Genomic DNA, 539,392 nt, shown 5'->3' with positions numbered 1-539,392 from the left:
TTTTAAAGTCAAACACCTAAGCATATGTATATTCTAGTTTATGCTTATTACATGCCATTTTTTACTGCTTACTCTCAGAGACACTGGGGTAAGAATTCCTACTAAAATACTTTTTCCTTTGTACGTGCATCAGTAGTGAAATAGTGAGCAGTATTGGCATTAGCACCTCTTGTAATCAGTGGATTTAGTGCATGCCTAAGAGTATAAGTTGCAGGCAGACCCTTCTGAACCAAATGCTCCATTTTTTGCAGGCACCTTTCACAAGCACAAGAGTTAGAGCTTTATTTTTTAATAATATCAGCTCAGCTCTGTTAGGAGAGTTGCCCACCAAAGTTAGTCCATATCCTAAGGAATGTTCTACATATTGAGAAATGTTGTTCTGTAATTACCAGCTTAACAGCAGGCAAATGTCTTTTCACACATAAGGAACAGACCTTTTATAAAGATAAAACATCTTGCAAATTGCAGAAATTTTGCAGTCTCGGTGATGATCTTGGATAAAGTTAAAATGAGGGTATTTATTTGCTTCTGTTGACTGAATTCTGACATTAATTTAGAGCTAATCATACTTAGCTCTAATCATCTTGATCTCTATTTCCCAATGAGGGGTGGAAAATTTTCTTAAAAATCCCTTTTGTTACCCTGGGTTTTACTTGGTTTGCAAATGTGAGTCTATCCCTATGTTTTTTTCAGGTGTTCTCTGATGTGAAAACCTTTAGGGAGCGAATCACTTGACTGTGGGCATTTCATATTCTATGAAGTATGGTTGTATTACTAAAGCTTTAGATATCAAATGTTTTGAATTCACTGAGATACAATTTTTCCTAACAGCTACTGATGCTCACTCAGTAAGTAGGAAGTTTGGCTAGTGGATCCAATGACCATGGATAAGTGAGTAGGCGAGATACGGATCCTTGCCACCCTGCCCTGACCTCCAAATTTTCTTACGAAAGAATAAAAAACCACGGTGTGGATGCGTACCGAAGGGTCTGTTGATGTCTGCACACAGCAAGATCTGCCCCAGCATTAATAACCACAGTAAAGACCAACATTCGTTTCATCAATTGTTTTTAAGCAACTGGGTCAATGATATTTTTGACAATATGAATGGTGAGCATTTAAATTGCTTTCACAAAAGCGGTTAACACATTGTACCACTAATTATATGATTACAGGGGAGCTATTTATCAATTTACTTTTGCAGGAACTGTTTATTTTGGACTTAACCTTTGAGTTTTGCTGTAGTTTGAAACAGAGCCTCTCACAGAAGGAAGCTGTTAGTAGTGGCTAGTTTATAGAGTTCGGAGCCCAACAAAAATACCTCAGAATCATCCAAGGCCAGGCAGGAGGTTTTATGAAAGTCTCTTAATTCCACACATGAAACATGAGTTAAGTTTCAGTTAAAAAGTGACCAGATTTTTTTATTTCTAAATATTCCTCTTTCTTAAAATTGAGGTTTCAGCTCATGCAAGGATAGATAACTGGTAACACATAGAAGAGGGCAGGCAACCTTTGCTGTATCTACCTTAGTTCACTTCCCTCCTCATATAGCAACCCTACTCTTTGGTTTTTAGCATCTATGACAAATAAAGATAGTCAACTTTGCTCATGCTCTCTGGCATGTACTGGCTTTGAGTGGAAAGATTTTGCTAGGGACAGAGCAATAATTCAAGCTGCCTTTTTTAGAGCTATGTATAAGGGCTGTGCTATCTCTCGATCTCCTGGTAGGTCTGCTAGTGATGGCATGAGGAATTTTGCATGATAGGTGAAATATGAATGTTGCACCAAAAGTGAGCATGCACAGTGCTCAAGTGGAGTAAGAATGTGGAGCACTGAGAGTATTAGAGGGAACAGTGTGTACTGAACCCATAGCCAGAATGGCATTAACCAACACAGGCTGGCCTTTCTGCAGGTTAATTTAGGATTATATGGAATGGACTGTTCTCAAACCTGGGAACTTATGCCTCGTGCTCCCTTTGGAGGAGTCTGCATATGCAGAATAAATGCAGGGCAGCATGCCCTGAGCTTTGCCTTCAGAAGCAAGTTGCATTGCTTTAACTTAAATTTTCAAATAGATTTCAGTTAAACACCCTGTGAGGACATGGTTCCCTTAGTTTTAGATGGGTTCCTGACTAACTGACCTGAAATAGCAAGGTTTGCAGTGCTTTTTATACAAGAAGCCTCATAGAGTACTGTAGACACTACCAAGTTGAGCCTAAAAAAGAAGAGCATAGTGTCTTTGTGTCTTTGTGGCTTTGAACACACTTGCACTTTCATAAGATTTGAGCAGTTTGTCCAGTTCAGACCCTAAGGACTAGCACTACTAAAGGCTGTTTACAAAGTAGGCACCATGCCCCTAGACTGGATCCCACACCCTGTGTTAAGTGCTAGTGTTAGCTGTGCTGAGCATGGGGAGAGAGGATGAACCAAAAACTTCTGGAAGAGGCCTGTACCGGGGGCTTTCTACAGAGGGCCAGAAGGACATGCTAGGAGTCTCGATTCTCTGCTGAAGGAGCAAATCTGTCTTACAGCTTCAAAAGGTGTGTCCTTCTAACTTTGGATGCCTGGTCTAGAATCCTTTTCATGGGACACCCTCAAAGTTCAGTGTTTTACTTTGATTACACATTTGCTGATAGTGCGACAGCTATCTGCTTCTCTTAATAGACTGACAGGTTGAGGACTAACAATCTGAGGACTTGGAAGAGCTGGGATCACTGCCATTGGCTTGAGGGGAAAATCTGGATGCAGGCAAGTGGACTCTGAAGTGAACATTGCAGTCTTGGTCTCTTGAAGGTCACATCAGGGACTTGGCTGTAACACACTGAGGCTTGGAGTTCAGGCTGTGTACTTCAGTTTCATTCTCCCAGGGTGCCACGGTGGTGATGGTGCAGACCTGCATGTTGTTCCACGTTGAGATGTGATATGATGTGGCAGGGCCACTTACTGAGATTCGTGAGTCCCATATAACCAAGGGCAGGAAATGCTCATTTCGTACTTCCCAAAAGATGCCTTTAAATTACACCCTGCCCATACTATTGAAGTTGTGATACCATCCAGAAAAGCATTCAAAATTCATTGATCCAGAAAGACCAAGAAGAAACCTGTTTCTGTACCTCCTATTTAGGATGCATCCCCCACGGTTATGGTTCTTGATTTTTGTCCCTATTCCAGCCTCAGGTGCAAACACCAGAACCCAGAATGCCCTATCTGGTTGACAAGTGGTCTGTATTGCTACCATTCAGAAACATAATCTCTGCTCTAAATTGCTGTATCGCAACTGATCTTTTCTGCATGATAGCCTCCATATTAGCCAACAGCTCCAGAGGTAGAATTTGAGTTCTCTCAAAATATGTCCTTAAGCTGTTGAATTTGCATGTCTCACTTCTTGGGTAAATGCTGTAAGATCTTCTGTAAAAAGGGGTGCTCCCACCACTGGGTATTAAAAAAAATAAACTTGATGGCTCACAACTGCTGCCTCTAGAAAGTCCAGTTCCATGAATATGTGTTAAATGTCTCTCTGAAGGTCTGTTGCATTCAGTTACTCAGAGATTTTAAGCTAGTGGAACATGTTTTTTTCTGGATCTTGACCATATCTAGGCTGGCAATGGCAGAGAAAGCACTGAATCAAACAGATATATATACCAGGTGAATTTAAGCAACTTCAAGATTAGGCAACAGCTGATGAGTCTTATTTGGATCCCAGTCTCAGGGCCTCAGTTCCAACTTCAGTCCTACTTTAAATGCCTGCATCCTTCCTGGATACAGCACAAAGGCTTTAGAGAATGCTGCTGCCTGTGTTCAAGTGTGCTTTTGCATGGAGCCCCTGAGGAAAAGATGATATTCTTTAGTCTTCTTCAGACTCCATACTACAGCATGTGTTGTCTCTTTTTCACTTTTGAGTAAACAAAACTTATAGGTTCATGATGGTCTGTACAGATCTCAAATGTAACTTTTTTCTTCTTTCCCTACTCTTAGGGCTCAGGAACTCCAAATAAAGGGTTTGGGGGGGTTTTGGTTTCTTCGGTATGATTTTGTTAAGGTCTCATTATGGCTTTTGTGAAGTAACTCATAAGTTAGTAGATTGTAACGTATGTGTTTCTGTGCACGTTAATTAGATTTTGCAAAGTTAATTAATCTAATCTCAAACACAACCACAAAATCCCCACTTCTTAGCACATACTAATCTGAGATTGGTAGTGGGAATGAAATGGAAAGAAAGGGCAGTTGTTACAAAAATACACAGGGACTTCTGAAGAATGTTGACCTAGAAGCTGTGTACACATATTTCTTTTGTTGGAAGAAATGTTCTAAAAGGTGAATACAATAGTTCTATATTTTCTCAGGGGAAACTTCAAGTAACAATTATATTACTACTATTCAAAATTATATGGATATATATTAAAATGGGAAAAGTGCTACTTTCAGTAACTTGCAAATACTATTCTTGCTTTTAAAGCTTCTTATAAATCTCTCCCTCCTTTCAAAACAGAGAACCTACAGTTAGTCTGTCAAGAGCATTAAAGCATTAAACATATTGCTGACCTTTTTGGTTGCTCTCAGATGCTAAATGCTAGAAAACATGAAAGCAGCTAATTTGGGGTTTAAGAGCTTACAGCTCAGATTCATTTTATAAAACTATTGCCCACAGAAAATAAAGAACATTGCCTGTTGGTAAATATTCAATGAATAATTTCAGCCTGTAAAATACAAGTGGTAAGGGAACAGATATTTGAGGCATAGAAAAGACTGCAGATAGATAGGTGGCTTGGGTTTAGTCACTCATTCTGAGAGAGGAGCATTTCTGATATTTACACTGTTTATCATCCATTCATTTCTAACCCAAAATTAAAATTCACTTAAATGTGGAGGTCAGTCTGTCAAGAGGATTCCTCAGACGGTTATCCATAAAACCGTGTGCCAGAGGAGTCAGCTCTGACGCAGCTTTCCAGCAGCTGACGGGGGTGATCTAGGCAGACAGAAATCCTGTGACTGGCAATCCTTTTGCTGGAAGGACTACCCAACTTGCAACACTGATGGCAGAGAAGCTGCTGTTGGTAGTTGCACTGTTTCCTCACGGTCTGGCCAGTGCTGTTGACAGCAGCTGAGGGACTTGGATTCCCAGGCCCCCAGCAGCATCATGCGTAGTGCCTCTCTTCTTCATATTGAGCGAAGAAAAGGAAGAGTTAATTTTAGCCTAACATGCAAAACTTTTCTTTTTGTGTAATGCATGAAGCATGAACTCAGTGGGAGGTCTATGAAACAGAGCCTGACTCTGCCCCATTAGCATTCTGGTCATATTTTCAGACAACATAAGCAGACTTACAGCTTTTAGAAATGTTGTTTTACTCTCATCTAAATCTGCCCCACAGCTGAGTTCTGTGTAGAGAGGGAGTGTTGTCCCATGCCATGGCTGAGGTATTTCAATTTCCCAGTTGTGCATTTTCTATTTAATTATTCTTTCTCCCCCTCCCCACCCCAGTAGTTTTTAGAAATCAATGAGAAAAATTAAAGGCAATTAATTCAGTTCAAGATTTACTTCTACCAAGTCATTCCCTAGCCTATGTTCATCTTTACAATTTTCTTTTTTTTCAAATAAATAATATTACTAGTACCTTGAAAAAGTGTGGGTTTAGTGTCTTTTCATGAACAAAGTCATAGGAAGCTTCACTGTCCCTTCCTCTGCAGGGAGCGAAGAAGAGCCGTGCCTGTTATTTCCATCACCACAAGTTGAAACAGGCCGTGGCGTCTTAGCAACAGCCCGGCCATCTGCCCAGGTGAGTTCTGTATCTGGCAGAGCCAGGGTCCATAAGCAGGCAAGGGCGTGCTTTAAAGAAACTTTTATAGTGGAAGCCATTTGTCCTCAATACAAATGACCCCTACTGCAGGTTCTTTTTAAATAATTAATTATTTCTCATTTCTGTAGTGATGAAAGTTTTGTATTTTTCACTTTTCAGTTTCTGAATACTGCAGGAAATATATCGCATTGACTGAATTGATTGATTAAGAAACTGAAATGGCTTTCTGCTGTTGTGATTAGAATACATGAAATAATGCGTATCATAGTAACAGTTTATTTTGTTTAATTCTTTCTGCAGCCAACTTGAACTAAGTTTTCAAGTTCCTTAGTTTTTTTCTTTCAGGCAAAACTATTGATGCAATTGGGTTTGCACTAAGCAGAAAATGAAATATTCAGAACTGTTTTGGCTTTATGCCCGCTAGAACCACAATTATGTCTCTAAAGAAGAAATTGATTTTGAAACAAACCTCAGGTTTTAATAATTCTCAATGTTCCCTCCAGGTTCCTGTTCTGTGTAGGGAGTGTTGTAACTAATTTGCACCTCTCAGTTGAAGGCAGAAGTGCCTTAAATGTGGATCAGAAATGGATCTGACTGCAAAGGCTGGCTCTGTACTTTCCCAAAGTTTGGGAGTGTTTAAATCTTGGAACTTGATTTTAGTCAGGCTTGTTCTTTGATATCCTCAGATGAAAGGCAGTCTATAAATGTGAAGAGCAAATTCTTCTGCCTTGGTTACACCAGTGTTACCGAATTAATGACAATGTGGTCGCATGCTGTAACAGGGTGGAAAATTTGGCCCAGAGTGTTTATTGTAAGTAGCAATAAGGAAAAGAAACCTGTTGAAGAGAAGAAACACAAAACTGTAAATGGTCAGGCAGCAGGCCTCTTACTAACTTTACTTGCCAAACTGATGATTTACTCCAACATTAACATTTTATACAACCAAGCCAAATTCACTGTATAAAACATTTTATTGCAACAGCCCTGCCTCCCCTGCCCTTCGCCTTTTCCAAGAGATTGAAGGGCACATATAAACTGCTAAAAGAACTGAAATTTTTTAGCTATCTGTATTCAGTATCCCTCCAGGCTTATTTGCTATATAAAGAGCAAAGAAAAACAGCTAAAAATTTTAAGAGGATAGAGAAGTTTTAATTGTGAAGTATCCAGGGGCTTTGTTGTAGACTTATGGGTCTGCACTACACATTTCTAATAGCAAACAATAGAAGTGAAAAATAAAAGGGTTTAATGCATTAGTTATGGGTTGGCAATGAACAGATATGTGGTGCTTATTCTCTGGCTGGCATGGCATGGCATCAGCATTGAGTTCCTACTAAAACAAAAAAGCGGAAAGTCAAACAACAGCCATGTCAAATTAAACCTCTTCTTGTTTAATTTTTCAAAGTGATTCATTTAGCTGGTTGGCAGAGAGTCAAACTGATAGCTAACAATAGTTCATTTATTTAATGTCGCTTTCAGTACCCTGTAGCCACTCGACTGTATCAGAACTTATCTTCTGTAATTCTCTTTGAGCTGTGACGATAGGCCAGGAAACTGGAGTAGGTCAGGTGTACATGAAGGCGCAGCTCACATGGTAGGGCAGTTTGTGCTTCATGAACCATGGAATTGTGAAGGGATTTTCAAGAACAGTTAAAGCTTACTTTTAATCTGAAGAGTGAATAAAACTGGTATCACTATGTTCCATGTTTGCTGAGTCTCAACAATTCAAAAAATAAAAGAGCTCAGTTTATAGAGAAAAAAATGTGTTAACTGCCAATGCTGCAAATACCCTGCGAGAGCAAATAATGAAAATGAGATCTTTCCTGACTACATTTTCTCACCAGTTATAAAAGTTTGCTGAGGGTAAGTTAGTCTCTTGGTGATTTCCATGTATTCTATTTTTGTCACTAGGGTTGAAAAAAATAAGTCTGATTAGAATTAGCAAACAACTCTGCAGTTTTGCACAAACATGAATAAATCTAGTCATGAGTACTTTTTAGTATTGGTTCTATGGGTCTTATAGAAATAAAGTTAAGCAAAGGTTATTATGTCAATGAAGTCAGTAGATACAAACCTAATAATCAGAGAGGAAGCAGATCAGTTGAGTAAGAAGATCATATTTACAATAAGTGTGAGTGTTGATAGCAAAGTTTTTTCTGTTCTATGTAATAGAATTTTGTGTGACTGTTGCATGGTGTTTGATCAAGGAGCTCTGGCATAGGTTGTTCACCCAATGAAAACAAGTGTAGTGTATGACAGTTCTCTGGCATTTTAAAATTGTATATCATGCAGTATAACTGTATACAGAAACACTACAATGAGTGGGAAAATATGAGCAGCCTACACATGGAAGACATCTGTTTAAATCCCATGTATAATTTTTGTTTGTTTGTTTGTTATAAAGGGCTGGATAATTTTGGTCTTCAGTTTCAGTTTTTACATTTTTCATCTAAACTTTTCCATATATTCATGCTCAGACAAGGTGATCCATGATAAAAGAAAACATTTTTGTACATAAGAACCATGGATTGTATATTAAAGAAGTCTTTCTATTATTCAGCTCTGATGAGGATTATATGTGCTTGTAAGGGACAAGTTTTCTCAAAAGCCAAGTAGCCCTTTCACCTCTGTTCCTGTAAGTATGCTCTGTCTATGCCAAAAGCTCTTGTGCCTGTGATTCACTTCTAGTTTTGTGCAGGTCTTGTACCAAAGAAGTTGATTTTAGAATAATTTTCAAATGCTGATTTTCTTAAAGAAGCATAGTTATCTGTGATTCAACTTATATATTTATGAAAATATAATCATTCTGATAGAATGAAAACATTTTTTCATAAAATGTGCATAGCTGTTGCTAAGTAGAAGGATTCTATCAAAAAAAGACTGGAAAAAGAGCATTGGTCCCTCATCCCTGATTCTCTGGGGCTATCTTTATGTGATCCCTGTGTTCAAACCTGTAATTTTTCCTCTCTGAGTTGCATTTGACGTATCATTTTTATTGTTCCTTGTGTTACTGCATCTTTAATGTGTTGGGGAAGGTCTGTGTCCTCCGACACCCTGGTGAGCCAAGCCAATGAGAATTTTTGGTAAGTATGGGTCTCTAGTCAGTCAAATCAATAGTGGATTCTCATCAAAAGGAATCCTTCAGCCTAACAGGGTAAAGAAAGAATCTATTCTCAAGAAAAATTTACATTATAGAAACAATACAATGTCCATAAGAAATATTCTGCTTATGGTATGTATTTTCTGGTGTTTTTCAGAGTGATATGAAATATAACGGAGAGAAACAGATTCTAAATGTGTATTACTCACCACACTGTGGTAAATGTATCATGAGTACTCTGGTAAGAGTGCCAGAAAGACTGCTGGTATTGAGAATATATCTATTATGATGAGGATGATCAAGAGCTACTCTGCTATAATAGATGCCCACACTGCTGAGGACTTTAAAATAGAAAAACATTTAAGAAATATAAAATCAATACAGCATTGCTTAGTGTTAACATAAAGGCAATGTAAAACCAAAAACAAGCGTAATTTTATTGTTATTTATTAACAATGTTATTTATATTGCAGCAGCAGTGATGTAGATGTTATATAGACAGATATATAAATACCGTTTTCTTCTAAAACTTAAATCTAAATGCCTATGTACAGAAAAAGCAAAACCACAGGAAGGGAGGTGCCAGGATTGTTCATGCCAACACAAAAATGTCCTACTATGTGTGGTGCTGGTGGTGTTGGCATGGGGCTTACAGGACATTTTATACTGTTGAAATGTATACTTTAAAAATATAACCCAGAGGGTAAAATCCAGTAATGAAATTGAGTTTTGCCTTTGACGTCAAAAGGGCCATGGTTTCACTCAGGTAGGTAGTTCTGTCAAAGTACAAAAAACCATATGCCTGGAGAGAGTATTAGTCAATAACTGAGAGGCAAGTAATAAAATTTTATAGTTAATTTTCTTGAAAGCCCTTTTAGTTCTGGAAAAAAACAGGAGTCAGTATCAAGGTTATGCTTAAAAGTTATGGCCTAAAAAATGTCTTTCACCTTCCACAGTCAAAAAGTGGAGAAAGTTTGGCCAGCTTTTGGGCTGAAATCACTTTGTTTATATGAAAGGCAGAGAGAGATCACATCAAGGGATCACACTAAGAGATCACATTAAGAGACAGGAATTTTAGTCTGAAACTTAGGAGTTTTGGGTTCCACAGACTTCACACATAAGCATGCAAAGGTGACAAAAGAGAGCAATCGCTGAAAGGAGGCAGCTTCTAGGCTGGAGTATGGGTTGTGCACATATCTCTTTATTCAGTACAATGTGATACTTCCTGGACACTGCTGGGGTCAAAACATTTAGAAAACTGAATGTAAGTCAACCATCTCCCCAACAGCCTCAGTTATTTTCATATTTCCCACAGTTTTAAATAAAAGTGCAAGGAATCACGTTTTTTCCCACTCTTACTTGCAGAAAATAAAATATAATTGCTTACTCAAATTATCTAGTTCATTGCTTATAGTAGAGAAAGAAATATTGGTGGGAATATGTCATTATGACAGACTTTTATTTTGCAGCAGTATTTTAGGAAACGTTCTGAAGATAGAGTTAAATCTCTATGCTGTTATAGCACACACATTTCTTCACCAACAATTTCTTGCACAACTGGAGTGCACTAGAAAGGCCATTAGCTTATAAGTAGTTGGGGCGGGCTGTATTTAAGGAAGACATTATAGAAAATAAGCTTAGACTGGGCAATTGGAAGTTCAGTTAGAAGGATGCAGAAATTCAGACCTGTAAGTAGATTCAGGATTCAAGAGGCCAGAGTTTGCTAAGTTATGGGTACAGGTACATGCCTTTGATGAATAGTAACAGCTTTACAAGTGACCACCCATCAGCTGAGTCACAGATATCTGTAAACACACCTCAGTCACGAAAAAACACATTAGCTCAAACCTCACTGAAAGTAATCAGCTGCCTTGCATTTAGCCACTGGGTGGGCGTAGATGGCCACAGAGAAGCAGCTGACAAACTATAGATTAAGATGATGATTACTCTGCAGCAATTTATCACTGTGTTGATGCACTAAACAGAAGGGTAGAGATACCCGGGGACAAAGACAGAATCTGAAGACCTAAAATAAGTAGCTGAATGGTAAAGAGGTTAAAGAAACCATAGCTGTTGACACAAAAGGAAAGAATAATCTGCTCTGCTTTTCAGTAAGTTGGCTAATACTAGCTACAGGAGAAATCTTAAGTATAAATGGGAATGAAATAACAGAAAGAACTATAACAGAAGTAAAAACAAAATTACAGGTGATTTTACCAAAACCTAAACAGACTGAACAGTGGTAACAGACTCAACAGTGACTGTCCTCTTTCAGAATTTGCACCAAAATACAGGTCTAATAGCAACTATTTTAAATCAAGCCTACTGAGTTAGTGATAGTACTAGATCGGAAGACAAGCATTTTGCATGTGTTTGTGTAAGAAGAGGAAACTGCTGTGTGCAGCTGCAGACTTGGGAGTCTGGCTCAGTAGTACGTGTAGTTTTGAAACAGGTTTTGAAGGGAAAGACCATTAAAGCTACAGATAAAAGGGAAGTGGAATATTGGTTTACCAAAGCAGGATATGCCAAACTAACTTGACCCGTTCCTTTTTTTTTTTTTTTTTAAACTTTTTTTCTTTCCTTTTAAATAGGATGACTTCATTTTCTAGAGAAAGGAAATGAAGGGGGTATATTCTGCCTGTTCTTCTACAATGCACTCATTATGCTGCTGAAAAGAAAACTACTTACTTTCTTGGAGAAGGTGGAATTTAAGAGCACAACTGTGAGATGACCATGGTAGATGATTTAAGGCAATATTGAAAAAGGAACCATTAGGCTGGGGAGTAGGTAGTTAGGACTGATCCTTAAGAAGCTATATTAGGAGAAACCTTTTCATTGCTAGTCTCAAAAGAAGTGGGCTTGAAACTTCCTGATAGTACAGTATTGGGAAACTTAGATAACTGATGAAAGGCTCCGTATAGCCGGTGAAAAGAGCTGCATCACCTTGAGGACTGGGGAACTAGACGTGAGATTCAGCAGTAAGAACTGCAGAGCATTGCAGAAAGGTACAATAGAGAAAATAGAATCTTGTTATGAGCTGAGAACTCATCAGCTGGAAATACAGATTATGAGAGGCCTGATTTCTGTCTATCAATATACTAGGTGGCTAGAAAACTCCATTCACTGTTTTAAATATGACCTTTGGGTCTTATTATGCCTTTCTCTGCTGTGCTAAAAATCAATTTGTTATAAAAAATCTGTTCCCCACATGGCTACTTGTAGAACATGATCCAGTCACTTTCTTCATTAACTAAATGAATAGAGCTTCTGTCACCTCTCTCGCTACAAAAGAATTATTCCCATACCACTAGCTAGTCTTGTAGCTCCTTTCTGAGTCCCTGCCATCAAGATCCCTTTAGAAGTGCAGACAGCCATGCGTTTCAGCAATAATCTCATTAATACCATATTACTAAGAAATTACCACTCCTGGCACTGTTACACATCCGTCTATTCAAGGATTATATTCTCTGTCTATACCATATTGGAAACAGACGTTAGCTAATAATCAGTGATGCTTCAATTTGCCAGTGATGCTGTGGTTTAGGATAGTATCTCTGTTCTTCTGAATTTGACTTACTGTCTTCATTCCTAGGTATCTCTCTCCTTGTATTTAGTCATATTAAACAACTCTTTTATTTCCCAAGCAATAAAGATCAGCCTATATAGGTGGTTTAACCCTACTTTTACATGTGTCATGGTTTAACCCCAGCCGGCAACTAAGCACCACCAAGCTGCTCGCTCACTGTCCCTCGGTGGGATGGGGGAGAGAACTGGAAGTGTAAAAGTGAGGAAACTCGTGGGTTGAGATAAAGACAGTTTAATAGGTAAAGCAAAAGCTGCGCATGCAAGCAAAGCAAAGCAAGGAATTCATTCACCACTTCCCATCAGCAGGCAAGTGTTCAACCATCTCCAGGAAAGCAGGGCTCCATCACGTGTAATGGTTACTTGGGAAGACAAATGCCATCACTCCTAACATCCCCCCCTTCCTTCTTCTTCCCCAGCTTTATATGCTGAGCATGACGTCATATGGTATGGAATAGCCCTTTGGTCAGTTGGGGTCAGCTGTCCCGGCTGTGTCCCCTCCCAGCTTCTTGTGCACCCCCAGCCTCCTCGCTGGTGGGGTGGGGTGAGAAGCAGAAAAGGCCTTGACTCTGTGTGAGCACTGCTCAGCAGTAACAAAAACATCCCTGTATTATCAACACTGTTTCCAGCACAAATCTAAAACATAGCCCCATACTAGCTACTGTGAAGAAAATTAACTCTATCCCAGCCAAAACCAGCACATGTTATTCCTGTAATAAGTGGAAGGTTATCTGCAAGTAGATGTGATAAATAAAATACCACCTTAGATACAGGGGAATTTTTATTGGCTGTGTTAGAAAATTAACCTAACAGTGACAAAGTGAGGATCCCTGTTTCCAGAGTTTGTTTTTTTAGATCTATCAGTTAAATAAGAAATTGTTGATATCTTTATGTACCAATTAACAATATATATCTATCAATGTCTTTTGTTTGTGTGTGTCTATATATATATATGGAGGACATATATGGCTATGTCTTCATATATTTTATGCATACATAATTAAAAAATCAGTATTGATATGTGTAAGTCTTCATACAGTTACCCCCATTATAAAGCACCAAGTTTAAGAGAATTCGATCTTGTTCATTAGTAAACTCCTAGTACTATGAATGATAAACCTCAATAATAAAATTATTTAGTAGGTCCGTAACAGATAAGTACTGTATGTTAATTCTATGTGAACTGAGAAAAATATAGGAAGTTACTATGAAGTGGTGTTAAGACCACAATAGCAAGAAACATATGCCACATAGAAACAGAAATCTTGCCTTCAAAATTAAATCCTATATACTTAACACCATTGTAAAAGCTGTTTTACTGTATGACACTGCAACTTGAAGACATATCAAGCTCTTGCTATCTGAACTCCACTTCTTTATAAACTGTAGCTGTAGGCTAGCTCTATATAGGCAGGAACACTTAACCAATGGCCAAAAAATAATCACAAATGATAGGCTCTGGAGACAGATGAGGTGGAAAATGAGAGGAAGCCAAAATGCAATTAACAGCATAACAAGGCAAGCATTGGCTTGGATTACCTTTCGCCACACTGCCCAGAGTACCCCAGAAATGTAGACACCTTTGCTGTTTGCTGCTCCAAAAGGGGAATAGAAGTGAGCTGAGCTAGATAGCAGCGGTAGAGCTGCTGAGAGTTTACAGGTCTCATTGCTGGCAGAGGAAACAAGGTGATTTTCTCTGCCCAGATGTTTTCCACTGCCGCAACTCCTCCTGAGGATACAGAGAAGGTAAAGAGTAAGGCTGGGGCTGTCCTACCGCTCCCTGGAACTGATGCCATAAACAGCAACCTGCTTGATCTGTGCCTAAACCCAACGTTTTTCCTAGGCAAGCAGCATCAACTCAAATAAAAGACACCATAGGTTACACAAAATGGGGGAAATAACCATTAAAAGGGCATCTGGAGAAAAAAGACTGTCACATGGAAGTCAGAAATGAAAGGCTTATGTTTCACACTGGACAAAGAGGCACAGCTATCTAACCAGCTTACTGTCAGCCAAATGCCACTGTACTGTCTGTGTCAATGGTTCAGCATCTATACATTTCTTCCTAAATATGTCGCTTCCTATCACCATGAATGACAGTGACAAGGTTAGACAAATAAAATATGGTATTCTTTTGGACACCAAACTGGAGCTATAGGACAGGACATGGGTAGAAACGTAGTGCATGATTGAGGGACTCATTATCTCTTATTCCAAGCCACAGATTCTGGAAAAACAACACAACCCTCCTGTGCAGTTAAAATGGGAAACAGTCACAACAAAGACTTAACTTCAGAATAACAGTTTTACTGGCATTATGCACTGTGAGAGTTATACATTAGTCAAACAATTCAAAAACTGGCTATACTTTTGAGCTGGTGTCCAAAAAGTACTTTGGAAATAATTTTCCATGTTAAATATAAAATTGCTAAGCAGTTTATTACTGTCAAAGTCATTCAACACAGATGTCCTTGACTTTAATGCACGTCTCCCAAGGAACGTATTTATGGCAAAATACACGTGAAGCATTCATTTCTGAGCATCCCTGTAAGCCATCTGCAGCAGGAGCACTTCATGGAAGTTTCCACTGCGCATTGCTTTCCTACCCTCTCAATGCTTTCTTTCATGTCGTTACGGCTCAGTGGCTGTTAGGTGAGGGAACTGGACACAATGCTGTTGCTCTAATTAGACTATGGTGATCAGTCAGTGGAAATTGCCTTGCTTTTCTTGCACTGCTTTGTTCATCTTCCTGTTTGAGCTTGTAAATCTTTTCTGTCAGCCTCCATATTCCATCTTTCCATGCTCTTCAAAAGTTGAGGTTGGGATGGGGATTACTGTCTCCAAAACTACCTGGGTATACAAAGCTTTCTATTATTTTTCTTTCAAAAATACCACATTTTGCTAAGAAAACATTGTGATAGATTCTTTGTATTTAGCTAAATTCTGCTGTTCCTACTGAGGGTACTCTGCACCAATGATGATAAAATCTCACCCACTCTAAGATCCCTTGGCCCCAAATCATTTCCTCCACCACAATCCTTTGGAGTGAACGACTATTTTGAGTTAGTTGCCATTATGTGATCAAGACTCTACAAGATTAAACTTCTTTGCTGCTCAAAAGAGCTTGAATCTGGCTTTTCAATTATACTCGTAGTTTTGCAGTTTGTCTTGTGCCAATTCTCGATAGTCTTGATTTTTTTCTCCGTCTTTCTAATTGAAGCAAAATTCAATTGAACATTTGAGAATAAGCTCTGGTATTTTCAAACTTCATGAAGTAGGTAGGAAACAAAATTTTTCCACTTGATTATTTGAATAGTGAAGAGTACAAGTTCTATGGGCAACTTCTGTAAATTTTCATACAAGAAACCTGATGTTGACTTACGCTTAAAAATACTGAAAACAAAAGGAATGCTAGATTGCTTACCTGATTAAGAGTAAAGTAGAACTTCAGCTTTTTATTTGAAACTACAGAGCAAAGAAAGCTTAAATGAAAATGATCAAATGATGAAAATATTAGGGAAGTTACTGGAATATTCAGAAAAAAAGCAAAAAGTATCCAGTAAGTGGATATTATAAATTATTTCTTCCTCTCTGATGATTTCCCTAATGATTGTAAAGAATTTATTTGTCTTGTATAGTGGTGATTATCAACATTTTAAAAGTAAATCAGGAAAGGAAGCCAGAGTCTCTGGTAGTCATCCTACATAATTTCACTGCAAAGTGCTTTTTCAGTTGTTAATGTTTCTAATCAAAGTTTGTCAAGTGATGCTGCCCAATACAGTTGGGAAGAGCTCCCTATAAAACTTGCAAAACCACTCCATTTGTTATCTTTCACACCTCTCTTCAAAACTTGCCCTTGCTGATGTCTACAAAAAGCATATCAGTGGGTAGACTGCTGGGGTGCAACCATAACTGCCTATCAGACAGAGATTTGTTTCACTTCTTATCACCATCAGAAATATTTTCTAGCCTTTTGTCGTCTCTATCACTTTTCTCATTCTTTTGGAGGAAGGTTTTTAGAGGAGTGACTGTCTTTCTGCTCTGTTCTACAGTCATGGTCCATGGCTAGGGCTCCCACTTGATAAGCTAATGCAAGTGAATGAATAATAATCTTTCAGCCTTTCTGTACATTCTAGTCCCTGAGTAGATACTGCCCTTCTCACATACACCAAATACCTTATTTTTCTTTGTCAGTGATGCTTGAGGTGGTATACTGAAATAATGTTTTGTTTTCCCCAAAGATAAGTAAATGAGATTCAGCAAAGCATGTAAGCAGACTGCACTTCAAGCCTGTAAACCATATCACTGCTAGGAACCAGTCCAATATGAGGTTTCAGTGCATAGTTATGTACTGTGCTAAGCAGTGGTAACAGAGGTTTAGTTAAAATTCACCATGAACTTCAGGACTTTGCTGCCCTGGGGTCTTTCTATGCTTAAAAGCCATTAAAATCCTAGGATGTGAAAGTGTACTGTCAGTTCAGGCCCTTTACCCACAAGACCTTATGCAATAGGTGTATTTTTCATTGGGCAAGATGGAGGAAGAGGACACTGATGTTTGGAGTCATGATAACGAAGGAAAATAAATTTGTTAGGAAAGTAAATCCAGACCAACCACTGTGTAACTCCCATGTCTGTTTGCAGAGTCTACAGGACATGGGAAGAAAATGCTAATTGTTTGCTTCCTCTTTCCAAAACTGTATCTGAGTGCTGCATGGATGAAATCTCCGAACTTCAGGGATCTTGAAAAGAATTTGATTCTTCAAGTACTTCTCAATGTAGGTGACCTGAGAGAGTAGCCAAGCAAAAGACTGTCACACTTTGCGTACTGTTGAAGATTTTTCTAAGCTACTATTGTGAAGCTTTGTGGCCTTATGCTCATGCCTCATAGGTGTCACACACGGCTGGAGCACTTTATACGCTTCGTAAAATCTTAAAATTTTTCTTCTTTCTTTGCTTAGAACACAGTTCTGGTCCCTAAAGTAGAGTAAGAAAAAGCAAATATGAAATTATTCATTACATGGATATAAAACAGTGAGTTGTACTTCCAGTTTCTTTCAACACTCAGTGAAAAAAAAATTAATCTCATAATAATGAAATCCTGAAGTGTGCATCACAAGACTGATAAGTCTTCCTTATCATAAACCTCAACAGTAAAATTATGTCCTCAGGGAGGCAGTGAATGTCCTCATGCAGGGCATAATCCCAAATATCATTCATATGTAGTCAGATCTGATTAGCCTAGGTGAATGGTAAAATCATTTTATATTTAGATTACAGCACTAATAAAAAATGTATGAAGGCAAGAGCTTGAGAAGAGGAGGCTGCAGGCAAGTGAAAGGGGAAAAAATTCCATAATTCTGTTTTTCAGAATGTATTTGGAGTGTGAAAAACACACTTGAACCCTCACATTATCTGTCTTTGGAATCAAACATATGAAAACTTGCCATTAGCAAAAAGAAAGGCTTAAAAAGTAGATAAACAATTGAATACTGCCTTTGATTTAGAGAATGTATCGATACTTTTGCAAGCCTAATGAAAGTCTTACTGATCATTATCACTGATGTGAAAGGGATAAATAATGAAAGCAATGTGTACAGATTTGAATGTACAGATTTTAGTTGATCATGAAGTGGACTAACATAAAGACATTTCCCAGGGAGCTACAGTACAGCATAAAGAGGTATGAAAGGGGGAACAATCTGGGAGAACCAGGGATGAGGGCTCGTTTTTTTGTGTGGGGCTTCTTTTCCCTATTTGTTTCATCATTGGAGGAGATATGGTGTTTTAAAAGATAGTCAAATGATCAAGAAGGAAAGGCTTGGTACACTACCAAACAAATCGGACCAGAAGCTTAATTAGGAAGTCAGGATCTAGACACTGCTGACATCACTAATGAAAGTCTATATTACCTATAGTTTTTATATTTCATTGTGGATCCAGTACCAAGTCACACAATGCAATTTCCCAATAACTTCAAGAGATGACTGGTTTTTTTAGGATAAAAAATTGATTCATTTTTACAATGTCATTGATATTGCTCAGACTTTGAATGTTACCAGTCAAATTCTGCTGGTTTTACTGGGAAAAATAACTGCCTTTTTTGTCATGGTTGGCTTTGGTCTATTCTGTTTTCACAGTATTAGAAAAGGGTGCAAAATAACCAGTAGAAAATTGCTGCATAGTCATTTTGCTGCTTTTTCGTGTTTATATTTCTCTTTCATCCTATTATTCATCATCAGTGTGTATTATTGCATGAGAGTACTTGGAGTTCATCCAAATGTATGTTTACACAAGGTAGGCTTTTGTAAGACAAAAATCTGAGTAGTCTTCGCTCCGAAGAGAGAGTGTGAAGAACCATGTCTCTGAAGTATAAAGGCACGGAAACTCTCTTGGGGGAAGGTATAAAGTTAGAGGACATTCTGGTCATCCATAAAACTCTCATAGAGCAACATATGGGAAAAGGCCAAGTAAAAAATGTGGGATTTCTTCAGGATGGAGAAAAGGTGAGGCAGATGATATCCATTCCTAGGGCACAGGTGCGTGGACCTGACTATGTACAGTAGATGTTCAGTCACTAAAAAGATAACGCCAAGGCTCTGAATCCGGTTTGCTATAATTACCTCTATGCAGCCAGAGTTAAGCCTCTCGCTGCAAATCTCATTGCCTCTGCGTTTTCTTGGGAACGTAGACCTGAATTCTGAATCCCGTTCAGAAAGTACTCAAAATTCAGTTCCTGCAGTACTCTTAAGGCATGTCTTGGATATAGGAAAGCCCATTCTGTTAATGGTAGTTTCTTGCTGTGGTAACTCTTGTCCGGAATAAAATGATGTAATGGTGTCATGAATCAGGCCCACAGTTGCACATGTAGTTTGCCTATGAGATGGTGTCTTGAAACAAATTTCACGTTATTTGTATTAATACTTTTTTTTGATTCCTAGTTTTATGGATGGCAATCCATGGAAGGCAGCTAAAGGTCATTTTAATTGTATTTCACATTTAAGAGCCTGCTTTTGCAGGAATTGTGGCAAGAGAAATGTTGGCAAGTTCATAACAACTGCAAGATTGGGCAATAAGGGAATTAAACAGATTTGTAAAAACCCAGTGACTAAGTGCCTATTTCACTGCCTGTTGTATCCTGTTATATCTAGAGAATGGAAAAAGGAAATTCCATATTGACTGGATTGAGCTGTACTTGCCATCTCAGTAATGAATCCATCATGCAATTCCTTCAAATGAAACCTCAGTTAAACTGCACAACTGTTTCTTTTTACTCTCACACTGTAAGAATTCAGAACAGCAATTGTCCAGGAAAATACATTCATTGGAAAGAAGCTACCAAAGTCTGTGCATTTGACTGTCATCTGCAGCTTATTTCACACAGCCCCCAAAAGCAAGAAGTCAAAAATGGAAACTGCATGGGTGGTTTATTAGTCAGCACTGGGCTCCAAGCGTGTCTTCTTGATGCAGTTGTCTTCTTGATACAAAACAGACGGATAATTTGTTTCCCGATTCCATAATTATCTGAACTCATTAGATTTCAGAAAATGTGAAAACATTTCAGATTGTGCATACCCTCCCACTTATTCCTGTATTTAAATTTTGGGCCTGGGTCCCCTCTTCCTCATAACTGATGTAGTAATTTACAGCTTTGCAGGTGTAAGAGGGTGTAATAAGTAAACAAACAGATTCTGATTTGCACAGACCCTCCATTACATGAAATCTGAAGTATTTTTAACAGAGTATCAGACCTGCATACTTAAATTTCTGAAGAAGTTCTTTTCCATGATCAATACTGTCTAAAGTATTTTTTCAGTAAATGTTCAATGAGGTGATGTAAATAGCAACAATTTCTCTAGAAAAAAGGCAATTTCTTTGTGAAGAGTGTTGTAACTGAGAGAGTGCAGTTATTCTATTCACACAACAGAATGATGGAAAGGTTAATACTATTGTGCAATATTCATATATTGTGCTATAATCAGCACAAGTTCCTGAACATGGTTCTGCCAGAAGAAAAAAATCCTGATATGCCTTGTTAGGTAGCATTTGCTACTCTCAGATTTGGGGGGGGAGGGGGGGAAGGAAGAGAGAAAAAAAGGTTCTGGATATACTAAGAGAAAAAAAGGCACAAAGGCAGGCAAGCAAAATAAAAAAGGCACTTTAAACTTCTCTTTCACCACCTTTCACCAGAAATTTGATTTTAAGTGTGTTTTATTTTACTAGAATATTAGCTTTAGGCTGGAGTTTAGCAGCTCACATTAGACATCAGGAGTCAATGACTGACTCCTCTATGTTGGGGATGAGGAAAGATGGAGAGGATTGATTCTTACACTTATACAGTCTTTCCTGGAGTTCTCTTGCTTCTGCATAGCTGCTCATCCCTCAATATTAGCAGTAAAGACTGTTCCAGCCTTCACAAAATATTGTCCAAATGTCTGTTTCTGAGTAGGTCATTAATTTTCAGGGACTTGCCAGCTATCCTACACAGTGGGTGGGAAAAAATGTTGCGTTGCTTGGGTATGATGCCAACAATAACTAGCAATTCACAGCTATGATTTCTCACCAACTAATTATAACTTTTACTTTACTAGGGGAAAGAAAATAATACCAAGAATGAATATTTTAATAACATTTACCCATTACCAAATCATTCTTAAGTTTTCTTTGGGAAAAGGAGCTAGGAGCCTTTCTTATTGGCTGGAAATTTCCACTAACTTTCTTGGGAATTCCAACCATGCTAAAAATACAGTATCTCTACATCTATGTGGGAAAGCTCATCCTCTTTTTCTACTAGAATGCATTCTCTATCCAACCTAGACATCTCACAGTTGTATCATGGTGTTTATGAGATTTTTGGCACAGCTTCCTTCCCAGTTCCATTCTGTAGAGTGCTTTGGGCATTCCTGAAGGTAGGCGTTCCAATATTCAGTTAACCTCCTCCTGAAAATGTCACTGCTTCTTAGCATCATAACCATCTACTGTTAGTATAATGTTGTTTGTCTCAATTTTGCATTGTTACCTTTGTCTGGTCAAGGGAAATCTAGAGCAGGATCATGAGGAAAAGACTCCAACACCCATGGGGAGAAAGTGCTAGTCAGGTTTGTAGAGTATTTCCTTTCCCTGTGTAATTGCAGTTTGAGTTACTGCTTGACCATGTAATTCATTTGCAGTTCTTGTTATAAGAGGCCATTGTATTTTATTGCATTTTGGGGAGATACTTTCCACTTCCAGATTTAATACCATTTCAGACTCACGTTAACTTGCAGATGTACTTCTACGTGTACTCCAGGCTCAGAATTTGCCCATCAATAGTAACTCAGTTTTTTGGGGATCTCAGTGCACATTAGAAATGCAAAGCTTCCCAGTAATATCTCGGAGGTGGGTTTTGCATTTTTTAGGTATGTGTTTTCCTGTAGATGCTTTCTAAGACATTAACTGTCCATGCACATAAAGAGATCCAGTGTTGCAGGCACTTCCTCACTTCTGTATTTCATTCGGGCAATGTTTGTTCTTTTAAATTATAACATTCTTGGTTCATGGTCTTTGGTCAAGGTTTTTTTTTTAAGATGCTTAAAGTTAAGCCCTGAAGTCTGCATTTTGTGCCAGTTCAGTTTTCTAATGACGTAGATCACTGGGAGCTGTGGACAGCCATGCATTTGGGAAATTCAAGCCAATGCCCAAACACAGCCTCAGGAGTTTAAACTCCTGTCTTTTAAAACCTTGGCCCCATTACTTACAGATTTTGACTTATGCAGAGGGACCACTCTGTGTCCTCCCTCTGTTAGATAAAGGAAAATATATAAAAGAGTTAAGGAAGATACGGGAAGGGATTGTTTGGTGGGGTTTGCATTTTGCCCTGATTTTTTGTTAATGCTAGGGATTGGGAATGGAAGATGTTAGTGCCTCAAGGAAGAGAGGAGACAAAGATTACCAGCTGCAGAATTTATGGGATGAATATTATGCTCTAGATGATTTATGACAGAAGGTACTTTTGGCTAAAATGTTACTCACACTCCTAGAAGAGAAGCTGTGACGACTGGAGGTGCAACCATAGGTCAAGTCCAACATCAGGGATGGATGTTGGGATATGATGGAACAGGAGAAGATGACACAAGTAACTGAAGAGGTGCAGGTAACTTCTGATGATGCAGACGGGGAAAACGGAGCTCAGTGGAAAGGGAGATTCAAAGAAACATCCAGCAACAAGGACTACCTAGCAGAAGAGAAATAGGATAACAGAAGACAGCTGCTACACAAAAGAAACCATGGAAGGCAGAATGGGAAGAAAGAAGAGAGGAAGGCAGTGCTGGTATAAGAAAATAAGGTATGGGTAAGAAGGATAGCTGCGGATTAGAACCAAAGGGATAAATCAGACAATATACATCTGATTTGAAAGAGAACTACAGATGAGATGAAATGGGTTTCAAACAAACGGAAGAACCCTCTTCATGCCCTCATGGAAAACAGGCAGGTTTGTGTGAGTGGTATTCCTCACTAAGAAGAATCAACAGGCTTGTCACCAGAACAGTCCCAGGGGACAAAAAGGCGTACTGGTTTTTAGGCTCTGGGATGCATGGAAGTAGAGACAAATTGGCAAAAAGACTTTATGGTGGGAAAAATAAAACCAGCATTGCTATGTTAACATGAGAGAGCCAGGTGGTATTCTGAGAGAAGCAAAGCAGGGGACCTCAGTGGCACTGCTATCTTTTCTAGTGAAAGAGAGAGAAGCTATGATAACATAAAGAACCGGGCTACTGGGACGGTTTGTGGGTTCCAGCTTATGGAACTAAGTTGGTAATTCACAAGGAAACTTTTAAACAAATAGATGCAGAGAGGAGGTTGAGAGACACTCATGTAATCTCCAAGTATTGTTTTATCTGGAAGCTAGCAAACGTGACGCCCCTCTACAAGAAGGGTGGGAAGGAGGATCTGGGGAACTACAGGCCTGTCAGCCTAACCTCGGTGCCAGGGAAGGTCATGGAACAGATCATCTTGAGTGCCATTATGCAGCAAGTGCGGGACAACCGAGGGATTAGGCCCAGACAGCATGGGTTTATGAAAGGGAGATCCTGTTTCACTAACCTGATCTCCTTCTATGACAAGGTGACCCACTTAGTGGATGAGGGGAAGGCTGTGGATGTTGTCTACTTGGACTTTAGTAAGGCCTTTGACACAGTCTCCCACAGCATTCTCCTGGAGAAGCTGGCTGCACACAGCTTGGATGGGTGCACTCTATGCTGGGTTAAAAAACTGGCTGGATGGCTGAGCCCAGAGAGTGGTGGTAAATGGAGTCAAATCCAGTTGGCGGCTGGTCACAAGTGGTGTTCCCCAGGGCTCAGTACTGGGGCCGGTCCTGTTCAACATCTTCATTGATGATCTGGATGAGGGGATCGAGTGCACCCTCAGTAACTTTGCAGATGACACCAAGTTGGGTGGAAGTGTCGATCTGCTGGAGGGTAGGAAGGCCCTACAGAGGGATCTGGACAGGCTGGATCGTTGGGCTGGGGCCAACTGTATGAGGTTCAACAAGGCTAAGTGCCGAGTCCTGCACTTCGGTCACAACAACCCCATGCAACGCTACAGGCTTGGGGAGGAGTGGCTGGAGAGCTGCCTGGAGGAAAAGGACCTGGGGATGTTGGTTGACAGCCGCCTGAACATGAGCCAGCAGTGTGCTCAGGTGGCCAAGAAGGCCAATGGCATCCTGGCTTGTATCAGGAATAGTGTGGCCAGCAGGACCAGGGAGGTGATAGTGCCCCTGTACTCAGCACTGGTGAGGCTGCACCTTGAGTACTGTGTTCAGTTTTGGGCCCCTCACTACAAGAAGGACAGCGAGGTGCTGGAGTGTGTCCAAAGAAGGGCAACGAAGTTGGTGAAGGGTCTAGAGCACAAGTCTTACGAGGAGTGGCTGAGGGAGCTGGGGTTGTTTAGTTTGGAGAAGAGGAGGCTGAGGGGAGACCTTATTGCTCTGTGCAACTACCTGAAAGGAGGTTGTAGCAAGGTGGGGGGGTCAGTCTCTTCTCCCTAGTAATGAGTGATAGGACGAGAGGAAACGGCCTCAAGCTGCGCCAGGGCAGGTTTAGGTTAGATATTAGGAAAAACTTCACCGAAAGGGTGGTCAAGCATTGGAACAGGCTGCCCAGGGAAGTGGCTGAGTCTCCATCCCTGGAGGTATTTAAAGAACATGTTTAGATGCAGAACGCTGTAAAACAATGAGAAAAAGGAACATGCATAGAAGATAGTAGATATTCAATCTGGGGAAGAAATGAATAAAATTATTCTGTGAACAGATCTGGAAGATCAGTTTTGCATGTTGAAAGTATTCCCTTTAACATTAGTTTAGAAATAATTTTATTAGGCATTGTGTTGTGGACATTAATTTCCCTGACACAAACTGGAGAGCAAATGGTATTGGTAATTGTAAGACCACCAGTAATGCGTTGTGCTGAGAAGAGAACAACGTAGCACATTTGGGGATGGATTTTATTTAGAATTTTCACTATTAAAAGTGGTACAGAAGTCTGGAGGATGGTCATGAGGTTTTGTGATGCCATAAAGTGAAGAGGTATTGCCAATATCCAGCAGGATCAGACTATCGTATGAGAAGCATGGGCTTACTTTGAGAATTACAATGCTAAATAGAAATCGGTGAATATTACCAGTAAAATGTGCAAGTGTTTTTGAAATAAGCCAGGGATTCATTAGCCGAACACAACAGACACACCAGAAGATGTGTACGTGCTAACCTAAGGCTGAGAAGAATCAGGACCACTAGCTGATTGCGGGACCACCCCATAATGCAGAAGTTGAAGAAGGCACAAGTGATCTTAGGACGCGTGAGGTGAGCTATTTCTGAGAGAGGGGGAGGGAGGCAATCCTTGGCGCCCGCCGAGCAATTGCACTCACCTGTGCTCAGGGAAGCGAGCTGCCCTGAAACAGAGGAGGGCTGCTTGGTTGATGGGGAGTCAGAGACTCTGCTTTGTGAGAGAATTTAAAATAAATTCTCAAGAAGACTGAAAGGGAATGTCATGGTAAATACACCGTGTGTTCAAATCAAACTGGGAGTGAGAAGAAATATTTTAGCCACCAGAAGTGCACGACTGGAACAGCCCTCCTAGTGCAATAGTGCAAGCAAGATGCTAGCAGCTTTTGAGATGGAGCTTAAAGAATGGAAGCTGTCTGGCATGAAGGGGACTCAGTAACCCAGATGTTCCTGTCCCCCAGCAGTCAGCCAGGACCCCCAGCTCCACTGCGGGTCCAGGAGGGCAAGGCACAGGCTGGGACCCCAGCTCTGACCGCAGCCATGTTGCCAGCAGCCCTGTGCCCAGCCCAGGCCCCGCAGAGCCTGGTGGGGCTGTCTAGATGGACTCCAGACCTGCCACCTTCCCACACTGCCTCCAGTGATTGCCAGGGGGTTGGCAGTGCTGTCACTGTCACCACCATGGCCCTGATTGGGGGCTGCCGGCCTGTACCCTGTACACAGGCCTGGCCTGTGGGTGGGTGGCCTGCAGCTCCTGGCTTGTTCTGAAGCGGGCAGCCCCACTCCGGCTACTCCCTGGAAATTCCCCTCCATCCTTAGGGGTACCCTCCTAGAACAAGGCAAACATGTGGTGATCGTGTAATCCGAGGACTGTTAAAGAGCCTGTGATAGTATTGATCCAGGTCTTGATATCCTAATAAAATGATAATTACTAAGTAATTATGCACTGGTTGTGCATGGTTGTCTGTAATGCACTGGCTGTAATTTCTTCAGTGGCTTCATGGCCTTTCCAAAGAGATCAATATCAGTGTACATATTTTCTGGTTGGAGAAACAGCAGCCAGGTACTCAGAGGCCACCCAGAAAAGTGGGGGCAGAGACTGAAGCAGAACTGAGCTCTTCCCAAATCTGCTTGGGGTCTGTCCAACATCTGCTTAGAGAGACCTCAGAAAAACTGCATTTCTTATGGTGGTGTCTTTTACACTGAGTAAAAACCAGGCCTAGGGACTACACTAATGCTTTCCCCAGTACCTAAAATGCTAAATAACCTGTCGGTGACAACAGATTTAAGTCTAAAAGATGCCCATTTTTGATGGCAATGCCTAGAATGCAAGAACAATAATAGTTGTGTTCATTGTAGTACTGAAAATATCTTTTTAAAAGTTTAGAACAATTAGTCATTGCTCTAATGGCCAAATTGGCCTGGATGGTCCCAGCAAAAGAAGCTTGTCCCTGTATTTGGTAGAAACTTTTTTGAATGCTCATTTCTCTTGCATTTTCTTGAAGGCAACAGTTTTTTCTGTCTCTTCCACTCAGGCAATTAACTCTTTTCCAGTGCTGTGATTGAGGACTGTGAAATCCTGCGTCAGATCCTGTGACTGGAAACAGGCATCTCTCCTGTTGAGCGACACAACGTGTCATCTATATCTTGCATGCAGTTAAAAGTAAGAGCTACATCCATTAACATGCTTGTTGATGCCAGAGATGCTTCCCTTGCAATATGATTCAGTGTTGGGGAGTACATCCCCTGAATTGCACTTTTTTTTTAAAATCTGGTCACAACATATTGTACAAGGACTCAGTTGATTAAGTTTTCCATTTCTTTTAATGGACCAAATATCAGATAGTTTGGTAATTTGGAATGGCTTATGCCAGCTGAGAATCTGTCTCTGTCTCTCCTAATAACATCTAACCTCAGTTCACTCTGGTACTCAAAATGCTCCACATGGATTGTCTTGGAAGTTATTACAAGGTGAATAGGCTCCTAACATACAGTTATGCAAGACAAATGCCGTACTTACTGAATTTTTCTGGCTGAGCTTGATGCCTCTGAAAACCAACAAGATAGAAGTGTTGACAAAGTCTTTAAATACAGAATTGTAATAGAGGTCTTACACAAAATATGTTAGCATGTATATGAGAAGATTGAATAAAATTGTAGCTTTTCTCCAGATGAAAGTCAAATCCTGTAAAGGGAAAATCAAGGTCTTTGTACTGAAGTACGGCATCCAGGGCAACTTTTTCAGATGTATGGCATGCTTTACCTAGAACAGGCTTGGCTAAATCCTTCTGTCTGCTTACGTGGCATAAAGTGAATTAAAAATAACTGGAGCAACCAGCAGACGTTTGCCGGCTGCAAGGGGATCCTCTGCCTGCAGAAACATCGTGGCAATATGGAACTATCTTGTGCATTGGTCACATTTTCACCCTTGAAATAAATGAGACCCATTTGCCATATGTGGACAGTGACTGGGGTGGGGGGCAGCGGAGCAGGCTGACACTGAGGTATGTTTGCTGAAGCTCTTCATTTGGTGAAAAAATAAAAAGACCTACTTCTAAATACAGATCTCCTGGGATTAAAGAATTACAATCAGCTTTTTTTTTTTTTTTTTTTCCAGCCCTTCTCTCCACCATCTCCAAATATAGATCAGCTAGAGTGGAAAATCTAACTCTTAGTGCAAATGTATTCAGTACACAAAATTGGTATGTGCCTATATATTGGTAGGTTAACCACTTTATATGCTGTACTGGGTCTTTTAGACGTATGTACTCAGACAGCTATTTATATGCTGGGATTTTTCACATAATTTAGGGGTATGCAAGCTCATACTGCTAGTTTAAAAATGTAAATCCATTTATATAAACATGTGCAACAAATAGGGAATTCTGTACATGTGACAGCACTGAAACCATGAATGAACCGAGATGAACAAAGTTAAGTCTGATAGTGCATAAGCTCATTAGAATTCTAGACAATAAGCACCAGAGACTTTAAAATGAAAAAAGGAAATGTTTATGTTGGATGATCTTGAAAGTATATAACAATACCAGCAATGTCAGTTCCTTCATTCTGTAGTCACCATGGACATCCCAAATTCCCTATGAATATCCAGCCATGTCCCATTTTAAAACAAACTGACCTTCCCATAATTATTCCTTTTAACTATTAGTATGTGTTGTTGAACATACACACACTTGCATTTATATGTAGACAGATGTCTATGATCTATGCTTCCCTTGTGCTGATGATTTAAACCAGAAATATTTAAATTCAAATGTGTTTGTCTCCTTTGTTAAAATAGTTTGCTACTTGAATATCTGAATGTTGTGATTTTTAAGAAACTGTATGAAATTAAAACATCACGTAGCCACACCTGATGTCTGATGAACAAAGATTGTGTTTTTATGTACAAAGAATTTTTGTGATGTCACTGATATGACATGACTTGGTTACAACAATTTTGGGGAGTGGCCTTATAGTTCTCATTCAATACATTAAAACTTCAAAAGAAACTAGGAGGCATTTGGGATGAATGACACTACAGGAGCAAGTTTTCTCAGATGTCATTTACCCTCAGGTGCCATTTTGCTGGCATAGACGGTGATTTGGATTATCATTACCTTGCAGCATGTAAATACTGAAATTGTAATTTGCAAAAAAATTATTTTTTCTCGTAGGATTAACGTAAGAATAATATTAAAGATGGAGGAAGGAGTAGGTTATCTGGTGTGCTCCTACTCCCTTGCATTTGGAAATTTCTTAGTTTTCTTATATCGAAAGCATTTGTGGCATGTTTTTTACAAAGGGTAAGTGGTGGACAAAGAGTCTGAATGAGGAAGTAAGACAGGGCACAGAGGAGCCTAGGGAGAAAGCTAAGGTCCAGAAAGTCTAGCATGAAACCCATTTGCTTGTTGAAATAACTGCTATTTGCAGCTGAGAATGCTCATCAAGTTCCAAATATTTGGCTGCGGTTCTCTTTCCATAAACATTGGAGTCACATCATACATGTCTACAGGGTTCAGCCACACCTCTTCTGCCTTTGCCTCAGAATCCCTGCCTCTAGTGGTGCAGCCAACACAACAGTCCAGAACACTCTCCTTGTCGTTCCTAATTCGTCCTTTTAAAGTTTGTTTTGGGGCAGCAACAGGCAAAGTCTTTCCCCCACCTCCCTCCAATTCAGGGTCGCTGATCTCTTTGGACATTGGCAGACCAGGTTTTTCTTACGCTTCACGAGACCTTAACCTACGTGTTGACAGAAATAGCTGGTGATGTTTTAACTTTCAAGAAGAGTTTGAAGCGTTAGGGGCTATCTCCACCCTGTTGACCTATTTAGCCTAAACAGATTGCCAGAGCTTTGGGGATGCCAAAGGTTGCGCTAGCTAGTTCCATTTGGGTCTCCCACCCAAACAAAAGGGTGGAGAATTCCAGATGCAGTGTGATTCAGGAAGGCCAAAAACCCTGTAAGACTCCATGAAAAATATTTATTTTTCATTTTTTAAGCCAATCCAGAAGAATCAGCACATCCTTTTTGCCTTTAACTCAGGCGCGAGAGAAATTTGAATCACCACTGAAGGTGGAAATTCTGTGTACCTCATCTTATTGTTGTGTTTTTAAGCTGAACCACAGTGGAGTGTTTTGGTTAAAACACAGGTCAGTCTACCACTTGGGATGTTTTGGTTGTTTGCATTTATATGTGCATGGTAAAATGTAGTGACAACTCTTTGCCTGTGTGTTGACAATGTATGTGCAGGTAAGGTTATTTGTAGTTACTGTGTGAAAAGCAAATCCTGGGCGGTACCTGCCTGTACTGATAGCAAGAGAGTCTTCTGACTTCTCTGCATTTTAGGTGTAACATACATATAAAACTCAGCTTGTCATTGCTGCTAACTGACAGGCTTTGCCAAAATGGACTCCTCTCATGCTTTCCCCGATACCCGTTGGAGGAATCCTAGGAAACATTTCATTATGCCATAGATATCCTGAACAGCAGTACAGCAAAAAACTTTCTCCCGTGCGTAGCAGAGGTGGTAGCTACAAATTACCTATCGGGGTTTTTCCTTATTCAGACTTGTACTGGTTTTGGCTGGGATAGAGTTAAATTTCTTCATGGTAGCTTGTATGGGTCTATGTTTTTGATTCGTGATGAAAACAGTGTTGATAACACACTGATGTTTTATTAATTTCTGAAGGGTGCTTACACAGGGACAAGGCCTTTTCTGCTTCTCACACCACCCTGCCAGCGAGTAGGCTCGGGGTGCAGAAGAAGCTGGGATGGGGACATGGCTGGGACAGCTGACCCCAACTGACCGAAGGGATATCCCAGACCACATGACATCGTGCTCAGCAATAAACGCTGGGGGAGTGGAGGTTGATGGGGGCTGATGTTGCTTGGGGACTGGCTAAGCATCAGTCGTTTGGTGGTGAGCAATTGTTTTCTTTTGCATCACTTGTTTTTCTTGGTTGTCAATTTTTCCCCTCCATTTTTAAAAATAATTAAACTGTCTTTATCTCAACCCACGAGTTTTCTCACGTTTACCCTTCTCATTCTCTCCCCAGCCTCGCTGGAGAGGAGTGAGCAAGCGGCTGTATGGTGCTTAGCTGCCTACCAGGATTAAACCACGACAAGATTTGAGCTGCCACATAAGCCTATCTGCCTCTCTTCCGAATCCCTGGAAATCATAGTTCAGAACATGGTTTGGGTACTTGTCATGCATGTGCATCTATGGTTCTTAATGGGCCTTGTTTCTGCTCTGCTGCACTCCTAACCAGTTTTATTCCAATAGTAGTGGAGAAAAAGAATAGAGAAAGTGGATGAAAGTCATCTGACTAAATATAAACTTCTACAATAAAAATAATCACTTTTGGATCCCTTTGTAGTCAATGGAGAGAAACAAACATTTGTAGAGTATGATTCATCTCATTCCGAGGTAGAGTATGATTCATCTCATTCCGAGGTAGGTGTCTAAACTAGTTTGGATGACTCATGTACTAAAAATGCTTGATTCTCTACATAATGAGAGCTGCTGGTGACAACTCCAGGTGTACGTTTCTTCACTTTAGAAACCTTTATCCAAAGGGAGATGAAGTGAATCTCACCTAAGGAGATCTTAAGAACAGATAAACCACCACATAAGGCCAGACCATCTAGCTTAGTACCACCAATGACTGACGCCCAAGACAACATACTTGAAGAATAATGCAAGACCAAGGCAAGTAATATCTTTCCTCATTATACTCTCCCAGCTTCTGGTAGTCAGCAGATTACAGTCTCCATGTGCCAGAGGTTTCCCCCCCGCAATCATTGCTTATTGTAGCTATTAGTGTTGTCTTCTATGCATTTGCCTAGGCCAGTGAATTAATGTACCCCACTAACCCTCTCCATCACACTCTCCTCTGAGACTTCAGGATTCTTGTCCAGGACTGAGTGTCCTACTAGTCCTAATCTGTCCATGTATGGAAACTGCTTCAATCTAATCACTCTGATGCTTTTCTCTATACTGTCTCTATTTCTATTATATCCTCTGGGAACCAGAACTGCACGTTCTATTCAACACATAGGTACTGTTTGGATCATATTGATGTATTTTGTTCTCAATTACCTTCCTAATATTTCCTAACGTTCTAGCTGTCTTTTTGATCACTACTGAGCATTACGCTATTTTTGTAGGTAATTATGCACCATCGCTCCAGAACTGGTTTCCTTAACAGTGAGAATTAATAAATTAATGAACCATAAGGTACTTTTTCCTGTGTGCATTGCTTTACACTTGTCAATAGTAAGCTTCAAATTCCATTTTCTCTCTTAGCCCTAGAATATTCTGAAATTCTTCTGCAATTCTTTGTGTTTATCTTGATTATGGCTACTCTGTTTTATTTTATATGATCTGCAAGTATTGCTGCCTTCTTGTCATCCCATTCCTGTGTAAATGCATTAAACAGAATGGATTCCAGAATAGATTAACATAGGACAACAGAGAGATACTCCTATAAAAAGTGACCTCTTAGCCTCAGTCTTTGCTTTGTATATTTTAAGCAGTTGTTTGTCCTATAACAGCTTAGTTTTTTAAAAGTTTCTTTGATAGAGGATCTCACCAAAATCTGTTAAATTTTATGGTGAGTCTTTCCAAGTTAGTTAGAGACTAAAAAGGGTGTTCACCACAGAGAGAGAAAGTGAACTGTGAAATATACGTTGTATTAGCAGAGAACTGGGGTATTAGGTAGTGGAGGAAAAGCATGGAAGATCATTTTGTAATAAATAACAAAGGGATTCTGTGGAAAAGGGAAAGAATGGAAAAAAAGATAATTGCTTTCGTCATACAATAAATTAGTTTAAATATATTCCGATTCTAGTACTTGGAAAGAGGAGGAATCTTCCCTCTCCCTCTGTTTCAAGCCTGCTGCTTTAGGGTCTGCCTGCTTCTAATGTGAAGCTGTAGCACACCATGCAGAGTATAAATATGGATTCCTTCAGAGGTCTGATGACATTTTGTTGGAAGACACAAACACGTTTCTTGCAGATTTGTGATCTGCAAGAATTCCGTGTGTGCCAGTACATTGGGGACCATGCCATAGATCACAGTTCAAAATTGCCAGTTCACTCTATTTATTTACCTGGGTTAATAGAAACAAAAGAATATTGAACTGCAATTAAGCTGAACTTGGAAAAGGATTTATGAAACCTTGTCAACTGTGTTATCCAACACAATACCATTTGTGGGAGAACAAAGATTGTTCATTTAGAATATGTTGAAACCATAAGTGAAATCACCTTACAAATATTTTTCTCCTTGAACGGATAACATCTGACAGACGGGAAAGCAATGCCTAACCCACTATTAACCATTACCAGGTTACCATTATAGTTAATTAGCAAGGCATTACCCATAATCCTCTGAAGACAATCGCGTTCTGGCTGTCACCCAGGCCTGCTGCAGTATAGGCTCACTGACTCCAGAAGGCTGACAAGAGTTTTTTCCTGCAAGAAGTATGTTGTGAAAGAAGCCTGGTGAAGGTGAAACATGTGTTGTTACTTCAGCTTTAGGAGACCAATCTGATCACATTTGCTGGCAGTACTTCTGATGTTCATTTCAATGTCAGGGAAATTTCTGCATCAATTTTCAAAACATAACTCTATATACTAATTGCTTTTTCTCTTTGGCAGATACCTAACTTTAACTAGGAACTAATTTGAAACCTGTGCCCTTGTTGAGACCTCATCAATAGATCGTGAAAATCAGGTCACAGTTTGAAAAACTGCAAGGTTTTTTCACTCTATGAAAAGAAGAGTTTAACATCTTTAAAGATCTGGATGATGGGGCAGAGTTTACCCTCACTAAGTTTGCTGATGACATAAAACTGGGAGGAATGGCTGATACACCAGAGAGTCTTATTGGACTTCTCTACCAGGATGGCCTGACAGGGATGCTAAGCATGTTTATGCGAGAGATGTGTGTTTCCTTTTTGGACTGTGACAATATGGCCCACTTCCTGACCTGGAAGATGCCAGCCTTACTGTGGCAGCAGCCCATTCAACTGCTGAAATGAGTGAAGTGCCATGCTTTAATCCATAATGACATATCTTGGTCGCTAAAAAGGAGAGTCAGAGGCCTTCAAAGTGGTAGCTCTCAGGTAGCTGACTGGCATGTGGATGGACCATGTAGTAAGCGTGTCACTGGACTGTCAGACCTTTATCACACACAACCTGAGAGCAGTCCAGCAAATATCAACTCTGACCACTTCAGACAGTAAAGGAACATGAACAGGGATTGCTAAGGTTCTGTTCCTTACAGGATTTCTCACTCATGGTCAGAAGCTATTTCTGATGCACATTCTGGTATTTAAGCCCCCACATTTTCGACATAAATTTTCAATTAACTTTGAAAAGAATTCTTGCTTTTCCATTCCTTTCATACTTTTGACGCATACTTTTGTTTTAATAATATTCTAGCTGGTGGTGCCAGAAGAAGTGAAGATCAGAAAGAAAAACATATGTCATTACTCAGCAGTCTCAGTGCTCAACCAGGCTGTGTTCTCCATAACCTGCATTCAGTGCTTTGCTCACTGAAACACCAGTGTGCAGACTGCGTAGTCCAGAATCCATGTTGCATTATAGGATCTGTGTTAGCGGGGTATTGGAAAAGAAGACCTCATGTGACAGTCACTGCACAGGGCATGGTGGCTTAGCACTTCCCATTTGTGGAACAAAATTTATTAAAAAGAGAGTATATATGTGTATGGGCTCATTCACCTGGTTTTCTTCCCGTCCTGTCTGCCAGTGTCTAGAGGCAACAGAAAGACCAAGGTTTCATGGCTTTACTAGTGACAAAGGACCCCTCTGTGAATTTTGTTGTTGGGCTGCTGATGAGTTTGCACTCCGCATCAGTTCATGGTTCAGGAATGGTGTGGGACAAAAATGGAGCATGTGAGAGAAGACTGCCCCAGTAAACTAAGTAGCCTTGGAGAGATGTGCGTAAGCTCACCTGGGGTTCAGAACCTAGACACCTCCTCACCAAAGCACACTGAGAGTCTTCATCTGGAGAGCAGGACCTACTAAAAATGTACTGACAAAGGCATTCCTCACAAAATTTGTCTGTGGTTGCCACCTTCATTATAAAGCTAGAGCATAAAGACACTCTCCCCATCCTCCTCTATATAATAATCTAATGGTGTGAGCCTTCAGCCTGGAGGTGTAGGACATCTGGATTCAGGCCCTATTCATCTTAAGGACATGCAGATTCAGATGTCCCACTAGAGTGCCTTGGTTGTGGGGAGCACAGGGAGGTGATCTTAGTCCATTTTTGTCAAAGTAAATGCAAAAAAAGGAGCCAAGATTCATTTGGCCACAAAAAAAGAGGGAGATCTGGGCAATTACCTGAAGGAAGGGAGTCCTGGATCTTTACTTTCAGACAACTGTTCCTGTATATTATACCAAGATGTCACTGGATAAAATGAACTGAATTGAAAAAAAAAAAACCAAAACAAACCCTTTTCAGGGGCCTAAGTCTTTTTGTATGTAACCATAGGTCCTTTCATTGCTAACTTTTATGGCGCTATATCGCTTTGATGACCCTGCTGTGAATTCCCTGCAATTTACTGTAGCAAGCATGGTGGCCTGTTACTATAGCTTTCCTTCTGAGAACAATGACAGGACTGTAAGCTGCGCATGTACATGCAGAATATGTGGCGCACATTTTAACCTCACTTCCCGGAGCAGAGGTATTATTCTCACTTTGGCTTGCTTAGTAAGTTCACTAAGAGGTGGGAGACGAATAATGGAATCCTGGAGATCTGGCTCATGACATACAGCTGTGTGCCGTGAGTAAAGCCCCCTTTGGAGGTATCATTTGGGGCCAATTTCTTTATTTTGCAGTCAGGCAAAACTCCCATTGACGTCAGTGGGAATTTTTCTTCAATAAAAAATGGGGACTCAGGTTTGGCCCTGATTTTTTTGTCAGCTTGGGCCACTTCAGATAGTGCCAGTATTCTGAACACCCATTGGTGGGCAGAAAGGTTCTATGATGTACCTAAGATACCCTCAGGTTGGCATAAAAAAGGAAAAACAAGGAAAAAAACCTCATCAGCCAGCTTTTTTTCAGTATTCCCAAACGTATCTTGTATGAATAGTTGGACCCCCTCAGATGCATAAGGATAGTAGGTATTTTGAATTTAATCTTTCAAAAATACTTTTTAGATCAGACATCTGGTAATAGCTTGTAAACAGAAATGTTAATAAAAATGCATGATATTCAGGGATATTCACAATGTGAACTGCTTACTCCACCCCAAGCTTAGGAAAAGTAAATGTTATCCATTTTCACATAATTTTTTTAGCCAAAGTCTTTTAAGCATATAACTTTACAGCTTTCATAAAAAGGGCATAAAAATGAAAAATGTGTTTTGCAATGAATCTGCCACTGATACGAGTGTTCAATTAAATGGACCGTGCAAGAAAGGAGGAAAGATTTGCTACTGGGATATTGCCAATGATATCCTTTGACACTTCTATGGTCTCATGTGTTCCTGATCAAGCAGCACAGAGCACTGGAAAATCCCAAACCAATAAGCTTGAAACCAGAGCAGTCCGCATACATTTGATATGCAGTCAGAAGAGGCTGATTTGAAATGATTGGCACTGAACTATGGCCTTTCTATTAACTTAGCTTAAACCCTTTTTGCCCTTTTGTTGACACAGAACTTCACCAACTCTATTTATACCCTGGAAAACTGCATGTTTCTGCTTAGACAACAGATTCAAACTGTGTTTTCACTAGTGGCAGCCATTTGGAATTCTTTCCCACCACACTGTATCCCATTTCATTTAAAATCTTCTCTTCTGGACGCATACAAGATTCATATTTCTGTAAAATCTAGTTACCAAATTTGGTAATTTATCATTGACATTACCCAGTGAAATATGTAACTGGTTTTAGTCTAGTTCCTAAATTTGTGTATTTTGTTCCCATCACCGAAATTTCAGCATTCCTGATGCAGTTTGGTATGGTTTCCAGTGTAAGATCCAGGTCGCCATGCATGTTGTACTGCAGGTGCAGAGACAAGAGGGTCAACTCTGCTGTCTTGTCATTTCTCTCCAGCTCTGTCCCTCTCTCCTATGACCCCAGGATGCCTGTCCTGTGCACCTGCTTTGAGGACAGATGACCATGAAATAAGGACCAGTAGTTGATCCATCTTGGCCGTTGTTTAAACCCTTAGTAGCCGATGGATGCCGAGATTGTCACAGGTAGTAGAGTTGCCTCCCACGTTCGTGGTGCAGGTTCCTAGGAGGAGTAAGGAAGGGAAATTCCAGGGAAGAAAAGACAGGATGTCTTCTGGTGGCAGAAAGCCTGCCTGCAATCTGACCTGGGAACCAATGTTGGGTTCCCATGGTTTCTCTACCTGTGATCTTTTGATTTTGGTGCAACCTCCTGAACACCAGATACTGAGAGCGCCATTGGTTTTGGGAGGCATCTTCTCTGCTGTTTCCTCACTGGGACAGCAACCACTCATTCTGACTGAAGAAAGAAAAGGAAACCCTATGAAAAGGGTACATAAATGTTTCCATCTTCTACTCTGTCATGCACTCATACACATCGAAAAATGCATTTAGAGCATAGTGGGAGCTCTTAACAAAGAAAGTGTGCAAACCAGAATGTCACAGAGACTGTTTTTCCTTGTAAAGCTAAAAAGTGGATGTGCATCATGAATATATTTGCATTCTTGCCACTCACTGGCTTACCTTCCATAAAGCTGAGGTCTTCCTTTTCCAGTGCTACAAATCTGGCACCACTCATAATGATTAAATTCTCTTAAAGAAAAATAAGAAAGAGAGAAAAAGAATTATTTTGTTGTGGCCAAGGAATGCACAAACTACTGGAAGAAGAATTTTATAACTGCTTAACACAACATAACAGAGAGGTTATGCCAGTCTTCAGGATAAAAAAAAATCTCATGAGGAAGTCAGCTTCTTACTTGCTGTCTCATGTAATTGCATTCTCATCTGTGCAGATGCCGTTTAGTTCTAAGTATAAAACTACTATATCAGATTTATTTTTCATATGCAAGAAACCCTGTTGCCATCAGTTCAAGATTCATCTGTTGTGATTGAGTTTGTTTTCTTGTGCATGAGGAAAGATATGTAGCTCATTTCTCAAATGACATGTAAAGGACCTGCCACTAGTCTTCCAAACACATCCAATTCAGATATATCTTGGCCTTTGTTGGTGAAGAATGCAGTTGTTCAAGATCTGGCTCTCTTCATGGCAAGGTGCTAAAGTTCCACCTTCAGCTGCATTGACCACTGCATTCCCAGCAGGCACATCTGACCGCCTGCCCTGCATATGGACAGTTGATCCCTACAGTGGAGAAAATGGGACAGGTCTCAATCTCAGGGCCAAGCGCCATGGCACCCCTTTGATCACTAAACGCGTTTCCTCCTCAGAACAGGACAAACTTGTCCATGCTCCTCCTGGGAAAAGTCTTCGCCCTGTTATTGCCCTGTAGAGTATTAATTGTCTCATGTCAAAACTGGGGTGTATTCTAACAATTATATTTAACAGATGATCCTGGGAAATTGTTCACACTTCTGTCCTGACTGTAACCTTTTTACTAGCATAATCAGTCCAAAATATCTAAAATCCGCCCCATTAGGCCTGGAACACTAAGGAGTAGGCTTGAATTGGTTTGCACGGGAAGCACAAATTTTAGTGTGTTATGAGTTCTCGTTGGTCTCTCTGACTTAAATTGAAGTCTCACTGAATATTGCCATTCAGTGGTAATTTGGGAACAGAGGAAAAATGCTGAAGACAAGGAAGCACGCCATTAAGAAATAAACTCAAGCCTTTGAAAATGTCGAATAAACATATCTATGTAACTTTTAAAACAAATGATGGACATCTTTCTAGACTGCTGGAATAACATTATCCCTCCATTTTTTTTCCATAACTTTATTCCCTTGTCTAACCAGGAATAATTCAGTGCAGCTGAAATTCGGGAGCTGAAATGAAATGCAACTGGGACTAATCCCAGTAAAGTTTATTGCCTCATGCCAGCCAATGACTTCAGTACAATGAGTCATTTTAATTGCATCATGAGTGTCCAAAACACCTTCTGTTTCACTGACCTCTTGGAAAAGTGAAGGCTTCTTGTTGGGATAAGTCTTTTTTATTTCTTTCCTTGTTACAGTGTGTGTATGTTTGTGTATGAGATGCATAGAGGACTATAAAGAACTGGATCATCAAACTGCAGACAAAACAGTGGTGTTCAGAACAAAGCAAGATGACTGGCAAACGTACAACCCTTTATGATTCCTTTCCAGTCCAAGGGGGGAAATAAACAAAGAGGGCATTAAAATCTAAAAGAAAAACTAGTTATGTTTTGCATATTGCTGCATGGGCACCTTCAGAAATGAAAATTTGGCATTCTCACATTTGTTGAAGCAAAGAGAAAATACAAATCTGTATTTGCAACTGTATTATTTTTTCCTTAATTATTTCAGACCTTTCATCTATTGTATCATTAACTTCTTTACAGAGAAAAACAAACAATCCAATAATATAATTTGTGCAATTTCATGGTTCTAATTTCCTTTCTTGTGAAGTGGTGAAAAAGAGTGTGTTTATTCTATTTTGGTTACAGAGCATTTTGGCAAAAACTTAATTTTGGAATAATTTCCTTGACATTTGACTTACCAGTGTAAAGGAGAATGAAGAAGGAGAAAGAGAAATTTCCATCTGGAATCTTTCCATTTGGTGCTACCACTTATTCTGTGGCAATCAGCAGCTATTCAAAACCCTCATCAGATACAACCAGTGAATGGTATTTGCATGTTAATACATATTTTATTTTATTTTATTTTGTTTATTACAAACAGTGTGGTTTACACACAAGTTTAAGGTAACAGTTCACAGTGATTTTAAGAAATGTTGCTTGATAAATAATCTAAAAATGTTCCTAATCTGCATGAGACCTAGGCTTTAGGAAATGAAAAGAACTTCAAGAGGTCACCTATTCTGAAGAAGAGCTTTGCAGGATCAGGATCAGGGCAAAAGCGTTCCTGGATTTCCTTCTCAGCAGAAGATAATGTTTCAGGGAATCATCACTGGGGAAAAACCATGCATGGTACATGGATACGCAAAATTCCTGCACAATACTTCTGTATCACGTTAAATCCCACATTAGCCCAGTATAATGTGTGCAATGTATAGGCTCGAGTAGGCCTCTGCACAGTTAAAATAGATTTATAGAGCAGTGTTTTCTTTACTTGTCAGGAGAGTTGTTGAAAAAAGTATCGCATAATAGCAGGAAGTGGGAATAAAGTGGGAATGTGGTTGCATGTAAAGATAGAAACCCCTAGTAAACACCGTACTCTGAGACTGAAAGACTATGGACTTGTTATTAAGCCCATTAAAGTTAACAGGAGCAGTTCTGACCACGAGTGCAATTCACATACAGACTTGAGCTCATGAACAAGTTTGCATAAAACAAGAGCAAACCTGAAACCTTGCAAAAAAAAACTTGAACAGAACCAAGCCTTTTCCTGAGGGTTGGAAAAGATTTGATTAATTGCTTAATTTTCACATTCTTCATTTTTTCCATTTTCAGCTGGGAGAAAAAGTGGACAAGAGAGTATTTTGTGGTATTTTTACTGGCCTGACTGAAGCTGAAGAGGTATTAGAGGTAATCTCATGAGAAAGTTTGACCTTGCAAGATTTCCGAATGATTTGGAGAGCCAAAAGATTCAGATACATTTGGATAGGCTTTGAACAAACACCCAAACTTCTGCATGCTTGTCTGAACTGAGGATCCAAATGTTTTGATATGCCCTCCTTCCTCTCCTTGACAAACACACATGTATATTCTGCGCATATTTGCATGCATTATTTGTGAATCTTGGGAAAATATGGGTACATTTAGGCTCTTGTCAGAGGGGTTTCTGGGCTGAAGTGCTAATTCATTACTGGAAATAAAAGCTGATATAAAACATAAGTGCTAAGTACTCCAGAAAGTACATTATGAAAAATTGTTGAGCTATATGCAGTCTTCAGTCTCATTAGGAAGTGAGAAAGAGATGGCATGGAAAAAATTAACTTGTCAACATAGCCATATATAATTTTCAAAGAGCACAATGTGAACACAAGATGTTGCACTGACCATTCAAATGCATCAGAAAGCTGTGAATTATTTCAGAGATTTATTGATTTAATTACTGATCATAACACAATATGTTTGTTCTAAAGTAATTCTATAAAATGGAAAAACATGATGTATTTATGCAGCTCTTGGACAGAAAAGCAGATCCTTTGAAACTGGTGAGTGATGGACTGCATGTGAATCATGCATTTACTATGCAAAGCTTTAAAAAAGTTTCTATAGAGAAGAGCAGCATCAACAGGGCATGTTAAAAGTTAGAGATCCCAAGGAGATCTTTTTGACCTCAGAGTAGCTGAAGATTTCTCTATCATTTTAGTCATCACTGGAATCTGAAACAGCAAGGGAGCACACTGACCAGGAAGATGATTTAGCATGGGAAAAAAATTGGCGCTTTTCAGCCTTGCACACAGACAGCACCTAAAATTAACTACCCTGCAAAACTCGTACTGAGATGGAGGGAGCCTGAAGAAAATTACCTGATGCTTCTATCTGAATATTTGCCAGCATTTCAATATTTAAACACCCTGATCAGAAAAACTCATTAGAGTTAAGCACAAGCTAAAGTCTCCTGAAGCAGTTCACATGCTGAAGGTTATGCATGTGCTTAAGTGCTGCCCTGGGGCAGGTCTGCATAGATATGGAAGCCAGTGTATTGGAGCAGTACTAGGAAACAGGAGCAAACAGACGTATAATTATGGATAAGGAGCAAACAAAGCAAATAGCCCCAACATAGTGGAAGAGAAGTCACAATGATTAAATTCACTGTCTTACGATGGATCCCTTTGTCTAAGGCAGATTTTCCTCCTCAGGACATGCTGCTGAAAAGCCTTGGTTGGGTGGTCCAAAGAACCCACAAGGCACGTGAGAGGTCTTTTTGCCGTAACAGCCCAACATAGTTTACACGTATATTTAAACAATACCTGCAATCCAGAAATTTCAAAGGTTTTGATTTTCAGGGACTTGGTTCATCCAGAATGGGGCCAGAGTAAGCTTGTGTGTGCTCACTGTGGGCAGTCAGGGTACAAGGCCCGGTGAAATGGGAAGTCAAGTAAGGGAATTAAACTTAGTGTTTTAGACTAAAAAGTATCACCTCCTATAAGGGACGGGGAACGAACTTACCAAAGCCACAAGGATTCCTGTCTACCTGACTTTTGGTCCATGTTCTACATGCAGAGAGATGAAATTAAACATAAATAAATGTAATTTCTTTGGGACAAAATTTAATTTTCCAGGCTGTCCACTGGAAAAATTAACCTCTAAACTAAATCTCTGGGATTTAATTCAGGCCTGATTTTTATTGGTCCTTAAGGAATAGAAGTTAGTAACATCTAAAATAGTGTAACCTACATCTCCCTCAGAGCTGGAATAAACAGAAATTTTAATGATCTATAAAGTTTTATGAGTGACTGAACTTTAGTCAGCAGCGTTTCAGCGGGATTTCTAGAAACATCAAAAGAATAAAAAATCCAAATATAACACCATTCCACTTTGGTGGCTAAGAGTTAATAAAGTTAAAACCTCTTCCATACTCTGTCATTTAACTCCATATCATAACTCTTGTTACACTAAGGTTCATTGCCAAGAATTCATAGTAGTAGAAGCAGCAAATGAAAAATGGCCAGAAAGACCACAGTTTTGTTAGGCAAAATAGTTTGGGTACAAGATTTTGGCCGCTGTGAAAGAAGGGGAGGTGGCCAAAACTACTTGAGTATAACAACCTCCCCATATTCTGCAATTATATAACAATGAGTCTAGTCATTAATATCCATTAGCTGTTTCAAAGTCCTCAGCAATCCAGTCCTATGATGCCTCCCGGAGTGCATCAAGCCAACAGCCTAAAGAGGTTCCCAAGACCTAAGCAAGCAGAATAATAATGATAGCTGGGAATAAACACCTTTGTTCAGTAAAATTAATCATTGCAATGCTAGAGTCTGTGACCAGGTCATTACCTAAAAGGCAGGTCCTGATTGTGGCAGCTGAGCAACCATAATGGAAAAGCTCATACGCAGAGGGCATGAAGCAGTTCCTTCATTATGGGTAACTAGGCCAAGGGAGCGAGCCCTTACGAGTGACAAGCTGAGCTGGAACTGGCCACCATGTTGCTAGTTTAAGCAGGAATACTACTATGGCTATAGGATACTATCTAGGGGTGACATTCACTGACTGGCAGAAGAAGAAACGAGAAGAGAAAGAGGATAACTCTGTGTAAGGCAGAGAAAGCAGATGAAAAAGCAGGACAATCTGAGGCTAACACAGCACTGCCCCAGAAACTGAGCTTTTCTTGCTGGGAAGAGATGCAGTTATATGGAAACCCTTGCTCTGTAGTTGGGCGTAGCAGTGCTAACCACGCACAGCCTCTGCTGCAGCCATTATTAGGCTTGAGGCCTCAAAGACATACCTGCAGAGCTGGGGGAAGGAGGTTGTCTAGTTTCTATAAGGTACCTGACTTGCTACTGATTTCCATGGGAGGTTAGGCATCTAAACCTTGTTAGACACCTAATACCTTTCATGGACCTGGCCCCCTATCCTCACAAAAACAAGGTGATTTGGATTCCTTAGTAACAATTCCAAAGAGAGATTCCTCACGGTCACTACTACGACTTCTATAAGTAGCAAGGGTTCCCGTGTGGTGTGCAGGTCGGAGGCAGATAGCAAAGGATACAATTCCTCTCCATGTCAGTCATGGTGGATGAACTCAGTGGGAGTCAGATGAAAGCATAAGACAAGTATAAAGTGAACAGGGCTTAGCAGGCATGCTGAAATCACAGCTTTGCATTTGCTTGGCCAGTGCAGGAGGGGAGTTATGGAATTTATTTCTCTGTCCCCACATGGAGAAGCCTGCAGGGGAGGTTAAATTAAGAATTCTCCATAGTAGTTTTCCTTATGCATAGGGGACAGGCAGATGAACGCGTAGAGGTGGCTGAGAAAGAAGCAGACGTGGTGATCAAGGCTGTCATCTTTGTCAGATCACAGGCAGGAGCTGACAGTTTGATAGACCAATATATTTGACAGATAGGGTGAGGCTAAATGTGAAGGATCTTAAAGGGAAAGATAAGATGCTTGTGTTTGAAAATGCAAAGCCACTGGAAGGACACAAGGAGAGTGGTGATGTAGTCAAAGCAACGAGCCAGGAACATGGTTCTAATCTCAGTGTTTTGAATGGAAGTGAAGGCAGCAGTAGTGCTGGAACATGGCTGGAGACCAGATTATTACAGACGAAGTGCAAAATGATGGGATCCTGCTATGAGCCTTAGCTGGCTGCTGAGAGAAAGGATGAATCTGTGAGCTATTATGTAGGAGGAGGCAAATAGACTTGGATCATACAGTGACTGAAAGAGGGAGCAGAACTGAAATGTTCCCTGATCATGGGCTGCAGGAAATGTGAGGTTAAGACCAGTGGAAAAATCAGGGAAGATGGACAGAAAATTTAGTTTTAGCCATTACTGATTGTCAGACATGTAGAAGTGAAGTCTTAGAATGAGAATTACATAGAGAAACAGATAGTGAGAGATTTGGGAGTTATTTGCAGAGATAAATTTTTAGGGGAAGGGCACATACAAATGGGATAGAGCTAGAAGATCTTTAAAGAAATCTTTCTGCCTCTCTGGCTCTCTTCTCCTGATGTACAAGAAGCAGGAAAAGTCATGGGCATTACCAATAGCAATTCTTCCTTTCTTTGCTTACTAAAAGCATCATTTTCTTAATTTTGTTATGTTTTTTTCAGTTCCACAGTAAGTTGTTCACTGGGTGCACAGCCAGTTGACTCAGCTCCAGATATTCCAGATACTGATAGGGGTTACTGGCAATACTGGACACAACAGAGCTTGTGAGTTTCATGAAAAAGGACAATAATTTCAGTGCAGTGATAAGACCCGTCCCAAAATGTGACAATCTACTGGATACACAATGGGCCCAATCTTCTATGCATTTGATATACAGTAGTGTGGATATATGACGAGACCCTGGGTATTCTTAAAGCAGCTTTATGTGGCTTCTTTAATTTTCACAGTGAGATAATCCTGTGCTTTTCTCTCTGGTGAGAAATGAGAGTCCTGATGGGAGTTACCAGATTGACAGACCAGGAAATACTTGATGGACATGTCATTCTTATCAAAACCACCAGCTTTACAGCCAGGTTGGATTAAGTCCCATCAGCATCCCATGGTTCAGCTTTTCTGTACTTCCCAACCCCCCTCCCTGCCCCCATCATTCTTGTTGATGGACATGACACCCTCCCTGCCAGCCTCAAGAGGAGAGGGGCAGTAAGGGATTCTGTGCACATTTTTGCTCACTCCTTTAATCCCAGCATGGCAGACCAGGTCTCTGCTGTGAGACCCCAAGATGAGCTGGCCTTCAAACTTGCTCCAGGACCCATCTCAGGACAGATTTTAACTCCATCAAAGAGTATCAACAACATTCTCACAGGTTTCTGCTGAGAAGCCGAGGCCAAAAGCCAAGGAAACTATTTAAAGAGATGATAGTGATTCCTTTTTCCTACTAAATTTCTAGCCAATGTCTAAAAACCAGGGTGATGGCTGAAGTGCTGAGAGTAATAAACAGAACATCTTACCGATTGTTTTGGCTTAAGAGAAAAAGAAAAGCAACGAGTCTTTGTATACTTGAAATAATTATTAACAGTTTTTATTAGGAAGAGACCAAACTTGTTCAGCTTCTTTTATAGTAAACATGTCTGGTGGGCTGGAGGGAAAGGAGGGAAAATCACGCATATTTTTTATACAGTCTGGTTGGATAGCTGGCAAGTGCACCTGTAGGGCATATGTGAATGTGTAAACCCACACATGTTCACTTAAAAGGACACCGTCAGCTTGCTTCAGAGCTTTTGTTTGCTCTTTAATCGACATTATTTTAATACCCTCTTAGAAGCTTAAAAAACATTATTTATTTCCCTATTGATTTCCTTCTTCTCTTTCCCCTTGTCAAACCCTTTCTGTGTGTGTTTGTTTTGCTTTTTGTGAGTAGAGATAAAATTAACACAGCTGGTCTTATTTAACAGCCCAAACAACTTCAATTTGTACCACACTTTATCAGGCCAGTGCAAGCAATGGTGAGAGCGTCAGCGGACAGTGAGCTGAGTGGGCACACCATGGGAGTGCCGCTTTGTGGTGCCGTGCTTAGACTGGCCTTTGATGGGACACCAAGGCAACGCAGTTCCTGTTTTGGTGACCTGGGAATGGAAGGGAGGACAGACACATTAAAGAGGTTCAGTTCCTGTGAAAATGTGAGTAGCCACTTGCTGCCTTCCTTCTTGAGCAAAACAGATCAATTGAAAAACCACAGTGGCCTTCATCCTAGTCTGTGCAGTCGGGTTAACACCTTTCTGACGGTGCAAAAAGACCTGGTGTTGGTGTAACTAAGTGTGAGAACCTCTATTTTCAATTCTTACTGCTGTTGTGAGCATGGGTCTATTTGCAGTGACGCAGAGCTCCACAAAGAGCCCTGGGGGCAGAGGCTGCCCGTCCTTGCCATCACCTCATGGTGCTGCAGGCAGCAGACACACCAGGAGAAGCAGCCTGGTGGGAGACACTCAGTGAAAGCCCCCTGCTCCTTGCCTTCCCTGTATTGCTTGCCAGAAAAGCAGTGATGGTAGGGAGCCCTTCTGAGTACTGGGCTTTCCAGGTAGGTTGAAGTGGGGAGGTAGGAAAGAGCAGAGAAGCAGGAGAAGGGGAGTTTCCTAGACAATCTACTGTGCAATAGCTCTGCTGTGGGACCTCCAGCTACCTTGGGAGATTTATCTGTGGTCACTGCTCACTTGGCCATTGTCTTTAGGATCTGTTCCAGAACAGATTAGTTTAGCTGCTGGCTCTCATTTTTAGGTATTTGATCAAGTGAGGAGGCTAGGCGGAAAGCAACAGATGTTCAAGGATCAAATAATGTTTCTGTCTTCAGCCTTGCAGGCTTTGTCAAAATCTAACAAACCCTCTTTAAAGTTCTATGTGGATGAAAGGATTTTGTGATTTCACCAAAGTTTCACCCAAAGGGAAGGAGCATCGCCTTTGACAACTTGCTTAACATCAAATGAAAGCGAGCGGGACTGGCACTGGTACTGTGCTGTTGTTTCTTCTTCTTGATGGCATGGTGGGACCAGCTTTCAAATGAACCCTTGCAAGCAGAAAGTGCAGGAAGGTCTTATTAAATAAAGCACAAGGCTAAAACGTACAAAATAAGACGCACAAGAGCTTCAAATATGGTGTTTCACCTGTTTTTGCCAATTCACAGGATTGCTGTCCTTCGGAACGTGACTCTCCAAAGGTTGCGACAAAAGAACAGAATCTGATCTCAGCAATAGCCGGGGCTACAAAAGCAATATGAAATAACAGGGTGAAAAGAGAAATTCACACCCAGACCATTACTGGATTAAGTGTTTCATGTTCCCACACAGTGTTCAGCTCTTCTCCAGTACTTCTGATGTCAAAGAAACATAATACACCGAGGGAAAGAAAACACTCCAAAATGCTGAGATGAAAAGCCACCCTCGCACGGAGGTCAGATGTGGCTACTTCTTCTGCTCTGAGCAGCTCCGGGCAGGGCTTTCCCACCTGGGCTGGTGGGATGCCATTTCAGGGCTTCCTTCTGCCATCTTCTGCCTCTTTGCAGTATTGCGAGCCGGGGAACAAACGCGTCAGCCTCCTGCACTGGTCTTTGGTTGGTGGCAGCAGGACCTGGGCTTTTGCCCAAGGGCAGAAGATCTTCTTATAGTCATACATTGGGAAATAATTGAAAATAACTTGTTTACAATAGTAATTATGCTTTATCAAAATTATGCTCTAAAGTGCTTATAGGTATCCCTGCCTGAGCATCTGGTGTCTGAGTACGCACAAGAAGACAGAGAACCCTGACCAAGGTAAAAGCCCATTTTTTCCCTGAGGTTTTTTTCAGCTTGACCTTGTGCTGCTAGCTCCCCCCCGCTGTTGAGGCAGGAGCTTTGTCCACCCCAACGAGGTAAGATGCCCAGCAGTGATACTGAATACAGCCTTATGCCTAGGTTTTAGATAGGGATTGTCTCCTTGGGCTATTGTAGCAGAATTATACACAGTAATGGTTATCATCCCTGATCAGTTCTGATGGAGTAAAGACTGTGACAAATCCTCCTTTGCCCCTCTTTCTTTTAAGCTTCCAGACTCAAGGATAACACTCATTCAGTAAGGTGGAAGGCTACTAAATGGACACCTCCCAAAGAGGACAGAGTTGTGTGTGTGTGTGTGTGTGTGTGTGTAGCTCTATGTCCCTTCTAAAGGGCGTCCTACTCTGCTTTTGCTGCTGATGTGTTTAGTCTTAGCCAAGCAGCTTTCTGGATATGCCTGCCCCCACCTCAGTGCACATTAGTCCCTGCCATTGCTGGGTTGGGTAGGAATATTTGAAAATATTTTGCATACGTAAATGTGGCATTATTTCCTTCCAGCTGTATCCATCCACCATGCTGCCAGCTATCTCACAGCATCCAGGATTTGCATTGGCATTCTGCTGCATTTGTTTTCATATCAGTCAGTAAGTAACGTTTTCAGCTTTTGAGAAAACCTCAGATACAAGCTATATATACACATATATTCTGTGAGGCTTTTGCTGCTGGCATTTAAACAACAATAACAGTGACAGCTACCAATTTTTATTCCTGTTGTTTGGGTCTAAGCTACAGTACCACCTGGCAAGGTGGAAGGAGTTCAGCTATTTTCTGCTTTTTCCTAAGAAGGTGATTTATAGTTTCTCATGTGTTTTTCCTCATCGCATTTTGGCCCTGGATGTGTCTCTCTCTTGTCTGTATTTACAAATGTTGTCCCAGAAGTATAAGGTTAAAACAGCGGTCACCCCATTCACCTCTGACTTGGAGTTATGGACATAGAAGTCCCTTTCCTGCCAATTTCTATGAACAACTGCATCTAAAAGCTCATATGATGGCTTTCCTGGCAAAATGCTGCTTCTCATTTCCCTTCTTTTGTTACATTTTTGTCCGTGCACAAAATAATTAATACTTTCTGTTCTGCTTTTTCTTACCTTCCACTCATCTTTGTTTCATTTCTGACTTTGTAAATTTGTTTTGGAATAGAAAGGTCTTTCTCTTAGCTCTTTCCAACAACCTTGTGTACTACATTTTATGAATGACTGTGACTTTTACAGAGCACTGCCTATTTGTGTGTGCGATTTTGCAGTGCTAAGGTTTTCAATAAAATTCCTCTCACCACAGAAGTTTAGTTAAGTAAAAAAATTGACGTTTTTTCCAGTTCTGCTTGGGGTTACTTTTATGTGTTGTTAAGCACACCTAATTAACATTGGCACAATAAGTTTGTCATAAAAGTGGAGACAATACAAGCTGAGTAATCCTTGCCTAAGTTCTCAAAATACAGAGAATGTTGGGTTTTTGTGGTTGCACTGTAATTTATTTTAACAGAAAACAATTTACTCCACCAAATCTTGTTGGGCATTCTTAACCTGTAAGGTTTGTTTCCTTGCTCATGAAGACAAATATTTACTACATCAATTATTTGCTATTTTTATGTGGTCGGGGGGAGTCTCTGTGCAGTCCTGAGCAAGAAGCGGGGTTTAATGTGCCTGGCTGCAGAAGCAGCCCAGGGGGCAATGAACCTTTCCAGGCAAAGCTCTGGGCACAGAGCTGGTCACTGGGGGTTCAGCAGGGCTCTGAAATAGCCCAGGTGCAGGAGACTTTCGGGGCCAAAGTCTGAATTAATGTAAAGACTGCTGCCAGCAGTAGAAAGACGTCATTTACACACTGAGGAGTAAGAAATAATCAACAGACAAAAAGCCTCCAAGAAATTAATTAAAAAGTGGTGAAGGTGTGAAGCATTATGATAAACCTATGTTTAATTTATCATTTCTGGGACAATATTATCTTACTAAAACTTGCTAAAATGTGCTGTATCACTTGTACCCTAGTAAAGGGCTGGGCACGTGCTGAAAAAAGAGGGAGAGCTTAGCAGAAGCCCATTTTGTTTGCCGCAGTGTTCCTTTTCCGTCCTGTTTCTTCAGCAAACGTGTGCGTTACAGTACACACCTTATTTTAGCTTAATCAATAGTGTACCAGGCACCAACAGGTACACATCATCACACACACGTTCTTATCATCTCTCAAGGTGTGTTTGTAGATAATGTGTAATGTAAATGTGTCCATCATTACATGAGTTCCACATACCAGTTATTATTATCTACGAAAATTATTTATTAACAGAATAAGGGAGGAAAAAGGCTGGGTGCAGTTTCAAACTAGGGTTTCCTTTGCTTAACCTTAGGTTACATGACTCACAAACTGAGGGCTGCGAATGTGTATCTAAAGCTGTGCTTTATTGCCTCAACTATGAAGAAGTTCAGGAGCATTTTAATTTGCCTGTCTCTGATCTCTGTTGTTAAAAGTTTACTCTGTAGCGTTGTCCATGTGTAGCCCCCATCTTTCTTGATTTCAGTTGCCCTAAGTAGCCCACAGTATTCTTCCTTCCCCTGATTTCCCTGGTAGTTTCTTTGTCATCAGTTCTCTGTCTTGTTTCTGTTTTCCTGTTCTCTTCCCCACTCCTGACACTGGAGCAGAGCATTCGGTTTGGAGAAGTGTCAGGGTTGGAAAAGCCTGCTTTGATTGTTGTGGTATTCCGGCAGTCAGGGTCGCTATTGCTTGGCCATGCCCCAAAAGACTTTCTATAACCACAGCTGGTGCCAGAGTAGTTACACCAATTTGGTGAACGTAGAGGATTCCTCTGTGCGCAGAGGACACTCGGTTTGCTGTTTAACTACTTTAAAGTTTTCTCATGAAAGCTGCAATGGCGCCCAAACGAGCCTAATGTAGTTAAGTATTCAGCCCAATGATCTCACATCCTCCACAGCAGTTGAAGACTCATAAACACATTTTATGTCTGCATTGGTATGTTGTCATAATTTGGGACACACATTGCCTGGAAACACAATAGTTGGTTATGAAAGTCTAGTTTGATGCTGAGAGAGCTCAGCCAGATGTTACATTCCAGTAATCAGAATTAAGCTATTGCAGGAGAGAATAGAAAGTAGTGAAAGGCTAATTTTATGTAGCTCTGTTTTTTTTTTTTTCTTTCTTTTAAAAACGTAATTTATTTTTGTCTGTAAAAGCAGGGACTACTCAGAGAAGGCAATGATGATCTTGTTGGAAATAAAGGAAGATTCACCCACCTCTCTGAAAAGCAAGTTCCTTGACAAATTGATAGTCAGTGTGCTGGGTAGAGGTGAATACTTAAAGGTGGAAGCTCAAGCGTCTTCTGTTTCTGTCACATATTCAAGGACCAGTTTAAAGCAATATGCATAAACACTTATGGTAGTTGAATCCCACAATTGATCCAAGGTAGTTTATTGTCCTAGCGAGTAAACTAATACAGAACTAACCTTATTTTCATACTAGTCACCTGGATTCTGCTTTCTTATCTCCACAGGGGCCTAGCTTCAGGAGAAGTAGATTATGTTTGCACACCCAACCTTCATATACTCTCCAGAATGCACTGTCCCCTGATAGTGGGGATTCTTCCTCCCATTCAAGGCTGAGATTTGCTTAGACCCTAAGCCTTCTGCTTCTCAGGAAAGTACTCCAGCTAATATTCAGAAAATCACCATCACTGACCTTGTCCTGAAAGATGTGAAATATGCTTGATAAGACAACCACTTCTGCAGACAATGGAAATGCAGGACCATTTCTCTATCCCATCTCTGTAAAGCGTACGATGGGATGCCACATAGGGGGTTGTCTGTTAAACCAGCGAAGATGGAGATCAACGGAAGTGCTCTATGGTGGCTAAGGAGATGCTTAAAATAGAGATGTCATCAGGTAGTGTTGAAAGGGAAGGTGCTGGCATTAAAGGAAGTTATAGAGGAGCAGAGCAGAGCAGCAAAGGAGCAGGGTTGGGACCTTCTTCTTTTAACATTTTCACGGTAGTGTGGAGAACGGAGGAGCACTGATGGGAAGTGCTAGCGACACAAAGGTTTGAGAGATGATCAAGATATGAATGATCAAGATATACAGAAAAATTGAATGGCCTGAGGACTGGGGGATTAGGGTGGGATGGATTTACACAAAACATAATGTCAAGTATTTAGCTGGGACAGGGATAAGAAAAAAACTTCAGTTATAAACCAGAAACTAATCAGATAAAATCAACTGAGGATGGGAAATTGGGTGTATTATTTACCAGGATAAGTATGCACTACTGGTGTGATACAGCCAAGAAAGACAACTATGGTCAGGAGATAAATTACCTGTAGAAAGAAGGATGGCTATTTTTCAGACCTTATCTGGAACTCTGTGTCCTGCGTGGGGCTCCCTTATTCAGGAAAAATGAACTCAAATGAAACAGGTACAGAGAGACATGGTTAGGTTCAGCAGGGGAACGCCAGGCATCTTGAGAGGAGAAACTAGAAGAATGTGGCACCTTTTTAGCAAAGCAATCTTTCAGTTCATAAAGGTGTTACAGAAAAAAAGTAACTATTTAAGCTAAAAGATGGGGTTGTCAGAAAAGACAGAAATAAACTGTATAAATGTAAGCTGGCCATGTGCAAATTCAGAATGGAAATTAGAAGAACCTTCCTAACCAGTATAGCAATGGGAGTAGAGGAAGTGAAGAAGACAAACTGCTAAAATGGAAGTTGATAAAAAAGGATATAATATGATGTCTACAATAACAACAGACTGGTTTATGTGACTCAGGAGTACTCACTGAGCTCGAAGTCCAGTTTCTTAAATTAGATGTAATTTTATAGTTCATGAAATCAGCATACCTATGGCAGTGCAGTACTGTCTAGCTAAATGAGACTGGATTCATATGTTCAGGTGAGGAGAGAGCATTAAGATCATCTATTTTGAACTCTAATGTAATGCAGCCCATAGAAACCCACTCATTCATTTTTGCTCCAGGCTCAATGCATCTCTTTGATCTATAGCATCTCTTTTCAGAAAAGTATTCAGATTTAATTTAAATGCTTCAAGTGAAGTAGAATCCACCACATTTAACAGCAACGTCTATTGAAACTGCAATGCAGATGGGGTTTGAGAGAACAGCTTTTGACCTTCATGATTTTTTTTTCTTTTTTGCCATCGTTGACAGGCTTTATGAGGAAATACATCAGACAGATCACTGTGGAAAATATTAAACTTCCTACATCTATTCTGATCTGATGAATTCCTTTTCAATAGTCTCAGGAGGAGTTAATGATCTGTGGTATGTTCTTTCTGCTATTGAGCCCAGTTTCGAAATCAGTGAAGTTATTCCCATTTACACCAGGTAAGAATCTGATCCTTTATGCATATGATTAACAGTCTTCTTGGGATGAGTAAATATTTTCTAAGTAATCCAACAGGCTGGAAAATGTCTATATATCTTATCTCTGAGTAAAGCCAGCAGACTTTGTTTTATGGTATGCTGTGTGCAGTGCACAGCATTTAATTTCTTACACAGATAGAAAGCTCTTAGGGTAATATCTATTTCCTTTAATATTAGCTTCCTAAATCTGGCACATAATCCGAGCTAATCCTTTAAGTTCTCTCTGTCGTTGGAAAAAAAGAGATAAATACTTGCCAACAATAAGCCATCTCACCTGTTTTATATACTCGGGATGGATCTCCTCCAGGTTAGAAAACTAACTTAAATTACAGACTTACCTTTTAAGTGGCTGCAATTAAATGAAAGCAATCCTATTTATAAAGTCTGGAAAAGAAATATCCTCATGACAGGGAATTCTGGGTGGCTGTCATAGAATAAATTTGAAGTAGTGCAGTGGTAAGACTAAATAAAACAAAAGAGCAGTACTCCGATGCAAACAGAGGTCTGATTTCTGTGTGATGGGGAAGAAGGACAGGAGAGGAAGCCATTCAGGTCTGGGAATAAATTTGACTTCTCATAAAGAGCTACAAGCCTTAAAAACCAAGTATGGAGCCAAATCCAAGCATAGCTAAATAGCGATTAGATACATGGTTATTCTTCTCTTGTAACATTTCTGGTTGGTTGTAGTATTTCATTGGCACCCCTTCCAGAGATCGCGGGCACCCTGGAGAGCAGTCCTGTGCAACCAGCAGTGTAGTCCTGGTTTCGGCTGGGATAGATGTAATTTTCTTCCTAGTAGCTGGTATAGTGCTGTGTTTTGGATTTAGGATGAGAATAATGTTGATAACACACTGACGTTTTAGTTGTTGCTAAGTAGAGCTTACACTAAATCAAGGACTTTTCAGCTTCTCATGCTCTACCAACTGAGAAGGCTGGGGGTGCACAAGAAGCTGGGAGGGGGCACAGCCAGGACAGCTGACCCAGACTGACCAAAGGGCTATTCCATACCATGCTCAGCGTATAAACTAGGGGAAAGCTGGCCGGGGGGTCGCTGCTTGGGAACTGGCTGGGCATCAGTCGGTGGGTGCTGAGCCACTGCATTGTGCATCACTTATTTTGTATGTTCTTTTATCATTATTATATTATTTCCCCTTCCTTTTCTGTCCTATTAAACTGTCTTTATCCCAACCCACAAATCTTACTTTTTTTTTTTTTTTTTTTTCCTGAGTCTCTCCCCCATCCCAGTGCGGGAGGGGAGTGAGTGAACAGCTCTGTGGTGTTTAGCTGCCTGCCGGGTTAAACCACGACAAGCGTGCACCCCGGAGGGTGCTCCCACTATGTATGACATCTTGTGACAACAAGCTTATTGTTTGCAGCACTGTGGTTATGCCTTATTCTTAGTACCCACAGACTCTTTCAAGAGCAAAGTGCAATGGTGCCAGACTTTGAACTAAATCTCCAACTAATCAATATCCTTGCCCAAATGACCTTTTTTATGTATAGTCAGCACACTGTTAGGCATGTCTTTTATAAGGATAGTTTGAATGTTTAATCTGTACTACGGTGCTATGAAAAGAAAGGCGATGTGTCCAAACTCTGCTCTTAGCTACAGCAGTCAGCACAGCCATACGGAGGTCAAGTATTTTCAGAGGTCTGACTCGGATTACAGTATGACCCCCATGCACATGAATCATCACAAGGATTAATGAAGTGTATAAAGTGTGTGTGCTTGTTAGTCTCATCTATGGACATGACAAAGGAAGAAATTCTTCACTTTGAGATAGTAAATGGTTTAGCAAAGAGAAGACACAAAGCCTAACCATATGCTCATGGGGAGCCTATAGCTTAATGGAAAAGTGTCTTTTATTATCTTAACAGTTAAGAACTACAGCAATTGTGCTCAAAGAAGGCATGACATGAAAATGAACCTGTTTCACTTTTGGCCATGAAGTTTTCACTCTTCTTTCTTTTGGCAGTCCCACCTCTGTTTTAAATATTATCTATTATATAGATTCTATTTTAAATTAAAACTAGAGTTTCATCGTTTGCATTGATTTTAGTTCACAGTTCCTGTAAGTTCTTCTGGCTTGTGCCACGGATATAAACATGGTTGCTCAGAATGAGTCAAGGGGATCAGAGAGCAAGTAAGGAAGCACATCATGTCCTCCAAATGGCTGAGCTGGTCTCTAAGAACTTCTGTAGATACAAAAGCCCCAGGTTTGTTCCAGTATGCGTCTTCTTTCTTTCTTTCTATGTCAGTAAAGGAGGGTTTTGGACACTTCTTGTAGCATTGAAGAGAATCATCATTGTGCAACAGCCAAGAGTATCCCAGCTCCATATGCTTGTCTGTTCAGAGGGAGATAATCCCAGAAAACTTGTGAAAGCTGAAAAAAGGGGAATTATTTTTGCAGTAGTGGTTAACATTTGGAGCTTAGCGCTGGATGGTACTGAGATTCCTCTGAAAGCAGCTCAGCACTCTCAGCTCTGATTACAGTCTTGGGAGGCTGACAGTCCCTCAGTATGGGCTTCTTAGCTTTTCGGAGGACCGGGCTCTTTACAGCATCTTTCTTCAATGGCTTCAGTAGGAAATTAGTTTTTAGTACAAATGTGAATTGCACATGTGCAAGTTGTAAATCTGGATCATTGCCAGTAGGTAAAGCCGCTAACTCTGCTATTTGGTAGTTACTATAAAGTTTTCAGTAATACTCTTCAGTTCTCTTCCTGTCCTTTCAGCTACAGAAAAAATATTTGGAAAGAAAAGAGTCTTTTTATGTATGGAGGGGATAAATGGATAGCACTTGTGGGAGTGGGAATGAAAATACGAGTTTTTTCAGCAAATGTTTATAGTCTGCAAATGATAGAATTTTCATATTCAGGCTTTGTAAAAAACAGCACTCAGGGGCAGAAATGAAAGGTCTGTGTGTGAAGGGATTAAACGGAAAAAGCAATACAGCTATCTGAATCAGAAAAGACCCCAGTGTCCACAGAGCACAGCAGAGCAGCAAAGTTTAATGTCAGCAGGATTGTGAAGGTCAGTGAGCAGATGAGGGTTGATGAAAACTCCTCTCTGGACTGTGAAAAGACTATCCACATCTGGTAGAATAGTCCCAGAGGATCGCTGAGTTTCAGGGGGTTGTGAAGCCTGTGGCTCACTTGCTGTGTAGTGTTATTTTGATAGCATCACTTTGTCTACAGCAACCATAGAAAAATAAAGAAGCTCCCATTCAACTTTCAGAGCACGGATGTTTTACCCCAAATGAGACTTAAGGAATTAATAATGTTGAAAGCTAGAGCTTGCTTACTTACATTTGTTTTTTAATTTTTGTATATGTTTACTTACTTTGCCAAACAGAGGTATGCCTCAGTGAAAGTGGGGATTGAGTGTCATATTATCCTGACATAGAAGAAATACACTTGTCAAAATAAATATCAAATCTGAATTTTTGGAGCAAAATTTCATGACAGATGTTAGGTACTTCCCATGTACTAATTCTAAACATAACTGGTGACCACATTGCCTGCCTGCCTGTATTATGTAGAGTTTTCATATAAGGCATTAAGAAAGCATCTTTATAGGGAATAATGTAATTGCAGTTACATAACTGATGTCTATAAAACAACAACAGAATAACCTAGTTCTCATTTTCTAACCTATAAGTATCTGATTTTTGGGTCACAAACCAACTGTATACCTGTCTGGGCCTCATATCATCTGGGACACTTTCCACCCACGGCTGGAGGGCAGCAGGGAAAATTCAGAGAGAACGTGTCACATTTTTCTGGCAGGTTTATTCTTTTTCCCTTGGAAAAAATAGGGCAGGGAGGAAGGTTACATATATGATTTCTAATCTGTACTGGCCGTGACTTGCCTTATAAACTTCTTTTGATTTACATAGGCATAAACAAAATCAGAATCAGGTTCCTGGTGTTTAGACCTGAATATGAAATACGCATGTCCTTTTCCAGGAGAAACACTCCTAGATCAGCTCCCCCCTGCTTGAAAAAGAAGATGGTATTCTAAAGATGAATCCGAAGCCTTTTGATTCTTCATTGACAAAGGCTGTTCTCTATATTTTTAAGGCATCTTTCTTCACAGCAATCTGTACTTTACAGCACAGACAGTTTCAAGATATGCTGAAAATGCCAGGGGTCAAAAATACCACCTCTTTTGTTAGTAACAGCTCCCATACATTAAGCCCTGCCTACATAATACAAACCTACAAGAATCATATTCAGTATGGGTTCTTTAGCAAGCATTTTTTAAATGAAGTTAGGCTTAATAATATACTTACAGGCTAGATAGTGAAACCCTTACTGACACTTGTTAGCATGTTAATCCATGATAAATTCCTTTTGAAACCAACAAACTATTTTAAACCCGGAGACCTATCGTTTAAATGAATCCTGACCAGGCGCTGGGAAATAGGAAATCCCTGACATAAGGCCTGACATAAAGGAACAGCTTAGTTCATGAAGTACATAAATGAGCAAAAAGGATGTAAAACAGCCAAGAAGGCTAGCAGTAAATGAAAAGGTCTGGGGAGGCAGGGAAGGTGAAAAGAGAAATATGTGGATTAGGTATGTGAGTTTATTTGTACTTAAGGACTTCTTTTATTTTAATACGAGCCAAATATCAATGAAAGCTTAAAAATATGTATTTCAGACAGTTTTCAGATGAAAGGCTTAGAAGAAAACCGGTGGTGTATTGGGAGGGAGAGCGGATCACAGGCAGACCTGCTGCAGGAGGTTTGTTTACTGGTGGAAGAGTTGTTGCTTTAGGGGAAGTGAGAGTGTTCGAGACACTAGACCTTGCTAAAGCAGGAACATATGAGCGATGCTGGCGCCAGGCCACAGAGCGCCTGGATAGGAGTTCAGCCCAGAGCTGGCTAGGGATTTGCTGATGAAACTCTTCTGTCAGAACAGGAACCTTTTGTGGAGACGTATCCCCATTTAAACTCCCTCCCCGGGGGACAAGATTTCCAGTGCTAACGTGAAAAGTGTGGTCAGAGGGAGGGCATGACGCAGCTCTGACCAGTGCCCCAGTGCCTGTTCTGGGATGAAGGCTATCACACATCAGTGCTGCCTTTCTCGTGAAGAGGGGAGAGCACCAGGCTAACCCAGCTATACATTTCCCAGCCTGGAGCTGGGACTGGCATGGGACACAGCAGATTTGCCTGCTCCTGAGTGTATAGACATGGCTGGGACGTCTAGGTTTGTTCTGATGGTCAGCCCACTGCCTCTTCCAAGCTGGGTTGCTCACCAACTCATGTGTTGAGTTGTATATTTTATATAAAGAGTTTACATTTTTATTGGCTGGAGTGCAGAGGAACATAGTCATCATGAAAGAAGGGTTTACATTGTTAATGGCTACAAACACCAATTATTTCAAAGTGAAAGCAAAAGCCCCAACAGGCAAGAAATCTTTTCCCGGTATGACACTAACAGGAGCCCAGTTCATTCATGTAGCCCACAGGAAACTGAGAGGCTCCAGATCCGGCTCTGAGACACAACTTTTTTCATCCTTGTAACAGTTCGCAGTGTGGTAGGAGGGAGGAAAAGAAAGGAGAGAAGCCAGTAGCAGTATTTGGCACCCAGGGACCACACTGGACTGCTTTCTGGGGGGATTTTAGCTTGCTCTGAGGTGGAACTGGGGTGGTGCTGGGGTCAGTGCACTGCTGAGCTGCAATGAATCAGTGCTGCTGAGAGACTGGGCTTGCTGCTTTGTGGTGCACACCACGCTAAGGCAGCTACCCAGCTTTGGGTTGGGTGAGGACAAAGCCATCACAAGGCAAAAACTGTGCAGACATTCCCACAGTGTTAAATACTAAGGCCAGATCCTAATTTCCTTTTTTTTTTTTTTTTCCCCCACTTTTTGCATCACTCTAGCAGAAAAAAGAAGTCCTAAAAGGGAAAGAAACATATTCTTCCTTTAGAGCACTATAAGAGCAGAAAGGGTCTGCTATGAAACAGAGATGCTGTCCCACTGGGGAGGCTCTTGGGTGGGATCCATCTGATAGGACTTCAGTTTCCTGGGCTCACTTTTTGACCAGTGGAAAGAAACAGCCAGTGTAAGGGCACAGTTCACCTGGCCTATTTTCATGCCTGTTTTAGGATAAGCTAAATCACTCCCTAGCAGTCCCCATCCCTCTGCAGAAGCTGTGAAGACACCCTAGGCAGACGACTGCCAGCTATTTACATGCCTAACAGTGCATGAAAATACTCTCATTCCTTTTCATGTGGTCAATTACAGGATCAGCCTTGGACTCAATCATAGCCTTCTAAGCCATGTGAGGCATAGAAGTTTGCAAAAAGTTTATCTGCTTATAGTACTGTTGATCACAAGTCAGCTACCCAAAATCATGAAAATGGTGTAAAGCTTACGTGATTAAATACAATACTGCTGTCTTCTTTCTTCTACTTTTTACTCAGCCTTTGGAATTTTCAGGTATATTTTTGTCGTGCTTTCCACTCTTACCCTTCATCTCAAGACCTAGATGAAAGGATATTTTAAAATGAGGGCAAGGAATCTTGTAATTGTTTGACTCTGGGAGCTGGGTATAAACCCAGCAGCCATGTCAGTGCCACATATATTCCAACGCAAAATAATTCTCCACAAATAAGATCTGTTAGGACACTGTAGTATTTTGCTATGAGTCAGACATGGGAGTATACTTCAGTTTTACAATTGACGTATTACTAGCTATTATGGTATTGCAGTAAGATCTGTTTGCTAAGGTTGAACCCAAGACATGAGGTGTAGTAGGCTGACTGCAATCTCAGTCAGACCTAGTGTTGCAAATACCTCAAGGACAAAAACAGATGCTCCCATTTCCCACAGGTTTGAAGGTGTTTGTCCTACTGTTTGGATGGCAAACGTCTTCTTTAGGCGGTGTTCTCCATTTAGATGAGTGCCAAAATGCTGTAAAGGCTGATGGCACACAGAATTTGTTTCACCTGGCATCATGGGTGAGCAACTTACTGTGAAAGCATGAAAAAGCTCTTAGACCTTGCACTACTGTTTAGACAAGAGTTTAATCAGGAAATGCAGAAACTTGTATTGAGTAGAGACCTCAGGGCAACAGGTGAGGTCGCAAGAGGTGAAGTGTCCCTTTGGCTGAAGGATGAATGCTCTGACAGCCTGACGAATGCTGACAACCTCTGCACAGCTTATACAGCCTGTCCCTACTGATACAGCAGATCCAGAGATCTACCGGTCTGAGACTGTAAGCTCCATGCTGAATGTAGTTCTTACCCGTCTTCTCTGTTGTGCGTTTATCACTGCACTGAGCAGAAATTCCAATGGCAATCAAACTTTTATCATCCACTCTCCACATCCCACTGTTCAAAGAGCTCGCTGCTACCCTGATCAAACCAGTTTTTCAAGTCCGGACCTGAACGTATGACTGGTTATACAGTGAATCATCTGATATGGGGCTTTGGTCACAGCCTGACCATGGAGAGGCACCTCACAAGGGGAAATGGAGGTTGTAAAAAAAGAAGAAAAAGACTCAAAGTGAGGAAAGGCTCAGAGGAGAAGGAAGATAAAAGCATTATAAAACCAATGGTAGCTGCTTGGGAAGTGTCAAAGGGGAGATGCTTTACTCCAGGTTCATTACAAGCGTACCGGCATTTTTTTCTGGCAAAATATGCCTCTTCCTCACCAGTCTCTTGTGTGATGCAGCGGGCAAAGTCAGCATGTCATCACAGCTCCCCTGTTGTTGTGGGGAGCTGTGTGCTCTGCGTCAGAGGCTCCCACCCTGCGCTGCACCCAGGCTGTGCACTGATAATCCTCTTCTAATCTGTAAGGAGGAGCTGTAAGTGAATGGGGTTTTACAACTTCTTACTGGGAAAAGCTTTTGAGCAGTTTGTGGCACAAGCTTTGTTGCTGGTAGGGCGTAGCTGATCATCTAAACAGTTAGTGGAGGGGTTATGGGAGCAATTTCACATGCAGCCAAATAGCGGCAAAATTTCTCATGCCATCGCTGTCATTCATAAGCTTCTGCAATTATCTGCATGACCTTAATACTTGTAGGTACAACTGCAAACGTAATCTGTGCCATAATTGTGGCTTTCCTTTTCTCCAAGACATATAAAAAAGCACTCTATAGCCAGGAAATAAGAAATCACCAACTCATACAGAAGATTTAACCTGAAAATCTGTCACTTAATGGAAACTGCTTGTTTGCTTTCCATCTTAGATGACATATTATAAAATTGTAATGAAAACAGGTTTCAGATCTAAATCATATCTATCTTCAGCTGTTTAAATTTCCTAGACTGAACGAGAAACTCAGCTGTGCTGGTCTTACACCTCCCGAGGATGGAGGCTGGGGAAAGGTGCAGAGATGCTGCGGAGCTATCTGCCCCCGCACAGGCCTGGGGTCCTCTGACAGCCCGGGACTGTATACCACCCTGGGAGTCACGCCAGGGCATTGCTGGCACAAACCCCTACCTGCGCAAAATCCAAGAGTGCTGTGAAGGAAAGCGGGGAGGTGAAGAGGGAGTGGGCTTCTTGCATGTGAAAGAAGGCCCTTTTTTGAAGGGCCGGTGTGTGAATGCTCACGCTTGCTTCCTATGTTATTACTGCCCTAGCACAGTTTCCCTCCGACGTCTCTGACTGAATGCCTGGGCTAAGCATCTCACAGACACCAGTGCTACAGCTCAAGCCTTCTTTAATGAATATCTACTGTGCATGAAGATTTATAGCTGTGTAGTTTTTGGTACAAAACGCTGTTTCCGAACTCCGCTTATAATAAACTTAGTTTACTGCAATTGCATGGTCTGATTGCAGACTTATCTCTTCAAATTCTGTGTCATCTGTGGCTCTCTTATTACCCTTCATGGCCCTTTTCCTACAATTTTATATGGCACTTTAAACTTTTCTCATGATTCATCTGTGGCTATGGCATCCCTCCATAAAGACACCCACATTTCTCAACTTACTTATTTGTTGAGTGCTTTAGATCTAAACCATACCACACAGTTGTTTCTCCCAGTCCTTACAAAATCTGTATTTCATGAGTGCAATTATTTTTAGGAACATTCTCAGATTCAGGGTGGATATTGCGAAATAAGCTAGTCAGATGGCCTAGCTATCTCCTAGAGTTAGAAAAAAGAATATTGCTCCAGAAAGGAGCCCAGAAAGTCAAAGGCAGGTATAGAGACACTCATAAAAATGGGAATGGTTGTGTCTGTTTAAATATAATTAGTGAAAGTGAATGGAGAGATTGCAACATGATACCTTCATTAAAAGTTGGTTTAGAGAGCAGCTAGAAGAAGTTGTTTTTAGTGTAGAGTAGATTTTTTTTTTTGTGGATCCTAAAAAAAGCCAGGCTGTAAGTTACATCTTTTTGTCACCATCTACAGGTGTGTTATATACTAACACTTTCCATTTTTTTTTTTTTCAAAAACAGACAGCAGAATCGAAGAATGTGAACTGACAGTGAAGGCTGAAAAATGGGCTTGGGCCAAGGAGGCTTCATAAATCAGTTCAGTCCAGCATGTCCTTAATCTCTCACACTTAAATCCTTTGTGTTCACCTGCAAAATAAAGCTTCTTTTTTTATGACGATCTCAAGGGAACCTGTGTCTGACCCTCATCCCTCCAAGGACTGCTATACGGGGCTTCTCCAGAAAATGGGCTGATAGAAAAAAACAGAGCAATGATACCTTTATTTTCCCCTCAGGATTCCTAGTTTGAGGAGCACAAAAGAAAACAAACAAGACATAAAACAAAACTAATGAAACAGGTTTATTGCCTTGTCTTCTGGGACAAATCTAGCTCCTGTTGCTGAGAGGTATCCTCCACCTGAGGCCAGAACCGTGGTTGCTGTGCTGGGTTCACAATGCTTTTGGAGACCTGCACAGAGGGATGTTTTGTGCACCGCAGTGCTCAGGTTCCCGGGGTGCTGATTTGGTGAGGAAGAGGAAAAGGATCTGAAGTAGACACCGAGAGGGAGAAAATGGCAGCAGATTCCTTACCCCTCCTCTGCTGGGATAACACACATCCCTTTGTGCCGGTTGAACGTCTGGAGCGGGAGGGTGAACACGACCGAATGAATGTTGGCAATGATCAGTGGGCAATGAAAGAGTAAACCCTGTAACTGAAAAGCATAAAGGAATGCAATCATTTCCACCTCTTAAAAGCAGGTCTGTAAAATGCTTTTATGCTCACTTCCCTTTCTCCTGAAACTATGACTTTTGCAGCATTCTCTATTTACTTTTGAGGTGTAGGGCAAGACTAACAGGGTTGTAGAAAAGTACAAATCACAAAGACACAATAAGAGTCTGGAGACTCAGCGGTAACACCTGGTAGTGCTTCCCGAATGCTCTAGTTAATATTTACCTGTGGTATAGGAACTATTTAAATAATTGTCAATGCCTTGGTCACAATTTTTGCTTTCGGTAGCAGAGCCCGGTGTATATGACGTGGTTTGAGAGGTTTTCTGAAGACACAGGAATAACTTTTGTATCGAGGTCAAACTCTTAGGAAAGCTTCTTCTGCAGTGCTTGTTTTTGTCTCAGCTTGCTGAAAATGGCGGGTGTAAGCGGCTGCATGAAGTACTCCATGTTCATCTTCAACTTCTTCTTTTGGGTAAGTTGGTGTTTAAATTGTTATTAGTGATGCACGAAATGTGTTCAACGTTATCTGAACATTGTAGTTGAAGGAATTGTAAAGAAAATAGAGCGTAAGTGGAACCCAAGTACGATTCTAAATCAGGGAGGGGAGAATATGTTTAACTTTTGCCCTTCCCTTTGTCTTTTTCCTTCAAAATCGCTTTCCCTCTGCATTGAAAAGTAGACCAGCTATGAGTCTGTCTCCCTGCCCCTATCGTGCCCCTCATGTCAAGGGACATCACTCATTTCAGTCAGAAGATAACAGACCCTTCACTTACAATGCATCGTTCCCTTGCTTTTATTGTTTGCTGCTTGCATCCAAATGGCGTAATCCTGAAAATGTAGTTGCAACAGAAGATACGGAAAATTCACTTGTGTTTTTAGCCTCCTAATTGATAAATGGTTTCATATCCTTCTTTGTGGTTCTTTGCTTTATGTTCAGCGTCATAATTAGTTTCTGATGCTGGGCAGTAAATGTTTGTAAAATGGTATGGGCTGGCAGTACTGCAAATAGCTGTATCAAGGAAGATACAGCACAGGGCAGCAGGCAGGTTTCTGGGTGTCATTTGAACCGTATTTGTCTATTTGTCACATCTCAGCTGGTTTGCAAGAATTTCAGGTCCTGAAAAGTCTGGAAAGGTTTGAGTTAAAGAGCATTTCTCTCACGGTTCAACCTCACTGTCAACTTTCCTGACAAAGATTTGTCAGGTTCACCAGAGGTTCACTGAAACCAGAGCAGAACTACTAGCCACATTATGGGCTTTGCCTCAAGGGATTTTTTTCAAGTGAAAAGGTGATGCCATTCAAAAGGGACCACAAACAGTAGCCGTGGAAAATTTGTGGCTAGCCAAAATGAGACCAATTAGCGAAATTCTTTGATCGCTTGTGGACCTCACACAAGCTGGAAAAAACACAGGACGCGATCCTGGGGGGAGTTCTGAAAGGTCAGGAAACAAGCAGGCGTGGAACAAACGTCCCAAACCTATCTTTATGCCAAAGGTAGGAAAATCCGTACTCTAGTCTGGGGAAGAATATGCTGAGAGCATATTCTGAGAGGATTTGCTGTGCATGTGACTGCCTGGATGGGACAGAGGAGGACAGAAATGCAGCTATAGTTACTTATTTTGAAGGAAGGGGTTTAGCGCTACTAAGACAGCGAAGAACAGACATGGTGCAAACAGGCGTATGGGCTGACGGAGCACAATGAAGCTGAATTCTTTGATTCACATTCCTGCCTCTGATTCCTGGAAATTATTAAATTGCTGTAGTAAAGTGCAGGGAACAGTGATGTCGTTACAGCCGCTGGTCCCACAGTTGCTCTGTCAGGTGCACAAGGCAATTGGCAAGTGGAAAATCGAACTGATAGTGGGAAATGAAGGTGACTTTAACCTTAACTCGATAAGAGCAATGGCTGCATATCTACGTGGCGTCCTTTCTTTTTAAGCCCTTTGCAATCTCTCTGGGAGTGTCCCGTCTTAGGGGACTCAGGAATGGGCTTTCCAGCCTCCTGATGCCTTTTTCTAAGCAGCTCTTACAGCATAGCACTAAGTGGGTGGGCCCTGGAACAGCCTAAACTAGCTCTGCAAAGTGGCTCTGGCTTCACTACATGACGTGTGCCCCCTGGGAACCTACAGCCCCATGAGCCCCGTGCTGGGCTCCAGCGTGTCCATAGAGTTTTCCATCCTCCCAGTCTGGTGAAAGAAAGCTGAGCGCGGGCTTTTGAAGACCTGTGCTTTGGAGCTGGGTGCCTATATGGAGCTTTTAATAGTCTTTAAGTTAATCTTAAGTCAGTTTTGTGCATTAAACCTGACACGTAGGTCAGATTTTTCCTCTTTCCCTTCTTCAGGGTTGGCAGGATATCCAGTCTCACCTGCTGCCCTCATTCTGTCAGCTTCTGCTACTCCACATCACGCAAAATTGTAGAATTACCATTTCTTTTCACTAAGTATTGATGTCTGATCCTAGTTTGAGGCAATCCGGTCAGTGACAGAGCAATCTTTGATCAGTTGTTGATACCAGACTTGCAGTCCCATCTACAGCCAAAGTGGCCCCTATCCCATACCTTACATCTGAACAGCTCGATCCCTGAAAGTAGCAACACAAACTTAGCAGGTATGCTGAGCCCCAGACTGCATTCTCTGTAGGACTTTCCTAGGACTTAATTCCAGGTATCTCAAGGAAGTATTCCAGTCAAATGTTTTCCTGAACAGGAGTAACCTTGTAGAAAGCTCCTTCTGATACCCTTAAACTGGTTGCTTAAAAAGTGTGTGCCAGTGGAGGGAATTCCCCATAGGTTTGGTATTCCCGTGTCTGAGAAGTGCAGAGTCTTGATATGCTGCAGGTCCAGAGTCACAGCAGGCTCATCTGAGGTGATACTAATTTAACTAGGCTGTATTTCTTCACCACCCCAAGACTGAAGGGCTCGAGAAGAGAAGGATCAATTGAATTTGAGGGACAACAGTCCTGTTCCTGGTCAGCTTATGAGACCGTGATGAGGTCACTGATTCTTGGTCAAGGGTTGAGGCAAAACTACGCTAGCCATCTAGTTTGGGGAAAATGGGTGAGCACCTTTTCAAAGCCACTCTTTTTATTTCATTGGAAAATACTGGTTCATTAAAAATGAAATTTCCCGAAACAAAAGTTTCTTTAGTCAAAACTTTATTTTAAGAAAATTTAATCATTAGGATGGAGTATTCCAGCAAACTTGAAATGTTCGACTTGGACTCTGTGGGAACAGATGCTTATGATTTCTTATTTCAAAACTTTTCTTTGTGTGTTCTTGTACACTTTGTATAGTATGAAAATAAAAAGAAACAAAACATAAAGATTTTACTGAAATGGAGCATTTTTTATCAGCCTGAACCAACTGCATTTTTATAATTGAAATATATACACCTTACTAAAAATTTTGATTTGTAAATGATGTTTCTTTTTTGAATGAAGGAAATAAATATTGTAGCATTCCCATCTGATTGGTAAGTTCCTGTACATTCAGCTAAATTTATTTCTACTACTGTGCTGTATTTTTCCGGGAGGTCCTATGTAACAAATAAGGCAGTGGGCCAAATTCTGTTTGGATTTGTAGCAATAGCTGCTTCAGTGGAAATTTTCACATTAGTGAGCCCCTGTTGTCTGGTGCATAGCCACACAGCTCGCATAGTGCTGCTGAACAAGACACAAATATAGAGTCATATGATACTATCAGTTTCTAGGCGGATTCAGTGGGATTCAGAAGGTTTCAGTAGGGAGTTCTAGTTAAATTTGATAACATGATATAGCTGTCATCGATTGTACAACTTTCCTTTTCATGTTTAAAATGTACTTACAGGAGCTTGACTTAGAGCAGGAAAATGTGTGGTACGCATGTCTGAGTGCTGGCTCTGTTCCATATTAAATAATCTGCTAAAGTCGTTATGGTCTTTGATGCTGAATATTATATGAAACCTTTTGCGGGGAAAGTATTTTTTAAGAAAAATTATCTAAAACATATAAAAATAGCTCTTTTAATTTTAAAAGGTTAGGAACAGTCCCAGTCTTCATGGGAAGCTCATAACAACATTTCAGGGCCATTTGTGGCTTGAGCACTAATGGCATAGAGGAAGATAAGTCTAAATCTGACTAGTCTCTGGTTCTCAGTGATTTCTCTTTCCTACCAGTTGGCTCAGTAAGCACAATCCTTACACCTGATTAGCCTCTTAATTACCTGTCTCCAACACTTAATAAAGAGATATTCTGTGTAAGAATCGTCACGGACAAGTTTAGGAATAGGGTGACTGGCGCATAGTGGAATGGTACCAACGATCAACTAAACAGGAGCACGACTAGTGATTAGGGAACATGTCTGGACCTGGGATTCATCTGCCCTGACTTCAACATCTTAAAGCAAGTCATCCCGGTCTAACTTTCACATGTACATGACTGAGTATGGTTGTTTTCTGTAAAAATGTAACGGAAATAATAACTACAGGCATTTTATAGGAGGAATATTCTAAGGATTGGAGATGGCCAGGTATGGTTGCAATACAAACAGCACAAAGACTGCTGTTTATTTAGAACATTTCCTGATAGTTTTACTATAGAGAGTATGTCTCTAGATGTGTCCTGAATAATTCTAGAAACAACATTTATACAAACATCCTTTATCAAATCTCATGTGTTTCCATTATACAAGAAATAATGTTCTTTACAGCCATGTTATATACGTACAATAGCAATTTATATTCCTCTCTCATCTGACAGAATATTTCTGTGTGCTTCCCAACCACATGTATAAATCATCAAGGAAATGTGGAGTCCTAGGAGGTAGAAATATCAGGGATTGGATGCATAACTGAAGACTTAACTATGAAGTTTCCTGGATGTGAATCAATGTTCTACACTCCAGCAATTCATGTTTCTTTCACTTTGCCAGACAAGTGATTTCAGAATTTTGGCCAGCATCTGGTGTAATTTGGATGCTGAACTTTAATCTAAAATTGCTGATCTTTCTAAACATTCTTTATTTTCTCCTGCAGGTGTGTGGTTCCGTTATTTTGGGAGTCTCTGTATGGATACGTGTTAGCAAAAACGCTCAGCAGGTAAATGCATGCAGTCATACCAGAACCACTTAAATGTGGAAGCTACTGCACACACTTTCATTTCCCATCTTCATTTCCACAAATTTGTTATGTTTTTGTTGAGGTGGTTTGTGTGGCTAAAGATTAATGCATTTTATGATGTTTAAGATTAAACAAGATGGTGCAGGTAGTCAGATAAAGTGATTGACATAAGCATAGACATGTGACTACAAGAAGTGTCTTCTAGTGTTATTAATGTAGGTTCTTGCAGACGCACACTGATTTCTGCTGGAAAACATGTGTCTCTCTCTCCTCTAATGAAAACTAATGATGGTTTTGTTATTGATTTCAGTGTTAGAGAGAATAATGAGGAGCCATGCGGCTCCTAGAATTTTCAATGTCTTTTCCTATTAAAACACTATAGTCATGTATATTCCTAGGGTTACTTCGATATGTTTGTAGGGAATATTTTTACCTTTCTCACTGTCTTCAATAACACAATTCTTATTTCCCCAGTAAATGCAACTTTGAAAGGCAGCAAGGATTTTTCCCTTCTATTTTCAGTGGCTCCTTAAAAACACATTATCCTGTTCCCCTCATATTTATATAGAAAGAGTTTTAGAGACCCAAAAATCCTTACTTGGGATTAAAATGGGCTAACAGCCCTCCTGGAGGGGAGGAGAAAGCCCCTGAGTTCCCCTCCTGGATTTTGTCTGGGTTATTAAATTACTTCAGGTTTTATGACTTTCCTTTTCTGCAAAGCCAGGGAAAATACAATTTTGAGGAGCCCTTGATCTTGCAGACACGCAGCAGAGGCTGGTCCTGTTGGTGCAAAGGCTCTTTGGCCCTGTGGGTCCAGCCAACCTTTTGCCAAGCGTGTTCCCAGTGGCACTGCCCTCTGATTCACAGTAGGTTTTCTGCCAGCCTTGAGTGAAGCTGATTTCACAGCTCATAGCTGCTTCTCTGAAAGGCACTGTGCAATCTTCGTATGTTGGTGCTTTGTTATACTAACGGGAAGAACAATCTGACTCCAAGGTTTAAGCATTATATTTCTTCTTGTGAATTTGGGCCATAGAAATGTAAATGAATTTGAAAATTTAATTTGCATGCTTCTATTTCCAAAAAGGCTTTCTGGCCATAGAAGTGAAAAAATGGCCAGGTGTGACATTTTTTTCAGCTTTCAGATCAAGCCTTTAATATAGATTAAGTTGCAAATCTTCAGATCACTCACCTGCTGCTCTACCGCAGTCCGTCAGTTAAGAACGATAATTTTTAAGTCAGTATTTTCCCATCTGGAAATAAAAAGATGGTGGAGATAAGAAGATAGCTTTATATATTTCTTGCCATTTGGCTGATGACGCTGTTGCCCTTAGCCAATCCCAGATGTCTCATGTCTGGCAGAGGATGGATGCAACAGAACTCAGTCCACGATGATGTTGTGCCATGGGGTAAATTAGGTCATGGTGTAGAGCTCTGCCGTTCTCTGCTGTGGAAGAGGAAGAATGACAACTTTCACTCCTCAATCAACATTTTACAAGAAGCTAAAATTGCCATACTTGCTAGCTGACCATCTCTAGTATGATGGCTCAGATGGTACAGTGGAGCTTGGAAAACCGTAACCACTATTATCCTTTCTTATTTTTTTGAGAGATTTCCTATTCAGAAAAGCATACTTAAGTGTGTCCCAAACCGGTTTCCTGCAGCGACATTTAGTACTCCCCAAAAACTGTGAATTCAGAGTAGGGACCAAAATTGAAAGCATTTTCTCACATTTTTGCCTGTAGGCAGGCAAAGTTCCCATTCAAAACCAATGCATGTTTTGCCCGAGTAATAATTGAGCAGACCATAAGGATTTGGCTGTAGATGAATAGAGCTTTCTAAGAATAAATAACAGGAGGTTCAGTCCAACTTGGAAGGGGAAAGAACAACACATTCTTCAAATTATACTTGTCTATATACCTTTGCAATTTCCATCAGAAGATAAATGTGACAACTTCCAGACATTTTTGCTAGTCTTGGCACCAGCCACACTAGAAAATATTCTTTGAACATTTTTCTCTATTTTGGCCTTTGGCCTTTGCCAGTCCTGTGGGAACTGAATAATTTGATATTTAATAATATTGAGGTATATGAATTGTTTAGTTGAATGTCCCACACATCAAAATACAGTCCTCATCTCTGAGGGTAATATTAGAGATCATGCCTAAAAAAAGAAAAAGTAAGCTGCTTTGGACAATGCATCTAACTATTTCTCTAGTATATCCAGCATCGCTCTGAGAAGTGTTCTCTCAGGAACAGCCACAGAGTACGTTCCTGGCCTTCTAATGACAAACCGAGGTTTTGTTTCTTTAACATTTGGTTAATGTAGGAGAGATTTCATGATAATCGATTTTGCTACTTCCAGTAAAAAGAAAGATTCATCGACTGAAAACTAGCTGAAAGCCACTTTAAAGACAAGAGATCTTTATTTACTCTGTAAAGTTGACTTTCATCTTGTGCAGAGACAAAGACTGTGAAAAGCCAGGTTCTACTGAGCTGCCCAACAAAATGTTTAAGAACGGGGCACTAGAGGTTTGTTTATTTCTGGATCAGAATTTCTGCATGGTTGCTAATCTGTATATTTATTAGTTATGAAGTGCTTCTCTTGTTTTGGGGGATACAGATGTTTTTAGGAAGAGCTTCTTGTAGCTGAAAGATTTTTTCCCCTCTCTTTTCAGGAGTTGGAGATAGACAACAGCCTGTTTGCAGGGGTTGATCTGCTGATAGCCGTGGGCTCCATCATTATGGTCCTTGGGTTTCTGGGGTGCTGTGGTGCCATAAAGGAGAGCCGGTGCATGCTGCTGTTGGTAAGAAAGAAAAGCATTTGGCTACCTTTAACAGGCCACAGCTACATTTGATGGATAAGGTCCTTGCAAGTAGTATCAAATGAGGATGGGGGCCTTTTTGTTTAACCAAATGCTTGATTATGATCATGTATTTTCATTGCTTACCTTGTGCTTGAGCCCCTTCTGAATTCTACTGCAGAAAAAATGATCGGTGGTCTCATCAACAAGAAGACAGGGTGCAGAGAGCCCCAAGCATGTCACTAGCTTTTTTTCCATCCAACCATCACCAAAGTTCCTTCCACCAGTCCTCCCCCACTACCTATCCCATTTAACTTCATAAATTCCCAGTTGCTCCTTTGCTGGTCCTCCTAGAACATTCTCCCTGTCCTCCTGCCCAACACCTCTCACCTACACACGGCCCATCATGCTACTGCTCTGGTGTGCACCTTGTTTTGATCACCATCTGAGAACACTCCATCTCAAGCACCCCCTTTGCCAAAGAAGGAATAACTGGAGGAGCTCTGACTGGAACTTCAGTTCATTCTACCTTCATGGTTATTCAAGCACATGAAGGCTTAACATTCACTTAGAAGAAATCATATCATCTTGGTCAAAAGTACTATAGTTTTCTCCCCCTTTTGTTTTCTTCCTAGTTTTTTATTGGACTGCTTCTGATCCTGATCCTTCAGATCACAGGAGGTATTTTAGGAGCTGTGTACCGATCTCAGGTACAGTATTATTCTGCATTTTCATTGATGTCTTCCCAGCGTTTTGTTTCTACCCCGAAAACTAACAAAATATTTGGACTTGCAGATTGAAACATCGCTTAACAAGACTCTCCAGGCGAGTGTGAATTCATTGCAAAGCTCTACAGAAGAATCTAAAGCGTTTCAAGAGAAGTTCCAGAAGTTTGAGAGAATGGTAATTAAAATGTAACAAAGGGCAGGGGCTGTTGCTATCTGTTCCATCTCTAGCATTTGTCTGTGCTTCATTTTATGGCTATTCTGCCATAGATTTGAATTTCATTCCCTGGGGATGGGGAAGGGTCTGGCTTAAATGCAAGTTAAAACACTACGCAAGGGGCTTCTGCTCTCTTGACATGACATGGGCTTGCTGTGATGATTTCTTTGTGCAATAGTGTTTATAAGAGCAATGGAGCAAGGACACAAAACACCCAAGTGAGACTGCCAGTTAGCTAAGCTCTTTCATGATAAGGCCGCCTGCTCCTTTGTTACAGCTTTCCCTTCTGAAGGGACGTTTCTCCTCCACTGCATCTCAGCTAAGAACTATCCAGTACTCTTAAGGCAAGATAACCCCAGTGATAAGGAAAAATTCAGGAGTGCATTTCATTGGGAATATCCTATTGCTATGAAGTCATTAAATGCCATACTTTGCTGTGCAAGAAGGGGGAAGAAAATATGATAAAAGGAAGGTTTGTTTTCACTGTGCTTATATTTATCCTGGCTTCCCCCACCTGCAGGACCTCAGAAGGTGGACACTTAGTGCCAGCTTGCTCCTGGGTATCACACAGAGAATACCCTTGAATCTCACTGGTATCATTGATGGTGTACACCCCTACCCCTCCCACTAGTACCTGTGTCTATACATTGACAGAGTGCCTGCTGTTATTTTTTTTTTAGTCCCCAATGGGTGATGACTTTGATGGGTAGGCTTAAAGAATTCCTATACTTTTAAAGGCCACTGGTGTGAAAGAAAGGGAAGTGAGAAACAATATTTGGGTGGCTTATGTTACTTCTACTTCTTCCCCATTCCACCTCCAGCCTGTTGTCTGCCTCTGAGCCAGCTTATTTCTTCTGATATAATAAGCAGCTCCCTGGAGAGATGATTGAAGGGTGAGCAAAATGAAAAAAATCCCGTAATTACTGCATTAATTTTTAAATAGACCAGGATTGCTTTATTATGTCCCACGGCCTTTGCTTTTATGTGAAATTATGTGAACATTTCCAGCTGCTTTTTAAAAGAGGGAGGACCTCAAACCCAAGCCTGCACCCCTGAGCTTTAGTGGCTTGAATAAAGTGGAACATGAAGTGAAACTGCACCTGGTTTAGGTTTCACAAACCCCAAATGGAGCCCGGGCCTCCTCAGACCATTTCTAATTTAAAGTGCTAACCATCATTCAAGGTGGTTATTTTTCTAGATTTCAGAGTTTTATGTGCCTGAATTTTACATTTTCAGCCTGGCTTTTCAAGATATGAAATGTGGATGTTACAGGAGCTGTTACCTTCTGCGAGTATAACCTGCAGAAAGAAGACTTGATTCTCAAAAAATACTATACCCAGCGTTGTTCCATGTTCCAGTTCCATTCTGGCACTGACAATTACTAGCTTTATAGTATGTTAATGTTTTTTGAGCACTGTATACTGAAAATCTGCACTTTTTGCCTTTTTTTTTCTTTTTTTTTAAACTTGTGCACTTACATTCTTATAACTGGTATGGAAATGTAAAGGGCGTTTGAGACACCGGTTTGGGACAACCTCCACATGGGAAAAGCTGAAAGGAAATTTCTCCTTCACCGTTCCTCTCAGCTCCCTTGCCTACTCTCCTCAAACTGCAAATCACCACTTTTTTCCTCATCTCCCCATTTCCTCCTTTCTTGCAGAACGAGTGCTGTGGTTTGCTGAATGGACCTGCAGACTGGGGAAAAAATTTTAATAGTGGTACTGGTAGCAATAAAATCTGTCAGTGTCAACTAGAGGACCTATCACCAAACCGCTGCTTCATGTTTCAAGGCAGATACGTTTATAAAGAGGTAAGAAAAATATAATATTCCACTCTCTGTTCCAAAAGGACGTCTTAACCTGAGGTTGTCTTTGGTGACTGGCATAGTCAGTAGTTCTGTATCTTTCCAAAAAGGCAAAGCTGTGCCTTCTCTTCGTTAGCCAGAATTGCCCCGTGCCATCTGATAGGAAATTACTGTGCGTACCTGAAATATGCTGCTGCTTCCTCTTCTTGGGATGCCTCGATTTTAGCTGTGCACCTCAGCAGTCTGCATGGTTACTGTGGGTGAAAACTATTATGGCTTTGGGGTCAGGGTCAGAGCAGCACATCAGCTACCCTTTGGTTCTCATTCCTCCCTCAGAAGGTTGTGTTCCCACCCCGGCTCATTCTGGTGGTAGACATGTTGACTCAGAGGCTTTCAAAGGGCTAAGGGATATTGAAAAATGAACACATTAAATGCAAGACCTTTGGGGTTTTATAGTCCTTTAATAAAAAACCCCACAGTCATTTTGCAGGATCTGCTGGAAAGAAACCTTACATGTTGTAGGCTTCATGGCAGCATACTCAAGGTGTAATTTCCTACAAGTACAGCCTTTTGAAAAGCTTGTGGCAGTTAAGGCCATGTCTGGTGACAGGCAACAAGAAAGCATACTCAAAAATTGGTAGGTGGGCAGCATAGATCTCAATTAATTAATTACAAGATTTATCTGTCTCCTTATATGAAAATTTGGACTCCATGCATACAAAGAAAAATATGGAAAAAAGTGGAAAACTAGCACACGATACCTGCATTTTTAGTATGCTGGTAGTACAAAGCTTGCCAATCTGCACCTAGCACAAAGCAGATTTTAGCAAATGTCCAACTCTGGTTGTATACTTTTCTAAACGCATAGCTCCTCAGCCAGGTCCTGCCTGAACACTAATTTCCTCCCTGTGCAGTCCCACAGAAGCAAATACTGTTTTAAAGCAAGGGAACAGTCTGGTTAAGTAGAGGGTGCCAGAACCCAATCTGGAAATAAGATGTATACAAAGAGTCTGTTTTGGCCACATTTTAAGGTCTTCTTGGCCTCAGACAAACCCTCAAAGGACACATGAGAAGCCATCAGTGAAATTAGTGCAGGTGCAAGATATCGCTCACATGAACACACAGATTTCATGGTGGTGTTAGATGCTAGTAAAGGCATTCAACTCTTGTGATCCAGGAAAAAAGATTTGAAATTCAGTGCAGTTCTGAGTCAGCTTAAATCAGAGTGTTTTTAGAAGGACTAGAAGGAGAAGACCCATGTGTTTACAGTGAGGGAGGAAATATGGTGAAAGAATATAACTATATCTGGGGAGAAAGCAGTTGTAGTGTTGGAACGGTACCATAGTTTTGATGGATTTAAGCCGTACTTGGCTTTCCCTACAGTTTGCAAAAGGAGTATTGTCAATGCCTGGAGAAGATGTAGTCATTATAAGAACAGATGTATGCATTTATTAAAAAGGAGAGTAGCTCTGCATAGAACTTCAGATACGATCACTCTCTTCAGCCCAGCCGCAGCCCAAGACCACCAAACATTTGTCAAAATTAATATTTAAGTTAGGTTTTATATCCAAATATTGATAGTTGAGCCCGATTCTAATAATAGGCTTTGAAGTTTCAAATCCAAAGATCAGATTAGCAGGAAACTGAAGTTCTCTTTCAGATCTGGTCATTGCTGTGTTGACTCTTTCCTAGTAGTGACTGATTATCAAGTCAAAGTAAGAATAAATGCTTCTTTCCTTGTCAACTGAATATCATGCAAACATTAGGCATTACAACCGCATGTCTTCATTTGAAATCGTACCATTTTATGGTACTAAATTCATCTTCATATTTGGGAAGGCAAAGACTAGATATCCTTCTAACAAGACGCATATAGCTGTGTTCTTTGTTAGCAACAAGCCAGAGTAAATTCAAATAGCCTTTCTTTAACAGAGAAAGAAAGAAGGAGAGAGAGTGTGAGAGGAGTTATTTTAGAGGGTGCATTCCTAATAACCTTAGGATAATATTGCTTACCTGTAATTAATCATTTTGTCTTATTTTTCAGCCTTGTGGAAATGTGATTGCCGATTACCTTAAAGACCATCTGCTGATAATTATGGGGATCGCCTTTGGACTGGCCATTATCGAGGTACCAGTATACACCATTAAAATATTTAGTAGCTGACAAGCAGTATGTTCTACTTAGAAATTACATTGGGAATGGGATTAAAACACCTGGCTTGCTCAATTAGTAGGCAAGGGGAAACCACCTCTCACCTTAGCTATAATCTTACCGTTGTTTCATATAAACAGTATATGGCTGCTGAGCTGAGAACTTCAGGTGGGATCAGACCACCCTGCTGCCTGTATAAGTGTAGAAGTGTATCACGTGGCACTTTTTCCGCAAAGATTTGACGGTTCTGGAGCCGGGCTGTGCCTTGACAGCGAGCCCTGTGGACAGAGGGGTGTGTGGATACCCAGCCCCAGGAAGACACAAGGCAGAATAGCCAGTCTTTTCTTCACTCTCCTTTGCTTGAGGAAAAAGTCTTAAGAAAACTTAGCCCCTAAACTGCATATTCTTATCACGGAGAAATTATGATACAAAATTATTACTCCGAGGGCATAATTTAGGCATCAAGGTGGTGCGTGAATGTGCCTGAGTGCACACCTGCTGTGCTGCTCCATATATTCCTGTGTGTAAAAAAAAACAGAGTATGTAAGCTCTTTATTTTAATTGCTTCATCATACGCTGAAGAATAACATGCAAAATTTTCTCCAAAGAGAGGAGAAAAAACAGTGAGGTTATCCAGTCAGCTACTTGATGAATGATAGGCTTTGATTAGGAGAAAATGACAAAGAAACAGGGGATTTCATCATGTTGCTTTCTTCGGTCATTTTCTTTCTTTTCACTATTCCTCTGTGGCTTCCCTCCTCCCCTGCCCCCCGCCGATGGATGTTTGAGGGAAAAGCAGAAATGACGAAGATTGCTGTGCAGAGTTCAGTCTGTTATTCTGAGTGAAAACTTCTTAACGTCATTGGCAGAGGATTGCTCCTCGTGGTAGAAGAGTGGGCAAGAGCCCCAACTCAAAAATACATTTCCAGGAAAATAATAGTAAGCGGGGAAGAGTTACACAGCTGCAGCGCTGGGAGAGGACAGGCCACTAACTTCTTACTCGGCACAGGCTTCATGGTATTTAAGGTGCTAAATGTGGGGGGTCAGGTCTCCCACCTATATGTAGACTTTGGGGGGAAAATAGGTGAAATACACCAATATTAAAAGGCCTTTAAAATATAATAGAAGTGTAAAATTGCATCTGTATCCTGAAGGTAAGTTATAAGTCACTTTGCTCTAGTTACTGCAGTTATGTGAGTTGTAGCCTTTAGTTCATTGGCCATCGTTCTTCCCTGTTCTCCAGTTGGCATTTTTCTGTGGTGGCTGCCTCTCCCAACCATAAAAGGATTAGAAAACGTCATGAATAAACAATATGAGCCTCAGCTGGTACAAATTGTCAGCTGGCAATTTACACTTGATAAACATTTAACCTTTCCAAAGATATTAACATATCATGACTTCTCAAGTGATTGCAAATCAAAGGCCACATGCTTAACTGTCCCTCTGCTCTGGAAAAACCCAGATTAAAAGAAGCAGGCAAGGAAAAGTGCTCTTCCCTAGCGTTCCCCCCTCTGCCTGCTCCATTATGCCACTTGTGGGCTGTTAATAGTTTCAGCTCACCCTGTTAGTGGAAATGATACCTAGAAGAAGGGCCCAGTTTCACTTGGGCACAAGTGAAAATGCGGGCATGGTATGTCAGGGAAGCCCTGCCAGCTTATTCCAGCTGTGAGTTCATCCCCTCATCTTAGCTGTATCCCCATGTTCTGTACACTCTCCACTGTCTCTTCCTTAAAGAAATGAAGCATCCTGGTGTTCATGGCTTCATAAATGTCACTTGGATACTTTCCACTTTTGTGGAACACCTTCACAGACTGGTTAATTTTAAATTCAGAAGGAAACTTTCTGATCTTCTGATCTCTCCAGCTGTCTGTCACAGGCTGTGGAATTTCACCCAGTAATTCCCACTACAGAAGGTGACCCTACGGAATTTTACATTTCAAGCAACAGCTTCTTTAGTGGACTCAGTGTTTCTATCCCAAATCTATTACTGATGAATATAAAATAATTGTTGCATGATCATTTGCCACTCAAAACAGCTGGGTATGTGTATAGACACATATACATATACTCACGTATGCCTTTATATATATATTTACATAAAAGAGAGTGACAGTGGAAAAGAAGAGAGATTTTAAAGGGAAACAATCCTTAGAATACGCAATGGAATCAGAAAGTTCCCCCAACTTTCTTAGAAAATAAAAGATTGAATTTTTGTCTGAATTTCTTAAACTTCTCTATATATGCTGCTCCATTGCAGCTAACAACTCCATTTTAAACCCCCAGAGTTACAGGGTTCCCCATCCACAGAGGCAATCCATCTTTTAAACAAATGAAAGCTTTCCATCATGTCTGCAGTCTTACCTGTGGTACATACTGATTTCATTAAAATGGCTATATTCTAGAGTCATGTTCTTTAAGAATTACATTGGAAAAGATCTTCTGTATAGCAGATTTAGCCTGCATGTAAATCCAAGACATTTGCAAACAAAATGTTCCCACTGTGTATTGGCTGTATCCTGGGATTTCCAGGACTGCCAAGTAATACCAGAAATGTCTTTATTTTCCAGATTCTCGGTATGGGGTTTTCTATGAGCCTCTACTGCCAGATCCAGAAAAAATGAAACCATCGAAGTGTCAGAATGATGTCACCAGCCAAATCAAAACCTTTGTAGATAGAAGGATATTTGGCTTGGCACATTCAGATAAATATAGGCATGTCCCAGGCAGCTGTTCTGATGAAAATGGCAGCCCTTGTGCACATGGATGCTTCACAATTTGCAAAATTACCTCCTTATAATTCATAAGATTTAATGATGTGAATGTGAATTTTTATTTGCAATAAATGTCTTTGTTTCTGTTTCTGAGGAGTTTATTTTGTCTGAAGATAGCATCTACGTCGTGTTGAGATTCCAAGTTCACCATGCAGTGTGTCCACATGGGTGTTAGGCCACCCGTAGCAGAGTCACCGTAAACAGCTGCAAACGATCTTGCGGTGGTTGACTGCTCTGAGGAATCACGCGCCCCCAGGCAGCTTTGCTTGTGGGGCAGGGTGTTTTCATTACGAGTGTCGCAGGTCAGTTTGACGTTCGATATAGTATATACGGGCAGGGTTCTGTTACTTGTGAGAAGCACAGGGACTAACTTCTATCCAAATAGGAAAGCCACATTTCCCTTCAGGGACGTTTAAATCAATATCCTGGCAGCTGGGATGGTCACTCTCAGGCCCAAATGATGCTTAGATTGCATACGGGAGTTGGATTTAGTGGCACGTGTTTTGCAAATATGCATGAAGGGTCAAATCCAAGCCCATGTGGAGGCACGATGTACACAAAAGTCATGCGGGTGAGACTTCACTCAGAGTGTCAGCCCCATGGAGCCGTTGGCCCCTGCCCCAGCGATGCTGCAGCAAGGCCAGTCTCCAGTTCCCCACAGCCCTGCCCTGCTTGGCCATGGGGTCCCACCAAGCTGGGTCCACCCATGGGCCCATGTCCTGGCCTGGCCTCAGCCCATCCTGTCCCCCAGGGAGATGCCTGATGCCCAGGGCTGGGGCTGCCCCAGTGCCCCCCAGCTGCCCTGCTCCTGGCTAGGGCAGTGGGATGGACCCTGGCTGGCAGGCATCCAGAGAGCTGCTGGCCCAGGTGGCTCCCTGACAGAAAGTAAATGGCATCAGGGAGCGTATTTTTTAAAGGTATGAAGATGTCTAACGATGCCCACAGGGATCTGCTGAGGTTTTCCACAGCATGCCGATGGCCTCACTGCTGTGTGTTGGGGGCTAGCTGTTTTCAGCAGTCCTGCTGGGCCCCCATCTTCATCTTCAGGAGCAACTTCAGACAGCTGCTCTTAAGAGAGAACCACATACCATGCTGTTCTACTTTAAGACCCCTCAGGTGCCCACGGCTGTCTCAAAGCGCACCCAGACTGCTCCCATCTTGACAGAGCCGTGCAACTGTTGCTTATAAATACATTAACAGTTTTCCTTGAGCAGAGACCTTTGCCCATGCCTTACCCTGACAGGATTGCATTCAGGTAAAATTCACCTGCAGCAACCACTTTCTTTTAAAACACATCCAGAGGAAAAATTTCTGTCCTGTTGCCCACCCTTTCCCTAGCACTCAGACCACTAGGCAGTGAGAGCTGCTTTCAGAAATTTGTGTCTCCAAGGAAAGTCATCTAGCTACCAGACAGTTCTGGCCCTTGCCCTTCCCTCTGCTGAACCTCAGAAACTATGCCAGAATTCAAACTTCAAATTCAAAATTCAACTTTGGTGGACCAGAGAAAAAGCATAACCCCATAACCCAGCTGTACTCACTGGAAGGAGAAACGCTGGCTTCTGGTTCCTCCTCCCCCCCCGACTGTTTTTTTCTGTGCATATCTTACCTGTGATTTGAAATCCTGAGAGCTGACCCTGAATCACTGAGATCATGGGTTGGCTGTTGGACTCTTGGATAACCACTGCAGAAAAAATTGGGAGCAGAGGGGCAAAACGCAGAGAGAATTGCATCTTCCTTCTTATCCTTCCTATGAGAAGGAATGTTCTCCTCTTTGAACAAAGGACCAGAAGGTCTCCCATAAAGAGGGGGCTCAGAGCTACGGATGTCTAATTGATGGACATGAAGGGAAAATTACAGCTCACCCTTGCTACCAGAACTAGGTAGCGTCAGGCAGCTGTAAACTTGAGTATTACTGCTAGGGATTTGTGATGAACATTGACATGAGTTTGGCACAATATACACTAGCTTGGACACCAATCCAATCCCGTATCTACTCTAGGGGAGACAGATGTATAAAAGCAAGGTGTTCATATATGTAAATTTTGGTTGTCTACAGCCTGGTATGCTGGTTTGGGCTGGGATAGAGTTAATTTTCTTCACAGTAGCTAGTATGGGGCTATGTTTTGGATTTGTGCTGGAAACAGTGTTGATAATACAGGGATGTTTCAGTTATTGCTGAGCAGTGCTCACACAGGGTCAAGGCCTGTTCTGCTCCTCATACCGCCCCTGCCAGTGAGCAGGCTGGGGGCGTACAAGAAGTTGGGAGGGGACACAGCTGGGACAGCTGATCTCAACTGACCAAAGGGATATTCTGTACCATATGACGTCATGTTCAGCAATAAAACTAGGGGGAAGGTTGGCGGGGGGGCCACTGCTCGGGGACTGGCTGGGCATCAGTCGTTTGGCGGTGAGCAATTGTTTTCATTTGCATCACTTGTTTTTCTTGGGTTTTATTTCTCTCTCTTTGTTATTTTCCTTTTCATTACAAATTGTTGTTACTATTATTATTATCATCATCATTATTTTATTTTATTTCAGTTATTAAACTGTTTTTATCTCAACCTATGAGTTTTCTCACTTTTACTCTCCCGATTCTCTTCCCCCACCCCACTGCGGGAGGAGTGAGCAAGTGGCTGTGTGGTGCTTAGTTGCCGGCTGGGGTTAAACCACGGCAGTCCTTTTTTGGCACCCAATGTGGGGCTTGAAGGGCTTGAGATAATGACAGATTTGATTGGAATGTGCTAGATTGAATTTATAGCTCTTATTGCTGTTTGGTTATTAATCAGCAGGCTCCTGTGCTTGTCACGGGGCTTTCTTGCCTTACTGTATATTAGATTCAAGTACTCGTTAGTGGCTGCTTTTTGCTTTTGCTGCTTGCTGTACTGCTTGTCATCTTACAAGTGCCTGGGAACATTTTGGTACCAGCAGTGGCCATGTGCCTGTGCTGGCAGATGCTCAGAGCATCGCTGCTGTTTCTGTGCGGCTGTATTGGACAGGCTGGAACTCCAGCGTGAACTCAAGTTGAAGGGACTGTGACCTGTGGATCAGTCCATGCGGGAGCAGGACACCCTGAAGCATCTGTGGCCATGAATAAGTCCACATCAGAGCAGGTACATCTTGAAGCGTCTGTGACCATGGTTATGTCTGTGCTGCAACAGGTATACCTCTGAAGGGATTGTGTCCTGTCCTACAGTCATAGTAGCATATAATCATAGTATTTCAATGTTTTGGATACAGGTCGCAAAATATCCTCCTTTTGCGTCAACATAATGATGTAGAGACTTTTTGGTTAAAACTGTGGTGCCATTAAAATCAACAGCAAAATGTCTTCAGTGAGGAACTTTGACACAAGAGTTTCATCTGGAGCAAGGTGAATAGTTTCTCTATTTATTTAGGCAATTTGTCTTTATTTCCTAATGCTCTAAGGAATAAAACTGAAGTACTATGATTATATGCTAGCATGACTGTTTAAATGGGATTGTATCAATGAAGTCATTCAGAATTATTACCTATTTGCTGCTGAAGTGGGTTTGCCTCTAAAACATGCCCATTGCCTTTGATGTTGCAAAACTTATTTACTTGTAATGTTCTGTAGGCTCCTGAAGTTTTCTCCTCCATTTTTCAATGGAAGCAGCAAAATACCAAGCATAAACCAAAGAGAAATCTGTCTGGATGGGATTCATCTGGCCATATGCAGAACTCTACAGAGTAGAAATTCATCTCATAGAATCACAGAATAGTTTGGGTTGGAAGGGACCTTTAAAGATCATCTAGTCCAACCCCCCCCACACCCCCCCCCCCCCATCTGAGCTACCTGTTTGGACTCCCCTTATAAACAATGAAGAGAAATAAGCACATGTAGGATTTGAGCCATCTCATTCTAAAACAGACGTCCAAAGAGGTTAGATGGGTCATTTGCATTGCAGATAGGTGAAGCTGGAGTGAATGAATCCCACCCTGCAATACTGAACTCTTAAAATTAATAGAAGCAGTGGTTAGTCAGGAAAAAGCATTAGTATGATATTCCATGAGGGTGTATTGATTATTCATTGATTCATTGACCTTTTTGCTCAGTCATAATCCAGCCTGCTGGGAAATGAGCCCTGCTTACTCCCTGGGCTGGTAGGATGAGATTCATCTGCTGTGCAGGAATGTCCCTCTCAGAGCCACGATGCTGTAACAGAGATCCCAGCACTTCATGGAGTCCTCTTCACATTCTTATCACAGGACGTTTTGAGTTAGCAATTGACTCAAAGTAACAACAGGACATTTTCCTGAGCCCGCATCCACTTTTTAATCATGATGTCTGGAATTGCTGAAATGGAATTTGACAATAAATCCTTGATAGAACAGTAAAACCATAAGGGTTTTCTTTTGTGGGGTGTTTGGGAAGATTGTTTTTGTTTTTTCACAACAATTTCATCCAAGGCTATGTTCCTCTCAATGTTACCCAATAAAATCAAGCATACAGAGGAAAGACGCATGGCCAAGACCTTAGTGCTTTGGAATAGCAAAGGGAGAAAAAACATATAATATAATCTTAAATACTATAAGAAAAGACTGGTAGGAAGAAAGACAATGCATCCCTGCCTTTGCTAGGGGAGCTGAATGCCAACTTAAAACCAAGTCTATTTAACACAAACTAGTGACCGATCATGTCAAAGCCAAACAACTATTTAATGGCAAGAGAGAAGACGTCACACCTGGGTCAAACTATCTCCAAAGAATGATTTGTTACACCATTTAGGGAATTTTGGGGGAATGTGTTATTCTCAGAAGGGATTGCATTTGGGGGAAAAATACAGCATGAATAGCAAAAAGAAAAAAAGGTATAGTTTATGGTAAAATATGAGTCAGTAAAGCAACATCAGGAATGCCATAAACAATGAAGGGAGCGTTAATAAGTCCGTTACTGGAAACAAAAAAACAATGAAGAAAAAGACAGAGGCAGATAGACAAACAAAAAAAGAAATCTGATTTTGAAAGATGAAAGAAGAATGAAGGAAAACAGGACAGGTTATTCTGAAAGAAAAAAGAATAAAAATATTGAGCTTATCAAGATCCAAGGGTTTGCTGCACTCAGCTCAGCGTGAGGGAAATTTTGGCCCCGATCCACCTTTGTGTCCTGGCTGTCATGTTGAAAGCCAGTTCAACCTGTTCATGCAATGCCGAATCTGCCCCAAATTTGGCTGGCTGTCAGGGCCCCTGCGAAGCCAGTGTTGCAGCTGGGGCTCATCAGAGCAGAGCTGGTAGCCAAAGGGTGCCCCAAGAGACAGCTCTGTACGGCCCCCAGGGATGCCTGGAGAATGAGCCAGAGGAGCTGGAACCGCTGGCTTCCCCTCTGGGAAGGACACCAGGGCACTGCAGATCTGGCCCAAGTATGTTTAGAGACATGATTAAGTGAGGCAGCAGGGTTTATTTCTAAATTAAGATGGAGGATTATCAGTTTAAATTCTGAAATAGGATTGAAACCACAAAATTAAAAGCCAGTTCTTTGGCTCTGCTCTAGGACCTGTCCTAACTGCTTAGCCAAAGGTTTTCTGGCATGGGAGAAAACTCAGCTGATTTAGGCTGGATTCAACCCTCCTCAGTTGAGGGGATATTTGACTTTGGGTTGTTTGGGTCAGCCAGTTATAGAGAAAATACCTAATGCTGCTCCAGGCCAGAACCAAAACCCCACAAAGGTTCAGGCTGGGGAAGCTGCCTGGACACTGCTTGTCCAGGAGGGAACTGGGCTGTGTCGATCTGGGGAAATGTTACATTAGGTCCTCAATTAGGGACCAAAGGGAGGCTTGGATCTCTTCTGGCTTTATCCATGGCAATTTGATTATTCTTGATAATTACATATCAAGAAAGCTGGCAGGTTTTCTCCCCACCCCGTCAATAGCAATATTCTCATCCTTGCACTGAAGGGCTCTCTTTTTGTGCAGTGGTTTGGATTAAATTGCTTTCTGTTCTTTTCAAGTCTTTCTTTTTTGAACTGTAAGCTGACCCTCGGTGTATTTTGCAAAATGCTGAGCCTGCTTGTGTTTCCTGGGGAGGCAGAGGGGTGATGTCATTCACCACTTGATAGGGTTGAATCCTTTATCTATCTGAACTTGGACACTGGGGAGGAATGGGAAAATCGCACCTCTCCCTTTCTGTCTGAAATCCACTTACAAATTCTTTTTCCTTCTAGAGAATAACAAGTCTCCACAGCAATATCCCCTTACCCCTAGATTTTATAAAATTTGCTCGAGCAGTCCAGAATTCCTTAAAAGACAGGAACCAGAGAACTGGAAAAGGCATGAAGCAATAAGAGGCAAGAGAGGTCCTTGGGCAGTAAGAGGGATAAGAGACATATAATATTCTTCCTTCCCAACCTGTGAGGAGCTCAAATTCAGCTAGTATAATTCATCAGAGAGACTCCAGTTTCTTCATCTACATTAACCTGTGCAAGATTGGAAAAGACTGTTGGGCCCATTTTTTCATGAAAAAATGAACTAAACTGTGCTAATGGACTTGCACACACAAGGCAATGGAGGAAACTGGTAAGAAAACCAGGCACTGAATATGGACAAAGCCAAGTGCTCTCTCAGACAGCTCCATAAAACAGTCTCAAGGCATTTCAGCGTACCAGCTCTTTACACTGAAAGACTGTGATCTTGCTAACGTAAGGAGGTTAATTAGTGGAGTGGGTTCCAGAGATTGTATTAAAAGGCCCAAAGTGTCAGTAGTTTCACATCTGTTACTAAATGAACGTAATGTGTTCCTAAGCTGTTTCAAACTGTGCTTTTGTGGTGTTAGTTATCTAAAAGATTTGCCAGATCAGCTAAACCCAGGTTGATAAATGAATACTGACTATTTTGTTGCTGTAATGCATTTTCTTGCTAAAGTTTCGGCTGAACATATTACTTCATTGTAATACAAATGTTTCCTAAACTCCATTTTATTATATTCATTAATTAAATCAGCAGCTACACTCTGAACCATTAAATCTATCATTACTCAACTTGACATTAAGTTCTTTATTATTACAGTTAATTCAGACCAGGAAAGATCTTTTGTAAATTTGATTCTGTTGGGGATGAGAAAGGAATTGAATGTCCTTACTACTGTCTCTGTTAAAAAATCATCTTTTAGAATGTATTGGGTTTTGTTCAAAAAATGTTTGTCAAAACCATCTTTGACTAAGGCTTAGTGTCTGTATCATTGATTACCAGTATATTAAGAGTAACAAATATTAGAAGTGGAGCCATGGAAATGAATGTTGGCGGTTCATCAGGGCCTCCATTATTTATTTCTGTTCCCTGCCTGTCTACTGCTGTAAATACTGTTGAGATTCTCTGGCATAGGATTAAAATAGACTCTTTCAAGAAAAGCAGTGACTGAGGAAATTGTTTAATAAAAAGTATATAGTAATGGTGTGAGTAGGAATAGGAATGAATATACCAAAGAAATACACCAGCACCGCGTTACTGCGTAGGAAGCTAATTGCAATCACTTCTCCCATTGCTGTAGCAAAGGAGTTGGGAGCACGCTGCCTCAATACCCGGGCTATTGCAGTTCCGTGTATGTTTACAGACAGGCAAACAGATGGGGTGGGGAGTAAGAGTCATGTGGCAACAAGGCTCAGAACATCAGAAAAGGACGTGAATGAGAACGTCATACCTAATTGCAACTGGGAGAGGAATTCAGGAAGCCAGAATGTGAATTACAGGAACCGGAATGTGATCGGAGCGACAGGACAGAAGTTTACAACCCAACCTGATGGATCCCTGGAGCCTCTTGCAAACTGATCAAGGATGGGACTGTTTGTCAGCACAAATGAGAAATTACAGACTACTGAACACAACGGAGTGTGCTGAAATGGGAAGGAAATGAGGGCTTGTTTTATAGTGGTTCGATTTCAAAAATGTCCTCTGCTCTAAGACACATTCCAGATTCTGAAAGAGTTCATCACATTAAGTACAGGAAATTGTCTGTCAGATACGGTTTTGGGTACTGTGATCAGGGTACAAAGGATCCAGATGTGCTATCTCTGACATGCTTAATACCATAGCACAAACAATTACGATGAATTACCTTCTCCCTGTGATGCAAGATTCTGCTCTCATTCTGCACTGGACTCTTACAGTGACACGGACAACTTCCTGCTATTACCTTTTTCGTATTATTATTTCTCAGTCTTTCAGCCAGTGGAAAAAGGATTTGAATCAAGAGAATAAAGAGGCCATTCTGGAGTACGGTGTGGCTAACTTGTTTAAACATAATTTTTAAAATATATATACAAAGAAATATACAAACCATCTGAGAAAAAAAAAAAAAATTGCCCGTGGCTTTAGAATAGGAGATGTGCTACAGATGCAAAAAGTTGTGGACAAAAGACTTCAAGAGCAGTTTTTCAAAGCTGAAATTGGCTCTGCTTCAAATATTCTCAAAAGACTAATTTTTTTTGGATGGCAGCAACCATAAGTTGATGTTAATAATGCAAGTCAGTTTTAATAATACGTGGCTCTAACTGCAATAACCAAAACAACGTTATGTAAAAGGAACGACTGCCATGGAGTTCATGCTGGTGTGGAAAATTTTGTGAGCAGGTGGAGTGAGTTTTATATCTTCCAAGAGGGACACTTGATGTACTTCTGGTCATATGGCAGCCATTCCTGAAGCTTGAAATGATAGGTGATATAGCTGGTATAAACTTTCTATGCTTGGAGATCCGTGGTTTGAATTTATGCCTATTGGCTGATGGCTATCACTTTAAGTTGTATTGGAACAGAAATGTATTAGACAGCCTGGAGCTAGGTAGGCAGAAATGAAAAATATATACAAAAAGATGAAAACAGAAATGAATATTGACACTTAAGAAATGCAAGCCACCAGACTGAATATTTAGAGAATATTTCCCAGGAGAACACAGTTTATGTACTACTGCGTGTTATGGACCCTGACCATCACATCACAAACATGCTAATGTCTCCAAATAAAGTACAGAGGTTCCCTGATCTGTTCTGGACTTCAGTGGATCTATTTATCAAATTAAGATTGGATAAATTAAGTGGGATTCAGTCACCTAACGAAGCATTTAGTGCCTTTTAGACTGTTAAGGTCTTCTGCCTGGGCTCCAGCTGCTGCTTGACAAGACCATGTATATCCCTTGAGTCCTGTGTCACACCTGGCAGCCCTGCACAGATTTCTTCCTCACCTTAGCAGAGCTAAAAAGTGAGACAATTTACTTTAAGGCTCTTGATTCACTCTCTTGGTCCCTAGCAGAGGATTTGTTATCACTCAGCTATGAGTTACCTGGGTTATTGCAACAGGCTGCTTAGAGAGAAAAATTAAAATCTAGAAAAGTTTGGTTTCTGCTAACAACAGAATTTTTTGTGTCAAAACCCTGCTATAAGTTAGATATCCAGGTAATGTACTGTTAGGAATGCTAATAGGGCTATGCTGGCTTTGCACCATGCTGGAAATACGAGCACAGTATATATATAGTCTGTGGTCCAAAGCAGTTGACCCAACTGTGAGACTGAGAAGCAGACACAAATGTTCTTGAGGATCTTGTGGACTTAAGTGACTTGTTCACATGAAGATGTGACGGCGAAACAGCAAAGCCACAGGCATTATGACTAAATGAATTTCGTAGGCACCAGAAAGGGAGAGAAGGCTGCAAGGAAGGGAATAACTAAAATAAATATTTTCAGGTTGCAAAGTGCAGTTCAGATACACTTACTATTTTGAGACTTTGTCATGCACCTGGGAGCAAAATTATTTTGGCATGGAAAATGCTGGGTAGTTTGAAACTCAGGTGACAGAAGAAAGCAAGGCAGCACAGGCTACCTTAGTTAACGTTCATGGGTTCTCCTGAGGCATGTCCATATGCACAAGACAGTTTTGTGCAGCAACAGAGCTGTAGGACATGTGGAAAATTTGTGACGCCAGGCTTTTGCTTTCAATTGGTTCTCCAGGGTATATGTCTTGCAGGTATCTTGTATGTGGTATGTGTCTTAGTACTCTAACCGATGTAATGGTGTTGCTACACACTTTGTAGAGCCCAGGAGGTCGCTTGTAGCCTGGAGTGTGACAAATTCTAACAAGGATACACAATTATTAGGGTCCAGATGCACTGAAAAACATGCAAGTCATCACTAGAGATATGGGTTAGAGCGGCCTCCATGCCAGCAGCCTGCTGTCGAGCACAAGATACAGCTCAGCACTTGAGCCACACTTCAAAGCGTAGCATCTGCCTGCAGCCAAACAACATCCACCCCACTGGAGTATGGATTAGCACCGTGCATGGAAAACAAGTTTTCACTGTCACCTTATAATTTGTTATTTTGACTTTTCTGTGTCTATTTGCAAATGTTAGAGAGCAGAACTAAGAGTTATGGACTCTGGGGGGCAGGTGAGGTGGTAGCAGAGGAGACAGATTTGCAGAACAACAGTGAACGAATAAGACATCAGCATAATTTCACAGATTTTTAAACCATGTGTTATTCTTTTCTGAAGCTGCAGAATTCTGCGGAGGATGGTACTTGTTAATTGTAAATACTTAAACCGCTAAAACGGCAAGTGTTGGTTTCTTAGGAATGTATCTATTTTTTCTAACAAAAATTGAAGAGTATCAGTCTGGTGGCCAGACAACATTCACAGGCAGGAGTCCATGTTCAAGCAGATGCAGTGAAATTGTGCAAGCTCAGAGTAGCAACAAAGAGCGCCACATCACGATCTTAGGAAACGGAAACCTGTTTTGTCCTATTTACCCTGATTTAGATTAAGGAATCTTTGGGAATCAACAGTTTTAAAAAGCGAGTTAGTGTTTAGGGCGACGGTGCTGTGCCATTTGTGGAATAATAATGTTCTCTTTAACGCAGAAAATCTCATTCACCCAGGAGACAAAATGGGGCCAAATCCTCATCTGATGTCAATCAGCATGATTCCTTTGCCATTAGCACGGCTCCAATGTGTTCGGTGGAGCAATACCAATTTACTTCTGCTGAGGGCTTTGGCCTTCTGTCTCATAGCTCAAAGAAATTAAGCTGCCTTCCAAGTCTTCTCACTGAAGCTGTGTGCAGTTTAAATCTTGCTGCAAAAAAGCCTGTTCAGATATGTTTTTCCTTTCTTTTTCAACTGATTTTGCACATTCATCATAAGAGTTTAATGGAATATATCTAATTTTCATCAAACCATGGAAAACCAAAAAATGCTTACAGGTTTACGCCAATGACCCATTTTGCTGAAAAAATAATAATGCACTTAAGCTATATATACTTTGCAGAAATGGTTTCTCTTTATTTTTTCTTTTTTTTTAATTTTTAATGAAATGTGAAGAAAGTTAACATATGAGCCATTTTACACCTTATTAATAACATTTTGACAGCCCTGCTTTGAAGGTCTTTTCAAAATAATGTGAAAATCCAAGAAAGTTATGTCAATATTATTTGAAGTCAAAAAGGCACCCCTTTTTCATCTTTGTTTTTTCCTTGGTCATGGTCTGTCTTAAATTTGGAAAACACTGTAAATTCACAGTTAAAGATATAATTCTGTCCTTATTGAAACTAACAGTTTCCTATATTACTTTAAGACCTCAGCTCATTATCTCATCTCACAAGTCAGGTAAACTATGATGCTCCTAGAAAACAGGAAAATCATAGGAATTACCATTTTCCATGTTATGTAGCAAGAACATCCTACACAGATGTTAACAGTAGCTGAGATCAGGAGTGTTGTACACTTCCTCCTGCTGTGATTAGGTTTTGCAGTTATTTTGCATACCTCTGCCATCACTAGAATTAACTTTTTTATTAAGTGAGGTATTGGGCAGGTGCATTCATTTAATTTTATATTTGTTTGGTAGGCCTAAAAACCCCTGAGTCACCCCATGCGTGGGTCTCACTTGCAACTGGCTGGTCCCTAGGTGGTGAATCGTAAGACCAATAGGCAAGATCTGCAGGGAGCTTACTGGAGAAAGATAGAACCTGAGAGGAGCTGGTCAGCCCCCGTGGTGAGGAGGACCTGCCCAGGAAGAGGCTGAAAGCCCCAGCGGCAGGAGACTTTGAGGGGACTGAGTCAGGTCGCCGTTGGTGATTCAGAACTGGGACTGCCAACACCAAAGGTCTCCCTAGGAGGAAAGAAGCAAGAAATGGTGCCAGTAGTTTGGAGACACTGACATACTGGCTCATGAACTGGTGTGCTGGCTTATTTGAGAGAGTGGAACATGAAGGAGGATCAAACATCTTGGAGCAGGTCTACCTGAAGCTTCCTCTTAGTTTTAAATTTCCCTGCAGCTTCGTCACCTCTCCTCACCAATCCCGTGGTCACGGCAGGAAACCTCCTTGTAACTTGGGTTCAGTGGGTCCCTGTGATTAGAAGATGTGACCCCACGCATCCCACCGTGTCACTTGTGATTGCCACCATGGATGTGAAGAGGGGAAAAGTCACAGGGGTGAGGACATGGTGAACTGTGGTGCTGGCTGGGCTGGGAAGGATCTGATGGCACGTCTGAAGGAACTAGCCCTTGTAAGGAGAAAAGCAGACAGCGTTCCCCAAAGGAACTACTCAAGATGACCGAAAGAAGCTGTTTCCCAGCAGATCCCGTCTGCGCTAGGGCTCTGCTGGCATGACTGTGTCAGCAAGTCTGGAAACTCCTAATTGAAGCACAGCTCCAGCAGCCAAACTTTAGTGCAGATCAGGCCTCAGAAATGGCCAGGACGCTCTGATGCATTATTTCCAGTGCAGGTCCCGCTAGATTAGGGTGTGTTTTTCATTTGAAGTTGGGCTACTCTAACCCAATTCCCTCCAAACAAACAAACAACCGAATGAGCGAGCAAACAACCCCGTGGGAGGGATGGCTTATTTGTGCGCAGCGGGGAGCAGAGCGGGGTGGGGACCGACTGGCTCCGAGCGCCGGCGCTGGGGTTGTTTTCCCCTATGACTTTCATCCTGTTTGTCACTGTTACCAGGGGTTTACAAACTCAAAGCAAACATCTGGTCTGGTTTAATACCAACAAGAAAGAAAACTGCGTATTAATTTTGATATGACAGTAAAGCAGTTTGATAGCGCTCATGCTGACAGACCCGCCACACCATTTACGATCTCTAAAAGTAAATTGATTTTCATAAAACCCTCACAAGATCGTATTAGGGCCGACAATTAAGATTATAATGCAGCCTAGCCTGTTAAGGAGCAGTAAATTTTCCTGGAATTTGGTCAGTTGGTTACACAGATTTTACATTAAGTTAGAGAAAATTTTGGTCATGTAAAGGCAAAAGCAGTTTAAATCTGTTTCATACATTGCAGCATGGTCTCGCTGATTAAAAATACCTGGGCTTCTTCCAAACTTGTCGTCATATTGGCTACATGACTGTTATAAGCAAACCCCCGCAAACAGAAAGATCTGAAAGTTCAAAGCTTATTTAACTTGAGAGTGCTTGTAAAAGGGGAAAAATGCCATTTCTGCATGGAATAATGGCTTGTAACTTTTCCAGCATTATTTTTTCATTAATATCACCTGAATCTGATATGCATGTTTCACAGCAGACTCTAAATAAGAAATCTGGTACCTTTTGGCCTGTTATTCCTGTACCATCTGGCTAACAGGTACTGTACTGTTCTTGCAGTGTGACGCACCAAATAAAAAAGTCAGATCTTTTTAAAGCCACAATAAATTTCCCAAATGAGTTTGTGTGAAATGTTAAAAAGCAGAAGATAGAGGTTTTGGGTTACATTGCCTTTAATTTGAAAGGGGGATAAGTGGAGCCAGGTGGGCTACTTAGCCAATACCTGCCTGTTCCAGCTTTTTGAATCTGTGAACATTACACCCGGATACAGATGGAAATTGGAAACAATAAATGATTATTACAGAGGCTTTATCATCCTGTAACTTGTGCACAAAAGATGAGCCACTCTCAAGGACACTTTGAAAGTGCGCTGCTTAGGCATGTGTCTGGACAGATGTACGGGAGTAGGAATGTGCCGTATATCAAGTGAGAGGAATAAGATTTCTTAATTCCACTGTGACAAGCACAAGTATCTTTTAAAAAATGAACCTCCCCTTCTCAGCATTAATCCAGTTTCTTTCTGATGTCTCTTTTGCCGTTAAGATGAGCGTCCACCCATTTCCAGCAATCTGCTAGTCCACAGCTGGAAATGGGGGATGGTATAAGCAGACAGATATTAAGAAAAGGGGCTCATGATATCTTACTTGAATTACAAGTACAAGAAATAAAGGTAAGATCAGACAGTTAAGTTCTCCTCTCCCACTGGCCACTTCTGACTTAAGTCTGTATTCTCATTACTGTTCAAAAAGCTACGTTTCAGGACAACAACTGCAAATAAAGCCAGATCAGAAATTACTCAATGGCATATTTCTTCATTGACTATCACAATCAAAACTTTCCACATGGATGGCCTGACTTTGCTGGGGGATGGATGGGAAGCAGAAAAATTTCCATCACAAAATGTCTAGCTTGCTTTCAACTTTCTCAGCAGAGGCCAATTACCCTGTGGCCTGGGGTCCCTGCTCCCCATCCTCTCCCAGCTGTTGGGAGCAGAAGCTGAAGGAAAACTGGGGCTCTGGGAGCCTTGGCAGCAGCTCAGTCCAGATGCATCTCAACATCATGTGAGACAAATCCCTCCGCAGAAGGGTGCATCTTTTCTCATTAATGAGGACGGCAGCCTGGAGAGATGCAGGCACTGAGCAGAGCTGGGCAGGTGGGCTGCTGTGGAGTTCAGGGCTTTCCTTTGAGGTGGTGACAAAACTAATACTGAGACATGAAAATCCTCAGCAGGATGGGATGAGCTTCTCTGCACATCTCCCTTGGACTGGAGACCACTGCAGCCAGCCCAAGTCCTGATAAAGCTTGTAAGCACTGGGAAGGTCTTCCTGCATCTGATTTTTATTTCCATTTGATTTAAGACAAGTATGCCAAGGGGCTGAGCATTGCGATGCTCAGCACTGACATATTAGGGGCTGGGGTGAAGAGGAATTCATAAACCCAAGGCAGGGGTCCAAGTAAGCTGTCCTCCAAGTGGAGTGTGGGGGCACGGATGGCCACAGCCCATGCCCCGCTGTCAGGCAGGTGGGCATCCTGCTAGGACAGAGGTGGGTGCAGCATCCACCTCGCTCCTGCACGGGATTCACAGCCCAAGAGCTCTCCTCAGGAGCCTAAGTCACTCCTCTGTTATAAGGGACAGGTTTTAGTCTCTTACAGTATTGCAAGGCTTTCTTAAAGTTCACTGAGCAAAGTGCATACACTTTGGGTTAGACAGGAGAGGGCAGAGGACTCACCATGCTGGACTTTGGTGATTAAATTTACTCATGGCTTTTTTCTCCCTCTCACCCTCATGCCTTACCACTTTGCCACTGTTTTCTGTTGTCAGCCTTTTTTCCTTCACAATGGTCAGCTCACTTCAGCTCCTTGTAAAGCGTCACCAAACTCTGCAATGCTATAATCAATTAAAGGGCAGAAAGAAAGTGTAGGGATGGGAATAATGCAATTCTTACCCATTTTCTAGTCATTTTTCATTTCTCGTAGGGAAAACAAACATGAGCTGGAACAGCAGGACTGCATTTAAAAGAAAAACAAAACCCTCTTCCAAAATACCTCCATATATAAGAATGGGAAATTATTCCTTGCAATTAGATCAAATCAGGGTATTCCACAAGATGTGAGACTCAACTCAGGAGGAACCGCTGGAATGAAGTGCAGTGGAAAGCTTAACACCATCTCTATTTAAAAGGAAAAAAAAAAAAGAAACTTTATAGATCTGATCTTCATTGTACAAGAAATCAAATAATATTTTCAACATTTATATTCATTCTGAATTAGTGGAAATGCCACAATGATGATCATTTTTTGGCCTAGCACCGAAAATGCCAGTTTCGTAACAGCTGTACATGTTAACATGCTTGTTCCCTTTGGGGTATTTGTATGCCTTACCAGCTTAAATAGCTCCACTACTTATAAACTAGTACACAAACGTCTAACAGATGTACAAGTTCACATGAGAAGGAATAAAAAATGCACAAAACCCATCACTCTTTCACAACTAATCTGTTTTAATGTAGGAAACACAGCCCACTTGCGCTTCCTTCACTGCGAATGCTTTCTTACTCTGTGAGATCCCTGAATCCCAGCCTACTCTTTGTTCTTTCATATTTGAAATAGCTGTTGGACTTTTAGAAATGCTCCATCAGTCTTTTTTAATTGTCCCATGAGACCCAGTATTCTGAAGAAGCATAAATACATGCCTTTAAAAGCTCTGAGATGGATTTACTGGGAGGACTGAGGTGGGTACATTCCCCCTTATACAACAGCAGAGGAGCTGTGACCCTGAGTGGTCCTTTCGTCCCCTTATCTACAACCACGCAGCATCCATCTCTGAACAGTCTGATGTTTATTAACCTGCATCTAAACAGTTTTGAGCTCCTGTTTCTCCTTCTTCCTGGCTCCTCTTCTTTTGTGATTTTGGGCCAGAACTGTGTGGAGCTGATGTTTCTTCTTTCTCCCACCTCCTGTTTGCCATGTCCCTTCTTCAGGGAAGGACTTACATGCACATTTAGGATATGTCTATGTCCCACAGTGTGGTCCTGCACAGAGGTGGCCTGAGCAAGCTGCACGTTAACAAGCACAGGCAACGTAGCACAGAGATGCTTGCAAAATAAATCAGCCTGCAGTTTTACCTGAAGATAAATTTATCCTCAGAAGTACAATAAAATAGTCTCCCTAGACTGCCATATGAATTGAGCTTTATTGCTTCTACTGTCCAAGCTAGCTTGCTTATGGTCGAGGCAGATTGTTTGTACGGCAGTGGTTTGTCTACATAACTTGAATTCAGCTCAGCAGTGGAGAATGCTTGGACTGACCAGTCACTCAAGTGAGTTTCTCCCTCCAACTACTGCACAGAGCATACACTCTTGTGTGCTGTATGACACCGAACTCATACTTGATTAAGCAACCATGTATTTTCTAAAATAAAAGAGATGCAAATACTTGTAGACCAATTATTAGTCCATGCTTGCCGGAGGGTAAATGAGGAATACATTCTTGTTGCTTCAGGAGACACCTCAGTGCTCTGCTGAGCATCCATTACCTTTACCATCATCAAGTTTAAATAGATGTCAGTTAAAGAATTGAAAATGTTATATCCTTAACAGTGCTGTGGATCTTGCCGGTTTACTGGCACCGGTGAGACCTAGATCGACTGGGATTTCTCCCCGTGTTCTTCGCTGTAGATCCTGCCTATGGCTTTTGTGTTAGCTCTTCTCCTTCATCAAGAGAAGCAGTAAACAAGCTGGTAAATCTGTCCTCTGCATTGTCAAAGTGTAAAGTTACACCGCATCTGTACTTTCTTTTTCGTTTTGTTTTTTAATAATCTATTGGGTTTGTTTGTTCAAGTTAATGAATATAGTATGTTATTGTTATGTAGTTATGCCAAAACACTTCACCAGAAATTTCATAAATGTTTTCTGGTGCTTTGCCCAGTTTCATGTGGTTTCACTTTTTCCCTTCATATAGAAGAAAAGCACATGGAAGATAAAGATCTTAGGGTTAATACAACTAGAAAAAGCCCTGGGAAGATTCCCGTAAACAGCAAAAAAGGAGTTAATGAAAAATCGAGTACAAATGAATTATTGTCTGGCTGGCTAACAGTAAAGCGTTAAGGTCTTGATCGCAGTTTTATTTGCAATGGTAAGCATTTATTCTCAGCAGGAGTCCAGCCAACTTTTGGGGGGACCATTTGTGTGAGAAAGCACACATCACCACAGGGAAAGGTCTCGCCACCTAACATTTGCAGCTTCACAAAGTTTCAAAATTGTCCTTTGCTCATAGTAGCATTCCTCTTGGGCTAAGGAGTTTCCATACAATTAAAAGGAGAGGGTCTCTGCCTCCAGGGAGTTCACAGCTGAAGGTCAAAAAAACCCAAGGGGAATCAACAAAGGGGTTTTTGTGCAAATCAGCAGGATGCTACAAAACAGCATTGCACTAGCCTGGCTTTTAGGATGTCTCTGACTTGTTCTGTTAGTATAAAGAGGCTATTTTCCCGGAACACCTCCATTATCGGTGCAAAAATGCTACTTTTGGAGATGGCACCTGAGAAGTTCTGGAGCTATGAGAAAGCAAATTATAAGAAGGCAAACTGTAGTTTGTTCATATAGATAGTGCAGAATTTGAGTGCAATAGACTTGCAAGGAGGAATAGCTTTGTAAGTGTAGAATTCGTCCCTGTGATGGTAAATATATCTACTAATTTAATTTTAAAGCCTGAATTCTGATAAATCAGCCTTATATCCCATCTTTGCATCCTGGCAGTACACATCTACTGAAGTTCAGGGCTGTGGAACCTCCTGGATATTTTAAGGCAGTAAAATATTCCTCATTTCTGATTTCTCTGCTGTTCATGTTAAAGTTAACGGAAAGCTCTCTTTGATTTTATTCAAGTGGGATCAAGCTCTCAAACATAATTTAAGACCTCAGCCAGTTCCCATTGCAGCAACCAGGCCCAACAGCTAACAGCTAGAGTTGCACATGCAGATTGCCAAATGGAAGGAAAACAGGCTGAAAGAAGCATAAATATAAGGGGTACTGAAACTAAATTTATTGGAAATGAACACTGAATCTGAATGAAAATCTGAACAGCTTCCAAATCAGTTTCAAAGAACTGATACAGCAGAAAAAGGCCTTCTTGGCCAGTATTATGTCCCTTACCTTAGAGAAACTAGCTTATTAATGATGTATAGTGGGTCACATATTTTCCTCTGATGCCTCTGCCAAACATCTATATGTGCAAGTGAATTCACAGATCCTGGATTGCTTTCAGAGGCAGGGATGTAGACATCTAAGCTCTCAAGTCAAAGAAATGTGACCTGCTTTGTAGCTGGAGACTTTTTTTCCCTCTAGTTTCATATACACTAGTGCAAATTTCCCCAAGACCGGCCACAGCTGCGTGGAGTTATGTGATGAGGCACATCTGCCTTGACGAGCCACATGGTGGGGGGCACAATGCCAGCCTCGGAGCAGAGTTTCTGAGTATGAGGTCCAGGTTACAGTATTGGGCCACAGCCTCTCCCCTGCTCTAGGACACCTCAGGCCTGATCAGCCAGTTTGGCAGACTTAAGATGAAGCAGACCAGCTGGATTTGGCATTTAATTACAAGAAAATTCAGCATAGTAAAAGGAATGAAGAGTCTCACATGGTGAGACGGTGGGTGATGGTAAACTGCCCCATGTTATCTCTCAGTCCTACCCACCACAAGCCCCCCTTCTCTTCCCACCCAATGCTCTTCTGCTCACCTTTTCAACCCCACTCCTCCAGCATTTTTTAAATCTGCAGGTCTTCAGACTCCTTCTTGCTCCAACCCCCTCCATTTCTCCCCATCTGCAAATGCTCCTGATCCATATTTCCAGGCCTCCTTGTGCCTGGTCTTCCACTGCCCACGCATGTTCCCTGGCTAAAGCCCAGCTTGTTTTCAGGATGATGCTGATGATGTCCCATCCCTCCTCCTAGGCTTGTTCCATCCCACTGCCATCCATGTCCATCACTGCGGTCCCATCCTGGCCATGTCAGCTCCCTGCCCTGACTGTCCCTGAAATAACAGTGAGGTTTTAAGAACCTGAGCAGAGGCTGCAACTGTGAAAAGCCTTTCAGAGCTGCACCGTGAGGGTGAAAACTGTGTGAAAGAGAGATGGTTTTGCCTGGGATCACGAACTGGGAAGACATCATGGTGTTGCTCTCCCAATATGCAAGGTACCAGTTTCATGGGGGAAGAACATGAGGTAGGAGCCAGTTGCAAGAGTGTTCAGTACTTGAGACTTGACCAACCCACCAGCAAAGAGTTAGTAGTTGTTCACCAAACGTACAATAAATATAACAAAGCCTAGGACACTTGGAGTTGGGAAAACCAAATATGGAGTTATGAGTCCTTCGGGGGGCTGCAGAATAAATTAATTTCTGTGAATTTCCTCTCACATACACAGACACATTATTTAAATGAACACGTCTGTCTTGTCCTCTTCCTCCCACATTTCCCCCCTCTTCCTCCACCAGTAGAGGTGCAACAATAAAACAGATTTGCTTTTTCTGCTCTTGGAAAGCTGGGCTGCACATTAGTAGCTTCCCTTTTGAAATCTAAACTGAAAACTTATGTGCACTAGCAGACCATATTGTGTTCTTATTCTTGAAGCCAAGCTCCCCTCAGGTACCTATACAGCTTAAAAAAGCAGTGACAGGATACACAGCTGGACAGAGTATTTCCAGTGGAGCCACTTTCCACTGGATAGTGACATTTTGGTGGAATGTGTTGATTCTGTAAGAGTTTGCGCTGGGAGCCATTCTGGTAAGCAGGTGGGTGGCCAGAACCACAAAAAGCAAATTTTAACAAAATTCTATTATACATTTCTTTTGTCTTTCTGACTTTTCCTTCCAATTTGAAATAAAAGATAAATAAATCTGGAAATGGTAATTTTTCTGTGGAGCAGGAATTCCTAAGCCTTAACCAAAAAAGAAACTATTTGTTTATTTTTCCATTTGGCTCTTCCTCTCTGTTTCTCTGGCTTCTCTCACTCAGCTACCCTTCCCACTCCCCCTTTTTTGTTTCTTCTGCTCATTTTTCCCCTTTCACCTCTTCATTTCGCAGCTGAATTGTTCCTTCACTCCTGGCTTTGCAATCTATTTCACAGCTGATTCTTTGCCGAGCGTGAACTCAATAACACTGGAGGTGAACTTTCACACTCATGTCGATTCAGAGGATTAGGGTAGACAGGTTTGCCTCTCTCTACGTAGTAAGTAAGGTTAATGTATAAACTTCCTCTCTCTCTGCTTTATATTCTCCTCGTTTTTATTATCTTAACTTACTGTTTTGTTTTAAAACCCTGATCCGTATCTAAACATAACCTCATGTGAACTGCCTGGCCACCACCACCACCACTTCACCCTAGCCCAGCTCCCCTCTTTGAGTAGCAGAGTTGCTGCTTGAAACAAGACTTTGAATTGGAAATGACTTCAGCGTTCAGTGCAGTACCTTCACTAATGTAGTTCGGTAATGGAGTTCCTCCTGCTATAGGCACCTTTTTCCTCTCAGCCTGAGAAAAGTTTTACCTCCCTTATTAGTTTCACTAGCAGTAGCACAGGTTGTTTTAATATTGTATGCTGCCTGTAACATATTGCAGACGTACCTGCGTGAAATGGTCTCTCGTTACTGGAATGCAATAAAAAGAAAACAAGCTTCTCGAGAGGAAAGAGGCTAAAAGAAAAAAGTTAACCCGGTTTGGGCCTGAAATTCCCCAGATTTTTATACTAACATTAACATTTTATAATACAGCTATTAAATTACCCATAGAAGTGCATTTAAAAGGGCTCTGGGCCAAATTCCTTATTCTTTCCTTTACTCAGTCCCTATATCTGTTGCTGAAGCAGTAATAGAGCTTGCCTGATTAAGGCAGAAGAGTGACTTTTGCAAAAACATGGCAGTGATTCTAGGACCTCTTCCCTGAAATTTCGAAGCCTAAGGATACACTTGTGTCATGCCACAGAGAACGATGAGGAGACCTCTGACGCAGCAGATACCACACTAGTGCCAGCAGCAGCAGGAGTCTGGGCATCTGGTCTGTGCTGTACCCCAGCTCGGGGCAACGCATTTCAGCTCAGCTCCACCTTGTTGACCTGGCTGCAGTGTGCTGGAGACTGGGGCTGCTGTTTGTACACGTTTCTGTGCCATAGCTTGAGAGCACTAGTTTTGTTATCTGTGCACTGTGTTTCCTTGTGTGGTCTAGATCTACTGTGAGTCAGTTTTTAAATGGAACTCAGGCTCTCAAGTTAACTGGAGACTTGCAAAATGTCCAAAGAAAACACGAAGGCCAAATGCTTTTCCCTGAAGGAAAGCCCTCATCTGGTACAGATCTGACACACCGTGCCTCTTCTCATTAAGCACACAATGTATTAGGATACTTCAAATGAGGCAAGATATATCCATGTATTGGTTGTCCCTAGAGGGAAAGGGGCAAGTAGTCCAACAGAATAGCATCCATGCTGATCTGAAGTATGTTAGAAGCAGCACAGAAGTGGCAATAGGATCAAATGATGTGTCTGAGCACTTGTTCTGTGCACCCACTGCCACCTCTGAAGGGCTTTTGGTTCAACTGAGCTGGCAGATGAACTCTTTCTCAAATTCAAAAAGCACCTTCAAATTGCTTGCATGCATGTGTAGAGGTCTCCAGCTTGTAACGTGAAGCCAGTAGAAGCATTTTAATTTGTTTTAATTCATTGCCTCTGTGAAATGAGACCAAGGCAGAATGTCCCTCTCTCCCTCAGAAGAGCACAGGATTGTGCCAGTGCATTTCTCATGGCAAGCTGCACTATTTCACACCAATTTACTCCAAGTTCCGCAACAGTTTCTTGCAAACACTGATTTTTCCTCGGGGTTCATGTTTTCAAATGTAGTGTGTATAGCTGATCTCTTCCAGTTTGAATGCTTTATTACCCATTGATGGTGGAGCTAGAAATAGGAATGGTTTCTTAGCATGAGGACATCATCTATGATCTGAATGGACTTAGTGTACTAAAATGTAAGGGTTGAATACAAATACACAGCTGTTGGTCCCATGCCAAAACAGAGTTCACTAAAAAATGAGTCCAGGTCAGCACAGCCTGGGATTCTGACTTGTGTTTGTGTAAATCCATGAGTCTGGTGATCTAAACCTAGGGGAAAAACCTGTGTTTGGCCCTCTGCACCTTGAGACATGAACACTGAGAAAGAAACTGGATTATTATAGTGGAAAAGAAAAAAGCCATTGTCCAGCAGTTGTTTGCAATGGGCTGCATCATCAGCCTGGTGTAATTTGAAGTGAAGCTGCCCCAGTTTATACCAGCAGAAGACCTGGCTTGCCATAATTTATCGTTACTGTCAGCAGTCCCTGTAGTTTTAATCTTACGGTGTCTATGAAGACCAATGTCTTACAGACAGCTTCTTTTCTGGAATCATAAGGGAATCATAAGCCTTCTGGTAATCTTGGATAATCCCTGAAGCTATGAGTCACTAGAAGCAGAGGCCCTTCATGCATCGTTTGAACCCCTAATTATCCAACACATGCAGGTGAAAAGTGAGAGGCAAGAGTGAGGCCAGCAGCAGACAGAAAATACTGGACGAGCAATTTTGAAGGGAACTTCCCGTTAATATAAACAACATTCTTTCCTTCCTAATAATGCACCTGTTAGCAAATATATTCCTGGAGAGCTGCTCTCATGCATCTGCTCACGACTTTGCAGAGGAAGTAGCTAATTGACATTAGGGGACTTTGAGGTGTTTCCTGACTGTAACTGTGCAGTATTTAACACTGCTTTATAGAGCACAATGCTCAAAACACTGCCAAGAATTCCGGAGCCCTGCTGAAAATGTGGAAGAAGCAAAAGGTTTCCATGTCCAGAATGATGACCTAGAATTTAATCTGTTTCCAGGTAGAATTAATAGCATTCTGGCATGGAGCCCAGTCTCTTCCTCTGCACAGAATGAGACCTGATGAGAGCTTTTCTCCTCTCTGAGTGACTAATAGCATCTCTTTTCAAAGACACGCGATTCCCTTGATCATTCTCTGTTCCTCAGGGTGGAAGAATCTGAGCTATTGAAAAGAAATCTGAGAAACTGCAAGAACATTTTAGAAGCAGGGTGCAGGCAGCGGTGGCAGCAGATGTCACATTGTGCCAGGCTCAGTACATGCTGCGCAGAAGGAAGGAAGCATTCAGCCCCTTGGTTGCGTACCACTTTGAAAATACTTGTTGCAATAGCCTGTCATGTACACTCCTGCGGCAGTGTTCGTGCTCTAATCTGCAGCCTACTGATAATACAAACGAGCAGAGGGCGGCATTAAGAATGCAAGTTCGTCTTCGGGCATTGTATTTTGCAATTCATTCAAAGGGAAACATTTTAGCCAAGTTTCTGGAAGGAACAAGGTTAGGAAGCTTGCTGTGTGCCTTGTTCGTTCCCTATCTTTTGAACATTTTGGTTGATTTCAATGATATTGAAGGCTTACATATCTTGGAGAATTCACCAAAGAGAGAGAGAGAGATTTATGACTGCCCCAAGTGTGTGAAAAGCTGCAGTAGAACCCATATCTTCGCAGACACAGAAGTCAATCGATCCTGCGACACAAGCAAAAGGAGGGTCCATTAGTTCAGATGCTCTTTTAATTAAACACTGCTTCTGCTGTATTTCCAGTCAACCTTATGACAGAACTGAAGGAACTTCTCATGGGACGGGTGGGGTCTTTGATAGTAGTAATGGATAGAGCCCTTTTCAATCAGTCGTGTTAATTCTGGTCATTGCTCAAGACTAAACTGGGCGTTTATGCTTTGAGTGTGGAATTCCAGAGGGAAACAGGCTGGTTAAAGCTCAGCCAGCAAGAAGGGAGAGAGGATTGAGACTCTGTACTCATGTGCTACGAAACTGTTGTTGGTTTTAAGGCATCTGTAAATCAGGCCTGTCTCTTTAGCATCTCAGATTAGCTGGAATTATTTGGGCCATTGATGAAGCATTGCCTCTTTAAATCTTCAGCAGACCAGCACTGGTTAACAGGATAGACTGTCAAAGTATGCTTCTGGGGGAAAGGTGAGATACGGAAACTACTCCATTTCTCAAAGGTATGTTCAAATTTGCCCCAATGGCTGCAGAGCACAGCTGGATGGTGAAAATCCTGTGGATTTGGCTGTGGGCTTGTTACAGAAATTATTGCAGCAGAGCACTCTCAAGCAACAATCTATTATATTTCCGGAAATACTTTTTTTTCTCACTATAGCTGGAGGTTTTGCTCCTTTTTTTTTTGTTTTTTGCTTTTAGTTTAGCTTGCCTAATCTGTTCCTCTCTTTCTTTTTTCTCCTTTTAGGAAATTCATTTGTGAGCAACTTCAAAAATGGAAAATATTTTTTGAACTATAAACAATTTCTTTTGTTTTCTTGTGGGGGTCCGTTAGCTGGCATTGGTCTAAAGAAGAAATCCCATAGCTCTTGCAGCCAATTTGTTTTGGTTTCCTCCTTTGGTTTATTTTATAGTTACACAGGCCGGATGGGTGGAGATCAGATCGGTATCATTGTGATGCTTTTTATATCTGTCATCCCACAAGTCTCTTTGCTTTCCAGAAATGATTGGTGTTGATTTCAGCAGCTCTATCAGCTAGTATATTGTGCTATTCAGTGCTTCTCTTGCCAAAACACACCTACTGTATCCAAATGCAAGAAGAGGAAGGTTACTTATCCATAGCCTGTGTGTACATCCATCAAGAAAGCTCTAGCATATCTCTGAATGTTGTGAAACACCCTCGCCTTTGCTGTGCATGAATTTTCCATTTACTAAACAGCTCTGACTTCTTTGTCACCTGCTGGTATGTCTCTCTGCGTAGAAGAGGCAACCAAAATTCCACTTTTATTATTAAAAAAATCTCCCAAACCCTAAATCCTTTGTTCTACTGAAGACACTGGAAGCAGCTCTGGGCTGACGGAAATCAGCAGCAATGTTGACAAATACTTCACAGGGTCTAAGCTTTCATTCAGTAATATTATACCAGAGTGCAGATCTTCAAAGAATTTTCTCACAAGAGAATTTCTCAACCTCTACTTTCTTACACAGATTCAAGCTGGGAATAGATACTTCCCTGTTAATTTAAAATGGTGCTTGTCTAGATGCCATATCCTTAAATCAAGACAGTATTACTCTTGTCTCTCGATGATTTTGCACATGTGAAGCCCCAGAAGATGCAGACACTGGCACCACACAAAACAGGTAACAGGAGCCAAGAAACCAGACCAGCTGCCTTGATCTCTGTCAAATGGGAAAATGCATTAATCAGAATGAAGAAAAAAAGAAACCTCAGTCACCTTCATTTGCTCATTCTACTACTTGTCTCTTAAGCAGATGTAGGTAAAACACTTCTGGGCATATTTAAAGTATTCTGTTTTCCCAAGACTTAATTTATACCAAGTTTTCATGACAGAACTTGAGGACATCAGCAATATGCAATAGCTCAGGACAGGGAGCAAAAGATCCATGCAGTGGGAATCTGCATTAGGACAATGATGGTGTTCAAGACTAAGAGAGCCAGTGGCCATCCACAGAGGAGTCAGGGCCAAATTTAATGTTGACTTTAGCAGTATATCAGTTCCAGGCAGGTAAGAATCTGAAACTCTGCAGAACTGGGTATTATAGAAAACCCATATAATTTTGATCTTCGGAAACTATGAATAAGAATAAAAACCAACAGAATGGCAGAAAGGGGGCTATAACAACCAATAAAGATAATAAAAAGTAAAATGAGCAAGAAATATCACCTAACATATCACTAGCATTGCAGATTTATTCTACCATGTGCTGTAGCACATCTGAGAGTGGCATTTGAGAACAAGACACGAGTCTTACAGCGGAATAAGGCTGATGTTAAGGCCATTTGCATATGCTTATGTCTTTGGCAAAAGCTGAATTCATCATATACTGTATTCAAGATTGTTGGTTGAATCAAAGCTGTAGGTAGAAAATAAAAGTTGCTTTTCACCTAAGTTGGTTGGTTTAGTATTTGACCAGAGGAAATAAAGTTGTTGATCTTCTGTTGTTTTTCAGTTGCACTGTATTAAAGCGTGTTCAGAAGGCTTGATAAAGTATTTTTCATAGAACCATTATTGTGTGGCTGATTTATGTGGCTACTTTGATGGTAAGGAAGTTTAATTAGTAATAGCTGCCATTCTTGAAGAGAATTTTAACAAGGTGCCTCTCATATGAAAAGCACAGAAGTCTCTTTGTTCTGAACAACCTCTAACAGGGTGTAGAAGGAGACTTTTGCTCACTCCGCTCATTCTGAGAAATTAGCAGGTTGCTTTGAACAAGTAAGCGGAACAAGATCACAATACCATCGAACATCAGGTCTTGGCCCACTGAGGGAACAGTTGCACCATTGCTAAATTGCTGCAGAAGATTTATACCATCACAACATCAGTGCTGGGATTTCCTTCCTTGCTTCATCGAAACAGGGCTTCAAACTCTGGAGGCCCTTTTCTAGCTGTCTGTGGCTAGATATCCAAAAGCCAAGCTATTTCCCCCGTACATGGAGAGAAATTGGTACAGCTAGGGAGTGAGTTACCTCAACTAAACACAGGAGTTTAGGATAAGCCAATTCAATTGCTGTAATAAAATCTGCTGAAAACAACCTTCCACACTTTCTGTTACAAAAAAATAGGTGGGGCTGGTATTGAAAGGTCCCACTAATTCAGACTGTGTACCCATCTGGAGAATATAATGTATTCTCATCTTTATGGCTATTAGGTTTTGGAAAGAAAAGGGATAAACAAGTTGTTTGAATCCATAAATCTGATATAACTTTAAATAAATATTTTGGTGTTGTCTGAAAGGCAATGCCTACACCACCAACTAAAGACGGCCAGGGATCATTCTCTATACTAAAGGCCAGCTGGCATGGCATCAATCCTGTCCACAGACCCGAATTCACAGATATGTCAGGCTGCTTTGCAGGAAGGGTCCCTGGCAGGCGCTGGGCTTGAGCACGGTCTGTGGCAGCACTAACAGGCACCAGCCAGAAGCGGGCAAGAGTGCACTCATTGTTTCATCGCAGTTGTGAACCAGGGTGTGAGCTGTGCCCTGCCTGTTTATTTACGAGAACAGACGTAGTCAAGAGGCTTTATCCTGCAAAAATATAGTTACTAGTGAAAACACTTCTTTTAGCAGCAAAAGACCAGCGGCTCAAAAGGGACAGTGTTCTCTGGCAGGGCAATGTTCTGTTTTCAGGTTGGGAGGACTTATAGATAATTTCATATATTTATGGGTATAATTATGGATATAATTTCATATGTTCTTTAAGAAAGATCCCCAAAGGGAAAGTCACATTGTCTGTATGGTCTCTAAGTGAATCCTAGTCAAATGACTTTTGATTATTTTAGCTGTATCAGATAGACTACCCGATAGTGTCTTGAATTCTTCTCTAGGTGTAGAGATGGTGGCTCTCACACATTTTGTAAATGCTCTGAAAGCTTATAACAGTCTGGCAAGAAAGCAGTGGAATGGAACAATCATTTATTTCTGTCATCTTAGATGTATGGCACATAAAAGAAAAAAAGTAGGCTGACCATTCATCAGACATCAGGATTTATGATAAAACTAGGAGAGGTCAAGAATACTATCTTCAATTCTTTCTTTTTGATGAAATGCTTTAAAATTCTGAGGTCCAAGACAGGTCTGAGGTCCTCAGTTTTGAGGGGATAAGGAACTACAGTGAACAAAACCTTTTCTGCAGCATCATGAAGGAACTACCTCTCTAGCTCTGAGAAATCCAAGGGCAACTGTGCCAGGGAGTTAACTGTCTCACAAGAATTGAAAAGGAGATGGGTGGACACAAGAGAGGGACCAAAACTGGAAACTATAAATCACTTCCATGGTGTCTAGAGCTAAACTGAATTTCCAAATGCTAGTGAGGTTGTTTAGAAGTTAGCTTTTGTGAATACATCTCCTACTTGTCATAGGGATCCACTTTGAAGCTTATGTACCTAGAACTGGAAAGTTATTTTGTGACATTGTGTCTTCATCTCTAGTCTCCAGGATGTGAAGTCCTGTGACTCCATACAACTCGTGCATTTGACTCAAAGCACTAAGTTATTAATAATAAGGATGATTGATTGTCAATGATGGGGACAAAAGGGTGAGTTCCTAGGCTTACTTAGATTACAGATTTCCATATACAACCAAATCTGTGACAACAGAAACGGGTGAAGAAATACATAAAAAGAGTAAGACTACCCATTTCTAAGCATGCAGACCCAATGGTTATATAAGCACAGGCTTTAAGGCAAAGAGGCATTTCTCACTGTGGGCATCTGTGCACTCTGAAAAAAAGCCATTACATAGACTCAAGCAGAATTTTTTGGTCTTGGATATATATTTTACTGCAAAGACAATGGGACTCAGATGTGCCATAAAAAACCCAAAAACAAAACAAAACACATGTATTAGGTGGCATTAGATAAAGAGCTGTATATAGCCTCTTATATTCAAAGCGTCTCAAAACCAGACATGGGGATTTTTAGTCCCACAGCGCTGCTAATATCTAACAACTTTCTAAGAGTAAGGAAGCAGACAGTTGTTTCTCAGACTTGTTTCTCAGCCACACTGTTGCAATATCAGCGCAGATGCCTGTTGTGATAAAGGTTTTTCGTAATGTAAACAGTTATCGGCTCTTCCACTAAGAAACCCTGCACCAGACTCTCCGGCACACTGCAGGGGCTGTGCGCTGAGCCAGCTCCTGTGCTGCTACCTCTCTTCCCAGGATCACAGGTGCATGGCTAGAGCTCTGCCGCAATCCCCCTCGCCTCGGCCGGCTCCTGGCCCCGGGGACCCCCTGCCAGCTGGATGCACTGCTGTGTTTGGTGCTGAGTCTGCTCAAGCAGCTCCCTTCTACCTAAATTCAGCAGAAAGTTGGAGAATATCACCAATGAAGATAGAAGGATTAAAAAAATAAACAGGGCACATAGGACACTCCATTGCAGTGGACAGCACTGCAGCCTTAGTCCATAATGAGCGATACAGACCTCTTGTGGTGGTCAAACCTCAGTATTTTCCTGCTAGTCAACTGGTGTGTATTTCATAAAAATTAGCTGGCATTTTACCGTTAAAATTGTTTGTAGAAATTGAAAATTCTTTGTGGCTTGTTATTCTTTCTCAAATATCACTGTTTTTTTTTAAAACAGACTTTTATTTACATGTTTTATAAACCCTGTAATTTGTGGCTTCCTACAAATTTTTCCTTCAAACTGTAACAATTAATCAGAGACCTGAAATTCTATTAATACAGGTCTTTGTAGTGCATTTCCTGTCATTCATACTTCCAAGTGTCCCAGGGAAATCTGCTAATTGAGAGAAGTCAACAGCAATCAGAACAGTTACAAGACAAAATGGGAAAAGCAACAGTAATTATGCAACAAATTAATTAATATGTTAAAGTAAAAGGAATTCTTTTCTATCGCAGAAAAAGCAGACAAAATTAAGAGTAGGGGCCAATTAGTGTTCTTCTGTGTGACAAGGAGAAATGTTAAAGTAAAGGGCAGATGGAGCAATTAAATTGCACAGGCAAATCAATCTGGGAAGTAGCAAAAGCGAATGATTAGCTGAAAGCCCTGATCTAACCCACTAGATGACTACAGCGTGAGAATTAAAAAGCAGCACGCACACAGTTACCAGCAAAAATACCTGGTGTTACTTCAATTTCACAAAAAGAGTGACATTTTACACTCACATAGATATAGATAGATCTCTCTCTATATATATGTACTACACCTTCTGTTGTGCAAGGAATCTTGTAGACTTGGCCTTATTTCAAAGAACAGTGGCTTTGGGCTATATCAGCATGTTATTAACAAGTATTCTGTTAGTTCACTCATGAAGGCTTCCCCAGTGAGGATCTTCCATGGGCGTCTGCACTTCAGATCGTGGTGATACTTTCAGAACCTCTCAAGTGGATTCAGCCTGGACACAGTAATTTCTGTGACAGGCATCCCATGGCACTCACAGTACTCTGAAATGGCCTTTTTAGTACTTTCCTTGCCTATTTGAAACATGCTGCCTATACTGTCTGCCGGCATTGCCCAGGAGCTAGACATTTGTTGTGAGCAGACTTCCTCATGCATACCCATGGTCCACCTGGACCTGGACCTATCAGCCCATGTTGTATCCCTACAGGTAGCTCTCTACTCTTTGTTGCGCGTAGTTTTTCCTCAGTGAGGTCGTTGTATGAGACCCTCTTGTGAGGCAGGTGCTCCTGATAGAAGTGCTTTTGGCCTCGTAAGTAAGGTGGCTACATGCTTCACAGGTATTACCAAGTCTTTGAAAACAAAAATCTCACCAAATGTCTTGGGCTCTGGTGAGAATATAGCCATATTGAAGTCATCCTTGTGGAGAGCTGCTAATGGTGAGGTCACCTGGACAGTGTAAAGGAGCACACCAGAGGGTGAGGTATTGAGTATCCGAACCAGAGGTTTTCCCTCCCAGCAATGCCATTTTGTTACGAACTCCCCAGGGTACTGTTGAAGACTAAGACATTGCCCTCAAAGGCTTTGGAGTCGCAAGAACATGTGCGCACTACCAATGCCTTTAGAGCAGCATGACTTCTTTTTATATTTGTTTTCTTCTCATTTTTTCTCTGAAGGATGCACTGGGAGGGAATATACAACAGTCCTCCAAATCTGCATATGCACTGCTGGACACCTTGCCTTCTGCAGTTTTGAGCAGTTACACCAGGACCAGATGTTCAGAAAATTCACTGGAGCCTGAATTAGCACTTACAAGCTTTTTTTTCTACAATGTGAATGCCTTTTGACAAAACTAAAGGCAACCAACTCATATTGGCATAGGCCATCAAAGTACAGTTAAAAAGGCAAATTTTTAACTGGTGACTGGTACATGTATTCTCTATTTTCTACTGCTGATGTTTGGAGATCTCCAGTGTCCCAGGATAGATTTTACTGAGGTATAGAAAGAGAAGACAGTGACAAAGACAAAAGTTTTAGTTCTACAAAATGAATTGGTACAGTTTGCATTTCCTTTTTTTCTCTTCTTTCAGTCTTACTGTGATTTTTACCGATTTTCACCACTTTTGTCAAAAGTTGTTCAGTTTTTGATTGCTGAGAGCTGACGAGTGATCAGTTTTACGATCAGTAGTCAACAGCTTTTACAGGAGAAAGTGAACATTTTTAAATTAGCTTTCTTTGACAAGAATATAACTGTGTTAGAATCAGACAGGGTCACCAAATTGTCCTTAGACTAGTGCTGATGACGTTATTGCTACTGCTCCAAGTCTCGTACTGATTCTTCCGTTATTGCAAGGGCTAGATTGCACATTGCTTTCACTGCAATGAGAAGGTACTTAGACGACTCATGCACGTCCATCTTCTCTAACTTTCAGGAAACATAATCAAGTCTGAGACTCCAAATCTTGGTTTAAATTGCATTACAATACTGTTTTCAAAGACAGGTACATTTTTACGGGTCCTGGAAAACAGTCAGACACATGCTTTGATGTCTTATTTCCAATAAAAAACAGCACCTGCAGCCTAGGCGTTGCTTTTGAACAACTGTAACAAAAAAGGGAAAGCATGTGGAAGAAAAGGAAACTCTACACAAAAGAAAACTCTTTACAGAGAAATGGTAGACTTCATGTGATATTATTCCAGTTTTTCTTAACAAAGAGAATACACTAAGGTAAAGAGTTACATTTTATAGGAAGATGGTACTGGAAGGTTAAGGTAAGTAGACTACTCTTTTCAAGCTGAACTCAGAACGTAAACTGGATGATTGCACTTGGTTATCTGCATGCTTGTAATTATTCTAACTCTCCACTGGATGTCAATACTGCTTAATACAAACGTTGGCTCAGAATTCACTGCTTAGAGCAGAGGAAGCCCTGCTTTTAGAGGTGATTACTGTTTAAGAACATAATTAGGTAAGGAATGTAATTCTAGCAGGTGAACCTCACCCATTTGGAGGTAGGCAGAGGATAGCCTTTAATAGCAAATGCACTTCTTCCTCCCGTCTCTGAAAAGTTAAGGTTACAACTGTGTTTCCATTACATAGCTGATGTGCATCTCGCTGCAGAAATTTCTGCCCTGAACAGTTTGGCATGATTGGGAATCTGGCGTCTAAAATTTCTACTAAAGATAGATAAAGTATTCTAGGAAAAAAATCACCCTAAAACCATTGCAAGGCTACCTTCCACTTTTTACAGAGAGGGGAGGCTTACAGAATTCAGGCACTTGAAACCTGGTGCACAAAAGAAAGACGCACAGAGTAAGTTTTCATTAAAAAAAAGTTGTTAAAACCACATGGCTGGTATTAAAGCCAAAATTACTGATTGGCTTGAACAAGCCTTAGTTAAGCTCTGAACTTTCAGGAGCTTCCACCCCTTTTGCTCCTACCTAAAACTGATTCCTCGGTGCTGAGTTTTCCTCTGCAGAGCAGAGGCATGGTGGAGGTGCTGAAGGAAGAGCCAACAGCAGCAGGACTGCAGAAACAGAAGAGGCGATGGCATGAAGGTAAGGAGAGAGGAGGAATAAAAATTCCCTGTCCTGCAGATATAGGGATTTGGAGGATAGCCTGTATTTCCTCTGAAATCTCAGTGAACTCGTCCTGGTAAAAATTCCATTAAATGTGTGGTGCAAATGCAGTAGAGTTTAGTGATCTCTATTATCCTCCTGCTGCTGTCAGCACAGGTGAGAACATGATGCCCCTTGAAGAGGAGAGGGAAACCATGCTGATCACAAAATCTGAGTTAACAGAGTATGATTCTTAAATGAACAGCATTTTAAAAAATCTTTTTTTTTTTTTTTTTGGCAGGTGACTCTGAAAGGCAAGCAGATTAACATGGTACTTTTGGCAAAGTAGGGAGTTTTGGGCTTGGGTGGGTTTTTTTCACTACAATATGTGGGAAATCAGCTGAAACAAAATGTAGAAACCAAAATGAACAGAAATGGTGTTTCAATGATTGAGGTCCCAAAGCTGAGCTGATGCCAGTGGCATCCCATGCTTCTGTGATTCCGCCTAACGATGCCTGTGGTATTTAACTTTCATAAGGATTTAATATTTGACACTGTGACAAGATTTTTTCCAAGCATGCATGGAGTGTTTTTTATACTCTTTTTTGGCATATTTATTCAGAATGTACTATATTTAAGATTGCTGTAATCACATACATACATTGGCTACTGGCCACAACATTTGAGCTATTAATCATACTCCGGAATCCATGGCAGATGTAAAAATTAAGTTTTATTTATCAAACTTACTCATTGGAAATGGCAGCCCAAGAAATTTACTCCTTAGGATTTTGACTTTTCTTACATACTTCTGGCAATGGGTTCAAGGTTTTAGAAAGGTGTAAATCATGTTTTTGCTCAGTCCAGACAGTGTTGGCACAAAACTAAAATTATTTTTCCAGAAATGCAAACCCTTTTGTTTGGATGGCCTTTATTTTTCTGCCAAATTATACCACCAGTGCTATTTCTTTAGCCTAACACTATTTTCCATTATAATCCCATCTTTCAAGAAACAAACCAAAGCCTTCTACCCTTGCAGAAATTTCAGACCCACAGATATGACTATCTTTCAACTGAGTTGGGAAAGTGGTCTCCAGTGACAGGCTTGGAGGATTCTGGTCATTTTTTCCATAAATAGCTAGATGAAAAGCCAATAACCTGATAAGGAAAAACAGGTTTAGGAGGAAGATTGTTTCTGTAGTATGACCCAAAAAAGCTCCGGCTCCGAAAACCTTAGTTTATTTACAAATGACAGTGTCTTTGAAAATAACTAGCATGAGTACTGTTTAAGCTGAAGGGGCCCCAAATGATTGTGATGCTGTTTCTGTTGTTTGTTAGCATAGGAAAAGCTCCTACAACCCAAATTTTCTTGAGTTTTCTATTAAAAAGAACAAATTAGGTACGATAATACAGAAAAGAAGGAAAAAAAAACTTAATAAGGCTAGCATTATGGGACAAAAATACACTCACTCTATGAGTGTACACAGTGACACAGATTTGTTCCTGGGGTTTTTTTGCTTGCAAATTATTTTTGTTTTACAAGCATTCCTTTTATATACATATATGATATATTAAAGTGTAAGAATTAAATTAATTCCAATTGTCTTCTGCTTGGACTAAATATATGTTAATGGCTGGGCTTTATTTTCTTTCCCTTCACGTTCCAAACATTGTCATAATGCATCTTTTTGCATTTGTACCACAGATCTACATAGCATGTCATCATTCAAAAATCAGTTGCTTTCTTGAGCAGCTTATAAACTAGACCAAATGAAGAAGGTACCTGAATGAGAGTAGGTAAGAGAGTGTATGGACGCCAGTGGAGAGCATGTCAGCATAAAAGGGACTCCTCTACTAAGATGCAGCAAAGGAAGCGTTTAAGCTTTGTTTCCCCAGCCCTACCTGCTGCTTAGCTGGGGCTTCCATGTTAGCAGTGTGGTTATGATGGTCTCCCCTTATAAACATTGGAGAGAGGGTGATTCAGACATTAGGTGAGATAACTCATTAGGTGCCTAATGCTAAAAGGGGTGAATACTTTGTGTCCAGGGAACAGAAGACTGTGCCAAGTACAGCAGGTTGAAAAGGAAGTTGTCCAGTTTGCAGGAAAAGCTGTTCAAAAAATATACTGGCTGATTAATCCAGACTGTTCTGGCTGGTGACCCCAGTGCTCCCGAGCTGGGCAGATATCCCCGTCACCAAAAACAGCATTTCCCCCTCCCAGGTGAAGGCAGCCCCACCAGTCGGCAGAGCCCTCACCCTGGACTTGGCAGAGGTGTTCCGGCATGGCATGCCAGTGAGACGTGGGTTTATGGGGCAGAGACGGGACAAGGAGGGGAGAAGTCAAGCTGAAGGAGTAAAGCTCTGCAGTCTGCGCTGCATGTCCTGTGGGAGAGGGGACATCCTCCCTCTGTCCGCCCCAAGAGCTGCGGTCAGTCGGGGAGCGCTGGCCAGGCGGCTGCGTCACCTACCTGCAGCGAGGGGCAGGCTGGCCCCAGACTGAAAGAATGGAGGCTCCTCCAGCAGCATCAGGGGTCTTGCCCTTCATTTTATTTACCCATTTTATTTTTTGTAAAGCAGAACTTTTCTGGTTTCTCACTTTGGTGAGGAAAGAAAACACAAAGAAAATCCAAACTCAGTTCAGTCTGAACTCAATCGGTGTATAACTTGGCTTCCAAACTGAAATATCGACTATCTGCAAAGCCCTAAAGGAAACTGTCATGCTGATTTGAGGTAGACCGGTATAAATCCAACAGTTTCAATAGGCTACTTCAGGAATTAGTGTTAATACCTGTGCAGCTGTTATGAGGGGAAAGATAAGCAGTATTTACCAGGTTCTGTCCGTGACTTGAAATGTGGTGATACAAATTCATTAGCCATGGCGCTGCTCAGCACACTCATTATTTATTTGTTCCTAAATAGTCCTCTCAGGTTTTGTTTTGTAAGTTTTCCTACATTCCTCCTGCTTCAATGTCACATTGTTTGCCAGCATCCTACTTGTACTCAAAATGGGTAAGATTTGTTTTCCGAAATGTCAGCATTTCCAGGTGTCAATTTTCTTCCCTTTTCATGCGCAGAAGTGCCAGCGAAAGATTGCCTTTCTTTTTCTGGCTCCACTGTGAATTAAGTTCAACCTTTCCTTAAAAAGGTTTGCATTTCAGAACAGCTCATTTAAAAAAAAAAAAAACCAACCTGACCCAAGCCCCCAAACAAGACAGTTAATGGAAGAAAAAGCTCTCGGCTTTAGTTTGAAAGGTCTTCAACAGGAGGAATGCAAAGGGACTAAGGAACACAAACAGTTCTCATCCATGCCCCTTCTCCATGCCAACATATTTCTTCTTTCCAACTTCTGATCACAAATTAGTAGTTTAGTAACTGACCCTGTAGTGTTTTGGACTATTATTCTATTTGGGTCTGCTTTCACCTAAATAACAACCATCTGGTGGTGCCTCAAATCAGACTCGTGTGATGGGCTGTATATAATAACCAGTTCAAGGATTGTCAGGGGAAGGGTTAACATTCTTGCCCTGAGCAGAAGGACCGCAGCTGCATGCCGTAAACTTCGCACAAAGATTGTCAGGGTAGAAGGGCTGGGTCAGCTGTAAAGAATTAAGCAAATCCCCCTACTACAAGAAGAGGGAAGAAGAAGAGTGGAATTAAGAAGTCCTTTTCTGTTCTTGTGTTTGGTTCATAGTAAAATAGATAACAGAGAACGTTTGAAGCATACCTCGACCCTTACCCTCTATGCAATTTTTCCTCATGGAGGGCCTTGCTCCTTGATCTCACAGAACCTGAATAATTCATCTTCTGTTCCAGCGATGTCCGAAGTTTGCAGAAGGTGTGTGGAAAAGAGACCACGTGAACCTGCAAACTCATTTGCTATTTGTCTGGAAATCTGTATCCCCGCTGTCAATCTAAAGTTATGTTCCTAAAAGAAAGGTGGAGGATTTACTCTAGACTGAAATGTTCCCTGCACAAATCCTTCTTCAAGGGCAAGACTGAATTAAAGTACCATGAAGGTGTCTTGTTTTCCCCAAAACGTTAAAATCCTTCTTCAGCACAAACAGAACGTCCAAAATGCAGAGTTCCCTGAAAGGTTCGTCACAGGGATATGGGGAAATGGCAGATCTTCCCGCTACAATAAGTCATGGGGCAGCTGGAAACAAAAGTATGTGTCACAGGATGTTAGAGATGGAAAAGAAAATAATAAGGGCTGGTTGATTTTGCATATCCAAAGGCTCTTTTGTGGAGAGGAAGAATGTGAAATGCTGCAGCATGTTGCAGAAAAGAGGCTTTCAGAGAAAGACGTGGCTGAGGATGCTATTACAGCCTGGGACCATGGTAAGGGTATAGTCTCGACTCCTCGTGATGGGTGGGGAAGGCCACATTCTGCTCTCTTGTTTCTTTCTGCTTTCTTGGGTTCTTTGAATTTGTCGGAGTGCCAAGGGTTATCAGGCTTTGGGCTTTTTTTTTGCTCCTTTTTAGCTGTGGGTTGGAAAATATTTTTCCTCTATATGTATATGTGAATGTAAGGTATGTATTTACACACAGAACCTAAATGCATAGATCTAAATATATGTATGTGTATATATATGAAAACTTCTTTAAGAATATAACTTTTCACATACCGAGTTGTGCAAAAGCGAACCACACACTTATCTTTGTAACCCTAAAGAATCCTACTGAAATCAATAAGACTTCTTCCAGCAATAGCGGATGTGTGGGGTACATTTTGACTGTTCAGAGTACAGGTTGCCTTTTATGTTCTGAGCCCAAATCCAGGCACTTGCTGCTCATCAGAAAGCTGCTGCATCTCTGGTGTCGTTGGAAGAACTGCCTAAGGGAGAAGCAACCTACCTGAACCTTCGCTCCTGCTCTTCCTGACTTGTGTGAGCTGAAGCTTTATAAGCTTGCTTGTTTTCTCTGTAACCGTTGCTGCGCTGCATGTCACCGAAGCTGCTGTCCATCTGCAAGATTTAAAGCAAGACTCTTGACTGTAGCTGCTATTGACAATGGAAAAAGCAGATTTGTTATGGCTTTCTATTTTTTTTTGGGGTAAGACTATATTTGATATATGAAAACATTTTTCAAAATTATTAGAGCAATCTCTCTGTAATTTGATTTGTTGGGTGGGAGGAGGGAGAGAGGGAAAACCCTATTGTAGAACGTTTTTCAATAAAACTGCAACAACTAAGACTCCAGACCAACAAACACTTACACATGTGCTTAGCTTTAAATCTGAGTTAGACCCATGGGGCCTATATTTGTATTTGATTAATGACAATTATTTGAAGAAAGATGGACTGGGTGGAATCAACTGGAAAAAATATGTAGCTATAAAAATATATGCTTACTGTAACCTATTTTTATACTGTTTCAGTTCTGTTATATTCTTTTATCTTGTGTATTTGGCACACAGCTGTAGGTTTCTAGCATAAGGAAAAGGTTTCACTGTCAAATTCTGTTTAGTTTTAATCAGAAGTGTGTAACTAAGTCCCCATTTGCCAACATGAGCCCAAGCAGAAGCCCTGTTAGCACTAGAGAACCTGGTTGCAGAACGGGGACCTTAATTTGAATGAGCTGCAGGGGTTGATCTCCCTTTCTTCCTTCGTCTGGTGAGTTCAGTACCCCTGCTTGTATAGTTACAAGATTGAGCTTACAGTACGACAGCGGGATTGCTTCGTTAATAATCCCTTTAACCCTCCTATGTGTTTCATCTTGTCTGTACACAAACTTTGCTGTTTGCAAGCAGGCATTTGAGAGGAGAGTTAGACAGAGCCAGTCTTTCAGATAAGAGCTTGTCACAGGACCTCCACAATACTGCAAGAAGTACTTTTAATAATATGAGAAGTGGTAGAGTGCTGGGACGGGTCCTACTATGATAGCCTTATCAGATCACAGCCAAGCTCCGAGGCTCTGGGTGCACAGACTTTTGTGGGTGACTGCCAAGTTTGCAGGTGAGGCTGCCTGCACTGGTCTCTGACTTGATCTGCAGAGTGGCTCTGGGAGAGCCAGCAGCCCCGGTGCTCCTGCCCCAGCCTGGCTGCTCCTGCCCCAGCACAAGTGCTCCTGCCTCAGCCTGGACACCTCCCTTTGACCAGCTTTGGGAAGAGGAGCTCTCAGGATTGCAGGAGAGGCCATGCAGCCACCTAACTACTCTTTTCCTACTGGAGAGAGGTATTTGTTCCTGCTGCCCAATAGTTTCTTTCTGCTGTGCCAGACAGAAGGAGGGGCAATAGAGCATCCAGGCTTGGCATGGGACCTGCTTAGTCTCAGCTTAGATTAGCGGTTTAGAAAAGACATCGCTTTGAGGGCACAGCTCAGATGAGGAGAGCATGAGCATGTCCACCTCTAAGCCTTTGTAGTGAGTGGTGAGAAACAGCCCGTGATTCATCTCAGCCTTAGGGTAGGGGTAGGATTCAACTCTAGGCTGATGGTTGAATCCGGCATCTACATGTAGGTGTCTAAATGTGAGCCAGGTTTTCAAGTGTCTGGTGTGGTCAGTGGAGATATAGTTTACACAGCGAAGGAAAACCAGAGGGCAGTTCAGCCCACTAAAGGTAACTGTATTGTAAGGTGAACTGAATTGGTCTCTGGTCTCCGTTGATTGCATTGACTGGATCTCCACGACTGTACTGAAAACTCAGACATATTCCTCCCACTTAGGTACCTCCTTCTGATAAGTTTTTCTTAAAGTGTATCTTACCCCAAGTGCCTGTGTTTGGTCAGAATCAAGTCCTCTAAGTGCCTGTTTCCCTTCACTGTCTTCAAAGGACAAAAAGAGCAGTGACAGCTCCTGGCAAAGGTCCTGCTGGGGCTGAGGGTGCCAGCTGTGTTTGAGTGAGGGGAGCAGCAGTCTTCTCTGGACTGTTTCTGGCTCAGGCTTCTAGTTCCTAGCAAACAGCTTCTAGCTCCTTCTGGAAGTACTCATTTTCTAAGTATATGAGTTTTCCTTATGCAAACTGGAGAGCCAGATTCGTTTAGGTCATTATAAAGTCTCCTCTAGAGTTAGATCCCTAACTCACTCAAGAGTTCAAAGAGAAATGTAGACAGGCTTGAGATGTCTAAATCCAAATTGCACTTCTGCACACGTAAAGCAGTGCCTAAGCTCTTGAGAAGGCCAGACCAGACCCCAAGACAACTCCTAACCCTGTTGCATTACGAATAGTTGACTCTGATAAAAATTGCTTGGTACCTTAGCTGCAGGAGCTGGGTTAAGACCATGAATAGTGAGTGAAGGTAGGCGTTGCCTCAGAACAGGCATGCTTGCCCTCTAAATTTCAGTGTAGTGAGTTTCTGTTCAGAAAACATAGATTAGTAGGACTGAAGGCGGTCATCTCTCTGTATTTCCTAGATTAAACACTGAGTAGAAAGCTATTTTACCATGTGAAATCTGCTCTGAGGAACCTAACTGTCCCAAGTCATCTGTAAGGACTACCTTACTGCATTTCAGAGCCAGGACACAGAAAGGTCAAGTCAGATGGTGAAGGTGCCACCACCCAAGTTTGTTTGTGAAGCTGGCGCTCGGCTATACCTCTGCATCCAAACACTCATGAGGGTTAACATATCTTGAGTCTAAACTGCTGCTCCAACCTCAGCCTGAAAATGTCTTCCTTGCTGAACTGCTGGGTACTGCTGTGCATTGTTTAAACAGCTGCAGAGCTCCACTCCTGAGGGACCTGCAGGCTTGTGCCGGGTGAAGTCTTGTATATACAAACATAGTTTTGTGTCCTCCTTTGGAATATGCCTGGATAAAAGGTGGTATATAAACAGAAGATCATCATTGCTCTACAGTGAGGATTATATGTCTAAGCCTCATTAGCACTATGGCTGAGATAAGAGTTTACCTTTTTTTGTAGTACTGCATAAATGGAAACCGCCACGACTGAGGCAAAACATCTAAACAAGACTTAGCCATTTAGACTGCCTCGTTCTGATCAAAGGTTCGGATTCTGCAAATGTTTCTGTTTCCTCCTCCATCCTTGCAGTAAAAAGCTTTTGCAGGCTACCCTTTGGGACTTCAGGTCAAGGGTTCCCAGCCTCTTCTGCTCCCACTGCAGTACAATTCCTACTGCAGGAGTACAGGGTTGTACCGCTACTGCTGGGGTGACGCACCAAGAGAGAGTTTTGCCTTCCCAGAGCCTGTAACTCTGTGCTATAATCACACACAAATGTCCTGTAGAGACTGTTTGACAAACTGCTGGGAAGGCGCAGGAGCCATGGAGTCATTTAGCAGAAATTGCTATGTTTGACGTGTCAGGGGGATTACTGAAGTACAGTAGAGGTTTCAGATTTTATTTTCTATCAAAGTGTGTTTTGCATCGCTTTGAAGAGTTTAAAGTAAATAAACTGAACAATGCTTGAGTAGCCCAATGTAGTTGTTATTATGCCAGTTATTTAGAAATATTCTTGTATTTAACAATATATTCCAGAGCCAGAGAAGCCTGTTCTAGCACTGTGGCATGGATATATAATTTTAATATATAAACTACTAATTTAACAGAACCAAGTGTATGTGTAGTAATGGCAAATTAAATTCCACACGTGTTATTAAATGAAAATAATTATTGGGCCCTATTGAGTGCAAATTTCAGCATTTGCCTATGATGACAAGCTATAAAAAATGAAAGGTTTGGCTTCCAGACATCATGTCATCATTTTCCAGCTATTGGACCTGCGAATCTCTGTGCTTGGTGAGCAGAATCTGGGCTGGAGCAAGGCTTTGAGCCCCAGACCTCCCTCATCTTAGGAGACTACTCCAAGAGCTAGGTTTTTGGCTATTCGGTGGTGGTCCTCTGTCTGTAGTTTTGAGCAGAAATTCCATCCTCAAGCAGAGAATGCTTTCCCAATCACTGTTTCACTGAAGCTGGCACACACTGTGAAAAGCTTTATTTTCAGTGAGTCAGCACTTTCCGAGTAAAATCCATTTTGTCAGAAAATTGCCTACTAGTTTTCACCCTGTGCTAGCTGCACACATTCCCTGTAAGTAAAAAACCCCAGCTGAGAAGGATGTTCCAGCTGAGTTAGGTGAAGTCTGACAGGTGATATACCTGCTCTTTTGCATTCCCTCCCACGGATGTGGATACGGACTGAGTACTCTGGCTTTCCTCTGTTTTCCCAGCCAGCAGCCTGATCCCTCCTTCATATGGGTGTGATTGATTTGAGAAAAAATGCCTCCAACAGCACCGATGCTTGGTTAAAGGCACAACACAGGAGAGTGTGCTGAGAGGGGTGAGACAGGGAATAATGCTGCGCAACAAATTAGGCATGAACTTAATATGAGATATGTGCTGTTGTTAAAGCAATGATTTCTGTACAGTAATGAGTGTCACAGGTGAGATCAGGGTCTTATCAATCTTTAGCACATAGCCTCGGTTGTTTTCCAGTGTAGGTATTCCATTTTTAAGTTTTGTTTTGGTTTTTTTTTTAAATAAAACAAAATAAGCATATATATGTGTATCTCTCTCTATATATATGTATATCTCAATAAAAATGGGAACAAAAGTGAATGCAAAAAAATCATTGAAAGGACAATTCCATGTGACCAACTGAGATGGGTTAATAGATTTTAATATACATAGCTTAGGAAAGGCATTTATGGAAGGAAGAGGGAAGAAAAATATTTAAACGTGAATAGTGAAGTAATGCTATCAGAGAAGAGTAGCTACTTCATTAGGTTGTGAGCAGGAATAATAAGGTGAAAGAGCTGCAAATTAGATGAGATAAAATTCACACCAGGAAATATCAGAAACATGACAGAACTGAAGAACTTGCCTCATACATGTGAAAATCAGGCAAAATGTGACTAGACAAAATCTGAGAAGCCCAGGTCTTGGTGTTTATTGTGTTTTTTTTTCTCTGAAGATGATAACAAAATTCTTGGTAGTTTCACTAGGAGCTGGTTTGTGCTGTCCCAAACGGTTAACCATAGTTCAGCTCTGCGGGTGGAAAGTGTCTCCCAGTGGCTGGACTGAAGGAGACAGGGGAAAGGCCTGACTGGCAGAAAGGTGGTACTGTATCATCTTCCCTCCTCCTCCTCTCCCCTCTGTCCAAAAGGAGGATTTAACACCAAAAAACCTGCTGCAATCTTAACTATCTTTTTCTTAATTGAAAGGCTGTTCATATACAACCTAAAGTTGGGGTTGAATTAAGCTACAGTCCACAAGCTATTCTGCCTTATTCTGAGTGGTATGAAACACAAGGAGCAGGAGTTGATATTTATAACCTTATAATAAATTATTCTGATCAGGAACATCCTGATAGCAATGTATGTATATTCATTTCTTATAATCTGTCTTGAAGGCCATTTACATAATCAGTTAACTGAGAAATGCGATGTGGTTATATTATCCTACTGCCTTCACTCGTAAGTATTTTGCCTTAATCAGGGTGGAAAGTTCAACTGACACCACATTTCCAACAGTAATCATACCTTCTCCTCATCTCACAAGGCCCCTTTTTACTTTTACCAGAGAAGAGCACTAAATACATTGGCATTCTTTGTACGTGGCACTAGTTTCCCTTGTTTCTGGGATATAAAATCTCAAATCTTGAATGTTTCATAGTTCTGCTTAAATATGTTTCCTATGTTCAGTTTGGGAGGGAAATGAAATTATTGAGCCCTGTTAAAAGAAAAAAAAAAAAAGAAAAAAGCTGGTAAACTGAGTTTTGAGCTAGAAGTGAGAGAAATATTTATATTGTAGATAAGCGTGAGTTTTCATGGAATCTCATGGCAGGGATATTTCAGCAGAATGCCCCTGCTCTGCACATTCAGGGAACATGTAATGGGATACCACATAAATGAGTGGAAAAAAGTCATCGCAGTACTTTGAGAGAGAAATAATTGCATTTTATTACCCATTTGGACAGCATGAAGCAACACCACTTCTAGTTTGACCCTTTAGTGTTGCTAACAAGTGTCGTTTAGTTTAATAAAAATATTATTATCTTTTACTTAAACTACAACTCTAACTCATTATTAGAGCTAGGCAGAAGAAGGAAATTCCAGTTCATGTAGTACTTTGCCATTTCAAATTAGACTTTACTCTGATTTGGCAATGAAAATAAAATAAATGCGAAATTTCTCCAAGAGAAGGAATTGAAGGTTGGCCAGAAGGTCTTGGAGCTGTTGTTGGACCCACCTGGTTGGAAGTTGAGGAGCCAAAGCAGAAGGCAGTAGAAACCATACAGTTCTTTTCCTGTAGCCACTTTTGTTTTGCAAACCCATGCTTAGCTTTCTGTATGTGTTTAAGTACCACTGACTTTACCATGATTAAGCTCATGTTTAAGTTTGAATGGAGATGAATCCAAGAGAGTTCATAAATCCTCTCCTGTGAAGTAGGAGGCTGATGGCTGGAAGCCAGCACAGCTGTAGTGGTGGTGCTCCCCAAGTACACATAACGACATGCTAGGCCTGCCAACCGAGAAAAACACAGGTTCCTTTTGCTTGAAAAGGTGCAGCTGGAGTTTGGAAACTCCGCCTCACCGTTATACACTCCTACAAAACACTAATGCAGTGATACCATGTGCTGGGCAAGGGAGCTACTTCTAAATGTAGAAGTCTGCACATAACCCAGTTTGAGATAATGAAGTTTATTTAGGAGAGAGCTAAGAGTTTGTGATGTACTGTCTCTGTATTTCTCCGTATTTTAAGACCTATCAATTGCATATGAGGTGCTAACACAAAAAAGGGGAAAAAGAAAGAGATAGTATCTTAACTTGACCTTTTCCCATCTTTCATCAACACTGAGCAAGTTACCTCTTTAATCTGATTAGTCTGTGTTGGCTGGAGGCCTGGGAACCAAAGCCTTCCCTGGCAGTCCAGCAGCCACTACTTCACTACCATCTTGGCTGAGTCAAACTCATTTTTATTAGCAACTAATTTATTGTATAACATAGGCAGCAGGAGGACATTTCAAAAACAATAAAAGTTTTCAAAGATTTATGGTCTACTAAAGACAGCAAAATATGCTTTATACATAAACCATGGATACAAAGAGATTTGAATTGTCTTGAGGTTGAGGCATAATACACTTGGTCCTCCATAGCAGCTACTTCTTTATCTGAGTTTGCTAAGGTGACCAAGAAGCAACCGGATTTTTGTTTACATATTATTAAAATCAAAATCACAATACGCATCAGTTCATGAAAATTCAGTGATGATAGTGTTTACAACTATAATGGTCAGGAATTTCCTTTGATTCAATGTGGACATGTGATATGCTTAAAACCTGTTAAAAGAATGTTATTACATTAAAGGATGGAAAAGTAAAGGGTGAATACTAAATAAAACTTAAATGTGAAGAAATTCTTGTCAGTCTTTGTGAATACGCAATGTACAAAGCCTTATGATCCCCCTAAGAAGAGATGGAAAAATATTCCCTACCCTTCCTTACTTATAAAAGCAGAAGGTATTCAGCAGACCAATTAATAATACAGTTTGAAGTTAACTAAATCTATTCACAGATTTCTGCTGACAAATATTGTTGTTCAAAACTATGGATAAACAAAACAGTATTTTTAAAAGATGGATACTGCATTTTCTATTTCTTGTACTAAATTTCTGTAGTAGTAGTATTATTATTGCTGTCTGCATTTCAAAAATTGTTCCTCAAAATCCTGGAACATAATTTTTTCTTCATTTCAGTGAGCAAACTAAGGAACCTAATTTACATGACAGCTTTTAGTTTTGCTGCTGTAATTTTTTTAGATGAAAAGCTGGACTTTGTGTTGAATGATATTCTTGATGAAAAATGCAAGGGAAAAATGCGAACTTTTCCTTGATAAAACATGTCCAAATTGAACATTTTAGGGAGTGTTGATCAAAACCAGAACACTTCAGTTAAAATAAGCTAAGACAGTGGATTAGGAGAGAAGTACTGTGAATACCTCCTACTTCTTCCTGTGGCTGGCTTCCCCAGCTGAGCTATGTTCCTGCCTTGCACTGCAGCCAAAAGGACTTTCAAGATACAGCCCCGCTGGACAATGGTGGGACCATCCTGCATCCTGGGAGATGCAGGCTCATGGAGGACGTAAAATCACACAGCTTTGGGAATATTCTAGAGGAAAAAAAACCACAAGAAGTGGGCTATCTTAGCTTCCCATCAGCTAAAAAGGATGAATAAGCTGGCATAAAGAACTGCACTTCAGCTAAGTAGTCCTCAGGGTATGTGCAAGCACCTTTATTGTTTCTTGCCCCTCTATCAGTGAAATGTTGCAACTGATAGCTTTTATTGCTTTTAAAAATGTTGTCTTGTAAAATAGGCAATTAGATCAAATATAAAGCTCTTAGCAGTTCAGTGCTGTCACTGCTTTCTTGGACATATCCCTCATGCAAACTTTGATAGTATCAAGTGTTATAGCTGAAGAATATATACTTAACCAAAGATACCTGTGCAGACTGTCTATAAACTTTCAGTAGAGCAGAACCTTACACGTATGGCTTCTTTATCTAATCTGTTTCTCAAAAAAAATCTACACAGTTCTCTAAGAGCCAGAGCTATGAAAGCCCAGTTTCCAATCACTTTATTCTTACAGTTGACTAATTTTTTTATTGAGTTATATGAGGCACAAGCTTATACTTTATTATACACTGGGGAATCGATATTGGCTATCAGCTATCACAATACAAGGATCTTTTTTCCTATATCTGACAGCATATTCTCATATCTTTTTAAACCTTCATCTTAATATCAGATTAGGCTAAAAATGGTCTGAACATTACAGGAAAGGAAACAAAGAGGACTGACTGAGCACATAAGCCTTGCCTCCTTCAGAAATCAGTTAAAATGGCCCCACACCCTTATCAAAGGCATAAGTAAATTTGATATTTCGATTAGCATTATTGATAGAGCCTTTCTGGTGGAGTACTTTAATTCTCATATCCTCACAATTTTTTTCACCCTGCAAAACATTCAGTTGTCATCCCATTTTACTGGAACTTTTTAAAAGGAAAAAAAGGAGATATGGAATATTAAAATACATTGTCTGCCTTTGTCAAAAGTGCCAATGATTTGTAGTGCTGGGAAGTCCTGTGCGGCTGAGGTCTAGAGTGAATTAAACCCTGGAAGTATGGCTGCATTTTAGTGCTGAGCCATCAGGTGTGAATATTTGCCTGGCTGAAAGAGCCCTCATTTGTTACTACTGGCTAGACGTGCTGACCATAAATCTGAAGTAAGGAAAGGCATCGGGCTGAATTGGCATCCCAAAATACTTAGGCTTGTAAAACCCCCAAGTATTCTGTTATGTATGCCCTGAAATGTTGACGCCTGTCTGACTGGAACCAATAACCTTGTATGACTGATTTTTGACATGGGCAACTGTGTGTAGAATAGGAGGCCAAACATCTGAGGGGCAGTTTATTCTGCTCTCTGTGGCTATAGTTGCTTCAAAGCTTGAATTAGCGCTTTTCTTCCATGATAGCTGTTTTGTTAAAACCAAAGATTTTTGTAACACATACCAGTATTCTCTGAAAATGTGATTAATGAGGTTCTCAGGTTCAGGAGCGTACCAGGGAGAGAAAAGCATTTACAAGGAAGGAGGGAAGCTCAAAATCAGCTTCTTCACTGCCTGGTTCCTTGTGGGGAGCGAAGTTTGGCTCTTTTTTTGTCCAAGGTAAGTAACTAATCTGTAGGTTATAGACAATATTCCAGCTGGTCTCCTGGAATAGGTTTCTTTTCTTCATCCTAGTTTAAAAGGACGTATTGGTTTTATTCATGTTAGAACAGGCTTTGAAACCTCAGTATGTTTCATGAGCTGGAATTACTGCTTTTCAGCCAGCCCTAATGTGACCTTTGTTTTTTACCATGCCCAAGGGTAGTTATTGTGATACTGTTTGATAGGTTTCTGGTAAATCCCCAGGAAAGTCTAATGGGGAGGAGATAAAAGTAGCTGCACAGATAGTAATGCTCTCCTTATTCTAATATCTTGTTCAGAGCTAGATCGAGATCGCCGTTATGATTATTTCCTCACCATAGGAAATAGAGAAAAATATATACTTAACCAGACCAGGAAAACAGAAAATATCTATTTATCTAATAATGAAAATAAAGGGATATAACAATATAATATTTTGAGGGTTTTCTGTGTCAGTGGGTGGTCAGTAGGGCTTGCTGATAAATCTTTAGTACTACTATACAGGCCAAAGAAACTGAAGAGGCCTAAAAGAAAGATGAAGAGTTCACTGAAGACCTGAGTGAATCAAGAACTCAACATCAATCTGCCAAAGCCCAGTGACTTGGATACCACTACTGTGTACTCAGCTGCCTAAGGAGAGGCTCAAGGCAGTTGACATCTGTCTACAAAGTAGTTTTGCATGTACCACAGATCTTTCTGCATCTTGTGATCAGTGACGGAGCTTGTCACACAATATATAGGAAACCGCTCACCACAAATAAGCATCCAAAACGCTATATCCATTTAAAATGACTGCATGGAATAATGTTTTACTCTGTTACTTAGTCTACTGAGTATCAGATCTTTATGGTTTGTGATAGGGATGCTACTTCATGCCCTGTTTCCATCAACAGTCATTAATACATCCATTAGGACATCCAGGCTACAAACTGCCAGCCAAGACTTGGGTCACAGGCTATATTAGCTGGAAAAAAGTAGTGCTCTCTTGGCAGAAGAATTACTTAAGAAGAATTTCAAACCTTTTAATGATGCTTGACGTAGGTGTCTTCTGCGGCCAAAAAGGCCAATTCTGCAGCCAAGAAGGCCAATAGCATGCTGGGTTGCATCAAAAAGGGCATCACCAGCAGAGATAAAGAAGTCATTATCCCACTCTACTCGGTGCTTGTCAGGCCACGCCTGGAATACTGTGTACAGTTCTGGTCCCCATTACACAAAAAAGATGTGGACAGGCTGGAGGGGGTCCAGAGAAGGGCCACCAGGATGATCAAGGGTCTGGGAAGCCTGCCGTATGAGGGTAGGCTGAGAGAGCTGGGCTTGTTCAGCCTTGAGAAAAGGAGGCTTAGAGGTGATCTCATCACCATGTACCAGTACTTAAAGGGGAGCTACAAAGAAGACGGAGACTCCCTTTTTACAAGGAGTCATATGGTGAGGACAAGGGGTAACGGGTACAAGTTACTCCCAGGGAGATTCCAATTGGAGACGAGGTAAATTTTTCACAATGAGAACAGTCAATCATTGGAATAATCTCCCCAGGGAAGTGGTTGACTCCGGTACACTAAACACGTTTAAGCCTCAGCTGGACATGGTGCTGGGCCATCTCATCTAGATTGTGCTCTTGCCTAGAAAGGTTGGACCAGATGATCCTTGAGGTCCCTTCCAACCTGGTATTCTATGATTCTATGATTTTATGTGAACAAACATCAGGTATAAAGGGAAAGGAACAGTAAACAGGACTGCAGCCATAAAAGATATGATTTTGGGAGCTTCTTCCTCAAAACAGAATTGTCAGTTAGACACTGTACAGTGTTTCTAGTCTACAATAGAGGTGTCATAGCCATGCTGCTGTTGCTTGTTTCACCAACATCAGTTTTGAAGCTCTTGTAAGTCTCTCTCCCCTGCTCCCCCCTCCCTGAAGTCATGAACCAGTCATGTTTCACTTAAACTAAAAGAAAATATTTTGCATTATCTGTACTAAATGAGACAGAGGTCGCAAATAACAGTAGCGGCATTCAGTCACAGGGCAGGTTAGATAAATAGGAGGGTAACTTTTTCATACAAAAAAAGTCACAAACTGCCTTTTTGCTTAGTGACCCTTTCAAAAAATCTTCACTTACCTGTATTGAATATACTTTCTTTAACTATATTATTCCCAGTTGAGAGACTAAAGCTGCTAGAAAAGCATTGGCTTTGTCTTATTGGATTGTTAAATGTTAAAAAACTAAATTATATTTTCTTCTAGACAAAGCTATGGATCTCAGCATGCATTGCTTATGTTTCATTGCATACTGGATTCTTTTTGCTACACAGTCTACGCACACTGAAATTTAATTCCTTAAGAAATTTGTGCAACTCCCTAAATAGTTACAGAGAAATGCTGTTTATGCCTTTGGTATTTTTCCTGCAAATGGAAAAAGTAGAAAATATAAATTAAACCTTGAGGCATTTCATTTCTATTATTAAGTCTCCCGTGATCTCTTTAGAGAGAGAGATATTTTTGGAAAATTAAGGTCTGAGCAGTATTTTAGCACAAGATTTCTTTCTGAAGATGCAAAGCATTGTTAAAATGCTATAATTTTTAATGATATGATAACCAGGATTTGTAATGTTTGTTGGAGAGAGAGATATATATATGTACATGTGTGCATGGAACGGAAGTTATTGTTCCTAACTTTCTGACTATCTGATTTGAAAATACCTAAATATCTGCAATCTGGAATGTAGACCTATAGTCTAAACTGTTCACCTACTCTTCCACCATAGCTGATAAAAGGAGCATATGTCATGAGGGCAGCTCATTCCACCTCACAGACATCTATCTTAGGATGGGATGAATTATTGTTTGGAAATATTCCTCCACTGATCGAGGAAGGAGCCTGTGTGATGATCTTAGACTCAACACTCAAACATTTCAATATCTAAAATTAGGAGAGCTAAATCTCACTCACAGACAATATGCTACTTGGCCAACTGGGATAGGCTTTGTCCTGCCAAACCTTAGATGTCAGCCACCCACATCTGACAAAATCCCTGGAGGCTGCCCAGGCTGAGGTGCAGTTCCTTCATTCTACAGTGGCCACGTAAAACAGATTGGACTACTTCTACACTTCCACACAGGTGACTTTTTCCAGAAACCACTGTACAAGCTTCCCAGAAAGGCTGTGAAATCTCCATCCTTGGGATGTTTTCAACACAAAGCCAGCGGCGACCTGATCTAGTGATGCTGATAGTCCTGAACTAGAAGACCCCCTGTAAATTGCTTCTAGCTTACATTTCTGTATTTTTTTCCCCCCACTGGTGACAAAACAAGTACAGATAATGAGCTTTGACACAGGCATTAACGATTAGGTGAGCGAATGCAAACTCTGGTCTTAGGCTGCTTCTGCACACAGTTTGCTCTATTTGATTACAGAGAGGTATGCCTGGTGGTCTATGCGAACCAGAAAAAAAGTCTTCAGTAGCAATAAATATTAATTCATGGTTAAGTGTGTTAATACCTAAATGTAGAAATCTTAGAGGGTATCTCTAGTTGGACTAATTTAGGGCAATCTGAGAAAGACATTTAGGTTGCATAGTACGAATTCTTCAAAGTGAATATCCCCCTGTTTTGATTCCTATGACGGAAGCTTAGACAAGTAGCTTAAACTAGATATCTAACATGTAAATAGCTAAATATGAGTGATGGATGGAATATAGCTGGCAAGTCAGCTTTTTTCTAAAGAATTTTCTGCCTCCTTTTCTTGCCTTTTTTAGTTACCAGGGAAGCAGGGACTGTATTGTAGATACAGCTGCTTGAAAGAAAAAAAGAAAAAATTCTTCTTAAAAAAAAGTTTTATCTGCTCTTTTCACTAAAAAAAATGGGTTTAGAATTTCCTTTTTTAATTTTTTTCATTATAATTTAAGCCTTTCACCACATACTGGTTTGTTTAGTTTTATTTGTTTCACAATAAATTAAACTATTCTAAGTTCTCATTGGAAACAGGAACATTTCAGACAAACTAAATCTTTCTTTCCCTCCAACACTTTTCATAATAAGTAAAACACTGTATGTGATCTTACTGAATAGGAATAAGGGTTTGGGAAGTGTTCTTGGATAATGAAAGCATCCAGAAGAGGAGATGGAGAGCAAGAAATTGTTAAACAATAGGATGGCAGTAGAACCCTAGGCTACAGTAGAGGAGAGCATCAATAACAGGGAAGAGACTGCTGCAGATCACTGCAGTAATGTTGTTACTATTTTTGCAGCATTACACATTAGCTATCTAACAGAGATATCAGCATCTGTTCTTCAAAGATTTGATCAGTTTAACAGTTCAAGTACATAGAATTATTTGTGGAAGAGGGTTGTTGTTGTTGTGTTGTTTTTTTTAATTTGTGAGTTTAGCACTTCTGTTATCTCTCACTCTTTCTAACTTCTATCTTGCACTGAGGTATAGGATAAGCCTTATTTTAGGTGGCTGTCAGCCACCATGTTATCTGAACCCTTTTCATGTAACATAGGGGGCAACAGTGAACTCCCTGATAGACCTTATGGAGGTTCTGGCTCTTCTCCTTTTTCTGTTGTAGGAAACTGTTTGCCATGGGGTGTTCTCTGGGGGAAGAATGAAAGATGTTCTGGTTATGATAAAATGTACTCTATCGAATAAATGGGGCTGGCAAAATTTCTGAAGTGTGGTTAGACCCTGGATTCATTTAATGTCCTCTGAAACTTCATTCCATATTTTCTTTCTGCAATCACACATGAAGGACTAGATCCTCAGCTGTTTTAAGTCAATACAGCATCACTGACATCAGCTGTGTTACCCAGGATAATCTGGGTGTTACTACACTCTGGCACACAGAAACCTAGGCAGTTCGATGGTTTCCAGCCCTGAACTGGTTCACACAGAACCAGCTTAAGCGTCCCTGCACTGGACTCCCCTGTGTATCTGGTATTACTTCAGGTGCTGAGCCATGTCAACGACTTGTGAGAGTTGAAGCAGTCTGGTTGTCGCTGTGCCCAAGTTACCAAAACTTTCCAGACATGGATGTGCTAAAGACAGCAGAGGCATTGGGGAAGCAACACAGTGGAGTCCAGCAAGGCCAACATTGGACATAAATTGGAGGTGTGAGCAGAGCCAGCTTGCTTTCCAGAAGTGGGGAGTCTCTTGTTGGGTCAGTGATACAGGCTCAACATTCCGCTGTGTTCCTCAGCTGCCAAAACCCTGTCGGGCACTAGATTGCTTCTGTGGAACAAGTTCAAAAGTGTCTTTTCATAAGGACACAGTAAATCCCAAAGCCTATCTACCTGTCTAGACTATCTATACAATCTATTCATATATAATGGAGATTCATCTGTTGGTTTGTAAGAGCTAGAGATCCAGTCCAAAGGCTTTGGCTAAAGTTATGTTCACTTTCTTCTCTGGTATTTGAGTTAATGTCATCTTTCCTTTCATAAGCAGAAGCTAGATATTTAACACCCTTGAGAAAATACTTTTCAAATTTCTCACTGAAAGCTTTGCAGAAGAGGAGAGAACAGATATTTAAAGAATCAGTTGCTGAAACATAGGTGTCTTATGCCCGTTTAGATCCCTGAGGACATCCTGTTTAGCCTGCATGTGAGTATGGATCTTCTACAAGTACTGACTGCCCCAGGTCATTGTGCTACAGCAACCCACATGGCACTATGCCTTTTTTGAAGCAACTGAATTGAGTCCTAAGACTACTCACTGAGTTTGTATTTGACTTGCTAGGCTAGAGCTTCTGCAAACAGTGGTCAAAGAAGGCAACCCACCAGGGAGTCCAATGATTCCTGCATAGGACTGGCAGCCACGTCATGTTAGCTATGTTTGGGGAGGCCCAAGTGTTTAGGAAGAAGCTGATCTGTCAGACCATGAGTAGCGAACAACATGGACAAACTGGAGAATGTGAACACGGTTGATGCTGTCTTTTAAACCAAGTGTAGGGAAGAAACACATCATTTTTTATGAAAACAACAGGTAATGTCAAAACAAAAGGTCTCTGACCTTTTTTCTCCTTTTTTCTTCTTGACTTTTTCTGGAAAACATATTGATCAATCCTACTGTGCAGTCCTTCAGTTTTCTGGAGGTCTCTCTCTCATACTGCTTCATAAACACAACCACTGTTTATCAAAACCCTGTGGTTCACTGTTTCTGAGGTGGGACACAGAGTTTCTCAAAAGGGAGTAATAAAGAGGCTAAAAGGGATCATGTGGATCCAAAAGGTGCTATAACTAACACTCAGCAAATGCAAAAATTGATTGCCTTTAATTTGAGAGAAAATCATATTTGTTTCCAAGTTTATACTACTTTTGACATGCTAGCAAGTACTTGAATAAATGTAGCACTTTACGTATAAAAATTGCAACCCAAAGGGAGGCAGAAATAATTTAGCTCAGAAAACCCATAGAGCTCTCTATTTCTCACTGAGTTGGCAGAGAAGCCCTCCCATATCCTCAGAAGAAATGAAAACAGATGAAGAAGTCCTGCATAGTCCATTCTCTAGTAGGAATCAGATCATATTTCTCACATCTGTTACCAACATGGCTGATCTGCTCTGTTCCCATCAGAGGGATAGTCAGGATATCAATGATTTGAGGTTTTCCCTTTTTAGGAGATATATTTCTCATCTTGTTATGTCTTTTGTTAATTTTACAGCAGTTTGATGTTACGAAGGAGCTCCTCCTTTTCTGTCAATAGTACAAGGTCATTCTATCAGAGTAACATAATACATCACCAGCTTGCATGCTTCAGGCGTTTGAATAGATTAATTTTGTTCTGGTAAAATTTAGCAATGCATCTTTACTTCCTGCTTTTCTGTGGACAGTCAGTCCAATGTTAATGTCAAAAGTAACCGCATGTTATGGTGATATATTAGGCTTTAAAAAATTCAGATATTGTAAAGATCTGAAAGTACAATGTCATAATGCTTTAGTTCTGGAAAAGTTTTTTTAATTTTATGAGCTATAAATAAGTTGAATGATGGAAACCACCTAAACTTTTTATCCATTTGCCAACTTGCCAATATGCAGCAAGGAGAGAGACAAACAGGTTGACAGGCCTTCATGTCTGAATGCCATACAGAAAGAAATTCAGGGATGAAACTGGAGGACCACAGCACACCCGTAGCTTCCACAAATGATCTTAAACTGTAGAAACTGCAGCCTGAAACACTTAGGAAATGTAAAGGTTTTTGTCAAATTCAAAGAACTATCCCTTTGTAGTGAAATCTTTGGAAGAATTAAGTATATTGAGTCTCCCAAATTTTAGAGACGGAAATTGCCAGAATAAGTCTATATGACTTATGTTCTTGTGACTCTCATATTCTAATAAACTCCCATTATTTGCTCCTACTTCAATCAAAGGTTTAGAGCACAGAATAATATTTAACCATAATATGTAAGGTAGTGATTAGAAAAGACCTTGACAGGCTTGTAAAGTAGCCAGCAGTGAAATTTAATCACTTCTAGAAATGACTTCAGAAAAGAAAGTAGTTGCATAAAATAGATGCAAAAAACCTGGGAGATCGCTAAAAAGCAGCTACAATCGTAATTTTTGTTGTTTGCATATTACATGGGTGAAGACCGAGGAAGTACAGCGGAGAAACACAGAGAAGTAATGAGCAATCTCAGAATGCTTAACATCAGCCATCAGTTAAATACTGAAATATTTATAATGCACATCTCAACAAAAGAATATACAGTGGTGAAAAGTTAGGGATACACCTGATGATTTTACATTTACCTGAGAAATTGCAAACAATGAGATGGATCAAACATGCAAGAGTTTAAAGGGTAAAAATCTGCCATTTTCTGCTCTGTAGAAACACTTGCTAAGTATTTCAGGATGAATTGTCAGTTAAAGGCTAAATTTGCCATAGGACATCTTGGGGACCAAAGATTGGAAAGCATGTTTCTGGTGGATCACTTGAATAAAATCAGTCCCTTAGAACAGCAGAAGAGCCTATTTCTGCTCAAATAGGTGTCACAGAAATACATGCCATTAAATAATATACATAGAAGCAGCAATTTGGACAGTTGGTAAGAAAATTACACCTTGTCTGTGAAAGCTACACAGACAAAAAAAGAAAGTGGGAGCAACTGCTACTGCACAGTGATTTTCATGCAATTTATTATGTTAATACACAGTTTCTGTTTATATTGGGACAAAATCCATGTGTGTCCATTTCAAGGTAAAGAATCACTGGGGCTTTTGGTTCTGAATCAGGACATCATGTAATGGATAAAATGCTTTGTTCTTCCAAGTGATTCAGAAAAAGCTGAGATCCTTACTTTGTGTCTTAACTTTTGGATGTCAAATGCATTTTTAATTATGATGTTCCTTCTACTACGATTAGCATTGTTAGCAGATGTTTTTGCTCAAGAATCAAGACTATTGGAAACCAATATGTTTCTTAAACCAGCTATGTTTTTCCTCAAAGAGAATTCTGATCTAATTGGCATGTGTATTAAAGGGATTTCCTGTTCTAAATATACTGATTTCCTCAACTGTTGTGACTATGTGCAACATATGTCTCCAAAAGCGGAGTATCCTCAATTACCAATGTTCCAGAGTTTATGCTGTGAAAGCTCAAAGATCTCATATAATTTTTAAATTTCATTCTTAACTTCTGAGTTTAGTGGGATTTAAGAGCATTTATGACCTTTCATGACATGCTCAATATGTTGCAGGATCAGGCCCTTAAGTATTGCCACAAGAAAGTATTCAGAACATGACTTTCTGGATTCTGTCATTCAGAATGTCATAGAATTGGCTCAACAATCACAAGAAATTCCAGAACATCTGGAAGGCATCACATTTCATACTGATGGTACCTACTAGATTTAGGTAGAAAAGCTCCAGAGAGTGGTTTTTTTTTTTTTTTTTTTTAAATGCTAGCCCTCTTGGAAGGAAGTTGATACACACATAGTAAAGTTCTTAAAAATGTAGAAAATCTCACCAGATCTGAATAAGGGTTTAACAGAAGGATTTAGAAGAGACTATTATGACAGTCTTGGGCCTGTCGTAACTGGGTCAGATCGGATATAGCAGAACAGATAGAAGGTGAAAGAACCAAGATTTGCAGGAGAACTGGAGCTTTAACAAGAAGTATTAAGTGGAATATGAAATATTACATCCATATGCTAGAGAAACCACATGTCGAACAGAAGGGATGGTAGACTATCAAAGCAGTGACTTAAATTTGTTGGGTTTGGCAAAGCAAGTCATAATCAGTACAATAAACAGAACACTCAAATACTTAAATAACCTTGAAGAAATGTTGTAACTGCAAACAATATTTTCCTCTTGATTAAAAAAAAAAAAAGGCACTAATTCTGTTAGGCAGTATTATGTTTTAGGTTTTTTAAAATTTGAGGGTACCCAGCATTACTACATTTTGTTTTTATAGAAAATACTATTATCTCGTGAAAACACTACCACTTGTTAAATATTGCATGAAAAATATCTACGTTTTGTGGGCAGTAAGTAAAAACAAGTACAGCATATGCAGCAGCAAACTGCAGATGAATAGAAGTGCTATGTGTGTTACCTTACAGTATTATTTCATAAAAAATATCATGCATTATTTACAGAATTGCCTCACTGTGCAATGCTGGAGGCTTTATCCATTCTCTTAGAACTTCTGAGGACACCATATCATCTTCAAAACTCTGTTTTCTTTCATCTGTTACAGTATATCACACTAACCAAGATGCTACCTGGAGTCAGAAGTTTAAATTGATTCTCTCGTTTTTGCTGTAATGTAAACTGAAGCAAACACTGTTCATAGATTTCAGACAGATGTTACAAAACGGCAGAGCTTACTTAAGAAGTTTCCACAATGTCTCATCATTTACAGTAACAGCATATGACTCTGGGAATTATCACTAGTATTTACAAGCAGATATTACCTCTGAGCCACAGGACAGCAGTCCTGCAAGCTGCAGCATGTAGGATGTATCATACATCTCTGAAGCCAACAACTTCTTGAGAAATCATATATTGGAGATGTTCTTTTTTTTTTGGCTTGTGAGGAATCTAATGCTCAGGCTGCAGCAATTTATGTTTGCTGAACTTTACATGTGTTTTAGCTACTTTTCTGTGTGCTAAGATAACAAATCACACATGAATTGGTCACATCTATAAACAAATAATGTCCAGCAAACAGTTTTTCATTAATCATTCCCAGTAAATCACAGTGAGAGTCTGAAAAAAGGAGATGGTGATGGAACTGTAACATTCCCTCCAGTTTCACAGAGATGAGAGAGCGGGGTCTGAACTCCAAAGGTCCAGAACATCGCTGCTATACCACATCAGGCAATAAGGTGTCCCAAACAAGAAGGCGTTGATTGTGATCCAGCCTTTGTTTTCAGCTAGAACATGCACAGACACATACTGTGAATGATTTGATTCGGAATGGCCAGAATATGTGGACTTCCTCACTCACTTGGAAGGTTATGGCCCTCAAGGAAAGGGTATGTGATCTCTGCTGTAAGATTCTCCCAAGAAGCCTAATTCATCTCTGAACATTAAGGTTCATGATAGACTGAAGTGCCTGAAATGCACTTGATGTGATTTATAATAAACTTGGACATTAAAAAGATATTGTTTATATTTGTCAGGCACTGTTTCAAGGCATTTTATTACAAAGTAGTCCCATCACACACAGCAACCTTCTGCAGCATGGGAGAAAACCTATGTGTTCATGCACTTGTTCTTAAGTGTGTGTTATCAGTGAAGCAGCAGAGAGTTACCCACGCGGTTCTATTTGAAAGGAGAGGGGGCAGATACAGGGTTGGATTCTCAAGGCAGGATTTCATGCTGAAAACAGGGCTCTGTACAAGTGTTAGCCATTCAGATGTGATCTGCAGGACTAGCTGTACTCACAGGGAGGGTGGGTACGTACGAGCAACAGTGTGATAGGATGCTCGCACCTCCTCCAGCCTTAAACGAACTGTGACAGTCCATAACTCTAATGCCTTTTGTGATGGTTGCCCCAGTCACCTACACCGTGCAATTAAAGAATGACATTTTTGAGCAATTTTTTACTGAAGTAGATATGCAATCCTTTCAACAAACTTAGATGTTTTACTGTTCCCTTTTCCTCACTGACTTCCAGGCAAAAACTGCGGTGGCACCCTCTGCTAGGGCTTTATCTGTGTTTCCAACCCACACAGGTGCATCAGCAAATGTTCAGTGGGGAAGAGCTCTGCTCTGCGCCGTTCCTCCCTCCAGGGGTGGAGGGCATCCCTCATCCCTCCCAAGGAAAAGGCAGAGAAAGAGGGAGAAGGCTCCATTTAGATATATGGAAGTGGGAAGGAAGTCGAGAGGCAGAAGAAAGAGTTTCAAATCTAAGCCTAAAGCATTTCAAATGAGATTAAGGTTTCATTTCAATAACTGGAGCATAGCTTTTTCTTCCCAAATTAAAATTGGCAAGTGTGTAATGAAGACTAATTGCATGTTTTGCATATTAAAAATATTTAGTTTTACTTGCAGCCTAGAACCTAGATTTTTTTGATAATGATTTGGGGATATTTAAGAGTGATGCCTGTTTAATAGGGGTGATTTTTAATGGATGCAAAGTGCCAATCAGTGGCTGCAAAGAAATTCCCTCAGCCTCTTTAGTCCATTTTTTTCTTTGCAACAGCATAACAGACTTGGCTTGCTTCAGCTATCATTAATGGTAGTACCATTTCTCGAAGAGGATGATTGAGAAGAACTTAAAAGAAAGAAAACTCCTGCAATCCCATTGCTTATTATAATTTACATTACCAGACAGTTTAAGCCTGTAAAACTACTTTAAAGTATATGAAGTTGGTTTGGGGGGTTGCACATCCCAAAAGTTAGTTCCTTTTTTAGCCAGGCTGCCCTGAAAACCTCTTGTGTTTCTTGATCCCTAGGCCAAAGGCCAAATGACAGCATAACTTGTAGCAGGCTGTGAAGGCACAAGCTCATTCCTACCTCCTGCTTCACTGTGGAATAGCCCATTTCTGGGACCCAAAGGTACAGATGGTATAGATATAAACAAATACATTTTATGGTATCCAGTATCATGCCCACTCATATGCTGGGAAATTCCCACCTCTCCATCACCTTATCACTTTTTATCAGTGCAAGGAAGACTGAATCCAAAGCCAAAATCAAGCTTCCAATGTCTGATTTATTTTTGCTGGGCTGTAAAGACCCACAAAATTCATCTGGAAATTCATCTGAAAGTTTGAGCCAGACAATGAAGCCAAAGACTAAAGGAACATTCAACATGCTGAATTGCTAAGGGTGTTCAAGGGAAGCTCTTCCTAAGTTTATCCATTCTGGGGTCACTTATATTTTCTGTAGGGTTTTAAATGCTAGCCTGTTGCTGGCTTTTAGCCAGGCCTATTGCTGGCGCCAGAGAGACTCATCATTTTATCAGGCTTGCCTCTGTTACACGAACATTTAATTGTTTGTGGGATATTCTTAGAACACAGAAATGATAGATCTTTCTGGCATTCCAATGAATTCATTCATTTGATTTATTTGTTTTCCCTAACAGCACAAGAGGTTTCGGCTGAATATTTATTTGGAAGGGCTTGGTATATAGAGAAATGTGAAGAAAAACAAATGTTTTTGTTCCATTCAGATTAGCTGGCTGTAGCGCACATGGAGAATACACAGCCCATGTAGATGCAGAAGAAAAGCCAGTATAAATGTTTGCTTTACAGAATTCAATAAGAACTGCTAGAAGCATAACTTGTTCCTGGGGAAAACTGCTTGAGATCTGTCTTCAGTGTTAGCCACACAGCTTTCTGTTTTTCAGACTGGGTGTCTTATTTTGACATTAGTGTCTAAAGGCTCTGACTAAGAGTAGGGTACCACTCCAAGACATGCAGAATATAGATGGAGTAAAGGTACTGATGCATGTTCACTCTTAAGAAAGGAGAGGGGTGTCATTTCCATTTTTTTGAGAGAACGGAGGCTCAGCAGGCTGTATGGAGATGGCCCCCATACCTGACTTAGGGACTACAGTACCATGGTGTTTACATTAAAGAGGACAATGACTAACTCAAACATTCTACTGTCCAGGGCATCACATTTGGATCCCTATGCAGGTGAGGAGAGAGAGATGAGAGAGAAGTAACACAGCAAAGCAAAATAATCTAGGCGCCTATAATTCCTGTAGTTCAGTCCATCTAATTTAGATATTGGGATTTCTCTACATGGGCCACATAGGCAGCACTGATTGACAGCCTTGATGAGAAGAGAGTTTCATATGCTTGCTGCTGTCCTGAAAGAAGATGTCATCCTGGTAGTGGTGACAACTAAAGGGTGACCTGTGATCATTAAGGTGGCTGATTGTTGCAGAGGCAGTGCAGCAAATTGCCCAATATCATGCAGTCGAGCCAGTGACCTGATAGGAAATTGTCCTGTGATCTCCTAAATCTGGCTGCATAATTGTCACAACAAGAACCAGCAGAGATCTAAATGACAGGTGCTGTCCTGTGGACATATCCTGTGATGTGGGAGACTGTGCCACATTGCTAGTGGAAATGAGGGAGACAGGAAAGGAAAGAGGATGATGTATCCCTCTTCTCCATTGTATATCTGCACCTGACCCTATGATAATATTTATCTCAGCATAATGCTGAAGTGCAGTAATGCAGCATATAAAGACTCAACAATGCTACAGATTTCTTCAGTATACAAAGTTCTTCTGGTTTAGTTCTTGTTTTATTTTTAAAGAGTTGAGACAGACTGCCATCATGAAAGTGAAAATATCAGTTTTACTTTTAAAAATCAACTTCTAAATCTCACGTACGTAGATAGGAAAATATTTACCACTACAGTTTGCAACTGGAAAATACAGCATCATCAAGGTTTAATGGCTTTTTATCAGAGAAAATAATTTCAATCTTCCCATATTAATAAAGCTGAAAAAGTTCATCTGGACATCAAATTAATGGTATTTCAACAGTATCAGAATGAAATATGCCTATGTTTTCATATCTATTTTTTTTTAGAAATTATGTTCCACAACATTTTTTAACAATTTAATGGTTTTGTCTGTTGAGGACAGAAATTCCATTTATGACTAGCTCTAGTTGTTGAGGAAAGCTGGAAAAAATTATCATGACAGGCTCAAAAACCAGAAGACCAATAAAAAGAAACAAAAAATGTAGTATTTCTTAATATTTGGATTTTATACCAATGCCATGAATGTTGGTGGCCTGACACTGTGGTTTGGCAGTCCTGCATTCATTCAAATCCTAAATATTTTTCAGCTCGGTTGTTCTCTCAGACATTTGTGCATATGAACAATTTGCACATGAACAAGGCATCTGTGCAGAGATGAGTCCATTTGTTCACAGCCATAGTTATTCGTTATTGATCATTTATTATTCAGTCACACATTGTGGAAATTGTATTCTTTCAGACATGCTATATAAACAGGACTTGACTTAACCAGTCCCCAAACCAAATCTCAAATACTTGTTGTGATAAAAACTGTAACTCTTCTATTGCTTTTTAGCCACAGGTCTTGAAGAGCTTCACACAGCGAAAAGGCGCGATGGTTACAGAAATGGGGAACTGAGGCACAGAGCAATGAAGTGACTCTTCTGAGGTACTGCGGTAGGTCAGTGCCAGACTCCCGTACCCCTTCAGTCAGACACCTCAGCCTCTGTTGGCTTCTAAGGATGCTCTGTTCTTGTGCTAGTGTTAAAGCACTGAAATGCTTTCATGGCCGGTTCTTTGGACAAATTGTTCTGTGTGTGCTTGTCCAAAATGGGTAACTATTGACTTATACTGCTAGAATTATATAGCATAGATTAATTTCTAAACTGCGATTTTTCACAACCAAAATGTTCTTTGAGTAGTCGAGTAGTAGAAATAGCTGTTAATACAGTGCATATGCTAAGGGAAAAAAATTAATTTACCTAAGACTTTCTTATAATATATATGAATTCTTCTTATTCTGCCCTATATACTGAAATTTATTACTGTTTCCCTATTTTGACTCCTGTATTTTCTGACGCCCATTTCTTCTGTACTGTCCTGGTTGACACCAGAAGATTCAAGTTATACCAAACTTTCATTTAATCTAAAATTTGAGATTATCTCCCTATGGGCCAACCACAATTAAAACTGGTACTGTTTGTAGTCTACAATTATACATATGTGTGATCAGGCTAAGAAGTCCCATCTGTGACTTTTAACATTTTCTCCATATACACTGTTAACTTCTAAGACACCCCAGTCAAGACATGTCTTATCAAATAATTTGGAAGGAACTATTATTATAATAGGTTTTCATAAATATTTGTTTTGAAAGTTCTTATATAAATTTCTAGGCAAGTGTTGGAATAAAGCAATGCAAAATTAAGGCTAAATTTTGCTGACCTTAGACTGAACAAGAACTGAAATTACCCCTTCACATCAGACCTGCTACGTCAATGCACTTTTGATGAGATGACAGCTGAAAGAGATTTGAGAAGGGTTCTGCATGCTGTCACTTAGACATTAGGGCTAATTTTTTCAGACTATTGGCAAAATGAGTTGGCCGCAATCAGGTTGAGGTTTAAAATTTACATAATTCATTATACAGTTGTCTTATGGTTTGGATTTGGTTGAGAAGAGCAAGTAGGCACTATTGAAAAAAATGCATATCTTTCATTTCAGTGTGCCAGGAGACCCTTAAGATCAAAAATCTGGCTTTCCAAGTGATAGAATTCATATGGAATCTGGTTAGAGTTTACAATTTTCACATCAGCAATAGTCAGTTTGTTTCCATCAGAGAGGTTAAAAGCTGTCATTTTAATTTTTTTCTGCCTGCTGGTATGTTACAGCATTCACACCTGCCAGAAAATGTCAGGATGTTTATTCCAAGAATAAAAATGTGGGCACATGTCCGCCTCCCAAAATAAATAGAACAGCAGATATATTCTGTAGTGCCTCCAATACTCACAGGTTGGAGTTAGTCATTCTTCCTGTGAGAGGGTGGCCATCAATCACTGTCAAAGGGAGCCTTGAGTTTGGAGTCAAGAACAGGGGTACTTGGATCAATGGACAAGGAACACAAGGAGCCTGTAGGGGGAGGATATGCCTTTTCATATGTATAAGTGGCAGCACTGTGAAGTCCCAAAAGCATCTGGGCTTGAGGGAAAAAAAATTGCAGTATGGAGAGTTTGCTGGTTTGCCAAGCAAATAATCTTTCAGTCACAACCTTCTCTTCCCACAAGACCGAAGGGTGAATATTTTCATAATAAAAAGAAATCATTAAATTTTTGTCCCTGCCAATGGAACATATTCAGCAATCATCTGCATTGATTTACTGGAAAAAAGGAAATCTTTGTTCTATTGTGAAGTGGTACCACAATTTTAAGATGGCAAATGCATAGAACACCAAAAGTGATATTCAGAGACTAATTTAGTCTGTCAAACTTACTCTTTTCAAATAAGTTCTAATAAACCAGTCCACTTTCAAAATCTTCTACTTAAGTGATCTGAAACTAAACCAGAACAAGTCATGAAAGCTTTACACGGAATAGTAATATTGCCTTGTATTTAAAGTGCTGGAATAGGAATTGCCTAAATTGCTGGCTCAGTCACAGACTCCTTGGGTGACTCTGGATGAGTTATTTAATCTCTCTTTGACTCCATACTTACAGAGAAGAAAATACTCCCTTTGAACTTGTTGCTTTACAAGGCAAGTATTGAGGGGCAGGTAATGTGGCTTGTATTCATCTGACACAGAGAATCCAACAGAGCTTCATTAGTGAGGAACATGCCAGTTTCAGGCTCCCCCTATAGTCAGAGCAGGGGGATAAGAAGCTCCTTCGACACTTAATATAGTCCAGCTATGGCTGGAAGGGCCCTTTGACAGTACCTCTTTTCATGCATTCACAGCAGAAGAAACTTAGGGTGACCACACTCCTCATTCAGCATTTGGCTTAGCTGGTTGGCCAAAAAATGATTTTTTTTTTCCCCTCCATGCTGATATGACCTCCTCCAGAAGAGCTGGTAACTTCTTTCTTCTTTGTGTTTCATGGGTCAAGCTCCATAGCTATACTGTTTCCCAAGAACCACTACAGGAAAAAACACCTCTCATGTATGACCTTGTCTAAATACAAGAAGACAATGAGGCCTTAATAGCCCTGCATCTGCAGTTCTCACAAATTCAGTGCTTTCAGTTTTTTTCTGAAATTTATTTTATGAGATGACTGAAGCAATGTTTTGGTCAAAGTTCTGCCAGCAACAACCTCTCGACTTTCTGAACCGCACCTTAGATGATGAGTTGAAAACAAGCAGGAACCCTTTGGCTGCCAAACAGCTACTTATTCACACAGCATCTAAGTCCCCAGTTTTTCTACAAAAAAAAAAAAAAAAAATTGAAACAACAAGGCTTACAAGGGGCTGAAATATTGTGACCAAAGCATAATGGCAATCTAAGAACAGATGGGAAGTCGTGGCACAGAACATAATTGCAATGCTCACACTATTAATGTATTTTATTATGTTGGACTAAAGAGAATGGAAAAAAAACCTATCAAATATTCTGTTTGCAAATGAGGGCCTGGGGAGGTGCACCCATGAAACATGTAGTGTTTTTACAAAAAGAACCTATTTCAGCTAAAGAGATGGAAGATATCCAGTACACTTGGTCAGGGCACTGTCCGGGGAAGTAGGAGAATTTGGATCAAATGCCTGATGGGGCTGCAAACCAGAAGGATTTCAACCATGACCCTCACATCCTGGCCAACATTCCAAGACCATGGTGTTTTCTGTTTTGCTCTCCTTGTCTTCTGTTTTTCTGCTTCAGTCCCATGAACCTTGGTGAATCTTGACCCAAATTTGTATTTCTATAAATTTCCCTCCACACCCCTGGAAGGCCCCCAAATATAAGAAATCATCAAGCTCTCTAAGAAGAAATAAAAGTAGGATAACAAAGCAGAATTGTCCATTTCCTTGCAATGTGAACCACAGTCAGAAAATGTATTGTCTCCCTCTCCTCCTTATGCCTATTTATTGAGTGCCTTCCATTTTATTAGATATAGTTTTATATAGATACAATGCTATCTGAGAAGGGAAAACAGAAATGGCTTATCTGTAAAAAAACCCCAGCATTTATTTTATTTTTAGCCTTCTTAAATTCAGGTGAGGATAAATACCTGCATCACAAACTACAGAGTTTTTTAAGTCTCTGGCAAATGCTTGCTGGCCTTCAAAATCTCTGAATTTAGCATTTATTTCTCAGCAATGAAGTGTAACCAAGGAGACACACATTGCCAGACAGAATATTTTTAAGTAACATAGGCTCCATGGATAAGAAGAGTAGAGAATTGCTTGCTTGTAACCTATGAATTAATGTTACTGTGAATGAATATGTGTTCTTAGAAACAAGCCTCCTGCAGACAAAACCTAGAGGTGGTTGTTGAAGGCATCCATCAGCCCAAATCTGACAACTATCTGGTCATATATTTAAAGACAGTCTTGTTAGCTCCATCCTAAGGAAGTTCAATGAGATCTTTGAATTTCTTTGAGAAATTCCACATGACAGGAATTTCAATTCACATAAGACTCTTGATGCTACGGGCTAGTTAAAAGGCTTTGATTTTTGTCTTTCTCCTAGTTGCTCCTAGCAAAATAAAGAATCAGTCTCCCATAGTTCTTGGCACTTTGTAGTGCAGAAGACCATCCATGAAATATTCTGATATGGTGTCAAGAATGATGTGAAGTTTCTGGACAAAATGAGAGCAGATGACAAGCTGAGGTAAGTAGTAATGACTCTGGAGTTTAGCTGATATATACACTTGGCAGTCACATATGGGTTTGAAGTTTTTGTGCCTTTTTTTTTTTCTTACTTCAGTCATCTAACAGGGAAACAGCTTGATCTTTTGAAATTAAATTAGACAAGCTGTTAATGAAGACTAATTGCTTTGCATAATTTAAAATATGTAGAGAGAGCTCCCTTGATCTGTGCAATCTGTACTTGCGTTAGCACTGGGGGTGAAGACAAAAGATATCTCCAAGCCATTCGCCACCCTCCTAATCTGTAACCAGACTGAGAGCCAAGATGCCCCTGAGAAAGTTATAGCAACTCAGAAATATGCATCACTGCTCTTTTATTCTGCCCTGTCATATAGCTTAGCTGTGCTTTCATGTTTTACTCACAAGGGAATGTGACTGTCCTCTCCACCTAGTGCAAGGTTCTCACTTCATTGACAGAGACCCTTTCCGTGCTGTTGCTGGAGAAAATCTTGTTACCTCATGAGAACCAGGAGCCAGAATCTGCCCTGGAAGTTTTACACTTCAGGAGGTGTGCTTGGGGAATGGAGGCAGAGACTGCAGGGAGAGGAGTGAGGGTGGAGCTCGCATTGCCCAGCACAGGATCCGTTAGGTACCTACTTAAAGGAGTGGGTCCTCAGCAGCATGAGCAAAGCTAAGTCAGGGTGACTGGGGTCCTGCTTTCTATCATCCTGGTGGCACATTCCTATGTTCCCCCCCCTGCACTAACCCTGTGGCCAAACATTAAGTCTCTTCAGGGAGCTTATCCAAAATAGTAAACTAATATGTTTTTTTCCTCTGGATTAATTTTTGGCTGAACCAGCTCACCACCTACCAGACACAAGGGAGAAAGAACAGGAATGTACAGCTGGAGGTGGAGGTGGGACTTGCCACACCACTGACTTAGATCAGCTTCAAATGCTGCTGAACTGCACTCTTGAGGGCGATTCACAGCCTAGTTTCTCTATATAAAAGTAAAGGAGTCACTAGAGAGCAGTAGATGCTGCATAAGGCGAGTCAGAGCACCTAAGCTAACTGCATCAAGTCAGCAGTGTGACCCCCCATGTTGAAACATGCTGTTATGCACTAACGATGCTCTGGACACACTTGGGTGAATGGTGGGTTGACTTTTTTCCTCAATGTTTATTGATTTAGGAAACGCAAAGGAAGGAGCGCCAAATCTGGCAGTTATTAGTGACTCCATGCTGTAGCCCGCTTGTGAACATAAAATGTTCTGAAATAGTTTCTAAAGAGCCTAGTTTAACACAGCCTGATTTAACTCAGTTATCCTCTTCACAGATGACTACCCCACTAGCAACTCCTCCACCTTTTCTTCCAGTCTGTTTTCTTGCTAGTAGCATCATTTCTAAGTTAAAATACATGGATACAAGCCAGTCCAGTATCTCTGGGAGCACTCACACTGCCAACTTTTAGTCATGTAACTTTATGTTCTCAGGTAAGGAAAGCCATCTTTCCCTGAGCTGCTGATGTGCTTACCGGAAAAAGAGAAGCTCTTCCAGAAGCCCATGAACTGTGCTTCCTTTCTGAATCACTGTGGGAGACCCAGTTGCTCTCTAGTGATCATATAGGGAGCCTAAGGTAACTAACTTCTGTTTTAGACATATGAAGTAAGTGCCCAAAATTAAGCACTTGGACAAAAGTGTCATCACCATATTTTCAATTTTCTTTATCTGCAGAGCGAAAAACCATTAAGTACCCACGCAGCCACACAGTGTAAAGTGCTGCATTGTTCATTTTGCGATCACCCCATCTCTAAAGCACATATAAAGTATGGGTAGATAAAAGATTGAAAAATGGCAGGATTCCTCTACGGCCATGAACCAGGACCACTATTCAATTTTGAGAGAAGTTACTCTTGGTTTACGTTGAGGTAAGTGAGAGGAAAATCTGACAGTGCAAGTGAAGCACGGCATTTGGAAAAACCTTTTGCTGAACTATGGAAGTTTTGTAGATGAGCTGTTTCTGAAAATACGAGTTGCTGCACTACTTTGTTAAAGACCCACTATATTTACAGCCAGAAAAAAGTGCTCACGCATTTATTTCTGGAGAACAGTGACATCTAGTGAGCGTCCTGACCGACACTGAGCGTTCCCTGGGGTGGTCTTTAAGACTGAGCCTGCTACTTAGGCTTAGTTTGTTTTTCTGCTATTTGAACTTTACAGTTCCTTGAATCTCAACTGCATGTGCTGCTCATCTCTGACAGGGTCTATTGAATATAAACGGCAAGGGAGCTGTGAGCCAGAACGGTGAGGGAGTGGCGTGGCTTCGAAGAGGGGACTTCAGCATGATAAATAAAATGTAGGTATGTGCCCTGGGACAGATTTGCTGTAGCAGAGGAATTACGGTGGTAGCAGAGTTGCCTAGGAGACAAGCATCAAGCTGTCAAACGGTCAGGAGCTGCAACAGCCAGGAAACCACAGTTTAAGTGGCTCATTAGTTCAGCACTTTTCTGGTAGACTTTCTGTTCCTGGGCTCCTGGGGAGCTCCTGGCAGAATTCACAGCTTCCTTCTCCTGCTGGAGATCCCAGGACACTTCCCCAGATACTAGTCTGAATTCATTCATCAGGTAAATTCTGTACTTTCCTTCCCTACTGAGGTTCAACCCAGGACTGTGAGAGTGTGCAGACACATCCATGTAAGCGTAAAGATTTTAGAGCTTTAAGACAAAATGCTTTTGGAACTAAAAATACTATTCATTTTACACTGCAGCTCTGTGAATAAGTGATGACTGGGATGACTCTCCAAGGACCCCTGGGCAGGGGAAAGGGTGTCAAAAAGAACGGGAACTGTTGCTGTGAAGGAACAATTCTCAAAGATTGCAGTGAATCACACAATGAACTTTACAAATGGCGGGATTACAAATGGGGATTACAAATGGTGTTGAGGTACGCACACACCAAACTGGAAGTCTTCAGCACTCCATCAGCATCCACAGCTGGACACTTCATTAGCACTTCGTCTTTAAAAAACTGGAGAGGTAATCTTTCAGCTGTATCATAAGCAACCATTATATCCAATCCCATCTGTCCAGGCTGTAATCATGTATTTTATTATATAAATTACATATATTTTATTAGTATTCTGAGAGATACTGGGCCAGATTCAGCAGTGTTTTTTAAAGCAATTTAAGTCTAAGGAAACAGTTTTTCTACATCTATGCCAGTTTAAAAAGGTAGAATCCTTTTACACCTAGACTATCACATGATATCACTTCCATCTGCCAGCATTTGAAGACACTCAATAATAATGATGAGAAGGCTTGGACTGGTGGAAAACTAAGGGTAATTAAATCTTTACATTATGCGCTATGTAGTTCCTGAAACTGGAGGATGAGAAGTTTATTTTACATAAATGTCTTACCATAAGCTACCTGAATGGATGAAATCCCCACTGTAACGTGAGTTTTTTATCATTCCCTGTGTCATGGCATTTGCACTGTTGGGTTTTTTTTCTTTTCTCTCTTCTTTCTTTTCCTCACTGCAAATGCTGGAAGTGTGCACACATTTGAGAAAAACTTGTGCAAATATCTTAAATGTCAGGAATAGAATCTGAAGACTATCCCATTGTATTACACCTCTTCTTGTTTTATCTTAGGGAAAAGTGCAGTATGTGGCCATCTCATGGAAGATGCATTTTAATGGGTAGGCACATCAGAACCAAAGCAAAGTTTTCTCAGCAAACTTAATGTTGATGTTTCCCATCTTCTGTGCATTTGACTTTGCTACCATAACACTTCTGTAACACTGTGACAGAGTCAAACATGCTTCTAGAATCTTTTCTAATCTTTTCAAGGCAGATACATTTAATTTTGTGGAAGATAGTTCTTGTGTCCAGAAAAGGAGCTTGACTTCTTCTTAGAAGAGTACTGCCAACTGTTACAACCACGCTGCCACCAACACAGACACTGTCTCTCAAGTCTTGTCTGATCCCTCTCGGAACAAGGGCCTTTCTGCAGAGACCTACTGAATGTATGAAATGAATCCCTTGCTGTATTGAGGGAAAGAGCTGCAGCATATCAGTGGAAACATGACACAGGAGCCAGACAGTGTGGCAGCCAGGTTATGGGGGCCAGCCATAGCCATGTGATAGAAAGTGTTTGTAGGACAGAGGGAGCAAAATCGATTTTCCCCTTTACACCACTAACAATCTGCAAAAGCACTGCAGAAGGACTGAGATCAGGGGCTGAGAAAATTTATCCTATGGTGAGGTCTTTGAAAACCTGAGTGCTTTAAGAGTAAATCTTCAGCAGTTAAGAAATTTTGTCAATAGGCACGTGCTTTGCTATTTCCTTCCTTGCTCCTAGAACATCTAGTTTATGGTCTCCTCAGAGATCATATTTTAGATGAAGCAATGGGTGGAAATTGTTTAATGTTAATGCTAAATGTCCAAGAGAGGGCTCTTTGACTCTAATTTGGGAATCCAATGCAGCTTCCCATCAGATTAAAAAGTCAGATGAGAGGTCTGACCTAGGATTGTATCCAAACAAGACAGAGCTAGAACAGTGAGACTGTATTTAGCCATTCTCAGCTGGTTTAAAAGTATGTAAGATTTAGCAATAGAGTCTAAACAATGAGGTATTTGGCTTGGCTGTGTAAGTGTAAACATAATGTTTCAATTGAAACCTTCCGTATCAGATGATTTTTCTCTTCAATTTACAGTTTATAAATAACTTGGAATTGTACAGATTCCCAAGAGTCAACAAGTTGAAATCATTGCACAGACAATGTCCTCTACAGCCTGAGCTACTTCGAGCATTGTAGGCTATTTTCCCTCTCAGTGTACCAGCTGCTGGAGGATGAGTGATGTACTTTGCATGTGGCTTAGCAGCTATCTTCTGGTAGCAAAGCGTAGGGAAAAACAACAATATTGATTCAAAGATGGTTATTAGTGAAATTGTAATGTTAAATCATTCCAATCTTGTCAGAGTCTTTTTCTCAATTTGAAAAGGTATCTGTCATTATTTTTATACCAGTGATAACTGGAGAACATAAAAACAGGTATTTATGGGTTAGGTTTGGGGGGAATTACTTTTCACTAGGAAATGCTCTGGATAAATGAAGGAATTCCTCATCCTTTGTTAGTTAAGGATCAGTTTCAAGTGTTAAAAGATAAAATACATTATCCGTAAACCACTAAACATATTTTTTAAACACTCAAGACAAAAATTTACAATTCTTCAATTTTTAACACTGTTTCCTTTTATGCTGCAAGTTGGAAAGTGTATAAAAAACTTTGTGCTTTGTAGGAATCTAATTATATTTTGGAAGTGGTTTACATACTAATAAGGTGTAAAAGCAACTGTAAGTGAAAAAGCATCTGAGGAAGAGTTAGTCCACCATTGCATGTCACTGGAAAGAGCAAGGCCTGTCTCAGAAGGCTGAAAAAACTTTATTTTCAAGAAAATAAACCTTATGGCAGAGTTGAGGATCACAAAGACTCTAGACTTTAAAAGAAAAAAAGATTATTCTCTTCAGAAACAGAAGAAAAAGTAGTGACATATTAGTAGCAAAGGTGGACACCGCTTTGGTTTGATGCCACATGATGGAAACATGTCAAGAGCGTATTAGGGGTGGACAAAGATAATGAGTCTGTAGACATTAAGCAGCCCACACTTCTGACCCAATGGGCTCCTCCTTTTCTGAAGTTATAAAAAAGTTAGATTATAAACCAAGTAGCCAAAGAAAGCATTTATTCCTATTCTCAAGTTTACCACAAATTTCATAGTGTGTCCGTTGGCTTATACAAATGAAGAAATAGCCAGATAAATGAAAATGAATGGTGAAGCAAAAACACTGCAATACACCACTTGGGAATACTGATTTTCTTTTCATGAATGTTCTTGTAATATGATGACAAGACTGCATTGTCCTGTGAAAGACAAAGTGGTAAAGCATTGCCAAGAAATTAGATTGATACATCTATTTTGAAGTTCCTACCAGCATATTGATTTACTATTTAAATTAAAATATTAGGGGGAATAGAGAACATTAGAAAGACTTACTTTTTATATAAGACTATTGAGAGATATTTATATTATTATTATTTTTGACAACTCCCCAAGTGACTTATTTTTATAAAACCATTTCTCAGATTTTATAAGACTTACTTAAAATTTCTATCCATTGATCATCTGTAACTCTACAGATTAGGTTATCTGTGATACACTACATAGGCCTGATCAATCCTCAGCTGTAACTGCTGACCCACCTATAGGCTACCTCCATTACTTATGTTACATTAACATAAGACTTGTTGCTACTTGGAAGAAGTAGATATTCTGGACTCCATATGGTTAGACCGCACTCAGTGATGTAGTCTTTGTTAAGGTGTTTCCACAAAAAGGATAAATAAAAAGAATGAAAATGAAATAGACATTCCTTTTGCTTGTGCTCTGTTTTTAATTTTTCTTTTCCTTTTCTATCAATTAAAAAGTCATGGTTAATAAGCACAATTATTTTCCTTGTCTTTAATCATTGTGTCCCCTAGGTGTTGGCAAGGGAGCCCATGTGACTAGGAAAGCAGGACTGGAGTCCCTAAACTGGCATTAAGAGAAACAATTACTAAACAATGGCCTCGCATTTTTTATTTCTCCAGACTATAAATTGCAGAGGGGAGCTTTGTTTATGTCGTGGTTTAACCCCAGCTGGCAACTAAGCACCACACAGCCACTTGCTCACTCCCTGCCCGCCCTGGTGGGATGGGGGAGAGATTCGGAAGGGCAAAAGTAAATAAACTCTTGGGTTGAGATAAGAAAAGTCTAATAATTGAAATAAAATAAAATAAAATAAAATAAAATAAAATAAAATAAAATAAAATAAAATAAAATAAAATAAAATAAAATAAAAAATAAAATAAAATAAAATAAAATAAAATAAAAAATAAAATAAAATAAAATAAAATATTTTTTTAACTGTAATTAAAAAGAAAACAACAAAAGAGAGAGAGAGGAACAAAACCCAGGAAAAACAAGTGATGCCACTGCTTGCCACCAGTCAACCGATGCCCAGCCAGTCCCTGAGCAGCAATTGCTGCACCCCAGCCAACTGCCCCCAGTTTATATACTGAGTGTGATGTCGTATGGTATAGAATAGCCCTTTGGCCAGTCTGGGTCAGCTGTCCTGGCTGTGCCCCCTCCCAGCTTCTTGTGCACCTCCTTGCTGGCAGACCATGGGAAGCTGAAAAGTCTTTGATTTAGTATAAACACTGCTTAGCAACAACTAAAACATTAGTGTGTTGTCACATTATTTTCACCCTAAATCCAAAACACAGCACTATACCAGCTACTATGAGGAAAATTAACTCTATCCCAGCTGAAACCAGGAGAGTTCTTTGTTTGGATAAAATTACTTGCTGCTCAGCAAATTGGAACATGTTTTTTTCAACCCACAAAGAATCTGGCATTCTTTTCCAAGCTATAGTGCTGACTTTACTGTCCACAGACCCTCATGCTTCTATTGTCATCTCCTCCTGTTTCCCTGACCACTTTTTGTCATGTCTCTTGTGTCTTCCCCCATCCACTACTGTACTTCAGTTTTTCCTTTTCCAATCCAACTGCATCAGAGTATTACTGCCTGTGCTGTCTCATGTTGCTAATATTTCGCTTTCCACTCATACCTGTTTCAATATTCCCCTTTGAGCTTCTTTTCACTGCCAGGAGCAGGCTGAGAAAGAAATTCCCTGTATTCCATACCTTGTGACTCCCTGCTGCTAAGAATAGTATCTACAAGGAAGTCCTCCTACCTTTGCAATGAAGTACTCACTTTTGCTCTGCTGGAATGGCACACAAGCATTCCAGCCAGTAACTAGAACTGGAGTGTATTCAGGGCAGATGAAAATTTGAGAGACTTTTGCTTCCAGCTGAAAACAAACAGCAGTCACCACCTCCAGAAACCCTCAATTATACACACTGAAAAAGTTAGTTCTTATAACTTCTTTGATAAATTTGGGACAAAGTTTTATGATAACAACAATAGGTACATCCTGACATCAAAATGGCTCTTAGCTTTGGTCAAAAGCTTGGCTATACTAGAGATAATACCTTTTAAATGGGTACCTCTTGGTGTTAACAGGTAGAGTCAAATTTCTTGCAATAAAATTAAGCAAACTCTCCAAAAGAGACATGGAAAAATTCAGATCAAATATTTAAAAAATGATAGGATTTAGAAGCAACCAAAAAAGAAAAGCAACTTCTAGTAGAGGATGCCAGGAAGCCTTAATTAGAGACTTAAAAATTGCTGATGTTCTGAAATTTTTATTTAGGTGTTCTCTGACTCTTGCCTAAAGAATAAATTGTGTTTTATTTGTGAATCACAATAACACTTTCAACTCTCAACAAAACTAGGTGTACTCAGGTGTCTGGGCTTGCTATGAAATTATCATACAGTCCTCATAATTTATAACAATACTTCCAAGCCTGTAGACTAGAACTTAGATAATGTTTTGCTGTAAAGAATTTATTTTAAAAATGTGCACACTAGACTATCTTTTTGATTATCCCTTTATTACGCTCTTTAAAAGTACATTTAACTTTAAACATTATTTAAACATTATATGTATTCTATATATTTATAGCTATATTATTTAAGTGGGATATGAATTTGTTAAAGTCTGTTGCTTTCCAGTTTATGTTTATAAAACAAGCAAGCAAACAAAACACCCAAGAAGTAATATTTCTAATAATAAAATGTGCGAGTGCTTTAAAGATTTAGGAGTGTGCTGCAAGCTCCTCAGACTCAGAGTGCGTAGACCCATACTGTTCAACTTACACTGATTTGTTGCTGTGAGATTGGTCTTCCTTCCAGAATTGTGTTAAGCAACATGGCTAGCATCTGCCTGATGTTTATTCTTTTCCCCATCGTCTACCACAGAGGAATATTGTTTGAGAGAGATATTAGAACAAATATTATGTGCATTTTGCAGCAGGCTTATGCTGGTTAAGGGAAGGTTGAAAAAATAGACTTGGAATGAAAGTAAATGAGCTTTTGCCATGGCTCTTAACACCTGTGGAATTTCATTCCATGGTCTTGACTGGTCACTGAAAAAAGACTTGTTTAGGACACCCATGAACTTCAGTAGGATTGTCTGTGTGTGTAACTAGCAGTGTGAGTAGAAAGATGAAGATTTGATACTTTAAAACAGCAAGCAAAATTTAAAAAAATAACTAGAGATAGATAAACACAGAGTTTATCCAGAGATATAATTGGGCCCAACCTGCGATGTCTTGGGGTGATCAGGTACCTTCTCCCCTAGCAAACACATGTATAACTTCAGCCTGATATAAAGAGATAACGGAGTCCTACCAATTATCTAAACTTTCCGGCTAGGGCAATTACGTTAAGATCTTTACATTTATGGTATGTCATGTGTCTAATCAAAAATTAATCAAATGATACCCTAAAGCAAAATAATTAATGAAAAAGTTCTTCTACCCACTGAATCTCTGAACAGTGTCAGGCTGCATATTAATTATACAAGATGTTTACTTGTTATTTGCTGAGGACAACTGCTATGACTCCCATCCCCTAATGTTCCGTGAATGTCGATATTGACAGATGACAGTTTCCTGTCCATGTTCTTGTCATCCAGCCTAAGGTGCTGCAGTTTTTGATGCACTGAAACCTCAGCTCCGAGTTGCAAGTAGATTTTAGAAACATCGTTTGAAAAGCCAATGGGCAGCCAAATCAGGCAAATTTTCATTAAAATCAAGCTTTGTGCTTATACAAGAAAATAGTGAATGGTAAACCAGTCTGAGAGAGATGACTGGCAGTCTGTTCTTGTTTACTTGGGCTAGAAGAAAGTCAACTTTGCACAAAACTGCATATTCAATTAATAAGATTTTGACTGATTCTCTTTTAGTCCCTATTTCAAGGAATGGTACACTTCTTGAAATAGAACAACAAAGTAAACCATCTGAGGCTAATACTGCAAATGGACAAATGCCCCAATTCCCTCATCTTATCTGAACTCGAACTTACTCTAACACTAGCATCTATGGATTAGATCGGAGTTGCTTGAAGTTTTGACTCACTTGAGACAGAAGCTCATTATTATTATTATCTCCAAGCAAATTTAGTTACTTCTGTGTTGAGAAGTTTGAATCTAGAGTATAAATTGTACTGTGCAAGTTACTTTAAATGAAGCATAGCTGCTTCATTTCTAGATATACTGTGTAGTTACTAGTAACCATGGGTAACTTGCCTTCCATATTTAAATACATATTAGTATACACACACATATTTCTGGGCTTTTTTACCAGTATTTTATGACAAATCCATATCATATTAAATTACTTTGACATAAAATAACTGACTATAGAAATAAGTATAGGTCAAGAGATATATTCCTAGCCTTTCAGCCTAGCCTATTTATTTAATAACTGAAATAAAATAAAGTAACAACAACAATAATAATAAAAAGAATATACAAAGCAAGTGATGCACGATGCAACTGCTCACCACCTGCCCACCGATGCCCTGCCAGTTCCCAAGCAGTGGTTGCCGCTCCCCAGCCAACTCCCCCCAGCTTATATACTGAGTGTGATGCCATATGGTATGGAATAGCCCTTTGGCCAGTCTGGGTCAGCTGTCCTGGCTGTGTCCCCTCCCGGCTTCTTGTGCACCTGGCAGAGCAGGGGAAGCTGAAAAGTCCTTGACTAGTGTAAGCACTACTTATCAACAATTAAAATATCAGGGTGGTATCAACATTATTCTCATCCTAAATCCAAAACACAGCATTATACCAGCTACTAGGAAGAAAATTAACTCTATCCTAGCCGAAACCAGGCCAGTATCCACACCTTATTCTGTACCATCTACGTCATGCCCAGGTCCTACGCTTTCCAATACATTCCAATTAATCACCACTACTTTTCCTGTCTTTTGATACAAACACACAGATATCATTCCCTAAGTCTATGGGCCATCCCTCTAGAATGTCCCATTGAGTTAATTTTGTCCATGACTTTGGGATCCATCTGTCATAACAGTCCTTTAGGGCAGGAGAGGTGGTGTGTGGTGTTGGATTGTTGCATGCTGAAGCCAGTGTTTGTTCCATTATCGCTGCACTTCTCCAGTTCTATCATCGCTGCACTTTGCTTGGTTCTATCAAAGTTCATTCTTCATTAATCTGGGTGATTCTTACCGTAATACCATTGATATGGCATATAGCCACCATAAAAGTAATGATATACAGTATTATATAGCAATTAACATCATACAATTCAAATCATTCGCTATTCTCACCCAAAATCAAATCCCCTTGAGGTACACATTGGACTTCCCCATTCTTCCGCATTATCCACCAACTGCACCCAGGTCCTTGAGCAAAAGCAATCCCATGAATGGGTTTGCCTTTGCACAAGGCAGGAATAACCCAGACTGTCTTCCCCAGCGTATATTTTACACGCACTACAGAGACTTTATCCCCTTCTACAGTATGTAAGAGTTTTGACTGGGCAGGGCCCGCTCGATTGGCAGATCCCCTCGTGTTGACTGACCAGGTGGCTTTTGCTCAATGCGTATCCCAATGTTTGAACGACCCGGCACCCATAGCTCTCAGTGTAGTCTTTAACAATCCATTGTATCATTTGATTTTCCCAAAGGCTGGTGCATGCTAGGGGATGTGATATACCTGCTCAATGCCATGCTCCTTGGCCCAGGTGTCTATGAGGTTGTTTTAGAAATCAGTCCTGTTGTCTGACTCAATTCTTCCTGGGGTGCCATGTCACCATAGGACTTGCTTTTCAAGACCCAGGATACTGTTCCACATATTCCAGCTGTTATTTTGTTGATCACATCCATTGGGATCTGACGACGCCCATCTTGCCATTTTATTCCTAAAATCTGGATCTCCTGTGCAGGTCCCTTGACCTTACTTTGTTTTATGGCAAAACCGGCTTTCAAGAAGGCTTTGGACTATTTTCTTCCCTTTCTCAAAAACCTCTTCTGCTGTGTTGCCCCATACGATGATGTCATCAATTCAGTCCATGGCGAATGGTGGGGCTGTGTTTCCACCCCTGGGGCAGTCGATTCCAGGTGTACTGGACGCCCCTCCAAGTGAAAGCAAACTGTGGTCTGCACTCTGCTGCCAAAGGGATCGAGAAAAACGCATTAGCGATATCAATTGTGGCATACCACTTGGCTGCCTTTGACTCCAGTTCGTATTGAAGTTCTAGCATGTCCGGCACGGCAGCGCTCAGTGGTGGCATGACTTTTTGTTCAGGCCCTGATAGTCTACTATTAGTCTCCACTCTCCATTAGACTTTTGCAGTGGCCATATGGGACTGTTAAAGGGTGGGCGAGTCTTGCTGATCACTCCTTGGCTCTCCAGTCGATGAATCAGCTTATGGATGGGAATCAGGGAGCTATACCAAAAGCCACTGGTACCCTTTTGGGTCCTTGAAATACCCTCTCCTGAGGGAGTCTATGCCAAGGATGAACAGAGCCTCTGGGCCAGTCACAATGGGGTGCTTTTGCCACTCATTCCCCGTTAGGCTCACTCCGGCCTCCAATACATTCAGCTCTTGGGATCCCCCTGTCACTCCAGAAATACAAATGGGTTCTGCCCCTTCATAGCTTGATGGCATTAGGGTACACTGTGCACCGGTGTCCACTAAAGCCTTATACTCCTGTGGGTCTGATGTGCCCAGACATCGAATCCACAGAGACCAGTAAACCCGGTTGTCCTTTTCGTCCACCTGGCTGGAGGTAGGGCCCCTCTAGTCCTGGACATAGCATTCATTACTCACTTCTCGTAAATGCGAATCAAATTAAGATTGGAAGTGAAATCAGCCCTTCTACTCTGTGTGGGAAACTGCTCACTGGAAACTGGAGCAGCAATTTTCCTGGAAGAACCCGCTGTCGTAATTGCTTTTCTTTGTAACTCACATACCCACGCCTGTAGGGTCGAGGTAGGTTTTCCATCCCACTTCCTCATGTCCTCTCCGTGGTCAGACAGGTAAAACCACAGGGTGGCCCATGGTGCATACTCACTATATCCTCTCTCTTGAGCAGAGGAACGCGTACTCCTAATGGCTGAGATACTGGTCCATACAGGTGGGGAGTAGAGCATATCCTCTTTGAATTGCTGGACCTCCAGGGACAGTTTCTCCACAGCTGAGACACAGGCTCATAGGGAGGAAGAGAGACTTTTCTTTGTATTGACGGAGTTGGCCAGCCAATTCATCCACCATCTGTTCCTCTCCATCTTTCCAGGTCATTACTGCCAATGAATTTGCATGTGACGACGGTGCGCTCCGTACAAACTTCCGCCACATGGGTCGTGTGCCCCTGACTAGGCTGATCTGGATCTTTGGATAACTGCTTGTTTTTCAGGTCACCATAAATCACCTCCAGCATGGCTAATTCCCTCAGGTACTGGATACCTATCTCCACGATGATCCACTTGCCTGGGTGACATATAACAGCTTCCTTGAACGGATACCTTTCCTTCATGCCTGACAGGAGTCACCTTGAGAGTCTAAGGGCTTGTGCCCCGTTTCCAATCACTTTGTCAATGCCCCCTTCCCTAGAAAGGGATCCCAGCTGCTTGGCTTCCCTACCCTCTAATTCCAGGCTACTGGCCCTGTTATCCCAGCATCGGAGCAGGTGACAACATTCTCACCTGGACGACAACTGAAATCTTTTCGCATATCTCACAGCTCACTCAGGGATAGGGATTGGGTGGTTACCATCTCATTTATGAGTTCTGCCTCTTCCTCCTCCTATTCTCATGATGGCCCTGGTTCATCTTCATCTCTTACTAAATGAGCTGATTTTCTTGTGTATTTCTTCTTGTGTATAGGGGCAACTGAAATCGGCATGGGCTGGTTCTCCGGTTCAGCTGTAGTACCTGTTGTGGGGGCTGGAGTAGCCACAGTGCCTGCCGCCCAGCTGGAGTAGCCGCAGTGCCTGTTGCTGGGGTTGCAGTAGCTGCAGTGCCTGTTATTTTGCCGTCAGATCCGGAGACCTTCTCTTCCCTTTGAGGGTTCTGAATAGTGTTTAATACGGCTTGGTAGGCATGGGCCAGGCCCCAGCACATTGCAGTCATTTGTGTCTCTCTGGAGTTACCAGGGTGACAGCATACTTTTTCCAAATTTTCTACTAATTTTTCAGGATTCTGCACTTGTTCAGGGGTGAAGTTCCAAAATACTGGAGGACGCCACCATCCTAGGCATTTGCTCATGCTGTCCAACAGACCCTGCCACTCATAACTATTCAGCCTTGGGGCAGATCTCTAGATGATATTCTTAGATTGCTTATTAACCTTAGACAAAACCGAAACAATATTCCCAAGAAATACCAATAGAAGTATCTTAACTACCCAAGGCTGTTCAACATACTGAAAAGTTATTGTAATGAAGGAGGAAACATCGTAGAAGAAGGTAGCGAAGGTGCCATTCTGTACTTCCTCCATAAAAAACCTCTCAGAGGAAGAAGTATAATTGCTAATTGTCTCCATGAGGTGCTACCCAAAGTACAGTAATGGCTTCAGTACAAAACCCAAATACCAGACTAAGCTCAAGACCAGTGTTTTAATAACAAATCTCCCAAGCAAAACATCACTAATCACTGCAGAGCACATAAAACTGCAAAACCCAACACCAATCTTTAAGATGTACAGCAAAAAAAAAGAGCATGGTACAGATCAGATAAACTAATATTGAGAACAGATGAATCAATATTGTGACCAGCAGCTATTAACAGATATAAATTCCTTAATATGTTCTGGTTAATCTGTTATTATCACAAACCCTTTGTGCCTCATGTTGGGCACCAAAAAGGACTGTTGTGGTTTAACCTGAGTCGGCAACCAAGCACCACACAGCCGCTCGCTCAATCCCCGCTCTGGTGGGATGGGGGAGAGAACTGGAAGAGTAAAAGTGAGAAAACTCATGGGTTGAGACAAGAACAGTTTAATAACTGAAATAAAATAAAGTATAATAATAATAATAATAATAATAATAATAATAATAATAATAATAATAATAGAATATACAAAGCAAATGATGCACGATGCAATTGCTCACCACCTGCCGACCAATCCCAGCCAGTCCCCGAGCAGCGATCGCTGCCCCCAGGCCAACTTCCCCCAGCTTATATACTGAGCAAGACGTCATATGGTATGGAATAGCCCTTTGGCCAGTCTGGGTCAGCTGGCTGTGCTCCCTCCCAGCTTCTTGTGCACCTGGCAGAGCATGGGAAGCTGAAAAGTCGTTGACTTAGTGTAAGCACTGCTTAGCAACAAATAAAACATCAGGGTGTTATCAACAGTATTCTCATCCTAAATCCAAAACACAGCATTATACCAGCTACTAGGAAGAAAATTAGCTCTATCTCAGCCGAAACCAGGACATCCTGGTAGAACATTTGAGGAAGATACCTTTACTGCCCTCTGGTATGAATAGCATAAAAGAGAGAAGAAATCAGAGAAAATGGTGAAATGGTACCTGGGCTGTATGAAATCAGAGCCATCATTTGCTGTTCCAGATATTTGGTATGAACGGACCTGAACAGAAAGCCAAAAATGTTTGCTAACATAGAATTGTTGATTATGTCCTTGTGGAGGGTTGTTTATCACCAACTCAAAACCACAGATACCTCCAATTAGAAATCCGGAAAAATGCCCAGGTGAACAACTTTGTAAGAAAATGTAAGAGTCTCCTGAGCAAATATTCGTATCTGTATGTGAGATAATTATCTTAAATTCCCATTACTGTCAGTGGAGAAAAATCAGCACCTTGGGGCATGATTCATCCCAAGGTTGACACCTAAAAGAGATCCGATGACATATGCTCTAGGACTTCCTATTTCTCTCTCGATGACAATGGGAGCTCAGCATGACTAGCTCAGAGGAAGATATCTACCTTGCAGATGTCTCAGGTTAGATGAAGTGAATCCTACACCTATTTTTGGAATATTTTGACCTGTGTCTTCATGTCCCACTTTCAGGCAAAACAATGGAACAGCTAATGCAGCACAGCAGAAAGAAAAGCTGACATTTCTGGCACATTTGCACAATTAGACTTCAGATGGAAGCAGTGCTAAAAGACCTTGCCATGGGCAAGAAGATAAATAGCCATCCTTATTATTTCAAATATGTTTAAAAGTATTTTACCACTAAATACAAAATGCTGAGACAAGCTATCTTCAACCTGGTAGGAATAAGCGGCTCCACATCGCATTCATTCCCCTCCAGAGACGTAATCGACATGGCTAAATGCATCTGCAAGTACTGATGTCTTGCCCTCAGTACTGGTTAGGGCTACCCCAACCCCTTACAGGTCTCATTCATTACTTTAGCTGCTCATACTGGGGATTAACAGTGGTTTGTCTTGTGTCTTTAACAGGCAGCTTTTGGTCAGGCACCCCTTAATCCATTTGATTCTTTCCAAACAGCCTCATGAAACAGGAATGAAATGTTTCTACTTAAGCTATAGTTAACTTCATTAGAAAAAAGAAAAAACATCAAAATTATGTAAAAATTATAACATGGTCTTGCCAAAATCTGGATAATGGTCTTGAAGTTTCAGATCTACGACATAGCCACAAATATCCTTGCATCCTCTCGCTCTCTCTCTTGTGCTGTCAAAGTTTTTGTTGTCTCTCAGCTGAGCCAGTGTCAGTTTTTCAGGTCTATATTAGAGATTCTGCCAAAAAAAGACCGGAGAGTCCCAGACCACTTTAGAAGGTTGTAATCCTATAATGACAATACTCATTAAGGAATATAATGCGTTTGCATTGGCACAATAACGATTTTGCCCACAGGCAATCTCTCAGGACATAAGCTACTCCCTGACAGTTTTTCCTGTAGCAGTTACCTTTCTGCACTGTGTTAAAAGAACCCCTCTTCCCATCCTAGCAATATTATTTAATGTGAGACCTAATCGTACATGTCATGAGCTCTCCTCTGCTGAGATCACTGTATGCACACACATGCACACACCAAAAAGCAGTTATTTTTCTGATTTGCATTCATCTCTCCAAAGAATCCTTTGATCTATGCATATAACCTGCTCTTTACCCCTCCTCCTCATCCAACCTGCTTTCATTTATTACTACACAGTGCTTCATTTTTCTGCTGAAGCTAGTCACGGGACAACAGATATGAGGATCTATATTATTCACCTTATACAAAAGTGTGATTCTCTCTTCTTCAGATATATTCTCTGCTTGCTAATCTATGTATTGCTGCCCTCTTAAACTGAAGATTGGCTTTGAATTTGGCTTTCATTGTTTTAGCTTCCTCTTAAAGCAATTTGTCAATGGAAATCTAGTGCAAAATGATTCCCAGACAAGGAAGACGGTCTACCCAGTGTGACAGGGGAGGAAAACAGTAAGACCTCTAACACTTGGAACAGTCTCTCTTAATTGTAACCAATATCGAGTGTGACTTCTCAGCAGCATACTCAATCTGTCACATCAGAAGAAGGTACCACGGAAAAAACATTGAAAAGAATTAGCAGTATCCCGTACCACTTACCTCACTTATAAATATTGGTAATATTCAGCATTCAGCTGAACACTTAATTCAGCTCTAGACTTAATACACTTTCTCAGAGTAAGCCACACACTAGTGATCTCCACTCTGTTAATATCATGTTCTGCATTTGGAAATCAAAAATAAATAAAAAAATTCAGTGAAGCTAGAGAATTCAAGCTGATGCAACATGTATTAGTTCATTTTCTGTGTAACAGCTTCCCACTCCACAGTAATGCTTCCATTTTGCATTGAGGAGACTGCCTTTTAAAAAGGATGCATCGATATAAAATTCAGCAAATTATTTAGTCTTAGCTTCCCATTGAATCCAGCTTAACTATGAGTTGGAAGCCTAAATGTTTTCTTGGCTATGGGCTCAAAACCATATCTCAAGACATTTCCCCAGTGGAAAACAGTTTTCTTAACAGAGTAGTGGTGAGTCATCTGGTCTTTGTGCCTTAGGGCTCTACAAGTGAGGTGAGTAGATATTGCTACAGCACTCAATCATATGAAACCACAGCCGCCTCATCTGTAACCACATGGGGACAAATCAATACCATTAGCTTCAGTGGAGTTATCCTGTTGACATATTTGACCCTAAATCCTTACCTAGAACACACAAGGGTGACGACTTGTGGACAATAACAAAACATCAGAGGACTGCAAGTAAATTTTTCTTGTGTCTTTCCCTAGGAGTTGGCTAAATTTTAATTTGCACTGCGCAACTTACCGAGGGAAGTATAGCCTCCTGCTTGTTCTTCCCATATGTATACCTCTGAGGCCTGGGCACCCAGGAACTGCAGTTGTAGGCGCACAAGTAGGGTGCACTGCACAGACAGACTTCTTTCTTTCACTTCTTTTTGCTTTCATTTTTTCTAGTCAGAACTAGTAGGATTAAACTGGAACAGGATGTGCTGCAATTTGTATATACCCACAGCAAATTATCATCTCAGTAGAGGAAGCAGCAGAAATCTCACGACTTAGCAGGGCATCTGAGGCACAATACCTACAAAAGATATCACTGAGATGACAAGGCTCAAATACCACTCCTTGTTCAAAAATCCCCTCGTTCATTTTAATTCCCCGTTTCGGGCAGAGCTCAAGATTGAGGGCTGTCTTCCAACACAAGCCTTTTTTCACTTACGTTGCTGTCAAACGAACGACCTAACCGTCTATACGTATGTGAACAGCCGTGTGGGGGCTGGCAAAGGAAGCTCATTTGCATCTGTACAGTCACACATGCAATCGCATCTAGATATCAGGCCCTGCGCAGCCCTTCCCATCTTTATATGAAGACAATTTCTACGCAAAGGTTCATTTAAAGCCTGTTAGAAGCAAGCAAGCTCGGTTAATCTCCTTTGTTATTTTCTACTTAGGACGCATCATTTCAGCCGCAGACCTGACCGTGCGTGTACACTGCTTGCCACATCCAGCAGTAGGCTGCAGACAGATCACTTGCCGGCTGACACATCTGCCGCTTCCTCTCAAGGTTAGCCTCCAGTGCCTCTTTTGATCAATTAAACTCAACTTTAGAAAATGATCTTGTTACAGGGCTGTTTCACGTTTGGCCTCTTTATATGGGTCTCTGATAGCCATGTAATCAGATTTCCTAAGTGTCTCCTGAGTAGGGGTTGCATCAGTCTGGTCTGAACCACTGCCTGGAGTTCAGCAGATCCCAAGCAAACATTACTTAATTTCTGTATCAGCCGTGATTTCCATCATGCAGTTTTTGCTAACTGCTTATTTTACCACACGTGTTGCACAACATATTGAAGGGGGGGATTGCCTCTGCCGCAAGCACAAAACCACGCATCGTCAAAGTCCTCCCAGACATGCCAAATCTTCCGAGACGAGCCTCATCAGCGCCGCAGTATTGGGGAGATGCAAACCCCACCGCTTCGCTGCAGCAGCGAGCCCCGACTGCTGCTTCAGCTGGGAGCTGAGGGAGACACCAGCCCCCTCGCCATCGCCTCCTGCCCATGCATGCGGCTGGAACCAGAGATCTCTCCCTTCGCCTCTCGTCCCCGGACACTTCGGCTCTTCCACAACCCCCCGCTCCCGGTGTGTGTGTGTGGGGGGGGGGGGGCGACCTCAGCCCCAGCCGCCGCCGCCGCTCCCCGCCGCCCGGCCTCGGCCCTCGCCTCACCCCGCGCCGAGGAGGCAGCTGAGGGCAGCCGCCCGCCCAACAACCGCCCTCCCGCCCGCGCGGCGCTGCGCATGCGCAGCCGGCTCCCAGGCATGCTCATTGACGGGGGCGGGGGGGGGAGCGGGACGCGGCGGCGCGGCGCTGCCCGGCTCCCCTCGCCTCGCCTCGCCTCGCCTCAGCGCGGCTCGCACCATGCGGCGGGCGGCCGTGTGCCTGCGGGCGCTCTGCCTCCTGCTCCACCTCCGCGCCGCAGGTGAGCGGGCGCGGCCGGGGCCGGACGGTGGGGCGGGGAAGGCGGCGGGCACCCGCTTGCGCCCGGCGGCTCACCTGTTGTGGCGGCGGGTTTTTTTTTTTGGGGGGGGGGGGGGGGGGCCCCGCGGGCGGCGGCGGGCGGTGCGAGCGCCGTCCAGCACCGCGGACAGCGGGCGGCCCCGGGCGCCGGCGGCGGGGCGGGCGGCGGGCGAGACCGCGCTGAGGCGCCCCGCGCCCCGCGCAGCGGCCGCCCGCTGGCCCCGCATCGCGCCGACCTGGCCGGGGCTTGGGGCAGCGAAAGAAAACCCTGCCTCTTTATCCCTTTTTCTTCCTGGTTGTTCGGTTGCTTTTAAATCACTGGGGGGGGAGGCGTTGCCACTTGTGTCTGCTCGTGGCAGCAGGGTTTTTAGAAAGGGAAATTTCAGCTGCGACAGCAGGCGTTTCGGCTGCAGCGGCGGTAATAAATCCTCTCTCTGCTTTGCTAGCAAAACGTGTGCCTCATTCAGAAATGTGGCGAGTGATGAGCGCCCGAGTACGTACACGAAGTTCCACTGCCGGTTTCGTTCTGATAGTCGCAGCTCATATTTCTGGCATAAATCTCGGGCTTCTTTTAAGTCATGAAAAACTGCTTATTTTCCAGAGTCTCTCTCCTGTGCAGACTTAAGCATATATATTCTTAGGAAGGAAGTAAAATCTGAGGCAACTGTATAATTGAATTAAGTTCTCAATTAGTAAAGTTGAAGAGTTTCTTCGTTTTATCATTTATGGCAAGCATAGTTACTTCTGAAGTAGTAAACGGCTGTTGCACCCCGCTTTTAACTTCACTGAAGTTTAATTAACAACAACAATTATATGCCCAGGTACCAATTCTTTTGCTCCCGGGAATGTTGTTTTTAGGAGAGGTTTTTAAGATGCACCTAATTTGCATTGTCTTACGGTAGAATCATTAAAAGTAACAACTGAACTTCATGCCTCTATTAATCTGGAAGCAGTGCATGAACATGTATGCCTTCCACCCCCCCAATTAGCCGTGTTGTGAAAACAGTTGTTTGTATGGATACATCAAGAAGTGGGCACTGCGTTCTTTTGTTTGCTGTTGTCAGGAGAAGTGGCTTGCCTCGGTTATTGGTATTTTATTGCCCTGGACTATTAGGCTACACTTCATAAAATCTCAGGAGCCTCTTTCCTGTATATCTATAGTTAGGAAGCTCATGCTGTTATGCCTTATATGTGCAAGAGATTATTGACTGAAAGATAGGGAGCATTTTGTGATCCATTTTAATAAAAGCCTTAAGCTGCTTTTAGATTGTTCTTTTACAACATGTGTTACAATGATCATCTGTACAAAATTAGCGTACAGCCTCTATTTGACATAACGTGCCTTCTAATCTCAATGTATCCTCTATTAATAGTGGACTTCTCATTAGTTTTGATGTGCTTCATTTTTCTATCCTACTAATGGAAACTGGGTTTATATCCTGCCATTAAGCCATTTACTTCCCTTACTAAGTTTTACTTGTTTCATTAAGTTACTGGGAATGATTGCAGACAAAGCATGGCCTTTATTATTAAAATGTCTCTAATCATGAGAAAAAGAGAGGAAAATAGACGTTTGTATGGTGTTACTTTGTTCCCTGGGCAATCTTGGAAAATAATTGTTTCAGAGAAGGCAACAGAGAGGATCGACAGGAGCCGAATTCAACCTTTGCATATTGGGCACGGCTCCCATTGAGCGCAAGAGCTGTGCTTCCTCTCAGGCAGGGCTTGCATACAACTTGCTCTTGTTGGAAGTCATTGAAGATGTCACAACAATGAAATAATATAGCAAGCTTAAACTGCTGAGATTTCTCTGTTTCATCTGATGCGAGTACAAAATTTGGTCTTACACAGGCTACCACTATGGACATGTTTTATGTATAGCCTAAACTTATGAATTATTGACGGTGATTTTGCAGCTTTGGTTCATGTGGAATCACAAAATGCATTCCACTTGCCACTAGTGCTAGGTCACAAATTATATCCCAAACGTCAATTTTTTTGTAATGTGATGGAAACTGCTTGGCTTTTTTGTTCCAAGGCTGACTATACATGAGGCATGCTTCTAGGGAATGCTGAAGAAACTGTCAGGAGACATTAACAAAATCTCCCTTGGTATCAGTTGATGATAATAGATTTTAAAGAAAACATAAGTCTACGTTTACTTGAGCTAATGCTACAGCAAAAATAATTCATTCTGTAATGTGTTTAAATAGTGCTTTGTAATGGAAAGGTAATGCATGTCGTATTGCAAATCTGGTTTGCTATGGAAAGACAATTCTACTATGGTTGTGTCACAGTAGCTTACGTATGTATTCACACAAAAAATGGAAAATATTCTTATCAAAAATGTGATTGGGAATTTTCATGTGCTTAAACGTGTACCATTTTACTAAGTTGATTTAGGTACCGATTCCAATAAAGCGTGACAGCTGTGTAAACAGAAAATTAAATCCAATTGTGCTGTTGGTATACCCACATATTGCTTGCTGAAATCAAAGACACTTGTGTGTGCATCTCTGAAAACAGAATTAGGCCCTTCTGCTGAGTGCAGCAGGTGAAGTAATCAACCTATATAGAGCCTGCTGTTGGATGGAGACCTAAATCTGTAGCGACTGATTACAGGTCAGCATGAACCTTCAACTTACATTATGTGTTGCATGAGAGACTGCAAGGCAGCGCAGGTTATACTCTTTTTTAGTAGGTATGATCTAATACGTGTTCTTGCAATAAAAAACTGATATCTCCCAAGATGACTCGGAAGCATTGTTTCCTTGTAAAAGAATGGCAGGTGGTAGCAAAAACACAAAGTGGTGCATTAGACTAACTTGTAATTAGAGCCATTTGCGTCATCCAGATTACTCAACTAATTAACTATTTCACCTATTTTTTTTTTAACAAATTTCATGAACAGAATTAAAATATATGATGAATTAAATATCCAGTTGCAGGAAATAGGCTAGGAAAATCAACTAGACTAGAAAAAAACTTACTTAACAATCACCATATCAACCCACCACCTGCCTTACATTAAAAATCTCTCTTTAAGAGAGCATTTTTGCAGAGTTTGCTTTTAAGATGAACAAACCCTGGTCCTGGAAAAGCAAAGAGTTAACACGTGAAGGTTTGGTCAAGTCATCTAAGTCATGGTTTCCTGAACAAAGGCCTTACACTAGCTTGCTAAGGGCTTCTATTACCTCATTTTATTATTCTCTTCATCAGTGAAGAGATGCATTGACAACCTTAAGTCAGTATGGACCAATACTTCCCTACTAGCCTTTTCAGAGAGGAAGCATGTAGATCCTTGTCTCGACCTCTTGATGGATCCATTCCCCAAGCCCGTCAGCTGAATCAGGTAAAATTCAAGGTAGGAAATAGTGGCATTTTATCTTCTTGGGGTAATGCTGTAATAACATCAGGATTGCTTATATCAAAACTGGAATTTCTTTGACCACAAACTAACACTCCATTGGGTGGAATTCACTAGGTGTAGGAACATACATTATAAATACGCGAGACTAGTTCTCAATTAATTGTTACCAAAGTCCACAGGGTGATTTTACTAAGTTCTGCTGAGCAGAGACTAGTACTTCAGCTTTCCTGGTCAAACATGCACTGTGTATTATTCTGATGGTTGGAAATTACTTGAGTGGACTGTGGTTTCTGCTTAAGTGTTGTGGGGCCTATTTTCTAAAAAATGCACAAGCTCTGTCACAAAAATAAGAAAATCTGGGGACTGTCCTTCTAGGGTTGAGGTGAGATCTGCACAAAATGCATTTGCAATCAGATCCATTTCAGTAACCTCATACTAATCAGTGAATAATTCTAGCTTCTAAATACATTTAGAGTGAATGTGAAGGAGCTATTGATTTTAAAAATGTATTGGAATTCTGCTTAATTACACTAACATAATCTAAATGAAGCTGGTACTTATAATTGCCTTCTTTAGAAAACATATTGCTGCCTGTGAGTGGGTGTTTTTACTAGAATAGACATTTGTGCCTTTTATTAGTAGACTCATGGATAATCAGAGGGTAGTCATCTGTCTCTTTAATGGTTCCATTGGGGAGAATTAGTTTTATAGTTCAGTATCTGACTTCATATTTTTGAGAAAGTATTTAGTTGCAAAAGAGACTCGTCATGTTTTTACATGTGGAAATTCTTGCTATTCATAATTTTGAAAGACATCATCGTCTATGAGAGTTTTATGTTCAGTACATCCATTAGGAAATAATTGAGGTTTGTGATCTTGGAATCCCTGCCTAATTACATTTGTTGTATTATGAGAAGACTAAAACATGTTAGACAGCAAAGGCCGGTTCCAGCTTTTCTGGAGAGTGAAGCAGGAGACTTGCTGAAAAACCATGAATTGGGCTCTTGGTGGAGTCTGTCTCTCTAGAAGGAGGCTAATGAGATAACAGTGGGTGGCCATGTTTGGTGGAGGTCCCCCTCCACGGCGATGTTATGAGGCTTGATGTGGGGGACTAGAAGGAGCGGTAGGACTCTTACTCTGTAAAGGACAGTCATTGTCCTGTAGGATTTGCAGCATGGCTTTGGAATAAGTACTTGGAGAAGCTTAATAAGATCTGCTCAGAAATCCTCGGTGTGATTTCCTAGAGCAGTATTAATGAAAAAATAAACCAGCCAAAACTTTAAGACTGAACTGGACTTCCCTTCATATTGGCTACGGATTTCCGTGGAGATACTATATATTTCACGGAGATACTATTTATTTACATCCACGTTATGCAGAGCAGAATTTAGCCACAACCTTCATTTGGAAAATGACAGTAATCACAAAATTAGCAAATTGATGCAGCACTTTCTCACACCTTCTGGAAAAAAAAGTCTGATGTGAGACTATACAGCACATTAGTGCCAGGGCATAAGTATGGCGGAATACTTAAGTGCCTTTGGGACCAATGGCTCATCTCTTAATTCACATGAGTAGACCTAGTGAAGTCAGTGGTCTGTGGTATCCAGTTTCATTATTGACATGCCAGGCAACAGGCCCATAAAACGAGATGCAAAGTGTCGTTTTGAAAAAGATACCACTTGTGCTTAATTCAAATTCACTGTAGCTGTGGATATTTTTGGCCAGAGCTTTTTTTTTTTCACCCTACTGAAAAGGACAAATTCAGCAAAAATGAATTTGCAGTTGTTTCTATTTTCAGCAGATTGCTTATTAGAAAAGGAAGAAAATTCCTTGCAATCATCTCTGTCTCCCCCTCCCTCTTTTGTGCGTACTCCCTCCCTCTCTCGGGGTGCTCTTGCACTCTCACATGCGTATGCACGCGCTCCCTCGCTTTCACACACACGAACACCCAGAAAAACAAATTGTATATACATCTGCAGACATACCTACATACATTTTGTATGAATGGATTTTGTCTGAATTTTTTGTTTTAGTCAAAAGTTCTGAACACTTCGTTTAAGGGCAAATCAAAATATTTTCCCAGATTTTTACAATTGTCCTATTCTGTGCTTGCTTAGCTCTGGTGTAGGTTACTTGCTCTGAATTTTGACGTGTCGTAGGTACTGTTCCTCTGCTGCAAAAGGCCTGGCCTTTTGATTGCCAGACCTAGCTAGGAAAGCGCAGAACCCTTCCTATGAAGGACTGTGACCTTGTAGCCCTGTAATGTGGTGTTGCCTTTGCTAATAACAAAGCCATAAGCTTTGTACTGAGTTTGCAAGGCTTCATGACTGGGGCTTGTCAAGAGCAGTTTCTCTAATTGACCAAGCATCTATATCTGTTTTACTCTTGTTTATCTTTGTGTGGTGCAACTCTAGTTTTATACAGATAGCAGTAACACAGGCCTGCTAGAACAGCAGAGGCACTGAGAGTGCTGGAGCGTGTCCAAAGAAGGGCAATGAAGCTGGTGAAGGGTCTGGAGCACAAGTCTTATGAGGAGCGGCTGAGGGAGCTGGGGTTGTTTAGCCTGGAGAAGAGGAGGCTGAGGGGGGACCTTATCGCTTTCTACAACTACCTGAAAGGAGGTTGTAGCGAGGTGGGGGTCGGTCTCTTCTCCCAAGTAACAAGTGATAGGATGAGAGGAAAAGGCCTCAAATTGTGCCAGGGGAGATTTAGATCATATATTAGGAAAAATTTCTTCGCGGAGAGAGTGGTTAGGCATTGGAACAGACTGCCCAGGGAAGTGGTGCAATCACAGTCTCTAGAAGTATTCAAAAAACGTGTGGATGTGGTGCTTAGGGACATGGTTTAGAGGTAGACCAGGCAGTTAGGTTAACAGGTTGGACTCGATGATCTCAGAGGTCCTTTCCAACCTTAACGATTCTATGATTCTATGTGGCATAGAGGAGTGCAGGTCTGGGATGATAAGAGTTGGGGTACAGGCTTGGCACTGAAGACCCCATGCTATAAACAGCTCAGTAATAGGTAAAATGCAGACCTGGAGAACACCAGGTAAAGGGACTGACAATTTTAATTGTATTATTGCTATTATTGTTACTTTTTCTGTATTATTATTCTTTGCTTTTCTATAAAAATTAGATCTAGACTAACAATGCTTCTTGAATTAGATTGTTAAGATTTTCATTATGCTAACAATAAAGTCTTGGCTTTGCTTACGTGTATAAGGTGTGCTTCTTCTTTGCTCATGAGCAAGACTTTGAATGTAACAGGGCTGAAAAACTTCTAGCTGAAGGAGGCCGTGAGAAGCTATGCAGGAGCATGCCCAGTAAAAGATCGTTAGGTCTAGCAGCCTACTTTGGGTAGGGAATAGCTTCATTTGTACTGCTCTAACAAGTTTTGTCTTAAGAGGAAGCTGTGGTGTGAAGGAAGGATCTGATCAGGCTTTGTGTTTTGGTGTTATTCTCTGAACGATGGAAACAGTCACAGCCTGCAAGTCCCTCGGCTACAAGGACTGTTATAGGTGGGAAAGTATTTTCCCAGGTGAATTCTTTCGTCAGTTCCAAAACTTCCAATGTGTTGCTTCATGCATGTGCTACCAAACCAGCAAGTGGATTCATATTTTTTCCTTTTCAGGTTTGCCTGGTTTGCCTCACCTTTTAAAAGTATGTTCTGTTGTCCAGCTAATAGTGAAGTCACATTTTTGCCACTGTTCAACTGCATTTTATTGCTAATAATTCTTCATCCACCTCGCTAAAGTTGAACAGTAATTTGTGTTTGGCTAAAACTGTGTAGCCTATCCTAATGAGATTTAGATTTGATTGATGTACTGCTTTGCTGACAGTAAGACGTACTGTTAACTAGACAGTACAGTTGCAAGGCATATTGCCTCCAGACAGCTTTTGTTTTCATTTGTGCTTTCAGCATTATTTAAAACATTTTTATTTCCCACCAGATACATTGACTCTTCTTGATATGTTTTGGGGTTTTTTTTCAGTAAGATAGATGAAACAGGGATAAAGCAGTAGACTTTTATAAAAAAATTTTTTAAAGTCACAGCCAAAGGATGGTCCCATTGCCTGCACCAGAAGGGACAACCTTCACAGCTCAGAGAAGACACAAGTCTTTTAAACCTATAGTAGTGTTTATCCTATGTCTAGAAATTACCAGTAGTTAGCATTTCCCTTAGTATCTTTGTCATCTGGACTCCTGAGAGTTAGAGCCGTGATCATAACTGGCTAGCATGATATTAAGCATTTTAGCACAGATGCTAAGAGAGATATTTCTTTTTCCCTTCCTTTTGGCCAATATCTACTTGGCCCTTACGTAGACCAAAGAGGACTGCAAACTCTGCTCTGCAGGGTATGAGACCATATCCATCTCAATGGACTAAAAAGAGGCAGGCAATGAATCTGCTAGCTGTAGGAACATTGGCATTATTGGAGAGGATTGATTAATGCTCTGCATAAGTACATTGACCTGCCTCTCACAGTGACTCTGGGTGGCTGCTCGAGATGAACCATTGTGCAAGAGGTGATAAAGACTGAGCCTGTCCAAAGTCTGAGGCTGGTTTATAGGGTGAGAGGAAAGGTTGTATGGGCCTAAGAGCATCTTTCAGAACAATGAGCTAAACATAAAGAGAAAAGCATGTGGAGTTCAGGGTACAAAATTTAATTACCAAAGTTTAGTAAGTCTTTTTACTGAAAATGAGAAATTATTTAGCAACAGCATTAAATACGTTAATTCAAATTGCATTTGAGTTAAATTTATCTTTGAAACCAATCAGTAAAGTTTCAGCATGTTTTTCCCTTATGAAATGACTCTACATTTTCTGCCTTTTTTCCTCCAGTTTCCAGCTTGTTAGCATGAAAATCTCAAGCTGTGTAATATACCAAGATATCTGTAACTATAAAGACACTTCAGTGTTATTATAGTGCTAGTTATAGTATTAGTGTGAGTTTTAAAACATAGGTACTATATGTCTATATTCACTTGTGCGTTTTACTTACCTTTAATTGTGCGTTTTACTTACCTTTATCAGGTATAGCACAGCAGTTCTGTTGATGGATTTGGGGTGACTGTACTACTTACAAGTAGTAAATACACAGTATACCTCTCATTACAGAAAATGGGAATGTTCAGGAACATATCTTATTATGAATCTAATTTGTTCAGATTAAAACAAATAATAAGACTTGAGACAATGACCTCAAATTGTTTTTCCAGACTTTAGACACCATTATCTTGGCCCTATCAGGTTTACAAAAGAATGTTATGTCCCACTGGGACTCTCCTTTTCCAGTCAAATAAAGTTCTGGTTTCTGGCTCTAGAGGCTGTGAGATAAAAAATCTGTAAAGCTGTGATATTTTTGTGTTTTAAAAAGAGAAAACTGTGCTACAGTGTTACTGGCTTATTAATGGATCTTGACTATCTTGAAATTTTTTATCTGTCTATTTTAGAGAAAGTGAAGGTATTTGGGAATTGGGAGTCTAACAATTTTCTGGCACATTGCTTTAAAATAAAATGTCAACTGTCTGAGACTATTCAGGGAGTCGAGACAGTCTACAGTAATCTTGGGTTTTCTCTATTAAGCAGAGGCCAACTGGGACAGTCAAAAGTGCCCACAACATCTTTCACATCAGATTTACTATTTATTATAGGCTTTCATTTCTGCATACGTAATACACGTTTGGAGTGTAAGACAGGCTCAGCAGCATGTGCTATCTAGCATTCTTGTGATTTACCTCTCTATTATCATAAGAAACTTTTGTGCTTCCCATATGCTGGGACCATGTGGGTATTTCACATGGACTTCTACTGACCCATTATCCATAATTTTTCTGTAGATTGGATACTTTTTCCTTTTTAATTCAGGACAGAAGCTTCTATGTTTCTGCAGACAACTAAGAAAATGTGAACACATAGTTGGAACCAGCAAGCAGAACAGCTGGAGCCAGCAGAACAGGGAGTTTCGTAGGGATTTTTCCAATTTTCCTTTCCAGGAAGGATGGTGAAGACAAAGATGGCAACTGGAGGCAATGGTGGAAATACTGAAATTAGCACAAGCAGTGAAGATGTTCAAGATGCAGAAAGTGTGTATTCTACGTCACTCTGGAGCTTCTTGTTGCACTTTGTTAATAGATGAAGTGTTTCAGTTGGTAGAGTTTCCAGAAGCAAAGCTCCAGGGATTGGAAATGCAACTAAAGATAATCTGTGATTTTGAGGAAGGAGAATACTGTGGTACAGGAGAAGCTAAATTAAAGAAGGGATTTACAATGGAGGAACATGGAAGCAAGATCATGACAGACTTTCTTTTTAAAAAACAAATCTAAGGAACAGCAGCAGCAGCATGTGAGGAGCTGCAATGAAGAAGGAAATGTCAATCAGTAGGAAAGAACAGAGGAAGAAGTAGCAATATTCATCAGGAGCCAGAGCCTAAGAAAAAGAGTGGTGACCAATCATGATGTTGTTAAGACAGAAGAACTGGAAAAAAGAATTAAGAGATACCAGTATCAAGTCACAGTGCCGCATATGTTACTAAAGGGAATAGGAATGGTTATTACATGAGATGATCTAGCTGAAGGAAGGGTAGGCTGTCTTCCAGGGGCAAAGGTAGATACAAACCTGCTGCTGAGAAGTTTTGGTATGAGTTTGAAAGTAACCACTGATTATTATTCATTTTGGAACAAATAATAAAATAAAATTTTCCATTCACATAAAAATAGCTATACTTAGATGAGAAATAGGTGAAGATTCAGGATCTTTTTGATTAGAAGAAATAGCATGGAATCACATTCTGAACATCTAGTCTGTTCTTCTCAGTGCCAAGGCAGAATAAACTATAATTCTTTGTAAATACACTTGAGGGGAGGGAATTTTAGGAGAAGGAATAAAATTATTTTAGTTAAAGGGTGATATCAGCACTGAGGGAAAATTAGAAGTCAGTCATGAATAACTCTACATTCTGAAGTAGAGTTCAAACAGGACAGTGTGAGCAGAATATCAAAATTCACTTTAGGATCAAGTTTGCTAAGCTTATGGAAGAGATACCTCTAGGAATTCTATCTTTTGAGCCTTGTCCTAAGCCCCATTTTCTGAATTTACGTGTATGTTGGGATATCTGAATCTTAAAAGACACCAACATCACTTTTTTGCTATTGTACTGTGGTACTTCAGTTCTTCATAGCTTCTGGTTTCCCCGGGGGCCACAAAGGAGTATTTGCTTTTTCTGTATAGGTACAGAACTCCATAGGGGAATCCCAGTCTTCTCTCTTAAGGGTCAGAGACTCACAATATTTAAAGGTGATGTGTAGCAGAAGTGCTGGCGTTTCTAATGACTTACTTCTCCGGGTGTCTCATTGGTGCATACTGCTTGTGTTCAGAGCTGAAGCTTGGGGGGTGAAGAAGGAATATTTTCCCCTTTCATCAGATTAAGAGGAAGCTTTAGGTTCCCCTGTAGTATCAAGGGTGCCCCACTTGTTAGGGTCACCTGAGGCATCCATCACAGTCTGGGAGTCAAAGTCTGATCTTGGTTGGGGCCTTATCCAGAGTCTACTAAGATCAATGAAGTTTTTCACGTGGGCACTGTAAATGCATGTAACCTACTTAAGATACTGGGGCTGTGTGGACTTCTCAGAAAACCAAGTTCAGCGTAGTAATTTTCTTGGAACATATTTGAACTTCGGCGCTATCAGCTGGTAAAAATGGATTTGTGTGAGTGCGAAGAGTATGTTGTGTAATTACAGTTGTTAATTTCTCATTTCTACAAGATGGGCCATTACCAAACCATTACCGTTATCATCTTGTTGTCCATCTTGAAATTCTGCTGCGATGGATCTTGTATCGAATCTGCTGCAGGGACCTGTGTTATTGATGTGATTTTTGGCATTCTAATGGAAGCGAGCCTGCTGGGTTTTAGTGGGAAATGATGATTCTACTCTTATAAAGTACTGAGATTCATGAGCAGGCAAGCTTTTTGGAGAGTTCCTTTAACTATTGTTTTATCAAAAATAAGACAACTGTTCAGGTTTTTCTGTGTTACTCTGGGTTCAGTCAGGATTCACTCTGAAGTCATACTTGGGATTTACCTTATGTTATTCAGTGAACAATTTGGGCTAATACTTAATGATATTATTTTTGTTTCTTCTTTCGGTAAAAATAAATGAAATAAAAGGGTCATTTGGAATATTAAAGTGGGTAGGAAATGCAATATAAAGAATTCCAGGAGAAGAACAGTGGTTTTGATTCCCTCAGAAACAAAGGCGTAGGAATGAAGGAAGCAAAGAGGAACCACAGACACCAAATGTGTCTGTAGTTACATTCCTGTATATTACCTATGATCAGTTTTAGAATACCGGTTGTCTGTGAAGGAGACATGAAAATAAATCCAACAAAGAGGTGACTATGAGAAGTAGGTGACTATGAGAAGTACTGATGTTTCCTTGTTTTTATTTTGCCTTTCACACAACTCTTTCAGTTGCTAGGTAAGGCCAGCCCTCAGGATTTTATCAATGAAGCCAACCCCCACAAAGCTTAATGAGATCCCAGCAAGCTTAACAAGCTTTGAAATTCATCTGTCTTTAAGACTTGCCTGTTTTTCTGCAGTTTCTCTTTTTTTTTTTTTTTTCTCCTGCTCTCAGTCATCTTCCCAATCAAAACCTGAGAACAGCTGTACACATGTGGCCTCAGTGGTCATCTAGGAAATTGTCAGTGTTCGTTTTTACCATTTAAAAGAGTAGCCTTAGGTTTAGCATCATACTTTATACTAGGAGGATCTCTAAGTGTACTGCAAAATGCAGGATTCTGTGTTATGTCTTCTTCCTATTGATTTTCTGCTTATGTATGTTATGAATTGCTTCACCGCCTACTGACATGAACCCACTTTTGGCAGAGAATGCATTTCCCAATGATGCATAGCAATACTGTAGCACAGATAAAGTATTGTCCTTGATTTTCCTAACCAAAATTTCATGAGGAAATTAGGTCAACAGAATGTAATTACCTACACTGAAATCTCCTAAGGGCACTGGGTAGAGCTGTGCAAATGACTGATTATTTTCATTTGCTTACAGAAGCACAAAAATCAGAGGCAAAAATCAGTCTGAATAGAACAAAATGATTTCTTGTTCAGCCTGAATTGAAACATGTTGTTGGTTCTGAGCTGTTCTTCACAGCTCATTATGAGAATTAAAATAACATTGATTTATTTTTTTTTTAACTAAAAATCAGTGCACAAATGCAACATTGCCATTAACTCCAACAGCTTCTGAAGAGGAAATTCGAGGCTGATCTGAGCGAGCTCTTGAGGTTCGCTTCTCTTAGAACACAAAGTCCCTTTTGTACCACTGTGGGTTTCTTAGAGTGCTCTCCCAGGAGGTGACTAATGCAGCTTTCGTTACTTTTTATCTATAAAGGAGCTGATCCTTGCCTATTTTTCTGCTCAGAGGGACAGCCTGACTTCCAGACTGGGAGCTGAACTGGGCTGTTGCAGCTGTTCTGTTCTTCACAAAAGAACTGAAGATTCACTAGGTTTCATCCCTAAAAAAAAATCAAATAAAACTTTAGTTCTGGTTCCTTTTATAAAGGCATCTTTAGGAAGTATTTTGACTATCAAAAGAAAACTCATTTTTTACTAGTACACAGTTTATTAAAAGCATGTAATCTAAAAGAGTTCTTGTGACCAACACCAAGGTATACAAGGTATGGCTAAATCCACACACCTATATCTCCTCGGCAGGGAGCCAGGTGCTCTGTTGTCTGGCCAGGCAATGCTTGGCTATAGGCTGGGTCATAACAGGAGTTGGCACAAGGGACTATAAGGCCTCCTGATCTAAGCAGTTAATGGCAGCTGAACAGGGAATGCAGAATTATGATTATGGAATAAGGCACCTGAGCTTTGCCTTTCTTCTCTTTCTTACATGTTTAAGTCTGATTTTTGGATCTGGTTCTTGGCCTTTTCTCCTCAAGTCCCCATATATAAAAGATGATCACAGCAATTCTCATCTTTAGTATTACTAGTTGATTAAATAAATCAGAAAGCAGACTGCATATGTTTTCCTATTGGAGTTGATGCCGATACAAAAGTTGGACTTGGCTCAGCATGTGCTCTGCTCTTGCATGTCATTTTTGAAATGTAACCCTGGCTGGAAGTATAAATAACATTTTAAAAAAACCCTGTAAAAATGAGTTTAAGAATGTGATACACTTCACATACTTAGTAGACTCTCTCTAGTGTTGTTAAGCTATTGCTATAGAAATTGCATTGTGGGATTTTAAGGGAATTGTTGTATTCCACAACTATTCTTTCCAAATCTTGCAGAATCCAAAGATCTCATCAGATTTCCAGCGCCGCCTATGGAATATTCGAGACATTCTAAACTTATTTTTCTCTTTCTGCAGGCTGCTTTTCTGGAGACAATGACCACTTTTTGACAATTCATCAGCGAAGGAGTGGGAAACCTGTGTTTATTTATCACCATGTGCAGAGTGTGGAGAAAAGTCTGGATACAGACAGTTATAAGAATTCCAAACAAAATTTCCATTCTTCTTCCCACACCAAAATAAGCAAGCTGCACCCTGCAATAATTGTTAAATCGACCTTCCCCAGACCTGCCTACGACCCATCCCTCAATCTGTTAGCTATGACTGGTCAAGATTTGGAAGTGGAAAATCTTCCTATTCCTGCAACAAATGTGATTGTTGTGGTAAGTGCCTTTTTTCTGAGTTCTGGATTGTTTTGTGAATAAATATGCCTGTAGATAAATATAGACATAGATTGTAATGTGGGGTATCCAAAGTTCCTATTCCACTGCCTGGCTGATCATCTAAATCTACGTAATGACCATGCATCTTGAAGCTCTTCACTTTAGTAGAACTTACATTCATGTAGCCTCACCATGATCAACAAGCAATCTGATGAACCAGTGCAGAATATAGCCTCTCTGTAGGTAAAGAACTTACCTTTACTTCAGATGCCTTTAATCCTCTTGTCTTGACTGGTATTTGCACTGCTTTTGCTGGATGGATTTTAAACTTGTTCTGGATAGGGCACAAGAACATGTACTTTAGGGAACAATTCAACAGAGGCAGGGAGATTTTAAAAGGCTGACACGAAGGATTCATTCACTTCTGTTTCTCCAGTGAATCCGCCATGATGCTTACGTAGCTGTTTGAAAACAAGCCTGTTTCTTGCAAAGAATAAGAACTATGTTTTTGTTAGTGTAAGCCTTATGTGCTCTTTCTGGAAGATATCATCTGGGACCCTCCTCTTTCAGTTAACTACGTGTGTGATCTATCCCGTTCTCAGAAAAGTGGTGGCAGTGCTCCCTCCTGCAGCGGAGGGCATGTCAGTGGAATCGTATACTGATGCCACCCTGCTGCATCCTCACCCTTCATGCCAGGGAAGCAGCATGCTGTCCGTAGAGCTGTCCTCCGCGGAATGCACAGCACAGTCTGTATGTGCTCTGCACAGACTCTGCTCTGCCTCACCCTGGTGCATCGGTAGCCCTGCTTGATTATGGAGAAGAGCATTGGGCTCACCCTTCTCCTTCTTGGAGGGAAGAACAACCGTTCATAATGGCTCATGCACTCATTAGAGTGAACTAATAAAGATTAACCTGAAACAATGTGACTAATTACAATCAGCAGCTATTTGCCTAATTCTGTAAATTACTCTGCAGAGAAGATGCTAGATTAAAAGAGAATGGCCTTTACAAACAAGGAAAGAAGACAGAGCATACAACACTAGGCCATGTTAGCCCACGAAGCGTTTCAGCATCGTGTATGAGTTCCTCGTACTGTTGGTACCTCTAGAGATCTGCCCTCATGAATGCACCAAATGCAATAGAGGCTAGTGACACAGAAAAGAATAATCAGGAAAAAAAAGGGTAGTAATTTTATTAGTCTAACATTAAAGTTTTAACAATTAAAAATACTATCAGAGAAGTAAGCTCAAAAAGCTGTGCTCTGGACTTGTCACATCCCACATGAACAAGGCCTGCTAATTTGAGATTAGATGGCTAGCATAGTCAGTGGACTAGATTCAGTTGTATGTAAGTGTCCGTATCAGAGCAAAATAAGGTTCTGACAGCCTTGCTTCACTGGGGACATGCCAACTGTACAGAGTCCCAATACTGAATGGTACTGATCAGGAGGAGGAGATGCCAAGCAAACTGGATGCATCTATGCCCCAAGCTAGCCTAAGCCAGGAGGGCCAACTCCATAGTAAAGGTGCCTGCTCTCTTTTTTCCATAGCAAGCATTACTTTACCTCCTGTGAAGGTGAAACCTTTCTGTTAATGCAGGCAACTCAGAATATGCATGACCCCTCATTTTTTCATTAAATGACACTGTGGCCTGTTATTTTAGTAGAGCTTTGCACACTTTTGGAAACCCACAGTCCTCAACTTGCAATGGAAGAATCCTGCAAAATATTCTGGGGCTACCCTGATTTTAGCTGACTGGCTCTGTGCCTGCATTAAAAGCTAAATGAGGCAGATTTTCAATCGGCAGTCACATTAAAAAAAGATTTATTAAATCTACATTAAGTTCTCATTAAGTGACCTCGGTCTGAAGCTTTGCTACTGCATTTCTAGGATGGAACTGCTGCTCTGAAGCCTTCTGTTCTGGCTGAGAACCATATGTGCTTTAAGGGGGGGCATAACAGCATGAGCTAATCATGACATGAAAGCTGTTTGTTGCTTGGGATCTTCAGCTATCTCTGGATGTGTTGAAGGACAGTGTTTTTGGTTTGTTTTTAATGTCATCCTTTCAGAAAAAGCCTTTGGGGAAGCATATGTTCTAAAGCTGAAGTGCTGAGAGTCAGACATCTCGCTGGACTAATCCCACAATAAGAAATTTTGAAGCTGTCTTCCTCCAAAGGGCAGCTGTCCCACAGCAGGGTGGTTGCCGTAATCCAAGCACAGCCCTGCTCCTGCCAGGTCTCTGCACTTCAACGTTTCATTTCTCCCTCTTGAATTTCATGTTAAGTAGATGGTAATGTTAATGTCATTGCCAAGGGAGCCTGTTTTGTTTTGAATACATGTATATCGCTCCCTCTTTGTTTCGAACTAGCACTTACTGCTTGTTGGTGCGTTTTGGTTTTTATCGTATAGGGCAAGTGGCAACATTTGTTGTTTTGCCCTGGCCGACCCTTTTTGTTCCAGCCTTTAGCAACGTTGTTGGTTGCTCAACTTGAAAGGGCAATTGCTAGTGTTAATGCTTCCTGTAATCCAGTTACATGACTAGTGCACATTGTGATTTAGTATGAAAGCCAGCAACGGGGGTTATTTTTTAAAATAAATCAACGCTGTTGCGGCTCTGCAGAGGGGAAGAAACTGAATTCAATCTAATTTCAGTGACTTGAGGTCCATTTTCTTCATGATTGAGGTGGAAAGGTAGGGTGAATGGATGCCTAATGTAGAGCTATTACAAGGTTACATTTTGTGCTAAGGACTAGACCATCTGACAAGCAAAATGTTGCCAAGGCACCGCAGAGTGCTATGAAGCCAAGAATTCTGCAGGTCTTGTGTCAAAAAGTGATGTTTTGTGACTCTATCAATAAAGAATGCACATTAAGAAGAAATTTTACTGAACCTGGGGAAACCGTAGTGCTTGTTTGCCTGAGGGAGGAAGAGGAGGGATTTATTTTCTGGGAGTGAGTTTTATATAGCTGAAGGCTTTCCATCACATTACCCAGGATTAAGTTCCTGTCTTTTTTGTGTGTGTGTGTGTGCTCAGTGCACATTGTTTGTTGAGGGAAGTGAGGACAATCCAGAGCTCTTAGAAGCATTTTGACTGTTCTATAAATGCCTTAGTGCTTAACCATATGTTCTGTTTAGCTATCCCTCTAAATGACGTGAGATCAACTTGTATGAAAATTGCTTCGTTAACATACAGAATTACGTAATTTTTTTGTAATACTTGAGAGTTTTCTATTTGTATGGGTTTATTTTGGATCTCAGAATCTGTACGCTCATTGAACATATTAGAGAGATAGTAGTGAAATGAACGAGTTCTCCAAATGTTTATTTGTGTTTATTCCAAGTCTTTCCAATACTGAATGTGAGCACCACCAAGGTCAAGGCAGTACATGGAAAGTAGATATAGAGTATGGATAACCATTTATGATTAAAACTTTGCTGTCTAACACACTTGTTAAAAAGCCCAAACATATACACGTACATATATATATATATGTTAAGGCTGCACTTGAGAGTAAAGCAGGACTTGTTCTAAAGGTTACAGCTCAGACTAGGTCTAAAGTATCACCTCATGGAGGTGCTAAAGCATCATCCTTTGCAACCTGATATAGTTTGGTCTGTCCAAAGTCTGTCTCAGGCACACAAGTGCGTTGTACTAAGACTGGACCAAGCTCCTCAGATGCTTTTTTCGCTTGTATCCTGTGAAGCGTTTCAGAAATGTAAAGGTAATAAACTTGCTCAATATATTGAGATTTTGCCTTTCACACCTTGCTACTACTATACGCCTTCTTATATAAATGTGAAAATTTGTCGCTATTTCTGTTGCTTAGAAAGGTCACAGCACTGTACGGTAGCCTAAAATTCAGCGCATCTCTTCAGTTTTGTTTGGCTTACATGAGTGTTACTGAACTGAGTTGATTTAATTAGAGTTTCTCTCAGCTAATGTCAGTAGGACATAAGATTCACAGACAGCCACACAGAGCTTCTCTTTGCCTTTTCCATGGCATTTTGGGTAAGGCTGAATGCCTCAGAGCTATAGCTCTGCCATACCATTACAAATATTTTGTCTCCAGTGTTTGAACCATCTACCTTTAAGCACACTGAAGACCACAAGGAAGAGCTTCAGATGCTAGTGCTTTGAGAGAGGATTCAATGGAAGAGTAAAGGACACAAGTGTATGTATATATAAGCAGATAGCCACATGTGAACTAGGTATTCAAGCTTCAGTATAGGCAGTGGAAATCTAGCCTGTTGGTAGTCTATTAAGCTATCTAGCACTTTTCTAAACAAATTCTGGATGATTAGAGAGTTAATATAGGTCAGGGACCATATCCAATAGTCAGACTGGATGTGGTCATCCTGCTTTGGAGATTAGCACTGACACAGGCCATTTCCACATCAGTTTTCTCACTGTCAGAGAATAGTACCAGACACATTTAATCTACCAGTAGAACATAACCTTGATGTCTCCTTCAGGGTGAGCTGAGTATCTGCTTAAGCCCAAATGGCTGTAGTGACAAGATTTCTATTGATGATAGTGGGTGCTTAAGCACCAGCTGCACACTGACTACTTACATATTTATATATATTCATACACGCACACCACATGTACATTTAGTGCCATCTTAATCTGGAGCTGATCCCAGCTTAAACAACACATTTTATATTGAAATAATGTGGAAATCCTTTCCAAATCTAGGCACAGTTCAAGTAGGTGGGCTGCTTCTGGGTGGCTTTGGGTAGCTGAAAACCTCGAGGCTGTGAAATCACAGCAGAACTGCTTTTACACTTATGTCAAATTCATCCCACCAGTACTGCTATATCCTCTTGTCTGACTCTGCTCATACTACATACTCAGAGAAGATGCATCTCTTGCTTGCTTACTGACATGGCCTTACACGTATAAGTTTATTCCTCCATCAGTTCCCCATTTCCTGATGCATCAGGTTTCATTACCAGTGTCAAGGCCCAGAACTCATCTACCTTATTTTTTCCTGTGTTTTATTTCATTATTCCCACTACTTTTTTTCTGCTGGAAATGTCTGTTTTTCTAATTCTTTTGTACTTTGTGTGAAGCCATGACTTCCACATGGATGATCTTAAAGGTCTTTTCCAACCTAAACAATTCTATGATTCTATAGTGTCCTCCCGAAGCTCCTCTAGTAACACACAGAATGTCCTACTCTCTCCTCCTTCATGTATCCACTCAAGACTTACTTCTGATGCAAGACTTGCTTCTCCTTTTAAAGATCAGCCAAACAAAGGGAGCCACACCACACAATATGCTTTCTTCTGAGCATTTAAATTCCCTCTACTGACTGGCTTTGTTGGAGTGCCATAAGAACTGTATGAGGAGAGATTGATAAAAAGGTGGGGGCATTCAATCTTTCCAAGCATTTTCAGTCCAAAAAAATATTTTCCCTATAGGTACATTTTTGTGGAGACATTTAATTAGTTTTCTTTTCTCTTCATAAAATGGAACAATGTCTGTGAAATTTGCTTTTTACTTTTCTTTAAATGGAAAATACATGTTTCTTCTCACTGGTATTTTGGTAATATAAGATGCCCCCTTTTTCACAGTTAAGTCATAGAGTTTTACTGAATGAGAGGAGTAGGATAGAGAGCCCTGTGAGTCACAGCACCAAGCTGCATGTGATCTTTCTGCATACTGGAAGGTAAATGGCCTTCTGAGAATCCCAAGAACAGAAGATGCTCTGAGAATGTTTTTTCACTATTAACCTGTTCCAGCTTTCCCCAGCTGTCCACTCCACTGACGGACTGTTTTTCCATAATCTCTTACTGCTCTTTTCCCTGATGTTGAATACCTTGCCTTGATATAAGATAAAGTCTCTTCCTTATTTCAGTTCTCTTTGTTAGGGACTATTCTGTCTTTCAAATACTGTGTCATCCTCTGCTGGCACAGCATCCACCCAGTTAACTGGCACAGTAAGGCCATGGTGAACAGTCTGTAAAGTTATATTTAAATGTTTCTGTCTCAGTCTGATAAAAGTGCATAGATGTCTGTGAGAAACTATGATAGCTCAGGGTGATCCATTAGACCAGAAATTAAGGACCGTTTTCAGGAGACCACAGGCCAAAAGTGATTCTTCATTTGGGAGGGAGAGGAAGGGAGAGGAATGGATAAGGCTGGGGATGTTCTTACGACAGAACAGGCAGGGTTTCTGAAGCAAGCGGTTGGTTTGTTGTTGCTCGTGCATGATCTGCCTTCCATCCTGTGTTGCGTGATATGTTATAGTACAGCTAGTTTGGAAGTTATTCAAAATGGTAATTTTATCTTCCTATTACATCTGGTACAGTAATGTCCTAATTTTCGCTGGGATAGATGTAGATGTATGTGTATGTAGTTCTATCTATAGCTAGATGTAGTTATGCTATATTGTACTAATGGAAGTGACTAAGGAGGTGCTTTTTGAATACTGCATGAACTTGGGGTCTCAGCCTCGAGTCTGTCAGACTCCGACTCCAAAGGCCATTTGCCTTCTGCTGCACAGAAAGACCACACGCAGCGTGGTGCAGTGACTCAGAGGGCTCTCTGTATCCTAATCCTCTCGTTCAGTAAAAGTACCCTAAGCTCACTCCCTCTGTAGGCCTTGTGAAGAGGTGGTCAAAATACTTTTGAAAGTATATTAAGCTACAAAATGGGGTGAGAATAAGGCAAAAAATAGGTTATGAGTGAGGAGAACATGTAGTCCACAAAGTGGCAGGTCAACCAGTGCTAGGGCAAACAGCCAAGCTAACTGTCTATGAAATGTAACAAAAAGTCAGATGTCACTTCTTGTCACTTAACATCTGTTATTGCCAGCCTAAGAGAGGGATTGGCACTGTGCCAGGCAGAGGAGGCATAAATAGAAAATCGTGTCTCCGCAGTGACTTCTCAAAGGAGCCTTCTGAGCAGTAAGATCTGGAAATCCAGTAAGGTATCAACTGTGTCCCTCTCCATTTCCAGGTCATGTGTTTGTCTGATGCTTGGAACAACAGAGGACAAGTGCCGTGCTGATAGACAGTGAAGTTTTAAGACCTTATTATAATTACAGTGCTAAATTGCTAACAAGCTCTAAATGTTAGTCACACATTACAACAGTGCGCAACATCAGTCAGTATCCTTAGTGTGACTGTTATAATCACTGTTGTGTCGCTTTACACTTTACGTCATGACCCCGAACACCAGGTCTTCACAGTATTTGGCTTCTAGACTTAAGTCCACCTTCTAATAAGAGATTGATGCTCACCATTGTCTTAGTCCTTTCTTAAGTAATTATACTAGGCATAACAGATCTGCAGCAAGCCTTGTGAATAGACCTAGTAGCCTGCAGCTCTGTCATTCTGGATTCTGTTTGCACAAAGAAATCTAGAGAATCTGCATTAGTTGGCCTCATTTGCTTTCTGCTTCCTTCTGTGCACTTCAGCAGGGATAATTGCATGCTGAGCCATTATCGTGGTATTGTGTTTGCTGTCAGTCTTTGTGGAAAACAGGAAAGATTGCCTTAGGTTGTAACATGCACTAAAACCTCCTTAAGGCACTTTTTTGTCTTCTGACTGGCAAAATGATAAAAGAATGTTAGTGGGATATTCAGCAACCCAGTGCTTTAATTGATTAGCTTACTGCTGGCAACTTTGGGGTTATTTTCTGTCACATTCATTGGGATGCTAAACTTGCAGAAAAGCTAGTCATATCTTTCACAAATTGACCAGATCCTCTTTGGTCACAAAGTTTTCCCTTTTCCTGCATTTTTTAGTGAAGGGAAGATGTTTCTTGAAGTCATTTAGTTTTCTTCATAAGCTCCACAGTTTAAATGAAAACTGGATTTCAGGAGCAGGCATCTTATATGTTTTTAAACTAAAGGCTAAAGTTTCATTGACAGTTAGCATTGTGCAGTTCATCTGTAAGAAGGTAAGTGTTGGCTGTTCCATACTTCTTCTTTCAGCTCTATGTTCCTATAACTGACCAGTCCCAGCTATAAAGTAGATACTTGTGTGTAGCAGAAAGGAATCTGCCTATGTTTTTCCATTCTTCAAATTGCTGGGTTTTGTTCTCCAGGGAAACCTTTATTAATTGATATTTTTTTCTTTTTGGCAAAACAGAGATTTTCCATGAAATTGGATTGAATTCAGCCACAGTTGCAGCCAAATCAAAGATCTTCACTTTTGCTTAAGCATTTTCAATATATCTCGGAGGTGCAGGGGAACTCAAATGTGAGAGTAGGGCTGTACACCGAAATGTGGGAGACTTGGCTCAAAGACTTGCTCTGAAGGAGATAGAAGAGAAAACTGAACCTGAGTCTTTCTCATTCCACATGATCTAGTTGCTGAGCTAAAGGGTACAGAGTGCCACCTATACTCACAGATGAAATGATTTGTTTGTCCCGAAAGGCATCGTTTCAGCCGACTGAAAATTCAGAGAAGTGTTGATCTTGGGCTGATCCAGTACAAATTTCTTATATGTGTTTTGATTTGGTCTCTGAAATAGGGAAAAACTCCACAAACAAACAAACAAAAAAACAAGCCACCCTGCTGCTTCCTTATTACTTACATGGCCCCATTTATTCCTCTGATTGAAATAGGCTTCTGTGCCATTTCTGTGCCATGCTGTACTGAATTCCAGGAGAAAAGACCCAGAGATGTAGGCAACAGTGGATTTTCCATCCCTGCTCTTTGTTTGGCTTCTTTATGACAATGCCCAAACTGCACTGTGGGTGTTTCAGCCTTCAGCTTTGGAGGCAGCCTTGAGCTCCTTACCGGTTGGAGCTGCACTGTCTCCATTACCCGGAACAGTACGGACAGGCTTGTATTTCAGCAGGAGTTCAAGAGATTGCTATGACACTATCAATGTTCTGTTTTCCTTTTACAAGTGAGCTGAAACCTATTACTGCCTAAATTTGACTAAGGAAAGGGAAAAGTTTCCTGGCACGCAGAGTTTTGGGTGCCATCACTGGAATCGCACATGCTTGACGTCCAGAATCATAAATGAACAAAATGGCCCTGCTGGGGTCATGAGACCCACCAATAAACAAATCAGTGACTTCTTCCCACAATAAATCTAAGTGTTGTGTTGATAATGTTCAGGAATAAAGACTGAAGAAGCACTTTTTCTTTTTTTTTTTTTTTTTTAATTCTTTCTGTACCCTCAGAGAGCTATCTTTGTGAAAACCCAAGTCCCCTACAGTAACATTTAAAAGGCAGATAAAGGGCACTCAGATAAAAAGACAGCAAGACAGCATGTGTTTCCTTTTCAGTCAATGTTTTGTTGGATCTGGCAGTTCAGCCTCTGGAATAATCCTTTTGGTTCTTCACTTCTGACATCATTGTTACGAAAAGTGACAGCTTCTATGAAGCTCCTGAATAGATGGTTCATAACGTGTTCTTGTATGTAACCCCTTAAATATTAAGCCTTATAAAAATTGCTTTTGAAAAAGAAAAATAATATTTTTTCCCATATCATCGCTATATTAATATCTGATATTTTTAAAACACAGTGACGTTTTGAATCATACAAACATTATTAGGGAGCAGAAGATGATCTTTTGAACACACTTTTTAAAATGTTTCATAGGTCAAATATTACTGCACTTCGGCATCTATTTTGCAAAAACTAAATATTGAATTCTGAAATGAAATGCACAGGCTGGGAGGATATTGGAGTTTGAAAGTGATCACATAGCTGTCAACTGAATGATGTTTTTTCAGTCACCTCGGTATCGAAATAGTTCATGGAAAGGGGAATAACCCAGGGAGGGAAGCAGAGAGGTACAAAGTCTTTGTCTGTCTTTGTTGCTGTTGCTAAAAGCATTTAAGTAATGTTTTGCTGTCTTTCCTTTGAAGGTCAGTCATCATGACTGACAATTTGTAATGGAGCTAATTCTTATTTGGCTCTGCACCACAATAAACTGGTGGAAAATACTTTTTAGCAGATAAAGCGCTTTGAAATGAGTATATGGTAGAAGTATCATGAAAGGTGTTGGGAGCATATATCACGACTGCTAATATAACAGCGTTGAATAGTGTAGGAAAGTGGTTGACTGTATATGTTATATCTGTGTTTATTTAAACATGAATTGAAATAGATTTACATTTCAGCCTTTATTAGCTGTTGGAGAATAATAGTGGAATGTCTGCTTTGTACAGATTTGGCTGAGGATACACATTCTCCTTGGGAATGGTCATTGTATAATAAACTGTAGCATAGAAATCAATGACAATATAAATCAAGATTTTTACATTTACCATATGCTAAAGTAAATTTTGCTTGATTCACACAATGTCATTGGTTGAATTTAATTTCATTTTTTTGCCCATTTTCCTGTTGCTGTTTTTAGAATGAGAGGTTATCTTTTTGCTGGTACTAACTGTACTAGTAATCTTGCTTTCTTTTTGAAAACACTGAAAGAAATAAGGATTGCTTCTGTTACAGTCCTGTGGTGTTCTGGCAACAGTTATAGCTTTCTGCAATGTTTAGCCAAATTGTTGCTGATATGCTTTCTTCGTGCAACACGTAATGTATTGTCTAATTAAGAACACAGCTCTGGAGGCTAACCTTTACAAATAGAGATGATATTTCAATTGCATGTAATAAAAATTATTTTATGTTATAACAGTTTAATTTTGGGTACGGTACCATGTAGTTCTATAGTAGTGCAGTCTTCTGAGCTGACAGGTCATTAAAACACAAATGTTTTGGGTTAGTGGAAGAATGACCTTAAATATGGCGCTCTTAGAACCTTTGCATTCTTTAGGCAAAGTAAAGCTTAAACAGTATAGAAATTATATTCCTTGTCTTAAGGTGATGATGAAAAATAAGCATGAAGCACATGTTGTCTGCAAAACCTCTCTCACAGGCTTTCTCTGGAATGGTGCTACAGGATGCTGTGGCTCTGCCTAATTAGCCACAGTAAAAGTGTATACAGGCAATACAAATGAACTTGGAAATTAAAAATGCTCATTCCCTTTCTTCTGCTCTTTTCTGTTTAAACTATAGCTACACTAGACCTCTACCCTTTGTCCATTGCCTACTATGACATAAACTTAGTTTTAAGGGTTTCTAGATTGACCCTGGTAGAAACACCCTGTTAAAGGATGGCTGGGGTGGGAGGAGGGCAGGTGATTATTAGCTGTAGGAACACCTCTCCAGCATGCTGTATACATACTTTTGTGGTTGGAACAAGAGACTATTGACTGGAGTTGGGAGAACAAGGAAACATAAACTGCAAATTTAAAAGACCACCCAGATCGTGAAATAGCAAGAAAGCCACTGAATGTTGATCAAGAAAATTATAAAAAAAACCCAACAACAACAACTGACCCCTCCAGAAATAGGTAATAGGGCAATAATTAAATAGATAATTTGAAATCCATGCACTAAATCAAAAATTTGATTGTAGCTTTAATTTTTAAATATGCTTCTGAAGAATCTGCCTGAATATGGATATAACCTTTAATGAAATAACTGTAATGTGAGGCTTTCAGTAATGAATGAATTAGAAAACCATATGGATGCATTAAGTAGAATAATAAATGTACCATACACAAAAGTAGGACATCCATAAATCATTTATGATGTCCCTTCTCATCAGTTCTTGGCTCTTTGAGTCTTAATTGAAAGTCAGGGTAGCTGGATATTAGAAAAACTAGATTTGTTAGTCAGATAACAGACAACTTTCATTAAAGCATTAATTAATTTTAGAAGGCTGAGGGCCTGACACATTAAAAATACTTGCAGAGCAGTGCTACTTTAGTGATGTTTTTTTCTATTTTAATTACTGTCTTCCTCTGGTCAATGAAAGTTATTCGTGTTCTACTTTAACTTGCTCAGCAAGCGTGATAGGATACTATTGTGTTTATAGAATTAAGTATTGTCTTGCCCAAACAATTCCAAATGCTTCAAATGGCTGCATGGTACAGTAACAAAAATAAGATGGCTATTCTTACAGTAACTGTGAGTGAGGTTGTTTCCTCTTTCAAAGGCAGAGATTTAGAGGACCTGTGTTAGGCAGTTCATTCTATGCACAGTCCTTCATGCCAGTAGAGACAAGGGAACACTGCAGAAAATACCTTTTTTCCTTTTTTCCTTTTTTCCTTTTTTCTTTTCACTTTTCTTGTGTTTAAACATACTAATTTAAACTCTCTTTTTATCACCTTTAATAGTTTCCTTCCTGGAATCTAATCTCATTAAGAAGATGGCCAAAATAAACATTTTGCATCACTCTCATAAAATGAGAGCCCAACATACATGGTGAAAATGATGTGAGACTTAAGCTACAAGCTTACTCTGCCAAAGAGGGACATGTCTATGCAAAATGATCGGAGTTGTTTTAATAAAATACTTTAGGAAAATTTTCAACAAATAACTGGATTTACAATATTGGTTCTAAAAATATAAAAGATTCAGTCTGACAAGAATATTATTCAGTATGAATAGCGCATCTTTGTGGTGGTGATAAATATGCTAAGAAAAAGTACAGATAGGAAGCTTATTTTCAGGGATCATATTTATTTCTGTCCAGGTGTTAAGAGTAGGATGTTTTTATAATTAATTCTCCATTATTCAAAGTGAAGGACAAAGGGATGTTGTAGATACAGTGAAAAAAACCCTGATAATATAATGTAACAATATAACAATATAACACAGTAAGATCATGATGTAGATGTACTGGGCACAGAGTTAGCTCACACCTATCAAGGCTTGCTAGCCAAGGCCTAGCATCAATGCACAGAGCTGGCCATCTCAAACCAAAAAGTCCCTTGGAGTCCCAGTGCCCGGGAATGTGTTGCAGAACATGAGGGGCATCAATATCAGCGCTCAGTTGTGGTATCCTCCTGACTCTGAGCCACCACTGCTTAAGGGCAGCTTTGGTGTCTCCACGTCCATGTGCCATTAAACTGAAATCCAAGGGCAACTGAACACTGACTGTATTTCTAGGCCAGGGAATGTATTTCTAGGCCAGACTCAGATGTTCCCAACTGTCCTACCCACAATCAACCCCTTTCTCTCGTTCTCAGATAATTGACCTTTCTTCTCTTGTAATGCTACCAGTTTGGTTGGCTGGCCAGCCAGGTGTGTTGAATGGCTGGAATGCCTTCTCTTGGCCCACATCAAATTTACTTTTGCTTTTTACCATTAACTTTCAGTGGACTGTAAAACTGGCTTGGCTTACAGCTGTAGGCTTTTCTAGGGGCTAGCCAAAATGTCCTTGTGTGCCCTGTTTGACTCATGGGCTGCCAGTTGACCAGTCCTCATCTGTTACGAGCACAGCCCTATAAATTCTTTTCATTAAAGGTAAGAGACTTTAAATGAAGAATCCAGTGCTTTTGGCATGCTGCATATTCATCTCTTCTGATCAATCACTGAAGAAATTAAATGCTCCAGAAATACCTATCTGCTGCTTGAAAGGACTGTTTAATCACTGTGGCCTCATTAATGTCTTGTGTGTTGCCAGTCACAGTGATCTCAGCCTTTGCCAAACACAGTTGTATAAGTTTGGCAAAGGCTGCTAGCTTTTCTTTGTCTTAATGTTGTTATAACCCTCTCCGTCCATTGCTCTACTGCTATTGATCTTTGCTCTCTTGGCCATGTTACTACTATTGTAGTTTCTTCAGTTGTAACAGAAATGCATTGACTGTAATCTTTGGCTCCAATACCTAGTAATTTATTTTGTTGGCTTGTCTACTTTAACATATAAGCTACGTCTTTGCTTTCTTAAATCTTATTCTGCCTGGAGGCTGACTGACTCTGCCTCTATCTTTGGCTTTCTTTTTCTTTCCCTTGTCTCTAATTGTGGACTTCTTTCAAAATTACTTTGAGGCTGATGCAATACAAAAATACCTTCACTTTGATAACACATCAGCTGCCAACTAGCTCTCTAACAGCTTATTAGTTATGGAGTGGATCACTCATTCCTTGTAGCAATTGAGCTGTACAGCAGGCTGATCAAGAACCACTGAAATGAAGTCTTCCGAGTCAAAAAATCAAGGCAGAGGTATCCCGAAAAAAAAGTTCCTTTTTAAAGAATTTTGAGGTTTGAGGTAAATTTTTGAGGTAAAAAAATTTTAACTGGGATGAAATGCAACTTTTTAGACCCTTTAATTGGGAGGTAAGGAGGAAATGCGAGTCATGCATCACAAAATGGCCAGGATGCCAGAGCTCAGGGCACAGAGCTACAATGGACGCTTGGGTTCCAGTGCCTCTTTTGCCGCATCCTGGTAGGAGCCAAGAGTCACAAGGAGGAAATTAGTTAAATCATCCAAGTCAGGTTATTTGGTGTCTTTGTTTACATTTTAGGATAGACCTGAGACAGGCTTATGCAGGGGGTGTTTTCAGTGCACTTGAGATTGGTTTTGCCTTCAATATATGGGAGTTCCAGAAGGCCAAGTCTCTTTTAGACACTGAAATGCTTTGCTCTCCTTTCCAGATCAATTTTTATTTTAATTATTTGGACTGAGTGGAATCTGTGGTGTTGGCAGAAAAAGATTTGTCTGGAAGTCTAATAATTCAATTAATCATGTGGGATATGGAGGACAAAGCGATAATTCTTTATTCTGAAGCATATACAGTCCAGGGACTGGAGCTGAGGTCTCCCATAGCCAGTATAAAGCTCTAACCACAAATCCGTTGCTTATTCTGAAGTAAATCAGTCTTCTTCAGGTCCTCAGCAGGTTGGCCCTTAGTGAGATTATCAGCAATATATTATCTCTCAGTAGTAGAAGACTCACAATTTTGAGAAGAAATTCTGGGGATGGGAGCTGGAGAAAGAAGCTATTCTTAGCTGTTCTTCTCCTAACAGCCTGTATAAAATCAGGAGGCAGTGTATCAGCATAAGTCTCAACACACATTATCCTGATAAGGTTATACTGAGTTCCTCATACAACCTAGATAGCAGAGAGTTTCTTCATCCTTGATAGAGAAAAAAATTGAAGGAAACACTGTAAAGTAAAAATGCAGACAAGTATTTCTGTACAGGGAGAGAAGACCACATGCAGTCCATGTGCTTTATCTGGTAAAGTGGGAAGGCAGAAGTTGGTTTTCAGAGGCAATACCAGACAGGTTACATAAACAGAGAGGAATGAATAAAACTTTAGTGTGGTGAATCTAGCACACTCCATTATTCTCTGTTTGGAAAGATCACTCATTATCCATGGGAGCCTTTCAAAAATTCTCCATGTATAATGAGGAGTCATTTAGTTAAAATCGTAATGTCAACTAGACAATCATTTCAGCCAAACTTGCACTACATTACTTCTGCATTGTTCATTCTTTCCTGAATTATATTTTCTACTGGGACTTACAACCTAATACTACTGATGTGAATTGATGTGAAACTTATGAGAATAAGAGTCCTAACTGCTTGATAGATTTTATGTTGCCCAGTATAAAACTTGTATTTCTCTCCATTTAATCAGGCATGTAATGTGTTCAAAAGCACTGATTCAGAAGAACATTGCTACAGTTTTCATACATCCTTTCTTTTTTTTCATCCTTTTCTGTTTTGGCTAACCATTCGGTGCTTACCATGCAGTATTCTCTACCCTTTTTTATCCTTCTCTTTCATTCCTGTAATAAGTTTGCTGGAGTTCTTGCCCCCAAAATACCTACTCTGTAGTGCCCACTTAAGACATTTGTCTCACCATCAATTCAAACAGTTCCCAATGATTCTGTTCTTTCATCTGCTCCCTCTTTGACTCTGCTGTGTGCAAGTCGTATAAATCGTTTAATCCTCTCCTCATCCAACCCTTGTTTTGTCTTTTTTTTTAATGTGTTAGGGTTTCAGGCTATAATAGGGCTAATATCTAATCTTACCCAAAATCTTTCATAATAAATTCAAACTTGGAAAAAATACTTTAAATACAACAATCATCTTCCTTGATCATGCCCCCATATAGCTGCTGGAGGTGAAGCTCTGCTTTTCTCCTTGGAGTGCTGCATTGGTCTTCTGCACACTTCTGCCTGTGCACTCACCCCTTCTTCTCGCACCTTCTCATTCTTCTCATGCTCTACTGTTCTGCCCTCCTTTTTGCATCTCTTCAGTGCCACCCCTTATCCCAGGCTACTACCAGGGTCTTGGCTTGCCTTTGTTTTTAGTCGCCTTCACCTTTGTCTTTCCTTTCCCCTTTGTCTTCTGCTCCTCCCTTTAGTCTTATAACCTCAAACCATTTTACTGATTTCTTTTTTGTCTCCATTTTCACATATATCTTAGCCCACAATTTTCTTTGGTTCCCTTGATAGTCTTCCCCTCTGCTGTGCGTGCTCCTTTTTTGCCCAGGGCCCTTCTATTACCAGATCTCTAACAATGTTGTCGGTATCTGGACATTTTCTTGAACTGTAATGTGCATCTTCTCACCATATATTTTGACAGTACGGCAGGTGTTCTCAGCTCTGGTTTTAGTCAGATGTTTTGGTCTCATTTTTCTTTTTTTTTAATTATTATTTATTTTATTCATGGCAAATAACTGCTGTGAGTATTTCTAAACCTATTTGCTTATTTGCTTGTGTTAAGCTAGGAGAAGCCAACTAGAGAATATTCCTGCTGTTGGTATAGGGTTGCCTTGCTTTTGCAGTGCTCCACGGACTTCTGGATTCCAGGTGCTGTGGGGATCATTGTGAAGGATGTACACTCATGTACTTACAGGCCTGGAATTAAATGATGATATAAGTGATTTCTGAAAATCCCATTTAAACTTGGGACCAAAGTATATTTTGAAGTCCAAGGTTAAATTTTGCTATTTTTGATAAAGTGTTATAGGAAAATGTGTATTTTCACTTTGAAAAGGTTCACATTTACCATGTGAGTGGTGACTAAAAGAAACTAAATTAATGCCTGCTCAAAGACAATAAAAATCTCAGCTGAAGTAAATATTCATTTAAGATTAATTTATTGTAAGGTGTACATGTCAAAGGTCACTTAGCAATACAAAAATATGCAGTATTTCTTAAATGTAGGCCATTGAATAGATTGAATTTGTACTCTGTGGAGATTTGGAGGAAAATGTCTAGTGAAAATATGTAGAAAAATATCAAATAACAATTATCGTCCACCAGATGTCCCTGTACTCATAGGTGGTAATGAACAATATTCATTCAACTGTCTAATTACTTTTATTAAAGGCAATTTACACACAGCGTATGTATTTCCCAAGTCTCTGTTAACCACTGTGTAATAAGATCATGAATAAATGGCAATTACATTAACAGTATTTGAGAGCTGTAGTTATGAAAATAAATTACAGGAATTCACTGTTAAGTTTCTACTTGCCATCTCAGTTTTGTGTGCTTTTCCTTCTCTTGGGAAACAGTCTATCTTTATCATGCATTGCATGGTAGAAGTGATAAATATTGATCTCTTACATTTGTAATGTACGTACATTCAGATGTGTAAATATAATTAGTCATATAAATATTACCAATCAATATGTTCTCATCTACCTATCTATCTATAAAAGACTCTCAGTTACAGAACTAGTGAGGTGAAGGAATGTGGCTTTTGTGGAGATTTCTTTTAACTTTGGTAGCTATTGGAGCAGGCTGTAGTCATGGTACCTGCATTCATGCAGGGTGTTTCGTTTCTGTCAGCTGCTCCCTTAGCTTGCCATGCAGCATGCTCCAGCCAAATGCTCGGCTGTCAGCCGTTCATGCACGTTTAGGAGCTGCAGCAGGACTGTGAAGTATCTGTTCTCGAGTGGGGACTTAGGCTACTGCCCTCAAATCTGTAGATAACTATATACCTGACCATACCCATGGTGGGAACTGGGCAGGTCTGCCAAGTTGTGTGCCCTTAAGCATCGTGGCCGATTCGAAGACACAACCTGACTTTTTAGTGATGCCACGACACAGGCAGGACACCTTGTCCTCCTTTTCCCTGGGATGACTAAGCTGCCAGAAGAGCATCTGAATCGCTGCTGGGAGCAAGGCCCTGGCATGACTGAGAGATCCCACCCCAGCCGTTCACTCTGGCCGGTCTACATTGGTGGCTATCCTTGGAGAGAGAGCTGGCAAACAGTGGTGGCAGGTCACTTGGTCACAGCCTTCCTTTCAACCCATGTCCAAGCCTTCCTTTTGTTTTCTGTGTCAGTGCCACCATGACATAGCCCAGGTTGGCAATGTGCAGTCCTGGCAAGCTCTGCGGACTTTCCCTACCCGTGTGCTATTGCGTATCTTGCAGCTACGACACATGGCTAAGGCCCAGCTAGCCACAGGGACTGCCTGGCGTCCTACCCTGTCTCTGCAGAGGGGCTAGCACTGCTGACAGTTGGCATGCTTAGGTACGGACACTCATAAGCAGGGAGCAGCACTTTGGCTTGGAGTGGCCTCCTTTAGGCTACAAAGGAGGTACATCTCTTGGGAAAGGCCATATGCCTAGTGCTCCGATGGCTGCCCTGGGTCATTTTTTCCTCTTCTTTTTGCTACAAGGAGCTGGTGGATGATGACAGGAATCAAAGAGGGTTTCTTGGGTAGGACTGTGTGGGAGGGGCACAAGACATTTGTTTTACCAGGGCCTGGGACAGACACTCAGCAGACCCAAGCACTCCCCACAGTGTTGACATACCTAAGCTGATCTAAGGTGTCTTGGGAGCTGTCGTGTAGACCTTGCTTTGGGCCTCAGGTACTCTTGCAAGAATACAAACAAATGAGCGTGGACAAACTACAGGTTTACAGAGCCAAATCTTGTGTACCTGCTAAACAATACACGTGTGGAAATCCCACCTCGAACAGGAGCCATCTCTTTATTCTCAAGAGTAGTCCTGTTTTATGGAGTTACGCTGGTGCTGAATGCATATTCGCAAGAATGCATCCTGTATTTAGTCCTGATAAGTTAACTTAAAAGTGTGGACAGAATTATAATTTTATAATTGTAGTTGTGACTCTCCAGATGTTTCTATGTTTGGCGATGTATTACTTGATGAGAATGTTTAGTTTTAATAATGGTTTTGTAACCAATATGCTGCTTTTTAATCATAGTTACAAAGTTTTGCAAGATGCATAGCCTTAAAGATTTCTATTGAATGTGTATGAATTTATACACAAGCATTTCTGTTGTCTTCTGTCTTTTTTAAAAATTAAATGATACCTAAAAAAATCTTATTAAAACCAGATAAATGTTTATTGCCCATTAATAGTGCCTTCTGATAATGATGATAGAGCAAATGATATAGTTTCATTTGTTTTCCAATGTGTTTGTGATTCTGTCTTTTAGTATATGCATGTGACTTTCCTGATGGGTGAGCAGTTATGTAAGTTTTCATACTAGATACATAGATTGATTCATCAGTAGGAATTCTGTCTTAATAAGATGACTGCCTTCTGGTGTCTAAGCACTCTAAGCTTGATTAAGTAAGGGGAAATCAGTGGGAGCCAAAGGAGGCAGGAAGGGAGTCGGAAAGAACAAATTTCTTGATTAATTTGGAGAAAATGAACCACTTCTGAAAGCAGCAGACATCCTTATCTTGGTGGATGTGCTAAGAGTTTACCCTCCCTAAATTAAGATATCAACTAACACTTTATTACATAAAAATAGATCTTGTATTTTTGTATATTTGTGTGTATGTATTTCAAAATGGCGTATTGCATAGAAAGTTAAGTGTTTTCTTTTGACTTTTTGGTTGCAAAGTTTTCCGTTTCCACAAGGCATTATTGTTGCTCAAGAACAGCTATCAAACAAAATAATAACATAAAATGTTTACCGCCACAGCCCAGTAAACAAAGCATGAAAGGTCATTCCAAGTCTGAATATTAGAAAATGCTACTCAGATTTTCAAATCTGTAGACCAATAAAAAAGTAATTTATTTTTTAGACCTTTTTTCTCCAAAATATATTTATTTTTCTTAAAGTGTTTTCAGTTTGTGGTATACCATGATACTAATGTAAAGAAGCTTTCGGGAAGAAGGTTTAGTGGAAGTTTTATGTGCATTTTAGCCCAACAGAGTGAACTAAAATTTATTTCAGTCCACTGAGCTAACTATATAACTTAATCCTGTTAGTTTATTTGCAGTTTCCTGGATTATCTCTAACTCTTTAATCTCATAAAGTACCATGTTTATTATAGTGCTTGCATGTGTTGGGGAAAGACAGTGGCTGAAAAAGAAATAGACACAACAAAATTTCTTGCACAACTTTCTTAATTTGAATGTAGGAATGTACACCACCTACTGCAAAGGCAGTAATGAAGTCTGATTACGTAAGTACTTGTAATTTTTAGATAGATTTTGTGCTTAAACCTAGAAGGAATGGTATAAAATAGGCAAAGGTATAATAACCGAGTTATGACTTAGCTCTGTTTTAGCAGTATGTTGCTAATGCTGCAATAAAAGGGCTCTTGTCTGTAGTTACTTGAAAATGCTCATGACATCTTGTGCTTTTAATGAGCTAAATTTCAGTTTACAGACCAATCTAGCACTGATTAATTCTACAGTGATGGTAGTTATGAAATATTACAATACTTGTGCTAATCTTCTATAGAGTGTATATCATACAAACATAAATAAGTTTTGGCCAGCAATAGCCTTTTTTTTATAAAATCGCTTCCATAACACTCTTTTTAGAGGAGTTAAAATCTTCTTACTGTGACTTCTTAGAATTGTGTTTACTGACAGTGAGTGTAACACCTGTCTTTAATCTGGTAGAGCTTTATGAGGAGAGTTGACAGTGGATTTTTGAAGTGAGGGAAAAATATAGGCAGTAGAGGTATTGTTTTAAATAGCTATTAACCATTTACATTTGGTTAACAGTAGTTAATGTGCTATTGTAAAGTCAAAACATGTCTAGAAAAAATGTGGAACAATTCAGCAGCTCTGAGTATTATCTATATGATGCCTGTACGATGGAAAAAGGTCTTGGAGAATATATATACTATTATTTCTTTAATTCTTTTCTTTCATGCTTAGTGTACCTCCATGCCTGTACATTTTTCTGTTACCTTGGTGTGGATTACAATATGTAGGTGTATGAAAAATACCCGTGCATACTTTGGGCCTGTAGGTGTTTTTGTCCCAAGTTCTGGCCACATCTAGTTTGTGTCTCTGGGGATCCATTCAAATGCTGGGGCATCCGTTTGCCTGTGTGTTGCTGAGGGAAGGGAGCCAAAGGTCCCATCCTAGGGACGCTTGCTCAAACTGAACGTGTCTTAGATAAACAGCTGTGCAGGAAATGGTACTGTGTTCATTTCTAGTGTGGTGATAACAGAAAAAGCTCAAGTTCACTGGTGGTTTCTGCCTAGACAGGACTAAGATCTCAGTATATATGAAAATGAAAGCTACAGGCCAGCAGCAAGTGCAATATTGAAGCACAGCAGATGAACAAGGAACGGAGAAGGGACTGAATGAGTCCTCTCTGCTTATACATTGTCATTTTGAGTCTTATGAATATGACCTTAAGTATGTCATCTTGAAGCTCTCAGATTTCAGTGAGCATGGAGAGCTACATTTTTTTTGTTTTGAATAGCTGGTCGGCATTATATCTGTGGTGCCAGAATTCCTTTCTGGTAGCTACAGTACTTGCTGTTGGTCAGTGTGACACTGAGCTCTGCCTGAGAGCTCCTTGCCAGAGTCTTCAGACCACTAGAGCTGCCCAGAATGCAGCTATCCTTCATTTCTTGTCTTGTCCTTTCTTTCTTCCCATAAGGGCTAATAGCACTCACGATATGATTTTTCAAGGACAAACCTAACGCCTGATTTTCAGTGAACTAATCTGTTTACATTTGGCTTTGCTCCATCAATGACAAACAATATTAAGTCTATTAAATAGCATCCTGGTATTTTAGAGCATTTGTACATAAGTTTTGCAAAACAGTGCTTGGAGGTTGTTTACACAATGAAAAGGCAATTCTCCTAACTTAGCGTATTAGTTGTTTCTCATAACATCTGGATCGCTGTCCAGGATAGATGTAATATATTCACAAAGGCAAAGATCCAGGAAAAACCTTTCCTTCAGCAGAGCAGCTGAAATGAACAAAATGTTCCTGGTTCTTTAATTGCTTTTCTTTCTATGACTTGCCATATCACATAATAACATGAAATAAACCAAAAGTGCATCTGTCTAATCTTGTAGCATTCATTCAAGGTGAACTCCCACATACTTCAGTTTCAACCTCTGCCTTTGGGTTGTGCTTCCTCTTGCTACAAGAATAGAGGTGAAATACCTGTGACAGAAGTGATACCAGAGAGGGTGGCACATGGGAGAACAGTAGTTTACTTGGATACCCTTGGCCTCGTCAAACAACTTGTTTGATTCAGTTTTGGGGAGGAGGATGGGAGAAGAATGTTCTTTTGCCCTGGAGCCAGCTGCCTTTGGAGCAGGGCGGCTTCCCAAAGCACATTTCTTCTGGCTAAAACCATAAATCTGTACAGGTGCGCTCGTTTTTAAGAGGCTACCACACTCTTGGACATTTTAGCCAAGCACCTCCATATTTTCAGCCTCCATAAAGATCACTTTCCTGAGCATTTGCTTGCTGGCTTCATCACATAGCTTCCTTAGAAGCCAGAGTAGCACATTTATGGTGCATATTGCAAAGAGTTAGCTGTAAATGAGCCAGATCAAGGTATTGGAAGCAGTGTGGTCATCATAGCATAGTAGCCATAGCCATGGTTAACTTACATGTTTCAGGAAGCTATATGGGTTTCTCTACACTGCACCTCAAAATGCCGTGACTCAGCAGGTGGCATCTGTGGACATTTGATGCACAGGAAGGGACCGTGTGGCCAAAAAACCTCTTTTCTTCAGGTTCTTCAGCACGAGTGTGAATGGTGCCACCAAATGTCCTCTGAGACACAAGATCATAAAATAGTTAGCAAAATAAGGCCTCTGTCATAAACAGGTTATCGAAGTTGTTGCATTATATATATATATGCTAAATAGTATATGTTTATTAATAACCATGAATAAGAGGAAAATTCATTTTTAATTCTCTGAAATGTATTAAACATTAAAAGATGGAATGAAATTCTGTTCAGGAACTCAGCATAAAATGAGATGCAGTACCCAGTGGGAGATGTTGCTTTGTTGCTCATAAATTAAAAATGAGTACTTTTTGTATGTGTTTGGTTATTCTTTTCTAAGAAAGAATTGCTAATTGTTCATAACTAAGTAAAAAATACCAAATACTGGTATGACTAAATATTTACTGGATAAAAAACAGGGAACAGAATTCAGGACTTGCCTCCTTGTGTGCCTAAAGCAGTCACTGAATTGCAGAGTAACACACATTTGTTCTTTACCTCTTCCCTCAAAAACCTGGGCTTCTTACCTATACACTGAAGTGGCTTCAAAAGGATAGATGAAGAATGGTGGAAGTCCTAGAATAACCTCAGGCTTGTTAGACAACACTCATTCTTGGGAAATGAGACTTGAAATCTCCTTGCAAAAGGGAGAATATTGGATCCACATCTTTTTTCTTTGGATGACATCCCTAATCCCTAAATTACTAGAAAGAAGTAATAAGGATAAAATAACTACCATATTACATTGGATGTAGAAATGGGCTAAGCATAAGCAAGCAATCAGAGTCCTCCCCCAGAGGTCTGGGTACGACTCCTTCTTATGTGGGATACAGTTTAAACCATGCCACTGTCCACAGTGATCTTAGCTTGGTCACCAGCTCCAGCGCAGACTTTATGCATGATCTGACTGTTTATGCCTCAGTTTCCCCTCCATTCAGTCAGGATATTATTTGATTTTGCCGCATACAGAGGTAGCTGCAAATATACATTCGTTAACAGTTTGTGAGTTTCTCAAATACAACAGTAATGACTTTAGAAAGGAAAAAACCTTCAAAACATTAAAAATAGCATACAAATATGTCTGAAAAGGTGCTTCCAAAGTGGATTTCCTCACACTAGCAGCAAGGAAAATCTGTACTCCCTGAATTTCACGGAGAAAAGATATTGATTGAATTGCCTAGTTTTCTGGGTTCTTATAGTTTCAGTTTACAATGGGTTTATATGACATGGTTGAGTTCAATAGCAAGAAACTCGATCCAAAAATAGGGTAGGTGTTTCCTAGTTCTGTATTATCTGAAATCAGATAATTCTTAGTCCACAGCTAAAAGCATAGGCCAGTTTTCACTGCAAACTTTTGGAAATTAATTCAGTGTGTTTAGACTTGAGCAAAAACACACACAGTTTGCATTAAAATCAGAGTTCTAGGAAACTCATGTCTTGTAACACCAGGTACTGTAGAAGATCTGAAGAATAGACATTTTATATGCAGCATATCCCCTTAAAACTGTAACACTTAAAATGAAAATCACAATGCAGGTTTGTCGGCATTATGTTACAGGTAATGCATTCAGTAAGTTGGATCTGGCTTTACCTTATGAAGCTAGATCATTTGTTATGAATCCATCTCTTACAAAAAACATAGCATTAATATAACCATAAAAATGTGACACGATGAGATATGCCTCATGTAGAAACAAATCTACATTTGCTTCTATGACAATTTAAGAAAAGCATTTTAGTGAAACTATTGGTAAAACTGTGAATCAGACTATAAATATGTTTATTATTTTCTTGAGTGAAAGGCTTAATTTGCAGAGGAGGTGTTACATGCAGATGTTGCAGGTAAGGCAAAAGCAGGGCATGAAATTACAGGCTGCCATCTGCTTTTGACAAATTAATTTTTCAGTTCTGCCAGTCAAAATTTAAAATCATGATTAATGCACGGTGCTCAGTTTAAAGCTATTGGCATGACAGACTGTTCAGCACTGAATTCTACTACAGCTAACAAGGCAGATCAGGGAGGTCAAAGCTTATTTTCGTAGTCTTACACAGGGAAGGAAATCCTTCTCCTTGTCCTTAGTATCTTGATTTCAGAAAGCTCGCATCATCTCCAATGTGTTTTCTTGGAAAAGAAAAGGCTATGAGAAAGAGATGGTTGGTAAGACCCTATTCATGTTATTACATGTCTTTCAGTATTTTGCAGAGGTTAGTGGTTAACACTGCAGATAATCATCCTAAACCAGAGAAACTCTCTAAGCAGTAATGATTATAAATTGTAACAATTCTCTCACAAAGGATATTAATTATAAAGGTAATGGGGCATGCTTTTAAACTCCTGTATGTCTTTCCTTTTTTCTTTTTTTTTTTCATTTTAAGGGAAAACATTTGACATTTTTTTCTTGTGTTTTTGTTTAACATTGTGGATATTCTACAGAAAATTTTATATATTTGTTAGATCAAAATTCACTTTATCTTAGTTTTCACACACACCCCCAATTTTACCATTTCTTCTTATTTTTTGCTGTTATGTAATTTAGTAGAATTAATTTTACCTGTGCTTTTTTCAGGGTTGTCTTATATTAATCTTTTTTGCATTTTGCATTCTGGAATTCTTAAAAACTTGAAGTGATTTGGATAAGTTAAATAAGCAGTAACAAAAAAATACAAAGCACAAAGAGAAAAATAGGAAAACTGGAAAGGAAATGAAAATAAATAGCAAAGCTGGAAATAATTTCTTCTATTCCAGTTGATGGCAAAAAACTTGGACTGGGGATGAAAAATTAGAGGGGGAAAAAGATGTATCATAGTTTTTGTTTTCCAAAACTAAACCAATGTAGAATTCCAACTGGAATAAGGTCAAATTTGCCAATTTATTTGTTGGGTTTTTTTACTTATAAATTTCATATTAAAAACATTCAAATGTTGTTTTCTTTGGTAAAGAATAAGACCGGGTTATTTTTCAATGGGAAAACTTGCAGACAGAATATGTCATCCAGCTCTTCTGGGGCTGACGGCTTTTTTGCTCTTGTGGATTACAATCATGATTTGGAAAAGTTTAGGAGCTGTTCTGTTTGCAGTGATCTGAGCAGCATCCCCAAGCTGCCAGGTACCAAGTTGCAGTTCTGAGAGGTTACAAATGCCAATGCCAACAGTCTATTGATCACCAGCTCCATCAGCTAAGTCAGCTGGGCAAAAGGAATGTCTAGGTTTCATTCGCACTGTTGTGCATTGTCCCTTATTTGACATAACCATAGAATCGTTTAGGTTGGAGAGGACCTTTAAGATCGTTGAGTCCAACCGTTAAGCTAACATTGCCAAGTCCACCACTAAACCAGATGGGGTGGTGACTCAACCACTTCCCTGGGCAGCCTGTTCCAATGCTTGACAACCCTTTCGGGGAAGAAATTTTTCCTAATACCCAGCCTAAACCTGCCCTGAAACAACTTGAGGCCTTTTCCTCTCATTCTATTGCTTGTTACTTGGGAGAAGAGACCGACCCCCACCTTGCTACAACCTCCTTTCAGGTAGTTGTGGAGAGCGATAAGGTCTCCCCTCAGACTTCTTTTCTCCAGGCTAAACAACCCCAGCTCCCTCAGCCGCTACAGTGATATTGTATGTAGATGATGCATAGTTCAGGAAGAAAAATTAAATCTCCATTAGGAAGAAAATATTGTCATCTGTATCAAACTTTCAAGTATTAGAGTTTGTATGCTTTCTCAAATGAAAGAAAGCAAGCTACAAGAAAAAACACTTTAAATTATAGCTCATCTTGCAGTCTGTCGTGGAGAAACCAGTGAAGTTCTAGGTCTCCCAACTGCTCCTGGAGGTTTCTGCCTTTCCCAAGAACTGTTAATTGTATCTGCCATATTGTCAGCTCTATCTCCTTGCAGTGGCAATACTGAGGTGAAGAAGGTCAGTGTAAGCATGAGGCTTTAGACAACAGGGCAGCGTTCAGCAGTTTCAATCAAAGACGAGTGTGTGGCCTCTGAGGAACATGCGCTGGCAGATCGTGTACTTGGGGAATTGCTCTGCAGGGCGGCTTCACATGAATGATTCAGGTCAATATCTCTTGAGCAAAAAGTTCGTGGTGGAAAGGTATTTGTGATTTAACAACAAAAACATCCTTATGTTTTTCAGATTAGCAGACCTCCTCATTATTATTTTTGAAATTTTTTTTAATGCCGTTGTGATCCTGTTTCAAATTTTCTAACAGCCTGGTAAGAACTTAAAAATGGATTCAATTAAAAATACTTGTATCTTTCAGAGAAAAGAATTCCCTCAGAAACAGAGGAAGTCACATTATCTTGTTTAACTCCTGGCCTTGCCTTGGTAACTGGATAAAAGAATTTGAATCAAAGCTAGTCTTCACACAATGTGTTTTCTACTTTAGAGTTTGTCTAGCTTACAAATTATACAAAATGTATTTAAGGCTTTTAAAGCATGTAGATTCTTTCTAATTCTAACTGTGCATGTGTGTGTATGTGGATCTGATTTCCAGCGTAGTCACTTCAGGACGGAATAGAATAATTAGAAAAGGTCAGTACGTACGAAAAACACGTATCTACCTGCATGCTGGAATTATGAAAGTACAATTTCCGTCATTCCAGGGAAAAGAGGTGATCATTCAAAGCAATACAGCCAATATTTAATATATTCTGTCTCCTGTATGCATTCATATGTGCACGTGTGTGTGTGTGCATGGTATCATTCAGTGATACGATCCATTTTGAAACTGTTCTCCAAAGCAGTTTCCCATGTATGTGGTTTCCAGCACATTTTCCTCAAAGTAGCACAAAGTCTCCTTGCACAAAATAGCACCTAATTGCACTGTCCTATGTAACTCCCCAAATATACATGTATGTATGTATAGCTATACATATTATATATATATAAAATACGTATATATTTTTATACAGTCAATGATATATATCATAGTTAGGTATGGTTGTTATGGTACAAGTCTCTAAAATGCTTAATAAACTTAATTTTCATCAAACAAGTCTGTCAAATCAGATTTCAACCACCGTAGCTATTTTGGGGTAGAGAATTTTACAGCCACAATCCTCAATGAGTAGTGATTTTTTTAAAATCTCTTACTGTTTCTATGCTTCAAACGTACACTGCAGATTTGTACTGAAGTGAAAACCTATGTTGTTTCTAGGTTGCTTTTTGTTTATGATATTAAAAACCATGGTGTATTCTTCCCTGGATGCACACATGTAACTCCCATTAGCATTACAGTAAGTATCACACAAGCACTGGGGAGATGGAATAGTTCCCCAAGGCCTTTATGTTATCCTCCATGCGTTAAATCATGTGGAGCGGAACAGAATAATCTGAAAATATGAAGGCTTTTGAACTGTGGCTATTGAACTGTATTATCCTTGCTGCACTAATTCGACAGAATCAGCAGGAGCTACAGAGCTGATATAGACAGAGCCCCCCCAAAAAGCATACAGATATTTTTCTAGCCTTCTGGAAGGCAGTGAGGGACAAAAGGCTGCTCTGCTCTTGTAGATATGGTTGGTAAGTTGCAGAAAAACTGCAAATTATTTGGTGTGCGGAAGAAATTTTGTAGAACATTTTTTTTGAAAGTGCTTTCTCATTCAATACTGCCTTTTATCTCTGTATAGGTAGTACATGGGTATTGATGACTAAGGTCTCTCAATAGGTCATTAAAGACAAAAGTATTAGTGTTCTTCAGCCTTAAAGCTGGTGGAAACATGAACTTTTCATTCTGAATAAAACATTATGTCTTTATAATATGAAAGGGTTTAGATAATTTGTGGGGAAAAATCTACTAAAGCAATGTGTTCTACTGAAACACCCTTTTATAATAATAACTTATTCTGTCAGGGAGTTTGACCAAGTTTTTATGTTGCTTTTTGAGCAAAACTGGGACAAAAACATAGCAAAAGCTTTTGGCCAGTAGCTAAACTAGCTCTAATTCTAGTAATGTTGGTGTACAGTTTCCATCCTCCAAGATGTGTCAAATTATTCTTTTACATGTGACCTCACTCAGAAACGTCAGTTGGTCTTTGCAGAAAGTTTAGAGAAAACTAAAAATTCTAATGAAAATGTTTCTTGGAAACCAATTCATTTCTTTGGATTTTTAAAAAATATTTGGGATATATTGCTTATACCTTTATGGAAGATATGCTTAGAATTTTCCCAGCATATTCTGAATGAAATTAACAGTCTGGTGAGTAATTTAGTTCTGTTAATGTATAATCTCTGTTACCATGCCTTAATCTGTTTAAAGTTCATATGTCTTCCTGGCTGTAATCATGAACTCTTATGCAGTAACCATAGCTTGCAAATATTTGTTCACTTATTGCTGGTTGTTGTCCTTCTTACCTGAAATAAAGCTAAGTAAACAGCTACGGGCAACATATGCTTATCTCATTGGTAGGCTGCAAAATGATGAATCAGAGTGAATAATTATCTGGAAAATAGACTGTTTCAGAGCAAAGAAAGCCACCCACCTTGTGTCATCTTAGAAACGTTTAAATATATCAGGAGAATATTGGCTAGGAAGGCCAGACCAATCCAAATTAGTAGGATGTTAACATTTATTTGTAATGTAAAGAGACAGAGTAAAAGGTCACAGAAAAATTTCATTACTGTAAATCTGCCAAAGATGTAGCTTCCCCCTGACATGGGACAAACTGTTCTGTAAAATAAGTGCATTTGCAAATCTTACTTTTATAGGACTTGTTTCATTACTCTCTGAATTCAGTGGCAAATGTCCTGATGGTATTAACGGCGTCCAGCTGCTTTCCTGCAAGGTGCGCTCATCTCTTGCACCTTCAGGATTTTATTCAGCAATTAATCCCTCCGCTGATGTTTGAGGAGGTCATATGCTCATTGGGTTGTCTCAGCACTGGGATACAAGGCTGGCATGAGAGGTTACATGTAAGGTAAGAACTGATGTTGGGGCAGCTACTGCAGAAAGAAGCTATGTGTCAGTGCTGGGCTGGAAGTAACAGAAGGAAAAAAACTCCAAACCACCAAAATTATCAATTCAGGAACATGAGATTTCTTGTTTGGCTTCTTTACTGAAGATCAGGTGGTATGAGTTTAGGTTTTTTTGCATTATGCATTGTTGAATAAAGGTCACTTCTTTCTAGTCCTTTTCTATCATTTCCTTCCCATGTTACATTTAATCTTATGTTTTTTATACTGCCACATTTCCTTTCTCTTTTCTACTATTTCGTCCCTAGATAGGGAATGGGGGAGGGGGAAAGGAAACAGTGACTATCTCTAGTGGTATTTCTTCTTGACCTTAGATTTATTCATGTGACTCAACTATGCTGATTAATACTAAATGATTAATACTAAATTTCTTGACCTTCCACTTCACCATGCAGATTGACAGCTGACAGAGACCAGTAGATGAGTGGAGGTTGCCAGTCCATCCACATTCTCCTTTTCCAAAAGTCATTCATTGGGTCCCCCCTGTGTTCTCTCCAGAGGACCTTTTCTGAGGAAACTTGCTGCTTCCTTCTCTGACACCACAGGAGGCTGTGTTAGAGAAATCCAGTCTTCAGTCTTCCCCATTTACCCCTGTGAAAAAGCTGCTTAACTGTAAAAATTTTAATCGATATTTCTATTCAAAGACATTCTTCATTTTGGATCTTCTTCAGGCCTTACGCTGCTGTGTATACCACTGTGTACTGCCTTTCCATTTTTGCCATATATTCCATAGAAAATCACTAGGAAATCTTCCAGTATCCTCCCAAATCATCTCATGATTGGATTGTGTGTCCTTTCCATCAAATGTTCTGTATCATCCTCTTCAAAAGGGTTGTCCTGCACCCATCACCGTGTTTTCTGTGTATCTTTTTCGTAGCAATTTGGTAAGCATCTGTCAGATGAATTACTTCAGTGCTCCCATGTAAGTATGTATATATCCTAAAGCTGTGTGAAAGCAGACAGTCAAGGAGGTCCACATGAAGAATCACCTTGAAACAATGTCTCTGTTTTTTCTCTATTCTTCTTCCCACCCAGTTCTCCAGTGAGCTGGGGAAAATATTTCTGCAAAATGGTTTAGGATTTTATGAAGCTATTGAAAGGTGCAAGAGTAATATTACTTCCTGAGAAAAGAAAGTCCAAGTGGGCACACAACATGATTATTTGAATCTGTCTGCTTTAGCAGGAAAACATGTATTGCATACATTTAAAAAGTTGTCTTAGCCTCCCAGTGTGAGCTGAGCTGTTCTCACTTGTTACTAAATTTAGCATGACTGCACAGAAACAGAAAGGAAAAAAGCAAGTAAACCTTGAATCTTCACTTCTGTTAATAGTTAATTGTTAACTGCACAATGTCTTACTTATGAGATTATATTGGACAGACATTCTTCTTTACTACAAGTGCTGTGATATTATTAGAGACAGGAGAAAAATCTGCAAATAAATGTGGTCCTCAGAGAAATAAAACCTTCTGAGGTTTTTCTTCCTCTTATAAAACACTTAAGCTGGCCATCAGACTCTAACAAGGAGCACATCTGGGAAAGTAAATCAATGGTAATGTTTCATAAAAAAAAAAAAAAAAGAGCTCAGATGCTCTTTAAAGGTTTTGTGGTTCTGTATTGGTTGTGTTAATGAAGTTCATTCTCTGTAGATGATGTAACTGCTAATGCTTCCTACATTACTGAATGAATTCCCTTTTCTCTTATGGCAGAGAAAGTCTCTGGTGAGAAACTGAATCCATGACGAGATATAGGTCAATATCTCCCATCTGACTGGGGCGATCCTCCCACCAGCCTGGAGAGAATGTGGGTGGTAATGAGAAGGGCGCAGGTATTAGCAGAGATTAAAATAAATGAAATGAGCTCTGCTTGCCGGCAAAAGAATCAGTTATTCTAGTCTTGCAGACCTGATGTTTAAATGAGTAATAGGAACATCCCTGATGATACAGGATAAAATGGAAAGTGGGGAAGCAAAAAAGTCATCAGCTTTTCTGCTTTGGCATGTAATTCATGCTATGCCTGAGAGTGTTAGACAGAAAGAAACCTTCCTTTAAGTGAGGATGCCCATTTCGTGACTTGCTTGTGGCCTTCTGGCTCTCCCAGAACTGACAGCTTCAAAAAGCAGATGAGAATACAAATGAACTAGTGTCTGTAAGTTGCCGGGTAGGCTGCTGTCAGTAATGGGAAAGGTGATCCCATGCAGAAGGAAACATCAGGCACTCAACCATAATTATATCACATTTGAGATGATGGCGAGCAAAAAATGATATGTTGATGAGAAACAGAGGTTGTGATTACCCTTCACAACATCTTCACAACGTCTCTGAGAGAGTGGCCATAAACTGCCTCTCCTGCAACAAGTGATTTGATTTTTATTCTAACAGTAGTTTCTAAACCTGATTCCTACTGAGAGTATAAAGGAATGATTTAAGCCTTTCCAAGGACTCTCTAAATTTGCATGAGTCAAGAGTTGTGAGAAAAGATTTTTAAGGCAAGGAACTTTTAACAGCAATCCCTTCCTAGCAGTGACAGGATTATTTGTGTGTGAATAGTGTATTTCCTAGGGCACTTTAGTAAAATAAATAATATGGATAAATGCTCTAACACACATTTCATTGCCAGCAAAGAATAGTTACTTCACCAGGCTCTGAAGAGCTATGATGAGATGCTGCATAGAGGTACATTTACTGTTGGAGTGCCTCTCTGCATGTTCAATAACGGGCAATGCTCGCTGGATGACTGATCGGTTACCTCACATCCTCTTTAGTGTTGACATGACTTGCAGCAACCCAACTGTCACAGTGTGTTTCAATTAGGCTTGATTCCCTTATCTAAAAAGGTCTGAAAAGCTAATTGGCACAGAGGTACTTTTGTCTCCCAGTTGCAGGGAAAGAGACAATTATGCAGCAGATGGGAGAGAGAATACGCAGGGCAATGATGTTTCCTACTGTCATTAAAATAGAAGGTAAATCTGGGAGAGTAGGGATCATCGTAGCTAGAGATAGGCAGAGGGAGTAGTTAAATTTCTCCCTGACAGGGACAGGGTTTTATGTTTCATAGACAATCTTAAAAATTAAAAATACCCTGTCTTAAGCAGAAGAGCAGTGCTATGATACACTCAGGTATTTTGGAAACTGCTATTGCCAGTGAGCAGCTGGCAATAATATATTTATTTAAATGTCACATTTAGAAGAATTGATATATTACCCTTCTTCTTAAATACAAACAGTTTGAAAGATAAATGGAGGATTCATGGAAAGCTTTCACTTCTGATGCTTGTAAATAATTAATTACTAGGGATAATTTACTGTTTTAAGTTAGAAAGCATTTAAAAAAATCCACTCTACTTTTTGCCAGTGGAAAGTAAATACTAGATGAGTGCCTATGCTCATTTTCCAGTCTTATATCTTCCTATTCAGGACTATAGAGATAAATATTTTTCCATGCACTGCCGCTACCATCTAGTGTCATGAAAAATGCTAAACAGGATTTTATTGTGTGTACTGAATTAATATCCCTAGGTACTTCAGCATAGTTGCTATAACAGAAGACACAGCCATTCAGTTACAGTATTTGTTGTTACAGATTTCTGGTTTTGTGACAGGAGAGAGGGAAATAACCAAAAATAGTTTCAGGGCAGATCTTCTGGTTTGCAACTACACCATATGCCCACCACGCACAATATGTCTGATCATTCCAAAAATTGAAGTGTAGATGGTAAAACACGATGAATGAAATACATGGCTGGTATAGCACTACTGCCTTCAGAGAAATTACACTAGCAACAAATCTAGCCCAATGGCCTAACAGGTACATCTATTTTCAGGCAGCTACTTGTAGCTGTTTATCGTTTCAGTATAGTTCAGTGTCGTATCAGTGTAATTGAGAGGTTGTTTTCCACTCCTAGAGAGCTTCCAAACTGACTCTGAAACTAATTGAAAAATCACTCCTCTGTTTTTTCCTCTCAGTTTATTAAGAAATTGAGCCCATCTGGTATATGTCCCTTTCATAACAGCATCCTCTGTGGGGTTTTAATCGAATCTGCATTCTAGCAAGATGTTTTGAGTTTCTGCTTGCTGTCTTGTAAGTAAAAGCGTCTTTTTGTTCTCAGGGACACGGTTTTTATCAGGTCACTCTTAAGGGTATTAAAGACAAGACTCTAGAGATACTCTCTCACCATCCCTCTATAAAGTTATGTATTTGATTTATACGTTATGTATGAAACCACTGCACACATTCCACCCCATTAGGCTATGGGAGGACATGTAGCATAGTATCATCCACCAGCAGGCTGTTACTTATTCCATAGTTCATAAACTAATAGACTTTAGGAGGCTTATGCAAAAGTGTTTTAAATCCTAACATTACAGCTGTCAAGAAACAATCCTTCCCCTGCCCCAAGAAGTAGCCCACAGAAGTGGCAGGTTGCGACAGGGGCTTGCATCTAAAAACGGAGGGTTGTCTAAAGTTATCAGGAACAGACCAGATAGGAGATGCACAGTGAAGAGCTTTGACAGTAGCGAATGACACCTTGTGAATAGTTTTTTAGCTTTTTCTCTGTCAGTTTTCCTACTGTCACGTTTGCTTACTTAGTACAAGCCTACCCCAAATCCATCAGCGTAAAAGGAAAGATTCTGACTGAATTCAGGCAGCTTTGGTTCCAGATTTTTAACAGGTCTGTACTTTCTGCTTTATTTGCCAAATTCTCTTCTCTTTATTGCTGCTGGAGGAACACCACGGCTCCCTTGTCCTCCTCTCGTAAGCTGAATACTTGACCTTAGCAGAGTCTAGTTAGAAAAAAGAAATCTATAGCTTGTGTCTGGATGTCAGAAAGATTAGCATGAAAATCAGTAATTCAAGGACCCATGTTTGAACTTATCACTTATCATACTTGTCAAATCTTTCACCTGTTCCTTTAGAGCTCTGCCTGATCTTTTTTATGCCTTTTATTAAATCAGCACTAATAGATTTGATTATGAAGATGTCTAGAACAAAAAAAAAACAAAAACAAACCAACAAGTGCCTTCACTCACTGACCTAAATCTCTAAAACTAGTTTTTAGAGTCTAGATGAAGGAGAGCAGCAGCGTGGGGCACTGAGATGGTCTGTGCTTTAGCATGACTGAAGAACAGTAAGTGCCCTGGCAGTGTAAATCAGCAAACCCTGATCAATGACTTCGTGTCCACTTTCACCACCCAAAGATCTGGCCAGATTATATGAGCAGATTAAACAAATCTTGAGGGAATATGTCTTGCCTTTTTTTTTTTTTTTTTTTTTTTTTTTGTCTTTCAAACTCAATATAGCCAAAGTGGCAGATACTGTGTGGCAAGCCAGTCCCAAGGCCAGATTCTACATTGCTTCATTACAATAGCAAGAAGAAAACTCCATAGCTGTTCCCCTGGATTTTTTAAGTTTCATTTTCCTTGAATAAGGATGAAATGATCATCACAGTGCCATGTCTGTTTTCATTTGACATTTCTTTCTGTTTAAGTCATTCTCATTTTTATACAGAGAAATTCAAGACTGTTTTATAGGCTTTTCTGGAAGGTTATGGGTCAGCTAGGGAGCAGAATGGGGTTTGGCATCTAAAATGCATGCAAGGAACATGGGCTTGTGGGCTTAAGTAGACTAGCAAGAAAGTAAAAATTTTAGCAGTGCTTAATGATGTCAACAATGACATTTTCAGCCAGTGTCCCAGAAAGACACATGTAGCAGTTCATGCTTCCCAAGAAATAGTATAGACTGTTTGCAAAGCTCAGGAAGACAGCTCTGCATGATTTGAAGTTCATTCATGTTTGAGGAGGATTATTCTTGACCTTGTAGGTCCAGAAAGCATATTTTTAAAAACAAAGTGAAAAGTGATGGAATAATTGCAGGAAGTAGTTTTAATGCACAGACAGCTAAGGAAATCTTGTGTTTTTCAGCACAGTCACTGTTTTAAGAGACTTCTTGACATCTCCAGAATTTTCCAGGCTAATAATTAAAGTGAGCCAGGCAATTAAAGATAATAGATAAAAGTAGCACGCAAATATAAAGGAACAATTCTTGCTGAGATAATAACAGGAATAATTAACTATGAAAGTCAAGTAACAGCGCAGAACTAACTATATTCCAGCTCCAGGTTTTATTCAGAGACATTTTACTTTCATCCTCTGGTTTCACCTGCAGGGAGTATACAAGTTAGCAGCACTATCTGAACCGAAGTAGAAAATTCATAGCAAAAGCCAGTTTTCAAATTCATATCTTTCCTTTTTTCTGCAAGTTCAGTCCTATTAATATAAAATAGATTTGTGTTCTAGAACAGAGTATTTAAATTAGTGTTATTCTGGTTTATTTAAGCAAATACATTCTTCTACCAGCAGGTTTCAGAAAGACTCCTCTGGCTGAGGAAGTGGGCAGTAGAGAAACAAAAATCTGTGCATTCCCAGTTTCTTCTGACCAATTCACACTTCACAGGACAAAATGGTAATGAGAGAACAAATTCTTAGCTATATCAGCATTGCTAAGGCTAATATGGATATCTGGAAATTAATTTTCTTTTGAACAGATTTGTTCTTAACCCACTTCAAAATGAGCTAGAACCAGTAAAGCTGACTCAAATATTTTTGGTAAGCAATAAATTTGTCACAAAAAAAGTCATCCCAAAGAGAGTTCACATTCAGGTCTAATTCAGTAAATAGCTTTGACTGAAAAAACGAACTGGTGGGAATGGCAGAGAAGAGGGCAGAAAATCCCCTCTATGCAACAGCTGAGTCTCTAGAATACTTCCCAGGGTATGGAGACCCTTCCTCATCTTCAGGGGATTTTGAAATTAGTTTCTGGACTATCTGCTTTTCTGCATTAGATGCTTTCATGTTCTTCCCTTGACAATTTTTTATCTCATGTGATCTAATCAGAGATCTACTGGAACAGTAGCTGTAGCATTCAAGCACTGTCAGTGTCCTAACCACCAGGCTAGACTATCTTTCTCTACTCTTTACTGACTGAATGTGCTTTATATAAAATGGAGCAGTTTCTGAAAGAGAAATCAGGATTTCCTTCGCCAAGGGTGCTGACTGACCCTGTGGGTGTCACTTTCTCCTGGGAGCCCAGAGATGACAATTAAGCTCCCCCTGCCGCAAGCGCAGCAGAGTGGTGGACCTTACATCTTGCATTTCCCATGGGAGACTTCTGACTGCTTTGCTCTTTCAGCATAGGTGGAAACATTGAACCAAATCTAACTTTTCAGTTTCTTTATTTTTTCTGTAAGTGCCCAAAAATGAAATGCCAAATGGAAAATGTCAGTTAGTAGGAAATGCTTTTTTTGGTTCCTCATTTCAGTGGGAAGTCAAAATTTGTAGTTTTGCTTCATTTATGCAGTTTGTCAAATAGATGAAAGCATTGAGTATTTCTGCAACCCTACAGTCGGCGAGGGCTGGAACAGAAATATTGAGCTCCAAAATGCACGCCTCTTCCACCTGAGCAGGAAGGATAACAGCTCTCATGGTATCAATAACAGCAGGCATCTATTATTCGGTGTCAGACGAGCAAAGTGGGGAGATGTGGCAAACGTTTTGTCATTTATTACACGTAACGTGTCAGAAAAGAGGGCAGCTCTCAGGCCTGCTGAGCTCTGTCTTGCAGAACTTAAACTGACTGCCTTTATTGCAGGTCATTATTCATCATGACCATTAGAAAAAGAGGAAGATTCGCTGGAAAACATACAGCATGGGTCTGTGGGGACAGGGGTGATAGAATACATACTCTGTGTTTCCCGCCTTCATTACTTGTTCTGTTTCTCCCACTGATAGCTGAATTTCTGTAATAAATGGCAGCATTGTGTATAATTAATACTGTGTATAGTTTGTAAATTGGTTTGTAATGTACTTAGGCATCCTTTTAGATGAAAGGTACTCACTGTTATCTCTGTGAATCACAGGCTCCTGTCTTGTCAGGAGATACAGTAAGGCATGAACTTTTTGCCACAAATCACTTTCCTCCCACACCTTGCAGTTTTACAAAAACAAGGCATCTCAGGTGTTCCGTGTTTCATTTTTATATCATGAAACCAAATCTTTACCTCTCACTCTTTTAATAATTTCCCTTGTCTTTCTTTTCCTCACCGTGCATCAGTCATGTTAATTTAAATAGTGGAAGGTCTGTACAACTGCGAAAAAAAGGACATCTCAACTCCTCTCCCCGTCCAATTCATATTTTATGATTCAATCAATTGCTCAAGGTATTAATTGTTAAAATAAAATAATGGCACCTATGAGCATCATATCTGGATCTTTTAAAAAATTCACTAGTAGTTCAGATATTCATTACATATAGAAAGCTACTCAAAAAAGTGATGATACACCAGTAAATAACATGAATCTCTTACAGCCTACTTTGGGTGGGAGAAATATCGTAACACATTGATTATATTTGGATTAATGTCTGCATTTGTGTGTCAGTCTCAGGAATGGTCAGGAAGCATAACATGCTTCTGGACCTGCCAACTGCCTCCCTATTATATAGGGGCTTGCAACAAGCTGCAGACCACACTGTGGACCTGCTTAGGGGCATCCAAATCCATCAGGCATAGTCAAGTCTTGAATACCCTCTCCTGATGTGCTGTTTGAACATACTTTGGTCATATGCCTATGTTTGATTTATTTGCTAAGAGTAGAAATCTTTGAATGGCAAATGTTGTTCAGGAGATATTGATCACTTTTTTTCAGGCTTTGCCGGATTTAAATGCTGAAATCAATATGTTATCATGGCTGCCTATCTTTCACCTTCCTGCTGGAGAGCAGTGAATAGGACAAGGTCCTGTGTTTCAGCTACTGAATTCATTGTCCAGCATCCTACTGCAAACCTGCCTTCCTCCATGGTTTTTCTTCATGAACCAGGAGTCTGTCTTTGCACCATGTGTGACTTGGCCATAAGTCCTGTTCCACCAGCCCGGGCAGGAGATCCGTGGTCTCTCTTCAGAAGGGGGACAGAGTAGACTGTGTGGAGTGGTAACATCACAACTCTACCACCCCACCCCAGCCCTCAAGTTCTCCAGAGCCCATTTGCCAGAGCCCTTCAGTGTCATACGCTGTATTTTGAACCTTTTTTCCAGAGCCTCAATGTATCTGTTATTGGCAGTCTTTCAGTGGAAACAAGCATACTGTTCAGCTGGTGCTTGTCCAGGTTAGGAAGGTGGATACATATTTAGACCTTAAATTGCTATTTAGTGTTGATTGCCTGAATGGAGGCTTTTGAATAATGAATATTGCTTAATTATTGCCTCAGATTGAAGGCAAGTTATTGATTAAGTGTTCTCGGACATCAGTTTCTGAAGCTTGTCTCTCTGAAACCTTGATTTTCTTCCACCAAGATATTGACAGATGGAAAACCCACATTTGTTATGGAGATTTATTTGTTAGTATATGTTCTGTGTACCTTATACACAGAGACAGCTGAGCAGTAGGAGTTAAGTGATATTAAGTCCATAACAAAGATACATGCTAACACTGGAGAGCTGTTATCGTACACAATCAAAGCATAGAGATTTTTATCATTACTTTTATTTATGTGGAACAGGATAATATACCTTTTAGCCAGCTCTTTTTGTGCTATTTTTGCAAAGATGTTGATATAGTTATGAATAATTTTCTATGAGCTTAAAGCACAAGAGTGATTTCCCACAGTAATCAAAGCAATGTTACACTGATAAATTCCCCATGTTTCATGCTAGGCGAAATACTCCATAGGCCTCAGCCCTAGTGAATGGAAGTAATTTAATGGTCTTATATTTTATTTTATGTCATTTAAAGTTTACTTATTCTGTATTGAATGACTGACAAAACTTTTATCAGTCCCTGATACTGCAAAGACACCATGTCATTGTGGACATGGGGTTGTTGTCATCTTTCTCTCTCTGAAATAGATTGCAGTTATGTGAAAATGTGGATAACTAAATTGTACATGAAAACTTTGTATCCTTTTCTAAGGACTTGGTGAATTCGAAGTCTGTGCATGGGTAATTTTCAAATTATTCTAAATATGTAGAGTTGTACTTTTGAAAGATGTCTTTTTCTTATGCCATTAGAGGCTGTGAAGGACGTGGAGGGGAAGGATAGGCAACATCACAAGCTACAGCTCTGTCATCATCTTCTAGCTGAGATTTTCCACTCCATTGTGCCATTTCTTAATCTCTGCAATGGCTGCTAATCAAATTCTAACAATGTGGTGTTTGACTTGATCAGTTGAATAACTAAAGTGACTTTTTCTGGATATCAGGTTGTCATATGTTTGAATTGCTCTATTCTTAACTTGATTTGTTGGGTTTTTTTGGTTTTTTTTTTTGTGTAACTGAAGTGATTTGGATGCATTCCACATACAGAAGAATAACAGCTGTTGAGGGGGCGAGGAAGAGTAAGCTGTAGCTACCAAAAGAAGGGGATAGCTTTTATCATATGCCATTATGTAGAGAGTTCTTGTCTTCAAACCACATCCTATGCAACTCTTCATCCTTTGTCTAAAAGATCTACATGCCTAAATGTGTCCTTTCCAGAAGGCAAAAAAAGCCCCAAACTGTTAGTGTCCTGCCTTGCAATGACAGTAATTCTGCTGAAACGAAGTAGAGTTAATCCTAGGATAATGATTGAATTAGAACAAGCACCAGCTTAAACAATTGTCTTTCGCAACCTGGGTCTAGGTTCAGTCTCATATTCCATAAACTATAGAGGGAAAGGATTGTGGTCCGAAATGATTGAGCAGAAAATCTGTCTGAAACCTTGTACTTGCATGGCACCTTTATGGCCCTGCATCAGAAACATTGGGCAGGTGAGAAGGCAGGAAACTAAGTAAACTTCAGATCATATTCAGGCTCAGAAGCTTATCCCAATCTGACAGCTTCTGCAGAGTGCTTTGATCTCTGGCAAGTTCTAAGGGGAAATAACAGTGGGTTTTAATATCAATACTTAAGGAGATAGCTTTCCTGCAGCTTCTATATGCTCTCCTGCGATGCTCCTAATGAATGAAGCAAAATCTAGGGCTGAAACCTTTATTACAGAAGCTATTGGGGGCGCTGCTATTGAGTTCAGTAACTGCAAACCCCTGCTTACGTAATTTATTTAATTATCACCACTTTCTGAAGAGAAAGAGAGTTTTAAGTGGCTTTCTTTCAGCTGTTTAGAACCTCTTACACATGACAAAATTTCTCTTTTTAAATAAATGCTAGAATTTTGCAACTGTTTATGACAATAATTAATTCATTGACAACATGCTTTTATTGTTGAGAAATAATCCTAAAAGAAAGCACATAGAAAAGAAAATATGAAATATTGCAATACTAGTTAATTGTAAAAGTGTTTTTTTGAAACCAGGTGAAGAAAACTTACTTGAAGCACGTGGAGCATATAATGTCAGAGCATGTTCTGAGGGTTTGTTTGGGGGGGATCAGAATTTCGTAGTGCTAGCACAGCCCAGAGCAGCTCTGTAGCCTAACCTGTGCACCCAGTGCCCAACTCACATTGTGGGAATGGCTGCACTGTGATGTTGCCTCCTCTTCGCATGGCGGCTTCATCCATCTCAGAAGGAGCTAGGTTCAGATCAGATGAGGAAGGTGGTTCTCCAGACAGTCAGCAGTAGACCTTACCCAGTGTTGCTGTGGGTGCAAGAAGTTTACTCAGGTTCACAGAGGGAGCTTTGAAGAGAGATCTTATTATTATGGCAAACTACAGTAGGCTCAGAAAATCCCCCAAGCCAAAACTGGTTTGACACAGGGTTAGTAGCAGGGGAGAGATTTCATATGCTTGCCCTGTTCTTACTTTTCCCTTCATGTCTACTTAACGGCTGTGCACGAGACACAGTATTGGGAGAGCTGGACACTTGGTCAGAACCAGTAGGGCTGTGTGCTTGTGTTGTAAAATGTAAGCACTGGCACAGTATAAGTAATGTTTTAATTTTATTTCATGAGAGCTATTTTAAGATTTTATGCCAATTTATGCACAACTAAGCATGAAATAGAATACATATTTCAGAAAATGTCATGCTGTGAAGTAGCATGAAGGAGGTGCCTTCCTCCTTAAAGTGTTACATGCATAACAGATTTATGAATAGTGATGGGGGCCATCGTTGTACACCATGCACTGTCCATGATCCTATTGCAAGTGTTCTATAAAATACAGAGGCTAATAAGCAGCAAGGCAGCAAAATGCTGCAGCATAATGCTGAATATGTGAATAATTTTGTGGAAGTTAATAGGAGCACTCGTATTCCTTAAACGATCATAACAGCTGCTCTGGAAAATGATTGCAAAATGCCACTCTTGTTCTTGGCAGGTCTGTGCCCTGTGTTTATTCATAAACACAGCTGTTTAATATTAGATACAAAAGTAAGCTTCTTATTGTTTTATTGTCATCAACTCTGTAGCTTTGGGAAAGTGATCTGGATCAAACACTTAAACAGCAAGCCAGAGAGTTTCTTACTGAAAGAAAGAAATATTTTTTTAACTTTCTTACTTTACTGATTTTACTTTTTCTCTTTGGAAAAAGTCCATGTCATTTCTAGGAGAGAAGTTGCTGTAAGCCTGCAGTACAGGTACAATGCACAGAACAAAACCATGGATTCTGGCTAATTTTTAATGCCGTGGTTGATTTCTTATCATAGAATGGTTGAGACTGGAAGGGGCCTCTGGTGATTGTGTGGTCCAGCTGCTTGCCCAAAGCAAGGTCCCTCAGACCTGCAGGTTGCTCAGGACCTTCTCCATTTGGGTTTTGAATATCTCATAGGATGGAGACTCCACAGCCTCTCCGGGCAACCTGTGCCAGTGTTTGACCACTATCACAGTAAAAAAGTGTTGCCTTATGTGTAAATGAAACCTCCTGTGTTTCAGTTTGTGCCTATTGCCTCCTGTCCTGTCACTAGCACCACTGAGAAGAGCCTGGCACTGTCTTCTTTACTCCCTCCCATCAGATAGTTATACACATTGCCAAGCTCCTTGCTGTACCTTCTCTTCTCCAGGCTAAGAAATCCCTTTTCAGCAGCTCCCATCAAGTTCCAGCAACCGCTTTGGAGCCGTTGTATTCAGGGAGGTGAAGTACTGTTGACTTTGGTGCTTGTGTGAACAGCAATGGGTCCCAGATCACAGCTCTCTGTGTTTGGAGTTCAGCAGGAATAATGATCCCTTTCATTCACAGCCAGTCTTTCTAGTTCAGCAGAAACCTAGGGCTATTGCCTGAATCAAACCTCTGCCACTGCCAAAGGCATCTGTACTTCTCCCCCAGCTCCAGCTTACTTCAGGATCAACAGAAACCTGGAGCACTTGCTGATTTACAGTGTCTAGCCTCTGTAAGGTGTAAGGCCAGGAGCTAACCTGAGAAACTCACTTTTCCTCATTTTGATGACACAGAAGGCAATATAGTCATAGAATCATAGAATCATTAAGGTTGGAAAAGACCCTTAAGATCATCGAGTCCAACCGTTAACCTAGCACTGCCAAGTCCACCACTAAACTATGTCCTCGAGCACCATGTCTACCCTTCTTTTAAATACCTCCAGGGATGGAGACTCAACCACTTCCCTGAGCAGCCTGTTCCAGTGCCTGACTACCCTTTTGGTGAAGAAGTTTTTCCTAATATCCAACCTAAACTTCCCCTGGTGCAACTTGAGGCCGTTTCCTCTCGTCCTATCGCTTGTTACTTGGGAGAAGAGACCGAGCCCCACCTTGCTACAACCTCCTTTCAGGTAGTTGTAGAGAGCAATACGGTCTCCCTTCAGCCTCCTTTTCTCCAAACTGAACAACCCCAGCTCCCTCAGCCGCTCCTTGTAAGACTTGTGCTCCAGACCCTTCACAAACTTCATTGCCCTTCTCTGGACACGCTCCAGCACCTCGATGTCCTTCTTGTAGTGAGGGGCCCAAAACTGAACACAGTGCTCGAGTCCTGTAGGCATAGACCTGGCTCCTAGACTTTCTATGTTACATGACCATAGGATTGAAAGGAGAGCTTTTTCTGGCATAGACACTCACTTCAGTATTCAGTATTATGCATTTATGGACTACGCTTAAAAGCTCTGGACCAGGGACTGTGAAGCACCCGTTAGTTGCAGGCAGGTGAAAGAGGATCCAAAGTAAAACAGGGACATTAAAGCCCCGAGTGGCCATTGAACACCTTACCCTGTTCAGTGTACATCTACATAGAGTAGCAAAACCAGTAAATGGTGCTCCCAAGGCCTAACTCGCTTCTAGTTCATTTCTCTATGCATACTCTGCATCTTTACATTGTTCTGTAGGAAAGCACATGCTGAGATTTCCACGGAGGAGAGCAGTTTTTATTAGATTGCTGTATCTGTCCGCTGACCCTAGACAGAAGTAAGAATTATCATTTAATGTGAGAGACTGTTAAGCTTATCCAGCAGAGACACAGCATAAAAAAATGTTTTGCTTACATTATTTTTGTACTTTAAAATCATTTATCCTTGGCATGTAATTTAGAAAATAGGGTTTGATGACTGTTGGTAATTGCCTGTATTTTCTGTGATCAGCGTGTGTAGTGTTCAAAATTGATGCTGCTAATTAAATAATAGAAACAGGAACCACGAGTTAATTGAAGTCTGTGCAGGTTGCCCCTCAGGTGTTTTGTGTCACCTGGTAAGTCTCAGCTCATTAGCAGAAACAAAGTCAGTAAGTGTTTACAGAACTGGAAGCAGCTGGAGAGTTACAAAATCACCATGTCCCATAGAAGCTGTGTGTATGTGAATGTGTGTGGTTGTGGTCATGGTCATGGTCGTGCTCTTGATCACCAGCACGAGCAAGATGTTAATGAATTGAAAAGTAGTAGAAAATGACAGCCTGCATGTAGTTCTCTTTGTTGATCACCAAGATACAACATGCATTTTACCACCTCTCTGGCATGGCTAGACAGCTTCCAGTCGGTTCAGAGGTTCAGAGGTTGAGGAGGGATTGTATTCACATAACCTTAGCCCACGTGTTGTCCTGGGAGTATCTGTTCACTTGGTTATGAGATATGAACCTTGACTCACTTTCTGAGTCATTCCTTTTAAAAATATATTTCTTTGCAAGTGAACTACATAAGCTTTTCTGAGATTTGTATTGTCTTGAGTTTAGCCATATTAAGTACACGTGTTCAGGTGAACTTCACCTGAATCACCCGGTGCATCTGACCTACCTTATTGTTTATCCTGTGTTCCCTGATTCTGAGTTACCTTCAATCTTCTGTCTTCAAGCTTCTGTATGAGTTTGTGTGGCTCCTCAACAGACCTCTAATAAGGACGTTGATTACCACAGAGCTAGGAGCAGTTTTCTGAAAGAAGTCATCTGTTTCAGCACATTTACAGGTTTACCTTTCTATTTGCTCTTTCAGCATCCAATGTGATTACTTTTGGAATGGAATATATACATCACACTATTATCACCCCTTGATTTCTTATCCCTCAAAAAATCTCTAGAAGTGGTTCCTTCTTTCTTTTCTCTATCGTTATGAAAATTTTGCTATCTCAGTGTGTATTCCTGATGATATTTAAACAAAAAAGCTTAAGCAGACTTAAGTCTACTGGCGCTAGATATTCATGGATAGTTTTTCTTCCTTTAGCCGTTGCCAGCAGTTCATGTAGACTTTTTTTGCCCCGTTACAGTATTTATATGGTTATCTAAAGGGATAAAAATTAGCCTTCTTTATGGAAACATAATTTCTATTATTCTATTTCTAGTCTTTTCACAAGCTTTGCAGTTTTCTTCATGATGAAGCACTTTGGGTTTTCATAAATGGGGCATGTCTACATGTCAGCACTCTCTGGATTTGAAAGCAGTGCAGCAGGCATTCCTAGAGGGCCAGAGCATATTTGTAGCTTACAAAGTGTTTTTCTGTCTCTCCTAAAGGGGCTTTTTAATTTTGGCCATACTCGGCAGAACCATTTGCAAGTTGGAGCTGCCATGGGCAGACTATCTTTTCCAGATCTGTGGGATATGTGAGACAAGAGCCTTAGGCTGAGGTAGCACTGCCACGGTCACTCTTTTCAGAATTCAGAGCAGCCCATGACTGGTTTTGCACTGCAGATAGATGGGCAGCCCCAGCCTGAGCTCATATTCATTATGCGGCTCTTTGGGAAACCCTGATTTACAGCCTTTTTATGGAGAGGGAACTCATATCCAGAAAGACAAAATTAATGGCACTACAAAAGTGCAAATGTCACTAATGCTGTGAAATTATCCCCTTAATCAAGTTTATTTAATGAAATTTGAATGTTGGAAGAAAAAATGAGTGTAGAATTTGCACTGGGGAAGCAAACTGGGTTGATAATGTTAAATCTGAATTCCCAGTTCTCTTTCTGCTTTTCCAAGTTTCTAAGCCGCTTTGTAATTGCTTCTTAGTACCAGCTCTCATCATCTACCTTCCCATTATTTCAGCTCTGAACCCAGAATGACACTGCTGCTTCTCTTTACATCCAAATGTAGTACTTCTTCAGTCTAAAGTAAGCAACCACATGCTCTACTAATAATTAAAGCTCTACATGTGTTCTATTGTACTTGAAGTTTGAATACACAGGCATGCTTAAATATCTGAAGGATACGGCCTTAAGAAGTCTCATATATCCAAATAGTCATCTTCCATAAGGATGGAGAGAGAGAGAGACTGTCAACTAGCAGCTTCTTTCTTGCACAAAAGTTTTGTGAAAAACATCTTTAAATGACAAAAATTATTGGCTTTCTTATGTAGGTGTATATTCTACTTTCTTTTACTAAATCATCTCAAAAATATTAAAATTTGAAAGGTTTGAGTCACTGAATGAAGGCTTGGACTTTTTACTTATGTAAATTGCAGAATGGTTGTTCAAGTAGAAGATTAAGTCTATTTGGACTCCTACAAAATTGAAATTAATTATTATTTATTCATTGCATTTTGCAAACTGTTTTTGCAAATGCATTTTTCTCATTTGTGAGCTGCTCTGTGATCTGTCTAATCTATATATGAACTGTAAGTGCAGAAGACAGAGAAGAGAGAAAACAGAATTACAATGAAATTTAAGAACTTCACAGTTAGTTGCAAGATTATAGCTTAGAATCTCTAATCACAGTCTAACTTTAAAAGACTGATGAGTCATAAATATGTTTTCAAATTATATTAGGTAAAAAAAGACACCATTCAGCTGACATGACAAAGTTCCCTTCTTATTCAGGTTATGCAAATAATTTAAATGCTTGTCTTGTATTTTGCATATTAGTTATGTAATATATTATGATGTCAATTAACTGCAAAAATTGTTCTTAATGAAACAGAAGAATCTTTAATGATACATAATATAGGCTTCAAACAGAAAAGAACGTACATGATGAAGTACATAAAAGTAACTTAGGATGAAGTACATAAAAATAACTCAGATTCAGTGATCTTTGTAAATGATATATGGGAAGTCCTCTGTTTCTGTACTTTAAAATCTACGTAAATCTTAAAATTTTGGACCTTTGTTAGGGTTAGAACACTCACGTTTTTTGACATAAAGTATAAAGAATAACCCCAAAACCTGGAAAATGAGATAGCGAGGGATGTTGGCCAGAATTCCATGTTGGGTGTCCAAATCTTTGTTTTTACTTGTAGCGTTGACATTACATACCTTGTTCATGTTTATAAGATAAGCACTTTGCCACGATGCCCTTCTGTTTCTTCAGACCTAATGAATCCTCTTAATCCCCATTGCTAGATCCTTTGGTGTGCCCACATGAAAAGAACTACAAATGTAAGCTTAGAATTATTATTTATAACCGGAGTGTTCTTTCTCCTTACATCCTTGCTCTCCCTGTCACCCAGCGTGACATAAACCCTCACTGTGCGTTTGAAATTGTTTAGGAAGAACAAAAGCAATTCTGTATTTAGCAGAGGAGACACCATACTGGACCACGTTATACCTGCCTGACAAAAAAAGACCTGACCCAGGAAATAAAATGTATGCAACAGTAAGGGAAGAAATAAAATTACCATATGGATGACTGAAAGATGTTAATGCAAATAACGACAATACCGCCTATTACAAACTCATGCTGTTGGTTAGATCAATGTTGCAGCTGTCTAAAATACCTCTCAGGAAATGCATACCAAGTAATTTGGCGGGAGCTGCTTCAGTCTTCCAGAGGGCTAGTGAGCTCTTGCTGAACGTAGATCCTGCTCTTTGCCTTACTTGAATAACATAACTTTATGTACCTGTTTGCACAGACCTGTAATGATGATGGAAGTATCCCTTTTGTACGCTCCTTTTCTAGTAGGACATGGGAAGAGCCGCTGCCCACCTGCGGTGTTCTCCTAGGGGAACGCACCTCAGGAGGTCTGGGACTGCTTATGTACCTGCAGGAATAGCTGGCGGTGAATGAATGGGATTTGCTTTCCTTTCAGCTGGCTTATAAACATCCCTGATTAAGGCAGGTGAAAATGAGATGCCTAAAGTTGTGCACATGAATGTGACCCTGGCAGCAGAGGCTGATCAGCTCTCGGAAAAGTAAAAGATACCAGAAAGTTATTGAGAGACCATACGTTAAATATGACAGGCTGGGTTGATGAGAGGATGAAATGGCTTGTGTGTAGATGGACAGAGATTAATTTTACTGAGTAGGTTTTGTCTAACATGGCAAATATGAAGCATATATTTATGGAGTTGAACAAAGAATTCTCCCTCATATATTCCTGTATCCTGTGACAAGAGGTAGATGAAGAATTGAGGGCAAAGGGGTCTCAGCTATGACATTCAGCTTCACTGATTTTATTTCTCTTGCTTTTTGCAGTACCAATTTGTGGAAAAATCACAACTGAAAAAAAAATCATATTTTGAAAACCTTTTTGCTACAATGACAGAGAATATTTAAGAATGTTTACCTTCCTTTTGCTGTTTCCTTTGCTTAAAACACTCAGATTTCTTTAGAAAATGCTAATTTGGGGGGAGGGGGGGTGTTAAATGTTATTTTCTTCTTTTCCCTCCAGTCATTTAATTATGCAATTTCCGGAAGGTTTTCTGGGAATGTTATATTTAATGGGAAGAAGATCATAGAAACAAGAAGGTGTAAAAGCTTGGTTTAGTTAATCTTATGTTTCTTTGTTCATCCCAGGGTGGGGTTGTTCCATTTTATCATCTATTATTTTTGTTCGGCTTTGTTTCAGGTAGTGAAATGAGCATTCCTCCACTACTATAGACAAAATCTAATGATTTTAGTTTCTTGGTTTTAGTTCGAACTCAGAAAAAAGGCAGAGGAGGGATTAGTTGACAGACTGAGGTTGAGCCCTGCCAACCCTGATGACCTTGGCAATCAGCTGCCATGTTAGCAGTAACGTACCACATTTTTCATTGGGGTAAGATGCTACCCTGCTGCTTTGGTCAAGTAGTAATGATGGTTTCTGGATGTCCAGAAATCCTGTGAGCACATGTATAGAGCAATTGTATTGGTCTTGCACAACTGTTGCAGCTTCTGGTGAAGCGGAACTTGCTGCTGCTGTATGCAAAGCCACGCTAGCAATGGTATGGTAGAAATGGGGCTGAGCCTTTTGCTGTACACGTCTGGTGCTGTGTCATGCCGTCCTGTTGGGTCATGTAGTGGGACTACACCCTCACCTTGAGTTGCACGGTAGGGGCTCTGCTGTGCAGGGCTGACAAGAGAGGGGGAGAATGGATATAATATATACATTCAGACTGATGCACAACACTGTGGCTTCTCTGTCTTTGGAGGAGTGAGAGACGGGACATGAGAGCAGTCCAAAATATGTGATTTGGCAGCACTGTGTAAAGTGAAGGGAAAACGCAGCAAGGAAGTGGAAAGTGAGGATAGTGCGGGAAAGAAAGCTCTTTCAACCTCTCCACTAAATTCACATCTGCACCTTAGAGAGTATAGCGCATTTTTCGTCCAGCACTGATGGGATCCATTGAGTTTGCTCCTGCATGCTGACCAGTAGTTGTGCAGGCCTGGCACGTCTGCGTTGAGCTGGGTGCAGAGCTGCCCCGGGGGCAGCCTGCCTCTCCCAAGTAGTCATATGAATTTCGGTGGGATAATGTCAGTGGATGTTCTTCCCAGAAGCGTTTGCTGGTTAGGACCCTTTGCAAAATGGATTTCTGTCTTATCACGGTTAAATGGAACAAGACCTTGAAAATGATAGATCATTGAGATATTTTCTCAAAATAAGCTAAAAATCAGTTGATCCCGTTAAACACTGTTAAACTATAAAAAATAGACAATAGCCACAGTCTCCAATGAAATTCCTGTGTTTCTCTGCATGATACTGTCAAAAAAAGTGTAACATGCAAATATACAAATCTAAATCATGTTCCTTCACTTTTCCTGAGGCTTTGTAGCTTTTTGTTTTGTTTTGCTTTTACACTTAACTTCTGAACTCGTTTAAGTAGACACACCTCCACTGATAAATTTAGGCCCTAAGTTTTAGTTCTATACCAACTGAGATAGAATGCGTACAGCCTTTTATTAACAGGCATAGATGCTATCGCTGTGTCTCTTTTCTGGGGAATACGGTAGATGTCCTGGTTTTTTTTATGAAGTCTGCAAGCCCTCTTGACATCATTTGCAGGACTTGTGTTTTGATATGACAGGTATAACACGGATATTGCTCTGGATTGGAGACATACGTTCCGTTTCTGAGAAGTTGAGTATTTCTTCCCCAGCATCTCTTCCTGCTCGCACAGAGCAGCAGCCACAGAACAACCAGGAATCTCCTGGGTTTCCAGAGTGCAGGAAAGCAGCAGGAAGCATCCATAAAGGTGCACTTGCTGCATTCATACAGAGGAGCAGTACCTCCCAAACACAAATGGCACTGTTTGTGGTCACTTGGGGAAATCTGGAAGATTACTTCTTGTATGTTTAAAGAATATTGTTAAAAAATAAGAAAGGAAAAAAAAAAAAAAAAAAACAGGACAAGGAAACCTCACCCACCAAATTTGCAATTGCTATTTCTCACTGAAAGGATTATGAATTATTTTGCTTTTGTGTACATGTGAGAATGAGAGAACCACATGCAAACAGTTTTTAATATTCTCTTTTAAGGGTGGTCAATTCTGAGTATAAAAGGCAAAAAAATGCATTTTTCTCATTCTAAACATCTCAGGTTGGCTTTGACAGCTGTGTTGTCAGTTTAAAAAAAATGAACACAGAATTCTCTTCTGATCCTAAACATAAAAGAGAGAAATTGAAGATCCATGAATTGGGCTTTGCCTCCCAGTCATTTCAGAGCAGTAATTTCCCATATTACAAGGCAGCACAGCTTCTTCATCTTTGACCTCACAAGTGGAATAATCTCTAAAGAAAAGTCCCCCAAATTTGACTGAAAGCCATTTTCCAGAACTACTTCTCTAATGGTTGAATCAGAAAACTCGTCCTGTATTAGGACGTTTAGGATATAGTATATGTGTCACATTTCCATAGACAGAAACCGAAATCTTGAGCTGCTGGTCAAAAATACAATATTGTTATAAGCATTAACAGGAATCATTGAGGTAAACCACTCCTTAAATCTTTGGTGAGACTTGGTGTTAGTGTTTTCCCTTAAGCTGTGCCTTCTCTGTTCAGTACTAGACAGAAGAGGAAAATCCTTCGTCAGCCCAGCTGCTCAGGAGAAGGGGAATTTGTACCTCGCAGCCTCCAAAATACAGTCGGTATTAGCAGCTGCAGGAGGTCAAAGATCCTGACGCAGTTGCCAAAATCATGAGATTGTCTTTTCACCTGCTTTCTAGTTTCTGAGCCTATAGGATTCCCACACAGTCATTAATGGTTTTGATAAAACTTTGAGACAAAGGCACATATCTAGTTGCATGAATCCATGACAGAATAAAACCCAAAGTAATGCAAGTTTTGTCTAAGAAAAAATGCAGGTCCCCAAGGGTTTTCCTTGATTTTGCTTAACTTTTCAAGTTCACAATAGCTAAAGGAACATAAGGCAGAAATTACAAGGGTGCCTTCTGTTGTCTGCACTTGGTTTATATGGATTTGGAGTGTTAAATTAGGTAAGGGGAAGTCAGTGATACAAGTTTTATTCCAATAGTCTGTGATTATGGTGATGATAATAGCTATAAACAAACTTCAGTAGACCAAAAGGTTGAAAGCAGATAAAGACTCAAAACATACCGGTGAATTGTGTCACACTAAAGAGCCCTTGTTTCATACATTTTTTGCCTGAAAAGAGGATCCTGATCTCTCAAGAGCTGAGATGTAAGAATTGCTTCTTTCTTTGAAAGTCTTGGCTGTGGTGGGCAAATAATCCAAACTGTCCTGGGACACAGGCTGCGATCAGGAATCGCACAAGAACAGTCTTTTGTGTAAATATCTCGATTCCGGTTGAGCCAAATATATTTTAAGACTTCTTTTTGTGTTTCTTCAGATGTATTTCAAATTTTCTTCATCGTACACCCAGGAACCACAGAGAATTATGATTATGTGAAAAAAGGGAAAGCATTTGCCTCTTTCTACAGCATTCCCATTGTGCCTGTTCAGGCAGATTTTGCTCATGTGAAACTACCAATAAAAATTGTCGCTGAAAATAAATGCATGTGAAAGCTAGGACATCAGCAGTACTGAAGCCTTACTTTGATTTTCAAAGCAAAGAGAAAGGTTACTAAGGAGAGTAAGTCAGTGGGAGTCTTTTGGCCACATCAGTTCCTGAAAGATGTGGAAGTTGCTGTATTGTCTTAGGTGTCTAGTTTTGTTCTTCATTAGTTTGTAACGTTACATACACATATGTATATATGTCTGCTACAAATTAAACTTAAGATTCTGAAGATAAAAAGAAAAGGATGATTTTGGGGCGGTTTTTTATGTCTGTCGTTTTTCTGAAAGGCATTTTGATCTATTGAGGACCATTTTACAAAGTCATAACAGGAATTTAAACTTCAGTAACTAAGAATTGTTTGAAACATAAAACTAGCTGAAATGAGGGTTTTACAAAAGGCACAAGGAGAAACAATACAGGTACTCTGGCATTTTGAGCTTTATGCTGGCTCTACCTGGAGATTTAATGATTGGACAGAAAAAAACAAACGTATTCTAAAGCGCTGTGCTGAACAGGCTCAAAAGGGTTTGTTTGCTCTGAGGATTTCAGCTGGCTTCGGGATGATGAAATAGGATGTGACTGGTACAATCACGCTGTGCATAAAAGTTGTACCGGACATAATAGCACCATGCATTTCTTTTGTAATGGAAGGAATAATTTTTTTGCTAATATTGAATAAGGACAGATAGGACAATTTTATGGAGCTCATTATACATGCCTCTGAAAGAACAAAAAGGTTGAAATAGTGTTCAGCTGAGCTCTTCCATCTCTCCTTGTGTTTCCACCTCTCTGTGTATTATCCTGGGCTTTTCCATCATCTCATCCTTTTCAACTGTCTGCCATAAGGGAGGAGGGCAGGGAGAGGTGGATGAAGGAAAGAAAAATCCTAGAAAACTATTAGAGCTTTGAAATTAACTTCAGCTGTTATTTTAAGAAAAATAAAATAATTTGTGATGAAGTAAATCCCAGTCCTTGAAGAAATGCAGCGCCAAATTAAAAAAATACAGGAATTAACTTTTGGGGGCAACATTAAAGTCACCTGTGAAAGAAGCTGAGAAGTTCTATCCTACATAGCTGCCCCCCATCTTCTTACTATGGTGTATAAAGTCCTTAGTTTCACAGGAGCAGTGTGTGAAACAGTCAAATACTATTGTCCCTATTTTATAACAAAGAACTGAGGCAGATTAACTGAGGTAGACTTGCTAAGGCTAGAGGCACAGCAAAATTTTGGCCTCCCATCCCTACTAGTAATCAATTTGCCGTCATTGCAAATGCTCCCAGCTTAGGACTCTTTAAAATAGCTGTAGTATCGTCGTGACCGATTTTTTTAAAAGGAATAATATACTTCCACGTGCAGGAGAAACCTGTCTCCTTCCATCAGTAGGTACTTAACGTTCCACCAGGTGGTGAAGCAGAAAGTTCCCTCTGTCCCAAAGAAGCTCTAGAAAATCAACCACCAAGTCCAACAGAACTACTACGGCCTCCTGCCCCTCTCCTTCCCCCTTCCAAAGGGCTCCCACAGTACGGAGACCTTCTCGGACTGGTATTGTTTAATGACAAGGCTGTGTCAAACTTGCGTCCCATGGACAACAGATAAGTTTTCCTTCCCCTTTCTTACACCCCCTCAACAATGACAAGCATGAATCCCATGGACATTTAGGATATGGGATTCTGGAACCCCCTCTCATAAAAAGTCTTCTTAACTTTACTGGGCTCTGGATAAGGTTATTCCCTTACTGAGGTGGGGCTGTGGGATGGTAGTCTCCTACAATCTATAGTACACTAGTTGTTTGGAAGCTGTACATACTTACTGACTTCCAAATATTTAATGTATGATTAATGCATTAATGATACCATAGGAAAGAGGTAAAGGAAAAGGAGAAATAAGTACAGTGAGCATTGAGGGGACAGTCTAACCCACACTCTCAGTCTGTCACCCCTCTAAAAACATCACATTGTGGTACAGGAATGACCCACACGACTCAGAAGCCGGGAGAATGAGAGAACCTACCTTCTGAGATTTCTTTCAGAAGAAAGATAGAAGACTATTCTGTGTCTTCTCATTAGATCTGATCAGTAAATCCACATTACCTTGTGACACAGTGGTATCAAATGACACCGAAAGAGCTGACCCTTTATCTTTGCTAGGAGATTGCAAGCCCAGAGATTAATGCAAAACATAGGACTGATAGAAATCAAAGTGTGCCTCTCGAAGAGGGGCATTAACAAGCCATATCCTTAATAGGCTGAATGCATTCTCATACACTTTAATCATCCATGAAGGTCATGGTGTCTTTCTATAGCTGATTGACTCACTGCCCAAGTGCATGTGAAAGCTCGGCGAGGGAATCTTGGACAAAAGCCAGACATCACAGATGGAGCGTTTCTCATTCTTGTGTTGGTGCTTCCTACAGAAGTGGTCAAATCAGCCGCAAATCAGCTGATCTCATTTGAGAAATTAGTTCTTCTCCCTGCGAGAAGTGTAAATCTGTCACATAGCTGAGACAAACCAGTATAGTCATATCACCCACCCACCTCCAGAGTAGCTTTGCCACTCTGAACTGTGGATGCCAGCAGAGTGCCCTGGCCTCACCTCAACACCTGGTATGGCATCTTTGTCCTCTGTGATGCAGCAGGCTCTAGGAACATCCTTAGTTGGTACCTACAGGTGTAAACAGGACTTGTATGAAACCCAGTATCTAGTCCAGGATGATGGCCAGCACTCAAACCTTTCGATAGCAGACTGAGAAACTTATCTTTTTATTGCACTAGGGTTCGTCTTGGGTTCTGATAATTCAAGGTTTGGCTTCAACTGTTTGACAAGGTTTGTAGTGTCTCTTCTGTACAGTTTTCAGGGACATCGGTGACTTTCAGCATCCACCTAAGCATCCAGCCCTTTTTCTGCCTCTTGTTCAGTTTTTGGCTTCAGCAACTTCCTGTGGTAAAAAGGTCTGTGGATTAATTGCAGTGTGTGAAAGACTTGCTTCCTTTATAAATTTTGATTTTCTCATATTTTAATGAACATTCACTTGAAAATCAGTATGGGGGGAGACCATACAGCCATCTTAACTAATTAGATTAACGCTACATTTCCCATTAGTGTGACTTCTGTCTGTGATTTCTTTCAGAGAGCTCATAACATGCATAAATATTTAAATGTATACGCTTTCATGACAAATTGATCAAGAGCCAAAATTGTTCTTTAATGCTATATGAGAAATGCATAAATTCAGGAAATATTATGCTTACTTTAAACAAAGATTTTCCATAAAAGATGTGGGGTATTTTTCTCTAGCGAAAATGTGAATGAAGTTGTACGATGTCACATCTTGAAAAGCAGCATCCAAATATGCAAAACTTCCCTGGACTGATCAGGAATGAAGCAATCAAAGTATCCCATTCCTATCACTTTTTCTCAATGTTTATACAAAACCAATTTAGAATTCTTTTTCTTATCACCCAAATACTCTTTGGACAAGCACACTTAAATTTTTACAGGCTACATGTGAAATTTGGAACTGTTTGGCAGATTTGCATATTCTGCAGCCTTGGTGTCTCCCATTAGAAAATGAGTGACTTAAGCAGAAGCATGTTCCAGGTCCAGAGCATTTCTCAATGCTTTTCACTGGTTCTTGTAAATTCAAACATATGCCTGTAATTTTTCTAGTATTTCAGGTGATTTTCACTACACTTTTGTGGAATAGCCCAGACTCCCCCTCAAAATTTTTCAGTAATTGCTCTCTGACCTTAAAAGTATTTAAATGTCCCAAGATTTATATTTCTAGTCACATTGTGTTTTAGCAGAAATATATTATGTATGAAAGTTTGAGTAGGTCACTGCAGGCAATTGCTAATGTACAGAAACATGAAACTCCTTTAATTAATCACCAAGAATAATTTATTTTATACTCAGGAGAATTTTATCTTAGTTTACAGACATAATTCGATGTTTAATGTGAACTTCATAGAATGGCAGGTTTCTCCTCTTGAAGAAAATAGCATTGTAGATGGACAGGTAAATGGGAGAGGAGGGACTGCCACCTCAGACACTGGTTTGGTTTAGGGCAAAGTGCCTTCAGAGGCTCGTCTTGGCAAAATGGCTCTAGTTGCATAATGCTGACCTGCAGCAGAAGCTGAGGACGCGCTGGCTCCCATGCGATTCATGGGCTACATGAGATGCTAAACCTGCTGTGAGCCATGACACACAGAATATTATGAAAGCCAAAATCTTCTGTGGATGTATTAGGCCACTTGAGCTAGCCAAAGGGGCTAACCTGATGTCCAGTGCATTTACAATCTCAGGTCATTGAATGGCGACAGGAAGGCAAATCTAATGTGTTTTAGGGCAAGAAAAGAGAAAATGAAGGTATTTTCACAATTTGTTGCCAGGTTTTTTGAAGTCCTCTACCTAAGCTGTACAAATACAGCTCCAGCTTTCACCTTCGCTCCTGATAAATACATCCTTTTTTCATTGTACTGCTGAGGCTGTCTGATGAGGGTGGCAAGATGAAACACGGTGACACTAATTAACTGCAGACATTGTCGCTGTGCAGGCAGCAGAGCAGGGTGCTCAGATGGAGGGACCCACAGCCCGGCCACAGTCCAGTATTTGCTTTAGCACATAAAACATTTTATAGCATTTTTGGTGACTTTCTTAAAACATAAATAAATAAGTGGAGCACAGGCAGGTAAGACAACTCTTTTCTGAGCTTTCTTTTTTGTTTCACCTAAGTAAATAGGGGTAATTATTTTTATTTTCATTTTTAAATTGCCTTTTTTTTTTTGTTTAGCACAAACTAGAACTTACTACCCAACGGCCCTTAAGTATGTAAAAGTCCTAGTATGTATAATTTTCTGATTTACTTTTAATCTTTGTTCATAAAAGTATGGTGAAGGCTTATACTTTAACTTTTAACCTTCTTCATCCTTGAGTATTTTTCTTCCTGTATATTCAGGTTAGCTGGAGGTTTGAGAAAACATCTGTGGTGGTAGAGTCAGGAGGAGTTGAGAGGGGAGTAGCCAATGTATAGAAAAGGAATGGTATATTTGAGGTTCATTGCAGAAAGGATATCACTGATGATAAGGAAAAAATAAGAAAGGGAGGCATCTCTAAATTTTTCTTGAGAAGCAGAACGTGACTTGGCAAATCATAATTTATTGTAATATCCTAAACATATTATTTCAGAAACGGTGTTATACATTCATCCCTTTCATGTTTTTATTTTTTTCTTTAACATGAAAATCTTTATCAAAAAGCCCCTGTAGGATCTCAGTTGTGAATGGTCTTTGGTGGTTTTCTGTGCTGAGTTTCCTTTTCTGGAACTCTGTCTTCCCAAGTTTTCCACTACAAGCAGAAAAGTCCTTCCCTTCAAACTACCTGTTTTGCTTGGATCAGATAAACCTAGAAACTGTCGCTACAGTCGCAATATCCAGGTTGGTAATTGCTCAGGGAAATGGGTCCTCCAGGGTGTTCGCCTCTAGGCTCAACAAGTCACTATTGCCAACAGCGGTAGCTGATTCAAAATTGTAAACTGCTTGGGGAGTAGGTTGCAATCCATGATAAACACTGCAGATGAGCAAAGGATAAATGATTAGTGCTGTCTACCTGGGATGCTTCAGCCCTTTCTTTTCCAAAGCAAAAGGAGCAACTAGAGGAATACAGTAAGAGATAACTTGTGTATCTATGCTAACACTTTGTTTTATTTATTTCTATGGATTTACTTTACAGGGGTTAATTTCACGTTTTATTGCAGGTGATGTTAGAATACATAATGATTTCGTCTGTGTAATTATAACCTGTAGATGGCCAGACGGGTTTCCATTCTAGGGGTGATTCTCTTAATGACAATTTACATTGGTTGTCTAATGTACAGGTATTGTTGCATTTGTAGTTGATCCACTATCAGTTTTCTATCCTAATCTCTTACCTTTATGGACTATAGTCAACACAGTATCTAGGCATGCCATCAGAATGGCATAATAACATCAAAATATTAACATTTTAATAATGTTTTAGAATTTTTCTACTGATAGGAATAGTTGGGATTTTATTTTTTCTTTCTCTTCTCTGTCTTCCTTCTTTCTTTTGTTTTTTTCTTTCTCTGACTAACTTTTCTCAACAAAAATTATCACAGTTGGGAATTTGCAGAAAGGCAATTTTGTACCAGACCCTCAGGTCAGACTTCAATTTCAGTCACCTTCGTGAGGACACGTGCCAGAGTTGAGAATATAATGCCCCCAAGTGTTGCCTTCATCCCAGGTCTTGATAGTGTCAGTATGGGTTATTCTATGATAACATTCATGTAACTGAGGAGACCCATTGACTTTTAGTGCTGAGTTAGCATAAATTAGCCTGGATCTTGTCAGAAGGAACTTGGGAAAAGAGTATAATCTTGCCCTGTTCCTGTCATTTTCCAGAAGCACCCAGAGTTGGCCACAGGAGACTGAACTTGATGCGTCTCCAGTCTGGTCCACTCCTGCTTTATGCTTTTATGAATCCAGTATATATAAGGGGGTAATAGAGAGCACAGAGCGTGTTTGTGATGTGCTGCTCACTCTAAAGCAGGCGCTCTCGGGGTCTCACTGAGCATTTCTGTACATTGTCTTTCACTGACCAAGTTAGAAATCCTATTCCTAAAGTGCCAGATTCTGGACTGCTAACTTTCCTCTTGATAGGAGGAGGCAAATGCACTTTCTTGTGCTGCCTGATGTAAGAAAAAACGACCTGTGTTACTCTTACTTAATTTTTACTATAATGGCTAAGGAACTAAGGCACACTAACACCAGCAATTGAGAAGCAGATTCCTTCAATGGACAGCAAGGCAAGGTTCTTATAAAAAATGTGATCTTTTTCTTCCTCAGATACGTCTTGGGGTTTTTTTTAGATGAATAGTCACAAAAAAAATATTTATTGCTGCACAAGAAGCACCCTGAGATGAGGCTTAAGGACAAATTTCTTCCCACCCATTTAGGAGGTTTCCTAAAAGGGTCCTGAAATCTCCAGCTGCAAGGCCAGGTGAGCTTTCTAAGCAGGCTGTTGCCAGACCAACAGAGCGAATGTTGTCAGGCTTCCCCCAGAACCACCGAGGAAAATATAAGATATAGCTGTTAGAGAGACACATGCGCTGTGCAGCCTTTTATGACTATTTGTTGTAGGACACGGTGGACCAAATTCAGACCTGGTAGAAGGAAATGTGACTTTCCTGAAGATAATGGAGTTTCGCCACGTTTTATTGTCCCTGATATGATGAACCACAATCCCAGCATACTAAATCTATAAGAATTTATTACCTCCTTATAGGCTCTTTAAGATCTGTTTCATCTGAAGCTGGATATTTTTGTGGCTGTTTCATTTCTGTGTCTTTATCAGTGAGCTCTTAACACACTATTTAACATTTAATGTGATCTGATCCCCAGCTCAAGTATGTTTTAGTGAATGTATTTTGATTCTATGCCTGCTAATTTTGCTCAGTAACAACAGTTAGCATTATGCCCATAACTCAGGGTCACCGACTTAGACAAGCAATTCTGCACTCTTTATACCATCCTGATGGATCTCCAGGGACCCTCACGACAGCCTTCCTATTTCAGCAACAACTCCTTTTCGCATTTACCCTCAGACCAGGCTGTCAACTTTCAGCGTAGTGATGGCTTCACAGCTCCAAACCAATTCTTGTCTGCTGTATCGCTCAGGTGCGCCGTGGCTGGAGTGAGCCGGTCTGAGGAACAGAATAAGTGGTGCTCGGATCTGTTAGATCTCCCCGTCTCCCTTCCCAAGATGTTTCTCTGTTTCAGTGACAAAGCTGGACCAGTTTTGTAGCCACTCAAGATGTCTGTCTAATTCAAGAAGAAGCAAAGAGAAGATTTTGCATTTTGAAAATGCCAGGGTAGAAATGGTAATTTAAATTAAAAAATCCTATAATACTTCCAGCTGAATTAAAGCTCCACTGTGTGGTAATAGCAGATCTTAGTTGATGCATCAAGATCTGACAATCCCATTAGTGTAAAAAAATGAGAAAAAGTTGAAAAAAAGGAAAAACATTCAATATCAATGGAAAAATCAAACTGACAGTGGAAAAGGAAAGCAAATATTTTATGGTTTTACATCATAACTTACAAATATGTACTTATAAATAAGGACAACAGTCAAAATGTGTGATATTGTTTCTCTTCGAGAAAAAAGTTGCCTTTCTTTCTAGACAATAACCATATTCCCAGTGTCATGTCTGACCCATGGATATTTGATTCTCTTTATGCAGCTCTGGTTAGGAAGGAAGAATACTTGCTTTGATCCTCAGAGCAGCAAGCTGGTCTATGGCTTTAAGTAGAAAGTTTAAAATAAAAAAATCTTTTTCAGCTCAAGTTAACTGGCTCAGTCAGAACTTACTAACCTCCTAAGTCAGAAGTTTCCAGAAACATTGGAAGCCTTCTGGGTCCATCTGACATACTCCTTTTCCCTCCCTTCTCCACTACGTATTGTCTGCAAAGGGGATATGGAAGTGAAGAAAGGGACCCCAAAGTACCACATGGAAGTATTGGCCACCAGGCGTCATGTGAAGACCCCATATCTGGGTCTTCTTGGAAACAGTAGATTTGAACCTAAATTATTTCCTGCATAAAATTCCACTGACTTCACAGGAAAGATTTGAACTTGAGGAAACATTTAAATTTCACTATGATTCTGACACAGAGAAAGAAAATGCTTCAGTGATATGGTTGGTCTCTGCTGAGAATTAATAGCCTTCTCTGACTCACATGAGGAAGTTTTAGGAAATTCAAGCATGTGGAATGTATCCAGAATGTTTCTTTTTTGATCTCAGAAACCGCTAATCAAACTTAAAATTGTATAATTTAACTACATCTGACTCATTCTTCACCTGCAGGGAGAAATGCTAAGATAATATTCAAAGCAAATCTTCATTGTGTAAAACCAACATCTCATTCTTTAAAGGTGAATTGATGTTTAATGCTTGACTTTCATTTTTAATGTAGTAATTGTGTTATCTTGAACACTGTGACTTGTCCAAGGAATTTAGCCAAAAACCTCTGGAACCTATTTTGAGTGTAGTTGAGGAAAGGTGGTACTTTGCTAACGAGCAGCATTTAAGATGCTTAAATTTTCCTTTGGACTTGTTCTTTATTATGATGCAATTAGATTGCACAGATTATCATTCTGGGAAAAAAACAATTAACGAAGAGTCCCAGAGATCAGTCATCTTGAGAACTGAATGTGTTGAGCAAGGAGTTCATTTGAACCGGTTTTGTTTTTCAGACGCTGCAAATGGATGTAAACAAGCTGAATATCACATTGCTTCGGATATTTCGCCAAGGAGTGGCAGCAGCACTGGGACTGTTACCTCAGCAAGTTCATATCAACAGACTCATTGTAAGTACCAAAGGGCTGTGTATAATAAAATGTACCTGGTTAGTTTGAATTCTCTTAAATTTATTTTCCTGTCATTATGGAAAAGTGCAATAAAATAGGACAGAAAAATACTTTTTTTTTCAAATTTTTTTTAAGTGCACTACAGAAAAATAGATCTGCGTTACAAAATTATTTAAATTTTCTTTTGAAAGGAAACCATTCTCAGTTACAGTCTAGAAAAAAATTGTCAGATAAATCTCTTTTGTGTCCTATTCATAAGCAGATTGCTTAAACCTTAGTTTTCATTCCAATGCAGTTCTATATCACATTAATTAAGAGACACTTATTCAAGTTTTATTTCTCAAAGGTTGAATATTGCTCAAAAAATACATGTGATTCTGCCTTCCGAAGGCATCTTCACAATTTATCCTCAGCCTTTCCATTAGTAAATTAAATGTCTTCTCACAATATCAATATTCATGTTTTGCTATTCAGCTATAAGAATCTATGCTCAGAAATTATCTTGTAGACTATGGTATCATATTTGCAAAAGATGACGACAAATTTGCTTCTAGCAACAAAGACTTTTTATAAGCAATTGTCATTGTATGCTTTTCTGTGTATGGTTAAGAGCATACATTCTTAACACTGTGCTCTTTTTATGACAGTTTTGCCATGAAACAAAAAACCCCACAACATCCTACATGTATTGCTAGCATTCAATTCACATTGCAGAGGGAAGAATAGTTATTTTATTTTATTCTACATGCAGGTTGAATATTAGGGAAGAAAACTGACAGGTTCAGCATAAAAGTATTTGCTGCCTTGATAGCTTGATAGGATTGTGTACATCAAAAAGGATTATAAAACTCCTTCAAATAATGTCTCTGTGAGAAAGGATCACACAAGAACTACAGCGGAAAAGATCAATAGGAATGCAATGCAGCCCTTTTCATGTTCGCCAGGGACGTCACTCATTCCTGACAAGTGATGCTACATCTCCTTTGTCCCCTGTGTTAACCAGAATAAAAGGTTGAAAGACTTATTCAGAGAAAAGCACAATTAAATGAGAAATGTTCCAGAGTTTGGGATGTGTATTTCAACATACTAAGTCACTTAGTAGTTTTCTCACTATGCTCTGTAGAAATAATGTAACTAAGCAGAATAAATATGCTGTTTATTTTCCTACTGGCTCCATAGCTTTTCCCTTTCTCCTGTCATTTGTGATCTAAGGGAAGAGGTAATGTCATTTTGCACCTGCATGTAGCTCAGAATACAGTAAGTACTATTAATGAATTAGTCTTCTCAACATCTGTAAAAGTCTGCTATGAGTTAATCTTTTAATGATACAAGAAAGAACACAAAATTTTACCCTATTTGCTCTAAAAATCACACACAGAAAGTAAAAATTCACAAGGAAGAAAAGTACATCTTAGGAGACATTATTCCCACTGCCCATCCTTCTAATGTGAGACAGTTCCTCTCATGCAGAGTGTTGGCAAGTAGGCAGGGCACATCAAAATTCATCTCACCTCACTTCAGCCTTGTCTAAGCTACTCGTCTAGGTTCCCTGTAAAAGCAATATAGACAAGGGTAACTGGAGGAGGAGAGGCATTGAGATCCCGATTATTTTAGGATGGATTAAATCATTCATCAGATGCCAGTCTCTTTCCACTGATTTTGGAGGTAGTTTAGATGACAGAAGTGAGGTAAGCTGACTCCCTCCCCAGTGAGCAGCTCCCAGAAGTGATCAGGAGCCTAGCAGCCGGGATGCGGTTGGGCACAGGGAGAGCAGAGGGCCTGCTAGCCTCTTCCATGGAACCACACGTAGTGCGCCAGGAAATATTAACTGGGCATTTCCAGTGTCTCCTTAACCTTTCCAGTAAACCCCCCCTCCCATAAAGGCCTTTTAATGGGCAGAGGAACTCCTTAACAGAGGAGGCACAAAACACTGGGAATACTGCATCCCCACCAAGCCTTGCCTTGTTCCCACTACCTACGCCCAGAACCAGCCACCTACCCACGTCAGAGACCGAGTAGCCTCAAATCAGCTTCTTCAGCTTGACAAAAGTCTCTGCCTTGAACTGACACTCCAGACCTGTAGGTCTGTTTTGACTCCTTATCACCCTGCTGATCTGAATAATCCCACTGAAAAATGCCCAGTCCCACCAGTAGCCAATATCCTTACCAATCTTATCGAGCAGATGGAGATGGATCAGCGGCACATGTGAGAGCACAGAGGGCAGATTTAGGGTAAACATGTTTGAAAGAGTCCCTTTCTGTGCAGCTTACTTCTGAATGCAAAACTAGGTATTTTAAGAATAGCAAAAGATGTCTCTTTCTTCACTTCAGTAAAGATAATGATGCACGTTCAAGGTGAGGGGAAGGAGGCAGGGGGAAATCAGGATTACCCCGGTTGGAACTGATCTCCCATCCCATAATGAAGAATAGCAAATAACTAGACCAGTGAGGTTCCTGCCTGCGCCGGCAGTAACACAGGTAGTAGCTCCATGATTACCTTGTGTGTGTGGCAGCTCCCAGGTCTGGACTCTATATCACAGCCTCAGCTAAATTGGCCATAGCCCTGGGGAATCCGGGTTCCCACACCCTGCGTGGTCATCAGGACTGTCTGGAGCACTGGTCTCAGGCGCTGTTCTAGTCTATCACAACCAGAGGAGCTCTCTGGCAGTCTCTCCTTTTGTTCCCTTGCGACAGAGCATCATTGACATTTCTAATAGAGCACCCCTTGGGCTACCAGGACTGCATCAAAGACACCAGGGCAGGAACTAATAGAGAGGAGAGTAGGCATTGTCAGCTTACCCATTGAATGTAAACAAAACTTTTCTGGTCCTTTCATTCCATTGTGCCATTTTAAGAAGTTGCACTGCAGTCAACTGAAAGGACTTTATACTTCATCATGGTATGTGTCTGCAATGTGTTGACACGAGATTAGAAGGAAGTGCCAAAATACCACAGCATCATACTAAGCATTCCTGTTTAAGGACCACCTTCTAAAACAGAGCTGCATTTCAGCTCAGATCAGATGAACTATCTGCTAAAATCCCTGCTGGCACTTTGCCCTTGACCCCATCCCATGGCTCGTCCCCTCGCTATGTTACATTGACCTGTCTTGTTTAATGGTACTAGACTCAGGAAGAGGGTACCTCAACAATAGCGAACAAGACAAAGCACACGTGCCCACGTATGGAATTGGCATTTTCTTGCAGAGTCAGATGGGATTTAAGGAGTCAGGGAATAGGTATACTCTTCTCACAGAGCAGGTTGCAGCCTTTATATTCCATCCTTTTGTTTTTGGAATTACAGTTACAATCTATAGACAGCAGAGATTATCTAATCTCAGACCCTTCCTATGATTCTGCATTTTTTTAATTTTCATAGGGCAAGAAGAACTGTGTGGAACTGTTTGTGTCCCCACTGAACAGAAAGCCAGGAATTTCTGAGGCGCTCCCATCTGAAGAAGTGCTGCGTTCCCTTAATATCAACATTTTGCATCAGAGTTTATCCCAATTTGGAATAACAGAGGTCTCCCCTGAGGTTGGTTATCAATTTTTTAACCTGTAGTTTGTTACAGATTAGGCAGTTATTACATCCCTGGTAGTTTTCAGGCTGAGGTTCTCAAGCATGAGGCAGAAAATGTGTAAGCTAAGATGGCATTACTGCTGTAAGGCAATTATACAGCTAGCCCTGTTAAATTACTTTAATAGTGCTTCATTAGGCTATTTAAGCATTAATACCCAGGTCCTCCTCACATAGCTGGACTACCATTGAAATCAGAGTTTAGATCCTAAGCATGCATCAATTGCCTTAAAGGAAGAAGGCCCAAGGACTTTTGGTCTATTAATGTGGGTCAGCAGCTATAACAATTTCCATAGAGAGATAAATGAAATGCACGTCAGGTGTGAGCATTACTGCCTGAGTAACTTGTGCCTGACGTGATTTGGAAAAACTGAGTTTGTATGTTGTACCCATGCTTCTTTCTGTTCTCAGGAGAAGTCAGAGATTTATTTTGTTTACCTGCTCCAAAAGGAGGGCAAATATAAAAATTGTAGCTATTATTTGTATGACTATCCATTTGGGGGGGGGTGGGACGGAAATCTGTTTCAAAGAAGAGACTGCATTGCCATCTCCACAGTGTCCCAGACATTACCAGTGAGATGGACATCTAATTCTGGACTGACCACTTGAGCTATGCACAGCAAATGAAAAAAAGCGAAGGCTTTTTGTTTTTTTTTCCTTAGGAAAGGAAATCACTGAGCTCATGGACATGGTCACATGACATTGCATTTTATTTAGTGTCTTAGAAGCCCTTACCTACATATAAAGACCCTCAGAATTCAGTGTGAGGTCCAAATAACTTCAAACATGTTATCAAGAATCACCATTTTTGATGGAAGCTGCCATGTTGACAGAGGAGATGTCTGTGGCCAAAAAAGTGGAAAAAAAGGAAAGGTTCTGATGAGCTGTGTTTCCACCTATTAGTAAAGAGTTCCTGGGGTTTTTTTACATCCAAACCTATGTTTGAGCCATTGCTGAGTTAGTACTGGCTATTACGTTCACCTGTATTTCTACTGATTAGAAATGCTTTTGCTCATTTTAAGTATCCTAGCTCTGTTTAAGAATCTGGAAGGTGTCTTTGGTACAAAAAATGAAATATAAAAATGAAGCTGGTTTAATACAATTTTACATGCTCTACTACAGCAGCCTGCCACTATGAAAATGAGCAGATTCTCAGGTTTTAGCTGTTCTAATACAAAACGAAGCCAAGCAGTGCTGTCCAAACGTCAAATCAGGTCTTTATATCTCCCATCAGTGACCTGGGCTAAGCTTCCTTTAGGTCAGAATTTCCTTTGTTACTGAAGCATATGAGACTGACAGTTGTGATTGATAGATGCAATTATCTCTTCCAAGTACTTCATTTACAAATAACACTTCAGGTAGACATGGGACAAGAACATATATGAATAATAGATGAATGGAGAAATGGCATCAAGCTATGAAGAGATGCTGGAAAAAAACACAGTGCTGAACTCAAGATCTCATCTATCTTAGATACATTTCAATAATCTGGAGTGCTCAGATACTTGAATTTTGTCTCTGGAAAAAAAAATGTAGACAACCAGACGGAATGATTTAGAAAAGGATTATTAGAATGAAAGTTGTGCAGACTCTGACTCCTTCTAATACTGCTGGAGAAACAAGAGATTATTTTAATATTTCAGTTGCTAGCAAATTATACAGCTAAGGCCCTGATCCTGAAAAAATCATGCAGCTTTACACTAATAGGTATTCCTTTTGGATCTCAATAAATTGTTTACATGTGTAAGACTTCACAGAAAACAGCAGCTCAAAGACGACAACATATAATCTTTACTTGCTCAACTACTAGCCAGTTATTTACTCTTCTCTCAACTTGCTCTAAGAACAAATCATGCCAAACAAAATAACAACAAAGAAAATCAAAACGGGCAAACCTTTGAAGGAAGATATAGTTATACAAAGCTTTACATAGCTTTGACACATTATTTTGCCCATTTTGTGTGTTTATTCCTGAACTGTCAATCCTAATTAGTTCATGAGCTAATAAACTGTACACTCTTCCACCAAAAAATCTGAATTCTTCACAACCAGTATTGTATGCGCACTCACAGCGTATCCGTGCAGAAAGGAAGCATTATCCTCATCTTTCTAGGTGGGTGGCTGACACAGAGGTGTTAGGGCTGGAATTCATCTCCTTTTTTAGCTGCCTATTTCAGTATTAGCTTGAAAGTCTGTCGGCTCTCTCTACAGTAAACAGAAAGACAGAATTACCTCCAGCAGGCAGTTCATCCCATCTCTGAGATACCTCTCCTGAGATTGCTTGATTGACTCTTTCTAACAGGGTTTAGCTTAAACTAGATCCCCAGCTGTAGAAGGTTAATGGTGGGGGAGGTTACCCTGTCCTAAGAAACTTTACCAAGATTATGTAGGAAAACCCAAGTGGAAAACTGAAGCTCTCTGCTTAAAGTCTCAGCCCACGTGATACCATAAACAGCAAAACTCTCGGTGGATGTAGGTAATAATTTGCTAGTTCACATCTGCTGATGCATTAATCACTGATTGATATACTTTCAATTAAATTGCCTGTCTCAAAATTCATATCCTAGTTTCTTATTCTGCAGTAGCTGAAAGAGCAGATTCCCTATATGCCTTTGCTGTAGGAACCACTGGAGTCCTTTGCTGCCTGGTGTAGAATGGATTGTGTACCTGTGGGAACGTGAAAATGTAATTTGATGGAGTCATTGCCCTTTCAGGGATCCAGGGAAATGGCAATACCTTCCATACGTCCTTTCTCTTTCAATGGCCTATTGTAGTTGTAGCATTTGCTCTTTTATTATGTTCTAAAGTTTGTGTCTGAAGTGGGATTTCAGATTGTGTTCTGCTCCATGGTGTGTAGCAGGGCCAGGAGCAGACTTCCCCAGAACAAATTACCAAATTGTTGCTTGTTGGTGGGACTAAATGCAATGACTCAGGCTAATAACTCATGTTATTATGGTGTGGGAATCCTGACTTCCTCATGTCTTTAAATTGTGCTCAGGGAAAATAGAAAATACTATTGGATTTCAGAGCTTAGTAGAGTGGAAGAGAACTTGAGGTGGTTTTTAATGACAAGAATAACTGAAGTTACAGTAGGTAAAATAAGGGTTAGTGTCTTTTGAGAGATAAGGTAACTGCCAGCTGGGAGATATGGCACTAAAGGAGAATTTTCCAGAGTTCATGCCAAAATTATGCAATTCCAAAATGTACCATTACAGCCTCCTTGCACAAGGCTTCTGTTGGTTGCCTTTGAAGTGTGTGATATTAACTTCTTAGAGAAGAAATCAAAGGAACCAATCATGCACTTAAAGCGTACAGAAACGATAAGTCATTGTAAGGACAAGGGATCAAACCCAATAGCTTAGAAATTACAACAGCCTAGGCCGACAGAGGAGCCGGGGACCAAAGCAGAGCACAAGGACGTGCCCGTGTGATCACGCGAGGCAGACGTAGCGTTACACCTGCATGGGTGCAAGCAGAGCACCGCAGCAGGGACAGGAGCCCTGCAGGCCTGCCAGCTTTGTCATGAAATCACAACACTATCGCACACGCATGTAAGGTACAGTCTTTGGGGAGGCTTTGTCGTGGGAGATGTTAAGTGGCTATTCTCCAGTGTCCCGGGAGTCTGAGAGGTCACCCATGTTCCTGCCTGTTTTCATTGGGGCTGGAAGTGATTTCTTGGCAGACTTTCCTAACCTGCCTTAGCTAACATAGTTAAAATAGCAGAAAAAGCAAAGCAGCGCAGTGTGAACTTCAATGAACCCTTTTTGATCTTAAGTTCGATTCCCATCTCCCTATAAGCTTTCCTCTGAGCTCAGAACTACAGCTTGCCGTACTTTCATTAGTGTTTCAGCCCAAGGAACTAACTGGGGTTAACTGACCCAATGTGCAAATTCACCTATTTTCCAGTGAAGACTTACCTTTCCTGGCAGCTCACAATACTTTGGCAGGATCTTTCGGTCACAGATTTTACAGTGACTACTTCAGGACGATGTCTCTCTTGTTATTATCAAAAGCTGACTGCTCATTTTATTTGTTTGTAGAAATAATCCACTAGGTTTCCATAATAAGACAAGAAAGGCCAGAGATTTTTAATGTCTTTTTTCAAAAAAAAGTTTATTTAAAAATCATTTTTCTAAACACATTTTTTCCAGTTCAGAGCAAAGCAGATACTTGTGCAGGCGCTCTTCAGTAAGGTTAGTGATAGCATGGGATTGTTTAGAATACGTTGATTCTTCCCTGCCTTGAATTATGTTGAATTTAAACTGTTTAAATTAACCTGGCTAATTCTTCCTGAATGACTCACTTGATTGTGGAGACTCATAGAATCATAGAATTGTTAAGGTTGGAAAGGACCTCTGAGATCATCAAGCCCAACCTGTTAACCTAACTGCCTGGTCCACCTCTAAACCATGTCCCTCCTTAGGGAATGGAGTCAGACCCTGGGGGATGATGCTCTTGATGATGTACGTGATGACGAGCCTTCCTCCCCGTAGCCAGGTTTGCTCTGGGACCTGATGGTGGCTGAGCTACTGGAACTCCCCTGCCAGCCCACCTGCTCTGGTATTCCCCCTGCCTTTATCAGCTACGGCTTTTGGCAGCTCAGCTTGAGTTTATCTTCCTGCCCTCTGATGGCAGTGGTACATTCCCACTCCTCAAAAACTATCCGAAAGTCTTAGTGGATTCTCAGGCAGGAAAAGGCTCCCAACAAAGTGAGAGAAATGGGGAGTAACATCAGTCAGTGGAGACACAGCACATCTCCGTGTGGGAGGCTCATTGCCTGCGGTCACAGACAGAAGTCCTCTCTTTTTTGCTTTTTCCACAGCATTTGGCCATCCTGTCAGCTTATGTTTCCTGGGCGTCAACAATTTGTAGTGAGCGTGGCAATTGCCGTCCCTCTTATCAGTTCTCCCAGACCGGCGAACAAAGTTCTGAATGAGCAGCACTGACGTTTCAGAAAGCAATTCCTTATTGTGGGCGTGAAATGAGTCAGGTACTGTAGGTCACAGCCTCGTCTGTCATTAGGGAGCAGCTTAAGCAATAATTTTGCTGTCCCGCATACTGCTCAGTTAGATCTGGGAGGGAGGTTCCCTTGGTTAGGTGAAGGTACTACTTCTGTGTGTTTCAAAATGGTGTGTGAGACATGTTAAAGTTGGGGCATACTTTTTTTTGACCCTTTTTGCAGCATTTGTTAATATTCTTTGAACTTTATTTTTAGAAAGACAAATCAGGGAAAAATGTATCCAACACACATACCTTTAGACGGACATCATAGAGATTAATTCTCTTAGGCTCGGTTATGTATACGAAGTCTATTATAAAATATTTTAAAAGTTTTGTGACACTAATGAGTTACAGTTAATTAAAATCTCTCACCCATTGAGTCAAAAAGTCCTATTAGCTCTTCATTAACTTCTTAGTGTATTTGTCCTTCCAGTGAAGAGGTACAAAAACCCCCCATTTACTCCCTTACAAAAGGTCAGCATGGCCAATTCTCCATCAACTCCTGCATTTTATCTAGATTTCCTCCTGAGAGATCTGAAACACCGGAAAGCCGTCAGGTAACCTGCCCAGGGTCAAACACTTAGTTTATAGTTTATAGCTGCTGCTGTCGCTGTGGGATTCCCATGGAGCTCAACAGGAGCCGTCCCAAGTGTGGAGCAGCTGCAGTTTCAGGCTCTGAGCCAGTGCTGGGATCCGAGTCCTGCGCTGTGAGCAGAGCAGAATAACCTTGCTGTGCTGAGGTAGCAGATTGCATAGAGAGCTGCACCCCCTTAGAGTGGCAACGCTGTTTGAATATGTCTAGGAACAATTTTTGCAGAAACATTTGGCAAGATTTCCAGCTTATCTTTGAAAGCCCTGGTTTTTAAGTTGCTCACTAAACACAAGACTGACACTTATAAACCTTGTTAAACTGTCAATACCTGCAATACTTTTAAGCCCAGGTCATGAAACACTGCGTGATTACACACACACACACACACACAAATACACTAATTTTACAAGGTTTGTTTCTGTAGTTCAGCAGAAGGGGGTAAAGGATTTCCATTCTGGTCCCTAGGGCTATGGCTTCCAAAGAAAACTCTTCTTTATTATGCTTTCAGTTCTAAAGCAGTCAAGTCCTGGTTATACACATGCTTTTTTTTTTAGCAAGCAAGTCTCTGTCAATTAACCATGCTACCAAATACTTCTCTAAATGTTCGTGTTTTGTGGCATGATGGTATGATCTGTGAGTTGTCTTGCATCTGCGTTGACTTTAATCTGCATTGTCCCGGCCCTTTTCAAAGCAAGCAGGGCACAAACCTGTGCTGAAAGGAGGACCATGAAAACTCTAGTGGGATCCAGCACACAGCAGATTCTTGTCAGCTTGTCCTCTCTTCCCCAGGCCATGATGTCCTCCTCCTCAGCAAGCCTTTCCACATGAATTCAACTTCATCAGGACTTTCTGTGTTTGGGAGGCTGATGGACACGAGGAGTTTGCTTGATGTATTTATTGTTCAAAAGAGCAGGCTAATTGGTGGCTAAGCAGACTTTGGAGCATGAAGTACCCATGTCAAGTGCTAGTGGGTCCCCGCAGTTACACAGGTCCGGTGAGCAGCCACTCACCTTTAGACGGAGGAACTCTTTCCTCTGTGGAAAACTCCCAGTCCTCTTACACAATGTCCCCAGAGAGGAAAAAAGGCCACCTTGAGGTGGGAACACAACTCACTAGTTAAACGGGAAGTTTAATTAAAACCATTAGGGAATTTCAGTAAAAGGGAAACACCAAGACCTTGAACATTTACAGTGGAAACCAGAATTTAAGAAAGCCGTTTTTACTCAGTCTGAGAACCGTAGTGAAAATGCACAATTAAGAAGAGAAAAGCAAGTAGCTGAAAATTGGCAGAGCAACGTCTACTGAACTGCGGTCACGGAAACACAAGATGACATATTTTATTTTAAATAATATATTGCAGTTAGACTGAGGGTACATGTACCCTGTTTCTACTACCAAATCTCTATTTGGAAACATAGTGAAATTCTGGTAATTTAATAGCCCAACCAACTCCCCACACTGCAATAAAGCCAAAAATAACAGCTTTTACAATTATTTCATAATCCCCAGGAGTTCCCCAGCAGTTCTGGAAATTTTAGTGTGCACAGCTGTTTAAGAAATGTACTATCAGCAGGAACCCGAAGATAATGAGATTACTTTAAGCATAATCAGAATTATAGATAGACGGATAATGAGATTACTTTCAGCATAATCAGAACTTTTTACATATGCACATGTATGTGTGCGTGTACTCTAAAGGCAGGAGTGTCAGGGCTTGCCGGCTCACGAAGGCAAACCGGCAAGTCACCTGCTCTTCGTTCCTGTGTCAAGTGTAAACAGTCCCGCGGCTGGCGCGTGGGTGCCGGGGCCGGAGATAAGCGGCGGGGAGAAAGAGGCAGGGCGAGCGGTGCCCGCAGCCCACGCGGGAGTGCTGCCCTTTTACCTGATGAGCTAGGTAGTTTCCAAGAAAGAAAGACCGCGGGTCTTGTTTGCTTACCTTCAACCAATCCATGACTCCTGGTGGAGGATTATCTCAGCAGCCACAGAGAAGGTCTTAGATCGTCTCGCGTAGCGTTAGGACCCCTGGGTCGCACGCACGGACACGGACAGACACAGTGCAGGCGGGGCGCGTCGCCGAGGTGGGTATGCAAAGAGCAGTGTTCAAAGTGAGTGCCCTATACTGTGGAATGTGAACTGTGACAAAGCTAAGGAGGGTGATTAATGCCTGACAAGAGCTATTTAATCTGCGCACGCTACTGTGTAACTTCTTTTCTCTTCCTCTTTCTGTTCTATTGCTTAAAAAGAAAAATGTTTTGCAAGGCCAGCATGAAGCAGACAAAATCTGGAGCAAAGAAGGATTTTATGCGGTTGTCATATTTCTCAGCATCTTTGTCATTCTAGTAACTTGTTTAATGGTAAGTTTCCTTTTTACTTTTTTTTGCTGTTCTTCATGCTTTTCTCAGTCTGAAGGATAGAGTCACACATTCTTTACATGAGAGGTGTTTTCTCAAAGCTATTAAAAACTCAGCTATAAGGTAAGCATTGGTCACTCACATAATGCTGTGAAGCCAAAGTTTGAAGAACCACATTTCTTAATATATTTTGAGTCCAGTTGAAGAATGTAACTAGAAGGAAGCTGAAAAAATAAATAGTGGGCTCTTAAATCTGCAGAGTAACTGTATAATGATGTGAGTGATGACTTCTCAACCTTCTTACTAAGGTCCCAGGATCCCTGAAGTCGCATTAGCTGTCTGTATTTCAGTTTTATTGGATAGTAAAAGCAACACCACATTGATACAATATTGTCAATGCACAGTTCTTAGAGTGTGTGTCAATATTCATGTATCGAATATACAAATTTTGAACTGAAATGACTAGTAAGTACATGAAAGAGTGATCATATTTTTGAACAACTTCGCTGTTCACATTGTATGAGTTCAGTGGCCAGGTTTCTGGGCATTAGACATACTTGTAATACACTGAATATGGGATGTGCGAGGGTCACACAGAAAATGAACAACACTACACCACCACTGACTTTCACAGGGTGATTTTTGCATTTTTTCCAATGTTGTATCTCCCGTGTTTTCCTTCTCTGAATTGTATATTTCTTCTGTGGTGCATAAATATAAGGGTTTACTGAATTCTATGACAATTCTCAGCATTCATGAACACATAGTATCTTGGAGTCTTTTAAGATATTTTGCTTTAAAACACATTTAATTCTCTTTAACCTAGATGGATTTCCCACTTACAACTTTAAGATGGAAAGAATGTTTAAACTGAAGATATTAATAAGTGATCACATTGATAACAAAATCTTATTTAAGCTTTTAAAATCTCCCTAAGATTTGAAAAGCACTTGTTTTCTCATGAAAATTGTTGCTTTATATAATTTCTACTTCCTGGGCATCTCCATTTCTCTGTGCCATCTCACTCAAAAATAGGAGGCTAACTCTAGAAGTACTAACTTTTACTCAAACTTTTTACTTTGGAGAAGCAGATATTTTGGTCATTACTGACTGTTTAACTGGAAGGGTATAGAAAATGCTGTCTGTCCTTGTCCCGGTACTACACAATATTTTCATTAATTATTTGGAATGCGTAGACGGTACTGGGAATTGTAAGCACTGTGGAGGACAGTATCAGAACTTAAAATATTCTTAAGGTGCTGGAGAAAAGATGGGAAGTAACAAGAATGTTGCTTGGCAAGGACAAGAGCTCTAATCATGTGCATCAGTACAATGTAGGAAATACATGGCAAAACAATGGTTCTGTAGGAAAGGTTCCAGCAGTACCGCAGAGCACACGCTGAAGTAAATGAATAACATCACATTGTTGCAAAAAATATACTTCTTGCCCTGGGATGTATAAATGAGGATATGATCTCTAAGATCTGCATTCAACTTGGCTCTGATAATAATTTGATTATAGTATCGTGTCTTACTCATTCTCGTGTCTTACTCATTCTCTGTGGTCTCTTTCGGGTACCACACTTGGGAGAAATGTCAGGCAATTATAGTAGGGAGGAGATACAAGAGTGATCAGAGACACAGAAGACAGGAAATAATTTGGTTTATTTATGACAGAGAAAAGAAGAGCAAGGAGAAACATGGTAGTTCTCAAACATGGAAAGATTTCAAAGGCTGTGGTAAGGAAGAAGATAATACTTTCTCCACTGGTGACTGGAAAAGAAGCACATTTTTTGAAAGAGTGATTTGGCTGACTCATTAGAAAGAACTTTGTTATCGCATGGGTCCCTAGACCCTGGAGTACATTGCTTGGGGAAGCTCGGGAGTTTTCACCCGTTAAGGTTTTAGGCAAGTACCTGTCAAGAATAGTTTAGGTGTAGCTGATCTGGAGTTATGGCGGAGGTAAATACTAGTAGGCTCCTTTAACTCCCTTCCAGATGGATTCACTATGATGCTGTGGTCTTTTCTGCAGGCATTCCCCTTTCTGTCCCCTCCCAGGTCCAACCTGTATGTTTACGTGTGCTGCTGGTTAGACTGTGTACATGGACACTGTCTCACATTTTGCCAGGACCTGCTGATACACGGAGTATGTGCAATCTATAAGGCTAACAAACAGCTCACGTTAATTTTCATCCCACTTTATGTGTGTCAGTGGCAGACTTATGAAAAGCAGGAATTGAGTATTTCAAATTCAGCCATTGCAGTCTATCAGACCATTCAGCTTTAGCATAAAGCGTTAGGGCTCATCCTCAGTAGCTTTGGCCATAGCGACCATATGAGACCACCAAAATGTGTCCTCTTTTTTAAAGTTAGAGTAGGCATCTGTTTGTCCATAGGTGGTTATTTGTAGTTTAAAGGGTCCAAAAGTAGAAAGCTTAGCCTGCATCTGTAGATGACTTGGAAGTGTCCTTTAAAGTGTGGAGTAGGAAGTACTTTAAGTGATGATGATGTTATCAGCAGCGCTCAGTGTAAGGCAGCTGAATTGTCAGTGTTACTGCTTTGTTCTGTGTAATTTCTGCAGAAATTGTAAAACGTGCGGCCTTGTCTCTTAACTGGGTTTTACAAATCATGGTGCTTCCCTGCGCTGAGAGCACACTGCATTAACAGCTTTTAGGCTTCTTAATGCTTGGCTGGAATTTAACCAATATCTGGCCATAAAAATCTACTGTGCAGAGTATTGCTAAACAGTGTAATACAGCAGCACATGAGCTAAATTTGGACTTGTAAATTGTACCTCTGAGGTCGTTTTTACTCAGCTAGTCCTTGTTGTCATAGTATGGGAACCTTTTGCATCCCAAGAGCGATTCATCATATGTGGAAGCCAACACACACCTCATTGCTATCCTCATCATGGGCTGACCATGGGCTCACTTCCACTGGGAACATCGTACATCACTTACAAAGTTTGCCAAGCAAAGGGCTAAGTAAGAATAAATATTTTTAGCACTCCTATGTGTAAAACAGGTCTCTATTTTTTATTTTACATAGATAGAGAAATAACTGAGCCACGACCAAATTTACTAAATAACGCAATATTTGGCAGTGGGTTAAATTATTTGCTATCATATTTCATACTAATTTTGCCTGTTTTAATAAACCAGTATGTTTGCTTTTTTTTTAACTATGTACATATTAATATCTGTTGAGTAGTCTGCAAGTATCACCTTCAGATTATGAAATATTTGTAGCTAGTTGTGATAAGAGGGTTTTCTAAATGTCTTTCTTTTTACCACTAAAAAAAAAAAATCAAAAAGCAGAATTTTTTTTCATTTAAAATGATGGAAGACATGAACTTCGAGCAACCTGACCTGTGAAAGATGTCCCTGCTTATGTCAGGGGGGTTGGACTTGGAGATCATTAAAGGTCCCTTCTGACCCAAACTATTCCATGAATCCATGATTCCATGAACTTTGCCTTGTCAACAAATGGTGAGGATCTAAATTTGTACTACTGTCTTTGGTGTTTTATGAGTTATGAACAGTTATTTGGTGTTTTGGGGAGATAGTTACTTAAATGATAAATATTTTTTCATCTTCATGGTTGTATTTTGGAATTTCTTTAACAAGAAGAATATTGAATAACAAAAAAATGCATTCTAGCATCAAATTTCCACATGAGCTATCTCTTGTTCTTAAACTTACAAGTTTCAGGATTCATAAAGTGGTGCAGGACTCCTGAAAGCACTTTGATTATAGAATATATACAACTAACTAATATCAGCTTATCAACTTCAGCTTTTGCCAGTTTAAAGATTAAATCAAAAATAACGGTATGTATTTTTATCATACTGCAAGAGTGTTTAAGCCAACTTGAAATTAGGGGGTTTGTCTATAAACTAGTCCTAGATTGTCTGAATTCTTTAATTCTGCTTCTGTATAACTTTTTATAGTGCGTTCAAATCATGGTATCCAAATGCCTCCCAGTAATGCATCAAATAACACGACTAACATCTGTCGCATTTTTGTTCTTTCATCCCTTCCCCAGGGTTTGAGGGAAATTTTGTTAGCTGATTTTCTTCTCATGTATACACATGCACAATAGCTCTGCTTTTGCAGAGATACACACACAACCTCACACGTGTGTTGGTAAGTACTTGTTAGAGAGAATGCTTTTAATTAGAGTGAACTGTCTTAATTTCCATGGTTTCTGGGAGATTTTACGATACAGTCCTGGGTGCCCTAAATATCTCTAGGCAGATGAGTTTTCCTATCACTGCTCCAAATAACCATTGCCAAGATCTTTGTTCTAGAGACATAGTTGTCTCATTGGGATTTCATGTCAATCTCTGAAGATGAGTAAGAGCAGTTTCCACTGGTATTTTGAATGGGTAGGTAGGAGGTACTGGCCAAGCTAGGGCGTAACATGTCAGCTTTCCTTTGCAGAAATCTGAGCAGAGATATAAAGAGTGAATGTCATGCTGTCAGCACCCTGTCATTCTACCATATAAGCTGAGTCAAAGAGGAGGCAAAAAGAAGAGTTACTTTCCTTTTGGACTGTGGCTTTGAACCCTAGGCTTAATATATGAAAAAATTACAGGTGACCCACCTCGTGTGTCCTGGAAAATAGTGCTTCATGTTGTTCAGTTGCTCCATGCCTCTTCATTATCTTCACAATGAATCTTCTGGGGTATCAGTAAAATGTCAGTTTTCCTAATTTAGGGGCTTCATATCTGTTTCCATCCATACTGACAGATGTGTTTAAACCCATTTGAAATATGAGTACAAGTAACTTGTTCCCTTTGAAGAGCTTGGTGATTGGGTTGATCACTGTCTTTTTGGCCATTTCTGTTTGTTTGACTTTCACCTGGAATTCATTAAAAACATGATGGCCCTGACCACACTTTCTGAGGAAAGTGTGATAGCTCTTAGACCAAATGTGTTCTTTAGCTTTTTTTCAACTTCAAGTATTAAAAAGGATATGAAATAATACTCGTCCAGGTTTTTGGAAGTCAAAAACATAATTCCCTGGGTCTCCAAGGGATGAAATTATGTCAAAATATATCAGTGGCAAGAAGGTATGGTTAACATTGTCATGACCGTGAATGTCTGGGCTGTATATCTGTGGGTTACCACAAAAAAATTAGACCAAAGCAATCACTGGAGGAAAAGAGGGTTAAAATATTTCAAGGCCCTGTTTTATCTTTACTGATACCTGTGTCCTTGCTTCACAGTAGGGCTGTTTTTTTCTGCAATATAATGGCAAGAGCAGCTTATCTTATCCATGCAATTTAATTCTAAACTCTTCTGAATGAACAGATGGTTTATGTAGCTAAGTCTTGTTTAATGGGTGTATTGCTAATGACATTAGGTCAGTTCCCAGCTAAATCTCTAATGCTAATCCTTGAAAAAACAAACCCATCAGATATATCCAGTCCTCACTGGAAAGCTATGGAGTGATAGATCTTTATGCGGTGCTAGTGGGGCAACAGCTGTCAAAGAGCTTCTGACTTGCAGTGGAAAAATGCTTTGGTCTAGGCTTTGTCTTTACGGCTTTGCAAACCAGGATTCAATTTGAATGCTTTATGGCAACAGATGAAGCAGAGTAGAAGTTATAAGGGTTTCTGCAGACACCTTCAAAAAGCTGTGTGCGTTTCACCCACCTCCACACACAACACTTACAATAGTAATTCTCCTAAGTTTCATAGGTTGTAAAGCACATTTTGAAAATGGCACAAATATGGCTTAGAAATCGTTGTTTGCACTCCCCTCAAGAGAGAGAAGATGTGTTAAATAGCCGTAACACAGGTTCCTCTGGAGTGACATTACCAAGCACACGCTACCCACCAGTCCTCGCCAAGCCGGTGTACAGCAGCGTCAGTGTGGAGTTCAGTGGAAGAGGATCAGTGCAACTTCTGAAAAGCTTTTTTGCTGCAGATATATGATATTCAAGTTCATAAGCAATAGGTGGACAGAGAATCCTGGTATTACAGTATGTTCAGACGTCAATGTCTTGGTAACTGTAAAACACACTGTTCTGAACAGATGCTTAAATAGCTTCATAGGCCATGCATCGCTTCAGCTTTATTCCAGAACAGGTTATGTTTCTTTGAGGATATTGAGGGATATCCTTATCCTGAGGAGTATTTCAGAGTAGTAGCAGCCTACCGTTACAAAAGTGGCGTAGTAAAGTTACTCTGTTCAACCATCAGCTCCATGCAAAATGAGTAAGAGCTTTTAAGAGCATCTGCTCTAAAACAAATTGAGACTGCTATAATTAGACACGTGTACCTGGATATATCATAAGCATCTATTTTATTTTGTGCCATTGTCTCTCTTGTGTTAAAATTCTTACAAATTTTTCTACAATTACTCTATTTATCAGTATTTCCTTCTTCACAGTGTCTTTTGTAACTATTTTCCATTCTATGTTATTTGCCCCTTTAATAATACAGCTGCTGGTATTACAAATAATTACTGGCTCACCATCAGAACTGTTAAAATCCCTACCGCCCACGTGTACACACTGTGGTTTATGTAATGGAAATATTTATCCTGTTGTGGGAAACGCCGTGTAACACAACTTGTGGCTTACCTTCTAGGAATGAAAGCCACATATAGCAATCTTATCCAGCATTTGTGATACTTTCCTTGCTGTGTTTACCAGGGAATTGAGATTGAGCTTTCCTCTTTATTTCTGTAGGTTCTGTACAGATTAAAGGAGAAGATCCAGTTGTCACTGAGACAAGAGAAGGAAAAGAAGCAGGAGATCCACCTCTCACCTCTTCCCCTGCAGACATCTCAGTCCGAGTATAAGACCACAAACAGCATGGTCCAGCCTGAACAGGCTCCAAAGGTTGTCAATGTTGTAGTGGACCCTCAAGGCCAATGTGTTCCTGAGCTCAAACCTCCCCTGTGTGCCAGTCCGTCTCCTTTCAGAATGAAACCTGTGGGGCTCCAGGAAAGGTAGGATGGTGCCCATCGCCTTCAGGATTTATTCTGCTTTGTTACAGTCATGCTGCATGATTTCATATGTGTCTCTTCTGTCAATGAATGGGAGACCTTCCCATAGGGACATCTGAGAAGCGGGATTTTGGTGTGTTGCTATCTGTCTCATGGGTATTCTCTCCTTTCCTTTTCATATGAGCAAAGGTCCAGAAGTTTGGGCTGAGATTAACCGCAATACTGGAATTCGTTTTGCTAATTTGTTTCTTCCCCTTTCCAACAACTGCTCCAAGGAAATAATTTTTCATTTTCCATTGATTTTTGCCTGTTTTGATCCTGGAGATCCTGGCAGAAGGCACAAGGGCTGGTTATGTTTTGTCAGCAAAGGATGTTCTCGTTGTCAGGGAGTCACTAGCACATGGGAAACTTGGAAAGAAGAAATATTTACACCAACTAAGTGCATTTACCAGTCTCAGACAGTGTTTCCGTTATCACCTTTTGATAATTTTTCTTCTTAAATCCAGCTTTCCATGATGGTCGGGATAGAGTCCAAGGTCTACAGGCTTTACAAAAAAGAGAAAGAAGTCATTAGTAATGAAACCGACCCTCGTGTGCAGCTCCTCAGAAATACTTGGGCACCAAACTTTGCCACTCATTCTACCTTTCAAAAACTGGGCCAGTGCTCTTTTTATAAAACTAGTTATTCTTCCCACAGGAGAATGCACACTGACATCTGTCTCTCCTCTGTTCAAAACATATATATAATTTCTTGCCTGATGTCTGCAGGCCAGTTTCATAAAGCATCAGTGCTCTGAATAACTAACATAGCATGCAGCCGTGCAACTGAACTCTTCTACCCCAGCACAGATGATAGATGAAAGAACAGACACCACGCAGATATGAGGGGGAAATCAGAATGAAAAGGAGACCAAGCACAGCCTTGTCTGTGACGACTCTGAGAGCTGAGCAGTAACCCTGATTCAGCTTGAACCGTGGGATTTCAATGACAGAGATTTTATCAATGGCTTTATGAGCCACAGACAGAGCTAAGGGAGGGGGATTGATTCTTCCATGGGTAAAAGATGCTGAAAGGCAGAGCTGTCATAAAATATGTAGTGATATCACTGCAGCTAAAAAAATAAGGAATGGAGGAAGCAACTAAATACATTTTGATAGTTGCTCTCATTCCAGAAGACCCTAAAAATAAAGCACACAAGCATGGGGATCACATAGCTAGTTTATAATACCTAGTACCTAACACAGCATACATAATAGTTGAGGGGGACTGGGGTGAAGGAATTTGTAGAGGGTGTTTGTACTTAAAGACCGGGGAAAAAATTTTTCCATTGCTCAAACAAAGAAAACAAAAACTATTGATCTAGGATCCTAATTTCCACCACCGCAGGTAGGAACTCAGCGTTTAATACTCCTAAACCAAATTTCATCCTTTGAAAGGACAAAGTTCTGAGTCAGATGTGTCAAAATGGAGAGCTGAGATACAAACAGGAAACTAAACCTGATGTTTGATCAAATAAACCAGGCATTTCAGCTTATTGCTAAAGAAAAAGAAGTTGAAGGAACTGAGCACTTTAGTTTCTACTGTAAAAGAACACTAATAGGCCATTGTGAAAAAGTGAAAACAATTGTGATAACGTCCCATTCTGCAGTTCTTTTTGTCATGTTTAACACAGTTACACTTCATCAGCCCAAGTCCACTTCTAAGAAATGGTGGTTTAAGTTTATTTCAAGCTCAGTGATATGAAGGTCTAGGGATGTTAGGGACAGAACTTTAGGAAATAGGTTGTCTTCTCCTCCTCTGAAATAAGCAGCTATTATTATATATATTTCTTATTTATTTACTATATCCAGTACTATGAACAAATCTACATACATTTTGACACACAGAAGCGTTGGAGGCAAAAAATAATAATGCAGCAACACGTTTTGCCTCAGACATCATCTACTGACCAGGTATGTGGACAGTTTAAAACCCCTCTCCACCTTTCTGCCCCACAACAGCCTTGCACTAGGCAACCTTGGGCCATCCTCAGTACACATGGGAGCGGTGGACCTTACAGCACGGGTCTGCACACTGCAAGCACCGCACTGTGGACAAAACAGTCTGCTCGCAGCCCTTTTTGTGTCAGTATAGAGTGGGATCAAGCCTGGAGGTCCCCTCCTGCTCATAGCCACAGCTTGGGGGCACCCATTCAATAATGTTTGCTGCCCTGATGTCGTGGTTTATTCTCATACTAAACCCAAAACACAGCACTATACCAGCTACTAGGAAGAAAATTAACTCCATCCCCGCTGAAACCAGGACACCTGATTTTGGTTTCTGCCTGGGGAAGAAGCTCTTGGCAGGCTAGTGTGGGCATGGGAGCTCCTTGACAAACTTAGTGTTGAGATTCCTTTGGCCAGATGGCTTGACGGTGGTTCCTGAGCAGTATTTTCTAACTATCCAAACTCCCTGGTTTGATTCCGTAAGTGTGACCCATAGTCATGAAATGCCTAGTATGACCCAGACCAAAGCGTATCATCTCTTCAAAGAGGAATCAATGGACCACGGGCCCAGCCAGGGAGTGAGCCAACCGCTGTGCCTAGCCACCTGGGCGGGAAGTTTGTGGCAGTGTCTCCGAAGGATGGGGCAGAAAAGCCGGCCGATGCCTGCCTCTCAGGCTCTCCCTGCTCTGCACACTGGGTGCTGCTTTGAGGACCGTAGCTCAGTGCAAAAATATGGCGGGACTGCGTTTTCACAAAGCACCGCATCAGCTTCTGTCCCTCTGACCCTTTCCGTTTTTAATAGGAATAACATTGGCTGGTACAGAGGCAGACCAATTGTTAATGGACAGCTGTCCGTAGATCAAAACGTTTCTGGGAGTTTGTCCAGCTTCTTAAAATGCATTGTGCTTCTGAATACTAGAGCCAAGTCCGTGCACATTTTTTTCTGCCTCTGTGGAAAGCCTCTCTTACTCAGCTATTTCTGTAAGGCACAGCTTCCCCAGCAGGTTATGCAGCGTCTGCCCTACCCGACGCGCAGAGCCGCCGCAGGGGGGGTTGCCTGGCGCAGCCGCGCCCCGCTGCCGGCGGCGGGGCGGGCGGCCGGCGCGGGGAGGCTGCCACCTACAGGCGGCGGGCGGCACTGCCGCCGCCCCGGGCTGGCGGCGGGGTGGCCTGCCTTCTCATAGGCAGCGTCGGAGGATGCGCTGGGAGGGAAGGGGCCTTTAAAGGTCGTCTGGTCCGTCCCCCCTGCAATCGGCAGGGACATCTTCAACTCGATCAGGTTGCTCAGAGCCCCATCCAGCCTGTCCTTGAATGTTTCCAAGGATGGGGCATCTACCACCTCTCTGGGCAACCCGCTCCAGTGTTTCACCACCCTCATCGTGAAAGATTTCTTCCTTATAACTAGTCTGAATCTACCCTCTTTTAGTTTAAAACCATTACCCCTTGTCCTATCGCTACTGGCCCTGCTAAAAAGCCTGTCCCCATCTTTCTTATAATCCCCCTTTAAGTATTGAAAAACCACAATAAGGTCTCCCTGCAGCTTTCTCTTCTCCAGGCTGAACAACCCCAACTCTCTCAGCCCTTCCTCATAGGAGAGGTGTTCCATCCCTCTGATCATTTTTGTGGCCCTCCTCTGGACCCGCTCCAACAGGTCCATGTCCTTTCTGTGCTGAGGACCCCAGAGCTGGATGCAGTACTGCAGGTGGGGTCTCACCAGAGCAGAGCAGAGGGGGCAGAATCCCCTCCCTCGACCTGCTGGCCACGCTTCTTGTGATGCAGCCCAGGATATGGTTGGCTTTCTGGGCTGTGAGAGCACATTGCCGGCTCATGTCCAGCTTTTCATCTATCAGTACCTGTAGCTCTTGGAGGAGAGAAGGTGGTCACGTAATCAGGATAGTAACTGGCCCAGCAGCCTCGGGAGGCAAGTTGTTTTCCTGGATGCTGATCACGGATGTGTGCCCATGTGCAGCATGCAGTTGGGAAGGTATGGAGCGGTGGTGGCCAAGGGTGGAGGATGGACCGATGGGTGTGGAGGTGAGAGGCACTGACCCCTTTCTATTACAATTAATGATAGATGCCAGGGCAGGCAAGGGAAGGGCTGTCTTCAGAGCCTCCTGGCATCCTCCGGATCGCTCAGTACAGAATGCTCCAAAGTTGCTCTCTTCTGGTGTTTTCACAACTGCCGCTCCTTTGCAGCAAAGACCTTCTCCATCAGCAACCCACACAGTGCTGTTACTGACCAAAGGAGCGGGAGAGCTAATGTTCCTCCGTGGGTGTCTTCGGTGATGGACTGTCACAATATCATAGCACCGACGCCTGAATTTAGGATGTAAATGATCCTTTTCTCTTCCGTGAGCGTATCCATGAATATTGCATCACTGTTTATCTTTCTACTTAGGCTTTTATAGGTCTATATGAATAATATATACTTTTTCCTTCAGCAGAGTAAGGCTTCCTTTTATTCTGCTGGTTGGCCCAAAATTCATCTTGATATGAATGGTCCCAGCCAAAATCAGAACCTGGTAAAGTGGGATGTGATATTTTAAATTTCATTCTGATGTGTCAAGCATTGAAAATTCTTAGTACAAGCAGTGAGTTGTTAAAACGTGGTGGAGATATAAATAAGTTACCACACCAGCACAGTATTCACTTGTTTTACAACTGGATTTACGCTTCCTCCAGCCACTGCTGCTGTGGGTTTTAGTTCCAGTATTATTTGTGACTACGACAACTGTATTTCAACCAACTAGTATATTGTTATACTGTCTTGTTCAAATTAGTTACTATCTAGCATGCAAAAGTACATGGAAGAAAAGAATATGTTGAAAATAGCTCTTCTACTGCATATGTTAAAAAACACAAACAGTGCTTTGGAAAGTATTCTCAAGCATTTGTATTCCATCTTAGCCACAGAGACCTAAAACTGTGGTTATTACATCTAAATAATCAGTGGGAAAAATCACAGCACTATGTTTTCTCAGTCTGTTACATATTCATTGGAAAATTATTCTGTCTAAATGGGAGAGCTCTTCATGTTCCCATATCAGGATGCTAGGGGCATGCAGGACTCTCATTCAGATCAAGTAACATTTTACGTGTGCTTCGTGCTGTTTTTTTTTCTCTGCAAATAAATACAAGAGAGGGGAGAATATAATAGAGAAAAAGTTTGGCAAATAGAGCAAAAACCTGGCAGATAAGTGAAATAAAGTATTTTTTAAATGCTAAATAAAAGAATTCTGCAATGGTGTGGAGGCACTGCTGGGACACAGGAAAACAGAAGGTACTCTGTGAAAGGGAAGGCAGGCAACGCCAGCGTGAGCAAAACTGGAGGGGAAAGGGCTGCTCACTGACATAGTTCAACATACAGTGTGCAAGCAAGTCTGCAACCTCTAGAGAAAATCGGTAGGCATCAGAACAGAGAAGAGTAGGGGGAAAATCACCTAAATCAATGTCAAGTGTAAGTCCCTACAAACATAACAGATAGGACTGAATCGTCACTTGAACTCTGATGGTGAGAGCTGTGCGTGATGTTACTTTTCCCCACAAAGCAGAGCAATACTATAAAAACTGTATGCCACAGTTAATAGACTGTAACCAGTGAGATTTCTCTTACCCTCCTGAAGATGCCTGTAAATTGACAGCAGACTTCTTTTCTCCATCTCTAAGAAGTATTCAGTGGACATATAGTGAGTATAGCTCACTGTAAGTGTAATGAAATAAAACTTAAAATAATGTGCATTATAAAGCTGCTAAATGCTCACCTCTGTCCACTTCCTTATAAGATGAGAAAAAGAGATATTCTGATGGAAACGAAAGGCAATATATTTTTAAATAATTTAAAAAAAAGTATTCAGATAACCCATAGTAGTCTGTGGAACTCACTGCCAAAATATAAAGTTTGAATCAGGAATGTATTAGCAAAAGGTACTCACACATCTAGTCACACCAATAATGAGAGCAATTATTGTTTGCTGTCTTCCTGTGGCATCCTTCCTCGAAAAAGCATCTTGTATTTTACACCTTTCCAGAGAAAATCCTGGCCAGTTTGGGCTTCAAGTTTGGAGGTGGAAGAAAATTCTGATGTTAATATTGGTAACTATTCCCTTTTATTAGTTGTTCTCCACAGACACACAAATTAAACTATTGTTCCAGCCACCTATACAATTTCTGTGCCCTGTCAATCGCCATCTGGATGACAAATGCTGTGGATGACAAACACTAACTGTAATACCTATTTTCCTGGTGTTAGAAAAGCAGGATCTGTTAAAATGAATCATTATCTTAACAATACTGTATACCAAATAAAACCTCATAAGAAATGTTGGAACCAGGGTAAAAAACCTGATGTGCTCTTTGCTTCATAAATATAATGGCAGCTGCATCTCAGGATATCACTGTTCAACCAAATCTCCGCTCTAATAGATGAGAAGAATTTCCAACAATTCTCTCTGGTTCTGTTCTGACTTTTAGATCACAAAGCACAGTTGCTGCAAATATAATTATGGTGTTGCTGATCTGTTATCTTTATACAAAACTGTCCATTGTGAGTAATCATTTCAAGTAATGCTCAGAGGGTAGCACCTTGCAGTTGGACTACTGTAAACATGCCAGGTTTTGTAGTTTATGACACAAGCATGGGAACTTAATATATTTACAGGAAGGGGCCTTGAATTTCCTGGCTAAAATATACTAGCTTTGCATAGATTTGGAGGATAAATTTACCCTATTGTGTGGAGCTGAATATGCTTTCTGCATTCTTAATTTAAATCCTAGGGATTGTTTGCAGGAAAATGTCAGTGTAATTGTTCAAAGCGCAGCTATGTGCCAACACAAAAGTACTAGCTGGAGAACAATTTTACGGTGATATCCTATCAGAAGGAATTTGCAAAGCACCAGGGACCAGTAAACTGAGTTTGAGGTGGGAGGCAGGAATTTGTGTGCTCCGGTCCGTCTCTGCCACCGACTCATTAGAGCACTTTGGGCATGGCACATAAACCTCGTCCAGCCGTGCTCCTAACCGCTGGATTGAGACTGGCTGGCTGGCATGTCCGTCTGAAGAGATGTAGCAAAGATGAGAACCTTAACCTGAAGTACAGTAAAAGTCCTACGTGCTACTATTTGTACACATCATTTAAGAAGAGTGAGAGAATACAACTAAAAAAAAAATAAAGGCACTTTCTGAAGGACCTAAAAATACATTTCTCTCGTTTGGCAGACCTCTCAGCTATGTTCAGTCCTGGTCTGTAAGATGCGCTAATAAATTCAATACACCCAGAAACACTTATAGCACTGAGGCCAGCTAGCAGAGATTAGTTTGTGTCCACACTGCCAAGCTCCCTTCACCTCCAAAAGAGTGGGGGCTGGATGCAGAATGCCTACTGGGAATGGTTTGTGCATGTGCTGGTTCCCAAACTGTGCCAGTGAATTGCTTTGGAGCACTCTTGTTGGCACGGGCTAAAAACAAGTCCAGGCTGCAAGGCTTGAAACGTAGCAATATCGATTACCGAGTTTCCATGCCTGGGATTGTTTCCTGGCACTCTTTAATTTCTTTTTCTAGATGTAGCTTGCACATGAAGAAGTGCACAGCTGGTGTAGCATCTGACGTGAGGGGAGCAGATAGTGGGCAGCTGCTTACGGGCTGTGCCTTTTAGTAATGCTCCTTTCAGTGCAGGGTCTCCCCGCAGCCCAGCATTGTGGCTTCCCTCCTCCTCAGGCCATCTCAACTAGCTGGAAAGCCACACCATGACTGCTGGCACCTGCACTTTGGGTGACAGGGTGAGGGCTGAAAACCTGGGCTACTGAGGTGGGAGAAACTGGTCTAAGTAATGGGGAACATGAAGTGGGATCCAGCTGAGAGGGTCTCCTGCTCAGTGCCCGAAAGGTCTGTTTTAGCATGTGGATTCATGGCTAGAGAGAGGATAACGCTTTACCTCCAACTTGCATTTGTGTAACATTTCTGTTATTGCACAGTCACTCTGAAAGCTTTTTGCAAGCGCTGGACCTCTGAGTTGCACAAACGGCTGTTCTGTCCAGCCCATTACAGACGTCTTTGCTTATCTGCACTGTAGGAAGAGGGCAGGAATGTGAATTGTCCCCTTTCTCTGGAGGGGAAGTGAACTCAGGCACCAGCCTAACAAAGACCCTTTAAAAACCATATTTTAACTATTTGACTCCTGGCTGGTGGAGAAGGTCTTTTGGTTGTGGTTAGAGCTCTAAATAAATAGATGCAAATAACTATGTACCATCGCCTGAACTTACACCCACAGTCCCTTCCCCTGTGTCTCTAGCACCTCTTGCAAATTACTTCAGATTAACATGGGTAGATGGTACGTTTCCGCTCCTAGCTCCATCTCTGCTTTAAATTGTCCCACATCCCTTTTTTTTCCTCTGGCAAAGAACTAAAAGCTCTTCAGAGCATGTGACATTCATTTCTGGGAGTGGATAATTCAGGCAAATTAAGCCCACCCTTGTTTGGAGAAATTCTTCTGGTGCAACTTCGTAGTCCTCTTCTCTCAGATGCTCAGTTTAGCACGCAGCCCATGCCTACCCTTGGTTATGCCTTTACCGTCCTGTGAGGTTCAGTCAGGAGTTTTGTAATAATTTTATTATATTCCCAGGTCTCTTATCTGGCATTTATTCTTGTTACTCCAGTTGCTACTGGTTTTAGCTTGTACACAGGAAACCGTGGTGCCAATCGGTGTCGTTCCCAAGGTGACAGGAAACCCTGTTTGGTCGGATGTTGATTGTGCTTGTCTTTACTGCTCCACCCATCGCATTTTCTTCCTTTTTGGCTTAAGTTAAGACAAATTAATCAGTGGCCGCCATCTGGTAGACAGTTTTGGTGGTTTTGCAGTGATTTGTCCAGCTGATCTTTTGAAAAGTAACACACGGCACAAGAAACCGAGGGGGAATATCCATGTTAATATTGAAATGATTCTCAGGCCTACGATCAGAGAAGCCATTGTTTCCCCGGGCACATGAGTAATTTGAGTCGTGTGAGTAATCCCCTTGTCTTGTCCAGCAGCGGGTTTGGGTTTTTAAGCGCCGTTTGGTCAGAGGGTTAAACTCCGACGCAGCTTTCCAGTGACTGATTTCCTCAGCTCCTCTCTGCCTCCGCTTCACTTCTGTGGGCGACCATCCCAGGCAGGGTTCCTGTGACTGCTTCACCAGCTGTCCTAATGGGCAGGCAGAGGGGGACATCTGGGAAAGTGAGGAGATGCACATTAGCTGAACTGGAATTCTCCGAGTAGCTCGGCTCAGCCCGTAGCAGGATGTGTCCATCTGTGACATTTACAACCAAATATATTGCCTTTTCACATCGGCAGGCTGGAAATACCGTGCTATGGGACAAAGAGAGGGAGAAGAGAACCAGTTTCATTATGAGATTGGGTTATAAGCAGGATGAGGTACATTGCATCCCATGAGTCCTTGACGAGAACCCACAGGTACTGATTTCTGTAAAATAAACATCTGATGTAGAAGGGAGCATCCCTATCAGATAGACTGGGGGTTGAAATTTACAAGAAAAGTTGATTTTTCGGATTTGGGGACTTTATAGAAGTCGCTTTGAATGCTCCTATTAATGTCTAAAAAGTGCCATTGCCTCAAATTAAAACAGAAATATTCACCTTCCCTCTTATTTTAGAATGTATTTCTCACTGATCGTGCCATTCCTTCTGGCCAACTGTTCTGCAGGGCAGCCTAAAGCTGGATTTACCTCAGTTCCCCTTAACTTAAAATGTTAAGAACAGACACAGAACACAGTTAAAGAAAGAAAAGAAAAACATCAAAGCACCTCCAAAACTGCAATATAAAATATCCAAGTATATCTTTGAATTGCAGGAAGCCATGTACTGGACAGTACTTACTAAGCATCCAGCTTATATTGTAGCCATCAGTTAATATTCCAGGCCATGAATCTCTTCTTTGAATGCAACCATAATTCATTTTATTTCTGTGCATTGTCAGGAGAACACTTAGAAATTATGACAGTTGACTAATTATACTGCTTCTTTTCAGAAAAAAGCAGTTCTGGAAATTCAGCAGAGATCTCTTACGCAGTCAGAGCTAGTATGTACAGAAAGCTTAACAATGCTAACTAGCAGAAATGTCCCTTGTTTGCAAATACACCTTTCCTCAAAGTATACTGCATGTAAATCTGTGGGTCAGACTATTTCTCAGCCCTTAGGGGAAATTCTCTTTAGCATTTTTATTAATATAGTACCTGAGAGCCTCGGTCACAGATCAGGGTCCCTCTGTGCAAGGCTCTGTATACACACAAAAATGAAATGATCCTCTATCCAAAAAACTTACAATCTAAACATCAGACAAGGTAGTAGATGCATGCAGACAATCAGGCAAGCCTCAGGAAATAGAGAAGCAATAGCATCATGGCAGAGATGAAGATGCCCAGAGTATGCTATGAGAATGGCTCAGCCCAAGAAATACTGCCCAGAGGCAGTAGCTGATTTCATACAACACTGACATTTCAGCCAGGTTCTTGCTAGAGTTGTTTGTCTGCTTTGATACAATCACACCCAAGCTGATGCATCAGTTTGGTTTGACTTTGAACCTTCACTGAGTATGGACAACATGTTTCAGGAGCAGTTTTTATTATTTTCATAATAAGGCAAGTGAGACATTAATTGGTTAAGTGACTGATCCAAGATGATCTTGCAAATCAGTGCCCTCTCTTCATAAAACACCTGGACTCTTGAACTCTTCGTTCAGTTTTCTAACTGGTGGAGTCTGTAAGAAGCTACGACAGTGATATTTCTTTCTGGGACAGGGACTTCCCTTATGTTCCCTATCAAAGAATATACTTTTGATGCTTAACAAACTGTGTGTATCATTGTTATTAATTTATGGTAACTATAATTATCCCTGTTATGTTAGTACTGTGATTTGATAACAGGAGCAAAATAGAACAGAGCGACTTCAAATAACTGCTCAAATATGCGATAGGCATCAGAAGGGGAAGTACTGTATATAATTCCCACACAGAAAAATGTCGTTAAGTACAATGTTTCTCTAGGGAACTCAGTCCCGATGCTTCGGGATGACCAATAGCAGCTCCCTGGAAAGCTGTGCTGCCAGCGAGAGACGGGGCCGGTGCGGGGCAGGAGGCAGCGGAGCCTGCCCCTCCGCCAGGGCTGGCGCTTCCGCTTCCCACTGTCCCCCTGGCAGCTGCATCTCCTGCCTTGGAGATGTCTCAAATCCTTCCTGAGTTGTAGCAAATTCCACCGGAGGACTGCTGCATAGTCCAGAGGCTTTCAGTTCCTTTCCCTGGATTTGATAGTGGACGTAACAGTGTAGCCTGACAACAAATGAAGGAAAGCAATCAGAACAGTAGGAAAGTACAAAACAGCTAATAAATCCAATTTGCATGGTCTTGTTTCAGTTTAGACTCTATTTAGCTTGTTTTGCCTCAGTGGATTTATAGAGGTATCTGGAAAGAGAATTTGGCCCACAGAGCACAATACTGAATAGGTTTGCAAAAGAAGAAGGCATTGTGAAAAGCAGAAAGCTGGTATTATAATTAATCCCAAAGGTAATCCTCTGGCTACAGAGAATGCATTTGCAATTTAGTGATAAGATTAGAATAAAATAAATGTTTTCTGCTGCATCCCAAGGTTTTTCCCAAATGTAGATGGCCCAAATACCCCTCTAGTCCCCATGTCTAGTGTTCACTATTGCCTGTCTCCCAGCTATGGAGCTCATTGTCCTGGGACAGTGCAAAGGTCGTAAGGTGGGCTAAGAAAGCTGTCTGAAGGAAAAATCACAGAAGAGAAGACACCGACACAAAGATGTGGAAGCAACCTTTGGTTCAGGATGTTTCTAAACTACAGATTGTCAGAAGCTGGACGCTTACTAAAAATAAGTAACAGCGTTAATTAAGTAATCAGTAATTCCTGCTTGCTTTGTTCTTGCGTTCTTTCCCTAAACCTCTTCTTGCTGGCCATTGTTGGAAACAGGATACCGGTCAACCTTTGGTCTTACATAGTACACCGAATTTACATTCATATTTCTACATCACTCCCTTCAATGTATCTTAATCTAACCCATATTACATCATTAGCTGTATGGAGCCCTGTGTGTTGAGAGCGTTTGTACTGACGTAGATGAGGCAGAGGTCAGGTTGGGAGGGAGTTTGGTTGGTCTTTCAGATATGACTTCTCCTCCTTTCTCGTTATTTCATAATGCAGTGTGCATTTAGAGGAACGTTGCTTTTCTTGCATTTCCCTCCTCTATTCAAATTCCTACAAGTGAATTTAAATCAAGTGATTTAAGTTTCTTAATGCCATGAATCCTTTGCTAATGGAGAACTATGAATCTGAAGCAATTACAATTATTTCACTCTGACATTTCCAATCTGTGCTGACTCATTGATGGTGTGTATGAGGAATAGTAGATCCAGAAAGCCTTTGCTCTGGCCCGTGCCTTCATCTCTGGGCACAGGTACAGGTGTGTTTCCCTTCTCTAGAGCCCAGCCTATGGAACAGGTGTGTTTCCCTTCTCTAGAGCCCTCCCCTATAGGAACATCTCTGATGAAGGCAGGCAGTGGCCAGGGCCGTGGCCTTCAAGGGATCTGCAGAGCTCTGTAGAAGGGGGCTCCAGGTCACTTACCTGTCTGTGCCTCATCAGCTGCTCAGCCCTAAATGGGACTGTACAGCTTGGCAATACCTCTTTCAAAGGTCTATCTAATCTCTGAAGTGCAAGACAAAGTACACCTTGGTATGCAGACATTTACAGCTGTCTTTTGAAAGCATTCAAGCATTGCTCCATTTCAAGTTGCAAGCCGAAGGTGATTTCCTAAACTTCATTTTCAAACGGAATCCAGGCACTTTGCACATTAATATACTTGTTTGAGCAAGCCTTCCCATAGAAAGCAAGGCTGGAAAGCCAGACTACTAAAGCGAATCAAGAAGAAAAAGCTGGGAAGAGAGGAAGGTTTATATACCTAGCTTAGGTGTCAGCTCTGGAAACTTCAGAAGCAGCTAAATGGCAGACCTAAGTGCATGTGTATGGCCTCTAAGGGCCTAAATTCCATCAGCTCATAGTATAACTTAAGCACGTGAGTCACTCTGGAAATGGGACTGTGCCTTCCAAAGTGTATGAGCTAGAAGGATTTTTGGTCTGTACAGGCAGCCTTAGATGCTTTGTCCGCTGTCTGACTGAGCGGAGCAGTTTTGCCCGCTCCCTTTAGAAATGTCCATAGATGGCGCAGCTCTGTTGAGCAATGGTGTGGGCCTGGAGGTTTTACATTCTTCAGGAACTGCTGCTGTTCAGTAATTTCTTCAAAGTGCACTAACAATTAATTTGTCTGCTTAGAAATCTTCTGTGTGACACTTCCAGTAGTTTAAAGATAATGAAGACCAAGTCAAATAAACAAGGAATGTGCTTTTTTATTATCTTAAGGTTGACAGGGTGTAGTAAACGCCTCTTTTCCCAGATGTTCCTTCCTGTCTTTCCCAAACGGCAAACTCACCAGGAAAGAACTCATTGTACTGATTAGTCTTCAAGTCACAATAAAAAATAATTTTCTCTTACTGATACTGTCTGAAGATACTGCCCATTTACATTAAGAATACCCCTACCCATGTCTTTTTCCAAGCCAGCTGGTTTTGGTTAAAGCCTCAAAGGAGTATTGAAGGACATTAATGTGTGAATAGATTATATATTTGCTTGTTTGGATTTCAGGGTTATAGTTTATATTCTTTAGATGAGCAGCAGGTACAGGATGGAGGTAGAGTTTATGCTTAAGGGATTAATTAGTATGGAATACATGAAGCTAAATGGACTTATTGATAAGGCTTCTGTTATGGAAAAAAAAAAAAACCACAAACTTTTTTTTCATCTAAAAGCTGAAAAATCTAAGATCAGCCCATTTTTTATTTGTTTACCATAGGGATGACCAACTAAATAGCAACAAATCTCAGTTAAGCAGTCTTAAAAAAACCACTTCCTAGAAGCTATTGCTGTAGCGTTGCACCTCTCCATTCTCATTTATTAGATCAGTTCTCTTAGATAGGCTACAGTTCTCTGAATACTGCAGGCAAGCACCCTCTGGGCATGCTGTAGTGCTCAGCAAAGTGAGCCTTGCGTGCACTGGGAAAAGTAATCAGGCTTTGCAACTGGACAAGAGATCTAAATGGGAAATGACGGTGCCTGGCTACAGCTCCTCCACGGCATCATGGCAGTGCTTATGAACTGAAATCATAGAGGGGCAGCTCATACGAGCAAAAATATTTTGCAAATTGGTTTTTATTTTCCAATTTTCAGCAAAAGATACAGCAGAGAATATATGGGGATTTTTAACAGTTCTTGTTGGCTTACCTTAAATAAATGCATTATCTGAGCTCATTAAGTTGTGCATTTGTTTAATCTGTGCAGCCCTAGCAGCTAATTATTATTCCTCTCCATTCTCTTTTCCCTTTCCCTATTCTTTTAATCCCTTTTGTTTATATTCATTGTAGCTTCGTTTAAATTAGCATGTGCATCAATCAGAGAGAGAACAGGTCATCCAGTATGTTTGTGCAGTGAGGCCTCCAGTATGAAATAGAGCAATGCTGCAATGCAAGCAGATAATAATAGCGATAAACAAGACTGCATTCAATTAAAGCTCTACCATCTAAAGCAAATTAACCATAAATTAGTAAACATGTATTCAGCTCTTTGAAAAAAACAGCTCAAATAAGCACAACAAACTAGCATCTTCATTTATTTTTACTTCTGCACATTTAACTCAGTTTTCACTCATGCTGAAAACATGTATATGTGAATATGAACCAGAAACAGAGCTTTATGTTACCATTCAAATTTTATTGGAGAGAGAAGTTTGCGTGACAAAATGCAATTTGATTGTAGAAATAATCTACAGGAAAAGATGGGAGGTTGTATAAGCTTCTCATTTTTGAACAGTCAGTTCCCGTAGCCGAGCGGCATTGCCTTATCGAGGGCAGAACAGGAGTGAATTGGCAGTACATTAGAAAGCATGATTAAAAGAGGGAAAGTTGAAACTACTCTCATGTCAGCTGTTTTCCTCTACAGGATATTGAGCCATTCCTGTCCTAACCAGATACTGATTGCTTAAAACTTAGTCCAGAAGTACTTGTCAAAACCGTTTCCTCAGTTCATTTTGACATGCTGAGCTGTGAGTAGATCCTGAGAATTGTTTGCAATTTAGTGCTGGAGGTATTGGCCTGCTCTCACTCATGGCTGTGGAAACGAGATCAGACCCTCTGGAGAGAAATGAAGTGCCTCCACTTTCCAGAAAAGCTATTTAAACTTTATAGCTGAGGCTGCTGATCAGCTTCTATGGACTCAGAGAGGGTTGGAGGGTTCTGCTGCCAGGTGCTGCCAGGAGGTTTCTTGTAGCTAGGAAGCTGCAGAGGATTGGAAGTCTCATCTCACAGCAGCCATATATCCCTCTTCTCCTTTCGGTAGGCAGACGGCTTGCTGTCGTCACTTCCAGACCCCTTCCTCAGAGTGAGAGGCAGGAAGCGTCAGTTTTTCAAGTGACAAATAAGTGGGGAAAAATCATAGTGCAACACTGGAATACTATGAGGAGAGCTGTGTGATAGAGCAAACATGAGCAGAAATAGCAGATGTTCTTTCCAAGAAGATGCATAGGGTTAGCATACTTCATCCTATTGCCTCCCTTATAGTCCTGAGCTTAATTTTTTTTCCATCTATGGCTTTCTGGTGATAGGTATTAGCGTCAATGTTATATCCAGGTTACTCCCTCTGCACTATAAATGATGTCCTATGGTTGGTGAGATTGGGCTGCCCACACAAATGGCTACAGAATTCATCTTGGGTGCAGATGACTGTGAGGCAGAGTAGAAATATTACAAATATCAGTAATATTAACAATTGAATTGCTAAGCATGCTTGTGGAAACATCAGGCTAATATCTACCTATCTGTCCAGGACCTCCTCTCTGGAAAGGAAAAATCAGAGCCAGAGGAAGGTTAATCTGTGAAAGGAACAAGGCTTTGGAAATGAAGGCCAGGAGCCTACACAAAAAGAGAGGTCCACTGTTACTAGGCATGATAGGAGGTCAGTAGGTAACTCCTGGTGTTTTAAGTAGCACTGATATGTCAGGGGATAGCAGGAGAGGGGGGAAGATCAAGTTTTGACCACCTGCACACCAAAGTGCTGAAGGTAGAACTCTGGTCCTGCATTTTTTATTTTCATGCATAGTAAAGTTGCTGCAAAATGACCAAACATGAGCTGAGTGGAACAGGTCCTTCAAGGTATCGGGCTGTATCAACTTAGACTGGCCATAATGCATATTACCCTTTAATGCAAAGTAAATCAGTCATTTTATATTCATAGTTAAGGATTTTCTATCAAAATCAGTTTGTATTCCTCTGCTGTTGTTTTTTAAGTAAATGATTGACATAAATAATACTGAGTCTTGAAATCAGTTGAAGAGTAATTTCCTTTAGAGAAGAGTACCTATGACGATTGCAAAATGACTTAAGGTAACTTGAGAAATGACACAGATTTAGGGAACCTTGGGGTTTAGTCCTGCTTCCAACACTAATTCTTCTTTGGCCTTGTTAGTTGGTTGATCGCAGCTTCTCATTTTTGAGTACTTCAGTTTGGGTGTGATGTAGGTTTGGTTTGCTTAAAAGTGTTGATAACCCCAGGTCTGAGTGGGTTCATAAAAGCTGCAGCACTCGTTCAAGTGAAAACCAATGGCAAGCCAGAATTGTCAGCAAGCAAAGCAGAGATCATTTGGGAAACTGAGTTACCATCACGGATCTGCCAAGCGTAGCACCTGTGTAGCAATGCTTTTACACTCCTAGGGCACCTAGGAGTGTAAAAATAAAAAGTACATTATATGCAATAAGTACTATGTGCAAATATTTATTTATTAGGACGACATTCACATAGTTCCATAATGAATTATTTATTCATTATTTTCTCAAAGTAATACTGATGATATTGATTGACCTTTGTTGAAAGTAGGAGTAAATAAGAGGATAATTACACTAATGGGTATTGTATATTATCAGAACTTCTGGGGTTTTCTGTCAGAATATTCTCTAATATGTGCTGCAGCACAACACAAAACTGAACCTGATGAGCTCTACATTTCCAAGAAAAGAATGTAAACCTAGGAAAAAATGAATCTTCTTTTTTCAAGTTTGGGCGGTCAATAATGGAGTTTTACCACATGCTTAGAAGACTTGTTTGAGATAGTATGCTGACGGTCAGAAAAAAACTGAGATTACCACATCCCTTAATGTAACCATACTCTCATTCAGCCCTACTTTCCCAAGGCATCCAGTAATATAATTAGTACAAGGTGATGATATATATTTCAGGCTAGAATCATATATAAGCATTTGTGAAAAATACATAAACTGTTCTTATGCTGGTTAGAAGCAACTATTTAACAATACTGTGAATGTTACTTTAAAATTAATCAAATTATATTTTATTTCAAATGAGAGTCATCTCTTGGCCTTCTGAGGACTGACTGTAATGGATATTATAAATCTGGATTTGTGAAGAAATGTCTCAGTCATATATTAGAAGATCTGTGTTATTGTTTGCCCAAGGCTGAAAGAAAATGGCAGTAGGTTCAGTCCTTTGCAAAGATTATTTTGACCCCTCTGTATCTCTGCTTTTTAACTTTTTCTTTTTTCAACAGTGATTTTTCTTGATGAAGTTAATGGGAGCTATGCAGTATCCTATTTTTATTTATTTTATATCAAAATACAGGATTAATAACAACAACAACATTATGTCCTTTTTTGATTTACGGTGCTTTTCACGCCCCACCGCAGCTTTAGGTATCACATTTGTTCATCTGCATGACCATGTTTTCTCTTAGCTACTTTGCTAAAAGCAGCAGGAAAGCTGAGACCTTTTTTTTTGCCCCATTGTCCTTTTTTACAATTTTTTTTTTTCTTTTAATTACTCTGCTGAAATATAAAACTAGATAAGCAGGTGAAGTCTGGCACCGGTAAGGTAGTAAGTGGTGGTAACCACGTGTCTAATTGTGCTCTCCCAGTCCAATTGCAGCAGTGCAAAACCCAGCTGAATTCAGTGCATTTGTTGATGAGATGGACCAGCACGGGAAGAGAATCAGGACCCATGTCCAGACCTAGTCTGTGAGCATTAGAGAAATAAAACACACAGGGAAATCGTGGTGTTTTTCCCATCATCCCTGCAGTAAAACCCAGGGAGAGTAGCCCTGTGGAGCGTCCCCTGGTACAAGCAGGATCTGAGGACCCAAAGCAAACTCCCTCCCCAGCAGCCACAGCCAGCACTGCTCTTCCCGCTAATTAATGGCTTCCTTCCACCTGCACAGCTGACACAGCTCCCGCCTTGGCTGTGCAGAAGCTCGGCAGAGGGACGGAGGACCCAGGGCACAGAAGGAAGCGCCTCCCGCCTCTGCAATGCCGGGGTCGGAGGGCAATGGCTCTTGGAGGGCAGCAGCCGTCACCACTGCTTCCAAAACCACTAGAGAGAATGAAAAGCCGAGGACCGGGAATCTGGGCGTTGCATTTTTCAGGAGTGCTGAATAAACATGGGAACATGTATTTAAAGAAATTACCCAGCTTAAATAAACAACTGGGAAAACGTGTCGGGTAATTGGATTTTCATAATCACCAGCTATGGCTTAATTTTAGGGTCAGGGAAGACCTGGAAATGACCTTGCTAATGATTAATAGGCTTTAGTAACCTGGTGGCCCTCCGAGGTGGACAGGTGGAGCTTCCTTTTGAGAGTTTTCAAACAAACATTGCATTAATCTCTTCTTTTTTTTTTTTTTTTATCATAGTCTGTAATGAAACCTGCTTCTATAAATGTAGTATTAAAAATGCTCCAGTGGATTCTCATCAGTGGACTTGTTCCTATTACCCAATTGAAAAGAGGGCTGTGAGTATGTAAGACCCCCTCTGGGATACTAGACAATACACAGACACAAGTGGTTTCCTGATTGAACTTATTCACGTACCCAGTGATGAGGTGGCTGTCCCAGCTGGTTAAACTTCGGAAGAGTTAGTCTCATGCTGATTTTAATGTAACGTTGTCACGAATCTTTACAATTCCTCAGATTCCTCACATGATGCTCATCCATCCCCATCAAGACACAACCTCGTGGGGATGCTGGGGGAAGCATACCATAACACAATCATCTTCTCTAATTTGGCCCAGATTATTAACAGGGGGAACATAAAGAATATAAAGTTATTTAGAAGGTAAAAAAAGGGTTGCAAATATTCACAAAAAAGGGAAAACCCACGTGTATGGCTTCTTCACTCTAATTTGAAGTGGAAAGATACCTGTATGTAGTCAGGAGACGAGTATATATATATATATACACACAACATATCCCACATGTTTGGAGGGATCCGAGAAAATTAGTTGTCTGACTAGCAGTGTCACTGGTCCCACTGGTCTGATTGTGATTTCTTTGTTCAAAACCTATTAGAGACAAGGGATAGCTACCAAAAATGTCAGTTGGCTTTGGATTAGGTGCTACTTCCTCGTTGCTCTGTTGCCAGCCTTGTGCAGTCCCTCCAGTAGGGTGGGAAAAGGTGGGCTCACTACCTAACCTCTTTCCACCAGTAAAAGAGAAGAGAATTCTTCCTTTCTACTCTTGCCTACAGAAAGTGAAGAATTTAACTGTTGGAGGAACACAGAGAAACTGTTGGAGTCCAGAGCAGGACCTGAGACTATAAGCATCTTCTATTAGGACATACAAGAGCATGATGGGTTCAGGCCCTCCCTGGTCTTTCAAGACAAGGCAAAATGTCCTGTTCTCAGCCTGTTCCTCAGCATGGTCTTGCATGCAGTAAAGAAGTCTACGTGATTCATGTTAACCTTGGCAATAGTTAGTATTGCTAATGTAAACGTTATTAAAAACTTTTTATTAAGTGAAGCATCCTACTTCAAAAGTGTTCTTCAAGATGCCCATTTTTATGGAAGAATTATCTTTAGAGCTATTATTTATTGTATATCCTCTTATGGACTTTCTAAAAAGGCCATTGTCCTTTAAGTAATTATTTTCTGCCCTATATTCAGGTTTTATTCAATGTGTAGCTTTTAATGTGTTAAATTGCAGCTAAAAACTATTTCTTCTTTCCAGGGTAAGTTATTTGATTCTCAACACCAGTATTCGTCAACAATCCCCATAAATGGTAAAAGCTGTAAACTCAAAGTTATAATTAGATCAGGTATATTTTTTGTTGTTGTTAAAAAGGAAATAGCCTTTTTGCCAAGACTGTCAGTTATAACAATGTAAAAGCCAAAGAAAATATTAACATTTTCACTCTACTTTGTTACTGAACAATGCGAATACTTTTCCTCTATATTAGGAAATCTCAGTAGCCTCTCCCAGAAGTATGTCTGGGTCTAAATTGCTACCTATTTCTCAACCAAAGGTAGCCTAAACAGTTTTGGAAAGGTTCATTGCACACCTCTTCTGTGGATTTCTGGATTGCTCTCAAAAGATTGGGTTTGCAATATACGCCCTCAGAGCCACCTGTTTGAGGGACTGCCTTTTTCCGTGGAATAAATTGCTAGTCGTGGTCAGAAGAGATGCTTTCGTAGGAGGGTTTTTGTGAGAAAGAGGTCTAACAGGATGTTTTCCTTGAGAAGCGGCGTGGAGCTGCGGGACTGGCTTCCCCCGCAGGCAGGGGCAGTCCCTGGGGAGGTGGGATGGGTACGTGAGCCAGGACCCTCCCGCAAGGTCTGGCAGAGAGCGGCCACCGCAGCTGGCTCGCGGCGTGCCCACCTGGCACCAGGCTGTCACCGCTCCAAATTCGGGTGCGAGCACTGGTACCGCCGACTGGGGCTTTGGTACGATGCAGGGTGTGTAGTGAGCCACAGAGCACTACTAGTAGTCTCTGCGTATATCAGTTACTACTCATTTCTACTCGGGATGTTACTGTCTGCCTACCTCCTAGCCAAATTAGCAGAATCATCCCCCACCTACTTCCCTCTGCCAACAGAACTTGTCCCCGTATACCCCCGGAGGCAGCCAGCTGCCTGCGGCCGCCTTGGCACATCTTGCCTCTCCCACCTCTACTTCTGTCGCTGACTCACTGTTACCATCTGTGGGCCTGGGCAGCAAAGCTCTTGCTATCACCCACCCATCATCTCAGCTGAAATAGGCTTATGGACGCTATGGCACCATGTGAGATTCACCGATTCCACCAGGTGCTCTTGTCTCTTGGCCATTGTGGCTTTGTGTTTTCCTAAGTGACAGGTGAGTGACTGATGTCATTTCTATTCGTGCAGACTGACATGATAGAAATGGTTTAATTTAAAATAAAATTACTGAAGGGTCTGCTGACATGTATAAGAGGAAGGGAAGTGCATCAAAGTTGTGTCAGAACAAAAACCGAAGTGTTATGTTCATATGGTTACAAACAAAGAAGAAAGCAATAAACGCTAAGAGTATTTATTCTGGTGGCAGAAGAGTATCAGAAAACAGAACACCAGCACTAAGTAAGGAGTCACAGTGTCTGAAAAGACAAGTAATTTGCCGAAATATGTGTGCAGACAAATACCTATGGGCCACCCCTAAATAACGAAAGGGCAGTGAAAAGCAAGTATTAACACAAGCAACTTTTGCTGCAGACTAGAGGAAAGCATTCCTCCAATATTAATAGCACCTGCCTCACAGATACTATCTGATGATGTCTGTGTGATATCTGTAATAATATGTGGTATTACTGCAAAAGGGACAGTTGTGCCTTAACAACATCCCAGTGTCCAGAGCAGCGTGCAGTCACTCACCCAGTGGGAGTTCTCCTGCCGCTAAGAAATGCACCCAACCGTGCAGAGCCCTAGCGGGAACACTGGAGTCGCTGGATAATGGATTAACCAGTAAATGGTTTATTACTGACATATATGATTTTAAAAATGGGCGAGGTGTAGAGCTGTATTCTGATCTGGTAGGATGACTATTAGGAGTGACTTGAGACAGAGATCTTACATTGTGGTTGTATATATCCAAGCATGGTAGAGCAATTAAGAGCTTAAAGAACTCCCCTGTAAGCATATATTAACAGAGAGACGATAACGGGCAGAGGTAGGAATGAAACTTGCGTTGTCCTGTCTCTGTATGTGCATAGCTGCTTGGTAAATGTCACAGACACTTACACTGAGCTGGGCATCTGTAGCCCAGTTCAGACAGCTGAATCTTACAGTCTTACAGTACTGATTTCTGATTAGTAAACACAAAAAATTTGATTAATGCCTACAAATGTGTGTTTAGTCATCGCAATTCACAGAGCATGGATTTATTGCAATCAATATGTCTAAAGTTAAGGTTTGAGTAGATAACATTGGATCGATAGGTTGAAACTACGAAAAAAGACAGTTTTCTTAAGTGTTGTTTGGAGAAAGCAACAAAAAGGGTAGCGCTCCTACCAAGCACGCAGAAGTGTGCTTTATTTGTATTTTCAGAGCTCAAAGGTGGTGTTGAATCCAGCTTTATTTTCCTGTAGAAATGTGAAATGTTGATGAATTTGATTGTCCTGCAAGAGATGTTTGGCATTTCTGAATAACCCCTCTAAGTCTGTGACTATTCCTCCTCCTGGGATGCACCTCATTTATTGCGGTTTATTGCCTCTCCCTTCCCTCCTACCTAACATGAGGCATTGTCCACTGTCTTGGTACGATGTTTGCACTGTCTTTCCACTTATTTCTGCTGATTTTATCACTTTTTCTCCTCCATGCTGTATATTTAATTTTAGTAGGTTCTTAAACATACAGCTGACATATGGTATATTTATTTCCAGGTTGTGTTATATATAATATAGAAATATATCCCCTTTGTTTCTGTGAAACGTTTCTTCCTTACCAAGATAGCACTTTCACATTTGACATCCATAAAGATTAAGTAGCATATAGGGAGCAGTTTCTACTTTTAAGAATAATCCAAATAGTTGCTCCCTAGCACACTGTTCTTGCAGCATCAGTTGTTAGGTTCAAGAGGTAGGATGCTGTGTAAAATCTTGGTTTTTTGGACACCCAGCGCTTCCAGTGAAACCAGTCTTGCAGTCTTTGCACACCCAAATCTCCCAGTGACTACACAGAAAGTCAGGGTGCATAGGTAACTCAGGATCAGCTGCATGAGTATGGGACTTGCACTAACACAGATCTGATATAGCTGTTTTAATTATTTTCTGACACAGACGAGGCTCCAATGTCTCACTGACTTTGGATATGAGCAGTTTGGGAAGTGTTGAACCTTTCGTCACTGTGCCGACCCCACGAGAAAAAGTAGCGATGGAATACCTACAGTCAGCCGGCCGCGTCCTGACACGGCAGCAGCTTCGAGACGCAGTTGCGTGTTCTCATGTACTTCAAACAGAATTCATGGTGAGTTTAAAAATGAACTTTAAATGAGGATTTTTGACATAATTGGCACAACAGAAACCGTGGGGAAAAAATAATTGGGCAACACTTTAATGTCAAGGTACAAATCACTTCCGAAGGGCAGATTAGATAGTTTCAAGGTAGTGGTTTATGTTTATGCGGTAAAGACAGATAAGTCAGTCAGTTATAGCCACAGATAATAGATTCCTCTCGGTTTGCAGTCCCATTCATAGATGGGATAAATGTTGTATTAGAGCTACAGTACAAACAGCCAGGACTGTAACACTGTGACAGTTTCAAAGAGATCATAAAGGCTGTGATGACAGAAAACACAGTAATAATCGGAGGTTTTGTTTATTCCCATGTAAACATTGTGTATGTTTGTAATTTGAAGACTAAATTTTTAGTCACTATAAATTACTTTTTTGGAGCAGACAGGGATACCCACAGTCAGTCAGTCCAAAATATCTTTAATAAGCACTCCACACAGCAAGCCTAATATACTCAAGACCAAAAAACCTGAAGTCTCCTACAAGTTTATTTAATATTAAAAAGGGTAAGAATCTAAAATGAAGACAGTGGCCAGGTAGAAACAAGTCAGAGCAGAAAAATTCAGTCAGGGAAAACACATTATTAAATATTACTTCAAGAAGACCCAGAAAAGAGTGGTATTGCAAAACAGCCAGATGAAAGAGGTTATCAGAAGTAAGGAGACGCTCTTTACAAGAGAAATAGAACAAAGCATAAACTGAATCCAGTTGAATGTGAAAACTGAATAAGACAGGTCAAAAAAGGTTTTGAATTAAAAAAAATCATAACTTCATTTTTAAATAGATCAAAAGCACGAAGCTTATGGAGCAATACAAGGATCAATAGAGGATCAAAAGGGTAGAAAAGGGTTTTGGAGAAGGTGAAGCAATAGGAGAGAAGTGACTGCATGATTTGCATCTGTGTTGACCACAGAAGAACTTAGGGAATTTCCTACCTCTGTGGCAGGAGTAGATTCAAAAAGGTCACTGGAGGATCTGTCTGATATTGAAACGTTAGTGGAAGAGATTCTAGAACAAAGCAATAAAATGAATAAAAGCTACTCACTGGTATAAGCTGGTATTCACCCAGGAATCCTAAAGGAGTTCATATATGCAAATACCGATGTATTAACTGGGCAGGTGTAACCTAGCACTTGGGCCCCAGCACCTGAGGAATCGGAGGGCCGGAGATAACAGGAGTCTTTCAGAAGGGCTCCAGAAGAGATCCAGAGAACTGCAGGCCTAGAACTCTGATGCCTAAATCAGAGAAATTGGAAGGAATTATAATAAAGAAAGAAGCCAATAGATATATGAACAACTGCAGTACAGTGGGGAATAATCAACACAGTGTAGCACTGGAAGGATTAGTTGCTTCTCAAAGGAGGTCACCAGTGGAGTCCCAGACGCATCTATTCTGGAGCTGATACTGACCAAGGTGCTCTTAAGTCATCTGGAAAGGGGAATAAATAGTAAGGTGGTGAAGGTGAAGTTTGGTGGTGACACTGAATTACCGAGGGTAGTAAAATTAAAAATGGACTTCAAAGAAATTACAGAAGGATTTTATGATGGTGATGAGGCACAGGAAATTCAGGGTTGATAAATAAATGTTATGCATTTGAGGGAAAATAGTTTTGTATACTTTGATGCGTTCTGAAATACAAAGCTAAGAATCTTGGGAAAAGAACTAGAGAGTAATACAGAAAACATCTTTATCACAATGGAAAAATCTATATTGCATTCACAACTGCATGCTGCTCTGATCTCTCCATCTCGAAGCACATACAGAAGTATGGCAAACTAATCACAGACTAGAGCAGCTTCTGTATCAGGAGATACTAAATAGACAAGGACTCTTCTGCCTGGAAAAGAGACTGTGAGAGGCTCTAACAGAAGCCTATAAAATCATGACAGCAAGGAGAATTATTCGGGGTTTTTTATGCTAAAAGAACAGTATCAGGTGACCAGTGCAATGCAAAGAAAAGCTTGTCCCGTTCTAGTTCCCTCAGGTGCCTTGCTACCAACTGCTATCAGAGGGCACCAGAGAGGAGGAACCTGACATAACCAACTACCCAACCCAACCTTAGCCTAACATTTTTAGCTTTTACATCTCATTAGCAAACTAAACTAAACAAGCAAAGCTTTTTAAGACTGGTTTAATAGCTCAAATTTAATAAAAAGAGCCACTCAGAACTGTGTATCCTAACAAGGCAGGAAGACCTATACAACCACTTGAGCATGCTACAGGTCTAACAAAGACATACAAACAATTCAGTTCTTATTAAACATGCCAGAGCACATGATCCCTCAGGTTTCATTTGTTTCCAATTCGTGCATGTAAGTCAATTGAATAGATAAGTGCCATCTTACTCTAAAACCAGTTTTTCATTATGAATAATTGCATCCTATGAAGCAGTCCTTTTATTCACCTTTTAAAAGCCAGGGTTTATAGTAAAAGTCATTTGCTTAAGAAAAATAAATCCCTTGGTTGTTCACACTTCTTCATCATGCTTAAACCCCCTATGTTGGGAGACAGTTTGTACAGACAACTTGGCATCTCCGTAGAATCCTGTTTACCCGAATCCTCTCACACAGCATCCGTCCACAGCCTTGGGGCAATAGAGACTCACGTTTTATTTGCCCCTCAGGGGAGCACAACGTGACTTTAGCCATTCAGTGTTTCCACAAAATTTTATTGAAAAGATCATGACTCGTCTATTCCATTTTTGAACCATTTTTAAAAATGTGTTTTAGGATGAAGCTGTTGAACAGTGTCTGTTTAATATCTTCCTTGCTACAGATAATAGCTTTAGTAGGAACTTGAGGCATGCAAAGAACGCAATATATAACCCTCACTCGTTCTGCTCACTCAGCTTGTTTTAACTAGCTAAAGAAATACAATAAGACAGTCTTCTTGAGTCTAAAATTATTAGTTCCCATGAAAACCTTCCAAGTGTGCAAAAAGTGGAGAAATGTTCAAAGTTTTCAATGGAAAACTGAAACATGAGCAGTTTGGGGTTATTTTTAGTTCTTTAATTAAAATTTAATTTTTTGATTAACAATTTAGGGGGCATTAACTTTATTTTTTAATTGTAAAAACTGGCAAAATATTTTTCCATAATACTCATTAAGAAAAAAGAGCTATTTTCCTTCTTTTACTTAATGCTGACAAAAAGTTTGTCTGCTTTTACTTGGGAGAAGATACCTGATTTGCAAAGATGCAGAAACATAAATTGTCCATCATACACTTCTTTAGTAGCCTGAGCTGCTACTATTGAAAAGACAGAATGTCTGAAGTTGATGACAGAACAGAAAAATGCATTATTCCTGAAATACTGGCACGTCAGAAAAGACAGTCCTGCATGGGAAAGTGCCAGATTGTTAAATCTATAAAATTTGGTTCTCATAAAAATGGAGGGATGGGCACAACGAACATTTGCCTGAATCTTTGTAATTTTTGCCACATTTTCTTGAATGCTTTCAGAGACCCAAACCATATCTCTTTGCGTGTATGAACAGTTGTAGCATTTAAAGGCTAATGTGAGCCAGAATAGCTGTTACTAGAAGAGTATTGCCCAGAGAGGTGAAGTAGCCCATGAACAAAGGCACATGCATATGCATGTATAATTGCATGCATGCAACTGAGCACATGAATATGTGCAGCTTATACGTTATTTATAATTATTTATATATAATATGTATATAGGTTTAATAAAACAAATTTATATATATTGTCTCTATAGCTACAGACTTTGGATGCTAACTTGCAGACGTTCATGCCATTTGCAGTCTGCTGGCCTTTTTTCCCCATGTTAGCAGGAACGTTATCCCCATAATATCCTGAATTTTTTTCTGGAATCATCTCTTGCATTTCACAGCCAGCTTCAGAGTAAGTGACTTGCCTGTGGCTGTGATCCACAGTGTATTGTCAGATATCTGTCTGTGCCCTTGGCCCTACAAGTACTTACTACTGGGAGGAACCTACTGACTAGAAAGTGTTTACAGGATGTAAGTGATTAATTGACCTTGCTGGCCCAGAGAAAGGCATTTCTGTTTTCAACTCAGTGGCATTTCTCCATCTGTCAGTAACTCGCCAACTGATGAACTATTTTAAAATTTCAGCAGGCATTGAGAGGGAGACAGCCAGGTGGCTGGAAGAGCCCCACTGATCACTGTCTCTTGTTTTGCAGGCAGAAGACTCTTACTCTCACATCTTTTTCCAGTCTCTGCAGATGACAGGTGTAAATCACATTAAACAAAGGCTTAACATTGCTCTCTCTCAGTTGGTATATAGTTGAGCAGGGAAGCCTTTCAGAAGCCATGCACCGCTGGTGTTTATACTAAGCCAGTACTGAACCAGGGAAGCTCTAGGTCAGCCACTAGCCCAGTGTAAGGTGTTTACAGCCCATACCAGAGCCAGTTAGGACAATTTGGAGCCCAAGAGCCAAGGGGGAGAGTCTCATAGAGGTCACCACTGGGAAGGGGTGAAAGTCAGAGGTGGGTATGAGAGGGGTGTGGGAGCTCATTTTGTAGTTCCAGGGAGGTGGAAGGGGCATCAGAAGCAGGACACAGGTGAGATGGTTTGACCTGAAGGAATGGGATGAGGTTTATGCAGAAGTGGAGCCTTACAAGTGAGAACATCCTTCCCTTAGCACAGGCATCATACCGATGACAGTACAGGGAGATGAAAAAGGATTGGGTGACATGCCTGCAAGGAAGGTGTATCTTAGCAGCAACGCTTTGGCTGGCCTGAAATGAGAGGCAGCAAGTCATCCTTTTGAGGAGTCAGCTGAAGAGCAAGGAAAAGATTGAGGAAGAAACTGAGTGAGGTAAGGGAGGAAGAATAAAGAAGGCCCACTAAACACATGGGCATCAGGCAGAGAAGGCAGAGAAATAAAAACCAGCACAGAAGCTGCAGCCTCATGTAGTAAGATGTTTAGAAGCCAAGCTGGGAAGCAGAAAAGAGTCAAAGCAATTCATATTGACCCACCTAAATTTTACTTAGCTTTGCCTTCTCTTCAACCAGAAAAGTAAGAGGATAGCTTCCCCTGCTTGGTGAACACATGTAAAGATCTGCTCTTGGATGCATCCTTGGCAAGCTGTTAGGGGTCTTGTCCCTCGTCCTCCCACAAAAGCCTGCAGCAGCCAGTCATGCTGAGCAGGACCAGAGCTCGGGTCCGAAGGGCAGTGGCCATGCATCTCATCTGTGCCAAAGCCCTGGGCAGGCCTGTGCCTCTAGAGTTAGAAAATGGCTGATTTTGGAGGAAAATCCTTAAGTAAATTTTCCAGTGGTGCAAGTCAAAGGAGGTTTGCACTGAATAGGGAAGGAACATAACTTTTGCGCCTCCTCATGTTCCTATGTGTCTGTAAAAGGCAATTATTTAATATGCTGCTGTCCCTTTGGATAAATGTCCCAGGCTAGCAATGAAGTTTTCAAGTCTCTGGTAATGACTGTGCTTTTAAGTAGAAGTATTCGTTTACTGAAGATCAAATTCCAGCTTACCCTAAGATAATTCAAATAGTCATGGCCAAAAAAATTCAGTGAAAAATGAAGAACTGAGTCAACTGAAGCATTTTTTAAATGTGATTTTTCCAGATTGTTTTGGTTGGTAAAACATCCCCCACGATCAGGGAAAAAAAGCCTTACATGTTTCAAATGGTTGTTTTTATTCAACTGTAAGAACACTAACAATGTCTCAGGACCTCAAAATCAAAATTATTCTTCTTCCCCCTTAGACCAAGTGAAACATTTTGCTCAATGAAAAATTGGAAGATTTTTACTTTTCATGCTGACAAACAATTCGAAAAACAGTAATTTTCAGTTGATCAGGAGTTTATCATTTGTATATTTTTGGAACTTCAAGCAAACTGTCACGTTAGTTACTTGCACATCTGAGTAATTAAAGAAGACAACATGGGTCAGTCACTAAAAGATCAAAATAAGAATCAAGACAAATAGCTTCAGATGTTTATTACACTTTTGAGTCACTGAATGCAAAAGACTAAGGCACTTCATTCTAGTAGTTTCTATAAAAAGCAAGTAAGGTCTTTGACTGACATTGTTAAGGGCTTTGCACAAAATAAAAAAAAAAAAAGTTTTCCATGTAGTAATATTTAATTATTTTGAAAGTTCTTCCTCCAATTACATAAAATGTTGCATTTTTCTGCTGCAGTACTGCACTTTTCAACTCCGCTTTTCTAGAACTATTGTGTATTTTAACCTCTCTTCTAATCCTGTAAAAACTTTGCTTTTAATAATTCGTCAGAAGTGCTCCCTGGAAGTCACCCCTTCAATATGCAACTCTTTGTGTTTATTAAAGGAAGGGTGTTGACAGACTTGAGGTGGGAACCACTTTTTTTCTTAATAACTTTGATGTCAAAAGACAGTTGTGTAACAGCAGATGGCCTTCTGGTGATAATTTCCTGCATGGCTTCTTTGGAAACACCAATCTGATTTAATTTATTTTTTATAGGAAATACCAATGAATTTTGTGGATCCCAAAGAAATTGACATCCCGAGTCATGGAACTAAAAACCGCTATAAAACAATTTTGCCAAGTAAGTGAGTTAGCCCATGGTTTCCTACTATGACATTTAGTTCTGCTTTGAGAACGTATTGCTGTGAAAATCTAGCTGTCTTTATCTTTGGTCGTTGTGTACCTATTCATAAACGTTATTTATAATCTATGTAGAAAGACAACAAAAGCCCAGTGCTGTAGGACTGGCAAATGCAGAACTCTCACTGAATGCCTTAGTAGGTACACGCTTTGGTGGCATCCTAACCGCATACTGGTGCATGCTGGTTTTCTCTGGAGCACAGGTCAGGCAGATGGGTAGAGAGAGGTCTGCTGTGCCTTACAGTAGCTCCCCTGATCTGGAGGATGAGAGGACCAAGACTGTTGCCTCCATCACAGCCCACACTGTCTTGCAGTCACTGAATTCCCCCTGGTTGGGTCAAACTATTTGGGATCCTGTCCAATGTTAAGTGGCCCAGACTAAAAAAGCAAGGACATCCTATCCTTTCTTGTAGTGGACTTCCATCTTTAGAAGTCCTCTGGTGTTGTTTTTCTTCTCCATGTGCCACATGGCTTTGTGGAAATCTGCTTACGTTAGTAAAAAAACCACTCTCACACAGTGCTGCCTCATCGTTGTTGTAAACTTGTTACTGCTTTGCTGTAATGCTTCTGTATTTTCATGGGCCCAGATTATTTATTTCTGATGAAGTAACAATTGCTTTGTTATAATTAGAGGTGATTGAAAACTTTTCAGTGGAATAGTTTTCCTTCAAAACACACATTTCTCTGAAATGCAACTATTTTCATAACATCTGTTGAGAGATAATGAAATATTCAATTTCTCCTTTATTAATCGTTTTGTTTTGTGTTTAGTTTCAAAATACGTTGCCGAAGTTTTAACACTGCACTAAATATAGACATGAATACTTGTGTTTTCATATTTTGACATCACCAAAGTGAAAAAGTTCAGTGATTGAGAACGTTGGGGGACACTCCCACAGAAAAATGTAAAAACATCCCTTTGCTTAGGTTTGGAATGAAGAATACTTTCAAAATGACAGCATATCCTATCAACTAGAAAATTGTTTTCTAATCATCTCTATAATGTCCTTGTAGACTTATGTTATATATTAGTCATGCACATTCAGACACTTTAGATGACAAGACTTCTCTCAGCACGCCTGAAAGCATTGTAATTTGTTCACATCATACAAAGGCCTTGCATTCAAATTAATGAAAACGGATGGCCTTCAGCTGCTAGATTAGTTTCAGAAACATGATACCTAGCTGGGAAAGAAACTCATGTGGAGTCCTCACTTCCCTTCAGCCCCCAGTAAAATTCCCATTGACTTCAAGGTTAGTTCATTTAATGCAACCAATAGCTGTGTGCAGCTGAGTGCAATGGAGGAATGTTGAAGGGAATTAAATGAAGAAAGTAACTGAATGCAAGTTATATACCAAGCAATCAGAAAATTCAGCATCCCTTAGAGTCTGGCCCAGTGTCAACAGGATGTACACAGAGGGTGAAATCCTGACCCCTTTGACGACAGCAGGGGTTTTGCCATCAGCTGCAGCGGAGCCAGGATACGGCCAAGCCTCCCTGCGCCCGACGGGCAGGATTTTCAGACGGAGTTCTCCCTTCCCATAGCATCTCGCATCCAAGCTGCCCCAGCCACTGTCAGGTTCTCCTTCAGCAACGCCTTGCAAATGCGATGAGTCCTGTTTCGCTGCAGCATGTGTTTTGAATCGGGACACGACAGCTGGGCCGTGGTTGATGCTGATGAGCTTTGAGAACCAGCATGCCTTTGTGTTTTCACCTCCAGTTAGCCGGGACGTGCCGCTAACTCCACGGCACATTTTCAGTCCAAGCACACTGCCGGTGTGTACCGCAGCTACTCACTGACAAGCACTTTGCAGCCATCCTTGACAGAAATCAAAAGGTCTGTTGTGTGTTAGCACCAGGCTGTTTCAAAGAAGATATTTTAAGGATTGAGGCACATGCTCATAATAAATACTCACACACCCCACACCCAGTCCGAGAGGGTTTGGAAACGATTTGAGTGATTAAATAGAACAGCTTTCCTGGTTTCCTGCTCTGATGATATCAACCCGCTGCTTCGTAGGCCCGTGTCAGCTTTTCCATTCCCAGCGCTGGGTGCGTCGCCTGAATTGGAGCACCTGTGGTGACAAGTGACGTTTGAGCTGACGGATTATCTCCTAAAAATGCCCAGTCCTGCCAGCTCCACCCTCTGTGCTGTGGAGGGTGTTCTCGTTTTCTAAGAGATAATCCTGTGGCAGGGTGCATGAGGGCAGGTTCATGTTAACAGAGACTACCCAGCCAGACACACTCATGTGAAATGCCTAATGAAAATAATTCTACATGGAAAGCTATAAAGTGCAGGAAGTGTTACATTTCTATGAAAGATGTTTCAGTTGCAGTATAACATAGCCAATGCTCTAGGATGCCTCTGTAAGTTTTCTAAGTGTTATTTGCTTTATAATAAAATGCTAATACAACTAATGAGGGGATAGTGTGGGATCAGAGGCAAGTGGCTAAACGGTTCCTTAAAATCACTGTTTCTCCATCCTTCCTCCTGACAGCGACCCCACACACTGGTCCTATTAAACCCCATATCTTCAGCTGTGTTCCCTCTGCCACCCACCTACAGCATTTCTCACTCCCTCTGAGCAGGTTCCCAGTCCTGCACACAGATTTCCCAGTCTCTCACCACAGTCACATCCTTGTGGCAGAACACCAGCCCCGCTGCTCCCTCCTCATCCTCTTACTCCACATCTCCACCTTTGCCTGCTTGTCTCCTGCAGCCCCTGCTACATGTCCCCACAGCAGGACCTCAACTTCAAAGCCCTGTATCTTTTTCCCTTCCTATCTTACTTTTCCACCTCAAACCAGAAGCTGAATTCCCGTGGTGCTTCAGAGCATGCCTGGGCTCTTGCTTACAAGGGAGCAAGTGGCTTAACACTGTTCTGTGGGTATGTTTGTGTGTGAAACACATCCAAGGTACCTGGATGTCATTCCTTACCCCTTTCTGAAGAGTACCCTCAGGGCAAAAGCCTACATGAAAACACTTGCAGCAGAACAGCAGATTCACAGAAAGGTGAAGGTAGAAAGCACTTGGCAGGTCACACCCACAAATTCACAAGCTGTTGCTTGAAGTGCTCATGCTAAAACTGGCTCTGGCACTCCAGCTAAAGGCGAGGGGAAAGTTAAAGCTAAATTGTATGAACAAAGCACTTTATTAGGTAAGCTTATAGACAGATGCTGGAAAACCGTTCTCTTGATGCTGAGAATTTTCAAGCTCCCTTGCACTACAGACCTGACTACGAACGGTCATGTTTACTCCAGTCCTGCTCCCTAATGAAGCCAACAGGATCACCAGAAAGCTTTCAAAGACTAAAGAAAAAAAAATCATATTTACAAAGTAGAAGGAGAAAAACTGTTTAATCTTAGTGGAATTCAACATGGGTTCATCAAAGCATTTTTGCATATCCATGTGAGTTGACAAAACGTGTCCTAGTTACTGTCACCAGTATCATAACATCTATAATACTTGTAAGTAGCCAGTATTATAATAATTGATCTATGTTAGACTGCATAGTTAAAAATGTAAATGGATATTAGGCAGGCCTTATTTTTAGTAGATGGGAAAGATTCCCTTTGCATGAATGAAACTTTATTTTATAATGCTGAAGCATGTTTTAAAACGCACAAGCACTCACCACGGTAAATCTCTTAAGTTTTCCATTGAGATATCCTGGATTATATTGGAAGTGCCAGGAAATGATTCAGATGAGCTTAAAAAATGATGCTTAGTTTACAGGTGTTTTATATATGAGGTCTTTTGAGGCAGTTGTATTATTTGCAAGTCTAATAGCCTATTCCCCACCTGGCAGAGATTGGGAATACAGTCTGGTATGATTCTTCCACGTTCTGTGTTACAATGTTTACCAAATAATACCAGTATCCATAATTCATTTATAGACTGCAAGCAAAACCAGGCAAAATAGTGGTGGATGAATTTCAAAATGTTTCAATATCTGAAAGATTTATGATCTTTTGGGCTGCAAATATGAGAGCAGTCTGCCTCACAAAATTTTCATCTTCTTTTCCTGCCCACAAAACAGAAATACCTTAAGGACAGCCCTTCTCGCAGTATTTCAGTCCTACTGTTGGTAAGGCAACTAGGACTGGACTAGGAGTTACAAATTACTTACCTTGGAAATGCTGCAAATGTGAACATACCCATGCCCTAAAGAATTCAGAACATAATAGCAGTCAAAATGGAAGAAGAAAAAATGACCACAGCACATCATACCCACCATACAGTGAATACAACCTTTGCAATGGGACAAAGCCCTGGGTCTTCACGACAAAGTGGTGTTCATGGACCGGATGAACCTCCAGTATCAATGGCAGTGGGGAAGGCTATCCAGCAGTGCCACCATACAGCCCAGATTGTTCCCTGCACTGGGCAGTCTCATGGGGGCAAGCTACAGCCCCTTAAACACCCTCCTATTCTGCCAGCCTGGTAAATTCAGGCCAATCTGTTAAATATGGAGTTAGAGGAAGCTGCTTCTGCTCTAATGGGAGAGCTATTCCAGACTTCTTAGATACATGGAGGAAAACAGCAGCAATTTTGCCTCTAGTCAAAATTGTAGGAGACATTTTATATTAGTAATTAGAAGTGCTTAACAGCTCTGCTGCGTTTCAAGATGCTTTGCAAACATTGATGAATTCAGCCTTACAGCCACCATCTGTGTCTTTCTGCTGTAGCTTCAGACTCTCAGACTTTGCCATCATTGAGGAAAAGATTATTACCTCCAAGGTATTTGTCATTCAGGAGGAAGCTAATTACTTCCATTTGTGTCTGATGATTGCTTAGTGGCTCGGGATCTTTAGCAGCTCTCAGGTTTTCCTCATTTCAGAGCTGAGTTTACAGCACTTACCTATTTCATAAGTGATCAGGACTGTTAATTTATAAAAGAGTTCCATTCGGAAGCAGCGTTTGTTTCATTGATTGGAGTTGGAAGGAGGTCTCAGAAATTGTGAAACTGATTTAGCTGCTCCTAAGTAACAGAGGGATTTATCTCAAGACGTGGTAATTAAACTGGATGTTGAGTCTGCTTGGAAGAGGTTTTTTAAGGTAGGGGTCAAGCTGCACCAGAATCAGAGGCATTGTGTGAGCTAGAGGAAGCGGGTGTTTTTTCAAGGCCACGTAGCCTGAGGCATTTGTGGAAATGGCTAATAATCACTCTCTGCTGAAAAGGAATGAGAGGTTTCCTGTCCTCATATTGTTAAGGGGAAAAAAAAAGCTCTAAGTGAAAAAGTTGGGAAAGCTAGTATAAAGAGTGTTTAACACAAGCTGACTAGGGTTCATGTTGTGCTATTAATGCAGAGGACAAGACTTCCATGCACAGACTTTGAACTAGAAGTCATGCATTCATTTGCACATTTTAAGAAACATATTTTCAAAACACCAGCCTGGGTCCTGCAAAGGCTCTGCTCCTGTCCAAGATGCTCCTGTGACCTCCAGTGGGAAAAGGACATAAAGTATGTTTGGGATCATCCCTCCTCTTCCTTTGGTTTGCAAAGATTTTTATCTTGTTCTTAGGAACAGGATGAAAAGTCACAAAAGAAATCCAAAAGCAACTCTGAAAATACCAGGTTTTGCTACAGCATATGTACATCAATTATATATTTCTTGTGTAAACAGCAGGGCCACATAACGGTGTTTTCTTACTGCTCTCCAGTTCAGCATCCGCATATGTATCTTTGAACACATTGCCTAGATTGCACTCAGCAAAGCAGCTATCCAGAGATGATTTCCAAACCAATAGGTGTCCGTATACTGTCAAAAAGCTGCTGATTCTAATTAATTATTTAAGCAAATTGCCAGAAGAAAAGATTATTTTTTTCAGTATAGAAATATTTCCATATCATTTTGTTAACAGTAGAATATTTTTTCAGAAAAGGTGTGAAGAAAGTCAAAGTGTGCCCCTACACAGCCACAACATAGGCACCTCACTCCCCTTCTCCTTATGTCATTCTGTTATGCTGTGTAAATGCGAATTTACTGGCTTTAATTCCAAAAGGGCAATAAATGGGGGATCACATCATCCCAAATGAGCAAGCAAAAACTTCCTTGGCAGGAGGGATTTAGTAACCCCCAGCTCTGTGCTCAACAGAACTGGCCCCCACTCTGTTCTAGATCATCCAAGACAGTGAAGGAAAGAAGAGCATGAAGGAAAAAGTTCCTGTATTTTGGCATTGTACCTCCCGTCTAGTACACATGAATGGTCACAAATTGTGTCAGATGAGAAGACAGGACTGACGGGAAGGATATGGATTACCTAGTCCAGCCCCTTACAGTGAACTTAAATTGGTATAAAAACACATAGCTGATTTCATCCCAGGCAGAGGGAGCTTTTCTTAATTTAAATCCAGCTGTAGTCATTGGCACAGTACAGCTTCAGGCAAAGATATCAAAGTTGAATCCAAAGGACTTGGTGTAATTATCTAGCATCATACAATGATATGACACAGGTTTCAGAGACAGTCTAGGCAGGTCAGCTTGATCCTCAGCCCAGGCAGACTAGACCTTGCTGGACATTGCCTGGACCTGATAGTGTTGCTTCAACGCCCTCAGCTTGCCGAGATACTTCTACGCAGCCCATCATTGTGCAGTATAGGTGCACCTTAGTTACATGTGATGATCCTTCGCAGAGAGAAGAATTTGATGCATAATGCTTTACTGCTTGACAACCCCAAATAACAGTAGACTGTTTTCTTCAACAAGTTTTTGATTCTCTATAGAAATCTTCTAATTATGGGTTTTCTTTTCAATTTCCATCTTCCTTGTGCTCTTAGATCCTCTAAGCAGAGTGTATTTGAAACCAAAAAATCCATCTGACTCCTTGAGTACCTACATAAATGCTAACTACATTAGGGTAAGTAAATGTACACTCTTCATGTGTTTTTGAGACAATATTTGATTTCCCACGTGAATAGCTGATTTTGCCAAGGTGCCACTCATTTTATTCCTACCCATCTTCATTGATAATTCCTAATCTTTTCGCCTAGGTTGGTGTGATAGAAATAGTTTCATGCGCTGTTTGTAACAAAGACCACATAGCCATGAATGTACTAAAGTGGCTGCAGTAAGAAAACAATTTATCAAACAGTTTATAAAAAACATTAAGAAACACATGCATTACTATTTGTTTACTTCAGTATTTACTGTTTAATGTTGTCCTACTGCCCTATAGTAAGAAAAAGAGAGTTACCTTTTAACAGTAACAGAGATACCGGTATTTTGGTAAAGAGAAGATCAGTGTCAACAGCAATATAACCTGTATGGTTGCTCATTGCAGTCGTGTTATCCACAAACAAGTTCAGTGATGATGGTTTTTTTTTTTTCATGCATAACTATATCAATTGATAGTCCTGAAATGATCAGTTATGTTATTAAATACTGTAACAAGTCTGTGAAAAAGAGCATAAACAGATATGTTAAGTATACACATGTGCACCAGCACACACACTTGTTCACATTTTACTCCCTGTATTGAATGGTTACATGATACAAAGACTTTATCAGCATGAACCCTGTTGGAAAGCATTATTTCTAAGTGTCAGCTATGTTACAATCCTCGATGACACGGACACGCAGAGCCTTCTTGAACTCGTCGTACAGTGTATGCTGAATAGACTGCTAAGAAGCTATTTCAGTCATGTTTTAGGAGTGTAGTCCTCTACCTGCAAAATTAAATGTTTTGATTAGACTTATGTACCAGATCCTCAGCTGGAATAAATATAATAGTGCAACTGAAATTTGGTCCCAGAGCTCTACAATGATGTTGCTTATTTAAATAACAGTACATGAAGATATACGTACACATCCCCCATGCCCCTTACCCTGCCTCACTTTACGTCCTGTACTCTCAGCGTTTTGCATGAAAGCCATCATCATGTAACTAAGCCGAGTGGTTCTCTTTGGAGAGCAACTCTTCCATCAGCCAGGCCATGTTTTGAGGTCCTCGGAGGTCTCCCTTTTCCCCATGCCACCACCTTTCAGGCCAACATATGGTGATTTCTCCTGCTGCTAACACCAGTTGAACTATCAGCAACTGCAGAAAAAATACATCCCAGCAATGATATGAAATTTCACATCCATGTATGCAATATCATTAGGCTTGCTGGGATCCTGACAGACCTGTCTTGGACAAAGTATGTTCAGGCAGATTGGTGAGTAGAAGGAGAACTGTTCATACCAGCTGAGGATCTGTCCCGTTGGTTCATGCAATGAGTAACAGCTGTCAGGGAGAAAGGCGCCCAGAAGGAAGATGCATGGCTAAAGGCTCCCGCACCACCTCCAGCCATTCTCCATTCACTCATCCCCTTCAGACATTGCCAGGCTCTCCTGATCTGCATTACAGTTGGGCACCCTGTCACTGCACAAACTCACAAGTTCTCCTTCTCACCCAAAAAGTAAGAAGGCAATCTCTTGTTTTCCTCATTTCTTCTTGCCTTTCCCTTTCCTCTGCTTCCCCACTGTTTGCCTGACCTTTCTTTTACCTCCTATACACTTGTGTGTCTCAGGACTCCCTGATGTGCTGTCCCTCCTATAAGGTCTCATAAAGGCACTTCTCCCTTAGCAAAGATGCATAGCAAAGTCTTTGACTCCACAAGCATTCATGTATTTTAAATCTTTTTTTCCTGTCATGAATCTTCATAGAAACCAGTTTTATAGTTCTTATTTTTCTTTCCTGTGGCTTGTTGACTGTAAATTATCTTGTAAACACTGCAGCAATATAAATCATGGATTAAAGTACCGCTGGATGATGGAAAGTCCCAACAACCTGGAGAACAGAGTAAGCTAAAAGAAGCCGAGTAAGCTAAAAGAAGCCGAGTAAGCAGGGAAATTTGAGAGAGATTGATGTATTTTCAGGACCATTTCAGTCCATCGAATCAGTAGTTTCCAGAGGAAAAACTGTTCTGCTGAAAAATTTCTGATCTGCTCTACTGTTAGTCATAACTGCTTTCAGTTCAAATAAGTTTTGGGGTTTTTTTTTTTAATTCCAGATTCATTTTTGTGCTCTTTTAGAACATTCACCTGCAATTTTGGTCAACCATGTGAATTTAAAGTAAATGCTTTTGTGTCTGTTTCTAAACCAGGGATATGGAGGTAAAGAGAAGGCTTTCATTGCAACTCAGGGACCCATGATTAATACCGTGAATGATTTCTGGCAGATGGTTTGGCAAGAAGACAGCCCTGTCATTGTTATGATCACAAAGCTGAAAGAAAAAAATGAGGTATGACAACTAACCAAACTGGGAAATTACTCCTACAGCTACATACTGTAGAAAGAACCTTAGCAGATATGGAAGGCAGCTAGCAGATAACCGGCTCTTAAATATTCTGGTAATGGGCGATGTGAAAAGTAATGTTGGGGTAGCCAAATACACCAACTGTAATTGCATAGCAATCACAAGAGATGTATTAAAAAAGACAAAAAAGGAATTTCATTTTCTAGATCTGTGCTGTTGGCTTCATACCTCATTTATCTGTTGGCCACCTCTGTACTTCTTGTTACTTTCTGGTATATAAAGAATAGATGGTTAGTGTTATGATTAGAGGTTTCCTGACATGGTTGAAGTTTGCACTTTGCTATGATGGCAGGTTTTGAATCTGTTCCAGATATTAAAAATCTTCTGGACCGTCCCAGAAATACAGTTTGGGCTCCCAAATGCCAATACCATGGAGGGACTTAGCCAGAATGGAAATACGTGGCTCTTTGCGTTAGTACCAAGTAGAGATGACAATTGCATTTTAATTGCTAATGGCCATCTAACTGCCTGTTATACATTCTGTGACTTTTGGATCGATTCCCAACTACATCTTTAATAGCTTTATTTAGTATTGATGTAAATTGTTGCCAGGCTTTCCTTGATAGTGCCAGAGTCCATATTTGTGACTGCCCGACATTAGGAACGAAAATCACTCTGCCATGCATAGGGCCAACACAAAGCTCTGTTCTGGAAGACTGAATGTTAAAGAAGTGGTTTACGGGGCTTGTGGACAAGAGAGAGACAGACATAAAGGAGTTTGACTTTTTTCTTGAGTCCAAACTGCTAGACTTGGTAGCAATTCCCAGCTCCAGGTAGGTGCCTCAACCAAGTCTCAGTACCTTGCCAGGTAAGCACCAGGGCCATAATGCCCCTGCTCCACTCACATCCCTGCTCTTCAAACTCGGATGCATGTGATGATAGAGAAACAGAGTTTATTCAGGCAAAGCTCCCAGTCTGAGTGATCAAGGGACCGAGATCCTGAGTGCATTCCCAGGGATCAAACTCACTGCTCCATTTAAATGTGGACCCAGTAGACATACTCTTTTCTGCCCTTGGCCTCCGCTTGGCTGTCACTGTGAGTTTGGGCTTCTAACATGAACTTAAAATCCAGTGGATTTTAAGAAAGCTGCACATAAAAAGTAGGTTGATCCTGTAAAATATCCCAAGACGTATTTCTGAACCAGGTGTCATTTTGCACTAGACTGTTCAAACAAGTGTCCAGAAGCCTACATTAAAAAGATTACTCCCGAAAACATAGAAAACTTACCCCAGCCTAACTGGCCAAAAGAATAAGTATTTCACTGAGGAAATGCTGACTCTTTAAACACTCACATCTGACACTGTGTAAGAAGAATGACTTGAAAGAAGTGCCCAGTGGTTTCCATCGTGTCAGGAAGCTCTGTGTTTACCTGAGTTACGCAGGCTCTAGACACTGGTGTTTATCCGCATTGTTGTGGCCTGGCAGTGGTAATTTCCTCCTAATAGAAAGGGAGGGGAATCTCAACTCGTTCCCAGGCTATATAGAGAGGCTGTGTTTGCACAAGCTGTCCTGCCCTGTCTAGAAACCTTAGGAACTCTCCCACCGTTAGCGGGTTCCTCCTGAAACCTTGCTCGCTGTTTAAAAAGAAAACAGCTTAGCTAGTAGCTGTGCTCAGCATATTAACTTCACTGTTAAAGTATTTGCTCTCTATAGAGAAGGCAAGAGCAGATGTTATTTAGCATAATAGCACTTGATATTTCTTCTTCTCTGTAGTCTGCTTTATTTCCGTCATTTTCAGGGAGGTACATGTGCAGTATACACACATACAAATACCTTCAATATTTGAAAGCATATTCATCCACTCATCCACATCCACCCCTGCACAAATAAACCCCCCATACCTGACTCGCAGGTATAGGCCCCATTCCTCAGTTGGTATAATATCAGTCAGCCTCCATTTGAGCTATAATGTACTATAATGTATAAAATAATACATAATGGGGAGCTCTCAAATGGAAGACACATGAAAAACCGTAATCTCAACAATAAATTCATTTATTTAGCATCAGTAAAATTATTTGGGACATTAGTGTCCTAGTTCAATATACTGATGTGATGAATTTGCAATAACAATGGGAATTGTGTGAAATGATGATAAACAAAGGTTTTTATAGAGTTACTTCTTTCCATGAGATGAAAAAATGGTTAAGACTCACTGTGGTAACAGTTTTTGTAAGATGGATGAAGACATAATATGAAAGTAGAGTGCTGAGCAAAATACTCATTTCAGCTGCATGAAAAAGATGTGGAGCATTAAATTATTGGATTTTCTTTCTTTTTCATTTTGAATTCTGATTAAAAAAAGGAGCTAGATTGATTTGTAAGGAAGAATAATGCTGAAGGAACTATGGGTGCTGTGAGTATTTTAAGCAGAATCTGTAAAACCTGTCCTCAGAACTACACAATGTCTGAACAGATTGGAAATCTACCTGTGCAAGGAGAGTCCACAGCAAAGGAGCTTCTGCCTGAATAAATAAGGAGAAACCTGGAATTCTAGGCTATAATTTTAGGGTTAATATGAGGAAAAACACATCTCATCTAGTAATCTAGGTACCCTCCCTGGTCACTGAAGAGCAGTAGTAACCTCCAGAGGGTGATCCATCCCACTCTAAGAGAATGAGATAAATCACCCACTGAAAGTGACCTTCTCTAATTCTGTAGTAATATTTTAGGACACGATCTTACAAAGCTTTATCCACGAGGCACATAGAAACTTCATATATTACTGAGTTTAGTCAAGACAACTGAGCAATGGAAATTAGACAAATATGTGGAGCATAAGAATTTTATATTATTTATATTATTTATTTTCTATATCATTTTATAAAGAAGTTTTTAGACTTCTGTTGTGTCAGCTGTTTTTTGTAGCTATGCTATGTACTCCATAGATAATACACATTTAGTTTCCCTTCAAAACTTACTAGCAACATGACCTGTTAACCAGGAAACATATTTTGGGAAGCATAAATAAAGAATACTGTGCAGCATTCTGCAAGAAGAAAGGACTAGTACTGACAGATGCATTAAACGATGAGTGTTTACTCAACTCAGATAATGTAAATCTTGTTGTTGGTAATTATCTAGGACAATCTTGTTAACTCACTGTTTAAAGCTCATATTATGAGCTTTAAAAATTAACATTTTTTGTGTAACATTTTTCCCTCAGTTGGTCTATAGGCACGCTTATCTACGCATAGCAAAGTAGATTTTGGAATTCAGAAATCCTACCTTTTACAGAGTTCACATAAGCCTCTGAAGTTTACTTATTAGTTAAGTTGAGTATTGGCATCATAGATATGGCTTAGGTTTTGGAAAAACTTAAGAAGATTTGGTCCTTACTTTGAGGATTTTAGTAGATGAAGGCAAATCCTGCAAGCCCTCTTAAAGTATACCTCTCATGCTTGAGTTAGTAGTGACAGTAAATAGAGGGCAGGAGTAAAAAGGGATTCTGGAATTGAAGATTTGTTGTAATTATTCATTACTGTTGTGTGTTGGCCTGGATATTGGGACATTTAATGTGTAAATTTGTTGGCATAGCTATACGGAAAAATAAACAAGAAGCGGAGCTGAGGTAAAGCAACTTCACAAATATTTGGGAATTGTTAAACTAATTTTGTTCAGGGTCCAAATCCAGGTAAAGTAAAGCAGGTAAATAACAACATCAGCTGAGCGAGCCTTCCTCCAGTCAGCAGAAGTGGGGGACCAGGCTGCAATAGGAGCTCTTCTGGCAAGTTAAAAAAGCCGGTGCTCCTGAGCACAGACCGACTGCGGCCAATAGCAGGTGCCAGCTCCAGTCCAAGGCAGGGCCAGATCCTGCTCGGTTATGGAGATCCACCTCAGGAGCGGTCCTGTGAAGCCTGGCACCCGGCGGGCGTGAGATGGAGCGCGCAAGGAGACAGGACAGGGGATGGAGGGAACCTAAGCCTGCAGCCCTGTCACAGGGGGGAAGGACAAAGGCTGAAATCAATTAAAGGCCATGCGAGATACTGTTTCTTGTGTAAACTTCCTGCTTGGGTCAAGGAATGTTGGTTTTTTTTAAAAAAAGAAAAAAAAAAGAGGCACCAGATCAGAAACAGATAATCATTTATTAACAAAAAGCTAACCAATGGAAATGAATCCAAGGGGAGAATCTGAAAGATGGCAGGAAGATGAGATTTTCCACATGAAAGTAAGATTCCCAGGCTTTAGGCTGCCATGCAAGTTGGTTAAGAAGCCTTTTTTTTTTTTTTTTTTGAGCTTAAGCATCTTTTAAAAAAATCCAGCTCCTAGCTGTTATATGTTTGCTGACCCCATAAAGGATCGTATGTTCAATCCCAAACTCACAAAATATGTGACCTATTTAGAAAGTGCTGTAATAGATGAATATGCTGAAAGGGAAACTATGAGGCCTGAATGAACAGCAAGGAATGGAATCAGGACCAGCACAAAGAGTGGAGGTAGAGGACTACGTGATGATAAGAACAAGTAAATTCTTCCTTTTTTCTGATACATACTGTAGGCAATAAGCTTTTACTGATTACAGACATGAGACTAGAAAGAACGCTTCTTAACCATTGTGTTTGGCTTTTGAACAGGTTTAAAATATACTTACCTGAGACCAGTGGAATTTTCTCTAAGGTTCAAGCACTAGCTTGAGGCAATTTACTCTTTTTTGCCGATGCTTCTGCGATTTTCTATGTTATTTTTTTCTATGTCTGATATGTTTATCCCTCCCATCTTCATCTTTATCCCTTTATTACAATTAACTTTCAAAAACGTGCTAATTCCCCCAAATACCTGTCATCTTCGACGTGCCTGAACCAGCTATTTTCAAGGCTATTTTTTAAAGCAGTAACAAACGGTATTTTAAAAAGACACACAGAGACTGTGTTAAAAATAATCCATTGTATCGCACTAAATGTAGACGGACTGTTAAATGAAAGTTATTTTAATGAAACAGCCCCATTTCTTTGTCCACCCAGCGCAAGTTGCCAATTCCAGTTCTGGGAAAGAGTCAAGACAAACACTCTTCTGGAGTGCCTGAAGGCTTTGTAGTGAGCATTGCATGCTTGCATTTATCAAGAAGTCTCAGGGGTTGACTCAACTATTGTTGATTGTCAGGGTACAATTGTGTATTTAGACTTTTCTTTTTCCCATATTAGCACTGAAAACTACACTCCCAGGGAGGGGCATGAATTGCAGATCTCGCAGATGATAGTAGCTATATGTGTCACATGGGGGGACTGTGGAACTTGTGAACACTTTTTTTCATACAAATTTCTGAGTATTTTATTGCCATTCTTGATGTCTTCGGGGAGACAGCAAATTTAGGATGTTCGAGTAATTCTGCAAAAGACAGGATTTGAACGAAACGAGTCAGATTGGCCAGCATTATTTCAGAATATGTGGCTTTCACACACCTTACACTATTAAGGTAATGAGCATCTATTTTTAGAAAAGTATTTATACAACAGAGATGATTTGGTTCAATCAGCTATTGGATTATCAAGCAGAGTAGCAGCTTAAAGATCACACCTGGTGGTAAAGCTTTGCATTTCACTGATATTTTTTTCTGGTTCATTTTTAGCAGGATTTACTGGGAATTATGCTTTATGGCAATTAATTACATTAAAGGGATTGTTTCATTTTGCTGCAGAATGTAGGCTACTGTCTAAATATATACTAGTTTCTTCAGCAAGTTTGTGAGGAAATACAAACAAGTTCTTTCTGGGATTCCTATTATTGTAGAACTGTCTGTTCTCTCAGTGTTTCTTTTTATTTGTGCATTGGATATTAAAAATAAGTTTTTCTTTAATTGTTGGAGGTTTTTTTAGTTAATGAACAAGTCATATTGGCCAGCATTATTTCAGAAAATGTGGCTGTCAAACACCTTACACTCTTAAGGTAATAAGCATCTATTTTTAGAGAAGTATTTATACAACAGGGATGTTTGCTTTCAGGTAGACTATAGAGATACTTTAATGGAAATGAATATGAAGTTGCAGTTGACTTGAAGATAAGCAAACTATTGCAGGGGAAAAATAAATAGGGTCATATTGTAAATACTATTTCTTCATCTCCTGTTTAGTAGATGCTTGTCAGATACATTGCTGAAATAGTATAACACTACTGATTCATTAAGAATTCTGTATATAATTTTGCGTAACTCCAGCAAGACTGATGGATTTTTTTAACATTCATTTCCAGTAAGTTATATAGTAGACAACTCAGATTCTGCAAAATGCTTTAACATGCACATTAAGTCCCATTGAATTCAGTAAGATCTAAGGGCACATTTACATGTTTTGTTGTGTCAGGGCTCAGGAGAGTAAAGAGGATAAAAAGTCTTGTGAGGAGAGGACAAATTCTGAATCTCTTGCTCAGAAGGAAAACCCATTTGGGAAGTGTACACTTTATAAATTTAGTTCTATGAATTAAAGAATATTCAGGGAAAAAATCTTTAAATTTGAATGTGGAAAATAATTCATTTAACTGAACTTCATTGAGCTTTTATGAATAGAAACACCTGTTCAAAGTGTTCAGTGATAGAGATCCATATTTGAAAAACTCAGATCCTGAAAATCAGGCCTAAGTCATTCATTAAGAACCCTTCAGTATCTTATTTAGGAATGCTTCTGACATGAATAACACCTCGGTTGAATTCATCTGAACTTTCCAGGCAACTACATTCTGTGCAAAGATTAGATATGAATATGGCTCCAGGATCCAGTTTGTTGACGACACTGATGCTTGCTTTCCAGAAATGTGTGCTCTATTGGCCAGAAAAAAGAGGAATCTATGGGAAGGTTGAAGTCCTTGTGAACAGTGTGCAAGAATGCGAGAACTATACTGTCCGTCAGCTTACAATAAAGGTAACAATCTGCGTCTGAGAAGCATTGCTCCTAATGCTTTATTTTTTTAATGTTAAATGAAGTTAAAGTGTTTACTTTTTAAAGGGCATAAATTTTTACAGGAGAAGTTACTGAGCTATGATGCTCGCAGCTGCAAGGTATGATTGAGACCAAAGTGCTGGAACACTTATTGTATTGCTGCTTTGTATCACTCTGGCAATAAAAAAGGCTTCAAAAAGAGTGCAAGTTTCACTCTCTTGAATTACGTTTGCTTTGAGGCCTTTTTAGCATTGCCAAAGCGATGTAAAGGGATTTTAGTTAATGAAAGAACTAGCATAGCATCGTTCTGAAAAAGATACGCGACTCGGGGGCTGAGTGCATGTGTAGCCCATTTGAAGCTAAAAATACAAGGAGTGTATAAGGAAAGCTTCATGCTTTCATAGTTCTGACTAAATCTTAAGTGTGCAAAATAAGGCAGATGCTCCTCTTCTAAGTGACTCCCCATATTGCACTTAGGTGCTATCGGATTGCATCATCTGCGGCTCCTGACAGAGCACTACAATAAATAATGAATTGCGAAAATCTGTTTGGTGTTTCAGACCAGGCAGTGAGAAGTGGGCAGAAGTCATATCGTCCAACACAAATTACTCTAGCCCATATTTAGCCCCTTTGCTTGTTGAAGTAAATGGTAGTAGCCTGTCTTGGAGAGAATAACTGGACAAACTGGGATGTTTGATTAATCTAGAAGAGCAGTTCTTCTGCACCTTTAACTTAAATACTCTTGTAATTTTAGTATGAGACCCTTATGATAATGTCCTTAAAGGTAGCAGAAATATATAATAATTTAGAGATTCAGAAGCCCAGATCAAGCTAATCTCTCTAGATCTAGAGATATCTCTAGATCTAGACCTCTGACAATTCCCAACTGACAACAGTCAGCAAGTCAGTAGCCAGGTGGACAGCGCAGTACTTGCAAATATGGAAAAACAGCTAAGTTTTCAGGTGCACAAACCCTTCTTACAACTGTGTCCCTGGAAGCGCGCCTGTTCCCTGCAATTGCATCCTCCGAGTCTAATGAAAAATTGTTAAATCTCTCTTAACATTTTTACTATCTTTTTACCATAACATTGAGAGAAATAAAAAGAATTGTTCACCACAAGTGTGCACGTAAAATCTCCGTGTTATTTTCAGCAAGGGAGTCAGTCCCGGAGTGTGAAACACTACTGGTACACATCCTGGCCGGACCACAAAACCCCCGACAGCGCTCAGCCTCTGCTGCAGCTCATGCTGGATGTGGAAGAGGACAGGGTGGAATCACCTGGCAGAGGGCCTGTCGTTGTGCATTGCAGGTAATTTGCAGTCCTGCTCTTAAACAACTGCCCAAAGCAAGGCCACAGCTAATCACATCAAACAGTCCTCCTCCTAAACAACAAATGCATTTGGGGAGGAGTAAAGTTCCCCGGACCCTCTTCATGCTAGTTGACTTTTTCTGTTCATATTTGAGGATTTGAGTTTTGGAGAGAATTCCCTTGTTGCTAGCAAAGCGTTTCGGAACCAGTCTCCATTTCTACTAACGAACTCTGTTTTTCAAAGACCAGCTGGAAAAAAATATTTTGCTTCTGTTTCTTATTCATAATTTGCTTTCTTTTTAAGTCTTGTTGCATAATTACATACCTAAGTCAGATGCAATGCCCTGTGACTGGTTGGCTAAAATGTTGTAAAGCAAGTCAATTTTGAACAGCAGGCATCAGACCAAAACGCATCAATATAAAATTTGTGAATGTTTTCACAAAGGCAGCTCGTTTGATATTCAAGAGCAAAGTGTTATTCAGTACTCAAGAGCAGAGCTTTATTCACGCAAATCGTAATGAACCGGAGAATGTCCTTCTAATCATTCTGATTAAATTCCATTTTATTACTTTATATTGATTCATTGCCCCATGTTGCAATTTAAGTAAAATTTAAGAAATTAAAACCAGTGTTTCCTTACTTGCTTTGTCTCATAACTGTGATGATACATCTCTTACAGTTGGGATAGTACTTTTTTTTCCTAGAAGTACATCAAAACCAGAACTTTTCATCTTGAGCCACTTCTTTTCAACTCCATATTTAGGAGATTTAGAGAACTGGAAGCCAGATTTGAACCACCCATCATTTTTTCAAAACCAGAATGTGATGAATAAGGAATTTTCCCAAATTTTATGCAGCTGTTTTTATCAGGAGTTGTAGTTTCCCTAAACAATCCACAAATCTGTGGATGGCTATTGAGAGTCCCATTTTTCCAGTAAGGGTCTTCAGTAATGAAGGTCTTCAGAAGAACAGGGTGTCTTTCTGAGGTGAGTGATATGACAGCAAGGTCTGCAATCATGAGCTGGAATTTATTCATGATTAAAGACCCAGATATCATCTCAGTTGTCATTACAATTAATAGTTCTTCAGTGACAAATCAGCTATCTCTACGCTCACTACAGTATGGTCTACAAAATGGGTAAACTCACTCACACTCCATTTTCTAGTCAGATAGTTTCTTCCCTTTTAATCTGAGTTGCAGTTGAGGTCATCCAGGTCTTATGGAGCCTGTGCACACTTCTAAACTTGGACCTCAGATACAACTGCACAATTCGCAGTTATTTCCAGAGGAGCATTGAAGTGCACACTCAAACAATGATCCTTAATCTGAAGCAGAAATGCTTTAATAATTTCTTAATATGACACAAGTGGAAGAAAAAGTTATTCAGGTTTTTGACACAAGTGGAAGAAAAAGTTATTCAGGTTTTTGTACGTGTCTTCTGGTAGCCTATCAGCATAGGGTGCTGTCTTACACACATCAGTGATGAGCCCATTCAGGACTCGGGATATAGGAAGGACTTTACTTCTTTTAGCAAAGTAGGTCCTATTCTGCAAAAGAATAGGAAAAGGAGTAAACTTTTGCTTTGGTCCTTAAAATCAGCAGATCTGATTACACACATGCGAAGGACACAGATTTCCAAAGGAAGAAAGTTTTAAGTTCTTACCAATCTTTACAGTGGCATTCACTGGAAAGGTCTATGTTTCCTCTCTCATGTCGCTCATCAAAAGCATGTGGTAAATCTGGAAAATATCTCCTTAATCTGTCCTTTGGATGTGTAGTCAGTACATCAAAATAAGTTTGGGTTTATGGCAACTAGGTGGTTTGGGAACAAATACAAGTTTTAACTGAGAGATTTCAAATATAGAGGGAAAAGATGTTTTTATTTAAATTGAATCAATAAGGAAGAATTAGAACACAGAATTATATTCTGCAAATGTAAAACTAATTTAGCACCATTTAGTCAGTGCAACCAAGCTGACCGAGAATCTGGACCACAATGCCATTTTCAACTTCCCAGAAGAACCAGCAATTTGGCATATTAGAGGACTTGTAAGAGTTTCTTAAATGAGAATAAGGGATAAAATTTTCAAGCTCAGAAACTTGACACTGTTACAGTTATTGCTGGAAATTTTTGCTTTTCTTTCCTCAACAGCTAGTGCATGAACATTTTCTATAAAAAGCATACTGCCTGCATCTCTTAATCCCGAAATCATAACTGTCCGATATTCCACACTCCCAATTAACAGACCACAGTCGTTACGAATGAGCTACTACACGTTAAACTCCTAAAAAAAAAGGAAAAATAGAAATATATATAATAGAAATACATATATACACCATGTTTGGATGCTTGAAAAGACTTCAAAGTAAGTGGCTCTCCATATTTTCTGGATATACCAGGAAAAAAATGACAGGCAAGTGAAGAACAATGTCATTTTTATCTTGCGCTGTCTGAAATGAAGCTATGTAATAAGACAGGACCGGGACGCCCGAGCTGAGGAAGAAAATACATTAGAAAATCCTAATCTTTTTTAAATACATATTAAGAACTTGTCCAAGAACACTTAATCCACCCCCAAAAAAGGGTAAAAAAAGAACCCTTCATTATAGCCAACTTCACTTACATCTGAATTGTTTAAACTTGTTAGCCCTGTTTTCAAAGGCTTCAGAATATTTGAGGAAGAGAATGGGCGTATGCATTAGATTGCTTTCTCCAAATCATTCTTTATAAACTGTGTCCTTCTCCTTTTGGGTACATTTATCCCATAGATATTGATGTCCAAGGAGACAGGCTGTCAGGATCTTCATCTCACTCGATCCTTTCTTACACTGCCAGTTTTACATCTCATTATCCCCTCACAGTTGGCTTAGACATCCTCATATATTTAATATTGCTGAGCCCTCTTGGAAATCTTCACTTCCAGATGGGAGGGTTCTTCAGTCTCTAAAGCATTCATTCTGTGGTGAGTAGATTGTGATTTGTTTCAGCTGTAGCAAATGGACATACTCCTGGTAACACTTTGCACTCAGATATTTCAAGCTTCCATCTGAGACGCTCAACGTATTCTTCCTGGCATTAATTTAAATAACTCTTGCAGTGCTCTTATGAGGCAGGTAGCATTCATACCCATTGCAGAGATGAAGAAAGCAAGGGACCAAATGGTTAACTATTTACTATAAAGGCAGGCGTGGAGGTCTAGTCCCCTGACTCCATGTTTTAACTATTTTCCTCACATTTTCCTGCCATGCAGCATGACAGGGATGAGCTGCACTGAATTGCACATTACTTAAGCAAGAAACAGAGTGGGGCAGAGATTCTCAAACGCGTTGGAGGCCCAGGGAGTAAAAATAATGCCAAAATGTCTGTTTCCAAGCAGGCATCAAGAAAACTTGGAGAGCTACAGCACCAAATCCTTCTCCCTCCTGCAGAATTACAGGAGAGGAGGGTAATTTCATCAGCATGGTTCTAGGTCCTTTTTACCTTCGTGGTTACAGGTATGGTTAGCAGAACCCCTGTATACTTCGAGGGCTTCAAACATAAAGCCCCACTGACTTTTGCCTTTAGGTGGGCTTTTCACCCAGCTCAGTGTGTACCTCCATCGTTTGCTTGGCCTGTGCCAGAGAGTATATGGACTTTGTGGTGCTAATGGAGATTGTTTTTCTTACTATACACTTGTGTGCAAACTGGAAACGTGTAAGTCTCACAAATTACCTGCAACAACTGAACTGCTGGAACAGCGCACCCTTTCTTTTCTGTCTAAGAAAGTGAGCTGAGAAGTTACCCTTGCTAGTCATGCACCCAGGAACTATGGGTTCTAGCAATTCCATGTTTCGTATTTTAGTGTTTTTGTATCTATTTAGTGTGTTCCACTTAACTCCTTTGATTTGTGAACTCCATTCCCCTATTCAATTTTGCCCTCTTTTCAGCGCTGGTATAGGAAGAACTGGATGTTTTATTGCCACGGCCATTGGTTGTCAGCAGTTGAAGGAAGAAGGAGTTGTAGATGCATTGAGCATCGTCTGTCAGCTGCGAGTGGATCGGTGAGTTCCAGAAGAACCATAAATCCGTCAATGATTCTGAAAATCAGTCAATGATTCCGTAATGATTCTGAAATCATTACTGAAGTGATTCAGTAATGATCAGTAATGATTCAGTAATGATTCTGAAAACCTTTTCACAGTTGAATGTTGCTTTATATGAAGTGGCTGCCATCACTTTTGCTGACTCTTATGACGGCATTAGCTGAATATTCACAGTAATATTTGTATTTAGATCCTGAGTAAGGAATACTGTTTTCTGGGTGAAACTGGGTGAGACTCCACTGAATGAAATTTTCCTGAGATGGCAACCCTGTGGTTGCTGGGCACTTGGCACTCCTCTTCTCCCCTCCTGGAGCTTTCTGCTCTCTGTGGCATCCCACTAGGACACAAGAGACACGGGGCAATCTGGAGGCAAGGGATTGTCTTTGAGCCTGGATTGACAGGAACATCCAGGCTCACTCAGTGTGTAGTTTATGCAGTGCAGAGAGCCAAATCTGGTGCTGTTGCTATTCCCTCAGCTGTGCTGGGGGTCCTCTTGAATTGGGTTGGCAAACTTACCCAACTTAAGAAAATAGCAAGGCATTTGTTGCAGAATTTTCTTAAGTCAGATCAATTCCCTGATTGAATTCACAGCTTGGGAGCAGGAACACTGTAAGCCAGCATTGTTGCAGAGTGCTTTGTTTTGTGAAACCATGGCTGAAGAGAGATTTGTGTTGGAAAGGAGGATGTGGGTATTGTGCACAATGGAAGCTGCTGGTTTGGTTGTACTTTTCTTTCTTATTCTGCTTGGGGAAACAGGATTTTGTATAAAGTAAATAAACAGGGTTGCACCAAGAATAGAGAAGTCTCGTTCCGCTCTGGCCGTAGGTACCAGATCATATAATCTCCTTGCAAGTATATTAACTGCTTCTGACATACATTTCTTCTTGAAATGGAAACAACCCATAGGGGTGCAAATGCTGAAAAAGAGCTCAGGTCAAAGGGACAATACAGGATTTTTGTGTTCTGAAGAGCTCTGAAAGGTCCTGCAACCACGAATTGCAGAAGGACCAGAATCCATATAGCTGACCATGTTCATGGATCAACTCCTCTGCCTTCCCCTCCCACGTGCCTTCCTCAGAGTAGAGGTTGTAATGCGATCCTTACAGGGCAACATGAGCCACTTGGAGTGTAAAATTCTCCAAGGGGAGTTCCTGACCTAAAAATCTCAGCAACAAAAAAGATGGAAGAGCTAAGAGAAAAATGCTTACTCTGTTTTAAATTATCAACACCAAATTTCCAACACTCTGTTCTGATTATCTGTTCGTCTTACTGAACAAGGTTTGTAGTGGTCTCCCCTATTTTAGTATTTCTGTTATAAGATAACCGTTTTCTTATTGCTTTTACACTCCACTTTAGAGAACTGAAAGCAAACTCTGGTCTCAGCTACATCATTTTTTATGTCATTATTTCAGCCATAGAAAAAATAATCCAAATTTTCAGCATTACAACTGACAACACAATTTCATCGAGTGTATCTGACTAATGAACTTTCTTGTATGTATTAGCATCCTAGATAAGCTTGGAAAGAGAATGAAAATCTGACCCAAATATAAACATTCATAACAGCAATCTCAGCCACACAAAGCTCGTTATAAAAATTGTTAAGTCTTGTGATTTGCACATTTCTGTATTTTTTCGAGTTTCAGAGTATATAAATAGACTCCAGAGATCTTGCTTAAGGTGCCTCCGCTCTTCATATTCTCAGGCATTGCCTGAGACGAAAAGTATATCTGCGTTTTAATTTTTAAAGACATTTTTCTGGGCAAAACTCAGTAACCAAAAAATCTTTTTCTTTCCTTTTTCCGATTGGCCATACTGCAGAATGGATCTCACTCACCTGGCAGTTAGTGTATAGAAAGGATTGCTAAGGCAGAGCTTAGCAGCCCCTAAGACTACAGTAGCCACTGCCAGCCCAACCAGATCATGGGTTCATAAAGTGGACGCGTACCACTGTAACATGGACAAAGCTCCATGAGACCCGCTTCCCCTGATGACCCCGTCCTGACGTGGTGGTTATTGGCAGGTGGCGTGTGAGACAGGGTCATTACATGGGGCATGAAGCTGGCAAAATGAACCTAACGTCCCACTAGACGTGGCTGCAAGAGCTGGCTCTGGCCATAGCTGTGTGGCACTTCAGTTACCAGCAGGAGCAGGAACAGAGGTGAGGCTGTCTTCCTCGTGATGCTGGCCAGTAGCTGAGTGCCAATTTATTCTTTGTACATCAGATTGCCCTCACAGAACAGAAAAAAGAGAGTTTATCAGAAAGGGATGGTTTTATCTGACCACCTAGGAGCCAGAAAGCTGCCCAAGAGGTACACTGAATCATTTCATCTCTGATACCTCATCTCCGCTAGAATCCCAGGCAGGCTTCCTCGTGATCAGAGCTGCACCATCCAAACGCAGACCTACTGATGGAATGAACACACTCGATGGTATCCACTTGTGTGTGAACTTTTTGTCACATGGGTCCGTGGCCACATTTCTGCCAAAGTGAATTGAGCAATAGGAGAAAAGAGCTGCGCTCGAGGGACTCACAGGGATGCTGTAGTGATTCACCAAAACATTCCCACTGCCCAGCACACTCAGTGAGAACCAAACAAGCATCCAGACAAATTGCAGATGGTGGCAAAACATTATGCTGAAAAACAGCTTAATTAACTGCCTATGTAGCCCCTCGAAACAGAGTTTAAAATAGAGCTTCAACAGGGAATGAGACAGGAGAGAGCTGTTCCCAGGCAAGGTATGTCCAGGTGCCACGTTCTTCTTAGCTGTTCAGTGTAAGTTAAGGGGTGAACAGATCTGGCAGTAATCATCTGTGCTGAGCTAACATGAGGAAATGGACCACCCACTCAAAATCCTGACCCAGGATGGAGATACAGCCATGTTTGGTGTGGATTCATAGAAAGACAGACCCACAGGTCTGCTCAGCTTACTTTTTTTCCCAGTTCATTTTTTATGTTATACAACAGAAACAGGAAATGTTTGATGTGAGGCATCTTCAGGACCTACTGTGATATCCAGAAACTTTGCACATTCTTAACCTTAAAGGCACATTCTTGGAATGACGTCTGATAACTTTGCTCTTGGCTCCTCAGACAGGATGAAAAGAGTTTCCAGTGTGCGTCAATTCATTGTTTAAGTGTTTTGACTAATCGCTTCAGGTTAAAAAAAAAAAATCCCAAACCCTGGATTACATTCGCTCTGGAGCAGACTGCATCCAGCTGCACTAGCAGCAAGCCAGAGGGCAGGGTAAAGGACCCTGCCCTCCCCCGTGGCTGCCCAGGCAGAATGGGTCACAGTCCCCAAGCCCTCAAGATACCAGGGCTTTCTTCCGAGCACCACCTCAGAGAGTCCCAAAGAAGCAGAGAGCCCAGCAGCTCACAGAAGAGCCAGCAGCGTGGGCTTGGCAGAGGACGAAGGCTGCACACCCGGAGGTGCCGTAGCTGTGGGTACATCCCTTCTGGGCACTAGGGACACGGGAGAGGAAACCTCCCTCCTTGAGCAGATTTCCTCCTGAAACACTCTTCCACGCAGCCTTTGCACAAACTTGTGTCCTAGCATCACAGATAATTCCTTGCTATTAAACATGACCCTTGCACAAGAACAAAGGGGAGGACTTGGGCATTATTGGTAGATGAAAAGCTGGACGTGAGCCAGCAATGTGTGCTTGCAGCCCAGAAAACCAGCTGTATCCTGGGCTGCATAAGAAGCAGCGTGTCCAGCAAGCCGAGGGAGGGGATTCTGCCCCTCTGCTCCTCTCTGGTGAGACCCCACCTGCAGTACTGCATCCAGCTCTCGAGTCCTCAACACAGGAAAGACAGGGACCTGTTGGAGCAGGTCCAGAGGAGGGCCACAAAAATGATCGGAGGGATGGAGCATCTCTCCTTCATGAGAGAGGTGCTTCTCTCCTTCTCTCCTTCTGAGAGAGTTGGGGTTGTTCAGCCTGGAGAAGAGAAGGCTCCAGGGAGACCTTATTGCAGCCTTTCAATACTTAAAGGGAGCTTATAGAAAGATGGAGAAAGCCTTTTTACCAGGGCCTTTAGTGGTAGGACAAGTGGTAATTGTTTTAAACTAAAAGAGGGTAGATTTAGATTAGATGTAAGGAAGAAATTCTTTACCATGAGGATGGTGAGACACTGGAACAGGTTGCCCAGAGAAGTTGTGGATGCCCCATCCCTGGAAGTGTTCAAGGCTAGGTTGGATGGGGCTTTGAGCAACCTGGTCTATTGAAAGATGTCCCTACCAGGGGTGTTGGACTAGATGATCTTTAAAGGTCCCTTCCAACCCAAACCATTCTGTGATGCTGTGGTTCTTTGAATGCCAGGTATAATAGCACTGACAAGGCCAAGTTGTCTGAACCTCTGTATAACTCTCAGGTGTCCCTAAGCTGACAGGGAGGTGCACTCATTTGCCCATACAGGATTCAGAAGTACCATAACATCCCAGTTATGCTTGCTAGCACGACAGATGTGGTAGTGCTGGGCTGAGCCCCAGCCAGGCTTATACATGCCTTCTTGCGGATTTTCTATGTTACTTCAGCACCGAAGAGGAAGGAGCAAGGATCACCCCCACAAACAGCCTAGTGCAGTCAAACTTGTTTTAACCTGCCCTTCCTGCCAAGTCCTTCTCCCTGGATATGTTCCCTTCCTCCACCCCTTCCACACAGCAGATCTAACCTGGGAAACACACTCCCTTAGAGCACATCTTGGGGGAACACGGATGGGGGAGACAGGGAGGGAAGCTGGCTGGGAAGGGGTTGCGTGGGCAGGGCAGGACACAGCAGTGAGGAGGAAGGAAGGAGACTAAGCAGCACAGAGGACCAGAGCAAAGCCCTACCGTCACCTTTAGACTCTTGCTGGATCTCCGGGCAGGGGACGTGCACAGAGGAGAGCAGCTGAAGGCAGCAGGCAGCCAAGAGTTAGGAATTTGTGGATGTCTCTGTTGGCAAAATTAAGAGGCTGCTGCATTTTGCACCGGATGGGACCATTTAAGGGCCTGTGATTTAATTCCTAGGAATAACATATCATAATAGACATGCAGCTCACTAAAAGGTTTTTTACAGTTGCCTGAGCTCACTGGAGAAGCAGAGACAGCTTAAAGAAGTAGGTATTGTTTTAATTATGTTTTTCCTGCCACAGCCATTTAACCATCCAGTAGCACTGCGGAAAATAAAAGGGCCTTATGGTTGTAGATAGCATTCTCCAATACTAAAGGACAATACTTGTTGAGGCGGTTTTACCATTTTTCATATAGCTTTGTATATCAGTAGGCCCTTTTGTTGCTAGGGTGTCTGAAGGGACACATGGGGTTTTGTCAGACCTTCTCCTGTAAGATGCCTGGCTTCAGCATTGCTCTGGATCCTAATCCCTCACAAATCTGATTGTTTCAGTGAAGATCTAGCTGAAGCCAAATACAATACGCATCTTAATGTCTTCCTTCCCACTATGGCCATTTACTCTTTTATCCCCCTGAAGGTAACTAGCTGCTCCAAGGTACGCTGAGGATGAACTGGGGGCTTGGTTCTAGAAGCAGAGTAGGTAGCTTTGAATACCCTGGCAGATGCAGTAATAAAAGTAAACTTGAGGCTTCACTCCATGAGAAGCGAGACCTAGAAGATCTTAGTGCTGTCAGAAAGAGGCTGAGTTTAGTTTCAGAGCTGAATGGTACCGCTCTCGCTAAATATCACACCTGCCTCCTGTAGGACGTCATCCCCTTCCTAGCACACTGCAGTTGGCACTGGAGATGTGGGACTTGACCCTCATACTTAGACCTGAAAAAGGGATTGTTATCAGGTGAATGTATTAAATGCAGGCATCTAATCCAAGCTGGCTGTAACTAGTCCTTTTTATGGTCAAGTTAGTTAAACTCTTTTGTATTGTTGGTGCTGAAATGAGTCACTGCTGTAACATTTCTTCGGTGGCTGCTGTTCAGACCGGATGCATCGTAGGCGTTAGAAAGAGGACAGGAAGCGCTGTTCTCTGCACAGGCGATCTGAGGGTCACCAAAGGTTACATTTTTAGTAAAGGACAAAAATGAAAGGCCAGATTCTGAATACTCCCTTGCTCCATCAATAGTAATGCTGCGTCCGTGTATCTGGCCTTCCGTGCCCAAGTGACTGTGCAAAATTCTCTATGAATCTGTTGAATCTGAAATGTAGGTTTTAACAATGTAGATGCCAGATGTTTTCCTTTCTACTTCTTACCCTGACGGAATCGGGAATGGTGGTTCATGCTGGGCATGTGCTGGACAGCCTAAGTTATGAAGAAAGTACTTCTGCTCAGGCAGATCTCCCACTTACTCAAGCAAGCTCTACGTCAAAAACTGAGAAAAGGGCTTGTTAATACAAGCCACCATGTTAATACCACCATGTCTGGTGGTCATGGGGTTGGCAGGGGCTGGAGGTTGTTGCATTCTTAAGAAATAAGATTTCATTCCGATGTGTTTCCTTTTCAGGGGTGGAATGGTTCAGACCAGCGAACAGTATGAATTTGTGCACCATGCACTGAGCCTGTATGAAAGCAGACTTTCTGCAGAAGCTGTCCAGTGAAGCCAAGGAGGGTAAAACCGAATGTCAGTCTCTCGAGGTAATTTGTTTCATTACCTACCAGCAGCTTCTTCAAGGAGTTTACTGCAGTGGGAAGAGTGGCTTTGAGGCCAACTTCTGAAAGGATTGCGGACGGTTTGGCAAAAGTATAGAGATTGCTGGACCCTTACTGTATATGAATGTATTGTGAGCTTCCCAAAAATGATTTATAAAGAAGGTACCGTACTGAAACAACACATGGATTTCACGTATATATCTAAAGGTGGGTTTAATTCTGTAATACTGATATCTGCCATATGGAATGTATGTATGTGCTACTGCTGCAGTCGGATGGACATTGGAACTTCCACAGAAGAAATGTTTATCAAGTGTATAAATGCTTTAACGTTTGCAAACTGTCTTGTGAATGGACTGTCAACTGTACTGTAAAGTGCTATTACTGATTATGTGGTGAGCTTGTTTCTTGGCCACATAATATTCTTGCTGCTAAAATTGCAAGTGTTCAATTATGGATTAAAAAAAAGAAGATGAGATAATAAAAAAATTAAAAGTCTTGTTTTTGAAAATATTCAAAAGCAGTTAATATTTTATATGGAAATATATGTTCTTCATACTATTAACTATTAAATGTGTATTTACTGTAGGTCTTACAGAGCAGTTGCAGAGCACAATGTCTGTTATTCAGTGTGTATGTATTTACCCTATACTGTTGATTGTCTTAGAACGTGCTTCTGCTACAGACCCGAATCCAGTGTATTTGTAAATTGTGTAAGTCATTTTACTTTTAAAAGAAACTTTGTAGCATATATTAAATGGTAAGGATTTTAAATATTTGTCTGTCTTTTATTAACACGGGATTTTTTGCTTATGTTGTTTATCTGCTCTCTCTCTTTCAGTAAGAGATAGATGCCTTTAGTGATATGAACTGTTCCACGACAGGTTATACAAGAAAGAAAATGCTGCTATGACTGTTTCCTTTACTGTTCAGTAAGAGTTTGGTTTTAAGAGAAATGCAAAAGTTGGCATTATGACTTACAGCACTGGGAGGTCTGTTTACAGGGTATAATGAGTTTTTAATGCAGTGATGTTGACTTTGCTTCATACTGCTAATAAATTACACTTGATATAAAATATTTACTGAAGTCTCTATTCTTGCCTAGAGTAGCCAATGCACCACACACTCTCGTAATCCCATGAACAGGGACAGCCCAGTACAATTTGGTTAGCTTCCACCGTGGCTTCAGACCACTGGAGAGCCGATCCAGAGGACACAGCCCATCTCCCACTGACATGGAGCAAGGTGGATCGCCTGATGGGAAGGCAAAACCAGCATCACTTCATCCCTCAGGGGGAGTTTGTGTAAGACCCAGTGTGGACTTCAGAGCTTTGCCTCCTCCTCTTCCCCTTCTCCTCCCCCTCTCCACTTAGCTTTTAGAATTTGTGGAGTCAGAACTATCAATATCGAGATTTTGCTTGATTATGTATAGTTACAAAAAAATGTGTGTTTGTTCCCTAGATAATACAGTTTATACTTATTCAGCACCATCCAGATCACCTGCAGACTTGTAGTATTTCACAGGCAATGAACTACACAAAAGTATAATCCCTTTTCTTTATTCAACATCATCGCTTTTAGTTTCCTGGATGTTTGAAAACCTCTCTCTCTTTTGCTTTTATTTTTCCAAAATAAAGCAACTAGTAAACTCTGAAGAATCATATGAAAGGACAAAAAGTGGTGTAAAACTCCCCAAAACAATTGAATAGAAGGAAGTGCTCGTCACTGACTTTTTCCCCCCGTGAAGGCACATTTCCTTCCTAGCCTTCGCTTCACTTTATCTGAGGTGGTTTTTTTTAAGAGAAGCATGGGGAGTTGCTAGAGGGAAAATGGATTCTTTATTTCACGTCCTGGTTTCTACCTGTCTTGCCTTGACGTTCTCAGGTAAGTGTCTCTCCCTGCTTCCCCTCCGCCGTGTGGCTCTTTCTGCCACCGAGCAGAGCCCTCCGGGGCAGCTGGCGACTTACAAAAACCGAGTCACTTCTTCGCTTGGGTTCATAGGAGAGGAATGGGGGGCAGGGCCAACGTAGCCGGTTCTGTTTAGATTTCTTTCCAAAGGAAAATAAACTGTCTCCTTCTATGCTGGAGATACCTCTTCTTTTTTTTTAAGAAGATCTCCTGCTAGACAATCTGGGAGCTGAGCTTTGGGAAAAGCTCTTCGAAGGGGAGATTCCTATTTTTTAGTCCTACTTTGTGAAACTTCCAGAGCCAGGAGCTTTCTGTGATGCTTAGTTAGAAAATACCCAGGTCTGTAAAAACAGGGGGATGACAAACTTCAACCAAGGGAAATAAATACACGTTGGGTTTAGCACTGTGTGACTAATGAGGCTGGAAATGTTTGAGTAGCTGAGATGATAAAAAGAGAAAAACCTAAACAAGATGTGGCAGGGAGGCTGCATTTGAAATATCCAGTTCCGTGTTCTGTAACAAGTATGGATTTTGCATTGGTAACTTTGGGGTTTTTTGATGAACGCATTGTAGTTCTCTTCATTGGAGTGTTTGGTGTTGATCTTTTGGTGTGGTGGCACAAAGAGCTAATCTAACGTGAATTAGGACAGTCACAAAACTAAAAGCGAGAGACATTGGAGTAAATCCAGTAAAATAGATGTGCTTCCTATCAGTAAAGAGCCTCCATTCCTGTAACGGCACAGGCACTGAGAGGCACACAGATTTGGGAACGTCCTTTTATATGTTTTCTTCAGAAACACTATGAGTATTACTAAAACAATTTCCAGGCAGTAAATTATATTGTAAAAAGACTGTGTCGTAAAATGGAAAAAAGACTGAGAGCTTGTGTAGATCTCTATGCTTTCAAGCAGGGGAAGTGGGGTATTTAGAATTGGTATTTAAAGTTAATAGTTCTTGGATTTCTTTTATATCCAGTTTATTTTTTTCTTCACTTTTATATATAATGAAGGTCAAGGTGACCTTTGCACAGTAGTTTGCTTTTTGCATTCTCACTCTTTACAATACCAGCACTTGCATCATGTGGGTTGTACATCTTGGGTTTTTTTATATAGGTTCAACACATGGGAAGTTCATGAAAAGTTCAACATATAGAAAGAGGGAAGAGAGATTTATTTGTTGATGTATTTTAAATCATCAAGAATTTGCTTTTTGTTAAATAACCATGTGTAATCTTTTGTATTTTTCTGGAATTTTCCTCTTCCAGAAGGGTTTCTGATTATCCATGTCCAGAAACAGCAGTGTCTTTCAGAAAAGAGAGGAGTCCTTATGGAAAAGTGCAGTATGACCAACCTCAACCAGCAGTGGCAGTGGACGGCAGATGACAAGCTCCTCCATGTGAAATCTGCCCGGTGCCTGAGCATCTCTACACGCTCTGCCCTGTCGTCTCGCAGCATCGTCATCGATTGTCCCCAGGCAGTCAGGTGGACTTGCCATGAGGAGGACGGGCTCCTGAAGGTGGCCAACAGCTCTCTCTTTCTCACAAAGCAAGGTCAGAAGGTAATGGCCAAGAAGAGTAAGAAATACCTTCATACATGGATGCAGCTAGAAGCCAGCGAGACAGGAAAACCTGTTTATGTAAATCTGTGCTCAAAGCAAGGTGAGCTACTCCTTCAAGGAAGTATCCTGGAAGTTTTGGTAACAAAAATGTCTCTTTTATGCTAACTCCAGTGTTAAAAATGATTATATGTTATTCATACAGAAAAACATTTCTCATAGTGGAAAAGAGTTTAGAGAACCATAGAAAGAACTGCTGAGATGAGTGCTGTCTTTCTCACAACTGGTGGGGTTTTTAAGCCATTTTATATTTTCAGGATGTCCCTCCTTTTCTCTACTCCCAATCTTTGGATCAAAGTGCTTACGTGTAAGCTCAGCTTACTATTCTTGTGTCATTTCCTTTTTCACTTTTAAATGGAATTGTGGGTACTAATTCCTAGTACTTTTAAAAAATATGGATGGATAAAAGTCCCCCTCCTCCCCATTCATTTTACCATACAAATCCAGATTCAATCTGTCAAGAGCAAGAAGACATCTGAAAATCAAACACATGCACAATTACTTCTCTGATTAACCCGAATGCATGATTAGAACAGACATATGGCTTACACATTCACATGTTTACACAGTGTCACTTTGCCCTTAGATGTAATATATATGAGAACACTGAAAAGCCTGAAAATAATGAACTGAATCAAAAATCTCAGAAATGCTTGCAATAGCACTTTGAGATATATGGGTCTGCGCACATACTTACAGAGGTGTTGATATACCTGTGTGGTTATATGCATCCATAGCCATAGCAAAAGGGAAGGCAGAACGGTTTGAATACTGCTTAATAACGCTTCCCTTGATGTCCTGTTGTCAGTCCTTCCTGACAATCCTGTTGACATTCTTCTTGCACAATATTAAGCAGTTCTTCATGGTAAATAAGAACAACCTGCAGAGTTAAGCTCTTTATTGGGGAACACACAATTTATTCTTGTCTTTACAGGATTAAAAAAAATGTTTTATGACCCAATACTTTTGCATATGGCCAAGTTTTCAGAATGTTTAAAACAAATCCTTGTTCTTTCTAACCTTTCTAACGTGCCAGTTGTTGTAAGGCAGGGTACCATTTTTTTTCAGCAAATTTGCACTTGCAGAACTCTACTCACAGCAGCAGGACTACTCACCTGAGTGGAGGTCTGAGAGGACAGCTAGCAGAATCAGGGAATGGAAAACTGGCCAAGATGCCATTCCAGCCCTCCCATATATTTTGGAGATTAAAAAGGCAAAATCATTTGAAGTCCTGTGTATAGGGTGAGCATGGCTCGCTTATTCAAAGACACCATGACAAGTTAAGATGAGGTACGTAGGCAGTGTTATTTTCTTTAGATAGCTGGATGAAGTGTGGCCTAACAGAGTTACATCCTTTTCTTAATCATCTTCAGAGGAGAAGCAATTTAAGACCAATGAGTACTGAGTAAGACAATTGTCATGGGCTATTAAAGCACCTTCTCATCTATTTACTGTGCTCGGTCCTTTAATGAATTTACCTTAATTTTCCTGAAATTCTCTCCATAGGCAGGGCTGTAGATCCACTTTAAGAGTCTCACTGTGTCAGTTATCTCTTTTTTTTTTTTATCTCCAGAGCTCTGGGAAGCTCTCCTGAGAAATCAACAGTACATTATGATCCTCAATACCTAACTAAGAATTGCAGGTATATAAGAAACTCATAAAGAGTTGAAGTAGTGCAAAGAGATTAATTTTTCAAATAATAATAAGAATAATAAGAAGCACTACAAGAACAAAATGTAATGCCCACAGTCCTGGTCTTGACATCCATATGCATGTCAAAATTTTCAATGTTGAATGTGTAAAATTAGTCTTCTAAGAACTTCTGTCTGCTTTCAGTGAAAGCAGCAGTAGATCAGCCTAAAATAATATCTTCAGTCTATATTTAGCTAAGATAGTAAAAACTGAGCAAAGTCTTTTGAGCTGAAGTGGCTGTAAGTTTTTCTACTCCTGACTAACACCATATTTTGATATAATTCACCCTTTGTTTTCATAGTACTCATAAAAATAGTTATATTTTGGCAAAGGAGCAACTCACTGAATTGCATCCCAACCATCTTATCAGCCCAGATACAGTACAAGCTCCAAACCCAACAGCTGCAGCTACCTTTTATTCTGGAGCTAACTCAAATGCCAAGCATGATTTTTCTGAGCCTGGGGAGAGTCTGAGCTTGGATTTGGATTTCAAATCAGCCACCTGAGATGAGATTGGATGCACATTTTTTGCTACAACCTTGACCTAAATGACTCTTTGTGGAAATCAGGATCGGTTTAAATATGTATCCCACCTCTGTTCAGTCAGAGATCACTTTAAATCTAACAGCGGACAGTCCTTCTCCCACAAACCCACGGCTGAATCTGGCCTCTGGCTGAAACAGCTAGCATGAAGAAGGGCCACGAGGTATCAGTCTCCCTTGAGATGGTGAGACTTCAGCTCTCATCAAATTCATGAGGAGATTCTGGGCAGAGAGAGGAATAGTCTCTATAGGGCTAAGGCCGTCTTTTCACTAGCCGGCTGTTGGGATCAGAGATTCTTTAAGCCCAGGATCCAGGAGGAGGGACAGGAATGGAAACAAGGAGGAGGAAAACATGGGGAAGGTGAAGGGGTAGAAGGCAGGATGACTGAAAAGAGCAAAAATTGTTGCACGCAACTAACAATTGCGGAACAAACCCCGTTTCCTTTTGTATGTCTGGAAAGCACCCGGAGCACCGCTAATGCTGACACACGAATGCTGATGTCACTTCTGAGTTGTGTAAGCAATTCTTACAAGCTTCTTTTGTTCTGGATAGGTTAGTTTCAATAAAATATCCAATTAGAGAACAGAGGCAATGCTATGTGGCACCTCGAATATTACCAGCAAACCTCAAAACCACTGCAGACCAAAAATTATTCACTAAGAAGTAGAGAATGACTTCAAACAGGGAGACGCAAGTCCCAGCTGTATGCTGCAGTTATCCCCTGAGACCTAGAGGCTGTCACACAGCCTGTAGAGCAGGCTGGATGCAGAAGGTGACATGAACTGTTTTGTAATACGATGCTCTGCATCGCATTTCTCTTCTACCATATCATACGTAGTAGGGACATCTCCTGAAGGAATTGTAGCTGCGAAGCCCTAGAACTGTGGATATCAAGACAAAGCCCCATTCAAAGGAGCGACTGATTTTGTGGAGGAGAATGGTTTTATTACTTGCTGTTATGTGCCAAGTACTTAAGAACCATAGTGGGATCTACAAAATTATAAAACAAGTTGGACAAGGAATTCAAATAACAAATACAGCATCTTTGTATCTCTTGTTTTGCTTGCCGTCTAAAATAGACAAAATATCGGATACTATGTATAGGCCAAAGCCTGATGTGCCATCTGATGTTCAAACTGTTACCTCCACAGTCCTTCCTCCTTTTCTACCCCATTTTCTGGCCCTGTATCTTCTCTTTCACGTGGGCTTCTCTCTTCCCCTTATCCCATTCTCAGTTTGCCTGCTTCATATCAGAACCTGAGCTTATTGAGTTCACATCCCACCACTGGCACTTCAGCGGGTGAGATGGAAGGTAGAAGACACCAGAGCAGTGCACACTCAGAGCACGCTCCACACCGCTGGAGCAGCAGTAGCAACTTCAGAACATGGTAAGAGAAGACATGCACCTCCTTGGCACTCTTGGGAAAGCAGAAGAGCCCCAGAGAAAAGCGGCAGAAGCACAGAAAAGGCAGCAACTCTTACTCATTTTTGCAACCATGTTAATATCTCTGGGCTTTAATTTTTCCACACCTTTAGTGTTTGTAATGACTGCAACAATCCATCCATAGGTTCACAACAGGTTGGGTTTTTGTGTGTGTAATCTTTACAACTTTCTCCAGGATAAATTAGAACAGTGAGAATCAATATTTTTCTTCCACCTTCGAGTTGACCCAAAACTTTTTTTCCTAAAAAACATTCACTCAAACTCATTTTTATCTTCCCGAATTATTATTTTATAGGATTTTATAAGTAAAAGAGTTTGCTAGCCTCTATGATGAAATACCAAAAATTACCTGAGTCTTCTTTCTTTGGTCAAAGCAATACATGGCTGACCGCTTCTGCTCAGCTCCACCTGGAAAAAGAAAGGCATCAATGTCAGATCCTTGGACATAATTACAAGACCTTGTACACAATCCAATACTGACAGAAGCAAAAAGATAAATGTGATTTTATATTTTGTAAAAAGACATGGACAAATCTGCAGTATAGCCTAGGTCTTTGGTTTTCATAAATTTTCAAAGTCTCAGTGAGCCACAGCACAGAGAGTATAGAACAAAATCAGCTCAGCTACTTTCACAGGGAAAAAATGGAGCAATATGAACAGCTTCCCAGAGCAACCAGGAGGATGGCAAATCCTGCTTTACTATTTCATCTTCTGCTGCGAGTGCTAACAAAGATGCCAATTCCAGACAACTATACTGGTAATTTTCATTATTACGTTCTCTCCCTTTATTTTGTATGGATCTCTGTGTAGAAGCTGGAGTGGGTTTCACCTCCTAGGTGTCTAAATGTAGGTGTCTGAAGGAAGGTCTTCTTTCAGTTGTCTCAACATAAGTGCTTTTTGTCATTTGAGATGCTCCAGGATATCCTACCTGGCCTCTGACCACCTACCCAGAAAGACGTAAGTCTCCCATAGGTGCTCTGAGAGCCCTGAGCAGATGTCTCAGGTGCCCCGGAGCAGTTCAGATTGCATGAGGCAACTACGTTTGGGCAACGGAACCAAGTCCTAGGTGTCTACCTAGTAGCTACCTTTCTGAGCTCTCTTCAGTAGAGGTGTAATCCATGGAGTTAACAGAGTCTAGATACCTTTCAGGGACCAAAAATCTTCTTCAGGGTGAGCTGGGGCTATCCAGAGTGTCAGAAATAGGGCTGATAGAGCTACGGCGTTATCACCATAGTTATCTGGGATGGGCTGCTACCACTGGTGCTGAAAGAGCCTTTAAGTGGCTACTTCAGCATTTCAAAAACAAGCAAATAAAAGAGCAGCTCAGGATTAGACTGGAGTTTGGAGACATTTGACCTCTCTGACATGAGATACAAACATCACTAACTTCTACAATATTTCAGATAAAGAAGGTAAAAATTTTTCGAGTAGGATAAATTTTGCAGTTTTTAAAAGGTCTACATTGAATGGGAAAGAAAGGACATTTAGCGGATTTTGTTCTTCTGTCACACTCCTACATACGACAGAAATCTGAATTATGTTTTTTAAATAGAGTCTTTGTTTTTATTTATAAGTGGTTGGACAGCTAAAAAGATAACTCACTTTGTCCTGCACATACAGAGATCTTTCTTAAAACAACCCCTTCTAGTTTCAAGTCTTGCTGTCAGCGAGTTAGACGCAGTCTTACAGAGTATTTTTTCTTATACAATAGATATCTGATTCATTTATGTTTCACTAGCAGTTCAGCCTTAGTTTTCTGAAACTGTGCTTTAATAGGGTAGGCAGATTGGTACGATGCAAGCTATTGCAGAAAGCTGCGCCGTGCCGGCTCGTCTGAGTCCGAAGGCAGCACTGTAGGGTTCTCAGTACTTGACAGCTAATCAGTGCTCTTGCTCATCATACATGCGAAACGTATGGATTTCCTTTTCTTGTAAGCAGCCTGCTGCTGTGCAGGTGGATGCAGTCTGCAGTGCACCCCACGGATGAAATACGCGCTTAGTCAGAATGTCATAATTTCTCCTGGGTGTGCTACTGATGATTACAATGGCACGTTCACACGCTGTATATCATTCAGTCACTAGTGATCAACGTCAGCGTCAGTGCTGCAGTTCTGTTCCCATGAACAGTTTTATGACTGATTTCCAAAGAGACTGCGAGAACAATGCTAAACACTTCTGAAAAATCCCACTGTTGAGATTTCTGTGTACTTTACTGATGTCCAGACGGGAGGTGAGTTTTTTCTGGTTTAAAACTTTGGAACTCAAGTTGTGTAGAAATCTGTTTGCTTTGGTCTTATAATACGCAGTTTTCTTTTATAAGTGCCTGCTATTGAAGAAGGGCTATGAGGGTCCTTATGCTAGGACCATAGTGGCTTTCCGTAGGAAGAGAATATAAACCTGGATCCTGATTTTCTTGAAGTGAGGGCAGATATGAACCCTATTAGTCAGTCCACTGTTGGATACATGGAAAGTGCTGGTACGTATATCTGAACTTCCAGTATGGCCTAGTGCTATGAGCAAGCCATTTCCATCCAGAGGTTGCAGATAACAGACTGTTGTCAGTCTTTGCTGGGAAAGATCCTTTAGCTGGAAACCCAGGATAGCCCTGAGCTTAATAAGAGGATTCGGGGTGTGCAGTGACCAAGTGCTGCTGCATGGAACCTCCTTGGGCTGGTGGAACATTTCTGAGGACGAAGTGTTTCGCTTCCAGGAGGGTCGAGCTCTCCCCTCGGCTCCTGCACCAGGAATGCTGCTTATCCCCTGGCTGCTGAGTCCCATAAATGTCGCTGGCAGCACCAACTTCCCTTTTATGGAGCAGCAGCTTTCCTAAAGCACAATTGCACTGGAACGCAAACATCTTCCTGTTGGAATTGCTGCTATTTGTCTGTAAATAAAGCCAAGATTTTTTTTTAATGTGTTTTTAAGTTGAGTGTGTAAATCTATATTTAGGAACTCAATCGAGCGGCCTTTTTTTCTAAGTGGCTGCTGACCACTCAGCTGTACTTTTTTTTTAGCTGTCTTTCTGTCACTTTCTCCTGCTGAACTTGGAGGTATCTGAGAGGCACAGAGCCAGCAGGCCTAATTCTTCCCAAGTCCTTGGGACAAGCATTTCTAGTTGCCTACTGCAGACTTTCAGAGACCCCTGACTAACAGGAGATCCCCAGGAGCAATGACTGACATGGAATTTAGACTAAAAGTCTGGGCTTGTGTCAACTAATGGGTTTATTTCAGCAGCTGACAACAGCTTGAGCACAGGGCTGCCCCTGCCAGACTCTTCCCTGGCCTTTTGGTGGGGTCCGTGAAGGTATGCGACATAGGACCACGGCAGACTCTGCACCACAGGCACTCTCCAGGGGATTCTGCAAATGCAGCAGCATGAGGATGATCGTGCAGTGTTGGACCAGAACTGAGGGTTCGATGAAACCCTTTGCACAGATATAAGAGAGAGCAGAATTAGATCTACAGTATTGGTTTTAGTGCCTTGATTTGGAAAAATATTTGATCAACATTTTTTGTAATCAAATGGAGATTTGGAGATTTTTATTCCCAGAGAAGCACGGTCAGATAAAAGGAGGAGAAAGGTTTAATCTGGGTATCAACCCATTCCAGCAAACCAATCCTTTTCAAGAGGATCCAAAACCACGTACCAGGTGAATGCACTCTGCTGTCAAGCACAGGACACACTTGCATGAAAGTGTTTCTTACAAGGGCTTACAATCTCATTTTTATTTCTGGCTGCAAATGAGAGTACTGCAAGTTTCTTTATATAAACATGTTAACATATATATTTACACATATACAAAAAAAACCCTCATGTTGACTTCATGGAAGCTCACCCAGTGACCCTTTGGGGAAGAGGTAATCACACATTGGCCTGCTAAGACATCATAATTGCACACCAAGTAATTACATTTGGAAGCTTCTGCTGCAATTTAACCCAGTCATTACATTTTTTTAGAGGGTTTGTGAGCTAGAATTGTTGTAAATGGCAACCAGCCCAGTGGCTCAGCAGCAAAACAAGGTTCTGTCATGCTGGAGACCCCAGTTCAAGGACAGACAAAGTGTCTTGGGCATTGAGCCAATGCACACTAGCTGTGCTCCAGCAATGGCAGGGCAGCTTTTTGTGAGGAGAAGGGGCCAGTGAGTAATTCCAATCGCTTAGCTGAAATGTGATGCTACCAGATGTAGAGGCCACCACAGCTTGAACCCTGGCCTCACAGCCACAAAGAAAGGATATTAAATACATACCAATGGGGAGGAAGAGCCATGAAAATGTGGAGGAAAAATGTGTAGTAAAATCTTTCCTGCGCTCTAATTGCAACTTTGGCGTTCTCTGAAGGATACGTGACTAAAAAAGCAAATCCACCATTATATTTGCAGACACTTCAGTTAACTGATACAATTGTTAGCTGAACCTCGGGAAGAGAGCAGTCAGGGGTTAGCATGGTCTCTGCATGGGACTGATTTAAAAATACAAGAGGAATGTCCCATGTGGGCACAAGGAACTTACCTTGAACAAATATCTTGAACAACGAAATTATCTTGAACAAATTATCTTGAAAAAGTATCTTGAACAGAGCCATATCTTGAACTTACACCAACAAAAGGCAGATGAGAATCTGGCCCATGTACTTACAAAGGCAAGGGGGGCTTGACCATATAAAGCTGAGACTGCTGTTTGAGAGACTCAAGCAAGTGAAAAAGCTACGAGTGAAAACACTGTGCTGTTAATGGCAAAGTACATCACTTCAGAATCATTGACGGACTGTATTTAAAATGAATGGTATGAACATTCAGGGAAATTAATTTTTTTCTGCTTGTGTTTTGCACAGACTTTGGTATTGATGCAAAATACGTGTTTGCACTGAAAACAAAAAACCATAGAACTGACAGGTGCACTTAAACTACTTAGAAGTCGTATCAGCCACATTTATTGGCATCGAAAGAATTGTTTATAAAAATGTAGAGCTGATTTTAATTACTTTCCCTTATTTGTCTTAGATCTCCAAGATGCAGGCACTTCTGTATGGAGCACTAGAACTACATCCCCCCCTTTAAACGCCGTTACCTCTAGGCCTGAAAATCTGCTGAAGAGTAGCACAGAGATGTTCATCAGAAACGTGACTGAACACTTCAGTAAAAACCTCATTGAAAACCTCTACTTTGGCTTGAAATCTGCAGTAACAGAGAAAGCCTGGATTACAACAACTACTCTTCAATACTCTAGCACGACGGAAGAGGTAAGGCAGAAGAATTATTGATTGATTTTTATTAAGCCTGCTCCACTCTGTGGAGCCTGATAGCTATTACAGGTGGTTGTTCCGTGGACTAAAAAAAACAGCTACAGGACTGTGCTTTGTTCTTTGTTTTGATGGGATGCTTTGTTCATGCTGATAGTGCCCTTTGCTAGAAGCACAGCTGCAGAAAAAGTCTGCCTCTTCTGTGCAGCACAATCCTGGTGTGCACAATGCATTGGGAAAATCTCTAAGCTCGAGGGAAATGCTCAGGATACGTGAGGAGGAATGGAAAGCTCACGGATGTGGCCTGGGTATCTGCTCTCACTGACGTAGGCTCTGCAATTGGTTTGTTGCACGACGTGAGGGTCTAGCTCTAATTACGCTCTAAGAATCACAGTATGTTTTATGACCTTATGTAGGACAGTTGAGTCCTAAAATTACATCCACAGTTTACAGATCAAAGCAAGTGAAATCTGAATGCTTTAACTTGACCTGGAACAAGGTTACACAAGGAACCTTGCCCTGGAACAAGGAACAAGGTTAAACAAGGAACCCTGGCCTTGACCCTGGTCAGCTTATCTACTGACTGATAGGCAGAGTGGAGACACACAGCCGCTTCTTGATCTCTGCTCTGTCCAACCTGTCAGAGGAGGGGAACGGGGATGCCAGCCCCACCCACGGAAGGAGCTAACAGCAGGCATTCAGTACTTCCGCATCAGTTTCCAGTCTTCCTTTCCTGCAAGGCACAGTTAAGTAATCTGAGAGCAAATCTGGAATCACCGTTGGCAAAATGTGCACGGGCAGTTAGAGCTAAAGCATGCAGGACATTATTGGTCGCTGTATCGCCATCAACACATAGTGGTTTAGAACTGAAAATCCCTAAATTCCCTACGGCTTCTTCTCCAGGAGACCCCACTGCGCTCAATGTACTGGGGCAGGCAAACATGTTGTTTCAGTTACTACTTTGGGTGTCGGTGCTAGCGTGGGTAAGACTAAGAAATGTGTTTTGTACTTGGGAGGGCTGTGGACAGAGCAATCTGTACAATCTGGTACGAACAGCATCACTAGAGACAGGGAGAAAGGAGAAGTGGTGTCACCCAGGACTGTGCTGACCCAAGTAACCAACTCAAAGGTTTATGGACCCTGACACTGCTGTTCTAGTGCTGATGAGGTGAAGGGACTGAGCACTGCGCCCTGTTCCATAGCTGATGGAGGCGGTTCTTTTAAAATATGATTATTCTGGCTTGCTGCAGGCAGGCTGAGATAATTTCCCCATGCCCTCTGGCCATATGCATACCTCCTGCATAGAATACTGGTCTCCTGCAAATGGATATGTCCTATATAATCTGGTATTACCCCAAACTGCCTCCAGCACTCCTCCTAAATAACCCCACCAGTGCTAAAGGAATGGCACCGTTTGCACTGAAGCTACCACCCCCTGTGTTCATACCCCGGTTCACCTCCTGATTCCCATGATTTGCGCTAAGTTGGCTTAGGTCCAAGCTTTCAAACCAGAATCCTGATGATAAGCTCTCTGAGCATATCCATGAAAAAATAAAATTCATGAATATCTGTCCCTTAGAGCCTCCAGCTGGGTCTGGATATTTGAATCTAGATATGACAATTTAGACACACATACTTAAAATCTTTGTCCTCCCTCTCTCAGTTTCCCTGTCTTTAGAGTGGAATTAAAAATATTTTTGTCAAACTGCAGGGACGTTAAAGGATTAACTGGATTTAACATGATACTTTGAAAATACATAGACTGAGTAAGCACTGAGTATTGTTGTTAGGAAGACAATACCTTCTATGAACTGCATTTGCCCAGGCTAGGTCGTCTTGTTTGTAGAAGTAAAGCCTTGATGCTATTTGGCTGTGAGCGTACCCATTGGGGGGAGGACACAACGGTGACACTTCAATGGAACAAAATGTTTGGTTTAGAGCAGCCTTGGATTTCAAGTCAAACTGCAGCTTGCACTTTCAAGCCCTGACAAAAGCTGTGCAAAGCCCATTTCCTCTCGATTAGGGAGACAGAGAGAGAGGTTGGTGTTAAAAAAAAAAAGAAGTCAGGAAACCTTGGGAAAGTGTCTGAAAGGGACTTTGGAGCCTGCCATTAGAGACACGTCCGGCCACTCCCAAAACTCACTTCCAGTTCTTTTTTTTTTTTTTTTTCCTTTTTTCTTTTTTAATTAGTTTCTTGGCTTGCCACACAGATCGGTAAGTGTTAAAGGCTGTGTGACTGCTGATTTGCTAAAAGCCCATCTATTCAATTTATTCAGTCTGGAAATAATTACTCGTATTATCTTGGCTATTCTATATAAATATATTGCCACCAGTGAATCGTGGACCCCTCCTGTTTTATTCCAGTGCTGGCATAGACGTCTGTGGTAGGCCTTAGCCTTACAGCAGCTTTGTGCTGGATAACACACAGAAGGAAGTCTCAAAACCCATAATAAACCAGCACTTTCCTACTAATATAGCAGAGTAGTTTTAAAGATTTTACAATAGCAAGAATAAGAGCTATAAAGCAGGAACTTCTAAATTATGGGCAATGCTGAGAAGCAGCAACATCCCTTTTCTCCACACATTATCTGACATTAGCTTGGAGAGACAGACAGACATTTCCAAGGTCTTTAAATTTCACTTGTGGTAGTTTCAATTTCTTTCCCAACTTTTCTAAGTTTGCACTGATTCTTTTTACTTTCATAAATTACATCTACTTAGCTAATTTACACCTACATATCTGAATTACATCTTCCCTACAAATTCAGATTATGGATGTTTTCAAAAATCCCTACAATGTGAGTGCCACTTTCCAAAAAAAGGCAGGTTATTCCAAATATTCTCATTTTCAGAGAGGGGTTTGAAGTAATCCAAACATCCTGATAAGCCTTCAGATTTGCTCTTCTCCAGTGCTGGAAAAATATTGGTGTGGTTTATGCCATTAGGTCCCAAAAGCACAATCATCTAAAGATGAATTTATGCTGTAAGAAATCTCACACCATGAACTGATTACAAGACACAGATCATTTTACTCCCAGTTTAGGTCTAATATACACACCTTGTGTTTTCCATCAATGGTTTGTTTATGGAGGTAATAGCTCTTTGGGGTACGGTCCCTCCTTTTGTCTGAAGTATGTAAAACATCTCTTCCAAGGGAGATCTTGTTCTACAATGGGCTTGAGAATGGCACAATAATCAACACATATTTCTATCAGCACTTAAGGTGACATTCATGACATTATTAATCATCCCAAGCCTTTAGAGAGTAAAGCCCAACACTTTCAGTACCATGCCCCGAGGACCAAGCATGGAGCTCCACTGGGACAGATGAGGCTTTCCACAGGTGCAGGTACCACCCAAGAGCGCTCAGACCTTCAGTTTCTGAATGAGAATTTCTGAATGAAAGCTAAGGTTTTTCAGATATTTGTATCTTGTTTCACAGGTTCATGCCCAGAAAAATCCTGCAGCAGCAGCTCCCCTAAAAGGCAGGCTAACGTTTGTAAACCCTAGCACCTTTTTCTCCCTAAAATGGGGCAAAAGCGAAACGGAGATGGTGTTGAATTTGCTTGAGGTGCCGCTTTTAAAAGTTAAAATCCCATGTGCATCATACAGTACAGAAAGATACAGAAAAGTGCCATTCCCATGTGAAGAAAGTAAATGTCAAATTCTTCCCACTTTATGCAATCTCAGATTTACCCCATGGCTGCTAGGTTGCTGTCTATTTGAAGGTCCAAAACACTTCTGGCTATGTTTCTTCTCCCTCATCCCACCCCACATTCACATATATGTGAGTTTTAAGAGGCTGAAACCTAAACAAGAAGGGAATGGGCACGCATGACAGAAACGGAGAGCTGTGCCGCGGCTGCAGCCGATTCAGAGTTGCGCACAGCTCGTTTGGTGTGGTCTGAAAACAGGGAGACGTTCTTGCTTTCTGCGGTGTGTGTAATTTTAGCTTGGGAGTTATTCAGGGGATGTGGGAAGGAATTGTTTCAAGGACACAAGTTGATGCGGAACAAAACAAAAAGCTGAGATAACTTGGCCGCTGGCAGACGGGCTACTCCTCTGCTGATGGAGCAGCAGCTCGGCGTTGGGCTCTGGTGGGAGTCTCCTCGCCGTGATGCCTCCAGTTGAGGTGCCGCAGGGCCGGGGAGAGGACGGAGGCCTTGGTCGTCCATGGCTAACCCCTAAAAACGTCAATGTTTGCGACATGGGAGCTGGAATGGCAGTTTAATGACGGCTGAGGCCAAGAGGAGGGTGGGCCAGGAGATGGGGCGGGTGTGAGGGGTGGCAGGCGTGAGGAGAAGCGGGCATGAAGCGAGGCAGGCGTGAGGTGAGGTGGCCACGAGGGGTGGCAGGCGTGAGGAGAAGGGGGCATGCAAGGCAAGGCAGCCGTGAGGCAAGGCAGGCGTGAGGAGAGGCAAGGCAGCCGCAATTGAGGTGCAGCCGGCGTGAGGCGGGAGCGATGCCGCCCCCCCCCCCCCCAACGGCACCGCCTGAGGGGCCCCCACGAAGCCAGGAGGAGCGCGGGGAGAGAAGCCCCGGGGGAGAGCCGACATAGGGAGGAAGCGGCGAGGAAGGAAGGGAGGTCGGGTGGGAGAGGAGCCGGGAGGAAAGTGGGACGCACAAGGAGCGAGGGGAGGCACCCCGGGACCTGCCGCCCGCCGCCTCCCCCCGCGCCCCCCGACCGGCGGGCGGCAGGTCCCGGGTGGCCGGGCTTCGCCCCCCGCAGCGAGACGCGAGGAAATCGCCTCTTGATTGCGGAAGTCGGCGGGAAGGGCTCCGGCAGAGTCAGCCCGGGTCAGAATGGCAGCGTGGGAAGCGGCGGCCGCCTCCCCCGCCTCCTCCGCTCCTCCTCGGGCGGGCGGGCGGCGGGCAGCCCCCCCCCTCCCCCCCCCCGCACCCCACCCCGGTGGCCAGGGAGGCGGCGAGGCGGCCGGGGCAGCCCCGAGCGTATGCAGCAAGCGGGCGGCCCGGCGGAGGGCTCGGCGGCCGCCGCGCGGAGCCCGGCGGGGAGCGGGGGGCCCCCGGGGCCCGCCGCGGCCACTTCGCGTCTTCATAGCCCCCCCGCCCCACCCCGCATCCTCCCCCGCCGCCTCCCTTCCCCTCTTCCCCTCCCCGCGAGGGTTTTCGGGGTTAAAAACTGTCGGCGATGCTGAGCTATGGAGCGGGATTCGCCCTGTGGACGGCGCTGGCCCTGACCAAGGTGAGCGGCTGGGGGCGGTGGTGCGAGGTCGCCCCTCGCAGGTCCCAGCCGAGCCCGGGGCGGGGGGGGGGGGGGGCACAGGCGGGTTTGCCCCGCCGCGGGGATGGGGTTGGGGGTGAGCCCGGACTTGGGGGGAGGCACCGGCGGCTGTCGGAGCCCGGCGGGTCGCTCAGAGCTTTCTCCGCTCTCCGCAGGCCGCGCCGGGGGAGGCGGCGGGATGCAGCGCCAACCTGACGGAGCCGCGCGTCGCCGGGCAGAGCGTTCGGCTGCGGTGGAGCGCCGCGGGCCGCGCCTGCAACTTCAGCCTGAGCGGGCGCTCCGAGGACGGGGAGGCGGCCGGCTGCCAGCCCGCCCCCACGGGCAACGGCTCCTACGGCTGCAGCCTGCGGGGCCTGGAGGCCGGGACCTGGTACCACCTCCGCATCGAGCCGCTCGCCGGCGGGGAGGCTGTCAACATCTCCGTGCAGACAGGTATGGGCACGGCAGGTGCTCGGGGAGGGACGCCGGGCTTTTCCTTCCCGTCCCCTTGCTTCGGCCGGCTGTAAGAGGAGGAGAGCGATGCGTTTACAGCTACTGTAAACCTACAGCGTTTGCTGAACGTAGCTATCCTGCGCTTGCGTTCTCTTTACCCCGCTGCCAGAAATAACCGCTGCCAAAAGTTAACCCAGCAGGCTTGAAAGGAGAAGGTGCCGTGAGGAGACTAGGTCAGTGCTGGGAATACCTTTCTGCTACTCCCTTAAGCTGCCATCCAGCAGAATGCTTTAAGAAGTAGTAGCCCGTAACATCCTTTGTGCTCGTGCAAACCCATTGGCTTCATAGTTCTTCAGGTGGCAGCTTATTTGCTGTGTTTAAAATACAATCTGTTTCATGGCAGGTAGGTCCTGTTCAAGGATAACTTACTGTTTCAGCCCATTTCTATACTTTTCTTCTGTCTAACCAGAGTCTAAAAGTCAGAAAGTAAGGCTGAAACTTCTTGCTTGTATGTTTTCCTTGAATACAACCAGTGAGGTGTTGTGATGTACAGTTGTGTGCAGAGCACTTGCACAGTCACATCCACGACTGGCTATAAAAATGTTCCAGCAGCCTGCCAGAGTACTGCCAAGAAAAGCCCCCTTTCTGAATGCATGGTTGTGTGTGCATGTGAACAGCGCAGCTGTGAAGCAATGAACGACGTAGAGCCATGGGCTGCAGTGACAGAACTGGACTTTTTCTACCTGTATTAGTGTTTTTTTTAAAGATGATGAAATAGAGTATTGTCCAGGCTCTTAATGGTGGTAACAGAAGACTCAAAACAGAGATGTCTTAAATGAGGTCCATGATTAAATGCCTCCCTGATTTGCTCCGAAAGTGTTAGTTTCAAAGAGGTACTTTGCAGTATTAGTAGTGAAGGTCGCAGCAGCTAAATACTTCACAATTACCGGTTCAGAGATGTCGTTTACTGTCAGACCCTTTTCCCTGCATTAATCGTACAAATGCACTAGATACCCTCCATTAATTTGCTTTGGTAACTCAAGTTTAAAAAAGTCTAGTGACAAGTCTGCTGGTGTGATAGCTATACATTAAGCACAAAGTCATGTCACTTGCTAAAAATGAGTAATAGTTTCTATGCAGACAGTGATTTAAATCCATGTCATGCATCCTGCCAACTGTTTTTAATATTGATGACTTGTAATTTGAAAATTGAAAGAATGAATCAACCGTTATCAGAGTGACAGGTATAAATCATCATCGTTACTGAATAGTAGAGATCTATTATTGAACACTTGCGTAGAAGTAGAGAAAAAGATACCACTTTAGACCGCATTTTGATTAATGCATAATCATTTAGACAGTAGCTTGTACATGCCATTTATGACTTTTTTAATCAGTAAATAGATTTTGCAAGACTGTAAGATAAAAGTGATTGGAAGCAACTGCTGATTCTAGTCATATTACGTAGCTGACATCAGACTGAAAAGACTGATTAAAGTTTAAGTTGAAATACTGCAAATTAGTGGACCATAGTTGAAGTGAGGTTTATGTTTGGATTTTGGATAGCAGAGTCAAAAGCATGAAATAAGAATAGAGGAACCATGGAGGTTTTCTGCAAAGACAGCTACTCAGATTGCTCCGTGGTTCCTTGCTTCCCTTGATTCAGTCACATCAGTTACATTGCTTGATGGTGTTAAAAATACGCAATTAGCTCCATAATGTGTCAATTTATTTTATTTCTAAAGAATATACAGGGTTTGTTATGCCTGTCAACAACCCATGTTGTACTGTCAATACTATGCATTTCAACGGAGAATGAGGGAGGATTATTCTGCTGTATGTTTCCACTGGGGGCAGCATTTTAAACCAGTTTCCTGGAAGCTCTTTTTCACCTGTTCCTTTGTAACCTGATGTCAGTAGTTTTGTTTTACCATCTACTGAGCCTGAATGTCCATAGGCGTGTGTTCCTGGAAACCATCCTGTGAATATGGAAGTATGAGCAATATTTTCAGCCATATTGTAAACAAAATCCCCTCTGATTTGAATGGTAGCAGAACTGAGCTATCATGGGCTGTCTAAAAATATGATGTCTGACCTTGGTACTCAGTGAGATTCCCTTCCTGGGCTTTTTGTCTAAGAAAGATGGGCAAAGCTGTCCTTTGGAGGTGCGCGGCTTTCTCCACTGACTATAAAAGGAGCCTAGGTTAAACCAGGCACCTGAAGTTTGGATGGTTGAAGTTAAGTGAGAGGAATCCCATCTCATGTGTTTACTTTTGCAAAATGAGGTTTTGAACATCTGTATCGTCTTGATACAATAAATGTACACAGAGAAAGTTGCAGATTCATTTATATACCTAGTTCAGAAACTTTAACTTTTTGCTCATATTCAATGCTGTTAACATTTTCATGTGCTCATTCCTGTTATGTGTTCTGTTTTCATCATGTTTCTTATACAACGTGCTGGAGTAGCTAAGCCTATAAAATCCAAAATATTTTCTTAAATTTTGAGTGTGATCTGTTCTGACTAAGGACTTAAGGTGAAAGCGATGAATAATGCGTGCCATAGGTGCAGTTGTAATGTGAAGGCTTGGAAAGGACCAAATCCCTAACTTAATTTGGCCTTTTGAGTATTTAATTTCACATTAAAATTAGAGTTATGACAATGAGTTAAGTCTATGTTATTTGCAGGTTTGATATTCCAATGGAGTAAGTGTGCAGCTCACCAAGATTGTATAAACTCTCAAGTAACACCAGACCCTTCGTGAATCTCTGAGTAGAGAAGCAGCTTCTATTTCACTTGTGGATGCATAGGTCTGAAATCTAATAATCTATGGAATACTAGTACAATAATCCTCACTAGTCCGCTAAGGTGGAGTCTCTTTACTCACAAGAAATTTTTATCTATGGGTTATCGATTTAAAATTACAAGTATTTAATCCTCTGGAGCAGACCTAAAATAGGTCCTCCAAAACGATGGAAAATACAACCACATATGCACTATATGAGCCAGGTATACACAGGCGTGCAAACACACATGCAATGTTGACAGTTGTGCTATTTTGGTAGAATAGGAAATGAAGAAAAAGCTGATAACACCATTTATCAGCTCTGAGCTACAGTTAAATTTCCACTGCAAACCTGAGATTACAGAAGTTAGTAGGCACAAGTCTGTATATTTATTTCACATTAATATTTACCATTTATTGTGGTTTTTTAATATATATACATAAAACAGCACATAAAACCATACTAGTCAGCATGCTTGACATTGTAAAGTTGGGACAACACATGCACCTGTCGATCCTTTCATGTTATGTTCTTTATTGTTCTCAGGAATACTATTTCTGTGACTGAGAGCTACTCTATGACAAAAGATGGTAGGGTTGTGTCTTTTCTCGTTTCAGATAAAATACTTTTTAAGTTTTCAATTCTCCAAATGCCTGTGCACCAGCATAACTGTGTATTTTCCGTGAATGACAAGGTCTTTAATTAAAATTCTAGTTAAAAACAATAGTATATGAACAGATCCTCAATTACAGTTAAATTTATGAATTTCAATTCTGAATTGAAATTTGGATTTGAAATACTGGTCTTGAGAACCATGAAAAACAGCGTGGCAATTCCTCGGCTTTCAAATGTGTCTTCTAAAATAGGCTTATAAAAGCCATTTTTAACATTGTTTTCTACAAAAATATTTCAATGATATATTATGTTGCTGCCTAATCCAAGCCACCTGTACTGAGAGAACTAACAAGTAAATGAATTTTTGTCAGAACAATTGCTAAATTTTTGAATGAAAAGAGGTTAAAAATTCTACCTTCTAAGACACAGACTGGTAGAGTATTTTTCCATTGTAATATGTAACTTTGTAAATGCCAGAAGCATGGCTTGGCCATGTGTTCACTCCTGTAAATTACAAATTATTTGGGACAAATCTGATTTATTAGCCATCTGTAGGAACAACTACTGTGACATGGCTCTGACTATAGGCTGTATAATCCTATCATCCATAATCACATAATAGTTATGATCATCATCTCAAAAGGCAGACTACAAGAAGAAAATAAATAACCATGTTTTAAAGATTTTCTAGGTTGCATATCATCCCGAAGAAATGGATATTTGTACTTAATAAGGACAATTAAATCATCCCTCTTTACTTAATCTTCAGAGAAGTCCTTGTGAAGTAGATTACTGTTTTTATGAATAGGGAAAACTAGGAAAAAAATGGATAATTTAGTAGGAAGATGACTGAAACTGGCAGGAATTCCCGGTTACTCAGTGCTGGGCTCGTATCTCTCAGTTATTTTTTTTCTCCAGCATAAGGCTGGGATGTTTCTGTGCTTACAGGCTGTATTTGGGAGTCATGTCATTGGGGTTGGACATAACTATATCTGTTGTTCCTATAAAATGTGTCTGTAGCAGGTGTGCACACAAAGCATATCCTCTTCCCAAAAAGTGAAAAAGGAGGTGGCGCAATATATTTCAAGCAACATTCAGTCTTCTGCAAGATTCCTTTGTAGACCAGGAGACATTAATTCATATAGTATCAAATGGTATAAAAATATCTTTGTGAAAATATTTTATTTCTGTGATATATCGGTGTTGTATCGTTGCCAGCAGAGACTTGTATAACAATGTAAATGGCTTTTTAAGTGTTTGTTTCCATCCAGGGCTCTTTCAGCCCAGGCACTTCCCAATCACATTGTTCCTTTGTTCTAGCGGATGTACAAAGCACTGAGTGTTTTGTTTTCTGGACCAGATAGATTAGATAAAGTCTGAATTTCTGAACTTCACCTTCTAGGCACGCAACTCTCTTCTTTGCTAATGCACCTCAGAAGACAGATTACCCAGGACGGTATAAGCGCTTCTAAAATTGTAGAAGATGTCTTCTTTTGTAGAATTTGGCAAATAATGCAAATTACAATGTTGGTTACTTTTGCAGGACTAACGAGCAGTCAACCTTATCCTAACTTTGTGAGAGAGAGAGTTAAACTTCTTGACAGTTATCATGACTGTTCTTTTGATATCAGTCGAATTAAAACTTTTTCAGCTGGCTGTGCATCTGACCATATATAGTGCTGGAATTTATTTCTGACTCCCAAAGTTTGACCTTTCTGATTAGAACAATTGCCTTCAAGGAACGAGATTATATCCCCGCTATTCACTTGTGCCAACATAATAGTCTTTAGCGGCTTAGTATATATTATAGGTGGAGCTGGTTGTCAAGGCTATTGTTAAGATTTCCTGACACTTTTCATTAAAACCTCCTGTTTCAATTGCTGTAACTGGGTGAAGTTTTAACTATTTGGCCTGAAGTTTCATGTGCTTGGTCTTTGACTTAAGTTTTAATTTTTTTTTTTTTTTCAGATTTATGCAGAGTTAGTTTGGCCTTTAAGAAAGAGGTCAAGAAAAGAAGATAGTTATTTTTATTTATTGATTTTGTTAATTTAATTTTCATCTCTTTTTCTGAAGAGCACTAGCATCTCTGTGGTCCAAAACAAAAATCTGAATTTAAGCAGAGACCTAGGTTCAAAGGGACACAGTATTTTTCGCAGAGTCACAGAATCACAGAATGGTTGAGGTTGGAAGGGACCTCTCGAGGTCATCTGGTCCAAGCCCCCTGCTCAGACAGGGCCACCTGGAGCCAGTTGCCCAGGGCCATGTCCAGACAGCTTTTGAATGTCTCCAAGGAGGAAGATATTCCCTTGAAATTCCTAATATACTTGATTGACAGCACATACCACCAAAACCTGGCACCAGTATGTTCTTAGCAGAGCTTTGTAAGAAGCGACTAAACCCTCTGCACCATCCAGGCTTTGAAGAAAAAACAGCTTAAAGGCTGCTAGCCCCATGATACTCCTGCTGCTGTATTCGTAGGGTGGGGGTAGGTTTGACTTTGTCCTTTCAGCCTTTACAGTGCAGTTTTTAATTATGTGATCTCACGCTCTGTCGTCTGCCGTGTTCAGGGAACCAGGCAGCAATGACTGCATTGGAAAAGCGGTCTTATTCTTCTGTGTTTAAGGCACTGTTCATATGGAGACCTCAATTCTCAACCTGGATGCACCATACAGTCCCTGTCTGATGCTAGGCAAGAGTAGCACAGTACTCATGTAGAAGCCAAATTTAGTTGTTAAATTGTTGGGAAACCTTTATTCTTTAACTCCCTAACTTGTGAATGCTTGATTTTGCTGCTTTGGGTTGTTTTACGATACCTTTTTAATAAGCAATTGCTTAACCTTATTGGGAGACATAAATGTCATTACCTTAGTACCTCAACATGTAATACATTTCTTTTGATTTGCATGAAGTCTTGTGAGTGATGAAATACACCTGGAGAACACCAGCAACCAGAGTCTTTTGTTTTGGTCAATGTTTGCCATCCCTTTAGAGTGTATCATATTTTATAGGTGATTTTACTTGAGTGCTCCTTAATAAACAACATAATGAATGCTGAGAGTTTCTCAGAGAAATAGTCCCAATTAAATATAGTTCTGAAAAGTTTATCCAATGTACTGTTTGGAGTTTTTTAAATTTATATGAACAATGCTACAGCAGAGGAGAAGCATATTGTATCAGAATCTGACGTGGTTGAAGTTAATGCTAAAACCAAAGGATTGTTGCCCTTAAAATTGTGTAAACGCTCATGCCCATTAGTCATAAAGTGTTTAGCGTGAGTGCTAGGAAATGAAAGCCACCGGTACCATTGTATCTATAAAGCTACATTACACTGAGGCATTGAGTGTAATTTGCTGGGTTTTCATGTTTGCGGTTTCTTATTAAAGTTGTTACAGTTTTACTATCAGCAGATTTCCAAGCTTGCTATATACATCCACAACTGGAATTGTTTCTCCACATTGTGTGTGTGTGTGTATGAGTGAGTGTGTACACATATAGACAAGTAAGATTTCTGAATTCTGCAGAACTCTTATAGACAGGTTTCAGTGATACAATGTTTATAAATGGGAAGAAAAAGACTTTTTGAAAAGCATTGGCAGCATGATGATTATAAAGGGAGAGTTTTGGAAGGTTTTTTTGTGCTGCTGTGTAAAACTTCAGACAATCCCAGTGCAAGAAATGCTAGTTTATGTTTTCTGTTTTTTTTTTTTAACTACAGATCCATTACCACCACCTCGTTTTGAAATTAATAAGGAAAAAACTACACTCACAAGCTTGCAGGTTCAGTGGGATCCTTCCTCAGGAAAGGTGGACTTGTATAACCTAGTATTATTTGATCACGATAATAAAAAGATACAAGAAGTCTCCGTACCAGGAAGAATTTCAAAAACAGAAAATACTTTTTCTAGTCTCATCCCTGGGAATAAATACAACATTGTCCTCAGTGCAGTTGCTGGAAATAAGAGTACCCCGAAACTTTACATAAGCGGATCTACTGGTAGGACTTCTTTTACTGTAGTTCATCTAAATAAAACCATTTACGGTATTTTGCAGTTCTGCATTTTGAAATTAACAAATATATATAATTCTTCTACCTGGCAAGATAGATATATGTAAGTATCTACTGATTATAAGTAGAAATAAACAAAACATGAATCTCTGACTAACATAGAGGGTTGTTTGCTAAGAATGGAGGCATGTTGTTATGGTGTATTTGGACATAAATTTGGGGTTGCGTTTTCACTAACCCTAAAGAAACTCAACATATTTCAAAAGTAAATCTGTTCAAAATTGCTGAAATTGTGGAGATAACCATTAGTCCTTAAGCATGTGTTTTTTATTCCAACAGTGCCATCCCCTGTGAAAAATATTCAGGTCAGTGTCAAGACAGACACTATCCATGCTTCATGGTCTCCTGGCTCTGGACACGTGGATCGTTACAGACTGGTGTTACTGGATAATCATGTCCCAGTTCATGAGATTCACGAAGAAGATCCTCTGACCTCCTACACTTTTTCAGGACTTACAGCGGGCCACCTGTATAACCTCTCTATCATAACCCAGGCTGCAGGATTGGAGAGCAGCAGTTTTCAAATCGTCAGGACAGGTATGATTTCAGAATTCGTCACAACAGAACAAGAAGCTAAGGCCATAATCTAATAATATTACAGGACATATTTCAGAATAATAAATGATTCATGTTCCAAGTGTATATTCCCAGGCTTCAGCGGCTGAATTAACTTTGGCAAGTGTTTCTCTCCAAAGGCTGTAGCGGGAGTTAGAGACACCGTAAGCTTATTTAGCTCCCTAAGTTAGCACTGCAGCAAAGTTAGTGGCTAAATTAGCTTGTAGGGTGTCTGCAGCTAATTTAGCTGCACTACTTAATGTAGGCAGCTCCATTAAACATGTAAAGTTAGGTGTTAACAACCTGAGCCCAAATGCCCTAGTATCACCTCATACCTGTGAAAGAGGTTCATCTGACTCCTGTATGAACTTCTTCAGTGAATTGTGGCAGAGTGTAGTCTGGTTACTTCACAATTCTGAAGGCAGTTTAACTCCATGATTCTTACTTAGCTGAATGGGAGATGTAGAGCTTGTGAGTTTTGCAAACAAATATTTTCAGCAAAATAGCTACACCTCTGAGAAGAAAGTGAAAAAAATGTAGAGCAGGTGAAGAACTTTAAAATTTAATGTTGGGGTTTTGTTGTTTTGGTTTTTTTTCCCAGAGAAGTATTGATTCACAGAACAGAGTTTTAGAAATGAAGTTTTTTTCAGGAAGCTTTTTCAGGATAGAGTTCTGTGGTCACAGAGAGAAAGATAAGATGACATGCTACTGGAGTCCAATGGTTAAAACACTCATGTAAGCAAAAACAGGGTCATGCCTTTGCATGACCCTTAATTTCTGGGAAATGTAAGGTGCAGTTTCTCTTACAGAAAGCTCACCATGTAGACATAATTTAATATTAAGTGAACAATATTGTGTCTCAGGCACATAGATGAATGCAGTTGTCACCAAGCACTGGCTGTTCTGGGGATTATACTCTTGTTTCATTTTATTTCTTCAGAATTTTTTATTTCTTCCTGTTGTGGGATGCAAAAATTTTAAATCTCACAGGTTTTCTCGGAACATAAAAGCACTCCATCTAGCTTGCAGCATGATTCTCTATTTCAGTACTTAGTGTGCCACAAGCCTGAGAAACTAAGATATTGGAGATGGCTATGCTTTTCTTTTGATGGAGCATTTGAATAAGGGAGTGTGATTCCAATCCCCTCTACACTGGTGTAAATCAGGCATAGGTCCAATGATGCTGTAGTGTTTACCAAAATGTACGCAGGCATCTCTGTTTGTAGGAGCATGTATCTGGTCTGTTTTATAGTCAACATGACTAGTGTGAGTGCAGACATGGCTAACAGATTTTCTATTCTGTGAAACAAGAGTGGGTGTCATAAGAGGTGTCACTCAGCAGTAGAATATCTTAAAACAGGACTTGGTTCAGTTTCACTTGGACCAGGCTTTGCCCTTTCACTGTTGAGGCACAGTCATTCATACTCCGTCTCATATTCAAAAGCAAAACTTAACTATCACAGTTTGGAGGCAGCACGTCTTATATGTTCTGTGGTGGAAGTATTTTATTCTCTTTCTTGTTTTCTTTCCTTAGCCCCAGCTGAAGTCTTAGATTTGACGGTGACTAATGATGACAGCGTAGATGCTTTAAAAGTTAAGTGGAGAAGACCTGCAGGAAACCTCAATTTCTATAATATCACTCTGTCTCATCTTGGATCAGTTAAAGAAGTCAAAACCGTACAGCCACCGGTCACAGAGACTCACTTTGACAAGCTAACTCCAGGACGTCTTTATCAGGTTACTGCCCGCACAATCAGTGGTGAACTGTTTACTGATCGGGTGGCAACTGGCAGGACATGTAAGTCTTTTGCTTCAGTGAGAACGTTGTAACCAATGCTATTTTTGCCTACATTGGCCTTGTAGAAAATCATTGTAGGAAACAAAATGACTTGGATTCCAGGCAAAATAAGATAAAGAGCACAATATTGTTCCGGGAGTACCCCTTCCTGACTCTGGCAACAGTTAATCTGGCAGCCAAAAGCAACTCCAGCATAGTCTGGGAGCAGGAAACAATAATGCATTTTGGACCTTGTAGTTGGGTGAGTCTGTAACAAAACTGTTCCACACTACTGCACTTCTGACCAACTTTGTTGTCTTGAATTCAACTCAGCATAGTATATAAAACGAGTTACATTATGGGGAAATCTGAATGTAGCCAAATTGTTAACAGATTTTTAAGTAATTTTGCAAGGTCTAATATTATCCCCTGCTTCAGACACAAATCTACAAATAGGAAAAGATTAGGTCTCGGCTTTCTTTACTGCCAACAGCGTAGCTTAAGGAAGGCATATGGCAGTCTGGGTAGAGCTGGGTTGTGGTTTTTTTATTTATTTTCTTTCAGAAGTACAGTTTTCTTGCCAGTATCTCTCATATGAGTTCTGAACCTGAAAAATCCTGGCATAATTCTCCCACAGCATTACTGGCCACAAAGGTGTGTCATCTTCTCCACACCAGCCTAGCCCAGACACAATTTAGATGGGAAAAAATATGTAAGTGGGTGAAAAATACATACATAAATTGTTAGACTCAGAGCCAAAAAATATAAAATGTGTGTGTGAGAAAGAGAGCAGAGTATTTATTGTAGATAATATTTATGATCTACAACTAGATGTCTCATATGAAAGGCACATCCTTGCCATATCTAGCTGCTACTCCATTCTCAGTGCAGGCTGGAAGAGACCTGAAAAGCCTTTCATGTCCACTAAGTACAAAGCTGGACTGGTTAGATGCATGTCTTTTTTGTTTGTCTAGCCTACCATTAAAGAGCTTTAAGATTACCATTTCCATCTGAAGGGAGAGCTTCAGGCCCTCACTCAAACCACTGATCCCCAAATTTGTGACCTAGACCCAGTACTTTCAAAGTTGGGGATCTAGAAGTCCCATTTCCAAGGATGCTGATCATGTGCAATTCCTTCCCTTGACTTTTCCATAGATAGCAAGAGCTCTGAAAACAGAGTCACTTCAGCAGCAGCTGTGTGGCCTAAAGATAAATTTGTAAATCCAGGCTGTCCGGTCTACAGATATTGAAGGGGTTAGACTCTTGGGATCCCTCTGTAACTCACAGAGAGAGCTGGGTGCCCAAGAGCATAATACACATTGCTGTGTATTGAGAGGGTGCCTACGGCAGCAGAACCTGCTGAGGAATGTTGTGGTAAGGAATATGGACATCTCAGGGACTGAAACTTTGTACCATAAGGATGTAATGATGTCCAGCCAGTCTGACAAGGCTGAACTCTATGATGTAAGTACATCTGTGCTTCCTAACAAAACACTGTGTGCTTTTATCCACTCACTCAGCAATTGAAACACATCTCCCATATTCAGTGGCATGTGGGAGATCTAGATTTGATATCCAGCTATGCCTGTGGGAAGTGAAACTGCTAAGTATTTTGTGGTGCTGGTAGAAATCTCTCAATCCTTTGCTAGGTACTGAGCAATTAAATATTAACTAAGCCAGAGAAAGCATGAGAGCATGATTCTAGCCTTGTAGTTTATAGTTAATACTTGCTGATGCTTCCAATGCTGATCTCTGAGTATCTTAACACTAAGCTATAGGTACCCTAACCTAAGGGTCTGCATCTGTCTTCCAGTCTCTGCCTGGTGTGGTTAATATTTAATTATTTCGTGAAAATCAGAAAAGCCTCAGTGGTCCAGGGTGACCTGCAGCAGTAGGGCAGGAAGATTAAGCATGTAAATTCAGGACCCTTGAAGTGGAGGACAGGACGGAGCGGATGCTTTAATGGACCTCAGTTTGAACCTCAGTGCCTTACAGCTGGGAGGGAGTAGGACGTACAAGGCCTTTGTGGAAGAAGCCATCAGACTTTGCATTTCTGCTGCTGAGACCAGAATTTGGCCCATAGAGATTGAAGTTTTGGCCTTAGCTTTGAAAAATTGATTGACAGTTTCTAAGTGAACTTAAGTCCAGGAAGCAACTGGGAAGCTAACTGGAAACTGCAAGATGCATCCAAGAAGTGCATGGGGGAGATTTTGCCTGCCCTAAGAAGGGTTCCCCATATCTGATGGCAGAAACCAACAGTGAAAAAGTGAGTCGTTTGTGTGGGGAAGAGTAAAAGCTATCTTTGAAATGAATGCCAGCCTTGGTAACAAGATACCTCACGTTGCTCTAACTGATTCAAATACTTCTGCAATAGCTATGCTGCGAGACGGGTTTTGCCAGTCTGCAGTTAGGTCTTACCAGAGATACCCCACTTCAAAATTACTCTCTCAATCTCTGTATTTCAGTTCCCCAGAAAGTTTCTGCGCTGAGAGCCAGTGGTGGTGGCTGGCTGAGGTCTCTGCGAGTGAAGTGGCTGCCCCCTGCGGGAGACTGGGAGAGGTACCGCCTGCTCCTGTGGAACCGCTCGGCCCTGGTGCTCAACACCACCCTGGAGAAGGACACCACGGAGTACGTCATCCACGACGTGGGCCTCATCCCGGGGAGGCAGTACGACGTGGACGTCATTGTGGAGAGTGGCGATTTGCAGAGCAAGACTAGCTGCACGGGGAGAACAGGTCAGCGTGCTCGTCCGGGAAGTGGGAAAGTGCAAAATGTTCAGCTTGGCTCTGTGGACAATCATAAAGAAATAGTACTTGGGAATCCACAGATGAATGTCACTATTAATACAGTAAAGAGGACCTCCCATGTGAAAACCAGAAATAATTATTTTTAGCAGTTTTATGAAAACTTCCAGGATTATTTTTGTGGTAAATGTATTGTTAATGAAAGCTTTTGGAATTATATCACCATTCTGTCATGACTGAGGCATAACACTACATGTATAACATTACTCTGTTAGATTTTGTAGCTGATTGCAGGCACCCTATATAGTTCCTTAAAGAGAGCAATATAGATTTTCCTGTGTTGTTCATCAGTGTATTCAGTGGCAAACTGGTTTACTTGCCAGCTTGTATAACTAATTAGTATCAACAGCATTAACCAAAACTGGCTGAGGTGTATGTTAGTGTGGCTGTTCCAAAACGTCCCAATTCTGTTCCTGTGCTCCAGAAATAAAATGGGGCTAGCCAGTTCAAGTGAGCCTTTCCAAAGGAAATCCATATACTCTGCAGTGACATTACTGGAATTCTTTTGGAGCATGCTAGTCAAAGCCACATCTGCTTGCTTCAAACTTAAAAAATGGTTGCAATATATTTGTTAATGGTTCTGCTCTGTGAATGCAAAAGAAGTGCAATTCAGAGGATAAGAAGACTTGGAGGAGGAGTATCAGGCAAGACTCAAGCCTGAGCCTTATCTCACAGGAGAATGTGAGATAAGATAGGGCCGCCCTACTTTATCCTCACACTTCCTGGTGCTCGCCTTTCCTGCTACACCCTTACCTGTCATTCCCTGAGGGCTTCGTTTTTCTGATTTTGCACAATGGCAAGACCAGTGGACGCTACAAAACTGAAGCTTTCTCTAACTTCTAGCCAACTTGATCAGAGGAAGGCAGATTCTTATTTTGCTTACTTTGATATACGTTACAAATAATTTAAGTTTATGGTGTTACTTTTAATTGATACAGCTAAGTGATTAGAACATAGTCCAATAAATAATACCCAGCAGTGGGTGTATCACAATTTGACCCACAGTCAGGTTCATAATGTACCTGTTATGAAGCATAGGTATTAGACCCTATTCTGACTTAATTCTGTCTTACGTAAACCCACAGTCTTGGAAAGTGAGTTGGATTTCAGTGTAACAGGGAAGAAATCAGATCAGGGGACTACGTTAGGTAACACATGAACACACACAGAATTTCACCGATCAAATTCTTTCTTTTATACCTGTTGCGGTGTAACCGGCAGGCAGCTAAACAGCACACAGCTGTTCGCTCACTCCCCCCACAGTGGGACGGGGGAGAGAATCAGGAAAAAAAAAGTAAAAGAATATACAAAATAAGTGGTGCACAATGTAATTGCTCACCACCCGCCGACCGATGCCCAGCCAGTCCCCAAGCAGCAGTCACCGCCCCCCGGCCAACTCCCCCCTGTTTATATACTGAGCATGACGTCACATGGTATGGAATATCCCTTTGGCCAGTCTGGGTCAGCTGTCCTGGCTGCGCCCCCTCCCAGCTTCTCACTGACAGAGCATGAGAAGCTGAAAAGTCCTTGATTTAGTGTAAGCACTACTTAGCAACAACTAAAACATCAATGTGTTATCAACATTATTCTCATCCTAAATCCAAAACACAGCACTATACCAGCTACTAGGAGGAAAATTAACACTAGCCCAGCCGAAACCAGGACAATACCACTCCAAAGTTTGGAGTGTCTCCCAGCTTCACTGAGATGAGAACCAGTGCAAAATCAATGTCACTCTCACCCTGTAATTTGCATCCTTGTTTGTTACAGCTAAATTGGTGTAGATCTGTTTTATGGTACAAATGTTTTATATCCCTGTCTAGCACCCGCAATTCAAGAGGAGGCTCACTGATTTCACTGCATTTCCATTCGTACTAAAATATATATCCTGGCATAAGTATAAACCTAAGCATTACAGCCATAATGCATTGCTGAAGTCTGCTGCTACAGCCCTTTACTGGAAGAGCAGCACAAATAATAGATTTGTAAGATTGGCTTCCTAGAGAAAGGTAAAGAATCTCCTCTTGATTACAAATACTCTGTTGCTGTAACATTTCTATCTTACAGAACAGATTCCTTACAGCAGCTTGAGATACGACATGTGTGTTCACTACGAAGTCCTGTTCTCATTGTGATATTTGTGCGCATTTACAGCTCCAGAGTCTGTTCTCCAGCTTCGTGTGAAGCATGCTAATGAATCTTCACTTAGTGTTATGTGGATGACCCCTGTTGCGGAATGGGACAGCTATGTGGTTTCACTGGGAGACGGGTATCTTACTGTCATAAAAAAGGGGCTTGCAAAAGAAGCTAAGGAATACACTTTCACTGACTTGGTACCTGGAAGAAAGTATACAGTTACCATCATTACCATTAGTGGGATTTTAAGCAACTGGACTTCAGTGGACGGAAGAACAGGTAACATCCTCTCAAACTATTTTAATCTGTACTTCTGTTAACCATTAACAATTTTCTTTGCTTTGTAGTGAACTGAATGAACACAGCGTCTAAATATCAAAAGTCTTGAATTTACATTTGTTTCTTCAATAGAAAAGTTATGTTTCTGAGTCTCTCTTTTCTAACTGTCCATTATCTCGCAGTATTTATTTAAGGTTTTGGGGAAATGGCTATGTAATTCTCAGCAAAACAGTTTTCTGAAATGTTATGTCACATCTGATCAATCTACATTAGCACAAGATTCCATATAAAAAGAACAATTTTCACTGGGTATCTTCAGGAAGGTCACTTCCTTGATTCAAAGCATTCATCATCTGGAAAAAAAAAAACACCACCACACAGGAAAATGTTGCTTTAGGGGGAACATTCCGAGGTTGACAGACACAAAACATATGTGACCTTGAAAATGTATTTTGAATCTCTCCGCTCTTCTGATTCCAAAATCTGTATCTGTTACTTAGGATGATGACTGCAACAAAAGGAAGGTCCCATTCCCACCCCCTGCAGGGTGCTAATTTTGTGCACGTGTACAAGTTTTAAACCATATAAGTTGCTTTACTCTGCTTGACTTATGCATTCTTCAGTGCAAGCAAAGTCTTAAAACATAGCTCTGGTCTGGCACAGCACAGAGAAAAACAAGCTGCTAGTGTATGAATCTAATCATGCCTATGGCTTGATAGTGGTCCTTACTAAAGTGTTGTAACTCCTTCCAGGGCCTGAAAAGTTTGACTTACACTTTCATTTCTCTGCTATGTGATTAGATAGCTGGGATTTCACTTCCTTCTGCCTTACACCCCTTTAGGAGGCCTATTCAGGCATAAAGGTTACAGTGTCCCACTTCACTAGTATGAATCAATGCTTGAAAACACATCAGACAGGGATAGTGTGTCAGCGTTACATTCAAAGGGATGAAGAACGAACATCAACGAATTTGAGTGTAGGTCTTAATAAGCATTCCAGACCTCTGAATCTTCTTTTCAGTAGGACAACCTACTGGGCTTGCAAAATATTGCTGTAAATATGACAGAAATAGGTCTTACATGCTTCTCAGATTGGTCAGATTCCAGTGAAGCCTGAGGTGTCACTGAAAGTGCCTTTAGCATAGGAATCTGGCACTTCTGTTTCTTGTTGGACCTTGCTATGTCATGACAGTATTATAAAATGGGTGGGATTTTTCATTCACTTTTATATGAATGTTACGTTTTTTCAGCTATGTGCCTGTTTTTCTAGCTTTTGTTAATGATTGCTAATCCAGTACTATGTGTGCAAAAAGGTTGACATAAAACAAGAGATGAAGCTCGCAATCACATTTTGTTAAGTTAAAGGGTTCTTTATTTCAGTTGTGCTTGGTCATGTAAGCAGAAATACTTAGAAAGAAGTAACTATTTCCTTGCTTTGACCAAATATTGCCAAATAAATAATTTAAAAAAAAAATATTTGGGTAAAATTTGTGCTAGATATTCCATTCCTTTCCGTTCTTTCTTTTTCTTTTTTGGTCTGGGTAAGTTTACCAGCTTGTACTTAGATAAATGTCGTGTCAGTTTGACAATTAATTAATCTTTTGATGCTAGAAAAGTTAGTGTCCTGCAGATCTTCTGACGTAAAAAGTAAAACCAAAACCATCCACCTCAGTTACCCACAAAATTAAAGGGTCTGACACTTCTCTGAGGTATAGATGACTGTGCCTGAGGTATTCATCAGACTAGTTTGCCATTTAATAGGAATGAGAGATGGGGAGTAGGAGAGGAAAGGGAGAATGAAAGACACAGACTGTATTAGAAACAGTCATCACAAAACCAAGTGATTTCCTAAATTGATGGCTTTTGTTTAATAGTATTTATAAAATGCTGTCTCTTCCTGTTCACTGATCTTGAATCATTTTGGTCTGACTGAGAAAAGCTGTGCTAAAGCCTGCAAGACCTTTCTGTGCCTTAGATAGTTTCCCATAGACCACATCCCATCAGACAGGAAGCAGTCCACAGTTAGATTATTTTTAGTCCTGTTGAGTCTGGCTGCAAATTGGAATGTTCTTTTGATGCACTTCCTCAGTGTGACTAAACTTGGGTTATTTGGGAGATTTTGTTTTGGTTTATTTTATTTCTCCTCAGTAACATGATGACAATTTTTTTTTGCAGTGCCAGCCCAAGTGACTGGTCTGACCGTGGCAAGTCAGGGATCAACCAACAGCTTGTTCACCAACTGGACAAGGGCGCTGGGAGATGTGGACTCATACCAAGTGCTACTGATTCACGAGAATGTTGTCATTAAAAATGAGACTGTTCCCAGTGAAACCAACAGATACCACTTCTATCCCCTGAAACCTGGAGGACTCTATTCAGTTGTTGTCACCACTGTCAGTGGGGGGATATCTTCAAGGCAAACAATCGCAGAGGGGAGGACAGGTAAAAAGGAAAATGCTCCAGCATCTCTTTTGTCAGTTCCTAAAAGCTGAATTGATTACATAGAATGGTCTTGTGATTAAACCACTGGGCTGAGAATTTAGATACACAGGAGTTTCAGCCATGTAATTCCTGGGTGTGACCTCAGGCACACTGTGGGTCCAGATTCATGTTAACTTACCTTTAGGGAGCTAACTGCTCTGCCTACAACAGGAACTCTGTACAGCAGGGTCGCTCTGTAGTGAAGACAGAAATATGCCCTGAGAGTGATGTACGGCTGTGGTGGGTGAATCACTCCTTGGAAGGGACTTTCTTGTTCAATTGGCTAGATGGCAGCACAGGGTGATTGCTCCTTACTTAGGTGTGCAAATTAGCTGCCTAAAGGTGGTGGGATGAATTTGTGTCTCAGTTTCTCATGACCCATTCTTTTTCTCCAGTCCAACATTGGAGAATGTCCACCAGGATTAATTACTCATTATGAGGCCCTTCTATACTGCATAGGACAGGATTTACTATTGCATCAAATTCTGTAAGTTTAATGACTCATGAAACGTAATACCAGTCCTTTGAATATTTAAATAGAGGGAAAAATTGACAACACAGTGCAATTTCACCCTTTATGTGAATTTGGTGAGGGCCAGGCATTCTGCAGTTTGCTCCAATGTTCTCCTTGAAAACAACTATTTTCAGGTTAAAAAAAACCCAACAAAACACAACAACAAAACAACTGGAGAAAAATAACACGAAAAGGCTTAAAGTACATAGACATACTTTGTAAAATCTTCTAGTATTTTTGAATCTGACAGCTGATGGGCAGCCCCTCTGCTTACCTACTGAGGTTAAGTCAGTTCAGTGCATGAGTCCAGTGAAATCGTGTCAGTTCGTAATGATTAAGATCTGCCCCTGTAATAACTCTGACAATTTTGTACCTGAGTGATCGTGGTTCTGGTAATGTGGAGCCTTTGAGCTCACCTTGCAGGCTTGAAAAACAAATTGTATTCATGTTTTGGCCACTAGGCGTCAGAGAACTCATTCTAAATGAAACACATTCTGCTATGGGCCTCAGCTTCATACAAGCCTCAGTAGTTATTGCTATTACTGATGAAGGGCAATTTGAGAGGATAACTCATCTTCTGGGATTTTAGAAATGCTGGGATCATGCCACCAAAGACAATTTCCTTCACTATATTCCAAAAAGCTGATGAGGGCTGCTGAGTGGGAGTCGGTGCAGAGCTTCTCAGGATTTCCAGACTGCTTATTTTGCACGGTGGCGTTCTGGGCGTTCTCACAAGAATAGGAATTGGCTAGTTAAAGCTCTTCTGTTTTTTCCTCTTTGTTGCACAGTTCCTTCCAGCGTGACTGGAGTAACAGTAAATAACTCAGGTCGCAGTGACTACCTCAGTGTTTCTTGGCTGCCAGCTTCTGGAGATGTAGACAATTATTTGGTAACACTCTCTCACGATGACCAGATTGTTCAGACTCTCACCATTTCCAAATCCCTCAGTGAATGCTCCTTCAGCAGCCTTACTCCTGGGACGCTTTACAATGTGATGATAACCACAAAGAGTGGGAAGTATGAAAATTATTCTTTCAGCCAGGAACGAACAGGTAAGAGAGCCTCTGAGAGAACACAGTCACCATAAACACTTTATATAGTCATTATCAATGATCTATCAATATCTGACTAAACTGGGATGGGTGAGTAGGGGTTGTAGGATCAAACCATAAAATTGCAGCTTTACAGACTTAGTCTTATTCTTATGCCCCTCCTGCTGCTTTATGTCATACAAAATTACTTCAGCATGAATAAAAATCATGTGTCAGTGAGCAGAAATCATGTATCAGTTTTGGCTCAAATGCATTTTCCTGCCCTTAACCCCTCTACTTGGCTCTTCAAGTATATCAAGGGGTAATGGTTTTAAACTAAAGGAGGGTAGATTTAGACTGAACACAAGGAAAACATTTTTCACAATGAGGGTGGTGAAACACTGGAACAGGTTGCCCAGAGAGGTGGTAGATGCCCCATCCTTGGAAACATTCAAGGACAGGCTGGATGGGGCTCTGAGCAACCTGATCTAGTTGAAGATGTCCCTGCCCATTGCAGGGGGGTTGGACTACATGACCTTTAAAGGTCCCTTCCAGCCCAAACCATTCTATGATTCTGTGATCCTGCAGAGCATCCCCCCAAAAAGTTACTCAAACACTGAAAGTACGGGGTAGGAGCTAACTACTAAAATATTAATACGGTGTCGCCTAAATGAGTATCATCCATGTCTGTTGGTTTTGGTCATGTAACACCCACGTCTATGGTTTTGGTCATGCAGTGTTCCAGGAGATTGTAACAGGAATAGAGATATTTCAGAGAAGGGTGCCAATAATGATGGAAAACTTCTTAAAACTTCCTCAAAGATTGAAAAGACTGACACTTTACACTCGGTAAACCAGTAGGATAAAAGAAAGATGGTAAGGGGTGTTAAAATGACAAAGAGTATTAAGTTAGTGCAATTTGAGTCTTCTCATGATGTGAGTGAAAATCCAAGGGACAGACATTTGAATGAGGAGAAGCAAATTCAGGACTAGTGTGAACCTGTGGAACTCACTGCGATAAGCAAAACCATTCCAAAGTTCCAAAAGACCAAAAATTGGAAAGGCAAACTATTGTCATGTGACGTAAAGCAGGCTGGAAACTGCAGAATTACTATTTTAGAGGGTAGGGTATTGCTTAAATTCACGTTGTGGTCTTTTTGCAACTTCCTCAGGAACGTCTGGTAATTACCACAAGTATAGTCCACTACAGCAACTCCTGTTACTTCAGGAAGTTATGGCCTTCTGAATCTTTAATTGTGTTTTTTTCTTTCAGTCCCTTCAAGTGTTCAGGGACTTACTGTCAGCAATTCAGCCAGAAGTGACTACTTGAAGGTGTCCTGGTTACATGCCTCTGGATATTTTGATAATTATGAAGTGATCATCAAGAACAACAATGATTTCATCCAAACAAAAAGTGTCCCAAAGGATGAAAATGAATGTGTGTTCACTAATCTGGTCCCAGGGAGGCAGTACAGTGTCACAGTCAGCACAAGGAGTGGGAAATACGAAACAAGTGAAAGGGTCTATGGCAGAACAAGTAAGTAAATACCCCAGAAACATCCTAAGACACTGCAGGATTTTTTTCTGTTTACCATATCCGGGCTCAAATATCTCATATGATTTTAACATAGAATGATCATTTCCTATTTACCATATCTAGGCTCAAAAATCTCATATGATTTTAACATAGGATGTTAAGTGTGACTCTGACTGTGTGTCATTCCAAATATAGAAAGCAGTATTTAGTTTATGACCGGTGTTCAAGTTGCAGACATACAGAAAGTGAAAGAAGAGACCTGTGCTGTGAACTTGGAAAGCAAATCTTGAAACATGGAAAACTGAAAAACAGTTGTACAGATTTCCACATAAGCTTAGTATTTGTGCTTAAATTATGCCAGAATGTACAAGACAGTTTTTTCTGGTCATGGAAATGTATAAGGAAGAAGATAGGCTAGACCTCACACTACTCAAATTACCCAAAGAACCGGAGTTGGAGAGCATGGGGCAAGAGTGGTAAGGTGGCTAGTTGTGAGCCTGCAGGGATCTGGATGCAATCTGCCTGTCCTCACCTAGCACTACATGTAAGCTAATGAGCCATGCTAAGAAACCAAGTTTATTAACACAGATGTAGCACTGGGCAAAAATAATTGACCTGCATTTGGCAGGAGTTGGGAACTGCACAGTGTGGTGCTGCATCACATAGACGGCTTGCCTTGCGTCTCCACTAGCTCATGCCTCTTTGCACCACATTTGTTGTACATGCAGATCCTACTCAATTTTTGTTGGCTATGCAAACTCCCTGCAGGCTCCATTATTATTCGTTTTATTATTTTTATGCTGATAGATTGTAGAGTCCCTGTTCTGACATGGGACCTTCCAGTGTTGGATATGGTGCAAACCACAAAGAGCAACCCTTGCAAATAAGTGCAGTCTACTGCTTTTCCTAGGGAACTGAATGAAAAGTTTTAGCTCAGGAGCTGTTACCTTTTTGCTGTGATCTCATAATAAGTACTGAGAAGTTTTCTATCTTTCTTCTCACCTCTTCAGTGCCAGAGTCAGTGAAGGAACTGACTCTTAGTAACAGAAGCACAGAAGATCTGCAGGTAACTTGGTCAAAGGCTGAAGGGGATGTTGATAAATATGAGATTCAGCTCCTCTTCAATGATATGAAGATCTTCCCACCCATTTTCCTTGGGAACACTGTTGAGGAGTATTGGTTCACAGCTCTGACTCCAGGACGTCTGTACAAAATTCTTGTCTTGACAATCAGTGGAGATGCACAACGTGCTACTTTCATAGAAGGCCTGACAAGTAAGAAATAACGTGGTATTTAAAATGTGTTGAGGCTTCTCTAGAGGAAAGAATGAGGCACAGAAAATCAAGGGAGAACCATGATCTTATTTGAGGTCCTGTAACACTGTCACAAAGATAGCAGATCTCTTTGAAAATCACAGTAGTACTTCAGCCAACTTGATCTGTGCTTAATAAATAAATGTTACAGCCACCAATATTTGATTATTGGCAGATAATTTGACTTGTTGCATTGGAATGGTATGGTGATGTCAGTGTTTGGGTTTCTTGTTATTCCCATGCATGCCAGTTGTTTGGTTAGTATCTGTAGCTAAATCACTTAAGCTGTTTTACACCTCTGTTTACCCACCTGAAATGAATGGGTGAGATTATAACTGCAAAATGCCTAATTAAGAGGTAAAGAGCTTTGATTTTCTGAGGTGTTTCTAAAGCATCATTCAGAGAAGAGGGAGGTTATCCAGATAAAAGAATATACAAACTTTTTTTCTGTTTAACTTACATTTTCTTTATTTTTCTTCCTGTAAACACATAGAATTGCTCTTCTAAACTGGCATGATCCTACACAAATGCCTTCAGCTTTACTTGTGTTTACCCGTGAGTGAAATTACTTGTACCTGTAAATGCTCTTTGTCCTTTGAATAATTTTCTGTGGCCATAAAAAAGTAGGAATTAAAAAGTCTGAATCAAACAGGAAATTTGTGAGCAGGTGCCTTTGTGTTCCTTTTTTTTTCCAGTTCCAAGTGCAGTCAGAAACATTCATGTGTCACCTAACGGCATGACGAACAGCCTGAAAGTGAGCTGGACTCCTGGAGGTGGAGATGTTGATTCCTACACAGTGACTATATTTCAGCAAAACCATCAGCTTGATTCCCAGAGTGTCTCCAAACACGTCTCTGAGCACATGTTTCACAAGTTGGAAGCTGGGGAGCAGTACCGGGTGGTGGTGCAATCTAACAGTGGCACCTTGCACAACAGCTTAGCAGCTTTTGGGAGAACAAGTACGTTTCTTTTGAGATGAGGAGCAAGTTGCATTATGTCTTCCCAGAAGCAGACCCTCATTTAATAATGTTAATGAACGTACCATTGCGTATGGGGAGACCAGACTCACGAGAAGTTTTTACCTCAAAGAGCGTGAATCCTCACTCTTGCAAACACTGAGGCATGGCTCTGTTAACATCAGTGAGATCTGTCATATGAGTAGCTTTACCTGGGTAAATGTGTGTGGAATTCAGGCCGCCAGCCCAAAGTGTGCCTTCATAGGATGAAGGCAGTTCCAGCCCTCCCCAGTCCTGTGCCTGTACCCATCCGACACATACATCGGCAGGGCTCCATGTAGTCAAATACTGTGTTCTAGCAGAGCCTGTTGCATGGTCAGGCTTGTTAGACAATGTATTGCACCAATATGCTGCGTTTCAGGACGCACAAACAGTTGAACACCTTGTTTTTAATCCATCCTCTCTCTTTAGCACCTGCATGTGTTTGCTGTGGCCTTGACTTTTGTGGAACAGCTGCTGGCTAACGTTTTTTATTCTGTGCCGCTATTTTGCACCAATTTACCACTTCTTTATTTTTCAGTTCTTTTTCACATGCCTTTCTTAACTGTTTCGGTCAGTATATCTCACTCTCCTTCTCCCTTTTTTCATGATAATTTATGTATATCACTTGCTTCGCCATGCCCAGTTCAGATGTCCATGATGCTCTGTAACTTCATCTGATTGTATTTATGTCTAGGAATTATTTGCTTCTGCAAACACATGCACAGATATCCCTTTTCCCACAGGTGAACATGCAAATGTATAAAGATATTCTCTATTAATTACTCTATTCACAGCTGTGTATTGAATGGTCTGTATTTCCCCTGGTAATGTCCTGCCTTTCATTTTTGCCTCCAGTTCCAGCCTCTGTCCAGGAATTATTAGCCCATCATGCTTACAGCAGTCATTCCTTGTTAGTAACCTGGCAGAAAGCTCCTGGTGTAGCTGAAAGATATGACATTCTGCTCTTGAATGAGCAAGGAATCCTCCTGAGCAACAAATCAGAGCCAGCTACTGCCAAACAGCACAAATTTGAAGATTTATTAGCCGGCAAGAAGTATAAAATACAAGTTTTGACAGTCAGTGGCGGGCTCTTCAGTAAGCGAGCAGAAACTGTTGGTCGAACAGGTAATTAGAACATCTCTATTTATAGCTCCCTCAGTCAGATATCATTAAATACATGAATCATCTGTATACCCTGATTCTGGAAAGATTCCAGTAGGAGCAGACCTCAGATATTGATGCATCATTTTTCCTGATATGTGCTTGGTATGCGAATCTGAAATCTGTTAGCATAATAATGTGGCCATAGTTCATAATAAGGATATTGAACCAAAGTGCTGGATGCTTCCACCAGTCTATCTGTTATGGAATCACCTGAATGCTTTACTGTCATCAAGTTTTTAATTCACAATCTCAAGGCTCTCAGTGCAGGATTTGACATTAATACACACCTCTAAACTGAGAGCCGAGTCTTGTAGTCTTTACTCAATTAAAGCTTCTTGTAGAAACTAATGGACAGTTCTGTGTGAGCACAGGCTGGAGAACCAAGCCTGCTGGGAAATACAAACATTGTATTGGAGAGACTTAGTGGCACCTCATAAATGCCTTCCTATTGCTTCTGAAAGTTGATGTTGACATTACTTAGCTACTTGTGGCTTAATTGAAATGTATTCCAGTCATGAGTTGTTACTTTATTAAAGGTTCAGCTTAGTGGCTAGACACTTTGATATTTACTCTTGCATTTATCCTTCTTTTCAGTTCCAGCAGCTGTCACAAATCTGAAGGTCACAGAGAACACCACTGACCGACTGTCCTTCAGCTGGACCACCTCACAAGGGGAGCTTGATTCATATGACATCTTCCTATACAACCCAGACAAGTCCCTTCATGACAGGATTTCAGGAGAGCAGCACCTCCAGAAATGTTCATTCCAGAACCTGCGGCAAGGCAGGATGTATCGAATGGTGATTGTTACCCACAGCGGAGACCTCACTAATGAGTCGTCTGTCTTTGGAAGAACAGGCAAGAACATCTAAGAAAATCACCCGTCTCAAGTGTGATGCTAATGAGAGACACCAGTGAGCTGGTCTGAGTCTGATGTTCATGCTAGATTAGGGCAACTATTAGAAATACCAAAATTGGCTCTTATAGTTGAAAAGCGTTAGATAAAGAAGGTGGTAAATTCTGAATGTTGTGGTTACAAGAGGAAAAATGAAGGAATAGTTCCCCGGTACTCAGGTCAGGAGAAGGACATCCCCATGTATGCTGCATAAGACTGAAAGGAAAACAGCTGTCTCCCATCCTAGAAGCAATATTGGTCTATGAGTGGAAAAGACAAAAGACAAAGCAAGTAGGGTTAATGGGGCAGACAATCTACCAGTGAAGTAAAACTAGTTTCCCATGGGGAGCTCTGGCTGCAGCTCCATGTTTGTTTAGCCACACCTGGGAAGCAGAGTTTCCTAAGCAGTTCTAGCAGCCCTGACACTCTGTGAAACCTTTCTTTATCCTCTGAGGCACCATATTGTAACCGCTTTGTACCACTGCCTCTGTGCTTTCTTCAGCTACCTCAGAACTGGATGTTTCCAGACACTGACTGGGAAAAAGCTGCTTAGCATTTCCAAAACTATGTATTATAAATATTTCAGCCTCTTTTGGGGACAGTGGCAGTTCAAAATAAGAAAGGAAACTATTGCGATATGCCTCCTGATGGTTCCTGGCTTTTTGGCTAGCTGTGGTGGCTGTCTAGTTTATTACATGGCTGTCATTACAGGATAAATGTAAGGTCTGCTTGACCTTGTTGCTTCTCCTGACCCTAAGGATGTTCTACAGAAAATAATGTTCATCCCCTGTTTTTCAGTACCAGCCCCAGTTGTTGGTCTCGAGGCATCCAACCGAAACATGACAGACAGTCTGTGGTTCACCTGGGGTCCAGCAGCAGGAGATGTTGACTTCTATGAGCTGACTCTTTACAACCCAAATGGGACACAGAAAGAAACATGGCACAGGAAAGACCTGAAAGAATGGCATTTCCAGGGGCTCATTCCTGGCAGAAAGTACACTCTGCTTGTGGTGACTCACAGTGGTGACCTGACCAACACAGCAAACGCTGAAGGAAGAACAGGTAAAAGACACAAAAGCTTTGGGATTTTTGTTTAGTCCCATCTGTCAGAGTTCATATTAGTTCACAACTATGCAACAGACTTATTCTGAGGGAGGATTTATTATAAGAGTCACTGAAGGTGTAAAGTTAAAGGATATCCTTAAGGGTATTAAACCAATGGAGTGTGATTTTGTTCAGCACTGTTTTTCTTTCAAAGGCTCAGGAATATGTAATGTCTGTGAAAGTCAACACCATCAGCACTGATGCAGTAACTGGCTGTGTACACGGGATAATATAAACCACTTTGTGATGCATGAAGAAAATAATGCATGTTTGATCTTATTTGTCTTGTGTAAAATTTGTTAAGAATCTCTTTTTTTTTTCCCTTCCCCCCCACCCCCCCTTCCTGTGTAGCACCCAGCCCTCCTAACACTGTATCCTTTACTGATGTTGCAAACACTTCTTTATCAATCACTTGGCTGGGTCCTCCAGACTGGACAGACTATGACGATTTTGAGTTGCAGTGGCTTCCAAAAGATCCCCTCACAGTATTCAATCCCTACAGCAGCAGTAAATCAAAAGTACGCATCATTTATGGCCTGCGACCAGGAAGACTCTATGAGTTCAGTGTCAGAACGGTCAGTGGTGACAGCTGGAAGACATACAGTCAGTCACAGTCTGCAAGTGTGAGAACAAGTAAGTAACAATTTCCACTGCACCCTAACAGTCAGCTGGAGAAGATGCAAAATGGTTAAATCTTACCTTTCGCAGTCAGTAATTTCCATTAATAAATTCATGAATGACTGGCAATGAATTCAGCTAGACTCTAAGCCCTTACTGTGTGCAAGGTCAACTGTTTAAAGATTGAACATGGACATACATTTGCAATCTTCACATCCAGAGTAGGGCTGTTCAGTTGCAGAGCCTGAATCAATCAGTTTCAGGGGTAAAATAAGGCTGAATATCCAAACTTCTCTGACATTAGGGACAATAGGATATTGAAATAATCAAAATGCTTCTGAACGATCAGACAGGAAGGATGAATGAAACCCTGCTGTACTAGATTTGAAACTGGAATCAGTGTTTCACTGCTCTGCATTTCTGTCAGTGTCTGTGGATCTCTAGCTGTCTCTAGCAATCTCAGTAGCAGGCTGGTTTGAAAAAGTGACCTGGAATTGTAAAAATAACTGAGCCTTGGCAAACCCTCATGTCACTTGGGGTGGGATTGAGCTCCAAATTGGCATCTATGTTTAGTAAGCTGAGTAGCTCTTTAGACCTCATTGAGCATATTAATTAAAATGAGAGCATAGCTACCTCTTTCACCTGTATTTAATCACTTAAATGTGGGTGTCTGCCATCTGAAAGTGAAATCTCATCCTTCTTACATGTTGCATGTTATAAATGATGCTCCAATATTACGTGGATAAAGCATAGTTCTGTGGTATGTTTTACTAATATGGACAGACCACATGCTACCCAGGAAACCAGGTCAGTCATGAGATGACAGTCTTAGCATTGACTGATACTGGTGACTACATGTAACCTCAAATAGGTTGTAAAAGAGTTCTAGAAATCCATTGCTTTCCAGTGTTACTGTTCTTGTTAAGACTTCAGCAAGTAGTTTTGTTTGCTTGTTTTCACAATTACTGAAGCTTCACAAACCTGATGAGGCTGATGTCACTAGATCCAATTTCAGATGGCTAAAATGAGTAAGACTGCCTTGCCGAATAATCAGGCAGCACGCATTTGCAGGAGAGGTGAGAATTTTGGCTCCCAGCCTCCTGCTTCGATCAAATGGTTGATGCAGAATCTAGGGGCTGTGGGGTGAGCAGAGTGCATGATGCCTGACGCTTTTCCCACTGAGCTGCAACTTCTCAACATTCCTCTAGAACCAGACAAGATACAAAGTCTTCATTGTCGGCCCCAGACCTCTACTGCCATCGCGTGTTCCTGGACTCCTCCTGATTCTGACTTTGATGGGTATAGTGTCGAATGCAAAAAACTGGACACTCGTGAAGTGGAATTTTCTAAAAGGATAGAAAAAGACAAATCCCTGCTTAATATCATGACCCTCGTTCCCCACAAGCGATACCTGGTGTCCATCAAGGTGCATTCTGCAGACATGACGAGTGAAGTAGTTGAAGACAGCACCATCACAATGATCGACCGTAAGTGGAATTCAGAGTTGCTGTGAAGGGAGGCAGTGAGCAGCAATAAGCACTTGCTTGTGTTGGTTAGACAGCAAAAGGAGTTCTGAACTCCACATTTGCCAGTGTGTGGCACTCATAATCTGGTGCCCAAAATAGGGTGAACCTGTCCTTTGGTCCCTGTTGTGAGAGACAATGCAGGATTTTAACTATATTGCCTCTCATTACATTGCCAGACCTGCTTATTTGGCTCATTCATGAAATATAGCCTGAGAAACATGAAAAATTATTCTGTTGCTCTGATGTTCAGCACCAAAGACGTCGTCGTCATCTCACAGCTTTAATTGTCCTCATGGTTGCTGCTTGGCTTCCTGTGCCTGGCTGTTTCCCCTCACAGACGGTAGCCATCCTCAGCAAAAAGGTCCCTCAGTAAGGACATTGGATTGTGACACTGGGTCCTCTTTGGGCTCTCTGTACACTCTTCTGAGATGCTACCTGACCAAATCACCTGTAGGAGTTAGACCTGAGGAAAGATCACAGATTTCCAAAGCATGTGCTTTGAAACAGCTTCGTCAGTTTCTTCACCCTTAGGCTGCTGAGTGGAGGGTAGTGACAGCATCTGCTGGTGCCTCTGCACTCCCAGGCATCACAGTGGTCAACAGCCTGCCATTGCTGGCCCTAGAGCTGCTCCAGTTTTTGCAGTACCTCTGGATTCAGTGGCACAGCACAACACAGGGGCCTGAACCGCTCCAGGGCTAAACTTCTCAAAAATGACAGGATGGCCAGGAGGACTATTCAGGGATGCTTCTATAGCTGCTTATTAAAAGCCACATTTCTGTGAAATGCTAAATCATAAAAATTATGTTTCGTTTGGGAGCTAGTGACCTAAGCTACAGAGTTCAGCCACCAAACCACCTTCTCCCTTCCCCCATCAATTGCCTTTTAATTGCAACCATGTCATCTCCTTCCTCTACCACAAAGGATGCTGCAAATTCAGCTGTAGTAAGAGCTAGCTACTCATGTCACAAGAAGTGAGACTGAGTCCGGTTTGAAAGTTAGCTGTTTCATGTTTGATCTTATTTGTTTTGAACACTGCTGCCCTCCCAGGCTCTGGTTAACACTGGAGGCCCCACCTCAAGGGAACACAAAAAATTGCAGCTAGGCTTTGTAGATCTAAGAGGTTTAGCTAAACAATGTATAAATGTGTGAATTATTGGTTGCTTTTGCAATCTAAAACCTTTTGAAGTTTAGCCACCTGCTTACATATTTGATATGTTTCCCATGCATGAAATATAGTACCAGTAACACAGATTTTTAAAAGATTCAGCAATGAGGATTCTAAAATCCCCACTTCTGCTGCACTGCTTCTCGGAAGGTTTTTTCCCTATGTACTTCGCTTTCCAGTTTCGTTCTTCTGTGTCACGGTTTGAGGTATAGCTTTCTATCATACGAAGAACATTTCCTATGGAAATTCTGCAGTCAGTCTGGAAGATGGTACTCTATAGTTGAATGCTGTGTCTGGCTGACTCAGGGCTGTTCCTCTGCAAAAGGAAGCAGAAATTTAGATGCTTAAAATAGGTACCTTCCCGCAGTGAGTGTGCTACATGGCCTCCAAATACCTGGCTTAAACCTCTGTCATTTTTAGCAGCTACAATTTCTGATTTCAGAGATTTAGCAAGACTTTAATGCATTTCCATGTGGGCTTCTGCAGGAATTCCTACTGAGGAGCTGCCACTGTTGTTACAGTTAGCTCACTGCTGGCTTGTTTCATCCTTCGGCAGTTTCTCTGTAGGAGGTGAAGATACCTTCTTGATTGCAAAGAGAATAGAATCAGAGACTTGGGTCCAGTCAGCTGAGCTTTATTAAGAATTGCATTTCCTTTACTAGGTCTAGGTCGCAGCAAATACATAGATAATGCTTTTTTTTCTTTTCTTTTTTTTTTTTTTTTTAATTACTCAGGTCCCCCTCAGCCACCTCCAGACATACGAGTGAACAAAAAAGAGGTGCTGATTACCAAATCCTCCATCAACTTTACTTTTAACTGCAGCTGGTTTAGTGATACTAATGGAGCTGTGAAGTACTTTACTGTGGTTGTGAGAGAGGCTGATGGTAAGTGTCATGATTTAATACCATTCTCTCTATAGCCTGTAGGAGTTACGTGGGGAGGTACACCCCCATCACTACCCAGCAAAGGAGCTTCTCCTCATCTGGCGGCTGAGTTTCATAGAGGTTTTCAATCTATGCTTGCTCCCTAGCCTGCAGACTTAGGAACTCAGTCTTCTCCTCAGAGGGTCAGTAGCAACTGCAGAGCCAGAAGCAGTAGTTAGCTTTTGTATTTTAGGTTATTGTCTCATGTATGTTCAGGAAATTTCCATGGTAGGAGACATGTTGGATGCCATTGGCAGTGGACACAGAAGAAACTGCCTTGCTGTGCACAGATCTCAAAAGGTAGTTTAAATGTTAGGTGGGAACTCTAAGGCAACTCTTTCGGAGAACCTCAGTAAACCATGCTGAGAAGGCAAAGGTAGCATCTCCCAGGTGGTGTTTGCTTACTGAAGAAAATGACTTTGCGTGCAGCACTGTGAAACAGAACAGAAATTGCCCTTGTAGCATGCATGTAAACTTCCCTTTCTGCAGTTGACCTACATGTGACAAAACAGATGGATGTCTCAACAATTAATACCTTGTTTTTAGAAGTGGCTTCATTTACTGGCATGGCAGGACATATTTTGTCACCCCTGAGAAAGTTTCTTAATCTCTCTGTCCATCAGCCCTTAAGGAAAAAAAGCATAGACAATATTTCCACTGTCTACTGTGTCATGTTTGTGCAGACTATAAAGCTCTTTGAGAAAGGGACTACTCATTGCTATGGTTTTGCTTACCTGAGTCTTACACATTATTGTGAGTCTCCATTCAGGGAACTCCTGTCATTTCCTATTGCAGCTTTTCTCTCTATACAGAAGACTTGTTAGTGTGTGGATTTTTTTTTTTTTTTACGTGCTTTTTGAAATAGCTGGTGGTAGGATACAGGATTCTGGATCACAGAGATTCCCACCAACAGCACTGTAAAAAATATCATAGCATTGAATTCTACCCGTGCATGCCTATTGCAGCATTGTGTCTGGAAAAGTTGTGCTAAGGTCCTGTGAGGAAATCTGTCTGAAGTTCCCCAGAAAAGTAGTAGCAAGATTGGTACTAGAAACAAGGTACCCTAACCACTGTAGCTTTGTATTCACAAGTTAGCCTGTGCAGCCTGCAAGGAATGCTAGAAAGTTGGATAAGAATATGTCTGTCAACAGCCTGAGCCTATAAACTGCATCACATTAATGGCTGTGGTACATAAACCTTCTGCCTTTCTCTGCACATGATGTAGGTAGTGAAGGACCAAAGCCAGATGAGCAGCACCCATTACCTTCCTACCTGGAGTACAAACACAACGACTCTATACGCATCTACCAGACCAATTATTTTGCCAGTAGATGTGCTGAAAACCCTGACAGCGACTATAAAAGCTTTGACATTAAACTTGGAGGAGAAATGGAAAATCTGGGAGGAAGGTGTGATCCAGATCAGCACAAATTCTGCGATGGACCTCTAAAGCCTCGGACTGCTTATAGGTTAGATTTATGTTGGTAGTTGTGCTCTGTCACATTATTAGGCATGATGCTGTCTGGATGCCTGATACACTTGAGCTTCTGTAGACTAATAACTGGGTTGTGCGATGTTCTTTGTGTTTCACTGAATTTATAAAAGCTTTAGCCATGTCCCCGTTCCATAGGTATGAACCAGTCCTTCACTAGCACGGGAATGATACAATTAATTATGCACAGAACTCAGTGCAGTGAGTAGGCTTATTTATTTCCCTCAGCTTGATGGGGAACTCTCCTATAGCTGCTAAATCTCTCTTTGGAAAGACTTAAGACCATCAGCTAAGTCAGAAGAGTACTTAACAGGAGAAGGCAAGGATGCCTCACTTGATCTGTTTGGCACCACTACCCCACACCACTTCTTTGGAACAAGCTAGAAAAGCCTGGTGGTTATTCTAAGCTGTGGCACCATCCCCAGGCTCCAGAGCTAGGCCCGGGTTAGCTGTAGGTTGTGGAAGAGGGTGACTGCGAAGACCAGGCTCAGCAGTTACGCAGGCTGTGAGACCAAACTTGAGCTCTGGTGCAGCTCAGTCACACCACTTCCACAGGCCAACACACTCCCAAGAGGTCTGCAAGCTGCTCGCAGGACAGCCACATGGACAGAAGGCACGTGCCAGGCAGCACACATCATGCCTCTCAGCTTCTTCATCATCATCAAGACAGTGCTACCCTACCACAGTCTGCTCTCATTAGGGCACATTTCCCAAAAATTCAGTCTGGGAAATACAAACATTTCTCCATTGGCACAGCCCTGTTCAGCTATGTGGAGGGAAAATATCTCCCCACTGAGAAGCATTTCTGACTCCTCTCCCCACTGCAGCTTCTGCTAGTCCTGCCTTCAGGCATGGTCAGGCTGTGTGTGCCGGCAGCCAGAACCCCATCTGTTACCTCTCTCAGGGTACCTCAGAGCCCTCCGTCTGTACTAGCTGGGCTCTCCCAGCTGTACTATTTAACTCAGGAACCTGCATTAAGAACTGTCTGCGGTCAGTGGAAAGGTTTTAGTTATCTCTAAGGGGCAAATGAGTTCTTACTTTTCTGCTGTTGGTTCTGAATATCTGATGAGCTCTAACTATAACAGTATTGTTTTTTTTAGGATCAGCATACGGGCTTTTACCCAGCTCTTCAGTGAAGACCCAAAGGAACTCCCTAAACCGCTCTTTGCAGACACCTTCTTCTCTTTACCGATCACTACAGAGGCAGGTTAGTTTCAGGCTTGTTTTTCAATGACCGTAGCATGTGATCATATATTGTGCCTCAGAACACTCTGGTATCTAGAACTATTTGCAAGGAGTGGAACAAAACCAGATTGTTGTGAAGGCTGCTCTGAAATGAGACTCCAGCCTTAGTTTGAAAATTCAGAGGACTGCTTGATGGAGCTGCTGACAGTAGAGGAAAGGGTGAACGGTCAGTGAAGCTATTGCCAAGAAAACTTCAAAGTGCAAGAGAACCATGAGCATGAAGCTCTCACCAAGAAAACTCCAAAGTGCAAGAGAACTAAACTCCCATATAACGGGGCTGTGCTTTCTTTTACTGTGGTTGGGAGTGAAAGATTTTGCATAATGTTTGGAAAAAATAAGGACAGAAAATCAAGGCCAGGTTTTAGTGAAGTGTTTAAATGCCTTACGTTTCCTTGTCTTTAGCCTTTTTCTTTAGCTGATAATAACATATCCCCTGAAAGTCACTGATTCTTTGATTCTTCCTATCTTTTCCTCAAGATATATAAATACACTGTTTTGTTTCTAGAGCCTCTATTTGGAGTTATTGAAGGTGTGAGTGCTGGCTTGTTTCTGATTGTGATGTTAGTGGCTGTTACTGCTTTATTTGTCTGCAGACAAAAAGTTAGGTAAGTTGAGTCCCTTTACCAGTCTCTTATTGAAGCCAGGTCAAATTATTCATTTAAGCAATACAATATTTAAAGCCGAACTGTACAATTGGAGGAATGCACTGAACTATTTAACAGATAAAATCTATGTCCCCCAGCATCTGTACACACTAAGTATAAAACTAATAACTTGCATATTAAGAGATTTATGTATTCATGATTCAAATACCTACTGATGTTAGTCAGAATTATCTCATAGAGGATGCTTGTAACTTTTAGTTTTCAGTATGAATCTGAATATTTCTGAATAACTGGTTTATCATTCAAACTGTCTTTTGTCAAAAATTAAATGTTTCAAATTAATTTCATCTGCATTGTAGATGGGAAGCTCTTGAAACTGTTCATTTAGACTTTATCATTTCAGTTAAAAAATCTTAAGGTGTGACATTACCTCAGTGTCCAAAAGATTAGTTCAAACTTCACTTCTCATTTTTTTGTTGATTGTTGTGTATTTCACATTATAGATGAATCTTAAATAGTGAATTTTAAATGTTTTTAAAAAGTGAAATACTCTGTCTCAACTTTGAAAAAAACTTCATCCACTTAATCCATTTTGCATGACTGAAAGAGATATGACATTATTGATATGAAACTCCTCGTGGTTTCTGAAATTAAAAAAAGTCAACATTTCCGTTACATGGGAAACTCTGAAATTCTGAAATTCAGTTCTTTTACTGATACAAGATTAGGTCTATTTTGTTTCGAATTTGCTTTTCAGATGCCAGAATTTCACATTGAAAAAAAAACTGGTTTCTGACTAGTTGCAGCTTTTAGCCAGAATGGATTTACCCTTTAGCAATGCGATTCTTAGGCTCTATAAACAAATTCAGTGTATTCCTCTATCTGCCATCCAAAAAAAGTAGGCATAAATCATTAGCAATAGTAAATAAAGTCTGCTTTTGCGTGTATAGACTTGTGCACTCCTAACTGTCTCAGTACATAGTGACATATAGAGCATGAATAGAATGCAGATTGATGTGGTTTTCACCTTGCACGTCTCATTGCATTTTTTTAGTGTAGATAAACTTCAGATAGAGTGTGGTTTCTTGTTGTGATTTATATAGGCAGCGGGACTGCAAATACCGGTATGGTTTTCCCTTATCATATGTAAAGAGAAAGTGTTCTCTGAGGGAGGTGTGTTGAAAGAGGAGATGGCAGTGAAAGGATGAAAGGCAACACTAACTAACTTTATGGAGTCAGTACCGCTTCTGCGGCTTTCCCAAAGCCCACTGTGGTGCTGCCACTAACTCCTGCTATGAACCTGGGCATCTCCTAGAGGCTTGGTCTGCAGAGTCTGAAAATCTACCTACCTGTTCCTCTCTGCATGTAGAGAATCAACCAGCTTAGGGCTCGTCTTAACATAGGACTCCCTCCTTAGTGATAGGCTGGGCTTGTGAGTGTTTCAGAGCAAGAAAAAAGTCTTACTGCCTGTGCACATGCGTACGCTCCACATCACTATTACCAAACTAAAATACAAGAAAACTCTGTGCCACAGCTAGGAGCACTGTCACATGATCAGAGCCACAAATCAAAACGGACTTTCTCAAATTCATTTTTTTCCAACTTAATGATGTAAATTATGTTATTGGTAGCTCTTATCAGTATGAGAATACAATGATAAAACAGAATATCTTCCTTTTTATTCCAGCAATGGCCACGAAAGACCTATAGCAAGGCTGAGCATTCGCAGGGACAGGCCACTGTCAGTCCATCTGAACTTGGGGCAAAAAGGGTAAAATCAAAAGTTTTGTTTCTAAGAGCACTATTTTAACATGGCATCATGGATGAACAGGCGCATCTGGTCACTCTCTGATGAAGTGTTTCTTTTTCTTTTTGAAATCATTTCTAGGAACCGGAAAACTTCCAGGTAAAAAAGAAAAAAATTAATACCTAAAAAACCCTCTTGATAACCAACTGGATAAATTATGACTGTGATTCATCCTGTGATTTTCTTCCTCCTGTTGAATATTTTAGTCCGATCAAAGTCAGTCATTTTGAAGCACACTTCACCAAACTTCAAGCAGACTCCAACTACCTCCTGTCCAAGGAGTATGAGGTGGGATCCTACTCTAGGCAAAGGACTTGCTTTATGAAGGGGTGGGCTGGCTGAATTGATGGATTAAAAAGGCCTGCATTTGTTTGTCTTATTCACACAAATCCAAATAAGTTTGAGAGTCTCACCTGAACTCCACTTGTCCTAATGCAGAAACCAGCTCTTCATTTGGCATAGCATCTTCTGGTTGGCAGCCTCTGCCTGATCCCTCTCTGGCTGAGGTCAGGAGCATTCATTTGTGTGGCACATCTGTGTGATAAAGCACGGAAAGCACCTGCCAGCCATGTGCTTGCTTTAAACCAGTATGATTAGCTATTTAATTTCAGTTTGTTCTTTTGAAAAACTACCCATTCTCTGTCCATGGCCTTTGAGAGCTGATAAGCACTGTGTCCCCCTGTGTTGTCACATCCTTTAATTATTTTCACCTCACATTTTATTCCTACTTTCTTTTGCAGGACTTAAAAGATGTGGGTCGAAACCAGACATGTGACATAGCACTTCTGCCAGAGAACAGAGGGAAAAATCGATACAATAATATATTGCCCTGTGAGTTTTAGGTTTGGTTGTATAATATTACATCACGACAGCTATTTTTCACTTTTTTCACCAAGACTAGTAGAAAAGAGAGTGCAGCCAATCCCTTCCCTCCTTCCTGTCAGAGATGAAATACCTCTGCCAGCTCAGGTTCTGGTGCTTGGAGGCAGATGATGTATGGCCCTAAACGGTTTCACACAGACCAGTAATTTCGTTTCACACTAGAGATGTAATGACTAGCATTCAGTCTGGAGAGAAAAAGCTCCAGCTATTATGGGCATTCAGTCACTGCTGATAACAAGGATAGTAGAAATAACAGTAGGGTTGTTTACAGATAGGGTGTCATCCATTCAGTGCGTTTTGACAACCTTGCCACATCTTTCTTCTTCAGAGGACACAGCAAACCACTATACAGTGTAGAGCTAGCGTGGTTCTGCATGGTAAGGCACACGTGTGAGGCTAGCCCTGTTCTGAGGCGAGACCTGTCATTGAGAGTTTCCCCCTTCAGTCTCCTATCTGCCTGTTTTGGAGGTAACACGTGCTGTGCATCAAGGAGGAACACCACATGACTCACTGCTCCACGTGCTGCCCTGCTGCTGGATGTGGTATGTGCTTGGAGCACAGCCTCACAGCATCTCCTGTGTTCTGCCTGCTGTGCTGGGCTGGGGAGCATGCCCGCGATGTACAAGAAACAATGCCTGACTGAGATCCAACATGGTGTTATCTCACAAACCAGTGACCTGGTGGCTTAGGCACTCTGTACCTCTCTGTAGTACTGGAGATGCCACCGGTCCCAGGGAAGAGAGTTGGCCTGCTCGCACACGTTAGCTTGGGAGCTGTGCAGACCACTGAAGCGCTACCACTCTTTCAATGGCAGCACTGGGCACTGCTCTCCAGTACAGCACGCTGCTGTCAGGATCAAAGGAGGATGCTGTTGTGGCTCTTCTGTTGCCATAACAAATCCTATGCAACTCACCAGAGAAATTTTTGGATATTCACTGCTTCCTTCTCACCCATCCATCTCCTAGTCTTTGGAACACTCCACAGCACTCATGGATGAAAGAGACAGTACAAATATAAACAGTTATTCCTCTAAATTAGCCTTCCATATAAAATCCTTGTAATAATGCTGCCAGTCCTTTCACAAATGCATTTCTGTAAATGGGAGAGGGACTGAAAATCAAGACCTAGCCGTAAGTCTCTTGTAATCAATTTCTTCCTAGATGATACATCAAGAGTGAAGCTTTCCAATGTGGATGATGACCCTTGCTCAGACTACATTAATGCAAGCTACATACCAGTAAGTGACTCAAGGATGGTATTTTACAGTCCTCCCTCCAGTAGTAATTTGTCCTTCATCTAAAACTGAATATAAAGCTGGATGCTTAAGGCTTCCCTCCCCCTTCATTTATTCACTTCAGCTAAAAGTCTGAGAACTCATTTTGTGGGTGTGCTGAAAGGCTGTGTCTGACTGCCATTAAGTTAACTGTGAGTGATTTAGCCAGCACTTAAGGACACTTCCTTGGATTGCTATAGTTATGTAAGATAGCAAGTCTGATTGGCCAAGGACACATTTTTAAAGGTCACTGATTTTATACAGTGTCCACAACAACTGTAGCTATCACTGCAGGTGGCATCCTCATTGTGGAGCTGCAGCTCATCCTGACAGTGTTGACACCTTGCAGGATGGTGAAACTGGCTGAGATTACAACAATGCCCTTTGCCAGAGAGTTGTGATTGATAATAGCAGTGGCTTTAGCAATCCAGATTTCAAGCCAGAACTCAGCTAATTTATTAAAAACAGTAAATAAAACAAAAATCCCTAGTAGTTCCAAAATTGCTTGAGACTGTGCTGAACACAATAGAACAATGAAAAGCTTTGACTGCCACAAAAGGAACAGCAGATACACTGCCGCAGTCTCTTCCTTCTCTCTGCTCCAGCCAGCCTTCTGCTTCCAGGTCCAAAGTAACAATTTAGCTCTCAAAACTATTGTCCCAGCAAGGGCATTGTTACTGCAGAGCCCTGGCTGCAACCTTATGGCTTGTACAGTTGCTAGAAGATCTTTTTTTTCTGCCTTTATGGAAACTAATGGAGTTCTCTTTACTTGCAGGGCAATAATTTCCGCAGGGAATACATAGCGACTCAGGGCCCTTTGCCTGGTACCAAAGATGAGTTCTGGAAGATGGCGTGGGAACAAAATGTTCACAATATTGTCATGGTAACCCAGTGTGTTGAGAAGGGCCGGGTGAGCAGTGACTCTTCTTTATTATTAATGACTGTTTTAACATCTATTAAAAGTTTATGCATATTGTTTGCACCACACTAATACCAAAGGCCCCAGTCAAGGAGATATACAATAAGAGATAAGAGGTATGATTTAAAGACTGGAAACAGATTAAGGCTGTGAAGTGAGGATGCAGCGACCATCCCAAGATCATGCAGCATGTCAAGGCTAGAGTTAGGAACAGAGCTCAGTGCTTCTGGTCTCTAATCCAGCACTTTGCTCACTAGTACTAATATAATCCCCTTAAGCATGCAGAAGGACAACCACCAGCAAAAAATGCCTGTTTATCACATCAACTCCAATCAACTGCTACTTTAAATGTAAGCTCTAGAGAGCAAATGTTGATCATTAAATACATGGAATTCTCTCTGATGCATAAGCCCTGATGTATTAAGCAAAGAGACCACTCGCGCACTTGACGGTCTTACTGAGTGCAAGTGTAGGGAGGTTATTTAGCTGTCTCAGCAATCCTCCTCCCCAAGTATGACCACATCCTGCACCCTTTGTAAGACAGGGACTAGATCTGTAAAAAGTTTAAACCAACTTGAAGTAGTGATCATCTGGTGGCACATATGGGGATATTTCCTTTCAGTTTGCCATGTTTTCTTGAGGAGATGGTGTGAAAGGAGATGCAGTACAGGCAGCCACCTGTCTTCTCCTGCACCTCACTGGCTCTGAGTGGGACCCCACTGTCATGTCTCAGCAAGAGGTGGGGAAGCGGGCACTGGAGGCCTAGCTGCCATCCAAGCAGAGCTCTGAGGAGAGTTGGCACAGAAAATGTTGTGGCATCCAGAAGAGGACATCAGTGAAGTGCTTCCCATTCCTCCCTTCACAAACATCTATGATGAGAACTTCCACTTCCCAGCCCCATCCTAGCCCATTCCCATTCCAGGCCCTGTTTGTTGAGCTGACATGTCAGGGGGTGGCATCCCTCTCTGAATGCAGCTGCTGCCGTTCTTCCTTCATCCTCAGGCACAGGAGGTCTGAAGTCTACTCTGCCAGTGCTGGATGGAGGTGTTGTTTACAGCTGTTACTGACACTAAATCTATCTTTTTCTATGTCCCTGCAGGTGAAGTGTGATCACTACTGGCCTCTTGACCGGGATTCCTTGTACTATGGAGACCTGATTGTTGAGATGCTGTCTGAATCAGTGCTCCCAGAATGGACAATACGAGAGTTTAAAATCTGCAGTGTATGTTTGTGTTCATCTTTTTTTTTTTTTAATTAATTGCCTTAAAAACACCTGCAAGGCTTAATTAGGAAGGTTTCTTCTGCTGTAGTACAGTTGCATCATGCCCAGCTCATCTCTGGTGGCAGCTGTAGCATTTGCTCTGAAGGTGCATGTTATGTGTGTCCCCTCCTCTCTTGTCTGTTTGGATGACCCGTACTTTTGTATCCCAACAGGAAGAGCAGCTTGACTCAACGAGGCTCATTCGTCACTTCCACTACACTGTCTGGCCGGATCATGGTGTGCCAGAGACCACCCAGTCCCTGATACAGTTTGTCAGAACTGTAAGGGATTATATCAACAGGACCCCAGACACAGGACCAGCTATCGTGCACTGCAGGTATGTGCAGCAGCAAAAGGTCAGCAGCACAGAGCCTTTGTGTGTACCCTTGGGAAGATCCCAAATATTGATCCCTGTTAGGCCATGGGCTGTCACAGAACCTGAGAGAGAGCTGATGGGCTTAAGTCTCCAGATACATCAGAGCAGCATTCCCAAGGCATGTGCACTCACTCACAACCTCACTCTGGAGATGCCCCAAAAATGACTCTCAGGGAACCAGTGTGTCTCTGTGGGACCACTGGAGAGCACTAAAGGTGTCAGCAGCTGCCAATGCTCATAAGCTTTTGCATTCTTAAATTGCCTGTGTGCTGCTGTTGCGACCCAACATCTGCATCAAAAGGAGTGTTCTGAAAAGGTAAGATATACCCAGGGGTGAATCTGGCTACATATGGATGTTGAGAGTAGCTGGCAGATCCATCCTTTCCCCCATTCTGACTGAGACTCCCATGTCCTTACTGCCTTCTCATGCTCTTCTGCTGTTGTGCCATCTCTGGCAGCCATAGGGCTGCAGTTTTAACTCTGCATCCCTACACACGTATACAAAAAAGGCAAAACTGGACTGCCTGATCCATGATCCACTGGTCAGCTGCGGCAGAATATAGGGTTACAGAGTGAGAGAAAAAGTACAGTGTGGTGCTGTGTATATCTTCTGAAAAAGCCATAGGCTCAGTGGTACTACTTGAACGTAGTACCTGTTCCCTCCACCCATTTTATGGGCTGAGGCATGTATCTTACATGACCCCACCTGTGTCTGCCTGTTCATCATGTGCTGCAACATGTCACATGTCTACTGTATCACCGTCAGGTCAACTTTCCTCTTCCCTGCCTCCTGTCTCTAACCCCCACCTCCCAGCATTTCAGCTACTGGGGACTCTGGGACACTTTGCCTTACTCTGCCCTTCCATAAGGCACAAGCCAGCTTATCTTTTAGAATCAAGCCTACTTCGTCATCCCTGGAGAGAAGAGGTTTAAAAGTTACAGTCAGGTGCAGTCTCTCAGTGTATCTCGATGACTGAGTTAATCCAAGGCAGAAAGCAGTACAGGCAGTAGCAGAGATACCTCTACCATTGCTATCCTTTCCTCCTTTGTAAATAAATTCCACTATAAAGTATTTGAAGTCCCAGAGATGCCATTTGAACAATGAGCTTCTCATCCTGGAGATCTGAACTTTACAAAAGCGTCACATGAAGACATTGAATGCTCTGATCCATGTCCTTTTAAATCTTTTGGGTTGCTCTCTTTTCCAGTGCTGGTGTTGGCAGGACTGGCACATTCATTGCACTGGACCGAATTCTGCAGCAGCTGGATTCAAAGGACACTGTCGACATCTATGCAGCAGTACATGACCTAAGGCTTCACCGGGTTCACATGGTTCAGACAGAGGTAAGTTCTGGATAGCCTACAGTACAGCAACACCAGCTGCAGTATATAATAATCAGTCTCTCATCTTAAAGGCTCTCAAGGCACTTCACAGTTACTCCACTGTGAAATACCAGTTAGATATATTTTAGCTCTGTGAGAATTTCTAGTTCAGGATTGTTTCCATTGGCTCTCATACAACGGGTCCAAACCATAACAAGTGGTAGCTATGCTTTCTATAGATTTCTCCTATTGGCACTGGCCCACAATCACGCCAGCAGTGTTATGCAGCAGACACTTAACAGCACATTGTTGTGTTAGTGCAGTGTCCAGTAAATGAGCTTTGAGCAGAGATAGGTCCTTCAGGGATGGGTTTGGAAGACAAGCCTAAACCAGACAGATAGGTCGACATAATAGGGAAAAGGAATGGACGACAGAGAAAATTAGATGTACATAATTTTAAAACTCTAAGCACTGTGACCTTGTGGCTTTGCAGTTCATTTTTTATTGAGCTGCTCTGTCATTTTCATTAATGGTATTGGAAAGTTGATCAGCATTCTCCTAACATACTATGCAAAAGCAAGTACATTTACTCTCGAAGTGCAGAAAAAGTACGTGTTTGGGATTTCTTTCTGTGCTTTTAAAACTGCAAGAAAATCACTTTACACTAATAGCAGCTAAACACTTAGGAGCTGATTTAATAAAGGCGAGTTGTGGAGGCAGTCTTTACATTTTCTCTGTGAACTGTTAATAGAGGAATCAGAACAAGTTTGATGGGTCTGCCTGTAGCTTGATACTAATGGAGCTCTGTGGCAATTTGGAAACGAAAATATCAGTGACGGCGCTTCCTGATAGATGTAGAAGTCACACATGGGTATAAAGACAGACTCAACTGGGAATGCAAAAGAGAGATTTCCTGGAACTATCTTAATCACAGAAGACCTCCTCTTGGAGGGGAGACAGATTCTCAGCTCAGTCTGGGCATCCTCAGAGACAGATCCATCTCACCTTCTACATCCCCATCAGCCGTAGTCAGCGAAGGCAGACAGGCGGCTCAGAAGGGCGGCTCTTTTTCCCTAGCTGGAAAAAAGAGGCAATGACTTCAAGAGCCTAAATTTGACACCAGGCTTATACATGACTAAAGTTGTGTGATACAAAGCCCACCTTTGGCACGAGCTTGACATGACATCTAAGTCAAAAGGCAGCCAGACCCAAGCAAAATATCTACAGCAATAGTAAGAAGCACCCCACTATGCCACTACTAGCGCTACATGTAGTTCTGCCCTAAACCAGCAGTGGCTCAAGTCTTACCCAGATCCCTGTTGTAACCAGTCCTGCCCCTGGAAGAATTCACAGGCAGCATCCAAGAGACAGGGTGACAGAAAGCTTCTGCAGCTGACGTATACTCACCCCACTTGAGCTGTAACGTGCTTGTAGACTGACCATGTAGCTGTGTCAGTGCACAGCCACTGAGCTGCTGTATTCTCAGCAAGTCTTATTAATCTCAACTGTCAATTGCATCTGTATATGGTTTCTGATTTGGAACTGCCTTTCATCAAGATAGCTTGGAGCACAAGCAATACAATCTCTCATCCTCCTGCAAGAAAATGAAGTAAATTTATCCTGGAGTTTTATGATGATGCAAAGTTTGCAATGAGCAGTGAGTTATGAAGTAATTCTTACACATCTTTTAAGAAAAAGTAAAGGAATTGGGGAGAGGGGGAAGAAAAGATCTGCTCCACAAACTCCGTTTGATGCGTGTGAAGACACTAGTTCCTGGTGTTATCATTCATGTCTTGGCTTCCACAACCTGTTTGGTGGTTGAGATAATAGCTAGATCCCCATCTGTTGATGTGGTGGAAGCCAAATCCCACTGGGGAGCACAGGCCAGCAGACAGGACTGTTTGCAATGAGATGCTCAAGCCAAAGTTCACTGCACCATCCTGCTTGACATTATGTAGTCACAGTAAAACAGTAGCAACAAAACACTGCCCTGGCTTCAGACTTGGCTGAAAGCTGTTTAAGACAAGAGACCGCAGCTGGAGACATGCAGGGGAGTAACAGAAAACTGTGTCCCTCAGCTCAAAAGGCAGTGGGCTCAGCACAGCAGCTGTAACATGGGCAGAGAAGCTGTCCGCCATTGCAGTCCCAAATGGTCTCTGCCAAAGGAAGTCTCCATGCCCTGGCCAGCTTTCCACCAAATCGGTGGGTGGGGTGCAGGATTCTGCTCCACAGAGACAGCAGCCATATGTGCATAACAGCAGGTATCCTCACTTTCCCAGAGCCAGAGCACTGAGAAAAATGCACAGGGCAATAGCTCGTGTGAAAAACCTGGAATACTGTCTACGCCTGGAATACTGTGTACAGTTCTGGTCCCCGTTATACAAAAAAGATGTGGACAGGCTGGAGGGGGTCCAGAGAAGGGCCACCAGGATGATCAAGGGTCTGGGAAGCCTGCCGTATGAGGATAGGCTGAGAGCTGGGCTTGTTCAGCCTTGAGAAAAGGAGGCTTAGAGGTGATCTCATCACCATGTACCAGTACTTAAAGGGGAGCTACAAAGAAGATGGAGACTCCCTTTTTACAAGGAGTCACATGGTGAGAACAGGGGGTAATGGGTACAAGTTACTCCCAGGGAGATTCCGATTGGACACGAGAGGTAAATTTTTCACAATGAGAACAGTCAATCATTGGAATAATCTCTCCAGGGAAGTGGTTGACTCCGCTACACTGAACACATTTAAGCCTCAGCTGGACAGGGTGCTGGGCCATCTCATCTAGATTGTGCTAGAAAGGTTGGACCAGATGATCCTCGAGGTCCCTTCCAACTGGTATTCTATGATTCTATGAAAAACAAGTAGAAGATTTGGGGGGAGAAAATGCATGTGCTTATTGGAGAAATTATGTCTTTGAGATAAAGTAATATTAAAAAGGTACACCTTGATATATAAAGATGCTCAGCCTGATTTTGGGGTACCATGCTACACTAATCAAAAAATGATAATGACCCATGTCATAAACCACAAAGAGTAGTAAAGCATGGGGATTTAACAATCTATTCTATCAAGGTAGTTTGATAAATAGTCAATAACAGGCTGATCCTCCCTACTTTGGTTCTGAATGTCATCTTACCTCCCTTCTATGAAAGGCACTCTTCAGAAAAGACAGTCTGTCATTCGCCGCATAGTCAGAAGCAATCTTATAACTTATATTGGATGAAAAAAATACTGCTTTTGGCAGAAAATTTGGGTTCATCAAAGAAATATATTGTGATAAAATTCTGTGGAATATATTTCTTTTCAGAACAAAAAATAAAGAAATTGTTTGTCTCTTCTGTGTCCTTCCCTGTACATATTAATTGTTACACGTGCTTTATACCGAAGCGTTCAGAAGTAGTAGCTATCCAACACAGCATCATGTCCAATTATGCCTTACAGTTGATAGAGCTTTCACTCATGACATGATCCGTCAAAACATATAATGTTCATTTATGTTTTACTGGTAGCATTTCTAAAAACAGGTGATCACAAGAGTTTATTATATTACTAGTGTGAAAAGGAGATTAATTTTAGAAGTATATTTTAATTTTTAACACCACCCTTGATTTTGTATGAGGGAGTTAGCCTGTAATGTTTTTTTCACAATACAGAAAATTAAATTACAAAATTTTCCGGAGTGACTTAACAACAAATTCTTTTGCAGTGTCAATATGTGTATCTACATCAGTGTGTGAGAGATGTGTTAAGAGCCAGAAAACTTCGCAGTGAACAAGAAAATCCCTTGTTTCCGATATATGAAAATGTGAATCCAGAGTATCACAGAGGTGTGTGCAAGTTTATCAAATTGTAAAGTGTTTCAAATGTAATAGCTCATTGACAACGTAATTGAGGGGGCACATTGTGCTATCCCTTGCCATCGATATTCATTCTCTTCCTGGACCTTCATTTCTTCACTGCTCTGCTCTTGTCACTCTTGCAATTGCATCGTTATTTTCTCCATTAGTAGTCATTGTAATGTCTCTCCTTGCTCCTACCTTACCTTCATTCTCTCCCTGTCTCACACTTCATGATTCCTGTGCTGCTGGGGGAACTGAAACTCTTCCCTATCATCATATCGGCTTCCTCCTTTACCTCACCAGTGTTTACATCATCCACTTTTAAGCACACTGAGGCTAGTGGCTGGGCTCGCTGGGCTCTTCTGTCTTTGATGGTGTTCAGTTTCTGTCCTGAATCACCCTCATTTTCTGTTGACTGTATAGGCGGCCTTAAGAGAGTTCCCATCTGCCTTGACTGGATAATGTAGGTGTCCAAGGCTGTGCTCTTCCCTCCTCCCCTAACTCTCCATCCTTATAGGCTCTTTTCCCTAGCCTTATCCAGTGGGGATAAGAATTACAGGAGTAGCAAACCTGGCACTAGCACTGCCCTTCACCTCCTGTTCTCATGGCCAGAGGACCAGTCTGGAGAAGCTGTAACCAGAGGTGGCCTGTGTGTCCTGGTAGAGCTGATTCCTAAGGGCTGTAGAAGTTTTTAGAGTGAGACAGCAGGATCTCGGTAGCTCCTCAAATTTGGACATTGGGAATTGAGATTATATGATGAGGAATCAGAATAATTTTCTTGATCTAGCCCATAGAAATCAGAGTTGTCATCGGCAGGTAGAGCAGGATTGGAGAGGGCTAAGGACTGAAATAACCGGGGTTCCACAAGTGGGGAGTGCTAGCAAAAGCAGAGGTGGGATCTGCTCTGTATCTGTCACGTCAGTCGCCAGCCAGTGCTGCTGCCACACGACCGCCTTTCGGAGCACTGTAGTCAGCTGGCAGAGCTGAACGTGAAGCCACCTGGGTTATCTTTTCTAATCTCAGTTTTCCTTGCTTTCAGATGCTGTTTATTCAAGGCACTAAGAATGTAACAGACAACTGCTTTTGTGACCACATTTGTTAACTAGGAGTTTTGTTTGGTTTTTTTTATGTATGTATTTCATGCACTAGAAAGGTGCCAGACTTTTCTATTGAGACTGTGTATAATTTATTGGTCTGGTGAGTTTTTTTTAAAGATATATAATTTAAGTGTAATAGATATTAATGTATATAATTGTATTTTGGCATTATGTAAATATGTATTTTTTCTATATTGTTTATATTAATATTAAGCTTCAGATAATACTATTTTTTCTTATCACAGTTTTTATGAACTGTTCTACATAAACTATTTTAAATTGTATGGCTAACAGGACTGCTGCGTTTAGGGCAGGTTATGTATTGGCACGTAACACACAGGAAAAATCCTATAAGGAGAACCTCATTTTTTTTAACTAGTTCAGTGTTTGTGAGATGAAATAAGCTACTATTAAGCAAGGGAACAGTAGTCCTGTATAGGAATTACAATGCTACTCTACACTTCAAACTTACTGCTTGTGATCTGACAAAAATGGGTATAACCCATAACACAATGACATACCTTTTACAGAACTCATTAACAGCCAAGCAAAACAGGGTCCACCTCACTAGAAGCAAATGTTTCAGTCTAATGTGACGTAGTAGAAAAATATCAAACAACACATGCTGCCGTGAAGTCTAGCAGACCTTTTCCCCCCACCACATGCTTAGAGGGGAGACAGGTCACATTCTGATTTCTTTACACTGGTTTAAGAGAGCAGAATCAGACCACAGCCTGTGTCTGTGCATTTTCACTTGCGTACAATAATAATAAGAAAGGTGTTCAAGGAAACGCCTCAGACGTTCATGTCAACAGACCTGTGAGGGTGTGAAGTCTGGCAACTTGCATAGCTCATTAAAAACAACGCTGTACGGTGACAGCTAAAAAAATAGAGAGATGATAAACATGTTGAAATTATAAAGGTATGTATCTCACAGTTTACACAACTGGCTTCGGCCTTAAGCTGCTTGCAGCATAGCTGCCTTGGCCTAAGCGTTGGTCTCCTTCGAATGCCACTTGCTTTCACAAAGGGAAAGCATGGCCCCAGCATGTCTGCACAGAAAAACTCCTCCACTTACACATTGCCTGATGTCACCACCACAGGGACAGCTGGAACAGAAAAAGGCTCATCAGTAAACCAGGGGATGTAGGCTGGCAGGGCTGTGCTAATCATCGGATGACTGAAAGCATTTAGTGATTAGGAAGAAGTACAATCGAAAAGCACTCACCAGGTATCCTGCCCAGCCAAGCAGATTAGGCACATCCTCTCTCCTCTGCAAAGAGGTTTCTCGTTCAAGGGACTGGTTTGACCACTCTGTTCAGCTATTCTTTGTCTTTATAAAACACTCTTCGGACAAATAGAGAAGAGGCAGTACACAGTTCTTCCCAATCACAAAAATAAGGAAGGACTTGGTAGTTCTCCTTCTAGATATCTACCCATACTTCACCTAGAGAAAACTTAGCCTGCTGCTGAAGACAAGTGCCTAAATTCCACTTTTATTTTGGAGAGAAATAAATATTTCTGAAGGCCTCCAGAGAACCAGCCAATACACCTAAGTGCCTAAGTGAGGAACTGCTGTGGCCCTGGATCAAGACTACTGTGATTTCACCATGACTTATTGGAGCCACACTCTCCTTGCGGTAGGAACACCTGCCTGACGATGGCTGAAGAACCCTGCAAGGCAGCTCAGACATAGTTTTCTTAAATTATTCCAAAGCAGAATCAGCAGGACTATGCACATCCCTGTCACACTGGTTTTCCTACAGAGAAGGAAACAGACTGATAGTCCCTCTTCCTTCCTGCTCCATCTGGAGTCTCATCTTTTCTTGACCCAATATCCTCGCATGCCTCAGAAGCCACCCTTCATATCAGTTCTCACAGCTGCTCAGAACATGTAAGCTTGGTTAACCTTCTAGGTGTCTCTGCGTGAAAATACTGCTCATTCCTCTTGTACATCCTCTTTGGCCTCAGACAAACCTCAAGATTCACCACCCTTAGTGGGATCTGAAGAAGAAGGGAACTAGCATTATCGTGGAAGCCATTTTCACAGAGGGAAATCTGAGCCAAACCACAAAGAAATGTGCAGATTTTCCCCAGGCCCCTTTTTTCTCTGCGTCCTTTGCTAGATAGATAGTAGGTTAGCAAGCAAGGACAAACAAGCATGGCAGCTTTAGATCGATCATTGACCTTGCTAATAACCACTGAACTTAGGGCATCATGAAAATTGGCATTGTGTTACGTGCGCTGCATTTAGTCCTTTCTTTTTGCAGCGGTAGCTGAGGAACGAAGATCACCATGATAGTTACCAGCAGTACAATTACACTGTGAAGACGTACCAAATGTACCCTATAAATTATCTCACGCTATATATTACTGTGTCATTTTTTATGCCGAGGGAAATGGAACTCACTCAATAATATATGATCTGAGGGCAGAAGTCTGATTGTATACTATGTATGCACGTTGTTCATCATTTTCAGAAAGACACATATTGTTCTGCTCTTTCTTTTAACGTTGTTTCTCAGCTCCCTCCTCCACACCTACAGAGTTCACAAATCTGCACCCAAAATGATGATGTTGCAGCAGACAGCTATTTTCATCTTTTTTCTCAGCTAATAATGGACAGAGTTCATAAGCCTCTTCCTCCTCATCACTTAATAACATGACAGATGACCTTAAACACTCTGGCACAATGCTCTTGAGCAGCTTTACATCTCTGCCTGGCCAGGTCACGTGTGAGACTGTACACACACATTATTGCTCTGGTTCTGCTTTCTAGCCAATTCTGGTCATATGAAACCAGTGTAAATCCACTGAGAATAAGTAAAAAGTATCTATGTAGCATTTTGTTAATATAAGACACCTACTTATCAGTGTAATTAATTATATTTACTGTGCCTCTAAGCTGAATAACAGGACCGATGGGAAATTGTTAACGTAACAAGAATGAACTCGAAGGAGCTCTTAAGGAAGAAGACATCCTCTGCTGAAGAGGATGTTTCTCTTTTGAATGTCCATGAACGATGTTCAGAATTCCCTTCCTGATGTTTCCCAATAATAATGGTGTTACAAAGCAAGGCTAGCGTTGTCGCTGATCCATAAGCTGATTTGCACACTTGGAGCCCAGTCCTGTGAATCTCTGCATTGTCCACAAAGCTACCTGAGTACTTTCATTGAAAGTCAACTGGAATGCTTGCCTGAAGAATATCGTCCACTTCTGAAGCACTTGCAGGGCTGGGCTTTTAGGGTAATTCAAATTTTTGTATTGAAGTTTATTTAATAATGAAAAAATGGTAATAAATGTTTTTTTAATCTGTGCAATACAATTATGAGATCCACTACCGATTGTAGGAAAAAAAAAAAAAAAGATCTTGCATAGCTGGAGTTGATAAATGATATTTTTTGTTACTAATGGAACATAAAAGTGGGTGAGAGAAATAGGCATACTGTGAAGATGTCATAAAAGTGCAACTTTATACATTTTTCTCTGCTGCTATAGTTATTTATACAGCTTATATACGTGCCTAAAATTGCCAGAAATATTATTTTATGCCATGTCATACTATGAATTTCCTTTCAGTTGTAGAACAGAGAAAAGAAAATGTGTGAGCTTTAAGTTTATATTATGTATTATATACAGTTATTTACGCTTTGACTTTGAAAGCAAAAAGTTAAATACTAGACAGATAGGAGTACAGGAGCACTTAGCCGCGCTTTGCAGCCTGGGAGTTAATATATGGGCTAGAGGGATGAGAACAATAACCATCTAATCGCTGTATGAGCATCTCCTCCCAGGGCCACGGATCGGAGAAACTCATCCGACATTTGGAGATACAGCCTACCGCAGCCACAGCTTCCCTACCAAAGGGTGGCATGGCCGGTCCTTGCATTGATTCCAATTTCCTTCAGTACTTCCGACACGCCGTTTGGGTGAATATAATGCAACATCAAATGACAACCGCTCCCCTGATGGCCCTGTCACAAATGTTCGGGCTCTGGAGCTGTGAGCTCTGGGACCTGTAGTCCCAGGAGGCTGCAACTTTGAATAGAAGATGCCTGGGCACCCCCATACTTAGGCAGCTCGCTGTGGACCCCGTGCCCTTGACTGCCCCTCTCAGGCTGATGAAGTCAAACTCCAGACCTGTTGGTAGCACCACTATGGCCAAAGCAAACTGGTCTGTTATCAGTGACCTCGCAGATCAACGGCTAGTTCAGACTGGGATTTGGTTTTTAAGACCGGCAAGAAATACTGGAGACTAGGGACTAGCTAAATTTAGCGAGTGCTATGGAATTTGGGCACATACAGTGCCAATGATGCTGGTAGATTGACGTGCATGGTGATTCGGTTCTTTCTTCGTTTATTTGAAAGCTAAAGAAATACTGTAAGTAATGTCAAGTAGCTAAATATATATATTGTTCTACAGCAGGGCGGTATGTTATAGTGAAAAAAACCCACGATTTTGAAATGTGGCTAGCCATAAATTCTTTACCAGTGCCTGGAGTAAAGTGCCTGAAAAACATCTTCAGCACATATTCCATTTTCATACGCTATATAATTACTTAGATTTGTGTTCCTAACAAACACTGGGTGAACACAGAATCGTGCCACTATTGTCAATTTAATTTATGCATTTGTTAAGTATATTTTTATATTTTTAGCCACAGTCAACAAATCAAATATATTTGAGTGTATTTTACACATTTTTATAAATAGTTCATGAATAAAACATTCATTTAAAAAAAAATCACGTCATTGTCTTCTGTTTGACTGCCTTTGCATTATGGATTTTGTTGTCCTGCTGCTCAGAGAAAAGGTCATAAGTGAGTTTGATTTCAAGTGAGACGGTCTTCAGAGAGCATTAAATTCATCAGCAGCCTCCGCCTGTTGGGGGAAAGGGGGCTCTGCTGTTGCCTGCTGGCCGGATTAGTGCCCGTGCGGAAAGACACCGTTCTTCCTTTCGCCTCCCCGGCGCTCTGCCCTCCTCCTTTTTTAAACCAAATACTGCCTGGGTTATACAATGTGTATTTGAAACAACGGCGCGTCTTAAACTTGAGTGCCTGTTATTTTAGAGACATTTCGCCAGACAGTTGTACCAGTTAACACCGCACTGGAGCTCCGTCACTGCCTACCACCCGAAGATCTGAACCCCGCTTTTTAACAAATATGTTTCTTCCCCTCCTGCTCTCCACAATGCTTAAAACCCATCAGCATTCCTGTGGGTCCAGGGTGCTCGGCAGTAGCGTGCTTATTGCCAACACCGTGTGTCTCAGTTATCCCTTATTTGTCATCAGAAGTGTTTAGGACAAGGTAATTCTGTTTATTTAAAAGGAGGAATGATTTATTAGCTTATGTTTTGTACGGGGAGCTATTTGCTGAGGGGATGTGTGCTGAAAGGTGAGGGAGTTGTTAGATTTTCTCTTTGTGATATAAAAGCTTACCTCTGAGCCGTACTCTGTCCTGAAGCCAACGTAGACACAAACGAGCAGAAATAAAGATAATGTACAGTTAATATCTCCACACGCGAGAAACATGGCCAGCATTGCAGACAAGAAGAAATACGAATGTTTTTACAAGGTACAGCAAGGAAACTGAAACACAGAGAGTCTCTTCTAGTTTGGCAAGAACACAGTAGTCGGTCCCTGTTGAAGTACTGCCAGAATCAAGTTTTTAGCTTTGTTATTTTTACAAAATGGACCTGATTTTTACTTGGGCTTCATACCTATGAGCTGGCTGTTTTGTCTGGTAAGTCATTTCCTATAACAGTGCTAGATAATAATTCCCTTTTTCTGCCAGTTCCAGTCTTCACTATCAGCTGGTTTCCTAAGCCCTAGAAATAGCTGCTGGTGTCAGACGTCTTACGGCAGGCGCGACGTGGCGATACTGATATGTCAGCAAATACCGCAAGTGAAAATTTCAAGTGTTACTAACCAAGCCTTTGCGCATCACTCAGGTACAATACCAGTCCCAACCTGTGCAAAAACCCCCAGCAGCAAAAGAAGAAAAAAAGAAAAAAAACCAGCATTCCAATTAATTTCTGGAAAATGTCGCATTTCGGACAAGTTGCAAAAGCCAGACCCATTTTTCCTGTTCTCAGGGTCAGCGATACGTGGGGCTGGGAGGATGCGCTCTGCGGCGGCTGCCGAGGGGCCATGCATGGCCGCCCGAGCGCTGCGAGGGATGGCGGTGATGCCAAGGTCGTGGTGGCTGGGCTGTTTTGATTGCTGAGCCACCGATGGCCGCCCCTTTGAATCGATCTGCTTGTTTTCACCGCGCAACAGCTGTGGGCGCTGTCTCCGATCGCTGGGCACGCGTGTCCAGGAGCACACGGGGCAGAGCAAGGCCCATCAGCGCTGGCAGGTGAGGCCCTTCAGGCGTAAAACCAGCCCCGGCGCCTTCGTCACGGCTTGTATCTGCAGGAACGGGCGTGTGTGCCTCACGCTTTTTGGGGTCTGGCTCCTGCAGGTGCCTAACGTCCTCTTTATACCCAAGTTAGGTGCTACCTGTCATTTGCGTCATGCGACACCTCGCCACAACAAGCGGCTTTGCTTGGGACGAGGGATGGTCCCTGCTCCCAGAGGCTTGGAGTAGTCAGCAGCACCGAGCAGGCGGGGAGGTGCCAAGGTCCAAGAAGGCAAAGCTTTTTTCAGACCACAAAGTATCCAAGTCTCCAGGCAAAACATTACCTGAGCACCTACACTTTGCTGTTGCAGAGGTCCTGGGGACCCCAAAGGAGGCTTAAGTCCCCCTGAGGGCTGTCACTCACCAGGCAGGGTCCCTGCCACCAGCTCGGGGAGGGTCCATGCTGAGCCCAGCTGCAGGCTGCCCTTCCCACCCCTCCTGACCCAAATCCCAACCGGAAAGGGTGGCGGGAGCACGTCCTAGCCCCCAGAGGTGCTCCAGATGGGCACACACAGCTTCAGGGGGCAAAGAGAGAGGAAACTATGAGGAAGCCCAGCTGGGGCTCAGCACCGCCACGGTTCCTCCCTCCATGCCGAGGCCTTCCATCACTGAGCTACGGGGCCACGGCACATGGGGGAGACTGCAGAGGTGCAGGATGGGGACTTGCCATCTCTGCCAGCCAAGGGGAGGCACACCGCCCCGCTGGGTGCCCCCATCCCCAGGCTCGTGGAGATCTGCATGCTCCAGAGAGCCGAGAGCATGAGGCTGCTGCCAAGAGCCGGGCCGAGAAGGCGACAGCCATGGCCTCGTGCAGCAGCTGAATGCTGGGCGCTGAGCGTTGCTGGCAAGTGCTGCTGCGACGGCTGGGCCAGACATTTTTGTACAGGGCCTTCCCTGCACTCTTGCCAAAATCTCTGCCAAGTTACATGCTGTGTCCTTGCTTGTCTTTGCTGTTCAAGCACCCAGGCCTGTTTATGTGCCAAATCAATAGCAGAGAGCAGCTGGAGCAGCTACCTCTTACCGAGGGTAAAGGTAGAGCTTTCCTGCTCCCCACTCAGCAGTGAGGCCACATAACCTGGTCATCAGGTGCCACCTGAGATCTGCAATTAGAGTCCTCTCAGGACAAGAAGGGGCTTGAAACCAGGTATTTCTGCCCCTACCCTTTGCTCATTGCTTGTTCTGTCTAGAAGACAGGACACAGGCATAAAGAGGTGAGCTGAGGGAGCACCTCCTGGAGGGACATGTCTCCTGGCAGCCCTGATTCACAGGATGACTCTCATGGATGCTTTTTCTATGTATCTGTCTCAGCTGGGCTGGTTTGAACTGGGCTTTAAAACTTAACATGTTTTGCTGAGCAATGCTCAAGTACACCTGCCTGCATAGGTTCAAAACCTGGGCAGAAGAAAGCTCATGATCAGGTTAACATAACATCTCTATAAAAACCCTTTGGTGAGTTTTCAGGAGCATAAATTTGGCTTTGGTCTGGCCCTTCCTTCTTGTGGAGAACAATGTACGTTCATTAAGTCCTTGCCTCCACTTCTAGTGGTGCTGTAGCATTTCTATCAGCTCAGAAACAATTGCTTTGCCTCTTGGATGTGGCAGCCAGGCACCTAGATAGTACTGAGTTATACATGTTCCCCAGGGCTCAGTATTGGGGCCAGTTCTGTTTAATATCTTTATCAACGATCTGGACGAGGGGATCAAGTGCACCCTCAATAAGTTTGCAGATGACACCAAGTTGGGTGGGAGTGTTGATCTGCTGGAGGGTAGGAAGGCCCTACAGAGGGACCTGGACAGGCTGGATCGATGGACCGGGGCCAACTGTATGAGGTTCAACAAGGCTAAGTGCCGGGTCCTGCACTTGGGTCACAACAACCCCATGCAACACTACAGGCTTGGGGAGGAGTGGCTGGAGAGCTGCCTGGTGGAAAAGGACCTGGGGATGTTGGCTGACAGCCGCCTGAACATAAGCCAGCAGTATGCCCAGGTGGCCAAGAAGGCCAATGGCGTCCTGGCTTGTATCAGGAATAGTGTGGCCAGCAGGACCAGGGAGGTGATAGTGCCCCTGTACTCGGCACTGGTGAGGCTGCACCTCGAGTACTGTGTTCAGTTTTGGGCCCCTCACTACAAGAAGGACATTGAGGTTCTGGAGCGTGTCCAGAGAAGGGCAAGGAAGCTGGTGAAGGGTCTAGAGCACAAGTCTTATGAGGAGTGGCTGAGGGAGCTGAGGTTGTTTAGTCTGGAGAAAAGGAGGCTGAGGGGAGACCTTATTGCTCTCTACAACTACCTGAAAGGAGGTTGTAGCGAGGTGGGGCTCGGTCTCTTCTCCCAAGTAACAAGCGATAGGACGAGAGGAAACAGCCTCAAGTTGCACCAGGGCACGTTTAAATTGGGTATTGGGAAAAATTTCTTCACCAGAAGGGTAGTCAGGCATTGGAACAGGCTGCCCAGGGAAGTGGTTGAGTCTCCATCCCTGGAGGTATTTAAAAGACGGGTAGATGTGGCACTTAGGGGCATGGTTTAGTGGTGGACTTGGCAGTGATAGGTTAATGGTTGGACTTGATGATCTTAAAGGTCTGTTCCAACTGTGGTGGGTTGACCCTGGCTGGACACCAGATGCCCACCAAAGCCAGTTTATCACTCCCCCTCCTCAGCTGGGCAGGGGGAGAAAAATATGACAAAAGGCTCATGGGTCAAGATAAGGACAGGCAGATCACTCACCAATTACCATCACGGGCAAAACAGACACAACTCAGGGAAATTAATTTAATTTATTACCAATCAAATCAGAGTACAGTAATGAGAAATAAAACCAAATCTTAAAACTCCTTCCCCACACCTCTCACTTCTTCCCTAGCTCAACTTTACTCCCAAATTCTCTACTTCCTCCCCCTGAGTGGCTCAGGGGGACAGGGAATGTAGACATCCATGGGCTTAAATGAACTGGTTACTATCCCTGTATCCCAGTCACATTTGGGGATGGATGAGAAGTTGAGCATCTTCACCGTGCCCAATGGAGGTGGTCCTGGCGCCTCCTCAGGGGCTTCAGACCCTCACAGCTCTGCAGGAGTTGCTCCACGTTTTCAGAATAAAGCTCTGAATTTAAGCGATGCCCTTTGGAGTCACACTCAGAGGTCTGCTGTTAAACTAAGACCCAAGCCCAGCTCTCATGCTAGTTCAGCTTCTTTCCCAGGCCTGCGACTGGTGAGCATGAGAGAGATTAGCAGCTGAAGTGCCGTCACTGGTCATCAGAGTAGCAAAGTACTGGGGGAAAATAGTGCCAGAGACCTCTTCAGAGAGGAAAGCAACCACACTGGGTGGCTGCACAGGACACTAGCACTAGATCCCTGCATCAGTCTGCAAGCATGAAGGAATCGGCAGGGTACACATATTCCTTTAGAACTTATCCCTGTCCTTGGCATAGACACACACACACATGTATATGTCACTAGGGATGGGGATATATTTCAAATCCATTTGTCTGCATTGCCACATGATGCAAAGTTATGAAAATTGTTTTCGCTTTGCAAACTTATTATTAGAAGTCTTAAAAATTATCTGTACCCCCTGTAATCCCACGGTCTCTCCCACTCCCATTGGATACATGAAACAAATGTGTCTGGTTTTAGCCCAGACCAAGTTTGAGGCTCTAGCACAGCCAGCACAGAAAGAAGGCCCTTCAATTTTGTTTTCCATCCCACAGAGAGTAAAGAATCCTGAAATTAAAAAAGAGACTAGTGGCATTATGGATAAGAAAGCCCAAACTTCCTGGAAAATCAAACACAGACCAGATGGCATGTAGTAAAGCTACCCAAATAGATTTGGTATGAGCTGAGCTACACTGTAAAAACACAGAGTAAGAATAATTGGATGCAGAAAGCAAAGCGAAGGTGGTCAGAATGCTCCACGCAGCTTGGCTAGGGAAGAAAATGTTATGCAAATAAAGGACAGCTACAGAAAGGTCCATGTGTTAATTGGGGGCATTTCTCCTGCCTGTCAATGACCTAAGTAACAGTAACGAAACAACTAGGAGAAAAAGATGGATGCTTGCAAAGGCAATAAAGAGATATATAATGTCCAAAGTATCAAACAGATGAGAAAGGATATGCTTAAGACACCACACATGATAAATGCCAGCATCCTATTATCTTATCACTGGATCTAAAAGACACCTGGAGCCAAATTATTTGTGAGAATCCGACTTTGAGAGAACGGGCTGGCAGAAAACTGGAATTAATTAATGCCCTACAGATCTGTGCTAGAAAGGTTGGAGAGCACTAAAAATATCTGAGGAGACTGTTTCTTACACATCATGCCAATTAGATCTGGTCAGGCTGTGACAAATTTTCTGTAAACATTCTGGTGAACAAGCAACTCCCTCAACCCCTCCAGCAGCTCCCAGGGTGGTTGAAATCTTGCCTTTAAAATGCCTGAAATTTCAATGGCAAACATGGAGGAGGGAAAAAGCAAAAGCAAGAGCTGTTGTCAAGTATGTTGTGGTGGATGAAGCAGGGCAGGTAGGAAAATTTCAGATCCTTGACTTGGCAATGTTCTTAAGCATGGACTTCTGTTTGCCTTGGTGGGATTAAACCTGAACATCTTCTTGTACTGAGTCCATTAGCGGAAAAGCAGAAAAGAGAGAAAATATGGTGAGTGAACTTCTGCTCTTGTCTGAGGAAGACACATTCATTTCAGCGGGGAAAAATGCACATGCATCCATGCTGGGATGGGAAGGCAACTAGGAGGAAGGGTAAAGCCACCAAAGACCTCCACCAACTTTGTGGTGACATCTTTTATTTAATTTCCCTTCTCTATCTGACGCTCCGTCAGAGACCAGATGAAAGAAAAGCCTGTGAAGGACCACACAGTGCGATTGCAGGGGCCGGACCCCGTTGTGCTCTGAGCCGGGGGCTGAGCTGCCGAGATTATGCGGTGCAAGCAGGAGCACGAGCACCTCGCCCAGGAGGTCCTCGCACCGAGGTGGGACCCACTCCTCCTTCCTCACTCAGCCTCACCAGGAAAAACCACACTTGAATCATCTGTGCGAGCTGCTGCTGTCCCCGAGGAAGCGGCTCTCGCCTGCCTCCTCCTTTCCGTCCCCTGTGCCGCCCACTCATCCCCACATCCCTCTGCTTGTTGCCACTCGGCGCAACAGACTGGGGAAGTGATCCGTGTTAAAATTACCTTGTAATCAACACAAACAAATGGCTATTTTTAATCTCCCCAGTCTGTTGCAGGAGAGCGTGTCTGAGGTTTTCGTGCAGCTGCAGGCTGGCAGGGCATGGGTTGTCAGCCATTGCTCCTTTTGCTTCTCAACCCTGTCCCCGCTCCCTTAGCCCACCTGCTCTGGCAGAGCCTGACCTGCCCCTCACAAGTCCCATCAGGCTGCCCCCAGAAAATGAGACTCCAGCCCAGCTTGGTCCCCAACCTGCCACCGACATCTGTGAGGAACAGGAACAACGGATTTGGAAAAAAAAGTGGATCTAACCCTGGCTTTCCCATAGGTGCAAGTATGCACCATGACTGGGGAATCAGCCTCAAAGAAGAGGAGACCAGAGAAAGGGAAAGAAAAGCTCTGGACAGCAGGAGGAGGGTGGATATTGGTTCATGTCCTGTGTTATGCCAAACGCACGAAACCCCAATGCGGTGGGACTCTGTTGCCTGCATGAACATCCTCCAGGGAGACGGGGAAGCTGAGGGTCTTGTTAGGGTGACCAGGTCCCCTTTGCTCCTGAAATGCCACTTTGCATTTTCTAGTACCCACACTCTGAAAGGGAGAATTAGGTGCAGAGACTTCACAAACAAATTTCCCTTACCTACACCTCCATATCCTCCCCCCTCTAGTTCTTATCTCGGTAATTAAATTATGCAGCTGAGGAAAGTGATTTGGAAAACAGATGGCATGCAAGATGCTGTAGAAAACAGTGGTGCATTTTAAACCCTACAGCAGAGACACAGACAGATTTGAGTGGTATATGGGCCTTGAAGTAATTGAACTTCAAAGGCTGCTTGTGCAATGGCCTTTAACCAGAAGAAATGAATGGCCCTCTAGCCACCAACTCGACACTCACAATTAAGTATTAAAATCAAGCTTTTCCCCGAACATTGTGGCTGGTCTAATTTGCCACACTAGCTGGTGTGACTTAACCGTGGTTCCCGGTAAATGTAAATGGTAGGAAATATGGGATTTGGGCAAGACGGGATCTTGAAGCAAGCGGTTTAGCGTAGCACTAGTCTGAAAAGTAAAGGAGAATGACACAAAAAAGAGCAGATCATTAAATAACCTATGTGAGGCTCTAAGCCCATTTTCCCGCTGTCCTTACGTTTAAGACCACGGCATGAACTCGACAGGGCAGGGCTGGGTGAGGACCGGGTGCCACAGCTGCTGGCAGAGTGAATGCCGTGTCCCCAGACCTGCTGGCGAAGCACCACATCGTGGGAGCCCACCGCTGCCTCCTGGCCGCTGCACGCCCGGCGGGAAAGGAGAAGGGGAGCTCTTCTGCCAATGGAGCCGAGGAAAGGGGTTTCCCAACGGCGTCTGCCTCTGGATCAGCATTAAAAATGTCTTCACTCAAAAGTTAGATGGTAAAAGAGGTTGTGCTAGCTTGTGTGGGATGGGGCTGCTGCCTCTTTCCAGGAAAATGGCATGGTCACCAAATCCCACCCTCTGAAACAGTGCTGGAGATCGCCTTGTTGTAATGAAAACCATCACGAGCAGAGCTAGGGGAGCCCTACGGCTGGCAGCTGTTTCCACCACTGAGTATGTTTCCACACAAAGCTGGAGGTAATTGTCAGAAAGACTAATAAATTGAACATAAAGAGTTTAAACCATCCGGATAAATAATGGCAGATGTTTAGGGAAGGAATAACAGGCAAACGTATGAGTTATGCAGTGCCTGAAGTTCAAAGAAAATTAGATCAAACTGCGAGGGCATTGTTGAGAGGAACAGTAAGGGATAAAGCAACCGGGGAGGGAGGAAGGGAAGGAAAAGCCGTCTCCTTTCCCTCAGACACATGACTACCACCCCCTGCCAGCAAGGCAAACCACCACTTCATCACCAAACTGGCATCCAGCGCCTGCGGTGGACGCAGAAGCAAGCGCCAGCACTTGCAATCGCACACACCGGCCTGCAGAGCCGGCTCCCCCAGAGCACTACTAGCATTTAATGGGGCCGCTGATGTGCAGAAATGCTGAATCCCACCACAAAACCTGCATCTTCCCATGGATGTTTTCAGCAAAGGACAAGAAACTGGGCTAGTAGCTGGAGTAGGGACTGCGGAACCAGGATCCCTGTGTTTCACTGTCCAGCCTCGTGCGTAACACCTAACCTCTGCCCGCGGCAGTTCAGCTGCCCGTAAAAGAAATTCTTTTGATGTGAGGGGACCTACGGTCCAGTTAAAATCCCTGTTTGAAAGACACTATGAATAATAACTGTGCTGCCAGCCCTCTTCTTCCTCACCCAAGGATGGAGCAGGTTTTAATATGGTACGTGTGCCAGAAATGTACTCTCTTGAAAGGGGAAGCAAACCCTTCATTGTCAGAAAGGCTGCAGCACTTACGTGGTTTTTTTCTCAGATTTCACAAGGGATAATAGGTAGTGTTTAAATGGAGAGGGCCAAATTATCAGAACACATTTGACCTACATAATGAGTATTGCTAACAGCCATGCTTGACTTGGCAATGCAGTCTTCAGGGTTATTTAGCAAAGCACAGAATGTACAGCAAAGGAAAAAAAAAAAAAGATAATATTAATATGTCTTTGCAAAATAAATATAAAACTAATCAATTTGGCTTTTCACTTTTATTTTGCCTTTTTGTTTTGGCTATCAATAAAAGCAACCTTGAAAATGCAACATAAGAAGCGTTAGACAAGAGCGATAGAGGAACAATAAAATGAGGAGGAATGCAAATTGGTACAGAATGTCTTCGATCGTTATAAAGCTAATTATTGAGAGAGACAGCTCAGTGTTCATGAATACAGAATAATTATGAGTTTGGTAAACCTTTACCGCACAATAGGTATGTATGCGTGTGCCTGGAGAAAGGGTGTTTAAGATGGAAGCAACAAAGTGAAATCAAAGAGTATGCACGTCACTCCAATAGCAGGGTGGAAGGAAGGAACAATTCCCAATCCATCTTATTTGGAGGCACAGCCAACGCTACAACGAGCTTCCACTATGTAGCCATACGTTAGCTGCCCTATTGCTACAAAATGGCTGTAAATAGGTACAGGTATTCTGGACAAAAAGAAATAATTCCCACAAAGTTTTGAGACAGGTCAAAACATAATTTGAACAGTAGGTCATTAGAAACTGATTTGAAATATGGATTTTTGCCTAAACCTTCTTTAATTTTGCTCACTTTGAACAGCAAGAACTCCTTGGGCACGTGTGCAAGTCTTGTAAGCAAGGAAAACAGGTTACTGTCAAGTGACTTGCATGCGTGCCTATGTGTTTTATGCCCAAAATATCTCTGGAGAAAAACCCAACCTAACCTCAAACCCGTTGACATTGACACCAGTGAATTTCAAGATGTTCAGCCCCCGCGATATCCTGCCTGCGGCATCCCGTCGTACAAACTCCTTCTCCTGGGAAAGTGTTTAGGCAGGGGTTCTGCGGCCCTGCATGGATTTGCAGCAGAAACACATTGCTTTTTGGAAAGAAAAATCAGTGTGATGGTCCTGATGCTGCAATGACAGATGATTGCATCCCCCCATGCTGCCCCCAACACGCAGCCTCAGGCACCAGAAACTGCCTGAATTGCTGAAAAAATCCCGTGCAACACTGCTCTAAACTTCCCAGTAATTTCAATGTAAAAAGAATGGGAAATACACTTTGCTCTGAGCGAAACAGGTTTAAAAATAGGTTAAAATAGGTTAAAAAACCCAACGTGGTACCCCATATTCCCCCAAGAAGTCACTAAGTGACAGCTACTAGAGAAAAGGCTGTGGTTTCAGCCTGAGACACCAGTTAAATGCCATCAAAGCTAGGGTTAGCTAGCGGCGAACACACCACTGTGCTGTCTAGTGTCTACCTGAAGACTTTACAGTTACATTTTTGCTTGCCAAGACGTTTCCTCCCTCCAAACGTTGTGTTTGTTCTGTCCCTCCAGTCCTCATTTATTACCTTGTATTTTTCAGGAATAGAGAAGACACTTTATTCTTCTGCTAATATTCTTAGCTCCTCATATTTGCTGTTGAATCACCTGCCCGTCACACTGGAGCTCACAAACCTCCTGATCTGGCATATTTTAAAAAATTCAATTAATTTGCCCTTTACTTTGCCATTTCATATCATGAATAAAGCTACCGAGACACCTCACCCCACACCTGCGCTCGGTATCTCGCTGTTCATTATTGCTTTGTGTTGACAGTTCCGCAGCCCATTTTTAATCTCCCCTTGCTTGTTGCCAGCTTGATCTAAATTAATTTTTTAAATAAGATCTCAAGGCATTATTTAAAATGCTCCCTACACTGTATTGCTTCCCGCATATGTCTCCATTAGTCTCCAGTTTGGCTGTAAAAAAGTAGCAAAGTTCACAGGACGCTATTTGCTTTTAATACACCAGAACCATTTACTGCTTGAGATTCGCTTGTCTGGATACTTGTAGATTCTTAGCATATGCTCTGTATTTTCGATAAAGATTGAAAATTAATCCATCAAAAACAAGAGATGCTAGCTAACTCCAGAATTTCCATATGACTTTTTTTTCCTTTCCATTTTTCATGATTTTTCAGAAAAAAATGTTTAGGATCTAGGCTACCTGCCATTTAGATGTACTGACTGCTGTGTATTTGGTCCTTCCAAACTAGTCTCCCCCTGCCTAAAAACAGACTTCCTGACAATTTCACGGTTAATTTTTAATTGTCTCGAACATTATTCTTCAGAGGAATAGTGCAGGAAAAGATAGTTCCGCCCTTTTAATTCCACAAAAGATTTCACTTGTTGCCAAACCCATGGCCCTCCCAGCATTTTGGGAGCCCTCTCTGCGATGGCCCTGGGTCGTGCTCTCACCCCGCAGCCCCACACCCTGGCAGGGTTCCCCATATCCAGACCTCCATCAAATGCCAAATACTACATCTTGGAAATGCTGCTGCCTCCGACCTCGGGTGGGTACGCGAGCCAAACCGGATCGCTGCAAGGGGGGAAAGGAGCCGGGGAAGAGCTGCTCTCCTGCCGAGTGGAGAAGGGCTGCGGCTCTGCTCAAAGCAGCTGATCTGCAAAATTCAGGTTGCAGCCCCACAAACCTTCGGCGTAGGGGGCTGTGTTTCTTGCATTGAAATGCATTGAAGTTGCATTCTTGCATTGAATTGCATTGAACTGAAGAGCAGCCACGTGCGTATATTGAACAGACAGGGACTTCAATATTTGCTCGTGCTCTTATAGGTACGATCAGAAATTGTTCCTTATCTGAAGTCTGGATTTGTCCTAATCCCACAGCGAGGGAATGGAAATTGCCTAAAAGTTGGCTCTTCAGGGGCTTTTGAAACAAAACATTAGCTACTTGCATCTCTTATTGAATTGATCCCACTGGATGTGGTCCAAATATTTGAGGGATTTTGTCCAGAAACCATCAGTGGCTGTCAGTTGCTGAACAAGCCGTAATATGAAAGATCTTAATAGTCAATTTTTTCCAACTGCTTTTAGTGAATGGCAATTGGCATGCAAATAACTAAAGGGATAAACCTTATGTTAGCTGAAAAGTTATGAAAAAGTTAGATTATGTAAGGTAATGTTTGCCACTGCATTAGCTCATTAAATTAAATTACAGGCAGATTGCTTTTTTTTTTTTTTTTTTCCAAATGCAATATCAAAGGTGATTTAAGTAACTTCTCCTGCATTTCTGGGAGAGTTATCTCAGGCTGATTGCTGTATGTGCTGTTTGGAAATTGTTTGTGTATTGTAGGTGTGTACGTAATTGGACAGCTACACCAACATATTTTATATTAAAATTTTATATCCAAATTACAGCTATATAATTTAATGGACTATTCTTTTTCTTCTTATTGCATCTCCAGCCATGTACCCAATGCATGCAAAGTGATTTCTTGGCTTAGGAGACTTACTTAAAACCATTAGACCACCAAAGAGCTGCAAATTAAACGCAGTGCAAGTAATGACAGCATTCGTGCTAGCATATCAAACCAGAAAGAAAATTGCACAGCCTCTCAAATATCAAACTTTGGGGTTGATTCATTCGGTGGGTCTGTGACCTGACAAGGCAGTATGATTAATTGCACACATATTCCCTCAGAGGTTTTCCCGTTCATGCTTTCTGCGGCAAAGATTGTTAGCTTGACAGATCAGCGTAGCAACCTCTTAAGATGCCAGAAAGGGAAGGGGTTGGTTTCTGATTGAAAGTTAATGGAGGAATAGCAGCTGCTCCATGCTGAGAGGAAAAAAAGCAGCTTTTGATTCTCGGAGAAATCACACACAGAAATAAGCTGATTTTTCGATAACGCCAGCTATAGGATTTCTGTCACAGACAGCAAGAAAATATTCGCATGATACAATAGGTTTCATAATTAGGAATTTTGCTGTGTTTCCTTTCATCTGATTACCTAAATATAAGCCACGGCCTGAGTTTTTTTCTTTCCTTATTAAACACTGTTCTAGGTGTCTCCTCTTCCATGTGTTTACTCTTGGCTTTAAGATACTTTCGGCCATTCAGGCTAAAGTTTGCAGAAACACAGATTCAGCAGGCAGCTCCTGTATTTGCAATGCTGAGCAAAGATGCTTGCACAGCCTGTCCCTTCTGTTAAACAGGCACCCCACACTGTCTCGCTGTCATACCAGACCCATGCGGGTGTCTACTGCCTGCTTTAAAATAGTTTTAATTTTTCAAGTAAGGCCTAAACCCCTAGCAATCTGCATTAGACACCTCCTCAAGGTTAGTTAATCTCTGCACCTTATCTATGAAAGGGTTTTAAACATTAACCAGTCTTTCCCCTTTCAGATTTCCCAGCTGGACTCTGACGGCATGACACGTGCTCGACAGCTCCTTTGGTGTAGCGTGTGAAACGAGCCGCGATGGCCTGCTGCAGACATCCCTGCTGCTGTGGGGATGACCCTGCAGCCCTGGCTCGGGAGCGGAGGGCTCCTGGAGGCGAACCGCAGCCGGGGAAACCCCGCGGGCAGCAGCACCAGGGCTGGGGCGGGCAGCAGCGGGCTGAGCCGAGGCGGCAGATGCATGGAGAGCTCTGCACTCTCACACCTCACAGGCACCTTTGCTCTGATCTGGGAGAAATCCCTCAAAACACACCTGGAAGCGTGAGTCTGGAAACTGAGACCTGCGCTATCTCTCCACCGCGCCTCCCAGCTTGCATTCTGGGGCGCTTAGCAAAAAGCCCAGCTGGTGAAAGCCCTTCAAATCCAGCAGATTGTGCTGGACGCCTGTCAAAGGGCTATGTTTACAAAAGAAATGACAGGTAATGATCTTTAAAAATGCCACGGGATACCGCCATGACATCCCTCATCTGCTCCAAGCATTGAATTAAGCTTCTCATTCAGTAGCTAAATTTTCTAATGTGTTGTGAAATCTCATCTTTTACTGGCAATGCATGAAGCAGGAAAAAAAATGCAACAAAAAATGCTCCTATTACTTCAACTTTTAAAATGAGCCTAAGCAGCTAACAGAGAAAGATACTGTATAAACAAAATTATTTAATTGCACTACGTGAAAGCGAAGGTAGATCTTACTGAAGCAGAGCAGGAGACAGCATGATGGAACAAAATTCCTCAAAGCAATAGCACATAAATACTGAATAAAATGCAAAAGTCAACTCTGCAGATGGCTCTGGAAAAAAGCAGCCGCTCTGCCTGCAAATATGCTTCAGAGAATACACTGCAAAAACTGGCAATCCACAAAGCCAAGGGGGAAATCAGTGAATAATCCGCTAGAAGGAAATCCCCAGCTTCCACAATCAACTGTGGGGATTAGAAAGACATTTCTAAATCAGCAAGGTGCAGGCTAGGACAGAAGAGTGAATTTTAGGACTTTTTTTTTTTCCCCCCTCAGCATCACATACTGCCAAACCAGGGAGATACTTACCGCCTGTCTTTGCATGCCAATTTAGATGTTTAATTTGGGATGTTAATCTCTCTGCAAAATAATTTATCACCATCTTTGTAACCATTACTTACTTCCAGAGGTCTTTGCAAATGGCATTTCTAACAGATGTAAAGATATGATTGCCGATCAAGCAAGCTGCAGCAACTCAATTCTCTTCTTGCCTTTTGCTCGGAGAACCAGCTGCACGATTCAGGCAGGAAAGCTCCTGGAGCAAAGCTAGAGAGGATTTTGTTAATCTGGATTTGTGAGCCCCAAGCTACTGGCTTAAAAATCCATGATGAATCTGTGTCACCATGTATTTCCTTCTCCCTTTGGAAAACAAAGGATGCATATATATGCAGAAAATCAGGGTTATTCCCCTTACGTGTAAGAAGTTACCAAGAGGGAGTAGAGGAGGGGAACTTGCCACCACTTTACCCAGATAACCAAACCACCCCACAGCAGCAGCTTTCTATGATTTGCAGAGTGTGAAAAAGTAATATATAAAAGAAAATCTATAGCAACCAACCCCGCAAACCAGACGCACGTGTGCAATGTTTTTGTGGGTTGCCAAGGCAAGGGAATCGCAAAGGATGCAAGCGAGGCCACGGCAGCGAGACAGGAGCGAAAGGAAACGCCGTGTCCATTGCAGGACAGCACTTCCAGAAGTTGGCAGACTTCCATCTGTCAGGCTGCGAGCTCACAACCTCTCTTCATCCAGTATATCCAGTGCTGTCCTTTTCAGCAGGCTGAGACAGAGGGTACCTGTGTGAGCCTGACAACAGGCACCTCCAAAGGGGTGATGTTTAAAACAGAGAATGGGTAACTTTTCATGCAAGCAGCACTTTTCATCCACAGAACTGGAAGTGCTTCAACATCTGCAACCAACACTGATCAGATCTTTCATACAGAGTAACTAGCCAAGAAGCATCAAGTTCCCACCTCCCCAAACAGATTTCCTTAACTTCCTTCGAAGGATCAGCTATCCTGGAGTGCACTGGGACCAAAGGACTCTCCAAAAGTTGTACAGCAAGTAAGCAGGGGTGTGGGGAATGACCTCCAGCTGTCCTGCTGCCCTCATCACTGGGCACCACGATGCCCACAACGTGTACAAGTTTACAAAATAAAAAGCCGTAAGGAAATCAGTTCTTAAATGCACAATACGAGTAATCTGAGTTGGGGACTGGGCAATACAAGCAGGTTTGTCACCGTGCCTTGTGCCAACAAAGCTTTCAGGCTTTCAAATCTAGCACTTTCCTCGTCCTCGGGAAATACCTCTCCTATGTGTTAAAAGCACAGCAAAACACAAGGTATTTAAATGTTATACTAAGAATAGGAGAGATTAGTACAATGAACAGTATGGATAGAATTGCAGAATTGTTAACGTAGATTAAAATGCTTTGCCAGTAATCACATGCTGAGACTCACTTTCCTGACTGAGCCACGTGGCTTTTCTTGTCTGCTGTGTGCCAGCCCTGCAAAGCCACACAGCTGGTCCCAGGGGTGCACAGCCCTGCGGGGGCGAGGGCGGGTGCCATGAAGTTACTCTGGTCCCAAATGCGCTCGGGAAAACTGCCAGACATCCGGAAATCTCTGCACTGGGCAAGCGGACGAGGGCCAGTACTCCCGTCATAGACAGCAATTCGCAGGGACAAGCAGAGAGAGGCAACCCGGCGAGATGCCGTGTCCAGTCTGCATTTTCCGGAGCATCCCCTTGGAGGGAGTCTGCACAGGGCCAGTGTGAATGGGACGGGCAGTTCAGCAGCAAACACCCACGGCCCTAGAAAGAGTTGATGTCCTTGTCTGGCCACCCCTGGAGCCCGGTGACGTGCGTGATGCCACGACTCGCAGGCCCCCCTCAGCAGGCGCTGAGGCACTCCACTATTTGGGGAAACAGCTGGTAAAATGTATTCATGTAAAACCACTCCAAATCCCTGCTCCTTACAGACTGAGAGCATTTTGGTGAAGAGGGTAACTGAGAGGGGACAAGAAAAACGGTAGGGACTGAATACCACCGAGGCAATAAAATTAGATCCAGTATTTAATCACCTTTTCCAACAATTGTTTCATTTTTTGGAGAAGTCTTTCTGAGAAATTTCTACATTTCTTCACAATGAACAGGTGATGATGAAAGATTTCGTCTAGACAGAAGTTAATGTTTGAATTTAAATTAAGTTCTACACAGTGAAAAAAACCAAAATCAGCAGTGTTATTTTTGTCTTTAAAAAAAAAAAACCAAAAAACCAACAAAACAAAGGTTAAAAAAAAACCCCAAACAACCAAACTTTATTATTTTGGAAATACAGCCTATCATAAAGTAAATATTTTAAATAGTTAATATTAAACAATAGTAAAGATCACTTTGTGGAGATGAAATGAGAGACATCAGGGATTTTTATAAACTGTCTCTTAATACTGGTAGGACCTGGGTAGCTGCTGTTTGGGACTAACAGCGCACAGCATATTTGGTGCAGTGTAGATTTTTTTTTTGGTAGAATATACGTATTTACTGTCATAGCAGAAGAAGCAATTAGCTGACATTTCACAGGGCAGTCTCCCAAGAATAATCCTGAGGCAAGAGCAACTCCACCGTCAGATGAGACACTGGAAGGAGGCGCAGCTGGGCGCCCCACAGACCTGCAGGTGTGTCGAGTTGCCCCACTTGAGACCTTCTTGCAGGTTTTTCTTTTCCATCAGGAGCCTTGCCGTTTACAAATGCTTCTTCTTTTTTATTGCCTCTGCCCTGACAGCCAAGCTCTTGGCACAGATGGTCAGGACCACAATGAGGACTCCAACCAGGAACGTAACCAAAGGCCAGAGGAAGCAGTGCAAGAGGACAGTCTCATCATGGGTACGCTTCAGCATCACATCATCCGGCCTACGAAGAGGAGGAACAGAAGGGGGAGAAACTATAAACCAACTCGACATCATCAATTCATCATAAGTGGAAAGCATCTGGCATGGAAACAATAAAGGTGTTTTATTTGCAACAGTGTTAGAAAATGATTAAGTAGACCATTTCATTCACTGCTTTCGTTTGCCCATCTATCACCAGCACTCATGGCAGGCCACGAGGGCTTTCCACTTGCAGTGCTTACAGGCTAACAAGTTCATTCAGATTTAAAAAAAAAAAAAATAGCATTGGTACTTTAGGTCTTCCAGGGGTCGTGGTCATCACAAACAGCCGTGAGAGATACAATATCACACTGTGGATTGAAAAACCACTCCAGTGAAAACATAATCCAAGACAGCAGTTATACATATCTACCTCAAATGGCATCGGACACTGCGCAATGAGTTTAAAGTACAATTAAAGCTTCCCTTTTAGCTTTGAGCCCTGATGTGTCCATGGGGCTACATGGAGGCTCTTGATGAAGCCCTGGCTGTGGTTTGGGTCCGGATGGAGAGCCAGTCCCTGTCCTCAGCCTGATGGCCCAGGCTAGCCCAGCTGCACTGGCAGGCAGGGGTCTGCAAAAACCTACCCCCACGGGGACTGCTGCTGGGCCCTGGGGTGCTGGAGGCTCCCGAGTCAGCTCCTTCTCAGCGAGGCTACTTCAGCCATAAGCTGCAATTCGGTACTGCAAACACCAGCTGCTCAGTGGACTTGAGTATGCTCCTACAGGGACACTTTGGGGAGCCTCCCCTGAAGATCTGAACCCCCATGCCTCCACTAACAGCATCTAACACACAGTCACGGTTGGGTCTGTGATGGATTTACGCATTTCCAAAGGGAAACAGAGGGAGGAGGAGAATAGCAAGGAGGAGGCATCTCAAGAGGCTTGGAAATTCATCTGTGCCACATGTCTGAAAGATCAGGTGTCCATCTGCCTCTTCCAAGTCTGGGAAGTTGGCTGGGAAATCTGATGGCAGGCTTTCCTCAGCTCTGGCTCTTTCTGCTCTCCCTGAAATTTAACAGAGTTATTAAATCAGTCTCGTGGCATTTGCACTTTGCTGCTGCTTTCCCATCTACAGCCAGAGACACACAGTCTGCTGGAAAACTATCTGCAAAGGAAGAAAACAGAACTTTCTCTAATTAGGAAAATATATAGAGTCTTGACTCATATTGGTCCTCACTTACATTGAACATTCCCATCCCATGTTGCTTTGTCAACGCTACCCAACGCTCCTTGGAGCAACAAACCTCACAGCCTAAAATCCTGGCAATGCAGGATCATCCAGCCTGGTGCTGGGAATTAATCTCTCCTAATGTGGTGGCACAGGGGAACGGATACCTGTGCAATGACTGTGCTGTCTCTCCCCCAACAGCTTCGTCCTGATCAGAAAGCAGCATTAAGAAAACATTCCCTGTAGGGGAAACAAGAAGAAACTCTTTTTCCTTCACTGAGAAGTTAATTAACGGAGATGCCTGCAAATCTACAGGGTTTTATCCATTCTTAAGGAGTCAGTGGAGCCAGACCACCAAGCTACACCTGATCAGCACTTTAATCGCACCACACCCGCGTTTGCATTTGGGGGTCTCTCCCCCAAAATTACCATGTGGAGGTTCCTCTACACCATGCCAACCTGCAAGTCCCCGAGGCCAGCACCAAACCTCTCTCTTTATTTGTGTAGTAAGGAGCAGAATAAGACTCTGGTTATGAGCAGCTCAGCTATATAAAAGTTGAAACTCGGCAACATAAAAAATGATCAAAAGAAACCCAGGTGTATTCAATAGTGGAACACGTGAAGTCTGCTCAACTGAAATCCTCCAGACACATAATCAGGCACATGTGGAGACCATAAATTGAATAAAATAATATTAACTTTATGGGCACAAACTCACCAGTCTATGCCATATAAATGACAGCACCCGAACAGAAAAATCCTTTCACAGGAGGTATAATACTGCTTCCCTCATATTTACTGTATGATCATCTGTGAATAACAGAGTGCTAATTGGCAAGGAGGCCATAAGTAGGCAGTATTCAATCCTTGCAGCTCTCAGCTTACAAGTGACATTGAATTTTAAGTATTTTTTTTAAGCAGATACTACTCAAAGAGTTCAAAAATAAGGGGCAAGCAAATGAACTAGAAAATTAGATTCAGTTAAAGAAAAGAAAGTGTGGTTGGGGAGAGCAAGATATCCTTTTGACTGAATCTTAGATATTTTGGAAAACATCTGTACCAAAGATAGCAGCAATGGATGCCAAACACTCATTATAGGTGCGACTGTAACTCTTGCAACTTAGTAATTTAAAAGAGTTTCCCTTTTGGAAAAGAGTCAAAGACTTACAGAGGCCTTTAATGAAGCCTCAGGATGAGGTTTGGGTTCAGATGGATACTACTGCTATTCTTAGCTACAGCAAGAGTCCCCGTACAATTCCTGCATGGGAAAAGGTGTGCAGCAATCCACGGTCAACTGCTCACAGTGTCTCTTCAGACAATGCATCAAGTCATGACTGGGTCCCCCGAAAATATGTCATTAAATGACTATTGGCATCACATTTAAGATATTAAACACCCTTCTTTAGTCAAGGGGAGGGAGATGCACTCCTAGAGGGTAACCTCTGCATGGGAGAGCGCAGGGACCCTCCGGGATGTAGCCTCTCAGTACTGACTCTTGGTGCTAAAAAATGGTGGGACAAATCTCAGCCTTGTTCCTACTTGGTTTAACCTGTGTGCTTATTCTGGAAGAGCTATTGTGCTTTCAGCTGCTCTTTATCTTATCCCAAATTAACCTTCCAGTGCAGATAAGCACTGCTGGACCCCAGGAGTGAACGAGAAAAGCCAATAAAGGGAGGCAGCGCTGCCAGCAGATAAACCACACGCTCCTGGATGGCAATGTCCTGGTTATCTGCCTGTAACAGCCCATGGAAACTTAGGGGAGTATGAGTGAGGGCCTAACAGGCCGTCTGGCTAAAAAGCTGAAGAATAAACATGTTTGTGTTTGTTTTCAGGTGATCCGTGCCAGGCTAAAAACCATAGGTATTTCATGTGAGATCTGTAAGGTCCAAAACAAAAGACTGGAGAAAAATTAGGAGGAGATAGAGGGAGTTAGAATTGGAATTATTCAGATGAATTAAATATAGCAAAGTCATTAGTGATTAATTAAGAGGTTAGCCTACAGAGGCTGGATTTCACTTCTTCCAGGCTGTTTGTTATCCTCATGTGACGGCATCAGTTCAGGGGAAGAGCTATCCTCCACCTCCCGAAGAAATGCATTCCCAGGCAGAGCAGAATGGCCACCTCTGCCCGGCGAGCCCCCGAAGGAACCGGCTAGGTGCGCAAGTCAGCTGTCCTCTGATATCTGAGTCTGCAGAGTGTTTGGGGACATCCCCAGGACAACTCCTAAGCGATCCTGCAATGAACCCTGAGGGATAAGGAACAAAATCTGCTTAAAGAATGTACCCAGAGCAGCAGCCCGGGCTGCAGAAGCCCTGCTTGGCCCGCGGGCCGCAGCCACGCTGCTGGACGGCTCGCTGCAGCATCCTGCTCGGGGCTGAGCTTGTTACCGGGGCGCTGCACCAGCCCCTCTCGGGGATCAGCAAGAGCTGGATCTGTCCTGCTGTCCTGGTACAAAAACCTTTGGCTTTCACTCCAAGGCTTACACAGTGGTTAATACAAGAGAGCTGCCTCACATGTTTTTGAATCAGAAATATGCACAAAGAGATACTTGTCTTGCCAAGCACGGACAGAAAGTGTCACCAAGAGAGCAAAGTTGCTGGCAGTGAGCCGTGAGGTTTATGTGGCCCGTCATGGTTACTTCTGAGCCCTGAGATAATTGCGATGGCTGCGCTGTGAGACAAGAGGAGCCAGAGCCAGGCTATGCTGGCAGGGGCAGACCCCCAGGACTGTGCTGCACCACGATGGAGAAGACCAGAAGTTCAGAAACCAGACACCCTATAAGGCCTTCAGGAGAAGGAGCCTTTGGGTGGTTATCACCTGCTCATGAAACAGAAGCCCACAGCAGCAGGAAAATACTGCAGCCACCCGAGAACGCTAGATACAGGCCAAAGGAGCAGAAGATTTTAGCTGAAATCTCTGGATTCCACCTCTAAAACAATAAGTCTTATCACTAGCAGAAGCAAGGAGAGCAGGAGCCTGGAAAGGATCCACAGAGCTGCCATGGGATCGGGGGAAGCAGCAGAGGAGGCTAGCAGGGCTGGGCAGAGAAAACAAGGGGGTGGTGGTAGGGGGAAGGGAGAAAGATGTATTTAACAGGCAAGCAGGGAAAGAAGAGAAGGGAGAGGGCTGTACTTCCACAGCAAACAACCCCTTTCCTTGGGAAGAAAAATAAATAGCTATCAGGACACCTGAAACACAGTAACATAACTGTTTTGGTTTTGCATGGCAAAGTCAGCATGTATTGAAACTGCAGTTTTGACTTTTTCTTGCTGCTTTTGTAGAGGTGACCTGCCTGCTCCCAGAGTTTGAAGGCTTGTTGTTTGGCTTGGAAACAGAAAAGGGAAGGTGCTACCATCCCTGGGGGAAACCCTCTCATGACAAGGACGCATCTTTGCTGGATGGCCCCACAGCATCACTCCCCTGGTGCTGAGGCAGCAATGCCTAACCCAAAGGAGGTATGTCATGCCTGGAAACATGTTTCTATTCCCTCTGAAAATCAGCTGATATAATTAAAGATATTGCCTTGTCCCTGCAAGTATAGTATAAAGCCATCTTTGCTCTGTGACTTCCATATAATACTCCAGTTCAAAGATGTTGACCAAAAGGGTTGCACATATTCCCCCTAAGCTTGGTTATGGACCATCTCTTGTTTCTAGCAATGCTGCCATTCAGTTCTCCAGTAAATGCAAAGCCTCTCAAGGGGATGCATCCTAACACCAGTTATCAGTGCACAAAACAGTGGCAGGGGCAAGAGAGAGACCTAGTAGGACAAAAGGGGGAAAAAAAAATTAATACTTTCAAGACTTGCTCGGTCATGGGGACCTGGTTCTGCTGTGAACAGTGACGGCCACCGTGCAGCACCACCACCACTGCCCAGCAGCAGCCCCAGGGTGAAAGAAGAATGAACAAACTAAAAAAAAGCCCTAAAGAAGTCTCTACCTTAACTCTGGAAACACACCTATCCCTTTCACTGAGCAGACAAGGAGGGAGGAATTCTCTTTTCATTGCTAGAAGGTGAGAGCAGTACTTATTTTTAGCAGGACTTTGAGCTCAGGGCCAGAGCCTCGTGGGGCTCTGACCAGGGGTAACTGGATTAGTTGTTGCATTATGCAACACATCCCTGTTAGGCGCTGCCAAGTAGTTCATAACAGACATGGGATAAAGCAGGCCTCCATCAGAGCCTTCGGAGCAATTACTGAACATCATGGGAAGAATTGCAGTGCAGGGGTTACCAAGGAGTCATGTACAACCAAAAAAGTTACAGGCACGTAAACATTTCAGTCGTCACTTATGCACCACACCTTGCAATTTCTGTGACACAGCAAAAGCTGACAGAGGCAGGGGCATGGGATAGGGAAATCTTACAAATATTTTTTGTATTCAAACAATCTGGATTTAAAGATGTTTGCAATCCGCATACACTTACTTTGCCCACACTGATTCATATCCCTTCACTATGGTTAGCACTCATCAGTGTTTTTCCCCCATTGTTGCAAGGCGCAGAGCTCCTCAGCTGGATGGCTGCATGCAGCGGCAGTGCTATGTTTTACCAACAGTAAAGTCCTTTCCCTCCAGGCCTGAGCACTGCTCCACAGGTGATACAGTAAACGAAAGGATAGGAAATAGCAACATCATCTTCTGACTGGAGGGAATTAATTCAGAAAACTTTGTGACGTACCAAAGCAAACCGAGATTTCTGTTCCACCATTTATGAATGAGCAGCCCTACTACCTGAGCACCCTTGGCTTCTGCAGGTAATTATTCCCAGACAAATGGCCTGCAGGGTACCCCAGCACCATACATGTGGTACCTAATGACTAGACAGTGTTCGCTCTTCAAATCTCAGGTGAATTTGTGTACAGCATCCTGCAGCAAATACAGAGAAGTATAAAGCGTGGCTGGCTCATCTGCTGTGCTGCAGCAAAGGAACCACAGAGTGTTCTTGCCGTACTGGATGAATCCAGAGCTAAAAAGCAATAATGCCGTAAATGAGCCACTAATAAGAAATGACTTGACACATGTCGCTCTGTCTGTCTCTGCATGGCATGAGACTGAGGGGTCTGAGCTGATGGAGACCTTGGTTTCTCTCTTTTTGTTCTTGCTGTTGATGTCAATGAGACCTGGATCATGAAGAAATAAAGCGACAGGATCTCCCCCATCCTGCCCATTCCCACAGGCCTCCCACTGCAGGGCATGCAGCTGTGACCCTTGTTTGCACGTGGTCATGACTACAGAACCCCTGGGACGCTCAGTGTGAGATCCATGAATACTAAAGCACTGGAGCTCAGTGCCTTCTCAAACCTTTGGCAACAGCCTGAGAACTTTATCTGAATTTGTCATTTATTTTGTGCTCTGAAACACTGGGGGTTGGTTTCTGCTGGGCAGGGCTCCCTTTAGACCGGAGTATCACCACGCCAACAGACAGGCACCTCCACCAGAGGGCCGGAAAAACAACTTTCCTATGCAGCTTGCAGCACTTGGCCCAAAGCTAGCCGGAGAAGAGTGGGACACTAAAGGTAAGTGCCTACAGAGGCAAAGCAAAACCTCACTTTTCAGTAAAGAGCTGAGCTCTAAGCTAAGCTACGCTTTGGTTCCCTAAGATAAAAGTCAGACAGCTAGTTGTGCTGGGACTCTCTACGTATATTAACCGAGAATGATTGAAATTGCCTAATATGCTTCTCACCCCTTTTGTATAACTTTGAACTGTACAAATGGCATCACTTTCTTCTTCTTTTCAAAGCAGCCTGTTGAAATGTGCCCCACCAAACTGAAGGGAGGGGTTACCTATTCTGAGGATGATGCTAAATTAAGTTTGATGAAGAGGAGACAATGCTTTTTAGATTATCATTTTAGATGATATTTGCCTAGAATTTTATTCTGCTGTTTCAAAAGAGAGAGTATTAATATTGCAAATTCTCTAAGGAACCTACCCCTATATTCTATATGGTTTATATAGACTGACACAGAAGACTTAGCTCATCCACACAGTTAAAAAAATACTGACAGAAAATATGCACACTTCTGTTTTGAAGTGAACAGATTTTTCCCTCAATTTGTATGTTTTTTTACTTCTTCACAAGCTGTTTAGTCATCATAGCTCTAAAAGTACACCTAAGCAAGCACATTCCTAGTCAGCAAAACTTATCTCTCAAAGCTCATTCCTATCTCCAGAAGAAAATAGATGGTCTACACATTTCAGCTTAGACTATCTTCAAGTATCTCTGGCAGCAAGCCTCTCCTGCTGTATATAAATTGTTGTATGATCAGCAAAAGTCAGCGTTTCAAGGCAGCCGTGGCATTTGGCAAGAACATTTAACTGTATAGGATGCAGCAACTATATGGAAAAATCCTTGCCTGAGTGCTGCATAATTCCTCAGTGTCAACCTACATAAATGGCAGACCCGAAGCAGTATGCAGCCTCAGAAAAATTTTGCCTTTGCTTCACCTACAGATGTGATGTGAGAACCAGCCCATCTAGGCTCTGGACACCTACCACCTAGGTGCCTGCACCCAAGCAGATCACCCTAAGCTCCTTTACAGGAGACAAATAAACATCTCTGGTCATCCAGCCTATATTAGGCATTTATTTTTGGGTAAGATGAAAGGCTTCTATTTCTCCCCACTGACTATAAAAGCTAACTTTCACAGCATCTTGTCCACACCAGCTCAGATGAATCCTAGCCATGACATCTCCTGCAGAAGATCCCATGTTTCTGACTGTCCTGCTCACTCAGGCAGCGGCTGCTGCAGGTCCCAGGTCTCAGCAGCACGGGGAACTGGCAGCACCTGCCAGCCCAGAGAAGCCAAAATCATCACTCAGCTCCTGGTTAGCAGACCCAAGCATTGGCACCTTGTGGACTAAAGCAGCTCCCAAGAAGGTCCCTGCCAGGTCTGATGCCACTGCACAGGCTGCCCTAAGTTTTAACCTCTGCATGCTGTAGACAGTGCTTCTTTCCCCACTACGAGAAACAACTAGGTTTTGCTACAAAGCATTGGTGGTTTCCACCTGCAAAGAGTTAACTGGGGACAACAGACTGTTATCCTAGGCACATCGACTAGGTCTAAGGTCTCTCCAGGGAGGGAACAACAATCAGAGCCAGCATGGGACAAACCTGAAGCCCCCAAGGCACTCAGCGGGCCACCCACAGGAGAGTCGGGTATCTCTGTGCCTGCCACCCTGCTCCAGCTTCCCGGTTTCTCCAAGGTCCTAGCACACACTGGCATCCATATTCCTCCTGTGTGTCTTAATAAACTTAAATATCTGATGCCAACACTCCCACACTGAGCCCTGAATTGCACCAGCAAGCACTGAGCTATTCCCACCTAGGTCTCCCTCATCTGTTTAACTTCCAAGTGCTGGTGGGGTAGGACCAACCTGCTCCTTTAGTCCCTGATGTGGCAGATATTTGAGTGTTTAACTTAGCAACCAAGAACAGTCTCCCAGCTCTACCAAAATTACTCATGCTGATCAAACTAAGCGTATATGCCTCCAGAATTGGAGTCTAACCACCATAAAACCTTGGCTGATTTGGAGATCTTAAATAATCTCTTTCCCCCTCCCTGTCTACATGGGCCTATCATCCCAGCCATTGCTGTTCTCCCAACTCCTCCCAGCAAGCCTGCACACTGCGGTAACAGTAAGTTGCTACCACCACATCACCTTTTATTTCCCAGCACATCATCATCATCAGAAAGAGACAGACAAAAGGACTCCCTCCTCTTCCCATTTACTGAAGGAAAGAAACCACACATCACCCTTATACACATGTAAGTCACATCAACATCAGTAGTAAAAGTAAGAATTGAAACAGAAGAGGAGATGCTTTAAGTTACAACTTTCTACTCTGCAAGCATATATGAAAACTGGCAGTTCTGTGAACGTTTACTACACATATCTGATTCATTAATCCTTTATGAACTATATGAACTCTATATGAACTATATGAACTCTATTCCTGAGTTCGTTTGTACTATTTACTGATCTCCAGCCCCTCATGAACACAGGAGGATTTCTCTTCCACAGAGGAGAAGGAACATTAACATCCAAGCCAGAAATTTGCCATCTGAGTGTTAAAAGCCGAAATGCTTTTTGCCATAAAATGACATGTTTTAAGGGAAACTTTCCTCGGAGTTTTATATTTTTACTTCAAATGGTAAAAAAGTTTTTCCACTTTCTATGTAGCTTTTCATCAATAGAGTTGTCTTGCAAAGTTCTGCACTAAACTCTGTGTTCTAAACCACATCACTATGGGGGGGGGGTGTATACATATGCATGCATTTATATTTTCAAAGAGAACCAATGGACAGCTGTTAAACAGATGCATAAGCACTTCTGCCTATGCAAATGTAGATTACTCACCTCAAGTGCTGGTTAAAATAGCATGTAAATGGTTGCGAACCCACTTTCTCTTTCCAGTATTTCTGCTTGTACGTGACGTTCTCAGAGTTCTCCTGATCGTCTCTTGCGCAGGGAGGGATGTACGAACACTGCCAACACACAGTGCGAAACAGAGTTACTTCTGTGCTCAAGAACGCAGGGCATCGCTTTCTCTGCATTTTCATCGTAATACCAGTGTGACTGAAATGGCAAAGAATAATAAGTACAAGCTCCAAAGAAAGAACAAAGGAAAGTTAGCTGAACTTTACTTCAATTGCTAGTTATTCCCTGCAGGTACTGGAAAATAATATGTCAGCATTCAGAAACAAAATAAAGGCTTTATCATGTTTTGTTCCATTATCAAACCAACCTGCCATGTAACACCTTGGGTTTTTGCATGATGAATATAAAAATTATTGTTTCATTTTGACGTATTCCTAGCCAGTTGCATGGATTGGATTTGAGTTACTTCCTATTTTCAGTGAGGCATGTAATCACAAATTTTATTTAGCACCATGCTAATAACCAAATAACCAAAATATTCTGGCAAGCTTTCCCAGATGATGGGATATCTGATACCTGGCTGATATCTGTTGGCAAAAAACAGGTATTTTTCCACTGTTACAATACAGGGAAACAAGCACACAAAGTTCAAAGCCCCACTTCAGCAGAAAGGTTCAACATCTGCTTCTGCTGTACAGACGTCAACAAGAGTTGAGCGTGCAGCTGAGCTATCTGCAGATCTCACCCTCAGACATCTGCTTCAAAGCCCAAAGAGATCAAGGGGAGTTCCTGCCCCAGCTCAGTGCTCTTGGGTCTGGGCTTTCAGAGACTCGGCTCTGGGTCCCACACAACCCACATACCTTGTTTCCAAGTCTCATCTTTGACGTACCATCCTTCCCTCTTAGCCACAGGGACTTAAGCAAGAAAAAAACAAATACTCCACTGAATCTAATATTGGCAGTGCCAGGATCTCAGTGTCCACGCAAAATCCCTCCTACTGTTACCAGGCATCCATAGGGGAGATCATTACAGGAAATGTTGAATCAAACTGAGTAACACAGCTTAACTGATCCATGGATAACATAAAGGCTTCTCGGCCTGGAGGATGCACGGACAGCTCCAGGTGTACACATAGATTTTTAATTCCTTTAAAGTTGGGAGCTGCAAGCAGAAAAAAGTGACTGGGAAGGTAGCTAAAAAGCCTCCTACTTAGGTAGGATGAGGAAGCAGGAGATGCAGGGTGTTGGAAGCCCCTAAAGGGATCCTCACATATGATCACAACATGAGTTTCTTCACAGTACCCTGTAGGCAATAATGACAAGGAGAAAGATACCCTCTTTAACCTGATCACCGTGACTCACTGTGCCTAGTGAGTGCTTTCCTCTCCCTCTCCATCTGGTGAGGTTTCACGGGGGCCTACCGTGCCCCCAGCTGCATGCTATACCCAAGCTGTACAGACCTAGGAGTCCATCTCCACTGTACCACAGCTTGAATCTTTGCCATTCCAGGGGGATGGGAGAAATCTCAGCATTTTATTGGCCTCATCATGTAAAACCTGACCACTTTTGTCAGCACTTACAGTTGCTGCCAGTAGCTTCCATGCTTCAGACTGGAAGGATCTGCAAGGTCTTGCTTGTTGCTTCCAAGCTGAAACTCACCTTTTTCACATGAAAGTGCCCCCGTTTTCACATGGGCCCACATTTGGTGTTGCCACGGCACAGAGCTCCCTTTAGATCCCTGTACAGATGACCCTAAACAAGGACTCTCCCAGTGCTGATGACAAAGGACAGAAATGAGCAGCAACACCACTCTGCTTCAGAAACCAGAACGCAGTGTTTATCACACACAGTTATTTCCATCTCAGATAATTTTCCTTGCCTAGCAATGTTATGGTTTGACTGTGTACTCTGGAAGCATCAACCACACTCCTCTTTCCTCCGCCCTCCCAGTGCACAAGCACATCTGTGCAGCAGCTGGATGGAGTCAGCAGAGTTGGCACAAAGACATCCGAGGGCAGTGCTGACTCTGCTCTGTCCACCTGACAGCCACCGATGTGCCACACCATCCCACCTGGTCCCTTGCCTGTCCTCCCTGCTTGGCCCAGTGTCCAGCACTCCCAACCTTCTCCAATCCAGTGGTTTTCTTTGTGATGCCTTTCATAGGCTGCCGTGGAAATGGTACCATATCCCACCGGTTGTACTCTCACTGACTATGTCTGACTGTAATCTACACCCTGCTCTTCCCCAAGCCCCCAGCTTTTAGGGATACAAGAGAGTAGAAGTAAACAGGCTTTACTCAGAGCCCCCCCAACCAGCCACTATTTAGCCAGCACACAAAATGCAGAACTAGACAGAACAACTAGCTACCAATATACTTTCTTCTGCCTAAATTTCCTCAGCAATCTCACCACCTCTTTTTCCTGTGGTACCAGCTTCAGTATGCAGCTTCTCTCTCTCCTCTGAAATGTTTCTTCCTCATGGCTGAGCGTACTCCTGTCCTTTGCTACGAAAGTGTGACCACCCCACCACTCCTCTGCTGGACAAACTTTTGCTGGATCTTTCAGAGACCTTCCACCTCCCCCAAATATCACATGAATCCTTCACAAAGTTCACAACCTGGTCAACCTTTGGTTATTCCCATCCTGAGTTTCAGGCTTAGAAACAACTGCAGAGATCTCTTTTTCCAAGAGATGCCCACCTGAAGAGACAAGTGGCAAACTGTAACAGTCTCCAAGGACAGCTCCGACACAGAGGACTTCATGTTTTTTGACATCAGTCCCCACGCTTTGAGCTCAGTACGAAGCTATTAAAAATAAGAGTTTTTCAGGGCAGGGATTTTGCTTGATTTGGAAGATGTAAAGGGACACACAGAGAGCTTCCCCATTCAACGTGTCCATCTCTCCTCACGCCAAGGCAAGACAGCATATGAGAGTACTGCCACTACCTACAGGAGGAACACCTGGAAATTGGGGACAACAGTGAATATGCTCTCCATAACTCAAACTTAGAATCATAGAATAGTTTGGGTTGGAAGGGACGTTTAACAATGCCAGCCCTCTCAGCCTTTCTTCATGGGTGAGGTGCTCCGGCCCTCTGATCATCTTCATGGACCTCCTCTGGACCCGCTCCAACAGATCCATGTCTTTCCTGTGTTGAGGACCCCAGAGCTGGATGCAGTACTGCAGGTGGGGTCTCACCAGAGCAGAGCAGAGGGGCAGAATCCCCTCCCTCGACCTGCTGCCCAGGCTTCTTTTGATGCAGCCCAGGATACGGTTGGCTTTCTGGGCTGCGAGAGCACATTGCCGGCTCATGTCCAGCTTTTCATCTGTCAGTATCCCCAAGTCCTTCTCAGCAGGGCTGCTCTCAATCCCTTCTTCCCCCAGCCTGTACTGATACCGGGGATTGCCCAGACCCAGGTGCAGGACCTTGCACCTGTCCTTGTTGAACCTCATGAGGTTCACACAGGCCCACTTCTCAAGCTTGTCCAGGTCCCTCTGGATGGCATCCCATCCCTCAGGCATGTCAACTGCACCACTCAGCTTGGTGTCATCTGCCAGCTTGCTGAGGGTGCACTTGATCCCACTATGTCATTGATGAAGGTATTAAACAGTACTGGTCGCAGTATGGACCCCTAAGGGACACCACTTGTCACCAGTCTCCATCTGGACATTGAGCTGTTGACCACTACCCTCTGGATGCAAGCATCCAAGCAATTCCTCATTCCCTGAACAGTCTACCCATCAAATCCACATCTCTCCAATTTAGAGAGAAGGATGTTGTGAGGGACTGTGTCAAAGGCCTTACAGAAGTCCAGACAGACATCTGTAGCTCTTCCCTTGTCCACTGATGTAGTCACTCCATCATAGAAGGCCACTAGGTTGGTAAGGCAGGATTTCCCCTTGGTGAAGCTGTGCTGGCTGTCCCAAATCACCTCCCTGTCCTCCATGTGCCTCAGCATAGCTTCTAGGAGGATCTGTTCCATGATCTCCCCCAGGCACAAGACATGAGGCTGACAGGTCGGTAGTTCCCAGGGTCTTCCTTTCTACCCTTTTTAAAACTGGGTGCAATGTTTCCCTTTTTCCAGTCACCAAGAACTTCACCTGACTGCCATGACTTTTCAAATATCAGGGAGAGTGGCTCCTCATTCCCTCAGGATTCTGAGATGCATCTCATCAGGTCCCAAAGACTTATGTATATTCAAGTTCTTCAGGTGGTCATGAACCTGACTTCCTCTTACAGTGGGAAGGACTATTGCTCTCCCAGTCCCTGCCTTGTGGTCCATCCACTTGAGAGGTGTGGGAAGAGAGGTTGCCAGTGAAGACTGAGGCAACAGTTGTTGAATATAGAATCATAGAATCGTTAAAGTTGGAAAAGACCCTTAAGACCATCAAGTCCAACCATTAACCTATCACTGCCAAGTCCGCTGCTAGACCATGTCCTCAAGCACCACGTCTACACAACTTTTAAATACCTCCAGGGATGGAGACTCAACCACTTCTCTGGGCAGCCTGTTCCAGTGCCTGACTAACCTTTTGGTGAAGAAGTTTTTCCTAATATCCACCCTAAACTTCCCCTGGTGCAGCTTGAGGCCGTTTCCTCTCACCCTATCTCTTGTTACTTGGGTCTTCTCCCAAGTAGACCAACTCCCACCTCGCTACAACCTCCTTTCAAGTAGTTGTAGAGAGCAATAAGGTCTTCCCTCAGCCTTCTTTTCTCCAGACTAAACAACCTCAGCTCCCTCAGCCGCTCCTCATAAGACTTGTTCTCTAGACCCTTCATCAGCTTCCTTGCCCTTCTCTGGACACGCTCCAGAACCTCAATGTCCTTCTTGTAGTGAGGGGCCCAAAACTGAACACAGTACTCAAGATGCGGCCTCACCCAAGTACAGGGGCACCATCACCTCCCTGGTCCTGCTGGCCATACTGTTCCTGATACAAGCCAGGATGCCACTGGCCTTCTTGGCCACCTGGGCATACTGCTGGCTTATGTTCAGGCGGCTGTCAGCCAACACCCCCAGGTCCTTTTCCACCAGGCAGCTCTCCAGCCACTCCTCCCCAAGCCTGTAGCGTTGCATGGGGTTGTTGTGACCCAAGTGCAGGACCCGGCACTTAGCCTTGTTGAATCTCATACAGTTGGCCCCGGCCCATCGATCCAGCCTGTCCAGATCCCTCTGTAGGGCCTGCGTACCCTCCAGCAGATCGACACTTCCACCCAACTTGGTGTCATCTGCAAACTTACTGAGGGTGCACTCAATCCCCTCATCCAGATCATCAATGAAGATATTCAACAGGACTGGCCCCAATACTGAGCCCTGGGGGACACCACTTGTGACTGGCCACCAACTGGATTTGACTCCATTCACCACCACAAATTCAGGCTGAGTACCTCAGCCTTCTCCTCGTCTGTTGTGACCTGTTTGCCATTCTTGCTCATCGGGGGTGGGGGGGGGGGGGCGGTACACTTTCTCTGACCTTCCTTTTCTGGCTGACATACCTGTAGAAGCCCTTCTTATTATTCTTTGCATCCCTTGCCAAGTTCAGCTCCCTTCATGCCTTGGCCTTCCTGACCCCATCCTTATACAACCGGGCAGCATCCCTATACTCTTCCCAGGATACCTGTCCCTGCTTCCACTGCCTGTGCATTTCCTTCTTGCTCTTTGATTTGACCAGCAGGTCTCAACTCAGCCATGCCAGTGTCTTGCTTTCCTTGCCTGATTTCTTGCACCTGGGGATCGAGAGCTCTCATGCTCTATGGAAAGCGTCCTTAAAGAACTGCCAGCTCTGTTCTGCTCGTGTGTCCCTGAGGGCAGTTTCCCAGGGGGTCCTACTGACTAATTCCTTGAACAGCTGGAATTTTGCTTTCCTAAAATTCAGGGTCCTGACTTTACTCTTTGCCTGACCCACACCACTCAGGACTGTGAACTCCACCAGTGTGTGATCACTGCAGCCCAGGGTTCCTCCAATCTTGACATCAGCAATTAGCTCACTTGCATTGGTGACCATCAGGTCCAGTATCGCATCCCCTCTGGTAGGGCTGTCTGTTACCTGGCTTAAGAAGTTGTCCTCAATGCACTGCAGGAGTCTCCTGGATTGCCTGCAGCTCGCAGTGCTATTTTTCCAGCACATGTCAGGGTGGTTGAAGTCCCCCAGCAGGACGACAGCCTGCAGGCACAATGCCTCCTGTAACTGGAGTAAGAAGTCTTCGTCAGTAGGCTCCCCTTGATTGGGCGGCTGTAGTAGACACCAACCACAAGGTTCCCTTTGTTGCCTCAATCTCTAATTCTTACCTGTAAGCTTTCAACCTGCTCATGGCTATTCTTAAGAGACAGGTCTTCACACTCTATCCATTTCTTGATGTAGAGGGCAATGCCTCTGCCCCTCCTTCCTTGCCTGTCCCTTCTGAACTGCCTGTAGCCATTGATAGCCGCACTCCAGTCATGGTATTCATCCCACCAAGTTTCAGTAATGGTAATTAGGTTATAGCTTTCTAGCAGCACAGTGGCTTCCAGCTCCTGTTTGTTGCCTACGCTGTGTGGATTGGTGTAGAGGCACTTCACACCGCTCTTTGCACAAGTAATCCCAATGGCAGCTGACAGAAAACACACTGGATTCATTTCCATCTCTTCCTTTTTATCTTCACGTGAAAAGCACAAAGGAGACACCAAGGGTCTTGCGATAAATCATTGGGACCCCATTGCTTGAGCCTGTTGAGGATTAACAGTCTCAAAGAGAGGAGTGGTCATTGCCCAAGGCAAAATCGTCATCACTTGAATCCCAGGGGTCACCCTGAAACACCTCCTCAACCTGATGAAGGCCTTGAGCCACGGTGAACACCCAAGGTCCAACTCCAACCTGGACTTATCACCTGCTGCACAGAGCTGGTTTGCCTCCCTAGGATGTCAGCACAGTTCCCACCAACCTGACATTCATTTTGGCCCCTTCTGATCCACATAGGTGGTGGATCTCTCTTTTCTCAGCCTCCCAAGCACACTTCTTGGGCGCTTTGCTTGATCAGCTGTATTGCCCTCCAAAGCACAGTCAGCACGAGGATACAAGGGAATCATAACCTGGCAGCTTTCGCTGCCATGAGTTGGTGGATGAACCTGAAATGACCTCCTGCTTTGGCAACAGGCAATTTTTGAAAGGTTAATTCCACAGTCCTCCACCACAAGACACGGCATGAAATCCTACCATCAAAACATAAATAAATGCCAAGTGTTTGAAAGCAAGTTAGGACACCTTGCGCTCAATTGCAACTCGCGCAGCAACATCCACTTTCAGTGGAAGTGTCCCACTCTATATTACTTTGATGGTTTTTTTCTTAAACAAGTTACAATGAAGTTGGAGATCAGCACTTAAGATTAGACATTCAGAATAAACCTAATGGAGCGGAGGCCTTTTCAGCGGATCTATTGGTACACGGTGCCATAATCGCACCTCCTACGCTATGTCATAGCAATGATAAAATTATTATGCAATTCAAATACAGTCTCAATTACACAGCTCAAAATCAGTAGCAGGCTAATAATATTCCCCCTTCAATCACAGCCAGTGTTTGGATAGATGACTCAGGATTCAATTCAGTAAAAATGTCAGTGAGCAGCTATATATCTTTACACCAAGGTTTTGTAAGATTTGTATCTGTGTTTGCTGCTGGATGCTCCCACTCCAGTGTCTCTGCAGATGCCTGGGAAGATTACCAGTCCTTCTGAATGCTTCATCAGAGCAGATATTCTTCCATATCAGGGAGAAGGGACAGAGGCGTGAACTCTTGACCATGGTTTAGCTTCCAGGTTGCATTTCGTGCTTTTCAAAGACTAATTATTGCCTAATTCAGTCATATTTTTATGAAAAAGAAGCCAGACTTGGTAGACTCTGAGGGAAGCTCACTCAAGCCTGGAAGACACTGTCTACAAGACGAGACCAAGAAAGTCTCAAATGCAAACAGAAGAGGCCAAAGTAGAAACAAGTCAGCCCATCAGAAGACAAACTGATGGCACTAAGAAACAAGTCTCCAGCCTCAGTCTCCAAGCAACTTGTCGATTACCATGCTCCTGGCTGCTGGTGAACTGTGGGACACAGCAGGTACCATTTGCTTGGTGCGGCAGTGAGCCCCCACATCGTGTGCTGTGCAGGCTGGGAAGCTTGTGATGAAATGAGGGAGTGGAAAGGACGCTCTAGATGGTAAGTATCATCACAAGAGTACAATACACCACTAAAGCCAACAATTTCTAACTCCTGATCACCAAGCATATTGGGTTTGCATGGCAAAGTTTTGGTAGCAGAGGGGCCACAGGGATGGCTTCTGTGAGAAGCTGCTAGAAGCTTCCCCTATGTCTGACAGAGCCAATGCCAGCTGGCTCCAAGACAGACTCGCTGCTGGCCAAAGCTGAGCCAGTCAGCGACGGTGGCAGTGCCTCTGTGATAACATATTTAAGATGGGGATAAAGCTGCTGCGACACAGCAGCCGGAAGAGAGGAGTGAGAATATGTGAGAGGAACAACTCTGCAGACACCAAGGTCAGTGAAGAAGGAGGGGGAGGAGGTGCTCCAGGCGCCGGAGCAGAGATTCCCCTGCAGCCTGTGGTGAAGGCCATGGTGAGGCAGGCTGTGTCCCTGCAGCCCATGGAGGTCCACGGTGGAGCAGATATCCACCTGCAGCCCATGGAGGACCCCAGGCTGGAGCAAGTGGATGTGCCTGAAAGAGGCTGTGACCCTGTGGGAAGCCCACACTGGAGCAGGCTCCTGCCAGGACCTGCGACCCCGTGGGGGACTCACACTGGAGCAGTCTGTTCCTGAAGGACTGCACCCCGTGGGAAGGGACCCACGCTGGAGCAGTTTGTGAAGAACTGCAGCCCATGGGAAGGACTCACGATGGAAAAGTTCATGGAGGACTGTCTCCCGTGGGAGGGACCCCACGCTGGAGCAGGGAAGAGTGTGAGGAGTCCTCCCCCTGAGGAGGAAGGAGCAGCAGAGACAACATGTGATGAACTAACTGCAACCCCCATTCCCCGTCCCCCTGCACCACTCGGGGGGAGGAGGTAGAGAATTTGGAAGTGAAGTTGAGCTGGGGAAGAAGGGAGGGGTGGGGGGAAGGTGTTCTAAGATTTAGTTTTTATTTCTCATTATCCTACTCTGATTTGATTGGTAATAAATTAAATTAATTTCCCTGAGTTGAGTCTGCTTTGCCCATGACGGTAATTGCTGAGTGATCTCTCCCTGCCCTTATCTCAACCCACGAGCCTTTTGTTATATTTTCTCTCCCCTGTCCAGCTGAGGAGGGGAGTGATAGAGCGGCTTTGGTGGGCGCCTGGCATCCAGCCAAGGTCAAGCCACCACACCAAGCAATGTATGAGCTTCTCCTGGCTTTGTGTGTGAGCACCTCTGCACGTTACTGGGTTACCTTTACGGCCTGGACGGGAGGAAGCACTGCCACAACCATCCCGCTGTGGCAGGAGATGAGCAGGGGGACTCGCTCCACCAGTATAACAAAATGCCCCCCTCCCAGCTGAGCGTACGAGGGAGTTGGAGCTGAGCATCACGTCTGGTTTTCACCTGCATCCGTCAGCACAGACAACCCCCCCAGGAGTGACCAAACCCACAGCCCCTCACAGAGGCTCGAGGCAGCGAGGGGTGCCCCAGGCGAGACAGGAGGGCAGTGGGGTTTGTCTGCAGCAGCTGGGGCTGCTTCCAGAGGAATAGCTAGACAGCATCTGCAGACTTTGCCTGTCACAGGCACCAGCCTGAACACAGATCTGATGCTTCACCAGATGCACCAGACCCTCCCAAAATTATTGTAGGGTTGGGCATATTTTGGTACTAAACCTCCACTGTCATGGGTCATATTTAAGAGAGTCCAAAAACTAAAACCAACTCTATTTACAAGCGCACAGAAGAGCGGTTACAGAAAGAAGCCCGACAGGAGCACAGGCGGATGCCGAGCACAGACAAGGAGCAGTGGCTGGCTGCTCTGCTCCCCTGCCCAGGGACGGGGACAGGGACGGAGAGAACCAGGTCCTGCTGCACAGCTGCCCCCATCAGGCTCACCATTCACCCCCCTAAAAGTTTCTTCAGCAAAAGAGTTGGCAAGTTCTTCCAGCGCTATGCTTAACTTTAAGCATAGAAAGGGAAAAGTCTAAAAAGCCAAAAAGCAGACCTTTTTAGCAGCTGACATATCGCACTGTCATTTCACCGAACCAAACCTACAGCCTGGCCACCGCGCTGCCTGTATGCACCGCCGACGCACGCGATGGCCAGAACGATAGCGACAAATTGACTTTGGAATTAATGCCCCTTAAGCCTCATCTCAGAGATTATTATTGCTATCAAGGCAGCTGAAGAAAGGCTACCATCCCTCCACTGAAATTTCTTTCTCTGAGACAATTAAATAAAAAAAAAGAAAAAAAAAAAAAAAAAGAAATCCACAAATCACTCAGACTGACCACAAAGGTCATCATGCCCAGTGCTTTATGTATACATTTCTGGATTAAGTCTGACCCAGCTATATAATCTTTTAAGAGCTAAAATGAATGCTGGGCTGTACAATGATGTGATTATCTTAGGAAACAAGAGAGAAAAAAAAAAATTTCTTTTTCCTGCAGCTAGACCTCGCTAGAACAGACAGATTCGTAGCTGCTGATATGTTTATACGCCAGCCCACTCAACTACAGAAAGCAGAATATTTTTAGTTCAATACACTGGGGATTTTGGAGCTGGAGTGAAGCTGCCAACTGATTCAGTATTGTTGCATGTTGTAAGGAGCCTGAACTATGCCTTTTCTATGCTATTGATTTACCAGGAAGAATTGCTACCCCACACAGAGAAACAGCTAGACAGAAAGTAAAATTTTAAGACCATTCAAAACAAAATTGTTCATTTTTTTTTCCTTCCAGTTAGTTGGCACTGATTAGCATGTTGTATGTCTAATTGCATGAACACGAGCAAGCGTGCTACAAGGAGGAGCTGGAAACAGGAAGGGTTAAATGGCTCCCTAAGTGTTCCCTTAAGGGTTAAAGGGTTAAATGGCTCCCTAATAAATACATACTGGATCCCGAGCATTAAATCCAGCAGATTCCTACTCTGTTGCTATGACTAACCTATTTCAGCATAAAATCCTGAAAGCTTTTAAAGATGGTGAGACGTTATGACAAAAATTAAAAGGAAAGTATAACTGCTCAGCTTCACAGACATTAAATGAGGGGAAAAAAGGGAAAACCAAAGCGACAGCTATACATACTTCATTCCCTTAAAAGGGTACGTTTTCCTAATGAGACTTAAACAACTTTTCTTCTTATTTTGTATTGGTTTTACATAAGCTTCTTAAGGTAAGGAAAATAATTGGAGCGCATTTTCTATGTTTTTTCCACTTAGTTAAAATCAATTACTACCAGAGAATGCGGTTACATCAAAAAATACATCCTTTCTGCTTGGTCTCATCTGGTAGATCAGATTTAATCCTCAGCAATCAACATCCCAGGGTGTCGCAGGTGGAGGGAGAGTGCACTTCACTCACAAGAAGGAAGCAAAAATACACTTTATTGATATAAAACAGTGAGTTAACAAAGTTCAGTGGTAAATGCGGCAGTGGTTTAACGAGATTTGATGGCAAGGTACGCTTGATTATTTACTGCATAGGGGACAGGGTCAGCCAGAACTGTCAGGGAGACCCTCCCGTTGAGCGCTGAGGTTCAGAAAGGACCCCCTTGCTTTCTGAACTCCTTCTCAGGGGGATGTCGAGGTGCGGTTGGATCCAATCCTAGTCCCAGGCTTGGTCAATGGTTTATATCTAAAGGATCCTATATGCGCAATCAATCCTTTATATCATTTAGCTAAGATTTCAGAGTCTAGCATGCTAGTAGTCACTTGTCGAGGATCTGTTGTGGCAAGGAATCTCTCAACCCGGAGGAGTAACCTTGAGAGGCGTCCCTGCTCAAGGGGAGAGCCTGGCGTACAGCCCGCTGCCGTGCAGGAGCGCTCAACGGGCCCTGAGCTGCCCACTATTTATGGAGTGAGATGATTGACTTATCGCCGTATTTGCATACTGGCAAGACATTTGGGTGACTGCTCCCGGCAGCCCTTGGCTGTTGCGTTGCCATCCATCCCCAAAGTCCAGCATCAGCTGGGCGCAGCCATCACGACCCCCGCTGGTGGCTATCGCTCATGCGGGGTGAGGGGAGCTCACCGCCACACAGGGCCAACAGCCCACGCACAGAGATGCAAGGCGCAAGCTAGAGAAAACAGATTATATTTGTAAGAGCATGCAAGTACAACGCGCTGCCAACACACAGCCCTGTGTTTCCTTAGTAATGGTTAAATAAAAATAGGCTTCTGAGTGACGTTTACAGGCACCGCTTCTGAAGCTTTAGGTGCCTCCCTGAAGAAATTGCAATCCAGCCCCCAGGCAGGGCAATCCTCTTCCCACCGGACTTCCAGAAAGGCAGGAGAAGACCAGATCAAGAAGTAAAAACAAAACAAAACACTCAGGCTACTGAGAGAGACGTTGCGGTTGAAAGCTTCTGCTGAAACTGAGGATGCTGCAAGAGTTGCTGAGCCCAGGCGCGCTGGTGGCACGGCTCACCGCACACCTCCCACCTCCCTCCTCCCACCCTTGCTGGAGGTGGCCACAACGGGGCCGTCGGGCTGTGCCCAGGGACAGCCACGCTGCACCCTCTGCAGCAAGACAACATCTTCGCCCCATGTCAAAAGGGTGGCTTTTCTCTTGCATTTCACCAACTACACCCTGCCTGCCTGAAGACAGAAGTTTAGGGCTGGTGCTCGGATAGCTGGGGCGCTCATGGTGCATGTCTCCATAACTACGTCCCCCTCCGCGGGGAGCCTGAAACCAGCATCCCCAGGGAAAGGTGAAGTTTGCAAAGCTCCCTCACTGACGGACATTTCATCTGCTTTGCTATCAGGCATCATCTAGCACTGCAGCTTCATTTTAATCCAAATCCTGTCAGACTTACTGTCCTGCTTCTCGCTTCGCTGATTTTTGCCCTGACCACCCTTCTGAGCCCGCAAGCTGCCAAGGGGAAAAAAAACCAACCCCCAAACCCTGAGCTTGCAACCGAATCCACCTTCCAAGGAACGGAGCCACACCGGTGTAACTATGACTGCGGAGATGTGAGGCTGCACATCCCAAACTGGAGAAGTCTGGACAAGCCTGCCCCCCAGCCCCTGCACGCAGACCCCTGCACCACGCTTAGCACGACCCTTGGCACTGCGCTACATCCACACCTCGGCCGAAGGGCTGAAATTTCCTTCTACAATACGCTCCCCATTTCAGGTTCTTTCAGGGGGAAGGGGGGGAATTCTGCCTCATTTTTCATTATTTTCTGGAAACTACTTAACAAAACCTCCTCTACTCAGGCAGCGTGCTGGCAAGATAATCTTTACTCAGCACGAAAAGAAAAAGGAGAATGCAGAATAACACCCTTTAAAGAAAGAAAAAGCACAAGTCACACACTGCCTTCAGACTATCCTAGTTTGCTGGAAGATGTAACTTTAAAGATGCTTCCGTTAGGTCCATATTCATGTGGGTGACGCAGAAGTTTAAGAATCAGAACAGCACCGAGGAAACTTCTGTGTCAGTGCAGCTCTCTCCCCAGCACCCCGACCGCAGCGGCTCCCTTAAAATTTCTCCTTGCGCTTCGGGGAGCGGGCCTGGGAAGCCCCCCGCCCTCCGGCACACGCAGCGCAACAGCATCGGTCGCCGCTCGGGCAGCCAGGACCTCCTCGCCAGCAGCAGGAGTTTCTCCCCGGCTTCCCACCGGCCTCCTAGGGCTGCCGGCGGGGTGGACCGGGGACCGGCAGCGGACCCCGTCGCTGCCGCCCGCGGTGTCCGCTCGGGAAGGATAACCTGGGGCTGGGGCTGGGGCTGTTCGGGAGAAAAAATATATATACATAATGTGTGTGTGCGTGTATATATATGGTGTTATACTATATATGTAGTGTAGTCTTATACTATACTATATATAGTGTGTGTATACATATACACGTACACGCATACATATACACACACTATATGTACACACACCCCATATATATATACACATAACATGTATAGTGATTTTCTATACGTACTCTGTATAACTTTTTTCTGAGCAGGAGCACAGGGGCATTTCGGAGGGATGCTCCGTGACTTCATCCATCGCCCCCACCAGAGAAGAGCCCACACACGAACGGAAGGCGGTGACGGGGGACCCGGACCCCAACGGCGGGCAGAAGGGGCAGCGAAAGGGCACCCAGCACCCCCGTCGAGGGGGGCAGGATTTGCCCTGCGGCCCCCCTCCCTCACGGAGGGGTACATTTTTGGGAGCGCGGCGCTGCGCGGGTCTCACCTTGGGGTTGTTGCGGAGCTGCCGCTCGTCCTCATGGAGCAGGGCGGGTGCGGAGGAGCGGGAGGTGCGGACCAGGACCTGGAGGCAGGGGTAGCGGGCGGTCCCGCGGCAGGCGGCCCCGCAGGAGAAGGTGCAGGGGAAGCGCTCCCCCAGCTGCCGCACCGCCAGCACCGTGCAGTTGGCGGAGCCGCCGCCGCCCCGCTCCTGCAACGCCGGGCGCAGCCAGCAGCAACCCAGCCCCAGCAAGGAAAGCAAACCGGCGGCGATAAGGAGGAAACCCAGCCGTATGCTTTTGTCCTCCGCTTCGGTGTATTCGTAAGCCGCCCGGCTCCGCGCCATCGCCCGGTTGCCGCTGGCATCAGCCGCCGGGCAGCCGCTGCCATCGGGTAAAGCTCCCGCCGCTCCCCGCCTCCCTCCCCGCCTCCTTCGGGGCTGAGGGAATCCACGTGGGTTTTTTTTTTTTTTTTTTTTTTGCGTGTAACCCGCAAAAAAAAAAAAAAAAAACAAAAAAAAGCAAATATAAACCCGGTTGACCTAATTCAAACCCTTCTGGGGGTGGATGGGACAGCTTGCAATGGGATTATCTGGTCCGGGAGATTTGCTAGTCCGGATTAATAGCGGGTACTGTGCAAGGTGTAATGTCTGGGGGGGGTGGGTGGGCGGGGGGGGGCCGCAACGCGCCCCAAGGGCGCGTTGCGGCCCCCCCCCGCCCCCCCCCCCCGCGCCACCCACCCCACCCCCCCCAGGATGGGGTAGCAACCCTGCAGGTAAATCCAGAAGACTAAAATCACGGCTTAAAGCCAGGCCATGAAAATAGTTCGTGCTTCCCAGTTCTCGTCGCCAGTTTGGTTAAGTCCCGGAAAGCCCGTGTGAAGTCACGCTCGGTCAAAAAGCTGCAAGGTCTTTATGTATACACACAGTCAGGCCCGAAATTAAAGAAATTAAATAGCTAGAAGTAAGGAAGCAGCTCCTATTTTCACCTTATTAACTGAGGAGGGAAATATAATGAGTTGGCCGAACGTTATCCTGCCTCAACAGGACTTCTCGGAGATGCAGTGCAGGTGCTCTGCTCTGGCCAGCCCCAAATCCAGCATCCACACAGCAGGGACAGACCCAGCCTCTGAGCTGTTCATCATTATTTGAAGATAATAGGTAAGCAAGATGATAACCGTCAAAATATTTTAGGCAGGAATTGCTTTCAAAAGGAAGGTATTGACCTTTGAAAGGTCACCCTAAGCAGTGCTCTCGTTGAAGCGGGTCTGCAGAAAGGCAGTCAATCCAAAAAAATACACTTATTTTGCAAATAAAGTTTGGTTATTACCCAGCATTTCCCACTATGGCAACACAAAAGAACAAGCTCTTTAGTGCCAAAGTAGCATAAGCAATAGTTATACTTTTATTCCGTAGTCTTTATCATAGGCAATTAGGTAGAACAAAATGTGACAGTTTCAGAGCCAAAAGCTGAACTTGATACAGCAGACAGGAAGGTACAGAAATAATAGAAGAATAAATATGGGAAACAGCACTTTCCTCTGGCCACCTTTTTCAATCACTTTCCCACTGCAAAATGCGACATCAAATTTTTAAAAATAAAGTTCATCCATAGGTTCTCCAAATGGACTATTGAGCAAGGTTTGGCAGGAAGGCTATTAAATATCCACACGGTGACATGAATATAAAAGGATGCAAATATTGCCTTGGTTGCACCGGCGCCCTACCATGCTGCCCTCAGGCCAGCTGCTCTCTAGTAGCCTTTCCTAATACCAAGAGGTTTCAGAAAAAGTACTCTGGCTCTTACCGGAGGATTATTTTTATTTTTATTTTTATTTTTTCTTAAACCTGCAGTAGGGTTTTTATACCAGAAACTGAACACATCTTGGTTAGTCCTTGGCTCTGTTCATCCATGCCCACCAGTCAGGCTTTGCTGCCAGTGCTCGTGGTGACAGCGGTCTTTAATGGTGAGGCTTGCTGCATGGTGCTTTCATATTATAAAAAATAAATTTTTGATCAGGTAGATTAGTTGCCTGCCACCTCAAGCCACCTTCCCGAGGAAAGCTCCAGCCCTTTTTTCCCAGTTGAGATGACTGTGGCTTCTCGTCTTTCTTACCTTCTGAACAGCTGGCGTTGCGTCTCCCTGCGTTCAGTACTCGGTTCAATTCCTCGCTGTCCCCTGTATATAAAGTGCCATCAGCTGAAAATTAAGGCAACAGCTCGCTGGGTAACACAGTAACCTTGAGATTTAGTCCTCCTGTGTGCATCCAACCCCTACGTCCCTTGTGGGCTGAGGAGATGCTGAGGCTGTATTTTAACTGGGAACAGCGCTTAACATTTACCAGATAATCTCATCAGTTTTGAAGCTTTGCACAGATAAACCCAGTCAGGGTTTCAAGTCTATTTGGATCAGTTAGAAGTGAAAAATGATCATTAATGCCCAGTTTGTAAGAGGGTAAAGCTGGGTACTAGGGGACCAGTTGTGAAGATTTTAGCTCTCCTGTCACCTGCTGAGGGCACGAGTTGGGACGCTGGCTCCATGCCAGGGCTGAGAAAGCCAGTGTAGAAAGTTAAATGTCTGTATGAAATTTTCAACAGTAGGAAAACAGGTTGCTACCTGCTTTTTTGGCCCTTCCTTGCCTCGTGACCGAGGGGCAGGCTTACCTGTGGTCAACCACCAATCACCCACCTGAAGGCAGCTCGTACGGCCCGTGGCGAGGATGCCTCCACCTCGGTCGTGTGCCTCGAGGCTGGAGGGGCCGCGGTGGGGCTCTGTCCCCACACACCCAGAGGGGCTGGCCGATGGGAATGGGCTCACGCATCCCTGTTTCCTTGCAGAAGTCTAGCGGTGGTCCTCCTGACGTCGACCATGGAGCTGCCTTGCACCATCTTCCATGAAAGCGCCAGTAATGAGCTGCCTTTTCGCATAGCAAATGTATATATATGCAATAAGAAAATGCCTTTTTGAAACCAATGCTGTGATGCCCACCAGAAAGCAAATTGGCCTTCAAAGGGAGGGAGATCCCAGCTTGCTGGCAGAAGCACACCTGGGGCTGGGGAACAACCAAAACAGCCCTTTTGTCCAAAAGAAGAGCTGTAGAAAAAGCTGAAGAGTTTCCACAGAATTTCGTTCGTGTCTGCATCAGACAGAGCAGCTCTGGGATGCCTGCCTTCCCTTCGCTCCTCATCAGGACTGGTTTGCGGGTGATGCAGGATGGTGCAATCGTGAAAATTGGCTACTTCGCCGGCTTGCTTGTCTGTTAAACCAGAGGGAGTTCAAAGAAGTGATTTTGCAGAAAATTATTTTGGCAGCTTCGGCAGGAAAATTCTGATGTATGCTCACGTCCAGTATTGGCATGTTAATATAGACAAGGGAATATGAAATGGAAACGATAAACCGAAGTCGAGGAAAATAATATGCAAGCGCGGTTAACACTGCTAATTCTGAAGTGGGTTGAATCAGTAATATTCAAAACTATTGTTCATGTGCTTTACTGTTACTTTCAAAAACATAAAGTTGAACTCCAACAGTAAAGTGGTTTTGAGAGGTAAACCTACTGAAGTAATTCAAACCACAATTTCAAAATAACTCCTCCAGCTGCATTTCCTCTGGTCTTTTAAATGTACTAGAAGCTTTCCGATTTGTGGAAATGAGAGCACGCAGGCTTATCACAGAAGACAAATTGAAAACAGCTACACCATTTTAATTCTCATGCTGTATGAAAATAAAAGCATCAGTTGTCAATCCAGACTCACTGCTTTGCCCAATCTGCATTCTTTACCAGAATTCACCTTCTACTAGCATAACTTTGAGGCAGTGGCAAATTTTGAGGAACAGGATGAAAGGGTACGGTATTTGAAAACTAAGCACACTCAGAAATTCTGCTTTAATAGCAGCAATTGTTATATTTAGGATCTTAAATCAAAAGCACTGTTTAGCTGCCTCGTGCCTAGGATGACAACTGCGCTTTTAGAAGCTCTTCTTGAGCGTAACAGACAGCAATCAAATTTTCTTTTTTGTTTCAGTCAACATCCAGCCACGGAAGTACTTTCAATCAGAAGTTATGGGAATTAATAAAAAACAAAAATTGTCTTCCTTTTAGGTGACAAATATCTTTAGAACAACATTATTTAAAAACTGAACACCCTTCTTCAATAGGCATGGCCACCAAGGAGTCATGCGGGACCGAGCTGACTGCCCCATAGATCTCTGTGCCTTCCAGCACTGCTTAGGTCGTGCCAAAGAGAGTTTCTGGTCCCTTTACAGTCAATGGAAAGAGTCCCTTAGCACTCTGCAGGCAATTCCACATCTGACTACAATACGCAAGTTCTTACTTTGGGTACATTCTCAGTATTTTTCATGGAAACTGTAAAATGGAAACAGAAAAGTACAAAAAATAACCGGCTTAGGGATAGAGAGGGCTTCAGACACGACAAGCAGCAAAGCGATACGGTTATGCGTCGTTGTACCGTACGGATGTCGCGTCCGTGGAACAGCAGCGTGGTCAGCCACGAACGCTGACCCACACGCAGCGACACGTTAACGCAGGTCAGCCACGTGCAAAACGGTTTTACCCGTGCGAGTACCCGCAGGCTTCCCGGGGTTACTCGGGACTTCAGTTGAGCCCACAAAGGTTCTCATGTGCTTAAGTACTTGTGGCACCAGGTACTAAGGCAGAGGAGATTGAATCCTGGGTGGTTTTTTTGTTTGTTCGTTTTCCAGCACCGAGGTGGAGTGTCCTTACCTCCTTCCTCCATGACTCCCTGGCACCCCCGATTTTCCCACAAGCATGGTGGTTGGAGTAATAACTGTTAAAATAACAGCTGCAAGTGTTTTCTGCAGTACTAGGGACGATCAAGCGGGTGAAACCCATTTTAACCCTGGAAATTCATGGTAGTGGATTTCCAGAGAAACTGGAGCTAACTACTCCATAAAGATTTATAAACATTATGCAATAAGGAGCGATGAATATGACTGTGTGTTAAACAGGCCAGAAATAGGAATACTTCTACTTGTTTCCGGGAACACCAGGTTTACTACTCAGAACTTACCTTGCACATTGTTGTACAATGCTCTAATTACAGAGAAAAAAACCACCTCAAATACATGTATTTTTAAAATACCATTCTAGTCTCTCCCCTTATTCATAGTGTTAGTGGAATGCAAAAACATATTAAGTAAGCCTCAGACCTTAATTGTCAGTGTTAAAAAATGTCCAGGTCAGTTCAGTTGCCAATTTGCCACATGTGTCGGTATGTAAATGAGGGCTAAGGTTTTCTTCCTTTCAGAAAAAAGGCAGTATGGGGTTTTTTTTCCAACTTTTTAAATTAATGTGATATCAGCTAAGAAGCATTTCCAATTTTACACCTTGTTTTCCGTTTAAACCTGTTTCTCCTGCTTCAACCCAGTGTGTAACATGAGATCAAGTCACAGCTTTGGAAGTCTTCATATATGCTTATTTAATCGACAAATGAGAGCCAGACTCTTCTTCGCCTTGGAAGAAGCAAAGCACCAGTTCCTTGCTCACAGGTGCGAAGTTTGCTAAAATCAAGCATCTCGCATTTTTGAAGTATCAGGCAATTGGATACAACTGTATCATCAAAGCAACTTTTTGGAGAACTTAGGTTGCCAATTTCAGCTTAATTGTCTTTAAAGTACCATAGGTATTTAGTAATATAAGACCATTTTTAATGTAACTTATCTTGCTCCCTTTACCATATGTTGTTCATTTCCACGAGATTGGCTAGGCAGATGAAAAATGACATTAAAAAAACCCAAGCCCATATAATAAGAAATAATCACATTTGATTTGAAGATGTAAACATGTTAAAAAAAAAAAAGGCAGCAGAGATCAAAGCAGACCTCTGACACTAAAAAATGTACACGCTAGTGTGGAGTGAGCAAGATGCTTTTGGAAAATTATCCTAAAATTTATAAAATTTATGTTTGAATAGTCAAATATATGTTTGCATCTGCTCTGATCTGAGAAAAAGAAAAAGCCACCATCTTTTTCAGCTGTGTTAGTCATTACCTGGACTCCAACCATCCTCTTCTTTCAAGTTGACAAAGCAGTTTGCTTTAATAATAAAAAAAACTATAATCAATAGGCTTATATTTTTATGTCTATCATCTTAAAATAGATATAAAAAAGCGTAGAATTTAAAATTGCTATACACCTGATACAGAACCACAGCAATGCCATTAATGGTCCAATTTCCAAGCATAATTCAATACATGCCAACAAGTTGGTTTTGTGCTACACAGAAAAACAGGTTAAAACCCCATGGTTCACTGACATGTGTTTTGCTGTCTTTTCTTGCTTTGGTAATTTCAGGTGTTTTGAAATGGTTTGCATCACCAGAGGCAACTCAGTGAGAAGTGGCAGTCACATCAAGAAAAAGGAAACTATCCAAACGGCTCAGGTTTTTCTTCCTCTGCGCTAGAGAACAGTTACAGTTTTCAGAACCAGTGTTATTCATGTTTGTTTGCGTCTGGAAGTTCAAGTAGTAGTGATCATCAAATGAAACGTATTTCTGTTTTAAGTAGGAAAACACCAACCTGGAACTAAGCTATGATCAGTTCTAAACCAAGCTTCTTCCAAGCGTTCCTTCTGTGATGAATTCTTGAAGCGTCTTTCTATCATTTGAAGTGTTACCCACCCACCTTTCTAAAAATGATTTGCTACTTGCTACTATAGAGAGGGGATCTGAAACCAAGGTTAACCAAACTTTTCGGCTGTGGAAACTTTACTGTGGAAAAGAATATAAAACTCTCTCATAAATTTACTTGTCAGCAGCAAAAAGACTCTTCAAGTGTCTTAACCACTGTACAGCTCGATAGTTTTAATACTTCAACTTTTTTTTTTTTCCATTTTTCATTGTTGAAGAAATAATTTCACAATCTCAAATCAAAGTCAACACTGCAGTGAGGAGAGCTTTTCTACTTTATTACAAAGAGAAGAAGCCTTTATGTGGTCAGAAAATACAAGATTGATCTTTTTTTTTTTTTCTCTTCCTATGAAACGCTGCTGTTCAAACAGCCAGAGTGAATTGTCTCAGTTCACTTCTTTAAGTCCCATCACATTCACTTGGGTATGGATGTCCTTGGCTGCTGAAAATCTGGCCCTTTAGTGCACAGGGCGACAAAGTAGTCCCCTGACCAGCAGTTCCAGAATGTCCCGTTTTCATATATTGCATCCATGCACACCTCCTAAAAATGAGGTACAGCAGGGCAAACATTTTCCAAAATAGATGTCATATATATAATATATACACATTCGTACATACATACCTTTATTCATGTGATGTCCAAAAATTTAAAAAAAATGTACACATTTATTACAAAATCGTAACAAAGACTGGACAGTGTTTTGCTCATTCTGGAAAGATGAAGCTCAGTAATACACAACTCTGGAAACTAACCAGAGACTGTGGCAATATCTTTCTTCTAAACAGTCAGATATTCTTGCATTAAGCTTGGCGAAAACTGCCTTTCAAAAACAGAAGGGGAAGTAAAATGAAGGAAGCAAACCTTGCTCATCTTTCCAAATGAAATACGAGAAGGATCTTCACATAAAAATGCACAAACATTTTTTATTACCAATAGTGCTACAATGAACAATGCAAATTTTGTTGTCTAATTTTTTGTCTTTTTTCTTTTTTTTTGTTTTTACATTTTGGAAAACTAAGTGGTAAACTTTTGTCAGTGTACTCGCTTGTCTTTACAGACCCAAGCTTGTCTGCTGGCAAAAAATAAAACAAAACAAAAATTCAGACCCTGCTCAAACTAAAGAAAAACAATTACAAATTTAGTTGTTGGGCAGCACATAATTAGTAAGGCAGGACCTCAAATGGTGACCCTTCGCATGAGCCAATTGCCAGATCCTCAAGGAATTAAAACCAGGATGCCTGAGCCACATCAGTTCTGCAGTTATGTTGAGTATTGTGCTGAGACAGCCATACCCCAAGAAAAGGGAAGTCTTTAGAAGGCTTGCTGAGCAGGGTTGTAGTTGAAGGTTGATGGCAGATGAGGCCTTTCTTCTAATTTGTCATATTCCAGATGGAACTCCTACAATTAAAATAATAAAAAAAAAAAAAAAAAGACAAAACCAAATAAAACAACATATCATTTACCCGTTGAAAACCATTCGTTCTACCAGCCATACCTGAAAAGCACAAATATGGAAGGAATCAAGTCCTAACTTATCTCAAGGCAGAAACACATGATTTCGCTCTCTGGGATTCTATATTTTAATTAGGAAAAAGTCAATATCCCAAGCCATTACACCCGCAACATGTAGGCTCTCCTATTCTTCTTAATGTTACATTACTCTCAGAACCCTGGTGACGATCTCAATTTTATGTATATATATACACACACACACATAAAACACAAATATACAATCATGGCATGAACTGCATTATGAATAAAAGCTTCTGTCTTTCCACAGTTCAGATGTACAAAGGCTTATTTTGGATGACCTGAAGTTCTGGGATATTTTGCGCCATACTACCAGACGCAACTGTAAGTTAAACTAGCCAGGTTTCTCCTTCTTAGTACAAAACCGGGAAACATTATCTAAAATGCTAGAGACAAACCACTGAAACATACTTAAGCCAGAATTTAACAAAATATTCCACCATATTTCATACTCAGATTTAAGCTTCACTCACCCAACCCTCCTGTACATCCTGAGCTCCTTGTTCCTATATCACGCTTTGCCAACATCTTTCATGACAAATTCTCCCGGTGTTTTATGAACAACCACACGAAATAAAAATCTTTGCCCGTGTACTCGGATGCCACTCAAGCTACTGGTTCATAAATAAGCAGCTCAATCACCAGCACAAATCACCTGACTTTTGTTTGAGGGTGTCTGGTTTGCACAATTGTAAAGCATTTCCAGTAGGAATTCTTATTCTGACTACAGCAGCTACTACAAATCAGACTGTAACCACTCCTGATGTCTTAATGCATCCTGATTATTACAGTGAAAAAAGCAGCTTCCTTCCCCGTCACCTTAATTCGTGCACATAACCCTAATTAGTGCACTTCGACATTTAGTGCTTGCTACTTCGTTCATGCAAAAATGTATAAGGACTCACTTAAATCTTATATTTTCCAGATCTTCTCAGCAGTTTAACTGCGTCTCATTCCCATTTTATCTTCATTCAAGAAATAGAGTAAGCAGAAGTTCCAGAATTGTTCTTTAAGGGTACTTCTTGGTAGTTCAACAACAGCTACCTTGGACACGCACAGTAATTTATTTTGCCTAACTCGGTGGAGAGCCTCAGCAGAACATCATCTGTATCTGCAGAGCAAACTTACTCTGCTATTTTTACATACAGATGAAAACACTAATAGTAGTGAATAGCTTATTTTAGAACACTCCCTGAAGTGATTAAATAGTGTAATATTTCAGTTTTTACAGGTAGACAAACTAAATTAAAGACCAGAAATAAAATCTAGGAAATCCAACTCTCAGTATTCTCTAAGGCAAAACGAGGTCCATCTAGCATAGAAAGAACATTCAGCATGGTAAGGAAACAAAGTGGGGGAAAATGTTCAGCATTCAAGAAGCCTGTCTTCCCCAGAGAATACTGTCCCTAAAGCTGGAAAATCCTAGCAAAACCTATGTGAGGTTACAGTCATCCACACTGAAGTGCTGTACATCTGCTTCATTTCTGGTTCCCCGCTCTCTACTCCAACCAAGGGTTTTTTTAGTTGGTTGGTTTGTTGTTTGGTGTGTTTTTTGTTTTGTTTGTTTGTTTGTTTTTAATTTTTATTTTGGGGGTGGGTTTGTTTGGGCTTTTTTAGGCTATACATATAAGTCAATTGCTTTTGGCATTCCTAATTAACACTGCATGCCAGTTGGTGTATGTTCTCTTTTTGCGCAGATACATACACATGTGCTGATACTGAAGAGACGCCTGCTCCCTCTCTTTGTCAGAAGCAAGATCAAGGTGTACAAGTCTATGTGGGTATTTTGGTGTCAAAAGCTGGTTTAGGTTGGGTGGACCTTCAGCAATTCTGAAGTCATTTTATAATAGAAAAAAAAAACCAAAACCAGTCAAACTTCTCTCCCACATTCATGGCTTTCAAAGTTTCCAATTTGCATATAATCATGGAAGCGTCTGCAGATTACTATCAATCTATGGTCACCTGTTGCGGAATTGCTTCTTTAACAAAATTTTAAACAAAGAGAAGGGTTAATAACAAAAGCTTCAATCAGCTGCCTGAACCTCCACACGCTCTGAAATGCCTTCAAAATTATCCATGGAAAATGGCTACGTAAACTGCTAAGACAGTAGCAGTAGTCTAAAAAGGGTTTTCCAGACTTAAGGTGGTTGCGTCCCTCTATTGGCAGTAGTAGCTGCGAGCAAGGTGTGTGTCTGAAAGAAACACTCAGGAGCCTGAGCAGTCCTTTGTGTGCCACAAATTGGAAGCTCCTCATTTAGAAGAAGGAACATGATTCCCTACCAAAGTTTCTTTAGAAGTACATGAATTGATGCTTCAAATTGTCATGGATTTTTAAAATAAACAGGCTTAAAACAGCCTTTTCGATTTGCATCCCCGTGTTGGCAATGCTCAAGTCCAATGTCCATTAGTGTACAAGAACACCTAAAGTTATATCTGACAATACCAAAAAAAGAACTCATTGACCAAATATTTTTGAAAACTAAAAGGCAATTATTTATTACATATAGAAAAATACTTGTATTACAGGTATACTTTATGCTTTTGCTTTTGATTCCAGGGGCCACTGTGGTTTAGGATGTGAACAGTAGCACTGATATTTTTTAATATAAACAGATACAAATAAAATGTAAAAATGCCATTTATCCATTGACAAACATCTGTTAAATTGTTTTATTTTCCACATGGAAGTAATTATTAAAAATTAAATACCTTTTATTAACCAAGAATAATGAATACTAAATGTGTGTGGAAACACATAGCACATGTACGACACTAAATAAATTGTTCTACGCAAAGGAATCAATCACTTCTTGTGTCATCCTGAAAACTTGTTTTGATGGTAAAGTTACATCAGCCTGCACATGTACAAACAATAGTAGGTAAGAATACTAAAGCTAGAAGAGAATTGCTTAAGGTGATCCATAGCATTAATAGACAAAACAAAACATTAGCTGAATAGGAAGTGTCCTGAGGACAAAATATTCTGGATTGTAGAAGTCCACCAAAGGAGATGGTAGAAAACCCATGGCTAGCTCAAAAATTCCAAACGGGACCGAGAAAGCAACATTTATACTGGCTTAAAGATGGATACAAAGATGCAAATTTAATTCAGGGGCTAAAGTAAAATGCTATGGCACATCTCTATTCAAAGTACATATTTAACTTTCTAGCAATCATAAAAGTATTTCAATTAATATTGACCTTAAAAGGATAGGGAGTAATTTAATAGAGGCAGCAATCCTCACAAGCAAATAAACATTTGGAAATTTAACCTTCTCTCCCATACAGAATTCCACTAAAGAATCAAAGTAAAAGGGTTTTATAATCTTGTTCCTTAAACGGGATTAATTCTCCTTACTTTTCAAAGGAGAAATTCCAGACAGTTTGCTTTAAATCAGGATTTCAGTAAAAGTGCAATTGTAGAAGGCACTTTTGGTCCCATAGCCACTTCCCTTCCTCTCTCATTTGTCTCTCTCTCATGTCTCCTCAACAGTAGCAAACTATATAGCCAAATCCTCAGTGAAAAATCAAAGTGTCTTTAACCATACTGTACTTTCCACATGCCCCAGGATGAAAATCCGTATATACAGACATATCTGTAATCAGCATTTTCCTGCATTTTGTTTTGCATTTAAGGTGAATTTGAAGTTTACTGTCATTCATGGTTTTTTTTACTATCTACTACCATGTATCAACATAGAATTTATTTGATTTTTATTTCCTAACAGTTTAGAAATTGTCTCATTACTCAGCTGTTTTGCTGCATTTCCTTCTTTGGTCTTTTATCTATTAGGAATATAAAAATACAGCCTACCGCTTAAGAACATATTATTTGATGTTTTCTTGAAAGAAGTTATTCTGTCTACTTTACTGAGCTTTGTTAAAACCAATCTAGGACGCTATCAAAAAAATCTGTTAAACCACGTCTGGTTTATGTTTTTTACAACCTTAGTCTTAAGATTTAGTAATATTATCCAAAGTAAACAGTTATATTTCACTGTATCTATGGTAATGCAGTATAATTTAAAATAGGTACAATAAATACATAAGCTCATAATGCATAATGCACCATGTCTGCAAAGCACAACACATTAAAATATGTGCTACCCTATATTTGAGTATATGCACTAGAACAACAGAAATTTATAAAGCACCTTGAAAAACAATTGAATTTGCACATATAAGAGACAGTAATTTACCAGAAGTAATTCTTATCTGACTGCTTCAAAAAAGGACTAATGAAACTGTTAAGCAGCAAGTACTATTGTGGCCTTCTAAGGAACTGATATTCCCAGCATTCACGAATAATGTAGCAGTTAGTAAGAGACTGCAATTTCTCAGAATTCTTTCTTTTTTCCCCCCAGCTTCTTATATTTTTAATTTCCTGAAACATTAATTATACTTCTGTATCTGTTAGAAAAAATTACTTGGGCATGCTTCTCTGTGCGTTCAAAGCAACATGGAGTTATCAAATACTGCCATTCTTGTTATGGTAAGTCTACGTTAGTCTTCCTCCAAGGAAATGTCAATTCCAGAAATTAATATCAGTAGCAACAACATTACCATACAATGCCAAGATCACACCTGACATACATCTAAGTTTTTACTTATTTATCATACTAGCAAGTGATTCCTTTTCCATGTAACACAATAGCAATTTTTCCCCAAATCCTTCTCTAGCTTCCTGTGCTCAATACTCAACTTGCCTGCTGTATTTTGCACCAAACTAAAATGAAATAAAAATTTCAAAATAATGTTCCAATTCCAATTTTTACATTAAGAAATACACAAGCCTAAAAGAAAAGATAGTATCTCTTTCTATGGACACTGCGGGGGGGGGGGGGGGGGAACCATGCTCCTTGTTAGCTTACTGCTGCAGGTGCAAAAACTTTAGAAAATACTATCCCTCTCTTTACTACCTACCAATTGCTTCTTAATGCTGGGGGAATTATTTTCAGTGTGTGAAGTAAAGAGAAGAGAATCTGTGTAGATCTCAGGCAAAATAATTTGGAGAACAGTAGCAATTCATCTCTCTCTCTCACCACAGCATTTCCAGGAACGCCTACCAGGTGAAGCCAGCTCTACTCTTTAAAAGAGAACGGATGTAGTGGGCTAATTAACAACTCAAGCACTGGATGCTGAATTTCAGCACAGCACTCAGGACTCCAAAGAGAGAAAATACTGTCTTCAAAAGTAATGCTTAAGCATGAAGTAGCAGCTTCGCACATCTACTACAGGTTGAAAAAGAAGAGACACTAAAGAGGTTAGTAATTTTATACAATGGGCATGACTACCTCCTAGTAAAAGAAACGTTGTTGTGTTTCCACATAGGGTAAAAACTCAAGCTGATCCATCAATATATGAACCTATATGAGGCTCTTATTGCTCGTAAGTAAATGGAACATATTCAGCTGACTCCAAAGAAGAAATCTATCCTTTCAAAAGGTAGTTACTTCCCCTCTGATGACCTTACATCATAAATAGCTTCAAACAGCGTCTTGGGAAACCTAAGAAAGCACACCAAGCAGCAAATAAATAATTCAAGTAGAAATTAAAACTTTCCTTTTTTTGGGTTTTCTTTTGAGTAGAGTGATGCTTTTGCTTAAAAGTTATGCTACATATGAAAAACCATACAAGTAGGACTTGCCATTAAAACCTTCAGCTGCAAAATCTTGGTTTTCTTATGGTCACAGGAAAGGCAGCAGAGACAACACATCACACATGCAAATGGACTGAAGAGCCTCCCATATCATTTGGGGCAACTAAAACGTTAATTTCTGAGGGGAGCTTGCCCAGACTAAGCAAATTTACTGGGGGTTGGAGGGAAGAAAGGAAAAAGAGCATCATATCTAGTTAATCTCCAGATGATGGCAAACTTCAATATACTGGCTAGGAAGAAATGTAATGTACTTAACAGAGGGGAGAACACTGAACTCTATTCTCTTTCCTTTAAAGCTGATGTTTAAAAACACATCAACAGACATGTAACTATTTAATGCAATATTTCATAATCTCCAAGTGTATAGATGCAACTGCTCACAGAAATGAAATGCCTTTTCAGCAAACAATTCGTAAGTTAGGCTCCAGGTGAAAAGATTTCTGATTAAATGAAATGCCTAAGCATGTGGAACCACAAAACATAGTTCCAACATGCTGGAATCACATCTGTTGAATTCAAGGCTTCAAGATTAATCTGGTCTGTTAAGAGTTTTTTAGAGAAAAGCAAGAGTGTGATACCGTATCTACAGAAGTTCTGACATGGAAGTTTTATGTTTGCTCTTTCATCAATGAATCCAACATGTCGCTTAAAACTTGAAGAAAAATCATGCCACATCCATAAAATCTCATATAACCAAACTTAAGTGGGGAATGAGATTCTTGACAATCTATTTAACTCCGACTGTATGTAGGTGTAATGGTTGTATGTATATTGTGAATTTATTTTTTTCAGCTCCAGCTGAAGCTGAATGCATCACCTTGTAGGGCAGGCTATTTTCAAAAGAGCACACCTCTTGCCAGGTTAGTGAATGTTAGCACTCCTGATTTCTCAAATAGCATTTTGGCACATTATCTGCATTAGAAAAATCTTTGCTTTAGTTGAGAAGAGAAATCACAGAAATCGGGATCCAGCAAGGAAGAGGCATGGTACAAGATGATCTTAAAAGCTGGAGTTGGAAGCTACTGAAAATTAATTATCTTTGGGGGAAGGTGGAGAAAATGAAGCACAATTCTATGAATTTCTTCAGCTAACAAGTAAATGGTGAACATTACTGACAGTATTCACGGACAGAAAGGAACAAAAAGATCATCAGAAGTGGGAAGGGAGAAGACCGTAGCTTTCAGATTCTTTTTTAATGCCTCTGGCCTAGAATACAGAAAACAAGCACCATGAAAATATGCCTCCACCCTAAAAGAAGTGATTTATTTCTAAGTACTCTGATGTTCAAACAACAGAGCACAAAAGTCCTGCAGTATGCTCAAGAAGGGACAGTATCCGGGAAAAAACAAACAAACAAAAACCACAAAAAAAAACCCCAAACCAAAACAAAAAAGCCAACCCCCCCCAAAACACGCCCCCCCATACCTATTTTTAATTCCAAAGTGAGACATGGTAGCTCCCTATTGAATTTTCAAAGGCAAAATAATAAAATATTTGCAAGCACAGTTTCTGAAGTGCCAAATAATGCTTTTCATTCTATAATTCTGTACTTGAAAAAAGCTTTCTATCTAAACAAAACTCTTGAGTTCTACATCCTTATACCTCCCAAAGAACACAGCAAATAGACATCTCCTCCTTTTCCACAAACAAGCCAGTGTTTTAGGCAATCTCTATTCCCTCACACATCAGAAACTAAGATAATGAACTTAAACAACCGAAGGTTAAAAAGTTTGAGATTTTTGGGGAGGAGGTTGGGTTTTACTTTTGTGCTTTTAAAAATACACGGTTGACAGACTTAAAAAATCTGCACAAGGGAAAAGAGATACCTTAGCTACTTTCCTCCAGTTAAGACAGTCAAAGAAGTAATATGTTCCCCTCTCGTACGTATTGGTTTTCATTGTTGGCTCCATGCCGGGTGCCCTGGTGATCCATACTCGTTCTTCTTTGTGGTATCTCCAATCCCGGTTAAATCTTTCATTTTTAATAGGAAGGAAAGATAATTTTTATTGTTAGTTATCTGAATTTGACTCATAAAATAGAAATTTAAGGGTTTTGATCAAAACTATACAATGCATTCAAAACCAAAACAAAATTTCTAAAGACATCATTACACCTGCGATCTCATACCTCTTCCATACAATTATTACACCTCAAACTAATCACATGAAACTTTAAGAAGTCTGGTAGGTTCAAACAACAAATTATTTTTATGATTATTTACTGTTTTTCATTTTGCTGAAGGTAAGTTAGATGTTTAATGATGACTGGCACGTGCCACTTTTTCACAGTGCTTCATAATAACGCAAAATTTATGAGACAGACTCTTGATTTCCGCTATATGAATGAAAAAAAAGCACAAAATGGAACCAAGGTTGGAGGAGGTATTTAAAAAAAAGGTTTCCAGCTTTAGATTGACTAAGCTTCTGTTTTCAGTGTCTAACTTGTTGGGGTTTTTTTTTACATCTACTACTTCATTACTGCAATAGATTAAATCATATAAGACTGACAAAATAGTTTGAACGTACAGCTCTACTGCTGCTAATAGCTGTAATACATCTCCTCCATTCATGTAATAGAGATAAAACAGGAGATCTTCTCCATATCGGCCAAGTTTTATTGCAGCCAGCTGCAAAAGATTGAAGAAAATGAGGATGAAAAATCACAATAGATAAATGTTTTAAGACATACTATCCCACTTAAATAACACAAGGACACATCCAGAACGTGCTTCCATCCTAAATGTGTTGCAAATGATACTCTAATATAACAAGAGTAATAATTATTAGAACAATCATTTTTCTTCACTTCTAGTTAACCTTTCCAACTTAAAAGATACAACAGAAAAATAAACAGAAGTAATGAATCAGCAAGACAGAATTTTCTCCCTGCACCTGTGTGTATCCTCATCTACTTACTTTTTTTTAAATTTAAAAAAAAACCCAAAACATCTACATGTATTTCCTCACTTCACACTCTATTAAGTAACATTACTACAACTTCTTACAACATTTCTCAGTGATCCCTCTTACGGAACTACAATAGTTGAAAGAAAATACATCTAAGAAAAAAATCCCTATTCATGTACATATGGAAAGCAACAGACAAATGTGAGAATATCTTAAACTGCAATTCTGAGCTTATCTCAAGAAGAAATATCTCAATTTAATATGGCATTTGAATATTACAGTATGTGGATTATAACAAAATTCTGCTTTGCATGAAGGGCATAGTCTTAAAAACATAACATGTTCTTCAGCTAACCATGCCTATTCTCAGTTTTGTCTCCTCTTTCTTTTTTAAGGTGAATGGGTGCATGATGTGTCCAATTAGCCAGTTAATGCATCACTGTTCCTAAAAAGATTGAGGACATCCATAAAATGCATTGATTTTGAACATTACCTATCTGAAAGAAAATTTAGAAAATTACTGATAATAAACTACCAAAAAATAAGCACACACACACGTACTCACCTTATCCCTAATGTGAATGTTAGTTAAGTATTCAGATGGAACATGGAAGTCTAAAAAAGAATCGGAATTGATGCAACTATTAAGACATGTAAATGAATATAATTTGCAAATATTAATATTGAATTAAATAGTTACTTCTCTCTTACCTATGTCTTGAGGTCGACAAGGTGATGATGCCCAGGGTGATGCAAATTTGGGATAAAGATTTCTGAAGAAAAAGAAAAGCACAAATTCATCAAAATTAAAAACAAAATTAAAAACAAATGAACAAATAATCCCCACAACCAAGCTCGCAAACCTAAAAACATACCATGCAACCAAAATCACTACCTGGGGTGAGAAGGAAGGAGAAAAGGAAATTTCCAGACCACTTTCCTAAAATAGTTACATTTATTCATTTTCTTTTTAATATGTGGAGTAAGATTGCATTTAAACTGCCATAGGAATCTACAGGGCCAAGAAGGTGAGGAAAAGCTTATACTGGCAGATGTTATTTTTTTTAAACTAACCAGTAAAGATTTTACTCTTCTTCTAAATTTCAGTGATGACAAATAAATTGAATCCCAGCACAACATAAGTTTATTATGATTTAATATTTTTCCTTTATACAGATTTTGCTAACATATATTTAAAAAAAAAAGGAGCCATTAGTTTAGTAAAGAGAAAATGATGAACCTTCCAACTCTACTATGACGACTGAGGTACTGAAGAATGAGTTTTCTAATTAACAGTTAAAGAAGAGAAAAAAAAGGACCGAGCAAAATGTACTTTTGGCAGGTAGCTACTGCCTGCTTTTAAATATCCATGATAGCATACTCTTATGGCAAGTTTTGTAAATGAAACTTGAGTATGGTACATCCTATCAAATCCTTGCTTCCTTCCTGTCAAGAGCCTAATAATTACTATTTAAAAAAAAAAAAAAAAAAAAATCGGAAACCTACTAAATTACCTGAACACAACCAACTCCCAGCTGAGCTATACGGGCCAAAAACTACACTGATCAAGTGGTGTCAATCTTACTGTAGGCTAGTTAATCTTACTGTTAGCAAACAATTATGCTTCAGAGCTTGCAGGAAGATTTCAGTGGCAAAATCTGCAGATGTTGAAAATAACTAAACCATTCCTTCTACTGAAAGCATGGATAGGCATTTCCCCAGAAGAGGAGCGTCCTGCAACTCCATCACCTCATGCATGCCCTAGAGGTTTGGTTTCCTAGGGCAAGGAATCCGGGATTTTACAGACTCAGGACTGCACTTCTGAATGTAATAAAAACTGAAGCGTTTGTGCGTAGTGCTCCCTCTATGACAAAAATAAAACTCTACTAATTTAACATTTTTCAGGAAGGTATTGCACAGCCTACACTCTATTCGATGAATATTTTGGAAAGCTTCAGAACATGAACAAACAACTACGCAATTGCTAAAGAATTAAATGTAGTAATGCTGTATTTTAAAATTTTTGTTTATAGAGAATTTTAAGTTATCCTAAGGAATTAGAAGCACATTTCTTAACAAAGAAATACAGGACTGTACAGGCAATACATAATCACTCTTTCAACAACCAAAATAAATCTTAACCTACCTGCACGGAAAATCTATATAAAACTAGGAGTTAGAAGGGTTAATTCAAACCGTTAAGAGATACATAGAGAATTGTAAAATTTTGTTTCTAACAGTACTTATTGTATTAAGTGTTTAAGTCAGACAGGTATCTTTACCATGAGAAGTACCTCACAAGACAGAAAGTTTTGGCTTTCCACATGTGAAATGCTTTTATGTTTTTCAAACGACAATTCATAAAGGAAGCAAGGGATGTTTAACATAAGGCAAGATGGCAGGCCAGACACTGAGGACTGCACAGGATGTTTGCAAATCTTTTCTGCAATATAAAATAAAACTAGTTTTCTGATACAGAACTGTCTGGATAAAATATTAACCCTATCCCATCCAAGACCCTTAATACCCTATACACAGAAATTAAATGTTAAAAGTTTTTAGAAACACAGCTATTTATAGCATACCTGCTAAGGAAAAGCAGCAGCATGCCAGATATATATACTGCATATGTACAAAAACACACTAATAATTTGGATGCTGTATTCAGGAGCCGCATAACACAGCTACAAGTCATCACATCATCAAAGCATGTTTAGTATTCCTTTGCAATGAGGTACTAGTTTTATGTAGACTTTCCAATAGGTATGTTAAGCTTAAGCTGTATGTTAGTCATTAAAACTAATGAATAACATTGAATAAAATAGCATCACCAAAAGTAGTATCACTACTACTATTCTGCATGCCAACATCTAGAGAAAGTAGCTATATAACCAAATGACATAACTAGATTCCACCTGTGTCTAGGAACAGCTCAAGAATTCAGATACCGATGTACTTGAAATTATTTTAATGAGCAAAGGCATACTTTCAGCTGATCATCCTCAAATTATGTTTGAGCAATCTGTACTGAGAACAGCAAATTACTTCAGAATCATGCAGATCCAGGAGACCCATCTCCCAGTCAGTGCTGTAAGCTCTCGGACTACCAAGGAAAAACAGCAACCCGTGGTCAGTATAACTGTTCTTTGTGCATTCTCCTTATGTTGTGAGAGAAGGGGATGGGAGTGGGAAACTACTGGATTCAATGGAAGAGTGACCCACGAGACTAACACTACAAGTGAAGAAGATACTATATTAACGCAACACATTCTGCAAATAACTACAGAAAATTGTATTAGAAGTCTGACTTTGGATGATCATTTTGAAATATTTTTTTAAAGTGCCAATGGCATAAGAATTTGACTAAGTTTTGATGCAAGCTCCACAGAAAGAATTTCTAGAAGTGGTAATTTCTAAAAAGTTACATCTCTAGAAAGAAATACATAAATTCACGCTAATTATTTCAAGACAGAAAAAATCAGGAGCTATTTTTCCTATGCTTTCCCTCTCACCTTGATATCCACGTTCATCAATCTTCCCTGAACTTGTGCATGTAGAGTGCAGCTCCATATAAATTTGTGAAACATTGAAATTGTGTGTGTGTGTATGCTCTTTGGTTTTTGTTTCGTTAATATATTATGTGCAAACCTTAAAATGCATATACTACTCTCTCAATAAGGCTACCACTATGTAAATCTCTGCTGAAACAAAATGATGGGGAGATTCTCAGCTGAAAGTCAGAGTACCAGAAATTAAATTGCTCTCACAATTACAGTCACCTAGAAGATAAGCATTTTTGTCCAAACTAACCTAGGTTCCTTCTATAAGTAGTGGAGAAAGAGAGGCACCCTGGGCTGGTGATTCATCTCATCCATCTAAGCACTTATCTTACCATTACTGCAATTGCTAACTGCTTTTCTCCCCACTGCCTCTACAGGAACCCTAGATGACTAAACTTAGGTGAACTGAATGACTAGAAGTTAACTATAAAACTACATTTTCATTTAAATTAATCTTTGGTGCAAGGTAACACTGAAGATGCTCTGTTCATTATTGCACTAATATAAAACAAATTTACCCTCCAAATTGCTGAGAGTTAAGTGTAGATATCCTCAAGGAATATTATTATTTGAAAAATAACATATATGTGAAATCTATTAACAATACACTGTCAATTCCTTGAAGAAAATCCTAAACAAGTTAGGAGAATAAGCGAAGCCACTAGGTTTATTGAAAGCTTGCATAACAAGACCTCAGTATGCCTTGAAGGACGATTTTCTTGTTTATGAAAATTTTGTTTTACTGTCATTATATTTTCAAATTTTATTTGGCAAAATATCTTGTGGGTTTGATAGTCACGTGAGCTAAGTGAGCCTATTATTATGAATGACAGCACAATAAAACCAAAACTGAAGATAGTACTAAAAACCAGAAACTTACTCAGGAGAGTTGAGATTGAGACCTAGTGTTGTTAAATCACTTCCTAATGCAAGATGTACCATTCCTGGATCTGTCTCTGCTGCCCTGATGAATGTTAACAAGCCAATCATTCCAAACTGGTCCGTCACCATCCCTTGAGGAATGTTGGTAACCCGACCTGGGCAAGAAGAACAAATTAATTTTCTCCTTTCAAGAAGTGGAGGAATCAACCAGGTGATCTAAATGACTGTCAAAACTTTTAAAGAAGAAAAAGTGGAATGACACATACCATCAGGTAACACCTGGATCCCTTTTTTCTGCTGGTTGTTGTTTTGCGTAGTTGAACTTTTATCTCCAGGAAACTTGGGCCCATCTGTGCTGGATGATGTTTTGCCTGATGTACTCAAATTCTGTTAAAAATAATTTGCAGAGTTGGTATGATGGAAACAAACCAAAATGGAAAAACTTATGGACCGTATCTTTCAGTCAAGTGCTCTAAACCAGTATGTCAAGTCACTCTAATAAATTAGGTGCTAAAATGGAACCAAGCTAAAACTCTTGAGTTCTGTTGACAAACCTCGTGTAATATTTACCACTTCCTTAAGTATACCTGTCATACAATAAGAGCTATTAATAAGCCTGAAGCTTGCAATCTGAAAGGATAAGAAAATACTTTACACCTGAGTTTGAATACACAATGGATATCCCAAGTGCCAGTGACTAGAGGCTATTTTTGACTCATTGCATCATATATATTTCCCATACAGTCTTGCTCCCGCATGACACTCCATGATGTAGCAACAGATAATAACTCAAGCCAATTTCAGGTGCAAGCAACATACAGTTGGCACATTTGCAATTATCAGGAAAGATGTAAACACTATGTGTCTGGCAACAAAACTGTGACTGCGCTCCAGGAGCCCCTGTACTGACAAAAGACATCTTCCATAACTATTATTTCTTACTCTTTATTATTCTTTAAAACAAGTCTGCAGTAACACAATGTAATCACATTTACTCCCTCCGTTCTTACTGTATTCAACACTAGCTGCATCAGACCATTTTCCACATGATAAACCTGGCCACAACATTTGGGGGCTAGGCTTCCCCCCATCCCTTTTTTGAACAGTTGCATTTTTCAGTTTTGACGTGAGTTTGTAGTCACATCCACTACCTACTCATCAGTACTTATGCCACCCTGATGAACATATTTTTTGCAACTATAAGTAATAAACCAATCAGAAACTAGAACATTTTGTTAAATAATGTAGGAAACTGTTCTCTGCCATCCAAATTTTATTCACCTTTCATTTGTAAGAAAAAAGCAATTTTAATTACAAATCTTTCAGAGAAAACAATGAAAAAAAACCCATAATCTTATGATCTAAGAGATATATATATATATATATATAACGGATGATAATTCCAACAATACTTAAGATACAGTGTATCCCACCAGTCTACAGCATACCCATGAATGCAATGGTCTCTATTAAAAGAACTTGTTCCCTGTGATTTCATTTCCCCATAAAGAATTTTACCTTGAAGTGTGGTATTGTACCACCTAACTTTTAAAGGGTTTGACAGCTCTGAAGAAAGATGTTATAATGTGTAAATTACTACTACTGATGAGAGGCACCAACAGCAAAAAATGAGCTGGAATTGGTAGAAAAAGAAATTATGAATTGCAAAACCTGAAAAATATATATCAATTCTCAAAAATAAATTTTGAGGTGTTCTTGCAAGTTCCTCCCTGGCCCCTCCCCAAAATACAAAAGGATACAAAGAAGTCATTTGAAATTAAGAACGCAAGGTCCCCACAGTAACTGCTGGGACCAAAAAACTTCCTGAGAAATTCCATTTACATAGTTATATTTGAAATGCTGCTTATGCAAAATTTCTTGTTAATTCAGAGGGGCAAATTTGAAAATCTTATATTACAAATATAGTCACTGCCCATTTTAAAATATAATCACCAAAAGAAGTACGAACACTCAAAATAAAAGAAGCTTTAAGGTTTACTTACAGATTTATTGTCATCATTACTCGATGTTGGGTCTTTGTAGCTGGAGCCTGGTAATGCTGGAAAATCTTCATTGTGTATTGAAAAGTCCTGGGACTGCTCACTTGCTGGTTTTGTTACCATTCCAACTATCATCAAAATGAAAGCAGGAATAACATTAAACGACTGCTAAGTAAAGAATTTTCTGCTGTTGATCTTGCTTACTGTCCATTTTCATTATGTGCAAGCTGTACAGCAGAAATGACTTTCAAAAAAACAGGTAAACCAAAACAAAGCATATTCATTTAAAACATCCACACATATTAGATTAAAGCCTCTTATTTAAGTGTGAGCTGAGAAACACTCCGGGTTAAATTCATAGACACATCCACTGCTTTAAGAATGAAGCCCAGTACTTTTACCAGGAACAGCACCTGTTTTGCACATCTGAATAATCAAATAATCTTTACAGGCATTACTAAAGCAGTATTTAAGGAAATCCACTGATGAAGAAAGGATGTACTGCTTCTAAGATTATAATGCATTTTTCCTCCATCCCCTAATTGCATGAAGAATTTCTTAGCATAATCTCTTTAGAAGCACATATTCTTAAAGGATGCCCAGCTAACTTGCAACAGAACATATCACCAATGAAATACTTGCCTGTGACATAAGAATGACTCCTACTTTCAGTATGAAAACTGAAAGCATTTAGCCTGCAACTCTCAGTGCTCTGACCCTAATTTAAAAAAAGTAGGCCAGTCACATTGGAACATGGATTCCGACTACTGAAAAGCAACATTCTTTTTTTTTTTAATGCCAGTTAAAAAAAAAAGACAAAAAAACCCCCAAAACCAAACAAAAAAACCCAAAAAAACACCAAAGAAAAGCCCCCAAACCACACACCCAAGGGCAGATATTCTTTGCTGAGAGACAGAGAAGCAATATAGTGATTTGGTTGCAAACAACACTGCACTAGAGGAAGAGAAGACAGAAGTAGTCTAGGGCCCATTTTTCAAAGACTCTTAACAGATGTATAGGATCTAAAATAGTTCAGTAGCTGACAATATATATGACTTTCTCTAGTATTCTGTGGTTAGAGATCAAAGTTCCTTTATTTTAAGAAAAAAACAACTGAGTTAATCTTGTTTCTGCTGTCCACCCTTTTCATCCAGAGTTAGGATTTCTTCCATTGGATGAATAAAATTGATAATGAATTAACTGTGTATTGCATATTCTCATTCTATCCAAAAAGTTGTTTGAAGTCTATTTTCCTAAATAAGCTAAGCATGAAGAAAGTATGTCTCTGCTAAGTTTCAAACCTTTTTTTTCTTGATCACAACCTAAAGTGCTCTCCACTTTTTGTTGCTGGAGACAGTGTCCAGTGCATCTCATATCCCTGTTTCTTCATTGTTTCTACCACCATACCCATCCCCATCCCCTGCATTAAGCATATGCTCAAGATAACTCTTCAGACAGAAATTTCTTTCCTGGTACATCACACAGTTGTGCGAACAGCTATGCTAGCATCAAAATGGGGAAATGGTGTAACCACAGGAGCAATTACACATTTTTTTATGCGGCAGCACTGCTGAATGTTGAACTCCAGCTCCATGCTGGAAGTACATCTTTGTGGATCTCTTTCCTACCTTCTATCCATTTTCCATGTAATGGCTTCTTTCAGAAACAAGACAAAATCTCACGTAAACCACAAAGCTAATTAGCTCTCCACTCTCAGTGCAACTTTTCAGTGGCTTCACCGGGGGAAGTGACTTTTCTCTGTGTTTAGAAGCACTTCAGTTTAACTTGTTTAGCTCTTTCTCACAGCTATCTTAAGCAGAGGGCCTTGGTTACGCCCAATCCATGAGGCTACTTTCTCCTGATAATGCGGTATCTATTATTTCTCTCCAATTAAAGTTGGAGATATCTCTGAAAAACACTAGCTTTTTATAGTTAGAAAACACTGGGTTATTTTTGGCTGGAAATTTGACAAGTGTCATAAAAATAACTTTAGGTTATAAAAGCAACTTTTCAGAGTAGCTGATGCAACATCCATGACAAAATCTACTAAAGCAGTAAGAAAAAAAAAAAAAGTATTGTGCCTCACGCTAAGCTTACCTGAATTTTTTCCAGACCCAAATAATAAGATTTCTATCCACCTTCAAGTTTTTCCTTTTATTATTTATTAAGCTGTTCAGCAAGAATTATATGAGAGAGAGACTTGGAATCTGACTGATAATACTTGATGCTTACAGGTTATTTTTTGAAATATGATGTTCATCATAAGAGTGACAGTGAACAGTACTACAGCAAGTACTACCAATAAACAGAAAATATACAGTACGTTTACAACTGCTGACCTTTTACACAGTACCATCTCTAGTAATCAAATATTATTTCTAAAATTTACTGCTCAGACCTCGACAGTTCTCGTATACATGCAATTAGAAAACAACCTATTGCCTGAGAAATATCTAGAGTGAGCAGCTTCAGAGTAATCATACTATACAGACTGAAAACCCCAACAACCTCTGTTGATGGTGAAACTAAAGCAGATGAGTTCTAATACTTACAAAAGCATGAGACAGATCTCCCATCACGGAGATATTGATTATTATTTATTTTAAAAAATGAGACTTAGGAGCTCAAGCGTCTGGCATTTTTGAAGACTACCTATTGTCTTATGAACAGCAGAAGGTGAATCAAGCAAATACCAATTTCATTCAAAGAGCTTTCAAAAGTATAGTCTTACCATAGGGTGCCCTTCCAGCTAAAGGGTTTATTAATGGAGTTGGATTGCCACTTCCTTCCCTTCTGTTTCTGTCTGCTAGTGCTGGAAAATCTGAGAGGTCCAGTCCTGTCACATTTTCACTTCCATCTACAATTAAAACAGATATTTGAAATTCCCTTACGTTTTTTACTCAAAGACTTCATTATGTGCAAGATAAATGTAGGATATATTTTCTTTCTTCAAGTTGATCTTTTTACTCTTACTATAATTATTACAAATAACTACAGCCTCTGTGTTATAAGACTAGCCTAAAGAGCATCAGGATGTTTGGGGTTTGTTTTTAAACAAGAGCTAGTCAACAGTATTTAGTAACAAGATCTATTCATTTTGAATTAAAGACTGCACACATAAAATACAGGCAGACTATCAAAATTACAAAAGTACTAGGATAGGTAGCCTGTTTAAAATTTAAGGAGCTATCGAGAAGAAATTTGAGAGAATAACCCATATTAGCAGCAGCATCAAGGAGCTCTTTGGTCCCTAGAAAAGGTAAGATAAAGCTGAAGAATGGCATTGGCTCTACAGCTGCAAGTTAGACGGGAACATTTTTTGATTTGCAGCAGAAAAGACTACATAGGCGAGGCCAGAGCTGCGGCTCTATAAAGATGTCACAAGGTCCTAGGGGATGCCCGAACCCTTCCACTCTGTGATGTCACCAGCACCTCAGGTTGCTTCATGTACACAGCCACCTACAGAAACGCCAGCACGGACAAACCTAAGGCATTTATGCACAAGCGTATTTTCCCCTCTCTAGTTCATTAAATTCAGGTGAAGAAGTAATTCCCGGAGAAAAATCACAACTGAAACAACCGAATGAAAGGATCACATTATAAAACAGCTGTTCAAAAGGAGTTTGAGATTTCAAAAAAATGCTTTCCCACTGTTTTTGCCCTATATAATGTTTTCGTAGAACATGGATAAATCTTTTCTTCTGAGATCCTCTTTTCAATTCCATAGCTATTTTGCATTTCTAACCGACTAGGTATAATCTGTAGTCATGTGATGTACAGTCAGTATTCTACAGAATATTTTCACTTTGTCTTCAAAAGTATTAAAATCCACTGTTATGAAGTAGTAAGAGTTTCACAGCACCGCTCTTGGAGCAGCATTTATATGGAACAACTGAAAATTATAACGAAGTTGCACTCCAACAGAACAAAGTATTTTCAATTAAGACTTATTTAGTCAAAAAAATCTCTCTACTGTACTTTAAGATCAGCGTCAATCAGAGTAAACTCACCTGTTCCATTAAAAATGTTACTTGATAAGGAGTTATTCATTCCAAATGCCTGATTTCTGTTCATCCCAAATCCAGACATACTGTGAAAAAAATCCAGGAAGTCAGACAAAAGGGTATACATACTACGTAATTTCCAGTGGAAGGCATTAAGGGGGGAAAAAAAACCCTAAGACACTTAAATTATTTCAAGCTTAAGCAACCCACATTAGCCTAAACTAAGTTTTTAATTATTTTCCTTTATACTTCTGAAAACTCTGAGCAGCAGCAGGCACTGTTCAATCAAGACAACTGGAATGACTTCAGAATAACTTAGGTTTTTAATAGCCACTGTGTCTTAAGACATCTGTCAACCAACAAGTTATGACAAACATGATCGTTACTCAGTAATTTCACATAAAAAAATGAAGCAGCAGTAAATGCAACAGTGAAAAGTCAGACTGCAATCCATTCATTTACAGGTGGGAAGATAGGTCATGGAAGTGATCAAGTTTCTCATGACTCAGTTATAAGCTGAACAGTTATGGCGTGCAATCACCACCATGTGCACATGGCATTATTATGAGCATAGGGATGGTCTCTGCCACACAAGGGCACCAGCAAAATTAAAATTTCATACAGTCAGGCAAAAATGTTTGAAGACATCTAAATATCATATAGGACTACTGTGGTCGGGAAGGCACCCTCACAAATGATCCACTTCATTCTCTGTGAGCTGGAGATGTTGAGAAGCCCAAAGATAGGCCCCAGCTGAGTGAAATTCTGAATTTCTGCCCTGTGGGAAATCACAACATTCATTTTTCCCCTGTAACAGGATGGAAGTTGATGTTTCAGAAGTTTCCATAAATAAAAATGTCAAATGTTTTCTTAGTGGAAATTTCACCTACACGGACTTTTTCCACAGTTACAAGTCTGAAGCATTTCGCTCCAATTTGAAACAGCCCTAAATGCTTCATTTTGGATTGAGACATCAAGAAAGGGAACAGTTAGCCAAGACTGGTCCTGTCCTGCTTTGCCTCCCCAAGGTGGTGTATTTGAAAGACATCGAGATCTTTGACACCTCACGTGTCTGAAGAAATACATTCCTAGTATCATCTGTGAACTTTAGACCTGGTGAGAGCACCAACAGGAGACAACTTGATCTTGAGGGCATATAATCTAGCCTGATGACAGACAGTATTTCTCACACAAGGGTTTTTTGTTTGCTTTTAAGGTAATTCTAAATAACCACGTTAAGAATTTCAGGGATAAGAAAGGGATTAGGCCACAAAATGCATACTCCTCTACAATTATTTGTAACCTGTTTTATCAGGGTAACTAAGAAAGGGGAAGTGAAGTATTTTTTATGTTCAAAACCTAAAAACTTTCACTCCTCCAACTAAGGCAACCATTCAGAAAACACTTCTAAGAAGTCACATAATTCATGCACCTGTCAAGGAAACACCATGTATTTTTTTTTCCAAGTATAATTTCAAAATTTCGTTAAATATATCAATTAACAATTGGATATATACTACTACTACACTTCTCTAGGCTAATAAACTGTGTAATAAGAACTTGTCATTGTTCCAGTGATATTTCCTTCCCAACTTGTAAAAATTGTAGCTTCTTGAAACTGAGATATACAATGCAAACAGTGAAAGATGAGGATTTTAATTCAAATGCTCCTACAGACAGGGATTTCATCATCTACCCTACAGCTGAATGATATTTAAACAAGTACTTTCTAGACATATATCAATCTTCAAAATCATTGTCCTCTGCATGTAGAGTTTTTAAGTATATTACTATTTCAACCTTTTGTGATGCTCAAGTTTCAAAAATACTTCCAAATATAAAATTATCTTTTAAAATTATAATCTCCTTTACTTGCTGCTATACATCACAGGAAAGAAAAGGCAAATTCTATGTAACCAGAGGCAAGATACAAAGTCTTCTCACACTCCAAGAACAGAAACCGCTACTACCAAATCTCTATTTGCTGTGATCGAGAAAAGCATTTTTATGCCTGTATCAGTGTGAATCTACAGAACTAAATAGTCCGACCAAGTTTCAGATAACGGTGACATTAATTTTCACCTTCCTTTATCCGTTTTGTAAAATACTAGATTGGGTTAGAGGTGGCACCTGGCTGCCATGACCTTGTTTGTGCTCCGCGTAAGAGTCATTCCCCTAAGGAAGGGCCTGAAGGGAGAAAAAGGACGAAACTAGGAGCACAGAGATTGGGAGGTTGTGGAATGAAGCCTGGAAAGCAGTCAACTGTGCCAAGCTGTGACCACACACATTAAATAATTAGAATCAACACGCTTTTCACTACAAGTTTATCAGTATGAACTAAGCATAAACATAGCACCAAAACACAGTTAAAGCCTGATGATTTATGACATTACAATCTTGACCAGTTAGAAAAAGAGCAGAAGTGACTGAGAAGCTTTTGGCACCCAAATGAGCACCACATCCTTAAATGAATGGCAAACCACTGTTCTCTATATTATTCCAGACTTTACAGAAGTAGAACACTAGGTCCCTACTGCATCTGAATCAGTTAACTATTCTTCCAGAATAACTACTGTGTTTTTAAATCTTGCCTTACTTCTTCCCAAACTCATAGATGAATAGTCTTAAAATGGAAGCATATACCCAAAAATCAATGCACGTTGTAAAAACAAACTCAGGAACACACAAGAAACATCACATATCTTAAAGAAGCAGCAGCAGAAATTCAGTAGTCAGAAACAGAATTTAGTTTACAGGCTTCAAAAAGCTTGTGTGAATATTACAAGCAGCTTCAAAGTTTACTGCCAGGAGACGAGAACACACGAAGCAGCGCTTTCAAGATTTATTCCAATGGATAAAAATTAGATTTCCAGAGCAGCATTTAAGCATGTCCATGGCTGTACAGGGATGGTCTGACTAAGCAGCCTTACCTGTTCACAGTAAAAGGTTGTCGAGAGGGTTGCTGCTTTGGCATACATATTATGCTTGGAGAGCTTCTGTTGGGGCTGCCTAACCCTGAACTGCTCATGCTGTTTGTCCTGCTGGGAATTCCAATGCCCTGACCAACCTGGGAGTGGTTCATCATATTCCTAGGATTCATAGGCAATATCCCCCTGAAAGAGAAAAACCATCCACAGAGATGAATCTGTACAATAATATTTGGTTACTCATTTAGATTACTAACGTAGGGTGGACTCTGAGCTGTTGCAACTTAATTTGTGCTTAGCATCAACACACCATGTTTGGATTACTCTATAATTAATGTAGTTTTGGATTTCTTCAGAAATACCAGATGACCCATTAGATACTGAACAAGTCCTTGGTCAGGTTTAAATAAATACTTTAATATTATGCATTTGAAAAGGTGTTACAGCTCTTTTTTTAATGAGCAGTTCAGACCTACTACCTTAATATTCTTATACAGTGTATGACATCCATATAAAGATTTTAACTGTACATTTACCGAAACAACCAAAAAACAGCCTCTTACATTCTGAAGCAGAATTTGCCAGCAATTTGTCCTTTACATACAAAAATCACATAGTGTCTTACAGTAAGTCCTATCTTACTGTTTCACAGTATTATTTCCCTAACATAGGCAGTGGTCAACAGAAACTACTTTTCCTGTTTTTTATTAATCAGACTGTAAAGTAGTTGAGGCAAAATATGCAGAACATTTAACAAGAGCTCTGCAGAAAGACACAATCGCAGAAATATCGGCTATCAATAAATACCTGCTCGGAGATGGAGGCGTGTGAAGTGACATTGTTGGTACCCCTGTTGTTGGCGTTACGTGGCTCGGTAACTGAGTGCCTTGTGATAAGCTGCGATTTAACTGAGGGGTATTGTTGCTCATTCCCCTCATTGGAAGGCCTAGTGCACCTATTGAAAAAAAATTCAGAGGGGTGGAGATACAGAGCAATCAGGAACAAAGTCTTCTCCATCAGGTGTAGATGGAAACAATTTATGCTGACAACCTACAAAAAAGTGTAAAGACTGAAGGAAAGTGCAGTGTAAAAACTAAGTCCTTGTTTGCATAGTAGAAGCCCAATTATCTCAAATTTAGCCCTGTTTCTGTTAAACTTTAAAAAGGCTCTTTAAGGAATTTCTGTATTTGAGTCACTAACAAAATTTTATTTCCTTCGAGATGCATACTGTGGAGAAAGGTTTACTTTTGAGTTTTTGATGAGGACATGGAAACCTACAAATTACCTCAAAAAAGGCAGCATTTTGAGAAAATAACTGCACTCAAGAAATATGTTAATTACTTTTGAATAAACTGGTATGTATTTGGCCAGTATTTATAACACTGATCTGTCTTGTTAAAAATTAAGCAAATCTTTAATAACAAAGAAAATTATTAATATTTTGTTAACAATAACATTGCTTTTAGGACAACAAAAGCAACTTTTTAGGCCAGTTCTCTGTAAACTTTAAGTTGCTTCTTTTTGACAACAGAACTTCACTGTCTATGATCAAGTCAAGTTCAAACTTTCAAGAAAAGAAAGGAAGCAGAATTTTGACTGCCCTGTATTAGCATTTAAAAATATACAGAAGATTTTTAACATTGTGACCAAAAGTATTTTCTACACAAACAATTGGGCGTGACAGAACACAGTAAGCACTTCAGTGAGGTAAAAAAAGAAATCACTTTAACTCAGAACAGCAAAAGATAACCAGCTGCTGCCCATCTCAAAATGTCCAAAAAATTTATGAAGTTTCTCATCATTCTCACATTGCTTTTCTGTGTTTATGAAGTTTTGGAATGGTGGTCAAAGACAAGAAAAAGTAATTTAGTGCAACATATCAATAGAAACAAACCTAGCATATAGAATGTGATAGCTCTAAGTAACACTCCCTATTGCTTTGGCATAAGGCTGCTGAGGTAGACTCGTAGAACTCAAAACTCTATCTTGCAGACCAAACAAAAGAAAAACAGTGATGAATCAGCACTCTCCCATGGTAGATCACCCCTGCAGAAAAGCTGAATATGCCAGTGTACAACATGATTAAATACTAAGAAGGCAAAGAATGGGCATAGCATACGCTCAGGTTATCATCGTGGACAAGGTCTGAAGAAACCTCCCAGTTGTTTAGTTCTCACACTTGAAGAACTGCTGTCTGTCTGTGCCCTACCCTACAATTTGCAATCCAAGAAATTTGCAATAACACTCAAAGTTTTGATAACACTCAAATTTATCTCTATACATTCAGATTAAGAGGTAGTGTGACTTGCTATAACAGGCCTCCTAAGACTTCATTAAATGCTGATTATATCAAGGTGTTCACTGTAAATATTTTGGCAATTTGCTGCATCAGAATAATTTCAATAAGCAGAAATATAAGTAATATTTAATGCTGATTAACAATTAGGTGGAATTTAAAAAATAAAACGGTAAAGAAAAAATACATACACTTCCAAACTAGCTACAGTACACTGAAAAACATGATTACAATATTCAGGTTAATTTTATGCAAGCATTTGTTTCAGCGAAGCCAGTTTTACACTGATGGTTATTTCTTGTTGGCTTTCTTTAAACTAGAATTTTTAATGAGTAGGGCTGTAACAACAAAGTAGAACTATATTCCTGTGGCTGGCAAGTAGGGGCAGTTGAAATAATCACCATATGAAAAAAAAAAAAAAGAAAAAAAAAAATCTTTTTTCTTATGCTTCCTTTTTCCACTTTTTTTAACTGAGACAAGAGATCTGCATGGGCTATATTGGAGGAGGCTGATCAATGAAGTGGCCAATTTCCTGCCTAACAGTTAAGTTTAAGTTACATTAACTCTATAACATGACATCTTGCTAAATGACTGACAGCTACCAATCTAAAAGTGCATAGGCATTATCAGCTTTGTTTTTCCCAAAAGTATTTTAATCATAAGCATTGACTTCAACACAGAAGTTTCTTGCTCCTTTTTCTCAAGAAAACTGAACCCTGATAATATTTACTTTCTAGTTTTTAGCCATGCATGTCTCCATGTTAGAAAGATTATGTCCTAGGCACCACAACCAACTGAATGAAGAAAGTTGATGAAAAATGTTAACCTTAAAAATAAACAACAAATAACTGTGAGGAACAGAATGAATAAACCACTTCAGAAGCTTTATACAGTTAAGTCTGAAAGGTTCAATAGTGCCAGATTCAGGACCCAAAAAGCCAAGAGCCAAACATGACTCTCAGACTGGCCAGAAACTGCTCATATAAACCTCAGTAGCATAATCAAATGCCAGTTTATATTATGTGGTCACTCATCAACAGCCACTGAGATAGTAAAAAAAAATCCCTATATTTTTTTAAACTATTTGAAGAAAGCCGAAAGAAGTTCTGAAGGCCATGCATCTAGCAGACAAAGCTTTTAGTTTGTCCAGATAAAAAAGTCCAGACTCTCTAAAATACTCTGAAGACACTTTTTCTTAGATTCCAAGTCAGATGCACTTGACAACAAAGCTGCAAACATTCAAAAGCATACAGTGATAAAAGAGAGATGTTCACAAACCCGTTTTACTTGTGTAACTGTATCTAACTCAGATATTCTGAGTCACTTTCTGGATGCACCTCTCAGCTACAAGGAGGCTCAGTTCTCAACGCTGGCCCTTAAGTTAGGTGGCTAGCGTTACACACTGCGACTGTTGTTCTACAGGTCTTCTATTGCAACAATACACACAAGACTGGCAGATACAGAAAAAAATCTTCAAGGTATGGGAAAGAAAAAAACAGTAGTGCAGAAGGCAATAATCTTACTGGCATAGTTATTTGCCAAATGTGAGTGGCCAAGCATGTACACAAGATTTAATTTGCTCCCGTAGAGCATGAAATATCAGTTATAATTTAAGGTATAATTTCCTTCTATTCCTTACGTATTTTTCTGAACCAGGCTCATTTTGGCCCAGCTCACTTTCCTTAGTTGTTCCTTCAGAGAGTCACAGTTAAATCACAGACATTCTTTATACGATGATTATATTTGGATATTTAAGTTATACGGTGTCAATATATGATACTGCATAATGCAGTTTAGTGCATACTAGTTTAGTGCATACTAAACACTGCAAAAAATGCATACTAAGCAAAGCAAAAATGTATCTTCAAAAGAAAAAAAAAATGGCACAAATAAGGAGACACTGTCTTTTTTACAATCACCAGAAAACAAAGCCATATGCACGTTCTCTATCCAAAGAGCGTGAAACTAGAGCATATTTAGCATAAAATAAACATATTATCAATAAAAAGAATTCTTACTTTGTTGCCCGTATAAACTTGCCCCAAACTGAGACAGCTGACCTGATGTTGATGGTGATGCCAGCATCTAAATGAGAGAAGAATAAAAGATTATTAAAGACACAAAGATACTGCACTATCTTGGTCTGAAAGTTTACAACTGTATATTGCTTTGCCAAGAAAGCCAAAACAGCAACTGAAAACTCCTTTTAAGTCATCAGAAGTTTTAGAAACTCCCCAAATTATCTGCACAGTAACAACTGTAACAGTATAGTACATGCCAATAAAAATTTGACTTTACATGTATAAAAATAGACTTTCTTTTACTTTCAACAAATAGCATATAGGAAGAAGATCCAAAAGCTTTCAGTTTTTCTACCCTTGTAGCTAAGACACCCATCTTTACAGAAGGAGGAATACTCAGGTATTTAAATCAGATATAGGATTTTTTCTCTCCTGCAAAACACGCATCATACAAGCAGATCAAACCCTGTTCAATGTAATAACAGCAAGCGCAAAATTTCATATTATCAGTAGCAAAAGGTGGGAAATGAGTGGCTAGGAAGCAGCAGGTATATAGAAACAGATATGAACTTCAGATAAGATTCCAATGTTAAAATTATAATGTACCCCCCTAAGGGTACACGCTTGTATACACCATATGAACAGGCAAGATGTACAAACGTCAGAAGGAATATTTCCTGCTCTATTATGCCCACTTTAGAGACACCACATATTACCACATATTTCCATTAAAACCTTTTTTGTCAACTTTCAGACATCACACAAGAAGTGTGACAAACTAGAGAGACTCTTGAGAAGATCTAAAAAAGAAAAATAAAATCAGGATCTATGAAGAAAGATTGAGATTTGGGTTTGCATGCTCCAAAGAGAAGGCAACTAAGGTAGGGACATGACACCAGGCTTCCAGTCATTGCTGTAAGAGGAGAAGAATAAACTACTCTCCATACTGCTGCAGAAATTGAAAGTATTAATAAATATGAGAAACAGGAGATTTAGGCTAAACATTTGGGGAAAAAAAAAGCCCTTTGCAATCTTAAGGACAGTTAAGCACCAGGACGTTTCTAAAGAACAGATTAGGTATAGCTGATTGTCCCTTGGAGCAAGAAGAGGTATTAGTTGACCTAATCCATCCAGCTCACAACAGAATATGCTACTCGTACTTACTAACCCATAGGCACATGTCTGCTTGTTTAGCGCAGTAGTCTGGACTTGGACTGAATTTTAGGATGGTTTCAAGGAAAGGAATGTCTGGATTAAACAAAAGGGGATTTCAAGCTTTTTCTATTTGAGAGCAGAGAATTCAAATAAAAATAACTTTTACTGTGATAAATTACAAATTGCTTTGTTGACTTGATCTAGACAGATGTAAAAAACAAACCTTATAAACTGAATCTGCTAGTTGTCTATACTGAGGCCAAATGTAGATGGTAGAAATGAGAAAGAAGACATGCAGGATAGACACTAAATATCAAAAGTAGCATTCATGTCTGTAAATCACAAAGCATTTACGATTTTTTGAATACATACAGAAAGCATGAGAAGAGAAATTACAGCAGGCAATTACTGTAGACCACCAGAAAACGTATCAGAAATATCACCCCAAAATACTATATACTCACACATATTCTGAACAAAGTACACATATTTGATAGTAAGCAACTACAGCAACAAACATCCACACTTGCATACATAAGAGGTTTGAAATACTAAGACAAAAACTTCCCGCAGAAAAAAATATAACTAAAATACATGAAAAACTGGACCAATGTTCTCCTTTCTTAGTGAAGAACTGGCTGTGAGCAAAAGAACATTTTAAATAACTACCAGTGGCTTCAGCTCAGCACTCAGGTTCACAGGCCACATCTGCATCAGCAAGTAATGCTGCCAGAGAGAAGTGCATTTGTAAAACAAAAAAGTTGGTCCTGAGGGCCCAACATACTACTGTATGCATTTCTAACTAGAGTTAGCTGTGACTAAAACACCTGATGCCACTGACTGGTTGCCACTGACTGGTTGCCAGTTCATGAGTGAAACAGGTTTGGTGCATCTCTTCCAGCTTATTTTGATCCAGAAGGAATCAAATTCACTCACACCAAGACTGCTCTGCAACGTGAACCAAAGCATGCAGAAGTGGGGACACCTGGAAGACAGACTTCAAAAGCACACTCCCCACCCATACTAACAAACTGATGTTTGTTAAACATTGATAAAACAAGCTGATAGAGTAGTTTTAAGAAAGGAAAGACAAAGTAAAATGGGGAGGTAAAAAAAAAAACAAAAACAAAAAACATTCGAGTTTGACAAGTTGGAAAATCCTAGAACATGTTGCAAGGTGTGGCAAACTGTAATTCTTTGGAAAAAATGAGAGAAAAAGTTACAAGAAACCTTCAGAGAAAATGACAAGGGCACACAAGCAAAAAAAACAAAACCAAACCAACCAGACATTCAGATAGAAACAGCAGTCAAAAAGTACTACTAGCTCTGGGACAGGTAAGGAAAACAGTTAAGCCAAAAAGAAGATCCAGTAAGAACAGCTGCTCAGGGCATTCGAAAATTGCTGTGATTGTATGTGATATAATAAGCAGAAGATGGTAAAAATCTCAGCATAAAACCCTTTTATTAATAATGTTAGCTTGGATACAAAAAAAACCCCAAAAACCCAAAAAACAAAAAAAGCCCCAACAAACAAAACCAAAAACCAACAAAAAACAAACAAAAAACCCCACCAAACAACAAATCGCAGACCTAAGATGTACTAGATTACTTGAAAGAGAGGAAAAAGAATCCCACCTCTTCTATACTGAGTACTACTTGACTTTTTAAATTCAGTTTAAAGAAAAGGAATGGCAAATAATATTTCAGGAACACTGCTTATTAGAAATTGGATTTTCTTTTGAAACATTGCAAAGTAGGTCACATGTATTGTGCCATTTGCTTTTACATGAAAAGTTAATTGCAAAATAACTTGTAGAGAAACCTTTATCGAAAACTGTAATAAAGGCCAAGTATTAAATTCAATAAGTCTAACAACTAGTCTTAAAGTCATAACATACTTAGAACATCAGAGACAACAAGCTTGAAGAAGAAATAAATAAAAGTGTCTGTGGATCTGTTCCAGGCTGATTAAATGCAGCATTTCTCAAGTCTCATGGAGAAGGAATATGCTGTATGGGTATCTCACTTATTCTTCCGCTAGTTTATTTTGTAATATGCCAAAAAACCCTCCCCAGTATTAAGCACTTCTTTCTGTCATAGGTAAGTAAGGAGTAGTTTAAAATTTTGTCTTCTTTTTCTGTTATTATTTCGATATAATTTCGATATAACAGCAAAACAACTAAATTAGCCAAAACCTTAACCTATGCTACCAGGACCTTTATTTGCATTCACCACCTCTGAGTCACTATTATATAGTGTACTCAAACTTGGTCTACCAAACATAGCAAAGTTTCAAGATGAACGATATTAGTAGTATTAAAAACATTCCTTCTGGCATTCTGCAATCATTATTTTATATGACTGGGCTACTAATCACACGACACACAAAATATAACAACCCTCCAAGAGTGTACTTGCAACAGTGGCTGGAAGTCACTCTTGAATTTCTTTTAGTCTACAACAGCCAAAGGTCACGATAATCTTAATAAAAACCAAGGCAGTCTAACCCTTAAGGTCACTAAAGCCTCTTCCAGTTGGTAAGATCTTTTAAACTTTACCCAATTCTGTCAATATTTTAGGAAAAAAATGCTCAGAATCATACCTGTAACAACCTTTGAAAAACAAAATGTACCCAGTTACTGAGATCACGTCAATGAACAGCATATTCTAGCAGTATATATACAATACCAATGTTTTAAAACAAGTGACTAATAATCATACAATCATAGAATCATTGAGGTTGGAAAAGACCCTTAAGATCATCGACTCCAACCGTTAACCTATCACTGCCAAGTCCACCACTAAAAATCTTGGCAGGGGGGCTGGAGTTAGATGATCTTTAAGGTCCCTTCCAGACCAAGCCATTCTATGATTCTCTGATCTTTGATCAAGCCAAGGAAATTGTTAAACAAGCTTCTGACACAGCTTTTGCTGCACATGTACAAAAAATCCTCCACTCTTCAAACTTTGGAATTTAGGTTTAAATCAATTTGCCAGTGGTTAGCAGCTACAAAACCCAGTTGTGACACAGCATGGGATTTCTGCTTCTCTTCCAACCTTGTATGACTGAACAAGACAGATTGTTTCAACTGGCTTTCGCTGTACATGTTAGGAGCCGGAGGAGGCCTAAGACATGCATCTGACAGGGCAAGGAGACAACTGAGCAAACAAGACCTTGGGTAACATGAAGGGTGCACTTCATTCTGCTAGTGTATGGAAGGACCGACACTCAGTACCAGCAGGCTGAAGGACTGAGTTGATGATAGCCAACTAAGATGTGAACATCATTTTACTTACAAGTCTCATATGGTCACAGTGGAGGTCTGATCATGGGAGATTCTGCTTCTAAACTCAAACCAACCGATGATCCAAGCAGATGGCCCAGTTTTTCTGGACTGGTCCACGCCAAAAATGAGTAAGCTATAACGTGCTATCAGGCAATTTCCTACCCCTGGTGATGAACGAGATTTTACTGTAACTGCTTTTGTTAACTCTTGACGGGTTTACTGCAGTAAGTTCATTTAAGAGTGTCAACAACCTCAAAAAAACAGCACCAGCAACTGCTTAAATTTGCCAGAACTGTGAAAAAAACTGCTGCGTTTTACAACCTTCTCGGGAGACTGGCGAACACAGGCTGCAGCCTCCCTGAAAGCAGCGGGAGGCAGCGGGAGGAGGCCCAGCAGCAGAGCTGGCTGACAGGGTTCCCGCCTCCCCGCTGCACTGCAGCACCCTGCCTCTTCCAAGCAAACCCCCAACTTACAGCCGCCTGTCACCGTAACTGCAACGGTAGCGCACCTCGGCACGGTGGCACCAAGAAAACTCAGTAAAGCAACGCTTCCGCGAAGGCTGCTGTGTTATGCAGTCATAGCCTAAAGCTACTTCACTAAACACAAAGCAAGCTGAAGTTAAAATACATCAATCCAACGCTAGAAAGTCAACTAAAAGCAAAACATGTTAGAATAAGCAAGTAAGTCTATGAATAATATCTGGCCTGATAAACGATGGTTTTCTCACAGGTGCAAACATCAGCATCATTTTGTATTTGCACTACTTTATTTCTGGTACCTGCCATCTGTGCTGCACTATTTAATAATAAAACAGCTGACCCACAGCCTCAAAAGGAGAAAGTGTTATACTGATGTAAAAAATAGTAAGTCAAGCCAACAAATAAGAGATTAAAAGAATATAGACTTTTCTATACTCTGCCAGTTTAATATTTAGTATTATTATTAGTCTTCCTCTAGATTACAAAGCATTTTTTATACAGTGTTCACAAAATTCACGTTACAAGAAAGTATTTCCGAATCCTAAAGTCAGAGACCAATGAAGAAATTTTGAAAGCCTTATATTTGCTGGGTATTATTTGCAAGTGAAAATTGCTACTGATATATGTTATTTGTGAAATATAAAACCAAATACAGTACTGAAAAATGTATGAAATTTTATTCAATCTTTCAGATTTCACCATTTACGGTTGTGGTCTCCTGCCTCCAGTGGCACTTGGGAAGCACACAGAGGTAGGTCTGCACTGCAAGCATAACCTTTTGCATTACATTTATCTCGAATTTTTTTTGTTGTTGGCAGCAGTATCTCAAGATCTCAAAGGCAAGATGTTGCCTTTGAATGACAATGACATTATTAACATGAGGTTAACATGGCTATTAAAGTAAAACTATAAAAACAAATTCTCCCTGCGTAAACTCCAAACTCCATTCAGTTTGATGGTACAGTGTGTTAATGAGTCAAAAGATGACTGAAAACTCGTTGAAAGCTGCTACCAAAAATGCCATAAGCAATTAAGAACTAGGACAACAAAGCAAAAATTTAATTTTAATTAAATAACCAGTTGCATACAAAAACCTAAAAAAAGCCACCCACACACTGGGCATGTAAACCACCAATATTACAATACAATGTGTTCAGTGAACTGAATTATTGTGTAAGAAACCATAACCTCCCCCTTCTAGAAGAGGCAGAGGATTTTATGCATGGAATTAATTTGGTCCAAGGAACCACTTCAAATGCTAAAGCTGACATACAAAAACTATTACATATTGTCGATTTAAGTGGAGATGCAGTAAAACATAGCTTTTAAATAAAGTACAGAAACAACATCTAGCACAGTCATTTAGTTCTTCGGTTAAAAAAAAAAAATAAAAAAAATCTTACTACAAACTCAACCGTAGCGAGAACTATATACTCCAGTCATCAATAGTGAAATTAATTTCCTTGTGACATAATTTCAAATTGCAAAGTGATACGAAATAACTGTGACTAATTCAGACATATACTTCTTGCACAATGTGTGACAGAGTATGAAAACCCATTTTCCTCTCTAAGTAAAATTAGTTTATCATGTATTGTTTTATTTGACAAACCCATCCAAGTAGTAACTTGTAGGTGACACAGTAAAAGGGTGCATTTTGCATTCTAAACTTTTGGCTTTTTCTTCACACGGTATAACTTATAAAAACGCAAGCTATAAGTAGAATGACAATAGGCTCTGAAAGGGTATACTGCATTAAAGCATAAAAACTCCCTCAATTTGTTTCTAATCTCATCCCCTGCAAATCCTTCCAACTGTTTTCAATTAACAGCATTACAATTTTCATTCATTTAAAGTCTGTTTTTGTTTATTTTTTTAAAAAACATAATATGTGCTCACTGAAAGATGCAAAGTATGTTTAATCACTCTCTGGGAAGGTAAAAATCAACTTTGTTGCTTTGCAACTCTCACTTCAAAGAAAAAAGCTTAAGCTGTGTGTTACACAAAACAAGCAGAGCAAACCAACTCACTACTCAGTCAAATCTACAAGAACGTTTCTATGCAAAGTAATGCATATGAAAATATTCATTCTCCGCTTATAATTAAAGACATTAATCTATTTTCTCCCAAAAAATAAGCTTTACTTTTTTTTCCCCTCCACAAATGGATCAAAACTTTCAGACTATGAAAAGTTATTCTAATGTTAAATAGCTCTATTCAACCAGCATTAGCAAGAATGCTGTCACTGCTGCTGATACAAGAGGATTCCATGGGAATTCTTAAATACTTACAACTCCTCTATGTGCAGCATCTGAAGTTAAATTATGACTAAGCTGACAAACTCTCATGCAATAACTAAGGCAAATGGCAAGCCAGACGCCTTGGGAAACAAGATACCATAGGCTGCCTTAGAATCCTGAAAAATAGCATTAGAAAGCCAACAATCCAGCTGGAACAATGTGGTGTTCAGCAACCCTAACGCCAAAGCTGTCTCCAGAAGACTGATTAAACGCTTCCCATATTTAGTTTCCCAAACTTAGCAAGATTCTGGATTCCTATCTCCGTGGTAAGCTAAGTCTTGTTTCAGGGTTTTATCTCTTGTACAAAAGTACCACCTCTTTGTAAGGCCATATATTTTAAAACAGAGTAAGAGTTAGGTAAAGGTTCTACAAATTACTTTAATGGAAGTTTGCAGGAAAAGGCTTTGGTAATAGCTTCTGACCATCCCTTTGTTGTATCACCACCATCGTGCACTTTACAAGACAAACCCACTGACCTCTGCCTTCATGCAACTGTCTCCTGACAGAGAAACACCTGAGTTTGATCCATCACAGGCATGCTTCTACTACATCAGGATGGAAGAAACCTCTGGAAAGCAGGCTCCCAGAATCAATAACGCGTTTCACTGTGCTCAATATCCAAATCTGAGGACCTCCTACTTCAGGAAAGGTAGTGCCAAGGAGCTAGATTAATAGTTGCAATGAGCCAAATCTAATCTGCAGGCTGGATCTTACTTGCCTCAATTGCTCAAATGTTTTTGACTTCACAAGAAGCCATGTTTTGAAAGAACTGAGCTGCGAAAGAACTGAGCTGCAAAAGAACTGAGAAAGTCCAGAATTAGTTAAAACATTAAGATTTTTTCAGAGAGGACAAGAAACTCGGCAAACTAACCCATTAGAAGTGCAAATCAGAGAATTATTACTATTGTTACTGTGAGCATTTTATCATCTGTTCAGCAACTGGGAGAGAAAATGAAAAGCAAAGCACTGGGCCAAGAAATGGAAAAAACTTTCATTGAAAAAATTATATTAACTTTCCTCATAATTTGGACAGATCTTCATTAAAAGGCATGTCTGTCTACTGTCAGATTTATCACTGCAGTTCAGAACAACAGAAGATGCCCTGATCTTATATTCTCACGTAGGCATCTTCAGTGGATTGGGCTAGACTGGTCAAACCTTGTAGAGAACTTCTTACATTCTTACACATGAGAAATCAAAGTAGTTCAGACTGAACAGGTCCCATCTTTTCTCAATGCTCATTTTAGTTTGTTTTTGTTTTGTTTTTCTCATTTGAAGACAGTAGATTCAAAAGTATACGAAGGCTTTGAGTTACCAACTTCTACCATTGTCACTCTATCAAAATAAAAATACATGTACCCTTGTCCTCAAAATGATTTTGCTAAGTACATAGACAGCTCTATTAAGTTGGTGAAATTGGCCACAAATAAGCTCTGTAATTATTTTGTGGGCACATTGTGCATCTTGTTGTCAATTTAAATTACAGGACCACACTTGTTTCAAGCCAAATCTTAACTGTTCTAATTTCTGCAAGTTCTATAAAATACCTAATTTCTTTGTGAAAGGATTATTGACCAGGTTATGACACACTGACCTTAAGTGCAGCAGAATTCATAGACAGAGCATTCATGGATATACTCTGTTCAACTTCCCTACTTAGCACAGCAAGGTTTGTGATGACTCAAGGCAAAGCCACTCATTCAGTAAAAAGGAAACATTAGGTGGCTTGAGTGAGATCTAATCTCATCTAAGGAACCATAATTTTGTGCCTAAAACAATAGACCCAAACAGCATCTGTAGGATTGTGGAAGCACTTGTGCACATGAGTAACATGCAACTTTGCCATTTCAATTACCGTATCAATCCTGACTGTCTAGAAATGTATTCCCTAGTGAAAAAGCAGGTAAGTTAAAAGAAAGCTTTTAGTTTTTAGCTACACTGAGGCTCTGAAATAAAAATAACATGTCCTAAACTATTTGCTGCTGCTACTTCCTACTTGTAAAAAGTATTCAAAATTTAAGACAGGACTTGAGCAGCCTTAGTTCACTTTACCTTTGTGTAAAGGAAATTCTTTTAAAATTCATATTAGCCAAAGCAACAAGTCACAAGAATACCACATCAGTAAGTCCTATGAAAATTGTTTATTAAAAGGCATAAAATTTTTTTTTCAATTCTCTTTCAGATAGGTTCTAATTTTTTTTTTTTCACTTAATGAGCGAAACCTCCACCTTAGGCATTAAAACAAGGTAGAAAGTTGAAAAGCTCCCAACCCAGTCAAACTGTGCGCAAGTCATCAGTGTACCCCACTTGAAGACAATGCCTCTTCACGAGGACAGAAACCCTACTGTAAAAGTAAAGTGAAAAATAGGTTCTTAAGTTTATACAAAATAATATGCTTGCAGTATTAGTTAGTCCTTACTCTACTCTAAATTTTAGGAAGCTTTCACCATTCTGTATGTTCCTCTGCTTGGAGTACACACACACACAGAGTAGCAATTCCTTGAAAAGTAGCAACTTTTAAGGTTAGAATCAGTGAAAACCAGAAAAACACCTAGTCATGTTCAGTACGAGGGAGAGTAAATACTAAACAAGCTTTAGCCCTTCCCATAGAGCAGTATTTAAGGAAGCCACTCACAGAGGGCTTCCCTCAGAACCACTCTATTTTGGGTTGAAGAACTCTAGAGGATAAATTAAACATAAATGAAGGACTCAGGATTCATGTGTATACATGATACATTGCAGAAAAAAGAAAAATAATGTTTAACTGATTTTCTACAGGTTTGTAGCTAAAACCTGCCATATATGTCTTCACATAGAGAGCAGGTAAAATTAATATAAGAAACTGAAAATGAAAAAAAGAGCAATAATTCAAATTGCCGTAAAACTGCACCTTGTTTAGACAATTCTACTACAAGAAAAAGCATAAAGACTGCTGTTTTTCAGTAAACTTACAAAGAGATCGTGTATGCTATGTTTTAGTCTTTTTATTACCAGTTGGATTTTCTGAGTATAAAGGTGGTTTACTCCTTTCCCCAAAGTTTCCTCTACCTTTATTTTTTCCCCATATTTACCTACTCCATTTCAATATAAATGTGAAGACAGGAAGATTCAAAGTGTTTCAAGATCTAGAATGCTGGAAGATTTTCCCCGCACGTGTCCATAAAACTTGATCTAGGTTTTGAACGTTAGTCTTTATTAGCTTACTCAGAGAAAATTCTGAGCAAGTTTATTTTTGTCTGTCAATACTAAGTGTTATCCGAATACCAACACAGTCAATATATTTATTGTCTTCTTACATACAGAGCAACATCTTTAGTAGAATTCCAGTTGAAAGACTATTTGAAAACACAGTTATTTTCAATTGGAAAAGGTTTTCAAAGCTGCAACATTGGGTGGAAACTAAAAGAATAAAACCACCTTTGCAATCTTTCTCATCTAATGTGAGCCAAATGAGACATCAAAAAGAACATGTAATACAGAATATACATTTAGCTATACATGACTGATCAAAGGTATACAGACAACATCAATATCACCACCATATATTTATTTTCATCAACTTTCAAAAAAAATATTACAACAGCATATAATGGTTTAAGATTTCATAAACATAAACTCAGAAAGTTATAATCGTCAATCATGAAGCTACAGGGGGGGAAAAAAGATCCCTTAACAAGAATTTGGAAATAAAACTTTACAAGGCTTTTGCAAAAATCACTCTTCATTTCCTGTCGGAACGAGATCACTTCTGCCAACTACAGCAGCTTCTATGCCCCATTTTGGCCACTTCTCCCACAAGCTTTCACGATTTCTCATTTGTCATTCCTGGTGTCTGGAACACCCACCTTCCTTCTCTTGAAGTCCCATTCTAAGATCCACTTCTGCAACATTGCCTACAGAAAGAGTAGGCAACTAAAACACTCGTTCACTGTGTCAACAACATGCCAAGCATCAGCTTTCACTGTGTACACTGTACAGCATAGCTTTCATCTCACTTTACCTTTCTTACTACACTGTAATGATTTCTCTCCCTCAGTGCATCAAAACTAAAAGTGGGGATTTAGTACCTAGGAATCACTTTGGAGAAATAGCGTCTACTGTTTTTGAGTGCTAGCTGCACTCCCCAGTGCTCACAGGAAGGAAAGTATGTTCAACATTATAAATATTCCATTGTCCCTGTGTGCATCTGTGGTACGTGCACAGACGTAATGGACATAAACAGAAAAGAGCAGCCTATTTAATTTTCTTTACACTGTAGTACATTTTAATCCTTTGCTGGCTCACCTGAAATTTCTCATCAAAATAACTTATGAAACTGAATTGGAAAGCTGCATTTAAGCCTTTTTTTGTTTTGTTTTTTTTCTGTTTTAAAAAGCCTTCTACTCTGAAGCTATGTCCTTCTATCTTTGAAAATCTGGATTAAAATTCAACTAACTAAGAGTCTATAGGAAATGTTTATGTTTACACAGGTCGCAGTCTATCAAGACTGTTCACACCTGCTATTAAACAACTATATTTCTGGACAGTCATGGAGGCAGACTCAAAGCAATGATACCTTTCTGAAAGTCAAAGGATTTTTTTTTTTTTTAATTAAAAAGAAAACCTAGCATATATGTTGCTTACACGTGCTAAATGCAAGCCTGTCATGAGACGGTATTACTGACCTCCAGGTGACATGAACCTCAAGTCATGCTTTCAGTCTTCCACATCTTTCTACATGCTACTCCATGTAAGAGTGAAACACTTTACTGCCTAATTTATTTATTTCAATAATAAGCAGAGCTTCAGTAATGTCAATGCAGGTCTAACATATAATAATGCATTATCAAGGGAAAAAAAATGTTTAAGAATGGTTGGTTTTGTAACTTCGTGTCATTACAAATGGGAAGTAGAATACTCGAGCAGACAAACAAGCTGCACGAAGCATTTTCAGAAATGAAAAACAGCTGAAGATGTAAAATGCAAAACCACAACAAAAAAAAAAACTGTAGACACAACATGTAAACACAAGATATAACCAATAATCCAATTTAAGCTACAAATACAATTCTTAAAGATGAAAAAAATAAAACCCTGGCAAGCATATGGCTGAAGTTTACATGTATAAACTCACTAAAATTAAAGCACTTGCCACTGAAAACACTGTCATTCACAGCTTAAAGCTAAATGAAACCCTTCCTCACATATATTTCACATACTGGAAACTATCTCACTATTGAAAGGGGAAAAAAATAAGCTTATCCAACTTACATCTTTTTCTGACCGATGTGGGAACATCGATGATTGGCTGTAGTACATGTTTTCATCATGGTAGTCACCATCAACCCCCTCTACAAACTTCTTCCTTGAAGCACCAAACATGCTGTTTGTCACCTAAATAAGAAGAAAAACAATTACATACCATATATGATTTGGTTTGCTACATACTTGTAATAGTATATGTTTTAAATATTTGTAAGGATTGTTAAAAAAAATAATACCCTGTTTCTAAACATTTGAAAATTCCTCTTTAAAAATATTTTCTGTATATTGCCAACATAATGGTTCTTCCAAGTGGGATTTTCATCTGACAGAAACTTATATTTCAGAAAGGACTGGGGTGGGGAGAGTGGACATGCTTAATTTTTTGGAGGGGTCTTCATTTGTTGGTTGGTTTTTTTTGGAGTCTCATGACCCTTCACTGAGGTTTATTTAAAATTACAGAATGTCAGACAACAAAACACCAAATTTCTCAAATTCTCCTCCCCTCAGGTAAACGCTTTCCATCTAAAAGAAGAAAATTAAGGAACGTTCTTTAGAGCTCACCCACCTTATAAGAAACAACAATAATAAAAAAGGAAGAAAAAAAAAATATCACTTCCGTGTCTCATCACTGCAACTTTGGAAAACCAGCTTTCTACTCGACCCTGCACACTCAGAGCCATGATTAAGTAAGAGAAGGTTGAGCTTAACCACACTCAACAACCTCATGACAGACCAGCAAAGTTACTGCAGACAGCCCATAAAAACCCCCTAGATTTTATTTTGCCCTTACTCCCAGAGGCGCACATACACACAGACAGAGCTGCTAAGTCAGGAACTGGAAACTGAAGAAACAGCAACCACACAGCTGGTCACAGAACCTTAACTCATTAGAAAATTTAATCCCACAGCAAGGTCATACAACATCGCTAAAGCATCTACCGCATGCAGTGCACATTTATACACCTCTCTTATTTATGTAAAAATACATACACCTCTGTTAAGTTCCTTATCTATCTGGCTACAAAACACTATCACAGCGCAGTGTGGGCTAACCAAGCCCTGTTTTAACCTAACAGGTTAATGTTCAAACCCGCTAAATGGCACATACTGGTCAGCACTGAACAACTTGCCCAGTTTCTTGTACCATACGGGGAGACTGGAGACAGCCAAAAGGATAGCGATCAACCCTGAGCTACTGCCCTACAAAACATACCTTCAAACGGATCTTTGACATCTTGAAAGGTAAGGAAGCTAAGTTACAGTTAGCTTATGAAATGATCTGAGCCCTAAGATTTACTATCTTCACTACTGACAGCATTAGCTAAACTTAAAAAAAAAAAAAACAAACCACACAGGAAAATTTTTAAAATATTTTTCTTCAAAGTGTCATTTTGCACTACTTTACGCTCATGCTTGAAACTGAAATTTCAAAATTTTCAATTCTGGTTGGCTGCAGAGAGAGTTACTTTCAGCTTGAAATCCTCTTATCCCTACTGACACAAAATTACTCTGATATTCCTCACAGTGTGGCTTATTCAAATTTCACCTTTACTGATGAAGATTTCTAGGCAGTGTTTAATAACATGGGTGCTCCTATACCAGTAACAACTTAAGCCCATGATTTCAAAGCCATAGAAGTTTTGAGTAAAAGTAAAGACAACACTTGGGATGCATTTAATACAGCTATAATCACAGAGTTGTCCTAAAATGTTCAGCTAAACAAAAGCTTATTCCACTAGTCCTATGGGAGGGATTCAGATATTTAGACTACTGATGTCTCAAAACATATTTATCATCTGTTACACACGTTAAGGCATGTAAAGATACTGCACAACTTCTCCAGATGAAACGTGTATTTTATGATATTTACAAAAATGTGCACATGTAAAGTCCCAAACTGCTCAAATGCATTCGGCTGACTTTCACACTTGTAGTGAAGCTTTCTTTACACTACAAGCGTATCCCACTGTGCTAATCCCCTCACAATGCAATTATCACCTACCAGATGGGATGGAGCATTTAACAGGCTAAGGGGATTATCTTGTCCTTTGCTCTGCCTGAGTAAAGTGCGGAGAGATGAACAGTTGCCTTTAACTGCTGTAAAAAGGATTTGGTGAAGCTATCCTGAGCAATGAGGAGAAGCTGAGTGTCTCAACCAGCTTCTGCTCTTGAGAAGGTACAAGGCAGTTTCTCGCAAGGCCTGAAGAATTTTTTGGTGGTCCTTAAACAATATCCAGGATAAGAGAAGATTTTTTTTTGCCACATAACCTTCTCTTGTGAGACATCATCAGAAAAACAAAATTTAATTGTGACAGAAAGCAAGTCCCGGAAGCGTACACCATACTGTACTAATGTAACACCTAACCCTGAGCTACAGTACAGGAACTATGTAAGGGGAAAAAATGATTCTGTCTTTAACCCTGTAGCTTTTGATCTTATTTCCGCAAATGTTTACACACGACTGGCTACGTACACACTGTAAAGATTTCTGAGTCAGTGGGGTAAGATCAGAGGTTTCAGTCTCAAAATATATATTTAAAGCTGCTGCAGGAAAGCTAGTATGTCCAAATATGAAGTCTATATACTGAAAAGCTGAAAGATATTTTAAACACTCCCCACGAAATTTAAATTGTCTAAACCATTATTTTCTATATTGATAATTGTATAAGACAGTGGACCAAAAACTAATCAAGATTATGCCCTGAAGACTGATGAAGTGCACTGATATTAATATGGAGTCTTACAAGAGCATGGTTATTAAAAAAGAAATGAAGAAAACTTTTAATAATTAGATAGATTAAATATTGATATTTGTATTGGCAACCCATATTTCTACACGATACCCAAGAGGATTGTGCTGATGAACTCCAGAGAGCAGAGCAGTGCATTGCAGGCTGCAGCGGAAGAGGGTAAGGCCAGAGGAGCCCTACCTGCAACCCAGCTGCATCGCCGTGCCCGACTGCTCTGAAGACCTTCAAAAACTTTTTGCAGAGACTGACACTTCTTCACAGCAGCATTTTTGTAAGCAATTCTGTGTCGTTCAATGCTGCCAAGCGAAGCAGTCGCGTGCAGTACTCAAGCTGTCCACGCTCCCACCGAGGGAAGGAAGCGGTACAGGCACTGGAGGGCATTCTGGCAGCTGCCTGCACCCCTAACAGGATTTCACTTCACTAGAAAGAACTGCCACTTGTTCTCAGGGTGAACCACAGCACAGATCACAACAGAGAAACACGGTGTTGCAATTCACGCTACTATCCAGCCCTGTTACAAAACTAACAGCACGATAAAATGAGGCAGCCACTAAGAACCAGTAACTGAAAGGGCAGAAACTGGTATTAGAGACTGAAGCTGCAGCTGCCGTAGCCAGGCTGCTTACTTCTTGCTTGTTCTTAGGCTAACTCCATCAGCCAATTTATCTGCTTCCCAGTAGTCACGAATGACAGCAAACAGCCTGCAAATTTCTGAATCAGAGCACCTATCCCCATGCAGACTTTTGTAATATTACAGCAGGTTTACACAATGACAGTATCCGATCGTTGCCAAGATATCAGTAGGCATCTTCCTATCCACATTAACTTACTCCACTATTCACTAACATATTCATTAGTCAGTCATGCTACAAGCATATGCACAGATACTGAAAAAAAACACTGTCGCAGTACTATTTGTAAGAAGGCGTGAGAATAACTGGGGCTGTGCCAAACGCGAGCAGATCTGCAGATGGAAATTTGTTGCTTATTTCTTAGGACAAGAAGCCACCAGGAAGCCTCATACACAAAGTCTGCAGCTCCTTTTTCATAGGCCGATAGATCAGTTTGCAATCAGCTACAGAAGTAAATACAGCAAAGTTCATGCAGCACTTATAAATACATTTTAAAACCTTTCGAAAGTAACAGTGACCTGAGGTTTTGTACCTTCACAGGGCCTAGACTGATGAGGTGAAAGGTAGAAATCAGCTTTTGTATTTAGGTCCCTCATCGATACATGTATATCTATATACACACACACATTTCTGCCAACACAATCTCACAGAAGCGGTACTCCAGTTGCATGGCAATTTTATTAAGTAAAGAATTCATGTCTACTCAGCCTAATTTCATACAGATCCCTCTCCTAATCCTGTAACTACTTTTCCTGTTCTACTGTGGGAACTCAGTCCTCTATTGCACAAAACACATTGGCAGTGTAACCATTCATTAAAAATGTAGAAATGGTGTAGTTCTGTCAATTCATCCTTTAGCATAAAATGGCAAAAGTACTTACAACTCCCATTGGTAGACCCATGTACAAATATTATTAGAAAATATTCATGGTCACAGAGAAAGAAAGGGTAGGAGCTACATGTTAGGATGGAGTTCAGAGAACTAACCAGCCATGCTGCCACAAACCATGCCCGATTCCGATCGGATGAACACAAGTGCTTCTTTCAAAGCACAAGCACATCATGTTTAAAGACCAGATCTGCCCACAACTTCAAGTTAACATTAACGAAGCAAAATGCAGTCCCAAACCCGACAAGACCTTTAAATACTTCTGTGGAGCATTTCCTAACAACAACCACTACAGGGGAACTAAAAGCACCGCACAAATGTTAAGAACTTGAAGCCTCTAATAAGCAGTTTGCTGCAGTCACTGACCTTTATCCTTCAGCTGAGTACATAACCCATGACAACCAACAATACTTATTAAAAAAAAATTTAAAAAAAAAAAACAAACAGATTTCAATAAAAATCCTTTCCATTACAAGATACACTGCAATATAGCATACTTCAGCACACAAAAACTTGTGTGTTAGCAATGACTGAAAATACATTATTGACATAGAATTTGAGGAAAAATAAAAAATTTTGTCATCTTAAGCTGCAAAAAGATCTTCTCTATAATCACATATAAAGTGGTGCTATGGTTGTATATTAAATTAGTTTAACAGCCTGAAGCAAATTATAGTATTAAAATATGAAAACTAATTATGTTTCTGTTTTGCAATATTACTATAGGTAGTGCCCGAGAAGCGCTCACTGACGACATTAACATAGCCAGCTCTAAACCAAGAGGATACTATCAAAACCTCTCTGGAGAACGAATATTTTTAATTTTGCATAGAGCAGAAAAATCGATCATTGCGTTACAACTGATTAAACTCATCATCTTTATGAGAGCTAAAAACTATATATATAGTAATACAAGTTAAAAAAAAGAAACCACTTTAGGATTTTTAGCAATATCTTCCCTTTCCTGCTCCTCCAATGACTATGGCATTTGTCAGCATGCACACTATCATTACGTGAGAGCAATTAGAAGTTGTAATCTCAGACTGATGTTACAGAGCTTCCATCTATATACTAAGGGTTTTGATGTTGCTGTTTAGGTCTTCCTAAGCAAAGTTAATAATTTACTCTATTTTTCTCTTCTGTTACAAATCAATGTTTTCACATAAGGTAACATACTTGCACATCCAAAGTATCTACAAAAGTGACCCTTGATGAGCCTTTCAGTGAGAAGTAAGTGTCTCAAAAAATAAATGTCTATCAAAAGTCACGTGCTGGTAACCACCAAATCAGCCTGCAACTTAAATCAAAACATCAAATTTGGAATTCCATCAGTTGGTAAAAGATAGCATAAATTCAATTTATAGTAGAAACCGCTACTGTTTATGATCCTATTTCTGAGTGTCAAAGATAATTCCTATTTGGCCCAAACTGGAACTGATATACAATAGAACATATACTACCAACTTGGTAGATGCAAAAGATCTCTCAAATCCCAACCCTTTAGTGATAAGTTATATCTATTAAAAAACACCATGAAATGTACACCGGAACAAATAAGATACATTTTATTTTCAGGATGAAAGACAAAACAAAACTGGAAGTTGAGATCCTTTGTTCCCTCATTTCATTTCACAATCACAGTCACTCTATTTCCCCAAGGTGACTGATAACCTCTAACAGCATACTACATGTTTATGTTATGGTAGCCCTTCAAACAACTTTGTAGTGTCAACAGTACATAATCATGGAAAATAGAACATTTTACTACGTTTCTTTTATGTTAAAAGGTCTTTTTCCTTGATGAGCTTAATACTGGCACAGATTTGTACTCACTCTAAGAATACAACAGTAAAATAGGTGTTTTGTCCATCTTTAACAACTGTCTTTTAACTTATGCAAGTATTTTTAAGTTTAAATCTCAGCAATACGAAAGATTGAAATGAGAACCACCACAATGTATGAGACACGAATCTGCCAAAAACCTTGAAGGTTGGATAGCCTTTAGAATAATCTCATAGTACTTGATTATTTTCCAAATTCACAGAGCACTGTAAGGAAATAACAGCCATAAAGCAACTATTTGATTTACGAACTTACTTAGGTCAAGTCTCAAAGTAGTGCAAGATATAACCGGTCTCCTTAAAACACTGCATGGTCTTTTCCTTTCAAAAAGGAAATAATATGACAGACGAGATGCATAGCAACTTCCATGCAGGAACTCCCGACAAAAATTTTGAGCATGAAGGAAACAAAGAACATACAGTTATGATTTCAGACTACCCTCCACTCATATTCTCAAGAACAGCCATCTACAAGGTAAAATTTTTTCAAGTATTCTATAAAGTAATAACAATGCTTTCAAAAGCTACACTAAAACTGTGAATCTCTGCTGCATGCAAACTATGTCAGGTAAGTGCAATCTCTAACATGAAACGAGCCACAGAAAAGCCACAGAAATTCTCCCAATGAAGATCTACATGCTGACTGTTTTAAACCTTTAACCATCCCTAACTATTAAAAAAAGGAACACTTTAAAACACTCCTGAAATAAAACAGCACAGGAGGAACAAGAAAAACTATCCTACATTAAAATAAAAATAAGCCAACATTGACATTACTAAAGCTAAACTTGAAAATTGAGATTACAAGAAGCTCCATTTGGTTTCATAACATGGTTGACACCATGCCCATCCTAGGGCAGATTCCCGCAGGTTCTACCCTTACTAGTCACAGGCACAAGATTCGGAAGATGTGTGAAACCAACAGTGGGTGGGGATATTTGCTTTCTACAACTACCTGAAAGGAGGTTGTAAGGACATGGGGGTCGGTCTCTTCTCCCTAGTAACGAGTGATAGGATGAAAGGAAACAGCCTCAAGCTGCACCGGGGGAAGTTTAGGTTAGATATTAGGAAAAACTTCTTCACCGAAAGGGTGGTCAGGCACTGGAACAGGCTGCCCAGGGAAGTGGTTGAGTCTCCATCCCTAGAGGTATTTAAAGAACAGATAGATGTGGTGCTTGAGTACATGGTATAGATGGACCTGGCAGTGACAGGTTAACGGTTGGACTCGATGATCTTAAGGGTCTTTTCCAACCTTGACGATTCTATGATTCTATATGACTTTGCACTAAGCTGTGTGTACTTCCACTCAGGAAATAATCTTCAGACACACCATTCAACAGAATCCAAACACACACCAGACAGACATTTCAAAGACGAGAAAGGCAGCAAGGGATCTGCAAAAGTGACCAGAAGAGCAAACAAACTAGCACTCCATCTCCAGCTGCTGTGGAGAGAAACCAAGAGGCAGCCAGATGCGTTGCAACCTAAGGAGAAGCAGGAGCGTGTCCTTTGTAGGCAAGGCAATGAAGTCACAAGTCCTGACTAACCACGCACACATGCATACCCACACACATACTGTAAAACACGCAGCTGGATTATCTGTCAAAGACATGGTTTAAGGATTTTGTTGATCAGGAACCACTATTACTTGTCTGATAATATTATAAATAATATTATTTACTCACTAAGAAAAAAAAAAAAAACCACCAATTTATCACCTCCAAGAGCCTATCCAAAATGTGAATGTATTTACCAACTTTCTCTCTTCGTGATGCTTCCAGTCATTTTTAGTATTCACAGTCCATTCAAGACTAAGAGTGGTTCTGGATTTAATATCGCATTTCTGACTTACTATTGTAAAATGCAATACATTTGGCTGTGCAATGCCCTTCAACTCTAAGGTTTCACCATGAAAGATGACTGCATTTTAGAAAGAAGTGGCAATCGTGCCAGTAACTTCAGTGGGCAATGTGTTGGCTCATACTTTTAAATTCAATACTATTTTAAGTATGCATGCAGTGAACAGCAAGAATCTTGAAAATAAATTATGTACTGGCACACTCCTGTTACCGACTTAAGATACTCCTCAGCCATAATATCTTTTTACAAAAGAAACTAGTTCAATTTGTAAACAAAAAGTAACTTTTAAAGTATGTTCTCAGTTGATGATCCATCAAGACAATTATCAGCTAAATATACACTATCTGCATATCACATCTATTTACTGTCTTTTGGGAATACCATCAAAGAAGAAATAAGTTACATTAAGAAGCCAGACAACCAAAATTAAGTTCAGAAACCAAACAAGCTTCTGAAGTATGCATGTTGTCACGGGAAGCCAAAATAAAATCCAACAAGCAAGCAAAGCAGCACATAAAATAACAATCAGGCAAACTTGCATTTCTAGGAACTATTACAGTAAACCTGTCTATGAAAACTAGTATTTGGTTAATACAGAAATGGGTCAGTCTTAGGAGAAATTCACCTGTCAAGTTTGTAAATAAATAAGCAAAACCCAAAATTTCATTCTGGAAAGATAATGAAATTTCCTTCAAATATTCTTATAATAAACTTATTACTACAGTGGCACTTCTGGCTCCTCAGAAGTTTATTCTGTGAGTTTCTCTCGACCAGTATTTTGCACCTCAACCGTAAGAAAAATTGCCATTAGAAGATACCAGAATGACAACTTCGTGCCTTCTTTTGTTTGATAACCTTTGACTCATCCCATTAGGTAATTCAGAAATGCATTGGTTGAAAACTACTTGCAGTTTTAACTAAAAATTGATTTTGCAATTGAACAACATTGCCATTTGCCATATGGACTGCATTAGTGCTTTTGAGTATTTTGCTGTAGAGAAAACAAGTTTTGCTGTATTTCAGAAATGACCCTTTAATAACAAATTAGAGTAAGATATCCTCTGATTCAGCAAGTTAATCTATTTGAATTTTATCTTCAGTTTTGTGCCTGGGCTTGTCTTTTTTGCCGCCTTGTGGTGTTTTGTTTTTTTTTTTTTTTATAAAATAAATAAAAAGGCACTTACCCAGTTAGAAATCCTAGATCTAGTCAGACGCACTCTAGAGAGTTCCTTAATAGGGTATGTACAATGGTAAAGCCCAGCTTTAAAAGATTAGGAAATCAGCTACTGCACTAAGTTCTTCAGAAATGACAAAATCCTATCATTCCCTCCAGTCCCCAAAGAAGCTGGAATTTGGCATTTTCTTAAACATTGCAATACTTAGAGCAAATTAACAAAAATGCCATTTCTGTGTTCCACAGAATTCTGCTGCAGCAAATTGTGCATATGGCCAAACTCGCATGATGCACGTGCAGACTGAGAGCTGGATCAGATAACTGGAGAAACAAACCCATAAAATAAAATCATACTAAGCACATGAAAATTGTTCTTAAAACTTAGACTTAGAACTGTGACAGATTCTATGCATTTCTTATGGAGGCAAAAAAGACAATAGTGACAAAAAAAGCCAACAGTTAAAGAAATTTGCACTTCTTACTCTAAAAACTCATTTCTGTATGAAATAAGTTGTAGAATTAGGTATAGTTTAAGTAACTTCAGCTGAAAACTCAAGGAGGGGTGCAAGACAACAAGGCAAAGCAGATAGAGGGAACAAGAAGTTTCAGCCTGAAAAAAATGTTGCAATTTGCATAAGCAACAGAAAACAGGGGATTTCAACAGGGAAATGCCAGTCTGCCGTCAGAGTACTGGTACTATCAACTCGCTCTTTACTGTACTCCCACTCTGCTAGAATGCACCAAAACAGGACAGCTGTTTTACTGGTATATGTTACATGATATGTGTATGGGCATATAGCAGAGAAAAGATCTTCAAGGGACATAAATGTACTCCTATAAAGAGAATTAAGCAGGTTAAGCGATAATCAGACAGGCAGTAAACCAGGCTTGGAATTGTAGCATCTTAATTCATAGAATCCCCAGATAGGACAAATACGTTAAAAAATGCAAAGAAATTAAGTATGATTTTTGATGAGAAGCTCAGAACAGCTTAAGGAAAAACAAAAACACTTTTAACAGGTTTTCATTCTTCATTGGTATTCAATAGTCATCACACATTCACAAAACATGATTTTTAATAGCAGTTAGAACTAAGTAAGACTAAGTTAACTATGTAAAATTAAGTAGGTCGGACTTCAGCTTCACAATCAAGAGACCTGCTATGCTAAAATATTTCTTCTCTACCAAGTGTTACAGCTTCAGTATCAGCATGACATACTTTGCCACCTCTGAGGCTTAGTATCACTCCTAGCCGCTCAACACCTTTTTCCACAAACAACAGATAACTCAGATGATGCACACGTGAAGCAACAAAGCTTAACCTGGAAAATAAACCAGGTCCTAATCTAGTCCAAGCCAGGCAACTGGTCTCACTATGGTCCCACTTGTGAAGCAGAGAACGGTTGGACTCGATGATCTTAAGGGTCTTTTCCAACCTTAATGATTCTATGATTCTAGAGATAATTGCTCCCAGTATTACAGAAATGATATAAAGGTTTCATTAAAAAGGTTTCTGAGATGCTCCTTATATATTGATGAGTCCCCTAAGAAGTTATAAAAAAAGAAAACCATTGACAGAGTAACATGCAAACCTTATTTTACACTGAAATAAGGTCGTAACCATTTTTCTGAATTATGCCCATCGAAACTAGTATGTTAATAGCTGATACTCCTCCCAAGAGGAGTCCTTAACTGTTTGGCAAGCCAACTCCCTGCTACCACTTAGTCAAAGCAAGAAAAGCCATTTGCCCATGTGGAGGACAGATACGTATTTGATTGCCAACATCGTTGCAAAGGGTCTACCTTTCCGTTACTTCACAACGGACAACCACGTGGTACTCTACAAATTCATCCGCAAGCTTCATTACGCTCCCTCTTTTTAAAACATCTACACATTTAGTTACATGCCAGCCTAGTGTGACATTATACTTAAAAGAAGAAAACCTGTATATACTTAAGCCTCCTAAATGGTAAGACATAGTTAAAATAAAATAGCCTTAAATAAAAGCGGCACACTAAAAGAACAGCTTGTGTACTGATAGCCAAACATCTTACTCATTTTGTACGATTTCAAGCCTTTTAATTCACAGGTAAAACTGCATTCCACTGCTTCAAAACCTTTGCTGAATTTCTTGCATTTGCCAAATCAGAAACTTTTACAAGGAAAGCTGGTGGTGAGGAAAGAGAAAACAACACTCCCACAGGTCTTAGGGAGGCTCTATCCCTCCAGGGGACACAAAATTGAAGACCGCCAGCAGCAAGGATACTGGCAGGGCAGCGGGTGGTAGCGTGGGGGCGGAAGCGGGCGAGTCGGAAACATGACGGTCAGCCGGGCCTCACAGGCAAGGGAAGATGGCTGCTGATGGCGCAGCTGAGAAGTGACTCTCCAGCGGCGTTAGGAGGATGGCGTTAATATGCTTGTCAGCGAGCAAGTAAGAAGACCACGTGCACGCTCTATCACTGGGAGAGTTTTTTTTCCCTTTCTCTCAATCTTGATGTGGTCCCTTATATCACATCTAAGCCAAGCTGGTATCGTTTCATCTGCTAAAGTATCCTCCAGCTTTCTCTGTAGATTCATTACCTTACATACTCTTCAAGCAATATTTCTTAACGGTTCCTACACACCTGATTCAGCCAAAAATGCCCATAGATAAGCTTTCTAGATCTGTACTTCCGTAATATATTAAGCCTTATTAAATGATGCATGTTGCAGTAACTAGTAGGTAGTCTGTATCTGTTCACTGGACACTATCTTTCATTGTTCGTTTACCATTTAAAAACTTCTGCACTATATATTACACAGGGAGATAAAGTTTATCAACCAAGAGGAAAAAAACAAACTTCGAAGTAACTCAAACTTGGTTCACGATCTCATGATTTAGATGTTTTCACCACGTCAAATCTCTTCTATTGTGGGAGAAGAATAAAAGACTAAAAATTAAAGAATAGGACTCCTTTGACTTTTTATTTGCTTTCAGCTGAGACTCTAGGCCAGGAGGCCAGACTTCTGCATCTGTGCTTCAGCTAGAAGAAGGGTAACCATCGCTTCAGCCAGGACGTTTCCACGTTGATTTTGAACAGGCTCCTCTTTCCAGGAATACTGCAGTTATCTTTTTTTTTTTTTGGCGCATAACAACTGATTCCACTAACTTTTTAAGACAGCAGCACTGCCTACCTATTCCTTCCTGGATACAGCCAAAACTTTCATGTTTGGTTAATCTAAAACATTGTATTTTAAATAATCCCTGGTTTCCCCAGCATTTCCTGCAGTTAAGTGCTATATAGTCAGGTGGAGATCATGATTAATAGAGTAGCAACAGGAATTATTCTTTTTTCTTTCATTAGTCGGATGGAGTTGGTTGACATTAAGTAAATCAGTACTAGACACATTTGTACTCTAGCTTTTGCCAGGGAGAGAAAAAAAGGGGAAAAAAAAAAGTTACGTTGCTGGGGTTTTTTTGTTTGTTTAGGGATCACAAGATAGCAGACAACTCAAAAAGGGCACAACTAAGTTTTAAAGATTTATCTAAAAGTATGTTCACACATAAAGTATTTAATGTAAGCTGCTGACATTTGTTTGACACATCCTCAAGAAAGAGGTAATAACACTATTTTTACTTTATGTTGAATTTTAAGAAATACAGGGTTCCTTTTGGTTTGGGTTTCTTTTTTTTTTTTTCCCAGAGGTATTCTAAAAATAGAAATAGCTGAGAATATTCTGGCCAAAAAATTCATTCTGCACACACAGCACATCAAATGTCTTACCTTAAAATACAACTGGAAAATTCAAAACATTAAGTATGTTTAATATACTGAATCCTTGAAGAGAAAGAAATATTTACAAGCTGCCACAACTTCCTGGCAGCATACTTGCTTCTCGGTGACTCTCCTTCTCCAGACTAACGGTACGTTCTGCAAAAGCAGAAACATTTCCCAAGAGCACAGACAGTTAAATTAAAGTTAAATTCATGTATGGCTTTTTAGCATGTCCTCCTAAAAACATACTTAAGAGTCTGTGACTCTTCAGGGCAAATGCAAAAATGCAAAGTTAAAATTAAAGACTTTTATCCTTTGGTTATTTATTTATTATTTTTTTAAATGAAAGCCTTAAGACACTTTAGGAAGCATGTTTCTCAAAATATTCAAGGGCCTGTTTCTTGTAACCTTCTGACTACACCACCAGGCTATGTTGTGATTACAGCTGTACTGGGTTCAGCCATAAAATAAAGTGTAACAAAACAACTTTGATGTTTTTACATCATATCTAAAGTACAAGGACACAGCAAGTCTTAAAAAAAAAAAAAAAAATTACCGATTTTATTTTAAAGGTAATGAAAAAAATACCAGAATTATTTAAGACTTTAAAATGCTGGACTGCAATCCTTCATTGATTTTTTATTATTTAAGTGTTAATTGATGTTAGTAAAGAATTTTCAGAGTTAGATACTATTCCAGACTGGAAAAGATAAATTACAGACTCTGAGATCCTACCATGCTATCACAAATACAATCACAAAGTAAAATTAAGAAAGCAGTAAATGTACCTATCATGCCTTTCCACTGTAGTAATCTTCTATACGTTTAATTTAAACCTCTTCAATCATTCTGTTCTCCATTAAGGTTGTCAAAAAATGAATTAATCTAGCTATGCACTCTCTCATTTAAGCAGGCGGACTTCAGTCAGACTCCCATATTGTAAAACTTTGGCTCAATATGTACTGTAAACTTTGTTCAAATATCGGAAACTGAAATACCATGTCATTTTTCATTTTAAAGCAATTCCCCTTTGAAGTGGCAGACTTTACGCCACAACATTTTAAAATAGAGGTACCTCAAATTGGCAGTCTAAGCTCAGACTGCAAATGTTGCTTAGACCTGGCCCAAGTCCCAGACATGGGATGGTCCCCTCCATCTCATACCTTCCTCACAGTTTCTCAGAAAACAGTTACATGTATTTAGAGCCTCAAGACAGGACGGCAACGTTTAGCACCTCAACAGCCTGGTAAAACAAGCAACAGGGCATTACTTCTTGTTATTCTGTTCTCATTAAAAAGTAAGAGAGTATTTTTACTGAAAACAGGACTACTCAATCTTCAGCTAATGTATATAGTCTTGCTCACAATGAAAATTTTGTGGTTGGTCAAGTGCTTGCAAATGCAAGACCTCAACTTTCAGTTTTTCTTTTCCTACAGCTGGTTTCACAAGATTCAAAAGTTATCCTGACCAGCAGCACTACTACGGTTTCATCTAGAGTTGCAACAGGAAAACACTCAAATCAATTTTAGTCTCAACCCTTTTTACCAGTATTGCAGATGGGGGAAATACAGGGATTTGAATCATTACACCACAATCTGATGCCAAATTCTTTCAAGTCGTCTCAGGGTCAGCCAAGTCCTGGAAGAAGTTCTTGCTTCTTCAGTGACACAATCCGTTCCCTGCCCTCCCCCACCCTGCACAATCCTGAAGCAGGACTCTTAAAAGTTTTGCTTTAAAAAAAGACACATCGTTCCAGCATTAAATCTTGTTCAGGAAAGATAGAGAAAGACTAATTTCTTTACCACGTTTTCAAAATGTAAAATAAATTTCAGAGAAATACATTTATCTATATATTAAATATTAAAAAATTTGCACTCAAAATCCAAATGAATACTTTAAAGGCATGGATATGTCTTTCTCTGAGCATCAGGCTGGTGAGACTATGAAGGGTGATACAGTTCATTGTGAACCTATATACTGGATAACTAGAGGCAGTTACGTGTTACATAAATTTGTAACTATTCTTAAATTAAACAAAACATCGCCCACGTAGTACAGCTCTCTTTCAATGACAGGAAGTGTATAATAATTAGCTCTCAAAAACTACAAATGGCAAAAACATTTACAGATACTGAAGTATTCTTTGTGTTTGATCTCCTTTGTTACTGTCATCATTTGGTTTCTGAATCTCTGTGGTGCCATAAGCTTTTTTCCTGCGCTGTTAAATAAATGTGGTTTTTTACCACTCTTGTTAACCCTGCCCCCCTTTTTAAAAGAGAAGTTATCAAAATGCTTATTGCTACAAAGAAAAAAGTTCCTGGAGGCAGCGTACGTAAACAGCCCACAGAGCAGCACTGTGCACAATTCACAACCTCCAAAACCTAGCCACGCACAAAAAAAGCACAAAAAAAGCATGTTTTTCTAGTTCAAAAAACTCGTTTAAAAACAGCAGTTTTTTTAATGTATACAGGTAAGAATAAAATAGGCAAAATCATATATTCCTTATAGTGACTGGATATATATGATACATTAAAAGCTTTCTGCTTATTAACTGAAAAAAATTGAGATTGCTGGATCACCCACATCTAAGTGAAACACAGAAAAAAAAATCAGGCACAAACAAATGATTTTTCAGGAATCTGAACTTAAACAGTTATCAAGTAAATTCTGTTGCAGACGAACCATTTGCTTCCAAAACCGAAGATTCCTGGAAGGAAGGATCCATTAGCCCTCACTGTTTCTGAAGTACTGACCAGAATTTTCTTAAGCAGCTGCAAAGAAAGGTCTACATGACTCAATAAACTAAATATCTGCTCAAAGCTTTGAAAGCAGAATAAGGGAAAACAGATACACTACTGATGGTTGGTAAAAAGCAACCTCAAAGTGTTCTTTGAGAACAGGAGCGTTGTTTAGGATACTCTAAAATCGGTTTATAAGTGACAGCAAGTCAATTATGGGGAGGGAAGAATACAAAAACATAACCATGATCCGCTACAGGCTGCAGTTACAGAAATTTGATGGTAAGCAAGGTTTTTGGATTTTGAAGTGACAGAGAAGCCTTCTACACATTCACTGGACTGTTCTTACAGTAAGGGGCTGCATAAGAGGATTTCATTTTTTTAAATTAAAGATTCACTACAGTATGTATCATCACAGAGCAGGATTTTCACAAGGCATAAGATTTCACAGCAGCAAAGTCTACCATCACAGTCCTGCTTTTGGCTGGCCATTTTTCAGCCAGTCGGCTCCTTGGTGCAGCTTTGCTACCTGGTTACAGCCATAGTTACACCACACACTAGAGGTAAGACACTGTAATAGCCACAGCCCCAGTTTACAGTATCTTAACAGTCAAGAAACTGTATTTGAAGATCAAGGTACTAGGAAATGAAGAAAGGCGAGCACCCTGTTGTCGAAATTCACTCTGCCAAAAGGAAGAATCCTTGTATGGTGGACAACACTATCAAGCAAGTATAACATGCAACCGATCACATGCAGTGGTGAATTGAAGTAGGGTGGCCCATACAGCTGCCGTCCTAAGTTTTTCCATCATGCCCCTTCCCCAGGGGCTGCTGACAAGTTGCAGAATACAAGCATCAGCTGAGCTACCACCAGTTTACTCCTGGTAGGTTATACTGAAAATCGCACAGGATTTGCTACATACCCTGTCCAACCATCCCTACAGCGAGTACAACCACCGCTGGGACAGCAGGGTGGTAACCCCATCAACCACCCCACCTTTCACTCCACAGGGTGCGAACTGCCAGGCAGCACCTGCCTGTGCTGTTTTCCTTTATCTGCTCCATTGCCTTCTCATGGGGAAAGAATGACAACAGGAACCCAATAAAGCCATGGATCCTAAAAGATCTTAACTACTGTTACCTTCATGCTTCTCAATAAAGCGTTAACACACGGTCTAAAATCTCAATTGGAAAAAGAAAATGTTGACCAATGACAGTTAATTTGTGTTTCCGATAATAAGTGTGCTATGAGAAAATAATGCTAAAAGAAAAGAATCTGTCAGTAAGCCATGAAGAACATAGAAGAAAAATATGCATGATTTGAAGATTTTTTTCTTTTTTTTTTTTTTTTTTTTTTTTTGGTTAATAAAGATGAATTTGCTAAACTTGAGATTAAATGCTTATATAGCTGGTTTGGGGACGCGTAGCCCTGGTTACGCAGATAACACTGAGGAACTGTAAATTTCCTTTTAAAAGAAGATAAACTTTAAAGAGAACTTAAAAGTTTCTACTTTTCAGGTTATTTTGGAATGAAGTAATTCTACAAAGATTTTTCGTATATTATGGCTCCGTGAACTTTGAAAGTATTCTGCATCCTCTCCATATTCATTTTTCTGGGATTCTCGTGAAGTCTATAGTCCGATTAATTCACAAAAGATTGAAATGAAACCGTTTAGGCTTTTTACTTTCTGGGCAGAAAGTGCACCCTTGGCCAGTTCTATTTTCCTCCTGTTATTATTTCCAAGTTTAACAGCTTTCTTTCTTATCACAATTCTGATAAATTTTAGAGGAAAAATTATTTCAAATCTCAACTATTTATAGTGATCCAACAAATTTCTAAGGAAGAAAAGATGGGTCTTAGCCTAATAAGGAGAAAGACAGGAGTCCCTCTGAGAACTTACTGACTTCCAACATTTCTTATCTGATCTTTTGCTCTGTATTGATGCTTCCTAATTTCTTATCATCAAGAGCAAAGCATGTATGCTGTTCTCTACAAGGATCCTCCAGTTTCCTTCTGTAAAGACTGCTGACTTTTATAATTGGTCTTATACTTTATGTTAAAGTAGAATTTTACTGTTTGTTCCCTCCCCCCCATATATGTTCATAAGGACCAACATATCCTCTAAATCAGAGTCTCTGAAATATAACTATTTCATTCTTGTTCAAAGCAACAAATCTGTTCTCAAGGATTTAATACAAACAAAAATCCATATCTGAAAACATTCTCACGAAAGCATCCCTCTGTTCTAAGTTCTGTTCTAAAATATCTGCTTTTAAGGGAAGTAAAATATACGTTAGGTATAGTCTTCTGAGAAGTTTCTGTAAAATTTCTTGGTATCAAAGGTGCTAGAGACTAGAACCCAGAGAAAACAGAGAGAGAAGAGTGCACAACCAAAGCAGGTTTCTTTCACAAGACAAATCCATTTTAATACTTCAAAAAGAACAGAGCTGAAGACTACTCTCAATAAATGAATGACTTTTCCTCTGTGAATCCAGTATTTCAAAACAGGTCTGTCTGGTACTGCTTCATGAAGTATCAGATCTAGTCCAAATTTAAATAAGCAGGGCTGCACTGCCACTCCTGAATCACATGCCTAGGAGCACCCAAGCTATACCAGTCCTTACTCCCCATACCCTGGTGTCTGCATCTGTCTCCAGGATTTCTGGCTTTAAGAAGTGATCCTATTGCCTGGTTGAGAACAAATAAATGCATAAACAAGAACAGTCACCTGCCTTCCTTACCACAGCAATTAAGTCAGGACAGCTTTTGTCTTCCTGATACCAAGGATATCTGGAAATGCAGCTTCTCACGCTCCAGGTTACCAGTCTGCGTATTCCACTGCTGGATGTTACACGTTAGCTCTCAAAGCTGATCCTTCACCTGTGTAGGGAACTGTAATTCCACACTACAGGCTGCTCGGATCTCAGCTGCTTTCAAGCACTACATGGGAGACTGAAGAGAAACCCATTTTGCCACAAAAATCATTCTCAGAAACTATTAGTGAAAAGGCACGCTCTCTAATGGTAAACCACTTACTCAGCTTTGCTCTAGGAAAGCCAAAACAGTCTGGAGACTGCCTTGGAAGCAAAAGCAACACACTGATGAATTATTCCGAGGAACAAGAAACCAACCTGTGCCAATCATAACTTTTTCCCAATCAATTTGGGATTCTGGGACAAGAGCTAGGAGCACATAGGAGAAAAGTCCACGTTCACATTTAAATCCTCAAACTGAAGCCTAACTGAGCATAACAAACAATGCATGACAAACGAAAGGAAAAAAAAATCTTCAGAATTACTTCTGGGACTTTCCACAGTGTATCATTAAATTCAAACACATATTGCCAAAATGTAAAACAGAGTAATCACAAAAGCAAGTTATTCTTGAGGTTTACTGACTCTTCTGCTCCTCTTAATGAATCTTAAGCATGTCATGACATGTTCCTGGGAACGAGTCCATGCTACTTTAACATGTCATTTGGCAAAACCCCAAAGTTAACTTGTATGTTTTTAACTTCATGTCTTCTTAACATGTTCACATTTTTTTTTTCCAATAATTTGTAGGCTTTAATTAACCCACAGTCTGCAGTCCACTGAAATTCCTTCCTAACTCACAGGAATTTAACAAATTTTTCTTTTTAAATGGCATAATACCCCGTTTAGAAACGTCACCTCCATCCTACTCTACTTTTAGGTCATAAATATAAAAACTGGCTACATAACATAGCACCACAGTTTGAGACTTGCAATAAAAACAAAGCCACTGAATTTTTACTTTAGTGATGTAAAGAGAACACTAAACAGTCCTGAAATTCAATCTTCTATCTTCAAAGAGAATTTTATTGAATTAAATGCAATACTACCCTGAAATATCCTATATAATTATTAGCAACATATATTTCTGTATGAACAAAACCAGGTTGTTTTCAGGGATTTTTTTTAGCCTTTTCCATTTGAGCTGAAGGAACACTAGGGATTCCAAAGAACATTTATTTGCAAAGCAGACTATATTAATATGAAAATGTTAATCAAGAATTTGTTGTATTTCCTTTTTTAAGGGGATAAATAAAATGTGATTGTTATTCCCATGCCAAAATGCAGAATGCACCCACCCATTGTACGGTACTACTGCTGCAAGTTACAATCATGGAACCTTGACTGTTTTGTTATAATTACAGAATACTGTAAAAGAAAAGAATAAACTGATGTGTACAATTATTGCACTACATTTCAGTGCACCGAAAGTAGTAAAACACTGACAGTCAACAACATAAAGATGCCCACGCCCAATCCCTTTATAAATTACATTAGATAAGTTACATTCAAATTTGGGAAAACTATCAGAAAGAACACTTCGTTTACAAATCTTAAAGAAAAATATTTGCAAAATTTTTAAAAGCACATATAAAATGAATATACTTGTTTCAATTTCTCTCTACCACACAAATGCACATTGCATCATTCCAAAGCACTTTTAAATAAAATCTTATAAAAGCAGGGAACACATTAATATACTTCAAAGCCACCTCCTTCAACACCTTATCATTGAATCTATTGCCTGAATATTTTAAAGAGCAAAATCTTACTTTTTGATAGCTATCCCACTCCCTCAGAATAAGGTTCTCCGCAAAGAACCTTAAGTGCACTGAAAATAGCTACCTACCTACACACTGTACTTTTGCCCATTAATTTTTTGTCTCTGCTGAGGTAAGCAAATTTTGACCGATGACCACTTCCTGTAAATGAAGTAGATTAATAAAAACATTATTAGTATAAATATATTACCTTCCAAACTTCTTACAATTCTTACTGTTGCATAAATGGGGAAAAAAAATCCATTTCAAAACATTTCGTGCACTGAAAATAATATAAAAATAAACTTAAAATAAAAAGCTTCCGAGTAGTATTAAAGGAAAAAGCAAATGCAATAAAAAGCAATAATCATACACAAACTAAAGCAGGAGTCATTGACTGTCGAAATTTCATTTTAAAAACCAAAATTAGTACTATCTTGGAGACTTAGGAAAAAGATGAATCAGTAGTAAGCTTTTTTCCCCCAGAAAAAGAAAGGAGTTCACAACCTGAACTAAAAGGCTACAGAGATCTAACGTATCTACAGATCCTTTGTCCAAACAGAAAGGCACAGGTGCCTTGATCCTGTAAAGACAAGTTATTCTAAAAATAATACAGAATTAGTCTCATAAGAAAACCACATAAGAAATCACAAATGCTCCCAAAATTATTTTTAGCTGGGTGTATTTTATTCTCTGTTAAACCCAATAAAACTTGAATACAGGCCGATTCTTTCTATTGTACACCTTAAAGGGAACTTTGTCTCCTTACAAGAAATACAGAAATGCTTTCGAACCACGCTTTGGACAACAGGGGAACAAGCACAAATTCATGCCCCAACAGTTTTCAGAGGTGACTGGAAAAACACAACCAGAAGCTGGAAGTAGAGAATCCGTGTTTCCAAATCCAAAGGAGAAGGAAGGAAACAAAAACCATTCCTGACAGAAATTTTGGTTCGCTGAAGAACTAATGGGAAGAAAACAAAACCAAAAAAACCACAACACCAAAAAACAACTGGGAAAGCAGAAGCTCTGACCTTCAGGGTCTCCACAATCAGTATATTCTGGCTGTAACTGGCACAGGAAACAAAGAGCTACATCGGTGAAAAACCACATCACCCGAGCCTTGAACACAGAGCGGTACTCTAGGACCCTAAGCTAGTGAAGGAACCAGCTGTTGCATGCAATGATAAAGTTGTAATTTTTTTTTCCAAAAAAAACCCAAAAGGCACATTCACACTGTTAAGAGTGATACCCAGAAGAGGCTCAGCACAACCAGTTGTAGGTACTGCAGCTACAGGATAAAACTCCACTAAGTGTTTTGCACTGTCTCTTCTCACAAATCTTTCCTGAGGTTCCTCATCTCAGAAGAGCAGCAAAATTTCAAAGTAGATTTGCCAAATAATTTGTGTACACTCACTCTGCAAAACTTTTTCTTCTGCTTTAAGCAATTCAAGAAAAACACTTCACTGAAAATATCACCGAAGCACTGATACACTAGGGGACCTATTCAAAGTGGTTCCCACTGAACACAGACTTAAGTGTCTGAAGAAAGCAGCCAAGTTCCCCATGCCCACAGCAGTTACCCCTGTGGTCCCCGAGTGATTCAAGTGTGGCCCCAGTGCTGCACCACACAACCAAAACCATATAGTTTTTCAATGGTGGGGTGATGGGAGGAAGCAAAGCAGGAGAGGCTGCCATCTCCGACATGGCTGTACCGCCCTGGTGCACACCCATCCTCACCACGTCCCGCCAAGAAACCACAGGACACCAGGCAAGCTGCTGTCCTCCTCCTCCTTCCACTTCTGAAGGTTGCAAAGTCAATATACACCACCAATAAAGTCAGCAGTAAATTTCAGATTTGCCTGGTTGTGTGAAGAGACCAGGCCTCACAAGTCAAGTGCCTATGCCAGATGATCCAGAGACACCCTCCCTTCCCCAGCCCTAGGAAAGAGCAGTGGCAGTGCCCGATATGAGTAGGACTTCGCACCGTTGGTATGAGGTTGTGCCTGACAGCTGGTTCTTCACCTGACAAAATGGAAATGGTACCAAATACTGTGGTAAACACACAGGTTTATTTTTTGAGGAAGTGATTTTTACAAGAACTGCATTTGCTATAAAAATACAAATGATATCACTTAAGTCTTACAGTCAGACTAATCCTTTCTGCCTGACAAGGGACTGGATCCTTAGAGAGCTCCAACACTGTAAGACACAAAACTTTAGAGTTTCCAAGACTCCCTTCCAGGTAGGTTCTAAACTCAGAAAGCATCACCCCACACTCAGTAATGCTGCTTTCTTTACTTGCCTTAAAATGTTATGATTTCAGTTCTACCATCCGTACTCTTGACAATATTAAGTATTTCTTCTAACACTGTAATCATTCAGACTGTATTAAGTTTCTTTTATTTCATTAAATTCAGATTTGCTACACGTGCAATGGCTCTTTCATCCAGTCCTATAAACCTACTGGTGGAAGCATGCACCGTACTTGACATGCAAATATAATAAAATCACAAGAGAAATTAGAGAGAAAGAGTTATATTATTTTCCTGAATAGATATTACAAAGTTAGTCACAGCATAAGCAACTGGTTTTAGGGTATAATCACTAAGTAAGTATCATAATTGCAGCACAAAACTAGACTTTCCCTTTTCCTTGCAAGAAGGGAAAGGACTTGGGTTACAAAGCCTCTCTAGGCAGTGCCACAAAAGCGGCCGGGTTTCAGCTCCTCCCTCTCATCTCTTCACAGCGTCAGCTACACCAAAGCAGCTTTGTGTTCAGTTCCAGCAGGAGACAGACGTCATGACATTACAACGCAATCTTTACCAGGCCAATTCAAACAGCACTGATGAAATTCCACAACACTCCAGCCTTGTCATCCCTGGGACAGGGATTAAGAAAGCAAGAGTAGGACCTTAGTCCAGTACCAAAATATGACTTGAGAGAGCTGTAAGTCAAAACAAATTGAAAACAAATAGATTTTGAACAAGAAAATGCCAATCTTCATCATTTTGTTATGTATGTATATAATGTTATATTGAGAAGACAACACGCTAATACAAATATTAGCCTATTTCATATACACACACAAATTCTATACTGATTAAAAATCACTGTAATTCCACCTCATTACAGGGCTTTTGTTCTCTGTGTTTAATGAGAAATGAGAATTCTTCGGCCCAAAGACTGTGCATCAAGCTGTATTCTTCTTTTCCAAATTAGATGCTAATTTGTTGATTAAGAATTCTGCAGGATATGGGGAATTCTCCCTAGCAAAGAGATACCTCATATTCAAGAAAGGCTAGCAGCTGCTACCATCTCCTGGATGGTAGTCCCTGGCTCCTGCTGAGCTTTCACTTCTGCAGAAGGCAGGAGCCGTTGTCTACTTGTATGGTGGGGAACAGACTGCTCCAGCCTGGGTCCCCCATGGGCTCACAAGTCCTGACAGCAAACCTCCTCCAGTGTGGGCTCCCCTCTTGATGGGTCCACAGGTCCTGCCAGGAGCCTGCTCCAGCACAAGCTATGCACGGTGTCACAGCCTCCTTCAGGCACATCCGCCTGCTCCAGCATGGCGTCCTCCACAGGCTGCAGCCAGGTATCTACTCCACTGTGGACCTCCATGGGCTGCAGGGACACAGCCTGCCTCACCATGGTCTTCGCCACAGGCTACAGGGGAATCTCTGCTCTGGTACCTGGAGCACCTCCTCCCGATCCTTCTTTACTGACCTTGGTGTCTGCAGACTTGTTTCTCTCACATTTTCTCACTCCTCTCTCCGGCTGTAGTTGCGCAGTTTCCCCGCCCCCCCCCCGCTCTTAAATATGTTACCCCAGAGGCGCTACCACCGCTGCTGATGGGCTCGGTCTTGGCCAGCGGTGAGTCTGTCTTGGAGCCAGCTGGCATTCACTCTATCGGACGTGGGGGAAGCTTCTAGCAGCTTCTCACAGAAGCCACCCCTGTGCCCCTCCCCCCCACTTCCAAAACCTTGCCACACAAACCAAATACAACTTGGTAACACCATTACTGGCTCTCAGACCCATTACAGACCTACCTTACACAACCTCCCAGAGGAACCTATGACAGTGTCTGACCATACTTACCAAAATTCCCTCCAACCTTCAAAAAACCCCTTTGTACAAACATCATTAAGATCTTATCCCTTCCCAGAGGGCAAAGAACAGCTTTTCCTCTCCCTCTCCTTTTGCACTCATGAGGCACAGCATTGTACTCGTTCCCAGAGAAGAGCAGCTCCAGTTCTTCCACCCTGCTCTTCTGGGCCACCTTTGCAAGACGCATGTTCCTTTTTAGTCCTTTTAATGGTGAATGTACTTCTGTAAGTACAGTACTCCATGTGAGGTCCTAACATCTTCAACCACAGCAACAGTATTTCACTACGATTTGTATACAGGCACTCCTACGCATACATCCTGGAATGGCATCTGCTTCCCTCTCTCCCTCAACAACGTACTGACTGTCTGAATGGCTTATTACACACTACAAGCACTACGTAATTCCCTGCTCATTAATCAGTACTCCTCATTATATATTTGTACTGTTTGTCACCTCTGTATTTGCCTTCTTATGCAAAATAGGTATATTTACTTCCTCTTCGTTCATCCAATAATTCAGGAAAATATCAACAAGTACTAGACTCAAGAAAATGCATACGAAACCTGAAGTTTCCCTACAGTTTCACAATGAAGTACTTATGCTACAATTTTCCAGACAACTTGTAGTAGCTTCAATCTAGGACATACCTCCTTAGCTTAGTTATGTTGACCATACCAGCACGTGCCAAAAGCTCTTCTTAAAATAACACAGTGTCTACTGCTTCTCCTCTACTCAGTTCTGCTCCACCACAGGAGGATACTGGTTTGCTTTAGCACCATTTGGTTTTGTACTAAATCTCTTTCGGATTAAGCTTCAAGAGCAATACCCGAGTCAAATTCAATGTATAGCATAGGTTTAGATTTTCCAAAACCTCAACTAAGTGACTGACCCTCCATTCTAACAAACTGAGAAAAAACGTTAACAAAAAAAAAAACCCAACCAAAAAAACCACAAAGACAACACTCTTGAAGAACTATCTTATTTTAAAAGAGAGTTAGGCACAGAGGAGTAAAGTTCACAGAAAAATAAGTAACAATATTTTTTTTTTAAATGAGAAAATAAGTATTAACAATAAATTTGACAGAACCACAGAAAATTCAAACATTTTCTCAAACATCAGCTTCCCCTTTGATTTTCAGAAATACTATGCAGTATTCATATTGACCCAGTCCCATTTTGAATTCCAGACTACACAGCTTGGACAACTGTCTCCATACAAACCCATCCTAGCAAAAAAAAAAAACAACAAAAAAAAAAAAAACATGTTAAGGGCCAGGAAAATTGGAAAATACTTCTTCAAGCATTCTGAACTTTAACATGGATTAATGGAAAGCTAAAACAAAGATGCCTCTGATGTTAAGACCTTAGGTTACATAGAATGAGGACAACAGGAAGTATTTCACTATTGAAAAGATTTCATTATTTAATTTACAAATCCCAGTAAATATATCAAAACAGTGTTTATACTAAAACACATTAAAATACACATGTCATTTTGCATAACATTTCCTCTCCACCAAGTTCAGATAAGATAGTCTGCTTCTACTTGTGATACATTAGTTTAATATTTGCATTTTGAATACTGGAGAAGGTTGCCTGCATTTTTTCCCCATAGAAAAATTACTTTGAAAGATATTTTTCTCTGTAGTCTCATACTTATTAGTCTTGCCTGATGAACAGTTCCATTATTTTCAAATTTGATTTGCTGTGGTTATAGTTGAAAATTAAATTTATTTCAGCATCTTTCTTCAAATTCAGAAATTCCTATACTGCTTTGACTTTACATACTTGCAAAACCTTCAGCTGATCAGTGATCCTAATCCCAATCACTTCAGGTCATTTTCAGGAACAAACTGTTGAGAGAATTTTTTTTTTTTTTTTTTTAAACAGAGAAATAGCTCCCTCCTCCTGTCTGTCCTAATGCATAAATAAAATAGGTTTCTCTAGGTAATAAGGCCCTTTTGCATGCCCCACCAAACCAAGCAAGTCTGCAGCACAAGGTCTGTGTCAATATTGGAAGAGATCAGAAACAGACAGCTGCATGAAGAATCCTGCTTTCAAAAGCGACACTTAGGCTTGCTTTATAGTCAGTCAGAGAAGCATCAGGGGAAGAATCGTTCCCTAGAGTGACCTCTATCCACTCACTATAAAGGGAGACTGAAGAGGTAGGTGAACTAGATTTCAAACTTGTTAGTAATTAAATATAAGCAAGGCAGACCTACTCACTGCATTTAGCTGTGCATACTTTACATTTCCTCTGATCTTACTGATTGGAACAAACCCAATAATCCTAAATTTGTCAAGCCAGAACTCTAATGCCTCATGCTAAAGAGAACATCATTGTTTTATTTGTCACAGAGAAATGCAACCACCATCTAAAATTAATTATTAATTAACCATGCACCATAAACTAAAACAAAGTTTACCACTTATTGTATTTATCTGCAGCTCATTTACTTATGCTCTCACATACTCTATTCCAACACTAATTTCACTCATCTAAGATGGCTCTAAATTGCCATTAGTATCTCAGGATGCAGCACTTGAAGCCTGAAGTAGAACAGACACCAACGATCTGCACTTAAAACAGTCAAAAATGATTTACAAACTGCTCAAACATGCAGAACTCTGGCAGGAGCACAAAACGACTAAACAAAAGGTAGTTAACAGAAAACAAACATTAAACACAAAGGACCCATAATCTTGAATTATGTTTTACCATAGACACTACCGCTATTAATCTGAGTGGGAGACAGCTATCAAAGAAGAACCACCACTACTTTGCAGACAAGTTCACCTACATGACCTAAGTGTCACACTTGATAAGTACAGATGCACAGAAATATCTGAATAAGGCTTCTAAAACTTCCTACTATGCAAGTTAAATGAAGTAGGGTAAGCGAAATACTTGAAGCTTGTTCTAGCATCAGTTTCCCCTTTAAACACTTCAGGAATTAAAACCAAAAAGATTACCTTTCTTTCCATATAGAAGTCCAAACTACAATAACAGTTTCCATTCAGAAAAAGTCACCATCTGACTATTACGAAGAAAAATGATGCAGGAAAGTTTTAATTAATAGCTTTAACATATTAATGGGGAGATCATCCTAAAGTGTTCACATTTCTGCATACTTTTGTGTCCAGTTTACTTGACAACAAAATAAACTTCTCTACTTGGCACCTTACAACCACATTCTTGTTCACTTGCATCACGCAGATGACCAAATAATCTTAGCAGAACAAAGATTTTTATTTCACCAAAGTTACGGGGCAGGGGTATAACCACCCATATATCAAGATATATACACATACACAAATATGTGTGTACATGATTATCTCAATAAAAAAGTCTCCCTGCAGACTACATATTTCAAAAGCTTTATGAACTGGTAGCACTTACGAGTTGGTTTTTTGGTTTTTGTTTTTTTAATTTGATAATATAAGACTCCTATAATGTAAGCTGCCTTTTATCCCCCTCACCCCGAAAAGCTCACAAAAGAGTAATGGAAGGGTATTCAAAGTCATAAAACCTAAGCAGATATCCAGTTTCTGGCTAACAATATTCACATTCAATAACATTTTTCAACTTACTCCTTTCAAATTTCTTCATTAGCCTGTATGATTTGACAACTCCTTTTCATCTTTCATTTTTAATTCCTTCTCATGTTGCATCTCTGACAACATAACTTTAAAATCCACATCTCTTATCTGTGCACAAACTGATGTCTTCCTCGGTATCTGGGATGGGTATATACACTGAAGACTTCATCTGTCTTCAGTGAATTTCCTATGGGAAGACTACTTACTTTTAATAAAGATGACTAAAAATGATGAAGCATTCATTTAGTTAGATTTCAGATTGTCAAAGACCTTCTAAACAGATAAAAAAGGGCAAGTAAATGTCACCACAAAAATGCATAAAATTGCAGCATTCCAAAGACACTGACTCGGTCCACGTTGCACAGACGTAACACAGGCTCCCTACGAATAAACATGCAGATAAAAGGAACTTCAAACGGGTATATGGTCAAAAAAGAATTTAAAAAAAAAAGTAACTATCTGGTTTGGGCAAGTATAGGTAAGTGTTTACAATGTCAATGAAATTACACAATTTCCTGTTGATACCACATGCTTTTATGGTCTCATATACTTGTTTCACTACGTGGAAATTACAGCTACCCAAACCATTTGAGCTGTTTTTCAGTGGTTCTCCTATCAATAAAGGACATTTCAAAATACTCGTTGTAAGAGATCATTATTTTAATCCCAAATTTTAATTAAAGAAACATTACATGAATATTATCCTAAAAATTGGACGACATTACTGCTGGAAAAAGGAAACTGAAAAGTACCTTCAGGTTCCCAACAAGATGCAGAAGCAGGTCCAAACAGAAGCACAGATCGTACTTAAAAAGAGCGACCAACTTTCCCACTGGTCCAAGGCAAATTTTGACCCCGCTGTGATCTCTGAGGTGTGCAAATACCAACACACATCACTGCAGCACTAAAATTAACAGAATTGATATTTCAAGAACTTTTCTCTGAATGCATAACAGAGCTGACAGAGATCCATCTGTAGATGTCCACCTCCAACACACTGGTCTAAGTCTCCCATTCAGACTCAACCATGAAGTGACTCAGACTTTTGCTAAGGTACTCTAAATATCCAGAAAACAAACTAAAGTCAAACTCAACCCCTGACATGTTTATTTATTTGACCCTGGTAAACTCCATGTGATTTCACAATATTTTCTACAATATTGCTATACTGTAGCGATACACACCATCACTGTCACCCAAAGACAGTGACCTGTCAGCTGCTCCACTTCACTGAAGAGCTCCAGAAAGCTGATGTGACATTTCTGCTTTGCTAGGATGAGCAACTCTAAACTGCAAAACCTGTGCATCCCATTCTAGATTAAGTAAAACTAACTCAAATGAAACTTGAAATTGGAAGGAGTAACCTAAGAGTTACCTAAGGGACAACCCTAAAGGGGTGGTAGGACAGCCATCTAAACCAAGACTTAATGGTTCTGAATCCACCAAGGCAGAAAAGCCTTCACAGATGCTGTGTCCAGAATCACCCCAGTCAGCTGCATCCAACTGACAGGAGGTAAGCAAAATTTCTGGGCACTTGGGCTTGAAGTTTAGTGTTCCATTGAGAAGAGAAGAAGAAGAAGAAAGGAAAAAAAAAAAAAAAAAAAAAAAAAAAAGATGTTTCAAGTCAACAATATAGTTTCTTGAGTCTCTTAATTAAGAGACCCCTATTTCATTATCATAAAGAGAAAGGAGACAATGTCACTATACCTTAGTGCCATAAAGAAGCCAATCAACCAGATATTTTACTGTTAGCAGATTTGCATCACTAAAAAATACAGACACTTCCTCTGTGACGCTCACTTCTGTATTTCCGTTCCAGTATCCTGACACCAAGAGACACACCAATTTCTTTCCTGACTGGCCAAGAGAACGGCCAGTCCTGAAGCCCTAAGGAAAAGGGAGGGGAGAAGATGAATGCTTAAGTCTAAAATTAGTCCGTCTTTCTCCTCCTTTTTGATATTAGAAAAACAGGCTGTAAAACCCTTTCCCTCCGCAGTGCAATGAAACTTTCTCTACTATACAGTGAAAAGTCCACACCCTGACTCCACAAAGGGAAAGGTAGTGATGAACTGTAAGACAGCAGTAGCATGACTGGTAACACTTGCGGCTAGTGTATCAAGAACAGGAGAGACAGTTTGTTGTGGGTTTGTTTTTTGTTTTGTTTTTATATTTAATCTTTTTTATTTAGAGAAAGAAAACTGTAGGCGGGGGACAAAGCAGGTGTATGAACCTGCTGGGACACCTAGAGTGATACCAACAGAGGGAATATAGACGGGTCATAGGTACCGGAGGTAACGTTTGTGAAGCCTTCAACTCTGACAGTATTTTTCTGCAAGTCTGAACAGAGAGTAAGGAAAAGCTGAAGCTGAGGTCTTCAAGCAGTGTAAAAGCCACCTTACTTGGAAAAAAAAAAAAATAAAGAGGCAAAAGAAAAGATGCTCAATGGATGTCACTGTCAGCGAGAAACCCTGACAAAATGAAAGATCATCTGTTTTCAGGCCAAACAGAATAGGTTTATTAAAAGGCAGATCCTCTACAACAGACACAAGCATTTTGGCAAAACACATGTATATTCTTGCATATCCTGGGCTTTCCTAGAACACCTATCCCTAGACTCTGACTATTAAAACTTCTCTGATTGTGTCAAGACAGCCAGACATGAAAGCAGTACCAAAAATATCCTCCTAGGAGCCTGGAGCTTCTGAACTTTCTTTCCAACAGCCAAGGAAGGAGAAGTCTGCAGCAAAGCACAGTTGGTAGGAAAAACCACACCAGCAGGTAAGAACAGCCTAGCTACTGCCAGCTACTGCAGAACATCCGTGAGGTTGTGGGATGCTTCCCCTCCCTCCACTGTTTCTAATACACAGGACATTGCAGTGCCTGCAGTTAAATCCTAGAAGTACAGCCGTTGCTCCCACCTGGGGGTGGTGCTCTCTCTGAAGGACAAAGATGGCAGAAGACCTGTATTGTAAGGAGAAGTTATGTTACTCCCAGATGATGTGGGGAAGACAGAGATCCACTAATGTACTGCACAAATCCACAGCCTGGAGCACATGCCCGGACAGGTTAAGTTAATAGACGTCCATCTCATCTGCTGTTTAAGAAAGAGGTAAACAGAAGCTTTCGCACCTAGCCACCATCTTTTGGCCCTACACCATGCAGCGCGAAGATACCATCAAGCTACTACCACAGATACCAATGACAAGTAGGGCGAGCAGATTTCAAGGCCAGAAACTCTGAGTGAAAAACTGCGCAGCTCAGTGAAAAACAAAAATAGCAAAGTGTTGTCAGCAAACAGGGGAGGGCACCAAGAATACTCCAGCTAAACACCAACTGCAAAGGAGAAGGGGTCTCTGGTTCAAGTAGCTGTAGGCATACAAGGATCTCTGTGCAAACACACGTGTGGCTCATGCCTCAAAGGTAAAATAATCCTCACATCTGTCAGAAACCTGCAAAAGTAACATTTTTTTTTTTATAGTTAAAGGAGTATTACATTCAATAAGAAGTTTGGGCAAAGATGTTAAGAAGTTAACTAAATATTTCTCAAACTGTTGGACGCGGTATCTGAGCCCTGGCTTTACAGCACAAGCAGCGTTTGCACAGTGTCTGCGGAAACAGAACTGGGACAGTCCTGACAGCGACAACTCAGCTTCTGCACACTGCGCGTTCAGCGTGAATCGACAGCACTCATCTGAGCACACCTGCACTGTTCCCGCTTTCTGGTTTGAAGTTGGTCAGTATACATCATTGCAGCTATATCAAATTTTACACTGAAAATGGATTCCATTCTGTTTCATCTAATGGATTATATTTCTCCAAGTTTCATTCTCCTTAATTCTTCAAGCATCATATGTTTATGTGGAGCTACAAACACGCACCTGTGCTAGTCTAGCACAGCCGGGCACTGATGCAGAGCTATTTTGTTTAATTTACTCAAACAACATAGCCCAGACACGGGTGTATCTTTCTTCTCCAATCTTTCCATTTAACCCAACACCACAGTACAAAATCCCATAAATGTTTCAAGCATTTTATCTACTGGTATTTAAGTAGATATTAGATAAGCCAAAAATGCCCTTATTTTTAGGTTGCCAGTACAGCAATTTTACAGTAATGCAGCAACAATAACAGCAAAATAAAAGCGCAATTCATGATCAACAGCTACATACCTCCTAAGTAGAACTTACTATTACAAGGACAAGGAGACATGCGTTCAACCTTAATATACACATACTCCTCAGAGAGACAGGCGCACATGACTTCAATAAATACCTCTTGCGGACTTTGTTAAAACCATGAAACAGTGGTTTATGCACTTGTCAGCTCTGCTTGCAAACAAATGCCTAATCATCAGCGAAAGTTGCTCAAAATATTGTCAGTGTTTTTTGCTTATTTGGTTTGAGAGCACTTTGCAGATCACCGGTTTCGCTCTTACTGGCACTTCCTGGTTGGTCCATCCAGGCCGTGCGCTGCTCATGCGCTCCCGCGCGCCCAGACCGACCGCCGCATCCAACAGCGACAAACGGCAGGAACAACCCTGCCCTGAAGAGCCAGCGGGCAGCAGAGGGTGCACGAGGAGGAGGAGGCGAACAGACTAGCAAGATACCTTTGCTGACATATAAAAGAGTTTCTGCAGCGAACTGTAGATCAGCAACTGAGATGCAGGGGAAAAGAAGTATTTGAATAAATAAAAACGCCTCACGGTAAAATATTCAAAATGCGTTATTAGAAAATGTCAACTTAAAACAATCAGCAGTGCCCCTTCAATCACTCTTCTATTTCCTTTTTATATAACCTACTCCTCAAGTGGAAACACTATACACACGATTAGCCTCACTGAAGGCAAATCAGAAACTCGTGTGTCTTACATCAAGCCATGTTTAGTGTGGGAGTGGGGCCAATGTCTCCCCAAATGCAGGTGCTTTTACACACAGGGAATCCTACCAATACCAACACGGCCCAGTCTATTCTAAAGATGTGAAAACTAAGTTGCCCTCCTGCCTTTTTTTTTTTTTTTTTTAAGGAGGGAAAAAGAGGGTTGTAGAAGAGCTTTTTCCCCTTTCCCTTCATTTTTCCCTCCTCTTGTTTTAAACAGACAGCAAGGAGAAAAATTCAAGGAGAAAACACAAGAAAAGCACAACTTCCAACTAGTAACATATCCTTCATACAGAGAAGGAGCTGGTTTTCACATTAAATAATATGGCGTATTCTTTCATAACTGAATGTTCACCTGCATAACTGTCTTTGGCCAGGTACACTAAAAATTTGGACGTTACTGCTTAAGTTTTAACACTGGGAAACAGATAACAACCTAAAATTCTTCAAACATTTCAGTCTTTGCAGAGTACCTATAATTATTAAGCAAAATTACAAAAATCTAACTGCATTTAACATGTAAAGGTATGGCTACAACTACTGCTTCTAAGGTGCATCCAGAGTTTATATTCCCTTTACATGAAAGAGGAAGGTAGCACTGTCAATTAATCAATCTGCACATCTCTTCCAGCTGCTCAGTGTCCAGGTTATTTTGCCTTTGATCAGAAATATCTTCTTTATTCCTGAAAGGTAAATCCAAAGTAGCTAGGAACAACATGAAGCTTATTTGTCTCCTCTCTCATAAACATGCTCGGTTCTCAAGTCAGAAAACTCTTGAGCCTTTTGCTCTTTAAATTGGAAGAGCTAAATGGCAAACTTTTCTTTTGATGTATTGCAGATGACAGTGCAAGAACACGTTAGGTCAAATTATTGTTTCAGTATTGTCTATGCCACTCCACACTCTTAATGTGTTGATGGACCAGAACAGTAATTCCACTCATCAGTTCTTAAGAGGTAATATTCAGTAATATTTAGATGACAGCTAAAGAAAAGAAAAAGCTTGCTTTCTAAAGTAAGTACAGATATATCTGAAAGCACAAGGATCTTGTAATTAAAAATGTGTCATTACACAGGCGCTCTTATAAATAGAGCTACACAGAGCACTGCTTTGATTATTTTACAATATATTAAGACCCATTCTTTTAAGGGAAGGTACATTATAACACTTAAGGCTTTACATCAAATTTCAGTATTACAAATGCTACTATGTATGCTAAAACCTTCTCCTGCAGTATTTAAAATTAATTAAGCTTCTAGGAATGAGCACCCAGAGATCTTCTTGACTGACTATATGTAATTAAGATTAAAAGATATGTATGCATAATAAAACATTAAAAAAATGCTCCAAAGTAAACGCTAGAGATAATGATATTTACATAGGTTTCAATATAAAAATATATAATATTTTTAATAAGTTTTCCCAATAGTATCATCCCCAGGCTGCCTCATATTCAAATTTTTCTTGCTACCTATTTGCGGGCCTTTTGTCCCTTAAAAATAGCTTCTGTAACAAATACAGTAACAAAAAAGTATTTGAAAACCTTCCATGAGAAATCAATTAAAAAATAATGCTGGTACAATCTCTGCTCTTGTATATATCTGGACTTTCAAATACGTCTTAAGTTACAATATCAATATGCAAAACATTTTTTTGGGAAGTTCAATATATTCTTGTAATAAATTACTTGAAAAAAGCATACTACAACAGTTTATGTTTAGATTAAGAGTTGAGTAAATATTAGGTCCCTTTTAGAGTTTACTTTGAGTTGAATTGGACATGCTCTATGTCCATTTTCACTCACTTCTGACAAGAGCATAGAGAGTAACTGAGACGAAGGAAAAAAACCCCAAAGGTCTCAGTACCATTTAAACACCAAAAACAATGGATAGGGAAAATGGGGCTGACAGTATTATCAAAGATTGACAATGAGAATTAATATGATATGAGTTATTCTACTTTTCCTTCCTTTGCATATTATCAATGAGTCTCTAAAGCTAAAATTTTGCACTGAATATTTGTTAGTAATGAATAGATCTTAACCAGCTGAGAGTAGTAACACAAACAAAAGTTATGGGGAATTGTTAGCATATTTTGCTACTACACAGAAGAGCAAATCCCAGGTTTATACTCTTTACTGAAAGGCACGGGTTCCCTCCTTCATTCCCTCCCTATGGACAGAATGCAAGGAATGCAGCTTCTGTTTCTCTATCTAAAGTCTGAGAAGTGAGACAAACAGAACTTACTATAAAAACCGTTATTCCTAGAAAAATAAATTCTATAAGCCTATTAGAATGGTTACTCAGCCTGCAGCAGCCAGAAGCCAGACATAGGACTTGCTACTAGAAAGGCAGAAGGTCTGGCTCCTGTAAACAGACACACTTAAAGAAGCTGAGAAGTAATTTGACTGTTAGGAAAATATCAGAAAGCTACCTTTGGATAAGACAGGCGTATAGATAAAAACAGAACAAAAACAAAATGAAAAAAACTGAGAGGAGTCTAGAGCAATGCAAGATGACAGATTTGAAGTTTCTCCCCCATAAAGTTTATTTTACCATAACTCATTTTGCAGATTTGTCCCAACAGGCCTTTTCTATTTTGAGTTAGTAGCTGATCAAGTGCCTTTTGTAAAAAGGTAACGGTGACATGGAAAACAAGACGACCTTTCTACCCGTTTGCTTACTGGCATGATACTCTAAGTAGGCACCAAAGCAGAACAAAAATGCAGAAATTATTCTGGAAATGTTGTGCAAAAGAAGCATACTCGCTACAGACAGTTACAGAAAAAGGCATCCTATACAGAAAAGGATCTTGGACTTCAGCTCGACACGGGCAATTTCAAATGGATACTCTGTGAAGTATCATATTAGTCACATCATGAACAGACGCACAACATCCTACTTCAACGACACGTTTAAATCAGTTGGCAAGCCAGGGTCATGCTCCATCTATGAAATATTCCATCTATGACCTCCAAAATCTAATTTTGTGAGAAGGACCAAGAACAGCAATAGCTTCCTAGATGACGTTTAAGCTGGAGAAGAGCCCAGCAAACTACCTGAAATATCTCTTTAGAAACTTGTTCCTGTCTTTCCCTGATGTAGCAGTTCTCTAATTCAGCTGCCTTGCTGGAAATCAGAGATAATTGTTAGAGCCTAAGGCAGTGCTTACAAGCCTGTCTAGCAATGAACAGTGAAAAAACAACTTTCCAGATTTATCAGAGCAGGCTTAGCCAACCAACTTCTCCACCAGTTCTCACAGCAACTTTGTAGCCAGTTTACCAACTGGTAGAATCTCCTGGGTTTATGTTGATTTGCTTATTTCCCTGTCACACAGGTACCTGTGCTGGCAGGCCGTTGTTTGCCAGGAAGCTTTTATGAATGAAGGAAAAAAAAAAGGAAGCGCAAAGTGCTTTGTGGCAGTGATGATCATAAATAGTCTGCTCAGACATGGTTGTATCAAAGCTATTGCTTTGCAGTTGACACTTCACTCGGAAGGCTGACACTGCAGAAGTAAAGCAGAATAGGTTTAGATGGTTCTTCCTTAATCTCTTTCTAGGGAAAACCAGCACCTTGCATACACAGTTTCCGTCTCTTGCTTCCAAGAGAGAAAAACATGACACTGTCCTGAACAGCCCACATTGTCCGAGACCTTCACTGCTTTTTACATTCCCATACTTTTTCTAAAATCTCTCCATCTAATGCTTTTCACTTCCTATACAAAACATCTTTTGCAGGCTATGAATGGGAACACTGGCATTTTCAAGAAAGGCAGAAAAGTAAAAATAATTCTAAGAGATACAGCTTATTCCTCTATGCCCTTGGAAAGGTGAGCTGCAGGACCAGCTGGAAGGAATCAGAGAAATCATACAAATGAAGAACAGCTTAATGACTTTCTCTTTATAAACCCTTAAACAGCACTTCAGGGGACACCTTCCTACAGTCTTGTATCCGTTTATCAAATACTAATATCTTCCAGGACACTGCTCTCCAAGACAGGAGATCCAGAATCAGCTGTCCCTCTCCTAACTCAGCTGCAGCAGAGGAATGCCTGGATCTGGATATTTACTTTGCATAACAACCCTATGGGAAGGTCCTTTCAGCTAACTAAGGAAAGCTAGACTTAATGCCTAAGTAATGTCTTTATTAACCCTTTAACAGAGACATTATTAAAGGGTTAACAGAGACATTACTTACGAAGTCCAAAGTGTTTGCTTAATAAACGTGTGCTTTGAAACAAACAGAAGACAGTACTGTCAGTCTCCTATCTGGACACAAGCTATTTTTAAGTGGATATCATGCTTTTAATTTTGGTATCTCCTTTACTCACCATTCTGATCTTGACGTCTGGATCAGAGTCCTCAGCGATAGCTAGTGATATCACAGGCATTTCTCTGCACCGTATTAGACTGCAGTGGTGTGATTTGCTATTTCTCAGAAGGATAAAAACTTGAACTATTTACTTGGTTTAGCGAAAGTGACACTGTGGGTTTGATGTGTTTTGAGGCGCCTTTCAATATGCAATCCTAAATTTTACTTTTCCTATAACAAGGTTCTATAAGGAAGCAGTTCACTTGAGAACTGGTTACTACGTTTTGCATTCTTGCAGAATTTAACAAAGCCATAATCTTAGGTTATATTACCCCTCAAAACAAATCTGTATGTAAAAAAACAATTTTCCAATTTTGTAACATATACCTGATGGCATATCAGTTTGGAAATTGCAACTCATGTTTGCAAATCAAGAGTAAACATATACTTTTCACTACAGAATTAAAAGTAGGAAAATTCCAGAAATCTTTAGACTTCTTTGTAACAGGATGAAGGGGGGAAAAAAAAAAAATCATCTTCACTATTAAATCTATTATCCACAATATTGAGAAACTACAGGTTTTAACACCGAAATTAAATCCAGCGAGGCTGATGCTTAACAAAAAAGAAATTTCACTTTTTAAAAGAATTGGCCCTTCAAGAATCTTCAAAACCACATGAAACATAAGTTAAAAGTTTTAACTGAAGTATGAAAGATCATCATCTTTTCTAATTGGCATAGTTACTATTTAATGCCATTTAGCATGGCTCCAGTGTAAGAAATCCTTGAAGGAAAAGTTTTCAATTAAATACTATTAACCCACTCATACTTTTCTTTCAGCGTAAAGCGTTCCTAAATTATGACCAAACATCCCAAGATAAAAGCCTAAATGAAAGAAACTGTTTCAGCAGTTTACTCCTTTGAAGTGCATCATGATTAACATGTGTCAGTTACATGATGTATATATGGGAATAATATACTTCTGCTGTCCTAACGGAGGCTCCCTTAACCACTTCCATATCTACCTCTTTTCCAAAAATTAGATATTTACTATTACATTTCTTACTGATCCAGAACTCTTCTTTTTTTTAAAGTTTTCACAGTAAATGTTTATAATAAGTCCATCAGTATCAAGCACATTTCTACAGTTGTAAAGTTTAATAGCCAATTTAAACAACAAACGTATCATAAAGACGAGTTTCAATAGTGTTAAAATTTAGTGATTCTTGAGTATGTTACATACTTGACTTGACATAGACAAACAAAACCTCAATTAAAAAAAGCTAAAAAAAGACCCTGAAAGGAAATGTAGCCTGATTTAGAACTTTGTTAGGACACAGAAATTGGTGACAAGAACCCTACCTCATATTTTAAGGCGGTTTTTATAAGCAAGGTTAGTAACTTGGGCTAACTTCATACCGTTAGCATGGTGGCCCAGTAAGGGCTTTCTCACAACAGATCTAAACAGAAGTGCAAAATTAGAGGACACTGAGCATCCTCTCTGAGCAAAAATTACACAGCTCGCTAACTTTTTATTCTGCATTTTCTACACCTAATCCAATTTATACTGTTCCGATTCTCTTAAAATAAGCACAAAACTGTAACTTAAACATATTTTTAGTAAAAACTGACAATGATTTATATATGCATCTGAAGGGGGAAGCACATATGAAGAACCTGCAAAATTAACAAAACTATGCACTGACACTACACATCATTATAAAACTACAAGTTAAAAAATTATCACACTTCTCAGCCAAAAGAATCTAAATAATTTTTATTTTTTTATTTTTTTTATAAACTACAGACTCTGGTTTCCCCAGACAAAGAAGGTTTAAGAGGAAAGATCCCAGAGGCGCTGTGACTGAGGTTGGAAGAGCCAGTAAACAAACCATAATTCAATACAGACCCTTCACCGAGAAGGACGAGCACCACAACACAAGCGTGACAGAGGGGGGAGAAGAAAGTATGAGTCCAGAACTGATCCCTCACAGGAAAATATGTTAGCCACATTCTCATTTGTGATCTCAATAAACACTACTCACACAGGCACACGGAGGCAGTCTACAAAAACTGCATAATCCCATAGGGGTTCTACTGACTATATATTGATGCATGCTTTTTTTTTTTTTTTTTAAATATTATCCAAAGGTTTCACAACCATTAATATATTATACTGTAATTGCTACAGTGATACAAGACTTATTTAGGTTCTTATGCTCTAGCACAGGTCTAGCATTGCTACTGCCTATTTATATAGGAAGATTTTTACCAAACCGCTGGGTTACAGACAGAAAACGAGACCCACATAATAAAAAAAAAAATCCCTCTACCTGGAAGTTGAAGCATAAAGGGGGAAAGCTTTACTCCAGTAACTCACAGTGTCATGGTTACACATTATAAGTCCATCCTAGTGAAAATTACTGTTTGTTCGTTATCTGCAGCATATTTGCATAACATATAGATTTGCTATATGTGTATTGCCACAAGTATAGTCTGAAAAGGAGGAAAAGGGTACAGCAGTGCTTATACTGACTGTATGATCTGTTATACATATTACAGTAATACACGTACTCTGTTCAGTTACGCTTATGCATTCAGAGAGCAAATGCTCATTTCTGGCTTATGCATGTGCTTTCAAGGACACATAAGAAGTTCTTCCATTTCTTTCCCTGGACTTCCAGAGGCCTAGATGCCTACCTTTTAGCCAGCTGAAGTCAGAAGAGAGGAATTTCACCTCAAGCATTAAAATTAAGTGGAGGAAGATATGTGGGATAAATCTGGATCTTAAATTGACACCCAACGATTTATAGCTGAGTCTGGGTATTAACTGCCTAACTTGTAAAACACAAAGAAGAGGAGAAAATGAGACATATATTACTTGAATAGACATCTTTACTATTTTCACCATAGGTTTAATGTAGGTGAACACACCAAATAAAACTAAAACCATCAACTCACCTGAGAACACTCACTCCTCTTGTAACAAACACTTTCTCTTTTAATTGCTTCGCCCTTTTCCTCATTACATAATCCTCCTATACCCTTACAACTAAAGTGTCTTCATTTACAACGCAAACCTTTTTTTTAATGTAGCAATGGTATTCATTCTTTAACTATGAAGTTACAGCTAACCCCTGCCTTCCAATCCATTTTCATAAGTGCCAGTAATCTTCTTATGGATACAACTTCTCTCCTCAAGTGAAGCTTCTTTTCGGGGGGGGGGGGGGGGGGGGAATTGAAGAGAGCAAAAATATTTTTTATAAGCATTTAACTCCAGTGCCATTTTCAAAAAGAAATCTAGGGCAGATAACCCATTTCAAAAACCGTATCATATTTTAAAGTTAGGAATTCCAAAAACAATCCTATAATCTGAGGTTTATCCAACACTTCTAGACTAACAATTTTCCAGAAATTTTCTATAGCTCTTCTTATACTCCATATTCAGAGAACCGCACAATCAATTGCATGCACATGAAATGCACTTTAATTTGGGCCTTGTTTAAAATTGCCTTCAAATGCACTACTTTGGAAGTAAAAAAGCTATGAAAACATACAGATTCGGTTTTACTTTTAAGAGCAACTTCCATTGTTACAGACAGCACAGGCAGTAATACTGTGTTAGATAATCTTAGTCATTGCTTTTAAGACTCCATATTCATTCACTTGGCCAAATTACAAAATGCACAAGCCTTTTATGCCCAAATACCTCCTTTAACCATCTTTCAGGCTGAACTGATCAGATTTTTTTTTTTTTTTAAAAAGTAGCTACAATAGTTCAATCATTTCTGAATCAGGAAAATATCCCTCCCCCAGCTGAAAACATTTTAAAATCTGGTCTGTTGGGATGCTCTAGCACTTGAATGCTGTGTAACATTGACAAGCAGGCCATGTTCTTATCTTAGGAAGGCACTGTGTACCATCACATGGAAGACCTGCTAGAGTTTGCTTCAGCTGTAAGGCTCTGCACCACCCCCCCGCTCACGTGCTACACGGAGATGGTACAGAATTTCACAACTTCTCTCTGCTGATCTTAGACCGCACATTTCACCTTCTTGCATGAGACCTCTGTGCAACGGTGTGGATGTAAGCCTAGCCACAGGATAGCTAAGGACACTTCATCCTAAGGCTGAGAAATACTTTAATTCCCTTAAAAATCAGTTGGGTGCCATCAGGAGGCCAGCTAGGACACAGGGGAGGAGGAAACCAGAAGAGGAATTAGAGTTCAGAACAGGAACAGAAAAAGAAACTGCAGAGAGAAAGAGGCAGGCATGTAAGATGCTGATGCAAAAGCAGAGAGTCCCAAAGACCCAGCCACTACTGCATGCAGAGCTTCAGACCCTGGACTCATACCCACCATTTCTGGATTTCCTCATTCTTTTGGTGTACAGTCAACGGACCAAGGACCGCTGTCAAGATGTACCTCTATCTTCTCCTAATTAATGAGGCAGAGACTATAGAAAGAAAACGTGTCTAGCTAAAATGTTTAAATGTCACAAACGTAAACTGATTTTACGCCTGTCTCTTAAGGTTTGTCTTTTTTTTTATTTTATTTAAATAATGCTGGGGGAGCCACACAAAGATTTTCACAAGTGCCTTCTGCTTGAAATATTTCAAGAGTCTATGCAGAAGCATTACCCATTCACAGCTGCAAATTACATGAAAGGTATTTCCGTTGTGAAATATTAAGCCAATGCCTCAGTTTCTCTTTCTAATGCATCGCTGTCACCTCAGTGAGGCAATATAAACGTGTAACTTTTTCAAAAACATATTATAAAGCACTTCCATGAAACTGTAATGAAGAAATTGATGAGAAAACATTAATCCAGAATTTATTTATAATTTTGGGTATCATGAGCTGAACAATGGGATTAAAAAAAGAAAAACCTCAGTGAGCGAACACCATGCGTCCTGTCTGGCAAACGAGGCCAGAATCCTCTGGGAAAAACAGCATTTGATCAAAAACTGATGTAATAGTGATATGCAGATGGAACCTGACTTATGGTAGGAAAGAAAACCTTCATTCCAGCATTTCTTAAATTCAGATTGCCTTGAGTTTGCAGTTTTAACATTCATTGAATCAGGGGTTTATGTACTGACTGAGGGAGGGGTTTGTCTGTAACAGAACTTCAAATGCTCGTATAAATAGTGACCTACATCCCTGTCAGTTTATAAATTGAAAATGAGACAAGTTTATGACTTGGCAATACAAAGACTAAGCATCAGGAAGAACAATGAGATTATCCAAAACTTCACTCTTCTATCTTAAATTGCTGTGAAAGCAAAGAAACCGAGTGAAAAGAATAGTTGAAAAAGAGAAAGAAAAGTACAGGGACAAAAAAAAAACAAACAGTAAGAATACATAAGGTAGAAAAAGGAGGCATTCTGGGAGCACAGGAGACAAAAAAGGCTAGCTAAAGTGTTCTGCATCTATCTAAAACCCTGTCTTCAGATTAAAATTAACTTCACAGCATCATGTGCCTATACTAACACTGGGAATGCCTTCACCACTTAATGGAACATAGCTGCTCCTCTCTAGATTTATATAGTAACCCAATTCAAAGCATCTCGCACTAAGTGAAAAAAATTTAAAACTTTCAATAGCTAAAATTTCAAAGCGTATTTGGTATTACAAAAAACGTAAAGGAAATAGTACAAAAGGAATGTGAGGGATATGACCACCTCAGCAGCGTTGCATAGATTTTTATCACTATCACTTCATACTTCAACCCCAAATTTAAATTAGCTCCTCATAACAGATGTACAATTACAAGGTATCACTAGGAGTCTCATTCTTACTCAAGGGACATATTTCCATTAGCAATCTAGCCATCTGTAATTCTGATTTTTTGCCGATTTTATTTTGCCAGTTTGACCGTGTCCACAGAGGTCAGACTGCTGGCAGGAGCAGGAACTGGTGACGTTTCCAGTGAATGACAAGACCTTGCTGTGGAACCCAAACCGAATCCACACCGAACCCACTCTATCAGCAGCTGTCAATCTTGTTCCCTTACCCTGACACGACTGGACTGTCACCTCTGAGAGAAAAATACTGAGTAATTCTTCAGAGGAGAGAGGAAAAAAAAAAGAAAAGAAAAGAAAAGAAAAGAAAAAAGGATAATGTGGGCATAACCATGATAGCTGCATTCAGAGAGAAGAAACACACCACCAAAGGGAATTTTCTTTTGTTAACCAAGGCAAAACTTGGTATATCTTCTGAGTTTGATGCTACAAAGCATGAGGGCAACTGATTAGGCAAGACAATTTTCACTTGTTTTTTTTCCTGTTTCAGTATTAAACATTATTTTAAATGCTCTTCATGCATAACAATTTCAGAAGCTTACCTTCTAAGCAAAATCTATCATTCTCTTACCGTTTTATATGCTTTTTTCCCTTTCCAGTAAAAACAGTAACAAATACTTTAAAGTGTCACTACAATTATTAGTGACTAAGAGTTTTCACAGAAAACATGTTCACAACCAAAATATCCATACCTCAGAAGGATCAAAACACACCCACGCAGTTTTATAGAGTGCTATGGAAAGGGCAACATTAGAGGGATGTGAGCTCATTCTGACCCTGCGTTAGTCAATGAAAAGACTATCCATTCATTCTGTATGTTTCAAGTCCAAAAGGCAGACACTGAAGAAATCTGACATAAAATTTCAGTTTTACTTAATTAGAGAGGGAAGGGGGGTGTTACACTATCTTCCACGAAAATCTAAAACTTTTTATAAATAGCAATTTATACAACGAATGTAGGATAAACACACTAGCTTCACAAAATTAAATTATATTAACAGGACAATTAAGCATTTAAAGTAAAAAGCATGTACTGACTCTTTAAAAAAAATATATATATAGGAAATTCTTTTCACAAAACTCCCCTCTCCTAACAACCCCGCATGAACCTAGTGATACCAATGGTTTCCTGACACAGCCCTGCTCAAACCAGGCCAAGACGACTCAGTGATAAAATGCCAACAACCACCAGGGCCTCCTTGACATCTTGACATTAGCAGCCCTCTCTTACCAGTGGACAGATGGACGACAGACAGCTGTGGTGAGGAAACTCTAGGATACACTCTTAAAAAAAGACTGGGCACATAAATGCCGAAATACACAACCGATGTGTTATTCTTGTGTTTGGCTCCCTGGATTACTATTCTAGAAAAAGAGGAAACAATACCAAACAGAACAGAGGAACATATTTACTACAACAACATTGCATTTCTCCTCTACAAACACAGTATTCACTGACAGGCTAGGCCTGGGCTGACACACCGGGCGCAGAACACGGCCTGGCCTGCACAGGCTCTTCCTCTCTGGGATGCTGCCCCTGCCCTTGCCCTCCTGCTCCTTGCCTGGCCTACCAGAGATGCCTGCTCCACCGTGGCTAGGGCACAGTCCTGGCCTTTCTATGCAAAGACCATGGCGCTCGGGAGTCCCTCAGTGCCAGCAGACCAATGTCCTTCCTTCCTCCAGAGCCACAGTGCTCCAGCTGTGTCCCAGGGCTCTTTGGAGAGCCCAGAACTGAGAAAAAATGCAAAACATTGCTATTCGCAAGGCAAAGCTGAGTAACAACGATTTTGTGTCGGACATCCTGCTCCTTCCCATCACAGGCATACTCATCAGTTCCTCAAGAACAGGAGGGATTGTCTCCCCATCACCAGGATAAGGGGATGGTGCCCACAGGCCTCCAGGAAGGGTGGGTTTTGCCCCCCAATACACAAGCTGGGTCAAGAGGGTTTCTTAAGATCCACAACCAAAGGGTGAAGGCACAGGAGGACAGGCCTTACAGCAGGCTGTCACCTACTGTTGTTGCCCGCTCTCCCACTGAACAACCCAAGTCCAACCTAGAAACAAAACCTATCCATGTAGAAATGGCACATATCTACCTATCTGAATATGTATATACACTGTTTGGCCTCAGGAAGGACAAAGGTAACCCATACTTTGCAAAGGGTAACCCTCACACTGAAGCATGGGCTACTGGTATCATAAATACCAAGCTTCACAAATTTTTCAGTCTTTCAGGATGACCTCCATGGTTGACAAGGAAGTCTGAGGGCTGACAGTGCTTCCCCGGCCCTAAAGTTCTGGATACCTAACCTAGACACTGCTAAGAAATTAAATCATTTGAATTGTTCAGATAAAACAATCATTAAAATCATCTACAAAAATCTCATTTATTCTTAAAGCTGCGACCTAATCAAGAGACTACCTGCTTGTTCAGTTTTACAAGTATCTATTCCTTCAGGCCTTAGATCCCTTTGAATTTACTCTTCACTGAACTACAGGATCCCTCAGGGAAAGAGAAGGACCTTGTAAAATGAAGCACTTGGGATGTCAGTAAACAACACTATGGAAAATTAACTTTTATAAGGACAGTAATAGAACAAATAATGGATGTCCCTGTTTTAGCCTCGGATTTTGAGGCTCTCAATTTCTGATCATCTACTCTGAAATTTCAGCTGTGCTCTTAAAAATATAGCACCTACTTCAAAAAGTGGTGAAAAATGAGAACCAAGTTACTCTCTAATAAAGCTATAATTCTTGATAAATCTAATTTCTGTCCCTTAAATTATTTACATATGACAAGTTTGTTCTGCACAGGTGTCATCCTATCAGCAAGATGATGCATTCTGTCATTTAATCTAACATGTTATTTGCAGCCTGAATTCAAAAAGCATGAGAAAAGTCACATTAAAGAGATCAAAACATTGCTAAGACTACAGCAAGAGGTGTACAACAGCTAAGAGAATAGTATAATTTGATCACAAATGTCACCTAAAATACTGAAAAAAAAAGTGAGGTTTATTTTGAGGCATATTTCAAGTTTGCCTTCAAAGTTACATCAATGCAATTAACTATCTTCTTTTCACGACTGCAACATCCACAGACTTTCAGAACTCTTACAGTTACAGTGCAGAGCCAGATTATGTGAGAGGTCTCTGAGAAAGTCTAACATATGAAGTGCATGCACCTGTGAGCAGGAATCCACTGGGCTCCTTTAAATTAGAGAAAAAAGTGTCTACTGTACTATACAGCACTTTCTAACTGCTGTTTTGCTCAGATATGCCAAAATAAAACCGTAAAACTCTGCAAACGCAGAGGAGTAACATACCTAACAGGGCAAACAAGATATCTGATATTCCTAAAACACGAGCAAAGTTACTGTTTGGCCACAGACACTGACAGGGAAAATATTTCAGATGTAAATACCCACAATCAAAAATTATGTAGGATGCGTTTCACTTCAAACCAGTGAGGATGAAGCCTCTAGGTGCTAACAATACAAGAAGCGTTACATAAGACTATGCACTTATTTTTAGAAGCACGTTACAAAATTAAGTACTGCACTGGAATCTGTTGCAGAGCCATGGACAGTTACATCAATAAGCACAAAGAACAATTGCTCAGTTGGAACAGAATATTAGATTAGATACAGATTAGAGTTCTCTCCTGCAAATCCCAAAAATACTGAACCATCTGAGACGAAGAAAGTTAATTTGGGTTCATTAAAAAAAAAAAAAAAAAGGAAAGAAAACAGACCCAAACACACCAAACACACACTACTAATCATAAATACAGACATTCTTTTCCATGAGCAGCAGAACTAATAAAAACTAGTTTCTTTTTGGTTTGTTATTTGTTCTTTTGTTTCTTAATACTTCTCCCACACCACGATAACCCTCAACTTCCCTCTTTTCCACATCTCTTCAGGACTCTCTCTCCCCCCTTGCTCCAGGGAAAAGAAAGTCATGGTGCAGACACTCTGGAAGTCTGCATGTGCTCACAGGCTGCCTGACCAGCTGCCATCCTACAGAATACATACTAGATCAGGTCGGACTATCTCTTTTCCAAAAGGGTGCACTAATTTGTACTTCCTTCCTCTACCTAAACACATTTTTATGAGGCTTGTAGGACCATAATTTTAGTCTTAATTCCTCTTTCTGATTTAAGTTTCCATATATAAATATAAGTATAAATTAAGTTAAATGCTTAACTTTTGCATTAACTCAAATGTAAAGTATATATAGGTAACCTAACTTTTATCTTCTTTTAAATTTTTATATATACATATATATATATATATATATATATATATATATATATATATGTACACACACACTGGGGAGGAGGGACAAGCTAAATAATCTCATAAATCACACTTCCTGAGAAAAACTGAATCAAAGCTTCCTAGGCTTTCTTTAAACAATACTAGATACTGCAGAATGAACCCAGCATGCATTTGCCTAGAGTTCACTCTTCCCTCACCATCTCTGATTTTCACTCTTCCTCTCATTCTTACCAATTTCAAAAAAATTACAGCTAAGTTCATGGTCATGCCTCATACTGCTCTTCAAAACAACCCCACTTGAACTTATCAATATTGCTTCCCCTATTTCTTGCAGGTACAGACATAAAACAATCCACTAAGCGCATCCTACTATCAACAGATTTTACCACCACTGCTTATTCATTTTCAGCCTACGCTATTCCTCTTCAGGCTCTTTGCTAAGTATGTTAACAGCATGGCCTGTGGACTACGCTTAGTCTATTGAGTTTTAAAATATACCTCACAAAATGTTTTTGTTTAAAAAACAGACTCTGCAGATGCAGGTATCCATTAGTATAGAGAAATCCAGCAGCTGTACGCGGGAATACACATGTGCTGCAGTTAAGACGCAGTTAAAGACGCCTGCTCTCAGCGAGTCACTCCTGGTTGCCAACCAGACCTACACTTGGCCATCCCAGTCTTCAAGACTTGTTGAGCTGTTCCTATAAAAACAAATTCAGTGTAGTAGCATATTTAAGAAAAGAAGGCCTGAAATTGAATCTACAGTTAGGAACCTAACTTTAAAAAAAAAAAAAAAAAAAAAAGCAGGTCATTTAAACTAAAGTTACGCATCTTTCAGAGACAAATAAAAGATTAAGATCACAGCCAGTATCAACAGTTTGCCAATTCCTAATTAAACTGTTATGAAAATACTACTTGCCATCAAGCATATACTTCTGGCAGTCACAATACACACCTACCAGAGATAAGGAAAACTGAGAAGAATACCAATCTCTTGAAAACTACATTTGATCCTCCTAAGAAATTCAGAATACTTCCTGTTTCATCATAGATGTCTCACAACATACATGTTCTTATATAACTGAACTTCCATGAATTAGGAGGAAAACAAATCATGTATTTATTGCCCAAAACATATCATCCTGAAAGTGCCAAAGTTTCCTAAGAAGAGAAAATAATTAACTCCATATCACAATAGCACAGGAACCTGAATTTACTTCAGCTTCCACCATGAAATAAAAAGAGATACTGACTTATTCTCATGTATAATGCTGATCTTAATAATTTTCATCTTGAAGAATCAACTTACTAGAAATGTGTGTCCACATTCAGTAAATAATCCATCATGATTTCAACATAAGGTACCTTTCTACTTTACAATGATGCTTTTGATATGTTGAAAAAGGTACACCACACAGCGAAGTATCAAGAACAGTACTGACATTGCAACAAATTAATCAAATATCTCATGTAAAATGATTTTTTTTTACTGTAAACTGTTTTAAAAGCGGACACAATATTACAAGGTACTTTTAACATTCAGAATTGCTCATCATCTCTTCAGTCTTTCAAAAGTCAGCACTGCATACGGCTTAGATTTCTTTTTTAAAACCTTTCAGATTTCCACTTCTCCATACCACAAAGCATGGTACACACGCTCAAGAAGAGACGACCTTCTATAGATTTTTTTTAGCCTACTTAGTCATTATGTAAAATACATGCCTCACAGCTATTTCCCTACTTTATACTTTTTTTAATATGTATTTATACGCAACAAGTAACTTCTCACAAATTGCGTTACTACTGAATGGTGAAAGACTCCAAGCATATAGCTGACCAAGTCCCCTACACAGCAGAGCAACAGAAGGAAGGCTGGCAGACCTTTTTTCCATCATTATAATTCTCTGGCAACACTTCCTTTGCAAGAACAGTTTTCACAATTAGAACAAAAAAATGCATTAAAAATAGTTACAAAGAATAATCAGTCTACCTCAAACAATGCAAGGTTTTACTAGGCTGGAAGAGGAAAAATATTCCAGTGAAGCTTGAAGAAAAAAACTCATACAGTCATACAGACTGTATGACAAGTACACAGTCCACTGACACAAGCATTAGTTACTTTTTTTGCACGAAGATAGGCATCTTCCTACAATCCTTAGACAGAAAAGATAATATATGACATTGCGTTATCATTGTCTGTGTTACGAAGGCAGCCTTAGAAAAACTTGTTTGCCAAGAAGTTGCCTACAAATCTAAACATTAACAGTTCATAATTTAAAATAGTTGCAGTTGTTTTAATGTAATTAGTCATACTGCTTCTTTTTGGTGCCTAGAAACTCCTTGCTATTGTTTTCAAATACACACATAGTTAGACTGTAATGAAAATATTGTGGACATACAATTCTGAAACACTTAAGGACAAACAATACAACTGCCACCAACTGAATTTGGTATAGGATCATTTGGGGGGGTTTAACATTGTTTTCTCTAACTATATATGTTAGCTGCTACGAGTATCTAGTTCCACAGAAGCCTTGAACCATGCAAGTAAAACACGGGAAAGTGTTACCCTAATATTACAGACTGGAACTCAACTGTAAATTGGTTAAATGACTTACCCAGCATCACCCATCACTTTAACAGGTAGCTCAGAAAGACAGAAAGCATGCTCCAACTCTTATGTTCACGCTCAATCCATTGGACTACTGTCTGCTCAGTGAGAGTAATACAAAGTAGGAGTTTCCATTTTACCTCCCACAAATACACCAGTGTGTTACACTGCTTTTCATTTTAAATAAACTATACCTTTCTACAAATAACTTGACCTCAGCCAACTATATTCATCCATCATTGATCTCAAACGCATAAAAAATTTGAAGTCAGAACTTTGAAAATCCTTCAGAAGTTCATTAAACTACCCACTGCAACCAAAAAGAATCATGAGCAACATGGGGTACAAGATGATACTTAAAAAGACCAAAAAAAAAAAAAAATCATGCCAAAACAAAAGGAAAACAGGAGGAAACAATGGTTTACTTACTAAGAAATTTTTGATCAACAGCTCTTGCATTGCAATTCAACAAGACAAGGATATGTCTGGAAAAAAGTCTCAATTAAAATCAAGTTTTAACCTACCAGCATAATCTGAAAGGAATTCTCCTAGGAAATGTAGAGTTGTGAAATTAAATATATTAGCAGTGTAAAGAGTGGTCAGATGGCAGAGCAAGTAAGTCAAGGGGAAAAATATGCACGCTTTTCTGTAACACTACTGATAACCAATGCTACCTCAAGACAAACCAGGGGGACTCAGTAACCTCTTTGGGCAAGGATCATTTACACCTTGGTTTGGGGGCTATTACACAACCAGACCAGAAGCTGAGCCAGTACACACTACCACAATCCAAATATTCAATTTTCAGCAGGGTATTATAAATGAAAGATACAATATAAATTAAAAGCAATCTGAACATTTTATGGTTGTTTGTTTTTGTTTTTTTTTTTTTAATTTTTGCTGACACAAACTCAAAAAGATTTTAAATCCTATGTAAAAACCTCTTATAGAACAGACCATGTCTGCTATACACACACCTTCTCTAAAAACAAAATAATTCCATAAGGACAATTTTAAACATCCTACTGTGTAATAATTTCACATAATTGATACAATTCTTCCTACACTGTTATAATGCTCAATAAAAGCATAGTTAGCTGTCAACATACAGCATCCATCCTGAAAACTGTCATGCACGAAGTTAACCGTCAACATGCGAGTAGGTGCTTTTAAGTCAATGAGACTACCCACAAACTTTCAGTTCTTCATACGTTTTTACAGGAATCTGGGTCAGAAGACCAATGCCTCACACACAAACATAGAACCTGTGTGCTAAAGCACATTTGGAAGTAAAAAAAAAAAAAAGCCAACCCTATTCAGGAAACACAACTGAAACAGGTTGTTTTGAATTGCTCAGTACAGTGTACCTGAGACATCAGGATAAATTTCAAGCAAAAATATGAGCAGATCTCTGTTGTGTACAAGAATGTTTATATATAATTTTTTATTTATTTATACCTCAAAAACCCAGATGAAGCAAAGTTAACCTAACTTGAACTTCTTGGCTTTTGATAACAAGCACTGTAATTCATGCATACACTGTATAATAATAATTAAAAAAGAGAAAGACTGTATCACTTAAAGAGCAATCATTTAAATCTGTGCAAAAAATATATTGTTTTGACTTACTATGGTACTGTACTTCTATATAAACTGGCACAGAGCTTTCTATCTAAGCTAACATTTAGAAACACACACAACAAATACGGCAAGTATTCTGCCAAGAATTTAAGAATTTTTTATATGTATTTTTTAAGAACACATTTTTTAAGGTGCCTTTTAAAAATCTGTATTCAAGCACATTATAGCTTTAAGGGAAGACATAATAAAAAAAAAGTTAAATACAAGGATCTACGCACTTTAGAACAAAATTCTGTACTTGGAAGCTTAGGCGCACTTTCTATACTACCTTGTAACAAAATAAGCAGTTGAATGTTTCTTTTAAGTTTCCAGGTCAAGTCAGAAAGCTAGATGCAAGAAACCTCTATTTTAATTCAACTACGGTGTATTTTTAAGTTCTATTCTCTTCTTGAGTCAATAACAACAAGGAGGTGCAAGACATTTTTGAATAAACAAAGTTATGATACAAGACTACTTTAAAGCTATAATGAGGTCACAACTTTGCAATTACTACACAACAGACAGACCCTTGCACCAACACAAAAATAAGTAAAATTTTTAAAAAAGCTACAGCAGAGGCTAAAAATGCAATAATGTTTCTAATTTCACAGCTAATCTCTATCTACACAGAAATACATTTAGAAGTCTAGCAAATACAGCAGAAATACTGTCTGAGAGCTACCATTCCGCTATGGGCGCACACAACTTTCACATGAAGGGGCTGAGGTACAGACCAAGCCTTTCAGGTGCAAACAGCCACTTATGGGACCAGCTTTTAGCATCCAACTTCATGACATGTTAACTGCCCTATTTTTTACACCGAATACCAATTCTCTAAACTTAGATTCTTTTAAAGAGAATTCAAATCAATTTTTTTAATGAATTCCAGGGAATTTTTTTTTTTTCAGTTCTTAGCCAAGGGCTTTCGCTTTCATTTGTTAGTAGAACTGACACACAAATGGGTTACAATAACAATGACTGCTTTGACAGCAATATTAAGTTTCTAAGAGAGACTTGCAGACAAGGTTTATCTACTACTACACTCTTAGCTTTATCAACAGCTTCCTGAAAGTGAAACGGAAATACACTTGTAAGTCAAGTCAGCCAGCTCATGATAGCAAGTATTCAAATCCCTTCCTAAAATCAGAAGCAGTTGACACCTTGAAGTTTAACATTCCGGCTGAATTCTCAACATAAACAATAGTGGAAGTTGGGGGGGGAGGAGGGAAGGCATTGGACACATACATAGTCTTCAAGATCGTAAAACTGGATCTTGCGAGTTGTGTTCTATTAACACACCACCACTCTAAGAGAACTCAAAGTACATCAACACACACCATCACGTACACAACAATTCTTCCAGGTCCGAGCAAAGATGCCTTTGCAACATAAACCTAAACAATTATTTTGCTCTTGCAGGTCTTCACAAGTTTTAACAGCCTGAAACACATCCAAGTTTCCAGAAACATAAAGGTTTCCACTAACTGATGTGACAGCAGGTTGATCATCTCAAACTCCCTTCCCCCAGCCGAAGAGTTAAGACTAGCAGCCAGGCACCAGCACCAGATGTTACTGCTGTGCAAGCACACAGGAATGTCTCCTTCACACACTCAAGCCACACGCACACACGTACGTATACAAGAAGGAGACACAAAAAGTTCTCATCTTCCCCTGGGCATAAAAGAGTGCAAAGTTGGAAAGAAGTTTTTCTCTGATAAAACAGACTTAGAGTAGAAATGAAAACGGGCTTGTGTTAGATGCGGATCAGCAGCAGAGCTGCTAACAACATCCGCATCTAACACAAGCCCGTTTTCATTTTCTCGTATTACAAAACCTCCAAAACAAAGTTAGCTGTAACTTCACAAAAAAAACCACCCCAAACCAAAAATGCTAAACCTAGGATACCTGTAAGCAAATCCTTGTTTCCGTCAGGAGCACACGTACACTAACTGCAGCACAAACACCACTGCCTCTCGCACCCATCCCCACCGCTCCCGTGTCCTCCCCCCATCCCTAACCCCTCACCCTGTGCCACCTCCTCCCCCAGCCGGCACCTGTAGGCTCCCCTCTCCCCGGGACAGAGCTTCCAACCGCCGCCGCGGCGGGCAGGGGAAGGCCGGCTCCCTCCTCCGGGGGCAGCGCTCGGGAAAGCGGCTCGGTCCGTTTCAAGTTTGTTTTACAAACACGGCTGAGGGAACACCAGAGCCTGTTTACACACCACCTCAACCGCCAGGAGGAGAGTGGAAAAGGCGCAGGCGAAAAAGAAAAAAATATCTATTTTTCGGAAGAAAACCAGCCAGCAGTACCCCCGCCTCACCCCCTTGCTTCATCCCGGGCCTTCCCCGGGGCCGGCGGAGCAGGCCGCAAGGCCACTCCGGCGAGGCGCGCAGCCCGGCGCCGCCCGGGAGCGGGGCCGGCGGCAGCCCCGGCCGTGGGTGGCAGGTTTCGCTGCCCCGGCGCCGGGCCCGGGGGGAGGCGGCGGGCGGGGGCCGGCGGCCGCGCAGCCCCGCCGCAGCGCGGAGTCGGGCTCGGCGGGGGGAGTGGGGGGGAGGAAGGCGAGCAGGGGGAGGACGCGGAGGCGACCGCCGCTAGGCCCGGGGCCGGGCTGGGGCGGGCGGCGAGGCGGCGGCGGGAAAGGAGCCGTCCCGGGCGGGCCGAGCGGGCCGCGGGGCGAGCTGCCAGCGGCGGCCGCGGAGGATGCGGGGCCCAGGCACCGCTGGGCCGCGGCCTCGGCCGGCCCCGGAGCGGCGCCCGGCGGCCGCCGCCGCCCGCGGCCGCGGAGGAGGGCGGGGAGCGGCGGGCCGGGTCGGGCCTGCGGCTGCGCTCCCGGCTCGGGCGCCGCGCGTCCCCCCCGCTCCCCCTCGGAGACAAAAGCAAACGGAAACCCGGCGGGACGGCCCCGGGCCCGCAGGGCCCCGCTGCGGGCCGCGCCGCCGCCCGGCCCTCCCTCATCGGCCCGCGGCCGGGACGGCGGCGGGGCCCGGGGCGGCGGCGGTGGCCGGGGGAGGGGGCGGCCGGGGCCGGACTCACCGCATGAATTTTCTTGTCCCGCGGATCCAAGATGGCTGAGTATCCAGCACGGAGGATGCTGGGGGAGCAACCTTTACCCTCTGACCCGGCCGCCGCCGCCGTGACCCCGCCGCCGCTCGGCCCGGCAGCCAGCGCCGAGGGGCGGGGGCAGGCGCTGCCGTACGGCCCAGCCCGGCCCGGCGCGGAGCGGAGCGGTCCCGCGGGGAGCGGCGCGGAGGGGTTGAGGGGACGGGGAGGAGGAGGAGGAGGAAGGAGCAGTGAGGCTCGCTCGGCTGCGCTCCCTCCGCCTCCCGCGGGAGACGCGGCCCAGCGCTTGGGGCCGCGCACGTCGCCGGGCCCGCGGCGGGGCACGCAGGCCGCGGGGCGGCCGGGCCTCGCCGCGCTCCGCGAGTCTCGGGGGACCGGAGGCGCCGGCGCTGACAGAGGCGCTGCCGGCCGGGAACGCGGGGCGACGGCGCCCGGCCCGGCCCCCATTTTGTGAGGGGAGAGGGCGGCCCGGCCCGGCGCACCCAGCCTGGGCGCCGACCGGGCCGGGCCAGACGTGGGGTGTGGGGGCGAGCAAGGTCCGGGGGCAGAGGGGCTCCCCGGTCCTCTTCCCACCCGGCGGAGGCAGGAGCCCCCAGGGGGGCCGGGGGGCCGTGGAGACCTATCCCGGGCAGCCGCGCTCCCCCGGGAAGCACCTCAGTTTCCAGAGGGGGAGTCCCATCACCTGTGGCCCCAGCCTGTCAACTCTCCCTGGGTTACCGAGCGCGGAAGGACCGGCCTGGCCTTGCTGTAGGCTGTGCGGCGGTTGTCGGTCAGGAACTACCGTCCTGATTAGATAAATTGTGTGACAGTTCATATTTTCTCTGTCGCTGTGGTAGCGTTGGGCAGGCAGGCCTTGCCATCCACTTTGCCTGTTATTAAAACTGAAAAGCACTGCCAAGATGACACGACTGGACTTTTTTTTTTTTAGTTTATCAACCCTGAAAACATGTCTGTTCCAACAATGGCTCAAGTATAGCGAATGCAGATGCACAAAACACTCATAATGCAAATAATCCCCTTGAATTCAATGAGACTATCAACAGTACAAAAACTAAGCCTGTACACAAGTGTTTACAGGATTGAGGCCAACATTATTTGTGAGCTGGCTTCTCTGCTCCATCAAGAAAAACAATGGTGCTTCTACCTTAATTTTGTTACGAAATCATCACAAAGTTTAAAAACTCAAACAAAAAGATGAGCATATAATACTTCACCAGAAATAGCGGATTTCTTTCAATAATTTCACACGTGCTTTCTTCTCACGTTTGATTTTGGAGCTCCAAACTGCATTTAAAAATAAGTATTCAGTAGGTTATGCAACACTTAATATTTTATAGGAACGTTATAGTTTCTATATAATAGGAAAATACAGTATACATACTTTATAGTAACGTGTCTGCCCACATAAACATGTTTTGAAGGTGAAAGAACAGAGTCTTTCATCAAAACTAGGAGACCAGTTTCTTAATGCCACCACCTTTTTTTGCAGCACAATTGCATGCTGAGCATGGGTGCCATGTCATTGAAATGAATGTCTATACACTTTGTTAAGGAAAACACTGCATTTTATTATTCTAATATTTTAACCTTTCTTTTGTCACTCAAATGTTCGTGCGTTTGCTAGAAACAAATCATTATAAAACTCCGTAAGTGGCATCCTGTTTTAAGTAGAGTATCTATGAACTTTTGGAGTACTGCTGCTGTTCAGTCTGGAAAATCAAAGATTTCTTTACATCACATGACAGATATAAAGGCAATACTTTTAGACTGAGAACAGTAATGAATCATTAATCTTTGCTGTTGTTAAATAAGCTTTTCTATAGTCTGATTGACTCTTTTGCTTCCATTTTGTAAACATTTTGCTTCATTATGTTTCATTTTACACTTTAATGGTCTGAGTTTCTTTTTCAAAAGCTAATTTTTGTTAGATTTCCCCAAAGAGAAGTCATTTAAAACATACAATACCCAAAGATACGATGCAAGTAAACTAAGCACCTGACATTGTCATTGCATCTATGTGGACTGATCTCTCTGTCCATTACAAAATTACAGTTTACATGCAAATCAGTTAACATTTATACGACAAGAAGCCTGTGTAGTTCAACAGAGCTAGGGAACAGAAAAAAATAGGTTTTCTTGTCTTAGACAGGTTAGCTTAGTATAACAACCTAACTAGCAATCAAAATGTGTGTAAATTGTGATTTAAATTTTGTTAATTAAAAAAAATCTAACCTGCCTTTCTGCATAAAACTGTTTTAGTTGAGGAACATCAACACTGTGGCTGTAGGAGGTGTCTATTCGACTTCCTCGTTTGTTTTCTTAAAGAAAGTGAAAGCTGTTAGCATTTGAATGCTTCCAAATCACCTTTGAAGCAGCTAAAGAGGATGTGTTGCCGTGTATGTGCCATGTTCATACATTTGCTACTTTTGGTCTTGGCTCAATATATTTTTCTACAATGGTGAGGCCTGTTTTGCATAGTTGGACCTGCTTAATTAAAGAGGTGTCCTGAGCTCATTTAATGCAATGACTGCTAATTGTGTGTGGACACTCCTAATCTGTTTTGAACCTTGTATGGTACAGTTTGACCTCCTTGTGTAAGTCTTTGTCTACAAACAGATATGCATTTGTTATTTTTGGTCTCATTTAATCAATGGTCTCTTTTTTTTTTTCGTTATTTCACAGAGTAGGCTGATACACATCAGTTCTGAATCAAAGAACATCCGTAGGAGTCAATCTGCAAACTTTTGTCTATGACAGCACAGGTGAAGGAACTTTAATACATGACAGCAGCAATTACAGAAAACCTGTCCTGCGCATGTGCAGGCCCATGCAATCAAGTATTCATGTGGTGCTGTTAAAGTCAATCAGCAGAGTCTTCCACCTAATCTTCATGTAAGCCGCGGCCTTAATGTGCATGTTCTGAAGCGGTCGTGAGACTCATCTAGTAGCCATTTGGACTTCCAGCTGGCTATTGCTTCTGCTGATGCCCACAGAGGGCTAAAGGCCTACAGCGTCTGGCTAGAAAATTTGGGAAGAGCTCATCAAGAGAGATGAATGTACTCAGAATCCCCAAATGCTTTACTGTCATGGCTCTGGGTGTTCACTGGAAATTATCTGCAGTTTTTCTAAACCTTTGCTCCCCAGAGTTTGTGGTTGCTCTTTGGCTCCATTCAAAGCATCACCAATAGATGCAGGCAATGCAGCTGCAGAAGTGGGAGGAAGGCAAATTGCCCAGAGTATTTGCAGGGCACAGTTAGGGTGTTCCAATTTGCCAAAACATAAAATTAAATTGGTCATAGTAAGACCACCATCCTCGATCGTGAGCGGAGGCAGAACATGGTGAATAGCCAACCTCGTAAGTCATTTTTAAACAGAACAAAAAAGTGCACTGGAGCGCAGCAAGGGTCCTTCCTTCTCCCACCTACAGATTGTCCCAGTATTCCTCAGGAAAAACAAATACAGTGCAATTGCCTAGAGCAAGGGTTAGCAGCTTTTCAGCAGTGGTGAAACAGGCTGTATTTTTCTTTCTCAAATTAGGGTTTGAGTCCCTTGGAAGAAACAACTGGAACCAGAAGATAGTGCCCCTCGATTGCAAGGTGAACCTGATTAGCCAAAGCAGTGAAATACCGCTACTGAAGGAGGCAAAGATTTCTGATTTCTGCTGAACTCAAAACTGTGTGAGACTCATGAATTGGGAGCAGCAGCTTCTCACAGATGTCTTTCTTGCTGCATGATGTTCAAAAGTCTGTCAGTTTGCTTTCTTCGGAAGAAGGTTGTAGGATTACAGCACTGCTCTGCATTAATCTTTACCCTAGAAGAATGTAGCAGATTTTTTTCATGAATATAGCCTATTTAATTTTTTTAATATTTCTAAAACACAAGGATAAAGGTGTGTCAACGTGTACACCAAATCTGATATTAAAGATTTCACCACAAAGAGGTGTTAAAACATTTTTTCAAGAGTAAAAGCACTAAGACCTGTCAGTTTCTTACTGTATTTTCTCATAATTCTTAATTATTACACTAAAATGGAGCACAAAATACTTAGATTTGGGAGGACTTGGTTAGTTAAGTTGACTTTTGCAAGTTACTTTCCAATTTCTAGTTTGTTTAGGAAAGGTAAGGGAAGGTTTAGCTGTTCCCATGGCACTGTCCTTATCTGTCCTTTCACTCCTACAGGGGATTTCCAGGGATGGCTGCTGGCAAGGGAAGCCCTAGAAGTGCAGCTCCATTACTGTTTTAGTGTTAAAATGCATCACAAGGTATCCACACAGATGGCCTCTCATCTGCTGGATTTGTAGTTTCCAGGAGGGAATATTGGGAGCGGAAGTATCTTTATCTCAGTCTCTCATATATTTTTACTATCAGGAAACCCTATCTCAGCCTTCTGCTGTAGTGCCTTCAGTGTCTGATTTAGTGCTAATTATACCAGAGCACCAGGGGAAAAAAATTACCAAGTTTAAAAAGAAATCTGCCAATTCTGGAAAATAATATGACCCCAAACAGGAGATAAAATGTAAAATTTTCCAAAAATAAGATGCTTCACGCTGCTGTATAGCAACTAAGAGGTCTGCCAGAGTGCTGCTAGTAAATGAGAGGATAAATCAAGAATTAGAGATAGCAGCAGTTTCAAGTGTTTCTTAAGACAAAGAGAAGAATAATGCTACAGACAGAAATATGTTTTCCAGAGGAGAGAAAGTATTAGAGAAACACAAGCCAGTGCCAGAGTAGGTGCTGACTGACATTCCCAAGCACGATTACCCCCGGAGAGACAGGAGTTACAGCGGTGGTGACAGGGGGACCCTTCCTATCTCAGTTTTCAAGACTGCAGTCAGCGGTGCTCTTGCTGGTGGTCATTGGAAAGCTGCCTGGTCAGACGTGCTGTTTCTCATTTGAAACTATTAAATCATGTCAAAAGACAGACAATGTTTTATTTTGGGTGTTGTGAGCTTTTTGGCATGACTTTTCCATGTGACTAACTGATGTAGTTACTATGAACATGTGCTACATAGGACAGTCTCTCCATTAAGCTGCAGTCCCTATTGATAAAAACATAAGATGGTCATAATTAAAAGTTAATCTGGGTAGTAAGGGCTATTACTATGGCTTTGTAAAAAATGATCAGTAAATATATAACCAGCAGCCTGGGGAAAGCAATCACGCTATCTAAGGTAAAAGGAGGATTAGTTTCCCTTACAACAGGTCTCGGCTAGGGAAGGGAACAGAGCCTGGGGGAAAGTGCTGGATTCTCATTCTTGCTTTTTAACAGTTTTTCATGTTTGACAGCCAGCACTATTTCCAAAAAGGTGCTTTCCCCTAAATGAGTGTTAAGAAGCACAGCTAATGAACTCTGGCTACAGCAGATGACGATAGTCTGACATCCCACCAGAAGCCAGAGGACTCCAGCATCACCGTCCCACGGGGCAGAGTGCTGGGAGCATGGCCTCAGCCCTGTTCAAGCCAGTTGCCAGCGTGCAGCTACAGAAGACCCACAAGAGCATGGCTGCCTGGGCAGCCCAAGTTAGCCAACTCATGCCACTTGGCAGGAGTTTGGTGGTGCCTGGAGAAGGGTCCCTGAGCTCCCCAGCGGTGCTGTTAGCTACCCATGTCTCATGCCGGCCCCACAGCCTGCCGATGGTTTCACGTATGGACAGCCCCTGGGAGTGCTCGCTGATTGCAGAAGTATTTGGCTGGGCTTTGTGCTTGTTTGAAGAGGGGAGTCAGCTGTTATGAAAGCTTTGCTGGGGTCCTGATCACCACATTGGATGACTCTGAACATCGGCAGAGAGTCTGTTACACTTTTCCCGCGGTAAGGCCAAAGGCCAAGTGCCAGGCAAGGCAATGGTTTCTGTTACTGTGTTGCAGACACAGGACAGAATGAGGCTTACAAGGGCTCAGAAGGGCTTGAGCTACCTCATTTTCCAAAGCCATCATCAGCTCATGTTTTAAATTGAGACTTGTTTACTACAGACGTAGGCAGAAAAACCAAAAAGGACATTCTTTTGCTCTTGTCAGCCTTGGTGTATCTGCCTGTTCATCCCAAGGAAGGCTGAAACCCAGATCGTAAGTCAAAAGCTGCGGCTTGCCTCCTTAGCCAATTCGAGCAGCAACATGTTCCTAGGCTGATGAGAGAGGGAACTTACTGCATCAAAGCTAACCTGTATCTGCAGCCAGTATACTGAATTGAATTACTTTTCATTCTGACTTGCATGAAACCAACCCCCTGCGTGCCTGGGAATCTCCAATAGCCATTACCATTGCAGGGCTGAGACCGAGCCTTCAACAGCCCCGCTGTATCATGGACTATCATGCTCTGTAACAGAGCAACAGCATCTACTTTTGAGCTATTCTTTGCCTTCCCTACATTGCCCAGCAAGAGATAGAACTACATGCACATGCCAGCTCAGGACCCTCCAGAAGTTTCCTCATTCTCGGTTTTGCTGCAGCCAATAGGATGCTGGTTTATTGCAAAATTGCCCCCAAAGCATTGGTTGCCACCCATGGGTCCCTACTCCTGTCCTGTTTGGGACCATAAATTCAGACTTTCGTTTACCATGCAGCCAAGCTGTTTATGAAATCTCATGATGCAGAAATTCAACTGTAAATATTGCATGCTCGAACATTTGAACCTCTCCTACCTCTTTCCACTCCAATCCTGCTCATCATTTTCAATACTCTTAGTGGAGGAGCTGCCCACATCTGAGAGCAACAGAGCCACTCTGCATGGGGAGACCAACTGACTGAGGCAGTCTGCTGCTTCCCCAGTTGGACACGTCTCTCAGCAGAAGTAAGCTGAATTTTAAATCAGTGACCTGCCATGCTCCCATCACCTCCAGCAGAGCCCGTGGTTCCTATTGCAGCCCTGCTCCTTGTCTAGCTCTGCTTCTTGCCTGGGTTGGCACTGAGAAAAGTGGCAGCATCTTCAGAGAAGAAAAATAAGACTTTCTTTATTTTTTCTCTCTCTCCCTCTTTGTCTTTCCCTCTTTTTCTTTCCCTCTCTCCCTCCTTTTCTCTCCCTCTCTCCCTTTCTCCCTCTCTTTCTTTTTCTTCCTTCCTTCCTTTCTTCCTTTCTTGCTTTCTCTCTCTCTTTCTTTCTCGCTCTCTCGTGTCTCTCTCTCTTTTGATTTATCTCTTTCGATTTATCTCTTTCTCTCATCTCGCTGTCTTTTTGAAATCACACACAATTATATGAATATTCTTGCAATAAGCAGCCAAATCCTTTTAGTACAAGAGACTAACCCCACTCCTGCTGTGGCTCCTGCAAAAACAAACTGCTGTGCCTGTTGGGGAGCCCCACAGATTTCGGTATGGGCCTGAAACACACAGGTCATATTGTGCAAAACTTACAATTACGATTTCTACATCCAGGATGTTTCCTATTTCATTACGTGTTCTGATAGCTAGAAATGAAAGCATTAAAGGCCCAGTTATGCAGCACTTTTTCAGGCAGAAGCTGTGGCAGGTGGTGCCTGGGCTGGGCACAGGGGCAGACTCACCAAGACAACACTGCACATTTTAAATCCTTTTTTTTCTAGGTATGGTGCCAGCCAGCTTATGTTCACAGCAAGTCCATGGGGTATACAGGCCTTCCCTTATAATTAAGCAACAGTATAACACTGATTCCCACTGTTAACTGAAAGGATACAGTATCATGTAGTGGCAGGAGTCATGTATCTCCCATACACAGATATATTTTACTTTCTATATTTTTCCTTTGATGTTAAGTCAGATGAATTTCAAAGTTAGGGGTATGATTCATCTCACCACCTTTAGCTGTCTGAAAAGGAGGCACCTGGTCCAAGCTATTTATCCAGTCCTCCTGCAAGTCAATGGAGAAAGAAGGGAATTTTTACTCCTTCCACTACCTGCCGAGGGTGGGTGTCTCTGCTGGCTGCAGGTGACTGGCGTAGATGGGATGTGTGGCACTCGAATGGCTAGCACTAGCTGGGAGAAATGGTACTGTTTACTCAAATGGGAAGCCTGAATATTACTTGTTCTGCACATTTAGGATGTGTTTAATAAAAAGTAAGTTTGTGTACAAATATAAAGATTTTCTGCTCAGGGCGTGTGTTTGGAAAGTATGCAAGAACATCTCTCTTTTATGCACTATACAGTAAATCTGGTCATGAAATATTATGTTGGCATAAGAGAATGGGAAGTATTCTCTTGATTGCAAGATTTAATTTAATAGGAAGATCCTAGATATAAAACTATGTAATCCTGATGTATATTCCTAAAAACAATTTCAGAAGGACCTCGCCTTTTTCAGGGCTGGAAAAGTCATGTGCAGGAAGACAATTTCTTAATGTGAAATTGTTATTAGCTTCTTAAAATCTAAGTAGCAGTTCTAACATCCTCTGTTTTCATACTGTTTATGTCTTTTTTTAGTATGAAGGTATAGTTATTTCAAATTCACCAGCATAAAGAGCTGTTATGGGCTCCAGAGATCAAGGTTCTAGTGTTATAAATACATAGCTGGAGACAGTCCTTTCCTGAGCGCTTACTGTCAAAAGAGACAAGACGGAAATGGAGGAGATGATGAAAAAGAGCTGAAGTGACTTGCTAAAAGTCATGTAACAGTCTCCTCTCCCAAACTCCAGTGCAGGGGTAAAGCTGCTAACTGGGACTGCAGGTGTCCTAGCTTACCCTTCAGTTAGCTTGGCCTTTCCAGTTCAAGAAAAGTGTTCCCTAGGGATAAAAACAATATGACAAATTGTTTATATTTAAACATGGACTATCCTGAGCAAGAATTTTGTGATTTTTAGCATTGTTAGCATGGCAAAAGGTTTTGTGATTAATAGTTGTGGTTGCCACATCGTTGTTAGCAATCTGTACTAGCATCCAAGTAAAATACTGCTGAAGGCTGCTGAGTATGACCTTTTTCTAAAAAGTGTACAAATGTCAGATAATCTGAGACATCTTCTTCAGCAGCCCAGGTATACTCTGACCCTGTTCCAACTATCCCACTCAGCCTGCAGTGTTTCTTTATTGAGAACATTTATGGAGATTTCTCACGCTAATCCAGTGAAAAGATAGTTGGTGCTCTGAGCCCTGAAACCACTTGAGGTTTGGTCAGAAAATAAATCTGACTTCAGAGTTCCCAATATTAACTCTAAAAGATTGTGACCGCTCTTCTATTATTTCGTATTTGTTTAAAAAAATGTGAATGGATTAATTGTGTAGCAGCGGGCTTTGTGCCAAATCAAGAGCCTAGTTTCATGCCAGACCATGTATTGTCCATCCTTCAGCAGTCAACATAAAATCAGGAAAAGCTGTGAACTAGCTCTGGTTGGGTCAGCAAGCCCATACTGGGATGGACCAGAGTGTGCCATGACCCAGGAGCGCGCAGATCTGGCATGAGCCGTCATGGCATCGCAGCCTGAGGGTAGGTAGCCGTATTTTGGGTAGGTTTTTTTTTTTATTAGTCACATTGGAAACTGAAAAAAAGCAGCTTAGCCCAGGAAGCCATAATAATTAGGTCTCTGTGCTCGGCTAACAAAGTTACGTTGTTTTCAGGGAGGATGAGCTGTGGGAGAGGCCTCACATCTGCCTGCAAAACATCAAAGGGACCTACCCTGGGAGCACAGCCTGTGCGTTGCTCTGCCACGCAGCAGAACACTAGGAAGTTTGGTCTTTGCGCTTCTTCCCCCTCCTCTTGGGTGAAGCGCGTGAGTCTGTCATCATTCGTGGCCTTCGGGATACCTGAGATGGCATTGCTTTCTCCTCTGGTGCAGATGAGGGTTTTACTGACCCATCAACCTTTAA

General features: G+C 41.0%; 5 protein-coding genes and 1 long non-coding RNA gene across 15 annotated transcripts; 3 read left to right on the top strand and 3 right to left on the bottom strand.

Annotated features, from left to right (window-relative positions):
* The first annotated feature begins 46,993 nt into the window (after window positions 1-46,993).
* TSPAN8 (tetraspanin 8) lies at window positions 46,994-78,856 on the top strand. 3 transcript variants are annotated; one of them, XM_087766537.1, is made up of 12 exons: window positions 46,994-47,735; window positions 48,294-48,379; window positions 52,954-53,130; window positions 62,583-63,317; window positions 63,580-63,762; window positions 68,300-68,362; window positions 71,059-71,187; window positions 71,820-71,894; window positions 71,980-72,087; window positions 73,787-73,936; window positions 75,975-76,058; window positions 78,650-78,856. In XM_087766537.1, the coding sequence occupies exons 5-12, from the start codon at window positions 63,703-63,705 to the stop codon at window positions 78,701-78,703; spliced, it is 723 nt and encodes a 240-aa protein (XP_087622663.1). In that variant the 5' UTR covers window positions 46,994-47,735; window positions 48,294-48,379; window positions 52,954-53,130; window positions 62,583-63,317; window positions 63,580-63,702; the 3' UTR covers window positions 78,704-78,856. The 3 variants fall into 3 exon arrangements, with proteins under 3 accessions (XP_087622663.1, XP_087622664.1, XP_009461466.1); XM_087766538.1 differs by having other exon boundaries at window positions 63,577-63,762; XM_009463191.2 differs by lacking the exons at window positions 46,994-47,735; window positions 48,294-48,379; window positions 52,954-53,130; window positions 62,583-63,317 and having other exon boundaries at window positions 63,542-63,762.
* An 86,169-nt stretch (window positions 78,857-165,025) lies between these two features.
* On the top strand, window positions 165,026-318,516 carry PTPRR (protein tyrosine phosphatase receptor type R). The gene is made up of 14 exons (XM_087765121.1): window positions 165,026-165,181; window positions 178,986-179,290; window positions 240,751-240,864; window positions 244,243-244,398; window positions 252,277-252,387; window positions 259,084-259,346; window positions 282,501-282,687; window positions 289,184-289,268; window positions 296,112-296,191; window positions 298,419-298,556; window positions 305,373-305,483; window positions 306,654-306,811; window positions 310,741-310,854; window positions 317,350-318,516. Exons 1-14 carry the CDS (start codon window positions 165,121-165,123, stop codon window positions 317,441-317,443), a joined length of 1,977 nt encoding a protein of 658 aa, XP_087621247.1. The 5' UTR covers window positions 165,026-165,120; the 3' UTR covers window positions 317,444-318,516.
* LOC148054557 (uncharacterized) lies at window positions 290,478-293,839 on the bottom strand. Its single transcript, XR_015706948.1, has 3 exons — window positions 293,581-293,839; window positions 293,459-293,493; window positions 290,478-291,403 (listed from the first exon to the last, which is right to left on the bottom strand). It is a non-coding gene; the product is annotated as an uncharacterized LOC148054557 (long non-coding RNA).
* Window positions 318,517-319,257: 741 nt separating the features above from the next.
* Window positions 319,258-386,743, top strand: PTPRB (protein tyrosine phosphatase receptor type B). Of its 3 annotated transcripts, XM_087765382.1 has the most exons (34): window positions 319,258-319,379; window positions 320,668-321,060; window positions 329,697-329,935; window positions 335,333-335,609; window positions 342,727-343,005; window positions 343,357-343,614; window positions 345,167-345,430; window positions 347,875-348,144; window positions 350,368-350,628; window positions 352,803-353,069; window positions 354,411-354,674; window positions 355,927-356,190; window positions 357,201-357,464; window positions 358,199-358,462; window positions 359,357-359,626; window positions 360,260-360,523; window positions 361,359-361,622; window positions 362,016-362,297; window positions 363,491-363,769; window positions 365,708-365,857; window positions 367,122-367,365; window positions 368,489-368,595; window positions 369,139-369,238; window positions 370,926-371,009; window positions 371,127-371,144; window positions 371,252-371,333; window positions 371,786-371,876; window positions 373,088-373,164; window positions 373,976-374,110; window positions 375,219-375,341; window positions 375,554-375,717; window positions 376,965-377,100; window positions 380,777-380,897; window positions 381,949-386,743. In XM_087765382.1, exons 1-34 carry the CDS (start codon window positions 319,325-319,327, stop codon window positions 381,969-381,971), a joined length of 6,633 nt encoding a protein of 2,210 aa, XP_087621508.1. In that variant the 5' UTR covers window positions 319,258-319,324; the 3' UTR covers window positions 381,972-386,743. The 3 variants fall into 3 exon arrangements, with proteins under 3 accessions (XP_087621508.1, XP_087621506.1, XP_087621509.1); XM_087765380.1 differs by lacking the exon at window positions 381,949-386,743 and having other exon boundaries at window positions 380,777-380,923; XM_087765383.1 differs by lacking the exons at window positions 319,258-319,379; window positions 320,668-321,060; window positions 329,697-329,935 and adding an exon at window positions 334,983-335,138.
* A 17,043-nt stretch (window positions 386,744-403,786) lies between these two features.
* KCNMB4 (potassium calcium-activated channel subfamily M regulatory beta subunit 4) lies at window positions 403,787-428,642 on the bottom strand. The gene is made up of 3 exons (XM_009463246.2): window positions 428,239-428,642; window positions 413,882-414,009; window positions 403,787-404,335 (listed from the first exon to the last, which is right to left on the bottom strand). Exons 1-3 carry the CDS (start codon window positions 428,575-428,577, stop codon window positions 404,167-404,169), a joined length of 636 nt encoding a protein of 211 aa, XP_009461521.2. The 5' UTR covers window positions 428,578-428,642; the 3' UTR covers window positions 403,787-404,166.
* Window positions 428,643-435,155: 6,513 nt separating this feature from the next.
* CNOT2 (CCR4-NOT transcription complex subunit 2) lies at window positions 435,156-530,478 on the bottom strand. Of its 6 annotated transcripts, none has more exons than XM_087766060.1 (16): window positions 529,601-530,062; window positions 475,156-475,278; window positions 473,751-473,798; window positions 462,682-462,748; window positions 459,175-459,322; window positions 458,371-458,553; window positions 455,447-455,526; window positions 454,168-454,293; window positions 451,440-451,564; window positions 449,703-449,823; window positions 449,435-449,591; window positions 445,706-445,767; window positions 445,560-445,609; window positions 444,614-444,714; window positions 443,915-444,059; window positions 435,156-436,297 (listed from the first exon to the last, which is right to left on the bottom strand). In XM_087766060.1, exons 2-16 carry the CDS (start codon window positions 475,264-475,266, stop codon window positions 436,211-436,213), a joined length of 1,611 nt encoding a protein of 536 aa, XP_087622186.1. In that variant the 5' UTR covers window positions 475,267-475,278; window positions 529,601-530,062; the 3' UTR covers window positions 435,156-436,210. The 6 variants fall into 6 exon arrangements, with proteins under 6 accessions (XP_087622186.1, XP_087622180.1, XP_087622183.1 ...); XM_087766054.1 differs by lacking the exon at window positions 473,751-473,798 and adding an exon at window positions 495,453-495,525 and having other exon boundaries at window positions 529,601-529,692; XM_087766057.1 differs by lacking the exons at window positions 473,751-473,798; window positions 529,601-530,062 and adding an exon at window positions 530,281-530,478.
* Window positions 530,479-539,392: the final 8,914 nt, after the last annotated feature.

This window comes from Nipponia nippon, unplaced genomic scaffold (genome assembly GCF_047370975.1).
Source record: "Nipponia nippon isolate SJK-2023a ecotype South Korea unplaced genomic scaffold, ASM4737097v1 scaffold_3, whole genome shotgun sequence".
NCBI classification, from domain to species: domain Eukaryota; kingdom Metazoa; phylum Chordata; class Aves; order Pelecaniformes; family Threskiornithidae; genus Nipponia; species Nipponia nippon.
This window is presented reverse-complemented; position numbering and strand designations above follow the sequence as displayed.

Bases quoted from the DNA above. Each gene is read 5' to 3' on its own strand.
- TSPAN8 (XM_087766537.1), top strand. From the start codon at position 63,703: ATGGCGGGTGTAAGCGGCTGCATGAAGTACTCCATGTTCATCTTCAAC. The intron at 68,363-71,058 runs GTAAATGCATGC...CTCTCTTTTCAG, and splicing joins TTAGCAAAAACGCTCAGCAG to GAGTTGGAGATAGACAACAG. The intron at 72,088-73,786 runs GTAATTAAAATG...CCTTTCTTGCAG, and splicing joins TCCAGAAGTTTGAGAGAATG to AACGAGTGCTGTGGTTTGCT.
- KCNMB4 (XM_009463246.2), bottom strand. From the start codon at position 428,577: ATGGCGCGGAGCCGGGCGGCTTACGAATACACCGAAGCGGAGGACAAA. The intron at 414,010-428,238 runs GTGAGACCCGCG...GTGTGTTGGCAG, and splicing joins AGCTCCGCAACAACCCCAAG to TGTTCGTACATCCCTCCCTG. The intron at 404,336-413,881 runs GTGAGTAATCTA...TCCTCTTCGTAG, and splicing joins TATTTTAACCAGCACTTGAG to GCCGGATGATGTGATGCTGA.
- CNOT2 (XM_087766060.1), bottom strand. From the start codon at position 475,266: ATGTTTGGTGCTTCAAGGAAGAAGTTTGTAGAGGGGGTTGATGGTGAC. The intron at 458,554-459,174 runs GTATTTATTGAT...TTTCTCTTTCAG, and splicing joins ACGCCTCCATCTCCGAGCAG to GGGGATATTGCCTATGAATC. The intron at 451,565-454,167 runs GTAAGACTATAC...TTTTGATGATAG, and splicing joins AGCTGGAAGGGCACCCTATG to TTGGAATGGTAACAAAACCA.
- PTPRR (XM_087765121.1), top strand. From the start codon at position 165,121: ATGCGGCGGGCGGCCGTGTGCCTGCGGGCGCTCTGCCTCCTGCTCCAC. The intron at 259,347-282,500 runs GTAGGATGGTGC...TTTCTGACACAG, and splicing joins CCTGTGGGGCTCCAGGAAAG to ACGAGGCTCCAATGTCTCAC. The intron at 310,855-317,349 runs GTGAGTTCCAGA...TTTCCTTTTCAG, and splicing joins TGTCAGCTGCGAGTGGATCG to GGGTGGAATGGTTCAGACCA.
- PTPRB (XM_087765380.1), top strand. From the start codon at position 319,325: ATGGATTCTTTATTTCACGTCCTGGTTTCTACCTGTCTTGCCTTGACG. The intron at 365,858-367,121 runs GTAAGTGTCATG...CACATGATGTAG, and splicing joins GGTTGTGAGAGAGGCTGATG to GTAGTGAAGGACCAAAGCCA. The intron at 371,877-373,087 runs GTGAGTTTTAGG...ATTTCTTCCTAG, and splicing joins ATACAATAATATATTGCCCT to ATGATACATCAAGAGTGAAG.